Source organism: Rhamphochromis longiceps, linkage group LG6, assembly GCF_057381845.1.
Source record: "Rhamphochromis longiceps isolate RC_006_pf linkage group LG6, R_longiceps_female_GT1.1, whole genome shotgun sequence".
In the NCBI taxonomy this organism is placed as follows: Eukaryota; Metazoa; Chordata; class Actinopteri; order Cichliformes; family Cichlidae; genus Rhamphochromis; species Rhamphochromis longiceps.
In genome coordinates this window covers 8,161,408-8,728,951 of record NC_140562.1, presented here as the reverse complement: position 1 = coordinate 8,728,951, position 567,544 = coordinate 8,161,408, and the positions used below count along the sequence as shown (strand labels likewise).

Below are 567,544 nucleotides of genomic sequence, written 5' to 3'. Positions count from 1 at the left end.
GATATCCTCAGCTCCATGAGTTAACACAAAGTTTCCCAGCTGACTATCTAACTGCCAACTATTCCAGAGACGTGAAAATATACAGCATAAAGAAAAGTGTAAGAGACTCAGCAGCAGATTAGAATAACAGTTATAGATTTAATAAATCACCAAATGAATCCAAGAAACGAGCAAACCTGTTCCGACAATTTGAGTTTGTATTCCCTCAGCTGCAGACTCGCTGCTGTTTAAATGTTTGAAAAGGAAGATTAGATATAAAAAACGTCAAACATAGACTCAGTCTGCCTTCACATTTGATATGAGGCCAGCACGTATAGTGGCCTCAGCAGGCTATTACTGAAATACACGTGCTATATCATAAACTATGATATAAATAGGGAGGTCCTATTAACATGTTTAGTCTTAAAGGACACCTTCCTGCCTTTAGTCTCATTCATGAGCAGTATTAGTTTTCTTCTAACATCCAGAAGTCTGCACGATGTGTTTCATAGTTTGTAACAAGCCTTTGACAGGTAAACATAACATGACCGAAAAAGCAAAAAAAAAAAAAAAAAAAAAAAAAAAAAAAAAAAGAGAGAGAGAGAGAGAGTGTTGAGATAAGAAGAGAAAATGCTCTCAATTATGGAGACAGGCAAATGGTTCATTTATGTTTGATGTGTGTTTATTCCTCCCTAAATATCGTCGGTGAAGTTCGCCATGCACGTCAGATTTTCCTGCGCATTTTTATACGTGTGCCAACAGAGAGAGAAAAAAAATCACATTCTAACAGACAGCTGGTGCTTAGAATACAGTTGAATAACTATTAAAAAACAGATGATATTTAGATGATAGTTCAGTCTAACACATGTGCCAGTGAACCATTAAACGTCTGTGAAACTATGCAGTTATGAAACGTAACTTTAACCTCAGCCAAACCGATTTGCTCAGTTGTAAATAAAACAGCGAAGTAAACGTGACCCGACAGACAGAACCTGAGTGAATGAAGTCCAGCGTTTAACCACTGAGAGCTAAAACTCAGCTGAGGTTTGAAAGCTGTGTGCCGGTGATTGGACATCAGCCGCTGATGAAGCTGTTCACCTATAAAGTGCTCTGTAAGGAAACAAGCTCCAGCAGCTCTGCGCTCGGGGAAAACACTATATTTACTTATCTTGTGCAGAAAAATGCGCTGACATTGCTTTATATCGAGCACCGGCTGCCCAGTTAAACTGTGACTATCACCAGGTAACTAGGCGTGTTTCTTGAATTAGCAGCAGGTGTTAAACAGCTGACAGATGAGGAGGAGGATGCATGCAGGTAAACTGAGGGTCTGTTGAGCTGATCGCTGGTTTCGTGAGAAAAATGTCAGCTCGTTCTTTATGTTACAGAAGCACAGAGACACAAGACCAGGCGGAAAGAGACGATCGTTCGGTGAAAATGAGAATCTGCGAATGCAACATGTGGAACACGGAGAGTGGAATATGTAAACAAACCGGTTAACGTAACCCCCTCGGTGCACTCTGCATGCTAACTGTTAGCAGAGCTAGTGAAATCTCTGAAAACATCTGAGCACTTTTGCAAACATGTTCTATGTTGACAACCTGACCAGACATACGTTGCGACATTCGCGGCTAAAACACTGTTAAAAGTGTAGCTGGTGACAGAAAAACGGGGTATTTTAAAACTACACCACCACCATTGCTGCCTGTGATTTGATCTGCATTCTGGGATACCTGGCTGCCCCAAGTCTACACAAGCAATAGATTATCTAGGATCGACCTGTTTTGACTTACTTTGCACGGCAACCAATCAAATGTTAGAGAAGCTGCATGGGCAGCGTTAACCCCGCCCCCTGAGTTTGATGGGTGAGGCTGACAGATAAAATTATTTCATGATGAGAGCCAGGCGCCAGGACTGCCAAAATGAAATAAATAAATATATCATTAAATAATTAATTAAATGTGTCAATAATTAATTAAAATGTGAAATACATAAATAATTAATTAAATGTGTCAATAATTAATTAATTACATGTGTCATAACTATTTATTTAATTAATTAATTCCAATTTTAATTAATTATTGCCACATTTAAATAATTATTTAATGGTGTATTTAATTAATTCATTATGGCAGTCCTGGCGTTCCATAGATGCATACTCAGTCATCCAGATAAGTAAATCCCAAAAAGTTGATTCAGTTCATCCAGACGTGGTGTTTTCAGTGGGAGAAACATTTCATCACTGAGCCAAGTGACTTCTTCAGTCTCAAAATGCTACGTCCAGATGAACTGAATCAACTTTTGGGGATTCAAAATGTTATGTATTTAAACTGTTATAAGATGTTAATCTAATGTACACAACAAAGGCATACTGAAATGAATCTGAAATCATATTGCCATTTTAAAAAGCTCTATAAAGCATTATTATTAATTTCACCTGTAGACTAATCTATTGGCCTTAAAGATGAAGTCAGAAGTCAAATGTGACATGAAATTTTAAATTTTTATGCAGTAATTTCTTTCTTCTCATTTTAAAGGGGATTTACAGGCCTTTGTCTGTTCATGCACATTAAGCGTGTACAGAGGAAGTCAGGCAGCCAGATGTCTATCTCTCTAAAATTTTCCAACCACAGAAGAAATCATCTTCAGATCACATCTCCATCTCCATCCATTTTTACTTCTGAGAATTGCATTTCCTGCTCTGTCTGTGTGTGAGTGTGAATAACAGCTTATTATTTCTTTCTATTGATCAAGTTGTTCAGAGGCGACTGTTAAAACGGAGTGTACGACTGTTCAAATTCAAATTTTATTTGTCACGTACACAGTCATACACAGTACGATATGTAGTGAAATGCTTGGACAACTGCTCGTGACCTAAAGAAAACAAAAAAGGAAAAGGCTATGAATAAGATAGGAAATAAATATGAAAAATTAAAAAGGGTAAATTTAACTAGGAAGGAATAAAATATAAATTAAGGTTAAAAATGAAATAACTGTACAACACAAATTAGAATGAAGGGTAAATTTAACTGGGAAAGAATAAGATAAAATATATAAATTAAAGTTGAAAATAAAATAACTGTACAACAAAATACACAATATAGAACTATATAAGAATGTATGAAGAAATATAAATAAATATATACACAATAACAGCAGCTGTACAAGTATTAACCGGAAATGAAGAATATAATGTCCAGTGTTGTGCAATCCACATTATGTCTTGTGCAGTGCAAATATGCTTAAAGTGATTTAAGTAATGAAGTGAAACAATGTCCAGAATGTCCAGTGTGTGTGTAAGAACTGTATGTGTGGGTCAGTACTGTGTGGTGGTGTGATTGAGAGACCGTATCGCCTGCGGGAAGAAGCTCCTCCTCAGTCTCTCTGTGTTGGTCTTCAGGGAGCGGAATCGCTTTCCTGACCTCAGCAGAGAGAACAGTCTGTTGTTGGGATGGCTGAGGTCCTTCACGATCTTCCTGGCCTTGGTCCAGCACCGCCTGCTGTAGATTGAGTGCAGGTCAGGGAGCTCGGAGCGGATGGTGCGCTCAGCTGATCGCACAACCCTCTGTAGAGCTCGTCTGTCCTGCATGGTGCTGTTCCCGAACCAGGTTAAGATGTTTCCCGTCAGGATGCTCTCTATGGTGCAGGAGTAAAAGTTCCTGAGCACCTTGGAGGGCAGTTGGAAGTCTCTCAAGCGTCTGAGGTGGTAGAGACGCTGACAGGCCTTTATCACCATGGTGTTGATGTGACAAGACCATGACAGGTCCTGCGTGATGTGAACTCCGAGGTATTTGAAGCTGTCCACTCTCTCCACTGTGTCGCCAGGTTTAATCCCTATGCTTCACATGTTGTCTGGTACAAAAATGGGCGCTAAGTATATAAAGAATGAAATTTTTCACTGTCCAGGGTGATTTATGGAACAGAGTGAATTACAGTAACAGAAGTATCTGTGCATTCATCAGTGTTCATTTCTTGAACTTACAGTGCCCCAAGTGCCCTTTTCTTGAGGCAGATTTTTATTTGTTTTTAAATTTTTATTATAATTCTTTTTAATGTGTGTGTGTGTGTGTGTGTGTGGAGTCCTGTCTGTGCCCCTCAACAATAATATTTAACTATTAATTACATTTTTGCTAAATAAAAGGATCTAGCTTGCATCAGTCACATGACTACCATTAACCAATGATCGCTCTTGATGGCAGAGCGTGCTGGTTACGAGCCGGGAACGAGCTCGCAAAGAGCATGCACGTTTTTTGCCGTCTGAGTGGTGCAGAGCTATAGGAGAAACACAAGTTAATTGAGAGATGCAGACTGATGCAAAAACAGTAAGTAGGTGTACAGCGTACATTGTAGTGTATAGCACACAGCAGTATTAGGTTATTATGTACACATTGGTCAACTGTCTTGTGACAACCAGAGATGGGCAGTAACGCTTTACTTGTAACGCGTTACAATGTTGTAGCCCATCAGGTAAAAACATAGGCTACATTTGCTTTACATTGTCCCCACCTGATGACAGTGGTATAGTATGATATGATTCCATATTAGATTCTTGATGAATGTGTGTTGTTGTTCTTCAGCCTGGTTCTATGTGTCCCTTTTTAACTTTGAGTACCCGCCCCTTTAAAGATCTCTGCACAGCCCTGGAGCAGAATAATATCAGTCCATGAGTCTCAGACTGAGGCAGAGCTGAAGTGTGAAAGCAGCTGCAGTCCAGCTGGTTTTCTTTTGTGTGGTTCAACAAAAAACAAATTTTGTTCCAGTCATGAAAGGTTCCTGTTTCGTCATAAATGTTATAGGATCAACCTTCCAACTGACCAAATTACATTATCTGAGCCAAAAAGTTAGTTAATGCTTTTAAAATTATGACTATCACACCAAATTTGTAACCTAAATTTGGCTAACAGCAAACTTAACTTGATAATTAGAGTGGGTGGGTGTGGTGAATGGGTGGAGAGGTTTTGGAGACAGTGTCGGAGGAGTCGGGCGGCCACAGCTGCCAGTCATCAGCTAATTGTGATTCCTCTATTTTGTCTCAGGCTATGTCCACACGTACCCGGGTATTTTTCTATGCGTTTGTACCTTTCGTCCACACGTAAACTGTGTTTTCGGTCACTGAAAACGGAGATTTTAAAAACTCCGGCCAGGGTGGATATTTTTGAAAACTCAGTTTTTGCATTTACGTGTGGACGAGAAAAACGGAGAAAACGCAGAAAATGCAGCATCAAAGGTGTGCGCCTTTTTTGACGTCACACTGTGCGCCACGTTATTGTTCCGGTGAAATTAATTTCTACAATACTGTTACTGTTAATTCTACTCTCTGCAGTGTTTAAATGCTTACATATACACACACAGTTACTGTCCCTCCACACATACAACTCGGTTCTGCTTCTATGCCCCATCTTTGTTTACTATTTCCCACCGAGGCTTCTAGACTTCTGATTGGCCAACATTTCTACACGGTTAGGAATATATCGCCACCTGTTGCTTTGGCATGTTCCTAGCAGCGTTTTCTTTCATTTCTGCGTTTACGTGTGGACGGGATTATTTTTTAAAACGAAAACGGAAAATCTCCGTTTTCAAAAATACCCGTGTACGTGTGGACGTAGCCTCAGTAGGTCGCTGGGACCAGGGGTGAGTGATGACTGCGGTGTGCAGTGTGTTAAAATTTCTGCAAGAATAAAGTCTGTGTGTTCTATCATCGAGAGACCCAGTGTCTGTATGTTGGGTCCCACAGTAACAATGAGTGATACAATAATTTATTTATTATTTTGTACAAATTAATAAAGAAAACATCAGACATCACAGCGACATGATTGGTCAGTTGCAATGTTAATCCTGGACCAACATTATTATGATGATGCCGATTCAGTCTTTGTTTAGATCACTGTGCAGATCAGCTAATTAAAGACTCCCAAAAGCATCAGGACAGAACTTCACCATCAGACCCAAAAACAGTGGGACTCATTACTGTGAAGCCAAGAACACAAGAGGACGTCAGAACTCCAAAAACATGTAACCAGTGCAAAGAAAACAAAATATTCTTATACTTTGTAATTCCTACACTTTCAGTGCATCATTAAATTGACTTGATACTGATTTCTCTGCTTGTGTTGAATCTGTGGATCAGGTAGTCCAATAAATGAATTCTTTTTAATTAAACAACCAGTTTCTTGTTGTTGGATTAAATCCACAAGGAAAAGACTTGTAGGTTTTTGAAAGTGGACAAATTAATCTATAATATATAATAATAAATATCGTTAAAGTAACAGGTCCTACGGATACAACTTATGCTATAATATGTTCACAATAAATTAGTTTTTAATTCACTAGAAAAGAAAAATAAGCAATCTTAAAACTTAATGTTAAGGAAAAGAGCTTCCAATGACCTTATTTGCATCTCATAGACAGAAAAAGTCATTTAATTTTGAAAACAAATATTTTGGTGTGTAACTCTTCTTAAAGAACTCGACATGTTGTTTTAAACTCAATAGTTTCCACACTGCTTGGTGGTAAAACATGAACATGTGTTGATTCCCGCTTTATCTGCTGTTTAGACAAATGAGCTGTCATGAACAATTCAATGAGGAAACTTAGCATTAAGTGTGAAGAAACCCTGTTAAATATCCTGATCCAAACTGCTGGTGTTTTCTATGTAATGCTTTTTAGCTTTTCTACTATGTGAATCTGTATTAATAGCAATAATATCATCTTCTCTCTTTTTCTGTCTACACCAGAAGTAAAGGAAGAGTAGAGAAATCATCTGCACTGTACTCCACAGTCAACAAAACCTGATTAATATAATAAAACATTCTAAGCTCACATTATTACTTGATCAGCCATATTGTTATACTGTTAAGCTGTGAATGTGGAAAGAGTTAACAGTGTATGCTCGTTTGGATACAAATCAACCAACTCCTCTTGTTTAGGAGGCTAAAGAAACTAGGACCAACACCACTACCTGCAGGTGTGGAGTGAAAACCTCCAGAAAGACTTCTTGTGTTGTTGCAGATAAGACATCACTGCAGTGAGTAGTTAAGCCTGCCCAGTGGATGACTGCTATCACACTCAACCCCATCATGTAGATTTGCAGGAGTAAAACACTCCCTGCTGACCCTGCTGACCTGTCCATTATCTTCTGATTATTTATTTGTATTTGTATTTTTGCATCGACTTGGAGCTGAACTTACTGTTTTGGTAGCATTTTTATAGTCTGTGTGTATTTTTTGTGATAAATAGAAAACAGAAAAGATCAAATACAATACTGTAAAAATAAAGCATGTCAGATACTTTTTAATATTTAATTTTTAGTGATAAAAATGAATACAATGCTATTTTTATTTAACTTTCATGATGGATTGAACAAATATGGCAGGCTTCACCACAAAAACGATCACTAAACTGTCCTATCAAAACAGAAAAAATACTGGAGTGTCCAGGTAGTGCTCTAATTATAGCTCAGAAAATAATTTAGTTAAATGTGTGCCAATTCTTGATTGACCTGGTCACTCGAATCCCAAATCATCAAAATATTAGAATATTTTCTTCCCCGCCATCCCTGATTTCCTTAAAAATATTATGTTTGTAATCTGTAATTTGGGACAGATGTATTAAAACACATCTGTGTATTGGCTAATTAAAAATATAACCAAAATTCAGGCAACCCTTTAAAGTCCTATATTTGAACAAATTAAAAAATCCCAGGACATTGTAAAAACAAAACTAGTGGCAATTTCTGAATAGATACATAGGTGTATTTCACAATAGTAAAGCACATAATATTTTTAACATTAGGAATTAGAAAAAACAACAACAACTGGAATGTCCAGATGACACTCAAATTATCACTAAGAAAATAAGTTTGTTAAATATGTAATTTGTGCATAACTTTTATTTATAAGACTTACACACCATTTTGAGATGGTGTTCCATGTACGCCCTGCCTACTAGCATCTTGCACCCTGCTGTTGGGTTGTCTCAGGGGGATCTTTTCACAACCTGCACCTGGGGTTCTTGCCTGGTGTGGTAGACCCCAGCCTCTATGGATCTTGTGTTTAGTGCCTCTGTGCTATCTTTTAGTCCGGCTTTGTAAAGCCATTGGCAGGATTTTCAATCTGCTGGGTGGTACACAGCAAATTCAAAAGTGTTACATTTTTTGGTGTTAATAGTCTTCTTGCAAAAGTAGAGTTAATTTTACTCTAAGCAGAGTCACATTCTTTTAATGTAACTCTGAGGTGTAAAATGATAGTAGTTAAAATCGAGTGTTAAAAATGAGTGTTTCTCTGTCAAATCTGGAGGTGTTAAAATGGAAACATTAACTCCTGACCTCTTAACTCTGAACTCCTAGAGGGGCTATGACACCAACAGAGTAAATTCACAGACTCCGCCCCCAGCACGGCTCCAATCGAAGCTGAAGTGAAGCCGTTTCAGAACATTTTGCTCTACATATTTGAGTTGTTTGCCATGCTTGGTAAGTCATTTTTTCAAAGATTGTTTCAATTATTATTATGAGCTTTTACTTCTGTGGCTCTTTGGAGTTGAGACAAAGCTGTGTGAAAGGCATTAGCCATGTTGCTCGGTGATAGCATAATATTCTGTTTTAGCTAGCTGAAAGGTATTGTTTGCGGGCAAATACCACAGCCTTGAAAAAAAGCTTGCATGTGAATTTTCAGTCAAACTTTTGGTCAAATACACCTAAAACAATGTCTAGAATGTGAAATGTTGGTATAATGGTGCTACTTGAAGCCTGAAAACGATCGCCCATAAAAAAACAAAAATGAGCAAACAGCAGTAGCTGACGTCCTGACTGGGTTCTACGTTAGCATAGATCCCTCCAGAGTTTTGTGCACACGGTTTAGGTAAAAATTAAAAAGGTTGAGGTTTTACATTTAGTTCAGTATTACCTGTTGCCTGTGTCCTTGTCTTTTGGGAAAATACTTTACACAAGTAATGGCTCAAAGAGGATTCCTTTTTTTTTTTTTTTTTTACTGTGCTGCAATTGTTTACTGGATTATTTGTGCCATTAATTAGTGTCAACTAATTTTTATTCGATCTCCGCACAGGATATGCTTGTGAAGATGGAATATGGGGGAGAGCAGAAGTGCGTTGAAGTTCCACAAAGTGATGAATGAAGGACATGCATATTGTATTGAAGAAATAAGTGATGAGAATGCTGTTATTTGCATTTACCATGTCAGACCTTTTGATAAACAAAATTCTAATGAAAGTGAGAACATGTATACTGTTACATCTTTCAGAAAATGTTTTGAAATTGTGGTGCACAGTTCAGAATAAATGTTTTTCAAAAACCATTGCATCTTTTTAGTAAATGTTTATTTCCAAAATAAATTTCTAGAAGTTCAGAACAGTAAAATTCCCGCTTTTTAGAATGAATTAGAAGATAACTCTTACGTAGTTAAACTAAAATACTCTTTGAGAGTTAATATATAAACTCTTAACACCAAGTGTTAAATTATCAACTCCAGACAGATTTGGTGTTTAACACTAAATCAGAGTTAACGTACCAACTCTCCAAAAAGAGTTAAATTAACACTCTGGTGTGGACCCATATAGACACTTTAATAGTGTTGAAATCAAATCCGACAGTGTTAATTTGGACATGCTGGATTTGCTGTGTACGTGCTGTTCAGGGGCCTGTGCTTCTTTGATGGTTCATCTTCTTGCTCCTCTTCTTTCTCTGGTTTCTGCTGTCTCGGGTATTCACTAAGCATGTGATCAGCTGTTGCCATCTTCCTGATGCACTAAAGGATCTTTGTGTGTAGGTGTTGATTCCCTAGATCTTTTTCTTTTCATTCAACTGGCTCATTTTACTTGGTTTTCTCTCTGCAGGAATTTGGCAGTTGTGGCATTCCTATAGGCCTCTTCATGAGTCCCATTTGCCTGTGGGATTCCAAGATCTTTGCATCTATCTTCCATGTCAACAATGCTGCCTTCTGGTAGTACAATCTCCCCAGTTCTAACGACTTTCTCTACTTTTTTCCCATCCAACTACATTTATCCAGTCCAGATGTTGTTACACTAGATCCTAGCAGTGTGGATCGGTGAACTAATGTCTCTCCTGGCACACAGCTTGATACCATCCATGTTGAGGATATGACTAATGATTTCTTCAGCCAGTCTCATTGATGATTTGACTAAGGGTGTTCAGGCCTTTGTAGAAAGGGAGTGGGGACAGAGTATCTCCTTGGTAAATCCTGCATCCTTGACAGTGACTTGTTGGCCTCTAGTGTTGTTGGCCACATCCCTGTTGAATTCCTAATGAAGGCTCTCTGGTTGATCATCTTCTGTTTCAGGCATTCCAGGATCCATCTGAATCCTGGAATCATCGTCTTTCTTGAAGTCGATCCAGGCGGTGCACAGGTTGGTCATTCTGGTTTTACAGTCTCAAGTGACTGCTCCGTCAACAAGGAGGTGTTTTGCCCCTCTGGTGTCTCTGCCTTTTTCCTTCTATGTGCCTGTTCATTTTCGCCCTATTACAGGACAGGAGCTTCCATGTTTTATTGAGGCAGATTATTGGTTAGTAGTTGGTCCTTTCTGGGGATCCTTGGGGATCAGGACTGTCCAGCTTTGGATTAGCCATTCTGGGTTCGTCTCATCCACTAGAAGCTGGTTAACTTTTGCTAATTAAGAGAGTTATTACTACATGGAAGAGGTCACACTCAAATTTGTATTTAATTACTTAGAATTACTATGCATTATTATGACCATGTGATTAAAATAAATGTAATGCATCCAAATTAAAAAATGGTTTTCCTCAGACTCTAGCGAAACAGAAACAGGGATGACCTGGTGGAAACAGCGAAGAATCCCAAAGTGCAAAATAAAGGGCAGATTTGCAGGGACTAATATTTAAGGTTCTTTTATCTGATAAAAGTGTGGTAATTGCTTGTGGTCCATAAACTTGTGATGATACATAATTACTTGGCTGCCAACTGAGAGTAGAAGAGCAAGTACAAGACCACTCTGCATTCTGGTATTGTGTGCATAGTGGTGGTTTTTGACTCTGTTTTAGAAAACTATCTTCAGTATCAGAAAGACTGTGGTGTGGTGTAATGTGTACTTAAATTTCACGTTTAGGGTTCAAATAGATCACTTCACTTGGAGGAAAAAAATCCTACAGATGTTGGACGTATCTGTATTCTAAATATTAGGTGGTGGCATGTCATCTTTGCCCTCTATGAAATCTACAGCTAATGGTTTCTTATTGTCTTAAAAAATAAATTCCCGAATCACATACAGCGGGGTTCTTAACAAGTATGTGAATCATTCACGCCCCACACAGGATATATTTATTTTGACATCCATGTTAAAATTTTAGTTACATTATAGATACTTATTTTAATGTAACACTGTGGAGATTAGTTTTGAGTTTTATAGATTTATAGAAAAATTGATCATGGTCTTGTGATCATATGATCTCATTAATAAACTGGACCAGAAACGTAAAATTAAAACGTGATTAAAATATGTTGTGTTTGTTTTTAAGAAGTTCATTCTGCGTGCTGCACTGTATAAAAACCATTTCTTCATTTCAGTGTGGGAGTCTGTTTATGCTTACTGAGCGTGTACAGCAGGAAGGAAGACAGTTTAATATGACTTTAATATTTTCCAACCACAGAAGACATCTCATCTCACCTCAGCGTCTCATGAAGACTAACTAGTGAACAGGATTTTTCATGTTGAAGTAATTTAAGGAATGAGAGGAGCAGCTATGAGTTTAAGTGCAGCAGCCAGTGGATTTGTTATCTTCCTTCTCTCTTTATCAGGTATTGGGAACCTCTATATTTGATTTATACCTACGGTTACACTGTCGACACCAGAGCTGTTTCTGGCTGTCACACATTCAGCAACTGCATTACTTTTATGAATTATAACTGTAAACAGAAGAGATTTATTTTTTTGCCTTCTTTTTTTTAGTAAAAAAATACAAATGTTGTGTAATGTGTTGTAAACACTACAGATATTATTTTTTTCCATAAATATACACTGTTAGAAAAAGGCCATTGTATTTGTATTTAACTTTCTAAAATGTTTATTTTGCTATAGTACTTATTTACACAATTTAGATTATTTCTAGTTTATTAAACATTGAATTTATGAGAGAAATCTTCTAAGGATTAATAAACATTCTCACATATACCTCATATGAATACATTTATATTATACCCTGTTATCAAGCACTATACCTGGTCTCAACCAATTAGGTGATTAGAAGAAAATGACTCTAAAACTATTTCATGATTGTTACGGTCAACAACAAAAGAATCAAAACTTCAGTTTTTCTATTGTGATGAAGAGTGCTTGGTCTAAATCCCATCAGAATTTCTCTCTGCATATAGTTTAACTACAAATAAGACTGTTTATGGTTGTTATCATTAATCTAACTGCATTCTGATGTGTTCTGTGTTACAGTGGTACAGAGTCAGAATGATTATGCAGTGACTTACACTTCTACTCAGATCTGTGCTGTAAAAGGATCAACAGTGGTCATAGGCTGCTCCTTCAAACACCCTTCAAGAGTAATTGTGTTAAAAAAAGTTTGGTTCACTAAAGGGAATAATTATAACCCGTATGATCTGAAAACAGACCCAGCATATGCAGGTCGACTTTCATACAGCTCTCATTGGAAGAGCTGCACTCTGACAATCAGAGACCTGAGAGAGAGCGACTCAGCTGTGTACAAGTTCAGGTTTGAAGCAAACCAGAAAAGTTTTACTGGTTTACCTGGAGTCACTCTGACTGTCACAGGTACTGATCTACACACACTGATAAATATTTCATCAACTTAATATGCATGTTCTACTGTGCTTCTAAACTTTTCAATGGTTTAATGTATAGACATTGAGAGAATTATTATTTTGTTACTACCGTAATTCATTTTATTACTTCTGTGAATTTTACTGATGTCTCCTTCAGTGTGAGAGTGACTGACATCTTATTTATTGTTTCTTGTCCACTGGTCAAGATGTTCAGGTCAGTGTGTCGACTGGACGACAGTTGGATTGTGTCACCAGGTGCAATCATTATGTTTCATCTTATGTCTGGTACAAAAATGAACAACAAGTGAATGGAGCCAGCTCTTCTTCTTATGAAGCTCAATATGACACTGAAAACAGCTACTCATGTGCTTTAAAAGGATTTGAGGATTTTCACTCTCCATTAGTTTGTGAGTTCACTTTGAGATTTTACCTGAATGAAAACTTTTAATATGGAGGCTTATTAATGGTGTGTTCTTTCTGTCAATAAGCATGTTTTTTTTTATCTCTTAGGTGCCAAAAAACAGTGGTGCAACAGAGTGAATTACAGTAACAGAAGAATCTGTGCATTCAAAGGCTCATCAGTGGACATTTCTTGTACTTACAACAATTTTGAACGTCAAATCCAATCAACATCCTGGTTCCATTCTGGTCGTGGATCTGAGGACCTCAGAAAAGACTCCCAGTATGCAGGTCGTGTTCAGGTAATTGAAAGAGAGAGAGGACGCTCCACTCTGAGAATCAGAGACCTGACAGAGAGTGATTCAGCCGAGTATCACTTCAAATTCAAAACACAAAGATTTGAATGGAAGAGTAGTTTACCTGGAACAACTCTGACTGTCACAGGTACTGATCAACACACACTGATGGATATTTAATCAGCTCAGTTGCTCTGTTGTGTTAATGGGTGTATTTATTGTTTTGAGTATTTAAGTCTGATGTCTGCTGTGTTGTCATATTCAGCTCTGCAGGTGAAGGTGAGCAGAATAATATCACTCCATGAGTCTCAGACTGAGGCAGAGCTGAAGTGTGAAAGCAGCTGCAGTCCAGCTGGTCGTCTTTCTTTCATCTGGTTCAAAAACAAGCAGCTTATGGTTGAACGAAGTTCTTATCAAGATCTGTTCAATCCTGGAGACATCATCTCCTGTGCTTTCAAAGGACATGAAGATTATCCCTCAGATCCTGTGTGTAAGTTTACTTCACTCTGTTATTGATGATCATGATTTTCAGCTCCTCAGCTTTCTTTGTTCACCAAAATGTTGTTTAAGATATTAAGTAGAATTCACAATACTGTACATACAGTTTAAAGGTGAGTGGAGTCAGGTTCATGAATTAGAGGTAAGCACTCAGTTAAAGTCAGAAAAGAACAGTCATTGTGCTGAAGAGTGGTTTGATCCTGATCAGAGAACATCAAAGTTCTTTTCATTTTGGAAGGTACAAGCACATGTACATTTAATCGTGATTATTTACTTTAGAGGAACTAATTAGCAATGTAATAAGCAGGGATCTTCTGACTGTCTACAAAGGTCTGTCCATGGACTGTCATGTGTACATCCAATTTATGGAACAACTGACAAATCCAGCAAACATGGTCTGTTCATGCAAAGCATGAATCTGCTATATTGAAGATAACTAGGATCTCCATATTTTGATTTTCAAAAAAGAGGACACCTGGCCCAGTCATGAGGAACTTTAATAATACTGTTTGCTTAAAGAAAACATATTTAAACAATGCCTTCTCTGTGCGGTTAATGAATGGTAAAATTAAAAATGTCATATTGGCTTTTACAAGTCAACAAGTGCAAAAAAAGAGGACGGTTGGTCACCCTAAAGATAACAGATGTGACCAATAATTACAGGCTTGTGTTTCCCCATACTGGATGTGACAGACTGAAATGAAAGTGAGGGAAATTTCTTGACCACCACTTTAGATAATAGAGATAATTTGCACACACAATTATAACATAACAATAACGATAAAAGTAAATGTATTTTTTCTGTTCTAGACATTCCAGAGGTTCCCACTGTGTCAGTGAGTCCCTCTGGTGAGATAGTGGAGGGAAGTTCAGTGACTCTGACCTGTAGCAGTGATGCTAACCCAGCAGCTAATTACACCTGGTACAAGGAACAACAACCAATCAGCCAAGAAAAGCAAATCACCTTCAGGTCCACCCGGTCTTCTGACTCTGGAGAGTATTACTGTACTGCTGAGAATGAGGTGGGGCGAAGGTCATCTGAAGTGATCTCTATCAAAGTGAAATGTGAGTCAAGACAGTTTTCTTATAATGCCACACAGAAACAGGGGTTTAAACTCTGAAATCGTCACAGGTGGAGAAAACTGTCAATCAACTGTACAATCTGCGATGTCGGGAATAGATATTTAAACTTAAAGAATAGGATGGTGTACAATTTCTTCACAATTATTATGTTGAACACTAAATTCAAATGTAAATTTGCTGCAATTTTTGTCATAATTATTTCCACATCCCTTCCAGATGCTCCAAAGCTTCCCTCTGTGTCAGTGAGTCCCTCTGCTGAGATAATGGAGGGTAATTCAGTCACTCCGTCTGGTGAGATTGGTGACGACAGTCCAGTGACTCTGACCTGTAGCACAGTCAGTTTTTCTCCTGACATTAGGAACAATCAAGGTAGTGACACAACTGAGTTGTTAAAAAATGCCCTGATTGTAGTTTTAGTATTTTTAGTTTTCAACTGTTGTATGCCGTTAGGCAAGAACTATACTCAAAATGAGTCATTAATTAAGACTTTGGTCTGATATGTTTTATCTTCTATGTCCATTCTTATGGGACCATTAATCTTGTAATCCAGTAACAAGTTTTCAGTTTGGTCACTGTTTCCTAGACTCATGGAAAAAAACAGCTGCAGTTGTATCAATCACTGTTCTATTTCTGGCTGTTATAATCATCTGCGGAATCATATTCATTAGGTGAGCAGTTCAGTTTTATTGTTGTTATTAAAAATTTATTTAGTAATTTCATGTTATGATTAATTAACATGTTCATTTGTTCTTCTGTACAGAAGAAAAGGGTGCTTCAAAACAAATTCATCCAGACAGAGGCCAGACAACAAACCAGAGGTAAGGAAGAAGAGGTCAGGTATCAGGTATACATATATGAACCTGAAAAAGACCATGTTAATGTAAATGAATCTCTTTGTATATGTCGCATACTGCTGTCATACACTGCACAGTGGGAAGTTTAAATTTGGCTGCTATAGTACAGACGTTTGATGACTTTGTATAGTTTACATGCTTCAAACTTCATGTCCCACCCAGGTTTATGAGATCCACACTGCACAGTGTGGATCTAATGATTGATTTCTAATACTGCACAGTGTGTGGGTATCTTAAGTTCTCTCATATATGAAAATGTACATGAACAGTTCATAAAATGTAAAGTCTACTGTTTTTCTTGAGAGTGTGATTAATTGTAATTAACTTTCATGTGTTGAGAAAATGACATCTTTCTGTTTAATAGTGTTGTTGGTGGCATTGCTCTTCCTTTGCTGCATATAGGGCTGCAGTGGGGTGGGGTGGCTGTAGCTCAGGTGGCAGAGCAGGTCAGCCACTAATCAGAAGGTCGGTGGTTCGATCCCAGGCTGCACCCTGGCTGCATGCCAAATATCCTTGGGCAAGATACTAACCCCGTGTTTGCCTACTGGTGGTGGTCAGAGGGCCCGGTGGCGCCTGTGTCCGGCAGCCTCGCCTCTGTCAGTGTGCCCCAGGGCAGCTGTGGCTACAATGTAGCTTGCTATCGCCAGTGTGTGAATGGGTGAATGACTGAATGTAGTGTAAAGCGCTTTGGGGTCCTATGGACTAGAAAAGTGCTATACAAATGCAGACCATTTACCATATAAACCTCTCCAGGAATAAATAGAAATACAAGGTTTGGGAGGCTGTGGCTCAGGAGGAAAGGGGGATGTCCAACCATAACCTTTCACCTTTTATGGTTATTTTTAATTACAGGAAAATGCATATTGTTATTACACACTTAACGCTCCGCAAAGTGGGTGTCCAAAGCGTGACGGCCCTTCAGCTCCAGCACAGAGTAGAGCAGCAGAGGAGCACCAGGATGATCTTTGCTATTCCAGTGTAACTTTCATAAAGAAGCCAGAAGAGCACGACTACTACAACATTCTCCCCATTAAGACCAAAAGAAGAAAAAAACAGGATGAAGAAGTAACAGATGTGGACTACACTGTGGTCAGATTAAACAGCACCCAAAGGTGAGGACACTTAGTTTGTGAAACGCTGGGAAAATATTTCCAGGCTGTTATATTTGTTCATTTTTGGCACTACACAAAGTTTTTTCTTTTCTTAATTAATGTTACTGATATTGTGAGCTTTTAAAAAAAATCATATTATCTTTATATTTCTGAGAGTGTGTTTTTACCTTTACAGGTTAAGAGATCAACAGGCTGCAGAGCATTCATCAGCACTGTACAGCACAGTCAGGAAAAAGTAGAGTATGAACATGAATGTGTGTCCTCAGTGTACATATTTAATGTTTTTAGGAAGATACTGCTGTGTATGGCTGTGTTTGCATTTTGATAAAGAATGATGCAACAGATGAATCAAAATGTGTCCTTGGACAGTGGACTTCCTGTCCCTGTCTACACGTGTATCTAGTTTCTTGAAGACCTGAACAAGAGGAACATTACAGAATTTATTTTTGGCGATCTTGGAAAAGCAAAATGTGTTGCACCACAAATGCACTCTGATCAGAGTTCTGATGGCAACAGCTGCCAGACAGGATTAAATTAAAAAAAAAAAATGAGTCTACCTTTACTGAAATAAAATCTTACTACAGCTAACAAGAAGCCCAAGACCTCTCTAGGCAGTAGGCACTATTGGGGGAATTGTATTGTACTTTGTTTATGTTAATTTTGTTTTCTTTGTTCTTTTTAAGGGTACTTTAAGTTTGTAGTACACTCAAACAAGTGTAAAGGCTTTTATTTGTCCTGCTGAAACCCATTTTAATGTACTTAACATAATTGTGAGTAGAATTATTTTTTATTTGTGTGGATATGGGATATAGGAGTCTTTGCAGAACAGCAGGAGGTAGGTCTGATTAATCTTAAAGTCCTGGTGCTTTGACCGTTTGCTGTTATTTTCAGTGCCCTGCTGAACTGCGCTCATGTGTTTTGTGATTACAGCTGTGTTTAGCAGTTTCTTGTTATCTTTAAACTTATTTCCTTTATAGTGAATCAGAGGGAGCATGATTTTGTCCATCATTCAAGTCGTTCTTGTAATTTGAGTAAAATTAGAAATGTTTCACTGAGATTAAATAAAATAAAACAAAATAATAAAAAAACATTGTTTCTACAAATTCTGGTGTCTTTCTCCACTTCATGTTGCTGCTTTTGAGCAAGCTAGTAACAGTGCTGAGCATTTACATATTTAAATAATTGCAGGTTGCTTTTGTCCCAAACATCTTAAATAGAGGGTTTGAGCTGAGCTGCTTTCTGCTAGCAGAACGGCTAAATTCAGCTGCACTTCACCAACTTCCTGTTATCTACTTCAAGTTGGGTGATATGAGACATTGAGTTTCCCTTTTACTGCAAGTTCACACAATAAACTTAATTTAAAGCTGAAGGTAACCCATATGGAAAAGATATATATAAATCTTATAAAGTTTGTATCTGTCTTGTGTGAAACTTGTATGAAAAGCATATAAGAGTGAAAACAGATATAAGATCCCTTGAAAAATTATATAATGAAACTTGTATGTTTTGGATACTTACTAAAACAATGTATGAAAGTAATGCGAAAGTGGCCACTTTCATGAGTAAATCATGTAAGCCTTATATGATTTACACATGAAAGTGGCCACTTTCATGAGTAATCACATATAAGTTTTTACTATTTCTTTTCCGTATGGGAAAGAAAATAGCTCAGCTATCACAAGGAATGATCTCATTAATAAATTGTTGTGTGTTTTAAAACAACCATTTTAAATGTGTTTTCTTAAAGCTGTCGTCAGTGATCGCACCAGAGGAGATTTAATCTGTTCATGCACATTAGGCGTGTGCGGAGGAAGGAAGACAGCCGGATATCGATCTCGCTTTAATTTTCCAACCACAGAAGAAACCATCTTCAAACATCTTTGATGAAATACACAATTTTTCATATGTGATCGACCTGATGCAGTTTAAGCAAGAAGTGTTTAAAGAAATGAGAGGAGCAGCTATAAATGCAACTGCAGTAACGAGTGAAGTCTTCCTTCTCTCTGTGCTGATATGGTACAAAATATAAATCTCCATTTATGTTTTGTTTTTATACACAAACCACTCACGTGTGTTCACACCTCAAGCATCTGAAGCGCTGCACATCATATGATACTGTAAAGCTGTGTTTGTGTAATGAGCGGGATGAAGAAACGGCTGTTTTGGACTGAAACCAAATTTTAGAAAATATACTTATACTATGTTACTTTAGCATCCACCACTACAAGCATTTTATCTGACAGCTTTGATCAAGGATTCTTGCATGTACATGTGAGGTCACATACAGTGCACTGAAAAAGTATTTACCCCTTCCTGATGTCTTTGCATATGCTTTCTTTCTTTTTGTATATTTGCTACAATATGACAGATATTTTTTATATTATGAGAAATATTACCCCGTTAAATTTTGAAATAACTGGCTTTTTTCTATTTATTGGAAAGCTAGTTAAATTTAGTTTGCTACACGTAGGCCTGATTGCTGCAGGACCCACTGAATGAAGAAATCACTTAAACAGAACTTATCTGATTAAGTGAAGAGCACAAAATGCAACACATCATGCCACAATAAAGACAGAGCTAAAGAAACAAAGTTGTCTATCAGAGTGGAAAGGGTTAAGAGTTATGTGGGAGGCTGTGAATTTAGAAAATTTTAATGAACAGTAAAAGAGGAATAATAAATAATGATTGATTAATCAATAAATAATTCAAATGGTGAAGGGATTAACAAAAATAAAAGGCAAAAAAAAATTCTTACTTAAAAAAATTATATGAGAATTTTTTTCTAAAAATGCAATTTAAAAAAGAGAAATGAGTAAGGGTAACAAGATGTAAGTAAGGGTATATAGAGTGTTTGAGGAGATGGGGAAATGTCAGTCTAAGTGTAGAGTAACTGTGACGGGTGGATGTCTCAGAGCTGAGAGTTCACGGCTGAAACGTGGCTTTCTCTGTTCGCTCAGTCCTCACGCAGAGCTGAGCGCTTTCTGCTCCTCAGTAATAACACAGAGATTTTTATTGAGCAGAACTGAAGCGTGTTTCAGGTTTTTAGTTGCATTTGTGCACGGAGATCGGCACAAACCTCAAGTGTCTCACCAGTGAGCACGCAGAGCGATTTTCATGTCATTTCCTTTTCTTCTTCTTAATTTTTTTTAATAAAACTGTTTTGCTTCATGCCACAGCCTTCAGATATATAATAACGACTCTAATCCGTTCATGCAGCTTCAGTTTCACACAGCCTGCAGCGATATTTACGAACACGGCTCAGTAACGGTCATGTCTGGACTGCGATTTAAAAAACGGCCCGCCGTGATCAGTCCATTTTAATAAATAAACAAAAATTAATAATAAAAATAAAATAAATATAATTCTATACATAGATTTAATTACTGATATTGAGACAGTTTTTTTAAACGAGGTTAATCAAGTTTACTTGATTTTCCTCCTCTATTCTTTCTTTATGTGCCTCCATCGATTTTTGTTATTCGCACGTAAAGTACACTTTTCTCCGTCTCTTGCTCACTCGGTTGGTGGGACTGCTGTTCTTCCTCCAGTGTTTCTCCCCGGTTAGTGTTCACAGCAGTCACCACCCGTGAATCCGAGGCCTTTATATTATTTATTTCTCCTACATTGGGTAGTCTGACACATTTTGTTGCATTTATTTTTTAGTTTATTTTACCTCTTTCAGCTTTCCTTTTTTATTTATCCATCTTTATCAAACACTTCTTCCACACTAAACTGATCTAGACGGCACGTGAGCATACAGGGAAGGTAGGAGAGGGGAGGAGAGTAAAGTGTTTGTTGCTCTTTTACAGATTTCAGGTTTATATGGTGCAACAGTTACCTCCTCTCACTTACCTCAACAGTCACACCGTTCTGAGTGAGAAAGGGGGGAAAGCTGCACTTACAGTCTGTTCACTCGCTCCCTCATCCGATGATTCTGAGCCAGCACTTTGCGCTGATGTTGTTGAAATGAACAGACCGCACCTTTGAAAAAAAAAGAAGAAAAAGTGCAATGTTAGATCAAAGAACTTCCCACTCCCGTGGGCGCATTTCTGCTAATACATCATCAGGCTAACTGGTAAACCCCTACAGTGGCTATTTGAAGGCAAATGTGTCTTCAGACAGTCACTGAATCAGAATCAGAATACACATTTACTCACAGACAATAGGAACAGTAAATGTCTACTTAAAGTACCAATAAAATAATACAATACATTGTATTAATGGTTATTGAGTTTGTTGGTATCTGCCACCCTCAACCTGATGCTGCAGCATGCAACAGCATAGAGGACGGCACTGGCCACAACAGACTCCTACAAAATCCTGAGCGTTGTCCGACAGGTGTTAAAATAGAGCCGACTCTGGCCCTTCCTGTTAGTGATGGGATTTCCGGCTCTTTCGGCTCCCAACCGGCTCTTCAGGTTGTTTTGTTGCTTTGATTAATTTATTATTAACAATAATATAAAATTATGCACAAAAGGAATTACTAATGTAAAAAAAAAGTGGTTTTATTTATATATGTTTATATATAAATATATGTGGTGGCCCCTAGAGACAAAGCACGTACAAACTCCAAAACACATTTCTAGCATGAACTGAACTTCCAAAACAGAGCTACCTAGATCACTTAAATTAGACAATTGAAAGCATATGTGTATTGTTTGTGTATTTATACACAAGCACTCATATATATTCAAATAATTTAAAAAAAAAAGTTCATTTACCTGTTGTTACCACACACCAAATCCGGTCGTTGGTACTTGCTGGCTTGTGTAGCCACTAGGTAACAAAAGCTCAACACTGCACCTAGCATCCTGGAGCACTTCTGTTGTGTTTTCAGAATCAGAATCAGAATCAGAATCAGAATGGGGTTTATTGCCAAATGTTGAGCAGGTTTACAACATTAGGAAATTGCTGCGGTGCTTCAGTGCACGTGTTTTGAGTTTTTACGTGTTTTGGAGTTTGTACATGTTTTGGAGTTTGTACGTGCTTTGTCTCTAGGGGCCACCGTAAATATACTTTTATTTATTCACGCCACATAAAATATAATAAATAAATCATATAGTGTTGCTGATCAGACACAGTGTTGAAGAAACACATATTGTGCACTCAAAAAAATATGTTGTTGGATGAACACAATTTAATCATGGCACCTTTTTCCACGTGATTTAACCAAGTACAGTAACCCATTTTTGACCATGTCAAATCAACACGTTTGGCATTAGAGACAAACAACCATTAAATTACACTAAATTACACTCATGGGTAATTTAGAATCATCAATGAACCTAACTCTAAATACACACTGCAAACCAGCCAGATTGTAGATATGAACGCGGGCCCTTCTTGCTGTGAGGCAACAGCACTAACCATCACACCACCAAGCTGCCAATCCAGGCTTAGCAAAACTAGGAAAGCTATGATTACAAGGCTTGATGCAGAGTTTTCTGTACGTTTTTGTCCCTGACAGGTTAAACCACAATAAATAGCAATAGCATACACATGTGGTGTGGATGTAGTTATCTGCCTCTTAAAACTCCAGCGATTTTCCTGCAGTTTGACATCTAATGTGATCTTGTGAATTTCGTGAGTCCAGGCAACTAACCACTCTTACTAGATTGTATCATGTCATCTCAACAAGAAGAAAATAAGTTGCTGATTTTCATGCTGATGCTACATGATTTACTTATGTTCACCATAGAAACATTAAATTATTTAGTTCAAATTACAAGTTTGACTCTTGTACATGTAACAATCACCCAATTTCATTTTTTTGAGTGTGGCCTTCCCGTCAAATATCTACAATCCAGGACACGAGAGAGACATCCACCTGCATCGCTGTCAGGTTTTCACCCAGGATGGTCGCCCTGATGGCATTGAATGATTGAATACACTGAATCTGGCCCTAAATATCATGCCGACAACTTTTAACCCAATTTTTTGTCAACTTAGCTGCAGGAAATCAATTAAAGTGAAAACTAAATTTCAACCAATTAAGCTAACAGCACAACTTCTCTCTGGCAGATGAGGACACATTGGGCCATTGGTGTTCAGTTGGGAAGCTCATCTTGTAACCGGAAGGTTGCCAGTTCAATCCCCAGCTCTGTCTGTCTTGGCTGTTGTGTCCTTAATTGGGCAAGACACTTCACCCTACACCTAACACCTACTGGTGTTGGCGACAGGGGCCGATGGCGTGATATGGCAGCCTCGCTTCTGTCAGTCTGCCCCAGGGCAGCTGTGGCTACAACTGTGGTTTGCTTGCACCAGTGTGTGAATGTGAGAGTGAATAAATAGTGATCTTTGACAGATGGTGACCTCGCAACACTTTAAGTCAGTTTTGGCAGCAGGGACTCACAAAAGAAAACCAGAGACTTCAACTTCATCCAGGAGAAATCGGCTCAGTGGTGTTTGACTCTGTTGTACAAATAAGCACATAATAGCTTATATAATATGAAGAGGATTGCAGGTTATTGAGGATAGACGTCAAATCACTAAAGACATACTGAATTTGAATATCTGTCATTTGCTTTGTTACACATTAAGCAGACACCAAAGGGACACTGGTACGGGCATTTCTTTTCACCGTCTGCATTTGAATTTAAGTGCATTAGCAAAACTGTCAGTTTCGACCAAAACTGTTTTGGTTGAAACTCCCAAAGATAACCGGGTGATTAACTCTTGTCTGTTTTATTTAGCAGATCACAGCAGTAGGTTTTTATTCAGTTCATTAGTTTCACGCGTAGAGTACCTTTGTCATGCACTGATGAGTGTGATTGACAGGCCAGTACAGTCAATGAGAAAAAAAACAACGAAACATAGTATGACCAAGTTAAAAAAAAAAAAGACTCCAATTTTTTATTTAATGGATTCAAAATGAGTGACTGAGAACATAAACTCTGCAGGGAAGTGTTTACACGTCTAGAAACAGAGCTGCTTTCTCATGTTCTCCAAAAGACTTTCAGGGTTGTTGTTTTTTCATTTTTACGAGCACAGCTATCACCATCTGTTGGCCTTCAGCTAGAATGCACTTTTAAGGCATTTCCACACTGACTTCATTTTTAACTACCTGTCTGTAGTTATAGCCAATCTGCCTCTGAATCAGGAGAAGTCTATAAATTGTAGGTACAATAATAAACTAGGCCAGCCTCTCCACAAACAGTCTCTGCAAGAAACTGAGTAAATCAAGTTCTCAGTCAGTGTCCTGGATCCATATTAAAAAACTGTTACTTGTTTTAGATTTTATTGTCTCTCTTTGCTATGTTGTCTTGATCCATTAAAAATGACACTTCACTGGACGTTGGTCAGAATTCACTGCTGCATTCTGCGTGCACCGTGGGTGGTTTCTGAATATGCTGAACAGGAGTAGAAACCTGATAAATTTGGAGTTAAATGTAAGAGGACAGCTGATGTTGTGATACACAGCTCTATGCATGTTGAATATTTTTGAAACAGTTGTTTTGAACACTGTTAGAGCTTTTGTTTGGTTTTTGTTTGTTCACATTCAAATGGTCAACAATCAGTTAATGCTAGTAGAAGCAACAATTGTTTTTTATTTTTTTCTCAATCTACATTTGGACGTGGACAGCACAGCGTCTGCCACGAGGGGGTGCAGTTTAGTAAGTTTGTAAAAAAGTAGTAGAAGAAAGAAACTCTTGTTCTGTTTTTAGTGCCACCTACACAGGATTACAGTGTCTGTCTGCTCTCTGGTTGCAGCATATAATAAGTGAAACCTGAAGTCAGTACTTGGAATCCATTGCAGTAGTAAAATGCGTAGAGACGGAGCATTTATTAATTAGAAATAATAATAATTGTATGTGCTAATGCATTTATGCAGCAGTGCTGACAGTGCATTGTCACTGTCTGGGACAAATAATTCACATTGTATGACTTTAAAGAATTAATGAAATAACACAAACACATCACACCACTATAGATGTCTCATGTATTATGCACACCACATTAAATTCAAGTCAATGAAGAGTTACATGTCGCAGTATCTCTGAGTCCTGATCTGCTGATCAGGAAACAGAAGAAGCTGTCAAGTGGATAGTGCACTCTATTTTTTTAAAGTTTCATTACTGCAATGATCATCAACCTCAAAGTTGAACTTTCTTTTTTGCTTATGAGAAGTTTTAATTTCATGTTGGGAATGTCCGGATATTCAAATATTACAGGCTGGTAAAGAGGAAGTAAGCTCGGACAGACTTTGACAGCTGTCTTATTAATGTGTTGAAACCACAACGGTCACATGTTTGCTGTCCTATGTCTTATTTTAGATCATTATGTGGATTATATCTCATGTGCAGCTCTGACCATGTGACATTTTCTAACAGTGAGACGAACAGAATGACTATGAGTGTAACAACAGCTGTGAGTGGGATTGTTCTCATCGTTCTGTCCATGTCAGGTACTGAACATCTTTTAAATACACTTCTTACGTCTTTAGTACAGTTATTATAGTTGTTGTAAGTATATTTACTTACTGGACATCATCCTGGAACACTGTATGCTTTAATGTAATTATTTCATTAAATAACCGGAACTTCCTGCAGAGATGGTTAAACTGCTTGCACGTAATAAGAATAGTGATGGTTTCAGGCTAAATATAAAGCAACAAGGAATTATTTCCAGTCTTACATAAACTGAACATGTTCTTTTTATAGAAACCTTTCAATTAAGAAAATGAAATATTTAATGTAAAATGTGGTGAACAGTTTTTACCTGTTCACCACAAACACAAAGTAAATTTGTAAATTTTCTTTAAAACTTTTTTCCATAGTTAAGATTTCCTTTTTGAATTGTGTATTTGTTGTTTCAGTTTGTGCAATGGTATTCTGACTACAATGTGCTATTTCTGCAACATTTAGCAAAATTCATATTATCAAGACATCACAGTCTGATGCTGAAGAGTTTCACATTTCTTCAGCAGCTCCACGCTTCAACGAACATGGGAAACCAACCAAGCAAAGACACGACACGCCCTTCTAACTGTTAGCATTTAGGATTTTCCCATCCATATCACAGGTGGAAATTCTCCAGCAGCCAGGAATGCCCAAAACACAGAGTCAAATTTCCCACATTTGTTTTCTCAGTCATTATTAATATATGGATGGATTACTGAGACATGTGCATTAGGAATATCCAGCTTATCTTTGAGAGACCAAGCCGTATTGTCTCAGTTTGAAGTCTGCATTATGTATTCAAATATTTCTTGTGGAGAAAGTTTTGTGACTTCAGATGAAAACAAAATACAATTTTGACGTTTAAAATTATGCTAATCTTGACTGTGGTTTCTGATGTTTCAGTGGCGCACAGTTGGAGAGAATGGGAAGTGACTTTTACTACTACTGAGATCTGTGCCATTAAAGGATCGACGGTGGTAATGCACTGCACCTACACATACCCACCAAGAATAAACAGCATCAATACCACAGTTCAGAATATCTTCTGGTTCATTTATGTGCCCAATGTTGAACCTGTGGATCTTAGAATAGATTCAAAGTATGCAGGTCGTGTTTGGTATCACTGTGGTACGAACGACTGCACTCTGAGAATCACAGACCTGAGAGAGAGCGACTCAGCTGTGTACAGATTAAAGCTCATAACAAACCAGCCAGGGGGGACCTATACTGGTTCACCTGGAGTCAGTTTATCTGTAACAGGTAAGACTGTTGTCTGTTGGATCAAATTCTTAACATTTATGAAACAGTGCAGCGAATTTCACTGTCTGTTATATTGCATTTTACTAATCCAGGTGTAAAAGTGCAGACGATTCACACATCTCAATGCCTTACTTATTGGTGCAACAAATTAGAGATGCAGTGTCACAGCAGTTGCCTTCCTCATCATTCTTCATACATCTGGTACAAGAATGGACACATGACTTCAACAGAATCACTTTATTCAGGCTACCTTTATTCTGGAGACAGCATTTCTTGTGCTATCAAGCCACATGAGACCTTTCCTTCTCCTTCTGTGTGTGAGTATACGCCACAGTCTTCCACTCATACTCTCCTGAGAACCCAAGCTCTTGTTTGGGATGTGTATTAAATGTTTCCTAGCTGTTTGTGATTAGTTGGATCTGAAAAGTATCAAAACTGAACATCATCTTTAAGCAGAACGTAATAAAAAAAATATGTAAGGGCAGTACAGCATTAATAAAATATTATCTTAACAGAATATAAGAGAAAATGCATTTTCCCCATATTAGTACAAAGCGTCTCAGCAGGATATGATGCTGTTTCACGGCCAGATTTCCTAAATGAGCCAAATGGGAATTGTGAGCAGACAAAAATTAAGCCATGCTTTTATTCTGTGTGTCAGCAGTAAATTGTGTGTAACAAACATTAGTAAATAAGTTTGTGTACCTGATTTGAATATTCTCCCTGTATTTTCCGCCTTGACAAAGACCCCCGTAGAAATGTGTTCCCACCTCATGAATGCTGTCTTTTCTCTGTGCTGTCTTTTTAAATACAGACAGTATTTTTCAAATGCCAGAACCCAGATTGCGCTGATGCAATATTTATTATGTGCATCTGTTCCTTAATGTACTGTAGTAAGATATCTTTAACATGGAGAAGACTGTTCAAAGACAGTAAATGTATGCAAAACTGTATTTTCATGGCGATCGTAAAAATAATTCTGTTTTTCAGGTGGCTATTATCAGTACTGCAACAGAGTGAATTACACTGAAAGAAGAATCTGTGCCTTCAAAGGCTCATCAGTGAACATTTCTTGCACATACTATCACACAGATCCTGTTGTGTCAAAATTCTGGTTCAGACCTGATCGTAGTTATTGGTTGGGAACTCACTTTCTGCTATGGGACCCTAGTAAAGACTCCCAGCATGCAGATCGTTTTCAGCTCCTTGAAAGAGAGAAAGGACGCTCCACTCTGAGAATCAGTGACTTGAGAAAGACTGACTCTGCAGAATACCGCTTCAAATTCACAACGCAATCGTTTCAATGGGGGAACATTTCACCTGGAACAACTCTGACTGTCACAGGTACTGACTGACTAATAAGTATTTATCTGTATTATAACCCTATACTATGTATAGTGCAGTGTTAATTTCAACATGTACATAGTCTATATTGTATGTGAATGACAACCATATATCCTCTTAGTAAACTTACAATCAGTGTTGGGGTCGTTATTACAAAAAAAAAAAAAAAAAAGCAATGTATTACACGTCACTCGTTACTTTTCTTAAAAGTAATGCAGTCCATTAATTTCACGTTACTCTGTAAAATGAACTAAAACACACTGCCACATTATTACCAGTCAACACTTTGAATCTTAGGCTACAGTTTCACATACCAACACAAATCTCTGTCCTTATGAGGACACACATACCGTTTTTTTTAGTGTTTACAAACACTAACCCAACAACAAAACAAAACAACATCAAAATACCCTCAAAACCAAAAAACAAAGATGAAAAACAGCCTAGCAATACTTCAAAGCCATTGCCTCAGTTGTTCTACTGTAGAAACATATGCAAGCAGAAATGAAGGTTAGGCTACAGTGGTGCAAGCCTGACTGCCCATCAGTGCCTTTGTTTCTTGTTACAAGAACAGTTTCCTTCCTCATACTGCTCATAACCGTTACATGCTTACACTGATTTGTATTCTAATATCTTTAGGTAGATAGTGCATATTTTTGGTGTGTGCACTTATATTCATATTTATTATATTAATATTTTATATAGTCTGTATTCTATTTCTGTACCACTTTCTTTCGCATCATGACACCAAGACACATTCTTCATATGTGTAGAAACTTAATTCTGATGCTGATTTACAGGTTCTGGCTGCTGGGTTGAAGTTGTTTCTTTCCTGGAGCAGTTTTCAGTTTACTATTGCACTTTTCTAATATTGTGCATAAAAATAAAAGTAATGCCTATATCTCTGTTCCTGAAAAGTTGAAAAAGTTGAAAAGTTTCAGAACCCCTCTATCATCTTTTTCACTCTTGCTAGGTCTTTCAACGTTAACGCGGCATGATAACGATTAACACGAATAAAATTTTTAATATAATCAACCCATCTGGAGCACAGAATGGAGAAACTTTGAACAAACTGCTCGTAATGCAGTGACAGAGACATTTGAAGGATTTTGAGTCATTCTGCGCTCCAAATGGGTTGATTGAGTTAAAAATTTTAATCGTGTTAATCATGATGCGGCGTTAACGGGCGTTAATGCGGCGCTAACGCATCAAAGTGTCAACGTTGACAGCTCTAGTTCTAGTTCTAGCCCTAGTTCTTGCACATGAACGAAAATCAGCTGATTGTAGTGCAAGCAGAAAGAATACATGAATGTGTTACTGACAAATGTAATGTGATTACAGTAAAGTGTTACTTTGGAACACATTACACCCAACACTGCTTGTAATACTTATACAGAGCAATATTCTACTGCATACTTAAAAGCAACCTGTTAACGGTGGATCTAAGTCAGGTAAATTCTGACATTTTTCTTTGCAGATCCAGATATACAGGTACAGGTGGTTTGGTCCTCCACTGGCCCACAGCTGATCTGTCAGAGCAGCTGTTTTCCTTCTGGTCATTCATCCTTTGTCTGGTATAAGAATGAAGAGGAAATTCTTGGAGAATCTTCTTCCTTATACACAAAATATGCTGATGGTCCCGACAGCTACTCCTGTGCTTACGAGGGTCACCGCTCTAACCCAGTGTGTGAGTTTACTTCACAGTGCCACTTAACAAATGATCATCTTTGATCGTCAGTTGTTATATTACAGACAGAGTAAATTATGTGAATAAAGTACAAGTAGTAAATATGATAAGTATTGTATATGAAACATATTTAAAGAGAAACCAAGAAAAAAACGTCAAATGATTAAAGTGATCGTATCCACCCATCTTATCCAGTGATCTTTGACTAATCCTGAAAATTATCTTTGGCTGTTTGTAATCAAACAGTGAAACAACTTTGTCTTACTGCTCAACTGCTTCTTAGATTTAGTTCACAGATATCAATTACTGCTATTTTAATGTAGAATTTACGAGAATAATCCAAAATTCATTGGTCCACTGATGATGGAGAGTTCATTGGTCCACTGATGATGCAGAGTTATTGAGGCTGAGCAAAAAAAAGGCTCAGCCTATGTGACTATCAGACTGCTTCGCAGAGGACCAGTTTTTGTCCTTGTGCTTTCCTTTCTCCAAACACAGCACTCAGTTTCTATTTTGACGTGATCATTCCAGCAAAATTTGTTCATGCACTCTTGCTGCTCATATTTGTATCTTTAGTAAAGATAAGACTGGCAGCGACTCGACTGTGTTGTGTTTGTTGGTACACTTATGGCACTGGCTTCCTGTAGCAGGTTTATTTTGCCTCTAGGTATGTGTTCACTTTTGTTGAGATCAGAGATGGGCAGTAATCTGATTACATTTTTCAAGTAACGAGTAAAGTAAGGGATTACTATTGCAAAAACGGTAATTAGATTACCGTTACTTTCCCGTAGGAACGCTGCGTTACTGCGTTACTAAAACCGTGATTTTTTGCGAGAATGTCTCACGATAGTGACGTAAGCGAGTGCGCCGTTAGTGACAACAGCTGTGTGCAGATCAACAATGGATCACATATCAATTGTGGAAGAGAGTATGAGCGTGCAGTGTTTAAAGCGTGGAAGTACTGACCTTACTTTGAGTTTGATTCCATAAAAAGTGACAAAAACATTAGCGTCCATCGTGCGTGGGAAGAAAACTAAAACCCTAAACTTCCAAGCAAGCACCGAGTGCGCAATGACGTAATGGGAAACTCACAGAGAAACTCGCGGATTCTTCAACTGACCGCGGCACACCTGCACCAGGGTAACCCTCCGCCTACCGCAGTCCTGCTTTACAGGTGAAAATAGAGCAACAGGACCACTGAGTCTTTGACTTTATTTATTTTCTGCTGTGTTTTACTTGAATCTATTTGAAAGAGTGAGTGTAAACACAAAAAATATTTTATTTTATGTGCTGGAATGTTTAGAAAATAGGTTTAAATGTTAAACTAATTTATTCAAGTCAGAGAATGTTGCATATAATTAAATTTTTGCTTGATGCATAAAGTTAAAAGCTTAAAACTAATAAAACAAGTTTTAAAAAGAGACTTTTCCATTTGATTACATTTTGTATGATGGATTATGCAGAAAAAGTAGAATTGGGCTAAAAGATCTATCGCTTTATCACCTATTCAGGTTGTAAATCGTGTTTTTAAAAAGTAACTAAGTAATTAATTACTTTTGAAAATAAGTAATCTGTAAAGTAACAGGATTACTTTTTGGGGAAGTAATCAGTAATTAGTTACTGATTACTTTTTTCAAGTAACTTGACCAACACTGGTTGAGATTGTGTATTGCTGATGAGTTTATAGTATGAAGTTAGAAAATACTATGTTTCTTTCATTTTTATTTGTTGTTAACCAGGATGAGTGACAACGCCAAAATACTCTGTAGAAGAAATTATAGTATGCATCTTTTCACAGTTATTAAAAACAGGCACAAGCGACAGAATTTCCAGCAGCTGGTGCAGCTCAACCATCATCACTCTGGACAGTGACACACAGTTAAAGGCTAATAACACATTCATGTATGTTTTGTTGTCCAGATGCTCCAAAGGTTCCCTCAGTGATGAGGACGGCTCCTGGTGACATCATTAAGGGCAGTTTAGTGTCTCTGACCTGCAGCAGTGAAGCTAACCCATTACCTAAGTATTCCTGGTACAGGAAGGCTCAAATACTGGTCAGTAAAGAAAAACAGCTGTTCTTCCAGTCCATCCAACCCTCTGATTCTGGAGAATATTACTGTACAGCTGAAAATGTGCTGGGAAGGAGGATATCTGAATATATCTTCATTAATGTAAAATGTGAGTAAAGAATTATTTATGTAAATGCAAAATAAAAAGAAGTCCATATGATGCCCACCTTCTTCATACTTGTCATTATTAACATTGAGTTTCAAGTTTTTTTTGTCATATGAAGGTGGCACATTGCACATTATAATCAGCAAAATAGCAGATAAAGTAATTAAGGCAAAAATAAAAGAAAATGCATATAAATAAAGAAAAAATATAAAAATATAACAACAGCAGAATAAATAAATAGAAATTACTTAAACTACTGTAAAAATACTTTGAGCAGTTCAGTAGCCTGATGGCTTGTGGTTAGAAACTGTCCCTGAATCTGCTGATGTGGGTGTGGATGCTCCTGTACCTCCTGGCAGGAGCATGAACAGTGTGTGGCTGGGATCAGAGTCGACCTGGAGGGCCTTCCTGTCTGTAGAGGTCCTGGATGGCTGGTAGTTCAGTCCTGGTCATGCATTAGGACACACTGAGCAGTAACAGCTCGTGAAGAAGCAGTTAAAAAATAATACAATTTACAATTTTATTTGAATGTTTCAAAGGGGTTTATCACAATACCTTGCCCCACGTCCTGCAACACACAATCTACCTAAAATTTGTGATCTATCTTGCAGATGGTCCAAATACGTCAGTTGTGTTAATGACACCTTCTGGTATGATAGTGGAGGGAGATTCAGTCAATCTGACTTGTAGCAGTGATGCTAACCCAGCAGCTAAACACACCTGGTACAAGGGGAACCAAACCCTGCTTGCAAGTCCAGTAAGCATCTATCATTTCACTGCCATCAGCTCAGAGGACAGCGGGAATTACTCATGCAAGTCTGAGAATCAGTATGGACAGATAACCTCAAATTCTCGATTCATAGATGTTAAGTGTAAGTAAAATTCGATTTTTCACTTCAAGTATCTATGTATCTCTCTCTCTCTCTCTCTCTCTCAAATATATATATATATATTTGTTCTTTCCCAGATGCTCCAAAGTTTCCCTCTGTGTCAGTGAGTCCCTCTGCTGAGATAGTGGAGGGCAGTTCAGTGACTCTGACCTGTAGCAGTGATGCTAACCCAGAAGCTAATTACACCTGGTACAAGGAAGGCGAAGACTCATCAAAAGCATTGGGACAGAACTTCACTATTACTGAATTTAGAACTGAACACAGTGGGAGTTATTACTGTAACGCCCAGAACTCAAGAGGACAACATAGGTCCACCTTACATCTGATTACTGTAGCAAGTGAGTTAGAGGTTTTTGAATGGTTTTAGTATGAGAATGGTCTCTATGCAGGTGAACACCTTTTAAGTGTGTAGTCATGTATAAGAATTTTCTGATGTTCCTGATTTGTTTCTATTATCCTTTATGACTTCTCAGGTACACGGAAAGCAGCAGTTACTGGTACAATCACTGCTGTTTTCCTTGCTATCACACTGGTCATGGTTTTCCTGTGCATTAGGTGAGCAGTTCTGTGATTCTTATGAATCAATTAGTCTGTCATCTCTTTGATACATAAATGTGCTGTTACATTGAATTCTTGTCTCCTATTTAGAAAATGTAAGTGGTTCACACAACAGAGTAAAGATGGAGAGAAACCTTCCAGTGAAGAACAGGTGAGAAAGTATTCCACTGTGAAAGAAAAACACTTTAAAAACACACCTTAAAATAAAGCTGTAACCTTGGAGTGACAGCTTTATCTTAAATAAAGCCAAGTTATTTTGGAGCATTGTAATCTCAGCACAATATGTTTTCCTGCATTTCTACATTCCCTGCTGATCAATATGAGCAACACATATTAGAATGCAGTGCAATGGGATTTCTAATTTGTTTTGCATTGTGGCAATAAATGGAACAGGCCGATGAGGTCAAATTGAATTGAATAATCAAAAAGAACTTAAGAATATTGGATTTCTTTTTTGAAAATACCACTAAACAGATCATCACTTAAATGTAGGTACTAATATTTTAAGTATCTAACCACTCTAATCCTCTAACATGTTAATTCTGACATAGTTTATCACATTGATTATTTTTAAAACCTTGTGTGGTCTAAATATATATTTTTTCAAAAAAGAAGTATTGACCATAATCAATTAAAAAAAACCCCAGAAAGTCTCGATACTTATTGAAGTATTTCTACAGTAAGTATCAAGTTCTGGTTTCATCAGGTGAACATGGATCCAGTGTACGACACCCCGTCAGCTGTAGCAGAAGGAGAACCATCAGGTCACCAGGATAACCTTCACTACAGCACCATCCACTTCTCTCAGAATCAGGGAGACGCTCTGTACTCCAACATCGGCCCAGGTCAGCTATACGGACACAAAGATGAAGAGGCCAGTGAAGCTGAATACACTGCTGTCAAATGTGACAATTCCAGTAGAGCCCAAGGGTGAGAAACAGTTTTCATTGCCGTACAATTAAAGGAAACATCTGATTAGAAACTGATCATGTAAATCCTTTTTTCCCTTCACAGAACAAGATGTCAAGGAAATGGGGACGATACATTTACACTGTACAGTACAGTCAAACGTTCATGAACAACGACTCTGTGGTTTACTCAAAGTGTCTTAAAAAACAAAACAAATAATGACTTCACAACATAACCACAGCCATTCAGGATTTGTACACAAACACATAATAATTACAAAATAAAATATTTTTCGTAACTGATGTAATTTAATTATTGTAATTTAATTAATTAAAGAAAATTCAATTTCCTTTTTAAAAATAAATATATCAGTACTTCCTAGAAGGTCCTTTGGCAGTAGTATTAATAGCTGTATCATTTAATCCTTTTAGGGCTCACCACAGAAGATCATCTACCTCCATCTCATCCTATCCCATGCGTTCCCTTCTGTCACACCAACCCTCTGAATATCTTCCGTCAGTAATCCATGAACCTCCTCTGAGGTCTTCCTCTTTACTCCTGCCGGGCAGCTTCATCTTATTCCTCTTCTGCACATGACTAAACCATCTCAACCTCTCTAACTTTTTCTTGTAACTGCTCAACCTGAGCTGTCCCTCTAATATACTCACTTCTAGAGATGTCCTTCTGCATTTCTCCCCCGTAACAGTATATCAACCCAACACCTTCTCGTCACCTCCTCTCCAATCACCAAACTCTACCCACTGGAGAAAATTCCCACCATTTCATCCAACTTACTCCAGAATATCTCTCGTTCTAACCGGCGTCCAAATGCACTAACAACATACAACATCACTCTTTTAATTTCCAGTTTTGAACTCATTACATTATCTGATCTTTCTTTCCTTTCACCTGGTCCTGTACACAAATGATATGTCTATCATATTTCTTATCATCAAATCAGCAACCTCTCTCCCTTTAACACTCCCTACATAGTCCCAACTATCCTTGAGTGATCTGGTATGAAAATCTTATTCATCATGAGCACCATGTTTCATTTGGTCAAGGTTTTACAAGAGGAATTTATCATCTATTTGTTTTCAGATATATTACAATAAATTATAGTAGCACTTTTGGAAATACCTTGATGGTATGAAAATTTTTCATGTCAGTCAAATTGCTTAACAATTTAATTAACAACTTTTAAATACATTCTTTTTTCATAGTATAATCTTCACGTACTTCATCCGAAGCACACTTTCTGTGTACTCACTACCTAATTTATAGCCAAAGTATTCACTCACTGTCTCTGTACTAGGGCTGGGTATCGTCACTGATTTCTAGAATCGATTCGATTCCGATTCACAAGGTCCCGAATCGATTCGATCCACGATTCAATTCAATTCGAATCGATTTGAATCTGGGAAATTTTGCCTCAGACAGTCAGAAATATTATAATTCAGATCAATACATTTACATATTTTTGTATCAAGGAAGCTGACACTTTCGAGACTTTATCAAAGGTTGTCTGTTCACCCTGCATAATGTTTCTGACACGTAAGACTATCAGCCAATCACATAGCAGCAACTCAGTCATTTAGACATGGGGATACAATAAAGACATCAATGAAGTTCAAACTGAGCATCAGAATGAAGAAGAAAGAAGAAAGATGATTTAAGGGACTTTGAACATGAGGGGGCTGGTCTTGGTGTTTCAGAAACTGCTGATCTGCTGGGATTTTCCCACACATGCATCGCTAGAGTTTACAGAAGATTGTTGCAAAAACAGAAAATATTCAGTGAGCAGCGAGAAAGGGTTTTGTTGAGCTCAGAGGAAAATGTACAACCTGCCTCAAGTTAATAGGATGGCAACAGCGAGTCAAATAACCACTCATTACAACCAAGATCTGCAGAAGAGCATCTCTGAATACTCAGAACACTGAACCTTGAAGCAGACAGACTACAGCAGCAGAAGACCACACCAGGTGCTGCTTCTGTCAGCTAAGAACAGGAAACTGAGACTACATGTCACACAGACTCATTTTAGTTTAGACAACATGAAACTGAAAACGTGTTTTATCAGTGTTTCAGGCCTCTGGTGTTGTATTGGTGTGTTTGATATTTTCTACTTCCTTACTCACACTAGGGCTGGGTATCGTCACTGATTTCTAGAATCAATTCGATTCCGATTCACAAGGTCCCGAATGGATTCAGTCACGATTCGATTCAATTCAATTTGATTTGAATCTGGGAAAATTTGCCTCAGACAGTTAGAAATATTATAATTCAGATCAGTACATTTACATATTTTTGTATCTATAAAAAGGAAGCTGACACTCGCAAGACTTTATCAAAAGATGTGAGCATTACAGCAGATGCCTTTGTGTCAAAGTAGCTGAAGATAAAACACAGAAAAACATGAAACTAATTATCCTGGCCTGGGATTTTATAAAAATATTCTGCAGTACATCAAAAACGAAAGAAAATCATTAATCAACTTATGAACATTACCTCTGAAGTTACAGCGGTTTTATTAGAGACACGGCTAAGCATTTTGCATTTTGCATAATTTTAAAAAGTTTAAATTTGTTCAGTATTGAACGGCAGAAATTAGGTTTTCTTTTCGGAAGTACTGTATGTAAAAAGAAAAAAAAACAGCGGCCTGACAGCGCTGTAAATAACGGTAGTCTTGTGTGTAACAAGCAAGCGAATGATGCAGAAAACAGATTTTTAGATGGGAAGCTGTTCTTGAAGTACACTGAGAAAGAGAGAGAGAGAGAGAGAGAGCTGTGCATGAAGTGTGATTTTATCGTGGTGGAAGCAAAACAGCAAAAGTCAGAGTGAATCCATGACGATGTTTATGTGAAGCATAGTTTGGATCTTCTTTTGCTGCTGGTTCGGTCAATATTGTTTGGAGAGAGATAAAACTAACAACTTTAGAATCAGCGCAAAAAGGATGTAAACACAAAGCGCGGACCCACCGAAACATCAGAATCAGCGAGCTGTCGGGTTTCAGCCCTGACCGTGTCTGTGCCGTCGGGTGAGAAAGGCGACATCTCACTGATTCTGATCCGCGGGTCCGCGCTGTGTGTTTACGTCTTTGTGCAGAAGCCGTGTACCTGCTCTCGTTTACTGTCTTAAATGTTTGGTGGTTGTTGAAATTTTATGACGTTTCACCTGAGATTCTGGCATTTTGGGCAAAATACATTTATATAAGAAAAATCGATTCAGGATTTTAATGAATTGATATCACGTTGTCCAAGCCAGAATCGATTTTAATCCATCCATCCATCCATCCATCCATTCGCTTCCGCTTATCCTTTTCAGGGTCGCGGGGGGCGCTGGAGCCTATCCCAGCTGTCATAGGGCGAGAGGCGGGGTACACCCTGGACAGGTCGCCAGTCTGTCGCAGGGCCAACACACAGGGACAGACAACCATTCGCACTCACATTCACTTGCACATTCACACCTAGTGGCAATTTGGATTAACCAATTAACCTATCCCCACAAGCTGCATGTCTTTGGACGGTGGGAGGAAGCCGGAGTACCCGGAGGGAACCCACGCAAACACGGGGAGAACATGCAAACTCCACACAGAAAGACTCCGGCCTGATGGTGGAATTGAACTCAGGACCTTCTTGCTGTGCGGCAACAGTGCTAACCACCATGCTGCCCGATTTTAATCGATGAATCAATTATTAAAACCCACCCCTACTCTGTACTGTTTCGCTAGCTTAGCTCGTAGTCGACTCGTTAGCACCATGGCTACTTCACCTGTCCCTCCTGCACTTTCTTGCTCATTGTGTCAGATGTTTAGTTACTCCTCTGCCTCCTTTAGCAGTAATATATCTGTAACAAATGTAGCATGTTTGCAGCTCTGGAGGCCAGGATTACTGATTACTGAGACTCGGCTTCGCACCCTTCATTCACCCGTAGCTAGCCAGGCCCCTGTAGCTGGTGCAGCCGAAGATAGCGTAGGCCCCGCTAGCTGTTCCCCGGCAGACCCCAAGCAACTGGGGAAAGAGGGTGGCTGGGTGACAGTGAGGAGGAAGCATAGTCCTAAACAGAAGCCCCAGGTACACCACCAACCCGTTCATGTGTCTAACCGTTTTTCCCCACACAGGGGGTCAAACTCTGGTAATTGGTGATTCTGTTCTCAGACATGTGAAGCTAGACACACCTGCAACCATGGTCAATTGTCTTCCAGGGGCCAGAGCAGGCGAAGTAAATTCAGTAAAATCATAATTCCCGTCGGCAGTAATGACACCCGGTTACGCCACTAAAATCAATATTGAATCACGTGCAACTTTGCCAAAACAATGTCGGACTCTGTAGTTTTCTCTGGTCCCCTCCCCAATCAGACCAGGAGTGACATGTTTAGCCGCATGTTCTCCTTAAATTGCTGGCTGTCTGAGTGGTGTCCCAGAAACGATGTGGGCTTCATAGATAATTGGCAAACCTTCTGGAGGAAACCTGGTCTTGTTAGGAGAGACGGCATCCATCCCACTTTGAATGGGGCAGCTCTCATTTCTAGAAATATGGACAAATTTATTAAACCCCCCAAAATATGACTATCCAGAGTTGGGACCAGGAAGCAGAGTTGCAGTCTTACACGCCTCTCTGCAGCTTCTCTCCTCCTGCTACCCCCCCCCCCCCCCCCCAAAAAAAAAACCCCATATAGACTGTGTCAGCTTCCAAAAAGACAAAAACAAACTAAAAACCAGCAAAAAAAAGACTTAAACATAAACAATTACAAAGAAAGAACAATACAGTATCCACATCTGAACCAAAGAGTAAAACAGTGAAATGTGGATTATTAAATATTAGGTCTCTCTCCTCCAAGTCTCTGTTAGTACATGACTTAATAATTGATCAACAAATCGATTTACTCTGCCTTACAGAAACCTGGTTGCAGCAGGATGATTATGTTAGTTTAAATGAATCAACACCCCCGAGTCATTCTAACTACCAGAAATCTCGAAGCACAGGCCGAGGGGGCGGTGTGGCAGCAATTTTTCACACCAGCCTATTAATTAATGAAAGACCAAGACAGACTTTTCATTCACTTGAAAGCCTGATGCTTAACATTGTCCACCCCAGCTGTAAAACTCAGAAACCAGTCTTACTTGTTATCATCTATCGTCCACCTGGGCCTTACACAGAGTTTCTGTCTCATTTCTCAGACTTTTTATCTGATTTAGTTCTCAGCTCAGATAAAATAATTATTGTGGGTGATTTTAACACCCATGTAGATGCTAAAAATGACAGCCTCAACATGGCATTTAATCTGTTATTAGACTCAATTGGCTTCTTTCAAAATGTAAAAGAACCCACCCACCACTTTAATCACACTTGTTTTAACATATGGCATAGAAACTGAACATTTAACAGTGTTTCCTGAAAACCCTCTCCTGTCTGATCATTTCCTGATAACATTTACATTTACAATAATTGATTACACAGCAGTGGAGAGTAGACTTTATCAAAGTAGATGTCTTTCTGAAAGCGCTGTAACTAAGTTGAAGAATATAATCCACCCACTGTTATCATCTTCAATGCCCTGTACCAACACAGAGCAGAGCAGCTATCTGAACACTACTCCAACAGAGGTCGATTATCTTTGTCATGAATCGCTGTGCGGCAGGCAGGAGAAGGACCCAGGATGCAGACTCACAGACACGGGGATAAACTTAAAGAACACAGCTTTAATGCTGGCACGGCAGAATACAGGAAATACAGAACTAACTGGGAAAAAGTAAACTAACATTCGCAGGAAGGCACAGGAAGATCCACACAACATGAAGGACGACGTCACGCTGAACAGAGGGAGACGCAGACAGAAATACACAGAGGGTTAACGAGGAAAGTGGGAACACACGGGGAACACAGGTGACACTGATAATCATAACGAGACAGGGCGGGGTGAACTGAACATGACATGTACGGGCGTGAGAGTCACAAAGTAAACAGGAAGTGCACAGAGGTTCAGACAGGAGGAGAGAGAGCACGGGGAAAACACAGACATAACGGGCTGGGGAAACATGAAACAACCACAAAGGGAGACGAGGGCTCATAAATACATAGAGGGCACACAGGGGGAAGAGAGAGCACGGGGAGAACTTAGACATAATGGGCAGGGGAAACATGGAATAAAACATAAGGAGAGACGAGGGCTCACAGATACACAGAGGGGCACACAGGGGGTAAAAGCCATGAAGGGAAAACACTTAGGGAACAACACAACAGGGCAACTCAGAAAACATGGCCTAAGCAAGGAACAAAATACAAACATACAAGGAAACTAAGAACACTGGGCCAACATGGCCCAGGACCATGACAATCTTGTTAATAATTTTACCTCCTTACTACCTACGACTCTGGATACTGTAGCTCCTGTGAAAACTAAGGCCTCAAATCAGAAGTACCTGACTCCGTGGTATAATTCTCAAACACGTACCCTAAAGCAGATGACTCGTAAACTGGAGAGGAAATGGCGTGTCACAAATTTAGAGGATCATCATTTAGCTTTGAGAAATAGTTTGCTGCTTTATAAGAAAGCCCTCCGCAAAGCCAGAACATCTTACTATTCATCACTGATTGAAGAAAATAAGAACAACCCCAGGTTTCTCTTCAGCACTGTAGCCAGGCTGACAAAAAGTCAGTTCTTTTGAGCCAACCATCCCTTTAACGTTAACTAGTAATGACTTCATGAACTTCTTCACAAATAAAATTTTTATCATTAGAGAAAAAATTACCAATAATCATCCCACAGATGTAATATTATCTACAGCTACTTTTAGTACCATTGATGTTAAGTTAGACTCTTTTTCTCCAATTGATCTTTCTGAGTTAACTTCAATAATTGCTTCCTCCAAACCATCAACGTGTCTTTTGGACCCCATTCCTACAAAACTGCTCATTAATTAATTCTTCGATCTTAAATATGATCAAACTATCTTTAATAATCGGCTATGTACCACAGGCCTTAGAGGTGGCTGTAGTTAAACCTTTACTCAAAAAGCCATCTCTAGACCCAGCAGTCTTAGCTAATTATAGGCCAATCTCCAACCTTCCTTTCATATCAAAAATCCTTGAAAGAGTAGTTGTCAAACAGCTAACTGATCATCTGCAGAGGAATGGCTTAATAGAAGAGTTTCAGTCAGGTTTCAGAGCTCATCACAGCACAGAAACAGCTTTAGTGAAGGTTACAAATGATCTTCTCATGGCCTCTGACAGTGGACTCATCTCTGTGATTGTCCTGCTAGACCTTAGTGCAGCGTTCGATACTGTTGACCATAATATCCTATTAGAGCGATTAGAACATGCTGTAGGTATTACAGGTACTGCACTGCAGTGGTTTGTATCATATCTATCTAATAGACTCCAATTTGTACATGTAAATGGAGAGTCCCCTTCACACGCTGAGGTTAATTATGGAGTTCCACAGGGTTCAGTGCTAGGACCAATTCTGTTTACACTATACATGCTTCCCCTAGGCAGCATCATTAGAAGACATAGCATAAATTTTCACTGCTATGCAGATGACACCCAGCTCTATCTGTCCATGAAGCCAGATAACACACACCAATTAGTTAAACTGCAGGAATGTCTTAAAAACATAGAGACCTGGATGGCCGCTAACTTTCTGCTTCTTAATTCAGGTCAAACTGAGGTTATTGTACTCGGCCCTGAAAAGCCTAGAAATATGGTATCTAACCAGATTCTTACTCTGGATGGCATTACCTTGGCCTCCAGTAAAACTGTGAGGAACCTTGGAGTCATTTTTGACCAGGATGTGTCCTTCAATGCACATATTAAACAAATATGTAAGACTGCGTTCTTCCATTTGCGCAACATCTCTAAAGTTAGAAATATCCTGTCTCAGAGTGACGCTGAAAAACTAGTTCATGCATTTATTACTTCCAGGCTGGACGACTGCAATTCATTATTATCAGGATGTCGAAAAAACTCACTGAAAAGCCTTCAGCTAATCCAAAATGCTGCAGCAAGTGTCTTGACAGGGACTAGAAAGAGAGAGCATATTTCCCCTGTTTTGGCTTCCCTTCATTGGCTTCCTGTTAAATCCAGATTTGAATTCAAAATCCTGCTCCTCACATACAAGGTCTTAAATAATTAGGCCCCATCTTATCTTAATAACGTTGTAGTGCCATATCACCCTATTAGAGCACTTTGCTCTCACTCTGCAGAACTACTTGTTGTTCCTAGAGTATTTAAAAGTAGAATGGGAGGGAGAGCCTTCAGTTTTCAGGCCCCTCTTCTGTGGAACCAGCTTCCAGTTTGGATTTGGGAGACAGGCACTATCTCTACTTTTAAGATTAGGCTTCAAACTTTCCTTTTTGCCAAAGCATATAGTTAGGGCTGGACCAGGTGACCCTGAATCCTCCCTTAGTTATGCTGCAATAGACGTAGGCTGCCGGGGATTCCCATGATGCATTGAGTTTTTCCTTTCCAGTCACCTTTCTCACTCACTATGTGTTAATAGACCTCTCTGCATTGAATCATATCTGTTATTAACCTGTCTCTCTTCCACAGCATGTCTTTTATCCTGTCTTCCTTCTCTCACCCCAACCGATCGCAGCAGATGGCCCCGCCCCTCCCGGAGCCTGGTTCTGTCAGAGGTTTCTTCCTGTTAAAAGGGAGTTTTTCCTTCCCACTGTCGCCAAAGTGCTCGCTAATAGGGGTCATATGATTGTTGGGTTTTTCTCTGTATCTATGAAGCGCCTTGAGGCAACTTTTGTTGTGATTTGGCGCTATATGAATAAAATTGAATTGAATTAAGTTTTTTGTTATATGCAGATGAAACACTGGTTCATATTTTGAGCTAGAGGACTTTTTTATGCTTGAATGAGTCAAAAGTCAGTGTTAAATGGCACACACACCCACACACACAGACAGGAAAGCCTGGGGAACTACTATTGCTCCAGACCACTTTACAAAATGCCAAGAAAGTCTGGGATGATAGTACTGTTGCATAGTACTGTATACTGTATACCAGCTTCACACACAATATGACATATTTTGACCCAAAAACCCTAGAAAAAACGGAATACTCACATTTTCTATTTTAAATACGTAACGCGAGTACATGTATTCGGTTACTCCCCAACACTGTTTCTCAGCAGGGCTCAAGATTCGGCTCCCACATACAAGGAGACATTAATAATTGAGATATGAAATTACTTTGTGGGCCAGATATAATTGTATAAAACACCCCTGGTTTAGACCCTGTTTCTACCCAATAAGCCATTACACAGACCCACTGTATGCTTCACATATGTCTCAGTTTACCTACAGTGGCTTGCAAAAGTATTCGGCCCCCTTGAACTTTTCATCATTTTGTCACATTACAGCCACAAACATGAATCAATTTTATTGGAATTCCGTGTGAAAACCAACACAAAGTGGTGTACATGTGAGAAGTGGAACGAAAATCATACATGATTCCAAACATTTTTTATTAATAAGTAACTGCAAAGTGGAGTGTGCGTAATTATTCAGCCCCCTGAGTCAATACTTTATAGAACCACCTTTTGCTGCAATTACAGCTGCCAGAGTATGTCTCTACTAGCTTTGCACATCTAGAGAAATTCTTGCCCATTCTTCTTTGCAAAACAGCTCCAGCTCAGTCAGATTAGATGGACATCGTTTGTGAACAGCAGTTTACAAATCAATTACGAAACGGGTGAGACAGCATTTCCTCTTCCTTCAAACTTCTTCCACTGTCTTCATCGCTGCGCTCTGGACACTTGTTGCTCACCCCATCGTGTGATTGTCTCACTTACGTGCTTTTGACTAGAACGCACAGGATTAATAAATTATTCACTGTATAAAAAGTAGAGGGCATAATGCATGTTCTCAAAATCTTTCTGAAGCGCCGCCCTCATTGCTAAAAGCTCTGATTTTCAGGAATGGAGTTGGCAATTAGATTCTGGAGCAGTTCTTGACCAGTGATGCCCAGCTTTCCTCACTGTCTTCCTTCTCTCACCCCAACCGGGTGCAGCAGATGAAACGAGGTGAGTAAAGACAAAATACCATACCAACTTTATTTCTAAAGCACTTTAACATAAAACCAGAGTTTCACAAAGTGCTGTACATGTTAATAGCATACGTAAAGAAAATTAAAATGAGATACGATAAAATAAATAGATACAATAAATTGAAACATGTTAAAACAAATTGAGTCAACCCCTCTAATCAATGCCAAAGGCTTCAGCGAATAAATATGTTTTAAGAAGACTTTTAAATTCGGAGAGAGAAGAGGCCTGCCTAACATGCAAGGGCAGATCATTCCACAACTTTGGAGCAGCTACAGCAAAAGCACGATCACCTTTAAGTTTATACTTAGTTTTCGGTACCTTAAGGAGTTGCTGATTGGCGGACCTAAGGGAACGGGCAGGTGTATATGGTTGTAGTAGCTCCGAGAGGTAGGGGGGGGCCAGGCCATTAAGAGATTTAAAAGCAAATAAGAGAATTTTAAAAACAATCCTAAAATGTACAGGTAGCCAGTGGAGTGAAATTAAAATAGGGGTAATGTGCTCAAACTTTTTTGTTCCAGTTAAAAGACGTGCTGCAGCATTTTGCACAACCTGCAGGCGCCTAATGGACGCATCACTAACCCCAAAATAAAGTGCGTTACAATAATCCAGCCTAGAAGTAACAAAGGCATGGATTACTGTCTGAAAATGCTGTTTCGATAAGATAGGCTTTATTTTGGCTAATTCCCTCAAATGAAAAAAGCTAGATCTTACAACAGCTCTGACCTGGCTTTCAAGTTTAAGATTTGCCTCTATTTTAACTCCCAGATTAGTGATGACTGGTTTAACATACTGTGCCAGTGAACCAAGATCTATAATAGTGGCCTCAGAAGCGCCACCAAAAACCATCACTTCTGTTTTCTGTTCATTAAAATGTAAAAAGTTCAAAGCCATCCAAGTCCTTATTTCATCAAGGCATCTGAGCAGCGGGTCTACTGAGAAGCCATTTATCTTTTTAAGTGGGAAATAAATCTGGGAGTCATCGGCGTAGCAGTGGAAAGAAATCCCATGTTTCCTGAAAATAGACCCAAGGGGTAGGAGATATAGAGAGAAAAGAAGCGGGCCTAAAACTGAACCCTGTGGAACCCCACATTGAAGAGAAGCAGTAGAGGATACAAACTCCCCTAGTTTCACAGAGAAAGTTCGCTCTGCCAAATAGGATCTGAGCCACTGCAGTGCGGTACTCCGCATACCCACCAACTGCTCTAAACGGGAAATTAAAATATTATGATCCACTGTATCAAAAGCAGCAGTTAAATCTAACAGCACAATAATAACACAGTCACCTGAGTCATTTGCCAAAAACACATCATTAAAAACTCTTAAAAGGGCAGATTCAGTACTATGTAAAGCTTTAAAACCAGATTGGAAAACTTCTAAAATACCGTGTTCTTCTAGGAAGGACATTAATTGCTTGTAAACTACCTTTTCAAGAATCTTTGAGATAAAAGGCAGTTTGGAAATAGGTCTGTAATTCGCAATAATATCAGGATCAAGAGCAGGTTTTTTGAGTAGAGGCTGAATCACTGCATGTTTGAGATTGACAGGTACAACACCAGAGGACAGACTACTATTTACAATGGATTGTACAGCTGATGCTATAGTGAGAAAAACCTCTTTGAAAAATCGAGGAGGGAGAGCATCATAAGGGGAACCTGAGGGCTTCATGTGAGCAACCAACTCCTGCAGGCAGAGCATGGAAACTGGCTCGAACCTGTCAAAGACAGCAGAACTAGGGACAGGGGTAGAAGGGTCGGGAACGGACTGGGAAGTCTGTGCTTTGACAGATAGCACTTTATCAATAAAAAAGTGTAGGAAGTTTTCACAAATTTCCTGAGAAGACTCGACAGAAGACTGTGGAGCATGAAGGACCATATCAATAGTCTTAAATAAGACATGAGGCTTACGACAATTTGCCTGAATAATAGTAGCGAAATGTTTCCTCTTAGCATCTTTTACAGTTTTCTGGTAAGAATTCCAGTAATCTTGTAACATTTGGTATGACACCTGAAGTTGATCCTTCTTCCATTTACGTTCAGCTCTCCTGCACTTTCTTCTGGCAGCCCGGGTGTCTTCATTCAGCCAGGGTTCAGATTTGGCTTTAACTTGCTTAAGCTTAAAGGGGGCCACTGAATCTAAAGCAGTTTGGCAGACAGAATAAAACCACGTACTCAGCTCTTCTGTATCATTGCATATGAAATCAGGAAGGCCGCCGTTCTGATTAAAAACAATAGAAAACTGTCCAGCAGAGAAAGGGTTAAAAATACGACAGCTCCTAGCAGCAACAGGAGGAAGATTAACTTTAGTACAAGGAAGGAAAACCTCAAACAGGACAGGCCTATGGTCTGACCATACAACATCACAAACCTCTAAGTTAGAGACAGGTAAATTGTGAGTTAAAACAAGATCCAACGTGTGCCCATATTTTTGTGTAGGCACAGACACAGGTTGCACAAGATCAAAAGAGTCAATAAGATTTAAAAAGTCCTTTGCCATTGGCTTGTCAGGGCAGCACACATGAATATTGAAGTCCCCAATAATAAGAACATGATCATATTTTGGCATAATTTCAGCCAACAGATCAGAAAAGTCATTTAAGAAGTTCTTATTGTATTTTGGGGGTCTGTAAACCACAGCACAGAGCACTGTGTGAGACCGACCTAGCTCAAACATGCTCAGTTCAAAGCTACTAGGTGAGGTTAATAATGGCAGTGGTTTACATTTATACTGCTTCTTAAAAACAACCGCTAGTCCTCCTCCTCTGCCTGATATTCGAGGAGAGTTTAAGAAGCAGCAGTCATCAGGTAAGAGATCTGTAAAAGCGCTGGACTCACCGGCCCTCAACCATGTCTCAGTTATACAGAGGAAATCCAGTCCTTGGGTTGTAAATAAATCCCTTAAAATAAAAGTTTTATTACTCAGCGATCTAGTGTTCACCAATCCAAACCTGGTGGAGGTCAGCGTGTTCGTGGCTGACAGCGAGACCCGACGCAGCGGCCGCAGGTTCTGTAGGTTCGCACCGTGCTGACGAGGATGGGAAATCTTTCGTGGCTGGGACATCTGATCCGAGCCAACAACGGGCACCAGCCAGGCATCGATGGGCTCCAGAGAGCACGGAGAAAAGGCATGACAAGGTACCGATCCACGTTCGTTCCAAAGAGCCGGAGAAGAGCGCACCAAGTACGCCTTAAGTTTCACGAGTAGACCGCTACGTTTGCCCCGGCGTCTGAAACGCTTTCGCCGTGAGGCTGGGGCCGGGGTCCGACAGAGGCTAGCTGGTATCCCAGACAGGAATGGAGGTAACGCCTTATGTCCATTATAAGTTGTATTGGTCTGTGCATCATGGGAAGCCTCCAGCCCTCTTGGACAATTGCAGTGCAACTAAGGGAGGATTCAGGGTCAGCTAATCCAGCCCACACTGTAAAACTAATCTGAAAAACTGGGAGGTGGATCCACTGAAAACACTACACTGAAGTTGGTTTCAGTGGCTCACAGAACATCTGATGTGGTGTGCTCATTTAAACGCAGGATCCAGAGGGTCTTCCAAAGGGTTCATTATGACAATGGTGATTTAGTAGATTTAACAGATGTATGCTGATGGATTAATGGATGCATGTGTGGTGGCACGAAGGAGGATAACCAGTGAAGGTGAATAAGGGATGTTGACAACGCCACCTGGGGGGGGGGGGGGGGGGGAGTTACACCCCAGGAAAGATTTCTATGGCCAATGTGGATTTTACACTAGCTACCAAAGCCCACAGGCTCGTTATTAACAGCAGAGGTGAGGCAGATCAGTTTTACAACTCAAAACTTATTAAGAATACTACTAAAAGCAGAGAACTGTAAAATCAGATAAGTTCTTAAGGTAGCAGGGCTGAGACGGCAAGACAGTTACTCAATAAGAGCTCGATATAATAACTAAACAAAATGGTGGCGCCCGGCCACTTGAGGAGGCAACCCAAGGGTGCCACCTAATTCCACTGCAAACCTCACTGTCACTCACACTGCAATCTACCTATTCCCGGTGTGTACACTCTCATGAATCCGGGGGGGTCGATTCCACCTCACGTGCCTAGTCCCACAACGAGCGGCCGCACCTCCACCAAAGCAACAAAACATATAAAACATGAAACAAATCAGTAAAAGAGATATAAATGTAAAAAATGGTAAATGGCCTGTATTTATATAGCGCTTTACTAGTCCCTAAGGACCCCAAAGCGCTTTACATATTCAGTCATCCACCCATTCACACACTGGTGATGGTAAGCTACATTGTAGCCACAGCCACCCTGGGGCGCACTGACAGAGCCGAGGCTGCCGGACACTGGCGCCACTGGGCCCTCTGACCACCACCAGTAGGCAACGGGTGAAGTGTCTTGCCCAAGGACACAACGACCGAGACTGTCCAAGCCGGGGCTCGAACTGGCAACCTTCCGATTACAAGGTGAACTCCCAACTCTTGAGCCACGATCGCCACAAATACACCCTAAATGTAACAAATACACCCACCCAATTTGGAGTAAAAGACCATAAAACCAGGAGTCAGTCAAGGCCAGTCCATAGACGTTTGTAAAATGACAAGGCTACAACAACACAGCAGCAGTGTTGCACAATCCACTGTCTAAGGGGCAATACTAAAATGAGCGGCTTTTCTGAAGAAATCAAACCACTCTGCGGTGCTTAACCGCCTAACGCTATTGGCCACCTTTGATGGGAAAAGAATGCCAAGTGCCTTCGTGTGGTAGAGAAGCGCTACTGTTTCTGACAAGGCCTCTAATTATCAGCTGGGAAGGTGTGGATGTTAGTGCTGCATTCACGGACATCATGTAAAAGCCTACCAAAATCGACTTCACTACATACGGATGGATAGTAGTGATATAATGGGACTGTTTTCGCCCCCCAATCACCCCCTCAGGCGTGCTCGTACTGTATTTGGCACTTTTGCTAGTTCACGAGAGAGCAGACCGTCACTGATAACCGGTGATTGGGGGGGGGGGGGGGATCAATATCAGCCAGACAGTGGTAGAAAAAAGTAAGGTTCTCTACCTGCTGATTCAAATGTGTGATTTGTGATCAAAACCTTTTTAAAGTTGCGCATCTTGCGTTATATTCACAGGGCTCTGTTGGTGCCTGTCTGATTGCTCGAATAAAATATTTAATCTCATTTTGTTCATTGTTCAATAATCATATTTTTATAGAAAAAAAAATTTGAGCAAAAGACAAACTTTATGTACAGGGAATAAAGTTACATTGAAGCCAAGCACACCATTGTGTTTTTTGTGACATTACCAATAAGTTTGATGTGTCACATGGCCCTCTTCCTATTGAAAAAAACAAAAGTTGTATTCAAGATGGCCGACTTCTAAATGGCCACCATGGTCACCACCCATCTTGAGGAGTTTGCCCCCTCACATATACTAATGTGCCACAAACAGGACTTTAATATCACCAATCATTCCCATTTTATTATGGGGTATCCATATAAATGGCCCACCCTGTAGTTACGTTTTCAAAAAACTATGATATTGTAACTCAGTTATTAACTTAGTTACAATATTATAAAAGTAATTAAATAATAATAATGGATTGCATTTATATAGTGCTTTTCGGGGCCCTCAAAGCGCTGAACAATTCCACTATTCATTCACTCTCATATTCACACACTGGTGGAGGCAAGCTACAGTTGTAGCCACAGCTGCCCTGGGGCAGACTGACAGAAGCGAGGCTGCCATATCGCACCATCAGCCCCTCTGGCCATCACCAGTAGGCGGTAGGTGAAGCGTCTTGCCCAAGGACACAACGACCGAGACTGTCAGAGCCGGGGCTCGAACGGCAACCTTCCGGTTACAAGACGAACTACCAACTCTTTGAGCCACGAGGAAAAGTAACTATTGTGTTACTTTAGGAAAAAAAGTTTAACCATCTGAGGTCCAGGGTTGATTTGACCTCAGCATGTCTAATTGCCTTGTTTGGTATCATTCTTTTCAGCACAACCTCACATCTGAATTTACAGTTATGTTTTCATTAGTACAATTGATTAAAAAAAAAGAAAAAAAAAAAAGAACAACAACATGAAATCAGATATATTTTTTTACTGTAACAACAACAAAAAGCATGTTTCACAAATCATTTTCATAACATGAAATGCAAATAGAAATTGTAAATTTAATAAACCTATACATGAGTTTTGCAAATAAAAAAGGTACATGCAACTATTTACCTAAAAATGCAGGAAAGACTAAACTATTTACAGAACACTCTGATTCTGCATCAAATAAGATGCCACACAAATTATTTGTGCCACTCCAAAAAATTATTTCTCTCCACTGTAAGACAGAGGAGAACATCACAGGCCTGATACCTGCAGGCCTGACAGCCAGTGGTGTATCACTCCTCCTGTTTTCCACCTGGAGACAGCGTTTACACTGTAATCTGCCTTTGGTGGCTTTATGGCAGCAACTGTGACATTCGGCATCATTGTTCTGACACACAAAACAAAACCAACAGCTACACAACACACTAACTACATACTCCATACTAGAGCTGGGCAATAGAACGATAACGATATGTATCGCGATATAACTTTTACTCGATAGAGAAATTAAACTATCGCGATAGACCTCGCCGCTCTTGTCCTCTTAAAAAAAAAAAAAAAAAAAAAAAAGGTCAGCCAATCCAAATTAAGTAGCGCAGAGCCGAACCAATCACAGCCGCAGCGTCACGTCGCGTGACTTGTTACGTACAGCACAAGTGCCAAGCCGCACGTGTGTTTGTTTGGGAAGCAGCCAGCGGGTAATGGAGGAAATGAGTGTGCCAACTAGAAAAATCAACCGAGCGTGACCGAAGAGAAAACAGATAATGGTTCCAATGCCGGAGAGATTGTCGAACGGAAGAGCCATAGAAGTTCCGTAGGGTGAAGGTATTTCGGCTATTTCAAGTCTGACAAAAAACAGAGTAGTGTGCACTGTAAATTGTGCCGAAAGCAAGTCTGGAAAGACAATAAACTGGTGCATGCGTCACACTGTGCGCCACGTTATTGTTTCGGTGAAATGAATTTCTACAATACTGTTAATTCTACTCTCTGCAGTGTTTAAATGCTTACATATACACACAGTTACTGTCCGTCCACACATACGACTCGGTTCTGCTTCTATGCCCCAGCTTTGTTTACTTTTTCCCACCGAGGCTTCTAGACTTCTGATTGGCCAACATTTCTGCACGGTTAGGAATCTAGCGCCACCTGCTGCTTTGGCATGTTCATAGCAGCGTTTTCCTTCATTTCTCCCTTTATGTGTGGACAGGATTATTTTTTAAAACGAAAACGGAAAATCTCCGTTTTCAAAAATACCCGTGTACTTGTGGACGTAGCCTCAGTCTCTGACTGGAAGCACTAATTCGTCATTCGGCTTTTGTCAGACTAAAGTAACTATTAAAACTGTTTGAAAAGCTAAGCTATACAACAAGGAGAGATTGAGAATTTCCTTTTAGTTCTCAGTTTATTTGATATTGACAAAAGTTAGTTTTGTCTGTTCTTCTGTAAAATAAAGTAAGATTTATTTTTAGAATTAATATTTTGTTTCTAAGTGGAATTGACAATTTAGTCTGTTTCGTTTGTTCTATTTTGAAACTTAAACGCTTTAGCGGCTGCCTTTTGTATAGTTTGCAATATTTGCCTTTATTTATCTGAAAAAGTCTCATGTTTCTTTGGTACATCTACCCTGTTGAACTTATTATGGGAAATAAATATTTAAATAAAAACAAGCTGCTGATTATTTCACATTTTACTTGTGAGCAACGGCACATTTAAATCTTGCAAATATAGTTATTTGGCTTATATCGTGATAGATATCGTTATCGCCTGAAATGAAAAAAACATATCGTGATATGAAAAAATCTCATATCGCCCAGCTCTACTCCATACTATAGTGTCACAAATCTCTCACAAATCTCTCACAAATCTCTCACATCTCAAAACTCTCTCTCTCTCACCGCTGTCACTCCTAAAACTTTGGTCGTAAGCAGAGAGTGCTTACTAGCATAATAGAATAGTTTGTCAAAATTTGCCACCTACTTTTAAAATGAAACTAACCATAACCTCCTTCCTACCATGCTGTGTCTACCATTAGTTACCACGCTGACTTGTTCAACTTTGCGCTCTACACAGCTTGCTAAACTGTTAATCTTGTTAAAAGAGTACACCTCTATATGTGTATTTTTATGTGGCGAAACAAATGACTACCACGTCTGAATGCCTTCCCACATGTTTTACAATGATATGGTTTCTCACCTGTATGGATTTTCATGTGCTCTGTTAAATTACTTTTACGGCTGAACGTTTTCCCACATGTTTTACAATGATATGGTTTCTCACCTGTGTGCATTCTCATGTGCTTCTCTAGAGAACGATGTACAAACCTTTTCCCACATATTTTACAATGATATAGTTTCTCTCCTGTGTGGATTCTCATGTGCTTCACTACAGAATTCCTATGTACAAACTTTTTCCCACATGTTTTACAGGAAAACGGCTTCCCCCCTGTATGGATTCTATAATGCATATCCATTTCATAATTATATTTGTAGACTTCTCCACAAACATCACATTTTAAAGACTTTTTAGTTTTGTCAGACTTACACTGACTGTCTGGTGTAGGTTGGTATTCTACATTATTGTGACCTTTCTTCCCTGCTCCCTGATATTCTCTCACAGTTACATCAGAGCTGACACAGTTGAGATGGTCTCTTTTTGGTTCTGGTTCACTGTGGTCTTTTTCCTCAGCAGCAGTCAGCATAAAGGCATGAATCTCCTCCTTCAGTGCCAGCTGCTCTCCCTCCTGACTGCTACAAAGTTGCTCCTGTTCCTCTTTAATCTGTGGAGGTTCTGGTTCCCCCTGGTCCAGATTGGAGCTCATCTCCTGGTTCCACAGCTGCTGGTCAGCGACAACTTCCTCCTCCTTACAGACATGCTGCTGTGGGATGTCTGGAGGGGGAAAAGGAGACAATTAAAAGAAAAGTGAAGTGATAATAGAGAAAAAAAAATCATACTGACCAAATAGACAACACAAAAAAATAATTAAATTATGCTTGATATCTATGGCTGTTGGCTAGCTTAGCGTTAGCATGCTGTCTGCACAGGTGCTTGCACAGAGCCATAGTTGTGTTAGCAGCCGTTTTGTCCTGGATGCAGTTTCTACTTTACCATCATGGTCTCCTCCTTTTGTGCAATGAAAATAAATGTAATGGCATATGGCAAACTAAAATCAGCTGATTGTAGCACATGTGCAAGAGCAGTGGGAACAATAACCAGATAGACTAACAGACAGACTAACTATATGTTTACAGCAATGTCTGTAAACATATATTCAGTCACCCACTGGCGCTGAAAGGCTCTGCTTTCAGAATCAACTTTTCTCTCGACCATTGTGAGCAGCCAGCTTTGCAATAACAGAAGTTTGACTTGATTGACGCGGGAAGGTTCCCAGTTAGCCTAGCATTCAGCAAGGAGGCTGCAGCGCTGCATTATGGGACCTGTAGTTTGTATGTTATTAGCGCCTCATATCGCCGGGCCATGCATAACAATAATAGTATATCTATATAAAATGATCTCGCGGGCCGGATATAAATGTACGCCGGGCCGGATGTGGCCCGCGGGCCTTGACTTTGACACATGTGCTATAGGGGTTCCCACTTTTCTGGATTACTTACAGACACCTCTGTCTGCATAAAAACAGTGCTGGAACACACTGTGGTTACATACCCTCTGGAGCATCAGAGCAACAGTATTTTACTGCAGAAAGTAGTGTGTTGGCAAGAAAAAGGCAATTAACAATGGAAGATAGACAGAACATCATATAACTGAAAAATGTAGGTCTCTCCTACACTGCAAAAAAAGACCAGGTATCAGTGAGTACAGTTTCATTCAACATCAAAAGAAACAAACTCTGACTGCAAGAGGTCTGGCAGGCCCAAAGACACGACTGAATCAGAGGACAAGTTTCTGAGCGTTAACAGCTTGCGTGAATTACGGCTCACAGGGCAACAGATTCAAGCACAGCTTGAGATTTTCTGTTCATCATGCAGGATCTTTGTGGGCCGTTGATGAGAGGAAAGGATGGGTCACAGTGTGTGGCATCAACCCTCAAACATGGAGGAGGAAGTGTGATGGTCTGGGGCTGTTTGCTGGATCCAGGGTCGGTGACTTGTACAGATTGAGAGGCTTCCTGAACTAAAACAGCTACCACAGCATTCTGCAGCACCATGCGGTACCCTCTGGTATGCACCTAGTTGGTCAGCAAGATAATGAGCCAAAACACAAGCCCAGGGTGTGCCAGAACTACCTCAGAAAAAAAGAACAAGACGGTAAGCTTGAAAACACGGAGTGCTCAGCACAGTCGCCAGACTTAAACCCCACCGAGCTGGTTGGGGATGAACTGGACAGAAGAGTGAAAGCAAAGCAACTACAAGGTCCACATTTATGGGAACTTCTGCAACAGATATGGAAGAATATTTGATTTCTATTGGAGAAAGAATGTCACGGCTGTGTTCAGCTGCTATAGCTGCCAAAGGGGGCAACTTTGATGAGTCAAAATTTTAGAATACATTTTGGTCTATTAATTGATTCATGATTTCTTTTTTAACTCCAAGTGCTTATTTGTGCTCTGCTTTCATTTCAGAGTGCATTGAGACATTAAACTATGGATGTGCGATATGACCAAAATCTCATATCCCGATGTAAAACACCTCTTTTTTGCTTCTCATCTATAAACTCTCTCCATACTCTGTCACATGACTCTTGCGTAGGTGGTAGAAGAGGTTTGTCATGTTTGAGTCTGTGGTCTGGACCAGTTTGCACCATAATTTGCATAGTACAGTTTTCAGGTCCATGTCAGACTTTTCATAACTAAACCATGTCCCTGCTACAGAGGCAGCCCCTCATTTAGGAATAAGGTCCTGGATTTGTTTAGACTGATCCTTCTGTTTGAGCTACCATGTGGTGACTGTAAGCACCATTTAAAGTTACCTCAAATAAAAACATGAAGTAATTTGTTTCATGCATATTCTGAATTGTGATGTTTGAAAATAATGTATTTTGTCATAATTTCAGTTTATTTTGAATCTCAACAGGATCTTCACCTTTATTTTGAAAGGTTTATGTCAGGGGTAGGGCTGAACGATTATGGAAAATAATCTAATTGCGATTTTTTGCCCCAATATTGCGATTGCGATGCGATATGCGATTATTTTTTAAGGTCTTTGTCTTCTGTATTATTAAACAAAGACAAGCAATACATCATATAGTATGGCCAATACTATATTACATTAATTTTAAACTGTTCTTTCCTGGAAGACAGACCTCTGTTATGATGACATGAGGTGATGCATGAATTGATGACTGACATTTTTATTTAACTTCTTCAATCACAACAGTATATTTGAACATACACAATAGTTTATTTTTAGCTTACAAACATCTGAGCATAAAGTGCTGACAAGGAACCCTGGTGTAAACATTAAAATGAAAGTCAGTACAATGTGCAGATTGCAGAAATATACATAAAAAAAAATCAGTGGCTTTACCACACTCAGTTTTTCGACATCTGTGAACTACTAGACAGTCATTCAATTAAAAAATAATATTAAATAAATAAAACTAATAAATAAAATATACACACATCTTACTGATCTCTGCAGTCAGTAACATTACACATAAAGTGCAAACATAATAGCAATTGTATAAACACACACACAAACACGCCTTTAAAGTTTAAAGGCGTGAAATTGGACGGTCTAGCCTTCTGATTAGCTAATCAGAAGGCTAGTTCTGATTAGCGTCACCGCTGTCTCGGTGGAGTTTAATAAACTCGGCCGTCTGCTTCTTGCTATCTAAAATATAACCAGACACTGGTGTAAATTCTCGACTGTCTCATACTTCTGTTTAATAAGTTTTCTGTTTGACGTTTAGTCAGCTGTGTGAAAACCAAGGAGGAACCCACCCGGGGGATTAATAAAGTTTTATTTTATCTAATCTAATAACTTTAATCTCAGCCAAACCGATTTACTCACGAACAAACAAAACACTGAAAAAAGCCCAACGATAACATTTTTAGGTTGTCTAAGTGACTTATATATCACGTTTAACCCGAGCAGCGAAACTCCGCGGTGATCTGAAAATGATGTGCCGGGAGTTGTGCCGTTCTCGGCCGCATCAGTAACCCTCGAGCTCCCGGCTAGCTGTCGAGCTGGTGGGTAGCAGACGCCTCTGAAAACGTCGAAGCACTTTTGCAAATATGGGATATCTTGATAAACCGAGCAGATATTTGATGTTTACACAACTACTTTCTCGCCTGAAAATATGTTAAAAGTTTATTTTGTGACCCAGAAAGATTAGTATGAGTAATTTTAAAACTTAGTAGCGGCCGCCATTGCTGGAAACTGGAGTTTGGCTGGGCCGCGCTATGAATTCTGGGATATGGTAGTAATTTGGACAGCCTTATAATCGCAGTATAATCGCAGCCTTTGCGGTTAGAAAATTGCACTTGATCATGTCGCGATATTATCGCAAATGCGATATATCGTTCAGCCCTAGTCAGGGGTGTCCAAACTTCTTTCACTGAGGGCCACAAACATAAAAATATAGGAGGGGCTGGGCCACTTACTAGAAATGAGGTATATAACCTTAACTTTACTGTATTAAAGTTAGAAAAATCACTTAAAAGTGGTCAAATGTGTGTTATATTGTTGAATATAATTAAAGACAAAACTGCCTTCATCACAGCTTTCCATAAATGGATCTTTATTGATTTATTCAGAAAAAGCTTTGGTACCTCATTCTCAGAACAGCAGCCTCAGATTTCTTCTTAGACAGAAGATTTACAGCACAGAGAAAAAACAATAAAGGGGAAAATGGGACGGGCACATTTCAAGTTTATTATTTAAGTTATTAGGCTTAGCAAAACATCTATTAACGTCCGTTTGAAATGATTATCAACATTAACAGACTGAACTGGACTTAATAACAGGAGTCCATATAATTTTAGTAAATTATTCTGGTGAGTATCAGCTGCGCTGGGTATGTAAATCGGGCCATCCTGCTGCTGATTGCCACTCGTGCCATAAATCCAGACAAATGTCACTTGATCAAGGAGCAGATCTGCATCAGATGGTGTGTACACACAGCAGTGTGTACTCTGTGTGTTAACAAGAAAAACGCATATAAGAAAGTGGTGCGCAAAAGCAGGGTAGTGACAGAATTGATGCGCATTATTGATATTTGAAGCATGTGTACCTGCACATTAACACACGGGTACTGTGGAATATATTTTTTACTCACCTAAAGTGCTCGTGCTCTCGTCCACTCCCCGCAAAAAAAATAGCAGCTGTGCGGTGTCTGTGGCATCGGTGCTCTCATCGAATGCGATGGAGTAAAAATCAAAAGCACAGCTTTATCAGACAGTTGCAGTTTAATGTTGGCTGACAAGTCTTCAATGCATCGCATAACTGGATTTCTGGACATGCTGACGTTGTTGAATCCTGCACTTTTTCCGGGCACATTATTTCGGTGACTTTAACAAGGCCGTGTTTTACGAGGTCTCCAACTGAAAAAGGCTTGCCATGTCTTGCGATGAGTTGGGCGACCTCATAGCTGGCTATTGTAGCCTCTTTCTGGACCTTTTGAGCCTGAAAAAATACTGTTGCTGACCCCGTAGGAGAGCTACCTGTAGTGGCGGCACTCCGTCTCTATTTCACTCTTCTGTACCACCTTTAGGAGTCAGTCCAGCAATATGCATTTGAAACGCGAGCAAGTCCAGGTACTTTTCTTGCAAAAAATATGTTTATTGAAACTTTTAATTTACATGGCAAGACTCGGTCAAAAAACTGTGTTGCTTCCAGCTTATCCGACTCCCCAACTACGTAATTACAGTGTGCCGGAAGCCCAAAATACTAAAAAGCGCATTAGAATGTTGCACTTCTATATTCTATACATTTAACAAACAGTATTTTAAAATCAACTAGAATTATATTCTTAACATCAAACATATATATTTCTCCTCTAATCATTTTACCAGTACCAATAAAATTAACCTTTAATTGGCTCTTACACTACCCTTTGCTTTAATTTCTGCTCTCGCTCAGCACCAGTATAGGATGCATAGGCCTGATGTTTGGTTTCATAATGACGTCGTACATTATACTCTTTCATAATTGCCACAGTTTCAGTGCAGATCAAACAAACACACTTCCCCTTGAATTCTTTGAAGAAATATTCACTCTCCCACCGTGTCTGAAATTTTCTGCACTCACTTTCTACCTTTCACTTCTTTGGTACTGCCATGTTTAGTAACTTGGGGTAAATTTCTTCTGTGATTGTCCTTTTTGGTGGAGCAACTGCCTTGATCAACAGCAGCTCCCCCTGGTGTTAAAACTAAGAAGTGCAATACACTCAAGCAAAAGTTGAAGTGCGGGCCATATTCTATTCTATTTATAAAATTACACCACAAAACAAGCACTTGTATCAAGCCAGCCTCCAATTCAAGACTTGCAGAACGATATACGATAGAAACGATATAAATTTGGCCAACGATAGAGATATTGACTAAATTGCTCTACCGCGATAGCGGATGTTGATGATGTCATCAAGCTGCGCCTGTTTTGGTCGAAAGCATCACAGCGGCTACAACCATTATCGTCTGCAAATTATGCCTGGCGACAGTCATAGCAAAGAGATGAAGCACTTTTGAAATATGGGGAAAGCCAAAAGCTGCACTTCCGTAACATTGACTCATTAATGTCGAATTCTCTCGCAGCTGCTCTATTCCCATGTTGTTGCAGTATATTAATACAGTGGTTTTATTTATATATGTTTATATATAAATATACTGTATATGCTGGCCCCTAGAGACTAGGCACGTACAAACTCCAAAACACATTTCTAGCGTTAACTGAACTTCCAAAACAGAGCTACCTAGATCACTTAAATTACACAATTGAAAGCACATGTGTATTGTTTGTGTATTTATACACAAGCACTTATATATATTCAAATAATTAAAAAAAAAAAGTTCATTTGCCTGTTACTACCATAAGATAAGATAAAATAACTCTTTATTGGCATTGCACAGTCATACATTGTACAGTAGTACAATGAAATTGGAAAAACTGTCCTACGTCGGCACTACATATAACACAACACAACACGATATGACACATCACAATGCAACAAACAACACAACACAGTATATTAACTTAGTATAAAAAGAAGAATAAGTGTATGTGTATTGCACACTGTTATTATTGCACATTAATTATTATTGCACCTTGTTATAAATATAAATATTATTGTTATTGTTTCAAACATTGTTACCTCCCCCCTAAAAAAGTCCAGGGAGGTAGCCAGTCAGGTCAGCTATTTACATTGATCAGGGCTAATGCCCTGTTGTAAAAGCTGTCCTTGAGTCTATTTGTTTGAGACCTCAGCAGCCTGAACCTCCTGCCAGACGGCAGCAGCTTAAACACCCGGTGTCCTGGGTGTGTGCAGTCCCATAGGATGCTGCATGCCCTCTTGAGACAGCGAGTGCTGTACAGGTCCTTCAGGGAGGGAAGAGGATGTCCAATGATTTTTTGGGCCATATTGATGACCCTCTGGAGTGCCTTTCTGTGTGCTGTGGTGCAGCTGGAGAACCACACACCGATGCAATATGTCAGCACACTTTCAATGGAGCAGCGGTAGAAGACGGTCAGCAGCTCCTTCTTCAGGTCCATTTTTCTGAGGATTTTCAGAAAGTGGAGACGCTGTTGGGCCTTCTTTAAGACCGCAGAGGTGTTAGAGCTCCATTGGAGGTCTGTGTCTATGTGCACACCCAGAAACTTGAAGCTGGAGACCGTTTCCACGCACTCCCCGTTGATGCTGACAGGCTGCAGCTCGGACTTCCTCCTTCTGAAGTCAACTACCAGTTCTTTTGTTTTGGTGGTATTGAGGTCCAGGTTGTTGACTGCACACCAATCTGACAGCCTCTGAACTTCAGCTCTGTACGCCGTCTCATCTCCCCCTGAGATGAGCCCCACCACGGTGGTATCATCTGCAAATATGATGACTGTGTTGTCTGGGTGGGAACTAACACAGTCATGTGTGTACAGAGTGTACAGTAGGGGACTCAGTACACAGCCTTGTGGAGAGCCAGTGTTGAGGCTGAGGGCTGAGGAAAGATGAGGCCCCACTCTAACTCTCTGTACACGGTCTGAGAGGAAGTCTCTGATCCAGCGGCAGGTGGTGGACGGAAGTCCAATTTCCAGCAGTTTAACTATTAGTCTGTCCGGGAGTATCGTATTGAAAGCAGAGCTAAAGTCAACAAAGAGCAGCCTGGCGTAACGGCCCTGCACTTCCAGGTGAGAGATGGTGGTGTGGAGTGTTGTAGCGATGGCATCTTCAGTTGATCTGTTAGCTCTGTATGCAAACTGGAGCGGGTCGAGTGTGGGTGGCAAGCAGGACATGATGTGACGTCGGACCAGTTTCTCGAAGCACTTCATTATAACAGGTGTTAGAGCAACTGGTCGGTAAACGTTGAGGCTGCTAATGTTAGTATGCTTTGGCAGTGGGACAATTGTGGCTGACTTTAGGCACGGCGGGATGCAGGACTGGGACAGTGAAGTGTTGAAAATCTTAGTGAAGATGAGGAAAGAACAAGAAGGAGAGCTGAAAGACTCTTTTAGGACCTTTGCGGTTACCCCATCTGGTCCGGTGGCCTTCCTGGGGTTCACTGCCCTCAGTGTGCGCCTCACCTCATATTCCTGCACTATGAGGCTTGGGCTGCTGCTGCTGTCCAATGTTTTTGCTGCTGTTGCCTCTTTCCCTTCACCTCAAAGCGTGCAAAGAAGTGGTTCAGCTACCACACACCAAATCGGGTCGTTGGTACTTCTTGGCTTGTGTAGCCACTAGGTAACAAAAGCTCAACACTGCGCCTAGCATCCTGGAGGACTTCTGTTGCATTTTGTATGCGCTTCGGAGCTTGTACGCGTCGTTCACTTCAAAGATCCAGCTCTAAGAGCCGTTTCGTTCGCCACCGACACATCACTAGTGGCACTGGTTGCTTGCTTAACACCTCCATATGGAGATGCTTTGCGGAATACAGATTTGAAGTTGGACTTCAGTGTCTCCGAGTGACTTCTTGCGATCCAAGAATGGGGTGAAGCCGTCCTTCTTCGACATATCTCACCACTAAGTATCTCGCTCGGTGGAGCCTACAGTGCAGTTTTTCTCTGTCGTTCACTGTAGTTCCCAATATAATTTTTTATTTATTTTTATCTGTCAAAAGTGGCATATAAATTAGGGGTGCAACAAACGATTATTTTGATATGGACTACTCACCGACTATTTCTGCGATTAGTCGACTAATCAGATCATGCATCCATTGGCCATACAACGTACAGCTTATTGCACCACCATGCATCTGCTCTTATATAACTATCATTAGCTTACAGCTTTAAATGTTTAAGGTATGTGCTAACTAACAATAAAGACAAGATGATAGTTTATTAAATTTTAATGAAATTTGCAGATTGTTTCGGTGAAGTTTAATAAACTCCTTGCTATCCAAACTATAACAGGATACCGTAGCCTATATTATACAGTATATTCTCGAGCATCTCATACTACTGATAATCAGTTGTCTGCTTGACCTTTATTCAGCTGTGTAAAAACTATAACTTTGATCTCAGCCAAACCGATTTACTCAGGAACAAATAAAATACTGAAAAAAGCCAAACAATAACATTTTGAAGTTATCTAAGTGACTTATAAATCATGTGTAACCTGAGTAGCGAAAGACGGCGGGGGGTTTGAAAACGTGTGAAAAGTGGAATATAAATACATTTTGCTTACTTACGTCTCCAAAAAGCCTTCACAATAATAAATGTCCCGCAGAGCTGTGATTAGGATCCTCCATCAGAGTGACACTCACCTGTCCTGTGCAGCTTTATTTCGGGTTTCCAGGTGATATCCATCAGTCTGCGCTGACGGTCGATCTCTTGCTCGTACCGGACGATCGTTTTTTCAAACTCCAAGAATATTTGCTCAGCAGCAGCAGTTAGTCGCTCGTTGATAAACTCTCTCAGATACTGAACTGAAGGCATTGTTAGTGCGGCAGCTCACACACTCAATACAGCAGTCTCTGTGATCAGACACACACGCGTGGGACGGTGTTGATGCCTTTGTTTGTTTACTTCCGCCTGTGTCACGTGGTGAGGTTCCGGTAGAGCGCGAGTGTTCTTCTTCTTCTGTATAGGGTTTATTGGCGGTTGGCAAAAAGCAAAATGGTGCATTACCGCCACCAACTGGTGTGGAGTGAGGCCCGAAATGACAAAAATAAAATAAAATAAAATAAAATAAAATAAAATAAAATAAAATAAAATAAAATAAAATAAAATAAAATAAAATAAAATAACCCTGATGAAATGGGTCTGCCTTAAAAACCGAAATACAGCCTGATAACTGTCACTTATAAAGCTCACGTGAAATAAATCAATCAAGTCAAACTTCACTTTCATATCGTCCAGCTTTTTGATCAGTTGTCTCCTTTTAATATTATACTTCTGTCAATGCAATAAAACATGTTCTGTTGTTTCCTGTTCCCTACTGCATTCACACTCCCATGTACAGTGTTTACCTATTAAAAATAATGTGCTATGATCCAGGTGATTGATATATGCATTTTTTTTCTCTGCCCGTTCTGTTGGTTTTTGTCTTTTGCCCTTCTCCCCCGTCCCTCTTCTCAGCTGTTTCTCTTTCCCTCTTTCTTTCTCCCCTTCTTTCCCCCAGTCAAGTCTGTCCCGTATTCAGTAAGTGAAAATAAAATAAACAATAAAAGGTGAATCAAATGGACCATTACGGCAAGGCTGGGATGGTCAGTTTGGTAAAGTAAATCCGTTGGGCATCTTTCTTTGCCTTTAGACAACAATTCTGATGGCAAAAGAGCCAAACGGGACAGGCCAAAGAAAAATAAAATAATAATAATAATAATAATAATAATAATGTGCTATTTAAACCAGTGTGTACGAATCTCCGTCGAGATATAATCGTCTCCTCTCTCCTATTTCATCCTGTACTTCTCATTCCCCCCACTTTCCTTTGGATTTTGTACAACCACTGCCCTTTCCTCTCTTCCTCCCATTGCTTTTGCCACCTTTCCTTCATTTTGTATCGTATTCTACTCTTGAGCTCCGTCCTACTCACACTAATAACCATATCTACCATCGGTCTCCTTGTTGCGACTTTTGCTGTCCTATCTGCCATTTCATTTCTTTTAACTCCACGATGCGCTGGTACCCATAAGAATGTGACTACAAGCCCCATCATAATAAGTCTGAATAATGTCAGGTCTGCAGTCTGAGTGACTGTCTTGCAGGCTGGCCAGTGATGAGCTCGAGTCTGAACATATCACAGACCTTAGTGGTTTCGTTTCCTCAATCCACTGGATAGCTAACAATATGGAAACCATTTCACCTGTGTACACTGATAAATCGTCACTGATCCTTTTCCCACCTTGATATTAAATTCAGGAACTATAAATGCTATCCCACTTTGGTTGGCTGTATTCTTTGATGCATCTGTGTAGATTTTGACATAACTATAATACTGATTAAAATATTCTTGTGCTGTATGTGAATTTAAGATAAAACCCTTCTCCTTGTTCTTTTTTTTAACAATGTGAAATCTACCACTGCATCAGGGAGCATCCATGGTGGTATTGTAGGCAGTGGCACTGTTTGACTTGTGTTTATCTTGTCCAGAGTAAGGTCAGCTGCTTTCTGTCCCACTCTCCACCCAAAGCTCTTCAATTCCATTTTCTCTTTTTCCCAGCATGTATGGAAAACAGTTTTTGCCGGATGGTCTTGACCATGTCCTTGTAAACTTGCCCTTCTTATTTGTAATGGCATTTCCCTCATTTCTACCTGTAGTGCTGCTGCAGATGTTGTTTTGAATGCACCTGAGCAAAGTCTTAACGCTTGATATTGGATACTATTTAACTTATGAAGACTTGTTCTGGCAGCAGAATTAAATACTATACACCCATAATCCAATACAGAAAGGGCAATCTGGGGAAAAGGAGGATGGAATTTGTCGGCTGCGGTTGTCGGAGCCTGTCATTAGAATGAAAGTTATTGGCCATGTTTGCATAGCCCTTTTTAAAATGATGCTTTCATGACATTATTGTATGTTGGGTGGTGGTTAGGGCTATCTAGACTGACAAGTAAGACATTGAATGTCACCTCTCCGGTGGGGAGGGGGCCTGAGATTGTCTAAATTGGAATCTGTTCTATACCAAATGCAGAAAAATTGTTTTAAGAAAGCAATTAAGTTCATTTTCCAAAAAATATAATTGTTTGCTTGAAGGACACCAGGAGAGATGAGTCCTCCGTCACAGATGGTGTGGTCAGTGAAGATGGTCGCCTGCAGGTTCAAGCTCATTGCGTCTCCAACCCACATCCACTGCCACTGTACTTAAGGGAAGTTATAGACTTTCTTCTGCACTTAAATTTGGATCACCTCGATCCATGATAGTCATTCAGGCTGTAATGCCTGGACTGGAAACAAGCCATCCTTAAAATATTACAACATTCCAGCTCCTTTGTTGGAATGCAAAACAAATGTGTTGTTTAAATCAGAGACTTCACTTGTGACAGAACAACAAATATTTTATTTTTATTATATAAGTAATGTAAGTATAAAACAAAGTTGTTGAAGGCCTAAACTTTTCAGAATAATTAAATCTGAGACTTTGTTTCATTGTAAGATTATAACAGTGATGGCAAATTGTTTGTTGTTCAGCAGAACAGTGTCCAGTATGTTGGCTGTTGTACTTTGTTGTGTTTGAAAATAAAAGTTGGGCTGATTTTAACATCATTACAAAAAGTGTTGTTAATTATTTTTAATCATATTCAGGTTACCACAAATTGTTTTTTTTTCATTTAGTTGAACTTAAAATGTTTGTAAGTAGGTAAACAATTAGTATTGTACAGTCAGAAATATCAAATTATTCTTAATACTGCAGACTTGCAATGAATAAGTTGTCCTAACAGTCATCTTAAGCAAGCTATACTTAGTGTTTTTGAGGCAACAAGTTTACATAGTTTTGTTGAGTTCTGGGAACTAAAGAGGCTTTACAGTGTACTCAAAATGGGTAAGTTGGCCTAGCTTAATCATCTTAAGTCAAACATTACTCAATCTTTTTGAGGCAACGAGTTTACATAGATTAGTTGAGTTCTGTGAACTAATTAGATTTTACAGTGTGGGGGGAACATTTCACCTGGAACAACTCTGACTGTCACAGGTACTGACTGACCAATAAGTATTTATCTGTATTATATCCCTATACTATGTATAGTGCAGTGTTAATTTCAATACGTTATCGTGGCTCAAGTGTTGGCAGTTCGTTTTGTAATCGGAAGGTTGCCGGTTTGAGCCCTGGCTCCGACAGTCTCTGTTGTTGTGTCCTTGGGCAAGACATTTCACCTGTTGCCTACTGGTCAAAAAACAAAGATGAAAAAGAGCCTAACGATACTTCAAAGCCATTGCCTCAGTTGTTCTACTGTAGAAACATATGCAAGCAGAAATGAAGGTTAGGCTACAGTGGTGCAAGCCTGACTGCTCATCAGTGCCTTTGTTTCTTGTTACAAGAACAGTTTCCTTCCTCATACTGCTCATAACCGTTACATGCTTACACTGATTTGTATTCTAATATCGGCATCACGGGCATCGGTAAAAAAAAAAAAAAAAAATTACTCGTGCTCATGCTGCCCCGACATCATGCCAGCTCATATCGGGAATGGCATAGGCACCGATGGGTTTTCTATCGCCCATTTGCTGGGAGTAAGTACGCCCTTCGTTTGCGAGGTGCGCCTGCTGCTTGCTGCGCAGGGTGGAGAGGGCGGGGTGGCGGGGGATTCTCTGGCTGGCTGGAGCAGCATCTAATAACCAATTCGCAAAATAAAACAAAATTAAAAAAAAAAAAAACACGAAAACACCAGACATCATGATACAGACTTATAATTTGCACCGATGTTTTTTCGCGCTCACTTTTCGTAAACTTTATTGTCATCTCCGCTACATACAGTCCAGTATATAGAGACACGAGACGACGAGGCTACAGTTACAGCAGTGCAAGTAAACAAACCATAAATATAAGAAGAGTAAGAAAATAAATATACACTTTAGGATTCGGGGTAAAGGGATCAATAACAATTTAAAATTAATAATTTACAGTTTGATGATTTAAAGTCTCACACAAAACCCGTCGAAAGGGGAGGGGGGCCTGCTTCTTCCAAATAGAGCACATTTCATTCATAATGTTGTAAATCCAAGCCCATTATCTATTCATGATTTGAACCTGGGTTGTGCGAAATTCCAGAAATAAACCTTAGACAAAGCGAATCTGTGAACTAAGGTGTAGGTCTATTAGGTTATGTTGTCGTAATCCTCGGGTTGGGGGGTGGGTGTTCATACTGGAGTGCAAAATTAAAACCAATGGAAGATGGACAAGAGAAAAAAAGAGGAGGAGAAATGAGCAAAAGATACAGGTAAGCAGATGTGTCATTGGATAATGGCAGGTCATCCTGAAACAATCAGAATCAGAATCAGAATACTTTATTAATCCCTAAGGAAATTATGTGTGTTACAGTTGCTCCAAGAAGAAATGGTAAAAATAGTAACAGTAACAGACTAAACTCCAAACAATACATTATGTTACAGATTTTATACATTCAAGAAATATCACTAATATATACAGATCACTCAATTATAAATATCAAGGATTAACAGAGGTGATTATAAATAAATATCAAGAAAATTGATGAGAATATTCCGGAGTAGAAAAGAGCGTGTGTTAAGCACAATATTAATTAGTCATTGTCATTTCTCTCTTGGTAGTCATTTGCATAGTATGCATAATCTCTTTCTCTTCATGCATGTGTGTGTTTCCTGGTGAAATTCAGTATGGTTCCAACAAGTTTTATGTTGATGCACAATCCATAATATGTTTTATGTGTGTGTGTGTGTGTGTGTGTGTGTGGGGGGGGGGGGGGGGGGGGCAGAGGGAGTGTTCGCCCAGGGCGCCAAACAGGCTAGGACCACCACTGCACTAAAATAAAAGTAATGTCCATATCTCTATCCCTGAAAAGTTCAAAAAATTGAAGTTTCAGAACCCCTCTATCATCTTTTTCGCTCTTGCTAGGGCTTTCAACACTAACACGGCATCATAATGGTTAACATGATTAAACATTTTTTATGTAATCAACCCATCTGGAGCACAGAATGGAGAAACTTTGAACAAACTGTCCGTAATGCAGTGACAGAGACATTTGAAGGATTTTGAGTCATTCTGTGCTCCAAATGGGTTGATTGAGTTAAAAATTTTAATCGTGTTAATCATGATGACAGCGTTTACAGAATTTCCAGCAGCTGGTGCAGCTCAACCATCATCGCTCTGGACAATGACACACAGTTAAAGGCTAATAACACATTCATGTATGTTTTGTTGTCCAGATGCTCCAAAGGTTCCCTCAGTGATGAGGACGGCTCCTGGTGACATCATTAAGGGCAGTTTAGTGTCTCTGACCTGCAGCAGTGAAGCTAACCCATTACCTAAGTATTCCTGGTACAGGAAGGCTCAAATACTGGTCAGTAAAGAAAAACAGCTGTTCTTCCAGTCCATCCAACCCTCTGATTCTGGAGAATATTACTGTACAGCTGAAAATGTGCTGGGAAGGAGGATATCTGAATATATCTTCATTAATGTAAAATGTGAGTAAAGAATTATTTATGTAAATGCAAAATAAAAAGAAGTCCATATGATGCCCACCTTCTTCATACTTGCCATTATTAACATTGAGTTTCAAGTTTTATTTGTCATATGAAGGTGGCACATTGCACATTATAATCGGCAAAATAGCAGATAAAGTAATTAAGGCAAAAATAAAAGAAAATGTATATAAATAAAGAAAAAATATAAAAATATAACAACAGCAGAATAAATAAATAGAAATCACTTAAACTAGTGTAAAAATACTTTGAGCAGTTCAGTAGCCTGATGGCTTGTGGTTAGAAACTGTCCCTGAATCTGCTGATGTGGGTGTGGATGCTCCTGTACCTCCTGGCAGGAGCATGAACAGTGTGTGGCTGGGATCAGAGTCGACCTGGAGGGCCTTCCTGTCTGTAGAGGTCCTGGATGGCTGATAGTTCAGTCCTGGTCATGCATTAGGACACACTGAGCAGTAATAGCTCGTGAAGAAGCAGTTAAAAAATAATACAATTTACAATTTTATTTGAATGTTTTAAAGGGGTTTATCACAATACCTTGCCCCACGTCCTGCAACACACAATCTACCTAAAATTTGTGATGGTCCAAAGACCTCCATTGTGTTAATGACATCTTCTGGTATGATAGTGGAGAGAGATTCAGTCAATCTGACTTGTAGCAGTGATGCTAACCCAGCAGCTAAACACACCTGGTACAAGGAGAACAAAACCCTCATCTATCTATCTATCTATCTATCTATCTATCTATCTATCTATCTATCTATCTATCTATCTAAGACTGGCTACGGTTGTCAGCCACCTCCTGTACATGGATGACATCAAGCTGTATGCCAAGAGTGAACGAGACATCGATTCACTGATCCACACTACCAGGATATAAGGCAACGACATCGGGATGTCATTTGGACTGGAGAAGTGTAGTCGAATAATAACAAAGAGAGGGAAGGTAGTCAGAACTGAGGGGATCGAACTACCAGAAAGCAACATTGCAGACATAGAGGCCAGTTACAAGTACCTGGTGATCCCACAGGCAAATGGGAACCATGAAGAGGCCGCTAGGAAAGCTGCAACCACCAAGTACCTGCAGAGGGCCAGGCAAATCCTGAGGAGTTAGCTGAACGGTAAGAACAAGATTTACTAGTCCCTAAGGACCCCAAAGCGCTTTACACATTCAGTCATCCACCCATTCACACACACATTCACACACTGGTGATGGCAAGCTACATTGTAGCCACAGCCACCCTGGGGTGCGAGCTTGAAGGATAACACCGCCCGCAGGGGCGAGCTGGGTGTTTTTTTTTGTTTTTTTTTTAATATATATAGATACATTTCCCAGATGCTCCAAAGCTTCCCTCTGTGTCAGTGAGTCCCTCTGCTGAGATAGTGGAGGGCAGTTCAGTGACTCTGACCTGTAGCAGTGACGCTAACCCAGCAGCTACATACACCTGGTACAAGAATCAAACACAACTTAGTAAAGAACCACAGCTCTCCTTCAGCACCATCCAGCCCTCTGACTCTGAAGAGTACCACTGTACAACTGAGAACAAGCTGGGAACATCAACACCTGAATACATCTCTCTTGATGTGAAATGTGAGTGTAACTAAATGTATACAGTTTTGTTTTATACCCTTACAAATACATCTATCTTTTGTAATGTTTTCCCCACTTTCCCTCCCTTTAGAGATTTATGTATTACTGTCAAGAATACTACATCAATTATCCCAAAAGTTGGGACATGTTTTTAAAAAGGAGTTTATATTCATATTGTCTGTTGAAACCCTAAGCAAAAATCACTATTATGTTTTTGGACATAACTATTTTAATCCAATATGATAGGAGTAATGTAGTAGTTCTATTGCAGAGAATTAAACTTGCACTGGATTCTGCACAGGTAGATATGCAAAATACAATAAAATAGACACACCACCCTGCACATATAGCAGAAGAATTTACACTAAACGAGTACACGCATCTAAATATAGTAACTTAGCATTCACCTTGACGGTTAGCTCCGTCACACACAGCTTTCATCAGTTGACTTCAAAAATATGTTTTCCAAGAGTTCATCCTTAAAATCACTCCATTACTGGTGTCCTACAAAACAACAAGTATAACATGAGCTTAGAAATGGCAGTGACTGTGTTTACCAATACCAAGGTGATGTTCAAGCTGCTAGCTACACTAACAAGTCATTTACCAGATGCGCTCAGCGTGGTGACATGACAGCCACATGGACACACCAAGCTGCTCTGCTAGCTTAGCTAAATAATGCTACATGTCAAAGTAAACAAAAGAAAATAATGTGATGCTGGTGGACATTACATTACATACTAGCAGAATTTAGTTATTTAGTATTGTTTTAAATCACCTGCTCCACTCACCGTCTTGCTTTTTTTCACCCTCACCTTTGCAGCCATCTGTCATTGTACTTTTCACTCTGCCAATGCTGTAATTTCAAGTTTGTCTATTCCCGAGGGCACTCTACTGTCCTTGGGCCCAAAGCAGTTACCTGTCTTGCCTGGTCGTGAACAGTGCCTCCGCGTGCACTGCTTAGCACTTTTTTCTTACTGCAAGAAGTTCCTGGATCCAAACTAACTGGTGTTGATTTTGAATATTCTCCTGCAGGCAAGACATGTTCACTTGGTTAACTGTGGATTCTAAATTGGCTGAAAATGTGGATTTGAGATAATTGCCTGTCTCGCTATTTGTTATGAGCAGTGTTGGGACTAACGCGTTATTAAATAACGCGTTACAGTAACTACGTTATTATTGTGGTAACGAGGACGGTAACTAGTTATTATGCCAAAATCAGGAACGCGTTAGTCGTTACTGGGATTTAGATAGGGTCGTTACTCGTTACTTCGTGTGGTGGTTGTCGCGGAGCTTCCACAGATTCAGTAACATTAGCAAGTGGTGGAGGCCAGCAGGTGGATGAAGGAAAGGGGACGCAGAAGGAAAAGAGACCCGAGGCGGCCGCAGGTCCAAGTGTGAACTGAACTTCAGGTAAGAAGTTATGACCTGCAGTCTCTCTGGGTCAGATATGAGCCAAGTTTAGGTGGAGTTTATTTTTGTTATTCTGACTTTTTCCGTACTGCGTGCTAGCTAGCATGACGGAGTTTCTATACAGCTGGGTGGTGCTATGATGTTAACGATGTTAAACTTTATTTTGTTCATAAGTTATTAGAGTTGCCAACCGTCCCGTCTGGTATTCAGAGAAAATATTACGCCTTTCTTATTGAGGTGAAAAGGAACAGTTTGTCCCGTAATTCAGCTACAATGAAAAAGGCACAAAGCTGGAGTTATTCTGTGTCTTTGCTGCACAGCTGCCTCTTCTTCTCTCATTCTCCTCCCTCCCTCTCCCGTTTCTACTTCAGTCATGAAAACTGATCAATGATCAGCTGATGGGCTTTTCTCTCTTGTTTGTTTATCGCTCACTTTGCGCAGAAAGAGGAAACCAGCGGATGTCGCGCTAAACAACAGCAGCACGTTTAAGCTTGATCAGCTATTGTTAGAATTTATTTAATATTAATTTCTAGTATCAGCTGATGTTTGCTGGAGCCACAGCTGCAAAAAAGCTGGTGGTCATGATATGGTTTGGTTATCTGGTGAGAGGGAAACATGAAGATGAAACCAGGAGATGTCCTTACTGGATCATCAGAGCTGAACAGGTGATGGAGAAACAGGTTTACCTTTTAGGTGACATGAATGAGTTGAAGGGAAGTTATGAACTGTTTCTGAGAGACAAATAACACCAGGATCCTTTTCTATGTAGCTGACAGCTGGTAACTGTGCAGGGGCGGATCTAGCAAAGTGTGGCCAGGGGGGCATGTAGGGCATTAACAGGGAAAGGGGGGCACAAAGAAATACTTTTCTTTCTTATTCTCATTTAAAATGTCTAGCTTTTAAAAAATAATTATCTGAATCTTACAACAAACGATTGATAGATTGATGCATATATACCATCAAAACAGTGAACATCACTGTCACAACAGTGTTTATTTTCATTCAAAGGCTTTATGATTTTTCCTATAATGGTGGAGTCAAAATGCCCGGGCCAATTTTCTGTCCCAGTCCAGCCCTGTATGCAGCTCATCTGCAGTCTGGTGTTGCCTACATCTTCCTATTCAGAAGGCAGAATTTCCGAGTTCTGAGTACAGTCGAAAGCACCACGACTGCAGTTTTTGTGTTGGATGTAAAAGGCGCACATGACACTGTGACGTAGGCTAGAATCATGGCGGCGGTCAACAACGGTCCAGGCGTGGGATTTCTCTCCTGGAAATATGCACATTATCTTTTCCTTTCTATTGGTAGGTGGCACAGTGCACTGTGGCAAGTAAGCAAGCTAGAAGACTGGCAAAGTTATGGAAGCAACACATTAACAAGAGAATTCTGAGTAAAACCAAAGTTACTTTCCCTAGTAACTAGTTACTTTGAAAGTAACGAGTAACTTGAAGTAACTGAGTTACTTTTGAGAGAAGTAACTAGTAATGTAACTAAGTTACTATTTTAAAGTAACTTACCCAACACTGGTTATGAGACACACTGGCAAACTTTTCATTGTGTATCCTGCCTCTCACTGTGGCTGGGAGAGGCTCTAGTCCCCTTATTTCTTAGTTGGAGAACTGCAATACTAATCAAGTGCAACATTCATTACTGTAGCCATTTTGACAGGAGCCACTGTCCCGTCCACATCTGCCTGTCCACAAAGATCTCGTTTTTCTCTTGAAATCAAGATGAGACTTGACACTACTGTAGATTAACTACCCCACCTTGTGGTACAAATTTGCAATTACATGGAATCACATCTTCATCATGCAAACTCAAAAACCTCAACTGGCTATTTGAATACATGCAATACATTCAGTGAGGGTACACTGTGAATTATTTGTTCATCAACTTGTCTCTAATGCCACCAGCGACACTTGTGTTGAGCTTTGTCCATGTTTTCTAGGTTGCTAACATTCTCCTAGTGGCACCACTATGAAAGTTTTAAAATTCCTTTTTTTCCTTTTCTAAAAGATGAATTGTGATGCCACTGGAACATGAAGTCATAATATGGATGAGGACAGTGACTGCTGTACTAAAATCATTCAAATTCACTGAGCAGCTGCTATGGCATTAAACAAATTAATAACATGCTAATACCTCCTTGTGTTTTCTTTCCCAGATGCTCCAAAGCTTCCCTCTGTGTCAGTGAGTCCCTCTGCTGAGATAGTGGAGGGCAGTTCAGTGACTCTGACCTGTAGCAGTGATGCTAACCCACAGCTAATTACACCTGGTATAAGGAGGATGAAGACTCACCTAAAGCATCCGGACAGAGCTTCACCATCACTGACTTCAGATCTGAGCACAGTGGGAGTTATTTTTGTGAAGTGCAGAACACCAGAGGACGTCACAACTCCACCTTAAAGCTGAAGGCTGTAGCAGGTAAGTTAGACCAGCCATGTTGATTAAGCTCATACCACATCCATCACCTGGTTGTGTTTTTCTAATAATGGCCAGTTCTTGTTAAATTCCTGTGTGGGGTGAGAAGATGTTGATGTTGATTGTCTCAGTGTAATAAAATGCATGTAGCTGTCTCATGAAATGCTCTGTTTATGATTTTAAAATGGGAATTATATCTAAGAGCTTCCACAGCAGTCAATGGTTTATCCTCAGTAATTAAAATTAGCTTAGATTAAGTTCTATGAATAGTGGAATACAGATGCTGTAATGGATTTATCCTGCTGATATTTATATATAACACACTAGTTGGAGATAAATTCTGAATTTCCACGCCCCCAAACACACCACTTCCAGTTCTTATTTATACATATTTGAGCCCCCAGTTCTACAAGCTGTTCATTCTCGTTTTCGTGCCCCACACTCCCTCCCTTTTTTCAATTCTTTTACTTCTTTCACTTTACTTCTCATTAGTACACGTGGATCTGCCAGGCCCAGGAGCCATCGCCAAGGCCCAAACCACAGTTCAATTCATGTTTAAGTTATTCGTCTTTATCTACTAAAAAAACACTGTCAAACCTAAAATGAGGACGTGGGATCAGCTAATGAATGACTTCTAATAGGTTTAATAATTGCATTTGATCACTTTTTTTTAGGAACATGGACAATGGCATCTCTTATGGTTCCTGCTAGTCTCCTCATTATTCTTCTGGCTCTCGTACTCATCTCTCATCCTGTGGTTCATGTGAGTGCATCTTTAGTGTCAATTATTCTGTGGTCTAAAATTTGTTCATCTTAACTTTGAGTTTTGTTCTTTTGTTTGTCTTTTAAAATGGATTTTAATGAATGAACATGACAGAGCCTCCAAGCAGCAGATTCCTGAGCCTGTAGAGACACCAGATAACAGTGAAGAGGTGAGACTCTAAGTAAGAATACATACATATTGTGTGGAAGTGTGGGGAAACACATATAAAAATACAACTAATCCATTAGTCACAGTACAGAAACGAGCACTGCGTATAATTCACAAGGCTGGTTATCTAGATCATACTCACAAATTCTTTCTTCAGGCAAAGTTACTTAAATTCCAGGATCTGGTTAATTACAATACATCCATAATTTTGTATAAAGCTTTTACTAAACTTTTACCGGCAAATTTACAAACTAGATTTGAAATTCGAGAAAAGGTTTATAATGTTAGAGGATTTGGAGAATTCAAATTACCCAGAACTCGAACAACCCGTAAAGGTTTTTGTGTGTCTGTATGTGGTGTGAAAATCTGGAACAGTCTGAGTTTACAACTGAAACAATGCAAAAATATTCATAGATTTAAATTTCTCTACAAACAGTTGGTCTGGTCACAGTATACTCAATGATGGTTTTTTAGTGTGCTCTGTAATGTCTGTTCTCTTACCATTGCTGGTATGGATTCAAAAAAATAAAAAAAAAAGACTGTGCGTATGTATGTACATATATGTACATGTGTGTGTAGATATATATGTATGTATATGTATGTGTGTATGTGTGTGTTTGTTACTTGTAGTTATTACTGCCTGTTACCTGTGGTAATGTAATTTATAATTTATATATTCTGTATTCAGTTATGAAGGCTCTAATTGTTGGTTGCGAGCTGCAGTTTAGATGCTTGTATGCTGTTGATGGGACTGTATGCAATAATGGGCGTAGCTGCGGGAAGTATATTGTTTTGTTTTGTTTTTTTGTTTTTTTGTTGATGAGTGAGTATAGGGGTGGGATTTAATAAGTTTTCTTTGTCCCACTCCTTTTTCAGGCTATTTTTGTTTTTTGTTTTGTGCATTTTATGTTCAATATAGGTATTTGTTGTGCCTGGAAATGAACAAATAAATGAATGAATGAAAAAAAAGAAAACACTTTCAAAGTGACTGCTGCAATCTCTACTTTCCAGCTTGTCTTAAAGTAATAACTGATTGGGCAGTAACTGTTTATTACTTTTCAATCTCACAGCAAACCATGCTCTTCTTTGTGTTTCATTTTAAATGCGTTTTCTCTTACATTTAGTCCAGGATAACCAAACGCACTGGAAAACACATGAACTAAACAGGTAGCCTGGCTAGAGAAACAGAGGGTTTACATACACATGGAATGGTGAGGGGAGGCAAAACATATGGGGAACACAAATTAGACACAAAGAGATGGACAAAGCTAAACTATTCACACTGAACATGGGACGGAAGACTGTCACAATAAAACAGGAAACCATGAGACGTAGACTGACATGAGCCTGACAAAGGAGTGGAGGAAGGGCAGAGGAGAGAGGGAGCGAGGAAACACAAAGGAGAGAGGACGAGATCAAAATATAAACAGGCCCAGTTACTCACTCAGACAACCAAAACCATAAATACTGAATAAGCTCAAGAATATAAGCAAACTAAACTAGCAAATAAAAGATACACAGGACGTAAAACAAGGCTCCAAAACACATAAAAACCAAAACACTGGGTCAACGACCCAGGTACGCTAACATGAACAGGAAATAAACCAACAATAACTGTAATGTGCAATATGTCTCTCTGCTTCAGAAAAATCAAAATAGTAAAATTTCCTTATAAGTTGTACTTACCTTAAGTTCTCTCTGTATATAATCCATGCGTGTAAAATAGTTATGTTTCTAATGTCTGCAGCTATGGCCAACATTACCATTTTTCCATGGTAATGACATTGTCTATGCTAGTGTCCACTTTTCCCAACATCAGGCAGATCATGTTCACACCCAAATTAGACCATCTCTGACCAAAAGTCACAGGAAGGAAAAGGAGGAAGAAGCAGAGATGCTCACATTTAGGAGTGCAGGGTGAGTTCCTTCTCACACAACATCTATCTGACTAAAAGTAGATTTATTTTGTTGTTTTTTTAAATAATGTTTGTCTTTTTTTGATCACTGGTCAACATACATATTACATCAATATCATACCTACAGAAACCAAGAAGCAGCAGCAGATCCAGCTCCTCTGTACGATACAAACCCGACTTGGAAAGCCAAGTCGTAAGCTAATTTTTCCATGGTAATGTTTTAATATCTTTTTAAAAAGAGATAAGTGTGAATATAATGCACGCATGCACAGTGCTTAACACATTTATTAGACCATCTATCATAAAAACAAAAAGAAACAAATCATGCAGAAATCTGCCAAAAACTAACTAAAACATATATTATTATTGATTAGGCAGCTGTGGCGTAAACCTTACATTGGGTAGTGATCTAATAAATGGTTTTTGTATTATATTTTTACTGGTAAGTTTGTCCAGAAATACGCTTACATCATAATTTTAAAGACAATTTTAAAATCTGACTGACACTTTTTTTTTTCTTGTGTCTCTTCTACCCGTCTGCCTGCAGATATCACAACAAATTAATTTGGAGTTGAGCAACATCAATCACCAACTTCCTGGATAATCATACCAATCATTGTTTCTGCTTGAGTAACCAGAACCTTAAAACCCACATCTCTGTGATGTGCTGACCACCCCCTCAATTTCCATACATTATAGATATTTCTGGTATATTGTGCTGCGTTTGTGTTTTGGAGCACACAAAAATGACAATGATAATAATAATATTTTATTTTGCATAGAATCAGAGAACATTGGTGTAGCAGCCAAGGCCACCTCATGGGGTACAAATTGTATTTCTGCAAAACTATCTTTATCTTATCCTGTCAACTCTAAATGCAGAATACTATGATATAACTGTCTGCAGCTTACAGATTGTACACGTTCGTCATTAATCAGTGATGAACATTATATTATCATGAACAATCAATGATTATGTTTCTATATATTTGAGGATCATTTTGTATGTATCGCAAGCCATGTTTACATGGACACAAGTAAATCAATTAAGAATGTGACCGAAATAAAAATGCTTCATGCCAATTGGATGATTCTAACCCAATCAAGCTCGTTCACATCACAATTTCTTTCTGATCAAAACAGGTGGCTTATACTGTTTATTAATGTGATTGGTGTGCATGGAAACACCTTTCCTGATGTTTGGGGTAAAATTATCCTTATTCTGCATGCATGTGTTACCTCCTAAAGGAGAGAGAAGTATGTACTGCTGGGCTTGTAGCTTCATTAAAGACACCAGCATACACACAATTAATATGGGAGAAGAAAAATGATACAAAAGTCCCAAAAGAGAGAGGAGACAAACCAAAATCAGTGGCATGTAGAAAGGTGATGATAAAGGGCGTTTGTTTCCATCGAAAATCACAACTTTTTCTTTTACTATTTCTGGATGAATCTGCCTATGATTTAGTCTGTTCAAATGCTTGATGCATTTAGAAAAGTCCCCTGATTTAAGGTTTAAAGCACAAATTCTTCTGACTGTGAAGCACATCTAAACATGGCTATAGATTTTTCAATTAGTTCTTAGATTAATGTAGATTAATCCAGATCTGTCAGTGAATGCAAGGTTTAGCAGTTTATTGCATGCTTTTTGTCTTCTACTGTTAAAGTTAGATGTGAGGCCAAAGGATGCCATTTTATAGCAACAATGTGCATCTGAAATGTTTGTGCACATAGCATTAGTAGACACAAGCATTTGTGTGCAAGCTAAAAACATATAGTGGCTCTATAAACAGTAGCTAACATGCTTATAAAAGTTTCTACTTGACAAAGAAAAAAGAAAAATAAATGACATATAATCTAAAGAGTTGAGTATTTTTTTGCTAATCAAATAGTAGTTTCCTTTTGCTGCCAGCAGGTGTTTGTAAATAATGAAATAATTTATTCCTACTATACAGTGACCAGGGCTGGACTGGGACCAAAATATGCCCTGGTGGCCCACTATGATTATTTCTACCACATGCAAAAGCACACATGACATACCAGAGGATATATGGACTGTTAATTTCACTAGTGTTATTTCTCTGGTTACCTATCAATGATAGATCCTGCATTTTAGTAAAGCACAGTTTTAAATATGTTTTAAAATATTACATGATAATAACTGTAACGCCTGCAAACTGTAACTTCAAGGCAGGCTAAAATACCTCTAAACTGGACACCAAGTCTACTCGTAGCATTATTTAAAAATGAAGGCTATAAAGACATTTCTCTCTCTCATACACACACAGTTTGTGCACTGACACCTAACTCTATTGATTAATACTATTATGCAGGTTTTAACTCTGACTGAATAAAATGAGTCTTGTAATCATTTCTAACTTTTTTCTTCTTTTTTTTTTACATTTTCTGCTTTAATTACTAATATTATTATTAGTAGTAGTAGAAGTAGTGTACACTGACTGTGTGTAAGCTTACGTGTATGCAAGGCCCCCCAACACCACACACACACACACACACACACACACACACACACACACACACACACACACACACACACACACACACACATGCGGTCTCTCTCTCACACACGTTTTTTTATTTTTTATTTTATTGCTATGTCTGGTCCTTTTGAAGAGGAAAAAAGGAAAATGCAGTTGGCAACACAAGAAGCTGTAAATGTAACGGCTGAAGCTGAAACACTAAGTAAGGAATTACTGCATGTAAAGCAACAACTTGAAGAGGAGAAAAAACGTAAACATGAGGCAGAAAATGAGATTGAAAATTTGAAGAAAGAATTGTTGGAAGCGCAAAAAGTGTTGGAGGAAGAGAAAATTAAAATACAGGAAGCAAAGAAAGAAATGGAAGATACAAAGAGTTACACTCAAAACATGAAGAAGGAACTGATGAAAGTGCAAGAAGAACTTGCAGAAGAGAAAATTGAGGTGAAGGTATTCAAGAAAGAAATGACGGTGACCAAGAAAGACTGCAAAGACGCACTCAAAGAAATACAAAAGCACAAAAAGGAAGCTAAAGAGCTCCTCAAACAGAAAGTGAAACTGGCCAAACAGCAGCTGAAAGAAAAATTTAAAGATGCCGAGGAGCAGCTCAACAAAACCTTAAACGAACTGAAGGCAAAAGAAAAGAAAGCCGAGGACAGGAGGGGATTCTGGAGCAGACTGCTGAGAAAGAACTGACCCAGCAGCATCAAGTTTGAGGACATCAATAGTTTCTTCCTCCTTCCCCCTCTCTCCACCTTTCTTTCACCCCATCCTTCTTCTTGGGACGTTTGTTTGTTTTTTTAAAACTCTAATCTAAATACATGTACTGAAATACACAAATAAAATTGCCATAACTTGACTTCATGTTGCCTGCTTCTTTTCTTGTGTGTCTGTGGATGTAAAACAGTAACACACTTTCTGCTCTGTGTCTTTAATTGTAAATAAATGCAATATGTTTTCATTTTAAAATGCAGTGCAAAAAACTTCTGCTCTAAATCTTTTTTTTTTTTAGCAAAAAGCTTTTTTTTTTTGCCTGTTGTGGAAGTTTTCCATTTAAATAAAGCCTGCAGACCAGCGGTGAGCGGTAGCTAACATTCTTTAACTGGCTGCGTTGCAACATTTAGGTAACACTCCCATGACCGCACTGCCACTTCCACAAGAACTGCTTCTCGATTTCCTTCCTTAACCCTTTCGTTTGGAGCTGATCTGACCCACTCAGATCAATACTTTGATTCCATTCAATCGATAAGCGATAGCTCTCACTCCACCTAGTTTGTATGTTGTTGTACATTTAGGTTTCCCAATATGAATTACCTTAACCTCCTAAGACCCGAATTCTTTCATGGCATGCATTTTTAATTTTTCTTTGCTGGGTTGACTGGGGGTGAATGTAAAAACAAAAGAAATGTAAAAACAAAGAATTAACAGTTTGTTTGTTTTTTTACCTAACTTTTGTTTTTGAGAAAAATGAGATCCACATATGACATTTGTTTCAAATTTTGATAGAACAGTGGCAGTATAATGTCCTTGTAAGTGGATATCAGGCCCTTGTAGAGAAAAATTAAGTATTTTGGTCTAGACGTCCCAAAATGTGATGTCCACATATGTGGACTCCAGGGGTCCGTTCTTCGTACCTCGCTTACTACATCCGAGATCAAAACATCGCGCCAACTTTGAGCTCGCTATTCCGGTTCTCCGAACACACCTGTTGTTGACGATTAGTATAGCTGGATGAAGTAATGTGAGATCACTGGGTGGCTTAACAGGGGCTACGCATCGATAGTAGAAACATTGATCGGCAACCCTTTGATTGGTCGGCGAAAATGTCGAAGGAGCGCGCTCAGTATTTTTCGGCAGCAGAGCAAGAACTCTTGATTGAGGGATTTCAGGAGTTTCAGAGTTTAATTAAAACGCAAGGGAACACTGCAAAGGCTGCAAAAGCAAGGAGAGAGGGCTGGCAGAAAGTTGCTGACAAATTAAACTCGTAAGTAATTTAATAATAATAATAATAATGGATTGGATTTATATAGCGCTTTTCAAGGCACCCAAAGCGCTTTGCAATGCCACTATTCATTCACTCTCACATTCACACACTGGTGCAAGCAGCTACGGTTGTAGCCACAGCTGCCCTGCGGCAGACTGACAGAAGCCAGGCTGCCATATCGCGCCATCGGCCCCTCTGGCCAACACCAGTAGGCGGTAGGGTAAATTTATTATATTACACTATATTATATTATATTACATTATATCCTCTTTCACATTAGAGCCACAACAGGACCCACTAGAACATGGGAACAAGTAAAAGTGGAATATAAGAATATTCTACAGAATGGTAATATTTATCACTTATATTGCTTTTAGTCTCTTGAAAAGAGACCCTGGAATAATCTGTTTGTTTGTTTATAACTGCAACCAAGAAAAGGGCAGAGCAAAAAAAGACAGGTGGTGGTCCTGCACCCCCTCGTCAACAAGTTGGTTAAGTAAATAATACCCTCACGGGAAAATCGATATCTCTCTATGAGCACACTGTCGCGCTGAGCTAAAGGATCCTGTCTATCCCGCAATATACGCTGAATTCTGAAAACTCTCCTTATCAATCTTGCACCTTCCGCAATGGGTTGCTCGCGTAAACGGACAGGACATGGCTGCGACAGACTTCCCAAATCCACCTTCGCTTTTATAGCCGTGGTCTCTCATCTTGATTACACGAAGTAATTTACTATTACAACTCTAAAATATGAATTACATCTGAAATAATCAAATACATGAACTAGAATGATTAATAGTACATTTCCCTTTTTTTAGAAAATGACCTGTATGTATCTGTATGAAATCATTAAAAGAATCAAATACTGCATTGATAATATTTATTTGTGGTAAAACAGTGGTAAAATATCGCTGTTGCTTTCGTATAAATGAAGCGGACATACCTGAGTGGCCGCGATCTAATCTTGTTTACATAAAGTGAACCTGCTCCCGAGCAGGTTTACGCTTACGGCTCTGTTGCTATGGCAGCAAGTCCCGGATGAGCTTCGGGGAACCGAACGATCCAGGATCACGCGAAATCGTCAACAATCAAATCCAGCTAACCTACTTAGCGAGGTACGAAGAACAGGCCCCAGGTCCAAGAAGGTAAAACTGAATTTGTTGAGATCTCGTGTTACATAAATAAAAGTTGTAAAACTAGTTCTTCGTCTCTCTATAAATGTCTTTGGTTGTGTTGAGCTGAGGTTTGGAATTAGAACGCAGTAAAATAGCCCTTTAAGACTTAATAGAAAATATTAAGGGGCTACATGTGCACAGAAACCAGAGCGTCCCGGGTTTACTGGCATCATACTGATTATTAATGGGAAGAGGAAGGAAGTGTGATTAGTTTAACAGCTTGACTTCTGTCTTCTACTTACTGAACTGATCACTGAAAAACATTACCGTTAAAAGACAGCACCTTTCTCTATGGTAAGTCGAGGTTCATGTTTTAATGTAGTTATTTGATCGATTTTTTTACAGTAAAATGCAATAACTCAATTTTTTACTGATGTAATTTTCTTTGAAGTAGCAGAGAAAGATGAGAGGAGCAGCCATGAGTGTAACTGCAGCAGCAGTGAGTGGATTTGTTGGACTGCTTCTCACTGTGTCAGGTACTGAATACCTAAATTTTACAACAAAGGCTAAGCGAGTTACATTTACTTTAAAAGTTTACAAATATGATGTTTAAAATTATTGTGTTCATTAAAGAGGGATATTATTGTGCCAATGAACTGGTCTCCACAGATAAAGATTTTCACATATTCAGCATCTCTCATTAGCTTTATAAATACATAGACATGTAGACATAGGACTGTTTGATATAACTTTCTGTGGGTCTGATAGTAGTTTATCTGAAGGATTCAGTGATGAGTGTCTGTACTAAAAAAGGGAACCAAACCTCATAAATTAATTTTCATAACTTTCCATTCTGTATTTAGCTACTTGTAAATGAGCCGTTAGAGACCTACGAATACAGCAACAGGAGCATGAAGCACTTCTGTTTTATGTAAAACTCATCATCAGACTCATTAGAGAGAAGAGAAGTAAAAGATGAACATCTGGGACTCACAAAAACAGCGTTTAGGTTACAAAGTCCTATTTATCTCCTCCTGCAGGCTTGCAGTCTCTTTGTTCACTATAGCTTAATACATGAAGAAATCCCAACTCATGAACATAAAGTGTGACAGTGTGATGAAAAAGAGAGAGCTCTACTTTCATAGTAACACATCTTTTTTGGTTTCCATGTTTTCTTAGAATAAAGAAACCTTATACAAGTGTTTCCATTATTAATGTCACTGTGATTGTGTCTGTAGTGTCTGATGTGCTCTGTGTTACAGCGGTACTGGGTCAGACTGGTTGGTCAGTGACTTACACTTCCACTCACATCTGCGCATTAAAAGGATCAACAGTGGACATAGGCTGCAGCTACAGTTACCTAAACAATAGGAACCGTGGAATCATGGTTCAGGAAAGATTTTGGTTTATTAGAAATGAGTATTATGGGCCAGTGGATTTGAGAACAGACCCAGACTACACAGGGCGGGTTGAGCACCAGTTTCATGAGAAGGACTGCACTCTGAGGATCACAGACCTGAGAGAGAGTGACTCAGCTGAGTACAAGTTCAGATTCATGACAAACCAGTATGGTGGAAGTTATACTGGCTCACCTGGAGTCACTTTGACTGTCACAGGTAAGATTTTCATTGAAAATAAATATTGTGTTTGTCTTTCAGTCACTTGCTTTTAGCCATGTTGCTTACATTCAACCTGCTCTGAAGGTTTGTTTTTCCGTGTTCATTCACTTTGATGGTTTAGTTAAAATGAAGACGATTTGTTCTTTCCTTCCATATTCAGACCTGCAGGTGAAGAGAAGAAAATCATCAGCCCACACAGAGCTGCAGTGTCACAGCAGCTGTGATGTAATTGATCCTCCATCATATGTTTGGTACAAAAATGGACAGAAAATAGAGGAAGAAACATCTCTGCGAGTCTCTGTTGGAGGTGATGACAGCAGCTATTCCTGTGCTGTTAAAGGACATGAGGGTTATCGCTCTGCTGCAGTGTGTGAGTTTACTCCACAGTGTCACTATGAAATGTCATGTAACATGTGAAATAAAATCTTCAATATTAGGGGAAAAAAAATCACAATTTAAAGATTTTCATCTCCTCCAGATGATCCAAAGCTTCCCTCTGTGTCAGTGAGTCCCTCTGCTGAGATAGTGGAGGGCAGTTCAGTGACTCTGACCTGTAGCAGTGATGCTAACCCAGCAGCTAGTTACACCTGGTACAAGGAGGATGGTCAAACACCTCTGAGTAAGGAGTGGTGGCTCTCCTTCAGCTCCATCCAGCCCTCTGACTCTGGACAGTATTACTGTACTGCTGAGAATGACCTGGGGAAGAGGACATCTGAATCCATCTTTATTGATGTGAAATGTGAGTGAATCTGCTTCAGTAATAGGTTTTCTTAAATGCATTCACTACCTTTCAAATGTCCTTAGTCCTTTTGTTTCTTCTATATTTCTCATTCACTCACACTGTGCCTAATAATCTGGCACTGTTTAATCTGTAGGAGGGATCTTATCAACAAATGTCTGTGTTGTTCTAACTTTTCCTGACAGACAACAAAACATTCACCAAGAACACAAAAAAGAAACCATTATTTCTACTTACTACTTACTACTTGTTTTGAAATCTGTCATCAGTGATCTACACATAACACAGGAACAACAACTATAACTATATCACTGGGTGTGAATAACAGAAAAAATAGAATTTAACTGCAATAGATTCATTCTTTAAAAAAAAAAAAAAAACAAGACTCCATATTCTAAAATGGTGCTGCACTCAGGTATGCACCACAAGTCATAAAAAAAATATATTTTCTTTTATAGAAACGGAAATATAGAGAGAGACTGTTAAAATGATATGGATTTTTGGCTGGAGAGTAGAATTTAAATTTGAAGGAGTCTTCACACAGTACTACATATCCCTACAACTCACATCGGTAAACACACACACACACACACTGATATTTGGTTATCTTGTTAATTTTAATAAATCTTGATATCTCCTCCAGATGCTCCAAAGCCTCCCTCTGTGTCAGTGCGTCCCTCTGGTGAAATCAAGGAGGGCACTTCAGTCACTCTGACCTGTAGCAGTGAAGCTAACCCAGCAGCTACGTATGTCTGGTACAAGATAAATGGAAGAACACCTCTCAGTAAAGAACGGCAGCTCTTCTTCAGCTCCATCCAGCCCTCTGACTCTGGACAGTATTACTGTATAGCTGCTAATACAGTGGGAAGTAGGACATCTGAATATGTTTCTATTAATGTGAAATGTGAGTGGGAATAATTTCATATATTTCACCCATCACACTTCTGTCTTTCATAGTGAGATGTTTTTTTTCTGTCCTTTTAAATATTTTTTAACATGAAGATTAATTTGAGATTGAAATACTAGACTTTCCGATGTTACATTATGTCAATATTTTATCATTTTCCCAAAATACTAAATGATTGTATAAATATATTTTCTTTTCCAGATGCTCCAAAGTTTGTGTCAGTGATGGTGAGCCCTTCTAATGAATTCAGGGAGGGCGGATCATTGACTCTGACCTGTAGCAGTGATGCTAATCCAGCAGCTCAATACTCCTGGTACAAGAAGAATGGACAAAAACCTCTCAGTAATGAACAGCAGCTCTCCTTCAGCTCCATCCAGCCCTCTGACTCTGGAGAGTATTACTGTAGAGCTCAGAACAAAGTGGGGAGGAAGAAATCTGAATATACCTCCATTGATGTCAAATGTAGGTGAACAAGTTTACCGTTTTACTCGATCACTTGCTTGTTTCCGATGCTATCCAATATAGATTTTGGGCCCCATCTCAAGATTTCCAGAATCTTTTGATGATATCATGTACTGCAGATGATCATGTATTGAAAGTCTTCACAATTTTACATTGAGGAACATTTTTCTGAAGTTGTTCCACAATTTACAGATAAGATTTTTTGTACCCAACCAAGCTAATTTTTTTTTTACCATTATTCTTTTCTTAAAATGATACTTTTTCCTCAGACATTTGATCTTTTCTCTATGCTCTATTTTGAAACATAACATAAGATTATGAGATTATCAAATCAGTGTCCCCACTGACACTTTAGGTAATAGGGTTATGTAAATATAGTGTAAACATTAAATCGATTGGCTGATGAAGTCATGATGTGGCTGAGAACACATCTCTGCTAGCACCATCCAGATCTCCTCACTGAGAAGCTCCTGTAGCATTAGATTCATTGAGTTGTTTGATTTGATCAATAATTCAACCTTTGAAGGAACTAATAACATGCTTTTGTCTCCCTGTGTTTCCTGCAGATGCTCCAAAGCCTCCCTCTGTGTCAGTGAGTCCGTCTGGTGAAATCACAGAGGGCACTGCAGTGACTCTGACCTGTAGCAGTGATGCTAACCCAGCAGCTACGTATGTCTGGTACAAGAAGAACAGCCAACCACTCAGCAAAAACCCACAGCTCATCTTCAGCTCCATCCAGTCCTCTGACTCTGGACAGTATTACTGTAGAGCTGTGAACAAGCTGGGGTCAAAACTTAAATCCATCACTATTGATGTGAAATGTGAGTGAAACTATGTATAGGCTATAGTAAGTGAAAATATGTATAATATCATCTTTCTTCTCCTCTGTCTATTTCATGATTACAGTCTGCAGTGACATTTATCACAGGTCAGACAGAGGAGAGCACGGCAGTGATTCTGCTGGTGATTTAATAATAATAACTCTTAAAGGAAATTCAAGGCTGCATGAGGTTTTAAAAACATGCATATTGCTCAACTTCTCTTCATTACTGAGAAAGTTTACATTTTAAACTGATGATACTGTAAGAACGTTTTATGCCAAGCTTGAAAAGTGGTTAAAAATGTATGGATAGATGATCTAGCCCTGCGAGAGGTTTAAAAGCTGTTCAGGGTGTATTGACGAGTGTGAGAAAATAGATGATAGTGACAATGACTTAGATGAGAATAACAACATCCAAGCATTGGCAGAAAAACACAAAGTTCCAGAAAAATTCTCAATGAAATGAACCTTTTGAGACTGGACAGAGTGTCACACCTTCATATTCTGCTGGTGTGAATGTTAATAACAGCAAACATGCTCATTTTACTGAAAGAACAGACAGTTGTGGAGTTAACAATAATAAACTGTCATTTGATCAGCTTATATTGTGTCTGAGGATGTTGAACTCCAGAACTCGACACTTACAGACTTGTTTGATGTGGTCAAAAATTCAAACATTGAGGTTTTTGATTTGGTCAAGTTTTCAGCCGTTGAAGGAAATAATACCATGTATTTATTTCCCTTTGTTTTCTCCTCCAGATGCTCCAAAGCCTCCCTCTGTGTCACTGAGTCCGTCTGGTGAAATCAAGGAGAACATTTCAGTGACTCTGACCTGTAGCAGTGATGCTAACCCAGCAGCTGGTTACACCTGGTACAAGGCAAACAATCGAACACCTCTCAGTACAGATTCACAGCTCTCCTTCAACTCCGTCCAGTCCGCCGACTCTGGAGAGTATTACTGTACAGCTGAGAACAGGCTGGGAGCATCAACACCTAAAAAACTTTCCGTTGATGTGAAATGTGAGTAAAACTGGTTGTTTCTTTAAGCTGATTACTCAGCGTTTGTTAACATTAACAGTCAGCTGCTACAGATCAATGAGCAGCTGCACTGGATGATGTAAAGGATGTATCATTTAGTAGCTCAGACTATGCTGTTAAACTGTGCTATATAAAAGTTCAAATACACAGTTACAAATGTTTTTTCCTCCAGATGCTCCAAAGCTTCCCTCTGTGTCAGTGAGTCCCTCTGCTGATATAGTGGAGGGCAGTTCAGTCACTCTGACCTGTAGCAGTGATGCTAACCCAGCAGCTAATTACACCTGGTACAAGGAGGATGAAGACTCACCAAAAGCATCAGGACAGAACTTCACCATCACTGACATCACACCTGAACACAGTGGGAGTTATTCCTGTGTGGCCCAGAACAACAGAGGACATCATTACTCCACCTTACAGCTGACTGCATCAAGTAAGTGAAACCAGAAATGTTGATTAAACACTGAAAGTTATAACTCACCATCTGGACCTGGTGTGCCTTCCATTCAAAGGGCACTGCTCTTGTTAAATTATTTCTGTTTGGGGGAAACTATACTGTTCTCTGTTTGTGTATGTGAGTCATAAGCGACACATGTAGTTGTCTCATGCAGCTTTCTATTTTTAATCAGACTGGGGATTTTTGGTTTGCTTAAGTTTAAGTAATTAAGTGAGATTAAGTTTTATAAAGCCATTGACTTACAGTGGTGATGTCTAAAATTGGGGTCACACCCTTAACTCTAAATGATTTGACCACTTTTCTTTGTTAGGAGCAAGGAAACCAACAGTTATATCAGGAGTCTCTGCTATTCTCCTGGCTCTCCTACTCGTCTCTGTCATCCTATGGATCATGTGAGCAGATGCTAAGTGTCATTTATTGTGTAGTTGAGTTTGTAATATCAGTGCACTTAGCACTTTGAACTAACCATTAAAAATGAATTATCCTGACCAGAAAAAAGAGATCCCCCAAGCAACAACAGCCTGAGCCTGGAGAGAGACCGGACACTATTGAACAGGTGAGAGGAGAGAGGAGGTGAACTATGTTGGTACAAAAGAAACAAAAACACATTCTAGCATTAAAGTGCAGCACTCTGTAGGTTCCAACAAAAAAAAGACAAAAAAAAAAAAGTTCTCTCTACTCTTCTTTGTAGTCAAAGTTAAAGCACTGATTTTAATCTTTTATGAATTGTACATTTCTTATGTCTACAGCTGCAATCTGCAGATGGCGAAGTCGTCTATACTGCTCTCCGCTTTGTCAAACACAAGGCAAATACGGTCCAAGCCAACATCAGACCAGCCCAGGCCAAAAAACACAAGGAAGAAGACGAGAGGGTCGTCTACTCCGCTGTCACTTTCAGAAGTGCTAGTACTTCCCCTAGGTCAGTGGCTTCTCGTGTGTTTACAGAAATAAAACAACTTAATTCAGTCTGTTTTGAGCTTTTTGTGATATCTGTTCAGCAGAATCCAGACCACAACTCCAGAAGATGCAGAGGATCCAGCTGCTCTGTACAGCACAGTCAACAGACTTCCCAGACATGGAAAACCATCTCTCTAGCAGACTTTTTATCCACGGTAATGTTTTAAAATCTTTATGAAGTCCTAAGTATGCATCCAGCACTCCTGAATACAGTTACATCAAAGACAATTTTAAATTTGACTGACCTTTTTGAGTTCTCTCTCCAACTTCTTCACACAGATGTCATAACTAACCTGTATGAAATTGAGCAGCATTGTGTTTAAGGTCATTTCTATCATTTTATGGGCACTTTTCCATTGTCACAAGAATCGCTACTCTTCCTGAGTTATTGGTCAGATATTAATGAAACATATACATGTTACAGTAACTTATTAATAGTGATGACTCTTGATCCAGATGTGCTAATGACATAATTAATAATATTTTCTTGTTTCTTTTGTTTCCCTGTGCTCTGGATTATTTTGGTTTTTACTGTAATTATTCAACACCAAAAATGATTGTAATTTTTTTTCTTTTACCCGTATGTAAAATACTTTCTGTGATGTATTAATACATCACTAACTTCACAATTATTAGCAATAAGGAGCCACTTAATCAAAAATATACTTATAGGTCCCTCTAAATGTATTTCCTAACATTATTTTTGTTTTGTTTTTGGCAGCAAAGAATAAAGCCTCTGTCCCTGCCTCACCCCTCCTTATTTCATGATTTGGTTTGTAAGATTCTAAGATATATTGCAATTCTCTGTACATGGGCCTCCAATTCTGTCTCCTCCAGCGTTTGCAATTAGTTCAAAAATGCCTCAACACACCTCTTAACTGGCACCAGAAGGCATGATCACATCACCCCAGTTGTAGCCAATCTACACTGGCTCCCTGTTAAATACCGTATCGTTTTTAAAATCTTTCTGTATACTTTTAAATTTTTAAATAACCTGGTGCCCAGTTACCTAACAGACCTTCTTGGCGTGTATAACCCCAAGAGAGCACTCAGATCCTCTAACCAACTGCTCTTAGTGCAACAAAGGCCCTGACGAAAGACCAGAGGGGACCAAGCTTTTGCAATTGCAGCACCCAAACTCTGGAACAATCTTCCTATCGATGTTCGCATGTCAGATTCCATTCAATCGTTTAAATCACACTTAAAAACTCACCTTTTGAAGCAAATTAGACTTCCACCTGGGCCCTATTTCAGGAAGCCGGTTTAGTGCAAACTCTGAGTAAGTATACCCTGAGTTAACGAAAACTCTGGGTTTTCGGTTTCACAAAGCGAGTTTAGATTAATTCTGAGTGAGTTACTGTGACGACACACTCCGTGAAGCTAACCTGCCCCCTAGCAGGTTTACTTCAACTAACCCTGACCTTCTCCGCCTCTTTGTCAGAAACCTGACTGTAGGAAGTGTCAGACATGGCGTGCCCCTTCCTTGAAGAGCCAGTAGATGTTGAAGCCCAAATTCTCTGCAGAGCTCTCCGCCGGGAGAGAGTGATCAGAGCGCGTTTGGACATTTTATCATTTCCTGATGATTTTCTGTGTGAACGTTACCGTTTTTCAGCACAATCTATAATTCATTTGCATAACATCCTCAGGCCTAATATTGCTCATGTGACACATCGCGGACATCCTCTCAGTTCTGTACATATTATTTGTATTGCACTTCGGTTTTTTGCAAACGGGAGCTTTCTGTATAATATTGGTGACGCTGAGCACGTTTCCAAGGCTACCGTCTGTCGGGCAGTCAGGAATGTTACAGTTGCACTGAAACGTCTCCTGTACTCGTTTGTGGTGTTCCCCGGTCATAGACCCACAAGATTTATCAAAGAGGGATTCCAAAAAATTGCAGGTATCAGGATGAACAAAACTTAATTCATGATGTGGTGATACTTGAACTACTACTTAAATTTTACATTTATTCTCACGGTTCCCAGGCGTGATTGGCTGTATAGATGGCACTCACATTCCAATCATTGCTCCTTCAGTAAATGAAGGAGACTATGTGAACAGGAAGTCTTTCCACAGCATTAATGTACAGGTACATAGTTCCCTGTAGCATTTCAAACTAACAAATTATTTCATTATAGTAATGGATGCTAATTTGTGTTCTCTGCACTGTGAAGATCATATGTGATGCTGCCAACATTATCACAAATGTGGAAGCCAACTGCTCAGCCTCTGTGAGTGGTGGTGGTGGAGGACCCCCACCTGTTTTTCGGGCCTCCGCTTTTTTTCTGTTGGCTATAACGGGTCACATTTGAGCATACAGAGTAAGCAAATATGTACTTGTAATGTGCTCAGATAATTTCAATAAGTGCTTACAGAGGGGAAATTAATGTAGCCTCTAACTGCAATTAATTTACATCGGACAAACAGACCAAGCACTATGGCTCGTAATACAATTACACCTTACCTGTTTGGACTATATTTTTATATTTCATTTTTACTTGCTGCCAGGAACGTTTGGGGCCTGTTGGGTTGCACCTGCGCTCACATCACATCACAAAATCAAATGTATAAAATAAAAAATAAAATAAAATAAAATAACGTGTTAAATGGGTGGAAATCCCTAGATCAATGTTTAAATTAACACTCACGCATTGACTCTGTCGGCTATGTTTTGCCATGCATGCTCCCTTTCTTTTGCAGCTGAGGCTGTGTTACTTTTTTTCCACAGAATTTGCATGTTATCGGCATATGCTGCCATCAGAATTTCGGCCTCAAGCGCTGTAAAATGCATTGACCGCGCCTTCTTTCCCTCCGTCTCCATGGTGACTCGCTTAATCTGTGCTCCACTAATCAGGGCTTTATGTATCCTCGTGCGCGCGCTTAATTTGGGGTTAAAGCAACTCCGCGTTGACTGAACTAATTGTTATCAGCCTTTCTGAAACCGAATATTCCGAGTTGGACAGTTTGGGGTTACTCAACCCTGAGTATCGTTTTTCACTCTGAGTTTTCTAAACCGGCTTCCTGAAATAGGGCCCTGGTCTGCAGTTGTGCTATGTAACTGTAACTATAACTGTTTTCAATTGTTTTTAACTGTTTTTGTTGCCTTTGTTGTAATCTGCTTTGCTACCTTGTGTGAAGCACTTTGTCCTTTTTAAATGTGCTATACAAATTAAATATTGATTGACTGATTATTGATTGATGTCTCTGTTAAAGGTGAAATCTGGGTTTAAAAAACTGACAGACAGTTGGAAATTAAACTCTGAAATCCATATAAAAGAAACTTCTTGAGTTTCCCAGTATTAGTTATATTACTTCATTTCAGACTGAAAAATAATGTGTTTGTGTTGCTTTAGCCAACATGCATCAGCTATATCCAAAAGTCTACAGAAAAGCCTGCCTCTCTCCGTTTACCTTTGAGCTGCTGTGCACAGATTTGAGCCTTTGTCAAACACTCTGAGTTTATTAATGAATTCTTAGAAAAACAGAGTCAGGTTAGAATTTAATACTGCTTCACCTCACCTTAAAATGCTTCACTGCAGCAGTTTGATCATGAAGGCAATTTTTGAGCTGTCAAAAGAATATATCTGGCTCTCATGCTGAAACACTAGAGAGCAGCAAAATTCAGTTTCTTGAAGTGGAATGGCAGAAAGGATCATAATTTGTTAGACTCCTCTCAGGAACCATGTTTGAAATCATGCTTCAGATTTTCTTTTTTTTATAAAGCTTACATCAGTATCAGGTGAACAATCCCATCTATGAGTTGAGTGGGGTCTTCGTCAGGTAATGCTGCTTTGTTAGTCGAGTAGTTATTTTCAACTACACCCATTTTCAGGTTTCATCACTCATTTAATTTAGTGGATTTTAATTATGGCTTTCCTGAAACACCCAAGGAATACGTGTGTTCTTCCAGACTAAATAATTATTTACTTATTACCAAATCTCTAAACTACTATGGATCAACTCACTGAAATAAAAAAATATAAAAAACAATTTAAAAAACACCATAAAATCCTCAAAAAGCTCAGTCTGTCATAGAAAATGGAATCTGGCCTGAAAACTTTCACATCTTCTCTTGAAATATAATAATAAGATGTCTATGGCATTTCTGTATTATAAATATGTGAACAGTCTACAGTAGTAGTATAGTATACAGTCCACATTTATACCATTCCCCAACTCCCACAAAGGGAGTGGAGCAGTTGTTTTTTGGGGATCCCTTTAGTATAATGGGTTCTCTGTGGTGGAGCCCATATATGTTGCCCACAGGATTACCTTTTGTGGGCCCATAAAGACAAAATCGGTATGGATCCTACATGGGCCCCACTGTCAGTCTATGCAATATAAAGTACTTTGAAAATGCCTTTCCTTGTGATAAATAAAAGTTGTAAAACTGAGAATTTCTCTTTCTCTCTAAAAGTGGCCTTGGTGAGCTGTGGTTTGGCATTAGAACACCACAAATTATTCCCTCAAGACTTTATAGGAAATATTAAGAGTGCTGTATATGGATTGGAAAACCACAGCAGTCCCAGATGTACTGACTTCATGCCTAATAATAACTCGAAGAGGAAGGAAGTGTGCTTGGCAGAGGCGGAGCCAGACATTTGAAACACCCGGGGCTTAGCCCAAAGAGTAGTATGCATGTGGGATTTTTTTTTTTTTTTTTTTTGGGGGGGGGGGGGTGTAGAAATGACTAAAAGATTAATAGGCTCTGTTCAAAAAAGAATGACTTCATATAGGGAAAAATATATATCACATGTGCAGGACACCTTAAACTAGTTTTTTAATTAAGCAGCAAGGCAGAACAAGGTCAGGGCTGTATCAAGACACAAGGCCTAAACCCCAATTTAACCAGACCCAGAACTGATCCAGAATTAAAACAGGACTACAACAGTTCAAAATCAGGACTACTGAGGACTTAACCAAGACAGAACCAGAATCAGAACTAGATGATAGCACTAAAAATCATCATAGACCTGCACTACACTTATTTTTTAATTCTACCAAAGTACAATATTTAGATTGAGAAAAGTTTATATAATTATTTAGCCTTGTTGTGCAAACAAGCCTGCAGAACGTAATAAATACAGAATTTGAAAAATAACAAACCTAAAAAGAAACACTAGGTACGAGATACATGAGGACCTATGATACGGTGATACTTTTGGTAAACAACCATTTGACTAACATGTCTGTCTCACCTGCTCTTGTTCATCTGTTCTGTCCTCGTTCTCCTCTCTCTCCCTCTTTGTGCTGACAATCATCAAATATACAGTTGAAACCAGATATTTACTCTTCAGATAAAAACACTTTTTTAATTGTAACATCAAATCAGACTAAATGTTTATTTCTTTAGATTGATAAATATAAAAAACATATTTGTTAACTTTAAGAGTAAAGAGAGAAACTATCTGTATTTCTTAATTGCAAATGGCACCAAATTGTATTCAAACTGAGCCACACTTATGGAGCTCCACAGTTCTTTTCCTGGTGTTTTGGTTGACATCTCTTGATTTTCCCATTTCAAAGAAACAGGCTCTGTGTTTTGCCTTATATGCATCCACAGCTGTGCCACCAGTTTACTCACATGGACTCTACTAACCTATCAGAAGCTTCTTCAGCTCAGAATGGAATCGTCTGGAGTTTTCTTATTAATTAACAATAAATTTAGTGTACATGTACTCCTAAATTTGATGAAAGTGATAAAAATAGCTCTGTCTCTCTTTATTCTGAAATTTAACTAATTCAAAATATATTTCAATATTTATCTAAAACAAAAATTTACTCTAAATTGATGTTGTACAGTAAAAATGTTTTATGTTTTCTCCCTAAAGTGTATGTAAATATCTGGTTACAAATGTGAATATCCTGCTGTGTACTGAAATCCCTCTTGTTTTGCATAGAAATATACTGAACAACATACAAAGCATAATATATAAAATAACATTTACCTGAGTTTTTTCTTTGAAAGAAGCCTCTAATGTCCATTCTTATGTTTCAGTACATAACTGAAACCGATTTAGTCGGGGAGGGTAAGAACTGAAAATATGAAATAAACACACGTAAGCTAAGACTCTAAAAAAATAGCATTTGTTCGGCTTTTCATTTTGCCATTTGTTGATTCACTTGAAGAGCAAGTAACGTAATATTGGTCAAGTGATCAGTTTCATATCAATCTTTCGTGATGCACCGTCATATTTACATTATTTGTACGGCACGAATGATTTGCTTTGGTACCTTGTCAAACTTAAGCTCTCCTTAGTATGGCTGGCTCCGTCTCTCCAACAGCGCACTCACGGGCAGCAGCTGCCCCGCCCCCTCGCTCAGTCGCTTAGTGCCTGAGCTTGGATCATACCAATATCAGGGGGGGATTCACGCACAGTCGTAAATTCCCACAGTGTGCACTATGTGCTTCGAATATTGTGTGTACTTTTTGTTTTATACAGTTGTCAGCCAGGCATCTAACTATGAAAAAATTACACTCCAAAATACCCCGGGCTTCTGACAAAACAACCCGGGCTTAAGCCCCGTAAGCCACCCCCACGCTCCGCCCCTGGTGCTTGGTCTAATAGCTACAGTTCTGCCTTCTGCTTACTGAACTGATCATATGAGAACATTGTCATTAGAAGACAACATCTTTCTCTATGGTAAGAAGACTTTGTTTACATTCTTATTTTATTGCACAGTGAAATGCACTAACTCAATTCTTTACTGATGTAATTTTCTTTGAAATCACACAGAGAGATGAGAGGAGCAGCCATGAGTGTAACTGCAGCAGCATTGAGTGGATTTATTGTCCTGCTTCTCACTGTGCCAGGTACTGAATACCTAACCTCTACAATGAAGGTCCTTTTCAGATGAAACTAAAAGAGATATATTTAAAAAATTACAAATGCATCACTTCCCATTACCATGCATTCTTTATTGAGTTATATTATTGTTTTGGTAATAAGATTTGGTAAAAATGTTGACATATTCAGCAACTTTCAGTCTTTTAAGAAGGATAGACATGGATAGGACTGTTTGAAATGTGCAGCACAACATCTGGGTCTGGGTCTAGTTTATCCGAAGGAAACTGACTCTGCACGAGAAAAAGAAAAAAAAAGGAAAAGGAAAAAAAGGAACCAAACCTCATCACTGCATTTTCATAACTTTCTATTCTGTGTTGGTTACTAGCAAATCAGCCCTTAGAGACCAAAAAATACACTATAAAAAGTTTGTAAAAACAACAACAACAAAAAACAACAACCAATAACTGCCACTTGGATACCAAAAATAGTAAAATAAAATAAAGGAAATTTACCATCACATTAAAATCTTTTTCTGCATGAAAATACAGACAATGGTAAATTAAAATGCAGTTGTTTTGCAGGCAACTGCTGTTGAGATTTGGCTTTGCATAAATAAAATTGAAATTAAAATTGAATTCCATTTTAGCTTTGCATTTACATTAAATCTTGCAGATTCTTATAAAAAATTAAATATTAAATTAAAAAACTTGATTTACCTAATAGCATGGTCAAACTGTCTGATAAAATGAATGAGACTTATAATTGCAGAAAAGTACTGTTATTAGTGGGGGTTTTATAATGTAATTTGATGTGAAAAGTCTTTTTTTTTTTATTAATGTAATAAAATAGTGCAATACAATTGGTAATAGAGATTTAGTGACAAAGTGGCATAAAGCCACTGTGGTATAATCCATAAAACCCTGTAACCTGCAGTGGTCTCCCTGTGTAAAGTTAATTTTCATCCTATGTCTCTGCTCATAAAATGAAATACTGTTGAGGTTCGACCTACACCCCTTGTTCAGAACTAAAATACAAAATCTGATTGGTGCTGATTTAACCCTTTCACTTTTTAATATATAAAAAAGTAATTCCAAAAATATTTTGATACTGTTAGTGTTAGACACTTTATTTTAAGTACAAACAATAATTTAAGGAATCTAACATTTACATAACAATCAATAAATATGACGATCTCTTAAGAATAACAAAACAGAATTTACGTTTCTGTTTTTATTACTTTTTATTATTTTTATTATTATTACCAATTTTGGTAATATAAATGCACCACTTGTGAAATGACCATATACCTGTTGACAGTTTAATAAAAGTCGCAGATGTTATGTACTCACTTAAAAAACTGTGCACTCATTTGTAAAAAGTTTCCCCACCATTTTTAAAACTTTAATTACACAACATGTAAAGAAATGAATAAATCCATGTAAACTTACAAAATCTATATTTATTTTACTTTAATTTTTTAGTGTCACTTTAAATCTGTACACCAAATTTTAAATATGGATTTACAGCAGTAAACTGCATTTAGCTGTTTTACGTTTTCAATAAACATGGAACGTATGCAAAGTTGTAAATTTAGTAATAAATAAATAAATACAAATAAAAATCATGTTTAATTGCAGCCACAGGTTTCTGAGTTTATTTACATTAGGCGTGTTAATGTATTTATATTTTTTACATCTGCATTGTTTACAGTGTACAGCAGCAGCCAGGCATGCAGAACTTCTGTTCTGCATTTTTATGAACTGCTCTGTCAGACTCACAGTCTCATTAGAGAGAAAACAGTATCAGATGAAATGTTTTTGACTAACTTAGGTTAAAAAATCCTATTTGTCAATTAACATTACGTTTACTCTTGTAATCCCTTTGTTCACTACAGCTTAACAATTTAATCATAAATAATAATGCTATTTAAAAAAGGAAGGAACGCTCTGCTTTTATAATAACATGCAAAGCTTTTTTATTATTTATGTTGCTTTTCATGTTAAAGAAAATGTAAACAAATGTTTTCATTATTAATGCAACTGTGATTGTGTCTGTAGTGTCTGATGTGCTCTGTGTTACAGCGGTACTGGGTCAGACTGGTTGGTCAGTGACTTACACTTCCACTCACATCTGCGCATTAAAAGGATCAACAGTGGACATAGGCTGCAGCTACAGTTACCCAAACAATAGGAACCGTGGAATTATGTTTCGGGAAAGATTATGGTTTATTAGAAATGAGTATTATGGGCCAGTGGATTTGAGAACAGACCCAGACTACACAGGGCGGGTTGAGCACCAGTTTCATGAGAAGGACTGCACTCTGAGGATCACAGACCTGAGAGAGAGTGACTCAGCTGAGTACAAGTTCAGATTCATGACAAACCAGTATGGTGGAAGTTATACTGGCTCACCTGGAGTCACTTTGACTGTCACAGGTAAGATTTTCATTGAAAATAAATATTGTGTTTGTCTTTCAGTCACTTGCTTTTAGCCATGTTGCTTACATTCAACCTGCTCTGAAGGTTTGTTTTTCCGTGTTCATTCACTTTGATGGTTTAGTTAAAATGAAGACGATTTGTTCTTTCCTTCCATATTCAGACCTGCAGGTGAAGAGAAGAAAATCATCAGCCCACACAGAGCTGCAGTGTCACAGCAGCTGTGATGTAATTGATCCTCCATCATATGTTTGGTACAAAAATGGACAGAAAATAGAGGAAGAAACATCTCTGCGAGTCTCTGTTGGAGGTGATGACAGCAGCTATTCCTGTGCTGTTAAAGGACATGAGGGTTACCGCTCTGCTGCAGTGTGTGAGTTTACTCCACAGTGTCACTATGAAATGTCATGTAACATGTGAAATAAAATCTTCAATATTAGGGGGAAAAAAAATCACAATTTAAAGATTTTCATCTCCTCCAGATGTTCCAAAGCTTCCCTCTGTGTCAGTGAGTCCCTCTGCTGAGATAGTGGAGGGCAGTTCAGTGACTCTGACCTGTAGCAGTGATGCTAACCCAGCAGCTAATTACACCTGGTACAAGGAGGATGGTCAAACACCTCTGAGTAAGGAGTGGTGGCTCTCCTTCAGCTCCATCCAGCCCTCTGACTCTGGACAGTATTATTGTACAGCTGAGAATGACCTGGGGAAGAGGACATCTGAATCTGTTTTAATCAACGTGAAATGTCAGTAAATCAACTTTAATAACATTAATTTCTCTTGAACAGTTTCACTTCCTTCCTTATGTCATTATTTGTTGCATATTTAACATTTCCCTAGTTAAAGTGCAGTGATGTCTAAACTAACTGTAAAATATGTCAATAATTCTTCTGAAGCATTAGGTAACTGTATTTTATGCAAATGTCTATATTGTTTAAACTTTTTTTGACAGCAACAAAAAAGCACCAAGAACACAAAAAACTTTTTACTGTTTATTGACATCACTGTGATGTTCCTGTGTTGTATAATCTGTCATCAGTGATCTACACCTCACATACAGGAATGACGACTACATAACAACATCATTTTACATAATTTTGTAAGGACTCACAATAACCATGATGGGGTCTGCTCATGTATCCCGACAACATACAGACAGCCACAATACTTATATTCAGTGTTCTTATTAACATTAATTGATTTTGATAATATCGCCTGCAGATGCTCCAAAGCCTCCCTCTGTGTCAGTGCGTCCTTCTGGTGAAATCAAAGAGGGCGGATCAGTGACTCTGACCTGTAGCAGTGAAGCTAACCCAGCAGCTACGTTTGTCTGGTACAAGATAAGTGGAAGAACACCTCTTAGTGAAGAACGACAGCTTGTCTTCAGATCCATCCAGCCCTCTGACTCTGGACAGTATTACTGTATAGCTGTTAATAAATTAGGGAGGAGGACATCTGAATATATTTCTATTGATGGGAAATGTGAGTGGAACAATTTTTATACATTTTTCTCAAATCCACCAAAAACTTCTCTCTATGATAGTGAGATTTTTCTCTTCTTTTCAAGATTGTATTTACTTATTATTTTCTCTTTTTAAAAATGTTATTTTTCTTTTTCATGTACTGCATCAGATGTCATAAGTCTTTGAGTGATGACTAGTAAATCTGCAATCTTATACTGTACCTCTGATGTAAAATTTGATAATAAAACACTAGAGTTCCAGTTGTTAAAATCTTTTTAATTCCACATCATTTGCCCAATGGTGGTTTGTCTCGCAGATGCTCCAAAGTTTGTGTCAGTGATGGTGAGCCCTTCTAATGAATTCAGGGAGGGCGGATCAGTGACTCTGACCTGTAGCAGTGATGCTAATCCAGCAGCTCAATACTCCTGGTACAAGAAGAATGGACAAAAGCCTCTCAGTAGTGAACAGCAGCTCTCCTTCAGCTCCATTCAGCCATCTGACTCTGGAGAGTATTACTGTACAGCTCAGAACAAAGTGGGGAGGAAGAAATCTGAATATACCTCCATTGATGTCAAATGTGGGTGAACAAGTTTCCAAAAATGTATTCATGTATTTTGAAAAAATATTTGTCCTCAAACATCTGCTTTGTTCTTCTCTCTCCACTTCATAATTCATTTCAGCTGCTGTCGATCCCTGAACTGCTCCATTTCTTCTATGTTTATATGCAACATCTTTGTGAAATCATTTTATGTCTTAATTTTAAAGGATATATTTGCATATATCCTTTAAAATTAAGACATAAAACGATTTCACATGTCAGCCGATCATGATCATTGACTTCCATTTAGTTGTGAAAATGATAAATACTTTCTGTGTTGTTTGATATGTTTAATAATTCAACCTTTGAAGGAACTAATAAACATGCTGTTGTCTGCCTGTGTTTCCTCCAGATGATCCAAAGCTTCCCTCTGTGTCAGTGAGTCCTTCTGGTGAAATCAAGGAGGGCACTGCAGTGACTCTGACCTGTAGCAGTGATGCTAACCCAGCAGCTCAATACTCCTGGTACAAGAAGAATGGACAAAAACCTCTCAGTAATGAACGGCAGCTCTCCTTCAGCTCCATCCAGTCCTCTGACTCTGGACAGTATTACTGTACAGCTGTGAACAAGCTGGGGTCAAAACTTAAATCCATCGCTATTGATGTGAAATGTAAGTCAAATAATTTTCACAAAAATGTCTGTAAATATTTCTACATGCTTGTCTATAATATCATTTTTCTTCTGGTCTGTCTGCTTCATGTTTACAGTCAGCTGCTGTTACATTTAGCACAGGTCAGATAGAGCAGAGCGCGGCTGTGACTGGTGATTCAACAGCTGCTAAAAATGAAGGGAAAGTCTAGGATCTATCAAGTTTAAAAACATATATGATCATCTGTTCTCCATCTGTAGATGATCTGTACTGAATGCCAGAAAACTGCATCTGTCAAAGATGAAACATGGTGTCCCCTGGCGGCTGGAACAGTTTCATACCACAGTGCTCTCTCTCTGTTTTACTCACAACACATACTTGAAGACCTGAACTTTACTACATAAAACTGATTTCAGTGTTTTTAACTACAGTAGCTGGTCCAGAAGATCTCCAGTATAAAGCAGTCTTTATTTAGTTTGTGTATTTTTGTTCTTCTCATTTGTTGTTTACATAATCAAACCAAACCCTGATGTATGCCTAGAAATGCAAACTAAAAGAGAAATATGTCACAAAGCCACACATGCTGTTAAGCATATTGTTTTTTCCAATTAGAAGTAAAATTATCGAAGCTTCTGTAAAACACATCTGTCTGTGGTTTCTAGACAATCTGCAAATCTTTCCTTTACTGACACAGTGATGGTGGAAAGTTTGAACTGGCCTTCATGTTCCCAGAAATGAACTGTAATTTGATCCACTCATTCAGTCACAGTATGTCTGAGGATGACGACATTCCTGCTAACAACATCCAGAACCCTTCACTCCTGTTATTGTACACTTACACAGTTAGTTGATTTGGTCAGAAATTCAAACTACAGTTATTTTCCTGAGTTTTCTCTTCCAGATGCTCCAAAGCCTCCCTCTGTGTCAGTGAGTCCTTCTGGTGAAATCAAGGAGAACGTTTCAGTGACTCTGACCTGTAGCAGTGATGCTAACCCAGCAGCTGCATATGTCTGGTACAAGATGAACAATCAAACACCTGTCAGTACAGATTCACAGCTCTCCTTCAAGTCCATCCAGCCTGCTGACTCTGGAGAGTATTACTGTACAGCTGAGAACAGGCTGGGAACATCAACACCTACAAACATTTCTGTTGATGTGAAATGTGAGTAAAACAGCTTTTTTAGCCTTGTTTTGTTTAGAACATTTTGCCATTTATTCAGATCATAAAGTTACAATGGGACTGAGAACATCTCTCTGATAACACCATCCAAATCTCATTACTGAGAAGCTCCAGTAGCATCAGGTTCATTGAGTTGTTTGATCTGTTTAATAATTCAACCTTTGAAGGAACTAATAACATGCTTTTGTCTCCCTGTGTTTCCTGCAGACAACCCAAAGTCTCCCTCTGTGTCAGTGAGTCCATCTGGTGAAATCACAGAGGGCACTGCAGTGACTCTGACCTGTAGCAGTGATGCTAACCCAGCTGCTACGTATGTCTGGTACAAGAGGAACAGCCAACCACTCAGCAAAAACCCACAGCTCATCTTCAGCTCCATCCAGTCCTCTGACTCTGAAGAGTATTACTGTAGAGCTGTGAACAAGCTGGGGTCAAAACTTAAATCCATCACTATTGATGTGAAATGTAAGTCACACGATTTTCACAAAGACTTTCAACATTCGTCACAGGTCACTTAGTTCAGAGCCTGACTTTGAGCCAGTGATTCAATAACTGTTGATAAATAAAGGGTAATCTAGGCTCCCTGAAGTTTATAATCATGTATATTTCTTATTGTGTGGGGGAACATTCATTTACAGGCTTGTTACACTTAAACTTCTTATCTTTTAAATTGTTCAGGGACTCTAATTCTGAAAGAATCTTAATATTGAACATTTCAATTGAATACTCATATATAGATATTTGCTTGCAGCAAATAGAGGCTGTGTACACTGTTACGTCACGACTAAGAGGTCTAGGGATGTGAGTGTGGGGATCGGTAACAAGTGGGTCCAGAATGGAATGAAAAGGAAACCAGACAGTCAATATATAATATAGCTTTATTACAAATAATCTTGACCAAAAGAGCCAGCAACACCGTTTTATCAATAATGCAAAGAAACAAAGGAAGCAGTTGCAGCAACAAAGGAAAAAACCACCTAACAAATAAAGGAGACACTTCTGGGGCCCACAAGCCCGTCTACTCACTCAACTTAACTCCTCAACACAGGCATGACAGACACACAAAGGACCCTTTCCAACACCTAGAGAACTGGTGTAGAGCCACAGGGGAAAAACCACCACACATACAGTTCATCTCCAGCTTATATAACCTCAGAGAAGTGATTGCTGACTGAGCCCAGGTGGTAAACGAGGCCAATGAACAAGAGCTGTGTCCTGGGGAGAGAGAAGAGTGAGAGAGAGACAGAGGGGTGGAGCAAGAGAGGAGGAGGCGGAGAGAGAACACCACCACACCCACACAAGGACAGTTTCAGGAGGATGATCTGATATCCTCGTGTTGGTGTTGTTCCCAGACCATCATGAAAATGTTGTTCCAGGTTCAACATTGCAAGTGACCAATCACATTGTTGTGACGTTATTCTTTTGCGCACCAAGCCATTCGTGCATTTATGAAATTCCAATGTTGCAAGGACAATATCAATTCTGCTTACTGTTTATTAAAGGGTTACGGTTAGGGTTAGGTTTAGGGTCAGGGTCCGTTGATCGGCGGACAGAGGCGGTTTCTCGCAGCTTAAGTACAGTTTTTTGTTTTACGCCGGTTTTACCCGAAGTCGCAAAAGTATGACGTCACAACATTCTGATTGGTCACTTGCAATGTTGATCCTGGAACAACATTTAGTATGATGATCTGGGAACAACACCAACACGAGGATATCAGATCAACCGTGTCAGGAGGCCCTGCTAGGGCCATAACATACACCAAGAAAAGCAAGGTAGAAGACAGAAAGTGATACTTGCACTCGATGGTTATTGCTGACTTAAGTTTCTAAACATGAAAGCATTAAATTGCTGGATCCTGGAATATCCAGCAATTAATGCGCAGACAGAAACACTCTGATTGCTCAACAACATCCATGTGCGTGTGTATTCTGGTCTAAAGAAATATGCCAGAAATATGTCTGGCTCTGTTCTAAACACTTTGAGTGATTAACAAGGTCAGTGAAATGCTGCTGTGGGAGAGGGACCCAAAGCACTGGCACTAATAGACTTTAATTTCCACCACGGTTGCAAGGTCATAACACAGCTTGAAAAAAAATTCCCCTTCAGATACTAGGACCAGACTGAAGATGATTAAAAAAAACAACCAATGTCCAAAGAACAACATTGAAACACCTTCATAAAACCTGGAGAGCACTTTAGAAACATGCAGTAGGTGAAAGTCTGTCCTCTCTTATGCAAAATTCAGATAAGTGATGGGCGGCTCAAAACCTTCGGACAAATATCAGAGTTTAAAGAAATATGAAGCATAAATCTAACAGTTGTAGCCTAACAGAAAAATCTAAGACATGTTCATAGTATAAACAAAAGTCTGAACAAGTAACAACCCAGCAAACAAAACTGAAGAATGTTGTTGTAATAGTGGCAGACATAACCTCCACATCTGGTTTTGGATCTTTGAGGAAGACTGAAATTTCTTTAAGTTATTTAATTTAATTTTTAATTTGATCTCTTTATTTGATAAGATTGAAATGCATGAATGAAGAACTATTTGCTGGAAATACTTTTGGTGATTGCAGTCAGTTTGACCATTAAGGCATTTTACACTGCAAAAGTTAAAGACCCTACAAAAGCACTAAGAAAATCACAATAATCCAAGACTATCTTTGAGCAAGCATTTAGGTACTTTTATAGGTGATTATCTAAGTCAAACATTTGTGAAGGAAGTGCCATCTTTCAATGACACTCTGCAATTGAGTGTTCATAGTGGAAAATAGATATGCCCCAAGAGAAGAAGGGGAGAGTCCTAGCAGCTGGCAGCTAGCTGACCTGGCTAAGAGCAGGAAATGCGAAGAGGCTGTATCTGCAGAAGGTTCTGGGTTGAAACTTCCTGGTCAGTCAAAGCCTTTCTGTGAAATCTACATAGATTTGTCAGAGTTCAAAAACCTGCTTGTTAGTTGAACTGTTGATAAAGATGCAGATGTTTGAGTGTAAATTTGTGCTGTGATAGGCTCTGTCTGTATTGCCTGTATCCTGCTTCTTACCCAGTTACATCTGGTCAATAAAACCTCCATTATAAGGCAATCATTATTGTTTTCAGAATTGGATATTTGTTCCAATAGTTTGTTGTTTATCATTAGTAAGGCAAACTCTGATAATATATGTTATGGGAATATCTTCATGTGTTCCTGCTAACACCATCCAGAACTCTTCACTCCTCTCATTGTAAACTTACACAGTTAGTTGATTTGGTCAGAAATTCAAACTGCAGTTACCTCTCTGTGTTTTCTCCTGCAGATGCTCCAAAGCCTCCCTCTGTGTCAGTGAGTCCTTCTGGTGAAATCACAGAGGGCACTTCAGTGACTCTGACCTGTAGCAGTGATGCTAACCCAGCAGCTACGTATGTCTGGTACAAGATGAACAATCAAACACCTGTCAGTACAGATTCACAGCTCTCCTTCAAGTCCATCCAGCCTGCTGACTCTGGAGAGTATTACTGTACAGCTGAGAACAGGCTGGGAACATCAACACCTACAAACATTTCTGTTGATGTGAAATGTGAGTAAAACAGGGCGTCATGGTTGTCAGTGTTTGAGATTTTCAAATCATGATATTCATTTTGATTCACATTGTCTATAGTATTCTATTTAAGATGCTGGGGTAAATAATGTTTGCTAATCAACTAAATGATGTGGCTGAAATTTCATCATTATCTGATCAATAATTCAAACTTTGAAGGAAATTATACGATATTGAATCCCTTTGTTTTCTCCTGCAGATGCTCCAAAGCCTCCCTCTGTGTCAGTGCGTCCCTCTGGTGAAATCAAAGAGGGCACTTCAGTCACTCTGACCTGTAGCAGTGAAGCTAACCCAGCAGCTACGTTTGTCTGGTACAAGACAAATGGAAGGACACCTCTCAGTAAAGAACCACAGCTTGTCTTCAGATCCATCGAGCCCTCTGACTCTGGACAGTATTACTGTATAGCTGCTAATACAGTGGGGACGACATCTGAATATATTTCTATTAATGTGAACTGTGAGTGGAAATAATTTCATATATTTCTCTCAGATCCATCAATAACTTCTCTCTATGACAGTGAGATTTAATCTCCCTTCAGAGGATTAATTTTTTTTTTTAAGTTTTTTATATACTGCATAGGTTGTCATAAAACTTCGGCTCATTTCTGTAGTAATTCTACAACTTTATATCTTTGCTAAGAAGAACATAAATAGATTCAACTACTGCACAAGACTTCGAGCTGTTACAGTGTTTAAATTCCTCATCATTTTAACAAATTACTGATCATTTGCACAACTGTTTTTCACACAGATGCTCCAAAGTTTCTGTCAGTGATGGTGAACCCTTCTAATGAATTCAGGGAGGGCGGATCAGTGACTCTGATCTGTAGCAGTGATGCTAATCCAGCAGCTCAATACTCCTGGTACAAGAAGAATGGTCAAAAACCTCTCAGTAATGAACAGCAGCTCTCCTTCAGCTCCATCCAGCCCTCTGACTCTGGAGAGTATTACTGTACAGCTCAGAACAAAGTGGGGAGGAAGAAATCTGAATATACCTCCATTGATGTCAAATGTGGGTGAACAAGTTTATTTGTTTTAAGAAAAACTTTCTAAAATCCCTTCGTGTATAATTAAAATTGATTAACCTCAAACATTTGCTTTGTTAATCTCTGTCTGTTTCATAATTCATTTCAGCTACTGTCGATCACTGAACTGCTCCATTTATTGCATTTTTATATGCCACATATTCCCTTTGAAATCAATGCACAAAACTATTTCACATATCAGGTAATCATGATCATTGACTTCCATCAAGTAGTGAAATGATAAAAACGTTGTGATTTTTCAAAATGTACCTTTCAGTATATTAACCTTTTACACCTTTTACAGATGTAACTTCTTTAAAAAGGATAAATTCAATTTTCTTCATTAGTTTTTTTCTTGCATGCCAACTTATAAACATTTCAGTGCACATCCACATCTGCTGAATCATGTAAATAGTCCAATTTCATCAAATCTTAAAGTCATAGTGTAGATGGGAACATCTCTCTGATAACACCATCCAAATCTCCTCACTGAGAACTTCTGTAGCATCAGGTTCATTGAGTTGTTTGATCTGTTTAATAATTCAACCTTTGAAGGAACTAATAACATGCTTTTGTCTCCCTGTGTTTCCTCCAGATGATCCAAAGCCTCCCTCTGTGTCAGTGAGTCCGTCTGGTGAAATCACAGAGGGCACTTCAGTGACTCTGACCTGTAGCAGTGATGCTAACCCAGCAGCTACGTATGTCTGGTACAAGAAGAACAGCCAACCACTCGGCAAAAACCCACAGCTCATCTTCAGCTCCATCCAGTCCTCTGACTCTGGAGAGTATTACTGTAGAGCTGTGAACAAGCTGGGGTCAACACTTAAATCCATCACTATTGATGTGAAATGTAGGTCAAACAATTTTCATAACAGCATTTTTTTTGTTCTCATAATTTCTTGTTTACAATTAGTGAAGTAAACTGTGATATAAGTTATGGAAATGCCATAAGTCTGCTGTCAGACTCGACAACAAAGACTTCGCAACTTACCAGTCTGAGGACGTTAACATTCGTGCTAACACCATCCAGAACTCTTCTGTCCTGTCTATGTACACTTACACAGTTAGTTGATTTGATCAGAAATTCAAACTGCAGTTACCTCCCTGTGTTTTCTCCTGCAGATGCTCCAAAGCCTCCCTCTGTGTCAGTGAGTCCTTCTGGTGAAATCAAGGAGGGCACTTCAGTGACTCTGACCTGTAGCAGTGATGCTAACCCAGCAGCTACGTATGTCTGGTACAAGATGAACAATCAAACACCTGTCAATACAGATTCACAGCTCTCCTTCAAGTCCATCCAGCCTGCTGACTCTGGAGAGTATTACTGTACAGCTGAGAACAGGCTGGGAACATCAACACCTACAAACATTTCTGTTGATGTGAAATGTGAGTAAAACAGGGCGTCATGGTTGTCAGTGTTTGAGATGTCAGTGTTTTGATTCACATTGTGTATAGTATCCCATTTCAGATATTGTGGTAAATAATGCCATTTATTCATATCATCAATTCAATGAGTCGGCTTAGATTTTGTCTTTGATCTAATCAATAATTTGAGCTTTGATCAAAACAATACCTTGCTATTATTTCCCTTTTCTTTCTCCTGCAGATGCTCCAAAGCCTCCCTCTGTGTCAGTGCGTCCGTCTGGTGAAATCAAAGAGGGCACTTCAGTCACTCTGACCTGTAGCAGTGATGCTAACCCAGCAGCTACGTTTGTCTGGTACAAGACAAATGGAAGGACACCTCTCAGTAAAGAACCACAGCTTGTCTTCAGATCCATCGAGCCCTCTGACTCTGGACAGTATTACTGTATAGCTGCTAATACAGTGGGGACAACATCTGAATATATTTCTATTAAAGTGAACTGTGAGTGGAAAAAATGTCATATATTTCTTTGAAATCCATCAATAACTTCTCTCTGTGATAGTGAGATTTAATCTCCCTTCAGATATTTTTATTTTATTTTATTTTTTATATACTGCATGAGTTGTCATAAAACTTCATTCCTTTAGCAATTCTACAGCCTTAAACTCCTTCTCTGCAGAAAAAATATGTTTAAATGTTACACTTTTGGCTGTTACATTATGTCAATTTCACAACATTTCAACAATGATGTTTTTTCTCGCAGATGCTCCAAAGTTTGTGTCAGTGATGGTGAGCCCTTCTAATGAATTCAGGGAGGGCGGATCAGTGACTCTGATCTGTAGCAGTGATGCTAATCCAGCAGCTCAATACTCCTGGTACAAGAAGAATGGACAAAAGCCTCTCAGTAGTGAACAGCAGCTCTCCTTCAGCTCCATCCAGCCCTCTGACTCTGGAGAGTATTACTGTACAGTTCAGAACAAAGTGGGGAGGAAGAAATCTGAATATACCTCCATTGATGTCAAATGTGGGTACATTTTTTAAGAAAAATGTTTGAAAATTCCCTTCATGTCTCCTCACTGAGAAGCTCCTGTAGCATTAGATTCGTTGAGTTGTTTGATCTGTTTAATAATTCAACTTTTGAAGGAACTAATAAACATGCTGTTGTCTGCCTGTGTTTCCTCCAGATGATCCAAAGCCTCCCTCTGTGTCAGTGAGTCCGTCTGGTGAAATCACAGAGGGCACTGGAGTGACTCTGACCTGTAGCAGTGATGCTAACCCAGCAGCTACGTTTGTCTGGTACAAGAGGAACAGCCAAGCACTCGGTAAAAACCCACAGCTCATCTTCAACTCCATCCAGTCCTCTGACTCTGGAGAGTATTACTGCAGAGCTGTGAACAAGCTGGGGTCAACATTTAAATCCATCACTATTGTTGTGAAATGTAAGTCAAACAATTTTCACAAAAGCAGGTTTCAACATGTCTGTCAGTATTTCTACATATGTTGGTCTATAATATCATCTTTCTTTGGGTCTGCCTGCTTCATGATTGCAGACAGCTGCTGTCTCTCCCTGAGCAGAGCAAATTAAGATAAAACGTTATTTTTCTTTTTTGTGTTACATTTTTAGCACACAGTGTTACTGTGCTGTTCTGGTCAGTCAATCAGAAATATGAAAGGTACTTTTCATCTTCATCTTGTCTTCTATTTATGGTTATAAACTTATCACAGGTCACTTAGAGGAGAGCCCGACTTTGACTCTGTGCTGGTGATTCAGTGACTATTGATAAGTAAAACCTCATCTTGGCTCCATGACGTTTAAAAACATAATATGACCTATATTATCTTCCTCACTAAGAAAACAAATTGACATTTAGGACTCTGATAGTAAGATTTCCTCTAAGGTACATTTTTCAATCAAAATTTGTAAAATATATTTTTTAACATTTTCATCCTTTGAGGACTGCAGTTTTCCAGAAAGTTTTCTGTGATTCCTCTTTCTCGAGAAGAAATAAATGTCAGTACTTATGGTGGAATCAGGTTGATACAGTGGTCATCATTGTCGACTTATTATAAGAAGGTTCTGGGCTGAAACTTCCTGGTCAGTCAAAGCCTTTCTGTGAAGTCTGTCCAAAAACCTGCTTGTTAGTTTAACTGGTGATTCAGATGTCAATGTTTCAGTCTGTATTTGTGCCGTGATAGACTTTGCCTGTATCCTGCTTGTCACTCAGTTATGTCTGGTCAATAAAAACTCCAGTATAAGGCAATCATTATTATTTTCAGTATCTGTATTTTTGATCTTGTAATTTATTGTTTACCATTAGTATGGAAATATCATAATGAGGATGTTGACGTTCCTGCTAACACCATCCAGAACTCTTTACTTGTGTCATTGTACACTTACACAGTTAGTTGATTTGGTCAGAAATTCAAACTACAGTTACCTCCCTGTGTTTTCTCCTCCAGATGCTCCAAAGCCTCCCTCTGTGTCAGTGAGTCCGTCTGGTGAAATCAAGGAGGGCACTTCAGTGACTCTGACCTGTGTCAGTGAAGCTAACCCAGCAGCTACATATGTCTGGTACAAGATGAACAATCAAACATCTGTGAGTACAGATTCACAGCTCTCCTTCAAGTCCATCCAGCCTGCTGACTCTGGAGAGTATTACTGTACAGCTGAGAACAGGCTGGGAACATCAACACCTACAAACATTTCTGTTGATGTGAAATGTGAGTAAAACAGGGCGTTTAGGAAACCTTCAGCTCATGAGTGTCAGTGTTTGAGATTTGCAAATCATTACATTCATTTTGATTCACATTGTCCATAGACCCTTTTTTAGATATTGTGGTAATTTGTTTCATTTTTTCATCAAATCATAATGTGGCTAAGCTTTTGTCTTTAATCTGATCAATAATTCAACCATCACACCCTCCGGTCCCCTTTCTTGAAGATGGGAACCACCACCCCAGTCTGTCAATCCAACCTCCATGCAACATTGTAGAGACGTGTCAACCTGGACAGCCCTGGACAGCATCCAGAGCCTTTAGGAACTCAGGGAAGACTTCATTTACTGCAGGGGCTCTGCCACCGAGGAGTTGTTTAACTGCCTCAGTTATCTTGCCCATAGAGATTGGCGAGTCATCCCCCTCATTCCCAGACTCTGCTTCCTCAACAAAAGACGTGCCAGTGGGATTAAGGAGGTCCTCGAAGTATTCCTTCCACCACCCAACAATTTTCTCAGTTCAAGTCAGCAGCGCTTCACTCAATGCAAGTAGAGCTCTGTGTGTTGAAGATCTCGTGGACTGGGGCCGATGTCCAGCATTCCCAGTGGATCGGTCTGCCAGGACCTCTGCTCCTGGCTGCTGCTGGCACAAAATGCACCCGACCCCTACGGCGTCTCCTGCAGGTGGTGGGCCTGCAGGAGGATGGGCCCATGTCTCTCTTTTGGGCTGTGCCCGGCTCAGCCCTGTGGACTAAGGCCCGGCCACCATACACTCGCCTTTGGGCAGCTTCCCCAGGCCTGGCTCCAGGACGGGGCCCCGGTAACCCTATACTGGGCAGGGTGAACTTCTAAATCGCTCTTTGTCTAGTCCTTCACCAAGGACCATTTTGCCATGGGAGACCCTACCAGGGGGCAGAAGCCCCTGGACAACATAGCCCCTGGGTTCCCTGGGACACATAAACCCCTCTACCACCATAAGGTAGTGATATGCGGAGGGGATCTTTAAAAAAAAGATACAATGCTGTCATTTTTCTTTGCTTTCTCCTGCAGATGGTCCAAAGCCTCCCTCTGTGTCAGTGCGTCCCTCTGGTGAAATCAAAGAGGGCACTTCAGTCACTCTGACCTGTAGCAGTGATGCTAACCCAGCAGCTACGTTTGTCTGGTACAAGACAAATGGAAGGACACCTCTCAGTAAAGAACCACAGCTTGTCTTCAGATCCATCGAGCCCTCTGACTCTGGACAGTATTACTGTATAGCTGCTAATACAGTGGGGACGACATCTGAATATGTTTCTATTAATGTGAACTGTGAGTGGAAATAATTTCATATATTTCTCTCAGATCCATCAATAACTTCTCTCTATGACAGTGAGATTTAATCTCTCTTCAGAAGATTTATTTTTATTTAATTTTTTATATACTGCATCAACTTTCATAAAACTTTGTCACATTTCTATAGTAATTCTACAGCCTTATACCTTTGTTTAGAAGAAAAAAAATAGGGTCAACTACTGTACAAAACTTCAAGCTGTTACACTTTATAAATTCCTCATCATTTTAACAAATTAGTGATAATTTGCACAATTGTTTTTTCTCACAGATGCTCCAAAGTTTGTGTCAGTGATGGTGAGCCCTTCTAATGAATTCAGGGAGGGCGGATCAGTGACTCTGATCTGTAGCAGTGATGCTAATCCAGCAGCTCAATACTCCTGGTACAAGAAGAATGGTCAAAAACCTCTCAGTAATGAACAGCAGCTCTCCTTCAGCTCCATCCAGTCCTCTGACTCTGGAGAGTATTACTGTAGAGCTCAGAACAAAGTGGGGAGGAAGAAATCTGAATATACCTCCATTGATGTCAAATGTGGGTGAACATGTTAGTTTTTTTAAGAACAACTTTTGAAAATTCCCTTCATGTCTAATCAAAATTAATTAACCTCAAACATCTGCTTTGTTAATCTCTGTCTGCTTCATAATTCATTTCAGCTGCTGTCATTATCTTTATATGCTATGCATTCCATCTAAAATTAAGACATAAAACAGTTTCACATGTCAGCTAATCATGATCATTGACTTCCATTTGGTTGCCATGATAAATGATAAATCTAAACAATAAATGTTTTCTCTCATGACACTATGTAAACATTTCAGTGCACATCCACATTTGCTGTATCATGTTCATGGTTTAGACGATCTGACGTTTTTTCCTGGTGCACCACTACCATGAAGTTCAGCCCCAGATCTAAAAACGCTGGGAGTAAAATGTACATAATAACATAATGCATAATTTGAAAGTCTCACAAAGCCATATTTCATTTACAATAGAACATATAAAGAAATCTAAATCTAACTAAAATGGGAAAAACACTCCCTCATTTTAAATTTGATGGCAGGATGTCTCCAAACCTTGGATCATGGCCCTGATTTTTTTTTGTGTAACGTTTCTTCTTCTTTTAATAATCATAATCATCTGGGAATTGAGGAGACAAGTTGCTGGACTTTTGGAAAGAGACTGTTGTCTCATTCTCTTCTGATGTAGGATTCTAGCTGCTCATTGGTCCTGATGTTATCTTTATTGTATTGCTTTTGTATAATGATGTCTTACAGTTCAATTCAGCACCTGGACTCTTTCACTATCAACTAATAAATTAAGTATGTGGTTTAGCATTACCCTCCAATTGGAACGCCTTTCAACACCCACTGGTAAAAGGCCTTACATCAGTAACTGTGTAGGAGAATGATGTCAAAGCTGTATACACATGTATATACCTGTGTATACCTGTATATGCCTGTATACACCCGTATATACCTGTATATGCCTGTATATACTTGTATACACCCATATATACCTGTATATACCTGTATACACCTGTATATACCTGTATATGCCTGTATACACCCGTATATACCTGTATATACCTGTATACACCCAAATATACCTGTATATGCCTGTATACACCCGTATATACCTGTATATGCCTGTATATACTTGTATACACCCATATATACCTGTATATACCTGTATACACCTGTATATACCTGTATATGCCTGTATACACCTGTATATACCTGTATATGCCTGTATACACCCGTATATACCTGTATATACCTGTATACACCCAAATATACCTGTATACACCCGTATATACCTGTATATACCTGTATATACCTGTATATACTCCCTCGAATCTTTCTGCTACTGAAATCCCCATAACTGACCACTTCCTCCTTTCATTTAATCTCACTCTCTGCTGCTCTTCTACCAAGCCAACCCGTCTCATCTCGTTCCGCAACATCAAGAACATTGATATGGACATTCTCACTACCAGTTTGGACAATGTTCAGATTCCGGACTTCTATTCTAATCCTGATGATTTGTTGTTATATTATAATAATTGTCTATGCACGGTCCTTGATTCTCTGGCTCCTGTAAAAACCCACTCTGTTTCCTTCGCTCGCTCTGCTCCCTGGTTTACCTCTGACCTCCGAGCTCTGAAGGCCAGAGCTCGGCAGCTAGAGCGTAAATATAAGAAATCTGGTTTAACTGTTGATTCAGAAATCTATAAATACCATGTACTTCAGTATAAAGACTCCATCAACAAGGCCAAACAAAGCTTCTACTCTGGTATTATCAGTTCTTATGAGGGTAATGCAAGGACTCTGTTTTCAGTTCTCAACAAACTAATTCAACCCCCCAACGCTTTACCACCGCACTTCTATTCCTCTGAAACCTGCAACTCCTTGATGCTGTTCTGGACTACGAAAATCAATAACATCCACCAGCAACTCAGATCAAATGTTGTGTCTACGCACTCTCCAGAACCTTTTCTCCTTTTTGAGCCGTTTTCCCACTTTTCATCTTCCTGATTTATCTGATATTTCTGAGTTCATATGTAAATCAAAGCCTGCCACATGTCATCTTGACCCCATGCCCACGGGGCTTGTGAAATCCTGCCTCTCTTCTTTACTCCCACTCATTTCTGCTATCATTCACTCTTCTCTCACCACCGGTATCGTTCCCTCCTTATTGAAGACTGCTCTAGTCACTCCTATACTGAAAAAACCTTCCTTAGATCCTAACAACTTTAACAACCTCCGTCCGATTTCCAATCTACTCTTCATTTCTAAGATACTCGAAAAAGTGGTTGCAGCTCAACTTCATTTACACCTGGTTAATAATAACATCTACGAGAGATTTCAATCTGGTTTTCGCTCATGTCACAGTACCGAAACTGCTCTACTTAAAGTCACTAACGATCTCTTAATCGGAGCTGACTCTGGTCTTCTCACCATTCTCGTCCTTTTAGATCTGAGCTCAGCCTTTGACACCATTTCTCACTCTGTCCTTCTAAGCAGACTTTCCTCTCTCGGCATCTCTGACACACCCCTCGCCTGGTTTCAATCATATCTCCTCGACCATTCCCAGTTTATTCAACTAAGATCATTCCGCTCTCGTCTATTCCCCGTCACCTCTGGTGTACCCCAAGGCTCAGTTTTAGGCCCTCTTCTCTTTAGGTACCATCTTCCGCAAATTTGATCTTCAGTTTCACTGTTTTGCTGATGACACCCAGATATATATCTCTTGCAAACCTGATTCCTCCCTCCCACCTTCTTCCCTTACAGAATGTCTATCCAAGTTAAAATCCTGGTTTACCTCTAATTTTCTAAAGCTCAATTAGGATAAAACTAAGATCCTCCTTATTGGCACCAAATCGAACCTTTTGAAGGCAAACCATTTCTCACTCACCATCGATAACTCCACAGTTTTCCCTTCTCCTCAGGTTAAGAGCCTTGGTGTCATCCTAGACAGTTCACTTTCCTATAAATCTCACATCAATAATCTCACCCATTCTGCCTACTTCCATCTACGTAACATTAACAGATTGCTTCCTTCTCTTTCCACCCAGTCTACGTCCATTCTTGTCTTGTTACCTCCCGTACTGACTACTGCAATTCTCTTTTGCATGGTCTCCCCCTGTCAGAGATTTACAGTTAACAAACAGTCAGGTGAATAATCAACACTGAGACACTCGAGATAATTAACGTGCTGCACGGGTGAACTACTCAGAGAGCAATCACACCGAACTGCAGTATTCGTTTATTTTTATAGGTTACATCGTCAATATGCAAATATAATCACATTTCCTGTTACGCAGGTCCTGATGCTGTTTGTGTGTAAGCTGTGTGTGTGTGTGTCACAAAGTATGTGTGTTGCAAGTCAATTTCTAAGAATAATATAATGCAAGTCAACTTCTGCGGATATGTATTTCTGTACTGGTCTCGGTAAATGTCAGTGTCACAGGGTCAGCTTCCTGTTTCTACAGAAAACTGTGTCTGGTGAAATATGTATAACATAACTTTTGAAGCATAAGCAAATAAAACAATAAAAACTCCCTAACACCCCCAAAAATCCCTCCATAAGCTTCAACTAGTTCAGAACTCTGCTGCTCGCATTATCACCAGAACCCCCTCCTACCAGCACATCACCCCTGTTCTTCAGGAACTTCACTGGCTCCCTGTGAAATTCCGGATAATTTTCAAACTTCTTCTGCTCACCTTCAAGGCCATTCATAACCTCGCTCCTTCTTACCTTTCTGACCTGTTAACCACCACTTGTTCTGCCCGTTCACTTCGTTCTTCTTCTTCTATCCAGCTTACTGTACCTTCCTTCCGCCTCACCACCATGGGAAGCAGAGCTTTCAGCTGCTCTGCTCCCAGGCTGTGGAACTCTCTGCCCCCAGAAATAAGAAACATTGGTTCTCTCCCCCAGTTTAAATCCCAACTCAAAACTCATCTGTTCAAATCTGCATATTCACTGTGAATCCACTGTTTGTTAATTTTATCTTGTGCTTTTATTTTATTGTTCTTATTCTGCCATTGTTTTACTAAGTGTTTTATCCTATTGTAAAGTGTCCTTGGGTGACTTGAAAAGCGCTCATAAATAAAATTTATCATTATTATTATTATTATTATTATTATTATTATTATTATTATTATTATTATTATTATTATTATTATTATTATATGCCTGTATACACCTGTATATATATGGCTTCTTCATTACATCATTGAGCTTTAATCTGCACTTGCGAATGGTGCAGTGAACTGTGTTCCTGAGCCCGTGCAGTGATCTAAATGGCAGAATGTTACCTGAATGTCTGGGGGACCAAAGCTCACAGGCATCTAATATGGATTTTTGGCCTCATCCCTTAAGCGGAGGATTTCTCAAAATTCTCAGAATCTTTTGATGATTTGATGTACTGTACACGATGATGTCTTCAAAGTCTTGACAATTTTATATGAAAAAATATTTTTCTGAAATGTTTTCACAGTTTTTAGACACTTTGCAGACATTAGAGGTTAGACGTTTTGCAGATTGGTAAACATCTGGCCAGTTTCTTTTAGGAAATGGGGTTGTTTAAATAGTGTCGTTTGTCTAGATCTGATCATAAAGTGATAATGTGGCTGAGAACATCTCTCTACTAAAGCCATCTACTCACTGAGAAGCCCCTGCATTAGATTCATTGAGGTTTTTGATTTGGTCAATTTTTCAGCCTTTGAAGGAAATAATTCCATGTATTTATTTCCCTTTGTTTCCTCCTCCAGATGCTCCAAAGCCTCCCTCTGTGTCAGTGCGTCCCTCTGGTGAAATCAAGGAGGGCGGATCAGTGACTCTGACCTGCAGCAGTGATGCTAACCCAGCAGCTACGTATGTCTGGTACAAGACAAATGGAAGAACACCTCTCAGTAAAGAACCCGAGCTTGCCTTCAGATCCATTGAGCCCTCTGACTCTGGACAGTATTACTGTATAGCTGGAAATACATTGGGAAGGAAGACATCTGAATATACTTCTATCGATGTGAAATGTGAGTGGAAATAATTTCATTTTTCTCAGATTCAACAATTTTTCTTCTCACTGATCGATTTTATCTCTCTTTAGAGACTTTCATTTGATTGTTGATCATCTGTATCAATTGTCAATAAGGTTTTGCTCACAGTAGTTCAACAAACGTATACCTCTAGTTGATACATTTTGTCAATTCCCCATCATTTGCAAAGACTTCTGACTAATTGTGTTTAAAATGTGAGTCTGCATTTGTCCTGTGAGCGACTAGTGAGGAATTCTTTGGGATTCTGGCATGATCGCGCCACCATGGAGCGATCGTGGCTCAAGAGTTGGCAGTTTGTCTTGTAATCGGAAGATTGGCAGTTTGAGCCCCGGCCCGGACAGTCTCGGTCATTGTGTCCTTGGGCAAGACACTTCACCCACCTAAAAGTGCTATATAAATGCAATCCATTATTGTTATTCTTTGACATGTCATCATAGCTGGGGTAGGCTCAAACCACCCAAAAATGCAGTAAAGCTTACTGTTTTTTCCAATAAGAAATTATTGAACCAACTCTCCAACATATCTGTCCATGGTTTCAAGATGATGTGCAAACTTTTCTTTTACTGCTACAGAAAAGAGGCAAGTAAAGTGGAAAGTTTGAACTGGCATTCATGTTCACTAAGAAACTATAATTTGATCAGACTGGTCAGTCATAATGTCTCTGTGGACATCAGTATTCCTGCTAAATCCTGCTGGAGTGGCTGTAGCTCAGGTTGGTGATTCAATCCCTTGCTGCTCCAGTCTGCATGGCAAATATCCTTGGGCAAGATACCAATGCCAATTTGCTCCCTGATGCATCCATCAGGGTGTGAATATGTGCATAGAAAAAAGTGTTTGTGTGAATGCGTGAAAGAGTCATGCTGTGTAAAGTACTTTGAGTCCTAGAGTAGACTAACAACATCCATCCTGTCATTTACACTTACAAAGATGTTTGATTTTGTTCAAAAACTACAATTACCTTCCTGTTTTTCCCCCCAGATGCTCCAAAGTCTCCCTCAGCGTGAGTAAATCTGTCTGGTAAACCCAGGAGAACATTTCAGTGACTCTGACCTGTGGCAGTGATGCTAACCCGGTCTGCTGATTCTGGAGAGCATGACTGTGTAGCTGAGAACAAATTTGTGCCGTCAACACCTAAACACGTTTCTATTGATGTGAAACATGAGAGAATCAGGTTGAGAGAAAAATGCTTCATGTTTACTTTATTAACACGTGAGGTGTCAAAATATATACAGAAACTTATTACATACACTCGAATCTCACCACATTCTTATTATATATACAATTATCATTGTATCTGTTATTTTTATTTGTGCTAACACATTATCTGAACTGCTTTTCTGCTCAATTGCACATTAAAAATATATTGTTATATATTTCATTCTTATTAGTTCATCTTGTCCATTCGTCTGTCCACAATTGATAAGAATCACTACTTCTCCTGGAATATTGATCAGATATAACCTATTGATTTTTGCTTTTTCATTCCATTTCTCTGGATTATTGCAATTATCTAATAATTGGAAAACAAATTATTGTTTTAGGTGTTTTTGTATTTACATTTCCTTTAACCCATAGGTTGTGTTTAAAGCTCTCTTTGTGCTCTGCAAATACATTACTGACATCATAATTCAAATTAATACAAAGAAACCAATTAATCAAACATAAAACTGAATCGAGTCACCCTTCTTTATGTTTTGTATTCTGAACTGCAGATATTCATATAAGGAAGACCTTTACGGAGTTCCTTCTGTGATTACATTGAAGCAAAATGTTGTTAGTTTAGAATTAGCGAATATCACCTTTTTTTTCTTTGTCATGTAAAACCACAGTAAAGGGATTCATCTGTCATTTTGCTGAACTTTAGTGTAAATGTACATGTAAAACCTAACCAGCTTCCTCTGACTGCCACTGTCATGTTTTACTGTCATTAAAGGAAAACAAATAAACACAAATTTAGAGGACTTATATCCGAGTAATACTTGATTATCCAATCATCTCTGTGTTATCATATTGTCAGTGTGTGACTGTGGGTAAAAGCATATAAGTGAGCAGAATACAGTGACCTCCTCATGTCTTGGATGGGAGGGACAAAAGGACTGAGGTCAAGAAATAAAATGGGAAATATAAACAGATAAACAGAACTGAAATAAATGTTATAAATTACGCATTAAATAATAGCCTTATTCCAGTGAGTTAATGGTAATGTTGTTATGTTATTGAAAATGTTCTCACATGCAGGTCTTCCAAATGCTGTGCAATCCAGCTGAAACACAACAAATATCTCATTCATGTGAGTCATTGTTGGAGTAGTTTGACTATTCAGTGCATGTGCCACTTTCTTGAAAAAATAACTTAATATCAGTGACAAAGTCAATGTTCCACATGTCCCACCACAGCTTGGGAGGATGGAAAGTATTTTAATAATGATCATTTGTGGGTTAGATGAGTCTGCCACGCTGCAGTTCACCAGATGTGCACAGACTTTAAAATACAGTCACTGCAGCTCAAGATTAGTCATGAGTGTGTATACTCAGATTATGTTATGCCCTTTTGCATCAAGTCTGCATCAGCTGTGTTCCCTTTGTTTGGTTATTTGTTGTTCAGTTTTGGTGACCTGTGTGTTTAGTTTTCAGTTTACTCTCCATGTCTGTTTTTATAGTATTAGGTTCAGCTTTGTTCCCCTCATGTTTACTCTTCCTGCATTACATTGTGTATTTATTGATTTTGTTTCCCTTCACCCTCTGTTGAGTTGTCCCACTAGCTCTGCTGTTCCAAATTTTTCCCCTGTGCTTCCTCGTGCCTTATGGATTTCTTGTTGCCTGTTTCTGGACTACCTGTACTTGTTCTTTTCTTGGAATAAACACTGAGGGTTAAAGTATGTTCAACCTTCATCTACCACATCCTGCATTCATTCACCATACCGCACACAGCACCTGATAATCATTTTAAAACACATCCTATTATTTATAATACAGTTGATTTAAAATTATTTCATCTCCATAAAAATACAAGAACAGACACATACAAGTAAAGTATTAATAGATTAACAAAAACAAAATAAAGGATGAGGATTTGATGCTTTGAATTAGAAATATAATAGGAGATGCTTCTTTCCCCTGCACCATACGTTCAGAAGTTCAGAACATCCTGTCTCAGTGACACTATTGAAATCCATGTTAATTTTTGGATAAAATTCTAGGCTTGCTTGTTATCAGCTCTTCTGAAAACATTAAGCTGATCCAAAACATTTCAAACTAGAGTACTACAGTTACTAGACCACCTATATTAGCATCTCATCTTTGGCTTCCTGTACTTCTTTCTTTCTTGGATTCAAAATTGTGATTCTATAAATTCTATATCCTGAATGATCAGACCCCATATCTTTTTAAAAGACCTCATAGCACCACATTATTCCAATATTGTATGTAAACATGGGCTCCTCTAGCAAACCAGTTCAAATTTAATAGTTAAGTCAAGAGAAAGGCTGATAAGTAAGTCATAATTTAGTTATAGTTCATCCTTAATTGTACCAAATGTGACTGGAGGGCCCAGTCAGACCAGCTGATTTTCAAAATAAAGGACCCGGTGCAGATTATACACCTTGACTATGAAACACTTCTGGTCTTCTTTAACTGAAAAAATAGTGCGGGGGTTGCAATATCTCGGACATGAGAATACACCACAGACCTGGTGCATTTCAGGGGTCATGCTGTTGTTGCTCTAATCTGACACAGTGACCATCCCTCATTCATCCTCACTTTCCCTTCTCATGCATTTCTGTGGCTCTTTGCTTGCCTTTGTGTTTACTGTTATTTTGTTGTTTCTCTGTCTTCTTCTTTCCTCTCTTTAGAGTGTTTGCACACCTCTAATAATTGAATAATTTATATCAAAATTTAAAAAAAGTAAAATTTGAACAAATCCTAGGTGACTGCAAACTTTTATTAAAATAATAGCATCAGAAATTTTAAAAAGCCAGGTACCAGCAACTCCATCGATGAACTGCCGCTGTGACCATATTTTTATCTTGCCATTTCCCCCAATTAATAACAAAAACACCTTTGGTTAGTAGTGCCATTGTGGCCCTTTGTTCATCATTTTTATGAGCAGAGTTTACAGGTGTAGAAAGTGGTGGAACCTCAGAATCTCATCTCTGCTTTGTGTAGATATGTGTTACTGCTGGCTTCATCAGGTGGTGGCCTCCGGCTGATAAGCTGGAGGAGGTGTCTGGGGAGAAGGAGGCCTGGGTTTCTCTGCTGAGGCTGCTGACCCCACATGCCGACCTCAGATAACTAGAGGAAAATGGATGGATTTATCAGCTTTAGCACCTACACCTTTAGTGCTCCTCCACAGTTATCTTTCTTCTTCATAAACAGTATGATGCGAATCAAAAAATTAAAAATGGTGCTGACACTGTTGGAAAAAGGTGGGGGAACAGAGGGACCGGAGGCGTGTCTCAATGATTACATTCGACCTATGACACAAGGGGGTGGAGCACATGTGATTAAGCTAGCCATTAGATGCATGAGCACACCCCCATACTTCTTGTGCTACTTTTGGTATTAAAACACCACAAAATTAGTCCCTCAGGCTTTAATATAACACATTTAGAGGGCTGTATGTGGTTTTGAAAACAACAGCATTCAGTCCCAGATGTAATGGCTTCATCCTTATTCATGCTTCATGCTGAAAAAATCACATGAAAAAGAAGGAAGTGTGACAGTTTTACTTTTCGGTCTTGTGCTTCCCAACAGGGACATGATTTTTAAAGACAACATCTTTTTCTATGGTAAGTAGAAGTTACTATTTTATATCTTTATTTTTATTGTGTTTTTGCAGACTGGAAAATACAATATTTAAACTCTTTGCTGATATAATTTTCTGTCACGCAGACAGAAGAGAGGAGCAGCCATGAGTGCAACTGCAGCAGCAAGGATTGAATTTGTATTTGTACTGCTTCTCACTGCATCGGGTACTGAATAACTAACTTTTACAATGAAGGAAGCTAAAAGAGTGACATTTGTTTTAAAGTTATAATATGATATTAAAAGTTATAGTGTGTTTATCATGACATTTCCACAGATTATTAAAATGTTCCCACCATCAGCATCTCAGGATGTTTTTATCTCGACATGTCTCTGTTGTGTATGACTGCATAAAAACTGCATTGCTGTTTGAAATAACTCTAAGTGGGTCTGATAGTAGTATATTTGAAGTATTTAGTTACGGTGTCTCTATACTAAAACAAAACAGGAACCAAACATCTTCACTTCAATTTCTTCAATTTCTATTCTCCTTTTGGTTTCTAGTAAAGCAGCTCTCAGAGATCTGCAAACGCAGCAGCACTTCTGTTCTGCATTTTATAAAGTTTACTATGAAACTTATCATCAGTCTCATTGCACAGTAAACTGTTTGAAACACGAGCATTTTAACACACTAACAATAATTAAGATGCACATTAAATCTGAATTTAGGTTAAAATTACAGATGCCTTTCTTAGTCAACACCTTTTCTTTGTTAGAATAGAACAGAATAAAATAGAATAGTCCTTTATTGTCATGGCAACTGTGCATGAATAAAATATAAATAGTAAGACAGCAGGGAGAAATAACAAACAATTATAAATATATACAAAACTACAGAAAAGCACACAGTTGTGTGTACATCAATATAAAACTTAATTATTAAAGTGTTGAACATAAATAATAACATGGCAGTCAAAGTGCATAATAAAATATTAACTTTCATATAGAGAAAGCTTTGTCTCAATGACTTGCATTTCATTTTAAAGACACTTCGTACAAACGTTTCCATTATTAATGTCACTGTGATTGTGTCTGTAGTGTCTGATGTGCTCTGTGTTACAGCGGTACTGGGTCAGAATGGTTGGTCAGTGACTTACACTTCCACTCACATCTGCGCCTTGAAAAAATCAACAGTGGACATAGGCTGCAGCTACAGTTACCCTTCTACAAGACACAATATGAATACTGCAGTTCAAAAAAGACTTTGGTTTATAAAAAACAAGGATGAACCGTTGGATCTGAAAACATACGCGCCATACTCGCGCCGAGCGGAGTACCGCTTTCATGAGAACGACTGCACTCTGAGGATCACAGACCTGAGAGAGAGAGACTCTGATGAGTACAAGTTCAGATTCGTAACAAATCAGCCTGATGGAAGTTATACTGGTTCACCTGGAGTCACTTTGACTGTCACAGGTAAGATTTTCATTGAAAATTCTACTGTTTTGTTTGGTGGTTTAGTTTAAAATGAGGATTATTTGTTTCTTCCTTACAAATCCAGATTTACAGGTGAAGGTGAGAAGATTGTTAAGCCACACAGAGCTGCAGTGTCACAGCAGCTGTGATGTAATTGATCCTCCATCATATGTTTGGTACAAAAATGGACAGAAAATAGAGGAAGAAACATCTCTGCGAGTCTCTGTTGGAGGTGATGACAGCAGCTATTCCTGTGCTGTTAAAGGACATGAGGGTTATCGCTCTGCTGCAGTGTGTGAGTTTACTCCACAGTGTCACTATAAAAATCCTAAAATCATACAAAACATGTCAAGATTTAAAATAAAAAAAGACCACCTTATGTTTAAAGCCCTCTTTTTAAACTTTCTCCTATCCTCCAGTTTCTCCAAAGCTTTACTATGTGTTAGTGAATCCTTCTGCTGAAGCAGAGGAAGGAACTTCAGTGTCTCTAAACTGTGGCTTTAATGCTAACCCAGCAGCTAATTACAGCTGGTACAAGGGAAACATCCAAACACGTATCAGTGAAGGAACGGTCCTCGACTTTTCGTCTATCCAGCCCTCTGACTCTGGAGAATATTACTGCACAGCTGAGAATGAGCTGGGGAGGAGTGCATCTCAGTCCATCTTTATTAACGTGAAATGTGAGTAAATCAACTTTAATAACAGTTTGCTTGAACCCGTTTACTTTATTCCATCTCTCCTGAGTTGTTTTTCTATCATCAAATATTAAACATTCAATTCATTGAAAGGCGATTGCTGTGTAAACCTACTGTACAACCCATTAATATTTCATCTGAATGATTCAGTTACTGAAGGGTTTCTGGTCAAATGTCTCTATGCTTTATGAAAGCAACAAAACATTTACCATAAGAATTAAAAAAAAAGGAACCAGCTCATTTTGCTTTTTGCTCACATCGGTTTTCTTGTTTCTGTTTCTGGCATGATCTGTCATTAGTGATCTACGCAAAACACATAGAGGCAGCAATGTTTTCACTGCCAAACTGAGCATACACAAAACAAACTACAGAGCTTTTAGTCATAGTTATGCAACATACTGCATTCAATACAACACAAATGTATCTTTGCGTGTTATAAGATTTCCCTTTAATTGCCATCATATTTGAAATCCACAGTGGAATATATCTGCATCACAGAAATCACATTTGTTGACCTGAAAGTTTTTGCATGAGGAACAGATTTAGATTCAAACACCGTGAAGTTGATTCATCCTCATATCTTCTCCTTCAGATGCTCCAAAACCTGTTAATGTGTCAGTGACTCCCTCTGGTGAGATAGTGGAGGGCAATTCAGTAACTCTGACTTGTAGCAGTGATGCTAACCCAGCAGCTAAATACACCTGGTATAAGGGGAATAACAATAAACCTCAAAGTGTAGACACACAGCTTGTCTTCACCTCAATCCAGCGATCAGAGTCTGGACAGTATCGCTGCAGAGCTTACAACAGCGTGGGGGCGACATCTGACACCATCTCTATTCATGTGAAATGTGAGTGAAACTAATTTATACATCAGATGGTCCAGAAATCTCTCTCACTGAGAGCATTACTTCCTCATTATTTCCCTGAAATACTAACAAATTGAATCATTTTCTTTCTCTCAGATCCCCCAAAGTTTGTCTCAGTATCAGTGAGTCCTTCTAATGAAATCAGTGAGGGGAGCTCAGTAACTCTCACTTGTAGCAGTGATGCTAAACCAATAGCTAACCACTTCTGGTACAAGGATGGTGATCAGACACCTCTCATTAATGAACGGCAGCTCTCCATCACCTCCATCCAGTCCTTTGACTCTGGAGAGTATGTCTGTGCAGCTGAGAACCACCTGGGGAGGACGACATCTGAATCCATCTTTATTGTTGTGATATGTAAGTTCTTCACTCACCTTTATGCATAACCATCCAAATCTCCTCACTGAGCAGCTTGTTGAGCAGTCATGGAGTTGATTTAGTGAATAACTCAGTCTTTGCAGGAACTAATACTAACCTCTCTTTTTTTCTCCCTCAGATGCTCCAAAGTCTCTCTCTGTGTTGTTCAGTCCCTCTGGTGAAATCCAGGAGGGCAATTCAGTGAATCTGACCTGTAGCAGTGATGCTAACCCAGCAGCTAACTACACCTGGTACAAGGAGAATAGCCAAACACCTCTCGTTGTAGAACCACAGCTCTCCTTTATCTCCATACAGCCCACTGATTCTGGAGAATATTACTGCCAAGCTGTAAACAAAGTGAATACTTCCACGCCTAAATACATCTCTATCCATGTGGCATGTAAGTCAGACAGTGTTTAAAAGCAACATTCAGCTAGTTATTGTCAATATTTTATCTCATTATGAATTTGCCAATATTATCAGTTTGCAGCTCAAACTGCTTTATAATTACAGTTCAGCAGCTGACCTAAATAAAGTAAATTTATTTTAATATAACATTTTAATAACATTTTAATATCATTATCATCACTGACTTCAATTTATGATCATACATTTGTCTGGGATGATTCTGTGTTGTGGCGAGGTAGCAGTTCAGTGACTAAGATAGTTTATGTTCTGTTCTGTTAGACACTGCAGGGAGGTTCTGGGTTCGCACCTTTGCCCAGCTTGGACCTTCCTGCAGAGTTTACATGTTTTCCCAGAGTACAATGACACACTTGTTGCGTTAACAGGCAATTCTAAATTGAAGGTATGGGTGCATGTGAGGGCTGTACAGCTGTACTCCCTCTCTGATGATGATGTTCTCTTACCCAGTTTGAATTGGGACCATCTCCAGTGGTTAGATAAGCGCTTAAGAATGGCAGATGATAGATGACATTACCCAATCAATGGTTTGCTTGATAGCTGTGTACAAGTCTCATACAGAGATTTGTATTATTGTATTATATCAAGGCAGACCCCATTCATTTTTTTTATAGACACAAGCCACAACCTTAAATATTAAGCAACTTTAAACTAAATTATCATATTAGCTCTCTGTTTACACATAAAACAGCTTGAAAAACACTAGTGTACACTAGTGTAACCATTAGGTTCACAGATTTGTTTGATTTGATCAATAATCAATAATAAACCTTTGCAGAAACTAATAACATGCATATAATCTATGTTCTTTCTCTACCAGATGCTCCAAGGCCTCTCTCTATGTCAGTGAGTCCATCTGGTGAGATACTGGAGGGCAATTCAGTAACTCTGACTTGTAGCAGTGATGCTAACCCAGCAGCTAAATACACCTGGTATAAGACGAACAATCAAACCCCTCTCATTAAAGAACCACAGCTCATCTTCAGCTCCATCCAGTCCTCTGACTCTGGGGAATATTACTGTACAGCTGAGAACAAGCTGGGGGTCTCATCGCCAACATACAACATCTCCATTAATGTGACATGTGAGTGAAACAGGCTTATTTCTGTGAAGGTTCTCAGTCATCCAGGTCATCGTAGTCTAAGGAGCTTGGAAAGAAAAGCATCTGGACTTCTTTAAGTTGCTTGAAGACGTTTCACCCCTCATCCAAGAGGCTTCTTCAGTTCTAAGGTCAAAATGTTGGAGAGTCCCAGATTTAGAAAGCAGGGTAGAAAACTTTCACTTGGTGCTTTAAATTATGTTAACATTTGCTTTACTTGGTCTTCCATCAGCTTTGTTGCTTACTCCACTACATGATCAAAAGGGAGTTTCTGTGTGAGCAACATATCACGGGAGTAAGCAATAAAATGATGTCAAATTACTGAATTCATTTTAAAAGTGATTCTATTTTAATGTAATTTTAGTTATTTTATAATATGAAAAAGTCAGATGGAATTGGTGATTTACATACTGATAAATCAAGACAGGTAGACAAACAGGTAGCAAAATACAGCCTTCCAGGGAAGAAATTCTTAATAAAATAAAGCTTTTGTGACCACTTAGTGCAAAGGACGGAGTGTAACACTTTCTCGTAATTTTAATATTTTAATATTTTAATATTCATATTTTAAAATAATATATTTTAATATATGAGTAAACAGCATAACAGCAGTTACTGAAGCAAGAGGCAACTTTGTACAGCTTACAAAAAAATTTGAAAGACAAAGCGAAACAGAACTAATGACCTGAACAACATCAGCTTTCCTGTTTACTTAACAATCACAATCAGCTCCCAATATTATTGTCATGCATTGTGTGTGGAAAAAGTGGGTTGAAACTGTATTGTTAAAAGTACAGGTCCGCTCTGTGTTCTCCTCCAGATGCTCCAAAGCTTCCCTCTGTGTCAGTGAGTCCCTCTGCTGAGATAGTGGAGGGCAGTTCAGTCACTCTGACCTGTAGCAGTGATGCTAACCCAGCAGCTAATTACACCTGGTACAAGGAGGATGAAGAGTCACCTAAAACTTCTGGACAGAACTTTACCATCACTGACTTCAGACCTGAACACAGCGGGAGTTATTACTGTGTTGCACAGAACACCAGAGGGCATCATTACTCCACCTTACAGCTGACTGTTGTATCAAGTAAGTTAAATCTGATTTGTCTCATATCTGATCCTGTAGTTGTGTATTCTATTCATTTGGTTGAGTTTGGTTATGGTTCATTTTAGTTCAGGCTTAGTTATTAGTATTTAAAAGTGCCACCCTAATTCACTTGATCACTTTTTTAGGAGCATGGAAATTAACAGCTGTCATAGTCCCTGCTATTCTTCTGGGTCTTATACTCTTATACTCGGTCATCCTATGGATCATGTGAGTGGAACTTATGTGCCATTTATTGTATTGTCATTTCGCTAAGTTTGTAATTTCTTTAACACTTAATCATTATCCCAACTAGAAAAAACAGATCCTCAAAGCAGCAGCAGCCTGAGCCTAGAGAGGAACTGGATACCAGTGAACAGGTGACAGGAAATATTACTTGCTTTAAAGTAAATGCTGCTGCTTCACTTTCTGTAAAAAGTTTCCGGAAGCTTTCTGGAAAACCTTGTGTGGAATAGCTTTTAAGTTCTAAGACGTAAAATAGAACTTATGGTAAAATAAGCTTAGATGACATCTGTAAACACATATCTGTCCGCCTCCAGAGTGCTTGGTTGTTAGTTTCCATTTTTCATTCCTTCCACTTTCCCACACTGTCAAGCTCATTGCTGACATCACAGGTCTAGTCAAAGTATCTCTCTGGTTGCTTTCTTCAAGCCAATTACCATCCACTCCACGTTTCTTAAAATCTCACTGCTAATCTGTCATTCTCCCTTGCAGACTCCTTCGTGCAACCCACCTCCGCCCCATCTCTGCCTCTCCCATGTTACTCAGAGCTCCAGTCAAGCCTGCATCTTCATCACCACCACCAGCCTCTAGACTCTGGAGGGTCCTGCCTAATTCCTGTCACCGCTGGGAATCTGTTCAGCCTTGACCGGCCATCAGAGTCCAGTCACCAGATTGCTTGAAGGAATTCAGTTCATGAATAAATAGTGTTCAGTTCATCCTAACCATCTCTCCTCATTGACATTCCATTCCCTTTCTCACATTCCAATATAACTCTACAAAGTGTGTCAGTCTTGCAACTAATAGACCGCAGACAAGAATAAAAAGCCAAACTCAACTGTCCTGCACAGTTGAGAAAAATATATCAGCTTACACACAATATTTTAACACAAATGTGACAATAATTAAACCTCACGGAGAGCACGTCAGGCTCAAACACTAGTGAGCAAATTTAGAATGAAATCATATCAGAGCATATATATATATAGATATATAGATATATAGATATATATTAGGGGTGCAACGATACACAAAATTCACGGTTTGGTTCGATAATTTGGTGTCACGGTTTGGTATTTTTTTGATACAAAAAAATGTTCATGCTCTTTTAATTTGTCATTTATTAAAATTATAAATATATATTTTAACTCAAAAGTACAGTTTTTAAATTTAATGTTGCTGAAACAACAAAGTAATAAAAAAATAAATCTATCTGATCGAGAAATCACTCATCTTTGGAAAAGAGAGTTTATTACAGAGAAATGGCTCTTTCCAAAATAAAAGCTATACTATACGCTTCTTCTGGGCTATATTCTCAGCAGCATATTAAACATATCAGGTCCCCATAAGGAGAATCATGTGCTAATGGCTGTCTAAATGACTCGGGTAAAGTTTGTAGCATGCGTGCTTGTTGTTTTTGTCTGCTTCCACTTGTCTTTGCACTAGGATGATGTCGACGTAAATGTGCAGTCATAGTCGTTGTGTTCCCACTAGTGCTGTCAGCGTTAATCTTGTTAAAATGACGTTAACGCCACAACACGGCAAATCTCCGTTAACGAGCTCCATGCGTGGGGCTGGACGGCCAACACGTTAACGAGCAAACTGTGCTAACGCAGTAGTTCCCATCCATGTAATTGAGCATTGCGTGGCACATCCAACATACTGTTTTTCATTTTGTCCATGACGCGCTTACCTTCAGGGTCATACGTCACATGAAGACCAAAATAGTTTCAAAGGCCAGATCTGAATGAGGGTGGGGGAGGTTCAATTTGCCATGTTGCAACGAGCTTAGCTTCTGTCTTGCTAGTTTGTGCTGCGCTCAGTGGATCTGCGCTCGACAGTGCAGCCTAGGCGGAGCAGTCGAACGCAGATGCACTGAGCTCTCAACACAGACAGCATTGTCAGAAGAAAAGTTGATAAAATAAATTAAAGATTTTGTTTTGTTCAATACATATGCGTACCGAACCAAAAGCACTGTATCGAACGGTTCAATATCGATACGAGTATCGTTGAACCATGAAGAGGCCACTAGGAAAGCTGCAACTACCAAGTATCTACAGATCGTCAGGCAAGTCATGAGGAGTCAGCTGAACGGCAAGAAAATTCTGGGCTGTTAACACCTACACCCTTCCCGTGATCAGGTACCCTGCTGGTATAATAACCTGGCCAAAGGCAGCGATAGAGCAACTGGCATCAAGACTGACATACTTCTCTTGGCTTACGGCAGAGATGGTTGCATTTTCTCCTGTCTCCTCTCCCTCCCTTATCTTCCTGCTTGGCTTGTATTGTCTTTGTCTCGTTTCGTCTAACTGTCATAGACTCTCTTTGCCTTGTTCTTTAAAAATCAAGGAATTATGGATTTGATCAACTGGTCTCTAAACGCTTCTTGACACCTGAGAAATCTGGGTGTGGAGGAGCCTGATCGTCCTGCAGGAACATTGGCTGCCAGATACACGACCATCTTTCGCTGGAACAAGTGGCATCTCACGTGCCTAGTAACGCTCTCAATGGAGGACATTGAAGAAAATTTTTCAGAACCTTGATAACAGCGTTCCTGCTGATTGGAACTGGCACAGCCCTGGCTTATCGACAAAGCGGTTACAGCTGCTCAAAATCCCACAAGGCTGCCCGGCATGATTGACGGTGGGTAGAGCCACGAGCAATCAGACTGTGATTGTTGAATGCAATATGGACTCAATCATGGAGAAGCTCACAGTTCTAGAATTGGGACCAGTGACAGACACTCTCTCTATCGATAAATCAATCAGTCACTATGTTCATTTGGCCTTCCTTCACCAGCCAGAAGCTCGAAGGCTAAAACTGGGACAAATACTCTCCCAGACTACAAGACTGTGTAGACTCTCTGCCCTATATCTTCTACTTCCACAAGGCCACCGGTGTTGGCTTAGGGATTGCTGACTTTTGCTTAACTGGGCAAAAGGAGACTGTCTCACGAGTTGGATACAGGATACACACATATGGACACACATATGCACACACACACCAATATACAGTCATCCCACCCCTCCCCCTTCCAAACACCTCCAACGTGCTTATGTCTTTTTATGTTGTGAAATGTGATAATCATGTGTATGTGATGAGGTGGGTTTTTTTTTTTTTTGTTCTCAAACTGATCTCCCTTTAGGAGCCTGTTATGTTTGTGTAATATATTTGTGGTTGTAATGGTAAGATGGCTCTGGAATGCCAGCAGCCTTAACAGCCTTCGGGATCAAAAGAGTTTTAATGAAATGAAATGAAATGAAAAAAAAAAGGAAGCTCCTAACCTAAGTCCAGCATCCTGAGACTGCATGCTAAGGAGAAGGAAGAATTTTTACTGACACTATTGAGTGTCACTAAAAACAGTCCAGGATGAGGCAATGAACATCCATGAATACATCAGGAAGATGGCCCCAACCAACCACGTGCTCAGTGAATACTTCAGGCAACAGAAACCCAAGGCAGAGGAGGAACCATCATGGAAGGACAGGCCCCTACACGGTATGTACCACTGGCAGATAGTGGAGGTGGCTGACATCCAGATGTCCTACTGGTGGCTGGACAAAGCTGGACTTAAAGACAGCACAGAGGCACTAATCCTGGCAGCACAGGAACAAGCTCTGAGCCCAAGATCTATAGAGGCTGGGGTCTATCACAATACTCAAGACCCCAGGTGCAGACTGTGTAAAGATGCCCCTGAGACAATCCAGCTCCCTGCAGCCCTTCTAGGGTGGTGGAGAATGACTGAACGATCATGTGGGACTTCCAGAGATAAATGGTGGTGGCTAACCAACTGGACACAGTGGTGGTGGTGGTCAAGCAGGAGAAGACGGCCATACTGATAGATGTAGCAATACCAAATGACAGGAACATGAGGAAGAAGGAACATGAGAAGCTGGAGAAATACCAAGAGCTCAGAGAAATATCAAGAAGATGTGGAGGGTGAAGGTAACGGTGGTCCCAGTGATAATCGGAGCACCAGGTGCGGCGACTCCCAAGCTAGGCGAGTGGCTCCAGCAAATCCCAGGAACAACATTGGAGATTTCTGTGCAGAAGAGTGCAGTCCTAGGAACAGCTAAGATAATGCACACGACCCTCAAGCTCCCAGGCCTCTGGCCTTAAAGGGCCTTAAATTGTTTTTATTAAAAAAAATAATAAAAAAAATATGTATTTATTTTTTTTAAATCAATAATTTATTTTGAATTAAAAAAAATTCTCCCATCTAAAACCTTTTATGGTCAATATTAAAAACAAAAAATAAAGACAGAAACAATATCTGCAGTGAATTCTGCAGTGCCACTTAAAGGTTACTGAACCCTGTTTGGGATATGACATTTTAAACGTTTGAGTAAAAGCAAGCCAGTGAATAAAGTTTAACTTAAAAGCTGTTTTTATTTAGAGGTCACAGTCTATTACAACAAGGAATGTGTGGCTGATGAGTTTGTCAGTTAACTCAGACTTGACCACAGTAAGTTTTTGATGTTGTTTCTTTCTTCCTTCTCTTTGTAGCTAACCTTTAAATTTGGAAAAGCAAAAAAGCGCTGCTGCCCTGAATCACACAGCAGACATTCTTGCTTGAAATGCAAAAGAGAGAACTGTGTATCACTATTTTGAAAAGGAAGGACGTTAGGGAAGCTGCTTTTATAAGCTGTTGTACGGTTGTTAAAAAGCAAATTATGCTTTTCATGAGCACAGCAGCCTCTGTTCCTGTTATTATGTGACTGTTTTATTCTCATGCACTTTACTCATCTGCTGGAGTGTTACTGTCATAACAGACAGAGAGGCAAGAGGAGCAGCAATGGCTTCAGCAGCAGCAGTCGCCCATCTTCTTTTTGCCCTTTTTTTCTCTGTTCAAGGTAATGTTTACATATTTATATATATATTAGTTTTATTGTTGTTTCCCATGTCAGACAATTATGTTGAAAGATGGTATATGTGACTCCATCCATATGTTATGATGCTGCTGGGTCATATTAAAATACAGTAACAACAGCTTTAAAACTAGTGACCAGTGGTCTGCTGATGGTACCTTTCAGTTTCCATCTTTCTGTATATATTTTAATGAACAATTGTCATAAAATAGAAACTGCCTATTTACTAGGCTTATTTTTAACACCCAATTTCAAATCCCTGAAAAATACTGAAAGCAAAAATTAGATTTTTCTAATTTAATACTTCTTTTCTGTACAATATACAATTCCGTTTGTAGGTGTTATAATGATAATTTTCTATATACTGGCTTCCCTCTCGCCTATACTTTTTCTTACTCATCATTATATATAAAATTGGGATGTTCTTCCTGAAAAAAAAGAAGAGAGTAGGACTACATGATGCTTTTCATACTCTAAAAATGCTCAAGTATCTCTACTTCTTTGTTTTAGTCCTTACAATATGTGAGGATACACGTTTTATGAACCTGAAAGATCTGGGTTTAGTTATTCTGCTGCATAGAATTGGACCTAATAATTTTTAATTTCATTTGGGCCTCATTGCAAAGCAAATGCTGAAAGTACATTCAGGTTGTCCTTTACCTAATAGGTAAACCGTTACATGACACTTAGCAAACACTATTAGTTTTTTATGGACTTTTGCAGAATGTTATCTGTAGCCTTATGTAAAGTAAAAACAAAGTACACAGAACTGATTATAATAAAAACTGTCTGATAATAAGCTTTTGGCTTTCTGTTATTACTTTGTGGCATGCTTTGTTGATCTTGAACTCTTGAGTTTTTTGTTCACTATTATGTTTTTGTCAAGTGTTGTTATGTTACAGTATATTCAAGTTGTGTTCTTTTTTTGTTTTATATTAATTCTTGGTCTGGTTTATTATTTCCTTTCCAATGGTCTTTTTGTATTTAACATTTTATTTAAAATCCTCCATTTTACATCATCCTTGAGTCGGGTTTCTGAGTTGTTGCTGTTATTGTTACCCCACCGCCATTCAGGTATAATTCAGGTGTAATATGGCATAACACTTATTTTTAATATACTTCTTTTTTTATGCACAAACCCCCCAATTTGTGAATAGAGCCTGCTCTGCTCTGCGTGTGTCTTAGCATGTCAGACATACACAACAGTGTCAGTACAGATTAAAAATACAGTTTTACTTCTGTTCTACTGATGTTGGACCAGATCTGGAAGATGCTGTGAAACTATAAAACTTGCAGTGCCTTTTATGAAAGGAGTCCGATACGAGTCAATGAGTGAGAGAAAATCACTTCTGACTGAACGCAATGCATAAATGGAGTGACTAAAAGTGACTAAACTCTCATACGATGTGACAATGTGATCAAACTGGACAGTGAAACCTAAGATTAGCTGGCATGATGTAAAGTAACTTGCTACCAGCTGTTTTTGTTTTACTCCCTCTTAGGCATTCAAATTGCCCTTCTCAGGCATCCAGAGAAGGGAGGTTTGTATGCTTAAGTAACTGAGACAATATCAACTCTAGGCACCAATTTGAGCACATGAATGTCTACAATGCCCCTTCTCCTCCACCTTTGGCATACAACATGTGTGGCTGTTCTCTAGCCACATATGTAAATCAGCATTAGTCAGAAGGGAAACATTTTTCCTGGCGAGTGTAACCAAATATGGTGGAGGAACACGGCGTGTTTCCACAAACCAAAAAATGCAACTGTTCTAAATTTCTGAGAATCCATCTCAGAACCGTTGGAAAATACCATTACACACACACATTATAGTGCAGGTCTCAAATCCTCCTATTGTTAGATGTGGCTGTGTGCAGACAGGAATAGGACCCAAGGTGCAGACTCCGGAGACAGTCATGAACTCAAAAAGGCTTTAATTTGGTACTCAAAATATAACATAACTGAAAAGACTCAAAACAAACTTAAACTGGAGGAATGACAGAACACACAGCTAGGAAAACGGTAGATCGCAACACGGACACAGAGAAACACAGGGCTTAAATACACAGAGGGAGCAATCAGGGAATGGGTAACAGGAGGGAAACACAGCTGGGGCAAATCAGGCCTAACGAGACAAGGGGAAGCAAAACCAGACACATTAACATCAGACATGGACTTTCAAAGTAAAACAGGAAACACATAACACAGACTGAACAAAGACACAGACTCGCACGCACTGCAACAGAGGGAACAGAGACGTGGGACCAGGGCAGACACAAACACTGACTGGACACGGGGATATAGCCACTAAGGACACACAGAGACGCGAACTAGACAAGGGGATACAGCTGACAGGGGAGACAGAGCAGCTAGAGAAGACAGAGACATAAACCATAAGACAGAACTCAAAGAAACCAAAGACTAGAAAGTATAAATAATATAATAAACTCAAAACCCCTGGGTCAACGACCCAGGCATCCTAACACCTATCTTCCCTTTGTGTCACGTTAATCCTTTTCCCCTGTTCTTTTGTGTCACACTTCCTGTTTTATAATGGTTGTTTTTTTGATTGAGTTTAATGTCATGAGACATGGCCATTTCTCGTTTTGTCTGTTGTCTCCAGCAGACAAAATGTACTATACTGTATGTTATTGTCTCATTTTCCCCTGTCTGATTGTTAAAAGAACACTTGTAGCTGTGTGTCCTCCAAATCTGTATGTGCCTGTTCTGTGTTTCTCTCAGCATTTGAATTTCTCCGGCTCAATCGTCTGTGGTTCAGTTCCCTGGTTGTTCCTGGAATTTTGGATTAATCTACATTAATCCAAAATTCTTAATTTCTTAATTTGCAGTCTACTACAGTGAGAACATAAGTATTTGAACACCCTGTGATTTTGCAAGTTCTCCCACTTAGAAATCATGGAGTGGTCTGAAATTCATATTGTAGGTGCATTCCTACTTTGAGAGACACCTTTTAAAAAACAATTCAGGAAATCACATTGTATGATTTTTACAGCATTTATTTGTATTGCACTTTCTAAGTGGGAGAACTTGCAAAATCACAGAGTGTTCAAATACTTATGTTCCTCACTGTGCATATGTACATATCTCTTTCTTTGGCATTGTTTTTCCGTAAACAGCAATCTGTGTTCATCTGTAAACCTTATTTTATGATAGGTTAACAAAGTCAGAGTTGTTAGATAAGCTGGTTGCTGGAAAAGTGCCCACCAATACAACTCAAATTCAAAGAGTACACTTCATTAATGTTGTTATACAGAATAACAACACATACTGGATTAAAGGTAAATTCATGGCTTGCGTTTCCAGTCCCTCAAACATTACCTGGCAAAATATTAAATCCTGTTCTCTGGTGTTATTTTTCTGATTTGTGTTACAGTGGTGCAGAATAAGGCTAACTGGGGAGTGACATACGCTGCAGATAAGATATGTGCCTCCAATGGATCAACAGTGGAAATGAAATGCACCTACACATATCCTGCAGGGTATACTGTTACAGAAGAATTCTGGTGTTTTCAAAACAACAAGAACCTCAAAGTCAACTCAGATTACAAAGATCGGATTCAGTACAACTGTACTAAGGAGAGATGCACTATGAAAATGGCAGACTTGAAATGGACAGATTCCCGTGAATACAGGTTCCGTTTCATAACAGACAAATCTGATGGAAAATATACTGGTATACCTGGAATCACTTTGTCTGTCACTGGTAAAATTATCTAAAGATCTTTTTTCCCTTTTTCTTTTTCTGCAAAAGGTAGCATATTTATGTTTACAATGTGTAGACCACAAGGACCAGGCACAACCCAGATGTTTAGTTTGACTTATTTTATTTTTAGTTTGCTCGCACATTCCAATGTTGGCTTCTGCCTCTATTGAAGTAGGGAAGGCATGATTAGATGATGCTTACCAGCTGCAATAATCAGCATTCCCTGAAACAATATCCTGAACCCGCTGCTCCACCCCTCCCCTGCAGCAGAGCCACCAACCACATCCACTGCAGTGGAGTGTGAGCCAAACAGAGGGAGCAGCCAAGGAGGTAATAGCGAAGAGAGCTGACCACCCATCAGATGGCTAGGATCTCCTTCTCTATGGTGCTGTACCTGGCCTTCCACTCTCACAGTTTCCTGATTTACACAACTGGGCGGTCCCCCCCCCCCCCCCCCCCCCCCCCTTAACAATTGGGGCAAAACAGCTCCATGTCCAAGTCATCAGTCTGCAGAATAAAAAAACACAGGAACATCTAGGTGTGTGAAGTAGGGGTTCCCCACAGAAAGCCTTGTTAACCTGCGTCCACTGGACCAGATCTGGTACAACCTTCCAGGTGAGGTCAGTCAAGGAGCTGGTAAGCTGTGGCGGGAGTCTCCAGCTTGCCCCAGGAACTGCCTAACCTCCTTTTTGGTCTTGGGGCACGGGCAGGATGCAATTGCTGCAGTTTTGTCCATCTATGGATGCACCTGCCCACCTCCCAAGTGGTATTCCAGATACCATACCTCCCTTCGTACAACCACACACATCTTTGGGAAATTTGTGGGTCCAGGCACTCCAGGATCACAGCAGCTCACTGCACATGCTCCACCCAAGTGTCACTGTGGATAATAACAGTATCCAAATAGGTGACAGCACATGAAGCTTGCAGCCACAGCACCCAGTTTTTGAGGCATCGCAAGGTGGGGGGGCCCCTGACCAAGATGAATTGAAGTGCAACAAATTGGTGCAAACTGTACGGAGTGGAAAAGGCATGGGGTAATCATCAAACCATGACACCTCATTCACTTTGCATTAGTCAACACAGAACCATATATACCAATCTTTCTTTAAAAAAGAACTAAAGGTATAAACCACAAGCTGTGCGACTCTTCTGTTCTGTTTCAGCATTTCAGCCATTTCTTTCTGCTTAGGTAACCTGTAGGGCTGTAAATGCACCATCATGCCAGGCTCGGTTTCAAAATGGCCCTCTTTAAGATTTGTAAAGCTGGCAGGGGGGAGAACACATCTGCCAACAGCTGTTGCAATGCAGCAACATCCTCTCTCTGGCCTGTCTGTGATGGTTATCACAATGCGAGAATGGTGGAATTTGGCACCTACGGCCCCAACTCATCTCTTTCTCATGACAACCTCCCCAACGTGTGCAGCTTTGCTCTTAGGTCCAGAAAATATAGAATCTCATCTTTCGCCAGGCTCAGATGTTCTCTCCAGTTTTCTTTAATCAGGTCCAACACCCCCTACAAAATTCTGCCAAACAGTAGCTCAAGTGGAGAAAATCCAGTGAAGGCTTGGAGCATCTCCCACACAGCAAACAACATAGGGTCTAACCAGCGATGAAACTGCGAATCATGGTGTTATTCAGCTGCTCCACCAGCCCATCAATATGAGGGTGATAGACGCTAGTCCCGAAAGATTTAATGCCAAGTAATTCATACAGTTTGTGTGTTATTATTATAACACCTACAAACTGTGATTGTGCAAGACATGAACGATGCGCCCAGGGATCTGCATTAAAGGTAAAGGGCACAAAGTCGCTTGATGACCTGCTGACAGACAGGGTACCCACCACTGGCACACATCTCCCCTGAATGCCCGGACGATAAATTCGGGACATTATTTGCTCCAGAGTTTTGTCAAAACGCATGTCACCAGCCATTGGGTTATATTGAGCCACCTGGAAAATCATTTCCTGGTGGCTTTTATGCACCAGCAACTGTGTGTGGTTGTCCTGCATGAGAGTGTCGCCACTCTCTCAATACAATCTGCCAATATAATCAATACAAAATACGGGAATGTCAGATTCAGGGTACACCACCTGATCATCAATTTTTATTACTTGATCGAAGGCTGAGTGTAGACTGTCATCCTGAGGCTAACCTAGTAGCCACCTACTCTAGGGCCACCTTGTGTGGACATTCCTAGGTAGTCCTGGATGGGTTACGCCCTTGTCGTAGCCAATGAGTCATTTACAATGAGTGAATCTTTTGTTTTTATTTCTTTATGAACACCAGTGTTATTTTGGGACTTTTTTCACTTGTCCAGCTCTGCAGGTGGAGGTGACCAAAATAAGAGTAAATGAGTCCTGTACCAAGGCGGAGCTGAAGTGTAAGAGCAGCTGCACCGGGGATGTTTCTTATGTCTGGCTCAAGAATGGAGAGAAGGTCACAGAAGAAAATCCTCACATAACCAGCCTTCGGTTTAATGACAGCATCTGCTGTGCTTTGAAAGGACAAGAAGATTACTGCTCGGCTTCACTGTGTAAGTGCAGTGTAACTGACAAACTCTAACACAAAGGGTGGAGTTTTTTAAGAGGAACTTCCCCCAGCTTGATTTTTTTTTCTAATTTTATGTAAGCATTCGGCTTTTTGTGAATATACTTATTTCTATCTATTAAACAAATGATTATTGTTCCTCCAGATGCTCCAAAGCTTCCCTCTGTGACAGTGAGTCCATCTGGTGAGATAGTGGAGAACATTTCAGTGATTCTGATTTGTAGCAGTGATGCTAACCCAGCTGCTAATTACACCTGGTACAAGGAAGGTGGGCAAACACCCCTGTCCACTACAAAACAGCTCAGCCTCCCGTCCATCCGGCCATCTGACTCTGGAGTTTATAACTGCACAGCAGAAAATGAGCTGGGAATCAGGAAATCCAAACATCTTCGTATAAATGTAAAATGTGAGTGAAACTGCTGATATTTGGAGCCTTCTTCTTGTAAGTTACCAAAAAACAGTGCATACTTTACACAAGACTTTACACATGACTCTAACCTAAATAATATTATTGCTCCATAATGAGCAATTCAACTCACTCTGTCAGTGGATTTAAGTTTCAGCCAAATCAAATTGTTGACAATTTGCCAAGAACTCCCCCCTCCCGCTTACATAAGGACAAACCTGCCTGGGAGTAGGTTTATTCAGTGACTAAACTGGTGGAGCCAGTTGTCGTGAATGCCTTGACTCCAACTAAGTAAAAAGAGCATTACAGGTCAGCACGATCATCTAGCATATCCTGTCTCACAATATTTATAGAGGCACTGCTTCATTAAGGACAGCATAATTCACATATGTCACTTTTTAGAACCACAGTTTAGAAGACAGATGTCTATGGACTCTTCTCTGTATGAACACCTCCCCTGAACAATTATGAACTAGACGAATAGATTACACCCTAAAGAATGACTGAATTTGAAATGTTATTATCCTGACCAGCTTCTCTTAATCTTATTCAGATATGATTTTATATTATTCTTCCATTTGCTTTTTTCTAATAGCCTTTGTAAGAAATCTGTTTCCCGATGAATGAAAAAAAAAGATTTCTATGATCATAGTTAACTAACCAACCACAGCCTAACCAGGATCAGCCAATCCTGGCTCACCTAGTTAATTAATGTTATGTGACCCTAACACAGTCCTCTCTTTATAGCTAATTTCTGATGCTCTTCTTGTACAGGAAATAAGCAGAAGTTTAAAGATTGTATATGGTGCTTTACATAGAACAATCAAGTTCTACAACAAGTAGGACCTAATTTACAGTTAACATATGTTAGCATATTTCCTCCAGATGCTCCAAAGCTTCCCTCTGTGTCAGTGAGTCCCTCTGCTGAGATAGTGGAGGGCAGTTCAGTCACTCTGACCTGTAGCAGTGATGCTAACCCAGCAGCTAACTACACCTGGTACAAGGAGGAGCTATTCCTGACTTGGCCACGAGTGGGCGTTCATCATTTCACCTCGATCAGCTCTGAGAACAGAGGAAACTACTCCTGCAAGTCAGAGAATCAGTATGGACAGATCAACTCTTCACGTGTGTTTATAAATGTCCAGTGTAAGTAGAAAAGTGCAATTTAACCCTATGATACCTAAATCATCATTAGTGATAAACTGTGCCCTAGCACTACCTCTAACCCTAGATAATCTGAATATGTAATTACTGAGAGATCATGAAGTGTCTTGAAATGTTATCACTCAGATGCTCCAAAGTTTCTTTTTGTGTTAATTCACTGTAGACACATAGGGAAATTCATGAAATTAGACTATGGTTTTAGTTTAATAATATTCTTAAATCCTCTTTATTGCTTGATCTGCACAAAGGTAGGAAAAAAATGTTACAAAACAACTATTTAACTAACACACCAGGCCCTCATTTTACACAAATCTATGCAGGAATAAATGTAGCAGGAGAGTATTTAGTGTGCTGGAATCAATTTTAAGTAAATACTGTGGAAACAGTAAAGTACAGGATTTCCACAATTTCAATTTACCCTCAAATTAAAGTGGCACACTCAGTCTCAGTTTATTTAGTTATTGGGCAAAACAACATCAGTGGATTTGTAGAAATAATATGTTGTCCTTTATGACAAAGTAATAGAACATTATTCTGTAACATGATTCATGGCTTAAGGGTCATCATTTGCTTTCATGAGTTACACACACTAAGCAAATATTTGCCTTGCTATATTTGTTAGTGTAATAAAAGGCTTTATAAACTGTCCTCCAGATGCTCCAAAGCTTCCCTTTGTGTCAGTGAGTCCCTCTGCTCAGATAGCGGAGGGCAGTTCAGTCACTCTGACCTGTAGCAGTGATGCTAACCCAGCAGCTAATTACACCTGGTACAAGGAGAATAAAGCACTGCCTCTAGGACCAGAGGGCAGTCATCATTTCACCTCCATCAGCTCTGAGGACAGAGGAAACTACTTCTGCAAATCAGAGAATCAGTATGGACAGATCAACTCATCATATGTCTTTATAAATGTTCAGTGTAAGTATTCTTCATTGTCCAAAGGCTTCTCTATACTTTGCATGCTAATATAAATGAATAATCTTTATAATTTCCCAGATGCTCCAAAACTTCCCTCTGTGTCAGTGACTCCGTCTGGAGAGATAGCTGAAGGCAGTTCAGTGACTCTGACATGTAGCAGTGATGCTAACCCAGCAGCTAATTACACCTGGTACAAGGAGAAAGAAGACTCACCAAAGGCACATGGACAAACCTTCACCATTGACAAGTTTAGTCCTGCACACAGTGGGGCTTACCAGTGTAAAGTCCAGAACAACAGAGGACATCATAGCTTGACCTTTCTCTTGGCTGCTGTACGGTTAAGTGGGAATGGCACTGGTACGCCCTTTTACTTACTGAAAATCAAGTTGTTGCCAATCAGATGCTTTACAGATGGTATTGCATGGTGGATCAGAGTACACTTGTCTGCATTCATAATTCCAAATACTGTGACAAAATCCTGAACAACACTGGCTGAAAAGCCACCCCAAACTACCACAGAGCCTCCATCGTATTTTAAAGACAGCTTTAAGGCCCTTTCACATAGGACGCTGCATGCCGATTGCTGCGGTCTGAAACGCTCTTATTTCTATTGCTTGTGCTGTGCAAATTCAGTTTCCCATTATAGCACGGCATTCTTGGAAGTGAGACGTAATTGTGCATACCAGTTGAACTTTCACAGCAGCGTGCTGTGACGTACATTCGTGTGACCATTAGAAATAAATCCTACTGTGCTAGGTTCATGCACACAACCACACAATGAAGGAAAACATTCTGTACATACCAAGTTCAGTGAACTTTTTTGACACAAGTTTCAAAATGAGAATCAGAATACTCTATTGATCCCTAGGGAAAACTATGTGGGTTACAGTGCTCCAGTAAAAACAGTAACAAAAAGGCAATACAAGAAATAAGAAACAGCACAATATATACATATATATCCGACATAGCAAAATTGGTATGGTGCCGATCTGGCCCACACAATGTGCTTACATATGGCCCAGATACCACAAAGAATGACGGCCCTTTGGTGGCCCAGATCTGGTTTGCCAGCGGTGTCCCACTCATGGGCGAGCACAAGGCCAGTTGCAGACACAGTGGTGGTCCTGTGCTGGCCCATGTGTGTGGATTACCTCTGGCAAACCTGATCTGGGCCACCAAAGAGCCGTCATTCTTTGCAGTATGTGAGCTATATCGAGCCAGATGTGGCATGCCATCACACAGACAGTGCCATCTATGCCAGCCCTGGCTCATATCTGGATGACATACATCTTATCATGCCAGAAGTCAGCCAGCAGTGCGAGCTTGATACCAGATCCGGGCCAGACCTGTGGGACACATACACATAAGTCACTTACTAATAAATATCTGAATAAGAAAGAAGAGCATGTGCAAAAAGGGTGTAGCTATTGCAGTGTATACAGTGTGTTAGGTGGAGGAGTTGTACAGGGACATGGCCACAGGCAGGAATGATTTCCTGTGTCATTCAGTGGTGTTTTTTGGTAATCTCAGTCTCTCACTGAACGTGCTCCTGTGGCTAGCCAGCATGTCATGGAGTGAGTGGGAGGAATTATTATTATTATTATTATTACTAACATTGTGTTTATCTTGGAGAACATTCGCCTCTCTGACACCACCTTAAGACAGTCCAGCTCCATCCCCACAACATCCCCACAAGCTCCATCCCCTTGTGGATCCATATATTGAGTCTGTTAGCATCAGCAACTCTCAATCTGCTCCCCCAGCATGCATAGCAGGCATAGAGGATAGCAGTGGCAACAACAGACTAGTAGAACATCCTGAGCATTGTTTGACAGATGTTGAAGGACCTCAGCCGCCTCAAAAAATAGAGACGACCCTGACCGTTCCTGTAAAGTGCAGTAGTGTTTTTAGCCCAGTCCAGTATATTGTCTATGTGTTATTTATGTATAATCCACAATGTCAACATTGAGCCCCTGGATTGAAACAGGGGTCAAGTTTTTTTCTGGCAGGAGACTAGAATAAAACAGGAACACTGAGACTCGGATACGTAGACTTGACACAGGGACCAGTGAATAAAGACAGGAAAGACTGAACTTGTTAAATGGAACACAGGGAGGCATGATAACAGTAACGTACAGACCTAAGACCATAAAATACAAACACTGTGCATAACGGAATGACAATAAAGAACCAAAACCTGGAACATGAACTTAGCCATATAATAATAAAAGCCTGAATGATAATACATATCAAATACAGAACTATAATATAAAGATAAAAAAAAACTGGCTAAACATTCCCAAAACTCAAAACCCTGGGTCACAGACGCAGGACCATGACAGACTTGATCATTGCTGTTGCAGTCTGAATCCAGTTTGAATCCCCACACTGAAGCTGAAAGAGGAGAGGGTTTGGAGAAAAGTAGGTGGGCAAAGGTGTAGGATTTCCAGCTAAGTTCTGAAAATATGTATATGTATTTGATCTATCATTAGGTAGCTACTTTGGAAGGAAACAGTTCTTCCATTGAGTGTTGTAAAAGTACACGTATTCATGAGTTATACAAGGTGAAACTTGGCTTTACACTTAGTCTGAAGGGCAGTAACACTTTGTTATTCTATGGTGCCAGAAGTTGGAAACATAATATATAACAGTGTATGTAACAGAGTTTTCATGTTATCCCCCTTACTCAGAAATGTGGAAAATCATTGCTGGAACAGTGATTGGCATTCTTCTTGTTGTCATACTCATGTGGATTTTATTATCGATATGGTGAGTACCATATCATTTTAATTATTTTACTTAAAGCTTTTCAGTTAGTTTAAGCAATCTAAACCTTTATTTCTTCCTCCAACTAGGAAAAAGCAGATCCCAAGAAAGCTCCCTGAGCCTACAGAGAGCCCAGGCACAAGTGCACAGGTCAGGAAGATCAATACATGTACAAAAGGTGGTTTCACATTTCGCAGACTAAAGCTGAAAGGCTACAGTTACAGAAAACTGACTGATGATTCATGAGAACTGCATCAGGCTTAGGCTCACAGTTGTACTGAGAATCACAAATGTGTCGTGTCTACAGAAGCAACCAGTAGAGCAGAAGTGCAGCCTTCAGTATGCCAGCATTCAGTTTTCTAAGAAGCAGACAGATCCTCTCTATTCCAACATCAACCCAGCTCAGGCCCAGAAGCACAAGAAAGAAGAAGAAGAGGAAAACAAAATCCATTATGCTACTGTCAAGTTTGCCAGTTCCAGTAGAGCACCAAGGTAAGCAACACATAGACATTATCATTGCTGTAGGATAAAGTTTTGTTTTTGAGAGGAACTTGGCAGGACAGTCATGCATCACCACTTCTTCTTTTGTTTTCATAGATTTGAACATTTAATATCACACGATATACACATCAGATTTCCTTGCCCTGTAAAGCATTAACAATGAAAAATTTGCCAGAACATTCAAATTTTTTCTAGAAAACTGGAGCGTTCATTGAATCTTCTGGCAATTAAAAAAGAAATTAAAGGTCATTTTGTAGATGAGTTTTAATTTGTGCAACGTTTTTGTGTAACATATTACTCATAATTTGCTCATCTTGAGCAAAAACATACAAGAGGATCAGGGTTTAAAATTTTGCTGTATGAGGTAGTGTATCATATATCAAATATGATGCGCTCAGTGTTGCAGGGAGAGTATTTCACTTCCACTTCTGCAAACAATCTGTTTGTCTGTGTACTCATCTGTTTTTAGTTTTCATGCTTAATGTAAATCCTGTTCATACAGTCTAAAACATGACTTACTTCACACTGTTGAGTAGATAATGAGTTGGTTGTCAGCCCAGTCATGTTGGGGTTTTTTCCCTCCCTAGTTATTTGCCTATGATTCCACTGAACACATTCAAACCATAAGACTGATTTGCCTGTCTACTTTGCCTTGCATTATTTCCCAGGCAAAATAAATAGTCATGAGACTTAGCCATTGAGGTTGAGTCTGAAAGCCAATTCCATGTTAAAGTATCAAGTTTTAAATCAGAAATAAACATGGCTTTGGGGGTGGGCGGGTTATACAGCGTCCAGAGGATGGTCTGTGTATTCAAACCCACCTCTGGCGCTGGTGCTCTACCCTCAATTTTAAATGCATATAGACACTGAGGGTTTTCGGGATCAGCCGTGCTGCTCTCTGGTAGGAAGCATCATGTTTTAAATGCACTTTAGAACAGCATGCAGCAACACTACATATGAGCGGGCGGAGGGAGGTTTGGGGTCTTCACTCACCTCCATTCTCTGTTGACCGCCGGGGCTGGGAGGTATTGGCCGTCCGATTGGGGTTCAGGATGCGGGGCGTCCCTGCTACTGCAGATATGGGGGCGGTCTGCTTGCGTCCACCCCAGGGAAAAGGGTTACATCTCATGGGTCTAGGTGTGGTTTGCCTCTCTTGGAGAAAGGGTACCTGCACCTGAGGTATAGAGTATGTTTGGGAAGTGTGATTGTATGTACAGTGTCTATTTGTGTCTGTCTCCATGTCGGGTGAGTACTTGTTGAAGAGAAAATCTCCGTCCCGGTTTCCCTCCAAGGCGTGAGCACCGATAAGCAGAGTTTTGTCCTTTCCTTATAAGATTCCTAATTATTCAAAGTAACGCTCAGGTATGCCGTTCAGCGGGTTAGTTACAGCGCCGGGAGTAGCTTGGGAGAACAAGGAAACACAGACTGCTTCAGGTTGCCTTCCCAAACCAACTCAAAGGTTTATTTAGTACAAAACAGCTTATATAGAGGAAAAAAAGGTTCGTGTGTCAGCAGGTTCTCAGTTCAAACCGGTACAGACCAAATAAGGAAACGTCTTCCTGCCTTCTGAGCAAAGAAGTATCCTGTGTGTAGTTTATCAGTTCAGCTACAATTTATGATCATCCCAGCAAAATACACTCCTAGACATAGAATACAGAGTTCTTTCATTAGTGAATTCTGAAACAAACCACCTGGCTTTTAACAAGCTCTTTTATAAAAGATAAGGAAGGGAGGATGGGAGTAAGGAAGTGGTCTCGTCTCTGTGGTATTTTCGACCTTGGGGTACCAGCCTGTGATTCTTACACATCAATTCTTGGGTCACAGAGAAAGAGAAAAACAACTAGTAAATGGGCCTTATTGAGTAACTCTTTTCTGTATAATATCACTACAAAACAATATCCTGTAAATGCTACCATGGTATCAAAATATCACAACAGTTCCCTCCTTTTATCATGAAATGATAACATAGTATAAAGACAGAATGTAATAACATAATATAAAGACAAATCATAAACATAAAACAAATCATAAATGTAACTGATCCTTCGAGCAAGCTTAATATCAAAAATTCCGAGAGCGTATACATGGTATCACACAACAGACAATAATCATCGAAAACATGCTGCAACGGTTACAAAGGCTACAATTAGTTCCCTCCATTTTCCAAACGTGTCCTGTAGCCACTTATGTAGCCACTGACCGTGACCTGTATTGGCAATTAGTTCTATCTGCAATGCTTCAAGTCTATTCATAGCTTGTGTGAATGAACCGTTAGGGGCGGTGTTATTGGGAATGAAAGTACAGCATACATCAACGGTTACTAGACCACAGGTACCGGTCCAATTAACAGGTAAAGCTAATCTAAGGGTATTATTGCACATCCAATAAGCGTTAGGGATTGCTCTAGTTAGGCGCGTGACCATGTGTGATTTAACTAACTCCCCCCAGTCAGTATCATTTAAGACACCCTCTGGGGGAACAATGATCGATTCTCCGCTCGAACTTGAACTGTGTGTGTGTTCCTCCAGATATGATACAACTTTAGCCACAGAGACAGCTAGCCATGTCTCATTACAGCGTGCACCTGGGGAGTCAGAGAAAAATGTATAGTTATCCTTTGTATAATCTATGTGGGTGTCTGGGCCAGTTAACTTTAGTCTGCGCAGACATATCATACTAGTGTTAAAATGGAGAGGGAACTGTCCTAAGGGCAGTGAGGGTTTTAACCTATTCTTAGGGCGTTTCATTGGGGCGCAGGTCCCTGCGGTGTCAGTAGATAACTTCAATAATTCGCCTAATGGAGTCTCAGGGTTAGTTGGTGTGTGTGTGTGTCTAAGTAAGCAGTCGAGAGGGCTCAGAGTCAACTGTAAAGTGTCTTTAAGGAGAGCATTATCTCCGCCGATTTTCTCTAGTCCCTCAGTGAGGGGGAAACCGGATATGGGGTATCCTACTATAACCTGTTCTGGATTACCTTTTGAACAGACATAACAGTTACTGTTTCCTAAGTCACGAGCGGCTGTTCTGGCATTTTCGTACCAGGCGTTAGCTCCTGCTCTAGGGGGTGCATAAAATGGTTTATTAGTGGCGTCTATGTTGTCATTTACTGATTTTAGGGAACGTGAGGAGTGCATTAAGTAGGTGTCTTGCAAAATAGAGCATGAGGTATCGTCAGCAAAATACGACCTGCAGAAATGTGAACATGGTTGCAGTTTACAATACAAAATAGCAAAGAAAAATCCTAAAGTTAATGCGATAGATATGATAAATAACCTAAATATATAAGAAAATATATAAGAAAAACAGTTCTTCAGTCGTCTCCTGGCCTGGTCCCAGGTTCGAGAGACATTGAATAAGCGTCGTATGATGACAATGGGCATTTCATTTTCTCCATTATCAGGATGGAATGAGTCTGGCTCTATCAGATTAGACATCATGTGGTACTCTCGGCTTTCTGTTCCTGCTGGATGTTGAGTACCTTGTTTTTGTTCAGGTGAAGGATCAAAGAGCTCTGAGCCTTGGCTCTTTCAGGTGTTGTGTGTTAATCAGTGATTGCGTGTGTGTAGGTGAATTGGATCCTGGCGCTGGCCCGCCGGAGATGTCGTCTGCTTGATCCAACGCCTGAGATTGGGTCCGATTGGGCTGGTCTTAACCCTGCTGGCATGAATCCACTGAGGTTGTCCGTCTGTGAGGATGCTGGTTCTTCGTCACTGCCAGTACAGCCTGGGGGCTGGAAAACGCGCGGCCTCCCAGAGTGTCCTTGGTTTTAGTGACTTCTCCAACACGCATCTCCTGGTCTCCACTGGTGGAACTGTGGAGGGGAGAGGCTGGGAGAGACAAACTTTCTGATAGTTATTATTCAGTGTTTCTACCAGATTGTAGACATAGTCGGACAATGCAATATCTACATCACCTTCTGACAGCGGTGCCCCCTCTGGAAGCTGACCATGGTGTTGGAAATAATCTTATTTCAAATGGAGATAATTTGGTTACTGCAGATGGAGTCATTCTAATCTCACAGAGGACTTGAGGAAGTAATTTGATCCAGGTCATTAAAGTTTTAGCACACTTTTGAATTACTTCTGATGTGAATGAAGGTCCTCTATCACTGTTAATTTGGTGAGGTATTCCGAATCTGGGTATTATTTCATTGCTCAACTTTTGATAGACTACTTCTGCAGTTTCTTTTGAGGTTGGATAAGCTTCTACTCATTTACTAAATTGATCCTGGTAGTACTTGATGCTTCCTTGTGCTGGCATGTGTGTAAAATCAATTTGTAATGTATGAAATGGAAAATCTGGTTGTGGTAAATGCTGATGTTTTGCTTTTGGTTTTCCTACATTAGTTCGTGCACATGTTAAACAAGTTGCTAATATGCTTTTTACTGCATGCAATGTTTCTTCAATTACAAATCTTGATTTTACAAATAAATCTTGATTTTACAAATCTTGATCTTGATTTTATTGCCCCTATTACCCCTCTTTGTCCGACATGAAAATGTCGGACAAGGACTGGCAGTAGGGAAGATGGGAGGGCAATGAAACCCTCAAGATTTTTATATAGGCCATCCTTGTCATCTAAGGTACAGTCATTATTCTCCCAATAGGTGTAATCACATGCAGAGGCCTGTTCTTGTATGAATTTTAAATCAACATTTGTGTCTAAATAGTCTGGGAGTGTAACAAGTGGCAGCTGTACGGGCACAGATAATACTTCCTGTGGAGGTGCTGCAGCTGTGATGCAGCTGCAGCCTTGGCTGTCACGTCTGCTAGGGCATTACCTGTTGCTTCGTCTGTGTCAGCTGTACTGTGTCCTTTCGTTTTCACAACTGCAACGGCCGATGGTAACTGTATAGCCTGCAAAAGTCTTTGCACAAGATCAGAATTAGCAATCGGTTTTCCATCAGCAGATCTAAATCCTCTTTGTCTCCACAATGTGCCAAAGTCATGCACAACGCCAAACGCATAGCGGCTGTCTGTGTAAATTGTCACACGTCTATCCACATGTAGCTCACAGGCGCGTATTAAAGCCATGAGCTCTGCTTTTTGTGCTGAGTGAAATGGTAATGAGTGAGCCTCTAGTATTATGTCAGGCAATGTGACCACTGAATAGCCACAAAGAAATGAGCTGTCATTCGGCCTTGAACAGGACCCGTCCACATAAACCGTGGCTGAGTCTGGAATAGGTGTTTGCTCTAGATCTGGACGTGGTGCTGTGGATTCCTGTATACGTGTCATGCAGTCATGAACATCAAGCCTGTCTGAGCCATCCTGTCGGTCAGAAGAACACAGCATAGGATCAATAAATGTGCTGGCGAATTGGGTGTGCTGCTCGCTTTTATAGTGAGATTTGCATATGTTGTGTAGTTATGTTTGCTAGAATGGTTGTGACCTGGTGATTGGTGTGTAGAATAGTGTCATGTGAGAGTGTGAGCTTCTCGCAGTCCCTTATCATGATAGAGCAAGCTGCTACTGCCCTCAGGCAGGCCGGCATTCCTGAACAACCACGGACAGCACCTTGAATAGAAGGCTACTGGACGGTAGCCACTGACATGCTCTTGGGCCAGTACACCTGTGCAGGTTCACAACAGTCACGCAGAATGTGGTCATGAAAAGAACAGTCTGGTATCCACTGTCTGCAATAGTTCACCATGCCTAAGAAGGACAGCATTTCCTTCTGTGTAGTGGGCCGAGGGACGGAGGTCACAGCTTTGACCCTGTCTGCAGTCATGGAACGTTTTCCGTGAGACAGTGTGAATCCCAAATATTGAACAGAAGTCTGACAGTACTGCATTTTCTTTGCCGATGCTTTGTGGCCAGTCTGTTGGAGGTGCTGGAGAAGCATGTGTGTAGCAGTTTGACATAGTTCCTCACTCGGAGCACAGAGGAGGAGGTCATCCACATGTGGATCAGGGTGCAGCCCTGGAGGAGTGAAGCTGTCCAGGGTAGCACGGACCACCATTGAGAAAGCAGCAGAGCTGTCTATCATGCCTTGGGGCAAACGGGTCCAAGTGTACTGCTTATTTCTATGTGTAAATGCAAATAACGGCTGTGTGTCTTCATGCACAGGCACTACTCCTGTAGTCAATAAATCTCCTATGATGACATCTAGAGCTGCGGCTTTTTCGGTGGAAATGGGACATTGCTTGACATATACTGGCTTGTTGTTTTTCATGAGCTGTGCGTGATTAGGTATAAAGCCAATATAAGGTATAAGGTAGATCTATGTGTCGACATGGTTTAGTTATCGTAACCTATGTCTGAGTTATGTGACAAAATCACTGTTTGACCTTCACTTGTGTGAGCAGTTATCATGTTGTTGAACAGTGTGAGAGAAACAAAAGTGTGGCTTGTTGTATTTGTACACGGTTTTTTTGGGGGGGTTTTTTGGCACAGTGTGTGACGTGGAATACCAGAAAAAACGATGTTGAGTTCATTCTCTGCTGAGGCGTCCAGCTGACACAGAGTCTGTTCCTTCTCCATCATGTCGATGCAAAGGGCAGAGAAAACATAAGCTGTTATCAGTGTCAGCAAACATTTCACACTTTGTGTTAAATTAAATACACAAATTCATTTTTGCTCCGGGTGTCTGTAGCTGCTGGAAAACTGAGCTTGCCAGTTACCTTGACTGGAAGAGCTCCGCTGACGCCTAGTGGCCGGAACTTGTACTGCGTTCTGTGGTCGAGGCGCGCGTGCTTTGCCGGAGACTGCAAATCGATACTCACGAAACCAGTGTCCTATTTTTCCACAATAAAAACACACATCTCTACTCTTATCTTTCCTTCTGAAATCTCCCTGCTGCGCTGGAGCAGGTGATCCTGCATACATCATTTTTTTTCACTTTCCTCTGAGCCTTCAACATCAAAATTCAACATTATCTTAACACTTTTAGCTTTCGTGGTAGTATCTGCACTGGCCTTCGGTTTTACTGACCTGTTTTCTGGCGATAATCGTTCGGGATAGGGCTCCGGAAATAAATTAGAATGCATTGAACTTACAGTTTTTAAGTTGTAAACAAAGTCAGTCACGTAAGTACTTCCGCATGTTCTGGTTACGTAATCATGGAAGTCTTCACCGATTCGCGGACACGTCACCGGAAGTGGGAGGCGTCCTGAGCCGTTATTTGAAACTTTATTTTTTTTTTGGTTTTACAGTTAATTTCGATTTTTTCTCGGACCTGTCTGTGGTCTTTGAATTATTCTGACCCATGTTCAGTGATTTCCAGAGGGGTTTACACGCTTTGAAGGATTTATGTTAGTATTTTTGCTGTGGCACAGCTGAGGTTACTTTAAATTTATTGCTAGCAATTTTTGTTTGGGTGAGCAACTTCTCACTTAACGAGCAGCTTCTCGCAATACAACAGGCAACTTCCTGTGTCAATACACATCAGATTTCCTCACCCTGTAAAGCATTAACAATGAAAAATTTGCCAGAACATTCAAATTTTTTCTAGAAAACTGGAGCGTTCATTGAATCTTCTGGCAATTAAAAAAGAAATTAAAGGTCATTTTGCAGATGAGTTTTAATTTGTGCAACGTTTTTGTGTAACATATTACTCATAATTTGCTCATCTTAAGCAAAAACATACAAGAGGATCAGGGTTTAAAATTTTGCTGTATGAGGTAGTGTATCATATATCAAATATGATGCGCTCAGTGTTGCAGGGAGAGTATTTCACTTCCACTTCTGCAAACAATCTGTTTGTCTGTGTACTCATCTGTTTTTAGTTTTCATGCTTAATGTAAATCCTGTTCATACAGTCTAAAACATGACTTACTTCACACTGTTGAGTAGATAATGAGTTGGTTGTCAGCCCAGTCATGTTGGGGTTTTTTCCCTCCCTAGTTATTTGCCTATGATTCCACTGAACACATTCAAACCATAAGACTGATTTGCCTGTCTACTTTGCCTTGCATTATTTCCCAGGCAAAATAAATAGTCATGAGACTTAGCCATTGAGGTTGAGTCTGAAAGCCAATTCCATGTTAAAGTATCAAGTTTTAAATCAGAAATAAACATGGCTTTGGGGGTGGGCGGGTTATACAGCGTCCAGAGGATGGTCTGTGTATTCAAACCCACCTCTGGCGCTGGTGCTCTACCCTCAATTTTAAATGCATATAGACACTGAGGGTTTTCGGGCTCAGCCGTGCTGCTCTCTGGTAGGAAGCATCATGTTTTAAATGCACTTTAGAACAGCATGCAGCAACACTACATATGAGCGGGCGGAGGGAGGTTTGGGGTCTTCACTCACCTCCATTCTCTGTTGACCGCCGGGGCTGGGAGGTATTGGCCGTCCGATTGGGGTTCAGGATGCGGGGCGTCCCTGCTACTGCAGATATGGGGGCGGTCTGCTTGCGTCCACCCCAGGGAAAAGGGTTACATCTCATGGGTCTAGGTGTGGTTTGCCTCTCTTGGAGAAAGGGTACCTGCACCTGAGGTATAGAGTATGTTTGGGAAGTGTGATTGTATGTACAGTGTCTATTTGTGTCTGTCTCCATGTCGGGTGAGTACTTGTTGAAGAGAAAATCTCCGTCCCGGTTTCCCTCCAAGGCGTGAGCACCGATAAGCAGAGTTTTGTCCTTTCCTTATAAGATTCCTAATTATTCAAAGTAACGCTCAGGTATGCCGTTCAGCGGGTTAGTTACAGCGCCGGGAGTAGCTTGGGAGAACAAGGAAACACAGACTGCTTCAGGTTGCCTTCCCAAACCAACTCAAAGGTTTATTTAGTACAAAACAGCTTATATAGAGGAAAAAAAGGTTCGTGTGTCAGCAGGTTCTCAGTTCAAACCGGTACAGACCAAATAAGGAAACGTCTTCCTGCCTTCTGAGCAAAGAAGTATCCTGTGTGTAGTTTATCAGTTCAGCTACAATTTATGATCATCCCAGCAAAATACACTCCTAGACATAGAATACAGAGTTCTTTCATTAGTGAATTCTGAAACAAACCACCTGGCTTTTAACAAGCTCTTTTATAAAAGATAAGGAAGGGAGGATGGGAGTAAGGAAGTGGTCTCGTCTCTGTGGTATTTTCGACCTTGGGGTACCAGCCTGTGATTCTTACACATCAATTCTTGGGTCACAGAGAAAGAGAAAAACAACTAGTAAATGGGCCTTATTGAGTAACTCTTTTCTGTATAATATCACTACAAAACAATATCCTGTAAATGCTACCATGGTATCAAAATATCACAACACTTGTTTATGTGCATATGAGGGAATGCACATTTGTGTCTGTGTGCGCCTGTTCGTCGGTGTCTATACTGTATGTCAGGTCAGGTATCAGACGCCACCTCTCTGGGAACATCTCAGGTCCTCCAAGGTATGGAGGCCTATCTCCCCTACCTGCCGGTTGCTGATGCCGTCAGACATGCGTTGGTGGTTCTTGGCATCTGGGGCTGGGGCTGGGCGCTCATGTATGTACCACCTCACTCCTGGTGGCCGCTTGGCGGGGCCTGACAACTGTGGCCCAGTTGGGCCCCTTCGGGGATTAGGGGGCCCTCAGGCCTCTGTCCTCTGGGCCTGGGGCTCGGTCCTCTCTGGTACTGCTGGCTGCCAGCAATGCCCGCGAACACATCACTGCAGCCCCGTCTGGCTGCTGGGTGACCCTGCGTCTGAGGCTCTCCTCAGCTCTTCCCAGGCAGGTGGCACTGTTGCCCCTCTGATGGTCGTCCTTGGGTTCTCGTACTTTGGGGCCTCAATCTCCCCCATACCTGCTTCATGCCCTGAGGGACGGGGCTATGGCTCCCCACACGCCCTAGCAGATCATTACATGGAGAAACCTTTTGAATACAAGCGTGTTGATCCACACAGGCGTGCACACGGGTGTTCACTGTTCATAGACACAAACTACACCTTTCTTGCCTGCTACTTCAAAGCACATTGTGTGCTGCACAATAACATTTAATATTTAGTATCTACTGTTATTTACTGTTAGCTAGTTTATTGTGATGGTGTTGTGTTTATAATGTTGCTCTCTTGTTTGTTTTTTCTTCTCTCGACAGGTGATCCAGATGATCTTTTTATTCAACCCCTTTCTCACAATCTCTTCTCCCCTCGGTTTTTCTTTCTCTCATTCTTTCTTTCTCCCTGTCCTATCCCCAAGTCATGCCTGTCCCATCTGTAACAACTGAAAATAAAATAAATACATAACAATAATAATAATAATAAAGGTCAATCAAATGGACCAATATGTCAAGACCATAATGAGCCACTTGGTACAGTAAACCCGCTAGACATCTTTCTTGGCCTTTACACAATAATTCTGATGAAGAAAGAAAGAAAGAAAGAAAGAAAGAAAGAAAGAAAGAAAGAAAGAAAGAAAGAAAGAAAGAAAGAAAGAAAGAAAGAAAGAAAGAAAGAAAGAAAGAAAGAAATCGACAGCCTGATAAAAACCTATTTTGGTTTCTACAAATCATGACTGGGCGGTGATAGAGGTGAATGGATCTAGAGTTATGAACCCTTAGAATGACAGGTGGGTGCATTTTTGTCACTGTAAACTATTTAACATTCCAATAATAAACAAGGAAACTTGGTAACTAGTTACCAAGTTTAGCATGAATGTACAATCAGAATAACTGGCCAGCCGATGTTATAAACAAACAAACAAATACATGCATACATACACACAAAAAGACTAACAGTGTGAATGCATAACTTAAACAGTTATTGACACTATTTTAAACATTTGATTTATTTTAATTTATATATCCTTTCCTTTCAGTAACAAAAACCAAAAAACTGAGGAGGATCCAGCTACCCTGTACAGCGGCGTCAACAAAGCACTCCAAAAATATATGAACCAGAATTAGAAACTGCAATGCAGAAACCAACCCACTCTGTTTTTGTTATGATACATGGTACAAGGCAGTGCATTGAGGATGCCAAACTTTGCTTCACTTATTTGGAAGCGAAGAAAAATTCTGCAGATACACTGTATCGCCATGAGTATTCACTCACCCATCCAAATCAGGTCCTGCCTCCATGCACTTATGCAATTAACCGCTAGACGGGCATATTTATAAATAATATTATATTAGGGAAATTTTCCAAGACATATTTCTGACCTGGGGGTAGAACTGATTGTGAACTGGAAAGGGAAAATGCTTATGAACTTGCAAATTAAAAACATGATGCATTTAAAGTAGCCCTTTTTCATTTTTATTTAAGAAGAGAATTTGTTCTAGTGTGCGATGGCCAAACCTGTTCCTTTTCGTGGAGATAATTTCTCCTGCCTTATCGAAAATCCCTTCACATGGAAAAGAGGAGGCTGGAGTGCAGAGAAACTGGTAGAGATGCAGTTATACAGTCTACCTGGGTCTACCAAACCATCAGATAAAGAGAATAAATAAATTCAATTGCTGCACATTTGGCAGACTAGCAGTTTAAGATTAATTAAACAATAAAATATATATTTTTACAACATTACATGTAAAGAGTCAAGTGGAAGTTTTTCTAAAGTTATTTAATGATATTTATATTATGGAAGCAGATTTTTGACATTTTACCTTTTTCCCGTTTTCAGATAAAATAAACACGCACAAAACAAAAGCAAACAGCCAGAACAAAAAGCTGGAAAACCCACCAGATTCACCAAAATCAACTCAAAATTCTCCCACACAACAGAACCTCCTATTCCTCGCTGACTCCAAATCTCTCAGTGAAATGATCAGTGGTTCGCTATCTGTCACCATCAAAACACTCCACAAATCCCGCAAATGATTCATTTCCTTATAAACCATTGAATCAGACACCGAAGCAGTTAGGTTCTAAGTGAAGCTTCGGACGTCACTGATCACGTGGCTCTGGCCAAACGAATCAAGCTTCGACACAGTGCTTCTGAAGCAGTGTGTTGATTTTTTTTAACACACACACCGGAGCTTCAGCTTCAAGCGGGCCATCACTACTGTAAATAGTTTTGTCAAGTAGCAATCGTGTATTTTGTTCACCTTGTATATATTCTTTACTGCAGCAGCCTAGTAGGCGTGAGAAGCCATTTTTGTTGATTGAGTTTTCTCGTTTTTCATTTAGAAAGTTAGGTAAGTGAATTGTCTTTTGTTTGGTTTTCATTTGTATAGGAAAGCATAGGGACCATTAGGGAGTTTTGTTTGTTATTTTTGGCACTGCTCACTGCTGAAGAAAATAAATGGCTGCTTAGCACTTTAAAAAGATATTGTTGTTTGTGTTCTTGCTTTGGTGGAGCGGGAGTGGGCCAGTGGGTTCAATACTCGCCTAGACTAAGAACGTAACATAAATTGGGGGCTTGTCCATTCTTTTCCTTTTTTCTTGTTGGGTCTTTTGGTGAGTGGGCTCTTTCGTTCTTTGTTCATTGCCGTTGTTGCAGGTGGGTTACCTGTGTTCTGGGTTAGCTCTGCTTTTTCTGGTTGGCAGTTTTTTCTTGTGTGGGAGTATGGAATTTAAATTGGAGGATTTCACTTTAGGCCCAACTGAAGAAAAGTTGGACAGATGTAAAAAGGATGACCTCATTCTTATTGCCAATTTCTTAGATGTGACTGTGCCATTGAATGCAAAGAAAAAAGAGCTTAAAGAGCTCCTGTGTATTAACCTCTGGGTGGTCTTGGGTCGATTTGTGCCATTTTTCATTGTTCATTTACACGCCATTTGCACTGTGTTGAATGGAATATAGCGAAAGTCTGCAAAAAAAAGTTCGGTCACATTTACTGTTAAAATTTCAGTATGACTTCCGGAAATTAGCTTCAGTGGCTAAGCTACAGACAAACTTACACTATCGGTCCTAGTGGTCGATTTGTGCCCCATTGAAACCCATTATAAACGCTATTTTTCACGGCAAAAAAATTACGGTCAAATCGATCGTGATCGGTTATGTTTCCGTTTCCGTTTGCAGTACTGGCCTTAGAGTTGTAATTTTTTTATTTGTCCACCGGGTGGCGGCCTTGCTCCACATTTGGAGCAAGGGCGCTGGAAAACAGCGGGCTGCTTAAACAGACCTGCGGGAAACGAAGCCTCATTTCCGGCGTGCAGCAGCGGCTTCGCCCGCTGATCGGGCGGGACCATTTTCGGCCCCTAGGACCGTTTGAGGGTGCTTTTTTTTTTTTAATCAACAGGAAATGACGTATTTGTTGTGACGTGGTACCGGACGTGTGTGTTGGAAAAAGGGGTCCGACGCAACATGCCCCGGTCATCGTCGGGAGTTAACCCGGGAGGATGCACTGATTTCGGCCTAGAGGAGGAGCATTTGCCGCCTGGAGACCATTTTCTGGTCCTGAAAAAAAAAATAAAAGGCGATCGAAATGAAGGTTGGTGCCAATCTTTAGTCCATCTAAAGGCCTAATTATAATAACAATCAAATATTACTTCAAATGTTTTTTTTTTAAAATATTTCGTTTTGTTTTGGGGGGCTAAAAAAAACGGTGCGCTCATGTAATTAAACTGCGATTAAAAGGGTTAAAATCCGCGAAATGTAATTAAAACTTGACATGAATATTTCAAGGAGAAGTAGGTCTAAAAGATTGGCTAATTTAAAGTGGAAAAAAATATTAATATATACATTTTTTACAGCGCTTTTTAGGGCGTGGTCGATTTGTGGCTCTAAGCCCGATAGTGTATGCATTTTTCTAGGACCCCCCAGAGGTTAAACTGCATGAAAGGGGATTGTTTGGTGAGCCAGGTCCTGCAGAGGGCGTCAAGCTGGGAGCTGTTGCTGGTATTCCTGCCCCACTGAAAAATCTCCCTTCTCAACCTGGCCCTTCTGCGGAAGAGCTGCAGTTAAAGCTGCGCATAAAGGAAGTGGAGTTAAAAAAGCAGCAGTTGAAGGTGGAAGCTATGCTCCGCCTTCTGGATAGGGCTCTGGAGATAGAGAGGGAAGCCTCTGTATCTGCCAGTCCTCCTACACCTCGGTCAGCTCCGCAGTCACCATCCCCGCAGTCACCATCCCCTAAGCCAGAAGACAGCTTTGATGTAAGTAGGCACATCAAATTAGTCCCGGCATTTAGAGAAACTGAGGTAGACTCTTATTTCACAGTGTTTGAGCGCATTGCAGGTGCACTACACTGGCCAAAGAATGTATGGTCACTTTTACGTCAATGCAAATTGGTGGGGAAAGCTCAAGAGGTATGCACAGCTCTTTCACTTGAGGACAGTTTGGACTATGACATTTTGAAAGCTGCTGTCCTGCGTGCATACGAGCTTGTGCCAGAGGCTTATAGGCAAAGATTTAGGAATGTGAAAAAATCTGCCACCCAGACTTATGTGGAGTTTGCCAGAGAAAAGAAAACTCTGTTTGATAAATGGTGTCACGCTACAAAAGTAAAAACCTTAGATGACTTGCGTGAGTTGGTGTTGTTAGAAGAGTTCAAAAGTCAACTCCCAGAAAAAGTGGTAACCTACTTAAACGAACAGAAAGTTACAACTCTTGCCATTGCTGCTGTACAGGCTGATGAGTTTGTGTTGACACACAAAGGGGTGTTTTCATCTCCTGTTCACAGCCCACCGACCTCTGTTAGCCCTAAAATCTGGTCTCCAAAGAACACCCGTCGTACCACCACCTCATCCATTGAAAATAGAGAGTGTTATTATTGCCATGAGCAGGGACCCCTCATTGCTGTTTGTCCCATTCTCAAAAGAAAGGAACAGACCAGGAAGGGTAAATCTCCCTCCCCAATAAACCTTCTACAGACTAAACCTCATGCCTTAGAAGATGTGACTGTAATTCAAAGTGATAAAGTAGATGAAGAGTTCAAGCCCTTTTTGTCAAAAGGTTTTGTTTCATTGATGGGAGAAGAAAAGAGGGTTCCTGTTAGTATTTCGCGGGACACTGGTGCAAAGCAGTCACTCATTCGTGAGGGTGTCTTACCGTTCTCAGCTCAATCCTATTGTGGTGCCGATGTGTTAGCGTGGGGAGTTAGAATGTGTGTAATGCGTGTGCCTTTGCACTTTGTGCAGCTCTCGTCTCAGTTTGTGTCGGGTGAGGTTAAACTTGGTGTGTGACCCCAGTTACCGGTTGCAGGCATTGACATCATCCTTGGAAACAATCTAGCTGGCTGCAAAGTTTTTCCGTTGCCTGAGGTAGTCAAAACACCCATTGCAGACACTAGTGGTTTTGATCTTGCTGCACCGAACTCTGTTCCTTTATTTCCTGTGTGTGCTGTGACCCGTGCGCAGGCACGCAAACATGGAGACTTGATGGATCTTAGCGACTCTTTCCTAAGTGATTCAGATCCAACAAGCGCGCAACCCGAATGTGAAAGTACCCCTGTTTCAGTAGAGCTTCAGCCTGATGAGGAAGCTATGACACTCTCAGTAGATAAAGACAAGCTTATAGAAGCCCAGAAAAATGATAAAAGCTTGTCATCCTGTTGGGCTTATGTGAAGAAACCTAAGTGTAGGAAATCTGAGTCTTACCTCATTGAGGATGGGGTGCTGATGCGCTACTGGACTCCCAGTTCTGGCTGCACACATGAGGGAGTGCAGCAAATTGTTGTTCTGCAGTCATTTCGTTCCCAGGTCCTAAGCTTAGCACATGACCATATCATGTCCGGTCACTTGGGAATCACAAAAACATACAACAGTGTCCTCCGTTACTACTTCTGGCCTGGTCTCAAATCTGATGTAGTAACATTCTGCCGCTCGTGCCATACATGTCAGCTTGGTGGTAAACCAAATCAGGTAATTCCGGTAGCTCCATTAAAACCCATCCCAGTTGTTGGGGAACCATTTGAGCATGTCATTGTTGATTGTGTTGCTCCTTTTCCAAAAACAAAGTCCGGGAACCAATACCTCCTCACCATGATGTGTACTGCCACCCGTTATCCTGAGGCCATTCCGTTGCGCTCATTAAAAACCCGTGGGATTGTGAAAGCACTTGTTAAGTTCTTTTCTACCTTTGGACTACCTAAACACATCCAAACAGATCAGGGCACAAATTTTATGTCTAAAGTTTTTGCCCAGGTCATGACAAAGCTCGGTGTTAACCATCACACTTCCAGCGCGTATCACCCAGAGAGTCAGGGTGCCTTAGAAAGGTTCCACCAAACTCTGAAAGACATGCTTCGCAAATTTTACACTGAGTCAAGCCGTGAGTGGGATGAGGGGTTGCCACTACTGTTGTTCGCCGTCAGGGAGACATGCCAGGAGTCTTTGGGGTTCAGTCCAGCTGATTTAGTTTTTGGCCACACTGTGCGTGGTCCGCTACGTCTTTTGAAAGTGAAATTTCTCTCAGATAGGCATCGTCCCAGAGAAAACATTCTGGACTATGTTAGTTCGTTTAGAGAGAGGCTGGATAATGCCTGCAATTTTGCTCGTGATGCGCTAGCAAAGGCTCAGGTCAGAATGAAAACCCATTTTGATAAAAAGTCAGTAGCATGGATGTTCCAGTCAGGTGATCGTGTGTTGGTTTTCTTGCCTGTCGTTGGTTCTCCCCTGCAGGAAAAGTTTTCCGGTCCGTATGTCATTGAGCGTAAACTGAGTGAAACCGATTACGTCGTGTTAACCCCTGACCGTAAGAAGAAAAGTCGCGTCTGTCACATCAACATGCTGAAGGAGTATGTTGGTCGTGAACGCTCTGGTCCGTTGCCTGCTGTGTCACCTATTGTGTCAGTGTCTGTCTCTCGACCCTTATATAGTCCCTGGGATGATGGGTTGGATGACAGGCACAGCTCTGTTTCCGGTGCACGTCTGAGGAACTCTGAAATTTTGGCTGACTTAGATGTCTATTTAGCACATCTGTCTGATCCTGCCAAATCTGATGTCCGAGAGCTCATTAACAATTACCCAACTCTTTTTGGTGATATCCCCACTCAAACACACGTGCTAAGTCATGATATCGACATGGGTGATCACAAACCAATAAAGCAACATGCCTACAGAGTAAATCCCACTAAGCGTGCCGTAATGCAGCAAGAAGTCCAGTATCTTCTTGACCATGGTTTTGCCCTTCCCAGTAATAGTTCTTGGAGCTCACCATCATTACTCGTTCCAAAACCCGATCAAACCTCCCGTTTCTGTAACGATTACCGAAAGGTAAATGCTGCTACAAAACCACTCTTTTCCACTCCCACGCATGGATGACCTGATCCATCGTGTGGGCTTGGCAAACTTTGTGACCAAACTTGACCTCCTAAAAGGATACTGGCAAGTCCCATTAACCAAACGCGCATCAGAAATCAGTGCCTTTGTTACACCCGATCATTTTTTGCAATACACCGTCATGCTGTTCGGGTTAAGAAATGCTCCCGTCACATTCCAACGACTGATGAACACTGAGTTACATGGTGTCATAAACGGCAAAGTGTATCTGGATGATATAGTGGCCTATTCATCTACCTGGACTGAACACCTCAAAACTCTCAGTGAAATATTTGACCGTTTGCGTGATGCCTCTCTGACACTAAACTTGGCTAAGTGTGATTTTGGAAAGGCTGTTGTAACCTACCTAGTGAAACAAGTAGGACAGGGTCAAGTCCTCCCTGTTGCTGTGAAAGTGCAGGCAATATTAAACTTCCCAGCTCCGCAGATGCGTTGGGAGCTGCGGCGTTTTCTAGGCATTGCAGGTTATGGGGGCTGGTGCAGTGCTTTTGCAGGAGGATGAAAAGGGCATTAAACATCCGGTCTGTTTCTTTTCCAAAAAATTCCTAAAACACCAATTGCATTACAGCACGATTGAAAATGAAGCCTTAGCCTTATTGCGAGCCTGCAGCACTTTGAAGTGTACCTTGGGTCCAGTCCCATTCCAACCGTCGTGTTCTCTGACCACAAGCCTCTCCAGTTCCTAACTCGAATGCAGAACAACAACCAGCGCCTTATGCGCTGGTCCTTACTCCTCAGGACTTCAACATTGAAATCCGGTACAAAAAGGGCTTAGAGAACGTCATGGCTGATACCCTCTCTAGGTCATGAATCAAACATTTCATTTGGGGTTAAATGTTTGATTTTTGGGTGGGGGGAAATGTTATGATCTAATGTTGGCAGTGTTTGTTTTATGTGTGACTCCTCCCACCAGAGGATGGCTGTGGGTTTTTTCCCCACTCTCTTAGGAGGTGGATACCTGGGCGTGCCTGCTGAGTAGTTGGGTGGAGTTTCTTCCTGTCCTTGGATTGGATAATTGGCTAATCACCTCCAGTACTTAACTACCAGATGACAGCCACCTGGCCCCCTCTCTCATAACCTCCACCATCCAACAAAGAACCTGTGTTTGTGATTCGTTGCTGTGTAGAGTGTCTTTGCCAAATTAATTTGCAAGTATAACCTTGTGTGTGTGTGGCGTTAGTACCTCCATTTTGTAAATAGCTGTAAATAGTTTTGTCAAGTAGCAATCGTGTATTTTGTTCACCTTGTATATATTCTTTACTGCAGCAGCCTAGTAGGCGTGAGAAGCCATTTTTGTTTGAGTTTTCTCGTTTTTCATTTAGAAAGTTAGGTAAGTGAATTGTCTTTTGCTTGGTTTTCATTTGTATAGGAAAGCATAGGGACCATTAGGGAGTTTTGTTTGTTATTTTTGGCACTGCTCACTGCTGAAGAAAATAAATGGCTGCTTAGCACTTTAAAAAGACATTGTTGTTTGTGTTCTTGCTTTGGTGGAGTGGGAGTGGGCCAACTTCTTGTTGCATTCAATACTTGCCTAGACTAAGAACGCAACAACTGTTTATAAGATTTGGGGAAACCTGCAGTCAGCTGAGACTGAAGAAGTCACTCGGATGAGTGACGAAACGTTTCTCCCACAAAACGCTACGTTCAGATGAACAGAATCAACTTTTGGAGATTTGAATTATACTCAAATATTATGCTGACTGTCATTTGCATCAAATATTTAGGGAAATCAGAGAAAAATATCATCTGCATAATAATTTGGAACGCGGTGTAAAAACAGAAATCAGAAAAATGAGTTTGTGGGACCATTAACAGCCTTTGCCTAGAAGATCTCAGACTGCGAGAAGAGGTGTAGGGTTCTAGAAGAATCAGCTTCAGGACCACCAGAGTCAGTCTGATGATATTGATCATTAGTACAGGTTTCCATACAGGAAACAAACAGGAGATACGTCCAAGCAGAAAGATTAGGTTAAGAGATTAATTTATAGAGTGATCATTTATGTGTTTGGTGCCATCAACTGCACTACTGTAAATGCTGTATCAACAATCATTCTGTACAATACGATAATTATACTTCTACAACTTTTTAGAACAGTTTATGACTTGCATAGTTCATATTTCTGTATAGTTTTCATATTTATATGCTGTTCATAGCCTGTATATAGCTTGAACACTCACTACAGCCTGTACATACTTATAGTCATAGCATATTCATAACATACTTCATACCGTGTACATTGTAACATACCCATAATAGACCCATATTTTGTACCTTCATACCTATAATTTCTGTAATATATCTATATCATGGCTAAAGCACCTTCTGGCTGGATGCAAACTGCAATTCTTTGCCTTGTACTTGTACGTGACATTCTATTTCTATTCTATTCTATTCTATCAACATACGATATAATGGAGTTTCTTTTCTTAACACAGTTACAAAAAGTGTGTGAATATTTATAATGATTTGATCAGATCCTGAGAGTTTATGGCTCACCTGCTAAAGCAAACAGATGTAGGGTGCAGTAATGACATCTTCTGCTGTTCTTGGCTTCACAATAATAACTCTCACTGTACTGATGTGTTTGGTAAGTCTGAGTTATCGGTGTGTGCTATCAAACAGAAATATGTCCATACGGAACCTGGTGCTTGTAGATAACAATAATTATCCTGTGATGCAGTTTAATAAGTAGAACAGGAACAGACTGTTAATGCATTTGTTAGTTTCCACTCTGATCACACTGCAGTCAGGTTCATGTTGAGTTTCTGTCAGTGTGAAAACCACAGGAAACCAATAATAGACTTAAGGCGTGACAAACTATTTACAGCAACGGAATAGGTAACAAAAATGTCACCTCTGGTGCATGTTCATAAAATTAATTAAACTGTCCACATTTCCTTCATTTCTGAAGCTAAATGCAGACATACTGCACTCGATACAGAGAGAAGGACCAAAACAAATCCTCCCACTGCACTCGGTTAAACTCATAATGCTCCGGTCATCTGTCTATGTGACTTCAGAAGCAGTAAAACATGGCAGCAAGTAAATAATGTGACCACATGTACACACTAATAAACAATTCTACTTTGGGCGATCGTGGCTCAAGATTTTTGGGAGTTCGTATTGTAATCGGAAAGTTGTCAGTTCGAGCCCCGTTCGATACAACGACCGTCTCGGTCGTTGTATCCTTGGGCAAGACACTTCACCCGTTGCCTACTGGTGGTGGTCGTGGCGCCAGTGTCCTGCAGCCTCACCTATGTCAGTGCGCCCCAGGGTGGCTCCAATGTAGCTTGCCATCACCTGTGTGTGAATAGGTTGATTACTGAATGTGTAAAGTGCTTTGGGGTCCTTAGGGTCTAAGTAAAGCGCTATACAAATACAGGCCATTTACCATTTCAAAGGTGAAGGGAAGATCATCATCTCTAAAGAGTCGTTTACGCTCTGGTGTGCAGGCAAAAGACAGAAATCACACTTCTGAAATATGTCAGCTTACTTCCTCTTCACAGCTTTCATGCGCACAACGAGCCAATACAAGAAAAAATGAACTTCCTGATTTAATCTGTACTGTTGAGTTGGTGATAAATATCTGATGTTTATCACCAACACAACAGTTTCAGCCTCTTTTAAGCTCCCTTGTTGATGCAGCTCTTTGCTCTTTGATCCACATTTGAAAACCACGCGCACAGTTTATAGTACCATTATCATACTAGTGATCTGTTGCATTGTGAACTGAAGCGCCTGCTGCTACAGGTGATCATCATACAATAAAAATAATAAAGTTATTGTGGTGAGTAAACAGATATCTCAATCTTTATTTGCAGTCCTGCTGTTTCATTAACTGCTCAACTACAGGAATGCAGCTCTATTAGCATAACACCCCCAATCAGCAACAGTGACCACAGATCATTAAATGGCACAGCAGTCTCAGTCATGATGGCCATTACTCAGTACTAAACAAATAGCTGCAATTCACATGACAAATTAACAATAGCAATGATAAATGCACACAGGATAACTGAAATAGCTCTTATTAACACTGTGACTCTACTCATGAATGTCTGCATGAACGTCCCATGAGACTTTGGGTTAGTGGCCCCCCTCCCTAAGGCACTACAATGTTCTATAAAGAAAACTAAATAATAATAAAAACACAAGACATGCAGCTTGTGGGGATAGGTTAATTGGATAATCCAAATTGCCACTAGGTGTGAATGTGTGAATGAATGTGAGTGCGAATGGTTGTCTGTCCCTGTGTGTTGGCCCTGCGACAGACTGGCGACCTGTCCAGGGTGTACCCTGCCTCTCGCCCTATGACAGCTGGGATAGGCTCCAGCGCCCCCCGCGACCCTGAAAAGGATAAGCGGAAGTGAATGGATGGATGGATGGACATAAAAAATAAGAAAAACAAGTTTTCTATCAAACAATCACATTCATGCTCTGATAAATGGCCTGCATTTGTATAGCGCTTTTCTAGTCCCTAAGGACCCCAAAGCGCTTCACACTACATTCAGTCATTCACCCATTCACACACACATTCACGATGGCAAGCTACATTGTAGCCACAGCCACCCTGGGGTGCACTGACAGAGGCGAGGCTGCCGGACACTGGCGCCACCGGGCCCTCTGACCACCACCAGTAGGCAAACACAGAGTTAGTATCTTGCCCAAGGATATTTGGCATGCCGCCAGGAGGCAGCCTGGGATCGAACCACCGACCATTCTGATTAGTGGCTGACCTGCTCTGCCACCTGAGCTACAGCCATCCCGCTGTAAAGACATCAGGGAGTAACCTGACGTTCAGTATCATGCCCAAGGATACTTTGGCATGCAGACTGGAGAAGCCAGTCAATCAAAAACAACCTTCTCATTGTCAAATGACCTGCTCTACCTAAGAGGCTTGCCTGGGATAACACATTGGACTACTGAAGACTGGAAGAAGGTATTATGGACTAATAAATGAAAATTCAAAATCTTTGGTTCATCACGCAGGATCTTGGTACGCTGCTGAGTAGAAGAAAGGATGGTTCCACAGTGGCTGTGTCCAAATTCAGAGGCATCCTTCAGAAACTGCATTTGTAGGCTGATTAAATCACAGTCAGGTGATGAAGGCTGCCCAAATTCGAAGGCTGATCCAAATGCGGCCCACAAATGCATCCACCATTTCCCTGGATTTGAAGGATGGTTTGGGTGTATCCTTTATGGCCCACCCTATCCCAGGATTCATTGCGATCCATACTGGAGAATTTTGTTCTTGTAACAATGGCGGTCGAAGTGAGAGATAAAGTGAGAGAGGAGTACAATTTTAACTGTAAGTATTAAAATCTGGTGGGATAAAAGTTTAATTCTTAAAGCAGTTGTGTTGTTAGGGTTTGGGAGTTTGCATAGACATGTTTTTTTGTAAGAATCACCTCTAAACCAGCTTGTATGATGGGTCCTGTGGTTTTTCATGACACTCTCAGTAGATAAAGACAAGCTTATAGAAGCCCAGAAAAATGATAAAAGCTTGTCATCCTGTTGGGCTTATGTGAAGAAACCTAAGTGTAGGAAATCTGAGTCTTACCTCATTGAGGATGGGGTGCTGATGCGCTACTGGACTCCCAGTTCTGGCTGCACACATGAGGGAGTGCAGCAAATTGTTGTTCTGCAGTCATTTCGTTCCCAGGTCCTAAGCTTAGCACATGACCATATCATGTCCGGTCACTTGGGAATCACAAAAACATACAACAGTGTCCTCCGTTACTACTTCTGGCCTGGTCTCAAATCTGATGTAGTAACATTCTGCCGCTCGTGCCATACATGTCAGCTTGGTGGTAAACCAAATCAGGTAATTCCGGTAGCTCCATTAAAACCCATCCCAGTTGTTGGGGAACCATTTGAGCATGTCATTGTTGATTGTGTTGCTCCTTTTCCAAAAACAAAGTCCGGGAACCAATACCTCCTCACCATGATGTGTACTGCCACCCGTTATCCTGAGGCCATTCCGTTGCGCTCATTAAAAACCCGTGGGATTGTGAAAGCACTTGTTAAGTTCTTTTCTACCTTTGGACTACCTAAACACATCCAAACAGATCAGGGCACAAATTTTATGTCTAAAGTTTTTGCCCAGGTCATGACAAAGCTCGGTGTTAACCATCACACTTCCAGCGCGTATCACCCAGAGAGTCAGGGTGCCTTAGAAAGGTTCCACCAAACTCTGAAAGACGTGCTTCGCAAATTTTGCACTGAGTCAAGCCGTGAGTGGGATGAGGGGTTGCCACTACTGTTGTTCGCCGTCAGGGAGACATGCCAGGAGTCTTTGGGGTTCAGTCCAGCTGATTTAGTTTTTGGCCACACTGTGCGTGGTCCGCTACGTCTTTTGAAAGTGAAATTTCTCTCAGATAGGCATCGTCCCAGAGAAAACATTCTGGACTATGTTAGTTCGTTTAGAGAGAGGCTGGATAATGCCTGCAATTTTGCTCGTGATGCGCTAGCAAAGGCTCAGGTCAGAATGAAAACCCATTTTGATAAAAAGTCAGTAGCATGGATGTTCCAGTCAGGTGATCGTGTGTTGGTTTTCTTGCCTGTCGTTGGTTCTCCCCTGCAGGAAAAGTTTTCCGGTCCGTATGTCATTGAGCGTAAACTGAGTGAAACCGATTACGTCGTGTTAACCCCTGACCGTAAGAAGAAAAGTCGCGTCTGTCACATCAACATGCTGAAGGAGTATGTTGGTCGTGAACGCTCTGGTCCGTTGCCTGCTGTGTCACCTATTGTGTCAGTGTCTGTCTCTCGACCCTTATATAGTCCCTGGGATGATGGGTTGGATGACAGGCACAGCTCTGTTTCCGGTGCACGTCTGAGGAACTCTGAAATTTTGGCTGACTTAGATGTCTATTTAGCACATCTGTCTGATCCTGCCAAATCTGATGTCCGAGAGCTCATTAACAATTACCCAACTCTTTTTGGTGATATCCCCACTCAAACACACGTGCTAAGTCATGATATCTGAAGGAAATTGCCGTCCCGGGTTTCCTCCGTGGCGTGAGCGATAAGCAGAGTTTTGTCCTTTCCTTCTAAGATTCCTAATTATTTAAAGTAACACTCAGGTATGCCATTCAGCGTGTTAGTACGAGCTCGGGAGCAGCTTGGGAGAACAAGAAAACAGAGACTGCTTTAGGTTGCCTTCCCAATCGACTCAAAGGTTTATTTAGTACATAACAGCTTATATAGAGAAAAAAAGGTTCGTGTGTCAGCAAGTTCTCAGTTCAAACCAGTACAGACCAAATAAGGAAACGTCTTCCTGCCTTGTGAGCAAAGAAGTATCCTGTGTGTAGTTTATCAGTTCAGCTATAATTTATGATCATCCCAGCAAAATACACTCCTAGACATAAAATACAGAGTTCTTTCATTAGTGAATTCTGAAACAAACCACCTGGCCTTTAACGAGCCTTTTTCTAAGAGATAAGGAAGGGAGGATGGGAGTAAGGAAGTGGTCTCATCTCTGTGGTGTTTTCGACCTTGGGGTACCAGCCTGTGAGTCTTACACATCAATTCTTGGGTCAGAGAGAAAAATAACTAAAACAAAGGGGCCTTATTGAATGACAGAGTTTTCCTGCATAATGTCACTATAAAACAATATCCAGTAAATGCTACCATGGTACTAAAATACCTAACAGTTCCCCTCTTTTATTATTTTTTAAAAATAATAACTCAAATAGAAAGGAAAAATCACAAATGTAATAACATAATATAAAAAGCAAATCATAAAATGTAATAGTTCACAACCTAATGTTCAATATACACATCAGGAACATCATTGGTAACATCTGGCACATCCTCAGGATCAATTTGTGCTAATTGCAAATACATTGAAGTGGCTGTACTGGTAGCTATATGGGTTATCATTGAAAATGTGGCTTGCAGAAATGTGAACAGGGTTGCACTTTACAATATGAAATAGTAAATAAAAATCCTAAGGTTAATGCAGTAGATATGATTAATAACCTAAATATATAAAAAAGACAGTTCTTCAGTCGTCTTCTGGCCTGGTCCCAGGTTCGAGAGACACAGAATAAGCGTCGTATGATGACAATGGGCATTTCATTTTCTCCATTATCAGGATGAAATGAGTCTGGCTTTATCAGGTTAGACATCATGTGGTACTTTTGGCTTTCTGTTCCTGCTGGATGTTTGAGTACCTTGTTGTTGTTCTTTCAGGCGTTGTGTGTTAAGCAGTGATTGTGTGTGTGTACATTGGATCCGGGCGCTGGCTCGCCGGAGATGTCATCTACCCGTGTGTGTTTATCTGCTCTAGTTCCGGGCGCTGGCTCGCCGGAGATGTCGTCTGCTTGATCCGACGCCTGAGATGGTCCGATTGGGCTGGTCTTAACCCTGCTGGCATGAATCCACTGAGGTTGTCCGTCTGTGAGGATGCTGGTTCTTCGTCACTGCCAGTACAGTCTGGGGCTGGAACACGCGCGGCCTCCCAGAGAGTCCTTGGTTTTAGTGGCTTCTCCAACATGCATCTCCTTGTCTCCACTGGTGGAACTGTGGAGGGGAAAGGCTGAGAGAGACAAACTTTCTGATAGTTATTATTCAGTGTTTCTACCAGGTTGTGAACATCAGTGGACAATGCAATATACATCACCTTCTACTAGCGGTGCCCCTCTGGAAGCTGACCATGGTGTTGGAAATAGTCTTATTTCAAATGGAAATAATTTGGTTACTGTAGATTGAGTCATTCTAATCTCACACAGGACTTGAGGAAGTAATTTGACCCAGGTCATTAAAGTTTTAGCACACTTTTGAATTACTTCTAATGTGAATGAAGATCCTCTATCACTGTTAATCTGGTGAGGTATTCCGAATCTGGGTATTATTTCATTGCTCAACTTTTGACAGACTACTTCTGCAGTTTCTTTTGAGGTTGGATAAGCTTCTACTCATTTACTAAATTGATCCACTATTACCAGTAAGTACTTGATGCTTCCTTGCGCTGGCATATGTGTAAAATCAATTTGTAATGTATGAAATGGAAAATCTGGTTGTGGTAAATGCTGATGTTTCGCTTTTGAGCTACCTACATTAGTTCGTGCACATGTTAGACAGGTTGCTAATATGCTTTTTACTGCATGCAATGTTTTCTCAATTACAAATCTTAATTTTATTGCCCCTATTACCCCTCTTTGTCCGACATAACTCACACAGTGAAAATGTCGGGCAAGGACTGGCACCAGGGAATATGGGAGGGCAATCAAACCCTTAAGATTTTGTATAAGCCATCTCTGTCTTCTAAGGTACAGTCATTATTCTCCCAATACGTGTAATCACATGCACAGGCTTGCTCTTTTATGAATTTTAAATCAACATTTTTGTCTAAATAGTCTGGGAGTGTAACAAGTGGCAGCTGTAGGGGCACAGATAATACTTCCTGCGGAGGTGGGAGCTGTGATGCAGCTGCAGCCTTGGCTGTCACGTCTGCTAAGGCATTACCTGTTGCTTCGTCTGTGTCAGCTGTACTGTGTCCTTTCGTTTTTACAACTGCAACGGCCGATGGTAGCTGTATAGCCTGAAAAAGTCTTTGAACAAAATCAGAATTTAGCAATTTATTTTCCATCAGCAGATCTAAATCCTCTCTGTCTCCACAATGTGCCAAAGTCATGCACAACGCCAAATGCATAGCGGCTGTCTGTGTAAATCGTCACATGCTTATCCAAATGTAGCTCACAGGCGCGTATTAAAGCCATGAGCTCTGCTTTTTGTGCTGAGTGAAATGGTAATGAGTGAGCCTCTAGTATGATGTCAGGCACTGTCACCACTGAATAGCCACAAAGAAATGAGTTGTCATTCGGCCTTGAACAGGACCCGTCCACATAAACCGTGGCTGAGTCTGGGATAGGTGTTTGCTCTAAATCTGGACGTGGTGCTGTGGATTCCTGTATACGTGTCATGCAGTCATGATCGTCAAGCCTGTCTGAGCCATCCTGTCGGTCAGAAGAACACAGCATAGGATCAATAAATGTGCTGGCGAATTGGGTGTGCTGCTCGCTTTTATAGTGAGATTTGCATATGTTGTTTAGTTATGTTTGCTACAATGGTCGTGACCTGGTGATTGGTGTGTAGAATAGTGTCATGTGAGAGTGTGAGCTTCTCGCAGTCCCTTATCATGATAGAGCAAGCTGCTACTGCCCTCAGGCAGGCCGGCATTCCTGAACAATTCAGGCAGCACCTTTGAGTGGCGGAGGTCAGCACTCCCTGTAATGCATTGAAAGAGGCAGTCATTTCTGTGGACCACAGTATTCGAGGAGGCTTGTCTTTTTTTTACAACAGTCACGCAGAATGTGGTCATGAAAAGAACAGTCTGGTATCCACTGTCTGCAATAGTTCACCATGCCCAGGAAGGACAACATTTCCTTCTGTGTAGTGGGCCGAGGGACAGAGGTCACAGCTTTGACCCTGTCTGCAGTCATGGAACGTTTTCCGTGAGACAGTGTGAATCCCAAATATTGAACAGAAGTCTGACAGTACTGCATTTTCTTTGCTGATGCTTTGTGGCCAGTCTTTTGGAGGTGCTGGAGAAGCATGTGTGTAGCAGTTTGACATAGTTTTTCACTTTCAGCACAGAGGAGGAGGTCATCCACATGTGGATCAGGGTGCAGCCCTGGAGGAGTGAAGCACCATTGAGAAAGCAGCAGAGCTGTCTATCATGCCTTGGGGCAAACGAGTCCAAGTGTACTGCTTATTTCTATGTGTGAATGCAAATAACGGCTGTGTGTCACAGGTACTGAGAAAAAGGAGCGGAGCATAAATCCACCACGGTGAAATGTGTATGCAATGCATGTCAATATGCTGTGAACATCTGAAACGAGAGGTGGCAGAGGAATGTTGACTGCATTAATTTGCCTTAAGTCTTGTATGAAACGCCATACGCCAGGTTTGTTAGGCTTTGGCACAGGATTGACAGGAGTAATATATCGAGATACTGTAGGCTTTATTACTCCTGTAGTCTCTAAATCTCCTATCATGACATCTAGGGCTGCGGCTTTTTCGGCAGAAATGGGATGTTGCTTGACATATACTGGCTTGTTGTGTTTTAATAGGTGTACGTGATAAAGTGTACAGTCAATAAATCCTATATCATTCTCACTTTTAGACCACAATGTCATATTCTGGTATTCAGCTGGCAATGTAACTGCAGAAATAGTACAGTGGATAGGTTAGGTTACATCTATGTGACGACATGGTGTAGTTATGTCATAACCTATGTCTGAGTTATGTGACAAAATCACTGTTTGACCTTCACTTGTGTGAGCAGTTATCATGTTGTTGAAAAGTGTGAGAGAAACAAAAGTGTGGCTCCCAGTCATGGGATTACCTGTTAGTGGCGTCTGTACACGTTTTTTTGGCACAGTGTGTGACATAGAGTACCGGACAAAAAGGATGTTGAGTTCATTCTCTGCTGAGGGTCCAGCTGACACAGAGGATGTTCCTTCTCCATCATCTCGGTACATAGGGCAGAGAAAACATAAGCTGTTATCAGTGTCAGCAAACATTTCACACTTTGTGTTAAATTAAATACACAAATTCATTTTTGCTCTGGGTGTCTGCGGCTGCTGGAAAACTGAGCTAAATTTGCACCTCTAGCTTGTCCAACAGTGCATAAAGCGTTTTATGAATACTAGGATAGATTCATCAGGCTTCTGTTTACACATAGTTACTGCATTTAAGTCAATTTTGTCTCTGGACATTGTTAGCAGGAATTTCTTTAGATTCTTAAAGAAATTGGTGATTTTGTCATTATTTACCCACAAAAACTCTGCAGTTGTGGATGCTTTATCATGCTTTGGGTCTAATTCACCTATCTCTCTTATGAGTTGTGACTCGGTTACTCCAGGAATGCATTGCATGCAAGACTAGCTTTTCCCGCAGTAGATTTATTTTCTTTGCTAGAGCCTGCACTAGTTTTATTTGATGTTAAAGTATCTACGCCTGGTTCCGGTCCTTTTGTCCATAGCGGTAACATTTGATGCATCACGTCGCGGCATTCTATGATATTTTCTACAGGACTTTTTAAGCAGACTACTTTTCTTATCACAAATGATATTCAACATTTCTACTGACCTGGTTTCTGGCGATAATCGTTCGGGATAAGGCTCCGAAAAGAGATTAGAATGCATTGTACTCACAGTCCGTAAGTTGTAAACAAAGTCAGTCACATAAGCACTTCCGCATGTTCTGGATACGTGATCATGGACGTCTTCACCGATTCGCGGACGTAGGTTACACGTAACTGGAAATGGGAGTCGTACTGAGCTGTTATTTGAGACTTTATTTTGTATTTTATTAATTTTTTGGTTTTACAGGTACTTTAGATTTTTTATCGGACCTGTCTGTGGTCTTTGAATAATTCTGACTCATGTTCAGTGATTTCCAGAGGGGTTTACACGCTAGGAGGATTTAGGTTAGTATTTTCGCTGCGGCACAGCTGAGGTTACTTTAAATTTATTGCTAGCAATTTTTTGTTTGTGTGAGCAACTCTCACTTAGCGAGCAACTTCTCGCTTAACGAGCAACTTCTCGTAAAACAACAGGCAACTTCCTGTGTCTTTCTGCTTTTAATTTACTGCTTTTAACCCTTGTATGGTAATCGGGTCTGTGAGACCCGTTCAACTTCTCCCTGTGTCACTCTTTGGTGAGCAACTTCTCACTTAACGAGAAGTATTTAAGACAACAGGCAACTTCCTGTGTCACTCTTTGGTGAGCAACTTCTCACTTAACGAGAAGTATTTAAGACAACAGGCAACTTCCTGTGTCACTCTTTCTGAGTGAGCAACTTAAACAAAATTAAAATATTCAAGACAACAGGCAACTTCCTGTGTCCACCAACACCACACAAGGGTTAATTTACTTTATTCGGGGACTGAGGAAGTCAGTCAGTGTATCTCTCTGGATCACTAAGTGAAACTTCGTCAGCATATCCCGTTTTTTTATGGATCGATCACTGAGAGAGGTATAATAGGTCTTTATATAAATATGAAAGACGCATATTTACCTTCTGTCAGTATCCCACTTCTGACACCAAAATTGAAGGAAATTGCCGTCCCGGGTTTCCTCCGTGGCGTGAGCGATAAGCAGAGTTTTGTCCTTTCCTTCTAAGATTCCTAATTATTTAAAGTAACACTCAGGTATGCCATTCAGCGTGTTAGTACGAGCTCGGGAGCAGCTTGGGAGAACAAGAAAACAGAGACTGCTTTAGGTTGCCTTCCCAATCGACTCAAAGGTTTATTTAGTACATAACAGCTTATATAGAGAAAAAAAGGTTCGTGTGTCAGCAAGTTCTCAGTTCAAACCAGTACAGACCAAATAAGGAAACGTCTTCCTGCCTTGTGAGCAAAGAAGTATCCTGTGTGTAGTTTATCAGTTCAGCTATAATTTATGATCATCCCAGCAAAATACACTCCTAGACATAAAATACAGAGTTCTTTCATTAGTGAATTCTGAAACAAACCACCTGGCCTTTAACGAGCCTTTTTCTAAGAGATAAGGAAGGGAGGATGGGAGTAAGGAAGTGGTCTCATCTCTGTGGTGTTTTCGACCTTGGGGTACCAGCCTGTGAGTCTTACACATCAATTCTTGGGTCAGAGAGAAAAATAACTAAAACAAAGGGGCCTTATTGAATGACAGAGTTTTCCTGCATAATGTCACTATAAAACAATATCCAGTAAATGCTACCATGGTACTAAAATACCTAACAATATCGACATGGGTGATCACAAACCAATAAAGCAACATGCCTACAGAGTAAATCCCACTAAGCGTGCCGTAATGCAGCAAGAAGTCCAGTATCTTCTTGACCATGGTTTTGCCCTTCCCAGTAATAGTTCTTGGAGCTCACCATCATTACTCGTTCCAAAACCCGATCAAACCTCCCGTTTCTGTAACGATTACCGAAAGGTAAATGCTGCTACAAAACCACTCTTTTCCACTCCCACGCATGGATGACCTGATCCATCGTGTGGGCTTGGCAAACTTTGTGACCAAACTTGACCTCCTAAAAGGATACTGGCAAGTCCCATTAACCAAACGCGCATCAGAAATCAGTGCCTTTGTTACACCCGATCATTTTTTGCAATACACCGTCATGCTGTTCGGGTTAAGAAATGCTCCCGTCACATTCCAACGACTGATGAACACTGAGTTACATGGTGTCATAAACGGCAAAGTGTATCTGGATGATATAGTGGCCTATTCATCTACCTGGACTGAACACCTCAAAACTCTCAGTGAAATATTTGACCGTTTGCGTGATGCCTCTCTGACACTAAACTTGGCTAAGTGTGATTTTGGAAAGGCTGTTGTAACCTACCTAGTGAAACAAGTAGGACAGGGTCAAGTCCTCCCTGTTGCTGTGAAAGTGCAGGCAATATTAAACTTCCCAGCTCCGCAGATGCGTTGGGAGCTGCGGCGTTTTCTAGGCATTGCAGGTTATGGGGGCTGGTGCAGTGCTTTTGCAGGAGGATGAAAATGGCATTAAACATCCGGTCTGTTTCTTTTCCAAAAAATTCCTAAAACACCAATTGCATTACAGCACGATTGAAAATGAAGCCTTAGCCTTATTGCGAGCCTGCAGCACTTTGAAGTGTACCTTGGGTCCAGTCCCGTTCCAACCGTCGTGTTCTCTGACCACAAGCCTCTCCAGTTCCTAACTCGAATGCAGAACAACAACCAGCGCCTTATGCGCTGGTCCTTACTCCTCAGGACTTCAACATTGAAATCCGGTACAAAAAGGGCTTAGAGAACGTCATGGCTGATACCCTCTCTAGGTCATGAATCAAACATTTCATTTGGGGTTAAATGTTTGATTTTTGGGTGGGGGGAAATGTTATGATCTAATGTTGGCAGTGTTTGTTTTATGTGTGACTCCTCCCACCAGAGGATGGCTGTGGGTTTTTTCCCCACTCTCTTAGGAGGTGGATACCTGGGCGTGCCTGCTGAGTAGTTGGGTGGAGTTTCTTCCTGTCCTTGGATTGGATAATTGGCTAATCACCTCCAGTACTTAACTACCAGATGACAGCCACCTGGCCCCCTCTCTCATAACCTCCACCATCCAACAAAGAACCTGTGTTTGTGATTCGTTGCTGTGTAGAGTGTCTTTGCCAAATTAATTTGCAAGTATAACCTTGTGTGTGTGTGGCGTTAGTACCTCCATTTTGTAAATAGCTGTAAATAGTTTTGTCAAGTAGCAATCGTGTATTTTGTTCACCTTGTATATATTCTTTACTGCAACAGCCTAGTAGGCGTGAGAAGCCATTTTTGTTTGAGTTTTCTCGTTTTTCATTTAGAAAGTTAGGTAAGTGAATTGTCTTTTGCTTGGTTTTCATTTGTATAGGAAAGCATAGGGACCATTAGGGAGTTTTGTTTGTTATTTTTGGCACTGCTCACTGCTGAAGAAAATAAATGGCTGCTTAGCACTTTAAAAAGACATTGTTGTTTGTGTTCTTGCTTTGGTGGAGTGGGAGTGGGCCAACTTCTTGTTGCATTCAATACTCGCCTAGACTAAGAACGCAACAACTGTTTATAAGATTTGGGGAAACCTGCAGTCAGCTGAGACTGAAGAAGTCACTCGGATGAGTGACGAAACGTTTCTCCCACAAAACGCTACGTTCAGATGAACAGAATCAACTTTTGGAGATTTGAATTATACTCAAATATTATGCTGACTGTCATTTGCATCAAATATTTAGGGAAATCAGAGAAAAATATCATCTGCATAATAATTTGGAACGCGGTGTAAAAACAGAAATCAGAAAAATGAGTTTGTGGGACCATTAACAGCCTTTGCCTAGAAGATCTCAGACTGCGAGAAGAGGTGTAGGGTTCTAGAAGAATCAGCTTCAGGACCACCAGAGTCAGTCTGATGATATTGATCATTAGTACAGGTTTCCATACAGGAAACAAACAGGAGATACGTCCAAGCAGAAAGATTAGGTTAAGAGATTAATTTATAGAGTGATCATTTATGTGTTTGGTGCCATCAACTGCACTACTGTAAATGCTGTATCAACAATCATTCTGTACAATACGATAATTATACTTCTACAACTTTTTAGAACAGTTTATGACTTGCATAGTTCATATTTCTGTATAGTTTTCATATTTATATGCTGTTCATAGCCTGTATATAGCTTGAACACTCACTACAGCCTGTACATACTTATAGTCATAGCATATTCATAACATACTTCATACCGTGTACATTGTAACATACCCATAATAGACCCATATTTTGTACCTTCATACCTATAATTTCTGTAATATATCTATATCATGGCTAAAGCACCTTCTGGCTGGATGCAAACTGCAATTCTTTGCCTTGTACTTGTACGTGACATTCTATTTCTATTCTATTCTATTCTATCAACATACGATATAATGGAGTTTCTTTTCTTAACACAGTTACAAAAAGTGTGTGAATATTTATAATGATTTGATCAGATCCTGAGAGTTTATGGCTCACCTGCTAAAGCAAACAGATGTAGGGTGCAGTAATGACATCTTCTGCTGTTCTTGGCTTCACAATAATAACTCTCACTGTACTGATGTGTTTGGTAAGTCTGAGTTATCGGTGTGTGCTATCAAACAGAAATATGTCCATACGGAACCTGGTGCTTGTAGATAACAATAATTATCCTGTGATGCAGTTTAATAAGTAGAACAGGAACAGACTGTTAATGCATTTGTTAGTTTCCACTCTGATCACACTGCAGTCAGGTTCATGTTGAGTTTCTGTCAGTGTGAAAACCACAGGAAACCAATAATAGACTTAAGGCGTGACAAACTATTTACAGCAACGGAATAGGTAACAAAAATGTCACCTCTGGTGCATGTTCATAAAATTAATTAAACTGTCCACATTTCCTTCATTTCTGAAGCTAAATGCAGACATACTGCACTCGATACAGAGAGAAGGACCAAAACAAATCCTCCCACTGCACTCGGTTAAACTCATAATGCTCCGGTCATCTGTCTATGTGACTTCAGAAGCAGTAAAACATGGCAGCAAGTAAATAATGTGACCACATGTACACACTAATAAACAATTCTACTTTGGGCGATCGTGGCTCAAGATTTTTGGGAGTTCGTATTGTAATCGGAAAGTTGTCAGTTCAAGCCCCGTTCGATACAACGACCGTCTCGGTCGTTGTATCCTTGGGCAAGACACTTCACCCGTTGCCTACTGGTGGTGGTCGTGGCGCCAGTGTCCTGCAGCCTCACCTATGTCAGTGCGCCCCAGGGTGGCTCCAATGTAGCTTGCCATCACCTGTGTGTGAATAGGTTGATTACTGAATGTGTAAAGTGCTTTGGGGTCCTTAGGGTCTAAGTAAAGCGCTATACAAATACAGGCCATTTACCATTTCAAAGGTGAAGGGAAGATCATCATCTCTAAAGAGTCGTTTACGCTCTGGTGTGCAGGCAAAAGACAGAAATCACACTTCTGAAATATGTCAGCTTACTTCCTCTTCACAGCTTTCATGCGCACAACGAGCCAATACAAGAAAAAATGAACTTCCTGATTTAATCTGTACTGTTGAGTTGGTGATAAATATCTGATGTTTATCACCAACACAACAGTTTCAGCCTCTTTTAAGCTCCCTTGTTGATGCAGCTCTTTGCTCTTTGATCCACATTTGAAAACCACGCGCACAGTTTATAGTACCATTATCATACTAGTGATCTGTTGCATTGTGAACTGAAGCGCCTGCTGCTACAGGTGATCATCATACAATAAAAATAATAAAGTTATTGTGGTGAGTAAACAGATATCTCAATCTTTATTTGCAGTCCTGCTGTTTCATTAACTGCTCAACTACAGGAATGCAGCTCTATTAGCATAACACCCCCAATCAGCAACAGTGACCACAGATCATTAAATGGCACAGCAGTCTCAGTCATGATGGCCATTACTCAGTACTAAACAAATAGCTGCAATTCACATGACAAATTAACAATAGCAATGATAAATGCACACAGGATAACTGAAATAGCTCTTATTAACACTGTGACTCTACTCATGAATGTCTGCATGAACGTCCCATGAGACTTTGGGTTAGTGGCCCCCCTCCCTAAGGCACTACAATGTTCTATAAAGAAAACTAAATAATAATAAAAACACAAGACATGCAGCTTGTGGGGATAGGTTAATTGGATAATCCAAATTGCCACTAGGTGTGAATGTGTGAATGAATGTGAGTGCGAATGGTTGTCTGTCCCTGTGTGTTGGCCCTGCGACAGACTGGCGACCTGTCCAGGGTGTACCCTGCCTCTCGCCCTATGACAGCTGGGATAGGCTCCAGCGCCCCCCGCGACCCTGAAAAGGATAAGCGGAAGTGAATGGATGGATGGATGGACATAAAAAATAAGAAAAACAAGTTTTCTATCAAACAATCACATTCATGCTCTGATAAATGGCCTGCATTTGTATAGCGCTTTTCTAGTCCCTAAGGACCCCAAAGCGCTTCACACTACATTCAGTCATTCACCCATTCACACACACATTCACGATGGCAAGCTACATTGTAGCCACAGCCACCCTGGGGTGCACTGACAGAGGCGAGGCTGCCGGACACTGGCGCCACCGGGCCCTCTGACCACCACCAGTAGGCAAACACAGAGTTAGTATCTTGCCCAAGGATATTTGGCATGCCGCCAGGAGGCAGCCTGGGATCGAACCACCGACCATTCTGATTAGTGGCTGACCTGCTCTGCCACCTGAGCTACAGCCATCCCGCTGTAAAGACATCAGGGAGTAACCTGACGTTCAGTATCATGCCCAAGGATACTTTGGCATGCAGACTGGAGAAGCCAGTCAATCAAAAACAACCTTCTCATTGTCAAATGACCTGCTCTACCTAAGAGGCTTGCCTGGGATAACACATTGGACTACTGAAGACTGGAAGAAGGTATTATGGACTAATAAATGAAAATTCAAAATCTTTGGTTCATCACGCAGGATCTTGGTACGCTGCTGAGTAGAAGAAAGGATGGTTCCACAGTGGCTGTGTCCAAATTCAGAGGCATCCTTCAGAAACTGCATTTGTAGGCTGATTAAATCACAGTCAGGTGATGAAGGCTGCCCAAATTCGAAGGCTGATCCAAATGCGGCCCACAAATGCATCCACCATTTCCCTGGATTTGAAGGATGGTTTGGGTGTATCCTTTATGGCCCACCCTATCCCAGGATTCATTGCGATCCATACTGGAGAATTTTGTTCTTGTAACAATGGCGGTCGAAGTGAGAGATAAAGTGAGAGAGGAGTACAATTTTAACTGTAAGTATTAAAATCTGGTGGGATAAAAGTTTAATTCTTAAAGCAGTTGTGTTGTTAGGGTTTGGGAGTTTGCATAGACATGTTTTTTTGTAAGAATCACCTCTAAACCAGCTTGTATGATGGGTCCTGTGGTTTTTCATGTATTGCCGCTTACATACAGCTAATTTAGATTTTCTCAAATTAACCTTTTTGTGATATGTTGATCACAATGATCACCTCTTCATCAGCCACTGTGGCATATAGCTACAAGATCCATTTATACATCTTATGCTTATGAGTAGTTTTAACCCTCATGCATTACAGAACAGCATGACCCTCTCAGACCTCTCAGTGAAGCCTTCTAAAGAGAGCTACTGTAAAAAGTCTTTTAAAGACATAAATTGTCTTAAAATAAAGACAGAAGAGGAAGCCCACACACAGGCTGTATGGTTTTACTGAATTGTTTTGGTCACATGCATTTCTGCAGTGTTGGTTGTTCAAAGTAAAAAAATAACTCAACTAAACCGGATGTGATGGTGGGTGCCAGTCGCTGCGTGTTGTGGCTTTTATTAGTGACTTAGAGAGCAGAAACCCACAAAGGTATCTGAGTGCAAAAAACAGAAAACACAAAATAAATAATAATTTTTAAAAAGCTGTTTTATTATTAGTTTACTCCTAACAAACCAGACACATGAACTTTTATTATGTTCTCACACATATTATAAATTAGGATTGAATTGTGACAATGAAAAACTGACACATTTGCATCACTGCGTGTATTAGAGGTGTGAAAAGGAAGGAAGGGCGCTTTTACTAACCTGAACTCAGTTTTCTGCCTGCAGACCACATCAGAAAGGCATCTTAAGAGACAGAGTGAGAATTGTTTTTTGATGTGTCTAATTCCTGGATACATTATTTACCTGCTAACATTTCTTTTCTTCTCTGAAGTCACACAGACAGATGACAGGAGCGGCTATGAGTTTAACTGCAGCACTCAGAGGAGTTTTTATCGTGCTGCTTTCTGTGTCAGGTACTGTATGTCTACAGATAAGACCATTTGATCTTTTTGCTCTGAAAACAAACAGGTGGTTGAAATGACAAGTGAGTCAGTGATATAATAACACAAAATGTTGATCAACCGATGCAAAACCATTTTGGAATTCTGCTGTCATTGCACTAAAACAAATTCATTTACTCCAGATACAATAGCACATGTGTTATTGTGTTTTCTGATGTGCTCTGTGTTACAGTGGTACAGAGTCAGAATGGCTGGGGAGTGACTTACACTTCTACTCAGATCTGTGCTGTAAAAGGATCATCGGTGGAGATACGCTGCACCTACACATACCCACCCAGAATAAATAATGAAACTATTGAAGTTCAGAAAAGATTATGGTTTACTAAATTGCAACAAGATGTACCTGTGGATCTAAAAACTGATCCAAACTATGACGCTCGAGTGGAGTATTATTTTTTTCGGAACAACAGCACTCTGAGAATCACAGACCTGAGAGAGAGCGACTCAGCTCAATACAAGTTCAGGTTTGAGACAAACTATCGTAGTGGACGTTATACTGGCTCTCCTGGAGTCACTTTGCTTGTTACAGGTAAAAAAAAAATTAACATTGATATTTCTATGTATCTGTAACTGTTGCATTACACATGTTTATGGGTTTTTTCTTCCTCCAGATGCTCCAATACGCCACTCTGTGTCAGTGACTCTCTCGGGTGAGATAGTGGAGGGCAGCTCTGTGACTCTGACCTGTAGCAGTGATGCTAAGCCAGCAGCTAATTACACCTGGTACAAGGAGGATGATCAGAAACCTCTCAGTAAAGACTCCCAGCTCATCTTCAGCTCCATTCAGTCTTCTGATGCTGGAGAGTATTACTGCACAGCTGTAAACGACCTGGGGACAAAAAGGACTGGACACAACATCATCATTGTGAATTGTGTGTAAAAGACCATTAATATTTTAAAAAATACATTTCTTCATATATTGATATTCTGGTACTGTAGTTCATTCAGTAGCTTCAGTAGATTATTATTTTATTCACTTTATTCTATTGGCTTAAAGACATGTACTGCTCAATTAACCCAAAGTCAAACTGCAGGGACTTTGGTACATTTAGGAAAAAGCAACCTCTGTGAATCCTTCATGTTAGTGTTCTCGTATCTGATGGATGCATGAGATGAAGGTGATAAAAGAGCATCAAAGAGTGTCTGGAGGAAGAGGAGCAACATTGCCAGAGAGCTATAAAATGAACCTGAGTGAAATACTCACGTGCATGTTTATGTTAACGGACAAACTGTCAGGAACAGACTGCATCAGGGTGGAGTAGGAAATCCTTTAGTCAGACTTGTAATCACAGCCTAGCACTGTGCAGATGCACTGGCTTTAATAAGATAACACCAGAACTGGCAGGTCCACCACTGGTGATGAGACCTGACGAGAATTCACACTGAGCACATGTGACAGAGTTTGGATTTGCTGCTTGTAATATTTATGTAAAATATCTGCCTCCTTGATTTCTTATTTTGCATTTTTGCCACTTGTTTGTTTGTGGTCATCAAACACATTTTACCATTAGACGAATGCAAAATGCAGCTTTTAAATAGTGTTTTAATTGATTTCATTTCATTTAACCCTTTAACCATCTGAATCAGCTGTGTTAGATCAAGACTACAATTAAAACATGCAGGACACTGGTCCTCGAGGCCTGGAGTTGCCCACCCCTGGTTTAGGTTAGGGTTTAAAAGCTATCCAGCTATCGATTCAAGTGATATCTTTATTCAAAAGTTCTAGAGGTGTGATAAATTAGTAACATTTTTAAAAAGAAATCTGTAAGGGGGCAAATACTTTTTCATAGTAATGTGCCTGATCTCCACGTGTTAGCGAATGATATATTCACTGCTGGATAAAATCGTCAGACCCATTTTCAAACCTAACTCTGGGGCTCATAAATCAGGAGATTCAGACCATCTTTGGTCTAAAGAAAGCATTAAAGAATGACCCATGAGTGTTTGTTTAATGTGAGCTGTAGTGTTATTGGGCGGGGCATGTAGTTTTATCTTCTACTATGAAAACTCAATCATAATGTGTAATTAAACATTAAATATGTTCATGTTTCCTCCTCCAGATGCTCCAAAGCTTCCCTCTGTGTCAGTGAGTCCCTTTGCTGAGATAGTGGAGGGCAGTTCAGTGACTCTGACCTGTAGCAGTGATGCTAACCCAGCAGCTAACTACACCTGGTACAAGAACAATGATCGCAAACCTCTCAGTGAGAGCTTCCAGCTTGGGTTCAGCTCCATTCAGTCCTCTGACTCTGGAGTGTATTACTGTAAAGCCAGAAACAAGCTGGGGATGAAGACGTCTAGGAACAAACTTCTTGATGTAAAATGTAAGTAAAAACATGGCTAGTTGTTCACTGTGCAGCTTCAGTAAAGCACTCTGGATTCCAAATGGCTTCTGGATATACATCCCTGAGATGTAAACCATCAGTAAGACATGCAGTTAGTGGGGTTGGGTCTGGTCATTCTAAATTGTCCATAGGTGTGATTGTGAGTGTGAATGGCTATCTGTCTGTCCCTGCAACACCTGCCTCCTGCCCTATGGCAGCTGGCATAGGCTCCAGCCCCTCCGTGACCCTTACAAAGATAAGAGGATGGATGGATGGATGGATGGATGGATGGATGGATGGATGGGTGGTACTGTAATTGTCTGAATGCCACAAAACCCTCCACAACAGCACAGATTTGTTTCTGCTTTGAACATATTTTTTGTGATTCTGGTTGAATCTGTAGGTTTCTTTTGGTTGGGTTTGGTTTCATTTGACTTTCAGAATGATAAGTAGAAGACTTTCCTATATTTACATCCTTTGTATTGATTTGAGTGGTTGAAGGACAGAAATTAGACTCTTACATGTCACGAGAGAGACCTGATTGGCAACCAAAGGATTATGTAAATCCAATTACCTAATCCAACGATCACACTACATGAACATGCTTAAGTCATCAATGGACAGGCAAACTCTCTGTGTCTTTACCTTCTCTTTCAGATGCCCCAAAGTTTCTGTCTCTATCAGTGAGTCCCTCTGATGAGATAGTGGAAGGCAGCCCTGTAAATCTGATCTGCAGCAGTGATGCTAACCCAGCAGCTAATTACACCTGGTACAAAGACAACAAAGTACTGTCAGTAGGACAACAGGGTGTTTATCACTTTATCTCCATCAGATTGGAGGACAGTGGGGATTATTCCTGCAAGTCTGAGAATGTGCATGGAGAGGCCAACTCTACCTCTCTATCAGTGGATGTACAATGTGAGTGTTTTTTGTCAGTCTAAACGTTCAAAATACTTTTTAAGAATCTTAACAGAATTTGAATATAAATTTACATAGTGTTTAATTTACTGTTTACTAGATCCTCCGAGACTTCCCTCTGTGTCAGTGAGCCCCTCTGCTGAGATAGTGGAGGGCAGTTCAGTCACTCTGACCTGTAGCAGTGATGCTAACCCAGCAGCTAATTACACCTGGTACAAGGAGGATGATGAGTCACCAAAGGCATCAGGACAGAACTTCACCATCACTGACATCCAACCTGAACACAGTGGGAGTTATTACTGTGTTGCCCAGAACTCAAGAGGACATCAGAACTCCATCTTACAGCTGGATGTTGTGGCAGGTCAGTTTGATGCTCCTCACAGTTGAATGATCTGTGAAACTAGATGTGCAACTCAGACTTGCATCCTGTTTGTTTGTCTTCTTTTTAGTGAAATCAGTAATAATCGCGAATATCATCAGGTTGAGTCTGGTGGTTCTGATGCTGATTCCTTTGTTTTTGTTGAGTATACAGATAAGGTAATATATATGTATATATAAAATCATCAGTTCCATTACTTTTCTTTTCCCCCCAACTTTATCTTTAAAGCTGCTGATTCAGTTTCAATAAAAATTGATTTGTTATTGGAATTTATCCAGGAAGAAGAAACAGGCAAACTTACATACTGGAGCAGGTGGACCTGCTGATATGATCCAGGTAAGAAGTGCTACACAACAGACAGTTTTTGCAATATGAATTAGAGCCAGTAATAATTTTACCACAATGCAATATATGTTTAAAGAAGCTCTTTTAGTCTTATCATTATTTTAATGTCTCTCCATCAGTTAGATTCTCATTCTGTTTATGAGAACCTTTCAGCCTTAAAGGCCTTCGCAGCAAGCACAGACAGACAAGAAGGTGCAGGAAGATCTGGAGTGAAGTCCAACTAGCTGAGAGTCCTGCATGGAAGAAACATAATGAACTGAAATCCATGTACCTCGTAAATATTATTTACTTGTTGAACCAGATTAAAAATGATTTAAAGAGAGAATTGTCATCCCTAAAGTAGTACAGGAGACTGAGGTGAGGCGGGAATGAAGTGGACACATTAAACTTAAGCTTTTTTCTTTTTCTTAAATTTAGCAACACATTTCAAAACAAATTTTGTATTAATTTTATTGCTACCGCATGATGATGTGATGCTTCACAGAGCTAATGAGATATTTGTAAGACGTTTTGCTTTCTACTTTATTTGCCCTTTAGATCAGTGAGCTTTTGTTTGCTGTTAAACTGTGAGATAAACTGTGGGAAACAGTTTCAGCCTTCTGTTGTATACTTCTGATGTTTTTGTAAATACAAAATGTAAAGTCTTTTTTACATCAAACTCACACCATGTATCTCCCCTCCTTGTAAACAACAGCAACTTCTTCAACTGAAGTTGTAGCATCATTTCGGTTTTCTCTAAATGCAGGGTGAAGGTTTGTAGAAAGTTTTCTTTTTTTCAATTTAGCTTTAGATTGTTCTAACGTTTATTTTCAGATTGCATTCTCCTATATTAAAGACAAATACAGTTTACATGTATTTTTTTCTTCTGAATCCTTCTGTTTTGTCAACAGAAAGATTAATTTATCCAGAGACACTGTGTGCTATGTACATTTTTGAAACCAGCGAGGCTTTGTGCAGATGTAAATTATAAATTCATATACATTTGTTGCATAAAATAGTTGATGTCAATCAGAAGAGAGGTGATAACCTAATGCTGTAGCAGGTATAGTCATCCAGCTCTGATGTTTATCTGATCATTCTATTTGCATTAAATCACATATATTTGTATATTTCCTCCATAAGCACTTCTTGAATAAAATCTCTGATATATCTTTGATATATTAAACAGGGCTAAACATGTAAAATAAAAATGGTTCCAAAGAAATAATATTAAGATGAAGCTCCTGTCTCCTCACATCTCAACACTGTCACCAGTGCTGTTTTTTTTTTCAGTTCTCAGCTATTTTTGTCATGGTCCTGAGTCTGACGACTTAGTGTTTTGTGTTTCTTTATATTTCTTGTTCTTGTTTATTCTGTCTTTTGTTTAGGTTTGCTATGTGTTAGGGTTTTGTTTCATGCCTGCCTGTGTCCCCTCTGTCTGTCCATGGTGTCACTGTGTCTGCTCGTGAATCTGTCTAAGTTCAGTGTCTTGTCTGGTTCTCTGTGCCTGCTAGTTTCCTGTTTTATTCTGAAGGTCTCTATCTCATGTGAGTGTGTTCAGTTTACGTTTCCTCTGTCTCGTCAGCTGTGATTTCTCCCAGGCGTGTCTCCCATCCCTTGATTACTGCTGTGTGTTCTTCTGCATGTTGCCGGTTCGTCTGCGTTAATCTCCCTGTTGGTGTCATTTTGCCACTTTGAAAATAAACATTCACTCATATCAGCTGTTCTTTGCCTGCGTTTTGGGTCCTTTAATAAGTCCACATGGCTCATTAGTGTTAATTCCTCCCTGAGGGTGTCCTTTCCTCTTCATTCATGTTTCATTTAGTTATGTAACTCCCTGTTTTGCTTTGAGAGTCGTTGTCCTTGTGCTTTGCTTTGTTTGTCTCATCTCTTGTGATTTAGTCCACCTGTGTCTTGTTCTCTCCAGCTCGTTTCACTTCCCCTAATTAGCCGTCTGTGTATACATTTTCACTGTCCCCCATATCTTATGTCAGAATGCCTGCGTATCTTCTCCAGGGCACCTTATGCTGAATGTGGGTTCAAGTTTTGGTTTTAGTAGTTAATAGTTTTCATTTTTTTCATGTATATATTTGTGCAATCAGCCAAATAAATGACTTGCTTTTAGTTCATTCCAGTCAGCCTTTGTGTATCTGCCTTTAGATCATCATACTTATCGGACTCAACCCATGACAGGATGAAATCATTAGATCTATTTTCATAGCATTGTCCATTTTAGAACTTTTAAAGGGCTTAAATCCCATGTACACTCTACCTAGTAGAAAAACACCGTCCCTAACAATAATCCCAAAACTATATGACACAGAACGTGCATTATAGCAAGACAGGGTGAAAAAACTTCCATCAGTTTGCCTGACAACTGACTGCTGGACCTCTAGAACCACCTGCTCTTTCATGCCTGTCACTTGCCACTTTATTGAAATTTACAAGATGACATCTTTCCAGCTGGACTGCTTTGACTTCACTGACAGAAACACTGCAGAAAACCTGGTACAGGAGCTATTAAGAGTGGCAAATGAGTGGCAAGACAGGACAAAGTGGTGTACTGTGTGAGTGATAATGCTGCAAACATCACCAAAGCCATAAAAAATTCTGAAGCGGACTCACCATCCATGTCTGGCACATACATTAAACCTGATGATTTAAAGATTCCCTGAAGGTAGGGAAAACAACCGTGGACAAGGTAAAGGCTATTGTGGAGTTTTTCCACAGAAGAACAGTAGCGATGCCTATGAGACTGTCCTGAGGTTTCCAGTTGTGTATAAAAGCTGCCACCTCTCTAAGCTCTGTTTTGTTCTTTGTGTGCCAAAGTCTGTTGTTATGTAAAATCCTTTCGAGAGTGCAGAATTATTAGGCAAATGAGTATTTTGTCCACATCATCCTCTTCATGCATGTTGTCTTACTCCAAGCTGTATAGGCTCGAAAGCCTACTACCAATTAAGCATATTAGGTGATGTGCATCTCTGTAATGAGAAGGGGTGTGGTCTAATGACATCAACACCCTATATCAGGTGTGCATAATTATTAGGCAACGTCCTTTCCTTTGGCAAAATGGGTCAAAAGAAGGACTTGACAGGCTCAGAAAAGTCAAAAATAGTGAGATATCTTGCAGAGGGATGCAGCAGTCTCAAAATTGCAAAGTTTCTGAAGCGTGATCATCGAACAATCAAGCGTTTCATTCAAAATAGTCAACAGGGTCGCAAGAAGCGTGTGGAAAAACCAAGGCGCAAAATAACTGCCCGTGAACTGAGAAAAGTCAAGCGTGCAGCTGCCAAGATGCCACTTGCCACCAGTTTGGCCATATTTCAGAGCTACAACATCACTGGAGTGCCCAAAAGCACAAGGTGTGCAATACTCAGAGACATGGCCAAGGTAAGAAAGGCTGAAAGACGACCACCACTGAACAAGACACACAAGCTGAAACGTCAAGACTGGGCCAAGAAATATCTCAAGACTGGTTTTTCTAAGGTTTTATGGACTGATGAAATGAGAGTGAGTCTTGATGGGCCAGATGGATGGGCCCGTGGCTGGATTGGTAAAGGGCAGAGAGCTCCAGTCCGACTCAGACGCCAGCAAGGTGGAGGTGGAGTACTGGTTTGGGCTGGTATCATCAAAGATGAGCTTGTGGGGCCTTTTCGGGTTGAGGATGGAGTCAAGCTCAACTCCCAGTCCTACTGCCAGTTTCTGGAAGACACCTTCTTCAAGCAGTGGTACAGGAAGAAGTCTGCATCCTTCAAGAAAAACATGATTTTCATGCAGGACAATGCTCCATCACACGCGTCCAAGTACTCCACAGCGTGGCTGGCAAGAAAGGGTATAAAAGAAGAAAAACTAATGACATGGCCTCCTTGTTCACCTGATCTGAACCCCATTGAGAACCTGTGGTCCATCATCAAATGTTAGATTTACAAGGAGGGAAAACAGTACACCTCTCTGAACAGTGTCTGGGAGGCTGTGGTTGCTGCTGCACGCAATGTTGATGGTGAACAGATCAAAACACTGACAGAATCCATGGATGGCAGGCTTTTGAGTGTCCTTGCAAAGAAAGGTGGCTATATTGGTCGCTGATTTGTTTTTGTTTTGTTTTTGAATGTCAGAAATGTCTATTTGTGAATGTGGAGATGTTATATTGGTTTCACTGGTAAAAATAAATAATTGAAATGGGTATATATTTGTTTTTTGTTAAGTTGCCTAATAATTATGCACAGTAATAGTCACCTGCACACACAGATATCCCCCTAAAATAGCTAAAACTAAAAACTACTTCCAAAAACATTCAGCTTTGATATTAATGAGTTTTTTGGGTTCATTGAGAACATGGTTGTTGTTCAATAATAAAATTATTCCTCAAAAATACAACTTGCCTAATAATTCTGCACTCCATGTAGTTTCACCTTCTTCTAATTCAGGAGAATAATGCAAACTAAAACTACATAATAGCTTCACAATCATTAATCAGGGGCATAACGTGGCATAAGATAATATAATAATATCACAGTCCCCCTTTGATCTCTTTTAAAAGTGATCACTTACACCCTAGAATCCAGGTTTGCGAGGTCCATTTCTTCTTCTTAGTCCTGAGGCCCTGTGTCCCCGTTTAACGAGTGGACCATATTGGACGACCTCTGTGATTGTGCAGTTCAGATGCAAGAAAAACTATAATTACAACAACAATAGTAGTTACAGATGACACTCCCATCGCTCTCCAGTTCTCCCACAGCTTTATCTTGGTGCTCCAGTTTCCCCAACCTCATTTTGGTGCCACCTTGTACCTTTCAAACGTACTCAGACTAGAACCTCTGTCCAAGGAGCTTTTAACCTTTACTTTATTGCTGCAGCTATCAGTGTCTTCCAGTCGAGTGATTCTCTGCTCTTCTTTCTTCGACCTCAGGGGTTAGACCACCCTTCAGTCGTTGCACAGATCAGGGGATTATTCTGCCCCGATTTTCAAACAACGATCTGTGTATTCTGGGGTCACAGCCGTGTCCCCCTTTTTATCAAGAGCCTCTCGAACCTCGTTGGTCTGGTGTTCCTGGTTTTTTGCCAACCCCTTTATGGTTATTGCTGTGTTTATGGGATCCATCCTTTTGAGGTGACTAACTAGAGCCCAAACTGCATGACCCTTGGCCCCAGTTGCTGTCTCGGCAGTCTCCACGTCTATCTCTGCTGCGAAGGATCCTCATATCTCCGTGACCTCGTCTGGTGTCAGTTCCTTTCTCTGTAAGGCAGAAAACCAAAACACCTCTCTGCCTAGCCTTAATAATCTAATGTTGTTATTCATTGTTCCTCGAGTGATTCAAAATTGGTTTAGAATATTCAGAATGTTCAGGACTCTCTGGCCCAGGGACTTATTCTAATCATAATCTATGTGTGTGTAAGCGTGTTTGCATTTAGCCCTCTGCACTCAAAGTCAATACCTGCAATATATCAGTCCGGACCATCACACCGAACGAAGCTTATGACCTTCTAAAGACTGAGTGCCAACTCATTATGAGCACATTTTCAATGCGTATATGAAAATAAAAATAACCACTTATTTTAGTAAAAGAAATCAAAAACAAATTAACCATTTTTACTTCTAACCTTTGCCACCTTTTTACAAAAATCATGTGTTTCTTTCAGCCTTCCGTCCTACGATTTCCTCTCTAGTGCGATACTCAGCTTCTCATGAACACAGGCATTTTATCCTCTAAACGCTATTCAGTTTATTTCAATATATATTTAAGATATTATATATATATATATATAATAGATATTTAAGGTAGACACACGTAATTAGCGGCAGCTGTGTTGTTGATCGGGAGGAAGCAAACAGTTTGTGACCGCTGCGATCCTGGAAATAAAGAATCTGAAGGACAAGATGAGTAAGGCTGGAGTTATTGGACTGTATCAAGTTTAATAACTTCATGCATACCAGGCACATCGCGTCACCCCGCCAACGAACACCCCAGTGGCTTCAAGCCTAGGCTTAGCCTCTACAGGAGAGGTTTCAGCCATGAAAAGTGTGTCCATCACAAGCCCACCACCATGATCTCAGGTCTTGAGGCAACAATCATGAAAACTAATCTTAACTGAGAGTGTTGGATGTCCTCATTGTTGCAGAGCACATGGACAGCATACTCACCTGGTTCTGTGGGCCAGCAGCACATGTCACACCATCCATTACCCTTGTCATCACATTCAATCTTGATCTGAGAGAAACCTGAAGACAGAAACGTTCAATGATAAAAACACACAGTAGAATAAAATTGTAAGAAGTCATCAGTTGATGCAGTTTAAGGACACTTGTTCTTCTGTGCAGTCTCACCTGGAGCGCACGTTTCTAGTTCATGCCATCATGACCAAAGATTCTTCAATTAATAGTTTAAAGATGTCCGTGAATGCACTGCTAACTGCTCTTCACCCTTATAAAAATCAACATGCATTTAGAATAAGAAACACTTTTACAAAACCAAAAGCTTCACTGTACTTAGTGATTTATGTCTAAAAAACAGGTTCAGTTTGTAACTGAGAGAGCGGCTCAGTGGTGCTGAATTATATTTCCAATAGAAACACAATTTCATATGTTGTAGTAACAACACACTGCCACAAGATGGCAGCCTAGGCCTACGTTACCATGCTGTTCAAGTAAAAAAGAAAAAGTGACAGAGCCTTGAAAGAGTGACAGAGACACGTTTTATGAACTCATCTGTAATGTGTCACCTTTTCTGTAGAATGAAGAAGTGCTTCCCTTCTTTTAAAGTAAATACAGGCTTACAAAGATCTTCTAAACATGTTTCTGAAATAATCCTAAACACAATCATTAAATCAAAAATGCAAGAAACTATTTATTTAATCACTCTTCTTAACTTAATTCCTTAACTTATTACAAAAATAAACAAAGACTTTTCTGCTGTCTCACCTCTGTCAGTTTTCATGCTTTTGCAAGAACAGGTGGAGGTGCAGGTGGAACTTTGACTTCACTGTGGTTTGTATGTGCAGGCAGGAGTGTGACATCTCAGAACAGCAGAGGATTGTCGAGCACGGTGACTCCTGCTGCGACGCCCCCATCTGACTGTCCTGAGCTCTTGGTCCTCAGCAGACGGCCCACACACTCATTCATCACCATGTCTTTACCCTGCCTGTAAGAAAACCAAGAAAAGGCTAACATTAGAAACAGCCACCAACCAATCCCTTTTACTCCACCACCCAAAAACCAGTGAGAAACACTAGCTAGTATTAACTTGGAATCAAAGTCCACTAATCCCCAGGCTCCCAGCATAACATACAGTCCAACACAAACTCCACAAACTGTCTTGCTTCAACTGACTTTCCTTCACCTTCTCTCCAGACAATCTGTTGTGCTCTTTTCAGCACAAAGCCACATTCCTGCTCACTGATCCTCACCTCTTTTTAACCTAGTCTCAGCAACTTTGTCCCATAGCTCGCATATCCTTTCCACCTCCATCTTTCTTCCCAGCCAACTGATACATACCTTTTTCCTTCCTTAAAAGCCAGCCTAAGAACTACGATTTTATATACGCCCCATAAATGAAACTGCCATTTTCAAAAATCGTATCATCCAAATTCATGCAGCGTGGCTAAATTAAGAATGAATTGCAAACCCGAGCTTCCTTGCTAACATGATTAACAGCTAAATACTATCATAGTGGAGGTGTGAAATTACTGCTAAAATAGCTCATATGAACCCTGATACTGGACTATGTATTTATCAAAACAAATGATCTGATATTACAAAGAAAACTAATGATTGCTTTTTACAGTATTAGCCCAGAGTGATGTAAGGCAGGGTGGTTAGTCAGCCATAACCTGCTGACAACTTGTATCTGGTAGCTTTTTCACATCCTGATCAATGTTGTTGTCAAGTGTGTCTCATATACACTATTATCTCAGTCACAGTACAGCATGCATGAATCACAGTAGATACAAAGTAACGCAAAACAGCAGGCAGTCATGTATGTGTCGTCACTGTTTTGACTGGCTCATACATGGAATGCAAGCAAATGCTGCATGTGTGTGCAGATCCACACATGCACTGCTTAAACTTCCCTAGTTTAATAAATGGTGAGCAATAAACAGAAGTTTTCAACATTTTTAAAGATGCTTCTATCCCCCCGCTGTACCTCCTCCTTCTCGCTGAGACTTCAAGACAAACCGTTCTGCTGCTGACAAGGCCACTGATACTGTTTTGTCCCTCTCTGGACCCTGTAGACGCGCGCAACCACAGAGAAATAAATCAGAGGAATAAAATGCAAATTATATTGCTTACACTGAACAGCAACACCCAGGTGAGGATTATCTAATGGCAAATTTTCCAAACAATGAAAAAAACGTGCCCTTTTTCTCACCGTGTCTAGAGTGTTAAGGTCAGCCAATGTCGCTCGGATCTGCTGCACAGCTTGAGGCTGGTCTGGGAAGAATCTGTCCAGGACTCCAGGTCTGGGGAGCACTTGCTGAACCTTCTTGGTACCAGCCAGGTGAGCGCTGATATCTGGACACTTCACAGCTCGAGAGCGCTCCATGAGGAGACGAGCATCCCAGCTCTGCAATTGAAAACGGACAATGAATTCTCTGCTTGTCTTTTTATCATTAGATGTATTTCTGTATTAAAAAATTCCGTTTATTGGGCCACTTTGTGCTAGAACAATTTTTCCAGCATAAAAGAGCCTCTATCATTTCACTAACTTTTGGAATCTTATTTCACTGCTGCTAATGACGTTTCACAAACTGTCACAGGTTTTTTAGCTTCGTTCGTATAAACTTTCTCGTGGTTGAGATTCCTGAGAAAACAGCCAGCACACTGAGCAGCAGAGGGTGACAACAGTTGGTTTATAATACGCTGAGATTTGACAGACAGAGACAGAAGAATGAAGGAGAACAACACAGAGTCACGCTATCAAGGAGAACCTGGACGGTAGATTCAGCAATTTGGCTTGAAACTTGCAAACTGTTTTAACTTGTTATGTCCGATTAAGTTTTCCTTCCAGGATGCTCGCCAGTTTTCTTTCGCTTGTTTCCTGTTCCTGCCAGCAGAATGCACACACAGCTGCAGTAACTACACACAATGTTGCAGAAAACATGGAGCAGCAACAAACATGTGCTGGTCTCTAATCACCCATTCAAACTGACACAGCGACAGGTCTGTGGTCACTTATATCAGCCAATCAGGGCTAGACTTGGTGTTGCTTAGCAGGGAAAGAAATAAACTCAATGATAATGACGCTCCAGTTTCTCATGAATACGAATCACTTTAAGCAAGTCTGCAGGTTTCATTTTAGTGTTTTTAACTAAACTCTTTGATGTAGTCATTCTGAGTGCAAATCAAAAGTTGGACCTGTTCAGAAGTGTAGTTGTCAGGCATGTAACCGTTCCTGAAATACACCACAGTTTGCCGTCCCTGAAGTGAAAGTGACACAAAAGACACATTAATCCATGTCGACACACAGCGACCTCCATCTCCTCTTCATCCAGTTTGGAGGCCTTCCTTGAAGTCTCTCGTGCTGCTGTCCACTGGGAATCCCCACATGTGCCTTTTCCCCATGTCTATGACATGTAACAAATATAAAAAAATAGCAAGAATTATAAAGTAAATGACAAGATTTTCCATTTACTCTAATTTAACAGTAGTCATCTTGCAGAAGACAGTCGTTTGGTTACTATAGTAAAAACTATTATGTCAAATTAACCAAAATGAAAAACAAAATCACCTAAACTTGCATTTTTCACTGCCTTCTGTAAAGTGTCAACAAATGCAGACATTTTGCTGTCTTCAGCAACAAAAACGCCATCATTTTTCCTTCTATTAGTCCCACATATGATCGTTGTAAACTTGGAGAAGCCTCTCTCACTCATTTATTTTGGACTTGCCCCAAATTGCATAACTATTGGTTCAGGAGACACTGTTTAATGTTTAGTGTTAACTTAAATCACTCATCATTTACAGTATTACAGAGTTCGGGGTTATGGGTTAGCACTGTCATGTTACCCGTAACTGTATTAACTATGGTAGTAACTTAACTAGCAGTATTGGTCAAATTACTTGAAAAAAGTAAACCAGTAACTATTACTGATTACTTCCCCCAAAAAGTAATCCCGTTTTGTTACTGATTACTTATTTTCAAAAGTAATTAATTACTTAGTTACTTTTTAAAAACATGATTTACAACCTGAATAGGTGATAAAACGATAGATCTTTCAGCCCAATTCTACTTTTTCTGCATAATCCATCATACAAAATGTAATCAAATGGAAAAGTCTGTTTTTAAAACTTGTTTTATTAGTTTTAATCTTTTAACTTTATGCATCAAGCAAAAATTTAATTATATGCAACATTCTGACTAGAAGAAATTTGTTTAACATTTAAACCTATTTTCTGCACATTCCAGCACATAAAATATTTTTTTGTGTTTGTGTTTACACTCAGTCTTTCAAATAAATGCAAGTGAAACACAGCAGAAAATAAATAAAATGAAAGACTCAGCGGTCCTGTTGCTCTATTTTCACCTGTGTAGCAGGCAGATGTTTGCTGGATTTCTTACCTGTAAACAGTGGGTCGTGTGTGATAAAAGCTTGTGCAGGAAGTAGCAGGTGTAGACTGGCCCACTGTATGAAGTGATAAGATGTGAAAGGACATATATAGGGTACCTTAAAAGTGTTTCCCTGAGCTTTTACTTGTGGCTTGAAATCTAAATAAATCGAAATAAATGTGAATTTAAAAAAGCGAAAAAAAGGAGGAGCCCGGAGCTTCGTCTTTCGCTCGGCCTACCCTGCAGTAGCAGACGAACCGTCAGAGACTCGAACTTGGTCGTTAAACTCTGGGGTCTGAATGCTGGCCTCTTAACGCTGCGCACCACACAGCCGGCCAGTTAATGCTATAAAAAAAAGGACATTTATCTTTTGTTCTTCAACAATTTTTTTTTCGTTTTTCTAAATCTATTTAGCTTCTTGTGCAGTATTGTTCCACACAAATGACACAAGGAAACCTAGCTATTTTTTATTGGCTTTCACAAAATGGGACTGCCAATGTTGTAGGTGTTACTGCCAAAGTCTTGTTGTGCCAAAAAGTGATTGTCTGCCAAAAACTGATTTCCGGTATTTGCCAAAAACTGATTGCTCGTATTTAAACTGCTATAAGTAACTTGTTGGCCTATAATATGTGAAACATATGTCAAATGCATCCCTCATGGATGACACAAAGTCATATTGAGCCACAAACAACATTCGTGTAACAAGGTAGAAGCCGCAATCAGTTTTTGGCAGCGACTTTTATAGAACCTTTATTTATGCAGTTAAAAAAAATCTCATTAACATTAAAAATGTCTTTTGTAAGAGTAAGACAGCAGAAATGGCAGCAAATATTACAATAGTTCTGTAAAAATATTGTAAATGGGGGAAAAGGACCGGATTGGTTATAATGTGAGTACAATAACACAGAGTTATAAAGATACTTGAAAAAACAGATAATCTTTTAATTCTATATATAACCCCTTTGTAAACGCTGTTCACCGAAGTCTATTTACCAACATACGTAAAGATATTACACATAAAAAATACACGGAAACATTGGAAATCACTTTTTGGCAGGCAATCACTTTTTGGCACAACACCGGAAACCTGCTGGCGGCGCCACTATGTTCTCAGCACACTCTTCAGCTTCAGCTTTGTTGCCTCTTTTCGGCACACCTACCTAGTCCCACTCATCCACTTTATCTGCTCATGGCAGATTTCCCCACACTGACCACTCCTTGGATTAAGGTAAATTCAAGCAGGTCATTACAAAAAAGACACACAGCTTATCATCGTATCCTTGTGCAACACCTAAAAGCACTCTGTTCATTTGTTTGCTAGATTAGCCGCTAGCATACACACACTGTGTTAGCGGCTTGTTGCTACACACCTGTTACTGTGTATTTTTCAATGGTTATGCACTCCTTGGATTTTTAGACAGTAATGAGATCATGTGCACACTCCACAGAGGTCCAGAGTCCAAATGTGACCTCTAGCACCAAACGCTTGCTGCAGTTGTTGGTGTCAGAGGTGACACACAAGGTATCGGTTTTCATTGAGATTACTTTTTCATATAGGACCGTGTATGTTTGGATAGCTTTTTGCCCTTGAAAACTGCCGTTTAATATTAGACATTGTTGTCTAATGTTATAAATGGATTGATCTGAAACGTGTAAGTGTGACAAATATGGAATAAGATACGAAATCAGAAAGGAGGCAAATACTTTTTCACAGCGCTATAGTCTGTAAATGGCCTTCTTTTGGCTATAGTAGATCTTTTACTTGTTCTTTTTTTAATTGTTTGTTAAAATTGTTTTTTCGATCATATTGAGTATAGACGAATGCAACTCTGAGCTTTAGCGATTAGCCCGTTTCAACAGGACCATGATCCTGATGTGTGAGACAGCAGGGTGCTGCCATTGGTGTTGTAATGTGTGATTTAGTTCCTCCTAACATTTCAGTTTGCTTCCAGTATCTATCCTCTGTGATTACTGGCTCTACAGACAGATTTAATAGAAGTGTGTGAGCTATTGGCTCAGTATAAAGGGTCAGTAGTGTTTTCATGTCACCTATCCATCCTCCATTTAGTCACCCAAAGCATGAAGTAAATACTCCTCACTTTTATTCATCTTCTCTTAAATTCAGACAAATTCCCAGTTGTTAACGTTGAGCTGTGTGTGTGTGTCAGTTGCAGCCACCAAGTTGAACACCAACACCAAATCCAACCTGGGTCAGTGTGTGTCAGCAAGTACGACCTGCTGGTCTGGTTTGAGATCAGCGAGCTGGAGCCCACTGGAGAGTGACTATCCACCTGGAGTGTTATATTCACGCACAAGCTTTAAAGGAACCATAAAAATTATCTCCAGGAAGAACATTATAAGTTGGGATGTTGTGTCACCTCCTCCCTCCATGCACAGGTACATCCCAGCCATCGTGGATCACAGTGGAGGCCTGCCCTGTCATGGTACCTACCTGCTGCACCAGGTACAGGATTGGTGCACATGTTGTTTCCTTATTACTCACACAGTGGTAACTGCTTCCTTTGTACACAGTTGAATATCTTATTTTAAAGCGTAATGTTTCTCTAGCTGTGCTCACTGTGATCCTGAGCTCCTGTTATGTTTGCTGCAGGGGATCCAGCGGAGGATGACAGTGACCCTCATCCACGAGAAGGGCAGCGAGCTCCATTGGAAAGATGTTCATGAGCTCGTTGTAGGTGAGCAGCCTGCCTTTAGGGTCTAGTCGTACTATACCTCTGTGTAGAAAACAAAAACCCAAAGCACAGAAACAATGTTTTATAGTGTTTGTGTGCTTTTGATAGAGGAAGACAGGACAGAACATCATTAAAGCGACTTGACTTTGTGAGATCACACTGAAAACGCAACACTCGGTTCACTCTGAGATTTTTTCAGTCTGGAAAGATGAATCTGTCGGGCTTTAGGCTGCTTCTCACTTTAAGCAGTTCATGCTGTAGCTGATGGACCAAAAATGACATTTGATATTTTAGACATTCAGCTGCTGACTCTGAAGCCAACAGGCTCTTGAGTGTGGATGATTGTGTTGGTACTGGATGCTGTGATCAAACAGCTGTTCTGATCTGTCTTCATTCATGCCTGTTGTTATTAAGCCTCCTAAGCTCCAAACCAGTAAAAGCAATCTTTGGAGGCAGCACCCTTTTTAGTACTTTGCTGTATTTGTTTGTGATTGTGTGACACTGAACCACAGTGCTATGTATATCCTCTGTAACACTCAGACGTCTCCAGATCAGCATTTTCCCCCTAAGCTGTTTCTCACTATAGAGTCTTTCCTCTGTAGAAATGAGGCCAATGAGGCACCAGCAGAGCGTGTCTGGCTCTCAGTCTGTGGTTGATAGTGCCCCCTGCTGTTAATAACAGGAACAGTGTAACTAGGGCTGGGTATCGTCACTGATTTCTAGAATCGATTCAGATTCACAAGGTCCCGAATCAATTCGATCCACGTTTTGATTCAATTAGATTCGATTTAAATCGGGGAAATTTTGCCTCAGACAGTCAGAAATATTATAATTCAGATCAGTACATTTACATATTTTTTGTATCTATAAAAAGGAAGCTGACACTCGCAAGACTTTGTCAAAGGTGTGAGCATCACAGCAGATGCCTTTGTGTCGAAGTAGCTGAAGATAAAACACAGAAGGTGATTTTCCTGGCCTGGGATTTTATAAAAATATTCTGCAGTACATCAAAAACGAAAGAAAACCATTAATCAACACATGAACATTACCTCTGAAGTTACAACGGTTTTATTACAGACACAGCATTTTGCATAATTTTAAAAAGTTTACATTTGTTCAGAAGCCTATTGAACAGCAGAAATTAGGTTTTCTTTTCGGAAGTAAGTAAAAGGAAAAAAAACATCAGCCGACAGCCTGTAAACAACGGTAGACTTGTGCGTAACAAGCAAGCGAATAATGTAGAAAACAGATTTTTGGACTGGAAACTGTTCTTGAAGTGTACTGTGTGTGTGTGAGAGAGAGAGAGAGAGAGAGAGAGAGAGCTGTGCATGAAGTGTGGTGGAAGCAAAACAGCAAAAGTCAGAGTGAATTCATGACGATGTTTTTGTGAAGCTTAGTTTGGATCTTCTTTTGCTGCTGGTTCAAGGTTCAAGGTTCTTTATTTGTCACATGCATAGTTATACAAGTATAACACACAGTGAAATGTAGCCTGACACGCTCCTCGACATGTGCAAAAATTGGGGGGTGTAGAGGAAGAACATTATATATATATATACATATATATATATACACATATAGTATATACACTGGGTGAATGTGCAGTAGTAGCAGCAAGCAGGTGAATTCTGTACATTAATATGAATAGACATCTGACTATTTTACAGGATAGACAATATAAACATATTTAAAATTAAAGGAATTTGAAATGTACATTGTGCCTTGGTTTAGTGTCTGGAAGAGTCCTGTCTCAGTCAATTATAGATGATGTGAGAGGGCGGGTGTGTGTGTTTAGGGCACGGATGGCTTGGGGATAGAAGCTCCTCTTGAGTCTCTCTGTCCTTGCCCGGAAGATGCGGAACCTTCTACCAGATTGCAGAAGTTGGAACAGTTTGTTGCCAGGATGGGATGGGTCCTTCAGTATCTGCGCTGCTCTAGTCCGGCATCTCCTGGTGTAGGTGTCCTGAAGCGGGGGGAGAGCAATCCTGCAGCAGCGTTCTGCTGTACGGATCACTCTCTGGAGAGCTTTTTGGTCCTTCACACAGCTGTTCCCAAACCACGATGTCATGTTCTGTGTGAGGATGCTCTCCACAGCGCCTGTATAGAAAATCCTGAGGATCTTTGGAGAGACCCTGAACTTCCTCAGTTGTCGTAGGTGATACAGACGCTGCCTAGCCTTTTTGGTCTGGACCTGAATGTGGGCAGCCCATGTCAGGTCTGAGGAGATGTGGACACCAAGATACTTGAAGGACTGCACCCTCTCCACTGGAGCTCCATTGATGATGATGGGCTTGTAGTCTCTGTGCTGACCCCTTCTGAAGTCCACCACCAGCTCCTTGGTCTTGCTGACGTTCAGCTGGAGGTGGTTCGGTCAATATTGTTTGGAGAGAGATCAAACTAACAGCTTTAGAATCAGCGCAAAAAGGGTGTAAACACAAAGCGCGGAGCCGCCGAAACATCGGAATCAGGAGCTGTCGCCTTTCAGCCCCGACCATGTCCGTGCCGTCAGGTGAGAAAGGCGACATCTCACTGATTCTGATCCGCGGGTCCGCGCTGTGTGTTTACGTCTTTGTGTAGAATCCGTGTACCTGCTCTCATTTACTGTTTTAGCTGTTTGGTGGTTCTTGAAATTTTGTGAGGTTTAACCTGAGATTCTGGCGTTTTGGGCAAAATAAATTAATATTAAAAAATCAATTCAGGATTTTAATGAATCGATATCACGTTATCCAAGCCAGAATCAATTTTTATCGATAAATCGACAAATCGTGAGCTCAGACCATTTTATTTCTTTCTGCATAAAATACAAATCTGCATCATTTTTTAAAAAAGTGCTTTAAGCTGAACTAATTGTCCCTTTTTTCTAGAACCTGGTGAATCACCCTCTCTTCACTGTGCAGAGACTGAGGTTGTCAGCTGTACAGAGCTCAATGATATTTTACAGAAAAAAATCCCCCGAGGTCCACCGAGTCAAGAGCTATCAACACTGGTTCTGTGGACAAAGTCCTGGGAAAGATATACAGTAAATCCCAAAACACGCTGTGCCAAAAAGAATTGGTCCACCCCAAGGATCGGGTCCCCCGACACAAACAGATTAACATAGTGTACGCTGTTAAGTGCCAGGAGGATTGCAAGGATTTATACATCGGGGAAACCAAACAACCTCTGGCGAACACGGAAGAGCTACCTCGTCAGGCCAGGACTCTGCAGTCTATTTACACCTACAGGCCAGTGGACACTCTTTCAATGATGAGGATGTAACATCCTGGACAGGGAGGAACACTGGTTTGAGCGCGGAGTCAAGGAGGACATTTACATGAAAAGGAAAAGACCATCTCTGAATCGAGGAGGGGGCCTAAGGGTTCATCTGTCAGCATCTTACAATGCTGTGATTGCAGCCATTCCCCAAATCTCTGTGAATGGTATTCATGGCCATTGATCAGTGGGTTTTGGTCAGTGGTTGTTGATGAATGGTCATGAGAGTTTGCATAATTAAGATTAAAGAACTGACCTCCCAGCCCATTGTTCCTTGAGTGGGCTGGTTTCAGTCATTATGCAAATGTACTGTTTATAAGGTTGGGGAAACCTGCAGTCAGCTGAGACTGAAGAAGTCACTTGGATGAGTGACGAAACATTTCTCCCACAAAACGCTACGTCCAGATGAACAGAATCAACTTTTAGAGGTCTCATTTCAGTTGTCTCAATGCACTTTATACTGTAAATTAAAAAGCCTACAATAAACATTCATCCTTTACAGTGGCAGCAGTGGGCTATTGTCTCTGAAAACAGGGTTAACTGGGCGCGCCCCTTATTCCACTAAAAACTGTAGCACATCTTAATTTCATAGCCTCGTCTGCATTCGATTAAAAATCACTTCAAGCTGAGTGGCCTGCAGCTTTATCTGGCTGGGTGCACATGGGCATTATGGATAAATCCCTGGTTTTTAACAGGAGGTTAAAATGTCACTGGCTCTGCTTTCAGTATTCTGAGATCAGTTACAATCTGCTTTTTGCATGGAAACAGGACTAGCATTAGCAATAAACATGGTTCTTGTCATCGTGATAGATAAGTTACAATGTTGATTCTTAGGACTCTTTAGCACATGAATAAGGAAAGCCTTGACAGCAGACAGTGGGACTCCTGCCATATTCTGTTTAACCACACAGGCAAGTTGAACAGTTACAGGTGCAGCCAGTATTTTATTTTTAATATATTTAAATTATCTTTGTAAATCAAGTTGCAGGCCTGGTTTTCTGAACTCATTAATGATTATTTTGAGATATTTGGCCCTCACAGGACAGACACCATACAAACATATGCTTTTAAAGATGATGATGGATTAGTGTAGATTCAAAAGAGCAACGTATTTAAAATCAGCTCTGGTTTAATTATCTGTAGCAACACTATGAGTCCATACAACACTGAAGGGGAAACGTTTTGGCAAAATAAATACTTGTACATGTGTACATTTAGGTAGTAATACAGTTCTATCTGTGCTGAGGTATTTTGAAGGTGATCTGTTATTATAAATTCTAGTGCCATCCAATAATTAGCCATAGTGCATGAATGTAGATTGTGCCTGACTTTTTAACTGCACTCCTTTCTGAGTGTATCCAGTATGTAAATATAAATGATTACCTGGCACAATGGTCTGCTGTAAGGTGGAGTTATGACGTCCCAGCTTGTTCTGGGCTTCACAGTAATAATGCCCACTGTGTTCAGGTCTGAACTTGGTGACGGTGAAGTTCTGTCCAAATGCTTTCGGTAAATTTCCATCCTCCTTGTACAAGGTGTAGTTAGCTGCTGGGTTAGCATCACTGCTACAGGTCAGAGTGACTGAACTGCCCTCCACTATCTCAGCAGAGGGGCTCACTGACACAGTGGGAAGCCTTGGACCATCTAGGAAACATGTAAAAAAGTCAAATCAAAATCACTCCTATAACCCTAAAAAGTATTACTTTGAAAGTTTTGGACAAAAAACTTTTGTATCGATGGATAGATACTGTTAACTCTCATAGATACTCTTAACTCATTACTCTTAAAGAACTTCATTTGTGTTCTTTATATTAAGATGCCTCACTCACATTTCGCATCTCTCCAGCTGACACTGGAGACTGAGCTGAGTGCGTTTGGTTTCAGATTAGTTCTTTAGTTTCCCTCAGTTTAGGTTTGTTTGCTCCCTGCTCTGCTCTTCCTGTGTTTTTGCCTCTTTATCACTTGTTTGTTTCTTTGTTTCACTCGCACCCCAGCCAGTACCTGCATTTTGGATCCTTTTCTCGATACACAACACGACTGCTGCCCCAGCCATGACACTTTTTGGGATTTCCTTACCTGGATGATTGAGAAGTCTGATCAATACGTCAACAGAGAAATGAAGTCTAAATAGTGAATATGTCTGTTGTAATGTCAAGATTTTTTTTTGTATGTAGACATGATGGAACATGTCTGCACACACAAAAAACTGTGTCACCAATCTATTATCATCTTGACATGATTGTGAATGAGAAGAATCGTGTGTAATGGCTAAACCCAGAATTATGATTTATATGTGATTTTACCTTTAGTTAATTATGCTCAATACTGATCAGAAAAATAAGCAGTTACATATGGGTAGTCAGAGAGGATAACTCAGGGCTAAGTGAAAGCCCGTGTAGAAATATGAATCTGTGTGTGTGTGTGTGTGTGTGTGTGTGTGTGTGTGTGTGTGTGTGTGTGTGTGTGTGTGTGTGTGTGTGTGTGTGTGTAAGAAAAGGAATGAGAGCAGACACAGGGTACTTTGATCTCTGAACGTCTGACTTTAAAACTATATCCATCCATTCTCTTCCAACATATCCCTTTTGTCATAGGATGAGAGGCGGGGTTTGACACTATATGATTTAGCAAAAAGCAAAAAGAAAGTACTGAGTAAACTGTGATTGAGAAACACAGAACTTTAATAGGAAAGTGTATTTGGATTAAAAGGGATTATGCTAAAGTGAGTGTGCTAATGAATCTGAATTTAATGAAATGTGAAGTGAAACCCTTTCATATGTGACTGAATGTTAAAATGTAATGGAATTATTAGTGTTAAAAGAAATAGAGAGATGGTGATATAGTGGTTAGACTGGTTTTAACATGGAACACTGAGATAAAACACAGGCTCATCTCCAACCTCAAGCTAATCGTTATTATTATTGTTGTTGTTGTTGATTCTGCTTTTGCTTTTCTCCTCCAAAACTGCTTTAAAATAATCTCCTGCAATTAAAGTCGAAATTGTGGACATTCACTTTTTTAACCCACTGTTAAACAGTAAAAGGATAACTTAACTCTGAGTATTCAGTTAGTTTAGTGCAAATAGCACCTACAGGTTACTCCCGTCTTTTAAATTAACAGTCCCTTGGGGTTAACTGTCCAGACCTCTAAAAACTAGCCCTGATTAAAAAGCATGACATAGAGGGGAGCTGCCACGACAGGTGAATATCGAATTAACAGAGATATGAGTGGTTAAACATATGCACAGGACATGACAGAGCCTCACAAGGTGAGACAGGCAAGAAATCATGAACCAGAAATATAAATAAACTCAGAGTCAGAAAAGGAACTAAACTCAAAGACCCATAAACGCTGTAACCAGAAGTGACACCTAGAAGGATGGCTTTCTAAGAAGAGGCGATGTTGCAAGAGATTCTGATTACTCTCAAGCAAGCAGTGCCATTGATGTTCAAATAATTTGATTATTAAAAATTATCAATACAAATTAATTGCTTCAATGCTTATCTGTAATCTTCTTAATGTGTTAAAAGAAGTCAACGCGAGACCGGAAATGTAGGCTTCAGGATCATATATTAAAGCTGATGGAACAATAACATTGTTGGAAAACCATGCCATGGTCCCTGGGCTTTGAGAGGATTAATTTCTAGTTCTCTATTTGTCATTGTCCGTATGTCCTCGCCGATCCGACCTGCTATTTCTACCAGTCAACACCGGATTGTTGTATGACAAACACTGGTGAAACCCTGTTTCACAAGTTAAAGACCGTTTTGTTCTTTGGAAGATGTTCTCCTTTCTGTCCAGGAAACCTGTGAAGCAGTTTTGAAGACAGCACAGACACCTCTTTGTAAATATTTGGGGGTAAAGTTGCAGAGAGAGTTTAATAATAATGATAATGGATTGCATTTATATAGTGCTTTTTGGAGACCCTCAAAGCACTTTACAATTCCACTATTCATTCACTCTCACATTCACACACTGGTGGAGGCAGCTACAGTTGTAGCCACAGCTGCCCTTTGGCAGACTGACAGAAGCCAGGCTGCCATATCGCGCCATCGGCCCCTCTGGCCATCACCAGTAGGCGGTAGGTGAAGTGTCTTGTCCAAGGACACAACGACCGAGACTGTCCGAGCCGGTGTGGGCGTTAGAGTGGGATTAACACAAATGTGGATGTCACATTATGAAACTGTTTTTATTGCACCTTGTAAATAATCTCACTGTCTTTGATTTGATTAAGAAGTCCTGCAGTTGAGTCCTGCTTTTCCTGACAGCATTTATGGACTTTTGTTTATCAGTGTCTTTTCTTTAGTCTCTCTTATTTTAAATGCTAGTTATTTGCTTAGTCATTAGGTTTGTGTTTGTGTCTCTGTGTTTGTCATTTCCTGTTTTATTTCAATGGTCTCTTGTCTCTGTTGCTTTGTATTTTGTGCCACTTCCTTCCCTCATTACCAGGTGTTTGTTTATTATCCGAGTCGCTGCTTGACATTTGTCACATCCACTCTCAATGCTGTGTGCTCCTTTGTTCTGTTTCCCTAGATTGCTAGCCTTCCTGTCATGTTTGGGTCAAATCTGAATGATTTACAACTTAAAACACTCATAAATATTGTGTTTTACATGTGATTGCCTCAAGGTATTATGATATCCTGGGCTCCGATGCTTTGGAACAACCTTCCTCTTCATATTAGACCAGCGTCTTCAGTGCAGGTCTTTAAGTCCAGATTGGCTTTTACCTCGGCGGGAAACTGACATCCTTCCTTATTATTTTATACTCTGTTTTGCTTTTCTTTGTTTCTGTATTGTTCAGCACTTTGGTCTGCCTGGCGCATTTTTTAAAGTGCTATATCAATAAACGATGATGATGATGATGATGATGATGATGATATCCTGGACACTATGCACTTGAACATATAAACGTGATGATCACCGCTTTCATTGAATTTTGTATGTTTTAATCAACCTTGTTACATCTGTGGTGTTCCCGGTCAAAAGGACCACCATAGAAAATGAATGGGAATCCACTGATGAATGGATAATAAAGTGAGCACTGGGAATGAAAACACCAGAGGCCACAAGAGCACACTCAAACCTCATGATACTGACTCAAGACCACAAAGAAAATTCAATTTGTTTTATCTATTAAATCCATTACTTTTATCTTAAAATTCACTTTCACTTAAAGTAGTCATACAGATGGCAGTAGTGGTTTTCGGTACATTTTCAATCAAAATTTAAATTACAAGTTAATAATAATAATAAGAATTTTCCAAGACCTACGACCTAAAATTTGGAAGTGAACTCTTTTAGCCAGTTATTGGAGATTATGTATCGGAATTTCAGGAGCAGGACCACGCCTCCAACAGTGACTCCCACCTGTTCCTAAAGTTGAAAGAATATTTGTCCAGAAGGTGATTGTGTGGCGCCAGCAAGCGGGTACGACATGGGCATTGTAAAACTGCCACAGCATCTGCAAAAATGCAGCGAGTGAAATGGTGATTATGTAGAAAAATAAATAATTCTTCAACCTTTAAAATGATGTAAATATTTCTAAAACGATAGGTGACCTTACTTTTGAGATTGCCCTCGTAGGAAAAAACCCCAAACCTTAAATACCCTGAATTTGTTTAGTTACTTAAAGTAGTCCTGAGTTTCTCTTTGGAGAGAAAAAAAAAGCTGTGTCCATGTTCTTCCAGTGTTCTTTGTTTCTTGCACATGTTGCTCCTTCTATCATCTCCACTTATTTATTTTTTTATTCTCTTTTCTCTGGTTTCCTGTTAATCTTTCTCCTCATTTGTTCTCTCCTTCAGTGGTGGAATCTCTGCTGACCTGCAAGACAAGAGGAAAAAGTTCCAGAACAAGAGAAAGAACCAGATCACAGACTCTTCTCAGCTCAAGACCTTCCCCTGCAAGAAGTTCAAACAGGTCAGATTTACTAAACACAACCTAAATACACCATTTTTTTTTTACATTAAAAACTCTTAAATAGTGCTTTTACCTGCATCCCACTCAACTGAAGGTGAAGATGGTGACTAGCTGGTGAACATAGCATAACATTTTGGTAATGACTTGGTGGAGACCAAAATGATGCTGTTCTTGTGGCTGCTGGGCATTTAAAGCTAAGAGGCCATCTGTGCAAAAGGCTGCCCACCCCAGGCATGGTTCTGCTCAGAGGGGTTTTCTCTGTATTGCTGTAGGATCTTTACCTTGCCATGTAAAACGTCATGAGGTGACTGTTGTTTAAAAGAAACAAAAAACATAAATAAATTATTTTCTCACAAACTAGGAGTACGTGAAAAGGGTTTCTGCCTGCTTAACATTTAGAACTATGTTTGTGCACAGCACAGTAAAGTGAGAGGAAGAGCAGAAAGCATCGTTACTGTTGCAGCAGCTGACGGAGTTGCTGCAGGTGAGGATCGCTTCAGCACGTCGGGTTCTTTATCATACTGTTGGCACACACAAGTCCCTCTGAATTAAAGGCAGGCAATTACCTAAATACTAATTAGTCCCGTAAAGTCTCGATGTCCTGGGCGGAAAATGAAACGGCAGACTCGTGCTGACGAATTAGTCTTCTCCATAGGTTGCTTTGGCAGGTCGCCACACACTGCTGGTTTCCTGCCAGAGAGAAGCTGAGCGCTGCCTCGGCAGCCACAGCCAAAACATACTGCTGGCTGTTCAGACGTTACTACATCAGAATCAAACAGCTTTCATGAGTATTTCTTTATTTTTGTCTTTCAGGGAAAAAACCGTTTTTGATCATCCGAGGCTTCACATCGCTGCGTGGTTGAAGACACGCTGGAGACAGCAGGCACAGATAACTGTCACTGGAAAAGGTCTGCAGCAGCAACAGCACAACATCTGTTCTAATGTCAGATTATCAGAAGTTAAATGCTGCTTCACTGATTATACACAAGATTTGTGGCACAAACACGAGGGCAGGACAGTAAGGAGGATTGATTTTTATTATTAGCTGCTTCTTGGTAAGTAGAAAAATCTAAGTATACACAACATGGCAGAAATGCAAAGATTATACTTTATTGCACATATCACTTTGTGGGAGACGATATTCTGTTACTGCAACAGCACAAAAAAAACCCACAAATATAAATGTTCTCAAAAATGTTAAAGGCAGCTTTAACAAATTCAATCTTATTCAGACATTCTGTATCAAAGACTGAAGGCATCCTGAAATGACTTTTGCCCAGGTCAGTCCGGGCTACAGCTGTGATCCGATTTTAAGTCGTAGGCAGCGTGAATACAACTTCTCATTCATCTTTTTTCCCCCTAAAAATCCTCACTTTATTAAACCAGCAACGTAAACAAGCCACAGGAATGTCAATATACGATAATTCATCCTATAAAATCTCATGTGTGATTGGCTATCTAAGGTTGACTTTGAGAAGGAACGTTCGGATCTCCATTGGCCTTAAGGTCACTCCCACGTGGACGGGTCTTGAAATGTCTTCAGCAGCGGCTTTTCTCCTGGAAAACAGACACATTATGTGAGCACAATCACAAACGACACAAAGTGTTTTTGGTTGGTTAATCTTTAAACACACCAGCAGTGACACGGGTCAGTGACCAGCAACCAAGTCTCCTCACAAGGAACAAAATAACATGTTGAGCTCCAGAAACACCTTGTAGTATACATTACATTATGAAGCATATCAATCTGTTTATGACTCTTTATGGCTCCCTGCTGGCTTAATTAGCACCTGCAGGGAAACTGTTAAGTCGATGACTACAATCAGAGATTTAAAAGGCATCAGCAGATTTCTATCAGCCCAGCGCTCCTTCAGTGCATGGTCACCTGCCAGATGTTGAAAAATCCAGATGTTGCCAGTCTTTATATTACTATATAAAATATTATAAATAATGTAATGAAATTGTGACAACAGTAAACGAAGGCCAAAATCTGCAAATATCAGGGAATCCTCACTATGGAAGTGTGATTGAAGAGCAGTGTACTACAAAGCCAGAATAACGGATTACTGAATTATGTTAAGTGCAGTATATGTTTGCAAATAAGTTTCGTATTGAAGCCATACATTAAAAAAAAAAAAAAAGAACACTGACTGAAGCGCAGACTGTGCACTTCATTGTCACTGGATTATAAATGTATTCAGTTGGTGATGCAGAAAATGTGTAAATGTTTATATACTTTATTTTGCTGCTGCTACATTTCTTTCACACAGCTGGAACTGCAGCTACGAGCGCACAGAACACGCATCATTTAATCTATTAAATTATTTTCACTTTGATCTGACAACGAACCAAAGTGATTTCCACAGAAGTTCATACCTGGTCTCTGAGATTTTACCACCGACCTCCAAAATGCACAAAGCTCAAATATGGAATCCATATTAAAAAACACCCGAGGAGACGACATTCATTGAAATTTAGCCAAGTTTAAATCGAGTCAGACTGGAGAACACATCCAGCTTTGAATCTAGGGTGACGTTCAAAACTGCAGTGGTGAACTAACTGACACAACACTGGTGTCCTGTACCTTTCTCAGGAGTCCAGTCAAAACGTTTCATTTCATCTTTCCACTGATTGGCCGACAGGTTCAACTCAGCCACACCCAGAACCTCCAGAGTTGAAAACAGCTTCTGCACAGACAGGAAAGACGATGGGATTAGTTACAGCAAAACGACATTCCACTGCATTGCAAACGAGAAACGACTGAATGACAGATGACTGTACGGTCGCTTTGAGTGTAACAAGGTTTAAATTGTTTCTGAATGTCTGACCTGCAGGTTGACTGTGACTGCCTGAGAGCTCACTTTGCTCTCTGAGCTCTGGTACTGATGCTCCAGTCTCAGCAGCACTGAGTCTTCATCCCACTGACTGAGTGTCAGCAGGTGGACAGCAGGGGGCAGTGCAGCCAGGAGCCCTGAGAACTAAAAGACAAAGACCCCTCACTCACAGAAACCATGCCTTTAAAAAAAAAAAAAAAAAAAAAAGATTATTTAATGTATTCCAACCACATTTTCTATAAAATTACTACATAAAGTTGATATGAATTTCGACCAATCGCTGGCTCTGAAAACATGTCAGCAGCAGTTGCCACTAAAGGCAACACAGCTTAGCTCAGTTCCCCTGAGAGCGAGTGAAACCATGTCTAAAAAATGCAAATATGTACACAGCAGGACAGAAATGGGTTATAACCAGCAGCATAGACAGTTGGAGACAATGACTCAAAACAAGCAGCAGACTCTCACAGGAACAGCCTGCAGTTTGTACAGTGCAGGTCACAGCACTGTACAAAGCTTTTCTTAAGCTTACATACAGGAGTTTAAGGTGTTTGAACAGGAACCTGCAAGATGGAGGCCAGCTAGTTCTTGCACTGCTAATATTTCAAACACAGATCACATCACCGTGACTTCTGAAACCCGATTAGTGAAGTGTGTTAATAACATGTCTTTAAAATACATGCAGTATTTGTACAAGTACTGTACGAATGTGCATGTGATTGGGTGAATGAGTAGAAAGGCACTATACAAGTACCAGTCCGTTTATCATTTACATACCTCCAGCTGAGTGTTTGGCTTCAGATCTCCATCAGTAAACGTAAGCAGCGGCTGCAACACCATCCCCTCTGCGAGGGGGCGGTGCATGTCGGCAGCAGTCGGCAGGGGATCGAGGGTGAGCAGGAGGCGGCCGCGGACCACCAGCCCGTCTGGGAAGATGCCAGAGATCTCGTTGACAGGTTCACCAACACCGCGGAAATCATAGTGGAGCAGCCGGTGGTGGAGCTGAGGGTGAGGAGGTTGGATAGAGAGACTTTAATAAGAACTCCTTGTGTGCGCTTAGATGGGGTCAACATGCTAATGGTGATGAGCTACGACTTTTTGCCTCACCATGATCTCCAGTGAACCATTCTGGATGCTGCCTCCACCCTGAGAGCGATCCGTTACCACAGTGAGTTGGTCCACATCATCCTGAAGACACACAAGTGAAAGGAAAACATCACTTGTGATAATTCAATGAACTGACAGTGAATGCTCTTTGTTGCTTGTCTCTCCAAATGGAAGCTAACAAACACACAAACCTTGATATAAGCACGAGAGTTGATTGGGTAGTAGTTTCCAGCAATGGGCTCTGACTGTTTCAGGTTCCAGGTGGGCCAGAAGTCTTTCCTGTTTGGGGGGGACGGGACACACACACACTAAGTGTACAGAATTGGATTCTTTTAATGTAAAACTATCACATAACTGTACAGCTGTCTTACTTTGTATATAATCTGTAAAATACCATCCAAAACAACTGCAACAACTTTAAAAGGTTAAAATGCATTTTCCATCATCAAAAAACAAAAAGCAAACTCTTACTTCCTCTGCAGAACTTCTCTGCCGTTGGAATCAGTGTAGAAATATTCAGAGGTTTTGATGCTGGTGTCCAGACGAGTGATCACCTCCTTCCCCAGGCTGTCACTGAAAGGTCAAGACAGCAAGTGTGACGTGGGTTAAAGGTGGGTGGTGTGGGGAGCATTTTGGCAAAGATTCCTCACTTTTCCTTGAATTTATTTCTCTCGCTCACAAATAAAAAAATAAATAAATGGCTAAAATAGACCTGAAATTATGAGCTAAATCTATTCCCCAGTGGGTGTGCATGGAATCTTATGGTCTAAAATTCCCTCTTTCCATGAATTTATAATCTGACATGGGGAAAAAGATAACGGCGATCTAAGCCAATCACTTGCTATGATATGAGGAAATATTTAGAAGGGCAAAGCTCTGCTACAATATTGCCCCATATGAGGTTTTTCTCCCCTGAAAGATCAGTTGACATTAAGGCACTGAGCTTTTAGAAAGGTTGAAGAGAACAGAAATTTCAACAACCACTTATCTCTAAAAACATCTCCATTACATATGTAGTGTGCACGTGTTAAACTCACTCTATCGGCACAGGTCCCACAGTCCACTCGAGCTCCAGAGCTCTGCTGTCAGCATAGAGACGAACCACCTGAGACACCCAGGGAGCAAACCACTGCCTCACCTCCTGCACCACTGACGTCTGAGGATGAGAGCATTGCAGTACAAAATTAGACGCTGCATATTAGCCTCTAAACAGGGAGGTAAAACATGTTGGCATGTTCATTCTGACACCCACACATATAAAATGACAGCAGCCTATAATTTAGAAGTAAACTGAATAACAGTGTAAAAACAAAGCTTTGCTATGAGGAATCTACGTCTGGATACGAGCAAACATCTCTACCTTAATGATCTCCGTCTTGGCCGTCCGGCTGATGACGAAAGGTGTGGAAGAGTTGGGTCTGAAGATGTAGGCTCCAGAAGGCTGCCTGCTCTCTCATACTTGCTGCTGGCACACATACTGACCTGGCAGTCCACCGCTTTGCCACTAGCATCTGACACGCTGTACGCTGTTCCATTGACCGGCAGCCTGACGGGCCAAGTGACGGGCCGAGCGAGAGGGTTGTACACATTGAGAACTGAATGACAGACAAAAAGACAAGCGAGAGAAAGGCAGCGTGAGCATTCAGTCTTATCTGTAATTACACAGAATGTATTTACAATAACTGTAGCCCAGGTTTTTTAGGCTGTACACCTTGAATACACTGTTTGTTCCGAGGATAAATCTCAGAGGGTCAGAGTGTTCAGAATTACATTTAAGATGACATATTGTGGGGTTTTTTATTATGTTACCGGTGGATGGTTGTTAAACATGGTTTAAATGACAGGATCAGTACATGTACAAGTAAGACTTATGAGCCAAACCTTCAGATTTTAAATGCTCACTTTCAGACAGGATAGTGACTCGGGCATGCAGCTGTGACTCTACCCACTTGCTGTTCAAATGTCTTGATGCATCCTCAGTCATCCAGGTAAGGAACTTTTAAAAATTAATTCTGTTCATCTGGACGTAGAGTTTTCAGTGGGAGAAACATTTCGTCACTCATCCAAGTGACTTCTTCCGTTTCAGCTGACCGCAGGTTTCACTGATCACATTAACTGGGTGGACCATCACATTAGGTTCACCTGGGAGGTTATGGCAGGTTAGCCTTCTTAGACTGTGAGATTTACACCAGTAAAGGGGGACATTGTAAACAAATGCTCACGGGTGAGTATGTAAGGTTTGACTCTCATCATCCACTGGAGCACAAACTGAGTGTCATCAGGACGCTACAACAGACACAGCGGCCAGGGAAGTAGAAGAACATCACATCATGAAGGCCGTTGAGGTTATCACAGTAGATTCGCTCAGCAGACAAGCCGTTGAGAGCAGCCAGACTGTTACTGACTAAAACCTGAAAGAGAGACAACAGTTAGACAAGAAACCTGTGCAAGAAAGTTTGGACTGAAGAACACTTTCTGCTAAAGACATGATAATATATTTTCCTGTACAGAAAATGACAAATTTAGCACAAGTAACTTCTGTTGGGTAAGATAATGTACTGTGAAGCCTGGAGTACCCGACAGTGTTGCCAGCCGTTAGCAAGCTTCCTGGCGTAGTCATTTGCTACGTGTTGCTTTTCTGTGCCCGACACAGCGTCATGGTGCTGAGCCACAGCCATGGCTTTCTCTACCAATGAAAGCAGCCGTCACTCAATCTCTTGTCTGACATCCAATTGGTCTTAGTAACACAAATACAACTTTTAAAGGGTATCCATATTCTCTACCGGTTCACCAATTCACTGTTGTGGGGAGGCTGGAGCCCATCCCAGCTCTCCTACATCCTGGACAGGTCCATCACAGGAGTAGCACTTGAAGACAGTCAACCATTTATGGTCATGCTATTACATGTTAACCTAATACGTAAATCTTTAGACTGTGGCAGGAAGCCAGAGTACCTACAGTATGCCTATGCAGAACCCACTAAGGAGACACAAAAAAGATTCAATCAAATCTTACTCATGGTCTGGCTTTCACCTTCCCCAAAGGGTCCTTTCCTGGAAGCTGGACCACCAAATACCTCCAGCTGGTTACAAGTCTATTAAGAGGGAAAAAAATGTAAACACAATTTAAAAAGTCACACAGGTATAAATTTTCCACCATTAAACCTATATTTCCACATCTTAAGGTAGTTCTATAGACGCAGGATACCAGTGATAGCTTTATTAAGTGCCAGCTAACAGTGTGCTTCATGCTATATATTAGCATTTATTTGCTTACAGTTCATGTTAAGAGTTAGATAAACTTTGTTTTCACAGAACAAAATTTAAAGCTTGTTAGTGTAATGTGACAATGTTATACTTATCTAGCATATGTCATGCTAACATTCTTAAAGTTTGAATGTTAGCATGCTAACTACCATCTACACTAAAACAATTAAATTTTTCTGAAAGCTCTAAAGTAGTGGGACAGGACTTACAGTTACAGAGGTAATTCTAGAAAAGCAGAAGTTTGAATGTTGTGATGTCGTCGACACAAAGTGTAATGCCGAGCACACTGTAAAATCGCCCCGCACAAAGTAAATCTCAGAGTACCTGCAGGTTGCTGTTGCTGATCCTCTCATATCGCTTCAGCGCTGGTCTGCTTGTAAAGTAGCCGTCCAGAAATCATGAGCGTCGTCTGCATAGGGGAAGAAATCATCTGTCTTCAATGGCCTGGATAGAAAACCAATGGATTTAGCTGACATTAAAATGCAAAAGACGACACTTTTTACAATAGAGTTTAACACCAACAGTGCTGCTAGAACAAGAAAACATTATCCTGCCCCTTTAAAGTTCACAGTACCAGGTGAGGTTTGCTCGGTGCAGCTCCTGCAGGTAACAGGACGGTGTAGAGTAGAGCACGTTGACTTTGCTGCCATTTGCCTGCCGGGCATTTACATAGTGGATCAGCTTGTCCAGGTTCTTGTACCACAGGTTGGCATTCTCATATTGAAAGTCTGAGCCCATGGTCATGATGATGTGGTTGGTCTTATAGACCGTAGACTAAAAAAGGAAGAGGAAATAATGCTTAACAGATTAAACTAAACAAAAAGGAAGAAAAGGGAAGAGTGAAATTAAACAATTCACACATCTCTTCAATCACACACACCTCACACTATTCAAAGCACATTTATATGATGGCTAAAGTGGTGAATGTGGATTATTAAAGGAGGACATTGCATTACACTATCTGTAGATGTCTTTATTATTATGATCATGACAGGTTCATAAAATAAAACCAGACAGGTTGAGAAAAGATTTATGGGGACCTGCATGAAGATATGCTGACATTACTTGAAACAAGAGGTTCCTACTGAAATTTTACATGTCATGTTAGCTAGTCACAGCTGTATATGGGCTGGGATACACAGCATCCCTTCTGCTTCCTCTTTTTCTAAATCAGAAAGCGTTGTTTGATGTCTTTTGATTTAACATGAGCATTTTTTTTCATAGTGTTAGTTAAACATGCGGTGTTAAGAACACCACGTGACTGATAAATCAGTGTCTCTGTGCGCCAGTGTGGAGTTGTGTCCAACCTGACTGTTGGCGATGACGAGGAAGCGTCCCACCACATCATCAACATTATAGTCTTCAAGATCAGGATCGTCTCTGATAGGCGGGTCACTGCAGAGCTGGTCCCAACAGAAGCCCTCAGGAGGGTTGTAGCCATTAGGAAGGATCCCTGTTGGTTAACGGGGGCAAACGGTTAAAAAATAATGTGACACCGTCCTGTTGCTGAGTCCAGAAGTCATTAACATAAAGGGATGAAGAAAGAAACTTTGCATACCAGTAAAGAGGTCAGCCATTGGAGGAGTGAGGCTGTCGGAGGCTCTCCATAGAAGCTCCTGCTCCTTATTCCTCATCCTGCGAGCCCGGTCTTGATAGTCTAGACGACCAAAGAAGAAGCCATCGAATCCCATCTGCAGCAAAAGACAGAAAGTTAATGGTTAAAGGAAATTCAAATGGAAAGCCAGTGAACTAAATTGTGCCTTCATGTAATAATGCAGCATTCTGGAAATAAGCCCATTTGATTCATTGCAGAGCAGCAAATCTGATAATGACGATACAGCCAAAAATTTGTAATGACAAAACGGAGAGTCTTTCTCGACGTGAGTGCAACCTTCTAACTCTAATTAGCCTCAACTCTCTTCTTTAACTGATAAATTCTCCCATTTTAAGTCTCACTAGAAATCAGGCCTTCCTTAAGGTGACCAATTATGCTCATCCTTCTATTCTGCCCTATACTGCTGATATTAAACATGGCCAACGTTTGAAAGTGTGACAGTGAATGAGCTGAGCAATTCTGAAGTGTGACTCGTGCAAAACTCGAAGAATAAACATAAAGAGCTATGCTACCTGTGCAAACATGGAGGCGTGTTCCCAGGCGTGGCCAAAGGGGTCGATGTGCCAGGTGACGCGGGGACGGCCAAAGGCTCCAAAAGTCTCATTAAGGAACCTCAGACCAATGGTCATCTGGTCAATGACGGCGCTGTAGTGTATGGCAGCCTCGTCGCTCATACACCAACCACCATTCACAAATTCCAGACGGCCTGCGGGAGGAGCAGCTTTTGGTAAGGATGCACTGAAACACTTAACGCAGCTGTATAGTACTGAATGGGTATTTACCTTCATTAACCAGCTGTTTGACTGTCTGCTGCACGCTGGAGCTCTGACTCTTCCACCAGCGGTAGAAAAAGGCCGTCTCCACATAGATGAACCTCCTGTCTTGATTCTTCAACAACTGATCCACAACTGAGTCCAGGATGTACTGACCAGCATGCTGGATGTCATTACGATCTACGCACACAAATGTGCACAGATTTAGGACAAAAGAGACATTATTTTGTAACACAGAAGTCAATGCTTCAAGAAGTGGTCAGAATTTAGTTGCTGTGTGTCACAGTTTGAAAAATATTTATTTGCACTAACGTATCTTAACAGCAAGAAAGTATATGTGCTCATCTGCATTCATGCATATGCCCAAACAAACCACCCTCAGTGCAGATGAGTTCTGCTTACATATTAACCCAGACTGGAAATCAATATCAGATGGTAAATAATGGTAAATGGCCTGCATTTGTATAGCGCTTTTCTAGTCCCTAAGGACCCCAAAGCGCTTCACACTACATTCAGTCATTCACCCATTCACACACACATTCACACACTGGCGATGGCAAGCTACATTGTAGCCACAGCTGCCCTGGGGCACACTGACAGAGGCGAGGCTGCCGGACACTGGCGCCACCGGGCCCTCTGACCACCACCAGATGATGGTCACCTGCACAACACCTGGCCTTACAACTTACTATAAACAACATGTGACATTAAAATAAGCAAGCTCGACAATCAATTGCACTAAAAGCATAAAACTCTAAAGCAATGAAGAAGTAAACTGTTGCAGTAAACAGTACATTATGAGGCAGCGTGAAATACACGACAGAGTATAAAATGAAACAAAGGTGTTTTAATATCGTCTTCTGATACATTTCAACAGTAGCTCGGGCCACTTCGGGGGTGGGGTGCCCTCGGCCTCTCGGCCTGGGGCTCGGTCACTCTGGCGCAGCTGGCTGCCGGCGGAGCTCCCGGGCGCGTCACTGCAACTCCCCCTGGCTTCTGCTCCGCAGCTGCTGAGTGAGCCCTCATCTGGGACTCTCCTCAGCTCTTTCTGGGACAGTGGCACAGCTGCCCCTCTGTTGTCTTCCTTGGTCTCTTGTGCGAGTGTGAGAGTAAACACAGAGCAGGAGGTTGGCTAATAGCTTCACAGTGTTTTTTCTGTATGTGTCACACTGACCTCCATAGTAGTACTGGTCCACAGTCTTGAGCCAGCCAACGTCATCATGTGTGTGCGGGATCAGGTGGACATTCAACATGCCCGGCTTGGTGGCATGACATGACTGCACACAGACACACACTCTATGAATACAGCTGTACTGCTCTGTCAGAAGAGTCATAATGTCGACAAATATTCACTCCAAAAAGTGATCGTCTGCCAAAAACTGATTTCTGGTATTTACCAAAAAAGGATTGCTCGCATTTAAACTTCTATACATAACTTGTTAGTCTATAATATGTGAAACCTATATCAAATGTATCCCTCATGAATGATACAAGTCATCTTGAGCCACAAACAACATTCCTGTAACAAAGTAGAAGCTGCAATCAGTTTTTGGCAGTGACTTTTATATATCCTTTATTTATGCAGTTAAAAGAAGCTTGTTGACATTAAAAACGTGTTTTAAAGAAGAATCTGGCCAAGAGGACAGCAGATATTGAAAGACATCTAACAATAGTTCTGTAAACATATTTTAAGTGGAAAAAAATGATGGAATTGGTTGTAATGTAAGTGCAATAAGACAGAGTTGAAAAAGATGTAACTTTAAAATGTTATATCTAGCCCCTTTGTAAAGCCTGTTGACCGAAGTCTATTTGCCAACATAGGTAAAGATATTACACATAAAAACACAGGTAGACATTGGAAATCAGTTTTTGGCAGGCGGGCACTTTTTTGGCACAACACCAGCACTTCAATGTATGTGAGCACAGTCATGTGAGTGAAACAGAAAGTAGCGCTAACAGCTCCACTGAGCTTTTTGACATGTACCTTAACCCTAACACATGTAAATAAAATACAAAAGCGCGACATAAAGTAGCTAACCTCGTATCCGCAGGTTGGAACGTCTGTTTTCTTCTCGCCGAGAGGAAAACTTAAAACCACGCTGAGGATAAACAGGAGAGCTGCCCGCCATGTTGGAAAACAACCCGAAAATCATGTGACATCTGTTTATGTTGAGGTGGGTCACGTGACCGTCACCCTGTCTACCGCATCTGACTTGAAGGCACTGGGGAAAAGTAAGCGACAAACCGCGGAATGCGCTCTTCTGGACACACACACACACACACACACACACATATATATATATATATATATATAGATATGTATTTTTTTTATATATATATATCACTGTATATAATGTATGTAATCACTGTACTGTTTATATGATAATAAACAGAACAGTGATAATAAACAAAGAAAGGTAAAAAATTAAGTTAGTTAAATATATATCAATTAATTTGCAGACATGACCTTTTTGTACCCTTCCTGACACTAAGCAAGAGTTCTAGCATTTGCAGCCCAATAATAAAACTAAAAACATGGCAGACCAAATCCACCCTCAAGTTTAGACTTAGATAGATGAACTTTTGATATCCTATGATTTTTATAGCCCCAAACAAATGGTAATACTACTGACTCGATCATTTGAAAAATTGCTTATTCAAAAAGATAGGTACGTTTAAAAACAGACATAAGAATTTAGGGAGAGAAACCATTTTGATTGCATTTATGCGACTCATCATGCAAACAGGGAGAGCCCTCCATTTCTCAATGTCCTTTTACAGTTTTTTCAACTTGTTCAAGATAATTCAACTTAAAGATCAATTTAGGATCATTGGGCAAAAGAACACCAAGGTATTTAAGTCTGTCTGTAATTTTCTTTCTTTCTTTCTTTTTAAATTATAAATATGTATTTATTTGATTTGATTTCCGGTTGTAACAGACAGGACAGACATGACTGGGTGATAAGACAGGGAGAAAGAATGAAAGAAAGAGAGGGGGAGAAAGAAAAATAGAGGGGAGAAGAAAGGTACGCAAGATCGACAGCGCACAATGTGCTTTGAGGTAGCAGCCAAGAAAGGTTTGTGTCTGTGAAAACCCGTGTGTCCGCCTGTGTGCACACCTGTGTGGATCAGCATGCTTGTATTCAAAAGGTTTCTCCATGTAACGATCTGCTAGGGAGTGTGGGGAGCCATAGCCCCGTCCCCCAGGGCATGAAGCATGTATGGAGGAGATCCAGGCCCCAGACATCCAGAGGCCCCAGAATACGAGGACCCAAGGAGGACCACCAGGGGGGCAACCGTGCCACCCTCCTGGGAAGAGCTGAGGAGAGCCCTAAATGAGAGATCACCCAGCAGCCACAGAGCAGAGGCCAGAGGGAGTTGCAGTGGCGTGCCTGCGGGATCTGCCCAATTGCCAGAGAGAATTGGGCCTCAGGCCCAGAGGCTAGAGGCCTGAGTGCACCCCACCTCCTGGAAGGGGCCCAGCCGGGCCACGGGCGCCAGGCCCTGCCAATCGGCCACCAGGAGTGAGTCGGCACATACATGGGCGCTCAGCACCAGACACCAAGAACCACCAACACACCAATGTCTGAGGGCATCAGCCACTGGCAGGGAGTGCAGTAAGGGAAGATAGGCCTCCAAACCTCAGAGAGCCTGAGATGTTCCCAGAGAGGTGGAGTCTAAGACCCAAGCTGACATATAGACACAGACGGTGCATTCCCACCCCCATATACACAAACTCACCCGACGTGGAGACAGACACAAAGAGTCTAACTCTATATCTCAGGTCCAGGTACCTCCGCCCTCAGAGGGGCAAACCGGACCCAGGAGATGTAACCCTTCTCTCTGGGATGGAGGAAAGCAAACCGCAAAAAGCAGGGAGGCCCCGCATCTCAGACCCCAATCTGACGGCCAGCACCTCCTCCCAGTCCCCCTGCCCAGACGGTTAACAGAATGGGGGTGAGTGAAGACCCCAAACCTCCCTCCACCCGCTCATATGTAGTGTTGCTGCGTCCTGTTCTTAAGTGCATTTAATTATTATTGTCTGTAATTTTAAAAAGCAAAGTTTTCAAGAAATCAACATCCAGGTTTGCAGTTAAAGCCACAAACTCACTCTTCTACCAGTTAATTGTATAACAAACAACCTCACCAGATCTAATAGTACAGGAACAGATCGCTCAGGATTTGACAGGACCAAAACAACATCATCTGCATATATATTCCACAATCACATAGGGATGGGGGTGGGGGGTGGGGTGGGGCTCGTGTTTAGAATTAGAATTAGAATTCAACTTTATTGTCATTGCACATGCACAGGGCAACGAAATGCAGTTTGCATCCATCCAGAAGTGCTTTAGTGATATAGATATATTACAATATATAATAGCAATAATATAGATATGTAAGTATATTACAGAAATTGGTCTATTATGGTATGTTATAATGTACACGGTATGAAGTATGTTGTGAATATTCTATAACTATAAGTATGTACAGGCTGTAGTGAGTACAAGCTATGTACAGGCTATGAACAGGATATAAATATGAAAAACTATACAGAATATGAAATAATGATACTGATGTTTGTTGCATTTGAAATTATCTGACAGTTAAAATGTTTTATTATTTGTACTGCTCAAAATGACACTGTGTAATCTGTTACCAGATTCAACTGGCTTCTCTCAAAAAGTAAAATAACCCCCCCACCACTTTAATCACACTCTAGATCTTGTTTTAACATACGACATAGAAACTGAACATTTAACAGATAACTCGTAAACTGGAGATGAAATGGTGTGCAAAAATGTAGTAGATCATCATTTAGCCTGCTTTATTAAAAAAGCCCTCCATAAAGCTAGAACATCTTACTATTCATTACTGATTGAAGAAAATAAAAACAGCTTCTTCCCATGGGCTGTCAGAACTCTTAATGCAAACTAAAAGTATGAACTGACTTCCCCAGTTCATCCACTCTGATGCTGCTATTGATTAGCTATGTGCAATATCTCAGTCTTTCCATGTTTTGTGCAATATTTTTGGCTCATGTGCCATATCTTTAGTGTGTGCAATATTTATGGTCCTGTGCAATATTTTGGTCTCAGTGGTATCTCAGTGGCATTACCACCCTAAACGACCATAGCCACTCCATCCAGCCAACGATCGTGGCTCAAGAGTTGGGAGGTCGCCTTGTAATCGGAAGGTTGCTGGTTCGAGCCCTGGCTTGGACAGGCGCGGTCGTTGTGTCCTTGGGCGAGACACTTCATCTGTTACCTACTGGTGGTGGTCAGAAGGCCCGGTGGCGCCAGTGTCCGGCAGCCTCGCCTCTGTCAGTGCGCCCCAGGGTGGCTGTGGCTACAATGTAGCTTGCCATCACCAGTGTGTGAATGGGTGGATGACTGGATGTGTAAAGCGCTTTGGAGTCCTTAGGGACTAGAAAAGCGCTATACAAATACAGGCCATTTACCATTTCACCCCTATTTATTTTATTATATAACTGTCCTTGTATACACCCACAATGTTTCTGTTTCAATGTTTCTTACGCATACACCATGTATATAGTTGGTTATTTTTTTCCCTCGTTGTACATTGTTTTCTCTTCTTTACTTTCATTGCATCTCCAGCCCACATCTCCAGCCACTGTACTTAAGGGAAGTTGGGACAATGTAAAAGACTTTCTTTAGGCAATTGCATTTGAATTACCTAAATTCATGACAGGCATTCAAGCAGTAATGCCTGGACTGAGAAACAAACACACCAAGCTTCTGTGTTGTTTGAGCCAGAGACTGGACTTGTGGATGAACAATACAAACATTTTATGTTTATTATGTCAGTAATGTAACTTGCAATAAAAAGTTATGGGAAGCTTAGACTTAGTTTCAGAATAATTACATCTGATACTTTGTTTTATTGAAAAGGTTATTAATGTTTTAAATTGTATGAGAAATAAAATAATAAATTACTAAAAAACACCAGCTACAATAATGGTAATATGTGTGTTGTTCAGCAGAACAGTGTCCAGTATGTTAGTTGATATACTTTATTTACATTTGAAAACAAAAGTTGGCATTACAAGGAGTGTTTTTAATTCTTAATTTTCAAATAAACATACAGTGTTTATATTAAGTGTTGAATTAGAAAAAGATTCAAGGATATTATGTCAGACAATGGCAGTAAGAAACATAGTGTTAAAATAGCTGTATATAGCATTATCTCTTTGACCTGAAGATTAATCTTGAGAAGAGGTCAAAGGTCAGTTATCGTTATGGGGTCTTGCTATATGCTATGACACAAACATAGCACAGTTGTAAGTATCATAGTTTCTAGGCTCTAAGGCTTTTTGTCAGTTTAATAGTGAGCTTTACAAGATTGATGTCCGTGCTCAAGGTTGGCACAGGCCTAAGTTCGCTTATGACCACTAGAGCTGGAAACAAGACCTCAAGCAATCCTAAGGCTAATTAGCGCGGCTAGCATTTTAATATCTGTTAAATGGTGTCATTGCTAACATATACCTGTTTTACAGCATGGTGAGTAGCGAGAACGCTAAGTTATTGTTAGCTTCGATAAGAAAAATGTGAAGATGTAATATTACCATGAGCTATATGCTAATGTTATTCACTCAAGCAAACATCTGTTACTGATTTGCTGCTTTCTAATATCTATGTTTATTTCTGGATATACCTATACCTACGTGCTTATATTACATCCCATATAAAGGGTGACAACGGCAGTAACTATAAATGACCATAAATTAACTGTAAATTACATTGCAGTGAGCTCCATTCTTATAGTTTTATTACGTGCACACGCAGTTGGCAACCGTAACCAAGGCGAGTGTTTAAATGCACTTCCACAACGTTCCATTCGTTCTTTTGTGCTCGCTCGTGAACTTGTCTTGACCTGCTCCAAACTCAGCTTGTGGAAAGATAACTTTTGGAGAATATTTCTACAGAAAGCGGAATTTACTAGAAAGCGACAGTACAAACGACTCGAAGAAGTCGTTTGTACTGTCGCTTTATGACGTGTTTCGTCATAACAGCAAAGCTGGCTCGCTCGTCGTGGATCCGGACTCATTGAAAGTCACCTGGCTGGTACGTTTCAAAGATTCTTCAATTATTTTAAGAGTCACTAGACAACTATAATAATTTAACAAGTTCCAGTGTGAATATCAAATTTTAATGTGATCAAAATATGTGTATTCCAAGATTTTTCCCGGTAAATTGCTTGTATGCTTTAAATTTTGCGGGACAGCTGTAGAATTTATTAACGAGTGGCGTATGAATGTGAAAAAAGATGTTACTTTGATTGAAGGCTTCAAATTTGACACTGCCCCCCAATAAAATGGTTAAACTAGCTTAACGGACAAAGATTAGTAAAATACTCCCCAAAAAAAGAATAAAAATAAAATCAGTTTCTATGGTAACAGCATTTCGTCACAATGATAGAACATAAAGGTGAACACACCAGATCCCCTGTAGCTCCTAACATCATTTTCTTCTCTGGATCAAAAGCTTCATTAGGTAAACTATAACGTTTTTTCCCAGCTACATAACGCAGTGATAAAAAAAAAAATCAAAATAAAATAATATAAAAATAATATTGAAAACATTAAGCATAGTCAAAATAATCATGAAGTCAAACCTTTATGTGTGTGTTTTATTTTGTGTTTTATTTTAAAAATATGTGCTTGGAGTTCCACTGCCTTTGTTTGTATTGGGAACATTTAGGACATGAAATTGGTACATTAAACCTCTGATGCTGTTTCAAAATGTGTTACATTGTTAATGAAAGAATTGTAATAAATAAATAAGAGAATGAGCTGCCTAGTTAGTTATACATTTCCTGTAGTATATTTATGTAACAAGCTATTTATGTCCAGTTATTTAAAAATGAGTACCTATTATCCATTACCTACTCCAACGTAGTGTTTGCATAAAGGTTTAAAAAGGACAAATAAAACAAAATGAATGTATACAAAATAAAATAGTGTTACCATAAAAGTGTAGTGTGCACAGAGTGAGCTGCCTTGGTGGAGGTTTGGTGCTCTTCTATTAAAAATGGATGCTTCACTTAATGATGTGAACTTAGTTGACATCTTTTGATCTCACATGAAAAAGTCGAAGTGTCACTCAGTCTGACATAAATGTAGCCAAAAATGCTCTTCTGTCATCATCTGCTCAAACTAACAGATGTAGGTCTGTTGCTTTAGCACTGGCTGTTTATTACATTCCTAATGTTATTTTAAACTTGTTTCCTTACAGACTGTCTTGACTATGTGGTTGAGCGTCCTGCGGAAGAAGGCCTTCCTCAAGTCATCAGGATCCTGGATGATAGTCTCCTGAACGCCATCTCTTCTGATGAAACACAGGACACTGATGCCCAGCGTGTCGGTGACGGTGAGTATATCCCTCCCTCAGTCTTCCCCTTTTCTCATAAAGAACTGGATGCTGATGCGTGTCAGCGAAGTGCAAGATGAAAAAACCCTCCCTGAAAATGAGGAATCAATGCTGGAAAGTCATTTTATTACACTGAGGTCTGTTTGTTGCAAATATCTTTCACTTGTCTTTATGTCTTGTAATATTTAAGTGTGTATTTATGTCTTCTAGTGCTGGTAAGTAACTTTCTTGCACTGAGGTCTGTTTATTGCAAATATCTTTGACTTGTTTTTATGTCTTATAATGTTTATGTGTGTATGTATGTCCTGTAATGTTTATGTGTGTATGTATGTCTTGTATTGCTGGTAAGTAACTGTCATGCACCGAGGTCTGTTTGTTTCAAATATCTTTGACTTGTTTTTAAGTCTTGTAATGTTTATGTGTGTATGTATGTCTTGTAATGTTTATGTCTGTATGTATGTCTTGTATTGCTGTTAAATGTGTATGTATGTCTTGTATTGCTGGTAAGTAACTTTCTTGCACTGAGGTCTGTTTGTTTCAAATATCTTTGACTTGTTTTTATGTCTTGTAATGTTTATATTTGTATTTATGTCTTATATCCCTGGTAAGTAACTTTCTTGCACTGAGGTCTGTTTGTTGCAAGTATTTTTCACATGTTTTTTTGTCCTGTAATGTTTATATGTGTATTTATGTCTTGTATTGCTGGTAAGGAACTTTCTTGCACTGAGGTCTGTTTGTCGCAAATATCTTTGACTTGTTTTTATGTTTTATAATGTTTATATTTGTATTCATGTCTTGTATTGCTGGTAAGTAACTGTCATGCACCGAGGTCTGTTTGTTGCAAATATCTTTGACTTGTTTTTATGTCTTGTAATGTTTATGTGTGTATTTATGTCTTGTATTGCTGGTAAGTAACTGTCATGCACTGAGGTCTGTTTGTTGCAAATTTCTTTGACTTGTTTTTATGTCTTGTAATGTTTATATTTGTATTTATGTCTTGTATTGCTGGTAAGTAACTTTCTTGCACTGAGGTCTGTTTGTTTCAAATATCTTTGACTTGTTTTTATGTCTTGTAATGTTTATATTTGTATTTATGTCTTATATCCCTGGTAAGTAACTTTCTTGCACTGAGGTCTGTTTGTTGCAAGTATTTTTCACATGTTTTTTTGTCCTGTAATGTTTATATGTGTATTTATGTCTTGTATTGCTGGTAAGGAACTTTCTTGCACTGAGGTCTGTTTGTCGCAAATATCTTTGACTTGTTTTTATGTTTTATAATGTTTATATTTGTATTCATGTCTTGTATTGCTGGTAAGTAACTGTCTTGCACTGAGGTCTGTTTATTGCACATATCTTTCACTTGTTTTTATGTCCTGTAATGTTTATGTGTGTATGTATGTCTTGGATTGCTGGTAAGTAACTTTCTTGCACTGAGGTCTGTTTGTTGCAAATATCTTTGACTTGTTTTTATGTCTTGTAATGTTTATATGTGTATGTATGTCTTGTATTGCTGGTAAGTAACTGTCATGCACTGAGGTCTGTTTATTGCAAGTATTTTTCACATGTTTTTTTGTCCTGTAATGTTTATATGTGTATTTATGTCTTGTATTGCTGGTAAGTAACTTTCTTGCACTGAGGTCTGTTTGTCGGAAATATCTTTGACTTGTTTTTATGTTTTATAATGTTTATGTGTGTATTTATGTCTTGTAATGTTTATATGTGTATGTATGTCTTGTAATGTTTATGTGTGTATGTATGTCTTGTATTGCTGGTAAGTAACTGTCATGCACCGAGGTCTGTTTGTTGCAAATATCTTTGACTTTTTTTTATGTCTTGTAATGTTTATGTGTGTATTTATGTCTTATATTGCTGGTAAGTAACTTTCTTGCACTGAGGTCTGTTTGTTGCAAATATCTTTCACTTGTTTTTATGTATTATAATGTTTATGTGTGTATGTATGTCTTGTAATGTTTATGTGTGTATGTATGTCTTGTATTGCTGGTAAGTAACTGTCATGCACCGAGGTCTGTTTGTTGCAAATATCTTTGACTTTTTTTTATGTCTTGTAATGTTTATGTGTGTATTTATGTCTTATATTGCTGGTAAGTAACTTTCTTGCACTGAGGTCTGTTTGTTGCAAGTATCTTTGACTTGTTTTTATGTTTTATAATGTTTATGTGTGTATGTATGTCTTGTATTGCTGGTAAGTAACTGTCATGCACCGAGGTCTGTTTGTTGCAAATATCTTTGACTTTTTTTTATGTCTTGTAATGTTTATGTGTGTATTTATGTCTTGTATTGCTGGTAAGTAACGTTCTTGCACTGAGGTCTGTTTATTGCAAATATCTTTGACTTGTTTTTATGTTTTATAATGTTTATGTGTGTATGTATGTCTTGTAATGTTTATGTCTGTATGTATGTCTTGTATTGCTGTTAAATGTGTATGTATGTCTTGTATTGCTGGTAAGTAACTTTCTTACACTGAGGTCTGTTTGTTTCAAATATCTTTGACTTGTTTTTATGTCTTGTAATGTTTATGTGTGTATGTATGTCTTGTAATGTTTATGTCTGTATGTATGTCTTGTATTGCTGTTAAATGTGTATGTATGTCTTGTATTGCTGGTAAGTAACTTTCTTGCACAGAGGTCTGTTTGTTTCAAATATCTTTGACTTGTTTTTATGTCTTGTAATGTTTATATTTGTATTTATGTCTTATATCCCTGGTAAGTAACTTTCTTGCACTGAGGTCTGTTTGTTGCAAGTATTTTTCACATGTTTTTTTGTCCTGTAATGTTTATATGTGTATTTATGTCTTGTATTGCTGGTAAGGAACTTTCTTGCACTGAGGTCTGTTTGTCGCAAATATCTTTGACTTGTTTTTATGTTTTATAATGTTTATGTGTGTATTTATGTCTTGTATTGCTGGTAAGGAACTTTCTTGCACTGAGGTCTGTTTGTTGCAAATATCTTTCACTTGTTTTTATGTCTTGTAATGTTTATGTGTGTATGTATGTCTTGTATTGCTGGTAAGTAACGTTCTTGCACTGAGGTCTGTTTATTGCAAATATCTTTGACTTTTTTTTATGTCTTGTAATGTTTATGTGTGTATTTATGTCTTGTATTGCTGGTAAGTAACTGTCATGCACCGAGGTCTGTTTGTTGCAAATATCTTTGACTTTTTTTTATGTCTTGTAATGTTTATGTGTGTATTTATGTCTTGTATTGCTGGTAAGTAACGTTCTTGCACTGAGGTCTGTTTATTGCAAATATCTTTGACTTGTTTTTATGTTTTATAATGTTTATGTGTGTATGTATGTCTTGTAATGTTTATGTGTGTATGTATGTCTTGTATTGCTGGTAAGTAACTGTCATGCACCGAGGTCTGTTTGTTGCAAATATCTTTGACTTTTTTTTATGTCTTGTAATGTTTATGTGTGTATTTATGTCTTGTATTGCTGGTAAGTAACGTTCTTGCACTGAGGTCTGTTTGTTGCAAATATCTTTCACTTGTTTTTATGTCTTGTAATGTTTATGTTTGTATTTATGTCTTGTATTGCTGGTAAGTAACTGTCATGCACCGAGGTCTGTTTGTTGCAAATATCTTTGACTTTTTTTTATGTCTTGTAATGTTTATGTGTGTATTTATGTCTTGTATTGCTGGTAAGTAACTTTCTTGCACTGAGGTCTGTTTGTTGCAAGTATCTTTGACTTGTTTTTATGTTTTATAATGTTTATGTGTGTATGTATGTCTTGTATTGCTGGTAAGTAACTGTCATGCACCGAGGTCTGTTTGTTGCAAATATCTTTGACTTTTTTTTATGTCTTGTAATGTTTATGTGTGTATTTATGTCTTGTATTGCTGGTAAGTAACGTTCTTGCACTGAGGTCTGTTTATTGCAAATATCTTTGACTTGTTTTTATGTTTTATAATGTTTATGTGTGTATGTATGTCTTGTAATGTTTATGTCTGTATGTATGTTTTGTATTGCTGTTAAATGTGTATGTATGTCTTGTATTGCTGGTAAGTAACTTTCTTGCACTGAGGTCTGTTTGTTTCAAATATCTTTGACTTGTTTTTATGTCTTGTAATGTTTATGTGTGTATGTATGTCTTGTAATGTTTATGTCTGTATGTATGTCTTGTATTGCTGTTAAATGTGTATGTATGTCTTGTATTGCTGGTAAGTAACTTTCTTGCACTGAGGTCTGTTTGTTTCAAATATCTTTGACTTGTTTTTATGTCTTGTAATGTTTATATTTGTATTTATGTCTTATATCCCTGGTAAGTAACTTTCTTGCACTGAGGTCTGTTTGTTGCAAGTATTTTTCACATGTTTTTTTGTCCTGTAATGTTTATATGTGTATTTATGTCTTGTATTGCTGGTAAGTAACGTTCTTGCACTGAGGCCTGTTTGTCGCAAATATCTTTGACTTGTTTTTATGTTTTATAATGTTTATGTGTGTATTTATGTCTTGTAATGTTTATGTGTGTATTTATGTCTTGTATTGCTGGTAAGGAACTTTCTTGCACTGAGGTCTGTTTGTCGCAAATATCTTTGACTTGTTTTTATGTTTTATAATGTTTATATTTGTATTCATGTCTTGTATTGCTGGTAAGTAACTGTCTTGCACTGAGGTCTGTTTGTTCCAAATATCTTTCACTTGTTTTTATGTCTTGTAATGTTTATGTGTGTATTTATGTCTTGTAATGTTTATGTGTGTATTTATGTCTTGTATTGCTGGTAAGGAACTTTCTTGCACTGAGGTCTGTTTGTCGCAAATATCTTTGACTTGTTTTTATGTTTTATAATGTTTATATTTGTATTCATGTCCTGTATTGCTGGTAAGTAACTGTCTTGCACTGAGGTCTGTTTATTGCAAATATCTTTCACTTGTTTTTATGTCCTGTAATGTTTATGTGTGTATGTATGTCTTGTAATGTTTATATGTGTATGTATGTCTTGGATTGCTGGTAAGTAACTTTCTTGCACTGAGGTCTGTTTGTTGCAAATATCTTTCACTTGTTTTTATGTCCTGTAATGTTTATGTGTGTATGTATGTCTTGTAATGTTTATATGTGTATGTATGTCTTGTATTGCTGGTAAGTAACTGTCATGCACTGAGGTCTGTTTATTGCAAGTATTTTTCACATGTTTTTTTGTCCTGTAATGTTTATATGTGTATTTATGTCTTGTATTGCTGGTAAGTAACTTTCTTGCACTGAGGTCTGTTTGTCGGAAATATCTTTGACTTGTTTTTATGTCTTGTAATGTTTATGTGTGTATGTATGTCTTGTATTGCTGGTAAGTAACTGTCATGCACCGAGGTCTGTTTGTTGCAAGTATCTTTGACTTGTTTTTATGTTTTATAATGTTTATGTGTGTATGTATGTCTTGTATTGCTGGTAAGTAACTGTCATGCACCGAGGTCTGTTTGTTGCAAGTATCTTTCACTTGTTTTTATGTCTTGTAATGTTTATGTTTGTATTTATGTCTTATATTGCTGGTAAGTAACTTTCTTGCACTGAGGTCTGTTTGTTGCAAGTATCTTTGACTTGTTTTTATGTTTTATAATGTTTATGTGTGTATGTATGTCTTGTATTGCTGGTAAGTAACTGTCATGCACCGAGGTCTGTTTGTTGCAAATATCTTTGACTTTTTTTTATGTCTTGTAATGTTTATGTGTGTATTTATGTCTTGTATTGCTGGTAAGTAACGTTCTTGCACTGAGGTCTGTTTGTTGCAAATATCTTTGACTTTTTTTTATGTCTTGTAATGTTTATGTGTGTATTTATGTCTTGTATTGCTGGTAAGTAACGTTCTTGCACTAAGGTCTGTTTATTGCAAATATCTTTGACTTGTTTTTATGTCTTATAATGTTTATGTGTGTATTTATGTCTTGTATTGCTGGTAAGTAACGTTCTTGCACTGAGGTCTGTTTATTGCAAATATCTTTGACTTGTTTTTATGTCTTATAATGTTTATATTTGTATTTATGTCTTATAATGTTTATTTGTGTATTTATGTCTTATAATTTTTATATGTGTATTTATGTCTTATAATGTTTATATTTGTATTTATGTCTTATAATGTTTATTTGTGTATTTATGTCTTATAATGTTTATGTGTGTATGTATGTCTTGTATTGCTGGTAAGTAACTTTCTTGCACTGAGGTCTGTTTGTTGCAAATATTTTTAACTTGTTTTTATGTCTTGTAATGTTTATATGTGTATGTATGTCTTGTATTGCTGTTAAATGTGTATGTATGTCTTGTATTGCTAGTAAGTAACTTTCTTGCACTGAGGTCTGTTTATTGCAAATATCTTTGACTTGTTTTTATGTCTTATAATGTTTATATTTGTATTTATGTCTTGTATTGCTGGTAAGTAATTTTCTTGCACTGAGGTCTGTTTATTACAAATTTCTTTGACTTGTTTTTATGTCTTACAATGTTTATATGTGTATGTATGTCTTGTATTGCTGTTAAATGTGTATGTATGTCTTGTATTGCTGGTAAGTAACTGTCTTGCACTGAGGTCTGTTTATTGCAAATATCTTTCACTTGTTTTTATGTCATGTAATGTTTATGTGTGTATGTATGTCTTGTATTGCTGTTAAATGTGTATGTATGTCTTGTATTGCTGGTAAGTAACTGTCTTGCACTGAGGTCTGTTTATTGCAAATATCTTTGACTTGTTTTTACGTCTTACAATGTTTGTGTGTGTATGTATGTCTTGTATTGCTGGTAAGTAACTGTCTTGCACTGAGGTCTGTTTATTGCAAATATCTTTCACTTGTTTTTATGTCATGTAATGTTTATGTGTGTATGTATGTCTTGTATTGCTGTTAAATGTGTATGTATGTCTTGTATTGCTGGTAAGTAACTGTCTTGCACTGAGGTCTGTTTATTGCAAATATCTTTGACTTGTTTTTATGTCTTACAATGTTTATGTGTGTATGTATGTCTTGTATTGCTGTTAAATGTGTATGTATGTCTTGTATTGCTGGTAAGTAACTGTCTTGCACTGAGGTCTGTTTATTGCAAATATCTTTCACTTGTTTTTATGTCTTACAATGTTTATGTGTGTATGTATGTCTTGTATTGCTGTTAAATGTGTATGTATGTCTTGTATTGCTGGTAAGTAACTGTCTTGCACTGAGGTCTGTTTATTGCAAATATCTTTGACTTGTTTTTATGTCTTACAATGTTTATGTGTGTATGTATGTCTTGTATTGCTGTTAAATGTGTATGTATGTCTTGTATTGCTGGTAAGTAACTGTCTTGCACTGAGGTCTGTTTATTGCAAATATCTTTGACTTGTTTTTATGTCTTATAATGTTTATATTTGTATTTATGTCTTGTATTGCTGGTAAGTAACTTTCTTGCACTGAGGTCTGTTTGCTGCAAATATCTTTGACTTGTTTTTATGTCTTATAATGTTTATATTTGTATTTATGTCTTGTATTGCTGGTAAGTAACGTTCTTGCACTGAGGTCTGTTTGTTGCAAATATCTTTGACTTGTTTTTATGTCTTGCAATGTTTATGGGTGTGTATATGTTTTGTATTGCTGGTAAGTAACTTTCTTGCAATGAGGTCTGTTTATTGCAAATATCTTTGACCTGTTTTTATGTCTTATAATGCTTATATTTGTATTTATGTCTTATAATGTTTATGTGTGTATGTATGTCTTATAATGTATATGTGTGTATTTATGTCTTATAATGTTTATGTGTGTATTTATGTCTTATATTGCTTGTAAGTAACATTCTTGCACTGAGGTCTGTTTGTTGCAAATATCTTTCACTTGTTTTTATGTCTTGTAATGTTTATGTGTGTATTTATGTCTTATAATGTTTATGTGTGTATTTATGTCTTATAATGTTTATGTGTGTATTTATGTCTTATAATGTTTATTTGTGTATTTATGTCTTGTATTGCTGGTAAGTAACTTTCTTGCACTGAGGTCTGTTTATTGCAAATATCTGTGACTTGTTTTTATGTCTTATAATGTTTATATTTGTATTTATGACTTATAATGTTTATGTGTGTATTTATGTCTTGTATTGCTGGTAAGTAACGTTCTTGCACTGAGGTCTGTTTGTTGCAAGTATTTTTCACATGTTTTTATGTCTTGTAATGTTTGTGGGTGTATATATGTTTTGTATTGCTGGTAAGTAACGTTCTTGCACTGAGGTCTGTTTATTGCAAATATCTTTGACTTGTTTTTATGTCTTATAATGTTTATATTTGTATTTATGTCTTATATTGCTGTTAAGCAACTTTCTTGCACTGAGGTCTGTTCATTCCAAATATCTTTGACCTGTTTTTATGTCTTGTAATGTTTATATGTGTATTTATGTCTTGTATTGCTGTTAAGTAACGTTCTTGCACTGAGGTCTGTTTGTTGCAAGTATTTTTCACATGTTTTTATGTCTTGTAATGTTTATGTGTGTATTTATGTCTTGTATATCTGGTAAGTAACGTTCTTGCACTGAGGTCTGTTTGTTGCAAACATCTTTGACGTGTTTTTATGTCTTATAATGTTTATATTTGTATTTATGTCTTATAATGTTTATTTGTGTATTTATGTCTTATAATGTTTATATTTGTATTTATGTCTTATAATGTTTATGTGTGTATTTATGTCTTATATTGCTGGTAAGTAACGTTCTTGCACTGAGGTCTGTTTGTTGCAAATATCTTTGACTTGTTTTTATGCCTTATAATGTTTATGTGTGTATTTATGCCTTATAATGTTTATGTGTGTATTTATGTCTTATATTGCTGGTAAGTAAATTTCTTGCACTGAGGTCTGTTTATTGCAAATATCTTTGACTTGTTTTTTTGCCTTATAATGTTTATGTGTGTATTTATGCCTTATAATGTTTATATGTGTATTTATGTCTTGTATTGCTGGTAAGTAACGTTCTTGCACTGAGGTCTGTTTATTGCAAATATCTTTGACTTGTTTTTATGTCTTGCAGTGTTTATGTGTGTATTTATGTTTTGTATTGCTGGTAAGTAACTTTCTTGCACTGAGGTCTGTTTATTGCAAATATCTTTGACCTGTTTTTATGTCTTATAATGCTTATATTTGTATTTATGTCTTATAATGTTTATGTGTGTATTTATGTCTTATAATGTTTATGTGTGTATTTATGTCTTGTATTGCTTATAAGTAACGTTCTTGCACTGAGGTCTGTTTATTGCAAATATCTTTGACCTGTTTTTATGTCTTATAATGCTTATATTTGTATTTATGTCTTATAATGTTTATGTGTGTATTTATGTCTTATAATGTTTATGTGTGTATTTATGTCTTATAATGTTTATATGTGTATTTATGTCTTGTATTGCTTATAAGTAACGTTCTTGCACTGAGGTCTGTTTATTGCAAATATCTTTGACCTGTTTTTATGTCTTATAATGCTTATATTTGTATTTATGTCTTATAATGTTCATGTGTGTATTTATGTCTTATAATGTTTATGTGTGTATTTATGTCTTATAATGTTTTTGTGTGTATTTATGTCTTGTATTGCTTGTAAGTAACGTTCTTGCACTGAGGTCTGTTTGTTGCAAATATCTTTGACTTGTTTTTATGTCTTGTAATGTTTATGTGTGTATTTATGTCTTGTATTGCTGGTAAGTAACTTTCTTGCACTGAGGTCTGTTTATTGCAAATATCTTTGACTTGTTTTTATGTCTTATAATGTTTATGTGTGTATTTATGTCTTGTAATGTTTATGGGTGTGTATATGTCTTGTATTGCTGGTAAGTAACTTTCTTGCACTGAGGTCTGTTTGTTGCAAGTATTTTTCACATGTTTTTATGTCTTGTAATGTTTATATTTGTATTTATGTCTTGTATTGCTGGTAAGAAACTTTCTTGCATTGAGGTCTGTTTGTTGCAAATATCTTTGACTTGTTTTTATGTCTTATAATGTTTATGTGTGTATTTATGTCTTGTAGTGTTTATATTTGTATTTATGTCTTGTATTGCTTGTAAGTAACGTTCTTGCACTGAGGTCTGTTTGTTGCAAATATCTTTGACCTGTTTTTATGTCTTATAATGTTTATATTTGTATTTATGTATTGTATTGCTGGTAAGTAACGTTCTTGCACTGAGGTCTGTTTATTGCCAATATCTTTGACGTGTTTTTATGTCTTATAATGTTTATATTTGTATTTATGTCTTGTATTGCTGGTAAGTAACGTTCTTGCACTGAGGTCTGTTTATTGCAAATATCTTTGACCTGTTTTTATGTCTTATAATGTTTATATTTGTATTTATGTCTTGTATTGCTGGTAAGTAACTTTCTTGCACTTAGGTCTGTTTATTGCAAATATCTTTGACCTGTTTTTATGTCTTATAATGTTTATATTTGTATTTATGTCTTGTATTGCTGGTAAGTAACTTTCTTGCACTGAGGTCTGTTTATTGCAAATATCTTTGACCTGTTTTTATGTCTTATAATGTTTATATGTGTATTTATGTATTGTATTGCTGGTAAGTAACGTTCTTGCACTGAGGTCTGTTTGTTGCAAGTATTTTTCACATGTTTTTATGTCTTGTAATGTTTATATTTGTATTTATGTATTGTATTGCTGGTAAGTAACGTTCTTGCACTGAGGTCTGTTTGTTGCAAGTATTTTTCACATGTTTTTATGTCTTATAATGTTTATATTTGTATTTATGTCTTGTATTGCTGGTAAGTAACTTTCTTGCACTGAGGTCTGTTCATTGCAAATTTCTTTGACCTGTTTTTATGTCTTATAATGTTTATATTTGTTTTTATGTCTTATAATGTTTATATTTGTATTTATGTCTTAAAATTTTTATGTGTGTATTTATGTCTTGTATTGCTGGTAAGTAACTTTCTTGCACTGAGGTCTGTTTATTGCAAATATCTTTGACCTGTTTTTATGTCTTATAATGTTTATATGTGTATTTATGTCTTATATTGCTGGTAAGTAACTTTCTTGCACTGAGGTCTGTTTATTGCAAATATCTTTGACTTGTTTTTATGTCCTGTATTGCTGGTAAGTAACGTTCTTGCACTGAGGTCTGTTCATTGCAAATATCTTTGACTTGTTTTTATGTCTTGTATTGCTGGTAAGTAACTTTCTTGAACTGAGGTCTGTTCATTGCAAATATCTTTGACTTGTTTTTATGTCTTGTAATGTTTATGTGTGTATGTATGTCTTGTATTGCTGGTAAGTAACTTTCTTGCACTGAGGTCTGTTTGTTGCAAAATTCTTTGACTTGTTTTTATGTCTTGTAATGTTTATATTTGTATTTATGTCTTGTAATGTTTATGTGTGTATTTATGTCTTGTATTGCTGGTAAGTAAGTTTCTTGCACTGAGGTCTGTTCATTGCAAATATCTTTGACGTGTTTTTATGTCTTGTAATGTTTATGTGTGTATTTATGTCTTGTATTGCTGGTAAGTAACTTTCTTGCACTGAGGTCTGTTTGTTGCAAAATTCTTTGACTTGTTTTTATGTCTTGTAATGTTTATATTTGTATTTATGTCTTGTAATGTTTATGTGTGTATTTATGTCTTGTATTGCTGGTAAGTAAGTTTCTTGCACTGAGGTCTGTTCATTGCAAATATCTTTGACGTGTTTTTATGTCTTATAATGTTTATATGTGTATTTATGTCTTATATTGCTGGTAAGTAACGTTCTTGCACTGAGGTCTGTTTGTCTCAAATATCTTTAACTTTTTTTTATGCCTTATAATGTTTATGTGTGTATTTATGTCTTATAATGTTTATGTGTGTATTTATGTCTTGTAATGTTTATTTGTGTATTTATGTCTTGTAATGTTTATTTGTGTATTTATGTCTTGTATTGCTTGTAAGTAACTTTCTTGCACTGAGGTCTGTTTGTTGCAAATATCTTTGACCTGTTTTTATGTCTTATAATGTTTATATGTGTATTTATGTCTTATATTGCTGGTAAGTAACTTTCTTGCACTGAGGTCTGTTTATTGCAAATATCTTTGACCTGTTTTTATGTCTTATAATGTTTATATGTGTATGTATGTCTTATATTGCTTGTAAGTAACGTTCTTGCACTGAGGTCTGTTTGTTGCAAATATCTTTGACCTGTTTTTATGTCTTATAATGTTTATATGTGTATTTATGTCTTATATTGCTGGTAAGTAACTTTCTTGCACTGAGGTCTGTTTATTGCAAATATCTTTGACTTGTTTTTATGTCCTGTATTGCTGGTAAGTAACGTTCTTGCACTGAGGTCTGTTTATTGCAAATATCTTTGACGTGTTTTTATGTCTTGTAATGTTTATATGTGTATTTATGTCTTATATTGCTGGTAAGTAACGTTCTTGCACTGAGGTCTGTTTATTGCAAATATCTTTGACTTGTTTTTATGTCTTGTAATGTTTATGTGTGTATTTATGTCTTGTATTGCTGGTAAGTAACTGTCATGCACTGAGGTCTGTTTGTTGCAAATTTCTTTGACTTGTTTTTATGTCTTGTAATGTTTATATTTGTATTTATGTCTTGTATTGCTGGTAAGTAACTTTCTTGCACTGAGGTCTGTTCATTCCAAATATCTTTGACCTGTTTTTATGTCTTATAATGTTTATATGTGTATTTATGTCTTATATTGCTGGTAAGTAACGTTCTTGCACTGAGGTCTGTTTATTGCAAATATCTTTGACTTGTTTTTATGTCTTGTAATGTTTATGTGTGTATTTATGTCTTGTATTGCTGGTAAGTAACTGTCATGCACTGAGGTCTGTTTGTTGCAAATTTCTTTGACTTGTTTTTATGTCTTGTAATGTTTATATTTGTATTTATGTCTTGTATTGCTGGTAAGTAAGTTTCTTGCACTGAGGTCTGTTCATTCCAAATATCTTTGACCTGTTTTTATGTCTTATAATGTTTATATGTGTATTTATGTCTTATATTGCTGGTAAGTAACGTTCTTGCACTGAGGTCTGTTTATTGCAAATATCTTTGACTTGTTTTTATGTCTTGTAATGTTTATGTGTGTATTTATGTCTTGTATTGCTGGTAAGTAACTGTCATGCACTGAGGTCTGTTTGTTGCAAATTTCTTTGACTTGTTTTTATGTCTTGTAATGTTTATATTTGTATTTATGTCTTGTATTGCTGGTAAGTAAGTTTCTTGCACTGAGGTCTGTTTGTTGCAAATATCTTTGACTTGTTTTTATGTCTTATAATGTTTATATGTGTATGTATATCTTGTATTGCTGGTAAGTAACTTTCTTGCACTGAGGTCTGTTTATTGCAAATATCTTTGACCTGTTTTCATGTCTTATAATGTTTATATTTGTATTTATGTCTTATATTGCTTGTAAGTAACGTTCTTGCACTGAGGTCTGTTCATTGCAAATATCTTTGACCTGTTTTTATGTCTTATAATGTTTATATTTGTATTTATGTCTTATATTGCTGGTATGTAACGTTCTTGAACTGAGGTCTGTTCATTGCAAATATCTTTGACCTGTTTTTATGTCTTATAATATTTATATTTGTATTTATGTCTTATATTGCTGGTAAGTAACTTTCTTGCACTGAGGTCTGTTTATTGCAAATATCTTTGACCTGTTTTCATGTCTTATAATGTTTATATTTGTATTTATGTCTTATATTGCTTGTAAGTAACGTTCTTGCACTGAGGTCTGTTTATTGCAAATATCTTTGACTTGTTTTTATGTCCTGTATTGCTGGTAAGTAACGTTCTTGCACTGAGGTCTGTTTATTGCAAATATCTTTGACGTGTTTTTATGTCTTGTAATGTTTATATGTGTATTTATGTCTTATATTGCTGGTAAGTAACGTTCTTGCACTGAGGTCTGTTTATTGCAAATATCTTTGACTTGTTTTTATGTCTTGTAATGTTTATGTGTGTATTTATGTCTTGTATTGCTGGTAAGTAACTGTCATGCACTGAGGTCTGTTTGTTGCAAATTTCTTTGACTTGTTTTTATGTCTTGTAATGTTTATATTTGTATTTATGTCTTGTATTGCTGGTAAGTAACTTTCTTGCACTGAGGTCTGTTCATTCCAAATATCTTTGACCTGTTTTTATGTCTTATAATGTTTATATGTGTATTTATGTCTTATATTGCTGGTAAGTAACGTTCTTGCACTGAGGTCTGTTTATTGCAAATATCTTTGACTTGTTTTTATGTCTTGTAATGTTTATGTGTGTATTTATGTCTTGTATTGCTGGTAAGTAACTGTCATGCACTGAGGTCTGTTTGTTGCAAATTTCTTTGACTTGTTTTTATGTCTTGTAATGTTTATATTTGTATTTATGTCTTGTATTGCTGGTAAGTAAGTTTCTTGCACTGAGGTCTGTTTGTTGCAAATATCTTTGACTTGTTTTTATGTCTTATAATGTTTATATGTGTATGTATATCTTGTATTGCTGGTAAGTAACTTTCTTGCACTGAGGTCTGTTTATTGCAAATATCTTTGACCTGTTTTCATGTCTTATAATGTTTATATTTGTATTTATGTCTTATATTGCTTGTAAGTAACGTTCTTGCACTGAGGTCTGTTCATTGCAAATATCTTTGACCTGTTTTTATGTCTTATAATGTTTATATTTGTATTTATGTCTTATATTGCTGGTATGTAACGTTCTTGAACTGAGGTCTGTTCATTGCAAATATCTTTGACCTGTTTTTATGTCTTATAATATTTATATTTGTATTTATGTCTTATATTGCTGGTAAGTAACTTTCTTGCACTGAGGTCTGTTTATTGCAAATATCTTTGACCTGTTTTCATGTCTTATAATGTTTATATTTGTATTTATGTCTTATATTGCTTGTAAGTAACGTTCTTGCACTGAGGTCTGTTTATTGCAAATATCTTTGACTTGTTTTTATGTCTTGTAATGTTTATGTGTGTATTTATGTCTTGTATTGCTTGTAAGTAACGTTCTTTTACTGAGGTCTGTTTGTTGCAAATATCTTTGACTTGTTTTTATGTCTTGTAATGTTTATATTTGTATTTATGTCTTGTAATGTTTATGTGTGTATTTATGTCTTGTATTGCTGGTAAGTAACGTTCTTGCACTGAGGTCTGTTTATTGCAAATATCTTTGACTTGTTTTTATGTCTTGTAATGTTTATATTTGTATTTATGTCTTGTAATGTTTATGTGTGTATTTATGTCTTGTATTGCTGGTAAGTAAGTTTCTTGCACTGAGGTCTGTTCATTGCAAATATCTTTGACGTGTTTTTATGTCTTATAATGTTTATATGTGTATTTATGTCTTATATTGCTGGTAAGTAACGTTCTTGCACTGAGGTCTGTTTGTCTCAAATATCTTTAACTTTTTTTTATGCCTTATAATGTTTATGTGTGTATTTATGTCTTATAATGTTTATGTGTGTATTTATGTCTTATAATCTTTATATTTGTATTTATGTCTTGTAATGTTTATGTGTCTATTTATGTCTTGTATTGCTGGTAAGTAACTTTCTTGCACTGAGGTCTGTTTATTGGAAATATCTTTGACTTGTTTTTATGTCTTATAATGTTTATGTGTGTATTTATGTCTTATAATGTTTATGTGTGTATTTATGTCTTATAATCTTTATATTTGTATTTATGTCTTATAATGTTTATTTGTGTATTTATGTCTTGTATTGCTTGTAAGTAACGTTCTTGCACTGAGGTCTGTTTGTCTCAAATATATTTGACTTGTTTTTATGTCTTATAATGTTTATATTTGTATTTATGTCTTGTAATGTTTATGTGTGTATTTATGTCTTGTATTGCTGGTAAGTAACTTTCTTGCACTGAGGTCTGTTTATTGCAAATATCTTTGACTTGTTTTTATGTCTTATAATGTTTATGTGTGTATTTATGTCTTGTATTGCTGGTAAGTAAGTTTCTTGCACTGAGGTCTGTTCATTGCAAATATCTTTGACGTGTTTTTATGTCTTATAATGTTTATATGTGTATTTATGTCTTATAATGTTTATTTGTGTATTTATGTCTTATATTGCTGGTAAGTAACTTTCTTGCACTGAGGTCTGTTTATTGCAAATATCTTTGACCTGTTTTCATGTCTTATAATGTTTATATTTGTATTTATGTCTTATATTGCTTGTAAGTAACGTTCTTGCACTGAGGTCTGTTCATTGCAAATATCTTTGACCTGTTTTTATGTCTTATAATGTTTATATTTGTATTTATGTCTTATATTGCTGGTATGTAACGTTCTTGAACTGAGGTCTGTTCATTGCAAATTTCTTTGACCTGTTTTTATGTCTTATAATATTTATATTTGTATTCATGTCTTATATTGCTGGTAAGTAACTTTCTTGCACTGAGGTCTGTTTGTTGCAAATATCTTTGACCTGTTTTTATGTCTTATAATATTTATATTTGTATTCATGTCTTATATTGCTGGTAAGTAACTTTCTTGCACTGAGGTCTGTTTGTTGCAAATATCTTTGACCTGTTTTCATGTCTTATAATGTTTATATTTGTATTTATGTCTTATATTGCTTGTAAGTAACGTTCTTGCACTGAGGTCTGTTCATTGCAAATATCTTTGACTTGTTTTTATGTCTTATAATGTTTATATGTGTATGTATATCTTGTATTGCTGGTAAGTAACTTTCTTGCACTGAGGTCTGTTCATTGCAAATATCTTTGACCTGTTTTTATGTCTTATAATGTTTATATTTGTATTTATGTCTTATATTGCTGGTATGTAACGTTCTTGAACTGAGGTCTGTTTATTGCAAATATCTTTGACCTGTTTTTATGTCTTATAATGTTTATATTTGTATTTATGTCTTATATTGCTTGTAAGTAACGTTCTTGCACTGAGGTCTGTTTGTTGCAAATAACTTTGACCTGTTTTTATGTCTTATAATGTTTATATGTGTATTTATGTCTTATATTGCTGGTAAGTAACTTTCTTGCACTGAGGTCTGTTTGTTGCAAATATCTTTGACTTGTTTTTATGTCTTGTAATGTTTATGTGTGTATTTATGTCTTGTATTGCTTGTAAGTAACGTTCTTGCACTGAGGTCTGTTTGTTGCAAATTTCTTTGACTTGTTTTTATGTCTTGTAATGTTTATGTGTGTATTTATGTCTTGTATTGCTTGTAAGTAACGTTCTTTTACTGAGGTCTGTTTGTTGCAAATATCTTTGACTTGTTTTTATGTCTTGTAATGTTTATATTTGTATTCATGTCTTATATTGCTGGTATGTAACGTTCTTGAACTGAGGTCTGTTCATTGCAAATATCTTTGACCTGTTTTCATGTCTTATAATGTTTATATTTGTATTTATGTCTTGTAATGTTTATGTGTGTATTTATGTCTTATATTGCTGGTAAGTAACTTTCTTGCACTGAGGTCTGTTCATTGCAAATATCTTTGACCTGTTTTTATGTCTTATAATATTTATATTTGTATTTATGTCTTATATTGCTGGTAAGTAACTTTCTTGCACTGAGGTCTGTTTATTGCAAATATCTTTGACCTGTTTTCATGTCTTATAATGTTTATATTTGTATTTATGTCTTATATTGCTTGTAAGTAACGTTCTTGCACTGAGGTCTGTTTGTTGCAAATATCTTTGACCTGTTTTTATGTCTTATAATGTTTATATGTGTATTTATGTCTTATATTGCTGGTAAGTAACGTTCTTGCACTGAGGTCTGTTTATTGCAAATATCTTTGACCTGTTTTTATGTCTTATAATGTTTATATTTGTATTTATGTCTTATATTGCTTGTAAGTAACGTTCTTGCACTGAGGTCTGTTTATTGCAAATATCTTTGACCTGTTTTTATGTCTTATAATGTTTATATTTGTATTTATGTCTTATATTGCTTGTAAGTAACGTTCTTGCACTGAGGTCTGTTTGTTGCAAATATCTTTGACCTGTTTTTATGTCTTATAATGTTTATGCGTGTATTTATGTCTTGTATTGCTGGTAAGTAACTTTCTTGCACTGAGGTCTGTTTGTCTCAAATATATTTGACTTGTTTTTATGTCTTATAATATTTATATTTGTATTTATGTCTTATATTGCTGGTAAGTAACTTTCTTGCACTGAGGTCTGTTTATTGCAAATATCTTTGACCTGTTTTCATGTCTTATAATGTTTATATTTGTATTTATGTCTTATATTGCTTGTAAGTAACGTTCTTGCACTGAGGTCTGTTTGTTGCAAATATCTTTGACCTGTTTTTATGTCTTATAATGTTTATATGTGTATTTATGTCTTATATTGCTGGTAAGTAACTTTCTTGCACTGAGGTCTGTTTATTGCAAATATCTTTGACCTGTTTTTATGTCTTATAATGTTTATATGTGTATTTATGACTTATATTGCTGGTAAGTAACGTTCTTGCACTGAGGTCTGTTTGTTGCAAATTTCTTTGACTTGTTTTTATGTCTTGTAATGTTTATGTGTGTATTTATGTCTTGTATTGCTTGTAAGTAACGTTCTTTTACTGAGGTCTGTTTGTTGCAAATATCTTTGACTTGTTTTTATGTCTTGTAATGTTTATATTTGTATTTATGTCTTGTAATGTTTATGTGTGTATTTATGTCTTGTATTGCTGGTAAGTAACGTTCTTGCACTGAGGTCTGTTTATTGCAAATATCTTTGACTTGTTTTTATGTCTTGTAATGTTTATATTTGTATTTATGTCTTGTAATGTTTATGTGTGTATTTATGTCTTGTATTGCTGGTAAGTAACGTTCTTGCACTGAGGTCTGTTTATTGCAAATATCTTTGACTTGTTTTTATGTCTTGTAATGTTTATGTGTGTATTTATGTCTTGTATTGCTGGTAAGTAACTTTCTTGCACTGAGGTCTGTTTATTGCAAATATCTTTGACTTGTTTTTATGTCTTATAATGTTTATGTGTGTATTTATGTCTTGTATTGCTGGTAAGTAAGTTTCTTGCACTGAGGTCTGTTCATTGCAAATATCTTTGACGTGTTTTTATGTCTTATAATGTTTATATGTGTATTTATGTCTTATATTGCTGGTAAGTAACGTTCTTGCACTGAGGTCTGTTTGTTGCAAATATCTTTGACTTGTTTTTATGTCTTGTAATGTTTATGTGTGTATTTATGTCTTGTATTGCTGGTAAGTAACTGTCATGCACTGAGGTCTGTTTGTTGCAAATTTCTTTGACTTGTTTTTATGTCTTATAATGTTTATGTGTGTATTTATGTCTTATATTGCTGGTAAGTAACGTTCTTGCACTGAGGTCTGTTTATTGCAAATATCTTTGACTTGTTTTTATGTCTTGTAATGTTTATGTGTGTATTTATGTCTTGTATTGCTGGTAAGTAACTTTCTTGCACTGAGGTCTGTTTGTTGCAAAATTCTTTGACTTGTTTTTATGTCTTGTAATGTTTATGTGTGTATTTATGTCTTGTATTGCTGGTAAGTAACTTTCTTGCACTGAGGTCTGTTTGTTGCAAAATTCTTTGACTTGTTTTTATGTCTTGTAATGTTTATGTGTGTATTTATGTCTTGTATTGCTGGTAAGTAACTTTCTTGCACTGAGGTCTGTTTGTTGCAAATATCTTTGACTTGTTTTTATGTCTTGTAATGTTTATGTGTGTATTTATGTCTTGTAATGTTTATGTGTGTATTTATGTCTTGTATTGCTGGTAAGTAACGTTCTTGCACTGAGGTCTGTTTATTGCAAATATCTTAGACTTGTTTTTATGTCTTGTAATGTTTATATTTGTATTTATGTCTTGTAATGTTTATGTGTGTATTTATGTCTTGTATTGCTGGTAAGTAAGTTTCTTGCACTGAGGTCTGTTTATTGCAAATATCTTTGACTTGTTTTTATGTCTTATAATGTTTATGTGTGTATTTATGTCTTGTATTACTGGTAAGTAAGTTTCTTGCACTGAGGTCTGTTCATTGCAAATATCTTTGACGTGTTTTTATGTCTTATAATGTTTATATGTGTATTTATGTCTTATATTGCTGGTAAGTAACGTTCTTGCACTGAGGTCTGTTTGTCTCAAATATCTTTAACTTTTTTTTATGCCTTATAATGTTTATGTGTGTATTTATGTCTTATAATGTTTATGTGTGTATTTATGTCTTATAATCTTTATATTTGTATTTATGTCTTATAATGTTTATTTGTGTATTTATGTCTTGTATTGCTTGTAAGTAACGTTCTTGCACTGAGGTCTGTTTGTCTCAAATATATTTGACTTGTTTTTATGTCTTATAATGTTTATATTTGTATTTATGTGTTATATTGCTGGTAAGTAACTTTCTTGCACTGAGGTCTGTTTATTGCAAATATCTTTGACCTGTTTTCATGTCTTATAATGTTTATATTTGTATTTATGTCTTATATTGCTTGTAAGTAACGTTCTTGCACTGAGGTCTGTTTGTTGCAAATATCTTTGACTTGTTTTTATGTCTTATAATGTTTATATGTGTATGTATATCTTGTATTGCTGGTAAGTAACTTTCTTGCACTGAGGTCTGTTTTTTGCAAATATCTTTGACCTGTTTTCATGTCTTATAATGTTTATATTTGTATTTATGTCTTATATTGCTTGTAAGTAACGTTCTTGCACTGAGGTCTGTTTGTTGCAAATATCTTTAACTTTTTTTTATGCCTTATAATGTTTATGTGTGTATTTATGTCTTATATTGCTGGTAAGTAACTTTCTTGCACTGAGGTCTGTTCATTGCAAATATCTTTGACCTGTTTTTATGTCTTATAATGTTTATATTTGTATTTATGTCTTATTTTGCTTGTAAGTAACGTTCTTGCACTGAGGTCTGTTTGTTGCAAATATCTTTGACCTGTTTTTATGTCTTATAATGTTTATGTGTGTATTTATGTCTTATATTGCTGGTAAGTAACTTTCTTGAACTGAGGTCTGTTCATTCCAAATATCTTTGACCTGTTTTTATGTCTTATAATGTTTATATGTGTATTTATGTCTTATATTGCTGGTAAGTAACTTTCTTGCACTGAGGTCTGTTTATTGCAAATATCTTTGACTTGTTTTTATGTCCTGTATTGCTGGTAAGTAACGTTCTTGCACTGAGGTCTGTTCATTGCAAATATCTTTGACGTGTTTTTATGTCTTGTAATGTTTATATGTGTATGTATGTCTTGTATTGCTGGTAAGTAACTTTCTTGAACTGAGGTCTGTTCATTGCAAATATCTTTGACTTGTTTTTATGTCTTGTAATGTTTATGTGTGTATTTATGTCTTGTATTGCTTGTAAGTAACGTTCTTGCACTGAGGTCTGTTTATTGCAAATATCTTTGACTTGTTTTTATGTCTTGTAATGTTTATGTGTGTATTTATGTCTTGTATTGCTGGTAAGTAACTTTCTTGCACTGAGGTCTGTTTGTTGCAAAATTCTTTGACTTGTTTTTATGTCTTGTAATGTTTATATTTGTATTTATGTCTTGTAATGTTTATGTGTGTATTTATGTCTTGTATTGCTGGTAAGTAACGTTCTTGCACTGAGGTCTGTTTATTGCAAATATCTTTGACTTGTTTTTATATCTTGTAATGTTTATATTTGTATTTATGTCTTGTAATGTTTATGTGTGTATTTATGTCTTGTATTGCTGGTAAGTAAGTTTCTTGCACTGAGGTCTGTTTGTCTCAAATATCTTTAACTTGTTTTTATGTCTTGTAATGTTTATATTTGTATTTATGTCTTGTAATGTTTATGTGTGTATTTATGTCTTATATTGCTGGTAAGTAACTTTCTTGCACTGAGGTCTGTTTATTGCAAATATCTTTGACCTGTTTTCATGTCTTATAATGTTTATATTTGTATTTATGTCTTATATTGCTGGTAAGTAACTTTCTTGCACTGAGGTCTGTTTATTGCAAATATCTTTGACCTGTTTTTATGTCTTATAATGTTTATATTTGTATTTATGTCTTATATTGCTGGTAAGTAACTTTCTTGCACTGAGGTCTGTTTATTGCAAATATCTTTGACCTGTTTTTATGTCTTATAATGTTTATATTTGTATTTATGTCTTATATTGCTGGTAAGTAACTTTCTTGCACTGAGGTCTGTTTATTGCAAATATCTTTGACTTGTTTTTATGTCTTATAATGTTTATATGTGTATTTATGTCTTGTATTGCTGGTACGTAACTTTCTTGCACTGAGGTCTGTTTATTGCAAATATCTTTGACTTGTTTTTATGTCTTATAATGTTTATGTGTGTATTTATGTCTTGTATTGCTGGTAACTGTCATGCACTGAGGTCTGTTTGTTGCAAATTTCTTTGACTTGTGTTTATGTCTTGTAATGTTTATGTGTGTATTTATGTCTTGTATTGCTTGTAAGTAACGTTCTTGCACTGAGGTCTGTTTGTTGCAAATATCTTTGACTTGTTCTTATGTCTTGTAATGTTTATATTTGTATTTATGTCTTGTAATGTTTATGTGTGTATTTATGTCTTGTATTGCTGGTAAGTAACGTTCTTGCACTGAGGTCTGTTTATTGCAAATATCTTTGACTTGTTTTTATGTCTTGTAATGTTTATATTTGTATTTATGTCTTGTATTGCTGGTAAGTAACTTTCTTGCACTGAGGTCTGTTTGTCTCAAATATCTTTAACTTGTTTTTATGTCTTGTAATGTTTATGTGTGTATTTATGTCTTGTATTGCTTGTAAGTAACGTTCTTGCACTGAGGTCTGTTTATTGCAAATATCTTTGACTTGTTTTTATGTCTTGTAATGTTTATATTTGTATTTATGTCTTGTAATGTTTATGTGTGTATTTATGTCTTATATTGCTGGTAAGTAACTTTCTTGCACTGAGGTCTGTTTATTGCAAATATCTTTGACCTGTTTTCATGTCTTATAATGTTTATATTTGTATTTATGTCTTATATTTCTGGTAAGTAACTTTCTTGCACTGAGGTCTGTTTATTGCAAATATCTTTGACCTGTTTTTATGTCTTATAATGTTTATATTTGTATTTATGTCTTATATTGCTGGTAAGTAACTTTCTTGCACTGAGGTCTGTTTATTGCAAATATCTTTGACGTGTTTTTATGTCTTATAATGTTTATGTGTGTATTTATGTCTTGTATTGCTGGTAAGTAACGTTCTTGCACTGAGGTCTGTTCATTGCAAATATCTTTGACGTGTTTTTATGTCTTATAATGTTTATATGTGTATTTATGTCTTGTATTGCTGGTAAGTAACTTTCTTGCACTGAGGTCTGTTTATTGCAAATATCTTTGACCTGTTTTTATGTCTTATAATGTTTATATTTGTATTTATGTCTTATATTGCTGGTAAGTAACTTTCTTGCACTGAGGTCTGTTTATTGCAAATATCTTTGACCTGTTTTTATGTCTTATAATGTTTATGCGTGTATTTATGTCTTGTATTGCTGGTAAGTAACTTTCTTGCACTGAGGTCTGTTTGTTGCAAATATCTTTGACCTGTTTTTATGTCTTATAATGTTTATATTTGTATTTATGTCTTATATTGCTGGTATGTAACGTTCTTGAACTGAGGTCTGTTCATTGCAAATATCTTTGACCTGTTTTTATGTCTTATAATGTTTATATTTGTATTTATGTCTTATATTGCTTGTAAGTAACGTTCTTGCACTGAGGTCTGTTTGTTGCAAATATCTTTGACCTGTTTTTATGTCTTATAATGTTTATATTTGTATTTATGTCTTATATTGCTGGTAAGTAACTTTCTTGCACTGAGGTCTGTTTATTGCAAATATCTTTGACTTGTTTTTATGTCCTGTATTGCTGGTAAGTAACGTTCTTGCACTGAGGTCTGTTCATTGCAAATATCTTTGACGTGTTTTCATGTCTTGTAATGTTTATATGTGTATGTATGTCTTGTGTTGCTGGTAAGTAACTTTCTTGCACTGAGGTCTGTTCATTGCAAATATCTTTGACTTGTTTTTATGTCTTGTAATGTTTATGGGTGTGTATATGTCTTGTATTGCTGGTAAGTAACTTTCTTGCACTGAGGTCTGTTTATTGCAAATATCTTTGACTTGTTTTTATGTCTTGTAATGTTTATGGGTGTGTATATGTCTTGTATTGCTGGTAAGTAAGTTTCTTGCACTGAGGTCTGTTCATTGCAAATTTCTTTGACCTGTTTTTATGTCTTATAATGTTTATATTTGTATTTATGTCTTATATTGCTGGTAAGTAACGTTCTTGCACTGAGGTCTGTTTGTGTCAAATATCTTTGACTTGTTTTTATGTCTTGTAATGTTTATGGGTGTGTATATGTCTTGTATTGCTGGTAAGTAACTTTCTTGCACTGAGGTCTGTTCATTGCAAATTTCTTTGACCTGTATTTATGTCTTATATTGCTGGTAAGTAACTTTCTTGCACTGAGGTCTGTTCATTGCAAATTTCTTTGACCTGTTTTTATGTCTTATAATGTTTATATTTGTATTTATGTCTTATATTGCTTGTAAGTAACGTTCTTGCACTGAGGTCTGTTTGTTGCAAATATCTTTGACCTGTTTTTATGTCTTATAATGTTTATATGTGTATTTATGTCTTATATTGCTGGTAAGTAACTTTCTTGCACTGAGGTCTGTTTGTTGCAAATATCTTTGACTTGTTTTTATGTCTTGTAATGTTTATGTGTGTATTTATGTCTTGTATTGCTTGTAAGTAACGTTCTTGCACTGAGGTCTGTTTGTTGCAAATTTCTTTGACTTGTTTTTATGTCTTGTAATGTTTATATTTGTATTCATGTCTTATATTGCTGGTATGTAACGTTCTTGAACTGAGGTCTGTTCATTGCAAATATCTTTGACCTGTTTTTATGTCTTATAATATTTATATTTGTATTTATGTCTTATATTGCTGGTAAGTAACTTTCTTGCACTGAGGTCTGTTTATTGCAAATATCTTTGACCTGTTTTCATGTCTTATAATGTTTATATTTGTATTTATGTCTTATATTGCTTGTAAGTAACGTTCTTGCACTGAGGTCTGTTTGTTGCAAATATCTTTGACCTGTTTTTATGTCTTATAATGTTTATATGTGTATTTATGTCTTATATTGCTGGTAAGTAACTTTCTTGCACTGAGGTCTGTTTATTGCAAATATCTTTGACCTGTTTTTATGTCTTATAATGTTTATATTTGTATTTATGTCTTATATTGCTGGTAAGTAACTTTCTTACACTGAGGTCTGTTTATTGCAAATATCTTTGACCTGTTTTCATGTCTTATAATGTTTATATTTGTATTTATGTCTTATATTGCTGGTAAGTAACGTTCTTGCACTGAGGTCTGTTTATTGCAAATATCTTTGACTTGTTTTTATGTCTTGTAATGTTTATGTGTGTATTTATGTCTTGTATTGCTGGTAAGTAACTGTCATGCACTGAGGTCTGTTTGTTGCAAATTTCTTTGACTTGTTTTTATGTCTTGTAATGTTTATGTGTGTATTTATGTCTTGTATTGCTGGTAAGTAACGTTCTTGCACTGAGGTCTGTTTGTTGCAAATATCTTTGACTTGTTTTTATGTCTTGTAATGTTTATGTGTGTATTTATGTCTTGTATTGCTTGTAAGTAATGTTCTTTTACTGAGGTCTGTTTGTTGCAAAATTCTTTGACTTGTTTTTATGTCTTGTAATGTTTATGTGTGTATTTATGTCTTGTATTGCTGGTAAGTAACGTTCTTGCACTGAGGTCTGTTTGTTGCAAATATCTTTGACTTGTTTTTATGTCTTGTAATGTTTATGTGTGTATTTATGTCTTGTATTGCTTGTAAGTAACGTTCTTTTACTGAGGTCTGTTTGTTGCAAATATCTTTGACTTGTTTTTATGTCTTGTAATGTTTATATTTGTATTTATGTCTTGTAATGTTTATGTGTGTATTTATGTCTTGTATTGCTGGTAAGTAAGTTTCTTGCACTGAGGTCTGTTCATTGCAAATATCTTTGACGTGTTTTTATGTCTTATAATGTTTATATGTGTATTTATGTCTTATATTGCTGGTAAGTAACGTTCTTGCACTGAGGTCTGTTTGTCTCAAATATCTTTAACTTTTTTTTATGCCTTATAATGTTTATGTGTGTATTTATGTCTTATAATGTTTATGTGTGTATTTATGTCTTATAATCTTTATATTTGTATTTATGTCTTGTAATGTTTATGTGTCTATTTATGTCTTGTATTGCTGGTAAGTAACGTTCTTGCACTGAGGTCTGTTTATTGCAAATATCTGACTTGTTTTTATGTCTTGTAATGTTTATATTTGTATTTATGTCTTGTAATGTTTATGTGTGTATTTATGTCTTGTATTGCTGGTAAGTAACTTTCTTGCACTGAGGTCTGTTTATTGCAAATATCTTTGACTTGTTTTTATGTCTTATAATGTTTATGTGTGTATTTATGTCTTATATTGCTGGTAAGTAACGTTCTTGCACTGAGGTCTGTTTGTCTCAAATATCTTTAACTTTTTTTTATGCCTTATAATGTTTATGTGTGTATTTATGTCTTATAATGTTTATATTTGTATTTATGTCTTATAATGTTTATTTGTGTATTTATGTCTTGTATTGCTGGTAAGTAACTTTCTTGCACTGAGGTCTGTTTATTGCAAATATCTTTGACCTGTTTTCATGTCTTATAATGTTTATATTTGTATTTATGTCTTATATTGCTTGTAAGTAACGTTCTTGCACTGAGGTCTGTTCATTGCAAATATCTTTGACTTGTTTTTATGTCTTATAATGTTTATATGTGTATGTATATCTTGTATTGCTGGTAAGTAACTTTCTTGCACTGAGGTCTGTTCATTGCAAATATCTTTGACCTGTTTTTATGTCTTATAATGTTTATATTTGTATTTATGTCTTATATTGCTGGTAAGTAACTTTCTTGCACTGAGGTCTGTTTATTGCAAATATCTTTGACCTGTTTTTATGTCTTATAATGTTTATATTTGTATTTATGTCTTATATTGCTTGTAAGTAACGTTCTTGCACTGAGGTCTGTTTATTGCAAATATCTTTGACCTGTTTTTATGTCTTATAATGTTTATATGTGTATTTATGTCTTATATTGCTGGTAAGTAACTTTCTTGCACTGAGGTCTGTTTATTGCAAATATCTTTGACCTGTTTTTATGTCTTATAATGTTTATATTTGTATTTATGTCTTATATTGCTTGTAAGTAACGTTCTTGCACTGAGGTCTGTTTGTTGCAAATATCTTTGACCTGTTTTTATGTCTTATAATGTTTATGCGTGTATTTATGTCTTGTATTGCTGGTAAGTAACTTTCTTGCACTGAGGTCTGTTTGTCTCAAATATATTTGACTTGTTTTTATGTCTTATAATGTTTATATTTGTATTTATGTCTTATATTGCTGGTAAGTAACTTTCTTGCACTGAGGTCTGTTTATTGCAAATATCTTTGACCTGTTTTCATGTCTTATAATGTTTATATTTGTATTTATGTCTTATATTGCTTGTAAGTAACGTTCTTGCACTGAGGTCTGTTTGTTGCAAATATCTTTGACCTGTTTTTATGTCTTATAATGTTTATATGTGTATTTATGACTTATATTGCTGGTAAGTAACTTTCTTGCACTGAGGTCTGTTTATTGCAAATATCTTTGACCTGTTTTTATGTCTTATAATGTTTATATGTGTATTTATGTCTTATATTGCTGGTAAGTAACTTTCTTGCACTGAGGTCTGTTTATTGCAAATATCTTTGACCTGTTTTTATGTCTTATAATGTTTATATGTGTATTTATGACTTATATTGCTGGTAAGTAACGTTCTTGCACTGAGGTCTGTTTGTTGCAAATTTCTTTGACTTGTTTTTATGTCTTGTAATGTTTATGTGTGTATTTATGTCTTGTATTGCTTGTAAGTAACGTTCTTTTACTGAGGTCTGTTTGTTGCAAATATCTTTGACTTGTTTTTATGTCTTGTAATGTTTATATTTGTATTTATGTCTTGTATTGCTGGTAAGTAACTTTCTTGCACTGAGGTCTGTTTGTTGCAAAATTCTTTGACTTGTTTTTATGTCTTGTAATGTTTATGTGTGTATTTATGTCTTGTATTGCTTGTAAGTAACGTTCTTTTACTGAGGTCTGTTTGTTGCAAATATCTTTGACTTGTTTTTATGTCTTGTAATGTTTATATTTGTATTTATGTCTTGTAATGTTTATGTGTGTATTTATGTCTTGTATTGCTGGTAAGTAACGTTCTTGCACTGAGGTCTGTTTATTGCAAATATCTTTGACTTGTTTTTATGTCTTGTAATGTTTATATTTGTATTTATGTCTTGTAATGTTTATGTGTGTATTTATGTCTTGTATTGCTGGTAAGTAAGTTTCTTGCACTGAGGTCTGTTTGTCTCAAATATCTTTAACTTGTTTTTATGTCTTGTAATGTTTATATTTGTATTTATGTCTTGTAATGTTTATGTGTGTATTTATGTCTTGTATTGCTGGTAAGTAACGTTCTTGCACTGAGGTCTGTTTATTGCAAATATCTTTGACTTGTTTTTATGTCTTGTAATGTTTATATTTGTATTTATGTCTTGTAATGTTTATGTGTGTATTTATGTCTTATATTGCTGGTAAGTAACTTTCTTGCACTGAGGTCTGTTTATTGCAAATATCTTTGACCTGTTTTTATGTCTTATAATGTTTATATTTGTATTTATGTCTTATATTGCTGGTAAGTAACTTTCTTGCACTGAGGTCTGTTTATTGCAAATATCTTTGACCTGTTTTTATGTCTTATAATGTTTATATTTGTATTTATGTCTTATATTGCTGGTAAGTAACTTTCTTGCACTGAGGTCTGTTTATTGCAAATATCTTTGACCTGTTTTTATGTCTTATAATGTTTATATTTGTATTTATGTCTTATATTGCTGGTAAGTAACTTTCTTGCACTGAGGTCTGTTTATTGCAAATATCTTTGACCTGTTTTTATGTCTTATAATGTTTATATTTGTATTTATGTCTTATATTGCTGGTAAGTAACTTTCTTTCACTGAGGTCTGTTTATTGCAAATATCTTTGACCTGTTTTCATGTCTTATAATGTTTATATTTGTATTTATGTCTTATATTGCTGGTAAGTAACGTTCTTGCACTGAGGTCTGTTCATTGCAAATATCTTTGACGTGTTTTTATGTCTTATAATGTTTATATGTGTATTTATGTCTTGTATTGCTGGTACGTAACGTTCTTGCACTGAGGTCTGTTTGTTGCAAATATCTTTGACTTGTTTTTATGTCTTATAATGTTTATGTGTGTATTTATGTCTTGTATTGCTGGTAACTGTCATGCACTGAGGTCTGTTTGTTGCAAATTTCTTTGACTTGTGTTTATGTCTTATAATGTTTATGGTTGTGTATATGTCTTGTATTGCTGGTAAGTAACTTTCTTGCACTGAGGTCTGTTTATTGCAAATATCTTTGACTTGTTTTTATGTCTTATAATGTTTATGTGTGTATTTATGTCTTGTATTGCTGGTAACTGTCATGCACTGAGGTCTGTTTGTTGCAAATTTCTTTGACTTGTGTTTATGTCTTGTAATGTTTATGTGTGTATTTATGTCTTGTATTGCTTGTAAGTAACGTTCTTGCACTGAGGTCTGTTTGTTGCAAATATCTTTGACTTGTTTTTATGTCTTGTAATGTTTATATTTGTATTTATGTCTTGTAATGTTTATGTGTGTATTTATGTCTTGTATTGCTGGTAAGTAACGTTCTTGCACTGAGGTCTGTTTATTGCAAATATCTTTGACTTGTTTTTATGTCTTGTAATGTTTATATTTGTATTTATGTCTTGTAATGTTTATGTGTGTATTTATGTCTTATATTGCTGGTAAGTAACTTTCTTGCACTGAGGTCTGTTTATTGCAAATATCTTTGACCTGTTTTCATGTCTTATAATGTTTATATTTGTATTTATGTCTTATATTGCTGGTAAGTAACGTTCTTGCACTGAGGTCTGTTTATTGCAAATATCTTTGACCTGTTTTTATGTCTTATAATGTTTATATTTGTATTTATGTCTTATATTGCTGGTAAGTAACGTTCTTGCACTGAGGTCTGTTCATTGCAAATATCTTTGACGTGTTTTTATGTCTTATAATGTTTATATTTGTATTTATGTCTTATATTTCTGGTAAGTAACTTTCTTGCACTGAGGTCTGTTTATTGCAAATATCTTTGACCTGTTTTTATGTCTTATAATGTTTATATTTGTATTTATGTCTTATATTTCTGGTAAGTAACTTTCTTGCACTGAGGTCTGTTTATTGCAAATATCTTTGACCTGTTTTTATGTCTTATAATGTTTATATTTGTATTTATGTCTTATATTGCTGGTAAGTAACGTTCTTGCACTGAGGTCTGTTCATTGCAAATATCTTTGACGTGTTTTTATGTCTTATAATGTTTATATGTGTATTTATGTCTTGTATTGCTGGTAAGTAACTTTCTTGCACTGAGGTCTGTTTATTGCAAATATCTTTGACCTGTTTTTATGTCTTATAATGTTTATATTTGTATTTATGTCTTATATTGCTGGTAAGTAACTTTCTTGCACTGAGGTCTGTTTATTGCAAATATCTTTGACCTGTTTTTATGTCTTATAATGTTTATGCGTGTATTTATGTCTTGTATTGCTGGTAAGTAACTTTCTTGCACTGAGGTCTGTTTGTTGCAAATATCTTTGACCTGTTTTTATGTCTTATAATGTTTATATTTGTATTTATGTCTTATATTGCTGGTATGTAACGTTCTTGAACTGAGGTCTGTTCATTGCAAATATCTTTGACTTGTTTTTATGTCTTATAATGTTTATATTTGTATTTATGTCTTATATTGCTGGTATGTAACGTTCTTGAACTGAGGTCTGTTCATTGCAAATATCTTTGACCTGTTTTTATGTCTTATAATGTTTATATTTGTATTTATGTCTTATATTGCTGGTAAGTAACTTTCTTGCACTGAGGTCTGTTTATTGCAAATATCTTTGACTTGTTTTTATGTCTTGTAATGTTTATGGGTGTGTATATGTCTTGTATTGCTGGTAAGTAACTTTCTTGCACTGAGGTCTGTTTATTGCAAATATCTTTGACTTGTTTTTATGTCCTGTATTGCTGGTAAGTAACGTTCTTGCACTGAGGTCTGTTCATTGCAAATATCTTTGACTTGTTTTTATGTCTTGTAATGTTTATGGGTGTGTATATGTCTTGTATTGCTGGTAAGTAACTTTCTTGCACTGAGGTCTGTTTATTGCAAATATCTTTGACTTGTTTTTATGTCCTGTATTGCTGGTAAGTAACGTTCTTGCACTGAGGTCTGTTCATTGCAAATATCTTTGACTTGTTTTTATGTCTTGTAATGTTTATGGGTGTGTATATGTCTTGTATTGCTGGTAAGTAAGTTTCTTGCACTGAGGTCTGTTCATTGCAAATTTCTTTGACCTGTTTTTATGTCTTATAATGTTTATATTTGTATTTATGTCTTATAATGTTTATGTGTGTATTTATGTCTTATATTGCTGGTAAGTAACGTTCTTGCACTGAGGTCTGTTTGTGTCAAATATCTTTGACTTGTTTTTATGTCTTGTAATGTTTATGGGTGTGTATATGTCTTGTATTGCTGGTAAGTAACTTTCTTGCACTGAGGTCTGTTCATTGCAAATTTCTTTGACCTGTATTTATGTCTTATATTGCTGGTAAGTAACTTTCTTGCACTGAGGTCTGTTTATTGCAAATATCTTTGACTTGTTTTTATGTCTTGTAATGTTTATGGGTGTGTATATGTCTTGTATTGCTGGTAAGTAACTTTCTTGCACTGAGGTCTGTTCATTGCAAATTTCTTTGACCTGTTTTTATGTCTTATAATGTTTATATTTGTATTTATGTCTTATAATGTTTATGTGTGTATTTATGTCTTATATTGCTGGTAAGTAACTTTCTTGCACTGAGGTCTGTTCATTGCAAATATCTTTGACTTGTTTTTATGTCTTGTAATGTTTATGGGTGTGTATATGTTATGTATTGCTGGTAAGTAACTTTCTTGCACTGAGGTCTGTTTATTGCAAATATCTTTGACCTGTTTTTATGTCTTATAATGTTTATATTTGTATTTATGTCTTATAATGTTTATGTGTGTATTTATGTCTTATATTGCTGGTAAATAACGTTCTTGCACTGAGGTCTGTTTGTTGCAAATATCTTTGACTTGTTTTTATGTCTTGTAATGTTTATGTGTGTTTTTATGTCTTGTAATGTTTATGTGTGTATTTATGTCTTGTAATGTTTATGTGTGTATTTATGTCTTGTATTGCTTGTAAGTAACGTTCTTGCACTGAGGTCTGTTTGTTGCAAATATCTTTGACTTGTTTTTATGTCTTGTATTGTTTATGTGTGTTTTTATGTCTTGTAATGTTTATGTGTGTTTTTATGTCTTGTAATGTTTATGTGTGTATTTATGTCTTATAATGTTTATGTGTCTTGTATGTCTTGTAATGCTTGTAAGGCTACGATCACACTGCAGGCGAAAGTGCATCAAATCCGAATTTTTTGACCCTATGCGACCCATATCCGATCATGGTGTGACAGTGTGAACGGCACAAATCCAATATTTTCAAATCCGATCTGGGTCACTTTCGTATGTGGTACTGAATCCGATACATATCCGATGTCTCAGAAAGCGACTGCTGTGTGATCGGTCAAGTCGCATTAAATCCGTCTTTTACGTCACTGACACAAGACAGACGCCAATTATCAGCACCAGAGAAGACATCGCGAACGCTTCCTGGCCATCCGGTGAAACTGCTGGGAAGACAACGTTGGAGAAATGTGAACATTTTATTTGTACTGCATAACCTGCAGGTTCTGACAGAAATCTGCAACTATCCTTTGAAGCACCGCTCCTCTAAAACAGCAATAAGGATAATTATTAGGTTATTTACATTATTATGTAAATAACAAAATAACTTAAAGCAAAAATCAGGAAACATGAAGTCCGAAGTCTTTATATTAAGGCCATCAGTCAAACATTGTTTGTTCTGGGTCTAAACAGAGAGCGTTGTGTGTGACATCTTCTTTTGCGCATGCGGGCTGCTTTGAGCGTTCACACTAGAGCGCGTTTGCTGTCGCATTTTATTTGTAGTGTGAACGATCAGACAAAAAAATCGGATTTGATCAAAAAATCGGAATTGAGCATCAAGACCTGCAGTTTGAACGTAGCCTAAGTAACGTTCTTCCACCGAGGTCTGTTTGTTGCAAATATCTTTGACTTGTTTTTATGTCTTGTAATGTTTATATTTGTATTTATGTCTTGTATTGCTGTTAAGTAACTTTCTTGCACTGAGGTCTGTTTATTGCAAATATCTTTCACTTGTTTTTATGTCTTATAATGTTTATATGTGTATAGTAATGTTTATGTGTGTATATATGTCTTGTATTGCTGGTAAGTAACTTTCTTGCACTTTATTTTGCTGTGGAAAATTTAACAATAACCTGCAACACAACCAGTGAGCTTGATTTGAATTGAGTTTAATAAACACATTCCAATGTTGAGAGAGCATCCCAGTGAAACACCAGGACCGTCTCTGAATTGTGGCCACCGCTCTTACATCTTATATACAGACACACAGACAAAGAACCTTCCACAAACTCACATGTTGGCCTCTCTCACAGGGGGGCTATACCTTCTCCCTCACAGAGAGAATTATGACCTTGTTTTCTGCTTGGCCGTCACGTAAGGATTTACATCCCTGATAAGCAGAAGGAGTCCCACTATCTGTTTAACATCTCCCATTACAATGGCCTCACTGTGTTAACATTCCACATGCATGTAAACTAGTGACAGGAGTGCTCTTACTATAGTAAAGTGAGATAGTGATATTACTATAACTAATGTGATATGATTCAATATGTGATTAATACATGAGAAAAGAAATCTGCCACCACAATTTCAAATATTTGTTCAATCTGTAAAGGTGGTCTCTTGTTTTTACATAAGGTATAGCCTGTGGCTAAGGGATCAGAGGTAAGGTAAAAACACATAACAGATGAAAAGTAAATTGAACAACTCTGTGATCTGTGAATTCATGCTTTTCTCTTTGTCTTTTTGTCTTCGGGTGCTTTACACTTGTCCTCTCCCAGCATTCAGCACTTCAGACACTCAACGTCCAAGACTGAGCTAACACAGAGAGATACTCCACCCAGAAGACAGCCTTACCCCAACCCGATGAGAAGGATGGATGACCAAATGACAAACTGGAGAGTGGTGCTGTGTTCCAGCTATGTAAGTTATCCCCTCACATTGGCTACAAACTGTCTTGAAGACTAAATCCTTCCAATAGCTGGTGTAAATCATCGTCCTACAGTACTGTAGGTTTAAGTTTATTTATAGTTATTGTGTGTATATGTTGGGTTTAAAATTGCATTTTAACAACATGCTGCAGCTGCCAACAATGAAAATGCTGTATTGTGTTAAAATGACGTCTTTCTCGTGTTATTGCTTTGCAGAGCAGCTGAGAGTGGACAGAGCTGCACAGAGGACCAAAGATCCACTCTCAGCACTTCATACCTGACTGGCCACAGCACCACCCCTCCTCACCCTGGGTGAGGAGGGTCCTGACCCCGCCTGCATAGAGGGAGTTGTGAACATGCACTTCTGTGTCGGTGGGTTTAGGATCCTCCTCACACTCACACTGATGAAGACTGTCACTGGAAGATGTCTCCATTGCATCAGCAGGACGTAAGCATTTGTAAAATATTACAGTTTGTGATGTTTTATACATATTTTTATTGCTTCACTTCAAAGTAGGAGATATAAAATAAACCCGTTTTCATAACATTTTCTGTGTATTTAGTTGTTTTCTTAATAAGTTATTTGGAACATCATTGCAACCTGTCAGCTTTTTATTGAGGATTTAGAAAGTTGCTGGTGGCCCGAGTGTGTAGAGTGGGGTGTGGTTTTTGTCACATGGTGAAAGTGACCTCATGGGGAGCAAAGAGAACAACTGAACAATTTGGGGATTCATAGACTTTGGTAATCGCTAAAAGATGAAGAAAAATAGTTTTGTGTGATCAGTTTTAAGTACTGTAGAAAGTGAGCAGCAATTTAATCAAATCCTGGGATGAAATGGGTGTTAGGATGCCTGGGTCGTTGACCCAGGGTATTTGAGTTTATTATATTATTTATACTTTTTAGTCTTTGGTTTCTTTGAGTTCTGTCTTTTGGTTTATGTCTCTGTCTTCTCTAGCTGCTCTGTCTCCCCTGTCACCTGTATCCCCTTGTCTAGTTTGCGTCTCTGTGTATCCTTAGTTCCTATATCCCCGTGTTCAGTCAGTGTTTGTGTCTGCCCTGGTCCCACGTCTCTGTTCCCTCTGTAGTGCCTGCATGTGAGTCTGTGTTATGTGTTTCCTGTTTTACTTTGAAGGTCTCTGTCTTTTCTCAGTGTGTTCAGTTTACGCTTCCTTTTGTCTCGTCAGTTCTGATTTGCCCCAGCTGTGTTTCCCTCCTGTTATTCATTCCCTGATTGCTCCTTCTGTGTATTTAAGCCCTGTGTTTCTCTGTGTCCGTGTCGCGATCTACCGTTTATTTTGCTGTGTGTTTTGTCAATCTGCTGGTGTAAGTTTATTTTTTGACCTTTTTTCCCAGTTACGTTATGTTTGAGTTCAGCATTAAAGCTGTTTTGGTTTAAGTTCTGTCTCCGGAGTCTGCACCTTGGGTCCTATTCCTGTCTGCACACAGCCACACCTAACAATGGGACAAAAGGGTAATGTGACAGCCACATTAGTTCCCTTCCCTTGTTTAACAATGTGTAAGCAGACTGCTTTAACCTGCAATTTACTGCATGTTGTTAGGCTGCATGGTACAACCACAGTCTGTGGTGGTCTGTAAGTGAATAAAATACTGAAAAAAACATCTAGACACTAAATACAGTCACTGTCCACTTCATTAGTTACACCTGCCAGTACTGTTTCACCTTCAGAACCGCCTTAATTCTTTGTGGCACAGATTCAACAAAGACCTGGAAACATTCCTCACAGATTTAGTTTCATATTGACATGATAGCATAATCTGCTGGACTGACATCCATTATAAGATGAGTATACTGTGGTCATAAAACGATGGACATGGGTCATTGTCACGACCGCGCTGGCAGACGTGTGGAATTGGAGAAAGGACCCAAAATGCGGCAGCTCTGGTGCAGATGAGTATTTATTTAACAAAAGAAAATACAAACAGCAAAGGTGTGGGTGAAGGTGAAACAGGAAAACCTAAACTGGGTAAAACTAACAAAACAAACCAGAAACGAGGATGCAGGGAGGTCCGGAGAAATACATGCAGGGAGGTCCGGAGAAATACATACGGGGAGACCAAGGGGAAACAACACAGACGAACCAGCAATTACTAAGACAGAAAATACAACTTAAATACACTCAGAGAACACAGGGAGATTACACACAGGTGGGAAACACAGCTGGGAGTGATTAACATGACGAGACTAGGGAGGCAACTGAAAACACTCACATAAGACGCAGACCTTCACAATAAAACAGGAACTTACACATGAAAGGACACAAACTAAGAAACGCGGACTAGATACAGGAACACACGGGGGGAACAGGGTAAACACTAATCAGAGGAAGAGCAGAACCAAAATCGTGAAGAGAAAAACACAAAACGCTGGGTCAAAAGGACCCAGGATCATGACAGTCATGGGCCTTTGAAATCATCAACTTGCCTCAAAGCAGAGGCTATAAGGGCTGCGCTTTGTACAATGGCGGCTGCTCTTAAGGCTCAGGAGGAGCAAATTAGGCAAAAAAGGAAACTGAATCAAATTGCTGCCCAAACTGCAAGAGTGACTGTGCTCCATTACAAGCATTTATGTACAGAGTTTATGAATTCATTCATCACGAAATGCAAAATACAAACCTCTTCCTAGCTTCAATACCACTGAGTTTGTTCCATAAAGCTCAAGGCAACAGTTTAATTGTCCACCTATAAGAGGAAACAACGCTGCTGTTCCAGGGGAAAAACATCACAAAGAAATTGGCGTAAAAGAAGTTGGACCAAAAACTCATGATCATTAAGTATTCTTCTGTCACGGCTGCCGAAGCGAGCCATGTGGTGTTGGAGGGAGGTAGGACCCAGAATACAAGCAGTGGATGAGAATACTAGTGAAGCTTATTTACAAAGAGGGGTGGTGGCAAAACAGGCAAAGAGGGAGGACAATAAACTAAAGAAACCTAAACTGGGAAAACTAAATGACAAATCTGGGATGATACCAAAAGAGATGAGCGGCAGAGAGCCGCAGACGAGTTACGCTTAAGCTGCAAAGGCTAACCTTTTGGACGGACAGTACAACTGGATATCCAACACACACACACACACACACACACACATATATATATATATATATATATATATATATATATATATAAAAACACCCAGCACGCCCCTGCGGGCGGTTTATCCTTCAAGCTCGGGTCCTCTACCAGAGGCCTGGGAGCTTGAGGGTCCTGCGCAGTATCTTAGCTGTTCCCAGGACTGCGCTCTTCTGGACAGAGATCTCCGATGTTATTCCCGGGATCTGCTGGAGCCACTCGCCTAGCTTGGGAGTCACCGCACCTAGTGCTCCGATTACCACGGGGACCACCGTTACCTTCACCCTCCACATCTTCTCGAGCTCTTCTCTGAGCCCTTGGTATTTCTCCAGCTTCTCATGTTCCTTCTTCCTGATATTGCTGTCATTCGGAACCGCTACATCGATCACTATGGCCGTCTTCTTCTGTTTGTCTACCACCACTATGTCCGGTTGGTTAGCCACCACCATTTTGTCCGTCTGTATCTGGAAGTCCCACAGGATCTTAGCTCGGTCATTCTCCACCACCCTTGGGGGCATCTCCCATTTTGACCTCGGAACTTCCAGACAGATGTTCCTGTACACTATGCCGGCCACTTGGTTATGGCGTTCCATGTATGCCCTGCCTGCCAGCATCTTGCACCCTGCTGTTATGTGCTGGATTGTCTCTGGGGCATCTTTACACAGCCTGCACCTGGGGTCTTGCCTGGTGTGATAGACCCCAGCCTCTATGGATCTTGTACTCAGAGCTTGTTCTTGTGCTGCCATGATTAGTGCCTCTGTGCTGTCTTTCAGTCCAGCTTTGTCCAGCCACTGGTAGGATTTCTGGATATCAGCCACCTCCTCTATCTGCCGGTGGTACATACCGTGCAGGGGCCTGTCCTTCCATGATGGTTCCTTGTCTCCCTCCTCTTTCTTGGGTTTCTGCTGCCTGAGGTATTCACTGAGCACTCGGTCAGTTGGGGCCATCTTCCCAATGTGTTCTTGGATGTTCGTTGTCTCATCCTGGACTGTGGTGCTGACACTCACCAGTCCCCGGCCCCCTTCCTTCCGCTTAGCTTGGGGTGGACTTGGGGTGAAACCCTCCATGCATGGTAAGGAGCTTTCTTGTCTTTATGTCAGTGGCTTCTATCTCCTCCTTTGGCCAACTTATTATACCATCTGGATACCTGATCACGGTCAGGGCGTAGGTGTTGATAGCCTGGATCTTGTTCTTACCGTTCAGCTGACTCCTCAGGACTTGCCTGACCCTCTGCAGGTATTTGGTGGTTGCAGCTTTCCTAGCGGCCTCTTCATGGTTCCCATTCGCCTGCGGGATCTCCAGGTACTTGTAACTGTCCTCTACGTCTGCAATGTTGCCTTCTGGTAGTTTGATCCCCTCCGTTCTGACTACCTTCCCTCTCTTTGTTACCATCCGACTACACTTCTGAAGCCCGAACGACATTCCAATGTCATTGCTGTATAGCCTGGTGGTGTGGATCAGTGAATCGATGTCTCGTTCACTCTTGGCATACAGCTTGATGTCATCCATGTACAGGAGGTGGCTGACAACTGCTCCATTCCGTAGTCGGTATCCGTAGCCAGTCTTGTTAATGATCTCACTGAGGGGGTTCAGGCCTATGCAGAACAGCAGTGGGGACAGAGCATCTCCTTGGTAGATCCCGCACTTGATGGTGACTTGTGCTATGGGCTTGGAGTTGGTCTCTAGTGTTGTACGCCACATCCCCATTGAGTTCCTGATGAAGGCTCTCAGGGTCCTGTTGATCTTATATAGTTCTAGGCATTCCAGTATCCAGCTGTGGGGCATTGCGTCATTGGCCTTCTTGTAATCAATCCAGGTAGTGCACAGGTTGGTCAGCCTGGTCTTGCAGTCTCGGCTGACTGTTCTGTCTACCAGTAGCTGGTGTTTGGAGGTATATTGATATAAGGCCCTGCTGATGAGGCATCACCTGGTGTGGATGTTGAACATCTTTTCTCGTGTAGCAAAAGGATTCATGGGCCAGACTTTCCCTTTTGTGTAAACCAGGAGGAACCCAAGCCTGATTTTCGGCTAAGCAAGGAGTCTCTGGCAGTGTTGCTAAATCTCCTGAACCAGGATCAGCGGCATGGTTGGGGTGCCACAATTGAGACCCTGGTGTGTGGTTTGGTAAGTGGAGCATCCTACAGGGTGGTCTCAGGAGTGTTTGGGAAGCCTTGTTCTACAGCCCACTGTACAGACACTCAGTCTACCCTCCTCCAGGGCATTTGATTCTCGCAGATGGATGGTACCCATGCCTCCAACGTCCACTCCCCAGGGCTTTAACAGCCATCATTCTAGAGCACGCTCCATTATAGAGCGTGCCCTAGAATGTGTCCGATTCCAGCGTCTCATTCCAAAAGAGCCTGATGATGTTGAAGGGCCACAGAACATGTCTGTGACCATGCTGGAGATCAGCACTGGGGTCGAGGCTGAGGAAGTCAATTGAACTGAATTCCGCGGGGCATGTTTCTCCACAGAATCTCTCTTCCAAAATACTGACCGGCTCACTAATTTTCACAGAAATATGCACTGGTGAAGACAAAGGTAAGTTTTCTCAAAGGAGCAGGCAGAGCAATCACACGAGTGAAGGAGCTGGGGCTTCACTAACTGTCAGTTGTTCAACACTCCAGCAAAGACTGAAGATTACTGACAACTGCTCGTAGACCAAGGGCAGGAATCTGGCATGAGTCCTGGCCATGCGCTAAAAAACAAAACAAAAACCCCACACACAAACACACAGAGTAAAGATAGAGTGCTTAAGGAAGAGAGAGAAAGAGAAAAAGTGGTAAGCCATCCCAGAGAGGACTCATGGACCATGGCCCTAGCCCTCCCTTAATAAGTGTTTCCTACGACCCACTAACCCATAGGTGTCAAACTCTGGCCCGCGGGCCCAATTTGGCCCGCAGCCTAATTACATTTGGCCCGCGAAGCCATACCAAATTCCTATTAGAGCTGGACGACTGGTATTATACAGCTAATATATATATTGTTTAGTATTAAGCTTTGCTTGTTCCATATTCAGTTTTCCAGCAAAACTTATTTGAGTCCATAAGAAAAGATTCATTCTTATATCTGGAGGAAGATTTTTTTTTCAATAAATATTAATGTTAGTGTTAGATTTGTATTGTTGATTGTCATTTATGCTTAGAAATATTTACTCACATATGCTTAGAGGTGTATAATCATTTGTAGATTGAAAGAATGTCTCATCCTAGGAGGTCTGTAACGGCTCTGAGTAGCATGAAGGGGGAGTGCATTCACTCCCTCTACAGAGTGTTCTGGCATAGATCACACACCTCCTAGGAGAGGTCGTATCTTCTCTTGCTGATATATGGTATAGCAAACACACGTATATCTGTTTAAGTATAAGAGCCTTTTGTTCAGATGGACCCGCTCCTGGCACCAGCGTTTGGGGAGTCTCCACAGGGTCACACCTTGACCCCCCACACACACACACACACACACACACACACACACACACACACACACACACGACGTCTACACACACACACACACACATACACCCACATACACAGGCAAGGTACTCTTTGTGTGTATGTAGACGTCATGTGTTAATGAACCGATGCATATTCATGTAACCTCAATAAAAGAACAGTGGTACGGGAGAACGGACGAGAGCGACTGGGGTCAAGCGAAGGAACGGCGCTTTGTCTGGTCATTTCTCCCGTGCACGAGAAACATGAAGTCTTTGCCTACTTGTGTCTTGCTTTGCAGTATAATTATATTGTCTTCAACGTTCCAGCGGATGGGTTCAAGCTACAAACCTATCAGTTAGCCCGCGACTTTGTTCCAGTTTTGAATTTTGGCCCACTGCGTATTTGAGTTTGACACCCCTGCACTAACCTTTTTAGGATTCCTCCAGTGGAATTCTGTGATCATTACCTTGTCCACAATGTTGAACCGGAGCAGGAGCATTCATCCAGGCCATAACCTTCTCAGTCTACTAATACTGGAAGATCGTCCCGCAATAGCTGGCATGCATAATTCGTATTATGGAGTAGGCCGGCTGGTAGTCAGTGACATGGGCAGGTGGAAGTAGCCTAGAAGATGGGACTTGATGGATTAAACTGGATCGGTTTCAACTGGGAGGCATGGGAAACATTATCAATCCTCATAATTCAACGTTTCACATTTCAAGGCAATTTAGGTGAGCAGAGTTGATTGTGGATTTAATTCGAAACGCACTAATGTAGTTGAAAGAAAGTTTCTTTGTCTCAGAATTTAATGGGACATTTTTAGCTAATAACCAGACCTTCTGATACGGATGATATGCGAGTGCTGAAATCTGATAGTGTTTGTAATGTTCCTTTGTTCTCAGGAACGTGGCTTGGGTGGACTTGCATACACACTGAAAATGGTTTCAAGTTTTATTGTCATGTACAGATAAACAGTGTAGCCCATAATGAAATTCTTTGGCTTGTGCTCCTCTGCTTTACATGAGCATATAGAAAGTGTTAAATTAAGACATTTTAAATGTGTGTTTCCTTGCAGCCATTGTGGCATTATGCTGGTGCGGACAGCCCGGCTGTTCCCCTTCATCATCTCCCATCACCTGCATCCCTCTCGCACACATTCAGCCGGACAGGGATTTCGGTGGAGTGCAGCTGCTGCTAGCAGGGGAGTGAGAGTCATGGAAACTGAAGTTCCTACCTCTAACCCTCCAGCTGCATCTGCTGAATCTTCAGCAGATGGCTCTGTACCCACTCCTGTAACCTGTGCGGTAGCGTGTGTGGTGTAAATAGAGCGTTTTGCTTAGCACAAGGATATTACTTCTGTAAAACAAATTACAGCAGGTGGTAATTGTGTCTAGCATGCCCATTATACTAATAAAATAGTATGTATTCCCCAAACATATGCACTGTGAACATATGCAGTTTCTTTATTTTCATGGCTCAGATGATCCATGCATTGACTGTCCTGAAGTCTCACTTCTTCCTGTGTTTCTGTTATAGTAACTCGTGTTTAATTAATTATCCAGAGCAACACAAACACAAACCAGTATGCAATCTCAAGTGCAAAAAGTTGGGACCCTGTGTAAAATGTAAATAAAAACACATTGTAGTGCATAAACTGAGACATTTTATTAAATTATTTGCTCATTTTGAATTTAATGGCAATTGCACGTCTTAAATGTTGGGCTGTGGGGAATAAAAGGCTGAAAAAGTAAGTGATACTATAAAGGGTCACTGGGACAAAAATTTTTCAACTAATTAGGTTATTTGGCAACAGGTCAGTAACATGAAGGAGAATCAAAAAAGTATCTTAGAGAGACAGTTTGTCAGAAATAAAGTTGGCCACAGGTTCACCAATCTGAGAAAAATCAAAATCCAAAAAATCTGTAAAATTACAGAAATCTCTGTGCGGACTGGACAAGGCCATAAATCATTACTGGATGCCCTCAGGCAGCACTGCATTAGAAACAGGCATGTTTCTTTTATGGAAACCATTGCGTGGGGTCAGGAAGACTTCCAGAAATCAGTGTCAGTGGGCTAGCTGCTGGCGGTTAAATCATGGGATGAACATGCTCCAGAAACACTGTCGTTTTAGGGGCAAAAGCCCATTTAAAATGGGCTGAGCCAAAGTGGAAAACTGTTCATAATATGCAATTCTGTTTGGGAAAACGTGAACACTGACTGCATCATTTAACATGGTAGTAGAAGAGTCCCGGTGCTGAAGTGGCCTGCCTCGGGGCAGGATTTCACTTTCATCAGACGGTGACGTCCCTGTGGCTTCATCCATCCTTTATGTACAGTAATAATCTGCTTTTCCTGTCATTTCATTAACAAAAGTGTGTTAATTAATAGAAAAAAGTCACAAAGTCACTGCTCATTCCCTGGAGGACGGGGCTGTGGCCCCCCCACACCCTCTAGCAGATCATTACATGAAGGAACCTTTTAAAAAAACAAGCGCGTCCATGCTCACAGGTGTACACACGGGTGATCACACCCACAAACTACACCCTTTTTGGCTCCTACCTCAAAGCACACTGTGTTCTGTTGATCTTATGTGCTGCACAATAATGTTTAACATTTAGTATTTACTGTCATATTCCCATATATCATTGTGATGTTGTTTATTCTATTACTCTTGTTCTCTTCTGCTTGCTTTCTTTTTTCTTTCTCAACAGGTGATCCAGGTGGTCGATATATGAATTTTTTTTTTCTTCTCTGCTTATTCTGTTGGTTTTTGTTTTTTGCCCTTCTCCCCCGTCCCTCTTCTCAGCTGTTTTCTCTTTCCCTCTTTCTTTCTCCCCCTCTTTCCCCCAGTCAAGTCTGTCCCGTATTCAGCAAGTGAAAATAAAATAAAGAATAAAAGGTGAATCAAATGGACCATTACGGCAAGGCTGGGATGGTCAGTTTGGTAAAGTAAATCCGTTGGGCATCTTTCTTTGCCTTTAGACAATAATTCTGATGGCAAAAGAGCCAAACGGGACAGGCAAAAAAAAAGTCACAAAAACCCCTGAAATGCTGGTGACTTTCCCTGGTCAGGGAGAAGATTGTTAAAAATCGCTTCTACAGTGGCCTCAAAAGTATTTGCATTGTTAAACAATCAGCAAACTTCCTGAGCTTTGTTGACCTTTCTTTTTTACAGGATGAATTTTTAAGAACTTGCCATTAAAACAAAAAACAAAACAAAAAAACGTACCATAACGTATATTTTTTACTACTGGCCACAAAGTGGCACAATCGAGACCTGCTCTTTGTTCTCAAGAAACCATCTAGATTCATTAAATTTGTCTTTTTGCAAGGTAGTTTTGAGAGACGAACACTTCAGAGCAACACTCAAGACCGAAAACCTAAAACCTTCAGCAGGACATGGCTGCTCTCTTTACATAGAAAACTCATCACTCAGTTGCTGTTTGACAACCTTGTTTGAGCATCTTTGGAAAGATCGAGCCACAACTACAAGAAACTTCACTGATGAACAGTTTAAGCACACCATCAACACGGAAAATAAATTATCAATAATCCATTTTAACAGCAGAAGTCTGTATGCCAACTTCAACAATATAAAGGAATATCTAAATGAGTTGACAAATCCATTTGGAATTATTGCCATTTCTGAAACATGGATCAATGCGGAGAAAGGAATCGACTTTGGACTGGAGGGATATGAAGTGAATTTTGTAAATAGAAGGAACAAGAGTGGAGGGGGAGTAGCTGTGTATGTGGATAAAAACCTAAACTACAAGGTGGTAGAAAGTATGACAACTGTAATTGATAATTTACTAGAATGTATAACAATTGAAATTTATAAGGAAAAAGAAAAAAATGTAATAATTAGCTGTATATATAGAACACCTGGCTCTAGTATTCAAGTATTTAATGACTTCATAGAGGAAATATTCTCTAAAACAAATCAAAAAGTTATGTTTATCTGTGGTGATTTTAATATTGACCTGTTGAATCCAAAAAAGCATAAAATGACCGACGAATTCCTAAACACTATGTACAGTTTGAGTTTACATCCTAAAATAACCAGGCCTAGCAGAATTACACCACATTGTGCCACCTTACTTGACAATATTTTCACTAACAATATGGAAAACAACATTGTGAGCGGATTATTAATTAATGACATCAGTGATCACCTACCAGTTTTTGCAGTTTATGACACTAATTATAAGAAAAATCAGCATGAAGAACAACTGAGATACAGACGTGTAAGGACGGAAGAAACGATGACTGCATTTAAGAACGATCTATTAAATCAGGACTGGGACAATGTGTACAAAGAAGCTGATATTGATATTGCATATGGCATATTTTTAAGAATATTCATGGAGTTGTACGATAAAAACTGTCCAACAATAAAATACAACAGAAAGCACAAATATTCAGATAGACCATGGCTCACTAAGGGTTTACAAAATGCATGTAAAAAGAAAAATACACTCTATAGGGAATACCTAAAACAAAGAACAAAAGATGCTGAAAATAAATATAAAAAATACAAAAATAAATTGACCAATATTATACGTGTATGTAGAAAGGAGTATTATAGTAAAATATTGAACAACAATAAACATAATATGAAAGGAATATGGGATGTTTTAAACGGTATCATTAAAAATAATTCTGGACAACAAAGTTATCCACAATACTTTATCGATAATGGCAATATTATGGAAAACACTGCTGATAAGGTCAACAGCTTTAATCATTATTTTGTAAATATTGGACCAAAACTGGCAGAACAAATTCCTGAGTCACTGCCATCAGTAGAATGTAGTGAAAACCTGATTGATAGGAACCCTAACTCAATGTTCCTCACATCAGTGGAGGAAAAAGAAATAATTGACATTGTACACATGTGTAAATATAAAACATCTACTGATTGTAATGATATTGACATGAAAATCGTCAAGAAGGTCATTGAAGGAATTGTAGGACCTCTAACATATATTTGCAACTTATCATTTCAGACGGGAAAAGTGCCAAACAAAATGAAAATAGCTAAAGTTGTGCCGCTGTATAAAACCGGGGATAGACGCCACTTCACAAATTACAGGCCTGTTTCTTTACTACCACAATTCTCCAAAATCCTAGAAAACCTGTTTAATAAACGATTAGACAAATTCTTAGATAAATATAAATTACTCTCTGACAGTCAATATGGATTCAGATCAAAAAGATCAACATCTCTGGCATTAATCGAATCAATTGAGGAGATTACGAATGCTATAGATCAGAAACAGTATGCAGCTGGAGTATTTCTGGATCTCAAGAAAGCATTCGACACAATCAATCATCACATATTAATTAATAAACTGGAACGGTATGGGATTAGGGGGGTTGTACTGCAATGGGTGAAAAATTATTTAAGTGACCGGAAACAATTTGTGAAGCTGGATGTCCATTCCTCATCATGCTTGGACATTGCTTGTGGTGTTCCACAAGGCTCTGTACTGGGTCCAAAATGATTTATTATTTATATAAATGATATTTGTAAGGCATCTGATATATTAAAATTAGTATTATTTGCAGATGACACAAATATTTTTTGTTCTGGGGGGAATCTAAAGGAGCTGCTGGATACAATTACTTCAGAAATGTGCAAAATTAAAAAATGGTTTAACAGGAACAAACTATCGCTAAATCTAAGTAAAACTAAAATTATCTTATTTGGGAATTCCCTTAGAAATGCACAAGTGCAGATTCATGTAGATGGTGTGGAAATTGAAAGAGTACTTGAACATAAGTTTCTTGGTGTGATTATAGATGATAAATTAAACTGGAAGTCTCATATAAATCATATACATAACAAAATTTCAAGAAGTGTCTCAATCTTGAGTAAAGTAAAACACATTCTGGACCACAAATCACTCCACATTCTCTATTGTTCCCTGATTGGACCGTATTTGAATTACTGTGCAGAGGTTTGGGGCAATACTTACAAATGTTCGCTATCATCAGTCTTTATATTACAAAAAAGGGCCATAAGGATAATCCATAAAACTGGTTACAGAGATCATACAAATCCACTATTCTTAAAATCAAAAATTCTAAAATTCACAGATCTGGTTCATTTTCTCACAGCACAAATTATATATAAAGCAATAAATAACCTGCTTCCTGACAATATTCTAAAAATGTTTTCTAAAAGGGAACGGGGATACAATTTGAGGGGGGAATTAAATTTAAAACATCCTCGTATCCGTACAACATTAAAAAGTTTTTGCATCTCTGTGTGTGGAGTGAAGCTGTGGAACAGACTAAGTAAAGATATGAAGCAATGTCCAAGCATGGCGCAGTTTAAAAAGCGGTTTAAGGATATGGTTTTTACAGGGTACAGGGAAAAGGTAGAGATTTGATAGGGTGTTCTTGTCTAATATTTTCATGTGTGTGTGCATGCACGGGTTTGTTGGTATGGATATATATATATAATTGTAGGCTGTGTATCCTTGAGGTGTTAATGGGGTTATTGAAAATGTGTATATGTGCGTATGTGTGTATATACGTATGTATGGATAGATAGAAACATATATGTGTATATATTTAAAAAAAAAAAAAAAAAAAAAATTACACATTTCATTTCATTTCATTTCATTTTTATTTATTTCACACTTGGTACTACAAATCAAACAAAACAACCACATCTTCTATCAACAAAACACAACAACCATGTGTGAAAAGGAGCAGGAAGAAGAAAATATTCTTATTAAACCCTGCCCCCTATCTACCATCAAACATAACATATAATGTAATTGCAAGGAGGTATTTCTGTAGTCTATTGATACTAGATAGTGGAAAAGGGGTGGGATTAAATAAGCTTATGCTTCTTCCTGCTCCTTTTTGAACATGGACGTTATTTGGAGTTGTGGTTGCTCGTTTTCCTTTTGTTTGCTTTGTTCATTTGTCTCTTTTAATTCTATTTTTTTTTTTATACTTTTTCAACATGTTCAAAATAAAGATTCAATCAATCAATCAAAAACTACAGAGCAGGATTTGTGATTTTTTTTCTCTCTCTAATTTTCTTATTGGTCTTTCATCTGTGTGGACACATCTCCCGTGTCACAGGAGATGTGTCTGAAGGAGAGAGAAAGTCCTGAGAGTTACTGCTCTGCCTGGACCCCGTTCTCATTTTTCTCTCACGTGTGCGTTTATAAGTAAACATTCCCTTTCTTCTTTCCAGATGTGCTGTGATCACAGAGTTTGCGAGAGAGCTGCTGGCTCAGCGAGGGGTGAAGGTGGTGTTGCCAGGCGAACAGGAGAGGGTGGTGGTCTCTCTGTCAGAGGAGACAAACGAGGCCGAGGCACAGACGGAGGAGAAAAACGGATCAGAGGAGCCAGCTGTAACGGCAGCTGCGGGGGAGAGATGTGAGGTATGTAAGAGTGATTTATTTATGTATTTTTTAGTGCAGTGGCACACCAACAGGCTTTTATTGCTATGTATGAATACAAATGCAGGATTTTAATGGTACATGTATCCAGCTTCTAGTTTAGAAGGTTTTGTTCATGCGTACGATCCAGAGCCTGATTTATTCACGTGTGGAAGTTAAATTAAATACCATCTGAAGACTTTAGGATGATAATGAACATGAACAAGGCAGAACAAGTGGTGTACTTGTATTTCTATGTGAATGGTTCTGTATCTAAAAGCCAGGTATTATTACTGCCCAGAGGGAGCTCCCATGCTAAAATCATATGCACTGGTTCCAGTGGAAAATCCTTCGATAGAGGCCAATTTCACACTTTGGGGGCCACAAGTAGTCGAGAGGCAATTGGATCATTTTCAAGAAACTTCAAAACATGTCATGAAGTTGATATAATCTCATTAGTGTCATTAGACTGAAGGTTTTTGTCTTTGTTTTGTTAATTAGAACAGTTGCTGGTGATCCCAGCTTTCCCTGAATACAGCTCTCACATTTTTTAATTAGTTTCAGTTTCACTTTGAGTTGATTAATTCTCAATAAGGAAGGAAAAACATGAGAGCAGCGACCAGCTTCAAAATGAAAATGTTTTTTTGAGGGAATATGTACACAGAGGGAGCAACGTTTTCACATTTTCTGTTCCAGCAGTTGTGAATTGACCTGAGAAAAATAAAGAGTTGTTCCACACAAGTAAACATAAAATCCTCCTCAGCACTGTTTCTGTGTCTTCCAGTCAGTCTTTGCATTCTTTTGCAGAGTCGATGATCAATCATGAGCTCAGTGAAGAATGTTGTTGTTAAAGAGTTGGATTCTTTTTTTTATTGTTATTATCGAGTTATTGGAGACCAAAATGAAGCGAAATGAGAGTAAATGTAGTTGTAACTGTAAACTTGCTCTCTTGTGGGAAAATCTTACTCAAGGTTTAGGAGTGTTTATGGGAATTTTTGAGCATTCTTGTAGAAGTGTATTGTGAGGTGAGACACAGATATTGGATGAGAAGCCCTGGCTAACAGTCTCCACTCTAATTCATCCCGAAGGTGTTCTGTCGAGTTGAGGTCAGGGTTCTGTGAAAGCCAGTCAAGTTATTCCAAACCAAACTCGCTCATCCGTGTCTTTATGGACTTTGCTTTGTGCACTGATGTGCAGTCATGCTGGAACAGGAAGGGGCCATCCCCAAACTGTTCCCACAAATTTGCTTGTTTTTATACACCTGTGGCCATGGAAGTGATAGGAACACCTGAATTATATCAGAGACTACTACACCATATATCTGGAAGATGTGGTGTATATTCAAAAACGTAAAGCAACTCTTTGATTAAAGAGCTCGTAATTTTTGGCCAGCAATGTGTAATTTTCGTTTTCAGGGCTTGTTTCTGTTGCTGCCAAGAGGCCAAAGAGTGCATGTGTGTGTCTTTGTGGAACGTTAAGTGTGTTTCCCCAAACCTTTTGTGTCAGCGTGGTCTGCGTGTCCTGGAGGGCCTAGCAGCATCTGGTTTGCGCTCGGTGCGTTTTGCTCTGGAGGTCCCAGGCCTGCAGAGCGTCACTGCCAACGACTTCCCTGCATGTGAGTGAAGTTGGCCCCCCCACCTTCTTCAAATCCAACAAAAGTGGTATCAAACGTTTGTGCTACGTTTGTGCTACTATCATTTTAAAGATATTAATAAAAATTTCTAGAGGTCATCAGAGGTCAACCAGCCCCCCCACATTAATTAAATCAAACAAAATGGGTGTCAATCAACTGTGCTACGTTTGTGCTGGTTTGTGCTGCAAAAATTTTCATTTGTGCTGCTTCTGTTTTAAAGATATTAATGAAAATGTAAAGGTCAAAAGGTCAACCAGCCCCCCCACATTACCCAAATCAAACAAAATTGATGTCAAACGTTTGTGCTACGTTTGTGCTGCAAAAACTTTCGTTTGTGCTGCTATCATTTTAAAGATATTAATAAAAATTTCTAGAGGTCATCAAAGGTCAACCAGCCCCCCCATATAAATGGAATCAAACAAAATTGGTGTCAATCAGTTGTGCTACGTTTGTGCTGGTTTGTGCTGCACAAATGTTTGTTTGTGCCGCTATTATTTTAAAGATATTAACAAAAATTTCTAGAGGTCAACCAGCCCCCCCATATTAATGGAATCAAACAAAATTGATGTCAAATGTTTGTGCTGGTTTGTGCTGCAAAAATGTTTGTTTGTGCTGCTAACATTTTAAATTTTTAATAAAATAACGTCTTGATGCGTGCTTAATCATCCAGGTAAGTCAATCCCAAAAGGTTGATTCTGTTCATCTGGACATTTTCAGTTGGAGAAATGTTTCGTCACTCATCCAAGTGACTTCTTCAGTCTCAGCTGACTGCAGGTTTCCCCAACCTTATAAACACACGTGAGTGAAGTTGGCCCCCCTACCTTCTTCAAATCGAACAAAATTGATGTCAACCATTTGTCCTGCAAATTATTTTGTTTGTGCAGGTTATGTTTCCCTAATTTTATAAACAGTACATGTACAGTGAGAGAGAGAGATGTTACATCTGTCTTCACTTGCATCCCAGTCATAGAGGCGTTGGAGGTCGTTCATAAGAGATTACAGGATCATCCCAACCTCAGCAACAGGACCACTCTCAGCACTGATCAGTTGTGTTTGCTTTTGGAACTGTGTCTTAATTCCACCTATTTTGCATAAGGGTCAGTACAGGCAGAAATCTAGGTGTGCCATGGGTTCCCACAGGCCCCTGGTCAAAGTCACCAAACCAGTTCGTAAGCAGGTACAGGTGTGGCCAGAAGGGTCCTCAGAGGCACTGCTTTTCCACCACAGGCTGCCACACACGACAACACCACAGACTTTCAGGAATATACAGAAACTGTCACTGCCTACATCCCAAAATGCATCGATGATGTCACAGAGACCAGGACTATCACTGTCCGGGCCAATCAGAAATGCAAGCCTTCAGAGCCAGGAATTAGGAGAGTCTAAGAACAGCAAGGGCAAACCTGTCACGTGGCATCAGCTACAGCAAAGCTTCAGCGACAGCAGAGATACTTGGAGGCACCCATATGGAAAAGATATATATAAATCTTATAACGTTTTTATCTGTCTTGTATGAAACTTGTATGAAAAGAATACAAGAGTGAAAACATATATAAGATCCCTTGAAAAATTATACAATGAAACTTGTATGTTTTGTATACTTACTAAAAAAAAATATGAAAGTAATGAGAAAGTGGCCACTTTCATGAGTAAATCATGTAAGCCTTATATGATTTATATATGATTTACTCATGAAAGTGGCCACTTTCATGAGTAAATCATATATGTTTTTACTATTTCTTTTCCATATGGGCAGTGGCAAGGAATACAAACCATTACAGACTACAAGCCCACTCTACAGACCGTGGTGACACAATCCCCAGACAGTGTGTGGAGATCCCTTGCCAAAATCAGTACACGCAAAGCTCCAGGTGCTGATAACATCCTTGGACGAGCACTGACGGACTATGCTGTGGAACTCACAAATGTCTTCACAGACATCTTTAACACATCACTAGGGTCAGGCCGTCGTTCCCACATGCCTCAAAGCCTCAACCATCATTAGTGTACCCAAGAAGTCATCTATCTCCTGCTTTAAGGACTATCGTCCTGTCAAACTCACCTCCATCATTATTAAGTTAAGTGCTTTGAACGGTTAGTCATGCATCAAATCAAATTATCGCTTTCCCCCAACCTGGATCCATTTCAGTTCGCATACCGGTCAAAACGCTCAACCGATGATGGAATTTCAACTGCCCCTCACTCAGCCCTCACACATCTGAACACTAGAGACTCATATGTCAGAGTGCTGTTCATAGACTTCAGTTCAGCATTCAACACCATCATTCCCCAGCAACTCATTCACAAACTGGATCTGCTGGGGATCAGCACCTTGCTGTATAACGGGCTGCTAGATTTCTTGACAGGAAGACAGCAGACAGTACGGGTCGACAGCAACACCTCCAGCCCAAGAACACTGAATACGAGGGCTCCCCAAGGATGTGTGTTGAGCCCCCTTCTCTTCACTCTGCTGACCCACGATGAGATCTACTACAGGGGTGAAGTTAACCATCTGGTAGAGTGGTACAGCAACAACAGCCTGTCCCTGAATGTGGAGAAGACCAACAGCGACTCTACTTCCTCTGCAAACTGAGAAGCACAAGAGATTCAACCCCCATTATGAGCACCTTTTACAGAGGCACAGTTAAGAGTATCCTCACCAGCTGCATCACTGTATGGTATGACTCCTGCACTGGGTTCTGCAGGAAAAAATGACAATCAGTAGATCTCCCCAGTAGATCTCCCCAGGAGATCTACTGCACCTGCCTCATCTGGAAGGTCCTCTCCATTACAGGTGACTCCACTCATCTCTTCAACAGCGTCTTCAGTTTGCTGCCATCAGGAAGGATACTGAAGAGCCTCCGGGCCAGAACCAGCAGACTGAGAGACAGCTTCGTCCATTGGGCCGTCAGGATGCTGACCATCTCTGAATCGAGAAGGGGGGCCCAAGGGTACATCTTTCGCCATCCTAAAATGCTGTGATTGTAGCCATTCCCCACTTTCTGTGAATGGTACTCATGGCCATTGATCAGTAGGCTTTGATTAGTTGTCATTGATCAATGGTCATAAGAATTTGCATACTAACAATCATGGAACTAACCCCCCAGCACATTGTTCATTCAGTGGCGCTAGTTTCCTTCACTATGCAAATGTACTGTTTATAAGGTTGGGGAAACCTGCAGTCAGCTGAGACTGAAGAAGTCACTTGGATGAGTGACGAAACGTTTCTCCAACTGAAAATGTCCAGATGAACAGAATCAACCTTTTGGGATTGACTTACCTGGATGATTAAGCACGCATCAAGACGTTATTTTATTAAAAATTTAAAATGTTAGCAGCACAAACAAACATTTTTGCAGCACAAACCAGCACAAACGTTTGACATCAATTTTGTTTGATTCCATTAATATGGGGGGGCTGGTTGACCTCTAGAAATTTTTGTTAATATCTTTAAAATAATAGCGGCACAAACAAAAATTTGTGCAGCACAAACCAGCACAAACGTAGCACAAACGTTTAACATCAATTTTGTTTGATTTGGGTAATGTGGGGGGGCTGGTTGACCTTTTGACCTTTACATTTTCATTAATATCTTTAAAACAGAGGCAGCACAAACGAAAATTTTTGCAGCACAAACCAGCACAAACGTTTGATACCACTTTTGTTGGATTTGAAGAAGGTGGGGGGGCCAACTTCACTCACATCTTCCCTGCTAAGGCGGCGGCTCTGATCGCCAGGAATGCCCAGTACAACGGAGTGAGCCACCTGCTCCACGCCAGCTGCAGAGATGCCAGGTATGACTAGTCAGCATGTTTCCTCTGCTTTACTTCCCACTTTTATCAGCTCCACTGTTCAGTACCATCTTCTTTCCCCCCATACTTCTTGTTTCATTGTTCTTCACTTTTGACCTTTGACCATTTAAAATAAATAAATAAAAATTTCTCTCCCGGGTTTTAAACACAGCATGCTGATGTATGGTAAATGGCCTGCATTTGTATAGCGCTTTTCTAGTCCATAGGACCCCAAAGCGCTTTACACTACATTCAGTCATTCACCCATTCACACACACACATTCACACACTGGCGATAGCAAGCTACATTGTAGCCACAGCTGCCCTGGGGCGCACTGACAGAGGCGAGGCTGCCGGACACAGGCGCCACCGGGCCCTCTGACCACCACCAGTAGGCAAACATGGGGTTAGTATCTTGCCCAAGGATATTTGGCATGCAGCCAGGATGCAGCCTGGGATCGAACCACCGACCTTCTGATTAGTGGCTGACCTGCTCTGCCACCTGAGCTACAGCCACCCCTGTGTATGACATGCGAGCGAAGAAGGATCGCTATGACGTCATTGATCTGGATCCCTACGGTAGCCCGGCCTCTTTCCTGGATGCTGCCGTTCAGTCTGTCAGTGAAGGAGGTGGGTAGTTCACCGTAGCAGCTCCTCTAGGTTTCATCACTGTCAGGGATGTGGAAAGTTTCAGATCACTGTTGTAACTGCAAGTATTCAACTAGTGCAGAGGCTGCTGACACATGCATGTATGCAGTCTTTTAAAAAGCCAACAGCATGGTGCATGTGTGTGATAGACTAAATGTTAACTGGCTGAAAGTTTCAATTAAATGTGATTTTTATAGCAACAAATCACAACAACAGCCACCTCTAGGTGCTTCATATTCTAAAGTAAAGATCGTACACTAAGGAGCTCGGTCAAGTGCTCCTTGCCAGCTTAATGGCCTGTTGTATGTAGCCCAATAATGGAGGTAGAAGCTGACACCACACGGAGCTGTTTTCAACACTGCGTTTCATCTGAAGTGAATTCAGATTACTTTTCAAAATTCACCATAAAATCAGTTTGGCAGCTGATCAGAAGTGGGCGAGAGATTGTTAGTGAAATAATTCTTGTTTGGTTTGATCCACTTTAAGTGTCAAAATCACTTTGTTTGTCACAAAGCAGAGAATAGTGTGTGTGTGTGTGTGTGTGTGTGTGTGTGTGTGTGTGTGTGTGTGTGTGTCTCTTTTTGTGTATATGTATGATGTCTAATCTACACGGTTAAGCCGCCACTGCAGGTTTATAAATTTCAGTCTTTTAGATTTCTCGTCTTCTCTCCCCCCCCTCTCAGGTCTTTTATGTATAACCTGTACAGACATGGCGGTGATGGCAGGAAACAGTGGAGAAACTTGCTACAGCAAATACGGTTCAGTCTCCATCAAAGCCAAATATTGTCATGAAATGGTGAGTATACAGAGTATACACACAAACAAACACACTCTCCACACTCTGGCTCACTCTCAGAAATGTGAAAATGACACATTCCAGTACATGCACAGTCATGTTTGCATTAGTGTGTAAGCATGCAGAATGTATCTGAGTGAGACGGTGACGCTGTAAGTAATCGTACGTTCAATTTAGCCAAGTGAGTTTTCGTGACGTCAAAAACAAATGATATTTTATTCTTGTTGCGATTGTCTGAGGTTATAATCCTTCAGTGTGCACACTTTGGGAAAAGAAATAGCAGAGCAATGATTGGCTACCTCTCCAGAAGTTCCTCTTCTTGTGGATCATCTCCAGCTCCTCCATTTTGGACCGCAGATGGTGACTCTACTTTCTGTTCAACCTGAAGGCATCAAGCCTGCACTTGCTTCAGGTACAGTATAAGTTGGACCTCCGGCTAGTAACGGATCACCGGGACAGCCGTCACCAGCTGCAGTCCAAGATGTTGGAGTCAGTTTCGGGATGAGAGACTCAGAATTGACTGTTTTATTACATGTAATTAGAAAACTCCCTGAAAAGCCTTCAGTTGATCCAAAATGATGCAGCGAGAGTACTGACAGGGACTAGAAAGGAAGAACATATTTCTCCTATTTTGGCTTCTCTTCACTGGCTCCCTGTTAAATCCAGGACATAAAAGATCTTTAATAATCATCCCCCATCTTATCTTAAAAACCTCAGAGTACTGTATCACCCCAGTAGATAACTTCACTCTCAGACTGCAGGCTTACTTGTGGCTCCCTTTCCTGTTGAGATTTGGGAGACAAACACTCTCTACCTTTAAGATTAGGCTTAAAACTTTCCTTTTTGATAAGGGATAAAGTTAGGGTTGGATCAGGTGACCCCGAATCCTCCCTTATATATGCAGCAATAGGCCTTGGCTGCTCGGTGCTTCCCCTGATCCACTGGGTGTTTCTTCTAAACTCATTATGTGTTTAATTATTAGTAATTGATTAATCTTTGGATCACGTTCACAGTATGCCTTTGTCTCGTCTCCCTCCCCTCATCCCAACGGGTCACAGCAGATGGCCCCGCCCCTCCCTGAGCCTGGTTCTGCTGGAGGTTTCTTCCTGTTAAAAGGGAGTTTTTCTTTCCCACCATCACTAAGTGCTTTCTCATGTTTTGTCAGATTTGTGAGTTTTCTCTGTATTATTGCAGGGTCTTTACCTTTATAATATAAGGACACTGTTGTTGTGATTTGGCACTATATAAATAAAAATGAATTGGATTGAAATTAAATATTAGTAAAATAACAAAATATATGCAAAAAATACAGAAAAAAGTAAAAGACATAAAATATCTCTATATACCACACAATTCTACATGTTTGAAAAGCAGAAGGATAAATTTTACACTTATTTGATGAGTGAAAGTCACGACTGTTACCTGCCTGTAGGGAAACATGAGACAGGAAGACTGTAGGTGGCTTTTTAAAATAAGGGTGAAGGGCTTATCGAGTCATCTAAGTCAAACATGCAGCTGTCTCAGTGGGATCCAGATGGATAACAATAAATTACACAGTATACTTGGGCAACCATCCAAAGAGTCATCGTGTAGACAACGCCGTTCGTGTTGAATATTTTCTTTGGCAGAAATACAAGAAAAGAGCAACTGGTGAATATGTTTGCACCACAGCCAGAACATGTGTGGTGTTCTCATAAAGGTCTTTTCTTCTTTTTCCCACCTTCTCATGTGCTATCATGATCTGATTTCATGCTGCATATAGCACAAGTAGTTTTCCACACAGTAGTGGAATTCACACCTTCTCTAGCTGTGAGTGGCAGTAATGGAACATAAATGCAAGGATCATTAAAAAAACCTCATAAATTCTATTTGATTTGATGAAAAAGAAACCCCTCTGCAGCCGAATAAAACTTCTTATCCAACATAATTTCCTCACATCCCTGTAAACAGATCCGAGATGTTTTCCAGATTTTCACAGCAAGAGAAAAAAAGTGCTGAATACGTGCCTCTCTCCATCTTTGAACTCCAGGCTCTGCGTATCATCCTGCACAGTTTGGACCAGAGGGCAGGAGTGTACCAGCGATACATCCAGCCCCTGCTGTCCGTCAGCGTCGACTTTTACATTCGAGTCTTCATCCGCGTCTTCACAGGACAGGCTACAGTCAAAAACTCAGCCAGGTGCTCGCTCACACACATGCACGCACTGTCTGCTAACAAAGGCTGATCTATCCTGTGTGATGAAAGATGAATGATCCTGAAACTGGGTCATTGCAGGAACAAATGCACAAAGTAACAGCAGCAGGGGGATTTGTGAGGGTAAAAGTAAAGTGCTAATAGAATAATAGAAATCTGGGTACGTGACACTAAAAGATGATATTATGACTGATGTGCTCAGTATTGAAACACAATATGACACTGCAGTTGAGTCCCGTCTCTCTTTGTTGCAGTAAGCAGGCGCTGGTGTACAACTGTGTCGGCTGCGGGGCTTTCCACTTGCAGAGAATGGGCAGGAGAACAAGCAACGGAAAACAGTGAACACTAAACACTCTGCTGCTTCTTCTAATGAGGTTCTGTGTGTGATGGTTCAGTCGAGGTGTGCTCATCAGCGAACTGGCGGCTTGAAATAAAGTCCTCAGTTTATGGTGTTTCTGTAAAATAACATTCTTTTTGGATGTAAAAATCTTAGGTTGAACTCAATCAAAAGGTTGAGTTCAAGGAGCCATGGATGGATACGTTAGGCTAAATGCTTTACTATTAAATGTGAGGTTTGCTGTTCAGAGTATGGAACGCCAGGACTGCCATAATGAATTAATTAAATACACCATTAAATAATTAATTAAATGTGGCAATAATTAATTAAAATTGGAATTAATTAATTAAATAAATAGTACTGACCTTACTTTAAGTTTGATTCCATAAAAAGTGACAAAAACATTAGCGTCCATTAGCATTGTGCGTGGGAAGAAAACATCTTTTTACAGCGAAAAAACCCCCTAAACTTCCAAGCAAGCTCCGAGTGCGCTACCACGTAATGGGAAATTCACAGAGAAACTGCCGTATCCTTCCACTGACCGCTGCGGCACACCTGCACCAAGGTAAACCTCCGCCTACCCAACTCCTGCTTTACAGGTGAAAATAGAGCAAAAGGATATATGGAACGCCAGGACTGCCATAACGAATTAATTAAATACACCATTAAATAATTAATTAAATGTGGCAACAATTAATTAAAATGTGAAATACATAAATAATTAATAAAATGTGTCAATAATTAATTACATGTGTCATACCTATTTATTTAATTAATTAATTCCAATTGTAATTAATTATTGACACATTTAATTAATTATTTAATGGTGTATTTAATTAATTCATTATGGCAGTCCTGGCGTTCCATAAAAGGACCGCTAGTCTTTGACTTTATTTATTTTCTGCTGTGCTTTACTTGCATCTATTTGAAAGACTGAGTGTAAACACAAAAAAATATATATTTTATGTGCTGGAATGTGCAGAAAATAGGTTTAAATATTAAACAAATTTCTTCCAGTCAGAGAATGTTGCATATAATTACATTTTTGCTTGATGCATAAAGTTAAAAGATTAAAATTAATAAAACTATAAAAGTTTTAAAAAGAGACTTTTCCATTTGATTACATTTTGTATGATGGATTATGCAGAAAAAGTAGAATTGGGCTGAAAGATCTATCGCTTTATCACCTATTCAGGTTGTAAATCGTGTTTTTAAAAAGTAACTAAGTAACTAAGTAATTAATTACTTTTGAAAATAAGTAATCAGTAAAGTAACGGGATTACTTTTGGGGGGAAGTAATAAGTAATTAGTTACTGATTACTTTTTTCAAGTAACTTGACCAACACTGGACATGACATTAAAATGTTAGCTTTAGATTTCCAAATTGCCTTAGTGGATTAACCACCACTAGAGGGAGACAGAAGACTGCATTTCATTTAGTAGTCTTTGAAATTTTCTCAAAATTTCACTGAATTATTTTCATGTAATTTTTTTCACATAGCAATTAACAAATGAAATGAAATATTTAAGTCAATGATCCATGACACTGTGTCCATGATGATGTGTTAATTGGTTTTTCCAGTACATATACTCCTGTAACATGTTGAAAAACTTGATCTTGATGAGATGGCACATTTTAAGCCTGAATTATTTTTCTTTTTCTTTTGTAAAGAACCACATATAACACAAGGTTCATTCAAAGCTCATCTGAATGTTGGTGTTTGTATACAGTGGGGCAAAAAAGTATTTAGTCAGCCACCGATTGTGCAAGTTCCTCCACTTAAAATGATGACAGAGGTCAGTAATTTGCACCAGAGGTACACTTCAACTGTGAGAGACAGAATGTGAAAAAAAAAAATCCATGAATTCACATGGTAGGATTTGTAAAGAATTTATACGTAAATCAGGGTGGAAAATAAGTATTTGGTCACCTCAAACAAGGAAGATCTCTGGCTCTCACAGACCTGTAACGTCTTCTGTAAGAAGCTTTTCTGTCCCCCACTCGTTACCTGTATGAATGGCACCTGTTTGAACTCATCATCTGTATAAAAGACACCTGTCCACAGCCTCAAACAGTCAGACTCCAAACGCCGCCATGGTCAAGACCAAAGAGCTTTCGAAGGACACCAGGAAAAGTATTGTAGACCTGCACCTAGTGATGGCCAAATGAAGCTTTCCGAAGCACTGAAGCTTGTATTGAAAAACGGTTCATTACTCGAAGCTTTTCAACACAGTCCTCTCCGGTGACATCTGGTGGTGAAAATTTTGAAGAGCAGCTTGAATCTGCAAAATAAAACGGACTGCTCAATCATCGCTGCTCACTCAAGAGTGGAGTTCTCTCTGATATTGGGCCACCGTTCCGTTGCTTTGAACATGTAATTGGTTTTGTTTTCTCGATTGGGGGGCTGAAAAAAATGTAATGCGTATTTGCGTAATACATTTTGATCAATAAACTTTCCCTATTTAAACATGCACTATGGTGGCCTTTCTTTGCTCATAACTCCTTGATGTTGGTAAATACAATAAGTGAGCAATATATATAATATACATATGAGAATGCACAGCACATTATGGAGTATGCCCCTGCTGTGAAGTCCTGCCTCCATCTACTTGTCGTTTAATCACTGGACAGCTGGACAGGTTCATACAAAATATTAGATGAGGCCAATTGTCCTATACATATTTTTGACCTAGGGGTGGGATTGATTGTGAACTGGAAAGGGAAAATGCTTAGGGAGCTGAGTACGGCTGCATCGTCACTGATTTGTAGAATCATTTTTGATTCGATACAGGATCCGATTCAATTTGATTGGAATCTGGAAAGTTTTGCCTCAGTCAGAAATATTACAATTCTGATCATTTAACAGTATATATCCATAATTTCGTATCTATTAAAAGAAAGCTGACACATGTGAGACTTAATTAGAGATGTAAACAGAGAGTTATGAAACCTGCAGCTGCAGAAGCCAGCGGGAAAAAAAAGAGGCAAACACAGCGCGGACCCGACGACGCACCAAAATCTGACTCTGACGCGTCGGGTCCGCGCTCTGTGTTCACGTTTGTATGCAGAATCCGTAAACCTGCTCCCAGTTACTGTTTTAGCTGTATGGTGTTTGACGACATGTTGTGAGGTTTAACCTGAGATGCTGGCGTTTCAGGCATAATAACGTTAATTTACAAATCGACACGGGATTTTAATGAATCAATATCACTTTATTCAATTTAGCATGGATTGTAATCAGAAAAGCGATAATCAAAACCCATCCCTAATCAAGAACTTGCAAAGTAAAAACATGACCAATGTAAGGTAGCCCTTTTGTTATTTACATTTAAAAAGAGGATTAGTGTTACTGTGCGCTGGCTGAGTCTGTTTCTTTTCTTAGAAATAGTTTCTCCTGCCCTGGAGAAAATCCACTTGCATGGAACAGAAGAGGCTGTGGAGTGCAGGAACTACACTGCAAGCTGGTAGATATGCAGGTATTCCTGGGTCCTGCAGACTATCACCTAAAAACAATAAACAAAATGATTTTCTAAACTGTGTAGCAATGTAATGTACGTATAGTGTCAAATACATTGTTGTAGTCTTCATTAGCTTTAATTCACATGGAAGTGTTCCTAAAGTCATATGCTGTAATGATATTTACATTATGAAAACATGATTTTGGACATTTCAAGTTTTTCACTTCGGCAGATAAAATGAATTGAGCAAAATCAACTCAAAATATTCCCACACGCCAGAACGTCCTCTCTTCCTCGCTGGCTCCATATCTGTCAGTGGAATGATCACCTCTTCGCTCTCTGTCACCATCAACACACTCCACGAATCCCGTGGATGATTCACTTCCTTATATCCGTTTGAATCAGGTACCGAAGCAGTTACGTGCGTAATGAAGCTTCGGACGTCACTGGTCACGTGACTTTTGCCAAACGAAGCAAGCCTCGACACAGTGCTTCTGAACCAGTGTGTTGTTTTTTTCGACACACGCTCCGGAGCGTCAGCTTCAAGCGGGCCATCACTACCTGCACCAGACTGGGAAGAGTGAATCTACAATGGGCAAGCAGCTTGGTGTGAAAAAATCAACTGTGGGAGCAATCATCAGAAAATGGAAGACATACAAGACCACTGATAATCTCCCTCGATCTGGGGCTCCACGCAAGATCTCATCCCGTGGGGTCAAAATGATCATGAGAACGGTGAGCAAAGATCCCAGAACCACACGGGGGGACCTGGTGAATGACCTGCAGAGAGCTGGGACCAAAGTAACAAAGGTCACCATCAGTAACACACTACAACGGCAGGGAATCAAATCCCGCAGTGCCAGACGTGTTCCGCTGCTGAAGCCAGTGCATGTCCAGGCCCGTCTGAAGTTTGCCAGAGAGCACATGGATGATACAGCAGAGGATTGGGAGAATGTCATGTGGTCAGATGAAACCAAAGTAGAACTTTTTGGTATAAACTCAACTCGTCGTGTTTGGAGGAAGAAGAATACTGAGTTGCATCCCAAGAACACCATACCTACTGTGAAGCGTGGGGGTGGAAACATCATGCTATGGGGCTGTTTTTCTGCCAAGGGGACAGGACGACTGATCTGTGTTAAGGACAGAATGAATGGGGCCATGTATCGTGAGATTTTGAGCCAAAACCTCCTTCCATCAGTGAGAACTTTGAAGATGAAACGAGGCTGGGTCTTCCAACATGACAATGATCCAAAACACACCGCCCGGGCAACAAAGGAGTGGCTCCGTAAGAAGCATTTGAAAGTCCTGGAGTGGCCTAGCCAGTCTCCAGACCTCAACCCCATAGAAAATCTGTGGCGGGAGTTGAAAGTCCGTGTTGCTCGGTGACAGCCCCAAAACATCACTGCTCTCGAGAAGATCTGCATGGAGGAATGGGCCAAAATACCAGCTACTGTGTGTGCAAACCTGGTAAAGACCTATAGTAAACGTTTGACCTCTGTTATTGCCAACAAAGGTTATGTTACAAAGTATTGAGTTGTATTTTTGTTATTGACCAAATACTTATTTTCCACCCTGATTTACGAATAAATTCTTTACAAATCCTACCATGTGGATTCATGGATTTTTTTTTTATTTTTTATTTTTTCACATTCTGTCTCTCACAGTTGAAGTGTACCTCTGGTGCAAATTACTGACCTCTGTCATCATTTTAGGTGGGGGAACTTGCACAATCGGTGGCTGACTAAATACTTTTTTGCCCCACTGTACATCTCAACAGATGAGCTGTTACTTAGAGAGTTCAGGGTCTTATGGTGGAAAAGTTTGTAATTATGCGAGCTGCTCTGGATAAATCCTCTGCTCCATCTGAGTCTCAGTCCACAGAACCTCACAGTATTCCCAGCAAACAGATGACTTCACCTTATAGAAACCTTTTAGAACTATTAATTTATCTTAACTGTTTTTTTTTTTCAGTAGGTAAGTTTCTACCACAAACTTTGTCTTTATTAGCTTTATGACGTAGTCCCAAGGGAACAACAGAATTTCAACCACTTAAGCTGTAAATAATTTATTTCCTCTAAATAAATAAAATAAAGTAATGATAATAACGCTAATAACAGCAGCCATGTGTAGTCCTCTGGAACACAACTCTGTTTGCATTATTACAGGGGTGGTTGTAGCTTAGGTGGTAGAGCAAGAGCAGGTCATCTAACCGGAACGTTAGTGTTTTGATCCCAGTCTGCATGCCAAATATTCCTGGCCAAGATACTAACCCCATGTTGCTCGTATGCTTTAGACAAAAGGCGCATAGAAACAGCATATAAAAAAGTGCTTGGGTGAATGAGGTTGTGTAGTGCTCAGACTAGAAAAACGTCTGACGAACCTAATTTCTTTTTGCCAGTAAGAACTGAAGCGCTAATGTCAGGTGCACCTACACTCTAGCGCCTCATGAGGGCAGCATTTCGTCTTTGCGAACGTATTCGTGACGTCATCCCGTGTAACTTCCTGTAATCTCGGGTCCGTTCCTCAAATCGTCCGCTGTTGTGGTTCAGAAGGCCAAGTACCGACGTGTCGGTCATTTCAAAAACCTTAAAGGTAGAGAAACAATTTCCAAGTTGTTTTATGACAGTGAATTGTTGACTTGGCGTCATGCTCGGTTAATATAAGATGGGATATAGATACAGCAATTTAGCTAAAAGGAAATGTGCAAAAGTCCTTGACAATGTGCGCTACAAATCGGCTGCTATTCAGTGCTAGCTTAGTTTAAGAAACAGGTGAGCTTAGCAAGAATCGCTTACGTTCCGTTTGGAAGGCAAACCTAAACTCTGCTAGTATTTATTGTGTATTAAATGATGGGAAGTTGGTTGTCAATTTGTCATGACGTGTGTGTTTTAGTAGTCACTGTCACTATCGCGTTCTGCCGAAGTACTTTTATTTCCAAATGTTGGTATTGTTATGTAATCTAGAAAGGATATGTTGCATTGTACATTACATCTAATATTAGAAAGTAACAATACAGGATTAATAAACGTTTGCATGCATATTGTTTCATATGGCATAACTTACCTGTGCCCCCCCCCCCCCCCCATAAAAAAAATAAAAATGAACTTTAATCTGTTAATGTTATCCACGTTGTGTTCTCTTTCAACTATTACACCTTAATGCATAAACTTTGATGTCTGGTTTCAGATTTAGGACGTGATGGCTGCAACACTGCGTGTACTTTACTCTGCATCAAGGCCAGGTATGACGGCCTTACATTCTTATTCACTCAACAGTTCAGAGAGCCTTGTTGCCACATATCCTTTCTTACTTCTCACCCCTGTCATGCATTTATGTATACCAGGGGTCCCCAACTCCAGGCCTCGAGGGCCGGTGTCCGCGATCCAACACAGCTGATTCAAATGGCTAAATTACCTCCTCAACATGTCTTGCCGTTCTCCAGAGGCCTGATAATGAACTAATCATTTGATTCAGGTGTGTAGACCCAGAGTGAAATCTAAAACCTGCAGGACACCGGCCCTCGAGGCCTGGAGTTGGGGACCCCTGATGTATACAGATGTCGGTAAAGTTGCAGCCTAGCCCTAGCACAGAATGAGAGTGAGCATTATCACGTTAAATGCTTTTTTAAGCTTTAGAAGTAGCAGGTAATGTCAAACACCTCAATAAGGAAACTGTAGTTTTGAAGTTTAACTCTAACACAATATTTCTGCTACCTAAAGGTAACGTTTCTGTTTTTACAAGGAAGTTATTGTGTGATAAAATCATTCTTACAAGTAGAGAGAGCCGTTGCCGCACAGCAAGAAGGTCCTGAGTTCAATTCCAACATCAGGCCGGGGTCTTTCTGTGTGGAGTTTGCATGTTCTCCCCGTGTTTGCGTGGGTTCCCTCCGGGTACTCCGGCTTCCTCCCACCGTCCAAAGACATGCAGCTTGTGGGGATAGGTTAATGGGATAATCCAAATTGTCACTAGGTGTGAATGTGTGAATGAATGTGAGTGCGAATGTCTCTGTGTGTTGGCCCTGTGACAGACTGGCGACCTGTCCAGGGTGTACCCCGTCTCTCGCCCTATGACAGCTGGGATAGGCTCCAGCGCCCCCCGCGACCCTGAAAAGGATAAGCGGAAGTGAATGGATGGATGGATGGATGGATGGAAGTAGAGAGAGATGTAAGAAAGAGGTGACAGGAGAGGAAACATTATTCTGTTGCTGATGTCATCTGGGTATTTACCATAAAGAGATGTCTTGAAAAGCAAAGTGATTTATAAACATTTCATTATTCAAAATCAGTGTTGTATGACAACAATAGGCTGTTCACTTTATTGGAATGTAGACTAAGTTGGTTTGTTTGTAGTCTTGTTGTATTATTTAATGTAAGGGATTATATTTGACTGGTGCAGATTAGGCTGTGATATCCATAACTATTGCTAGGTTCAGTGAAGAGACAATAAAAGCTAGTTAGTTGTTGTTTAATGCTGATAATTAAAGCAAACAGTACAAGCTTAAAGTGCTTTTAGTGCTCAGTAGTAAGGCAAGAATAGAAAACGGCAATATAATTAGCAATTCATTTACCATCACAAGAGTTTTAAATTTTTCTGGACAGAAGCTAAAAGTGAGAAAGATTTATACTCTGTGTTGATGGAAAATTCTATTGTATTACTCCACTCTAGACTGCTTCCTGTAGTGTCAAGTTGACTGCATTGTAGTAGGTTTACTGTTTATCTTTTCTGAAATGTTTTTACCTTCAGGTTTTTTTGTGGCCAGCCAGAATCTAGCAAGGTCCTTCAGTGTGTCGGCACAAAGGGACGGATTCAGTAAGTCCTGCTACAACACAACTCAATTCAAGGGCTTTCAGAGGCTGTACCACGATATTTTCATTCACACATGGACTTCAGACAGTTTTAGAATTTAGTTCAGGATGTTTTCCTTAGTTGGGCTTTCCTCACATTCTTACATCCTGAAGAAGGATGTACTCAGCTTCACTTGATGAAAAAACAAAAAAGATTTATGAATTACACTGATATTTTACAGTTTACACTCATGTAAATTGGGCGTATTACCATTATTTTGTTTTGGCTGTGTGTGTGTGTGTGTTCCTTTCTTTGTCTACATAAGAGTATGTGAATGCTCAGGAGATCCCTGTCGACATGAAGTCCATCACAGACAGAGCAGCACAAACACTGCTATGGACAGAGCTCTTCAGAGGTCAGTTGAATGTTTCTCTGTCCTGTACGAATAATTGGATCTTTGTGTTTTCCTTTACCAGTGGAAGTAGTTGGGGTACTGTCACTTCATGGAAAATGTTCTTTGTATTTGTTATCTTACAGATGAGGGTAACATTAGTCCCCCCATGATATTTTAACGTTTTTGTCCCAGTAGGTTGATTCTGTGCATCTGGATGTTACATTTCAATGGTAAATGGTTTGAAATAAAACCTCAAGCAGTTAGCAGCAAAACTGGGTCTGGAACGTCAATTTATCTTCCAACACGTCACCGACCACCAACACCTAATCCCTGCCCATGATCAGGTACCCTGCTGGGATAATAAGCTAGCCAAAGGAGGAGATGCAAACTGGACCGAAAGACAGCACAGTGTAAAGATGCCCCTGAGACAATCCAGCACATAAGTAGGGTGCAAGATGCTGGCAGGCAGGGCACACTTTGAACGCCATAACCAAGTGGCCGGCATAGTATACTGTGCCAAGTATGACCTGGAAGTCCCGAGGTCAAAATGGTGGTCCTGTAGGACTGCCAGATACAAACGGATAAACTGGTGATAGCTAACCAACCGGACGTAGTAGTGGTAGGGAAGCAGAGGAAGACAGCTGTACTGATAGATGTAGTGATACTAAATGACAGCAAATCAGAAGCTGGACAAATACCAAGGGCTCAGAAAAGAGCTCGAGAAGATGTGGAGGGTGAAGGTAACAGTGGTCCCAGTGGTAACTGGAGCACTCGGTGCAATGACCCCCAAACTAGGCGAGTTTCTCCAGCAGATCCCTGGAACAACATCTGAAATCTCTGTCCAGAAGAGCGCCGTCCTAGGAACAGCAAGGGTGCATGACCTTCAAGTTCCAAGGCCTCTGTCAGGGGACCTGAGCTTGAGAGATAAAAGATGGGGAATTTTTTTTTTGATAGATGGGGAATTTTTTTTGATACAGATGCATAAAATTTTCATGGAGGTGTTAATAATTGTAAGCGTTCTCATTTGAAAATGTGGTTTTATTGTAATGCCAGGTCTAGGCATGACAATGAGCTACCTGTTCAGAGAGCCTGCCACCATTAACTACCCGTTTGAAAAAGGACCACTGTCGCCACGCTTCAGAGGAGAACATGCGTTGCGCAGGTGAGGATGATTATTTGACAAACACCAGTCAGTGTAATATGATTGGTAGCAATGATAAGATGTCAGAATAATAAATTTGATAGTCATTGATTGGTGCTTTGATATATATATATATATATATATATATACACACACACAATACAGTGTGTTTGTGTCTGTTTAACAAATCGACCAGTAACTTCTTGTATAAGGAGGATCATATGCAATGCAAGAAAAACATTGTAACTTTTTAGATTTAACTTTTTTTCTAAACTATTAGCATCTTTGAATAGTATCTGAAAACACCTCCATACATCTGAGATTTTATAGAAGGCTCTGAGATGACACTGTATTAGTAATCAAACCTCACCAAGTTTTTGGAATGTGTCAAAACAGGTATCCCTCAGGAGAAGAGCGTTGCATTGCTTGCAAGCTGTGTGAAGCAATCTGTCCTGCCCAGGTATAAACAAATAGTCATACCTATGTGAACAAATATGAATGAGGTAAAAACAACTTTGGCTATAGATTAGGGCTGCCACGATTAGTCGACTAGTCACGATTACGTCGACTATCAAAAGCTGATTATCAGAACTGTGAGATGCTCGAGAATTTACTAAGATAAGATAAGATAACCTTTATTAGTCCCACACGTGGGAAATTTGTTTTGTCACAGCAGGAAGTGGACAGTGCAAAAGTTATGAGGCAAAAATTAGAATACAATAAGAATAAATACAGTACACAACTGTACAGAATAGAATAAAATAAAATACTATATACAGTAGAATAAAATAAAATAAATATACAATAAGATAAGAATAGAATACAAATACTATATACAACTGAGTAAAAATACAACAATGACAGATAGGATTATTGCACTTAGTATTATTGCACATGTGTGGATGTGTGTGCTTGATCAGTTAGTCTTTATTATGGAGTCTGACAGCAGTGGGGAGGAAAGACCTGCGAAATCTCTCCGTCCCACACCGTGGGTGCCGCAGTCTCCCACTGAAGGAGCTGCTCAGTGCTGTCACAGTCTGCTGCATGGGGTGGGAGATGTTGTCCATCAGGGATGACAGCTTAGCCGCCGTTCTCCTGTCACTCACCACCTCCACTGGGTCCAGAGGGCATCCTAGAACAGAGCTGGCCCTTCGGATCACCCTGTTCAGTCTCTTCCTGTCCCCAGCAGAGATGCTGCCGCCCCAGCAGACCACGCCATAAAAGATAGCAGAAGCCACAACAGAGTCATAGAAGGTCTTCAGGAGTGGGCCCTCCACTCCAAACGACCTGAGTCTCCGCAGCAGGTACAGCCTGCTCTGCCCTTTCCTGTAGAGGGCAGGGCGTCTGAGTTATGAGTCCAGTCCAGTCTGTTGTTCAGATGAACACCAAGGTACCTGTAGCTGTCCACAGCCTCAATGTCCATACCTTGGATGTTCAGTGGTTGCAGTGGAGAATGCTTGTGCCTGCGGAAGTCTACCACCAGTTCCTTGGTTTTACTGGCGTTGATCTGGAGGTAGTTCAGCTGGCACCAGTCCACAAAGTCTTGGGTCAGACCTCTGTACTCCTTGTCGTCCCCATCAGTGATGAGGCTGACTATTGCAGAGTCATCAGAGAACTTCTGCAGGAAGCACTGGGTGGAATTGTGGGAGAAGTCTGCAGTGTAGATGGTGAAGAGGAACGGAGCCAGAACCGTTCCCTGTGGGGCCCCCGTACTGCAGACGACCCTGTCCGACACACAGCCCTGAGTCCTCACATACTGTGGTCGGTCGGTGAGGTAGTCCAGGATCCAGGTAGTGAGGTGATGGTCCACTCCAGAGTTCACCAGCTTGTCCTTTAGAACCGAGGGAAGAATGGTGTTGAAGGCACTGGAGAAATCAAAGAACATGATTCTCACAGTGCTTCCAGCGGTCTCCAGGTGAGCGAGGGAACGATGTAGGAGGTGAATGACGGCATCATCCGCTCCAATGCCAGGCTGGTAGGCAAACTGAAGTGGGTCCAGTGATGAGCTTATTAGGTGCCGAAGCTGAGCCAGGACCAACCGCTCCAGGGTCTTCATCAGGTGGGATGTCAGAGCCACCGGCCTGTAGCTGTTGAGGTCCTTGGGGCGTGAAGTCTTTGGCACTGGTACAACACAGGAGGTTTTCCAGAGCTGTGGGACTCTTCCCAACCTCAGGCTCAGGTTGAAGAGGTGCTCCATCACCCCACACAGTTGGTCCGCGCAGGACCTGACGACCCTCGAGCTGATGCCATCTGGACCCGCTGCCTTCTTGCCATTAAGTACTCTGGTGTCCTGTTATATCTTAGATAGCAAGGAGTTTATTAAACTTCACCGAAACAATCTGCAAATTTCATTAAAATTTAATAAACTATCATCTTGTCTTTATTTTTAGTTAGCTTAAACACTTAAAGCTGTAAGCTAATGATAGTTATATAAGAGCAGATGCTGCTGGTGCAATAAGCTGAACGTTTTACGTCCAATGGACGATGATCTGATTAGTCGACTAATCGCAAAAATAATCGGTGACTAGTCGACTATCAGAATAATCGTTTGTGGCAGCCCTACTATAGATACGTTTGCAGCACAACTGTCCTCACAGGACCTCAACTGTACAACTGAACATGTATATGATACAGTGCAAAAGTCTTGAGCCACCTATCATTTCTTTGTATTTTGCTGGGAAATTTGGAAATATGTGCAGAGATTTATTCAAACATGTTCGAGCATAAATGGAAATACAATAGATAAGTCAAAAACATAATTTGTACAATTCTAATGAGCTTGAAAATCAATATTTGGTAGGAGCAGCTTTGAATTCTCTTTGTGTAATTTCTTTAAGCAGTCTTCAGGAATGGTTCACCAGGCTTCTTGAAGGGCATTTAAAGCTCTTCTTTGGATGCCACCCTCCACTGCGAGCAATTCTGAGGCTTTGGCAAACAGTAGATGGTGAACCATGGGAGTCAGATGCATCTATCAGGTCATGTGTCAGGTCTATGCTGGATTTTTTTATGACTTTCAGATACCTGCCACTTTTTTTTTTTTTTGTCCCCTAATTGTCCAATTTCCTCAAAGCTTAGCCCACTTAGCTGAGATATGCCAGGTTCTTGGTTAGCAGTTCTTAGAACTAATCTTGTTGCTGTAAAAATCGTATTTCATGCTTCTCAAACTGTTGTCTTTGAAATATAGGACTAAATAATGGATTTATGTGACAGGCTGAAAGGATGCAATCTAAAATTGTTTTGTTGCTAAGTTGTCTGTTGTGTGTAGACACAACACTGGTTCCCAGGAGTTAGGTGCCTTTTTATTGCTTGAATGATTCAAAAGTCAGTGTTAAAAGTGTCTTAAAAAACTTTTGTCCTCTGAAAGTCATTTTCAGTCAAGGACTGGACTGAAAAAGCGCACCTGAATATTAGCCGCACAAGCTAAAATTAGGGGAAAATCCTGTTTTGTACATACATTAGCCGCACCTGACTAAAAGCCGCAGGTGTTTTAATGTTTACTTACCATATGTACGAGAATGCGCACAAAGGGAATTGTCAGGAAAGAGATGGCTGTTTGGGACCACATCCCTTTTATTAATATTTTGAAAAACAAGTTACCGGTACATATTTGCATAACTTTTTACGTATATGCACAAGTACCGGTAATTACAAGTACGAAACATGTGCTGTGCTTTATAAACGAGTAACAAATGTAGTACATAACAATAACCTACAGCACACCAGAAAAAGAGATTTGGCCTACCTTTTAGGCTCAGGTGCAGTAACACGGCTTTAACAAGAAGAAAAGTCAGTCATTCACCACCATCTTTCTCTTCTTCCTGCGCACTAAAACCCATAAAGTCCTCAGGCTCAGGATGGCTTCGTCATCCACTCTCCGCTACTCCCCTTCGTTGTCACTTTCAAAACCAAAGAAATCCTCGTCAGTGTCGGAGTCGAAAACCCTCTGAAGGGCAGTGGTGGTGTCCCCCTCTCCATCATGCAGCAGTCCAGCCCTTCGAAATCCTTTGGTGATCGTGGATGCTTTTACACTTCTCCACGCTGTCAGAATCCACTGGCAGACTTGGGCAAAACTTGCTCTTCGCATGCGACCAGTTTTGGTGAATGATTTATTACCGCTCGTCATCCATGCCTCCCACTGAACGCGTAGTGCTACTTTGAACGCACGATTCACACTGATGTCGAGTGGCTGCAGGTGCTTCGTTGTGCCTCCAGGAATCAAAGCTGGAATCGAGTTTGTGCTCTTAATGGCTGCTTTCACAGAATCTGTGATATGGGCCCTCATGCTGTCCAAAAAAAGCAACGCTTTTTTTTTTTTTTTTGGCGAAAGAATCCTCCAGGCTGCTTCCCATAGCACTCTTGCAGCCATTCCTTCATTACGCTTTCCACCATCCACCCATTCTTGTTGACCTTAACAGAGATGCCGCTCGGGATCTCTTCTCTTGGCATAGTCATCCGCTTAAAGATCACCATTGGCGGAAGTTGAAACCCTGATGCTGTGCAGCCCAGCGCACAAGTGAAATTCGTTCTCTCATGGCCAGTGGTTCTCACCGTGGTGGTTGATTCGCCTTGCTTGTTAACAGTCCTAGTGAGGGGGCAGGTCAAACGTCAATAGCACTTCATCCATGTTTATGATCTCGTCCGGTCCGATGGAATATTCGTTTATCTTTCTTAGTGTGAATTAGCGGAAGTTTGTTATTTTCCTCTGCGTAGTCGGGAGGGAGTTGCTGACACACAGTCGTCCGTGCCCTCATGGACAGTCCTTTTCATTTCATAAATCTGTGACACCAGGATGGCCCACCTCTGAAATTTTCTATCTTCATTTCGTTGGCGACTGTTTTGGCTTTTAGTTGGATCTGCACAGTTTAAACACCTCGCCCGTTTGCTCTCTGCGTGTTCACCCAGTCTTCAATACAGTCTTCAAGTTTGGGCCATCTGCTCTTATTTCCTCTGAAAGCTTTTTTCGTCTTTTTGCACAGAGCCAGTTCGTCTCCAACGTCTCACCATTGATTCGTTTATACCAAGGGTACGTGCAGCAGCTCTATTTCCCTTGCTGAGTGCCAAATAGACTGCCTTTAATTTGAAAGCTGCATCATATGCATTTCTTTTGTTTGCCATACTGAGGGTTTTTGAATGATCACATGCCCTTCCACCAGGCAACGTAGTGCCGTACAACAGCGGAGCAACCAAAACAAATCCTCTTACGATATCACAAAAATCATGGACGATCCATAGAAAAGCCGCGGGGTTCAAAGCTTGTGCAAAAAGTAGTGGCTTATAGCCTGAAACTAACGGTAATGTCCAAAGAAACCCTGGAGAACTATTACTCAAGACCACTCATTAAGGATGCGATCAGAGTAGAGCTTTGATTTGAATGTATCGCTCCATGGAAGCAAAAAACACAAACAAAAGAAAAGATAGGAGGGTCAAGACGTTTGTACAGTACTGTATACTGGGGAATGAATGTTTGTATTCATTATTAGTACAAATACCAGATAGCGCTGTTGATATCATCACTAACAATTTTCCTTTCCAGGCCATCACCATAGAGGCAGAGACGCGTGCTGATGGCAGCAGGAGGACAACTCGCTACGACATTGACATGACCAAATGTATCTACTGCGGTTTCTGTCAGGAGGCATGTCCTGTGGATGCCATTGTAGAGGTGTGTCTTTTTCCACAACATAGACAGTCTTGGATAGTGTGGGTAGCCCCACTGCATGTTTGATTGATTGACTGATTGATTAATTGAATGATTGATTTATTTTGAACATGTTGAAAAAGTACAACAACATAGAATTAAAAAGAGATAAATAAACAAAGCAAAACAAAAGGAAAACGAGCAACCACAACTACAAATAACTTTGATGTTCAAAAAGGAGCAGGAAGAAGCATAAGCTTATTTAATCCCACCCCTTTTCCACTATCTAGTAATCAATAGACTACAGAAGTACCTCCTTGCAATTAGTCAAAGGTGCTTGCAAAGAAAAGCGTCTGGACTTCTTTAAGTTGCTTGAAGACGTTTCACCTCTCATCCGAGAAGCTTCTTCTGTTCTAAGGTCAATTACATTATATGTTACATGTATTTTTTTAAATATATATAAACCACCCAGCTCACCCCTGCGGGCAGTTTATCCTTCAAGCTCGGGTCCTCTACCAGAGGCCTGGGAGCTTGAGGGTCCTGCGCAGTATCTTAGCTGTTCCCAGGACTGCGCTCTTCTGGACAGAGATCTCCGATGTTGTTCCCGGCATCTGCTGGAGCCACTCGCCTAGCTTGGGAGTCACCGCACCTAGTGCTCCGATTACCACGGGGACCACCATTACCTTCACCCTCCACATCCTCTCGAGCTCTTCAGGATCAGAATACTTTATTAATCCCGAAGGAAATTAGGGTTACAGCAGGCAGCACGCTAATGGCGCATGCGCACTTACAAAGGAACCTTCTGACCAACTTTACACAAACATCATGTCACAGACATGTCAGAAAGGTAGGCTGATAGGAAAAAAACAACGAAAATGAATAACATGAGGTAAGAGGAGGAGAAAAAAAACTCCACTCAGACTGAGCTCCTAGTGGGAGAACAGTTTGATAACAGAAAAAACATCTCAGCACAAAAAGCACATGACTATCAATACACCATAGAAACACAAGACAAGCAACAGGGGTGGGTAAAGGGTAAGAGAGAGCCGGTGTAGACAGGGCATCCGCTCCTGCAGCATGTCTGCGCTGGTCCAGTCGACTGCCATCTTCCCCAGTAGGGCACAAGCATCGAAGGTGTTTGGAAAGGGAGGGGTGATCTGTGTGTGTGTGTGTGTGTGTGTGTGTGTGTGTGTGTGTGTGTGTGTGTGTGTGTGTGTGTGTGTGTGTGTGTGTGTGTGTGTGTGTGTGTGTGTGTGTGTCCAGAGTTCAGCTGAGACAGTGTCCTTCGCCCCGCCAGGCTAGGTAAACAGTCTTCCAGCCAACCCAGGTGGCCTTGCATGGAATGGGGGGAACAGTCTAAACACAGTTGTTGTCAGGGTGTTTTGTTCAGCTCCAGCCTTGAGGCCGCAGCTGGCGCCGAAGGGGTCTCCGCATGAAGTGATGATGGTTTTTCCTTTAGTGCAAACAACTCATATGAATTTCAAAGCTGTTCTAACAGTCCAACACTGGTCTCTTAATCTCCCGTTGGAGAGCCGTGAGCTTTCTATGATGTTATCCAAACTTACGTTCCGTGATGTTGTCATTCTTTTTGCTCAAAGAGCAGGTTCTGAGAACTCACGACCGCAGTGCACTTCCCCAAGATGTGATCGAATTTGCGCTCAAAGGTGTTATTCGAGCTAGCCCCTCCAGATGTAATCGAGTTTTTCACTCAGAGGTCTTGTTCTGAGTATTCGCGGCAGCCGTGCGTTCTCCAAGATCTTCTCCGTGCTGCACTCAATGAGCCCATGGTATTTCTCCAGCTTCTCGTGTTCCTTCTTTCTGATGTTGCTGTCATTCGTAACCGCTACATCGATCACTACGGCCGTCTTCTCATGTTTGTCTACCACCACTATGTCCGGTTGGTTAGCCACCACCATTTTATCCGTCTGTATCTGGAAGTCCCACAGGATCTTAGCTCGGTCATTCTCCACCACCCTTGGGGGCATCTCCCATTTTGACCTCGGGACTTCCAGATTATACTCGGCACAGATGTTCCTGTACACTATGCCGGCCACTTGGTTATGGCGTTCCATGTATGCCTTGCCTGCTAGCATCTTGCACCCTGCTGTTATGTGCTGGATTGTCTCTGGGGCATCTTTACACAGCCTGCACCTGGGGTCTTGCCTGGTGTGATAGACCCCAGCCTCTATGGATCTTGTGCTCAGAGCTTGTTCTTGTGCTGCCATGATTAGTGCCTCTGTGCTGTCTTTCAGTCCAGCTTTGTCCAGCCACTGGTAGGATTAGATGTTCTTGTACACTATGCCGGCCACTTGGTTATGGTGTTCCACGTATGCCTTGCCTACTAGCATCTTGCACCCTGCTGTTATGTGCTGGTAGGATATATATATATATATATATATATATATATATATATATATATATGCATGCAACCCATAACGGCAATGCTCAGTGGCTAGAGGATCTGAGGGCAGACCACAGCGACCTCCCTGAACAGGGTCCAGTAACCATCACAGTGGCAGATATCCAGGAAAGGGTCTCCAGTATGAAGAGTTGGACAGCACCAGGGCCCGACATGGTTCACGCCTACTGGCTGAAGAAGCTGACTGCACTCCACGAGCGTCTGGCAGCACAAATGAACCAGCTGCTAGTTAACGAGAGACACCCGGAATGGCTAACTGAAGGCCGGACAGTCCTGATCCCCAAGGACCCCAAGAAGGGACTGGTCCCCTCCAACTACCGACCAATAACCTGCCTCAGTACTACATGGAAGCTCCTGTCAGGCATCATATCGGCTAAGATGAACAGGCACATGGGTCAATACATGAGCGGGACACAGAAAGGAATTGGCAAGAATACCAGAGGCGCAAAACACCAGCTACTGGTAGACAGAACAATCAGCCGAGACTGCAAGACCAGACTGACCAACCTGTGCACTGCCTGGATTGATTACAAGAAGGCCTATGACTCAATGCCCCACAGCTGGATACTGGAATGCCTAGAATTGTACAAGATCAATGGGACCCTAAGAGCCTTCATCAGGAACTCAATGGGGATGTGGCGTACAACACTAGAGGCCAACTCCAAGCCCATAGCACAAGTCACCATCAAGTGCGGGATCTACCAAGGAGATGCTCTGTCCCCACTGCTGTTCTGCATAGGCCTGAACCCCCTCAGTGAGATCATTAACAAGACTGGCTACGGATACCGACTACGGAACGGAGCAGTTGTCAGCCACCTCCTGTACATGGATGACATCAAGCTGTATGCCAAGAGTGAACGAGACATCGATTCACTGATCCACACTACCAGGCTATACAGCAATGACATTGGAATGTCGTTCGGACTGGAGAAGTGTAGTCGGATGGTATCAAAGAGAGGGAAGGTAGTCAGAACTGAGGGGATTGAACTACCAGAAGGCAACATTGCAGACATAGAGGACAGTTACAAGTACCTGGGGATCCCGCAGGCAAATGGGAACCATGAAGAGGCCGCTAGAAAGGCTGCAACCACCAAGTACCTGCAGAGGGTCAGGCAAGTCCTGAGGAGTCAGCTGAATGGTAAGAACAAGATCCGGGCCATCAACACGTGATCAGGTACCCTGCTGGGGTAATAGGCTGGCCAAAGGAGGAGATAGAAGCCACTGACATAAAGACAAGAAAGCTCCTTACCATGCATGGAGGGTTTCACCCCAAGTCCAGCACCCTGAGGCTGTACGCTAAGCGGAAGGAAGGGGGCCGGGGACTGGTGAGTGTCAGCACCACAGTCCAGGATGAGACAAGGAACATCCAAGAATACATTGGGAAGATGGCCCCAACTGACCGAGTGCTCAGTGAATACCTCAGGCAGCAGAAACCCAAGAAAGAGGAGGGAGACGAGGAACCATCATGGAAGGACAGGCCCCTGCACGGTATGTACCACCGGCAGATAGAGGAGGTGGCTGATATCCAGAAATCCTACCAGTGGCTGGACAAAGCTGGACTGAAAGACAGCACAGAGGCACTAATCATGGCGGCACAAGAACAAGCTCTGAGTACAAGATCCATAGAGGCTGGGGTCTATCACACCAGGCAAGACCCCAGGTGCAGGCTGTGTAAAGATGCCCCAGAGACAATCCAGCACATAACAGCAGGGTGCAAGATGCTAGCAGGCAAGGCATACATGGAACGCCATAACCAAGTGGCCGGCATAGTGTACAGGAACATCTGTGCCGAGTATTACCTGGAAGTCCCGAGGTCAAAATGGGAGATGCCCCCAAGGGTGGTGGAGAATGACCGAGCTAAGATCCTGTGGGACTTCCAGATACAGACGGACAAAATGGTGGTGGCTAACCAACCGGACATAGTGGTGGTAGACAAACAGAAGAAGACGGCCGTAGTGATCGATGTAGCGGTTCCGAATGACAGCAATATCAGGAAGAAGGAACACGAGAAGCTGGAGAAATACCAAGGGCTCAGAGAAGAGCTCGAGAGGATGTGGAGGGTGAAGGTAATGGTGGTCCCCGTGGTAATCGGAGCACTAGGTGCGGTGACTCCCAAGCTAGGCGAGTGGCTCCAGCAGATCCCGGGAATAACATCGGAGATCTCTGTCCAGAAGAGCGCAGTCCTGGGAACAGCTAAGATACTGCGCAGGACCCTCAAGCTCCCAGGCCTCTGGTAGAGGACCCGAGCTTGAAGGATAAACCGCCCGCAGGGGCGTGCTGGGTGTTTTTTTTTTTTTTATGTATGTATGTATGTATGTGTATGTATATATGTGTGTGTGTGTATGTATGTATGTATGTATGTATGTATGTATGTATATATATATATATATATATATATATATATATATATATATATATATATATATATATATATATATATATATATATATATATATATATATATACATACATACATACATACATACATACATATATGTATGCTGCACTGTCGAGCGCAGATCCACTGAGCGCTCCACACAGACAGCATCGTCAGAAGGAAAGTTGATAAAATGAATTAAAAATTTTGTATTGTTCGATACATATGCGTACCAAACCGAAAGCACTGTATCGAACGGTTCAATATCGATACGAGTATCGTTGCACCCCTAATATATATATATAAAATGTACAAATATACAAGCCGGTTTCTTTAAAAAAAAAAGTAATATGTAATAAATAGTGTTGTGTATATACAGTTGAGTTATTGCACATAGAATTGGTATTGCACAGTGGTGGTCCATAGAGGAAGTGGGAAGAAAAAAAAATTGGGGGGTGGGCTGTGTTATCGGTGCATGTGTGAGTTCAGGGTGGTTATGGCTTTGGGGAAGAAACTTTTTGAGTCTGTGGGTTTTTGTGCTGATGCACCTGTAGCGCTTCCCTGGGGGAAGCAGGCTGAACATGTTGAAACCAGGGTGGGAGCTGTCCTTGATAATGTTTGCTGCTCTGCTGAGGCAGCGGGAGGAATAAATGTCCATCAGGGAGGGGAGAGGGCAGCCGATGATCTTTTGTGCTGTCTTGACCACACTCTGAAGCCTCACTCTTTCCGCCTTGGTGCAGCTGCCGTACCATACTGTGATGCAGTAGGTTAGCGGGCTCTCAATGGACGAGCGGTAGAAGGTCAGCAGCAGTTAAGCAGTTTTAATTGGCATGCAGTAGCTCTAATACTGTGCTGTCTGTAATGGGACAGCAAACATACTGTTATATAAACCAGGCACAAAAAATGAGGAAATTTGGTTGATTATTTCTGGGATTTAAAAATGTTTTTTGGGAATACATCATGTCTGGTTGGAAAGCCTGTTTATTTCCTCTTAAATTTGTCACATTTGTAAACAATTGCATTTGTGGGTTCAGCTGCAGAGTTGAGTATATGGGTTGTACCCATGAAAAACCAACTCGTAAGCATAGACCCTGCACATTAGTCAATTGTGTCTGCAGTATTTAAAGTGAAAAACAGGTTGTCCAATGGTATGCAAGTTATTGCTGAAAAACATTGTTACAACTAAGAACTATTCAAACAGAAATATTAGCTGTATATCTATATCTACCCATCTCTATCTATATATCTGTCTCTCTCTATCATTCATGTATAAGTAAAACGAGTGTTGAACATGTCACATGTACTTCTAAAGGTACTATTGACATGAAATTCTCATCAGATGTCAATAACGATCCATCCAATCCACATATACTAAGAAACCTTAGTTGTCCATAAATTATGTGTAATAATGAGAAATGTCACAGGGAAAAATACTGAACACAAGAAGAAAGACAATGGGGCCAAATAATGTCAGCTGGTTCAGTCCCAACTGATGGCCTAAAAAACTGTCTCATTACCAGTGATTTACACAAGAAATAGCTCATGATAGATCAAACCAATGAGCTTTCTCAAGACCTTTACAAGATTATTGTTGCCAAATATACTGATGTCATGTTACAGAAGAATTTCTAAAGTCCTGAAGGTTCCAGTGACCACTGGCCCATAATCCAGAAGTGGAGACAACATAATTTCGCTGTAAAGCAACCACAACCAGGTGCTCACTGCAAGACTTCAGACAGAGAAGTGAAAAGAATTATCAGTAAGGGTTGTTCAAGAGCCAAGGACCACTTGTGAAGAGCTACAATAAGACCTGGCATCAGCAGGTACACTTGTTTCAAAGAAAACAATAAGCAATGCACTTAACTGCCATGGCCTGTATGAATACTCACCATGCAAGTATCTATTGCTTAAGAAAATGCATGTTGGAGAGTACTTAAAGTTTGCTGAACAACATTCAGACAAGCTTGTGAAATACTGGGGGAAAACAGTCCAAAACTGAACTCTTTGGATGCCATAATACAGACCCTGTTTGGAAGTTAAAAGGTACTGGATATCACCCCAAAAACAACGTACCCACAGTGACGTTTAGAGATGGGAACGTCATGATGTGGGCCTGTGTTCAGCATACAGTACTGAATGAATGCAATTAATGGAAAAATGTACAGAGGCATTCTTGATAAAGATCTGCTGCTATTTACCAGAATGATGAAGATGAACGTAGGGTGGAAGCTATAGCAGGACAATGATCCCAAACACACAGCCGAGCCAGTTGCACAGGAAGAAAATAAAGCTGCTAGAAAGAGAGCATGTTTCTCCTGTTTTGGCTTCCCTTCATTGGCTTCCTGTTAAATCCAGAATTGAATTCAAAATCCTGCTCCTCACATACAAGGTCTTAAATAATCAGGCCCCATCTTATCTTAATGACCTTGTAGTACCATATCACCCTATTAGAGCACTTCGCTCTCGCTCTGCAGGCCTACTTGTTGTTCCTAGAGTATTTAAAAGTAGAATGGGAGGCAGAGCCTTCAGTTTTCAGGCCCCTCTTCTGTGGAACCAGCTTCCAGTTTGGATTCAGGAGACAGACACTATCTCTACTTTCAAGATTAGGCTTAAAACTTTCCTTTTTGCTAAAGCATATAGTTAGGGCTGGACCAGGTGACCCTGAATCCTCCCTTAGTTATGCTGCAATAGACGTAGGCTGCTGGGGATTCCCATGATGCATTGAGTTTTTCATTTCCAGTCACCTTTCTCACTCACTATGTGTTAACAGACCTCTCTGCACTCAATCACACTTGTTATTAATCTCTGTCTCTTTTCCACAGCATGTATTTATCCTGTTTTCCTTCTCTCACCCCAACCGGTCGCAGCAGATGGCCCCGCCCCTCCCTGAGCCTGGTTCTGGACGTTTCTTCCTGTTAAAAGGGAGTTTTTCCTTCTCACTGTCGCCAAAGTACTTGCTAATAGGGGGTTATATGATTGTTGGGTTTTTCTCTGTATCTATTATTGTACGATCTACTGTGCAATATAAAGCGCCTTGAGGCGACTGTTGTTGTGATTTGGCACTATATAAATAAAATTGAATTGAATCGAATGGCCCAGCCAATCACATGACCTAAATCAAACTGAAAGTCTATGGAAAGAAGAGTTCATAGAATGGGCCCACAGAACCGTCAGGATATAAAAAAAAATGGGCCAAAATCACCTTTGCAATGCCTGCGACTAGTTTCTCCATACAGAAGGAGCCTTGAAGCTGTTTTACCAACAAAGGCTTTTGCACAAAGTGTTAAAACAAATTTCAGTAAAGCATGTTTAATACTTTTTTCATTATTACACGTAATATATGAACATCTGTGGTTTGAGTTTTTTGCGTTTGTAGATTGGATGGGTTGTTACTGATTTCTAATGAGTATTTCATGTCAGTATCACCTTTAGAAATATATTCTGGGAGCGGCCGGCCCAGGTCTTCCCTTCTCTCTACCCCTGCTTTCCTGTCCTCTCATCACTGTCTATCGACTAAAGTCCCCCCCAAAAAAGAATATTTAATTAGTTACACTTTGTGAAAAGGGCTGAAATACGGGCAGAGTCATAATAAAAGTTGGCAGTAATTTTTATTGCAAAGATCTTTATCTTTTTGTTTGTGCTTTCATTATTCTTATTCTTTGCGGTCTCTTTTCTCCACGTTTTGTTTCTGTTATTTTCTTCGGTTCCTCTCCTCGTGTTTGCAGACCTGTTGTAATCCATTTTTCCTTTTTTTTCAGGGTCCTAACTTTGAATTTTCTACTGAAACTCATGAAGAACTGCTCTACAATAAGGAAAAGCTCCTCAACAATGGAGACAAGTGGGAAGCAGAGATTGCTGCCAACATACAAGCTGATTACCTATATCGATAGACATCACACACAGACATGCAGGTGTACAAATGTACAGTATACACAAACCATCTTTTGCACCCCACACACATTTTGACTCAAACCCAGAGGAAATGGATGGTCAGTTTAGATTTAGTTTTGTTGTCCATTCTTATTTTAAACATAACATAAATATCCTCAGTATCATATTATTCGATATTTATTGTAGAACAATCAATACCCCACTGGCTATTTGTGTAAGGAGTCTAAAGCTGTCACAGCCTGGTCTAGTATATTATCATTCAATGAAGACTATACTTTGTGTGGAAATTGAATTTAATAACATGTAGACTGAGTCAAGCTATGTCAGTCTGAGCATGTACCCCGAGGGTAGACTGCAATCTGGATTTCATCTTCACTGTCAGTGTAAGGGTGCATGGATTATCATCTAGTGAGTTGTATGTTCGTCATGCTGCTTCCACTTTCAAGCAAATAAAGAACCATCTGGGAGAAATTTGTTTCAAGTGTTGAAAAACGATGTACAGAAAATGTTTCAATGCAATTTTTATTTATATAATGCCAAATACAACAACAGCTGCCTCAAGGTGCTTTATATTGTAAGGTAAAGACCCTACAATATTGCAGAGAAAACCCCAGCAATCAGACGACCTCCTATGAGCAAGCACTTGGTGACAAGCTTTATGTTAAAAGCTTCCTTTTAGGCTACGTTCACACTGCAGGCGAAAGCGCATCAAATCCTATTTGCGACCCATATCCGATCATGGTATGACAGTGTGAATGGCACAAATCCGATATTTTCAAATCCGATCTGGGTCACTTTCGTATGTGGTACTGAATCCGATACATATCCGATGTTTTAGAAAGAGACTGCTGTTTGAACGGTCAGGTCGCATTAAATCCGTCTTTTACGTCACTGACACAAGACAGACGCCAATTATCAGCTCCGGAGAAGACATCGTGAACGCTTCCTGGCCATCCAGTGTAGATGTCAGTGAAACTGTTGGGAAGACAACGTGAACATTTTATTTGTACTGTATAATCTGCAGATTCTGACAGAAATCTGCAGCTATCCTTTGAAGCACCGCTTCTCTAAAACAGCAATAAGGATAATTATTAGGTTATCTACATTATTATGTAAATAACAAAATAACTTAAAGCAAAAATTGGGAAACGTAAAGTCCGAAGTCTTTATATTAAGGGCCATCAGTCAAACAATACTGTTTGGTCTGGGTCTAAACAGAGCGCGTTGTGTGTGACGTCTTCTTTTGCGCATGCGGGCTGCTTTGAGCGTTCACACTAGAGCGCGTTTGCTGTCGCATTTTATTTGTAGTGTGAACGAGGAGACAAAAAAATCGGATTTGATCAAAAAATCGGAATTGAGCATTAAGACCTGCAGTGTGAACGTAGCCTTAGAAGGAAAACTGGCAAAACCAGGCTCAGTGGAGGCCAGTCATCTGCTGCGATCAGCTAGGAATGAGGGCAGGGGAGATGGGACAAAAAACCACTGTGGAAAACAGCCAGAGATTAAAAATAACTGATTAAATGAACAGTAGTGTATACACACAGTGTGAAAAAAAAAAAAAAAAGGTGAGTGAAGAAGAAGTAGTCCATTCCCTGGGAATCCCCCAGCAGCCTTGATCTACTGCAGCATAAATAATCACCTGATTGAGCCCAGATTAGAAGCATTAACAAAACTGGCTGTGGTTACCAACTGCAGAACGGATGACATCAAGCATTATGCCACGAGTGAATGAGATATATATTGACTGACACGACTAGGATCTACAACAATGACACTGGAATGTCATTCAGATTGGAGAAGTGTATTTGGATGGTAACAAAGAGAGGAAAGGTAGTCACAACTGAGGGGACTGCACTAGCAGAAGGCAACATTGCAAACATTGAGGATAGTCCTAAACAGTCAGGTAAATCTGAAGAACAAGATCTGGGAAATGAACACTGTCTTGGAATTTCCTGTTAGTAAAGTCTGCAACGCGGTCAGCTGTGGCCAAAGCTTTTTAATTACAGGATGCAAGAGAGAAAACAGACTGCAAACATCACAGTTATGCAGTCAGGATAGCTCTGCCCTTGAGACGTCGCGCCGCCTCTTTTATACCTTCACACACAACTCCTGGTGCATCACTACAGTTACAACAGCTTCTTGTCTCAACCCTCGCTGGGCAGGGAGCAACTCCTGCTATCCATATTCCAGGAAGCACCTGGAATATGGTTTCCCTGGGAATTTCATCCTTCTATGCCCTAACAGTAAGCAGATAACATAGTGAAACGTAGTTAAGCATAGTTACACCAGGTCATATTGACACACAGACTCACCTAAGAAATACAAAAAGTTCCAAGCACCTACTAATACATATAAGAATGAACTAGAAACTTTCCATCACAACACCTACCCTCTGATGGCTGTTGGATGCCCTGCTGGGAGAATAAGGGACAACTGAATCTTTCTAATTATGTGCAGTACTACTTTAATTAACCCTTGTGTTCGTTTTATGTTAAACTATTTTGTGTTCACAGTTAAAAAATGACTGTTTCATTACGACTCATCATAAAAGCTATAATAATAGATATATTTCCTTTCTTGTCATGTTAGATTGTTTTATCAACTAAAGTTTTTGAACTTCTGTTATTTATGATGTATGTATGTCTCATTAATATGACTTTATATGCCTTATATTTGAGTCAAAACACATCATTTCTATTTTGACTATAATAACCAGATCAAACATAGTATACTGTTTATCACAGCTGTCAAAGTGACCAGGAATATTTTAGCTGTGTATGGACCAAATGATTCCAACATTATACTAAAATGACCTCTTTTCAGGAACACCATCTATGGGTGCCTGAAAGATGGGATATAGATGAGTGGCTGGCGCTCCACAAACCTGTCAACATGTAAAATTTATAGAGTAACATGGTGGCCCAAAAAATTGTCCGACTGAACTCTACATCCATAAACTGTTGGTAGATTCATTCTCGGATCTCCACTGAAAATAAAAAAAACCCCTCATGTATGCTTTGATGTCTTTCTGTCTTACCTCCATGTTTACCACTATAGTTTACCATTATTTTCAAATTAGGGTTTCAGCTGAAAGCCCAAGTTGATTCTCAGGTGGGGATAAGTTCCCATTCTTTGACTGTTGACATGACAACAGATGACAACAGTCGTCATGGCGATCCTCTTCCTCACTGAATTTGTCCTCATCAGTTTTTTCTTGGTCTCGGTTGCATGGATTATATTCCATGCCATCTTCAGCTTCTGACACTTCCTCTCTAATCCATGCTCACCGTGAGTTTCCTGGTCTCTCTCTAGTCATGGGGCAGGCTGTGTGGTGGGCAGTGTAGGACCAAAATACAATACTTGGCACACAGACATTAGACTCAAAATGCAGCTGTATTGCTGGAAAAAACGAAATAACTAAAGATATCAGGAAAAGACTCACTGGCAAAGGAGCATGGATATGGATAACGTAATCGGACAACATGACAAAGAATGAAGGAAAACTGAGGGCTTAAATACACATGGAGTAGCCTTTCCCTGGTGACAGTACTGGGTGTTAAAACTCAAGCAGCTTGACAACATAAGAACAGTGTTGGTCAAGTTACTTGAAAAAAGTAATCAGTAACTAATTACTGATTACTTCCCCCAAAAAGTAATCCCGTTACTTTACTGATTACTTATTTTCAAAAGTAATTAATTACTTAGTTACTTAGTTACTTTTAAAAAACACGATTTACAACCTGAATAGGTGATAAAGCGATAGATCTTTCAGCCCAATTCTACTTTTTCTACATAATCCATCATACAAAATGTAATCAGATGGAAAAGTCTGTTTTTAAAACTTGTTTTATTAGTTTTAATCTTTTAACTTTATGCATCAAGCAAAAATTTAATTATATGCAACATTCTCTGAGTGGAAGAAATTTGTTTAATATTTAAACCTATTTTCTGCACATTCCAGCGCATAAAATATATATTTTTTTGTGTTTACACTCACTCTTTCAAATAGATGCAAGTAAAACACAGCAGAAAATAAATAAAGTCAAAGACTAGCGGTCCTTTTGCTCTATTTTCACCTGTAAAGCAGGAGTGGGGTAGGCGGAGGTTTTCCCTGGTGCACAGTAGCGTTTTTTGATACGGGCGACACGGGCGGTTGCCCGGGGCGGCATCGTGGTGGGGGGCGGCATCACGGGCATGGGCAAAAAAAATTTGCTCATACTCATGCTGCCCGACATCAGCCGGCGCATATCGGGAATGGCATAGGCACCGATCGGTTTTCTATCGCCCATTTGCTGGGAGTAAGGGCGCCCTCCGTTTGCCAGGTGCGCCTGCTGCTTGCGGCACAGGGAGGAGAGGGCGGGGCAGCATCTAATAACCAACTTGCAAAATAAAACAAAATAAAAACAAAACAACAAACACGAAAACACCAGACATCATGATACAGACTTATAATGTGCACTGATGTTTTTTGGAAACGTCAAAAGTGAGCGCGAGAGCCCTCGGTGCGCCTGCTCGCTGCTGAAGTCAAAGTAAACTTTGTCATCTCCGCTACAGTCCAGTACATAGAGAAGAGACGAGACGAGGTTCCAGTTACAGCAGTGCAAGTAAACAAACAATATATATAAGAAGAGTAAGAAAATAAATATAAACTTTAGGACTCGGGCTAAAGGGATCAATAACAATTTAAAATGTATATTTTACAGTTTGATGATTTAAAGTCTCACACACAACCCGTCGAAAGGGGAGGGGGGGCGGCTGCTTCCAAATAGAACACATTTCATTCATAATATTGTAAATCCAATTCCATTATGTATTCATGATCTGAATCCTGGGTTGTGTGAAATCCCAGAAATACACCTTAGACAAAGTGAATCTGTGAACTAAGGTGTAGGTCTATTAGGTTATGTTTTGGCGATCCTCGAGTTTGTGGATTTGTGTTCATACTGGAGTGCAAAATTAAAACCAATGTAAGATGGACAAGAAAAGTTCAAAGCCATTAGGTGCTCAATTTAGAAAAAAGAGAAAAGAAGAGGAGGAGAAACGAGCAAAAGATGCAGGTAAGCAGATGTGTCATTGGATAATGGCAGGTCATCCTGAAACAATCAGAATCAGAATACTTTATTACTCCCTAAGGAAGTTATGTGGGTTACAGTTGCTCCAAAAAAAAGGGTAAAAATAGTAACAGACTAAACTCCAAAAAATACATTGGGTTACAGATTTTAATATTAGTTAGTCATTGTCAATTGTTGATTTGTCCTGTTCTCATTGTATGACGAATTATGATGGCTGTTTGGTAGCCGTTTGCATACTATGCATACTCTCTCTCTCACTTATGCGTGTGTGTTTCTCTGGTGAAATTCAGTATGGTTCCGACAACAGTTTTATGTTCATGTACAATCCTTAATATGTTTTATGTATGTGTGTGTGTGTGTGGGAGGGGCGGCACCAGAGGGAGTGTTCGCCCGGGGCGCCAAACAGGCTAGGACCGCCACTGCTGGTGCAGGTGTGCTGCAGCGGTCAGTGGAAGGATCCGCGAGTTTCTCTGAATTTCCCATTACGTCGTAGCGCACTTGGTGCTTGCTTGGAAGTTTAGGGTTTTTTTTTTTCGCTGTAAAAAGAAGTTTTCTTCCCACGCACAACGGACGCTAATGTTTTTGTCATTTTTTATGGAATCAACAAGTAAGGTCAGTACTTCCACGCTTTAAACGCTGCACGTTCACACTCTCTCCCGCACTCCATATATGAGCCATTGTTGATCTGCATACAGCTGTTGTCACGAACGTCGCACTCGCTTACGTCACTGTCATGAGACATTTTCGCAAAAAAAATCACGGTTTTAGTAACGCAGTAATGCAGTGTTCCTACGGCAATGTAACAGTAATCTAATTACCGTTTTTGCAATAGTAATCCCTTACTTTACTCGTTACTTGAAAAAAGTAATCGGCTTACGCGTTACTGCCCATCTCTGCATAAGAAGTGCAAGCGGTGTGTTTGTGGTCAGATATGTGGGCGGGGTTTGTTGCAGCAACTCCACCCCAAATCACTACTACACATACTGTGGCAGTAAAAATGCAAGATGGCAGTTTTCTTCACATTAGTACAGAGGGAGGAAGTGGAGCCAGGCCATCCCTCTTTTATATAAGCATAGGCAGAAATGCAGGACCCAAACCAAGCATCCAAAACGTTTTGGCTGTAGACAGTGACTGTTGTTCCTTGCTGACAACCTCCTCCATTCATAATCCATATATATTGCCAACAATCTGAACCAAAATTTTCACATTTGGATTCATCACGGCATCAAACATTTTGATAAAGTTTTTTGTTGTTGTTGTGTTTACCTTAACCTTTTCACCCTATGTCTTTCCTTAAAAATAATTTCTTGACAACCACGCTCCCATCTGACTGTCCAGATGCATCTCTCAGGTGCTGTGTCAGGTCTTTGCTGGGTTTTCTTTCTGTTTTTAGGGATATAACTTTCAAATACTGTTAATCTGTTGTAGATAGATTTTAGACTTCTTGCTTCCTCTTTTCTTCTCCATTTGTTAAATATGTTTTAAAAAAGGGAATAAATAAATAAGCAATTAGCACACAAGTAATGTAATATGTATAAAATTCCCTACTCATGAGCTGTTAATCAGTGACATTACTGTGCTACTTCCTCTAGCCAGACAGACAGGAACTTGGAATAGACGACAAGAGCAGTGCAGATAAAGGAACATGCACCAGAGAGTGCAGCAGAGAAGGAGAGGGAGAGAGGATGTAGCCTAGCTCTAGCCAGAGCAGCATCACCCTGACTAACCGCTGAATCTCAGTAATGCAGCAGAATCAATGGCCCAACTAAAGAAAGGTAAGAATCAAAGGAATGCTGAATATCTCTGACTGTTTTCTGTGGCTGCAGTTGTAGGGCAGATTGCATACGCATAGTCGAGACAGAAAAAGAGAAGAGAGAACATAACAGATAGTTGTAAATCATATTATACCAAAAGGCTTTAGTATTGTCCTGTCCTTGTGACGCTGTACATTTTGTACCTGTGATGTATGAGTTTTTGCTACACTTGCAGTTTTCTTGCACCAGAGAGCAATTCCTATGTAAAACTACAGCAGCATCAGTGAGCTGTGTCATTGCATCTCGACAGTGTGATCTAACGCCGCAGTACCCACCCCCCACCTCCCCTACATGCTATGCTTCTCTCTGTCACTTCCCCTTTCTCTGTTCCACTAGTTTCTCTGAATGATTATTCTTCTAACTTAATCTTCTCAAGGTAAAACTTGTCAGATGCAGAGGGCTGGGTCACCAATAGATATAGTTCTGCTGTAAATAAATAATATATTACTTTGCTATGTATAGATGGAAAGGGCATCTATTCAATCTAGATGGGCAAACAGATGACAAAAGGGGAGGGGGTGATATATTTTACCATGAACCTATTTACTGTTTTTGCTATATTTGCTGATGAACAAGGTGTTTGTCACCTTCAGTGTCAGTCTTGCAATATAACCAGAAAAATCTCTTTCCAAAAGTTCTTGAAGAAAATAACTTTTCTTAAAACAATAAAAGAATAGGAGTCACATTGCTAAATAAAAATGATCCAACCAAGCCCTGAAAAATTTGAGACAAAGTCTGATATCACCACCGGGGGTGGGAGTTGTCACCATAGTAACAGTGGATGAAAAAGCTTTTTGCAGATTGAATGGCAAGGCAAGGCAAGGCAAGTTTATTTGTATAGCACAATTCAACAACAAGGTGATTCAAAGTGCTTTACAGAGACATTAGAAACAAAAGCAAATAAAAAGCATGATTTAAAATTGATTAAAACAAGCAAACAAACAAACTAATTAACAAACAAACAAAACAGTATATAAAATCAAAACAGATAAAATCAGAACAGTAGATAAAATCAGTGGGTAAATGTAAGTTTTGAAATTTAAGCTTAAAAGTGTGGATTTGTTGCTTTATTCAAATGCAGCTGAGAACAGGTGAGTCTTCAACCTGGATTTGAATAAACTGAGTGTTTCAGCTGATCTGAGGCTTTCCGGGAGTTTGTTCCAGGTATAAGGAGCATAAAAGCTGAATGCAGCTTCTCCGTGTCTGGTTCTGACTCTGGGAACTGATAAAAGACCGGATCCAGATGACCTGAGGGATCTGGAAGGTTCATACTGTGTCAGGAGGTCACTGATGTATTTTGGTCCTAAACCATTCAGAGCTTTATAGACCAGCATCAGAACTTTAAAGTCTATCCTCTGACGGACAGGCAGCCAGTGTAAAGACCTCAGAGCTGGACTGATGTGGTCCACTTTTTTGGTCTTAGTGAGGACTCGAGCAGCAGAGTTCTGAATGAGCTGTAGTTGTCTGACTGATTTTTTTTTTTTTAGGTAGACCTGTAAAGATGCTGTTACAGTAATCAAGCCTACTAAAGATGAATGCATGGACTAGTTTTTCCAGGTCCTGTTGAGACATCAGATCTTTTATCCTTGAAATATTCTTGAGGTGATAGTAAGCTGACTTTGTAATTGTCTTAATGTGTTTTTCTAAGTTTAGGTCTGCATCCATCACTACACCCAAATTTCTCTGTTAAACAGAAGGGGTCCCAAGATGGAACCTTGGGGAACTCCACATGTGATACTTGTCTGCTCAGATGTGAAGTTACCTATTGATACAAAGTATTTCCTGTTTTCTAAGTATGTTTTGAACCAGTTTAGTACAGTTCCTGAAAGACTTGTCCAGTTCTCCAGTCGTTTGAGTAATATGTTGTGGTCAACTGTATCAAATGCTGCACTGAGATCCAGTAAAACTAAATGGAAGTAACATTTTAACTAACCAGCTCTAACTTTTAATACAAATCTATTGCTGTTTTGCTTTTATTCTGTACATGTACATTTGAAACATTTTACAATTCCATGAGCAATTTAGAATCACCGGTCATCTAACATGCATGTCTATGGACTGTGGGAGGAAACTAGGATGGCTAAAGGAAACCTATTACGTACAACCTCCACACAGAGGCCATGTGTGGTCTGAACAAGAAACCAACTTGCAGTAATTTTACCAATGTTAACTGCAGTTCCACTGTGCAGCCATTGTGTACTTTAGGTGCCAAATAGTTGTGTTGTTCAAACCTAATCAAACCATGAAAATTAAAGTCAGAATTTCTTGCCTAAACCTTATAAAACAGCTACAGAGAATAAAAGTCTTGTAGTTATAAAATAGGTCTAAAAGATCTGAAAAGATGTGACAGTTCAGATCCTGAGACTGACACAAAGTCAGAGCTCTATTACAGGGAGTGCAGAATTATTAGGCAAGTTGTATTTTTGAGGAATAATTTTATTATTGAACAACAACCATGTTCTCAATGAACCCAAACAACTCATTAATATCAAAGCTGAATGTTTTTGGAAGTAGTTTGTTTTTAGTTTTAGCCATTTTAGGGGGATATCTGTGTGTGCAGGTGACTATTACTGTGCATAATTATTAGGCAACTTAACAAAAAACAAATATATACCCATTTCAATTATTTATTTTTACCAGTGAAACCAATATAACATCTCCACATTCACAAATATACATTTCTGACATTCAAAAACAAAACAAAAACAAATCAGCGACCAATATAGCCACCTTTCTTTGCAAGGACACTCAAAAGCCTGCCATCCATGGATTCTGTCAGTGTTTTGATCTGTTCACCATCAACATTGCGTGCAGCAGCAACCACAGCCTCCCAGACACTGTTCAGAGAGGTGTACTGTTTTCCCTCCTTGTAAATCTCACATTTGATGATGGACCACAGGTTCTCAATGGGGTTCAGATCAGGTGAACAAGGAGGCCATGTCATTAGTTTCTCTTCTTTTATACCCTTTCTTGCCAGCCACGCTGTGGAGTACTTGGACGCGTGTGATGGAGCATTGTCCTGCATGAAAATCATGTTTTTCTTGAAGGGTGCAGACTTCTTCCTGTACCACTGCTTGAAGAAGGTGTCTTCCAGAAACTGGCAGTAGGACTGGGAGTTGAGCTTGACTCCATCCTCAACCCGAAAAGGCCCCACAAGCTCATCTTTGATGATACCAGCCCAAACCAGTACTCCACCTCCACCTTGCTGGCGTCTGAGTCGGACTGGAGCTCTCTGCCCTTTACCAATCCAGCCACGGGCCCATCCATCTGGCCCATCAAGACTCACTCTCATTTCATCAGTCCATAAAACCTTAGAAAAACCAGTCTTGAGATATTTCTTGGCCCAGTCTTGACGTTTCAGCTTGTGTGTCTTGTTCAGTGGTGGTCGTCTTTCAGCCTTTCTTACCTTGGCCATGTCTCTGAGTATTGCACACCTTGTGATTTTGGGCACTCCAGTGATGTTGCAGCTCTGAAATATGGCCAAACTGGTGGCAAGTGGCATCTTGGCAGCTGCACGCTTGACTTTTCTCAGTTCATGGGCAGTTATTTTGCGCCTTGGTTTTTCCACACGCTTCTTGCGACCCTGTTGACTATTTTGAATGAAACGCTTGATTGTTCGATGATCACGCTTCAGAAGCTTTTCAATTTTGAGACTGCTGCATCCCTCTGCAAGATATCTCACTATTTTTGACTTTTCTGAGCCTGTCAAGTCCTTCTTTTGACCCATTTTGCCAAAGGAAAGGACATTGCCTAATAATTATGCACACCTGATATAGGGTGTTGATGTCATTAGACCACACCCCTTCTCATTACAGAGATGCACATCACCTAATATGCTTAATTGGTAGTAGGCTTTCGAGCCTATACAGCTTGGAGTAAGACAACATGCATGAAGAGGATGATGTGGACAAAATACTCATTTGCCTAATAATTCTGCACTCCCTGTAAGATAAGCATTTGTTTAACCTTAACTAATATTTACTTCATGAATTTCTTCACAAATAAAATTTTAACCATTGAAGAGGAAATAAAATACTCAGTTCAATTCAATTTTATTTATACTCACCATATCACAACAACAGTCGCCTCAAGGTGTTTTATACAGTATTTTAAGTTAAGTTTGGGAACCACTGCCTTAGGCAGTATCATAAGGGATAGAACGCATTGTCACTGCTATGCAGACGACAACTTTATCTATTCATGAAGCCAGATAAAACACACCAATTAGTTAAACTGCAGGAATGTCTTAAAGACATAAAGACCTGGATGGCCTCTAACTTTCTGCTTCTTAATTCAGATAAAACTGAAGTTTTTGTACTCAGCCCAGAAAATCTTAGAAATATGGTATCTAACCAGATGCTTACTCTGAATGGCATTACCTTGGTCTCCAGTAACACTGTGGAGTCATTTTTGACTAGGATAAGTCCTTCAATGCACATATTAAACAAATATGTAGAACTGCTTTCTTCCATTTTGCATATTATCTCTAAAATTATGTCTTGATGCATGCTCAATCATCCAGGTAAGGAAATCCCCAAAATTGATTCTGTTCACCATGGACGTAGTGTTCAGTGAGAGAAACTGTCATGTCTGTGTGTAGGCAGGCAGGAAGAGAGGACCCAAAATGCAGGACTCACTGAGGCAGAAGTAACTCAAAACACACAGCTTTATTGCTGGTAAGAAGCAGAACAGAAAAACACTAAGTAAACTGGAAGAACAGAATAACTAGGCAGGAAGGCTGGCTGGCAAACGGAACACACAGAGGAAGCGAGGGTGAACAGACGTTAACGACGCGACACCGAGTAGGGGAAGACACAGACACTAAATACAAGAGGTGAACGGAGCGAAGAGGAAACAGCTGGGAGACACGGCTGACGCTGATTACACTGACGAGACAGGGAGAGCACAAAGCTGAACGCACTGACATAGGACACAGACCTACAAAATAAAACAGGAAGCACACGACAGACAGAGACACAGACTCGTAAACAGGCATAATGACGTCATGGGCAAACAGCGGGACATACGGGCAGAAAAACCCAGATGGTCAAGTTCAGGGGGCCGACCCGGAGGCCGACAGCGCAGGAGGCCAAAACAGTTCAGTTCTGGGGGCCGACCGTGTGGACGGCAACGGCGGAGACGGGCAAACAGTTCTGGGGGCCGGCCACGCGGAAGGCAGTGGCGGCGACAGAGCAGATCCGGGGACCGGCCATGTGGAAGGCAGCGGCGGCGTTCAGGAGGTCATCACCGACGGCAATGACACCCAGCCGGTGGCCTGGAAAGTGGCCGGTGATGTTGAGGAGGCAGTTTGGGACCTGAAGACTGCTTGGCCCCCGCAGCACCAGGCGAGGCAGAGGCTGCAGGCGGCGTGGATGAAGACTCAGAGGCTGCAGGTGGCGTGGATGACAGAAACGTTTCGTCATTCATCCAAGTGACTTCTTCAGTGTCTGTTCACTGCAGGTTTCCCCAACCCTATAAACGGTACTGTTTATAGTCAAAGGAGCTTGCAAAGAACAGCGTCTGGACTTCTTTAAGTTGCTTGAAGACGTTTCACCTCTCATCCGAGAAGCTTCTTCAGTTCTAAGGTCAACTGGTGGGGAGTCCCAGATTTAAACCTAGTGGGAGTATTCCCCCCCCCCCCCCTTGTGAGGGGATACTCCCACTAGGTTTAAATCCCCCCCCCCCCCTTGGGGGGATACTCCCACTAGGTTTAAATCTGGGACTCCCCACCATTTGACCTTAGAACTGAAGAAGCTTCTCGGATGAGAGGTGAAACATCTTCAAGCAACTTAAAGAAGTCCAGACGCTTTTCTTTGCAAGCTCCTTTGACTACAATGACCTGGATGACTGAGAACCTTCACAGACGGTACAGTTTATAAGGTCATTCAGCTCCTCAGGTAGGGAACCAGTCATCTCCACTGTGCTGTAGCTCTTCCCCTTGAAATGTGTTATGGTTTTTAGCCCACTCCACATGCGCCTGATGTTTGAGACAACGTCAACCACACTGATTCATTTGTGGATGTATCCAGTAAGCAGTTTGTGTGGTCATTTACGTTATTGTTGGCAGCAGTTTGAAAAACCTCCCAGTACATAGTGTGGAAGGAGTGATGCAGGACCATGTGTGATTAGTTGGTTCAGCATTGAACCCAATCATTTCATTGTCGCTGGTTGCTCGTGCTTCAGCCTCTGCCTATTGGCTGGTAGCAGCAGGACTGAGGAGTAATCTGATTTGCTGAAAGGTGGGCTTTATAGGCACATGTGAAAGGGGTCTAAAGGTGATCCAGGATGTTATAGCCACTGTAGAACCACTGTTGAAATCAGCCACATATCTCACTGATCTAAACTGCACTACTGTAAATGCTTTATAGGCAATCATTCTGTACAATACAATAATTATAGTTCTTCAACTGTTTATAACATATTTCATATTTCTGTATAGTTTCATATTTCATATCTCTGTATAGTTTTCATATTTATATCCTGTTCATAGCCTGTACATACCTTGTACACTCAGTACAGTATAGCATATTCATAACATACCTTCATACCATGTACATTGTAACATACCCATAATAGACCCATTTTTGTAGTATACCTATATATCAATTTTATTGCTAATATATATTTTGTAATATATCTATTGCTAAAGCACTTTCTGGATGGATGCAAACTGCATATCGTTGCCTTGTACTTGTGACATGTGCAATGACAATAAAGTTGAATTCTATTCTAATTCATGTTGGAAAGCTTACATGGCAGAACTTTCTTCAGGCTGGCTTTGTCGCTTTGGGGTGTAGTACTTCTTGCCAGTGGTTGACATCATATAGCTTGGGCAGCACCCACACAGTGTCAGCGTAGGGGGAAAAAATATAAACAGCGGTACAGAACACATTTGATCATGAGGTGTTCAACATCAGGGGAGCACCTTGATGAAACACGCCATTGCTTGTTAGTCATTATAGACACGCCACCTCTCCTCCACTTACCGGACTCCTTTGTCCAGTCCTGACGATGAATGGAGAAGGAAGAATAGCCGATTCAGGGATTGAGGCATCCAACCAAATAAAGACATTGCAGTCCATAATATGCTGTGGAAAGCAGTTCATCCATTTTTTTCCCCAAAATTTGGATGTTAGCTAGAAGAATCTTGGAAAAAGGGGAAACGTGTTGTCTGTTTCTCAGCCTGACCAGAACTCTGGCTCTTTTCTCCCTTTTCCTCCAGCGTTGTTTCTGCTCAGGTATCCAAGTTAAGCCACCAGTGTGGTCCCAGATTATGAATGTTGTAGGATGTCTAAAAGAGTCTGTCTGTCATAGGTGGTTAGTTGTTGCCAAAAAAACTAGAAAATAGCACTTACAACACAAGAAGAATGCAAAATTGAGGAGGACGCTGAGTGGTAGTAGTCATCCTCACTGGCATAATCTTAGTGAGGGTGAAGTCTTCTGACATGGCCCACCAGGAGGAAGCCGACCCAGGAGGTTAATTCTCTCGCTTGATCTGGGAATGCCTTGGTGTTCTCCCCGGATAAGCTATAGGAGGTGGCTGGGGAGAGGGAGGTCTAGGCTTCTATATTTAGGCTACCGCCCCGCGACCAGGCCCTGGAAGAAAATGGAGCACCTCTTCAACCTGAGCCTGAGGTTGGGAAGAGTCCCACAGCTCTGGAAAACCTCCTGTGTTGTACCAGTGCCAAAGACTTCACGCCCCAAGGACCTCAACAGCTACAGGCCGGTGGCTCTGACATCCCACCTGATGAAGACCCTGGAGCGGTTGGTCCTGGCTCAGCTTCGGCGCCTAATAAGCTCATCACTGGACCCACTTCAGTTTGCCTACCAGCCTGGCATTGGAGCGGATGATGCCGTCATTCACCTCCTACATCGTTCCCTCGCTCACCTGGAGACCGCTGGAAGCACTGTGAGAATCATGTTCTTTGATTTCTCCAGTGCCTTCAACACCATTCTTCCCTCGGTTCTAAAGGACAAGCTGGTGAACTCTGGAGTGGACCATCACCTCACTACCTGGATCCTGGACTACCTCACCGACCGACCACAGTATGTGAGGACTCAGGGCTGTGTGTCGGACAGGGTCGTCTGCAGTACGGGGGCCCCACAGGGAACGGTTCTGGCTCCGTTCCTCTTCACCATCTACACTGCAGACTTCTCCCACAATTCCACCCAGTGCTTCCTGCAGAAGTTCTCTGATGACTCTGCAATAGTCGGCCTCATCACTGATGGGGACGACAAGGAGTACAGAGGTCTGACCCAAGACTTTGTGGACTGGTGCCAGCTGAACTACCTCCAGATCAACGCCAGTAAAACCAAGGAACTGGTGGTAGACTTCCGCAGGCACAAGCATTCTCCACTGCAACCACTGAACATCCAAGGTATGGACATTGAGGCTGTGGACAGCTACAGGTACCTTGGTGTTCATCTGAACAATAGACTGGACTGGACTCATAACTCAGACGCCCTCTACAGGAAAGGGCAGAGCAGGCTGTACCTGCTGCGGAGACTCAGGTCGTTTGGAGTGGAGGGCCCACTCCTGAAGAAATTCTATGACTCTGTGGTGGCTTCTGCTATCTTTTATGGCGTGGTCTGCTGGGGCGGCAGCATCTCTGCTGGGGACAGGAAGAGACTGAACAGGGTGATCCGAAGGGCCAGCTCTGTTCTAGGATGCCCTCTGGACCCAGTGGAGGTGGTGAGTGACAGGAGAACGGCGGCTAAGCTGTCATCCCTGATGGACAACATCTCCCACCCCATGCAGCAGACTGTGACAGCACTGAGCAGCTCCTTCAGTGGGAGACTGCGGCACCCACGGTGTGGGACGGAGAGATTTCGCAGGTCTTTCCTCCCCACTGCTGTCAGACTCCATAATAAAGACTTTAACTGATCAAGCACACACATCCATACATATGCAATAATACTAAGTGCAATAATCCTTTCTGTCATCGTTGTATTTTTACTCAGTTGTATATAGTATTTGTATTTGTATTCTATTCTTATCTTATTGTATATTTATTTTATTTTATTCTACTGTATATAGTATTTTATTTTATTCTATTCTGTACAGTTGTGTACTGTATTTATTCTTATTGTATTCTAATTTTTGCCTCATAACTTTTGCACTGTCCACTTCCTGCTGCGACAAAACACATTTCCCACGTGTGGGACTAATAAAGGTTATCTTATCTTATCTTATCTTAAAAATGGATGAATGAATGAATGGATGGATGGATGGATGGATGGATGGATGGATGCATGTTTAAAAAAATATGACACACAAACACACACGCTCCTATAAGCCACTATGACTACGTAAATTAAGCCAGCATCCAGTTACTTAGCTTGTTATTGGCAGTGATAAGATTGGTGTAATAAAACAGTTATATAAGCCATCCGGTGATATTAAAATCACTCCACTGATAATAAATGCCAATGGTGAAACAAGCTTGGGTCTGCATGTTCGATGTATCAGAGGAGTTTGGAGAAATTTAAAATATTTCCTCAATTATCTGTCAGTCTATCATTATAAAAAAGAGGAGAATTTTGATGTACAGCATTAATGCTTTTGAATAGAAGAACCTTTCCTTTTGATTTGTGATTATTTATATATTTATTGTATTCATGTTTTTTATTAAAGACAAACATTCGAATTGCTGGTAGAAAGGGCAAGAGAATCTTCGATCCCAGTAACTGGTCAAAAGTAAACAACAACAACAGAGTGTTTAATTTGGGAATTTTGCTTGTGCTTGGATAGCTCTTTTAAAATGATGGGCAAGGAGTACAGAAATCTTGTTCATTTTATTGACTCATCATCTTCTGAATCTTAATAAGGCCAAAGACAAAGAAATGGTGATCAACTTCAGATGGAATGAGGAGGATGTATAAAGGCTATTATTAATTAAACAATTTTCCAAAAAGTTGCAAAATATTTTCCAAAAACCTTTGAATGAAAGTTGAACTTTAACCAAATATTAATTGTTTATATAGCAATAGCAAAAACATTCATAAACTTGAAATGTTGGAATTAGCATTACTATCCCAGAAAAAAACATTCTATGGACAGGCTCTATTTTCCGAGGAAGCTGAGGTCTTTCAACATGTGCCACAAAATTCTTCAGTTTATAGTGAAGAGGATGTTGTATTTTGATGTGGTCAGCTCGGGGAGCATCAGAGCCAGTGACACCTACAGATCAGGAAGGGCAATCACACTGAACTTTTTTGATTGGCTGCAAACTGTGCACCATTAAAACTGTGTCAGAAAGGTCACTGAACATGTCATTATTATTGTTACTCATAGACAATCAAGGCCATCCTACCAATATGTACCAATGCTGCATTACTGAGTATACAGACTTTTAGTACATATACTGTAAGCTACATGTATAAAACCAAAGAATGTAAAAAGTGATTTCTGTAGCTATGAATTTATTTCTTCTTAACATGATTTTTTGTCACATTAAATATCTTGATAAAATATAATGGTAAAATACTTCAAGTGAGGCATCTCAAAAACCTACATATACCATTTTCATGTAGAAAGTGGCATCCTGCTTTTAAAAAATGTCCTTGACCGTAGATATATGGATTAACACTTAATGAATTGAATAACTATATCCAATTAAGATGAGGCGAGTATAAATGGTGCTGCCACTCCTAGGTTTATAAGGGACACAGCAATAATAGATCATTATTATTATTTATTTTCATTATTATTTCTGTCTGGCTAGTTTGTCAGCTAAATACCTTTCTGTTTTATACTCCGTGAACATTTCTAGGACAAATTTCAGTGAAGTATTTTTCAAGCTTTAAGCTGAATGTGATAGCATAGACACAGATAAATACTGTAAAGAGTCTCAAACAAAGTGATGTATTTCCAAAACGTAATCACATCTATAATGATATGCATAAAAAAATAAATTCTAGTGGATTCCTACATGTGGTGAAATCTTGTGCTAAGTTTGCAACAATATTGTTCTTTTTTTAAGCTATATGTTGTATGTACTGAGGCCAGTATTAAACTCTGTTTCAGGCACCATGGCTGTTGGATTGAGGCCAGTGATTTTGCTGCTTTTGCTGCTCTGCTGTTGGCAACTTGCCTCAAGTAAAGAAGGAAAATCCACAAAGAAAGGAAAAAAAGGAAAGCAAGTTGTCTGTCCATCGTGAGTAACATACAGTTGTCATATATATATATATATATTTGGTGTCACGGTTCGATATTTTTTCGATACAAAAAAATGTTCATGCCTTTTTAATTTGTCATTTATTAAAATTATAAATATATATTTTAACTCAAAAGTACAGTTTTTAAATTTAATGTTGCTGAAACAACAAAGTAATAAAAAAAATAAATCTATCTGATCGAGAAATCACTGATCTTTGGAAAAGAGAGTTTATTACAGAGAAATGGCTCTTTCCAAAATAAAAGCTATACTATACGCTTCTTCAGGGCTATATTCTCAGCAGCATATTAAACATATCAGGTCCCCATAAGGAGAATCATGTGCTAACGGCTGTCTAAATTACTCTGTAAAGTTTGTAGCATGCATGCTTGTTGTTTTTGTCTGCTTCCACTTGTCTTTGCACTAGGATGATGTCAGAGTAAATGTGCAGTCATATTCGTTGTGTTCCCACTAGTGCTGTCAGCGTTAATCTGAAATGACGTTAACACCACAACTAGGGTTGCCAACCGTCCCTTAAAAAACCGAATCGTCCCGTATTTAGAAACAAAAGTACACGTCCCGTATTGAGCTAATAAGGGACGCACTTTGTCCCGTAATACAGTGAGAATCAAAAGTAGTCTATAAATGTTTATGGAATTAACGCTTTGTTTGAAATCATAATTCCCAGCCCCTCTCCTGCTTTGTGACCAATGAGCTGACACCACACTTATGACAATTTGAGTATGACAATTCAGATTACCGCTCATCTCATTGGTCGAGGAAAGGTCGCTTACGGAGAAAATACCGGAAGACAACAGATGACCACAACAAGAAGCATGGCCAACAGGGAAACAAACGCCGACACTGCGGTGCAAGTCTCGGACGACAGTACACCTAAAGCTGAGCAGACACTGTGCGATTTTTTCAGTCACGTTATTCAGCTCCTGCTCAAACTGCACGATTGACTCGCAGGGGTTAGAAGTTGGTCGGTCACGATGCAGGTCTCACACTATACCGCCTGATGCTCTGATGCGACCTGAGTGCTCACACTGTGCCTCCATAAAATGAAGGTTATAACAGAAATTATGTCGCTCGCTCGCGCTCTCTCTCTGTCTTTCACAGACACGCACACCACCACCATCAACTTTGCTAAATTGCTAATGAAAAACATTGATCAGGCAGCTGTGATTAAGCAGCAATGTAAATCCAACTATTTTCACGGTTGTTGTGGTCGTGATAATTTTGTGATGCCACATCGAAAAGGCTCGGATGAGCTTTCCAAAGTTCTACAAGTTGTGCCTCCATCGCTTGTGTCCAGATCACAGGCCGCACAGCCGTGCTGCTTCGTCTTTTTCACCGACGTTTACGTGTTTGCCCGTGAGCAGTGTGAGCGGCTGTGGTGACACCCTCACGAGCGATTGATGATCGGGAGCTGGTCGTGAGGTGTTAATCGCTTCTCGTTACCCCATGTATACTACAAGATGCACGATCAGTGGCATGTCTAGAAAATTTTTGTTGGGGGGGCCAGGTAGGGGCACAGATTTGGAGAAGGGTGGCAGATGTAATTGGCAGATAATGTTAAAAACAATTCTACCAACCGTTAACCATAATTCAATAACCCTGTAAACCTAATAACCGAATGCGCTTTTAACTCTTATTAGAATGAGATTTTAACCACTACGGTGCAAAGTTTTTAGATACTGCGTTGATAAAGTACAAGAGATACAATCAGTCAGTGTTTACTCAGCATTCAAGGACATCAATATTTGCATAGTATTTTTACTGACATGTAGTGCACATATGTTTTGGGCAAAAACATTTTTGAATATTAAAATATGAACATTTTTGACATACAATTGGCAAATTAGCCAATGCCTGTTAAAAAAAAAAGAAGATAATCTTCTCACAAACTGGTGTTTGATTTTGAAACAGGAAAAAAGTGGGGAAACAAATGAAAAGACTAACATTTGAATAAAACCTGAAAGCAAGTAAATACTTTCTATGCTGCGTTATGGTAAACTTTGGTAATATTGATAAAGAACAACACTGGCTGATGATGAAATCCAGTCAGCTGGCATGGTGACACTGCCAGTATTAACCTGCAGGGCTGGACTGGGACAGAAAATTGGGCATTTTGACTACAGACCGGCCCACCAGGTATTAAAGCCATAAAGCCTTTGAATGAAAACAAACACTGTTGTGACAGTGATGTACACTGTCTTTTTGGTATATGTATGATTTCTATACATTTTATGTCAGATAAAAACTTTGGTTGTACGATTTAGATAATTATTTAATAAAAGCGAGATATTTTAAATGAGAATAAAAAAGAAAAGTATTTCTTTGTGCCCCCCTCTCCCTGTTAATGCCCTACCTGCCCCCCTGGCAACACTTTGCTAGACCCGCCCCTGCACAGTTACCAGCTGTCAGCTACTTAGAAAAGGATCCTGGTGTTATTTGTCTCTCAGAAACAGTTCATAACTTCCCTTCAACTCATTCATGTCACCTAAAAGGTAAACCTGTTTCTCCATCACCTGTTCAGCTCTGATGATTCAGTAAGGACATCGCCTGGTTTCATCTTCATGTTTCCCTCTCACCACATATCCAAACCGACATCATGACCAGCAGCTTTACAGCTGTGGCTCCAGCAAACATCAGCTGATACTAGAAAGTAATATTAAATAAATTCTAACAACAGCTGATCAAGCTTAAACGTGCTGCTGTTGTTTAGCGCGACATCCGCTGGTTTCCTCTTTCATGGCGCAAAGTGGGCGATAAACAAACAAGAGAGACGATCAGCTGATCATTGATCAGTTTCATGATTGAAGTAGCAATAGAAGAGGCAGCTGTAAAGACAGAATAACTCCAGCTTTGTGTCTTTTTCCATCCTAGCTGAAGTACGGGACAAACTGCGTCTCTTCTCAGCTCAATACGAAACGCGTAATATTTTCTCTGAATGAGGGACCATTCCATTTTTTAAGGAGCTGTTGGCAACTCTACTAACTAACCTTATGAATAAAATAAAGTTCACTATCAGTAACATCATAGCAACTGAACAGCTGCTCTTTACACTCACACACTCTTTACACTCCTGCCATCTGGAAAAAGGTACCGAAGCATTCGGGCACGCACATCCAGACTGTGCAACAGCTTTTTTCCACAAGCCATCCGTCTCCTCAGCAAAAAGGGACTGACTGATAAACACGCACACACACACATACACTAACATTATCACTCAGCTTAACTCAAATACCTCAAAACATTGAGACTGGACTGACTAACCAACACAAGCGCAAACACACTGACCTACACCACCAAACCATCGCACACACCAACCTGTAAATGCTCTTTTGCACAATATTATTACTAGATATATTATATATTATTATTTTTTTTGCACTAACTTGTCTTGTAGCACCTTGGTTCCTGGAGGAACGTTGTTTCGCCTCACTGTGTATTTTTAAACTGTATATGGTTGAAGTGACAATAAAGTTGAACTTGAACTTGAACTTGAACTGTATAGAAACTCCTCATGCTAGCTCACGCAGTATGAGGTATTGTAACTGACTGTAAAAAGTCAGCACAATGAAAATAAACTGCACCTAAACTTGGTTTATATCTGACCCAGATAGACTGCAGGTCATAACTTCTTACCTGAAGTTCAGTTCACCTGACACTTGGACCGGCGGCTGCCTCGGGTCTCTCCTCCTGCCTCACCTTCCCTCATCCACCTGTTGCCTCTGTGGAAGCTCCGCCATAGCCACCACCAAACAACTGAGTTATTTTTACACATCGGCCAGCATGTGGCCAATCCACCACTTCTCATTGTTCATGCCGTTACAAAAAAAATAAATAAATGGTAAATGGCCTGTACTTGTATAGCGCTTTTCTAGTCCCTAAGGACCCCAAAGCGCTTTACACATCCAGTCATCCACCCATTCACACACTGGTGACGGCAAGCTACATCGTAGCCACAGCCACCCTGGGGCGCACTGACAGAGGCGAGGCTGCCGGACACTGGTGCCACCGGGCCCTCTGACCACCACCAGTAGGCAACGGGTGAAGTGTCTTGCCCAAGGACACAACGACCGAGACTGTCCGAGCCGGGGCTCGAACCGGCAACCTTCCGATTACAAGGCGAACTCCCAACTCTTGAGCCACGATCGCCCCTAATAAGTCATCAGCCCACCATGCAAACGTCCGATGGCTAGTCCAGCTATGTTAACTTGTTAATCTTTCGCCGAAAAAATGTTTTCTGCGGTGCCGTCTTTCGTGCTTGGCTCTCCTACCTTTGCTAACATGATGCGCATATTGCAGAAGCCGGTGCTGCATTCAGTTACCCTCGGATATCTGAGCTTCACTGTGAAACCATAATCGTACATTTGATAATTCATTAAATTTTATTGTTTTAGCTTCGGGGTGGCACCTGGGGTGGCCAGTCTGGTTGGGGGGGTGGCCTGTGCCCCCCCAGGCCACCCCGCTGGACACGCCACTGTGCACGATGAAGGCCAAAATTGGGCCAATCACCAAATCGGTCGCACGACTCAAAAATCATCTCAAAATGGGCCAGAATTAAGCCCAGTAAGCCCAGCATTAGAGCAGCAATGTTTGTTCCCCTCAGAGAAAAAAAAATAGGCTGCAAAAGTACAGGGAGGAATGGGAAAAGGAAAACACCTGGCTGGGAAAGTGCACGATAACACCTATAAAGCGCACTGCACTGTGTGCCGGCGCACTTTTTCCATAGGCATGCTTCTAGTGGTGGGCACATGAAGAACATGAGGGGCGTGAAAGCTCGGGGAACCCTTAACCAATTTTTTGTCCACCAGGCACAAACTCCGAAGCACATACAAACTCCAAAACACGTAAAAACTCAGAAGCACATAAAAACTCAAAACAGTACAATGACAACAGAAGTGCTCCAGGATGCTAGGGGCAGTGTTGAGCTTTTGTTACCTAGTGGCTACACAAGCCAGCAAGTACCAACGACCGGATCTGGTAATAACAGGTAAATAAACTTTTTTGTTTTTTATTATTTGACTATATGTGAATGCTTGTGTATAAATACACAAACAATACACATATGCTTTCATGCTTTCAATTGTGTAATTTAAGTCATCTAGGTAGCTCTGCTTTGGAAGTTTGGAAGTTCAGTTCATGCTAGAAATGTGTTTTGGAGTTTGTACGTGTTTTGTCTCTAGGGGCCACCGCATATATTTATATATAAACATATATAAATATAGCTGGATAAACCCCCATAATACAAAGTAACACAGTACGACATGAAAAACAGTACAACGTAATGGAACACAGGCAAACTAAGGTAATGAGTGAAGTGGAAACAAACAAAAAAAAAACCCCAGAAATTAAAAGTCCAAAAACACAAACACAGGGTCATAGGACGTGACAAGTCTACGTGTACAGTAACTTGTTTATCATAAACACCATATGGGGCAGGGATAGCTCAGTAGGTAAAGTGGTCGCCCCATGATCGGAAGGTCGGCGGTTCGAATCCACTTAACGGCTACCCTGAGGTACCCCTGAGCAAGGTACCGTCCCTACACACTGCTCCCCGGGCGCCTGCTTAGTGGGCTGCCCACTGCTTCACAGAGTGAATGGGTCAAATGCAGAGAAAAACAAGTAATTTCCCCATGGGGATCAATAAAGTATCCATTATTATTACTGATTAACGTAAATATTTTTTTAAGATTTCTAAAATCCTATGTTTGTTATGTGATCTAAAATCTTACTTATAGCCACTTATAGCAACTAATAATATAATCACTTATTGGTCAGTATTGCCATTCATATATTTTAAGTTTGATGCTTTGTATATACCAGTGTCCTACATTTTGTTTCTGAACAGAGCCCATCAGTGACTTAACATTGCTAATCTGTAACAGTGAAAAAATGAAAGAAAATCTGTATGCCCATGCTAGGAGCAGAGAAAATGCAATTCAATACGGCAAGTAATTCAGTATTTAGCTCAAATCAAGACTTTTTCATAAGAGAAACTGTAGAAATGAAATGTGTGTCTCTGGTTCTACCATGATGTATACAGTGACAACAGAAATCCAATAAAGCTGTAAAGCTCCATTAAGCAAAGTTTAGCATTCATTTAAAAAAATGAAATGTACGGATCCTAACACTCAACACTGAACTCAAAACCTTATAAAGATCTCTAAATTCATTGTTCTGACTTATAAGTCCAGCGTGTTAAATCCTAGTCCTTAGCAACTAGCAACTGTTGGCTAATACTCAAGTCCTGTTCCTTACATATAGTTTAAAACATTTTCAAGGCCCATATCCTCATTGGGATTTCTTTGTTCCAATTAGCCACAATCTAAACAAACAATAGGAGTGAAATTTTCCTTCAGTCTTCTATAACTAGATAGCAGAGGTGGTAAACGTACAGAAACGTAGTAGAAGTATGGATATACGAGTGTTAAAAATTACTACAGTAAACGTTGAAATACTCAGTTCAATTCAATTATATTTATACAGTGCTAAATCACAACAACAGTCACCTCAAAGCGCTTTATATTGTAAGGTAGACCCAACAATAATATATACCAGGGGTCAGCAACCTTTAACACTGAAAGAGCCATTTGGACCTGGTTTCCACGCAAAAGAAAACACTGGGAGCCGCAAATACTTTTTGACATCTAAAATGAAGATAACACTGTATATATTGTTTTTTACCTTTATGCTTTGTTTGAACAACTAACGTGTGTTGCTTATGAAATCCATGAAGTGCTACAGAGAAAATTACATTTTATTTATGTAATTAACACATTTTGAACTCTTTAAGAAATATAACGAAAGGAAAGACACCAACATGAATTAAAATGATCCATGTAGCAAACAAAAACTGTATATGTATATATATATATACATATATATATACATATACACACACACGTGTATATGTATATATATATATATATTTTTTTTTTTTTACACATATACATACATGCATATATATATATATATATATATATATATATATATATATATATATATATATATATATATATATAATACACACAAGCCTAAGCAGATGTTCATTGGAGGTCTTATGATTATTGGGTTTTTCTCTGTATGTATTATTGTAGCATCTACCTTACTATATAAGGCACCTCGAGCTGACTGTTGTTGTGATTTCATGCTCTATGAATAAAATTGAATTGAATTGAGGTGAATTGAACTGAGTGAGTAGATCTGAGCAGATTTACAACATTAGGAAATTGCTGCGGTACTTTGTGCGAGACATATGATAAGAGAAACATTTAAATAAAAATAAAAAGTGCTAAGCAGGTTGATATATACATGAATGCAGGTGATGATCAGTGCAAAAATGGAACAGGTACAGAGAACACAATACAGGGTCATGTGTTTGAGCAAGTGGTGGGAACAGTCTTATGGTTATTGTTCATGAGTCCAACAGCAGAGGGGAAGAGACTGTTCGTATGGCAGGCAGGAGTTGGACCCAAAATGCAGGCACTCAGGCACGAGGTTTAAACACAAAGAACTCAGGGTACACAGGGTTTAAATACACTGGGAAGTAACGAGGGGAATGAGACACAGAAGGAGGGCACAGCTGGGAGAAATCAGGACTGACGAGACAAGCAAAGCAGGACGCATTCACATAAGACACGGACCTACAAAGTAAAACGGAAGTATCAAACACAGACGCGAACTTGACACGGTGGAGACAGCAACTAAAAAACACAGAGACATAAACCATAAGGCAGAGGACTCTAAGAACCGAAAGACACAGAGGGAAACTCAAACATGCAGACACAGACTTACACAGAACAGAGGGGACACAGAGAAACATGAAGGGCAAGGGATCGAAACTAGAAACCATAGAATAACTCACACAAGTACAATAATACAAAAATCACAAAGAACTAAACATGCTGGGTCAGGATACCCAGGACCCTGACAGCCTCAGGACATACATCCTCTGCTGGGCCTTCTTTATGACGGAGGGAATGGTGGGCTCCCACTTGAGGTCCTGGGTGATGATGGTACCCACAAAGCAGAATGTGTCCATAGTGGTGATGAGGGTGTCAGTCAGGATGATGGGGAGGAGTCGGGATGTTTGCTTCCTGAAGTCCACAATAATCTCCACTGTCTTCTCGGCATTCAGCACCAGGTTGTTGCGGCCTCACCAGGACACCCGAGTTCAGCCTCCATCCTGTAGGCAGACTCATCCCCGTCCGAGATGAGTCTGATAACTGTGGTGTCATCTGCAAACTTAATTATCTTGACAGGCTGGTGGTTGGAGGTGCACTAGTTGGTCTACAGGGAGAAAAGCAGAGGAGAAAGAACACAGCTCTGAGGGGAGCCGGTGCTGATTGTCTGGGAATCCGGGACATTCTTCCCCAGCCTCACATGTTGCTTCCTGTCTGTCAGGAAGTCAGTGATCCACCGGCAGATGGGATCAGGCATATTCCCTCGGAGAAGGTCTGGAATGATGGTGTTGAAGGCAGAAGCATCATCTGCAGACCTGTTTGCTCTGTATGCAAACTGCAGAGGGTCCAGGAGGGGGGCCTTGAGTGTCTTGAGATAGGAGAGAACCAGGCGCTCAAAAGACTTTATGACCAGAGCCACAGGTCTGTAGTCATTTAGACCAGTGATCCTTGGCTTCTTGGGGACAGGGACTATGGTGGAGGACTTGAAGCAGGCAGGCACATGACATGTCTGCAGTGAGGATTTGAAAATGCCAGAAAACACTGGGGGCAGCTCGTTTGCACAGTGTCTGAGAGTGGCAGGAGACACACCATCTGGGCTGGGAGCTTTACGAGCATTCAGGCTCTTAAACTGTTTCCTCACAGATACAGACAGACAACCTGTTGATGGCTAACCAACCGGACATAGTAGTGGTGGACAAGCAGAGGAAGACAGCCATAGTGCTAGATGAACCACATCCAAGATCTCTTTCCAGAACAGCGCAGTCCTAGGAACAGCAGCAATACTGCGTAGGACTCTCAAGCTCCCAAGCCTCTGATATATATGTGTGAGTGTGTGAACAAACAACATGCTTTGGTTAGCATCATGGATGTTATTTCAGTACAGATATTATGTGAGTATGGCCAGTAGAAAGAACAGAACAGATATCTGCTTGTCTGTCTGTATTGGCATACAGTGCTTCAACAGCACCTAGCATAGGAGAAAAATTGGAACAGTCTGTGACCAGGGTGTGATGGGTCTGCACTGTTGTCTTGTCGTTTCCTGACTTCAGATTTCTACAAATCCTGAATCGAGAGCAAGTACTAATGATGTTTTTTCTGCAAACCTATCTGGGCTTTTGAGAGTATTCAGGTCCATGTTGTTTTGACTGCATCACAGGACCAGTGCTTCAACTCCACATCTGTATTTAGATTCATCACAATACTTAATGAATCTGCATCCAGGATTACTATTTCATTTTGTTTTCTGTTCTGATTCTGGTTGTGATCCCTAGCCAGTGCATTGCTTGCAGATATATTTATATGCTCACACGCTCACCTCGCAGTTGTCTCTGAGGTTAATGGTAGGGCAACCAGGGCCCTGGATTTTAACCTGAGAACCCTGTGGCATTCACATCTGAGTTTGAGGAACCCACACAGTGTCGACCCTTGCAGATGGAGTTGCAGCCTCTGCCTGACTTAAAATACCTGGTGTGAAGACAATATGAATCACCCACTGTTTTGCACAGATGGTCCTCTCTATGTAGGAGAGGTTTGCTAACATGCACGACCAAGAACATTTCTCAGCCTGTCTCAGCAAAGCCACCTGCGGCAGCAGGAACTGCAAGGTTATAGATGGCTTTCTAACTAATGCTGAACTGCCAGTTAACCCTTCAGATATGTTGGCCCAGTAGGAGGCCAACTATTGCAGCAGACTTGGAAGACTTGACAGAGGAGATGCAAAGTAGCCTGTCCAGATGCACTAGGGGCTCAAGAAGGGTCAGGTCCAGGGGGGCCTAGGATCTCCCTTCTTCTGCAAGGTATCAACTGGGTTGTGGCAGTTGACTCACCCCCTCTTCCACTCACTCAGAGCAGTTCATGTGCCAGGGCCCTTGCATGTGGTGGCAGACATGTTGAGAGGGGGCCTGAGTCCTCGAGAGTGGAGACTCTGTCCTCAGGTAGTCACTTTGGAAGGGCAGAGGTCAGCCTTTTTTCATCCAGGGAGTTGACACACTGCCATCTATTCTTCTCCCTGCAGAAAAACAATGTTCCACTCAGGTGGGACAGAGTTCTCAGTTCCAAAGAGCCCCTTCAAGAGCAGAGGGACCCCCATTCTAACCCTGCATTCTGTCAAAGACTCTATCTGACTTCAACTTATCTCAGTTTATGGAGCTACAGTCACTTCCCACTGGTGGACCAGGAGGTAGCTCACTGCCAGGATGCAGTATGCTCTGTCTGGGTTTTCACAGTGTATATCACATGCACTCAGACCATTAGGACAGGGGTGGCTGTAGCTCAGATGGCAGAGCAGGTCATCCACTAATTGGAATGTTGGTGGTTTAACCCCTGACTGTTTTTTTGTCTGGTAAATACTAACCCCAAGTTGCGTCACAATGCATTAATCAGAGTATGAATGTTAGCTAGAAAGCACTTAACCCTTTAGAGCCGGTCGGAGCGGGCATGCTCTGTTTTGCGTAACTATTTTTAAATCCCGGTAGCTCTGCAGCCACGTAAGCTAGCGCAATAATTTTTTTTGCATATGAAACCGGAGGAGTTGTACTTACATCTTATGCCATCAGCTTGTCCTAGGTCACAGTTTCCTTCCACATATAGCTTTGCAAAAACAGCATAAAAAGCACTTGCAGCAACAAAAACATAATATTCCAGAAACACGCTTTGCCGATCCGATCAGCTGTTCATAACACTTCCTACGTTGGAATAGACGTCAGCGCGAACTTTTGCATGTCCGCCATTACCTGCCCATAACGGGAGGTGATGTAATTTTCGCGGAAATGTAGTTTTTTTTTACCATCAGGGCCTCAGGGCCTATACTGGTGTTTTTAAAAGTTATCTTTGACTTTATGACTTTCTGTGTCTTTTCTGGGAAGCTTAGGACTCATATTGCACTGCTGGAAATAGTTTATTTTGATGCATATGCTGCTTTTTTGCAAATTTGCAGTATAATATTTATTTTCGTTTTTCCTGCAGTATATAAAAATTGGTGTATTTCAAAAATAAAACTATGAAGACACTCAAAATAAATTTCCTGTGGTAGGAAACTATTTTGTGCAACTTTTTTGTATTTACAGTTTTGAGGGATAAGCCTCTCAAATTTCTCTAACTAGAAATATATGTTAAAAAAGCAAAAATGATTTTAAATTTTTTTGTAGTTTATTGCACTTTTTTGCAATTTATGTAATTACTATGCACTTAATGAATACATATTATTAAAATCTGGGCTATAATTGTTGTATTGATGTATAGCAACTTGAAATGCTCCCAAAAATGGCACCACACCATGTAAAAATATAATATAAGCTCTGGCGGACTTGGTTCTGTGGTAGGTCTTAAAGGGTTAAGCACAGAAAAAGTACTTGTCTGAATCGATGAGTGAACGTGTTATATGTAACTTTAAAATACTGAACCGGGTGGTCCTCAGCTTACAGATTACAAGGACACTGAATTAGCCGGAGCACTATCAGCCGCTGCCTGCTTGTGGCACCCCCAGAAGTATGAAGTCATATGTATCCATCAAGAAACCATCATTTCTAACACTTTTAGTATTTTAGATTTAAATTATTTTATTTACATTACTTTTATCTGTCATCTGCTCAAATCATATTAATTATTGTCCAATATCATCCTCTTTAACAGGCAGTTGTCTCCAGAAGATTTGGCACAGGTTCCAGCTAACTCTACCTCCAACATTTTGAATCGTCTGATGGTCAGTTATGACCCAAGAATAAGACCTAACTTTCAAGGTAAAGTTCCAGTGTATACAACCACCATGCAGAATTACATTTGTCTTTTCATCAAGTCAAAACACATTTCCCAAAATACATGCAAAGTCTGCACTCATGACTTTTGTTTAAAGACAGACTTTGGTTTAATATGTTGAACACTGACATTCCTGACATAAAACACATGCATAATACATACCATAAATCTTTTCAACATTCTATTGCAGATGTGCATGGTGACATTGGTCAAATCCTATCAATCCCACCTGTTAATGATAGCTCCTCTATTGATTGTGGCACGATTGTATAAGCCTCTATTATAGTAAATTTGAATCATGCTTTTCCTTCCATATATGAAAAGTGTAGGGATTTCAAACAGTTTGTCAGTACAGACAGTGTCCCATTGTTTAATACCATATATTGATTATAAAATGATTATTAAATGGGATACCTTTAGCTAAAGGACCCCATTTTTCAAACAGGTATCATGAAAAGAAAGCTGAATGCAGACTGGACAGAATCTGGAAAGTATGTTAAATATATGATAAGTAACACATACAAATCTATCGTTATAAATCTCTTTATGAAAGTTCAGGTAAATACTTTACATTTTTTGACTCTCTTATGTCTGATAACTACCATTAGTGTGATTTATGTCTTATGATATGCCATAAAATAATCATGAATTTGAGTGAATTTTGTTTGTATATATTCTTCATTTATTTATTCACTGATATGACACATTGAGATTTAAAACTATTTTTTGAAGAGAAACGTGAGCAAGAGGGCAGCAGAGGTTACAACAGATTATAGCACCTAACAACATAACAAGTAAAAAACACAAATCCTAGCTTTCAAAATACAGGGTGGGCCATTTATATGGATACACGGTAATAACATGGGAATGGTTGGTGATATTAAAGTCCTGTTTGTGGCACATTAGTATATGTGAGGGGGCAAACTCCTCAAGATGGATGGTGACCATGGTGGCCATTTAGAAGTCGGCCATCTTGGATACAACTTTTGTTTTCTCAATAGGAACAGGGCCATGTGACACATCATAGTTATTGGTAATGTCACAAGAAAAACAATGGTGTGCTTGTTTTCAACGTAACTTTATTCTTTCATGAGTTATTTACAAGTTTCTGACCACTTATAAAATGTGTTCAATGTGCTGCCCATTGTGTTGGATTGTCAATGCAACCCTCTTCTCCCACTCTTCAAACACTGATAGCAACACCGCAGGAGAAATGCCAGCACAGCCATCCAGTATCCGTAGTTTCAGGTGCTGCACATCTCGTATCTTCACACCATAGACAATTGCCTTCAGATGACCCCAAAGATAAAAGTCTAAGGGAGTCAGATCGGGAGACCTTGGGGGCTTTTCAACTGGCCCACGACGACCAATCCACTTTCCAGGAAACTGTTCATCTAGGAATGCTCGGACCTGGCACCCATAATGTGGTGGTGCACCATCTTGCTGGAAAAACTCAGGGAACGTGCCAGCTTCAGTGCATAAAGAGGGAAACACATCATCATGTAGCAATTTCAAATATCCAGTGGCCTTGAGGTTTCCATTGATGAAGAATGGACCCACTATCGTTGTACCCCATATACCACACCAAACCATCACTTTTGTTGTTCCAACAGTCTTGGAGGATCCATCCAATGTGGGTTAGTATCAGACCAATAGCGGTGGTTTTGTTTGTTAACTTCACCATTTACATAAAAGTTTGTCTCATCACTGAACAAAATCTTCTGCGTGATCTGAGGGTCCTGTTCCAATTTTTGATTTACCCATTCTGCAGATTCTGTGCGCCGATCTGGTTTGTAAGGGTGCCATTTGTGAGTAGCCAATATCCGCCGAAACGATGTTTGACTAATGCCACTCTCCAGTGACGTGCGGCGAGTGCTACGCTGTGGGCTCTTGCTGAATGAAGCTAGGACAGCCACTGATGTTTCTTCATTAGTGACATTTTTCTTGCGTCCACATTTTGGCAAATCCAACACTGAACCAGTTTCACGAAACTTAGCAAGCAGTTTGCTAACTGTAGCATGGGAGATGGGTGGTCTCGTAGGGTGTCTTGCATTGAAATCTGCTGCAATGACCCGGTTACTGCGTTCACCAGATATCAACACAATTTAGATTCGCTCCTCATGTGTTAACCTCTTCAACATGTCAATGGCTGTGAACAAAGAGAAACTTGTAAATAACTCATGAAAGAATAAAGTTAAGTTGAAACCAAGCACACCATTGTTTTTCTTGTGCCATTACCAATAAGTTTGATGTGTCACATGGCCCTCTTCCTATTGAAAAAACAAAAGTTGTATCGAAGATGGCCGACTTCTAAATGGCCACCATGGTCACCACCAGAGATGGGCAGTAACGCGTTACTTGTAACGCGTTACTGTAATCTGATTACTTTTTTCAAGTAACGAGTAAAGTAAGGGATTACTATTGCAAAAACGGTAATTAGATTACCGTTACTTTCCCGTAGGAACGCTGCGTTACTGCGTTACTAAAACCGTGATTCTTTGCGAGAATGTCTCACAACAGTGATGTAAGCGAGTGCGCCGTTAGTGACAACAGCTGTGTGCAGATCAACAATGGATCACATATCGATTGTGGGAGAGAGTATGAGCATGCAGCGTTTAAAGCGTGGAAGTACTGACCTTACTTTGAGTTTGATTCCATAAAAAGTGACAAAAACATTAGCGTCCATCGTGCGTGGGATGAAAACTTCTTTTTACAGCGAAAAAAAACCCCCTAAACTTCCAAGCAAGCACCGAGTGCGCAACGACGTAATGGGAAATTCACAGAGAAACTCGCGGATTCTTCAACTGACCGCGGCACACCTGCACCAGGGTAAACCTCCGCCTACCGCAGTCCTGCTTTACAGGTGAAAATAGAGCAACAGGACCACTGAGTCTTTGACTTTATTTATTTTCTGCTGTGTTTTACTTGCATCTATTTGAAAGAGTGAGTGTAAACACAAAAAATATTTTATTTTATGTGCTGGAATGTGTAGAAAATAGGTTTAAATGTTAAACTAATTTATTCAAGTCAGAGAATGTTGCATATAATTAAATTTTTGCTTGATGCATAAAGTTAAAAGATTAAAACTGATAAAACAAGTTTTAAAAAGAGACTTTTCCATTTGATTACATTTTGTATGATGGATTATGTAGAAAAAGTAGAATTGGGCTGAAAGATCTATCGCTTTATCACCTCTTCAGGTTGTAAATCGTGTTTTTAAAAAGTAACTAAGTAACTAAGTAATTAATTACTTTTGAAAATAAGTAATCAGTAAAGTAACGGGATTACTTTTTGGGGGAAGTAATAAGTAATTAGTTACTGATTACTTTTTTCAAGTAACTTGACCAACACTGGTCACCACCCATCTTGAGGAGTTTGCCCCCTCACATATACTAATGTGCCACAAACAGGACTTTAATATCACCAACCATTCCCATGTTATTACCGTGTATCCATATAAATGGCCCACCCTGTATATTAAAAAACAAAGCAGAAAAAAAGTTGGATATGAAATTTACCATTGAACTTAAATTGTTATGATGTCCAACAGTTCTGTGAAAAAAAGTTTTACTTTAATTTATAGGAAAAAGTCAATTTTTTTCCAGTCCATTTTTTTTAAATTATTATTTTATTTTATTCATTTTTTTCTTTATCTTTTTATGTTCTGTTTTGTTGATACTTTCTATCTCCCCTGTATAATGTTTAAAAAAACCATAAAAATAAAGTATCAAAAAAAGAAAAAAGTTCAACACTTTCAACTATTCATAGTGCAAACATCTTTCAGCTTTTTCCTATAGGGGTCACCACTGCAGATCATCTTGCATTTTATCCTATCTCTGCATCTTCCTCTGTCACATCAGCCCTCTGTATGTATCCATGAGCCTCCTCTGAGGTCTCTTTCTTTTGTTCCTTCCTTCCATCCACTATCTCTTCTCTGTACATGCCCAAACCATGTCAGCCTTGTCTTGATGCATGCTCAATCAGGCAAGTAAATCCCAAAAAGTTGATTCTGTTCACATGGGCATGGATTTTTCAGTGGGAGAAACATTTCATCATTCATCCAACTGACTTCTTCAATCTCAGCTGACTGCAGGTTTCCAACCTTATAAACAGTACATTTGCACAATGACTGAAACTACCACCACTGGCAAACAATGGGCTTTGAGGTCAGTTTCTTCATTAATATGGAAATTGTCATGACCATTGATCAAAGACCACTGATCAATGGCCATGAGTACCATTCACAGAGAGTTGGGGAATGGCTGCAATCACAGCATTGTGAGATGGTGACAGATGTACCCTTTGACCCCCTCCTCGATTCAGAGATGGTGTAGCCACATTGCCACAGGTGTATAAAATCAACCACCAAACACCATTACTAGCAATAAGGAATGCATTTTCAGAGTGGGAGAAAATGAAATAGTGGCTAAAAAGAAAATCCTTGCTCGAGTGACAGCTTTCCTATCAGGCACTGTAATTCAAGCACTCACTGAAAAGGGGTGGGGGTAGGGAGAGCGAATGTCCTGTCACTGCTATGAGTAAGTCTACCCTTTGAAAGCCACTACTGATAAAGACACGAGCCAGTGAAGAATGCAGGATATGACTTTAACATTAGCAGCTCTGTTCGTGCAAGCAAATCATTAAATAGGGCCAGAAAAGGAGGGAGGCTAAAGACAAGCTTTGAAAGATGGATACAGAAAAGAAGAGATGCTATCAAACTACTTATACTTAAAGTACTCTAGAATATGTGTATGCATTGCTAGCTGTTCAACAGTATTTACAGCCTGGCAATTTCTGCTCTAGTTATCTAGATATGACATTGCTCACGAGATTGTTTTACTGTTTTTTTGGCAGTAAAATATTATACTGATAATGGATAGAGTTGGGCAGGTCAGTGGGAGGAATATACATGTTTCTTGCTGAGTTGTGTCTTTTGGTAGACAGCATGTAGAAAATGTTTTTTGTGATCTGGGTGGGGTGGGCAAGACAGTGAAACATAAGCAAAGAGAAGGAAGGCTTTAGCTGTTTTATAACTAGTTTCATAACTTCCTTGATCTTCTGTTGAATAAAGTCATATGTCAATATGGCACCGTCAGTGGAGGAAGAAAAGGTTATCGTCTTTCAGTCCAATCAGCATTCTCTACACACCAACAACATCTTGACAAGTATCATCTTATGCAAATTTTATATAGATTTTTCAATCTAAATTTCATTAAATGTAAAGAAAGACTTTTGCCATGAAGATGAATTTCAAAGTCTTCAAAAGAAAAATCCCAAAACACAGCTTGCTCTGTCATTTTGATGTCGCCTGTCATCATTTACACAACACTAATACAATGATTAAGGCCAACTGAACAATCACAATTCTTCTATTGATATGCATCAAAACATCCCACCTTAAAAGTTGCTTCTGAGTGAATGCATACTTACTGAAATGTAAATTTTCTGCGGAGGAGTTCACATGGTCACAAAAAACAGGCAGTTGTGTTTGCATGGATCCTCATACTAATCGTCTTATGATGATAATTTACGTCACTGGAACTCAAGCGGACCTTAGTGGAGACAGAAAGTATAATCCCTAATTTAGTCTGACAGCAGGATGATATATTGAGATGATATAATACTATAAGACTTTTGAGTCCTCATTAATACAAGCGCTATATAGTAAGGAATCACAATAATTCAGTAAGAAACAAATGCATGAACTAATTTGTCAGCATCACGGAGTCAGGATATTTCTAAATTTAGTGATGATTAAGTGAAAGAAGGCAGTCAGGGCCATTTGTTTAACATGGTCCCATCAATGTTTCTTATGGCAGTCAAAGTCTATAGAGTGATTTCTAAATAATAACATAAAACACCACAGAATTCTTGCTTCTGATGGAAAGATCAGTAGGATTATTTTTGTTGTGTTGTTTCTTCCATTAAATTTTACTTGGTTTTTTGATATTTTAGATTGAACAGTATGAGTCAAATCAAGTAAAATAGTGTGGGTTTTTTTTTTAATTAATTTATTTATTTATCTATCAATGGGACAGTGGTGACCAGAGATGGGTAATCCGATTACTTTTTTCAAGTAAGGGATTATCATTGCAAAAAAGGTAATTAGATTACTGTTACTTTCCCGTAAGCACGCTGCGTTACTGCGTTACTAAAACCGTGATTTTTTTGCGAGAGTGTCTCATGTCAATGAGGTAAGCGAGTGCAACGTTCGTGGCAACAGCTGTGTGCAGATCAAAAATGGATAATATAACAAGAGCGGGAGAGAGTATGAGTGTGCAACATTTAAAGTGTGGAAGTACTGACCTTACTTTGAGTTTGATTCCGTAAAAAGTGACAAAAACATTAGCGTCCGCTGCTCACTGCGTGGGAAGAAAACTTCTTTTTACAGCGAAAAAAACCCCTAAACTTCCAAGCAAGCACCAAATACGCTGCCACTGGAATGTGAAATTCACAGAGAAACTGCCGTATCATTCCACTGACCGCTGCGGCCTCCGCCTGCCCCACTCCTGCTATACAGGTGAAAATAGAGCAACAGGACCGCTCAGTCTTTGATTTTATTTATTTTACATGCATCTATTTGAAAGAGTGAGGGTAAACACAAAAAATGATTTTATTTTATATGCTGGAATATGCAGAAAATAGGTTTAAATGTTAAACAAATTTCTTCCAGTCAGAGAATGTTGCTTATAATGTTTGCTTGATGCATAAAGTTAAAAGATTAAAACTAATAAAACAATTTTTAAAATGAGATATTTTTATTTGATTACATTTTATATGAAGGATTATGCAGAAAAAGTAGAATTGGGCTGAAAGATCTATTGCTTTATCACCTATTTAGGGTGTCAATCATGTTTTTAAAAGTAACTAATTACTTTTGAAAATAAGTAATCAGTAAAGTAATGGGATTATTTTTGGGGGGAGGTAATCAGTAATTAGTTACTGATTACTCTTTTCAAGTAACTTGACCAACACTGGTGGTGACAGAGTTAATGGGAGGGAGCCTTGTTCAACATACACTTAAAAACCAGCCACAGGTTGCTCTGGAATGTTTTGCTCTGTTTCTTTAGTGGAAATGGTTAATCAGAATAACAGTGAGTTACTAAAGATTTGCAGATTAGGTTTTTGCAGGGATATTATTTGTGGTCTAATAACTGATGGGCTGACATATGCCAACTAATGCAATAATACTAAAAGTGATCATTATAACACTATAGTACTAAGTACTACATATACCTCTCACGTATTACTTACTGCACAGGGAGATGGGTGTTTTCAAACACAATTTTTAGTGAAAAAGTTTATTGGTTTATAATACAAATAGTTTCATATGAGTACATTAGTATGCACAAGTGTACATGTCCATCATAATTGCTATTGTTAAGTCTGCCAATTTCATTAAATACATGTGGGTTGTGTTTTGTTTGCTTCTCCCCCTGAGAATGATAACCTAATTTTTATCTTTTAAGTTAAAGAGGTAAAAGTGTGACTGAGATTGTGCAAGAGATTAGTACAAATTGCATGAACAAATAATACACACACACACACACACACACACACACACACACACACACACACACACATATATATATATATATATATATATACATACATACATACATGCATACATACTAGGGCTGCACGATTAATCGTTAGAAAATCGCGATCTCGATTCATACTTATGTGCGATCTCATTTCCAAATGACAACGATTAAAAAATAAAAAAAAAAAGACGACGACGACGATTGTACCGCATTTTGATCCGGGACGTACTCTGCATGAAAACAAGCGCTCACTCTTCCTGCTCAACAAATGACAAGGACGGAGCCTTATACCACGTGACACAGAAGCTGTGCCGTGTGATGCTAAAATTAGCAGGAAAAAACAACGGAGAGCACGTCAGGGATGACGAGAAAGTGACAGGAGAAAATCCGTCCCGGTCAACCACCCAAACATCAATAACGGGAACCTTATACAGCGCTTCCCTATACCCGTCGAACTCCCGCAGGCACAAAGAAATTACGGAGGCTATCACTTATCACCTGACCAACGATATGGCTCCCATCAACACTGTGCAAAACGAGGGATTTAGGAAAATGATCAACACCCTAGACAACACCTCAGAGTCCTCTTCTTCTTGAGGACTCTGAGGAAGAACCACCTGTCCTCAGACATCCTGGTGAACTTCTATCGCTGCACCATCGAGAGCATCCTGACCAACTGTATAACAGTCTGGTACGGGAACTGCTCTGCCTCGGACCGGAAGGCGTTGCAGAGGGTCGTGAAAACTGCCCAGCGCATCGCCGGAGCACCACTTCATGCCATAAAAGACATCTACAGGAAGCGGTGTCTGAAAAGGGCTGGGAAAATCATCAAAGACACCAGTCACCCATCACATGGACTCTTCACCCTCCTGCCCTCTGGGAGGCGCTACAGGAGCCTCCGGACTAAGACCACCAGGTACCGGAACAGCTTCTTCCCCACAGCTGTCAGACTCCTGAACTCTGCCTCCTGACATCTGACCCACGTTAACACATGGACTGGACATACACACACCCACAATGGACAACTGTACCCTCAAACACACAATAATAATATGGACTGAACCACCACTCACAACCACTAGCACTTTATATAGCCTCTGTAGGAATTATATCTCACTTATCTTAACTGCACTACTGTATAGCTCTGTGTAAATAATCATTCTGTACATTCGATAATTTTTAACCCTACAACTGTTTACAACTTGCATAGTTCCCATTTCTGTATAGCTGTATATCCCAAATTCTGTAAAGTTATTTATTTCATATTCTGTATAGTTTTTCATATTTATATCCTGTTCATAGCCTGTACATAGCTTGTACTCACTACAGCCTGTACATACTTATAGTTATAAAATATTCACAACATACTTCATACCGTGTACATTATAACATACCATAATAGACCCATTTCTGTAATATATTTACATATCTATATTATTGCTAATATATATTGTAATATATCTATATCACTAAAGCACTTCTGGATGGATGCAAACTGCATTTCGTTGCCCTGTACCTGCAATGACAATAAAGATGAATTCTATTCTATTCTATTCTAAACGCTACACAGTGCCGTCCCGCAACTATTTTTCTATTGTTGCACTACCTGCTCTATACACGCAGTGTCGAGCAACGGTGGAGACGGAATTTCAAGCAGTACAACATTTTGCGGCAACAACAAAATGTGAGACATTTGTTGTTTTTATGTTTATTTGTTGTTTTTATGTTCAGTCTCAACTGTTACGAAGTTGATGTGCAGTTAATAAGTGCAATAAATATTTATACTGGAAAAGAAAATCGTGATCTCAATTCTAAGCCAAAAAATCGTGATTCTCATTTTATGCAAAATCGTGCAGCCCTAATACATACATATATATACACAGACACTCATGCAGTGCAGAGAAATATTATAGAGAAATTATAGGTCACTTAAGACTTTATACACAATATAACAGTTTAAATAAATCTAGAGAATTAGTGAAAATATTAAGCTGCAACCTAACAGAAAAAATGAAGGACATGCTCATAAGTCTCATAATGCTAAATGAAAAAATTTGTTCTACCACTCTCAGAAACCAGATCCCAAACAACATCTGTTTGAGATACATGTGAAAGCTTGTGTACAAGAATATTATTTTTCTATGAATTGTATGCATTTATTGGATTGGATTGAAATGGCTACATGAAGAACTGTTTACTGGAAATAGTTTTGGTGTAGTTTAGCAGTATAAAATGTCTGAATTGTCAAACTGACTTCATTTATTTTTAAATTTTCATTTTTTAATGGGTGAAGAGGTTTACAATGAAAGCTTTCATATCAATGTGAAATTCAGTTCAGTTTTATTTATTTAGCACCAAATCAAAACAGTGGCCTCAATGGGCTTTATATTATAAGGCAAAGACTTCACAATAATACTGAGGCTTTTTTTTTTTTTTTTTTTAAAGTGTCACCACAATTGAGTGAAAGGGGTGTGCTTGTAGTAGAAAATAGATAAGCCCAAAGGGAAGGAGGAGGGACTGTTAGCTGACAGCTGGCTGGGTATTTATTGCTGTGCTGTGTCTTCTTATTTCAAAAAAGGCTGAATCTTATGTAAAATTCCAGTGTAGGTGTACTGTTTGGTACCAATGCAAAAGACAAAAAAATCATTTTTTAAAGTTATAAAAATGCACAGTTTTTTTGTTTTGTTTTGTGTTTACCTGTGTTTGCATGATCACATGGGGTAACTTGCTGACCAGTAAAAGCATGTTTACTAATTTATTCAGTATGCACTCCCTTCTTTTAGAATCATCTTACTTTATATTGCTTTGTGTCCTTGTGTCTATATCTCAGGTATCCCAGTTGAGTCCAGAGTGAACATCTTCATTAACAGCTTTGGGTCTATCCAGGAGACGACTATGGTAATACAGCTACAAACAATGCATATTAGATTAATGGAATTTGGCTCAAACTACTAAATGTTGGAGAGATGCAGATAAGATAAAGATGCAGATTGTATATTTTTACAAATACGCATTGCATTAATGATAGTCATTCACTGTATTCTGTTAAATGAATGAATCACCATAACTACATTAGTATTATTAATACTGAAGAATTGAGCAGACACTTGCTACATGTTACTGTTTTAGCCTGACTCAGGATACAGCTGTTTATTGGCAACATATGGAAAAAAATAGGATTGCACAAGTATGACCAGACTTAAGAAAAATAGCAGAATAAAAAAAAGAAAAGTTTCACAATATGTTTCATTTTAAATATTAGCCCTAACAAGTAGGAGTTGATGTAGTGCAAATTATTAATACAATATTTGTCTTTGCAGGACTACAGAGTAAATATATTTCTTCGACAAAGATGGAATGACCCTCGTCTACAGCTTCCTACAGATTATAAGAGTGAAGCACTAACTGTTGATCCCAAAATGTTCCAGTGTTTATGGAAACCAGATCTTTTCTTTGCAAATGAAAAAAATGCAAACTTTCATGATGTCACACAAGACAATATACTGCTCTTCATCTTCAGGAATGGAGACGTCCTGATCAGCATGAGGTGTGCTTTTAAATCTGTTTTAATCAATCTATGGGACCCATAATCCATTTTTTGCCTCATTCTTTTTAAACAATGAATACCTTTTAATATTCTGAAGAAAATAACTTCTGAATGGATTGCCATGAATTGGACAATCACTGTGATTATCCTGTCATGACTTATGTTTAAGAAATCACATTTTGGTCTCTTAAAAAAAGTGAGTGATTCTCATGAGCCTCAGCCATACATATTTAGCCCTACAAAAAGTTAACATGTTAGTATGGTGCATGAAAAGGTGGCTTGTAGTGTGTAAATCAAGAGGGTGCAAACACTTAAGGGGAGCAAGAAAGCTTTGTTTCTCTTGAAAGCTCTCATGAGTACCCGTTCGTTGTACACCCAAAGTGACCTGGAACAGTGTCATAGAAGTCATTAATACATGCAGAACTAATCAGTTGTCTGGAAAATAAAGTTATAATTTTCAGAAAAGCCCACTGACCTCAGTTTGTAGCAGAGTCTGCAGACTTTAGAGACAGTTTAAAGTTTTTGTCTTTCTCTGAGGGTCATGGAGAAATTATTGATTCATAGAAGTGACTTTAATCTTGTCTTTTTTTCAGTGACTCTAAGCTGTTTTTAGAAAAAATTGGTTAACTTTTAGGTATTATATGGTGATATATCAACAAAGAAAAGGCCTATGTGCTCAGGGAGCACATAAGCCTTTTCTTTGTTGAGCTTATATGAAATGTTAGGCAGACCTAGTTTTGAATTCTGTTTTTACATTGGTTCTTAACTTGCTCTTGCTTTCATAAAGAATAAGATGTAAAAAAAATTTATGTAAAAAATCAGAACCATTTCTATTTTGAGGGATTAGAACAGTAACAGTGGCACTGTTGTAGCATTAAATAATTCACATGCATCACTATTAAGAACAGTGGTGGCAATATATGGTCTGGCATAGCCTATAAAATTGTCAAATGGTAGGTGACAAGTATTAGTAACTGACAGCTAGAGGCTTAAAATCAGAGGCATCTATCAATGTGACAGGTTTTTTGAATTTAAATTAGATCATGCAAAATATGAATATTTTATTTTTCTCACATTTGGGAAAAAGAGTGATTAGGCTTCATTGAATAGTATAGCACTACACACATGTTGTCAGTGTGCTGACAACATGTGTGTAACTGCAGGGTTATAGTATGTTTCTAATATAGGAGCACATGCTGTGGAGTATTGTCTCTGTAAATATAAATCACAGATGACAGGTCAGGGGGGAGATATCTTCACCCCCACCCGGGATTGAGTACAAAGCCCCAAGTGTGATGGAAGAAGGATCGTTGAGTGCGAGAGGAGCTCGCTACTGTAGCCGGTTACCAAGATTATGTGAGGTGCCCTCTGAAGGTCTACTAGATGATGTAAATGCAGCACTACTGACTATACCTACCGCCGCCATTACAGAGACTAACAAGTTGATCTACACTACGGCAGCAGTAATCAGTGAGATGCTTGGCTACAAGTTGAGCAGCCACAAGGAGCAGTACCCTCCATGGAGAAGATGACTAGAGGCTAAGATCAAGGTAGCATGGAGGGAAGTAAGCCAACTATCGGAGCTGCACAAATGGGCAGTGAAGAAGGTGCTTAAGAAGTACAGCAAGCTGTCCATATCTGAGGCCTTGGAAACTGTCAAGCAAAGACTCACAGCCTTGGTCAGCTGCTTGAAGAGGTACACTAGAGAGATAAGAGTTGGTCAGCAATAGGTCCTGACATGGTTCATGCCTACTGACTGAAGAAGCTGACTGCACTGCATGCGTGTCTTGCAGCATAAATGAACCAGCTGCTAGTAAATGAGAGACACCCAGAATGGCTAACTTAAGGCCAGACAGTTCTGATCCCCAGGGACCCCCAGGTCCCCTCCAGCTACGGACCAATAACCTGCCTCAGCACCATGTGGGGCCAGTCCCATCCACCCAGAACCCACAGAGGGTCAGGCACCAGGGACTGGTGAGTGTCAGTACCACGGTCCAGGATGAGACAATGCACATCCATGAGTACATCAGGAAGATGGCCCCAACCGACCGTGTGCTCAGTGAATACCTCAGGCAGCAGAAACCCGAGGAAGAGGAGGAACCATCATAAAAGAACAAGCCCCTGCACGGTATGTACCACCGGCAGATAGAGGAAGCGGCTGACATCCAGAAGTCCTACCGGTGACTGGATAAAGCTGGACTGAAAGACAGCATAGAGGCACTAATCATGGCAGCACAAAAACAAGCTCTGACCACAAGACCCATCTACCACACCAGGCAAGACCCCAAGTGCAAACTGTGTAAAGATGCCCCTGAGACAATCCAGCACATATGGTGCAAGATGCTGGCAGGCAGGGCATACATGGAACACCACAACCAAGTGGCCGGCATAGTATACAGAAACATCTGTGTGGACTATGACCTGGAAGTCCCGGGGTCAAAATGGGAGAGGTCAAGGGTGGTAGAGAATGACTGTGCTAAGATCCTGTGGGACTTCCAGATACAGACGGACAAAATGGGATGGCTATCCAACTAGTTATAGTAGTGGTGGACAAGCAGAGGAAGACGGCTGTAGTGATAGATGAAGTGATACCAAATGACAGCAACATCAGGAAGAAGAAACACGAGAAGCTGGAGAAATACCAAGGGCTCAGAGAAGAGCTCAACAAGATGTGGAGGATGAAGGTAACAGTAGTCCCAGTGGTAATTGCAGCACTCAATGACCCCCAAGCTAGGCGACTGGCTCCAGCAGATCCCAGGAATAAAATCTGAGATCTCTGTCCAGAAGAGTGGAGTCCGAGGAACAGCTAAGATACTGAGCAGGACCCTCAAGCTCCCAGGCATCTGGTAGAGGACCCGAGTTTGAAGGATGAATACTGTGAGAGAGGGGAATTTTTTACAAGCCACAAAATGTTTTAGCACTGATAAAAATCACAATGTAATTTCCTTTACAAAACGAATCTCTCCATAGAACATTTTTGTTCAAAAGTCAATTTTTGTATGTGTTTATTGATATTAATAGTTATTAATAAGCTATTAAGCTTTAATTTAATTTTAAGTTTTAAGTTTTAATTAAAACTCTAAGAACCTTTGTTTTTTTGTGAAATTTGTTTAGGCAGTATGGATGTTCGAACACGAAGTGGAGGGGAAAGAGGGGCAGAGCAACACATGAGGACATTTTTCTTCATACTTGAGAAAATTTCCACCTAACAACTTGTGTAAAATGTTATGTTTTATTTGTGTTATTATTAGATAACATATTAAATATTATTTTTCATAGAATTGTAATTTTGCTATCTCGCTCTACATATCTCTGGAATAAGTAAGAAAGAGTTTAGGATGTGTTGTTAACATAAAAAGCTGGTAAATTAACTTGTTTTTAAAAAAGGATTATACAGTAATAGGGCATTTTTTTCTTTGTCCTGTTGAGCCTGTTGTGTGTTTTCCGTTTACACATGCAGGCTGTCGGTGACACTGTCTTGTCCCTTGGATCTTACGCTTTTCCCAATGGACACACAGCTATGCAAGATGCAGCTGGAGAGTTGTGAGTATATTCCTGATCTAGCTGCTCTCTCCGCCCTTGTTATTTCTTGAGCTTCTCGCCTTCCTTCCAGCTGATGTTGCTGACACTTGTTATAGCTACATCTATGGCTGTCTTCCTCTGCTTGTCCACCATTACTCCTCGAGTTCATTAACCATCTGAAGTTTGTCTGTCTGAATACAAAAAACTAAATATACTATAAGAGGAACTACACTGTAAAAACTGTGACAAGAGGTTACTTAAAAAACCTATGGCAACAAAGTGACACTTAATTTACTTAAGTAGATTTTAATTTCAAGTGATTTATGTAAAATTTAGATAAAATGTTAATTAAATTTCAACAAAAAACAATAATAGATATTATTGACATTGTCTTTTAAATATGTGTTGAATTTAGGGACAAAATCTCAAATTGAAGGTTAAAATTGCCTAATTGTAACAAAAAATTAGTTCATTTGAAATGAATCTCTGAGAAAAATTACTTTGAATTTACTAACGATCTGGCAAAGGTTTAGTAAAAATGACTAAAATATCCATTACAAAAAAATTAAAACTTTTTGTTTTTAATTAAAACTCTAATTGGATTCACTAATTTTCCAATTAAACATTATAATTAATGACTGAATAGTAAGAGAAAATCAAATTAATTTAACTTCTTTTCTGAGTAAAATGAATCAATTTCGCAAAGACAACATTCAAACAGTAATTGTTTTTATTGTGGAATTTAAAACATATACAAAATTTATAATATAATATTTTTCTGATTAATTTAGATTGTATGCACTGAAATTCTTCACTAGTGCTTGCCCCAAAATAATAGGAAGAATAGGCCATAATTGAAAATACAGTTTCAGCCAACTTCTCGAGAATGTCAGTCTTTACTTTGGAGGTGGGCAGAAGATTTCCATTCTTTTTATACTCCTCGGTGGCTCTTTCCAGTTACATTTCAGTTTCATGTGCAGACTGTGGAATGGGGAACAGCTTTGGCCAGGGCTCACAACGTTCTGTGAACTTCTGCCTTTTGAGAATAATGGTGTCCTGAGAAGATGTGGTTGCAGCAGAGTCTGCATTGGATACAACTGGATTGGATGATGAGTCATAGTCAGTTGATCAGAGGGGCTGCCGAAAACTGGCAGGATGACCAGGGTGATGCCAACAACCTTCACAGTGTCTTTGTCTTTTATCTGGTCACTTCTGCGAATAGTGAAGTAGTCCTGAAATTTTGGTTTAAAATACTGAAGACTTAAGTTGTTTGAAATCCCAAAGGTATCCTTCACAACACCTTGCAGCTCCTCTACTGTTGGTGGGATCCCTGATGGAAGAACCAACTTCTCCGTTTGGTCATCAGTGATTACATGGAGCTTTATCTCGTTCAACCTAGAATAAAATGTAAATGGACAGAGTTAAGTTAGATTAAGTAGGGTCAACTTTGTCATTTTCTGCTGCTTCAATTTCAAAACTGGTAGTTTAATTCAATACAATCATCCATCAAAACCTATTCAAAATGCATAGTCTACATACTGATCAGCTGAATTTAAGTTGAGGGATCTTCCAACAACTGAAAAGAACACAACATTAATAACAATCGCACTCTCCAAAGTAAAAATTTTACACACACAAATTGTTAAAGACAAATTTGAATTAATACTAAAATTTTTAAAGGTGAGATTCACATATAAAACAATGAAACTCTTTATTAGATTAAAAAGGGAATAGACTCTATTTTCTGTACCGATTTGGTGACAGATCATGACATGAAATAACACTATTTGTGTATTTATATACGTATATATCTTCCCATATTTGAAAAGATGTCCTTTTAATCTACACAAGGTCATCTCTGTATCCAAACACCATTGGGTGTTAAACATAGAAATTATGAAAGACTTATGTCAGATTAAACACGTATTACTATATTATTTCCTGAATGTACCTTTGTCTTGAAGATCGTTACATTGTGACTGAGCATGGGTCTCACTGATACACCGACCAAGTTTAACTGGAAACTTGCATTATCCCTCTATGTGAGCTGTGCCTGCACTAAATTCACAGGGCTCCGACAGCATGAAAATGAAAACCAGTTATTTTGCTGGACTGAGCCACTTTAGCTTAATTACCACAACTGAAAAACACTGCGTGGAGACAAAAGCTTTGAAAAACCGTGACTGGCAAAATCCCGCACAAATGATTTTAATTACATCACTCACTGCTGAGTGCAAAACTTTTTCATAAAATTTTAAAAGTAAATGAGGGAGGTTACAGCTAGGGTTGCCAACTCCCTGAAAAATAAATAAGGGACACCTCGTGGCCAGGGCCGGGCGGCCCAGTTGTCTTCACCCTTCCCAGTGTGGTGAATTTTCTAGCTCTTTTTTTGTGTGTGAAATTATTTTTTTAACCATTTGACTTGAATTTGATTTAAGTAGATGTGTATTCTTTGTGATATGAACACATGTGAAACAAATGATCATTTAGCCATTTATTTTTTTAGCTCAAAATGACAACATTAACACAATAAAACAGGTCTCCTTCTTAAACAGAAGCCTGTCATGCTTAACTTTTGAGAATATAAGTAAATCTTTCTTTAAAAGAACTCTGTCCTGCTTAACTTAAAATAATAGAAAACAATAGAAAGAAAAACATTCTTGTAACAGTGCACATTTAGTGCATTTAGTACAATTGGCTTAATGCTAATCAGCTGCTCCTGTTTGTAAACCCGCTTGTTCCCATGATTACGCATCTTAACTCATCATCATTATTCATCTATGTATTACTTTTATGTATTAGTCATCAATTTGTTGTAATCATCTATCCTTACAGTTGTTTATTACACAAAATAAGTTATATTATCACACTTCTGGCCACATAGCGCTGATATTCACTGCACATGCCCATATTAACTTTTTCCAGCCAGGTGTTTTCCTTTTCCCATTTTTCCCTTTCTCTGAACAAACATTGCTGCTCTAATGCTGGGCTCACACTGTGCGGTTTTAGGCCCATTTTGAGCCGATTTTTGAGTGATCGGACCGATTTTGGCCTTCATCGTGCGTCGTGTAGTATACGTGGGGTAACGAGAAGTGATTAACACCTCACGACCAGCTCCCGATCATCAATCGCTCGTGAGGGTCTCACCACAGCCGCTCACACTGCTCGCGCGCAAACACGTAAACGTTGGTGTAAAAGATGGAGCAGCACGGCTGTGCAGCGTGTGATCTGGACACAAGCAATGGAGGCACACAACCGTGAAAATAGTTGGATTTACATTGCTGCTCAATCACAGCTGCCCGATCAATGTTTTTCATTAGCAATTTAGCAAAGTTGATGGTGGTGGTGTGTCTGTGTGAGTGAAAGACGGAGAGAGAGAGCGCGACAGATTTTCTGTTATAACCTTCATTTTATGGAGGCACAGTGTGAGCACTCAGGTCGCATCAGAGCATCGGGCGGTATAGTGTGAGACCTGCATCGTGACCTACCAACTTCTAACCCCTGCGAGTCAATCGTGCAGTTTGAGCAGGAGCTGAATAACGTGACTGAAAAAATCGCACAGTGTCTGCCCAGCTTTAGGTGTACTGTCGTCCGAGACTTGCACCGCAGTGTCGGCGTTTGTTTCCCTGTTGGCCATGCTTCTTGTTGTGGTCATCTGTTGTCTTCCGGTATTTTCTCCGTAAGCGACCTTTCCTTGACCAATGAGATGAGCGGTAATCTGAATTGTCATACTCGTAAGTGTGCTGTCAGCTCATTGGTCACAAAGCAGGAGAGGGGCTGGGAATTATGTTTTCAAACAAAGCGTTAATTCCATTAAAAGTTATAGACTACTTTTGATTCTCACTGTATTACGGGACAAAGTGCGTCCCTTATTAGCTCAATACGGGACGTGTACTTTTGTTTCTAAATATGGGACGATTCCGTATTTTAAGGGACGGTTGGCAACCCTAGTTACAGCCCATCGAAATACATAATTGATATATTTTTTTAATATGGTAAAACGTGGTTAGTCAAAGCTCTTAAGTAACACAGCTGCGAAAGCTTGGAAAGTGACCTTATGCTAGCAGTCCACTTCGTGCCATTTTGTGTAAAAATACAATACTGTCATTACAGTGGTCATTATTAATCTAATTTTGACGTATCATACTGTTTAGAACTTTTACTCAAAACTGCTATACGTTATTGTTTAAAACGTGTCGTATATTCGTACAAATTCAGATAATCTTACCTCGGACAAAATGGAGATCATCCACTGCTGAAGCGTGTGTGTGTTGCATGTGGCACAACAGACTACAGGCAGAAGTGTAGAATGATTGAAATGAAAATGCTTTCATTAGTTAAATCTATTAGATTTCTTCATTTTTCACGGTACTCATACATTTTTGTTAAATCTGCTCAACAAACTATTGCTTAATTTACCCCAAACAAAATTGTGTAAATTTAAATAACTGAACATCTCAAAAATGTTTAATTTTTCTTAGATTTAATTAAAACAACACATACATGTTTTTACTGATTAATAGTTACTATTACTTTCCTATTAGATACTAATTAACCCAAATCACAGTTTTTACAGTGTAGAGCTCCGATGCAGCCATAGGTATAGCTGCTTCTGACGGACTTGGTCAGCTTTGTTCACTTATTGGGGTGAGGAGTGGAAGGTAAGTGAGTAGAGCTATGCTGTAGAGATGAGACGAAAAATATATCAGCAGCGTTGAACACAGCGTGCTACTAAATTGCATTTTAATTACTAACTCTCTGCCAATTTACTCTTTGACAACTTAAAAGGTATTAAAAATAAGAATTAATGATACATTTCAAAACTTCAGCACTCCGTAGGAATGTGAAGAAGACCTGGAAAGTTTGCAATATTTTAAAATTAAAACTACAATTAAATGAAATAATTAATGAGAGAACAAAATTTCTGATGCAAAGGCTGTGATTGGGGAACTTTGAACATGGTTATAAATCTGGAACATTCCTTGTTAACCAGCTAACGCTAAATAGTAGGGGTGCAACGATAATCGTATCGATATTGAACCGTTCGATACAGTGCTTTCGGTTCGGTACGCATATGTATCGAACATTACAAATTTTTTTATTTATTTTATCAACTTTCCTTCTGATGATGCTGTCTGTGTTGAGCGCTCAGTGGATCTGCGCTCGACAGTGCAGCCTAGGCAGAGTAGTCGAACGCAGATTCACTGAGCGCAGGGCAAGCTAGCGAGACAGAAGTTAAGCTCTCCTTGCAACATGGCAAATTGAACCTCCCCCACCCTCATTCAGATCTGGCATTTGGAACTATTTTGGTTTTCATGTGACGTATGACCCTGAAGGTAAGCGTGTCATGGACTAAAGTAAAACAGTATGTTGGATGTGCCACGCAATGCTCAATTACATGGGTGGGAACTAGTGCGTTAGTGCAGTTAGCTCATTAACGTGTTGGCCGTCCAGCCCCATGCACGGGCGATCCGCGGTAGCTCGTTAATGGAGATTTGCCGTGTTGTGGCGTTAACGTCATTTCAACAAGATTTACGCTGACAGCACTAGTGGGAACACAACGAATATGACTGCACATTTACGCCGACATCATCCTAGTGCAAAGACAAGTGGAAGCAGACAAAAACAACAAGCACGCATGCTACAAACTTGAGTCATTTAGACAGCCGTTAGCACATGATTCTCCTTATGGGGACCTGATATGTTTAATATGCTGCTGAGAATATAGCCCAGAAGAAGCGTATAGTATAGCTTTTATTTTGGAAAGAGCCATTTCTCTGTAATAAACTCTCTTTTCCAAAGATCAGTGATTCCTCAATCAGATACAGGGCTTGCAAAATTGCCTGCCCGACGTCCCGGGGCTAGCGATTTTTCCAGTCGGGCTACCAAAATCTATCTCTGCCCTGCCCGTCGGCCTATCGTAGGAAGGAAAAATATATGTCAATGCTTTTGCATTCTTTTGGAAATGTAGCTGGGTAATTATGTCATTGGCATCTGTGAGCCACTGTCAATATGTGACATATTGAAATCGCGTTTGAATTTGCACTTGTTTTTTGCTTTCACTTTGCAATCGCACGAACTGTGTATAGAGAGCGACAGCACTGATTGGTGAGTGACGATAATTTGCTCACCAATTCCTCTGACATCGTCTCATCAATCATTAGCTTACTATGCAAACATGACAAGTGAAATCTCCCGCAGCAAGCTTAAACATGTGAGAGGTTGATCGCGCAGAGAATCGCTGAGCTTATGTGAGTGCATCTGTAAAAGCAGCAGGATATATATTTTAGTTCTGCTGAGCCAAATAAGACAGGTCAGGGTGAAGAAGTGACAGCCAAAGAAAAGCTTACCACAAAACGGAAAAGTTATGACAAATCAGACTATAAGGCAAAAAGAAAGTGCAGCTTTATGGTTTCATGGACAACAGAATTTCTGTGGCTGCAATATGACGAGCTAAATAACAAGGGCTGCAATTAAGTGGTCCGCAGGTGCGCATTCGCTGTCAAAATAAAAAACACGCACTAGATAAGAAGTTGCAACGCGTGTTTGCGTACATAAGATTTTCAGGAGGAGGACAGACATTTGTTTAGAACTCTTAAAGATGTCGAAGAAGCAAGCTCCTTTAAGCAATTACTGTGATGTTCCTCCACCTCCAAAGAAATGTCAGGAGTCCGAACCACAAAAGAAGCACGTATTCTCAGAAAAGTAGTTGCAGGAGGTGAGCTGGCTTCAAACAAATGATGAACGCACAGAGATGTGGTGCGGAATGTGCCGTGAAAATTTAATAAATGACAAATTAAAAAGGCATGAACATTTTTTTTTGTATCAAAAAAATATCAAACCGTGACACCAAAGTATCGAACCGAACCGAACCGTGAATTTTGTGTATCGTTGCACCCCTACTAAATAGCTAAAGCACTGTCAAACATATGCATATGGCGTTGTACTATATCATTATATTAATCCCTTTACTATAGTATTCTTTTGTTTTTATGTTTTAGTTTCACTCTGATTTAATGGTATGTGGCGGTGCAATGTAAAATAAAGCATCGGGAGCTGGGATGCTACATCCTGACTCCTGTATTCTTTGGCTTGCTACTGAATTGTGGACCTACGCACACATGCAGACACAAGGAGAGCAGTACAGTGAAAAGATGGATATGGAGCTGAATAAACTACAGGGTGGGCCATTTATATGGATACACCGTAATAACATGGGAATGGTTGGTGATATTAAAGTCCTGTTTGTGGCACATTAGTATATGTGAGGGGGCAAACTCCTCAAGATGGGTGGTGACCATGGTGGCCATTTAGAAGTCGGCCATCTTGGATACAACTTTTGTTTTTTCAATAGGAACAGGGCCATGTGACACATCAAACTTATTGGTAATGTCACAAGAAAACCAATGGTGTGCTTGTTTTCAACGTAACTTTATTCTTTCATGAGTTATTTACAAGTTTCTGACCACTTATAAAATGTGTTCAATGTGCTGCCCATTGTGTTGGATTGTCAATGCAACCCTCTTCTCCCACTCTTCACACACTGATAGCAACACCGCAGGAGAAATGCCAGCACAGGCACCCAATATCCGTAGTTTCAGGTGCTGCACATCTCGTATCTTCACACCATAGACAATTGCCTTCAGATGACCCCAAAGATAAAAGTCTAAGGGGGTCAGATCGGGAGGCCTTGGAGGCTTTTCAACTGGCCCACGACGACCAATCCACTTTCCAGGAAACCGTTCATTTAGGACTGCTCGGACCTTGCACCCATAATGTGGTGGTGCACCATCTTGCTGGAAGAACTCAGGGAACGTGCCAGCTTCAGTGCACAAAGAGGGAAACACATCATCATGTAGCAATTTCAAATATCCAGTGGCCTTGAGGTTTCCATTGATGAAGAATGGACCCACTATCGTTGTACCCCATATACCACACCAAACCATCACTTTTGTTGTTCCAACAGTCTTGGAGGATCCATCCAATGTGGGTTAGTATCAGACCAATAGCGGTGGTTTTGTTTGTTAACTTCACCATTTACATAAAAGTTTGTCTCATCACTGAACAAAATCTTCTGCGTGATCTGAGGGTCCTGTTCCAATTTTTGTTTTGCCCATTCTGCAAATTCTGTGTGCCGATCTGGGTCATCCTCGTTGAGATGCTGCAGTAGCTGGAGTTTGTAAGGGTGCCATTTGTGAGTAGCCAATATCCGCCGAAGGGATGTTCGACTAATGCCACTCTCCAGTGACATGCGGCGAGTGCTACGCTGTGGGCTCTTGCTGAATGAAGCTAAGACAGCCACTGATGTTTCTTCATTAGTGATATTTTTCTTGCGTCCACATTTTGGCAAATCCAACACTGAACCAGTTTCACGAAACTTAGCAAGCAGTTTGCTAACTGTAGCATGGGAGATGGGTGGTCTCGTAGGGTGTCTTGCATTGAAATCTGCTGCAATGACCCGGTTACTGCGTTCACCAGATATCAACACAATTTAGATCCGCTCCTCACGTGTTAACCTCTTCGACATGTAAATGGCTGTGAACAAAGAGAAACTTGTAAATAACTCATGAAAGAATAAAGTTACGTTGAAAACAAGCACACCATTGTTTTTCTTGTGACATTACCAATAAGTTTGATGTGTCACATGGCCCTGTTCCTATTGAAAAAACAAAAGTTGTATCCAAGATGGCCGACTTCTAAATGGCCACCATGGTCACCACCCATCTTGAGGAGTTTGCCCCCTCACATATACTAATGTGCCACAAACAGGACTTTAATATCACCAACCATTCCCATGTTATTACGGTGTATCCATATAAATGGCCCACCCTGTACATCGCAGTTTTTTGACGTGAACAGTAAACATGGACAAGACATGCTGGAGAAGCCCTTCACTGAAGAAATCACTGAGCATTAAAGATAAGGCATCAGCTCTAAACATTCTGGTTCTAAATGCTCATCAAAATCATCTGGGGGTATTGAAGCGGCATGAGCAAGAGCATTGGCAGAAGCTGCAAGAGCTTGTGAAACATTTGTAGAAAGGGAAAATGCCATCAAGGTTTCCAAAGCAAGATTGGAGGCTAATTTAGATGCCCTGCATTTTGAAAAGTAGGCAGCAGCTGCATTGCCCAGGTAGACACATTAAAGGCCGCAGGCTGCTGTGGCTCAGGAGGCAGAGCAGGTCATCTACTGGAAGGTTTGGAATCAAATGTTTGGTGGATCGATCCCTGGCTCCCCCAAGTCTGCATGCCAAATATTGCAAGATATTAACCAAAGCTGCTCTCTGATGCATCCATCAGAGTATGAATATGCGTAAGCACTTTAATCATAGAAGAAGATCAGTGAGGAAGAAAGTGCTCTTGTGAATGTTAAGTGCTTTGACTGCACCATGAACAAATGAAAACCAATATGCAGCTAGTCCCCTGATGAAGAGTATGCATCCAGTGCAGGTGTGATGGACATGGCAAAAACTTTGGCACATATAGAACTGGTCGGTCACAATTATCACAATTTGATGACTGTCCAGAAACCTACAGATCATGAACGTCATCTTTCCTTACCACAATAAAGGATTTAAACCTTACCACCAGTTAAGAGTTGGACTTGCTTGCAGCATTAGCCCCATTGTGCAGAAGCCGCCATGCAACTTGCAGGACAAATGGATTTCTCAAGGATCAAAGTATAAGGAAGAGTATCATATATCTTATCATCCCGTCTCTTTCCTTACTCAGTTTATCTGCCTGGTGGCAGATAAACTGCCTGGTGGCAGTTGGGATCATTCCTTGTCTTGACAAGGAATGATCCCAGCTTTGTACATCAAAGCAACTATTTTCCCAAGCTAGAGAGGCTTTTCTTAAAGCCTGTAAAATTCAGGAAACCAGTGTCGATGCAAAAGACTAATGTCTAGTCGGATGCAGATCAGAAGGTAACAGCTAACGATGAACCAGATAAATATTGTCCCATCCACTACAAGCCTCACCCACTGAGGAAATGCTGTGGCTTTAGATTGGAAACAACTGAAGATTAGAAGGCCTGCTTAAAAGAGCAACAAAATTGTTTCAGATGCTGCTCATCATCTGGACATCTTGCCCGCACCTGCAAAGCTGCATTAAAATGTGATGAGTCCAGCTATAGATGGAACATAACCCTGACAGACCCAGCAATGTTTGCATGCTTTTCAGCATTTACTTTTTTATTATTTCACAGTTGCTGTTACAACACTTCTCGGCTGCAGTGTCCCGGCTGCCAGCCACACATACACAACAACAACAATGCAACAGGGGCCAGACTCCAAACACTTTGGAGAATGTGAGAATGTGGATGAGGGTCTGGTTTCCAAATGAACCAACTAAAGAGGAAGCCATTTGCCTGATTAAGGGAACACAAACCTCTCTTGCAGAGTCTTATTTAAGCCTTAAAAATATCGTATCAAACAGCATGAATATTCTAAGAGCATTTCCAGCAGAAGACCACATGCAGGACATCAAGTGTCCAAGCCTCTCAGTTCACTAATACCACTTGGCTGACTGGACCAGCATTCTTAAATCAACCACACAAGAGCTCTGTTGAGCAGCAAAACATCTTCAGTCTTGTTGACCCAGAATCAGATAAAAAAGGTTCAGTCACAAGTCACAGCTGTGCAGCTAGGGCTACGTTCACACTCCAGGTCTTAATGCTCAATTCTGATTTTTTTGATCAAATCCAATTTTTTTTGTCTGCTTGTTCACACTACAAATAAAATGTGACAGCAAACACACTAGTGTGAACCCTCAAAGCGGCCCGCATGCGCAAAAGAAGACATCACACACAACGCGCTCTGTTTAGACCCAGACCAAACAGTATTGTTTGACTGTTTCGGATTTTATGTTTTCCAATTTTGCTTTAAGTTATAAAGTTATTTTGTTATTTACATATGGCCTAATAATGATCCTTGTTGCTGTTTAAGAGAGGAGCGGTGCTTCAAAGGATAGTTGCAGATTTCTGTCAGAATCTGCAGATTATACAGTACAAATAAAATGTTCACATATCTCCAACATTGTCTTCCCAACAGTTTCACAGACATCTACACTGGATGGCCAGGAAGCGTTCACGATGTCTTATTGGGCGCTTCTCCGGCACTGGTAATTGGTGTCTGTCTCGTGTCAGTGATGTAAAAGACGGATTTAAAGGCGACATGAAACTGCCATGGTGCTGGGTCGTTGACCCAGCGTTTTGGGTTTTATATGATTATTTTCCTCTCTTCTAGTTATTCCGATTTTGGTATTCTGTGTCCTCCCCTTGTGCCCTGTTTGTGTTCTGGATTTCCTGTTTTATTTTGAAGGTCTGTGTGTGTTGTCATTGTGTTCAGCTTGTATCCTCCAGTCGTCTTTGTGTATTAGGATCAGCTGTTCTTTCCTCCTGTGCGTGATTACCTGATTACCTTGTGTGTGTGCATAGATAGTGGGTGTCGGTCTGTGCTCGTTGTCAGCTCGTCTGTGTTTCATGGTGTTCTGTTCCTTGTTTGCGTCTCTCTGCCCCTCACCCCGTTTTGTATGATCTCTGGTTTGTTATTTAGTTTTTCCAGTCTAGGTTTCTTCAGTTAATTGTCATGCCTCACTGCCTGTTCTGTCACTCCGTCACTTGGAAATAAACGTCACTAGCATCATCAATCTACTGCCTGCATTTTGGGTCCTCTTTCCCTCCAACACCACATGGCTCGCCTCGGCAACTGTGACACAAACAGCAGTCGCTTTCTAAAACATCAGATTTGTATCGGATTCAGTACCACATACGAAAGTGACCCAGGTCGGATTTAAAAATATCGGATTTGTGCTGTTCAAACTGTCATACCATGATCGGATATGGGTCGCATGCGGTCAAAAAAGTCGTGTTCGATGTGCTTTTGCCTGCAGTGTGAACGTAGCCTAAGAATGAGGAAAAGACAACAAGAAAATAAACACGCAAACAAGAAACACATTTTTTTTCCCATTCAGGGCAACTGTGTTGGTTCTTGGTATTAGTGCAGTTTGAAACATTTTTGATGCATTTTTCAAAAGTATATAATAACAACTGATAGTCGTTTTGCTAAATTTTCCATGTTTTTATTTACCTGACCAAGTATTGGAAATACTCAGCGAAATACTTAGGTCATATCTTTTTCAATTCAATTCAATTTTATTTATATAGCGCCAAATCACAGCAACAGTCGCCTCAAGGCGCTTTATATTGTAAGGTAGACCCTACAATAATACATACAGAGGAAAACCCAACAATCATATGACCCCCTATGAGCAAACACTTTGGGAAGGAAAAACTCCCTTTTAACAGGAAGAAACCTCCAGCAGAACCAGGCTCAGGGAGGGGCGGGGCCATCTGCTGCAACCGGTTGGGGTGAGAGAAGGAAAACAGGATAAATACATGCTGTGGAAGAGAGACAGAGATTAATAACAAGTGTGATTGAGTGCAGAGAGGTCTGTTAACACATAGTGAGTGAGAAAGGTGACTGGAAATGAAAAACTCAATGCATCATGGGAATCCCCGGCAGCCTAAGTCTATTGCAGCATAACTAAGGGAGGATTCAGGGTCACCTGGTCCAGCCCTAACTATATGCTTTAGCAAAAAGGAAAGTTTTAAGCCTAATCTTGAAAGTAGAGATAGTGTCTGTCTCCTGAATCCAAACTAGAAGCTGGTTCCACAGAAGAGGGGCCTGAAAACTGAAGGCTCTCCCTCCCATTCTACTTTTAAATACTCTAGGAACAACAAGTAGGCCTGCAGAGCGAGAGCGAAGTGCTCTAATAGGGTGATATGGTACTACAAGGTCATTAAGATAAGATGTGGCCTGATTATTTAAGACCTTGTGTGTGAGGAGCAGGATTTGGAATTAACTTCTGGATTAAACAGGAAGCCAATGAAGGCAAGCCAATACTGGAGAAATCTGCTCTCTCTTTCTAGTCCCTGTATCATGGATGGATAAAGCTGTGTGTTATCTGCATAGCAGTGAAAACCTATGAAGTCTATTAGATAGATATGACACAAACCACTGCAGTGTGGTACCTGTAATGCCGACAGCGTACTCTAATCGCTCTAATAGGATATTTTGGTCGACAGCATCGAACGCTGCACTGAGGTCTCACAGGACAAGCACAGAGATGAGTCCACTGTCAGAGGCCATAAGAAGATCATTTGTAACCTTCACTAAAGCTGTTTCTGTGCTGTGATGAGCTCTGAAACCTGACTGAAGCCATTCCTTCAAATAAGCCATTCCTCTGCAGATGATCTGTTAGCTGTTTGACAACTACTCTTTCAAGGATGTTTGATATGAAAGGAAGGTTAGAGATTGGCCTACAATTAGCTAACACTGCTGGCTCTAGAGATGGCTTTTTAAGTTTAATTACTGCCAGCTTGAAAGCCTGTAGTACATAGCCGAATATTAGAGATAGATTGATTATATTTAAGATCGAAGCTTAAATTCATGGCAGGAGTTCTCTGAGCAGTCTTATAGGAATGGGGTCTAAAAGACATTAGATGGATTGGAGAAATGAATTACTGAAGTTAACCCAGAAAGATCAATCAGAGAAAAAGAATCTAAATGAATATCAATGGTGCTGTAGATAATGTTACATCTGTGAGATGATTATAAGTCTTTTTTTTTCTCTAATGGTTAAAATTTTATTTGTGAAGAAGTTCATGAAGTCATTACTAGCTGTTAAAGGGATGGTTGGCTCAACAGTGCTCTGATTTTTTGTCAGCCTGGCTACAGTGCTGAAGAGAAACCAAAGCCCAATCAAGATGGTTTAGGAGCATAGAGTGAAGTCAAAGGGGCCAACAAGTGCTCAGTACTTTGTATGTTATATTTCATGAAAACTACCACATGTGCTGTAATATAAAGAGCTCTGTTCTTCTTCCAGTAGCTTCTGGAATCTTGATTTTAAATTACTTCCAGCAGATTTTGGGGCTGCTATCCCCATTTTAACATACTCATCTAATGGTATACTGCAGTGGGAGAAGGCAAAATTAGTTGAAACAAAGAAATTAAAAAATTAATTGAAGTCAAAATGTAAACTATTCATATTATGTATTATATTGTGTACTTTTTATGTCTATTATGCTGATGCTGTAAAATTTATGATTCTAATTTTTATGTTTTAGTTGGCTACACCACCAGTGATCTTGTGTTCATGTGGCAGTCTGACCCAGTTCAAATGGATGAGATTGCTCTCCCACAGTTTGACATCAAGCAAGAGGATATAAAATATGGAAACTGCACAAAGTACTACCAAGGAACAGGTTAGTAATCTGTAATTGAATTAAAAGACTATGTCCAATTTCTGTAAATTGAAATTTTATTATACTATGCAGGCAAAAACTAGTCTGTGCATGTATTACTTCTAGGCTAGGCTATAGTAACCCGTTATTATCAGGTCACTCTAAGAGCTTCTTGTAAAGCCTTCAGTTTGTTTAGAATGCTGCAGCAAGAGTACTGACAGGGACTAGAAAGAGAGATGATATTTTCTCCTAATTCCATCGCTTACTCTCAGGCTACCTGTTAAATATAGAATTTAAAATCCTTCTTAAATAAGGTCTTAAATAATCAAGTCCAATCTTATCTTAAATAAATAATAGTAGTATATTGTCACAGTAGGCCACTTCTCTCAGACTGCAGAATTACCCGAGTTTCTCAAAGCAGAATGGGAGGAAGAGCCTTCAGTTATCAGGCCCCTCTTCTGCAGAACCAGCTTCCCTCTCTACTTTCAACATTAGGCTTAAAATTTTCCTTTTTGACAACTCTGGATCAGGTGAGCCTGAATCCTCCCATAGTTACGCAGCAATAGGCTTAGGCTGCTTGGGGCTTCCCATGATTCATTGATTGTTTCTTCTTCGCTCACCTCATTTTCGTGTTCTGTGCATTTATCGACCATTATTATTTTTATTCATTAGCAGTGATTAAACTCTATCGCTCTCTTCTAGTGTGTCTTTTGTCACTTCTACTCTCCCCTCCCCTAAATAGTTTCTTCCTGTTAAAGGCGAGTTTTTTTGTTCGCGTTGTCACCAAGTGATTGCTCATAGGAGTTGTCTGATTGTCGGGATTGTCTAAAAAGATAATTTGCCATTATTAACTACAATGAAAATAAGATAGTTTGTCTCAAAGTAATGCAGAAAATATTGAATATGAACAGCTTATCTTATCTATTTAAGATCTGTGTGTTTGAGTATTTAATCATTCTCTGTTTCCAGGATACTACACCTGTGTCGAGGTTATATTTACGTTGCGACGGCAGGTCGGTTTTTACTTGATGGGAGTTTACGCTCCAACACTGTTGATTGTTGTTTTGTCCTGGTTGTCATTCTGGATCAACCCTGATGCCTCAGCTGCAAGGGTGCCACTAGGTGAGTACCACAAAAACACATTTTGCATTCTTTGTTTGAATCACTTTACATTTAAGTAAACTGTAACCAAATGTTTGCATTTCAGTGCTGGGTACCCTATACAGAGAAGTGTTTGGCCTAAGACTCCTCATGCTTAAATTTCAATACAGGCATTGATTATTTGTGTTTGCAGGTAACACAGCTGCTTCTTTATTCAAGACAGTTGGACACCTCAAAGGAAAAAAAACATACAAATCACTTAATAATTGTTAATTTCCACTTAGGTCTTGCATTGACCATGCTGGTTCATTGTCAATACATACTGGTGCAATTAATGGGACAATGAATTACGTTCTATTACTGTGCTTCCCTTTAAAATCTCAGCTTTGAAATAGGTTTCTTGAAAACAGCAGCTGAATTCATGAAAACACTAAGTTTATGAAAAGCATTTGTCAAGAGTTTGTTAATTTTGACAGATGATTTTCGTTTAATATTGTCACCTAAATTCTTTTACTTTTAGTATAGTTTTAGTTAACCAAAAGTCATAAGATTATTGTTGATTAAATCTAAAGTTGATTCAGTTGACTAAAATATAAAGTGTAGAGGTCTCATGTCTTTCCAGTGAGAGTAGCTCCAAGGGTCAACCTTTTGCTGTGTTTTCATGAGAAACAAGGAGCATGGGAGAAAGCTGTACCATGTACTGAAAAGAAAGAAAAGCAGATGTAGATTAAATGTCTATGTCTAACCTTAATGCACAAGGATCATTTCTAAACTTGTCTCACCTGTCTCCCCAGCTTTATCGGTTCTGATTGAATCCAGTCTCCCCAGCAATGCCTGATCTCATGTTACTTTATATAAAATGGACCCCATTAAGTTCCATAAAGCTTGCCATCCAGATTTTAGAATAGAGAAATGGTATGGCATCTTTGTGTGTACATGAGCATATTCTTATTTGTTGTGGCTACGACTGTTACTGGAAGACAAACTGATAAATTTGTCATTTATCTGTGTAGAGCCATATATTTTGTTTCTTACATTTCACCTTCACAAAGCTACTGTAAAGCAATACTTATCAAACCTAGTTCAGTAATCAATTGCTATGAACATGTGGTTATTTCAGCATATATAGCATGTAATTCGGGCAAATATAAAGCAAATCTGACTATGCTGGCCTTTACAGAATTGTAATTGGATTAATAAGACATGACATCAACAAATTTAATAACAAGATGCATGTCTCAGAGGGGCTTTAACCAGGCCATTTTCTGAGAAACATCCTCTTCCTGATGTTAAATTTGTTTTCAAGTCCTATTGAGAGCATTATTATATGCATGCATGAGATTTTCATTATGAATCAGTACCTAATTTCAGTCAAGATTCCTCGTTGCTCTGTTCCCACAAAGACAGATTGAATATTGAATGATGAGAAAAAAAAGTGCTAGCTGTAACTGTAGACTGATCATTCACTTCTTAAAACTTTACCTCACTAAAACATATTTTAATACTACTGTTTCCCTCTGCTCAGATTGACATAATGATGCAGCCATACATTTAATACTGTGCTTGATAAAGGATCATAATGTTCAATTTACAGAACTCTTAAAGAAGGCATTCAGATGTAACTGAGTTGTAGCAAATGCGATGTTATATGTATATTCAATATGGTGTATTATAATGATCACTACTTTTAAAATTGAATCTCCTCTTTTTGATGTATCCAAGCAGAATTAAATGATCAGAAATCTCAATTACCTGGAAATGATTATTATAAAATGGTAAAATTAACATGTTAACGTCTGTGCTTTTCTAGGTATTTTGTCAGTGCTTTCGCTATCCAGTGAGAGCATGTCCTTGGCTTCAGAGCTACCAAAGGTTTCCTATGTAAAGGCTATTGATATTTGGCTCATTGCCTGTCTGCTCTTTGGTTTTTCATCCCTGGTGGAATATGCTGTAGTCCAGGTCAGTTCTTGCAAACAACCACTCACACTGTACTGTAAAATACATCTTGCTATATATAAAATATCTGTGTACACATAGCTTAGTTGGAAAACCTACTTGGGGAACAAGCCTTGGGACAAGATAACAATAACTGCATCAGCAATTCAACAAAATATTTGCATACTATTTTGCAGTGTAGAGGTTTCTGTCAGAGTTTAGGGTCCAGATGCAGATGTGCAGAGATGGAATTCTAAACAAAAAGCAAGCGTTTATTTTGGCTGCCGTTTGCTGTTTTTGCATATTTCTCCATCTCTGAGTGAAGTCCCCTCACAGTCTTTTGAGATGCAGCACCAGGCTTATAGCCTGGTTTATAGCTTGGTGCTGCAGCACACACACTGTCTATTAAACCGACCAGAATCTGTTTGTGCGTTTGCAGTTGGAGACTATCCCAGTTGCCATTGGTGAAGAGACAGGGTATACCTGGACAGATCACCAGTCTCTAGGCTATAATAAAAATGAAATGTTTATTACTTAAATTCAAAAATAGTACCTAGAACTTTTCATTCATGTTTCCCATGGAAATAAGTTGACAGAACTTAAAAGGAATCCTAGTAATGGTCAACAGTGGCTAACACAGAGCACTGCAGTCAAGCGAGCCGACATCAATTTTCTTACACTGACTGCACTAAGCTTTACAGTAGCGCTTCTTCTTTGTTGCTGATTGAAAACACAGGCGCAAGCACACACACACACACACACACACACACACACACACACATACAAATGAACACATTCACTTTTTTTCTCTTCAGGAAATTAAGAGAAATTAAGCTCCTGCACCATTGTTTTCCTGATTGGGTGTTCATTTATTCTTCTTTTCAGTTTGGGTGGCAATGTTATTCTTCCTTCAGCTACTCTACATCTCTGTCAAGGTTGATTTCTATCGGCAGCAATATCCCACAGAAAATAAAGGACAATTATGCTCGACTTCAAATTCTCATCAGATTCCTCTTCTTGGACATCTCATCGCAATCCACTGCACAAACATAAGGACATTTCTGTTCAAATTCAATATAATATTACATAAAAATTTATCTGTGATTGTGGACATGAAATTGCCAGTTGACTCTTCCTCTGGGTTACCTTCTCTACATGTCTGCCAACAGGCTTATTTTAATAAATAAAAATGTACATAAACAATCATCTTCAATAGTTGACATGAAATTCAGTGGAAGAATGCTTGTAAATCCCTCCCTCTTTGGGATTTGCTGACCATAACCCATCTATTAGACTGTCTTTTAATCAATTTTAACTTTGGTTTTATCGTTCTTCTATTGAGTCTGTTTTATCTCTTTGTTTGGTGGCATGGTTTGGTCAGACCTCTGTCACAGAGAAAAACTCACTAAATCAGATTTTGCCTCTCTGTACTCTAAACAGGTACAGAGGGTGGCTTTATCAGTTCTTTATAATGGTTCCCATTCTCTACGGGGTGAATATCAGTGTCTTCCCTCTGGACGGAGGTTTCTAGTTACAAGATGCAGGACAAAGCATTATAAAAACAGCTTTGTCCCTGCTGCTCTCACTAAACCTAATAAGAACTGTTTTTGGTTTGAGTCATCTTGTCTATTTACCAAATATGTGTCTGTCAGGATTAAATACGTGTGTGTGTTTTGTGAAGGGATGCCATATGCTATCTTTTTTTCTGTAAAACAAATTTACCTAAAGGTATAAATACAGTAACCTTGAACCTTGGAGGGGCTGAACTGCTGATCTTTAATAATAATATGATTAATAATAATAATAATAATACATTTTATTTGAATGTGCCTTTCAGAACATTACATACATTTTTAACACAATGTTATCACATTCCTTTGATGTGATGTGATCATATTGCGTTGACTGTATTGAGCAAAATTGTCCTTTAATTTTTGTGGAATATTGCAGCCAATAGAGATTAAACTTGGCACAGATTTACAGCAGTTGGATGACAGTAAGAATGTGTTGAAAGTTTCAGGTCAACTTTCAAGGATAATTTTTAATTTATTTTCGAATGTGCCTATGTGCTGTGTCTCAGTCCAGCTCTGTCCAGCGATTGATAGGATTTCAGCCACTTCTATCTGCCAGTGGTACATGCAGGGCCCGATCCTTCCATCATAATTCTTCTCCCTGCCTCCTCTTCTTTCTCAGGTTTCTGATGCCTGAGGTATTCACTAAGTACATGATCAGTTGTGGCTGTCTTTCTGATGTATTCATGGTTCTTTATTGTTTTTTCCTGAATTTTTTTTTTGCTTTTATTTTTTGTGGCACTCGGGCCTCTACAGCCGAAGGTTTTGTTGTCTTGATGTCAGTGGCGTCACCTCCTTTGGCCAGCTGATTATACCAACCGGCAGGGTGTAGGCGGTGATTACCTGGATCTTTTTCTCCCCATTCAGCTGACTCCTCAGCACCTACCTTCTCTCTGCAGGTATTTGCTGGTTGCGGTTTTCCTAGTGGCTTCTTCATGGTTTCCATTTGCCTGTGGGATTCCAAAGTACTTGTAGCCGTCCTCAATGTCTGCCTTCTGCTAGTGCAATCCCCACAGTTCTGACTACCTTCCCTCTCTGCTTCTCCGAATGACATTTAGCTGTTGTTGCTTTATATCCTCGTGGTGTGGATGAGTGAATCGATGTCTCGTTCACCCCTGGCATACAACTTGATGTCATCCATTTAGAGGAATTGGCTAACAGTTGCTCCATTCCACTGTCAGTATCCATATTCAATCTTGTTAAAGGTATGGGTGATGGGTTTCATGCCTATGAAGAACAGCAGTTGGGACAGAGCATCTCCTTGGTACTTGATGGTGACTTGTTCAGTTGTCTTGAATTTGGCCTATAGGTTATAGCATTGTTGTTCAAATTACAAGGACATGGATGTGAACAGCTGTCTCCCTCAGGATAACCCTGGTTTGGGCCGTACAGTTTTATACTACAACAATAACAAGTACTATTATGGGTATCTTCTTCCGGAAGCAACGTGGCAGTCCTGTTGTCTCCTTATGAGTCTTCACTCTGTCCCCACCTCCTATCTGCTCCTTTTTCCTGGAATCACAAAGACAGACACAAAAACACCTCCCTGCCTAGCGCTGATCATTTTAATATTACTAATTCTACATGTCTAGTTCAGGACATTCTGTTCAGACTCCCTTCGGTCCAGAGAATATCCTTCTAACATTATCAAGTGTGATGTGTAAGCATGTTGCAAAACCCTCTGCGCTAAGTCAACTCTTCAATATTTCAGTCCAGACATGCCGCTGGATGAAGCTTTTGACCTTCAAACATGGAGCGCTAACTTGTTTATGAGCACACTGCATTGTGTATATAAAAACAATAAAACCAGCTTTGTTTAATCATTTTAAACCCTAACACTCTTTCTTTTTTACCAATTCCTTATGTGCCTGATCCTCTTAGCTGCTATGCGGCCTGACAGGAGCTTCCGTGTTGTGCTTTGGCAGGTTATCATTCCCTTCTGGGGATCCTTGGGGATCAGGACTGTCTGGCCTTCTGTCCTATTCTGGGTGTTTCTTATCTATTAGCAGCTAGTTCATTTGTACTGGAAGCTGCTTATGGAGTGCAGTTAGCTTCTTTAGCCAATAGGTGTGAATATATGACACGTGAAGGTCTGCCACTGTGACGGTTACTGGATCCTGTTCAAGGTGGTGCTGTGGTCCTAGCTTCCCTATCTACTGAGCATTGTTGTTATGAGCCCCATCCTTGATAATACTAATATTAATAATAATTAATAATAATCATTATTAATAAATTGATTTGTATAGCACTTTTTAAAAGATAGGCTTGCAAAGTGCTTCACATTTTGAATAAAAGTCACACACTGCAGATAAGTATGCATGTTAAAACATACTGTCACACCTTCATTTCAGCCTACAGGCAATTATGGTCTATCCTTCAAACTCCACCATTAACCACCGTTACCTTCACCCTCCACATCTTGTCGAGCTCTTCTCTGAGCCCTTGGTATTCCTCAAGCTTCTCGTGTTCCCTCTTTCTGATGTTGCTGTCATTGATACCGCTACATCTATCACTACAGCCGTCTTCTTCTGTTTGTCTACCACCACTGTGTCTGGTTGGTTAGCCACCATCATTTTGTCCGTCTGTATCTGGAAGTCCCACAGGATCTTAGCTCGGTCATTCTCCACCACCCAGTCTCCCAGTTTGACCTTGGGACTTCCAGGCCATATTCGGCACAGATGTTTCTGTACACTATGCCGGCCACTTGGTTATGGCATTCCATGTATGCCCTGCCTGCTAGCATCTTGCACCCTGCTGTTATGTGCTGGATTGTCTCAGGGGCATCTTTACACAGCCTGCACCTGGGGTCTTGCCTGGTGTGATAGACCCCAGCCTCTATGGATCTTGTGCTCAAAGCTTGTTCCTGTGCTGCCATGATCAGTGCCTCTGTGCTGTCTTTCAGTCCAGCTTTGTCCAGCCTCTGATAGGATTTCTGGATATCAGCCACCTCTGCTATCTGCCAGTGGTACATACCGTGCAGGGGCCTGTCCTTCCATGATGGTGCCTCCTCTTCCTCCTCATTCTTGGGTTTCTGCAGCCTGAGGTATTCACTGAGCACACGGTCGGTTGGGGCCATCTTCCGGATGTATTCGTGGATGTTTGTTGTCTCATCCTGGACCATGGTGCTGACACTCACCAGTCCCTGGCCTCCTTCCTTAAACTTAGCGTACAGCCTCAGGGTGCTGGACTTGGGGTGAAACCCTCCATGCATGGTCAGGAGCTTTCTTGTCTTGATGTCAGTGGCTTCTATCTCCTCCTTTGGCCAGCTCATTATCCCAGCAGTGGAGCAGTGTGATATGACCAAAAATATTTATCACGAAATACATTTGAAAATTTGCGATAACGATATAACTGATGATATAATTGGCACTAGACAAAACACTTTACATCTCCACAACTTTATTAGTGCAAAAAAAAAAAATCAATGTATTTTCACTTAAACAAGCAGCTGTTTTTTATGTGCATTAAAGTTATATAAAAATTTAACAGTGCAAATGCAAATTCCTTACTGACAGTTTAACCAAAAGGCATTTCCAGTGGAAATTGGCCGACATATCCTCAGCATAACCATTTATAATATCTACAAAACTTAAAAAGAGGTTATACACACACAATACGGTAATATTATGTTGAAGCACAGTACGCATCACTCCGCGAGGCTCCTGCCTATGATAGCTGTAATGCTCCGACAATCCATCAAGCGGTGTGGATTCATAGCTTAGCAAAGTTGCACTACAACATTTGACAGATTTTCGAGCGCCGTGTACCATATAAAATTGTCATGATCCTGGGTCCTTTTGACCCAGCGTTTTGTGTTTTCTCTTCGCGATTTTGGTTCTGTTCTCTAATTGGTGTTTACCCTGTTCCCCCCGTGTGTTCCTGTTTTATTGTGAAGGTCTGCGTCTTATGTGAGTGTTTTCAGTTTGCCTCCCTGGTCTCGTCATGTTAATCACTCCCAGCTGTGTCTCCCACCTGTGTGTAATCTCCCTGTGTTCTGAGTGTATTTAAGTTGTATTTTCTGTCTTAGTAATCGCTGGTTCGTCTGTGTTGTTTCCCCTTGGTCTCCCCGTATGTATTTCTCCGGACCTCCCTGCATCCTCATTCTGGTTTGTCTTATTAGTTTACCCAGTTTAGGTTTCCGGTTTCATGTTTTGTCGCCACCGCTGTTTGTACTTACACCCCTGTAAATAAACACTCACCTGCACCAGAGCTGCCGCCTTTTGGGTCCTTACTACAAATCCACACGGCTTGCCCCGCAAACCGTGACAGAACGAACCAGCCACCATGGACCCAGCGGCAGTCAATCCGTCCGAGGAGCTCCAGGATGACATCGGCTACAATGTGGAGATCCTCCTCGGGCTGTGGCTGGAGAATCCTCCGTACGAGCTTCGCCGCGCCGTGGAAGGTCGGCTACAATGTCTCTTTTCCGGCCTGCCATGGCTACTGAATTCACTTCCTCCGACCATACAGGCTTTTCTCCGGCACACACCTCACCTTCTCTCAGCCACTCCTGCCTCGCTGCCCGACTCGCCGGATGTGATCTTGCCCGGCCCGTCGGAGCCGTCTGCGGGGAGGAAACGCCGATCGCGCCGCAAGCGCGCCACCCCACAGCCGGACGTTCGGGCTTCTAAATCGCCGGCTGTGGTGAGTGAGGACTCTTTTTCATTTTCAGACTGCATAACTGTTCATTCAGGGGCTGCGTTTTGTGTGGCGGATGTCAACGCGAGCTGCTTATCGCCTGTGCAGCTACCGGCAGCTCGGTTAGCTCCCCCGCAGCCACTCTCAGCTCGGTTAGCTCCCCCGCAGCCACTCTCAGCTCGGTTAGCTCCCCCGCAGCCACTCTCAGCTCGGTTAGCTCCCCCGCAGCCATTCTCAGCTCAGTTAGCTCCCCCGCAGCCAGTGCTACTCTCAGCTCAGTCTCCTGTGCCTCCTTCAGCTCAGTCTCCTGTGTCCCCTTCAGCTCAGTCTCCAGTGTCCCCTTCAGTTCAGTCTCCAGTGTCCCCTTCAGTTCAGTCTCCAGTGTCCCCCTCAGTTCAGTCTCCAGTGCCACCCTCAGTTCAGTCTCCAGTGCCACCCTCAGTTCAGTCTCCAGTGCCGCCTGTAGCGCAGGCCCCAGTAGCTCCAGTGCCGCCTGTAGCGCAGGCCCCAGTAGCTCCAGTGCCCCCGCTACCCGTAGCTCTGGCTCCAGCAGTACCGGTTCCACTCATTCACTCCATGCAGGGAGAAAATTTAAGGTCCAGTCAGGGAGTTTCTCGCGCTTTAGCTGCTTCAGGCACCGTTCTGCACTCCAGGGCTTCCCCAGAGGCTAGGTCTCAGTCCCCAGCTGATTCTGGACCCCTGAAGATTAAGCAGCCCTCAGAGAACAACTCCGTGTCAGTGCTGTCTGAGCAGGGCCAGTGCTCAGCACAGCACCCATTGCCTTCATGTCTGCCAGAGGACTCCATGCCTGCTGGCTTTGTGATGGCTTCTACTGGAGGGTCCAAGGGGCCCGTCCAGCCTTCATCTCGTGTCTCCGCTGGAGGGTCCGAGGGACCGCTCCGGCCTTTGTTTCCTGTTTCCGCTGGAGGGTCCGAGGGACCGCTCCGGCCGTTGTCTCCAGTCTCCGCTGGGGGGCCCGAGGAGCCCGTTCAGCCACCTGTCTCAGCTGGAGGGCCCGAGGAGCCCGTCCAGCCACCTGCTGCAGCTTCATCATCATCCTCGCCGGCTGCAGCATCATCATCATCCTCGCCGGCTGCAGCATCATCATCATCCTCGCCGGCTGCAGCATCATCATCAGCCTCGTCTGGTCCAGCCTCATCATCAGCCTCGTCTGGTCCAGCCTCAGAGCCTTCAGCCTCGTCTGGTCCAGCCTCAGAGCCTTCAGCCTCGTCTGGTCCCCCCGAACTGTTTGGACTCCTGTGCTGTCGGCCCCCTGGCCGGCCCCCTGAACTGTTTTGGACTCCTGTGCTGTCGGCCCCCTGGACTCTTCTGTTTTGGGCTCTGTTTTTTCCTGTGTTCTGGTGTGCTTCGTTTCTTTTGGTTTTGGGCTCGTTTTTTGTTTTAGTCTTTTGGCCTTCTGGTGCTCCGGTTTTGTTTTGCTTCGAGCCCTCCTTCCTGGGCCCCCGCCGCCCGCCCTGGTCGGGTTGTTTTCTGTTTTTTCTGGCTGTTTTGTTTCTTGTTCGGCTGTCTGGAGCCAGCCTTTGAGGGGGGGTACTGTCATGATCCTGGGTCCTTTTGACCCAGCGTTTTGTGTTTTCTCTTCGCGATTTTGGTTCTGTTCTCTAATTGGTGTTTACCCTGTTCCCCCCGTGTGTTCCTGTTTTATTGTGAAGGTCTGCGTCTTATGTGAGTGTTTTCAGTTTGCCTCCCTGGTCTCGTCATGTTAATCACTCCCAGCTGTGTCTCCCACCTGTGTGTAATCTCCCTGTGTTCTGAGTGTATTTAAGTTGTATTTTCTGTCTTAGTAATCGCTGGTTCGTCTGTGTTGTTTCCCCTCGGTCTCCCCGTATGTATTTCTCCGGACCTCCCTGCATCCTCATTCTGGTTTGTCTTATTAGTTTACCCAGTTTAGGTTTCCGGTTTCATGTTTTGTTGCCACCGCTGTTTGTACTTACACCCCTGTAAATAAACACTCACCTGCACCAGAGCTGCCGCCTTTTGGGTCCTTACTACAAATCCACACGGCTTGCCCCGCAAACCGGTCCAGCCTCATCATCAGCAAATGCACGTTTTACCCATATTCTATCGCGATATTTCATTTTCTTATCGTTGCCCAACATTATAAGGGTATTACCGTGAACGGTATGATATGGCCCAGCCCTACCTAGCAGGGTACCTGATCACGGGCAGGGCGTAGGTGTTGATAGCCCGGATCTTGTTCTTACCATTCAGCTGACTTCTCAGGACTTGCCTGACCCTCTGCAGGTATTTGGTGGTTGCAGCTTTTCTAGCGACCTCTTCATGGTTCCCATTTACCTGTGGGATCCCCAGGTACTTGTAGCTGTCCTCTATGTCTGCAATGTTGCATTCTGGTAGTTTGATCCCCTCAGTTCTGACTACCTTCTCTCTCTTTGTTATCATCCAACTGTATTTCTCCAGTCTAGTCTTGCAGTCTCGGCTGACTACTTGGTCTACCAGTATCTGGTGTTTTGCACCTCTGGTATTCTTGCCAATCCCTTTCTGTGCCCCACTCATTGGGCTATTCATCTTAGCCGCTATGATGCCTGACAGGAGCTTCCACATGGTGCTGAGGCAGGTTATTGGTCCGTAGTTGGAGGGGACCTGGGGGTCCTTGAGGATCAGGACTGTCCGGCCTTTGGTTAGCCATTCTGGGTGTCTCTCGTCAACTAGTAGCTGGTTCATTTGTGCTGCCAGCCACTCGTGGACTGCAGTCAGCTTCTTTAGCCAGTAGGCGTGAACCATGTCAGTTCCTGGTGCTGTCCAGCTCTTCACACTGGAGACCCTTTCTTGGATGCCTGCCACGGTGATGATTATGGACCCTGTTGAGGGAGTTTACTGTGGTCTGCCCTCAGATCCACTTGCCACTGAGCATTACCGTTATGGGTTGCGTCCTTCTTCCATATCGTTAGCTTCATAGCATAAGTGCCTAAGTCATTGACTTAGTCAAATGACTTAGGCACTTATGCTATGAAGCTAACGATATGCTCTTCCAGTATTGTTCCCTCTCCAGCCTTGGTAGTGCTGTTCTCATAGGCTACGTTCACACTGCAGGTCTTAATGCTCAATTCAGATTTTTTGATCAAATCCAATTTTTTTGTCTGCTTGTTCACACTACAAATAAAATGTGACAGCAAACGCACTCTAGTGTGAACGCTCAAAGTGGCCCGCATGCGCAAAAGAAGATGTCACACACAACGCGCTCTGTTTAGACCCAGAGCAAACAGTATTGTTTGACTGATGGCCCTTAATATAAAGACTTCGGACTTTACGTTTCCCAATTTTTGCTTTAAGTTTTTTTCTTATTTACATAATAATGTAGATAACTTAATAATGATCCTTATTGCTGTTTTAGAGAGGAGCGGTGCTTCAAAGGATAGTTGCAGATTTCTGTCAGAATCTGCAGATTATACAGTACAAATAAAATGTTCACGTTTTCTTCCCAACAGTTTCACTAACATCTACACGGGATGGCCAGGAAGCGTTCACGATGTCTTCTCCGGCGCTTCTCCGGCGCTGATAATTGGCGTCTGTCTTGTGTCAGTGACGTAAAAGACAGATTCAATGCGACATGACCGTTCAAACAGCAGTCGCTTTCTAAAACATCGGATATGTATCGGATTCAGTACCACATACGAAAGTGACCCAGATCGGATTTGAAAATATCGGATTTGTGCTGTTCACACTGTCATACCATGATCAGATATGGGTCACATAGGGTCAAAAAAATTGGATTTGATGCGCTTTCGCCTGCAGTGTGAACGTAGCTATATTGTTCCCCTGCCACTGAGAGTACACCTTAGCTGGTTCTGTGGAGAACAGCTGGTTTATTCTCCTACCTTCGATCTCTCTAGTGTACCTCTTCAAGCGGCTGGCCAAGGCTGTGAGTTGTTTCCAAGGCCTCAGGTATGGACAGCTTGCTGTACTTCTTAGGCACCTTCTTTGTCTCACCTTTCTGCAGCTCTGATAGTTGGCTAACCTTCCGCCGTACATATATATATATATATATATATATATATATATATATATATATATATATATATATATATATATATATATATATATTAGGGGTGCAACGATATTCGTATCGATATTGAACCGTTCGATACAGTGCTTTCGGTTCGGTACGCATATGTATCGAACAATACAACATTTGTAATTTATTTTATCAATTTTCCTTCTGACGATGCTGTCTGTGTTGAGCGCTCAGTGAATCTGCGTTCGACTACTCCGCCTAGGCTGCACTGTCGAGCGCAGATCCACTGAGCGCTCAACACAGACAGCATAGTCAGAAGGAAGAGCGCAGGGCAAGCTAGCGAGACAGAAGTTAAGCTCTCCTTGCAACAGGCATTGAACCTCATTCAGATCTGGCGTTTGGAATTATTTTGGTTTTCATGTGACGTATGACCCTGAAGGTAAGCGAGTCATGGACTAAAGTAAAACAGTATGTTGGATGTGCCATGCAATGCTCAATTACATTGGTGTGAACTAGTGTGTTAGAGCAGTTAGCTCGTTAACGTGTTGGCTGTCTAGCCCCATGCACGGAGCGATCGGCGGTAGCTCGTTAACGGAGATTTGCCGTGTTGTGGCGTTAAGGTCATTTCAACGAGATTAACCTGAAAGCACTAGTGGGAACACAACGAATATGACTGCACATTTACGCCGACATCATCCTAGTGCAAAGACAAAAACAACAAGCATGCTACTAACTTTAGCCGAGTCATTTAGACAGCTGTTAGCACATGATTTTGCATTCTTTCAGAAATGTAGCTGGGTAATTATGTCATTGGCATCGGTGAGCCACTGTCAATATGTGACATATTGAAGTCGCGTTTGAATTTGCGCTTGTTTTTTTGCTTTCACTTTGCAATCGTGCGAACTGTGTATAGAGAGCGACAGCACTGATCTGTGAGTGATGATAATTTGTGCACCAATTCCTCTGACATCGTCTTATTAATCGTTAGCTTACTATGCAAACATGACAAGTGAAATCTCCCGCAGCAAGCTTAAACATGTGAGAGGTTGATCGCGCAGAGAATCGCTGAGCTTATGTGAGTGCGTGTGTAAAAGCATTTCAGTTCTGCTGAGCCAAATAAGACAGGTCGGGGTGAAGAAGTGACAGCCAAAGAAAAGCTTACCACAAAACGGAGAAGTTATGACAAATCAGACTATAAGGCAAAAAGAAAGTGCAGCTTTATGGTTTCATGGACAAAAGAATTTCTGTGGCTGCAATATGATGAGCTAAATAACCAGGGCTGCACATAAGTGGTCCGCAGGTGCGCATTCGCTGTCAAAATAAAAAACACGCACAAGGGTTAGGGTTAAATTTAAAAACTGTACTTTTGAGTTAAAATATATATTTATAATTTTAATAAATGACAAATTAAAAATGCATGAACATTTTTTTGTATCGAAAAAATATCGAACCGTGACACCAAAGTATCGAACCGAACCGAACCGTGAATTTTGTGTATCGTTGCACCCCTAATATATATATATAAACACCCAGCACGCCCCTGCGGGCGGTTTATCCTTCAAGCTCGGGTCCTCTACCAGAGGCCTGGGAGCTTGAGGGTCCTGCGCAGTATCTTAGCTGTTCCCAGGACTGCGCTCTTCTGGACAGAGATCTCCGATGTTATTCCCGGGATCTGCTGGAGCCACTCGCCTAGCTTGGGAGTCACCGCACCTAGTGCTCCGATTACCACGGGGACCACCGTTACCTTCACCCTCCACATCCTCTCGAGCTCTTCTCTGAGCCCTTGGTATTTCTCCAGCTTCTCGTGTTCCTTCTTCCTGATATTGCTGTCATTCGGAACCGCTACATCGATCACTACGGCCGTCTTCTTCTGTTTGTCTACCACCACTATGTCCGGTTGGTTAGCCACCACCATTTTGTCCGTCTGTATCTGGAAGTCCCACAGGATCTTAGCTCGGTCATTCTCCACCACCCTTGGGGGCATCTCCCATTTTGACCTCGGGACTTCCAGGTTATACTCGGCACAGATGTTCCTGTACACTATGCCGGCCACTTGGTTATGGCGTTCCATGTATGCCTTGCCTGCTAGCATCTTGCACCCTGCTGTTATGTGCTGGATTGTCTCTGGGGCATCTTTACACAGCCTGCACCTGGGGTCTTGCCTGGTGTGATAGACCCCAGCCTCTATGGATCTTGTACTCAGAGCTTGTTCTTGTGCTGCCATGATTAGTGCCTCTGTGCTGTCTTTCAGTCCAGCTTTGTCCAGCCACTGGTAGGATTTCTGGATATCAGCCACCTCCTCTATCTGCCGGTGGTACATACCGTGCAGGGGCCTGTCCTTCCATGATGGTTCCTCGTCTCCCTCCTCTTTCTTGGGTTTCTGCTGCCTGAGGTATTCACTGAGCACTCGGTCAGTTGGGGCCATCTTCCCAATGTATTCTTGGATGTTCCTTGTCTCATCCTGGACTGTGGTGCTGACACTCACCAGTCCCCGGCCCCCTTCCTTCCGCTTAGCGTACAGCCTCAGGGTGCTGGACTTGGGGTGAAACCCTCCATGCATGGTCAGGAGCTTTCTTGTCTTTATGTCAGTGGCTTCTATCTCCTCCTTTGGCCAGCCTATTACCCCAGCAGGGTACCTGATCACGGGCAGGGCGTACGTGTTGATGGCCCGGATCTTGTTCTTACCATTCAGCTGACTCCTCAGGACTTGCCTGACCCTCTGCAGGTACTTGGTGGTTGCAGCCTTTCTAGCGGCCTCTTCATGGTTCCCATTTGCCTGCGGGATCCCCAGGTACTTGTAACTGTCCTCTATGTCTGCAATGTTGCCTTCTGGTAGTTCAATCCCCTCAGTTCTGACTACCTTCCCTCTCTTTGTTACCATCCGACTACACTTCTCCAGTCCGAACGACATTCCAATGTCATTGCTGTATAGCCTGGTAGTGTGGATCAGTGAATCGATGTCTCGTTCACTCTTGGCATACAGCTTGATGTCATCCATGTACAGGAGGTGGCTGACAACTGCTCCGTTCCATAGTCGGTATCCGTAGCCAGTCTTGTTAATGATCTCACTGAGGGGGTTCAGGCCTATGCAGAACAGCAGTGGGGACAGAGCATCTCCTTGGTAGATCCCGCACTTGATGGTAACTTGTGCTATGGGCTTGGAGTTGGCCTCTAGTGTTGTACGCCACATCCCCATTGAGTTCCTGATGAAGGCTCTTAGGGTCCCATTGATCTTGTACAATTCTAGGCATTCCAGTATCCAGCTGTGGGGCATTGAGTCATAGGCCTTCTTGTAATCAATCCAGGCAGTGCACAGGTTGGTCAGTCTGGTCTTGCAGTCTTGGCTGATTGTTCTGTCTACCAGTAGCTGGTGTTTTGCACCTCTGGTATTCTTGCCAATTCCTTTCTGTGTCCCGCTCATGTATTGACCCATGTGCCTGTTCATCTTAGCCGATATGATGCCTGACAGGAGCTTCCATGTAGTACTGAGGCAGGTTATTGGTCGGTAGTTGGAGGGGACCGGTCCCTTCTTGGGGTCCTTGGGGATCAGGACCGTCCGGCCTTCAGTTAGCCATTCCGGGTGTCTCTCGTTAACTAGCAGCTGGTTCATTTGTGCTGCCAGACGCTCGTGGAGTGCAGTCAGCTTCTTCAGCCAGTAGGTGTGAACCATGTCGGGCCCTGGTGCTGTCCAACTCTTCATACTGGAGACCCTTTCTTGGATATCTGCCACTGTGATGGTTACTGGACCCTGTTCAGGGAGGTCGCTGTGGTCTGCCCTCAGATCCACTAGCCACTGAGCATTGCCGTTATGGGTTGCATCCTTCTCCCATATGCTCTTCCAGTATTGCTCCGTCTCCAGCCTTGGTGGTGCTGTTCTCTTATATATATATATATATATATATATATATATATGTATATGTGTGTGTGTGTGTGTATGTATATATGCACATTCAATTCAATTTTGTTATCTACAAATTTGTAGATATGATTTTCTCAAGTCAGACATTTGAGTTTGATTAGTTGGCATGATTTATATGTCAAGCGTTGAAATAAAAAGATTCCTTAATATATAGAGAACCCTAAAAACCTTTCAATTTTCTCTCCTTTCTTGTCTCTATTTCTCTTTTCTGTGCCTCACTCCTTTTTACTTTTGTTATAAAGGTGATGCTGAACAGTCCTAAACGGATCGAAGAGGAGAAAGCCAAAATGGCCACAAAAGAAAAAGCTTTGAAGGAGAAAGAAGGAAAGAAGCCTTTAACTAAACCTAACAACACCATCAATGGCACTGGTGGAACACCAATGCACGTCAACACTCTGCAGGTGATCACAACTTGGGTAACTGACTTCTAAAATCTGTAACTATAGTGTATTTTACATTGTTTGTCATAAGTGCACATCTATCCTTAAAAATCAATACAAGAAAAAAAGAAAATTTTTGAGTCTAATAAAGAAAAATATGTCCAGGTCAATACTTAAATTGTCTAATGCATATAAAGGAAATGGCAGGTCAAGATCACCTCAGGCTTCATGCATGCAGCAGTGAGTGAAAAGAATACTAAAAGTATGGATGTGCACAAAAAGCAAAAAATGATCCAGGAATTTTTTTGATTTATAAAGCAATACATGAGCATATATATATATATATATATATATATATATATATATATATATATATATATATATATATATATAGCGATTAGACATCATAGGATAACTGGATATACCACACTAATGAGAATGCATGGTTACTTTGTAACCCTGGGATTCAGAGTAAAAGACTACAGTGGCTTGCAAAAGTATTCGGCCCCCTTGAACTTCTCCACATTTTGTCACATTACAGCCACAAATATGAATCAATTTTACTGGAATTCCACATGAAAGACCAACACAAAGTGGTGCACACGTGAGAAGTGGAAGATTTTTTACAAATAAATAACTGAAAAGTGGGGTGTGCGTAATTATTCAGCCCCCTTTGGTCTGAGTGCAGACAGTTGCCCATAGACATTGCCTGATGAGTGCTAATGACTAAATAGAGTGCACCTCTGTGTAATCTACTGTCAGTACAAATACAGCTGCTCTGTGACAGCCTCAGAGGTTGTCTAAGAAAATACTGGGAGCAACAACACTATGAAGTCCAAAGAACACACCAGACGGGTCAGGGATAAAGTTATTGAGAAATTTAAAGCAGGCTTAGGCTACAAAAAGATTTCCGAAGACTTGAACATCCCACGGAGCACTGTTCAAGCGATCATTCAGAAATGGAAGGAGTATGGCACAACTGTAAACCTACCAAGACAAGGCCATCCACCTAAACTCACAGGCCGAACAAGGAGAGGGCTGATCAGAAATGCAGCCAAGAGGCCCATGGTGACTCTAGACGAGCTGCAGAGATCTACAGCTCAGGTGGGGGAATCTGTCCATAGGACAACTATTAGTCGTGCACTGCACAAAGTTGGCCTTTATGGAAGACTGGCAAGAACAAAGCCATTGTTAACAGAAAACCATAAGAAGTCCCATTTGCAGTTTGCCACAAGTCATGTGGAGGACACAGCAAACATGTGGAAGAAGGTGCTCTGGTCAGATGAGACCAAAATGGAACTTTTTGGCTAAAATGCAAAACGCTATGTGTGGCGGAAAACTAACACTGCACATCACTCTGAACGCATCATCCCCAGAGCACACCCTTGGCTAGGCAAGGGTCTGCCCAAGACCCCACGTTAAGCAAACAAGAGCTTTTCCATCTTCCTAATTGTCTGAATGCACCTGCTATACACTGTGAAGACCCAGGGAGCAGCCTAGCATAGAGCTACGTTATGGTCCGACCCAAGAGGGAAGTAACCACAGCCCGAGCTAAATGGGAATACGCTAAAGCCCACCAAGAACCAGGTTCCATGGGGGAACTGGGCATCCAGGTCTACAAGTTGAAAGTCACTGGGAACCGCTAAGAAACGTCAAGATTAGGATGGAGTCAGTCCCATAAGTGCTGGGGGACCAATACGAACTGCCTTGATTGCTGCCACCACACCTCCCATTGTAACTGTAACTGCAGACTTGCCCACATCCAGCTGGGATTGCAGGAACCGCAGAGTGGTGTAAAATATGGCCTCGTGGGGGTCCAACTGGTGGACTGCACACCAGGAGGCAACAGTCTTCAGTAGTAGGAGTAGGCAGCTCTAGTGGATGGTGCACAAAACTCCTGCAGAGTTTGCACCACTGGCTCAGGCAGCCCTAGGGCACAGAGCCTCTCTCTCTAAAGGGTCGGGCCATCTGCCTGAGCCCTGCAGGGAAGAGATGGATGGTCCTGCTCTTATGAGACTGGAGGTCCTTTTGGACAGGAAGCACCCATGCGGTCCAGTTCAGGAGCGGTGGGATTGCTGAAAACCATGGCATGTGAGGCCAAGAGGAGCCACCAGGATCCACTTCCTCTCTTCGTTCTGGACCTTTTTTCTGATATTTTTCTGAGTACATAAACCACTGACCGCAGACAATACCCCAGTAAGGTCCCCAATGCCACAGCAAGGTTTCACTGAGCGTGTCATGACCCCTTGACCAATGTGCCAATAAGCCTGGATGCCCTCCCAATATTGTGGCCCAACTCTGTTCTCTGGGAACTAGCTACTGGCTAAATACAAGACAAGTTGTATTTATCAGGGGAGAAGCACAGTCTCCAGTCAACGGCTCCCCTGGAGCTAGGGCTAGAGAGGAGCTGCTAAGAGGCTAATCTGAAATAAGCCACAATCAGGGGGAGGTAGAGACACCTACCTAGGCCCTGCTCCCCCCTCACACGTGAGGCAGCCACTTTCCCAACTGCCCTAGGCATATCAGAAAGTGGAGGGCCAGTGCACTTTTCCCCAAAAAACAAGAATGGGTCTCTCCAGTTTATGCAGGCAAGACAGAACAGTCTATGAATGACTGAGGACTTTCTCTGGCCAGCATAGCATGCTTGCTTATCGCTTAAAGGCAGCACATAATAGCAGAAATAGCACTTAATGTCTAACTTCACGGCACCATGAGGAATACACTGAGCTCTCTCTGCAGCCTGGAGACAAAACTCTCACTTGCTGGTCTGACAGTTTCAGACCTGAACCCGTGAGACCACAGGAAATACGCCAGAAGGATTACAGCAGGACACAGCGACACTGAGTGGGCAACTCATTAGACTGCGATAAATAGACTAGAGATAACTTCAGTCCAGCACTTGACCAGTATGCATTGCCAATTTCCATTTTGAAAATGTTCCTTTTGATGGATCAGATTTTCTGTAGTAGTGCACAAATTCTCCTCTTAAGTTTGTTGTAATAAATCCCAACTTACTTGGGAAGTGGTATATGCCTCTTCAGGTCTGGTTTTCTATGTCTATGTTTATTCATGAGACCCCTGGTCTTATTTCTCGAACGCTGTTTTTGAAAACTGTTTTCACACATGAATTATGGACACCTGGAGGAGAATCTGGACATGAACATTGTCTTAAGCCAAGTTTTGTCACTTGCTGCATATGCGTAACAGAGCATTCTATGCATTTAATGCATTCTCACTACTGCAAACGTTCTATTTGGTTTTAATAAAAGGTGGTGATTGCTCTATTTTCGCATTAGCTCATTCAGATATTATATGGACTCTATATATGGGAATTGATTAATTGTTGTCTAAGCCAACCAATTTGATTCTCATTCAAATGTTTAGAAAAGTTAAAGACTGTGCTACATGTGTGAAAATAGCTGAAAGGCTCCATGTAACACCCTAGAGGGAAATTTCATTTCAAATCATCAAATTTTTAGAACATTTTAATTCATTAATTCAAACAATGCCAGAGATTTCAGTGTGCAACAAAATGGCCTGAAACTGGCCATTTTTCAAAGAAAAAAAATATCTTGATAAGTATTTTGAAATATAAAGATAAAACCCCACCGCACTCATTATATATGTTATGTATGTGTCATAAATTTTTTATGCAAATGAGAGACTATTTAGCAAAAGGCCTGTCTCTGTTTGAGATGGAATGACTTAATAGCAATATCTGTTTTATAAGAGCAAAAAGAAATCTATTAATGTTGTTCAGTCAGCATGTGTCTTTTACCAGGTCGTTGAAACCCGCTGTAAGAAAGTTTGCACTTCGAAGTCTGACCTTCGCTCCAGTGACTTCAGCATCGTGGGATCTTTACCTCGAGACTTTGAACTTTCTAACTTTGACTGTTATGGTAAACCAGTTGAAGTTACAGGGGCCCTCAAATCCCAAAACAAAGCCAACAAGAAACCACCACCACCTAAACCTGTCATACCGGCAGCTGCTAAGCGCATTGATCTTTATGCAAGAGCCCTTTTTCCCTTCTCTTTCCTCTTCTTCAATGTTGTCTACTGGTCAATCTATCTGTAAGAGGAAGAAGAAGAAAGTGATTTGTATCTTGGGTACAGAGCGGACAGTGCTGACATTAAAAGTACACTTTTCTTTGATAAATCATATAGTAAATTTATATATAGGTCATTCCATTAAAAAAAAATCTGTTTAATCAGATAAAAGTTCCCACCTTACTCTGTCAGAAACAGCTTTCATGTACAATATTTTTAGTATTTTCAAGGAAGCAATGAATAATATTACCTTCATCCTGTCAATATTTTCCAAGGTACATGGATGCTTGAAATTTCATTTGTAAGTGTCAACTCAACCTATGGGTTAGATATCGGGTTAAAGCAAGTTATATCATGGAAGGTCTCCTTTTTACCTACATTTTCAACCTGTTCACATCTGCTATACAGGTATACAACACAAAAACTGGTGGGTTGTTTGTTTGTTTGGTTTTTTTAACAATGGATATGTGCCATAAAACAAGCTATTGCAGAAATCCACCATATGTGATGAAATTAGAAATGCCTGCAACTAGAACATGTTTCCAACAAACTAACAGTAATCTCTGAGCAGTCTTACTCGTTCAGCAGTGTTGATGCTCCAAGGAAACCATGCCTATCACAGCTTTATTCCAGTCGATCAAAACAGACTGGAAACTGTCAGTTTGTCTGGTGTCAAAAATACAACCATTATGAAGGCTGGATTTATTATTGCCAGAAGTTCCTACACAAGATTGCACGTTGTTGCTAACTAACAACTCTTTTTTTCTGTTTAGAGCCATGTTTGCAAAGCTGCAAAAACCAGTGTGGTTCCCGGGTATAACTGCAAATTTTCACAAATATAAAACTTAGCGTCCTATTGCTTGAGTTCCCTTAAAGCCTGTATATTAAGTAGGCACTGCATGTTTGTCTTTGTGTAATACAGGACATTGTGCTAGTTATAACCTAAATTATGCAGTTTAAAATATAACTGTATCCTGTGCATTAGAAATAAATGCTTTTTATTGAGGGTAACATTACTGGTCACACTTCATGCTAAAGGTATAGTATTCTAGAGTGGCCAATGTGGATGAGAATCGAGAAAAAGAAGGTTCTCTACAAGAACCGGTTCCTAGTAGTCCAATTCCTTGGAATTGTTAGTCTGCCTGCCTGTCAATCCCGCTTATCAGTTCTGGCATGTATTCTACAATTAGCTGATTTCAGTTATGGAGGAGCAAATTGTAGGGCAGTTTCCAGCGTGGATACGAACATAATTTTTATTTTTATTGCAAAAAAAGGAAGTGCAAACTGCATCCAGGACAGAACAGGTTGTTGCTAATATAACAGCATGCAAATGCTAAGCTATCCAAGATCCCAGAGCGATGCTAAGCTGAGTGAATGCTGATCCCAGCCCATGGCTGAGCCATCACTTGTGAGCTGCCGTGAAGCCAGCTGCCACTGAACTTCATCCAGTAACAAACAGATGAGCAGTTAGGCTGCAGGCTTCGTTTCTACCTGTTTTTATTTATATATTTATATTTATTTATATATTTATATAGCCCAAAATCACAACAATCTGTTCATGTTTCTGAAGTAGAATCAACATGGAGATCACTTAAAAGTCTCTTTGTGCTTGTTTTCAATTTTTTTGTGCTGTAGGCTTTGTGTTCATACCTAAATACTAAGAGAAATATTATATGTGTCCTCATTAGGGCAGGGATTTGTGTTGATGTGTGGGACTGTAAATTCAGGTTTATATTGGCAAATGGTAATTATGAGACAATATGTTTTCGTTCATTTGACCGAGAAATGCAGTTATAATGTAACAAATAGTGTAACAAAGTACTTCCTCCTCCTTTTGAGTAATGACCCCTGATCGTAACAAAGAGTGGAAATACCTCCAACATCCACAAATATTTGACCCACCGGATGTAATTAATTTGCATGAAAGTAATGTCTTTGACATGGTGCTTAGAGATGTTGGTGACTCTGAAAATGAGAATGGATACGGGAATCGAATCGATAAGTGAAATCAATCATGAAATCCCATCCCTAGTGGCGAATAATAAATAAAATAAATTCCATGATGAAAATATAATCCAAAGGGAATAAAAAATGTAAAAATATTCTTCTGCAATTTCCCTGTTGTTTCAAGTTTGACAGTAGAAGCATGATTAAATTTATTTATATTATAACAGTCTTAATTTAGACATTTTATTGGCACCATATTGAAAAAAAAGAAACATTTTAATGTTTTTAATTAGATGCCGTGTTTTCATATTAAGGTAAAAAAAATCCAAGTCATATTAGATTCACGGCCTTTTTTTCATCACTGCGTCAGCGCAACAGAGCCAGACTGGAAGGCTGACACTTGTTACTAAGACTAATCTTTTTAGTGGTTGTGATTGTGGAAGTCCTGTGATCCTTGTGCTTTTAGATCTTACTGCAGCGTTTGATACTCTTGACCACAATATTCTTACCTCTCGTTTGGAACACCTGGTTGGCACCAAAGGTGCAGCACTGGATTGGCTTCGTTCATATTTGAGTGGCAGAACGTTTAGTGTTAAAGTTGAAAATTTGGAGTCCACCTCAGCCCCCCTTCCTTGTAGGGTGCCTCAGGGCTCAATCCTTGGCCCTCTTCTTTTTTCATTATACCTGGTCCCTTTGGGGTCTATTTTTAGAAAACACAAAATATCCTTTCACTGCTAGGCAGGCAACAGCCAAATTTATTTGCCTTTAGCACCAAATGGCCCAGGCTCCATCCAAATCCTTTTGAACGGCCTTGAAGATGTCAAAGCTTGGATGGCTCTGAACTTTTTGAATTGCAATGAGAGTAAAACGGAGGTGATTGTATTTAGACCTAATAATATTTCATGCAACCCGCTTAGAAATTGTGGTTGGCTAGGGTTTTATATCAAACAGCATGTGACAAATTTGGGAGTCATTATGGACTCAGATTTTAAATTGAACAAACATATTAGTTCTGTGTTGCAACAAAGCTTTTTCCAGTTGAGGCAAATAGCAAAGCTGAAGCCAGTTTTGTCAAAATGTGACATGGAGAAGGTAATACATGCCTTTATTTCAACATGGCTTGACTACTGTAATGCACTTTATGTTGGAGTCAGCCAAGGGTCTCTTGCACGTCTTCAGCTCATTCAAAATGCTGCTGCCCGCCTCTTGACTGGTACCCACAGGCATGAACATGTAATACCTATCCTGTCCTCTCTTCATTGACTTCCTGTTCATGACAGATTACTTTCAAAGTCCTAACGCTGGTTTATAAATGCCTTAATGGTCTTGCTCCCCCATACCTTTCCAAGTTGCTTCAGCCTTATATTCCTTCGCAGACCCTTAGATCAGCTGACCAGCTGCTGTTGGTTGTCCCAAAATCTAGGCTAAAACATAGAGGAAAACGAGCCTTTTCAATTATGGTCCCCAAGCTTTGGAATACGCTCCCTTTAAATATTAGACAGGCATCTTCGTTTCCTGTTTTTAAGTTGCTTTTGAAAACACACCTTTTTTCGATATTATGTGTATTATTATGTTTTTATGTGAGTGTCAGTGGTTTTATCTTGTGTTTTACCCTTTTGTTTCTGTTCAGCACTTTGGGCAAACCTTTCGTTTTTAAATGTGCTATATAAACAAATTGGATTTGGATTAAAATACACTGCTCAAAAGAACACGTTTTAATCAGAGTATAGCATCAAGTCACTTAAACTTCTGGGAAATGGATCTGGTCATTTAAATAGCAGCAAGGGTTTTTAATCACTATCATCTGCTTTGGTATTTATGAAAGTGAACCTGTTACCTAAAATTCCATTACCTTACATAAAATTTAACTTGGTACTGGGTACAGGGGGTAATCTACTAGTCGGACGATTGGTGTTTCGATTCCTGGCTGCACCATGTGTATGCCAAAGTGAGGAAGAAGAAACACTTCTATCATGGGAAGCTCCCAGCAGCCCAGGGCTATTGCAGTAAAACTAAGTGAGGATCAGAGTCACCTGATTCAGCCTTAACTATATGCTATATGGTAGAGAGGGTGTCTTTCTCCCAAATCCGAACTGGAAGCTGGTTCCACAGAAAAGGGGCCTGGAAAGTGAAAGGCACTGTCTCCCATTTTACTACCCTAGTAGTCAAAGGTAAACTAGCAGTCTGAAAACAAATGCTCTATTGTGGAGTCTGGGTCCTCAAGACCTTGTATGTGAGGAGCAGGATTTTGAATTCAATTTGGGATTTAACAGGGAGCCAATGAAGAGAAGCCAATGTAGTCCCTGTCAGGACTCTTGCTGCAGCACTTTGGATTAACTGAAGGCTTTTCAGGGAGTTTTCAGGACATCCTGATAGTAATGAATTACAGTAGTCCAGCCTAGAAGTAATAAATGCATGAGCTAGCTTTTGAGCGTGACTCTAAGACAGAATCTTTCTAATTTCAGAGAGATTGCCCAATTCGAAGAAAGCAGTCCTACAAATGTTTTTAATATGTGCATTGAAGGACATATCCTGGTCAAAAACGACTCCAGTATTCCTCACAGTGTTAATGGTAGGTCCACTACTAGTGCCCTGTAATTTAATGCCATCCATAGCAAGAATCTGGTTAGATACCATATTTCTAACAGTCTTTTAGGCCACAGTAGAGTAAAAGAAAATTAGAGGTCATCCAGGTCTTTACTTTTATAAGAAATTCCTGCAATCTAATTGGTGTGTGCTATCTAACTTACTACTACGGATAATGCCAAAGGCAAGCATGGATAATGTAAACAGAATTGGTGTTAGTACACAAAGTGTGGCATCCATAACTAACGACTCTCCATTTACATAAACAAATTGGAGTCTGTTAGATAGATATGATCCAAATCCCTGCAGTACAGAACTTTTAATATCTTTAGCATGCTCTAATTGCTGTAATAAAATATTATGGTGAACAGTATCAAACACTGCACTGAGGTCTAGCAGGACAAGCACTGAGATGAGTCCACTGTCAGAGGCCATGAGAAGATCATTTGTAACCTTCACTAAAGCTGTTTCTGTGCTGTGATGAGCTCTGAAACCTGACTGAAACTCTTCAAATAAACCATTCCTCTGCAGATGATCTTGTTAAATGTTTTACAACTACTCTTTGAAGAATCTCATTAGGAACTGTCAGGAATGACAAGCGTGTGGGGCTTATATTGACTACTGAGTACCATGTTGAGTGGAAGGAACTAAATTCTGTCAAAATCAACTAGCCAGCACCATAATTTTTTTACTTCGATTTTCAGGGTGCGTTTGAATCCATATTTAGATCTGATGCATTTTCAAAGTGGTCCTTTAATTTTTTGCGCAGTGTAACTATTAACTATTTGTTCTAGTGTGATCTTTTTGATACCTACATCTCACTAGAGACTTGACATTTAGGCTTATTGTCCCGTGTGCAATCCTATTACAAAACAAGGAACAATTGCTGCTGCTGAATATTTCTCTGTTATTTTTAATACACACATACATATATTGTGTTCTTTTTTTTCTTAATTTGAAAAACCGTATGCAAAATGCAAGGAGTTAATGTTACATAGCATAACATTACAGAAAAACTACTCCAAAGTTTAATTTAACAATTATTAGTTCTTATGACACCTTGCTTTTTATGAATAACTTCATGCTATCTGTACTTTGTAACATAAAGTGTAATCAGCTCAGTCAGTAACATTCCAGTATGTAAAGATATAATCATACAAAGGGAAGAAACTCTTCACTTAAAATGCCAAATAGAAAACTGTGGAGATGTGATTTAAATGAATGGGCAAGAACAGGAAACGAATCAGAAATATTTCCATGTGGCTCTGACTCTGAATCAAATACATATATAGTAGACTGATGGCATTATGCAATATGTCAAATTTCACTAAAGATCGATGATATATCTTTTTGCTGGAGTGTTCTAACTAACTGCTAGAGTACTTTGACGTTAGATTGCACAGTTTTAAGTACCAGCTAAGCTTGACTGCCAGTTGCTAAATTGTTTGCTATGCCCTTTCTTAAAATATATATTGCCATGATATATATTTCAGAAGTACTGTCTTCCCAGCACTGCAAAGAACTTGAATCATTTTTGTGGAAGTGAATAAAATTTTCTTTTCCCCAAGAAGAGATGTGCTGTATTTGTTTTTTGCTTGTTTTTTGTTTGTTTGTTTTATTTATTTTTAAACACAAACAAAATAAACACAACGTGAAGCAGTTCACATTCTCAAAGAAAATGTACCCATGGTAACAATGGCAATAAATTCAAGAAGACAGCAAAACCATTTAGGTCCCCTAAGCCTTTTCAGCATCTTTTGTTTGTCCTTCAGTATTTTTAGTATAAGATCTGAAATTGAGCTCTCTTTACCTTATTTCTCTTTAATCTGTAGCATTTGGACTTTAGAGTGTTTTTGGCATTAGAAAACTGAGGTTAAGTAATATTTTTATTGTTAAAACAAAGCCAAATCCAAGACACTTCAGGCAGTGTGTAAAATGTAAACTACAGAATACAGTTTAAACTGAGGAACTGGTCCATTTTAAGAAAAAACAGAGCTGCTAATCAGTCCTGGGTCTTCTTTGTCATGTTTTTTGGCTCATGATGGGCCAGATGTTTTCAGCTGCCAACAGGTCTGGAAGTAGGCAAACCAGTCCAACAACTTTTCTAATATGAAACCTTAGTGTTTTAGTGGATGCAGTATAGCGTTTAGCATTATCTTGCTGAATATCATGTATATGAATTATACATCTGAAAAAGGTGTAATCTGGATGGGCGCATATGTTATTCTAAAACTGTATATGGATTTTAGGATTGGTGGAGCCACCTACTCCCTTCTCTCAAAATAGATTACAATGTCATCTGCAAACACTATAATCCTATATTATATCCTATATTCCTGCCCAACCACATCTGTCAGGCTTTCCATCAGCAGTGCAAACATAAAGGAGCTCAGAGCAGATCACTGATGTTGTCCCACCCCCACATTGAACCCATCTGTAATTTCTCCCTCACACCTAAACACTGACTTTTTCTTTTCTTGGTACCCTAATATGTGCTTTCTCTAGACCCACAAAAATACAATGAAGCTCCTTCTGACCTTCTCTATACTTCTGCATCAACACTTTGACAGCAAACATTGCATCTGATCAGTGAGGAGCAATATAATGCCTACTGCAGCTCACTGATCATAACCTTTCTTCTTAACCCAGCTTTAACAGCTAGGTTTAAAAGTATGCTTCTTCTCCATTCTACATCCCAAATGTGTTCTGTTGGTCTGAGGTCAGGACTTCGTGCCAGTCAAATTCATTCACACCAAATCTGCTCATCCATGTCTTTATGGACCTTGCAGGTCCATGTTTGAACAGGAAGGGGCTATCTTCAAACATTTTCTGCAAAGTTGGGAGAATGAAGTTGTCCAAAATGTCTTGGTTAGAGATACTGGCCTAAATTACTGGATTGGATATCGGAGAGAAATAAAAAATGTAATCTGATCCATTAAATGTCACGAAAGCACCTCACAAAACTTGTGACATGGCGTAACTCGGCTCATAACCTTAGCACGTCGGAGCAGTATGGATCACGTGATAGAGCGGCTGTGGCGTGTGAGACCTGTCAGCGGTCTGGTTGAGCATTTGGAGCCTCGCTACCAACCCGGCATTTCATCTCCGACAAAGTTATCCCCGAGAGAAGTAAAGCAAGTATGTAAGTTCATCTCTGAATGTTTGTAAAGTATTCCCACGTCAAGCTTAACAACCGATATATGGAGCGACTGCTTCTTCTCTCTCCCTCCCTCTCCTGCTGCTACTTCAATCATGAAACTGCTTAATGATCAGCTGATCTGCTTTTCTGTCGCGACTCCGTCTCTCTTGTTTGTTTATCGCCCACTTTGCACCAGAAAGAGGAAACCAGCGGATAAACAACAGCAGCATCTTTAACCTTGATAAGCTGTTGTTAGAATTTATTTAATATTACTTTCTACAGGGAGTGCAGAATTATTTGGCAAATGAGTATTTTGTCCACATCAACCTCTTCATGCATGTTGTCTTACTCCAAGCTGTATAGGCTCGAAAGCCTACTACCAATTAAGCATATTAGGTGATGTGCATCTCTGTAATGAGAAGGGGTGTGGTCTAATGACATCAACACCCTATATCAGGTGTGCATAATTATTAGGCAACGTCCTTTCCTTTGGCAAAATGGGTCAAAAGAAGGACTTGACAGGCTCAGAAAAGTCAAAAATAGTGAGATATCTTGCAGAGGGATGCAGCAGTCTCAAAATTGCAAAGCTTCTGAAGCGTGATCATCGAACAATCAAGCGTTTCATTCTAAATAGTCAACAGGGTCGCGAGAAGCGTGTGGAAAAACCAAGGCGCAAAATAACTGCCCATGAACTGAGAAAAGTCAAGCGTGCAGCTGCCAAGATGCCACTTGCCACCAGTTTGGCCATATTTCAAAGCTGCAACATCACTGGAGTGCCCAAAAGCACAAGGTGTGCAATACTCAGAGACATGGCCAAGGTAAGAAAGGCTGAAAGACGACCACCACTGAACAAGACACACAAGCTGAAACGTCAAGACTGGGCCAAGAAATATCTCAAGACTGGTTTTTCTAAGGTTTTATGGACTGATGAAATGAGAGTGAGTCTTGATGGGCCAGATGGATGGGCCCGTGGATTGGTAAAGGGCAGAGAGCTCCAGTCCGACTCAGACGCCAGCAAGGTGGAGGTGGAGTACTGGTTTGGGCTGGTATCATCAAAGATGAGCTTGTGGGGCCTTTTCGGGTTGAGGATGGAGTCAAGCTCAACTCCCAGTCCTACTGCCAGTTTCTGGAAGACACCTTCTTCAAGCAGTGGTACAGGAAGAAGTCTGCATCCTTCAAGAAAAACATGATTTTCATGCAGGACAATGCTCCATCACACGCGTCCAAGTACTCCACAGCGTGGCTGCAAGAAAGGGTATAAAAGAAGAAAAACTAATGACATGGCCTCCTTGTTCACCTGATCTGAACCCCATTGAGAACCTGTGGTCCATCATCAAATGTGAGATTTACAAGGAGGGAAAACAGTACACCTCTCTGAACAGTGTCTGGGAGGCTGTGGTTGCTGCTGCACGCAATGTTGATGGTGAACAGATCAAAACACTGACAGAATCCATGGATGGCAGGCTTTTGAGTGTCCTTGCAAAGAAAGGTGGCTATATTGGTCGCTGATTTGTTTTTGTTTTGTTTTTGAATGTCAGAAATGTATATTTGTGAATGTGGAGATGTTATATTGGTTTCACTGGTAAAAATAAATAATTGTAATGGGTATATATTTGTTTTTTGTTAAGTTGCCTAATAATTCTGCACAGTAATAGTCACCTGCACACACAGATATCCCCCTAAAATAGCTAAAACTAAAAACAAACTAAAAACTACTTCCAAAAACATTCAGCTTTGATATTAATGAGTTTTTTGGGTTCATTGAGAACATGGTTATTGTTCAATAATAAAAATTATTCCTCCACCCTAGAGCTCCTCACTCAGCCCTTGTTATTTCACAAGCATCTCGTGTTCCTTTTCCTCATGTTGCCATCACTACATGTTGCTACACTATAGCCTTCTTCCTCTGGTCATCCACCATCACCATTTGTCCATTTGTAAAAGTCCCACAGGATGTTAGCTCGATCATTCTCAACTGCCCTAGGGAACGGGACTTCCGGGCCATGTTCTGTACAGATAATCCTGTGCCGAATGTGTTTCACTAAAGGATAATAAGTGAATGTCCACAATTTAAACTTTAATTGCAGGGGATTATACTAAAGCAATTTAGCAAATAGTAATAATGACAAAACAATAACCAAATCACTTAATCTATACTTATATAACTTACCTACTCTGAGCTAATGCTGATTTTGTTCTTATCTTTGGTGAAGAGAGGTTGGAGAGAGAATGAGCACAACCAGACCTAAAGTTGCACTTATCCCTTTGTTTCCAAGTAGATGATCATCTCCAAACAGCTGGCCATCCAGTGGAAGTATAATGTAAACCAAAATCCTTGTGAATTAACCACATAACATGGAAAAAATGAGATGCGATGGAAAGACAAAAATTACAAGATCAATTCACAGGTTCACAGATTGTGCTGCTGTTTTCACACTCGCATCCCTGCTGGAATTTTAACTTGAACCTCTTAGATCTAATCTTCTGAACTGCTCATCTTACAGAAGACAAAAAGGAAAGAACCCAAATCTCTATTACAGCCCACTTTTCTCCCCCCTCTCATGCTAGCCATCACATCTTCATATTTTGGTCATTCAGTCAAGCTGTTTACGTCTAATCATCCAGTGTCCACCCACACCCTATCTATCAGTCTCTGTTTATCCAGCTTTAACACAAAGTTTAACCTTTAAAACCACTTTATTACATATTCTTTGTTATTTCTAGTATAGAGAGTTCACATCACATTTAAATATTCAGTCACACATGGATATAATTTATTCTGTTTCATTCAGTTTATGTAATTCAGATTTGTTTTTAGCACATTTTCACATGAACATTTATTGTAACATAATTCCTTTATAATTCAAATACAGAAGATAACACTTTCTTTTCATAATGTTTGTCAATCAACGTTTATTTATTTTTAAAATTTATTTTAGTCAACTTCTTTTATAAAATCATACATTTTGTGAGCCAGACATTCACTGAAATTAGTGGCTCCAGTGTGTCATGTTGACCCATCCTGCACCAAACACACACACACACACACACACACACACACACACACACACACACACACACACACACACACACACACACACACACACACACACACACACACACACCAAGGTCAGACTCTGTACAGGCTCTCAGTGAGGCCAGTTATTAGAATCACATTTATTGATTTATTATACTAGTTAACTTAAACATTTTTATTTTTATTTATTTTATTTCGATTCAACATGCCAGTATTGACCAATTGAACATATTTACATTTGCTGTGTTACAGTTTGATCAGTTTTAAGCGATTGCAGTAGTAAAACCTCATATAAATCCTGGTTCTGTGTTTAACAATTATTGTTCTGATTCAGGATTTTGTGTGACAACACAGTTATTGTCTTCCTGCATTCCTGGCTCATGTGCACACACGCACAATCACAGACACAATACTGAGCCATTAGAACATTTTCACTACTCAAACAACATTTCACATTTATATATAGATCTAACTAATTTTGATTTATCTTTGAGTAAGAATCCAAATGCCTTATTATTAGGACATACAGAAAAGCTCTGTTTTTGCACTTGGATCATTTTCAGTCACATAAGGCTGGATTTTAAGATCTATATCACAGCTAACGGAGGGTACTCCGTTAGCTGTGATATAGAGGTAGCCGGGCGTTGGGTGGGGATGGCTTCAGTCTCTTTTTGCCCTACGTAACACGGCAATATACAGTGGGGCAAAAAAGTATTTAGTCAGCCACCGATTGTGCAAGTTCCCCCACCTAAAATGATGACAGAGGTCAGTAATTTGCACCAGAGGTACACTTCAACTGTGAGAGACAGAATGTGAAAAAAAAATCCATGAATCCACATGGTAGGATTTGTAAAGAATTTATTGGTAAATCAGGGTGGAAAATAAGTATTTGGTCAATAACAAAAATACAACTCAATACTTTGTAACATAACCTTTGTTGGCAATAACAGAGGTCAAACGTTTACTATAGGTCTTTACCAGGTTTGCACACACAGTAGCTGGTATTTTGGCCCATTCCTCCATGCAGATCTTCTCGAGAGCAGTGATGTTTTGGGGCTGTCGCCGAGCAACACGGACTTTCAACTCCCGCCACAGATTTTCTATGGGGTTGAGGTCTGGAGACTGGCTAGGCCACTCCAGGACTTTCAAATGCTTCTTACGGAGCCACTCCTTTGTTGCCCGGGCGGTGTGTTTTGGATCATTGTCATGTTGGAAGACCCAGCCTCGTTTCATCTTCAAAGTTCTCACTGATGGAAGGAGGTTTTGGCTCAAAATCTCACGATACATGGCCCCATTCATTCTGTCCTTAACACGGATCAGTCGTCCTGTCCCCTTGGCAGAAAAACAGCCCCGTAGCATGATGTTTCCACCCCCATGCTTCACAGTAGGTATGGTGTTCTTGGGATGCAACTCAGTATTCTTCTTCCTCCAAACACGACGAGTTGAGTTTATACCAAAAAGTTCTACTTTGGTTTCATCTGACCACATGACATTCTCCCAATCCTCTGCTGTATCATCCATGTGCTCTCTGGCAAACTTCAGACGGGCCTGGACATGCACTGGCTTCAGCAGCGGAACACGTCTGGCACTGCGGGATTTGATTCCCTGCCGTTGTAGTGTGTTACTGATGGTGACCTTTGTTACTTTGGTCCCAGCTCTCTGCAGGTCATTCACCAGGTCCCCCCGTGTGGTTCTGGGATCTTTGCTCACCGTTCTCATGATCATTTTGACCCCACGGGATGAGATCTTGCGTGGAGCCCCAGATCGAGGGAGATTATCAGTGGTCTTGTATGTCTTCCATTTTCTGATGATTGCTCCCACAGTTGATTTTTTCACACCAAGCTGCTTGCCTATTGTAGATTCACTCTTCCCAGTCTGGTGCAGGTCTACAATACTTTTCCTGGTGTCCTTCGAAAGCTCTTTGGTCTTGGCCATGGCGGAGTTTGGAGTCTGACTGTTTGAGGCTGTGGACAGGTGTCTTTTATACAGATGATGAGTTCAAACAGGTGCCATTCATACAGGTAACGAGTGGGGGACAGAAAAGCTTCTTACAGAAGACGTTACAGGTCTGTGAGAGCCAGAGATTTTCCTTGTTTGAGGTGACCAAATACTTATTTTCCACCCTAATTTACGAATAAATTCTTTACAAATCCTACCATGTGAATTCATGGATTTTCTTTTCACATTCTGTCTCTCACAGTTGAAGTGTACCTCTGGTGCAAATTACTGACCTCTGTCATCATTTTAAGTGGGGGAACTTGCACAATCGGTGGCTGACTAAATACTTTTTTGCCCCACTGTATATAGACACAGCTGCTATACAGCAATGTGAAAATACATAGTAACATATTTAAAGGCGCATGTAATGATTACGATAATAAAAAAAAGACAGAAGGAAATCATAATTATAATGTATATAATATAATTATTATAATAGTGTTTAGGCACTGCTTAATGCAATTAGAAATTAGTTATTGTAAAAATTCCCAGTGTGCATCTGTTATGTTAGAATTTGTGTCAGCCTCCTCGAGCGGAGGTTTATAATAACCTCATGTGCAGCAGTCGGCTGCTCTCGGTTCTCTCTCGTGCTTCATCGGCATTCCTGGGCAATTCAGTGCGCGCGCCCTCAAGTCCAGCTTCAGCAGCAGCACGCGCACCTCAGGCGACAGGATCGCGCATCTGCAGAGCCCGACACGTTTCTAAATAACACCGGAATAACGCCATGAGATTACATCGTCTTTGATGGAGGTGATGTTTTGGTAGGAACCTCTATCGTAAGATGCTGTGGTGTTGTGCGAGGATCCTGAACACCACAATGAAGCTGCTATTTTTGGTGGCACTCTTATGGCGCGGGGCATTGTGCGGATCTCCGAGCGTCCAGATTGGTAGGATTTTTATATCTGTCGTCGCCCGATCGTTGTCATCCTCACCTTTCCTGTTCCAGCGTGTATTAAAGCTCGTCTTTTACCCGTTCAAACCTATCCTTTTCATTGTCTTTTCGTGTCTTCTTTATTGGCCCGTGGGCCTCTCTCATCTCCATCCTCTTTATACTGCTGTCAGTAACGCCAGGCCTCGTGATTGCACGGCTGCTGCTGCTGCAGTGTTCTAATTGAGTTAATACGTTCATCATTTAAATAGTAAACTAAATAGATCAAAAAATAAAAGGAATTATATGCGTCCCAAACGTCTTGCTAACAATGCAGCATTCCGTCAATCTGCAATTGCTCCTGTGTGCACAGAAGTCTTAATGGTGCTGTCATAGGGACAAGTGAAGATCTAAGCTCACTGAAACGCAGCACATGAGACTTATTTCCTGAACTGCATTTCTTGTTGGACCTATATCCATCAAGCCCTTAGTGGAAGTGGGTGATTTTCAGCATTTCATTAAAATGTTAGAATAAGCTATAATGAACATTACTGGTTGTTTGTGTAAAGTTTTCCATTATTACACTTAGTTAGCTTTCAAATCTACAGTATTTTATGCTATTCAGAGTTTTTCCTCCTCAGTCACATTACACTGCTTTTACATTTGAACTATAAATCTCATACTTTACACTTTACATACTTTACATTTACTTTACATACATGATGCAGTGCTGGAAAATCTTTTTAAAAAAATGTTTTTTAAATATCACAGCAGCCCTTTCTCTGTGGAGTAGGTATGTTTTTCCATCTGAACTTAAAATTTTGGTTCAGCTGGATTGTTTGGCTCGTATTTAGTAAGACAAGGTTGGAGTAGACTAAAACATACATTTATATTTTGAACAAATTTTAAATTATATTTGAAACTTTTATAAGACATTGTTGTACCAATTCTGTCTTCTGAGGACTGCATAAGTCTAAAAATGTAGCTTTTCACAAAAAGCTACTTCCACACCTTGGTTAAGGTTTATTAAAATTTATTAATGTAACGTTGCAAACAATAATTTCACTATGAGAGTATTGAAAATGTTATTGAAAATGTTACTTAAATATTTCTGGAAAATATGCAAACATTAGAAAAATATCTCTTTTAAATTTCTGGCATTTTACAATATTATTTTTGCAAACATGAGCCTTTGGGTTAAAGGCTCATTCTTGTATCACTCTCTTCCACCCTAAAGAGGACTATGGATCACTAAGCATCACTCCAGTTCTTTTTGCCCTCAGCCCATGTAGTATGCTTCTGATGATGTCTGATTTAGGAGTGACATGGCATTAATAATGTGATAGCTATAGCAGGAGCGTGTCTAAAGAGGGGTGTTGGGTGGCAAAGGTTTTGCCAAATAACTGATTTTGTGAGACACACTACTTAAAAAATGGTAAAACACTTAGGATCTATCAATATGTTAAACGTGTTAGCTCACCATTTCCGTTACTGGTAGTCCAGAAGTCCAGCTCCCAAAGACAACAACTAACTGTGGCCATCAAGAGGGCAGTAAATTATAGGATTAAGACTGGCACTTAATGACACTTAAAGACTATATGGAGGCAATGAAAGGTATTTTCCCCAAAGTTTTTCCATTTTACTATATGACGAATTAGTCCAGCATTTCAAAGTATAAATGCTTGCAAAGATATGAACTCAAACACTGCTGATTTTGTAGTCTGGCCATTTGACAATATTTACTCTAAACCTGCAAGGGGCTCTTAAATAGAAAAAAAATCAATTGTGAAATAAGACAAAATTATACATTTCTTAAGCAGAGGGTTTGCTGACCTATCTATAATGGGCAGCTTATCTGCCACATCAAGACAGTTCCACAAAGTCTCCAGATGCTACTGCTGATATGGGTCTGTGAATGCAATCAGGCAGAAGAGAAGTATCTTTGGGCTGATTAAGGAATGGGAGCTTTAGAAAAATGATTATATATTCTAACCTAACGGAGACAGAGAAGCAGACATTATATATGTATACTTCAAAGGATTTATATTTCATGTGCTATGATGAAAACACATGAAATATCAATAGTAATTTAAAAAAAATTATTAATTTAAAGGGGAAGGAAGAAGAAGAAGAAGAAGTAAAAAATACTTAAAAATCTACCAAACTGTGCTGGTGCTTCCCATAGACTAAATTGTGTTTATTCATAGGCATGAAGTCCATTTCCTTATTTAACATCAAGCAAGTAATTTATATACTTAGCAATGAATAACATGGCCCCTAGAATAATAATGTAGTCTTGCAAGACCCAGCTGCTGTGTCCACATGACAGAATTGGTAGTCTGATGCTAATAAGACACAAACCCTAAATACCTCAGCTTAACACCTAACCCCTTAACCCAACTCTAACCACAATGCCACGGCTGCCAGAGGTAAGGCGAGATCAGAGAAAGGGTATGATAACCGTCTGAATAAATGCTGAGCATAAAAGTTGAATGAAAATATAATTTTCTTAATTTTCATGTTTAAGAATTTCAGGTTATTACCTTATTACCTTCCCTGGATTTTTAAAATATTTTAACTAGTGAAATCTCAGATATTGTAATGTATTTCTTTCAAATTATAGATCTAAATTAAGAAAGGGAAATATAAATGTCATACTTTTATCTTTAATTGTTTTTAAGGTATATTCAAGAATGGCCTCAGATTCCAATGTGCCAAAATGGCCTGAAAACTATGATATATGAAGGTAAAAGCACATATGTTCAAACTTTGAACCAAAAGATTAACATTTTTAAGCAAATCACAGATAGTGAATCAGAAAATGTTCTAAAAATGTATATATTTGAAACATTAAAACAACACAGCTTTATACCAACTTTGAACCAACTTCCACAGGTTGGATATTACAACCTCAAAAGCAGTCTCTTTATTTTCTGTAATGTGACCAGAGGCACCACCTGCAAACTGAACCCCAAGATGCTCTCTGATGCTTTCATGAGAGTGGGAATGTGTTTGAATACTACATAGAAAGAACTTAGGCACAGGAAAAAGTGACTGCATGAATGTGTGAATGCACCATGTTGTATAAAGCTTGTTGAGTACTCAAGTACAGTAGAAAAGCACTATACAAGAACAGTGCATTTACCAATCCTACTTTATGACTAGCCTATGTAAAGACGTCACACATTACCTTATAGAGGACTCCGTGCAAATCCTTGAAGCAGCATTCTGGACAGTAATTGAGGTATGACAGCATGTATGAACATTTCCATTTCACCTGAAGTTCTGGAATGCATGACTTGATGCCAGAGACAATCGTTCTAGTAGACAAACTACACAAAGTGTAGTGGAAATATTTGTATAAAGCTACTTAAAGACGCGCCCTTATTCCCACATGATCACCACTGCAGGAACCTCTGCATGTTTGATTTGGCACATTTTTATGCCAGATGCCTGTGTTGATGCAACCCGAGGGATTTGTCACCTCCCGGGATATAACAGGGGATTGTTCACTTTGTAGGCAAATGTTTAAACAATTACACTGTGGAGCCATAATTTAAAACATAATATTTCAGAAATATAGTATATTCTATACAATTTGTAGATTATAGTGTAGAATATCAGGTATGTGTACACATACAAGTAATTTAGCTTGTGTCCTTAACAGAGTAGACAAACAGACAATAGCAACATGACACAGAAAATAAAGCATATTTATATTTATATGTGCAGAGTGCAGATTCATCCATTCATTCTCTTCTGCTTATCCTTATGAGGGCCAAAGCCTATCCCAGCAACCATTGGACGAGAGGCGGGGTACCACTCTGGACAGGTTGCCAGTCTGTTGCAGACCTAAGACATAGATACAGACAAAAATTCACACTGTCATTCACACCTATGTGCAATTTAGAATCACCAGTTTACCTAATACCTCTAACTGCATGCAGCATACCCGGACAGAACCCACACAAACACGGGTAAAACATGAAAACTCCACATAGAAAGGCCCCGGCCACATAGTGGAGATGAAATCCAAGCCTTCTTGCTGTAAAGCAACAGTGCTAATCACTGTGCCACAGGTATATAATGAAATAAAATCATGAAATAAATGAGGTATGGATAACTGTCAATTATGTATACAGTATGTATTTCCAGATTTGTGAATATCCAGCCCTACATTTACTGTCACATTTGCACATATTGCCAATTTACAATCACCTGTTAAAATAATCCTGCTAAGTGGGGACTGTGGCACAACAGCTGAGTAACCACAGAGAACACGCACAGACATCCAAACTCCATACAGACAGCTAGATGGGCATGAGCTAATCACCACCAACACTAACATATCCTCCTTTCTTGTGTCCAGTAGGCTAGTTTATGTGTGTTTATTCTTAGATGGAGTCAGTTATGTCTTAAGTTTAAAAAAAATTTCTAGCCTTTGCTGTCTGGCAGCTTTTGCAATCAGAATTATGATCTGAATGCAGCGTGGTAACAAACACATTTTCTTTTCCAAGATGAGCTCTATAAATTCTCTCTTGGCTACTCTTGTTCATGTGCTTCTTTTACATGTTAAGTTGTTAATTTCTATGAACATTATTTCTGTTATTACAGTACATGTGTAACATAACAGTGTCAAAGCTGAAAAGTAGGAGAGAGAGAAAAAAAGGGCAGAAAATATATAAAAAGATAAAGAGAACAGAGAAGCAATAAATCGCCAAAAGCTGCAAGTTTAAGAAAAAAAAAACATACAAGAAAACAATCACAAACAGCACCCGGAAGAGAAAAACAAATCAACCGTCTTGTGTTGTGTGTGTGTGTGTGTGTGTGTGTGTGTGTGTGTGTGTGTGTGTGTGTGTGTGTGTGTGTATGTTTATGTGTATGCATAAGGTTCCTGGCTCCAGAATTGTCTGTGCAGCGGGTGCATATGTTTGAGTGTATAATGCCCACTTGGAACATGTATAGTGTGTTCTATGGAGAGGTTTGTGTAAGTTGTAAGTTGGGACTTGCAACATTTTGATCGTATTTAAGCATATGTGTGTCCAGGTAACCTTAATGGAGAGATCTCGCTCCCATTTGTCAGCTGGGCCCTATTTCAGGAAGCCGGTTTAGAAAACTCAGAGTGAAAAACGATACTCAGGGTTGAGTAACCCCGAACTGTCCAACTCGGAATATTCGGTTTCAGAAAGGCTGATAACAATTAGTTCAATCAACGCGGAGTTGCTTTAACCCCAAGTTAAGCGCGCGCACGAGGATACATAAAGCCCTGATTAGTGGAGCACAGATTAAGCGAGTCACCATGGAGACGGAGGGAAAGAAGGCGCGGTCAATGTATTTTACAGGCCGAAATTCTGATGGCAGCATATGCCGATAACATGCAAATTTTGCGGGAAAAAAGTAACGCAGCCTCAGCTGCAAAAGAAAGAGAGCATGCATGGCAAAACAAAGCCGACAGAGTCAATGCGTGAGTGTTAATTTAAACATTGATCTAGGGATTTCCACCCATTTAACACGTTATTTTATTTTATTTTATTTTATTTTTTATTTCATACATTTTATTTTGTGATGTGATGTGAGCGCAGGTGCAACCCAACAGGCCCCAAACGTTCCTGGCAGCAAGTAAAAATGAAATATAAAAATATAGTCCAAACAGGTAAGGTGTAATTGTATTATGAGCCATAGTGCTTGGTCTGTTTGTCCGATGTAAATCAATTGCAGTTAGACATTAATTTTCTTTCTGTAAGCACTTATTGAAATTATCTGAGCACATTACAAGTACATATTTGCTTACTCTGTATGCTCAAATGTGACCCGTTATAGCCAACAGAAAAAAAGCGGAGGCCTGAAAAACAGGTGGGGGTCCTCCTCCACCACCACTCACAGAGGCTGAGCAGTTGGCTTCCACATTTGTGATAATGTTGGTAGCATCACATATGATCTTCACAGTGCAGAGAACACAAATTAGCATCCATTACTATAATGAAATAATTTGTTAGTTTGAAATGCTACAGGGAACTATGTACCTGTACATTAATGCTGTGGAAAGACGTCCTGTTCACATAGTCTCCTTCATTTACTGAAGGAGCAATGATTGGAATGTGAGTGCCATCTACAGTGGGGCAAAAAAGTATTTAGTCAGCCACCGATTGTGCAAGTTCCCCCACCTAAAATGATGACAGAGGTCAGTAATTTGCACCAGAGGTACACTTCAACTGTGAGAGACAGAATGTGAAAAAAAAATCCATGAATCCACATGGTAGGATTTGTAAAGAATTTATTCGTAAATCAGGGTGGAAAATAAGTATTTGGTCAATAACAAAAATACAACTCAATACTTTGTAACATAACCGTTGTTGGCAATAACAGAGGTCAAACGTTTACTATAGGTCTTTACCAGGTTTGCACACACAGTAGCTGGTATTTTGGCCCATTCCTCCATGCAGATCTTCTCGAGAGCAGTGATGTTTTGGGGCTGTCGCCGAGCAACACGGACTTTCAACTCCCGCCACAGATTTTCTATGGGGTTGAGGTCTGGAGACTGGCTAGGCCACTCCAGGACTTTCAAATGCTTCTTACGGAGCCACTCCTTTGTTGCCCGGGCGGTGTGTTTTGGATCATTGTCATGTTGGAAGACCCAGCCTCGTTTCATCTTCAAAGTTCTCACTGATGGAAGGAGGTTTTGGCTCAAAATCTCACGATACATGGCCCCATTCATTCTGTCCTTAACACAGATCAGTCGTCCTGTCCCCTTGGCAGAAAAACAGCCCCATAGCATGATGTTTCCACCCCCATGCTTCACAGTAGGTATGGTGTTCTTGGGATGCAACTCAGTATTCTTCTTCCTCCAAACACGACGAGTTGAGTTTATACCAAAAAGTTCTACTTTGGTTTCATCTGACCACATGACATTCTCCCAATCCTCTGCTGTATCATCCATGTGCTCTCTGGCAAACTTCAGACGGGCCTGGACATGCACTGGCTTCAGCAGCGGAACACGTCTGGCACTGCGGGATTTGATTCCCTGCCGTTGTAGTGTGTTACTGATGGTGACCTTTGTTACTTTGGTCCCAGCTCTCTGCAGGTCATTCACCAGGTCCCCCCGTGTGGTTCTGGGATCTTTGCTCACCGTTCTCATGATCATTTTGACCCCACGGGATGAGATCTTGCGTGGAGCCCCACATCGAGGGAGATTATCAGTGGTCTTGTATGTCTTCCATTTTCTGATGATTGCTCCCACAGTTGATTTTTTCACACCAAGCTGCTTGCCTATTGTAGATTCACTCTTCCCAGTCTGGTGCAGGTCTACAATACTTTTCCTGGTGTCCTTCGAAAGCTCTTTGGTCTTGGCCATGGCGGAGTTTGGAGTCTGACTGTTTGAGGCTGTGGACAGGTGTCTTTTATACAGATGATGAGTTCAAACAGGTGCCATTCATACAGGTAACGAGTGGGGGACAGAAAAGCTTCTTACAGAAGACGTTACAGGTCTGTGAGAGCCAGAGATTTTCCTTGTTTGAGGTGACCAAATACTTATTTTCCACCCTAATTTACGAATAAATTCTTTACAAATCCTACCATGTGAATTCATGGATTTTTTTTCACATTCTGTCTCTCACAGTTGAAGTGTACCTCTGGTGCAAATTACTGACCTCTGTCATCATTTTAAGTGGGGGAACTTGCACAATCGGTGGCTGACTAAATACTTTTTTGCCCCACTGTATACAGCCAATCACGCCTGGGAACCGTGAGAATAAATGTAAAATTTAAGTAGTAGTTCAAATATCACCACATCATGAATTAAGTTTCGTTCATCCTGATACCTGCAATTTTGTGGCATCCCTCTTTGATAAATCTTGTGGGTCTATGACCGGGGAACACCACAAACGAGTACAGGAGACGTTTCAGTGCAACTGTAACATTCCTGACTGCCCGACAGACGGTAGCCTTGGAAACGTGCTCAGCGTCACCAATATTATACAGAAAGCTCCCGTTTGCAAAAAACCGAAGTGCAATACAAATAATATGTACAGAACTGAGAGGATGTCGGCGATGTGTCACATGAGCAATATTAGGCCTGAGGATGTTATGCAAATGAATTATAGATTGTGCTGAAAAACGGTAACGTTCACACAGAAAATCATCAGGAAATGATAAAATGTCCGAACGCGCTCTAATCACTCTCTCCCGGCGGAGAGCTCTGCGGAGAATTTGGGCTTCAACATCTACTGGCTCTTCAAGGAAGGAGCACGCCATGTCTGACACTTCCTACAGTCAGGTTTCCGACAAAGAGGCGGAGAAAGTCAGGGTTAGTTGAAGTAAACCTGCTAGGGGGCAGGTTAGCTTCACGGAGTGTGTCGTCATAGTAACTCACTCAGAATTAATCTAAACTCGCTTTGTGAAACCGAAAACCCAGAGTTTTCATTAACTCAGGGTATACTTACTCAGAGTTTGCACTAAACCGGCTTCCTGAAATAGGGCCCTGGAAGTAAAATTGAGTCATCGATTTTTAACAATAACATTTTTTGATAACAATTTAGGGATACAAAGATTTAAAAATGCTCTTGCCCATGTATGCATTTCTAAGTTCAGCTGACGGCTGTTTTCTGTACGATGGACTTGCTGATATTCAAGAAATTTACTGTTGCTGATTCCATAATTTGATAAAAGTTCTTTGAATGAAAATAAGTTTTCTCTTGAATAACATGTTCTGGACACACATTTGGATTGTTTCAAATGGTTGTCAGTTTGATGAGGTAAAGGAAGACTTTGTTTTTTTTAGAAATTCCCAGCAGGATGTCCAACTCGAAGTGTTTCTGCAAAGACTTTTAAGGCAGTTATGATTCTTAACTCTAGAGCTAATAAAAGGCAAATCAGAGATTTTTAATTTTCTACAGAATGCTTGTCCTAGGTCCAACCATGGGTTGTCTACTGAGCTTGATTTGATCCAATTTGAAGAACAGCAATCTACTGGCTAAGAAGTAGTGATAAAAGTTCCTCATCCAAGCTGTATATGATATCTTACCGAGTCCTTATACCGCTGCTTGCACCATGACCAGCTGCTGATGGTAGCTGGTGAAAGCATCTCCTCGGTGATAACAGCAAATAAGCAACAACCTAACGCTCACAATCCAGCACACATTGCAGAAACATCTTTGTGCCCAGATATTGTGATAATGTCAGAGGCCTCAAGACAGATAGCTCTGATAGAATTGATGGTTCCTTGGAGACCACATAGAGGGCATTTGGAAGGTAGCTGGCCAAATGCCAGGGTGTTCTGGAAGAGTGTTGGAGGGTTAGCAAGCATGCCCTGTGGAAGTAGGCTGCAGAGGCGTCACCGGCCAGTCTCAAGGGCATGATCAACCTCGGCTGGGTCACCTGGGCGAGGGTGTAAGATGTTGTAAGATCCTAACACCTAATGAACCCAGGATACATCACTAATGATCAGTGTTGGGACTAACGCGTTATTAAGTAACACGTTACAGTAACTACGTTATTATCCGGTTGTTCAGTCTGACGTCACTAGCCGTGTCTGGGTCTAAACTCCGCTGCAGGTCCATATATCAAACGATCACTATGGCATTACTGAGAGTTGAAAAACTGTCTAAATTCTTTCATCTTTAATAAAAATGATCAGCGTTCTGCTCTACCAGGTGTAACAATTGAGTTTAACATCCAGGCATCCATGAAAACGGAATTTATGACATTTAACGGAGTTAGAAGTTAGCAGGAAGTTAGCTCGCTAGCTTCTATCTAAATACAATATAGCATGTCCTGACTGCGGGGTTTTGGAAACAAATTAAAACGTACAGCTCTGTTATCACTTCCAGCATAAATGAAGACAGAAAACTAAACAGCAGTGAGGTTTGTAGGGTTACTGAAGTTGGGCTAGCTGGTATATAATGATGTGCTACGTGACCGCTGGCGACACAGCTATGTTAGCATAATATAAACAAGCTAACTTTTTTTCCACTTGATAAAAGTTACCGTGAGTGTTCTCGGTGGTCAGGAACAAATGTAATCGCATGGCAGGATGCTGTAAACGGACCAAACTTCAGCCAGGAGAACAACTGAGATAATCCATCCACAATACGAGGTTAGTCATTCATATACTGCTGCATGGGCTGGGCTGTAGTTACATCCTAAGGTTTTAAAAACTGAGCTTAAATAAATGATTAGCGGTAATAAAAGCCGAGGGAGGTCAACAGTGATCGCTGACTGTTTTAGGAGCTTTTTGAGATCAAATAGAAGAAAATACATAACATTAAACATGTTAACAACACAAATGCCATATTAAACGCAGACTACTTTAGGCCCGGAAGTAGGATTCGTCGCGTCATCACTGAACAACCGGATTCTGGTAACGAGCACGGTAACTAGTTATTATGCCAAAACCGGGAACGCGTTACTCGTTACTGGGATTTAGATGGGCTCGTTATTCGTTACTTCGTGTGGTGGCTATCGTGGAGCTTCCACAGATTCAATAACATTAGCAAGTGGTGGAGGCCAGCAGGTGGATGAGGGAAAGGGAGGCAAGAGGACAGACCCGAAGCGGCCGCTGGTCCGAGAGTGTCAGGTGAACTGAACTTCAGGTAAGAAGTTATAACCTGCAGTCCATCTGGGTCAGATGTAAACCAAGTTTAGTTGGAGTTTATTTTCGTTATGCTGACTTTTTCATACTGCGTGCTAGCTAGCATGAGGGAGTTTCTATACAGCTGGGTGGTGCTATGTTACTGATGTTGAACTTTGTTTTGTTCATAAGGTTAATTATTAGAGTTGCCAGACGTCCGGTAAAAAACGGAATCGTCTCGTATTCAGAGAAAATATCATGCGTTTCGTATTGAGGTGAAAAGGAACAGTTTGTCCCGGACTTCAGCTACAATGAAAAAGACACAAAGCTGGAGTTACTCTGCGTCTTTACGCTGCACAGCTGCCTCTTCTTCTCTCATCCTCTCACCCTCCCTCTCCTGTTGCTACTTTAATCATGAAACTGATCAATGATCAGCTGATCGGCTTTTCTCTCTTGTTTATTTATCGCCCACTTTGCGCCATGAAAGAGGAAACCAGCGGATGTCGCGGTAAACAACAGCAGCACGTTTAAGCTTGATCAGCTGTTGTTAGAATTTATTTAATATTAATTTCTAGTATCAGCTGATGTTTGCTGGAGCCACAGCTGTAAAGCTGCTGGTCATGATGTCGGTTTGGTTATGTGGTGAGAGGGAAACATGAAGATGAAACCAGGAGATGTCCTTACTGAATCATCAGAGCTGTGATGGAGAAACAGGTTTACCTTTTAGTTAACATGAATGAGTTGAAGGGAAGTTATGAACTGTTTCTGAGAGACAAATAACACCAGGATCCTTTTCTAAGTAGCTGACAGCTGGTAACTGTGCAGGGGCGGATCTAGCAAAGTGTTGCCAGGGGTCCATGTAGGGCATTAAAAGGGAAAGGGGGGCACAAGGAAATACTTTCTTATTCTCATTTAAAATGTCTCACTTTAAAAAAAATAATTATCTGAGTCTTGCAACAAACAATTGATAGATTGATACATATAAACCATCAGAACAGTGTACATCACTGTCACAACAGCGTTTGTTTTCATTCAAAGGCTTTATGATATTTGCTATAATGGTGGGCCGGTCTCTAGTCAAAATGCCCGGGACGATTTTTTTGTCCCAGTCCAGCTCTGTATGCAGCTCATCTGCAGTCTGGTGTTACCTACATCTTCCTATTCAGAAGGCAGAATTTCCGAGTTCTGAGTACAATCGAAAGCACCGCGACTGCAGTTTTTGTGTTGGATGTAAAAAGCAGGCTAGGATAGAATCAGGTGGAAATGTGCACATTATTTTTTCCTTTCTATTGGTAGGTGGCACAGTGCACTTGTGGCAAGTAAGCAAGCTAGAAGACTGGCAATCTTGCTGGGTATCCAGTTACGGAAGCAACAGATTAGCAAGAGAATTTTGAGTAAAACCAAAGTTACTTTCCCTAGTAACTAGTTACTCTGAAAGTAACGAGTAACTTGAAGTAACTCAGTTACTTTTGATAGAAGTAACTAGTAATGTAACTAAGTTACTCATTTAAAGTAACTTACCCAACACTGCTAATGATGCATCCCAGCACATCCATTGGATGTGCATACATTTCTGAAATTTCTGATTTATACTTGCATTTCAAATTATAAAAATGATTCATTAGAGACATCATAGTAAACAAAATCACATTTTACCCACTCCGATGTTATGTTCTTTGTGTGCTTTTAGACCAGTTGTGGTAATACAGTATGTGGAAATGAAAAAAATAACTTCAGACATGTGAGGTTGTGTTGAAAGGAATGTTAAATGGCCTGTATTTATATAGCCCTTTACTAGTCCCTAAGGACCCCAAAGCGCTTTACATATCCAGTCATCCACCCATTCACACACACATTCACACACTGGTGATGGCAAGCTACAATGTAGCCACAGCCACCCTGGGGCGCACTGACAGAGGCGAAAGAAGGCAAGGTAAACCATTGTTAAAGGTGAAATACCGCAGAGAGCTATGTGTTATAAATCTACCTTCCACTTCTGCTACAGTCTTACTAATGGTAATGTTTATGTTTCTTTTAATTAACATCACTCTGCCTTTTTGTTTTGAGTTGTAACAGGACAAACGTGAGTGAACTGTGGAGTGGTGAATGTATGTACCGATTTTTTGGACATATGTCCTTTAGAGAGACAATGTCTGCCTGAGATAGATATCTCTGTCTCAGGCAGACTCTAGCTCAGAATTACTGATTAGTATTTCTATTGCTGTTCCTAAACCCAGACAACCGGGGAGTTCTGGGTCAGGAAGGGTTCCCAATGTAAAATATTTACCAAATCAAACATGCTGATAAATAATAAGATTTCCATATGGGATTGGCCAGCGCTTGGCTTAATGCATAGGTTGTCAGACAAGAGAGAGAGAGAGAGAAGGATTCTGAAGTAAGCTAGCTGAAGTGGTAGAAAGTTTCCCCATGTGGAAAAGACTGGTGATTGGAGCAGACTTCAGTGGACATGTAGGTAAATGGAAGAAAGGTGATGAGGAGGTGTCAGGTAGGTATGAAGTTTATGAGAGAAATGCAGAACATTTGAACTAATATAGAACAAACAAACAAAAAAGTAAATAACTCAATAAATATGAAAAAGGAGAGCCTAAACTGCTGAGATTCCATATCACATTATAAAAACATTTTGACGAATATAAAATTTAGCAATTGTTAATGAAGGATTGCAATTTCTTTGTTGTTGTTTTTTAAGACATAAAGTGGTAAAAATGTCCCTATCTCAACATGTTTGTAGCTAGAAAACCTGTTTCTCCACTTAGTTTTGTTTTTCTTTATGATCACGACCTTTTCTGTCTCTGTTTTTCTCAGGTGGTTTATTTCCCAGAGGCGCAGATCAGGAGTACAGTGCATTCCGAGTTGGCATGGTTCAGTTTGGGATGGCAGATTTCAGGCTAACTCCACACATAGATAACCTGGAGGTGGCCAACAGCTTTGCTGTTACTAACTGCTGTAAGTATTGATCTCTTCATTTTTAAACAAAAAAAAAGAAAAAGAATTATTTTTATTGGGTCATTATTTAAAAGTCTAGAATAATACTTGAAATTTAAAAAAATACAAACATGGCAATATGTAGCAATAGTTGTGCAGTGTGCTGTGGCTGTTCATCCTAACCCTAAACCCTTCAATTCAGTTTTATTTATATAGCACTAAATCACAACAGGGAAACAATACAGAGAAAACAGAGAAAACCCCAACAATCAGATGACTGACAATGAACAAGAGCTATGGTGATACTGGGAAGCAAAAAACCCTTGTTAACAGGAAGAAATCTCCTGGAAGCTGAAGGCTCTGCCTCTCATTCTACTTTTAAATATCCTAGGAACCACAGTATGCCCACAGTCTGAGAGCAAAGTGCTCTATTTGAGTGATACGGTACAGTAAGGTCTTTAAGACAGGATAGGGCCTGATTATTCAAGGCCTTCCATGTGAGAGGAATGATTTTACATTTGATTCTGGATTTAACAGGGAGACACTGAAGTGAAGCCAGTATTGGGAAAATATGCTCTGTCTTTCTAGTCCCTTTCAGTACAGTATGCAGCAGCATTTTGGATTAACTGAAGGCTTTTCAGGGAGTTTGTAGGACGTCCTGATAATAATGACTTACAGTAGTCCAACCTAGGATTAATAAATGCATGAACTGGTTTTTCAGCACTCTTACAGGATGTTTTGAATTTTAGAGATATTGTGCAAATGGGACAAAGCAGTGCTACATATTTGTTAATATGGACATTGAAGGACATGTCCATGATTCTGTAGTTTAACTTATTGGTGTGTGTTATCTGGTTTCATGGATAGAAAAAAATTGTGTCCTCTGCAAGGCAGTGGGAAATGTTTTCTATTCCTTCTAATGATTCTGCCTAATGCAAACATATTATGAAATACAATTGGTCCTAGCATGGAACCCTGTGGAACTCCATAATTAACTCTTCATTTACATAAAAATTGAAGTGTATTAGATAGATGCCATTTAAACCATTGCAGTGCAGTACCTCTAATACCTACAACATTCTCTAATGATAAAATATAAGAAGGAATATAAGAAGATTATTTGTATTCTTCACTAAAGCTGTTTCAGTACTGTGACATGCTCTGAAACCTCAAAGCTGATACACAGGAATTTGAAACTGCAATTCTCCCACGGCCCTCAGTGTACACTAAAACAATATAAACATAAAAATAAAATGCAAGTCTTATGTACAACACAATGCAATTTTACATAAACAACAGTGTCCAACACAATCAGAGTGCTTTTTGGCAAGAGTTTGTGTGCAAGTGGGGGTGGGGCAGTCAGTGAAAAGGCGTCGGTAGAAGTCTGGGGGGGTTCAGAGGGAAGAGGTGAATGCAGGTCTGGAGTTCGTGTGTGTGAGAGTTGCGAGGGACAGAGCAGGGAGTGAATTCAGCATCCTAACAGCCTGATGAACGAAGCTGTCTCTCAGTCTGCTGGTTCTGGCTCAGAAGCTCTTCAGTCTCTTTTACGATGGCAGCAAACTGAAGAAGCTGTTGGATGAATAAGTGGAGTCACCTGTAATGCAGAGGGCTTTCAGGTGAAGCGGGTGAAGTAGATGTCCTGGAGGGAGGGAAGAGAAGTGCCCACAATCCTCTCCGCTGCTCTCACTACTCGTTACTTTGCAGTGCAGGAGCCATACCACACAGTGATGCTGCTCTCAGTGGTGCCTCTGAAGAAGGTGCTCGCAATGGGAATGAGGCTCTTGCTCTCCAGTTTGCGGAGGAAGTAGAGTTGCTGTTGGACTTTACTGACAAGTGATGCTGTGTTTTTTGAACAAGAGAAATCTTCTGAGATGTGCACACCCAGGAACTTGGTGCTGCTTACCCTCTCCACAGCAGCACCATTGATGGTTAGTGGGGTGTGCAGGGTGTGATGATCTCCTTAGTCTTCTCCACATTCAGGGCATATTGTTGTCACTGCACCACTCAGCCAGATGGTTAACTTCACTCGTGTAGTAGGGCTCATCATTGTTGCTGATGTGACCTACCACAGTTGTGTCATCTGCAAATTTGATGAAGATGTTGGAGCTGTGTGATGGCGTGCTGTCGTGGGTCAGCAGACTGAAGAGAAGGGGATTCAGCACATATCCTTGGGGAGCCCCCGTATTCAGTGTTCTTGTGTTGGAAGTGTTGCAGCCGACATGTACTGTCTGCGGTCTTCCTGTCAGGAAATCCAGCAGCCAGTTACAAAGCGAGTTCCTGATCCCCAGCAGATCCAGTTTGTGAATGAGTTGCTGGGGAATGATCGTGTTGAATGCTGAACTGAAGTCTATGAACAGCATTCTGATGCATGAGTCTCTAGTGTCCAGATGTGTGAGGGCTGAGTGAAGGGCATTTGAGAATGCATCATCCGTCAAGTGGTTTGACCGGTATATGAACTGAAATGGATCCAGTTTGGGGGCAAGAGATGTTTTAAATGGATGCATGACTAACTGTTCAAAGCACTTGAGGGTGAGTGTGATCCGATGGTAGTTCTTAAAGCAGGAGGGAGGAGACTTCCTTGGTGAAGGAATGATGGTGGAGGCTTTGAGGCATGTGGGAACGACAGCCTGGCTCAGTGATGTATTAAAGATGTCTGTGAAGACATCTGTGAGTTCTGCAGCACAGTCCCTCTGTGCTCGTCCAGCTTTGCGAAATCCTCCTGGAGTATTGCCTTTTCACTTCTCTGATGCAGGTTTGCCCTTGCCGTTCTTAGGCTCACCTAATCCCCAGCTTTGAAGACTGCATTTCTCTCCCTCAAAAGCCTGTAGACCTCACCTGTGAGCCATGGTTTCTGATTGGCCTGGATAGTGATAGTCCTGGTCTCTGGGAAATCATCGATGCACTCTGAGATATAGGAAATGACAGTTTCTGATTATTCCTGCAGGTCTGTGGTGTTGTCACGTGTGGCGGCCTGTTTAAAGACTTCCCAGTCTGTGGTGGAAAAACAGTCTTCCATTGTCTCTGAGACCACATATGTACCTGCTTACAAACTGGTTTGGTGACTTTGACCAGGGGCTTGTATGCTGGAATTAGCATAACAGTTATGCCAATTCCAGGTAGGCAATTCAATTCAGTTCAGTTTTATATATATATAGCACCAAATTGAGGCGACTGTGGTTCAGGGGGTTGGGAAGCTCATCTGTAACTGGAAGGTTGCCAGTTCGATCCCCCAGCTCTTGCTGTCCTGGTCATTGTGTTGTTGGGCAAGACACTTTACCCTACCACCTACTGGTGTTGGCCAGAGGGGCCAATGGCACGCTTCTGTCAGTCTGCCCCAGTTGTACAGCGAGTGTGTGAATGTGAGAGTGAATGAATAGTGGAATTGTAAAGCACTTTGGGTGCCCGGAACCGTGCTGTATAAATGCAATCCATTATCATTATTAAATCACAACAACAGTCGCCTCAAGGCGCTTTATATTGTAAGGTAGACCCTATAATAATGCATACAGAGAAAAACCCAATCATACGAACCCCCCCCCACCCCCATGAGCAAGCACTTTGGTGACAGTGGGAAGGAAAAATTCCTCTTAACAGGAAGAAACCTCCAGCAGAAGCAGGCTCAGGGAGGGGCGGGGCCATCTGCTGTGACCAGTTGGGGTGAGAGAAGGAAGTCAGAATAGAAGACAGGCACCAAGGTGGTGGAGGGGGAGGGCTTTGTAATCTCCTCTCTGAGTGGTGAAAACATTGTCCAAAATGGGGTTTTTTCTTGTAGAAACGGGATCTAAAAGACACATTAATGATTTGGTGGAAATAAATAATGAAGTTAATTCAAGATGGAGACCATGTGTATATTGGGTCCCTCAGTCCATGACCAATTCTAGATATCTATATGACTTCCAAACAAGTTTCACAATTTGGACACCTAAACATGACCCAACTTGGATGATAATATGTTGATCAACATTTGAACTTTGGATTGGGTAATATTTTTGGACATCATGTTGACGTCTATGACAATTGCAGGAAATTTGCATGATTAATAAATGTAATTTTTTAAATTTACAAATATTAACATTGATTTTGTCAACATGATACAAATGAATATGGATTATGTATAAACAAATATAATTTATTATGTGTTAGCCTATTGATTTCTTCACTACGCGTGGGTAATTCTTTTTGTTATTTTGCATTTTTCTGTTTTTCTTTAACTGGTTTATTTATTTTAGTATATCAACTTATTTGTTTGTAACAAGGTTAAAAATGTCATTTATTAAAATCTGTTGATATATTAAAAATGATGAAATCCATTTTAAAATGTAAAATAATAATGCTTAAGTATTTTTGAAATTGAAATTCCCTTTGCTCGTTTAAATTTGTGAAGCAATGTGTCAAAGTGCATTTGCATTATATATAGTTAATTTTTAAGGTTGAGAGAAGGTGGGAGAAGTTGTGATGGAAAGTAAGAGAGGTTTGTGGTTTTTCTGCTGGTTCTGCTGGTTTATAAAAATTATCTCTAAAGTGAGTCAAAGTTTGACTTTGAAAAGACATCCACAACAACCATATTTGGACTATAAATAGCCCGTACACCGTGGCCGTACCGCTGACAACAACATACTTTCAGCAGAGTTTGGAAAAAAAAGATGTTGCCTGGTGTTATAAAACAACCCCTTCAGTGGATCAAATTTGGAAAATGATTTATGAAAGACGTCACGCCGACGTCACTTTCCACAGTGGGATACTTAATACCAATTCTCTCATTCAGAATAATTCACCTTCCTGCAGCCACACAGCTGGATCATGTATGCTGACACAAAATACATACATTTTTTCTCAACAGATGATTGGAACTGGCATTTTAATTTTCTTCTCTTAAGTGTAACTGGTTATAGCTTATTACACCTGGCCTCTTATACTGTTTTATGCAGCTTATAGAAACTTAGCACTGTCTATATCAGATATAAAGCCCTCTAGCTTTTAATTGGACAGAAGCACTTCTTTTTTTAAATTTTTTGTGTTGCTTTGTTTTAGAAATATTTTATTTTACTTGTTATTGTGAACCACAGAATTCCCACTCCTATTGTAACTACTGTGCTTATTAATGTACCCCAATTTAAAAAACTGTTCTTCAATGTGATTAAATATAAGTGTGCGTTTAGTGTTTATTTGGGATAAAGGCACTGGGACACTTAATGAGTGCAAATATTCTTCCCAGGTCCTTTGAACTCACTGTTTAATTTGTACAATCTTTCTCTTCTTCTCTCTTTCCTAGTTTGTTCCCAGTTCTCTCGGGGTGTCTATGCCATTTTTGGCTTCTATGACAAGAAATCGGTCAACACCATCACATCCTTTTGTGAGACACTTCATGTCTCCTTCATTACACCTTCTTTCCCAGCAGAAGGAATGAATCAGTTTGTTCTCCAAATGAGGCCGGACATCAAGGGGCCACTAGTTTCATTAGTGGAATACTACAAATGGGAAAAGTTTGCCTATCTGTATGACAGTGATCGAGGTAAGGAAATTCTCATCATTTATCGCATAAATATTGCTAGTGCTTAATTTTGAAGATAAGATACTGAAATAATTGTAAATACAGAAAATGTTAAGCAAATGCAGAAACTTGCTACAGTTATAGAAAGCACAGCAAGGCAGAGAAATATGCTTCATATAAATAGAAAAGAATGAGATAGAGATATGTTCTACAAATGTATAAGTTAATGAATTATTAATTATTAATAATGAGACTCTGTGTGTGTAGGTCTTTCGACTCTTCAGGTAATACTGGACACTGCAGCAGAGAAAAAATGGGTCGTCACTGCAATAAATGTAGGAAACCTGAAAGATGAGAGAAAGGATGAAGCCTACCGGTCCCTGTTTCAGGTACTGGTATTCTGCTCTTATATTGGAATGCAAGAGAGAGGCGGAGAAAATCAAATTTTAGACACAAATTTAAAGTTTTGGTCATAACAGCTTTTTCATCAGTTTAGGCTGCTAACCAGCATTTTCAACAGTGTCTTCTGTTATGTTATTTATTCTTTGGCAAGTACATGCACTGCAGTTGGCCTGATGTGAAAATCCTGACTATGCCATAGTAATTTAGCAAATGACACAGTCCGAAATATTTAAGTTATTTTGGCTAGATTATAACAAACAAGCTTCTCTTTCCTTTTTTTTCTCTCTTCAAATGAGTTGGAGAATTGTTCCAAGAATTCAGTCTTTTTATTTTTTGTTCACAGTTCAGTGGATAAATGTTGAAATAACTCCATATGGTTTTTTCAGTTATTTTATTTAAACCATGTTCACAATTCTCAAAAAAGTGTTTTTACAAAACAAGTCTTTTTTTCACCAGCACTCAGTCCAACTATTTGACATGAAAATAAAATAGTCACATTAATCCAGCTATATGAAAACATTTTATCAATATCTAAAAAGCAAAATGTCCTCATATAGTGCTGAGCATCTGAGCATTTTATTTCCTAACTACTAACATTCACACTCCAGTGAATGCATCAGAAAGCAACTGGTAGTTAGTATGTCACCCAAGGATATTTGGCACGCAGACTGGAGTAGCCAGGGATCAGAACACCAACCTTCTTATTAGTTGATGGCCTGGGCATCCTTCTGAGCTACAGCCACCTCTTCCCCTTGGTGAAGGACCCTCCATTCATCATATACAACCCTCTTCTGGAATGATGATTTTTCCAGAAAAAAAAAATCTTTATTATGTACAATAAATAGTAGCGGAAGCAGTCCAAAAGGAATTCCATGAAGGAAAGGTAACAGAGTCTAGGAGTCCAGGGAACACATGAAAGTAGGTTAACAGAAGGTAACAGAATTTAAAATGGACTAAACACTCAGAGAAGCCAAACAGCACTGTTGCCTCACAGCAAGAAGCTCCTGAGTTCAATTCCACCATTAGGCTGGGGTTTTTCTGTGTGGAGTTTGAATGTTCTCCCCGTGTCTGCGTAGGTTCTCTCCGGGTATTCCGGCTTCCTCCCACAGTCCAGATACATGCAGTTAGTGAGGATAGGTTGATTGGAAACTCTAAATTGCCCAAAGGGGAGTTAATGTGAGTGTGAATGGTTGTCTGTCTCTGTGTGTTAGCCCTGCGACAGACTGGTGACCTGTCCAGGGTGTACCCTGCCTCTCACCCTAAGACAGCTGTGATGGGCTCCAGCCCCCACCCACGACCTGAAAAAAGCGGAAGCAGATGGATGGATGTTTTTTTGTCCTGCATCATGCCCTGGGGGGCAGAGCTATGGCTTCCAATACCCACTATTAGATGCTTACATGGAGAAATCCTATGAACATAAGCGCGCTCACACACACAGGTGTGCACACAGGTGTACAAACAGGTACTCACAGACACACACTATTTTGGTTGGCTGATGCCTCTAAACATTTCATGCATTATTAGTACTGTATGCTGCTCAGTAACATTCAATATTTATTATTTACCTGTGGTTTCCCTACTGTGTTATCTTCTTTTTGGTTGTCTTTTTTTTCTCTCAGCAGGTGATCAAGCAGATTTTCAGTGTCTTTTCTCTCACTATCCCTCTTTTCCTCTATTTTTCTTCCCCTCTCCTTCATTTAACTCTCTTCCCAACCTCTCTTTCTTTCTCTTTCCTGTCCCCGGTCCTGTCCATTCTGATTGTAATAACTCAAAATGAAAATTAAATAAAAACGTATAATAATAATAATGATAATAATAATAATAATAATAATAATAATAATAATAATAATAATAATAATAATAATAATAATAATAATAATAATAATAAAAACAAATATGACAATTAAGTGGACCGTATAGCAATAGCTGTAATGGTCTACTTGGGAAAACAAATCTGTTGGGCACTTTTCTTGGTGTTTAGACAATAATTCTGATCGCTGATTGAAAGGACATAAAAAAAACCTCAAAAAATAAAAACATACTTTTATGCACTTATTCTAAAGTTAGCTCAGCACATTCCCACTCCCACCACATACTGACACAGTAGCTAGTGCCTTACAATTTGAAGCCTATGGGTCCTGACCAAAACTTGGTCTGTGATGTCTTGGGAAAAGGGCTTTGTCAGCTGTACAGTGTAGCAGCTGTACAGCATTGTAGAGTATACTTTGCTTTGATGTTATCTATTGTTTTTACATATGCTTGTTTTAAATACTAAAATAAGCTTAAGCTTTTAGTTTGTCTTTTCCAGAAAGCTTTTCAGGGTTTTGTAGCTAGTTATAATAAATATCTTTGTCTAACCTATGGTGTCAAGCAGTATGTGGCAGCACTGCACCTCAGGAAGATGTAATTTGATCTTGTACTGTGAGCACACAAATCTTTAAAGACTGTGTAATAATGTTGGATGCTTGTTGTCTTATTTTTTTTAGGACCTGGAGATCCGTAAGGAACGACGCATCATACTGGACTGCGAACAAGATAAAGTGAAAGACATCATGGAGCAGGTTGATTTTTATCTTGTTACTGCTGCTACCAGTATGAGCAATATTTTCTCTCCATCAAAAATGAAGCTGATTCTATAGATCCATTCTTTACTGGGCATTCCTTAAAAAACAGTGAATGTCTCTCATCCAACCAACTCAGAGTCAACTGATAATATTTCTATATGTGTGTGTCTGTGTAAAAGAAGTAATGAAACTATGCAAAACATACTATTGGAGACTTTTGTTCAGTGAAACCAACAGTATTGTGGTTATCCTGGATGTTTTTTAGGTGTAATACCAGACCAGACATGAACTAGTCATGATGGTGTCTGTGTCATTTAAATTTTCTTAAATAACAATTAAATGAAACTACTATACGTGTTTTGAAATCTTTCAAATTCTATTCTGGCAGAGTTAATTTCCTCTTCGGTAAGTACTGTTGGCCTGTTTCCATCATCAGATGGCAAACAATGGAAATGATGTGTGCTTAGTATCCAGTATTTGTCTTTTCTACATGGTTAGCAAAATGATATCGCGTAGAACTTTCACTGTTCACATGCAGATGGCTGCTACATAATTATTAGTGTTAACTTACACTGTAATGATGATAATCTAGAAAACAGTTGGATTTTCTTTTTCAGCTTGGTTTGATTGGCTGGATCAAAACTGTGATCAAAACTAAAATTAGACCCCTATCTGCTAACTGCTTTACGGTACCAGCTCATGATAATCATTTGGAAAACCCTATTTTGATAATGTCACAATTATCAGAACTGGGCATGTTGCTCATGACATCTGCAAATGCTGCAAGTTAAATCTGCAAAGCACAAGCTGTTAAACATTTTGAAAATATGACAAATGCATAAAAAACAGTCAGTTAATTCTGGGGGAGGGGACTTGTTTTGACTGATTTTAAATATTTGTATGAACCCTATATGTTGCATCTCTGTCACAGAAGACAAAAAAAAATTACAAAGAAAAGTAGCTAAATAGAAGCTGCTATACGGATAGCATGGTGGTACAGTTGTTAGCACTGTTACTCTGTGGAGTAGGGTTACAATAGAAATCAATACTCTGATATGAATCAAAATAGCTATTGGATACACTTTAGCAGTAGTATTGATACCAGACGTGCTATCTGAGTCTGAAAACTTTTTACAAACCAGAAAAGTTTATTAGGGTCATGAAGACTTTTGAAAGGTCACTAAAGCTTGTGTTTCTAAAAAAAAATGTATTAAACAGTTATCATAAACATTAACTTGGCTACTGCACACAACTGTTAAACTTGTAGCAGTTATTCAAGAGCCACATTACCCGTCTGTTAAGTTAGCATTAAAGTAGCGGCTATTTCCAATAATAAAATAATAATCTTAATGTGGGAGCTAGGCAGCAAGTATTATTAGTTCTGCAAAGTGTTGTAATCTGTAATGTTAATAGACAGTGATCATTCAACAATATAACACAACTATTTTTGCAACATGTTCCTCTTACAGTCCCAGATAGGTGGAGAGAAAAGTCTACTATCAACTAGACAGAAACAGTGGTGGTATATCTTACCAACTCTATTTGATCAGTGATGAAAAATTATGTGTCGAATCACCAGAAGCAAAGTGAGACTTCAGATAAATGTTTTTTGTTTATTCCAAAAGTTGATTCTGTTCATCTGGACGTAGCGTTTTGTGGGAGAAATGTTTCGTCACTCATCCAAGTGACTTCTTCAGTCTCAGCTGACTGCAGGTTTCCCCAATCTTATAAACAGTACATTTGCATAATGACTGAAACCAGCCCACTGAAGGAACAATGGGCTGGGAGGTCAGTTCCTTAATCATAATTATGCAAATTCTCATGACCATTGATCAACAACCACTGACCAAAACCCACTGATCAAAGCCCACTGATCAATGGCCATGAGTACCATTCACAGAGAGTTGGGGAATGGCTGCAATCACAGCATTGTAAGATGGCGAAAGATGTACCCTTAGGTCCCCTCCTCGATTCAGAGATGGTCTTTCCCTTTTCATGTAAATGTCCTCCTTGACTCCGCGCTCAAACCAGCATTCCTCCCTGTTCAGGATGTTACATCCTCATCATTGAAAGAGTGTCCACTGGCCTGTAGGTGTAAATAGACTGCAGAGTCCTGGCCTGACGAGGTAGCTCTTCTGTGTTGTGCCATCCGCTTCGCCAGAGGTTGTTTGGTTTCCCCGATGTATAAATCCTGGCAATCCTCCTGGCACTTAACAGCGTACACTATGTTACTCTGTTTGTGTCGGGGGACCTGATCCTTGGGGTGGACCAATTTTTGGCGCAGCATTTTTTGAGGTGTTTGAAACCCACAGAGACACGGTGTTTAGAAAAAATGCGTCTCAACTGTTCCGATACTCCTGACACATATGGGATCACTACAGGTTTTCGCTTGGGCAGCGGTTGTCCTTCTCTCCTGGATTGGCGGAGCTTTCTTTAGGTGCCTTCCCAGCTTTGACAAAAGTCCAGCTGGGATAACCACATTTACTCAGGGCCTTCTTGATGTGATGTTCTTCTGCCTCCCTGGCCGCTGTGTCAGTGGAGATGGTGTTTGCTCTGTGTTGTAGTGTCCTGATGACACCCAGTTTGTGCTCCAGTGGATGATGAGAGTCAAACCTTAGATACTGATCCGTATGTGTAGGTTTACGGTACATGTCAGCTTTTAGATGTCCCCCATTACTGATGGAAATCTCACAGTCTAATAAGGCTAACCTGCCACTTTTCATATCCTCCCTGGTGAATTTGATGTGTCGGTCCACCGAGTTAATGTGATCCGTGAAAAGTAGTACGTCCTGAGATTTGATCTTCACCCAGGTGTCATCCACATATCTGAACCAATGGCTTGGTGGTGTTCCAGGGTAGGATAGCAAAGCCCTCTTTTCCACTTCTTCCATGTACAAATTGGCCACGATGGGTGAAACTGGGGGACCCATGGCACACACATGTTTCTGCCTGTAGTACTGACCCTTGTATGTGAAGTAGGTGGAATGAAGACACGGTTGCAAAAGCAAACACACTTGGTCGATGCTGAGAGTGGTCCTGTTGCTGAGGTTGGTGTCATCCTGTAATCTCTTACGGACTATCTCCAACGCTTCCGTGACTGGGATGCAAGTGAAGAGAGATGTAACGTTGTACAAGACCATGGTTTCATCTGCCTCCATAATTACATCTCTCACCTTCTCAACAAAATCCAGGGTGCTCTGGATGTGGAGTTCAGAGCTGCCCACCAGTGGGTTGAGGATCGAAGCCAGAAACTTAAAGATGTTATAGGTGACAGAGTTGATCATGCAGACAGTCGGTCTTAAAGGTGCACCCTGTTTATGTATTTTCGGTAAACCATACAGACTTGGTGTAGTCGATAGCCTTGTCTTGTTCTAACTGCTTCAGACAGTCTATTACCCTATTCCTGCAGCCACTCCCTGGATCTTGTTTCAGGGGCTCATAAGTATTTTCATCACTGAGTAGTGACAAGATCTTCTCATAATAGTCTTTCTGGTTTAGCAATACTCTGCACCTACCCTTGTCTGCCGGAAGGATGATAATGTTGTTGTCATCACTAAGTGATGTGAGTGCCTTCCTCTCTTTTTAAAATTTTTTTTTTTTTAAATCTGCTGAACCATCTCCAATTTTAAATCTGCAGCAATGCTTGAACATGAAATGTAATTTGGCAGCTACACTAAAGACAGTTTAAGCATTGGGTAATTAAAATATTTAAAAAATTAAGTATTCCTTTAAAATCCATTATTTGAACACACATGAATTTAAAAAAAAAACTTCTCATTGCAAAATGCAACTTGTGGCAATTTCTGAATTGTTGATAGTTATATCTCACAATAATACAAAATAAAACATGGAGATTACGAAAATTATGAAAATTCTATTTTCATTCAACTTTGTACCAGAAAAATAAAATTATCAGCAGTTTAATCTGAAAAGAAACAAATTTTGGAGTATCCACATTTACTTGCATAATAACTGAGAAAAAAATTGTTAAATATGAGCATTTGTTTCATCTTCAATACCTTCCCGACCTACTGCCCCAGAGCTGTCTTATAATTCAGGTTAGGTTTAAAACACATACATGTTTGTGGCTAAGAATTTCATGTTAAAAATATTTTCTTTTTGCATTTTGGGGAAATATTCACCTGGTAAAATGTAATGTAAAATGTAATGAAGACAAAACCAATTTTTTAAATAGATATATTTCTAAACGTGCTATTGACATGACATGACATGACCAGATGTCTGTAACACTCTAATCCACACATGCAAAGAAATCAGATCATATATGTCCATAAATTATGTGTAATAATAAGAAATGACACAGATAGAAAGTCGTGACACCGGCTGAAATCACCAGCTAATGGCATTGGTTGCAGAAAAATTTCTAAACAACTTAAGGTCCCAGTGAGCACTTTTGGAGAGTTGTCTAAGAGGCAGGACCAGTTGAAGAGAGCTATAGAAAGACTTGAAATCAGCAGGTACTATTTAAAAGAAAACAATAAGTAGTGCACTCAACCAACATGGCCAGTATGCACGCTCACCATTCAAGTATTCATTGCTGAAGAAAAAACATGTTGAAGCATGCTTAAAGGTTCTGAACAACATTTAGGCAAGCCTGTGAAATTCTGAGAGTACAGTCTGGTCAGAAAGAGACCAAAATTAAACTCTTTGGATTGTAAGGTAGATCCTACAATAATACATACAGAGAAGAACCCAATCATATGACCCTCTACAAGTAAGCACTTTGGCAACAGTGGGAAAGAAAAACTCCTTTTTAACAGGAAGAAACCTCCAGCAGAAGCAGACTCAGGGAGGGGTGGACATCTGTCCTGACCGATTAGGTGAGAGAAGGAAGACAGGACAAAAGACATGCTGTGGAAGAGAGCCAGAGATTAATAACAAGTATGATTCCATGCAGAGAGGTCTATTGACATATAGTAAGGGAGAAAGGTGACAATACAATAAAGTGCTCCTTGAAAGCACAGGTTCAGAGGAAGGTCGCGCGCTGGACGGATCAATCGGTGGCCGCGTTACAGGACGCACTCGATGACGCAGACTGGGGCATGTTCAGAAACAGCTCCGACGATGACGTCAACGTGTTTACGGAAGCGGTTGTGGGATTCATCGGGAAACTAGCGGATGATACCGTGGAGACAAAGACTATCACAACGTTTCCCAACCAGAAGCCGTGGGTGGATAAAACCATCCGCGACGCTCTGAGATCCCGCACCGCTGCCTACAACACGGGACTCATGACGGGGGACATGGACCCGCACAAAGCCGCGTCATATAACGTGCGGAGGGCGGTGAAAGAGGCGAAGCAGCGCTACGGGAGGAAACTAGAGTCACAACTCCAACAGAGTGACTCTAGGAGCCTGTGGCGGGGACTAAGGATAATAACGGACTATAAAGCACCAACAACCGGTATGACGAACGCGGCCGTGACTCTGGCAGACGAGCTGAACACTTTCTATGCTCGCTTCGAGGCTGCAGCTAAGGTCTCCAACAATGCCAGTGTTAGCGGCGCTAACGGCTGCAGACAGGAAGATACTGCCAGCACCGGAAACGTGCTCGTCATCTCCGAGCATGAAGTAAGGAGAGCCTTCAAGAGAGTGAACACCAGGAAAGCAGCAGGACCAGACGGCATCCCAGGTCGTATCCTAAGAGACTGCGCATACCAGCTAGCTCCTGTGTTCACTGAGATATTCAACATCTCTTTATCTCAGTCGGTGATCCCCACATGCTTCAAAGAGTCCATCATTGTTCCTGTCCCGAAGAAACCCCACCCTGCTTCTCTCAATGACTATCGCCCTGTAGCCCTCACCTCAGTAGTGATGAAGTGCTTTGAACGCCTGGTCAGAGACTTCATCATTTCTTCACTACCAGACACACTGGACCCACTACAGTTCGCTTACCGTCCAAATCGTTCCACAGACAATGCCATCTCTCATCTCCTCCACACATCACTCACTCACTTGGACACTAGAAGGGGGAATTATGTTAAAATGCTCTTCATAGACTACAGCTCTGCATTTAATACCATAATTCCCTCCACACTCACCACCAAGCTGGAGCATCTGGGACTCAGCTCATCTATGTGTCAGTGGATCTCCAACTTCCTAACTGGCAGACCACAGGCAGTAAGGATGGGCGGACATGTCTCAGCCTCCACCACTCTCAGCACTGGAGCCCCCCAGGGGTGTGTTCTGAGCCCCCTGCTGTACTCTTTGTACACATATGACTGTGTGGCCACTACCAGCTCCACCACCATCATCAAGTTTGCTGACGACACCGTCGTGGTGGGCCTGATCTCTGATAACAACGAGACGGCCTACCTGAAGGAGATTAGGAATCTGGAGAACTGGTGCCAGAGGAACAACCTCCTTCTAAACGTCAGTAAGACAAAGGAGCTGATAGTGGACTTCAGCACTAAGCAGGAGAGGAACTACCAGACCCCCGTCATCAACGAGTGCCCAGTGGAGAGAGTGGACAGCTTCAAATACCTCGGAGTTCACATCACGCAGGACCTGTCATGGTCCTGTCACATCAACACCGTGGTGAAAAAGGCCCGACAGCGTCTCTACCACCTCAGACGCTTGAGAGACTTCCAACTGCCCTCCAAGGTGCTCAGGAACTTTTACTCGTGCACCATAGAGAGCATCCTGGCGGGAAACATCTTAACCTGGTTCGGGAACAGCACCATGCAGGACAGACGAGCTCTACAGAGGGTTGTGCGGTCAGCTGAGCGCACCATCCGCTCCGAGCTGCCTGACCTGCACTCAATCTACAGCAGGCGGTGCTGGACCAAGGCCAGGAAGATCGTGAAGGACCTCAGCCATCCCAACAACAGACTGTTCTCTCTGTTGAGGTCAGGAAAGCGATTCCGCTCCCTGAAGACCAACACAGAGAGACTGAGGAGGAGCTTCTTCCCGCAGGCGATACGGTCTCTCAATCACACCACCACACAGTACTGACCCACACATATGGTTCTTACATACACACTGGACTTTCTGGACTTTGTTTTTGCACAACACTGGTCACTATATTCTTCATTTCCAGTTAATACTTGTACAGCTGCTGTTATTGTGTATATATTTATTTATATTTAGATTTCTTCATACATTCTTATATAGTTCTATATTGTGTATTGTGTATTTTGTTGTACAGTTATTTTATTTTCAACTTTAATTTATATATTTTATCTTATTCTTCCCAGTTAAATTTACCCTTCATTCTAATTTGTGTTGTACAGTTATTTCATTTTTAACCTTAATTTATATTTTATTCCTTCCTAGTTAAATTTACCCTTTTTAATTTTTCATATTTATTTCCTTTCTTATTCATAGCCTTTCCTTTTTTGTTTTCTTTAGGTCACGAGCAGTTGTCCAAGCATTTCACTACATATCGTACTGTGTATGACTGTGTACGTGACAAATAAAATTTGAATTTGAATTTGAATTTGAATTTGAAAATGTGATGTTCTATGACTGGTTAGTAAGAGTAGAAAAGTGTTATATAAATAAAATTACATACCATGTATCTCCAAAAATTATGATTTTTTTTTCCAGTGAATTGAAGCATCTAGTGTTTCTTTCTGGGTTAGGATAATTAACCTGTTAACCATTTAAAATTGTTGTTTATTGCTGACATAACCTCTTCCTCTTATTCACCAGGTGATCACTATAGGCAGGCACGTGAAAGGATATCACTATATCATCGCAAACTTGGTGAGCCATTTTCCAGTCTTTAAATGAGGCTGACCAAGTATATTTATGTATGTACTGCAGGCCATTTATGTATGACTGTTTAACAATAACGACGGTTTACATAACTCAGTTTAGATTAGGATCTAATAACAGGTTTACACTTAGAAACTGGGATCCTAAAGCAGGCAGTCACATTTAGACATGCTGTGAGAAGACTACCTTTTGCTTGCACTACTGCAATTTATATAATAGAGCAGTAGTTGCTGAGTATACTAGTCATAACTCATTCCATATCTCGTTTCTCTATTGGCATGCGGACTAGATTGCTTTTGTGACTATTCTCAGTGTCATTCAACAGTATTTTTAGATGTTGCTGATTCTGGCCTTATGTTTAACACCTTTGCTCTAAGTAAATCTCTGAAAAATAGCTGGAGGCACATCATTTGCTCTGCATGAGATCTTAGCAGAGAAGAAAATAGTGTTTGCATATTAGTATTAAATAAACTTTTTGTAAATTTCAGTAATTGTATATTTTGTTGATCTTGTTCCAGGGTTTTGTGGATGGTGACCTCTCTAAAATCCAGTATGGAGGTGCAAATGTGTCTGGCTTTCAGATTGTAGATTTTGATGATCCTGTGGTGGCAAAGTTTGATCAGCGATGGGAGGCTTTGGAAGAAAAGGAGTATCCTGGAGCTGATATAAGGATTAGAGTAAGATTTGGACATCCAACAATCTTTTTTTTTGTTTAATTTAGTGGAGTTTTAGTTATTTCAGCAAAAGTTATATGCTATAAGAAATGGATTAAGATTGCCGGGAGATGGTCTAAGAATCAGGCCAGCAAAAATGTATTCTAATATCAAGTAATCTTTAGTATAATACATAAACAAGTATAATACATACAGCTTGAGTTAATCAAAGTGAGTTGTACATGACTTAGGTGTGCATTAAAATTAAAAGTCACACCTGTAGCACTTCTAGGGAATTCTAGAAGATTTCAGGCTAGACTGAGGCATATATGAAAATGATCAATGGGTTTGAGAGCTTCTTTGCCTTCTTTTTAGCTGGCAAATAAAATACTGCACCACATTCAACATAAAAAATGTCAGCTTGGAGGCTCGTTAGTTCATGCCATATGTAGTCTGTACTATGACAAGGGATGAAACCTTGTCATAGTTTCATCCCTTGAATTCTAACCTATGTTAGAAAGATCTGGCTGATGCTTGATGAGTGGTCCCTTGCTATATCGTGGTTCACCATTTGCAGTCTCGCTGTTTCGCATATTTATTTTTTTTTGTGTTTGCAATTTTGCATGCTTTTTTTTAATATCAGTCAATCTTGCGCCGTGTCTCCTGACAGTACAGAATGCGTTCAGCTTGTCAAATTTCCATAAATCTTCAATCGCTGTCAGTGTGACTCTGAAGTGCTGTACTGTATGTTTCTAAGTTTTCTCCCCAACAAACACAACAATGTCGACGATACGTCGTCACCTGCAGGTGCCTTTTGCCTTTCAAACTGATCCAATCACCTGAAATTTCGTGTTAATTCTATGAGATTCACAGTCAACATCAGACATTTTGACATAGGTTAGAATTCCTTAAGAGACAGCTCCCTGGTTGGACACCTGGCCAGTTGGTCCCTTGCAGCATTGCCTTTATTGCAACTGTTAAATGAAGTAAAATGTCCCCAAACTATATTTTTTGCCATTATTTTTGTCCTTCAGTATACTTCAGCCCTCACCTATGATGCAGTCCATGTGATGACTGAGGCATTCCGATTCCTGCACAAGCAAAGAATAGATATAAGTCGTCGTGGCAACAGTGGGGACTGTCTAGCTAATCCAGCAGTGCCCTGGGCGCAAGGGGTGGAAATTGAGCGTGCCCTCAAACAGGTAAAAAGGATTTGAATGTCTTTAGTTTGAATGCACAAAGAAGAAATCATAAAAGCTAGGTGTAAGAGTTTAGAACAGAGATGTTGTTGAAAAATCTTGCTGTCTTTTATTTGGTTACTTGTCAAAAGCTATTAAAATTTAATGTTTGAAAATATAATTGAAAATATAATCATTTGAAAATTGTTCTAGCAACACAATCAGTCATTTGTTTGAGTGGAAGTAGTGTGTGGTGAAGGTACCAGTGGAGATGACCAAAAGTAGGGTTTCCCTTTGTTAACTTATCCTACTATAGCCACCAGGTGTGCATGAGGTGTGGGTGTGCATGAGATCCAGAAAGTGCCTATTTTCATTTTAATTTTTGTAATTTAATTGACTGAATTTCATTCTTAAGCTGTGCCATTAATAATTCAAATAATGTGTATGCAGGTGCATGTAGATGGTTTAACAGGGAATATACAGTTTGACCAGTACGGGAAAAGGATCAACTATTCGGTGACAATCATGGAGCTTAGGAACAATGGACCTGTTAAGGTAACTAAAACATCAGGTTGCCATAATATGTATCATTAGAACACATTTTCTAGCTTGTATGTGCAAGATATTTGCATAACCTTACTTGTGTCTGTTCACAGATTGGGTATTGGAATGAGGTGGATAAGATGGTTCTGACAAAGTCAGACCTTTACCCAAATGACACAATGGGAATGGAAAATAAGACTGTCATCGTTACAACGATACTGGTAACCCATGAATAGAGTTACAATTGACCATGTCAGTCAATGTCAAACGTTTTCTGTCTTCTATTCTCTAATAGTGCAGTAGTAAAGATGATCCAAAATGTGAAAAAATAGCATGAAATTTTGAAGAGGCTGTCTGTCTCCTGATTCCAAACTGGGATCTTGTTCCACAGAAGAGGGGCATGAACGCTGTAGGCTCTGCCTTGCATTCTACTTTTAAATACGCTAGGAACCACAAGTACATCAGCAGTCTGAGAGTGAAGTGCTGTATTGGAATAGTATGGTACTATGAGGTCTTTAAGATAAAATGGGACCAGATTATTCAAGCCTTGTATGATACAGACATTACAGATGTACACATGGAAATCTGCCGAAAGCATTCAGCAGTGTTGGGACTAACGCGTTATTAAGTAACGCGTTTGTTACGAACTTGCATGTCCATATGTTTGTTTGTGCAGGTGTTGCGTCTTACAGTAACTACGTTATTATTGTGGTAACGAGCTCGGTAACTAGTTATTATGCCAAAACCGGGAACGCGTTACTCGTTACTGGAATTTAGATAGGCTCGTTATTCGTTACTTTGTGTGGTGGCTATCGCGGAGCTTCCACAGATTCAATAACATTAGCAAGTGGTGGAAGCCAGCAGGTGGATGAAGGAAAAGGGAGGCAAGAGGAGAGACCCAAAGCGGCCGCTGGTCCGAGAGTGTCAGGTGAACTGAACTTCAGGTAAGAAGTTATAAATAAAATAAGATAAAACAAGTTCAACATCATTAACATCATAGCACCCGCCCAGCTGTATAGAAATTCCGTCATGCTAGCTAGTACGCAGTACGAGTTATTGTAACCGACTGTAAAAAGTCAGCATAATGAAAATAAACTCCACCTAAACTTGGTTTATATCTGACCCAGATAGACTGCAGCTCATAACTTCTTACCTGAAGTTCAATTCACCGCCTCGGGTCTCTGCTCCTCCTGCCTTTCCGTCATCCACCTGCCAGCGTGTTGCATCTGCTGGCCTCCACCACTTGCTAATGTTACTGAATCTGTGGAAGCTCCGCAATAAGCACCACCAAACAACTGAGTTATTTTTACACATCTCCCAGCATCTGGCCAATCCACCACCTTTCAGTGTTTATACCGTTACGGGAAAAAAACGAAAAAAAACAAAACAAAAACCATCGGCCCATAAAAACGAAAAATCACCATCAGCCCACCAGAAATGCCCGGTATGCCCGATGGCCAGTCCAGCTATGGCTACACCCGCAGAAACACACATATACACACACACCCTGCCTACACATACAACATGTGGAACATAGACATGACAGCATCGTGCAGAAGACACACACATCAAATAATAGAAATAATAGTCCACACTGCTCACGGACCCTGAGTCCCCGGAGCCGGGTCCGTGACAGATCTTTTAATTTTTAAAGGGAGAATATTCTATAACAACCTCACAAAAGAGGGAGGTTCTCCCTCTTCTCTTTCTCCCCTCCCCTCCCCTCATTCTCTATAGCAAAAGTTATTTTATTACAATTGTCATGTTTATTCAACACTATACTTCAGTTTGCATAATACCAACATGATTTCTTATCATGTTAAAAAGAAATATGTGGTTTCCCTCTATCATTCTATGTATTTTTCATTTCTGATTACTTCTTTTTGTCCAAAAATCTGTTTTCTTGTCTTCTCTTTTTAACACCTGTTAAGATCTGCAGTCACATTACATTTAAAACGACTTTTTCTGGTTGTTCATGATTAAAAAATACAAAAACCTTTCTATTTCTCTGTCTTTCTGCCTACTCTACTCACACCCAGACAATTGTTTAGTCTAACTCCTTACACACACACACACACAGAGCTCAAGGTCACATCTGCACAGAAAACAAATTCTTAACATTAGAATTATTTCATTGTAATGATTATGTTCTTATTCACCTTAAATTAAATTATTCAGCTTGTTAATTCTTGATTATGTTTTGATCAGGTTTCTGATTTGATTGCAGCAGGAATAACTGCCCATTGAAAGTGCATACATAAAACTCTGTCGCTCTGTGTTACATTATAACACCCACAAAGGCTGGAGTTACTAAATTAATTTACTTAATTTCTGGTTGGAGCTGAGCTGAGGGATCTCAGTCTTCTTGATACAGTCGAATGAAATGTTGTATCTCTGTATATTGTGACCAAATGGTACCATAAATAATCGAAAAAAGGATAGGTCCCCTGGGGGACTCCACAGTTCAGTCCAGACTACACAGACCTGCGGTCACCAATGGAAACAAAAAACTTACAGTTTGTCTAAACCACCACAGAGATGTCCCAGACACCGTCCCAGTGCTGCAGCCAGAATTTGATGTCCTGTTGTATGAAATGCTGAACTTATGTGAGGTAGTGCAAGACTAGAACATTCACCATACAAGCAGTTTTTAAGATGTAATTTGTAACCTAATACACAGTCATAGTATTGTGATGCTGACTGAATTTCTTTCAAGGATGTTGTTTTTAAGAAGCTGAAGACAATCTTCTCTAAGAGTTTTGCTGTAAAATGTTACTTTGAGATTGGTCTGTACATTTTTTACACAGCATCAAGATTTTGCATGATCTCACAACAACAAAGTGAGATCTAATTTAAGAGATGGTCCACTGTGTTACAAACAGTGCCATGGGTTTAGATCCAGGGTTTTGAGTTTTGGAGATGTTTAGGGGATTCTAGTTAGCATTTTTAATAATCTTGCATTTTATTTCAGTATTCTGTATTATTTAGTGTTCTTTTCATCTACTAATTGCAAGACTGTTGGTTGATTCCTGGCTGCTGCATGCCAAACATCCTTGGGCAAGATACTACTCTGAGCACTCATTCACTCATTTACACAAGCACCTATTTTATGCCTTTAAGTGCTTTCTATCTATACTCACACACATTCATACTCCAGTCTACTGTATTGTTAACATTTCAATGTGTTTGTGTATATAGGAAGCACCGTATGTGATGCTAAAGAAGAATGCTGAATTGTTTCAAGACAATGACCGTTATGAAGGTACGTTACATCAGGTACTATATGTCTATATGATACTCATAAAAAATGTTTGAAAAGTTATTTACAGCACAGTAAAACGTTTTATTTGTTATTTAAACCAAAAAATCTAGACCAAAATTGTCATATCAGTATTCTGTATTGAGACTGACTGAAACTGGACGTTCAGTACAGAATCCCAAAAGGTTGATTCTGTCCATGTGGACGTAGTGTTTTCAGTGGGAGAAAGTGTCACTTGGATGAGTGATGAAGCATTTATCTAAATGACAACACTACGTCCACATGGACAGAATCAACCTTTGGGATTTCCTTGCCTGGATGATGGCGCATGCATTAAGACGTAAAGTAAAGTAGAGCCAAGTCCTACATCCAAGATGGCGCCGGAGTGCATGGCTCGCCGTCCATGGCTGTCGGATCCACTTTTGCTCTGCGTGTTTATATTGTTTTTGTCACTTTTATTGAACAACGCTGACTCTCTACTGATCTACAATCGTGAAACTCTCTTAAATATTCGACTTGCCACAGAGAAACTGGTAAGGACTAGCGCTGATGGACAGGACTTTTTCCCACCTCCGCTACTCTCTGGAGTACCGGCTCACCTAGGCTACACCCCTACCCCATCTCATAAGAAGCGCTTTAAACGTCGGAGAAAACGCAGCGGGCTGTTAGTGAAATTGAAATCATATTTAGGTTTTTCATCTGGCAGAGACAGAACAGTTTCCCAATGCACTCTGGCGGAAATCCGACCTTTGCACTGGCGTTTCATCCCCCGTTGCTTCCTGGAACCTATTGCCACCTAGCTGGTACCTGTTGTCGGCTCGGCTGAGGAGATCCTGCGTCCCCGCCTTCTCTTACCTCGTCTTCGCTGCGGTGGAGTAAATCCGCAGAATCCAGTGAAACAGGTTTCTTGGATGGCTGTCACCGCAATGATGGACCCTACCCGGATTGCTCTGGGTAACGCTAAGTTGTTAGCAAATAAAACGTTCATATTGAAGGATTTCTTCACTTCTCATAATCTGGATTTCCTCTGTGTGACAGAAACCTGGCTAAGTGACGGTGAGTTAAGCGCTTTCTCGGAACTATTACCGCCAGACTGTTCCTATTTTAACTCACTGAGGACTACGGCCGAGGTTGAGGAGTGGCAACAGTTTACAAAAACATTTTGATTTCTCACCTAGAACATCATGTTGGAATTAGAGGCACTGCCTTGGAGTGGTTCAAGTCATACCTGTCTGACAGAAGTTTCTCTGTCTCACTTGGTAAATTTTATTCATCTTCCGCCCCCCTCCCATGTGGTGTACCCCAAGGATCCATCCTTGGGCCCCTTCTTTTTAGCATGTATTTACTTCCCCTTGGCCATATTATTAAAAAACATAAAATTCCATATCATTTTTATGCAGACGACTGTCAAATTTATTTACCCCTGAAACACAATGACCCTAACCCCCTCAGGCCTATTTTAGAATGTCTTAAAGATATCAGAGCATGGCTGGCTCTGAATTTTTTTAATTTTAATGAAAAGAAGACAGAGGTCATTATATTTGGGCCGAGTGGCCCTGGTGTGCCTCCATCTGACTTGGGTCCTCTCACTTCCTGTGTGAAACCAATTGTTTCCAACCTTGGAGTAACAATTGACACAGCTCTTAAAATGGACAAACAAATAAATACAGTGGTGAGAAATAGCTTTTTTCAGTTGAGGCACCTTTCTAAAGTCAAACCTTTTATTTCTTTTTATGACTTCGAGAGAGTTTTACACGCATTTGTGCCCACTCGCCTTGATTATTGTAATGCGCTTTATATTGGTATTGATCAGGCTTCACAATCACGCTTGCAAATGGTCCAGAATACTGCTGCTCACCTGCTGACAAGGACACGCAAACGTGAGCACATTACCCCAAGCTGATCTACAATACGGCAGCAGTGATCAGTGAGATGCTTGGCTACAAGTTGAACAGCCACAAGGGGCAGTACCCTCCATGGAGAAGGAGGCTAGAGGGCAAGATCAAAGTAGCACGGAGGGAGGTTAGCCAACTAACGGAGTTGCAGAAAGGTGCGACAAAGAAGGTGCATAAGAAATACAGCAAGCTGTCCATACCTGAGGCCTTGGAAACTGCCAAGCAAAGACTCACAGCCTTGGCCAGCCGCTTGAGGAGGTACACCAGAGAGACAAAAAGCAGGAGAATAAACCAGCTGTTCTCCACAGAACCAGCAAAGGTGTACTCTCAGTGGCAAGGGAACAATAATAAGAGAACAGCACCACCAAGGCTGGAGATGGAGCAATACTGGAAGAGCATATGGGAGAAGGATGCAACCCATAACGGCAATGCTCAGTGGCTAGTGGATCTGAGGGCAGACCACAGCGACCTCCCTGAACAGGGTCCAGTAACCATCACAGTGGCAGATATCCAAGAAAGGGTCTCCAGTATGAAGAGTTGGACAGCACCAGGGCCCGACATGGTTCACGCCTACTGGCTAAAGAAGCTGACTGCACTCCACGAGCGTCTGGCAGCACAAAAGAACCAGCTGCTAGTTAACGAGAGACACCCGGAATGGCTAACCGAAGGTCGGACGGTCCTGATCCCCAAGGACCCCAAGAAGGGACCGGTCCCCTCCAACTACCGACCAATAACCTGCCTCAGTACTACATGGAAGCTCCTGTCAGGCATCATATCGGCTAAGATGAACAGGCACATGGGTCAATACATGAGTGGGACACAGAAAGGAATTGGCAAGAATACCAGAGGCGCAAAACACCAGCTACTGGTAGACAGAACAGTCAGCCGAGACTGCAAGACCAGACTGACCAACCTGTGCACTGCCTGGATTGATTACAAGAAGGCCTATGACTCAATGCCCCACAGCTGGATACTGGATGCCTAGAATTGTACAAGATCAATGGGACCCTAAGAGCCTTCATCAGGAACTCAATGGGGATGTGGCGTACAACACTAGAGGCCAACTCCAAGCCCATAGCACAAGTCACCATCAAGTGCGGGATCTACCAAGGAGATGCTCTGTCCCCACTGCTGTTCTGCATAGGCCTGAACCCCCTCAGTGAGATCATTAACAAGACTGGCTACGGATACCGACTACGGAACGGAGCAGTTGTCAGCCACCTCCTGTACATGGATGACATCAAGCTGTATGCCAAGAGTGAACGAGACATCGATTCACTGATCCACACTACCAGGCTATACAGCAATGACATTGGAATGTCGTTCGGACTGGAGAAGTGTAGTCGGATGGTAACAAAGAGAGGGAAGGTAGTCAGAACTGAGGGGATTGAACTACCAGAAGGCAACATTGCAGACATAGAGGACAGTTACAAGTACCTGGGGATCCCGCAGGCAAATGGGAACCATGAAGAGGCCGCTAGAAAGGCTGCAACCACCAAGTACCTGCAGAGGGTCAGGCAAGTCCTGAGGAGTCAGCTGAATGGTAAGAACAAGATCCGGGCCATCAACACGTACGCCCTGCCCGTGATCAGGTACCCTGCTGGGGTAATAGGCTGGCCAAAGGAGGAGATAGAAGCCACTGACATAAAGACAAGAAAGCTCCTTACCATGCATGGAGGGTTTCACCCCAAGTCCAGCACCCTGAGGCTGTATGCTAAGCGGAAGGAAGGGGGCCGGGGACTGGTGAGTGTCAGCACCACAGTCCAGGATGAGACAAGGAACATCCAAGAATACATTGGGAAGATGGCCCCAACTGACCGAGTGCTCAGTGAATACCTCAGGCAGCAGAAACCCAAGAAAGAGGAGGGAGACGAGGAACCATCATGGAAGGACAGGCCCCTGCACGGTATGTACCACCGGCAGATAGAGGAGGTGGCTGATATCCAGAAATCCTACCAGTGGCTGGACAAAGCTGGACTGAAAGACAGCACAGAGGCACTAATCATGGCAGCACAAGAACAAGCTCTGAGTACAAGATCCATAGAGGCTGGGGTCTATCACACCAGGCAAGACCCCAGGTGCAGGCTGTGTAAAGATGCCCCAGAGACAATCCAGCACATAACAGCAGGGTGCAAGATGCTAGCAGGCAAGGCATACATGGAACGCCATAACCAAGTGGCTGGCATAGTGTACAGGAACATCTGTGCCGAGTATAACCTGGAAGTCCCGAGGTCAAAATGGGAGATGCCCCCAAGGGTGGTGGAGAATGACCGAGCTAAGATCCTGTGGGACTTCCAGATACAGACGGACAAAATGGTGGTGGCTAACCAACCGGACATAGTGGTGGTAGACAAACAGAAGAAGACGGTCGTAGTGATCGATGTAGCGGTTCCGAATGACAGCAATGTCAGGAAGAAGGAACACGAGAAGCTGGAGAAATACCAAGGGCTCAGAGAAGAGCTCGAGAGGATGTGGAGGGTGAAGGTAACGGTGGTCCCCGTGGTAATCGGAGCACTAGGTGCGGTGACTCCCAAGCTAGGCGAGTGGCTCCAGCAGATCCCGGGAACAACATCGGAGATCTCTGTCCAGAAGAGCGCAGTCCTGGGAACAGCTAAGATACTGCGCAGGACCCTCAAGCTCCCAGGCCTCTGGTAGAGGACCCGAGCTTGAAGGATAAACCGCCCGCAGGGGCGTGCTGGGTGTTGTTGTTTTTTTGTTTATATATATTAAAATGCTATATAAATAAAGTTGGATTGGATTTATAGATTACATACAAATGCTACTGCCACCATTTAAAGTAGCACCATGTGAGTGGCAACCAGTGTGTATAGCATTCTGCATATAAAACCTTTCATTATTCATTCCTCTACTTGAAGTATTAATGAAAATAATTTGTTGTTTGAAGTATGTGCCATGAAGATAGCTCAATGATACCACAATAGCATATGTTTTTCCTTACTTTTAAAACTTTTTCAAGACACATAAGGTGCCGTTAATTTAGAGTAAATTTGATATTAAGATATGTGATATTCAATTACACACTACTCTTGTATCTCATATAAGCGACTTTGTTGTTTGGCTGTTTGTACTGATGCAAGGTTACTGTGTCGACCTGGCTGCGGAGATTGCAAAGCACTGTGGGATACGCTACCAGCTGAGGATTGTGGGAGATGGCAAATATGGAGCAAGAGATGCTGAAACCAAAATCTGGAATGGTATGGTTGGAGAGCTGGTATATGGGGTAAGACTTTACACAGGCACAATAAACAGCAGAATGTTTTATTTAACTTGAGCATGAGACAAATTAAATATTGGTGGTAGTGCAAAACAAAAATGGTGTGTGAAAACCATGTTCAAAGCAAAGTTTATAAATATTACTTAAGACATGGAATAGAAATTGTTAAGTACTAGATTTTATCTCTGCTGAGCCTCTCTCTTAGAATTGCATGAGCACATTTAACCAAATGCCTGGAAATTTGTGGACATCAACCAACTGCAGCTGCATTTTTCTTTATGGTGGTTTTACCTGCACGTCCTGCAGTGTGAATGACACTTTAAACTTGAAATTTTCTTTACTTTTAATTAGATTAAATTGGTATTAATAGTAATTAATAACATTCATTAAAGATCTGAGTAACTGACCAAACACTCCGATCATTTAAGTTAGAGGAGGCAGTCTGAAAAATCTGGAAAATTAAGCTTTATGTAGCACCAGTTCAGAAAATTCCCTCATATAAGATTAGCTGATTGTTGGGGTTTCATCTCTAACACTGTGTAATAACTTTAGTAATTTAGTGAGTTACAACGTATTTTTCAACAAATTCATTACATGAGATTCTTGGATGAGACTCAAATAACCATTTAATACCATCCAATCCCCCATTTTATAGATAAAATGGAGAGGATGGGGTGGATTCCAGCTTCATCGCCCAGATTTATTGTTTTGTTCCTGTTCACACTATATTCTTATCTTTTGTAACAAGAACCCAGACCAACAGACAGTTCCCTACTCTCCCCTCCATTCAAAATAGGCTATTGGGTCATGAAGTTGTCCCGAATTCTTTGATGTTGGGTTGAGAACAAACAACCAATACTCAGAGCAGGTCTAGTCAATCCACAATTATTTATTTAGCTTGCATGCAAGGGAGATGTACACAATACCACCTTCCGTGTAGTTCTCAAAGAGGAAGCACTTTGATACACAGTTTTATATGTCAGGGTTCACGCCCCTTCGTGCATAAGCAGATAACATAACATGCATCAGTTACAGTTAGTGACAGCTAGACACGATTCCTTTTTTGGTGATCTTCTACAATTACTCAGAAATCTATCTTAACTGCCTTTCACCCCCACCTGTTTCCTGTTGTTCTCGTTATGAGTCTTATAATAGTAAATGACACATCCTGAGTCCATCCTGTTCTGACTGTCGCTGTGCAAGCACGTATGCAATTACAATCAAAGCACTTCTGGTAATACCCTATGATCTAGCACATTTTATTAGCGGCTGGGTTAATATGGCCTTTGCTGAAATACTGCTTCATGATATATTTTCAACAATTCCCCCTTTTGACCTTCGAAAGAAGGTCACCATACTTCTGATGCTGCTACTCCCCTAGGCACCCCTATTGCATCCATATATGTTAAAAACCCCACAAATAAGTCAAACAAGTAAGTGTACGTCCAGAACAGCACCTTGCATCTACACTGGGCTGTGAGCTGCCTTGCCCTGTTTCCTGAGACCCTTACCCCCTTTTTACCCAGCATAATAGTACAAACCCGCTCTTGCCCACGGGCCAATTTATGTCATGTTTACCCCTGGAGGCATTCCCTTGGGCTGGATACACCACCGTACACCAGTCCGCTGGGATCTCTCCTACGTCATACTTCTGACTTCCCTTGCTGCTCACTGTAAAATCAAAACAGGTATAGTTAGCGTTTCTTCGGGTAAAAGGTCCCGGAGTAGTTTTATTATCAATTGGTGGAATTGCACTTCTGGTTATTATAAGCACACAACCAAATCCCCGCGTGTCATTTGAATAGACAGGGCCAGGTTCGGTGAACAGGTGTGGGCGGGTGGCTACGCACGCCACACAGTCTGACACCTTTTGTTCCTTTATATTTTGAATTAGCCAATCTAACCCCAGGTTGATATTTCTATACCCAGTATCTGTCAGTTCTCTTAGTTGTCGCGCTTTCCCTCTCTGGACAGTCTGTCCCCCTTTAACGGCTGGACCAAATGTGGGATGACCACTGTGTTCGGGCAATTAACATAACATAAAAATCACACAAACTATTAGTAAAGCTAATACTCTCAGACCTCCCATTACTTTTCAGCTTCCACCTTTGTGCTCAAACTAGAAACTCTGTCTAAAGGGCTTTTGACCTTCTTTACATTTAAACAACTAATCTTCTGGGACGGGCAATTCTCTGTGCTCTTCTCCTCTTCTTACTTTAACCTCATGGGTGGAGCACCATGAGGTCTTTTTCCACAGACCGGGGGATTATTCTGCCCCCTTTTTGAGGTCTGGGTGTTTCTCTGACTCAGCCAAGTCAGGGCTTCTGGCCTTCTTAGTCTGGTCCTTCTGGATTTCCGCCAACCCCTTCGTGGTTATTGCTGTGGTTCTGGAATCCTCTCGAGGTGACCAGTAGGAGCCCAAACGGCATGACCCTTGACCTCAATCACTGACTGGGCCATCTGCTATGCCTGGAATGATGTGTGCTTCTCGCTGGTTCTCTAGGAAAAAATCTGGAGCTCTAGGAACTTATGGTCCATTATAATCTTAAATTTTACCTGTACTTGAATTGTTAATCACACAAATCACCATAAAGTCATAGGAAAAAAAATCATAGAAACTATTGTTTCAGGCATGTGGCCCCTGGTGCATGCCTCTAAAGTCTTCTTTGTGCATGTTCCAGTATTCTACAGGTACTTTCTCCTTCAGTCCAGAGATATGGATGTAAAGTTAGGTGAACGTCCTTACAGTGTGTAGAATTAAACACTATATGATTGTATAGTTAAATGTGGCTTGTAGGCTAGAATCACTTATGTGATCACAACGACTGCCAAAGCGCTGTAGTAGCAGCAGCTCTTCCAAGTCCATGAAGCAATCACATTGTCCCTGTCACTGTGTCTCTACTTTCCAACAGAAAGCAGATATAGCTATTGCTCCCCTGACAATCACTCTTGTCCGTGAAGAGGTGATAGATTTCTCCAAACCCTTCATGTCTTTGGGAATCTCCATCATGATTAAAAAGCCGCAAAAATCCAAACCAGGTGTTTTCTCCTTTCTGGACCCACTGGCCTATGAAATCTGGATGTGCATTGTCTTTGCCTACATAGGAGTTAGTGTTGTTCTCTTTCTGGTAAGTAAGCCTGCTATTATGAATTTGCATGCTTTGTTGAAATCCTCTTTTAGGTGCTATCCTGTTTTCATAAGTATCAGTGCCTAATATGGTTATGTTAAAAGAAGGCATAAATACTATGTTTGAAATAAGTGACATAATACCTACTGACACTTATTGAGACTAATGTATTATGTCTCAAAAAGTGTAGTTCAAGTTTGAAGCCCAACCTTCCTTGCCTCAACTTTAGGGTTAATTTAATAGAAAACTAGAAACTTGCTTCGATTCAGAAAGATTTTATATTTATGATCAATTGATTACATGTAATCTGATTTAACAACGAGGAGGTACACTACAGAGGAGCAGTTTAGTTAAAAATGTGTCATTTCTTAAAGAGCAATTGTGTCTTTTTATGGCAGTATAGTTAGACAGAAGCTCCTCTTCACAGCCTAGGCACCTACTTTGTGGCTGGGCTCTTTGAAACAGTGGAAAAAATGAAATGCCTTGTTTTTTGCAAACTTTTAGAAAACCCTGTTATAACAATCTATGTCATTTGTGTATTTCTGTTGACATTCTAATGCTTTGCTGCTGTAGGTATCCAGGTTCAGCCCTTATGAATGGACGCTTGAGGAGCCAGAAGATGGAGCCTTGCCATTAACCACTGAATCCACCAATGAGTTTGGGATCTTTAATTCTCTTTGGTTTTCTTTGGGTGCTTTCATGCGGCAGGGTTGTGACATCTCACCAAGGTTGGTATGCCCTTGACATTTCATAGTCATATACGGTATTAGCTCCCGATGTTGTAATCAGTATATTATATTAATATACATTCACTGCCTCGTTAATCAGGAACTGAATATTAATACTAATTAAGGGCTGTAAAACAGGCACAGTTCTTATCATAGACTGAATGAGATAAAAGTGCATTAGAAACTCTGTTCATGCTACAATTGTTCTGTTCTACTTCAACCCTAATATTTTTACACTGACTTGGTATAGCATCATGTTTGTAATGTTAACTATGGCCATGAAGAGATGTATGTGGTCATTGTTAAACTGTCCAGTTTGGGTGAGGCTGTTGCCACTATGGCATTGCTGCTGTAGCTAGCTGTGTTGGGCAAGTCACTGTAGTCTGTCAGCTGAAAATATTTTCTTTATCCACAATGACCAGTCAAAAGTTTGGACACACCTTCTCATTTAATGTTGTTTCTCTGCTCCATATATTTTGCTCCATCAAATATATGGAGCAAAATATATGGAATTATGTAGCAGTATTTTGGATTCCTGAAAGTAGCCACACTTTGCTTTGTTCACAGTGCTGAAAACTTTTGGCCTTTTCTCAATGAGCTTCATGATGTAGCCACCTGAAATGGTTTCACCTCACAGGTGTGCCTGTCAGGGTTCAGTGGTGGAATTCCTTGCCTTCTTAATGGAGTTGGGACCATCAGTTGTGTTGAGCAGATGTCAGGTTGGTACACAGCTGACAGCTCTATTTGACAGCTATTCAAATTCATATTATGGCAAGAACCAATCAGCTAAGTAGAAATGACAGCTAAGAGAATTATCAGTCCATCATTACTTTTAGAACTTTTAGAACCAAGAAGGAGACCTAAAACCCAAAGGAGATGGTTTCGGATGGAATGGACCGCCGAGTAAAGGTAAACAGGCCAACAAGTGCTCAGCATCTCTGGAAACTCCTTCAAGATGCTTGGAAAACCATTTCAAGTGACGACCTCATGAAACTCATCAAGAGAATGCCAACAGTGTGTAAAGCAGTAATCAAAGCAAAGGCTGTTACGAAGAATCTTAAATATGAAACATGGTTTGAGTTATTTCACACTTTTTATTACACAATTCCATGTGTGTTCATTTACAGTTTTGATGCCTTCAGTAAGAATCTACAATGTGTCAAATCATAACAACAAGTGCCTCAAGATGTAATTGAATGAATTTGCCATGAGTCCTAGAACAGTTTAATTTGATTCATGTGTTTATGTGGGCAGGTCTCTTTCAGGACGTATAGTTGGTGGGGTGTGGTGGTTTTTCACTCTGATCATTATCTCATCATACACTGCTAACCTGGCTGCCTTCCTCACGGTGGAGAGGATGGTGTCTCCCATTGAGAGTGCTGAAGATTTGGCTAAGCAGACGGAGATAGCATATGGAACACTGGACTCTGGATCCACCAAGGAGTTTTTCAGGGTAAGGACTTTTAGTATCAGCTGGACAATAGGAAGAGCCTGCTTCAGCACTTCCACGCACCTAGAGTGTTTATGAAATTTATTGTTTCAAATGGGAATCCTTAGATGACAAAATATGATGATTGTAGTCTCGCAACTTAATCCAAAATTTCCGATAGATCTTTCCTTGGAGTTCAACTGAATCATGTCCTGAAACCTGTCCTCTTTATAAGCTGAAAGATATATTTGTCCCCAAAACAAAATTTTGTCATTTAAAAGAAAACTTGAATTCAAGTCAGCATGGTTTCAGGCCCTTTGTATGTTAATTTTTTGTATGTCACATTCATTTAACTTAGTTTCACATAGTGGTTCAACGGCACACAACTGAGCTAGATGTGGGATGAAGTGAGCAGCTTTAGAGAATCTATCAACGACGGTGAGAATGACACTCTTTCCAGAGGAGCTGGGGAGACCAGTAACAAAATCAAGGGAGATGTGAGACCAAGGCCGGTGAGGTGTTGTGAGCGAGTGGAGCTGACCTAGGGGGTGCTTAGTGGATGGCTTGTTGTGAGCGCAAACGGCACAGGCTGACACATATTCCTTTACGTCCTTTATTAGAAATTTCCATCAGAAATGTCGTCTAAGGAGTTGTATTGTTCTACTCACGCCAGGGTGGCACGAAAATCGTGCAGTGTGAATCCAATGAATGACCGCCCCATGGGCGGTAGCGGGGACGAAGCGCCGCCCAGGTGGCCCGGTACCTGGGTTGGGGTCCCCTGCGAGGGCCTGGCAGATAGTCTCCTCAATGTCCCAGATGAGAGCGCCTAAAACGCAGGCAGGGGGCAGGACAGTGGCGGGAGAGGATGCTTCAGTGTCCAAGGAACACTGACAGAAGAGCGCGTCAGGCTTGACATTCTGTGACCCTGGGCGATAGGAGAGAGTGAAGTCAAAGTGAGTGAAGAATGGAGACCAGTGGGCTTGCCATGAGTTTAATCTTTTGGCCGTTCTGAGGTAAGTTAAATTTTTATGGTCTGTCCATATGAGGAAAGGCTGTTCCGCCCCCTCCAGCCAGTGGCGCCATTCTTCTAAGGCAAGTTTTATAGCCAGGAGCTCCCTGTCGCCAATGTCATAGTTTCTCTCCGTGGGGGTGAGTCGGCATGAGGAGTAGGCGCATGGCTGGAGCTTACCTTGTGGCCCGGACCGCTGGGAGAGAACTGCCCCAACTTCGGTGTCGGACGCATCAACATCCACGATAAACTGCTTTTTTTTTTTTGTGTGTGTGTGTCCTGTCTGGCACTGTAGCAATCAGAATTATTGTCTGAAGGCCAAGAAAAATGCCCAACAGATTTACTTTCCCAAGTGGGCCTTTTGCTATACTGGTCATCTTGATTGTCATAGTTTATTTGATCTTTATTAGTTATTTTTATATTTTTATTAGTTATTGTAATCAGGCCAGACTGGACCCGATGACGGGAAAGAAAAACAAGAAGAACAGTTGAGAAGAAAGTTAACAGAAGGAGAGGGAAAGAAAAAGGAGAAAAGAGATAGTGAGAAAAGACTGCTTCATCACCTTTGTCTTTTTTTTTCTCTTTTTCTTTTCCTGGATCACCTGTTGAGAAAGAAAAAAGAAAACAAGCAGAAGGAAACTAGAGCAATAGAATAAACAACATCATGATGATCTATGGCAATATAACAGTAAATACTAAATGTTAAACATTATTGTGTAAGATCGACAGCGCACAGTGCGCTTTAAGGTCGTAGCCAATAAGGGTATAGTTTTTTGTGTATGAGCACCCGTCTGTACACCTGTGAGCATGAATGCGCTTGTTTTTAAAAGGTTCCTACATGTTCCTACATATCTGTTAGAGGGTGTGGGGAGCCACAGCCCCGTCCACCAGGGCATGAAGCAGGTATAGAGGAGATCAAAACTCCAGACATCCGGAGGCTCTCAGAACACAAGAGACCAAGGAAGACCAAGAGAGGGGCAGCCGCGCCACTATCCCAGAAAGAGCTGAGGAGAGTCCCAGATGAGGGGTCACTCAGCAGCCGCGGAGCATAAGCAGTGACGTGCCCAGGGAGCGCCGGCAGCCAGCTGCGCCAGAGTGACCGAGGCCGAGGGCACCCCACCCCCGAAGTGGCCCGAGCGAGCCCCAGGCTCCAGGCCCCGATAAGCAGCCACCAAGGAGTGAGCCGGTGTGACGCCCATCCCCGGACACAAAGACCCACCAACGCACCGATGTCTGTGGGCGTATGCCACTGGCAGGGGAAGTGGTGGTGGGAGATAGGCCTCCATACCTTGGAGGGCCTGAGATGTCCCTAGAGAGGTGGCGTCTGATACCCGACCTGACATATGGACACAGACATACAGGCACATATGTCAGGCACTCACCCAACGTGGAGACAGACATAAAGAGACACTGTACACACAATCACACTCCCCAAGCGTACTCTAAGCCCCAGGTCTAGGTACCCTTGCCGCTGGAGGGGGAAACTGCACCCAGACCCAGGTGGTGTTACCCTTTTCCCTGGGGTGGAGAGATGCAGACCGCCCCGACTCCGCAGCAGCAGGGAGGCCCCACATTCCAGACGCCAGTCGAACGGCCAAATCCTCCTCCTAGCACCCCCGCTCCATCAGGCCGCAGAGAACGGGGGTGTGAGAAGATTCCAGACCTCCGTCTGCCCGCTCATATGTATTGTTGATGCATGTGTGTTCTAAGGTGCATTTAAAACCCAGGAGGACATGGAGCGGCACCCTGCGCCAGGGCTGGGCCCCCATACACCCACCCGCCCACAACCCCGGCAACACACCAACCAGGGCCCCAGCCCGGAGACGGAGTACCCCCACAACCCCACGCCCGTCCCGGACCCACCCCGGGGCAGCCAGGCTACCAGGTCAGTAACCCACGTCCGTCAGCACAGACCCTCCCCTAGCCCCACTGCACGCAGCCACGAGGAAACCGTCACCTAAGAGCCAACAGAGCCCTTAATAGGCCATGACCGCTACCCCAGGTTGAGCCCTCCAAGGTAGATGCTCCTGGGGAACCCCCCGACGCCCTAAGCCTGTCCCTACCCCCACACCAATCACAACAGCGAAGGTGGGACCAAACTATGACCCCCCATCCCCGCTAGGTGATGGAGCTGATCAAAGGAGCCCAGAGCAATTGATCTGATGTGGTGGCAGAGGCTGTATCAAGACTAATGTAATCTAATAGATAATTTCTATATTGGTTAGAATTAAGATTATTTTTATTTTTCCAGTTCATGAGGACAGTTTTCTTGGCTATGCATAGGGCAGTGAAAACCATATGGGCTATATTCTTATCTGTAGTGACATTATCTAAGCTGCCCAACAAACACACTAAAGGGGAAGTTGGAATGTTACATTTCAGACACTTTGATAAGTCTTTACATATCTCGCGCCAAAACCTCTGAACTGGTGGACAGAACCAAAGAGCGTGTATATAATTGTCCGTTGAATTGGTTTGGCAGTGTGAGCAGTTGTTGGTAGACGTAAAGCCCATCTTGAACATCCGATGACCTGTATAGTGCACTCTATGTAATATTTTGTATTGAATTAATTGAAGACTGGGATTTCTAATTAGATGAAAGGTTTTTAAGCAAATCTGAGACCAGAAGTTTAGGTCTAAGTTAACTGATAAATCCGCTTCCCATTTTGCAATAGGAAGTGATATTGATTCATCTGTTTTAGAAAGCATTCTGTATATTTTGGATAGTAATTTGGGGGTTTTAAGAGTAAGAAATTGAACCACACTTGGTGGTGTTTGTAGTTCAACTTGACCCGGTTTAAATTTCTTTTTTACTATGGATTTAATTTGTTGATATTCTAAAAATCTTTTCTTGTTGATCCCATATTGTGTAACCAGTCTGTCAAATGGAATAAATTCTGTTCCTTCTAGTATATGTTCTAAGTATTTGATTCCTTTACCACTCCAATCTGAAAGGTTTATCATATTATTGTTTTATAATATGTCAGGGTTGTTCCAGATAGATGTACGTTTGCATGGGATTAAAAAGACTCCGTCAATTTTAGAAATTCCCACCATGCTGTCAGAGAAGAGCTGATGTTGACGCTTTTGAAGCATTCATGTCGTTGGATGTTTGAGCTGATAAGCTCTAGATTATTGCAAAGTGCTTGTTCTACATCTAGCCAAGGTTCATCTAAGAGGGTATGTTTTAGCCATCCTGAGATAAACCTTAGCCTGTTGACTGTTAGGTAGTTCTAATCCTCCTTTATCCTTGGTCTTTTGTAGTGTTTTTAAGCTTATACGGGGAGGTTTATTTTTCCAAAGGAATTTGGACATACATGAATCTAGAGATCTGAACCAATCTTGTGGCGGTTTAGTTGGGATCATTGAGAATAAATAATTTATTTTTGGTAAGACCATCATTTTTATAGCGGCAACCCTTCCCATGAGTGATATGGGTAAACATTTCCACCTAGCCAGATCACCTTCTACTGTCTTTAAAAGTGGGATATGGTTTAATTTAATTAGATCTGCAAGCTTGGGAGAAACATTAATACCTAAATATTTTATATTTCCCGATTGCAGTGGTGTAGAAAAGGAGTTATGGAAGGAGCAATTAATCAGAAGGACTGTAGATTTTGACCAGTTAATTGAGTAATCTGATATTCTTGCAAAAGAGTTTATCAATTCAATCACCCCAGAGATATTGGTTTGTGAGTTTTGGAGAAAAAGTAACACATCATCCGCATAAAGGCTGATTTTATGTTCCACGTTCTTGCATTTTATGCCCTTAATTACTGAATTCTGTCTAATTGCTGCTGCTAGTGGTTCAATAAAAATTGCAAACAGTGAAGGGGAGAGTGGGCATCCCTGCCTGGTGCCCCTCAGGAGACAGAAGCTGGAGGATGTCTGGTCATTTGTTCTAACACAAGCTGTTGGGGAATTATATAATATTTTTAACCAGTTTATGAAAGAGGATCCAAAACCAAATTTGTGTAAAGTTGCGAATAGAAATTTCCAGTTAACTCTGTCAAATGCTTTTTCTGCGTCTAAAGAGAATATTGTAGTTTCTAGGTTTTTACTGTATGAGTAGTCTATCAAATTAAGTAATCTACGTGTATTTGTTGATGAGTGCCTACCTTTTATGAAACCAGTTTGGTCAGGATGAATTAAGAGGGGGGTTATTTTCTCCAGTCTCTTTGAGAGAGCTTTGCAGATTATTTTAAGGTCTACATTTATAAGGGATATTGGACGATAGCTTGAGGGATATACAGGGTCTTTGCCTGGTTTTAGCAGGAGATTAATGTTTGCAGAATTCATATTTGATGGAAGTCTGCCCTTTTCTTTAATTTCCAACAACGTTCTGTAGAAAACTGGTGCTAGAAAATGTCCAGAATTCTTTGTAGAATTCTGCAGGAAAGCCGTCTGGACCTGGAGCCTTATTATTGGGCATACTTATCAGGGCTTCCTGGAGTTCACCTGATGTCAGTGGTGAATCCAGTGCCATTGCTTGAGTGTCTAATAATTTTGGAAGAGTTATGTTGTCCAAAAACTGATCAATTTCCTTTTTAGATGGGTTTATTTGTGGTGAATACAATCTTTTATAGAAATCCCTGAAAATGTTGTTTATTTGTATCGGTTCATATATTGTGTTCCCAGATGAATCTTGAACAGCACATATAGTTGTTTTTTCTTTCTTTATTTTTAGCTGGTTTGCTAGAAATTGACCGGATTTATTACCATGTTCATAATTTTGTAGGCGTAGTCTTTGTACTAAGAATTTTGTTTTTTTTTTATCAATTATCTCGTTCCAGGATCTCTTTGGTCGTTCACGCTGAAGTCCGTTCCTTTTAATTCCCTGCCGCGGCTTTTCACCTGTTCCTTTTGTTTGAAGTGGCCGAATTTGGCCACAATAGGACGTGTCTCAATTTTGGCCGGGGAAGATGCACTCTGAGCCTTCTTCATGACTAAATCTTGGAAACAGCGGTCGATGTAATCTTGGAGAGCGTCTAAATTCTCCCCGTTGTCCTCCAGGGTGTTAGGGTTAGGACAGATGTTGTTAGTTATATGACAATTTATTAGTATATTTGGTAATACTGAAGCTTAAAGAAACTTTGTTCAATTCTAAACTACCATTCGCTTTAATTTTCCGCCAAAATCTTCTGGGTCTGACGTCAGTTACAGCATGAGTCGCTTACCTTGTACGTCACTTCTGTCAATTACCTCCTCAGTCCGTCACTCCCCACGATAAACTGCTTAGAAGTATCAGGATGGATTAGAATGGGTGCGGATGTAAAAATGTGCTTCAACTTAGCGAAAGCTGAGTGGGCTTCTGGGGGCCAGGTGAAAGGTACCGTAGATGAGGTGAAACAGGTGAGAGGCGCAGCCACTTGGCTGTAGTTCCGAATGAAGTGGCGGTAAAAAGTCCGCGTCCCCAAGGAAGCTTTGAAGCTTTTTCCGTGACTCTGGGACCGGCCATTCCAGCACCGCCTTGACCTTCACTAGGTCGCTCTTCACCTGTCCTCCTGCCAAAATGTAGCCCAAAAAGGAAATAGATGAGGTGTGGAACTCAAAACTGTGGCTTCCTGGAGAGACTCGAAAACAGAGTTGATTAGTGGGAGAGGGTATTTATTTTTTACAGTAACATCGTTCAAACCTCGATAATCGATACACGGCCACAGCGACCCATCCTTCTTTCATACAAAGAAGAAGCCCGCAGCAACTGGGGAGAAAGAAGGTCGAATTATTCCTGCTGCCAGCGAGTTCTGGATGTAGTTCTCCATATATTCTCTCTCAGGACGGGACAGGTTATACAGTCTACTAGAGGGCAACGGGGCTTCCGGAAGTAAGTCAATAGTGCAATCGTATGGTCGGTGAGGCGGTAGAGAGCGAGCCTTGTCTTTATTGAACACTTCCTGTAAATCATGATACTCTGGAGGGAAGGTCTGGTGTTTGTGACAGGGGTGGAGCTCGATCTGCTGTTGCAGTGGGAATGGCTGACCTCAAACAGTTCGCCAAGCAAAACAGGCTCCAGCTGGTGATTTTTTTTACCTGGTCCAATCAATGTGAGCATTATGTCTCTGCAACCAGGGGGTGAGTAAAAATTTTTTTAGTACATCATGGACGAGGGCTTGGAATACTACCAGGGAAGTCGAGAGTTGGATCATGCCAGCCACTAGTGATTCCTGAATGTATTCCTCCATTGCCTCCCTCTCTGGCCTAGGAAGATTGTATAGTGGACTGGAGGGGAGAGCAGCACCAGAGAGGAGGTTAATAGCACAATCATAGGGATGATGTGGTGGCAGAGAAAGAGCCTTTTCCTTACTGAAGACCATTCTGAGGTCATGGTACTCCTCGAGGACCAGAAATAGATCTAAGATGGTTGTGTACAGCACCAGGAGCTGGAAACTGAGAGTAGAGCTGATTGCAAACAGAGAGAGTGACACGTTAAAATCCAGTTAAGTATTTGCTAGCAGTCCAGTCCAGGTGGGAGTTCTGATTTTTCAACCAGGGAAAACCAAAGATAAGGGATGGAAACATGAAGAGAGTTATTGTTTCCCAATGGTTGGCTGATGTGATTAGCTGCACGGGCTTGGTTTTATGAGTGATATAGGCAAAACCTTGAGTGGAGGCCGGAATGGGAGGCTTGAGAGGCACCAAGGGAAACCTTGCTGTCGGGCTAGATCCATGTCTATTAAATTTTTCTCACAACCGGACTCCACGAATGCTTGGAGAGAATGAGAGGTCTGATGGTATTTGAGCTTCACAGGGAGGGAGATGGAGTTTAGCTGCACCTGAAACGCCCACCAGTACCCCCAAATTTCAGGTGCCAATGAAATGCCCTGGCCGATCACAGTACAAACTCCCATGCAGGAAAACGCCTCTCTCTCTCCTACGGAGTGAGCCTGGATTGCCCGATTTGCATGGGCTCAGCAGGCTCCTTTGGTAACGGGAACAGGGTACTGGAGGGCGGACACACAACTCAAAGTACTTTGATGTGATGGTGAATTTATTTACAGGTGCACAGCGGGAGAATATGTGAGGTTTCAACTTATTTGCAAATGTGCGGAGAAAGTCTATGGGAGGTTTCCCACGGGGCAGCAAGTCTGAAATGAGGAAGAGGCAGAGAGAAGAACATGCGAGATGCGCTGCCCAGAGTGGGATGTGACAGTAGAGTCACATCCCACTGTCACATCCCAATGACCCTTTGTTGTCATTGTACATGCAATGAAATTATGGAGGCTCCACAGCATCAGTGCAGGACTAAAATATAAATAGTAAGACAGCAGGCATAAATAACAAATAGGAGAATAATAATAATGGATTGGATTTATATAGTGCTTTTCAAGGCACCCAAAGCGCTTTACAATGCCACTATTCATTCACTCTCACATTCACACACTGGTGGAAGCAGCTACAGTTGTAGCCACAGCTGCCCTGGGGCAGACTGACAGAAGCGAGGCTGCCATATCGCGCCATCGGCCCCTCTGGCCATCACCAGTAGGCGGTTAGGGTAAAGTGTCTTGCCCAAGGACACAACGACCAGGACAGAGAGCCCGGGGATCGAACCGGCGACCTTCCGGTTACAGATACGCTTCCCAACCCCCTGAGCCACGGTCACCCCAATAAATGTATACAAAGCAAGAGAAAAGCACATATTGGAGAACAAAGTGCTTGGAAGAGGTGCAAAGCACTTGCTCTGAGTTTAGAGTCCACATGTGAGTGTTCTGAGTGATCAGGGTACTCAGATTAGTGAGGTGAGTGGGCAGGGGTGGGTTGGGGGGGGAGTGTTTCTTAAAAGTCCGAATGGCCCAGGGGAATAAACTTTTAGTCTGTCTGTAGGTGTGGGACCCGACTGACCTGAGGTGCTGACCAAACGGGAGCGGGTCAGACAGGTGGTGGGCGGGGTGCAAGGGGTCACCTGTGATGACCTTGTTTTTCTTGAGACAGGAGGAGCTGGCAAAGGCCTCTAAGGGTGGCTGATGTCAGCCAACTTGACCAGTATTAATTACCCTCTGTGTTGCCTTCCTGTTGTCAGTAGTGGCCCCTGTGTACTAAAGACCCAGCCAGTAGAAGCGCATGCTCTCCACTGAGGAGTGGTAGAAGTCCAGCAGGAGCTTCTGGCCCAGGTTATTCTTCCTCAGGACATGAAGGGCCCCCATCAGGGCCTTGCGAGCCTGTACTGGTGTTTTTAAAAGTTATGTTTGACTTTATGACTTTCTGTGTCGTTTCTGGGATGCTTAGGACTCATATTGCACTGCTGGAAATAGTTTATTTTGATGCATATGCTGTTTTTTTGCAAATTTGCATTATAATATTTATTTTCGTTTTTCCTGCAGTATATAAAAATTGGTGTATTTCAAAAATAAAAGTATGAAGACACTTAAAATAAATTTCCTGTGGTGGGAAACTATTTTGTGCAACTTTTTTGTATTTACAGTTTTGAGGGATAAGCCTCTTAAATTTCTCTAACTAGAAATATATGTTAAAAAAACAAAAAACGATTTTCAATTTTTTTGTAGTTTATTGCACTTTTTTTAAATTTATGTAATTACTATGCACGTAATGCATACATATTATTAAAATTTGGGCTATAATAGTTGTATTGATGTATATTGTTAAGGGTTCAAATATTGAGGAGGGATACAGGAGGAAATCCAAATAACAACACTGATCCGGCCGGGTGGAGTCAAACGATGATTTTAATGAACACACGTGTATGCAATTCTTCCATAGCTCTAGGCCACTTTGCTCAATAGATCGCGCCGGACAAAGCTTCTGACCATCAATTAACTGACCGAGCTTCAACTCTTTAATAAGCACCAAAATGCAATGTGTATAAAATGATTACAGTTGCTCCTGCAATGAAAGAATATTCCATGATTATGATACCACCTGTAATACAGACTTTAATGTAATGTTAACAGCTTCAATAAATGCTTTAATGCAATGCTGATTAATGCAATGATAAAGATGATGGTTATGAACAGTAGCAGTAAAATAATTTCCCTGATCCCCACAGAACCTACAGTATTACTAGGTTTTAACAGTTTTACAATTTAGGCTTAACAACATTGCCCAGTGGAGCATTATGGAGCTAGTTTTAGAATATTGTCTTGTGGGATGATGCATCAACTCATTCAGGCTACAGTCATACTCTCTTTACCTTCAAAAGTGCTTTAGGTAAACGCCTTCTTTACATACATTACAGGTTATCTAAAGGTAAGTTATAAAAATTAAGTTATCGCATACTATCTGTGTCTGTTTCTCTTTTTTAGCGTTCTAAAATCGCCTTGTTTGACAAGATGTGGCAGTACATGAAAAACGCAGAACCTTCAGTTTTTGTCAAGAAAACATCAGAGGGTGTCCAGCGTGTCAGGAAATCCAAGGGAAAGTACGCTTACCTGCTGGAGTCCACCATGAATGAGTACATCGAGCAGAGGAAACCCTGTGACACAATGAAAGTTGGAGGAAACCTGGACTCAAAAGGCTATGGCATCGCCACACCAAAAGGATCCCCATTAAGGTGGGTGGATCAGTATAACAATGCTGGCCAACCTGCACTGCCATGTACCATTCACACTACTAACCTGCTGCCTAGCATACCATCCCTCTCCTAATTCCTACAGTTCTTCTCTCTGTATATGTAGATGAAAGAGAAAATCATGCTAAACTACTTTGAGCTTTAAAGAGATCCAGATTTTTCCTAAACTCAGTAACTTGAAGTCACAGTAATAACCCTGGCTGACAAACTGCTTGTTATCAGGTGGTAATTAGCCAGTGTTCAAGCTGTCCCTGTGCCTATACACATAACTCACTATGGAGAGCAGATAGATTCATCCCAAGGCTTACTGCCAGCTGGGTGTCGCAGTATGCGAGTGTGATGAATGGGACACGGCGGTTAACTCGTTGTTATAATAATCCACCTACCCTGATGACACCATCTCAGTGGTTTGTATTTATTACCATGGTTACCACCTCTGACCAATGGCTAGCGGTGGTTTCCATGACAAATGGGGGATAGGGTGTTTGATTTGCTTCCAGGTCTTAAAGAACCCCTTCAGATAGGCTCCTTTTATCTTGAAAATAAATGTGATGACATTTATAGTGTAAAACATTCTAAACAAACCTGTGAATGTCAAATTAAAGTGTCTTCATATTCTGTTTGATTTTTTTTTTTTTAAGTGTTAGTTATTATTTTTGGCTGCAGGCTTTTCTCCATTGATAACTTGGCTCTTTAAGACCTGGATCAAGGGATTTTTGCAAAGTTTATGACCTAATGCTGCATTCCATTTGAAGTTGGAATTTGCAATTTGCATGTGTGTGTTTGCGTCTGTCTGAGTGTGTACACATGTGTGTGTGTGTGTGTGTGTGTGTGTGTGTGTGTGTGTGTGTGTGTGTGTGTGTGTGTGTGTGTGTGTGTGTGTGTGTGTGTGTGTGTCTGTTGGGAGGAGGGAGGGCACTATATGTCACCATAAAATGTTTAAATTACATACGGACAGTTATACATAAATTACCTTCCCCCTACATTCCCTCAGAGCTGTCTCTTATTTTTTTAATATGTGAAAGTAGTAGTAGTTTTATATTTTTCTTTTATCTCATGCAATTGCGCAAGAATTTACATACATGTTTACACATGCAGATTAATAGCCTTTTTTTTTTTTTTAAATTGCTACAGAAAATACAACAAATTTACATTCATAAATAAACAACATTTAGCACTTTATATAGACCTATCTAAAGTGGCCCTTAAGAAATAGCTTAAATAAGAAGAATGGTATATAGCTCAACAATATTTGTGTCATATATATGAGAAAAAATATGTACACTTCAGAATCAACAAAGCAAAATCAGAACGGAACACTTTAATAAATGTAGCAAAAAAAAATCAGATGGTATTAAGTGGATTAGCAACAGTGTTGGGGAGTAACGGAATACATGTACCGCCGTTACGTATTTAAAATACAAAATATGAGTAACTGTATTGCGTTACAGTTACCGTTTTAAAAGGTGGTATTCAGAATACAGTTACTTTGTTGAAATGAATGGATTACATGGCTGTATTTTCCTGTTTCATTAGGCTATGAACTCTATATTTTTGGTGTCCACGCCGGTGGAAACCCAAACAAAACACGCATTAAGAGGCTCTCATGTCTGTGTCTCAATCTCACGGCCGATGTCACCTCTACTTGTAGCCCACATAATGACGTGAAGAAATATTTTAAAAAATTATTCACAAAAATGATTTAATATGAAGGCAATAGGCAGAGTGTTACAGGCATAGCCCTAAAGAATCTAGCCTCATGGGCAGTGTAGTCCGTGCTGCAGGGAGAATGGACTGCCATACCCGTTATGTGTCTGTGAACGAGGAAGGGAGAAAAAGAGTTGAAAAGTAAGAGATGTCACGGACCAAAAACGGGAGATGGAAGCATGTAAATATTTTTATATATATATGTAAGATGTATTATATTTTATAGGCAATAATTCACCCTGTTTGTTTACTAAACATGGTTTAGTTTAACTTACTGACAATGAAACTCTTACAAACACATATGCGGTAAGGCCAGCCATAAAAATACACCTGTCCACAACTGTCAAATTATTGTGATATCACAATTGCAGGGTGATCTACTAACAATGCACTGTATTGTACAGGGTGGGCCATTTATATGGATACACCGTAATAACATGGGAGTGGTTGGTGATGTTAAAGTCCTGTTTGTGGCACATTAGTATATGTGAGGGGGCAAACTCCTCAAGATGGGTGGTGACCATGGTGGCCATTTAGAAGTCGGCCATCTTGGATACAACTTTTGTTTTTTCAATAGGAACAGGGCCATGTGACACATCAAACTTATTGGTAATGTCACAAGAAAAACAATGGTGTGCGTGGTTTCAACGTAACTTTATTCTTTCATGAGTTATTTACAAGTTTCTGACCACTTATAAAATGTGTTCAATGTGCTGCCCATTGTGTTGGATTGTCAATGCAACCCTCTTCTCCCACTCTTCACACACTGATAGCAACACCGCAGGAGAAATGCCAGCACAGGCACCCAATATCCGTAGTTTCAGGTGCTGCACATCTCGTATCTTCACACCATAGACAATTGCCTTCAGATGACCCCAAAGCTAAAAGTCTAAGGGGGTCAGATCGGGAGACCTTGGAGGCTTTTCAACTGGCCCATGACGACCAATCCACTTTCCAGGAAACTGTTCATCTAGGAATGCTTGGACCTGGCACCCATAATGTGTTGGTGCACCATCTTGCTGGAAAAACTCAGGGAACGTGCCAGCTTCAGTGCATAAAGAGGGAAGCACATCATCATGTAGCAATTTCAAATATCCAGTGGCCTTGAGGTTTCCATTGATGAAGAATGGACCCACTATCGTTGTACCCCATATACCACACCAAACCATCACTTTTGTTGTTCCAACAGTCTTGGAGGATCCATCCAATGTGGGTTAGTGTCAGACCAATAGCGGTGGTTTTGTTTGTTAACTTCACCATTCACATAAAAGTTTGCCTCATCACTGAACAAAATCTTCTGCGTGATCTGAGGGTCCTGTTCCAATTTTTGTTTTGCCCATTCTGCAAATTCTGTGCGCCGATCTGGGTCATCCTCGCTGAGATGCTGCAGTAGCTGGAGTTTGTAAGGGTGCCATTTGTGAGTAGCCAATATCCGCCGAAGGGATGTTCGACTAATGCCACTCTCCAGTGACATGCGGCGAGTGCTACGCTGTGGGCTCTTGCTGAATGAAGCTGGGACAGCCACTGATGTTTCTTCATTAGTGACAGTTTTCTTGCGTCCACATTTTGGCAAATCCAACACTGAACCAGTTTCACGAAACTTAGCAAGCAGTTTGCTAACTGTAGCATGGGAGATGGGTGGTCTCGTAGGGTGTCTTGCATTGAAATCTGCTGCAATGACTGCGTTCACCAGATATCAACACAATTTCGATCCGCTCCTCACGTGTTAACCTCTTCGACATGTCAATGGCTGTGAACAAAGAGAAACTTGTAAATAACTCATGAAAGAATAAAGTTACGTTGAAACCAAGCACACAATTGTTTTTCTTGTGGCATTACCAATAAGTGAACTGAAACAAACATTTATTTTTAGGTCCATTCTGCTGCTGATACATACTTTAGGTTTCTGAATATTAAACTTGTTTCTGCCTTTCATAGTGTGTAACCTGAAGGCCCTGAGTACTTTCTCCCACACTGAAAACACTGGAATGATAAAATGATTTAAACATTACCTAATAAGACTGATTCAGGACAGACAATTCGTTATTTTAAACTTTTCTAGCAGTCCTTCACAAACAGGGAGCAGTCTGTCTATTCTCTCCATCTGTCAGCTGCTGCTGGCTCTTCCTCCTCCTCTTCCTCACACACTGCTGAGTTTGTCCTGGTGGATCATCAGGGGTGCAAAGCCTCACAGATGATGTGCAGCAGTGGGTCCTTCAGTCTGTCCTCACTCCGGACACTTGCAGTTGTCACACATGGAAATCAAATGTGTGATAAGCTGCAGGATTCAAACACAAGTGTGACTTATAAATGAATGTTCATACTTTTATTACACAATCAGAGAGAAAGAAAAAGAGAGAGTGCAGGACAGACAGACAGGTGACAGTCTCAGGTGTATACACTGCTACAAAACAGCACAAGAGAAGGAGGATTTAGTGTTTGTGTCATTACGAGTGCTCAACAAGAAGAGTTCCCAGATGGTACAGTGATGGTCCTGTGATTAAAGCATCTTTCTTTCAGCTTAACGAGTGAACCGTCAGCTCGTTCAAAAACACGTTAAAGTCCGTTTGGCTCGACACCACCGAACAGAGGCAGCAATATAACATAGCTAACATTAACAGTGCAGTGAATCCTGCTTGTGCCGTGATGTTCAGGACTGCAAACCGAGCAGCATTCATTGACTTTCATCTTGTTGTATTTGTGGATATATGACTGACTTTAATTATCCATAAAATCATCACATTCTCTGTAAGATTAAGGTCAGCTATAGTACTAACATTGCTAATGTTTGCAACTTTGCCGACATGTGGCTAACAGTAATGTTTTAATGTTCTTCATTATTAAACATTTGCACATAAATAAGTGACATAATATTCAGTACTTACTTTTGAAAGTTTACTTTTTCGGCCGCTCTGCTTAACCCATCTGCCGCTTTTTTCGGCAAAATTATCCACACCCACCGCCGCACTATGAATTCTGCGATATATGGGACCACAAAGTCCACAGCGGACCAAACTTCATATTTGGGGAAAACGACGGCGTATTTGGAGACCGCATTTGGAGTACACTTCGGATTGGGACAGCCATGGTCACGTCGCTGTGACATAATAGGTCTCAAAATGCGTACTCCGAAGCGTACTGTAGTCAGCAAGTTTAGAAAATCCTCTTAAAATGTGAGATTCAGAGATTCAGTATAAAACTACTGTAATTCTTAAACTGTTCATGCAGTATTTTTGTTAACCTCCTTAAATCTTGTTTCATTTAAAAATCTGGTGGTGTATAGGGGCAAAATTGCAAACATTGGGTCCTTATCAAAATTATCTTTCCGGTTTCTAGGCTGTTACACCATTGTTGGCCTCGTATTCATATGACACCCAATGGCATTTTAATCCATAGCCTCATTTCCACAAAGAAAAAAGTTAACTATGTGAAATGTAAGTAAAAGCAATGCAGGGAGTAGTGATGGTAAATTTGATTGTTTTTACTGAATCGAGTTTGAATGAGTCACTCACAAAAATGAATCGGATTTTTTGAGTCATTTGAGTCACTGAGTCAGTTGCCCAGAGAGTGCAAAAAGATTACATTTTCACTCAAACTTAATGTGTTTCTCTTTTCATGTATATCCTACTGCTAAGATGATTGAAAAAGAATAACAACTATTTTTATAGAGCAAAAAAGAGCAAAAAAAATTACGATTTCTAAAGGGAAAATTTATTTTATTTATTTTTATTGTATTTTATTAGTTTTTTCCTCAAATGTCAAATATATATTTTCTCATCTAAATGTCCACTGAGCTGTGAGCCAGGGGGCGGTAATGTGCCTTAACAGTGGTTGCCAACCAAAAAGTAGAAGAAGAAGCTGTGAGCCAGGAAGGTTGGGGGGTTGGGTGGGGGTGAGTGAGTAGTCGTGTCCAAATTCATGGGCTGCATCCTCCTGAGGACCCGGCCTTCACGGTCTACGTGGGCCAGGTCCTCAGAAGGTCAGGTAGGCCGGAAGTAAACGGCTGTGAAATTGGACGGTCTAGGCTGTCTCGGTGGAGTTTAATAAACTCGGCCGTCTGCTCCTTGCTATCGAAAATATAACAGGACACTGGCGTAAATTCTCGACCATCTCAAACTTCTGTTTGATCAGTTTTCTGTTTGACGTTTATTGAGCTTTATTAATCCCCCCGGGTGGGTTCCTCCTTGGTTTTCACAACCAAGGAGGAACCCACCCGGGGGATTAATAAAGTTTTATTTTATCTAATCTAATCTAATAACTTTAATCTCAGCCAAACTGATTTACTCACGAACAAATAAAACACTGAAAAAAGCCAAACAATAACATTTTTAGGTTGTCTAAGTGACTTATATATTATGTTTAACCTGAGTAGTGAAAGTCTGCGGTGATCTGAAATGATGTGCCGGGAGTTGTGCCGTTCTCAGTGGCTCTAGTGACCCTCGAGCTCTCGGCCAGCTATCGAGCTGGTGGGTAACAGACGTCTCCGAAAACATCAAAGCACTTTTGCAAATATGCGATATCTTGATAAATGCGTCCTCAGGAGGATGCAGACCATGAATTTGGACACGACCAGTGATTCATTGATGCTACAATTCAGCACAGGAAGGGAGGAGGTGAATGAGTGATTCGTTCATGCTACGATTCAGCACAGGAAGGGAGGGGGTGAGTAACTCAAATGTGCTGTTAGCAGAGCGATGCTACTGTGAACTGAGGAGCTATTTTGATGTGAGCTTTCTACTCAGGGTGTTTTCTTCCAGTTCAGAGCAGAAATGTTTCTGTTAAGAAACTGGCTGTTGTTTTTTTTCCCCCACAATTTTAATTATAAGCGAAATATATTTCTACTATTGAAATTAGTTTGCTAACAGCAACAGGGATGAGTCAGTGAAGGAGTCAGTTGGGCTTGTGAATCATGATTCACAAGTCAGTAAAGTGATTCTCGAGTATTTTATATCAACTGAAGCCCATGTCCAAAAGATTGTGACAGGGCGCACAGGTAGTAAGAGGTTTTACAGACCTGAGGAAATCACATGATAGGGTGGGGCTAGGTTTCACAATGAGCTCACCCGAAACCTTGGCTGATTGTGACCTACACCTGTTTTCACGCCTTGGCTCATGTGATTAGGTATAGGATCATCAGGGGGTCCTTTTGTCCCTCTTTGGGGGGATACTCCAACAGGGTTTAAATCTGGGACTCTCCACCATTTGACCCTAGAACTGAAGAAGCCTCAGTTGAGAGGTGAAACGTCTTCAAGCAACTTATAGAAGTCCAGACGCTTTTCTTTCCAAGCTCCTTAGACTTTATCCACATTACTGTAGAAGCTGCACCAAGCGGACCACAAATAGTTTTTTTAAACTATCTTTGTGACTTCAACTCTCCTTCAGTACAAAAGGTTTGTTGGTGAGGTCACAGAGATCCTCAGCATATTCAACCTAACTAGGTTCTCGGTTCAGATCAGTTTCAAGTTTTATTGTCATGTACAGATAAACAGTGTAGCCACATTTACCCATAATGAAATTCTTTGGCTTGTGCTCCTCAGCTTTACATGAGCATATAAAAGTGTGCAGTTAAATGAAGAAGAAAATAACAGAAATAACAGTAATAATAATGATAAAGAGAAAAAAGTATTAAATATTTAGAGAATTTGAGACTAGTTTTGGTATTTACAGTTTGTGCAAAACTTGTGCAATGAGCATTTAAGTGGGATTAGTTGAAGTGACAGTGTGTAGAGTCCTGTAATTGTAGTGAGTGTGTAATGGTGTGTATAGAATGTCAGCAGTTCAGAAAAGCCTAATGGCTTGTGGGTAAAAACCGTCTCTGTGTCCGGCAGGCGGGTCTGGATGCTCCTGAACCGCCTGCCGGACAGCAGGAGTGTGAAAAATCTGTGGCTGGGATCAGAGAGGATCCGCTGCATCTTCCTCATCCTGCGTGACTGGCAGTTCAGTCCTGGTGATGCGCTGTGCTGATCTCACCACCCTCTGCAGATCAGCAGAACTTTATCACCAGATACCAGCTAATTTAACATCAGAAACAACAGTCACATCAAGGCGCTTTATATTTTAAGGTAGACCCTACAATAATACAACATGCTTCAGCTTCAGCTACTCCAAGAGCTGGGCTCTGCTTAGTACCTTTCTCCAGCATCCGACAAGCTAGCCAAGGTCAGCAGACTCCTTCAGCGTGTTGGCTCCCTTTTGGCTCCCTGGTGGCTACAGCCCCATACTTTCCTCAGCAATAGAGATGCACAACATGGTCCATTCAGACTCAGTTTCTCCAGAAATTAAAAGTCTCCTGCACTGGGGAGATCAGAATGAGGTTCCCAGCACACCCTCACTTTATATGTGGATACACCAGTCCTGTCTGGCATCCTCCCCTCCCACCTGATCTGTTCACCACCAGGTGAATGGATCTTTTCACCCAAATGTGCAAGATATGACAGCAGGTCTAATGATACAATTGCAAAATCAATCATCAACCTGCGACTGATGGCATCCTGGTTCCAACTCTTATCACAAACATGGTTTTACTTGATCATAATGTTCATCATGGACAATCTGTGAACCTAGAAGTTTTGTGAGAGAACACCACTCAGGTTCAGATCAATGTGTTGGCTTGGCTGTTCCTCCCAGTCACGCCATGACAGTTTATATGTCACTTTCCTGCCAGGACACTTGTCCGTTTTAGCCACATGCTCTACAAACGCACTCTTTCATAATCAATCGTCTACCAATTGAAAGGTTGGTGGCTCCTCCAGCCTGCATGTTAAAGTATCCTTGTCCAACATTCTGAACCACTGTGAGTTGCCTACAATGTATCTATCGGAATATAAGTGCATAAATGTTAGGTTCAAAAAGTACTTGTATTACTGTGTTTGTGAATAGGTGAATGAAGCTTGGAGTTAGAAAGCGCTTTGAGTGCTCAAATTATGTAGGAAAAGACTATATAACGTAGGTAGGAAGTAATGAAGTACAAATACTTTGTTACTGTACATACGTAGAATTTTTAATTATCTGCACTTTACATTATACCGCTTACATTTTCAAAGCGGGCTCATTACTTTTGATTAAACACATTTAATGGAAATTATTATTTCACGTCATTGTAGGCTATCAAACATCAAACCGATTTGAGTCTAAATAGCAAATACATGCAACACAATACTGTTCATGTATTAATCACCAGGGGATATCACATAAAAAGAGATGAAAGAGATAAAACCTTGTGCCATATTCAAGTGTTAATATGGGCTGGCGGCTTTTTGTTTGTTTGTTTTTTTTGTCTATAAATTGCGCTTGTGGTACTTCAGCATCTAGCTACCAGTACAGAAAAGGAGTAAGCATAAAGGATGTAAATGATTACTTTTTTTAAAGTAATCCATGTGATTTCAAATGCTACATTTCTATCAGCTTAACAGACATCAGGAAACACACAAACTGCTGCTATGAGTGCAGTTTGCAGCACAGTGCAAACTGCACCTGGACACTACTCCAACAGAGGTCGATCATCTTGTTAATAATTTTACCTCACTACATATGACTCTGGATACTATAGCTCCTGTGAAAAATAGAGCCTCAAATCAGAAATATTTGACTCTGTGGTATAATTTCCAAACACGTAGCTTAACCTCCTAGGACCTGGCGTCCACATATGTGGACATCACATTTTGGGTTATTTAGACCAAAATACTCAATTTTGCTCTACAAGGGCCTAATATCCACTTACAAGGACATTATACTGCTACTGTTCTATGCTACCTTATTTTTCTTAAAAACAAAAATAAGATTTAAAAAAAATCTGGCAATTCTTTGTTTTTACATTCACTGGGGCCCAATATGCCCAAATATCAAAGAGAAATTAAAAATGCATGCCGTGGAAGAGTTCGGGTCTTAGGAGGTTAAAGCAGATAACTCGTAAGCCGGAGAGGAAATGGCATGTCACAAATGTAGAAGATCATCATTTAGCCTGAAGAAATAGTTTAGTGCTTTATAAGAACATCTTATTATTCATCACTGATTGAGTAAATAAGAACAACCCTAGGTGTCTCATTAGTTACAGAATTGAATTCAAACTCCTGCTCCTCACATACAAGGTCTGTAATAATCAGGCCCCATCTTATCTTAATGACGTTATAGTACCATATCACCCCATTAGAGCACTTTACTCTCACCCTGCAGGCCTACTTGTTGTTCCCAGAGTATTTAAAAGTAGAATAGGAGGCAGAGCCTTCAGCTTTCAGGCCCCTCTCTTCTGTGGAACCAGCTTCCAGTTTGGATTTGGGAGACAGACACTAGCTCTACTTTTAAGATTAGACTTAAAACTTTCCTTTTTGCTTAAGAATATAGATGTTATGCTGCAATAGTTGTAGGCTGCTGGGGGATTCCCATGATGTACTGAGTTTCCTTTCTCACTCACTATGTGTTAATACACCACTCTGCATTGAATCATACTTGTTATTAATCTCTGTCTCTCTTCCACAGCATGTCCTTATCCTGTCTTCCTTCTCTCACTCCAACCAGTCGCAGCAGATGGCCCCGCCCCTCCCTGAGCTTGGTTCTGTCGGAGGTTTCTTCCTGTTAAAAGGGAGTTTTTCCTTCCCACTGTTGCCAAAGTGCTTGCTCATAGGGGGTCATATGATTGTTGGGTTTTTCCTCTGTATATATCAGGGGTCGGCAACCTGCGGCTCTTTAGTCCTTATAGTGCAGCTCCGCGTGGTTTGGGAAAATAAATTAGAAGTATTTAGCTGAAGTGTATTTTACTTATGTTAGTTCTTTTTTACCTTGTAGTTCTAAATTGGAAGATTATTGTGATATTGAAATATAAAAATAAAATTATATTCTTTTATTTTTTCATCGCTCAAAATAAGCTTCACACTCGCAGAAGCCGGTATGCCTGCCGAAACGCCGTGCATTTATCGAGACTTTCAACCCCAGGTAGGCCAATTATGGATCCACATTATGTCAGCAGCTATTCTCCACCATGAACTATGTTAAAAACAAACACAGCTTACGCCTCACAGAGGACAGCTTACAGTCCTGCGTAAAGATGAAAGTCACTTCGTACAGCCCCGATTTGCAGACGCTGTGCGCAGAGGTTCAGGAGCAGAAGTCCCATTGTAAACATATCACGGCAGACACGACGATGTTTGCATGAACATGCTTTTCAGCATCTCTTTAACGACCACTTTTCACACACGGTTGTTGACGCATACAGCCGGCTGTAGCTTTTCAGCTCACAGCCCGACACTAGTGATGGGATTTTCGGCTCTTTTTAGAGAACCGGCTCTTTTGTTTCGGCTCACTAAAAAGATCCGGATCTTTCGGCTCCGAACCGGCTCTTCAGGTTGTTTTGTTGCTTTAATTAATTTATTATTAACAACAATATAAAATTATGCACAAAAGGAATTACTAATGGTTCAAGGTTCAAGGTTCTTTATTTGTCACATGCATAGTTATACAAGTATAACACACAGTGAAATGTAGCCTGACACGCTCCTCGACATGTGCAAAAATTGGGGGGGGTGTAGAGGAAGAACATTATATATATATATGTACATACATATAGTATATACACTGGGTGAATGTGCAGTAGTAGCAGCAAGCAGGTGAATTCTGTACATTAATATGAATAGACATCTGACTATTTTACAGGATAGACAATATAAACATATTTAAAATTAAAGGAATTGAAATGTACATTGTGCCTTGGTTTAGTGTCTGGAAGAGTCCTGTCTCAGTCAATTATAGATGATGTGAGAGGGCGGGTGTGTGTGTTTAGGGCACGGATGGCTTGGGGATAGAAGCTCCTCTTGAGTCTCTCTGTCCTTGCCCGGAAGATGCGGAACCTTCTACCAGATTGCAGAAGTTGGAACAGTTTGTTGCCAGGATGGGATGGGTCCTTCAGTATCTGCGCTGCTCTAGTCCGGCATCTCCTGGTGTAGGTGTCCTGAAGCGGGGGGAGAGCAATCCTGCAGCAGTGTTCTGCTGTACGGATCACTCTCTGGAGAGCTTTTTGGTCCTTCACACAGCTGTTCCCGAACCACGATGTCATGTTCTGTGTGAGGATGCTCTCCACAGCGCCTGTATAGAAAATCCTGAGGATCTTTGGAGAGACCCTGAACTTCCTCAGTTGTCGTAGGTGATACAGGCGCTGCCTAGCCTTTTTGGTCTGGACCTGAATGTGGGCAGCCCATGTCAGGTCTGAGGAGATGTGGACACCAAGATACTTGAAGGACTGCACCCTCTCCACTGGAGCTCCATTGATGATAATGGGCTTGTAGTCTCTGTGCTGACCCCTTCTGAAGTCCACCACCAGCTCCTTGGTCTTGCTGACGTTCAGCTGGAGGTGGTTGTCCTGGCACCACGATGCCAGATTCTTCACTTCATCCATGTAGGCCGCCTCATTGTTGTTGGAGATGGCACCCAACACCACTGTGTCGTCAGCAAACTTCACAATGGTGTTGGAGCCATGGGTGGCCACACAGTCTGAAGTGTAGAGGGAGTAGAGCAGTGGCGAGAGGACACATCCCTGAGGTGCTCCTGTGTTGATGGTGATGCTGTTGGAGAAGCACCTGCCCACCCTCACCACCTGAGTTCTGCCAGTGAGGAAGTCCAACACCCATGCACACAGACGGCTGTTAAGTCCCAGATCCCTCAGCTTTGTGAACAGTCTGCAGGGCACTATTGTGTTAAACGCTGAACTGTAATCAACAAACAGCATTCGCACATAGTTACCCTGTTTCTTGTCCACGTGGCTGAGAGTGGTGTGTAGGACGTGGGCGATGGCATCCTCTGTGGATCTGTAGGCAAACTGCAGCGGATCTGTGGTGTCTGGGATGGAGGAGGAGATGATGTTCTTCAGCAGCCTCTCAAACACCTTCATTACTACCGAGGTCAGTGCAACTGGCCGGTAATCGTTCAGGGATGAGGGTTTGCTGTTCTTGGGCACAGGGATGATGGTGGATCTTTTGAAGCATGTGGGGACCACAGACTTCGCCAGGGACTCGTTGAAGATGTAAGTGAACACACCTGCTAGCTGGTCAGCACAGCAGCGCAGCAGACGGCCGGTGATGCCGTCTGGCCCTGCCGCTTTCCTTGTGTTCACTCTCCTCAGTGCCGCTCGGACGTCATGCTCCGCGATGCTGGTCACCGGTCTCTCGCTGATGACGTCACTGTCCTCGGTAGTCAGGCGGTAGATAGCATTAGCCGCCTGGCTAACCTCGAAACGGGCGTAGAACCGATTCAGCTCGTTGGTGAATGCAGAGTCGGCGTTGATCGGCGCAGTGTCCCTGGCTTTGTAGTCCGTAATGGTGCGTAGTCCGTGCCACATACTCCGTGTGTCGCCCTGGTGGAAGCGGGACTCCACACGTTCCCGGTACCTGCGTTTGGCATCTCTCACCGCGCGCCGCACGCCGTATGAGGCCGCTTTGTAGGCGCTCATATCGCCAGTGGCGAGACCCGCGTTGTAGGAGGTGGTCCTGGCGTTTACTGCATGTAAATGTAAAAAAAAGGTGGTTTTATTTATATATGTTTATATATAAATATATGATGATGATGATGATTTTATTAAGCGCTTTTCGCAGACAGGCAATCACAAAGCACTGTACACAAATATTAAAATATTAAAATAAACAATAAAATCAATAGACATTATATACAATGTAAAAGATCAAATGTAAATAATGTAAAAAAAATAAAATAAAATATGTAGATCAACAAAAGGCTTGTTTGAACAGAAGAGTTTTTAACTGTTTTTTAAAAGAATCCACAGAGTCAAGCAAACGTAATTGTAGTGGTAAACTGTTCCACAGCCTTGGTGCAACAGACTGAAAGGCTCTGTCCCCTTTTGTCTTCAATCGTGTACGGGGAACAACTAAGAGACTCTGAGTCTGTGAGCGGAGATGACGAGCAGTAGTGTATTTTAAAAGAAGCTTGGATAAGTAATCTGGAGCCTGGCCATTTAGTGCTCTGTATGTTAAAACAAGAATTTTAAAGCGAATTCTAAACTCTATTGGGAGCCAATGTAAAGAATATAAGATGGGAGTGATGTGAACACGCTTGGTAGAGCGAGTTAGTAATCTGGCTGCTGCGTTTTGTATTGTCTGGAGGCGAGAGAGAGATGATTTATCCAAGCTAGTAAACAGGGAATTACAGTAATCTAAGCGTGATGACACAAATGCATGAATGAGTTTTTCCAGTTCAGCTGAGGAAACCATATGTCGCAGTTTAGATATGTTTCTTAAATGATAGAAACAGGAACGAGACAAAGATTTTACATGAGAGTCAAGGCCCAGAGAAGAGTCAAATATTACTCCAAGATTTCGAATATTTGACTTGACAGATGGACAGAAAGAGGCAAGAACCTGACTGATTTTAGAATGTAGCTCAGGAGGAGCTATGATCATGGTCTCGGTCTTGTTAGTATTTAGAACAAGGTAGTTGCTTGAAAGCCAATCAGAAACCTGGGTTAAGCACTGGACTAGGGTGGACAGCCTATCCAGCTGATGAGGCTTAAAGGACATATGGAGCTGAATGTCATCAGCATAAAAATGATAAGACAGGTTGCTAAAAGATTGAATGATACTAGCTAAAGGAAGCATATAAAAAGAAAATAGTAATGGACCTAAAACTGAGCCCTGTGGGACACCACAGGTCAGGGCAGCAGTGTTAGAGGAGAACCTATCAGTCCTAACAGAGAAGGTCCTGTCTGATAAGTAGGAAGAAAACCAGTCTAGGGCAGAGCCAGATACACCAGCCAAAACCGCATAAACCCCTGGTATATGCGGTGGCCCCTAGAGACAAAGCACATACAAACTCCAAAACACATTTCTAGCATGAACTGAACTTCCAAAACAGAGCTACCTAGATCACTTAAATTACACAATTGAAAGCATGAAAGCATATGTGTATTGTTTGTGTATTTATACACAAGCATTCATATATAGTCAAATAATAATAAAAAAAAGTTCATTTACCTGTTATTACCACACACCAAATCCGGTCGTTGGTACTTGCTGGCTTGTGTAGCCACTAGGTAACAAAAGCTCAACACTGCCCCTAGCATCGTGGAGCACTTCTGTTGTGTTTTGTACGTGTTTTGAGTTTTTATGTGCTTCGGAGTTTGTACGTGTTTTGGAGTTTTTACGTGTTTTTACATGTTTTGGAGTTTGTATGTGCTTCAGGGTTTGTACGTGCTTCAGAGTTCGTACGTGATATGAAGTTTGTACGTGCTTTGTCTGTAGGGGCCACCGTAAACATACTTTTATTTATTCACTCCACATAAAATGTGATAAATAAATCATATAATACAAAAATCAATTATTCACATTTCAACTTTTAACTATTTAAATTTTCAGCTTTTTCCTTTTACAAATTTAAAGTGAAACAACACAAAACACTGCAAACCACAACACAATTAAATATAAATTATAATATGAAAACAAAAAGAACATGGACCTGCATGAATAAACTTTCTGAATCCTTTATCATCTGCAACTGAAAATAGCTGTGGATGATTACTATACCTTTCTAATGTGAGGTTGTTGTCCCTGGCTCTCTTTCTCTCTCTCTCCCTCCCGCTCTGTTCCTGTGCTACTCAGTGTAACTACCGCCCCTCCCCCCTCTTCCCAGCGTAAAGCACAAGGCTGGCATGCTGAGTGAAGTGAAAAAAAGTGCGAGAGAGAGAGGGTGAGAGAAAGAAAAAAAAAAAACCCACGGCTTGCGATAAGGAGCCGGCTCGCATCGTTCACGTCAAAGAGCCGGCTCTAAGAGCCATTTTGTTCGCGACCGACCCATCACTACCCGACACACACCAACCCAACAGCATAGATAGCACAGACATAAATGCGTGATCGGATTGCAGGTGCCGCTCAAGTGAGTCCGCCTCCCCTGCAGCGGCGCTGCAGACCACCCCCGCCACACACATTAACCAGGTAAAATACATATTTAGACAGAATTTTGCAAATGTCTATTTTTCATTTTTTAGTGAAGTTTAGTTTTTTAGTGCTTTTTTTCCCAATTATTTTTTAAAAGTCAGGTCAAGGCTCCAAAAGCCCGAAGGCGATATAACAGTTTTTGTTTGCTACATGGATCATTTTAATTCATGTTGGTGTCTTTCCTTTCGTTATATTTCTTAAAGAGTTCAAAATGTGTTAATTACATAAATAAAATGTAATTTTCTCTGTAGCACTTCATGGATTTCATAAGCAACACACGTTAGTTGTTCAAACAAAGCATAAAGGTAAAAAACAATATATACAGTGTTATCTTCATTTTAGATGTCAAAAAGTATTTGCGGCTCCCAGTGTTTTCTTTTGCGTGGAAACCAGGTCCAAATGGCTCTTTCAGTGTTAAAGGTTGCTGACCCCTGGTATATATTATTGTTGGGTCTACCTTACAATATAAAGCGCTTTGAGGTGACTGTTGTTGTGATTTAGCACTGTATAAATATAATTGAATTGAACTGAGTATTTCAACGTTTACTGTAGTAATTTTTAACACTCGTATATCCATACTTCTACTACGTTTCTGTACGTTTACCACCTCTGCTATCTAGTTATAGAAGACTGAAGGAAAATTTCACTCCTATTGTTTGTTTAGATTGTGGCTAATTGGAACAAAGAAATCCCAATGAGGATATGGGCCTTGAAAATGTTTTAAACAATATGTAAGGAACAGGACTTGAGTATTAGCCAACAGTTGCTAGTTGCTAAGGACTAGGATTTAACACGCTGGACTTATAAGTCAGAACAATGAATTTAGAGATCTTTATAAGGTTTTGAGTTCAGTGTTGAGTGTTAGGATCCGTACATTTCATTTTTTTAAATGAATGCTAAACTTTGCTTAATGGAGCTTTACAGCTTTATTGGATTTCTGTTGTCACTGTATACATCATGGTAGAACCAGAGACACACATTTCATTTCTACAGTTTCTCTTATGAAAAAGTCTTGATTTGAGCTAAATACTGAATTACTTGCCGTATTGAATTGCATGGTCTCTGCTCCTAGCATGGGCATACAGATTTTCTTTCATTTTTTCACTGTTACAGATTAGCAGTGTTAAGTCACTGATGGGCTCTGTTCAGAAACAAAATGTAGGACACTGGTATATACAAAGCATCAAACTTAAAATATATGAATGGCAATACTGACCAATAAGTGATTATATTATTAGTTGCTATAAGTGGTTATAAGTAAGATTTTAGATCACATAACAAACATAGGATTTTAGAAATCTTAAAAAAATATTTACGTTAATCAGTATATGGTGTTTATGATAAACAAGTTACTGTACACGTAGACTTGTCACGTCCTATGACCCTGTGTTTGTGTTTTTGGACTTTTAATTTCTGTTTTGTTTTTTGTTTTTTTTTGTTTCCACTTCACTCATTACCTTAGTTTGCCTGTGTTCCATTATGTTGTACTGTTTTTCATGTCGTACTGTGTTACTTTGTATTATGGGGGTTTATCCAGCTATATTCAAATGGATTGCTTTGTTTTAAAACTCTGTCTTTGCATCCTGCATTTGAAGTCCTCATTCCTCACTATCACACTCCACATCATGACAGAAGGGGACTACAAGAAAAAAAGTCCAAAATACAACATAATATATACCTTGCAATACAGAATAGCACATGGGAAAACAGGCAGGCCGGGAAACTGTGGCTCAGGAGGTAGAGCCGGTCATCTACTAGTTGCATGCTTTGTGGTTCAATCTCTGGCTGCTTCAGTCTGCATGCCAAATGTCCTTTGGCAAGACTATGCATAGATGCAGAGGTGAAAATCTAAACAATGCAAAAACTAAGAAATAAACAGAACTTGAAAGTCCAAGAGTCAGACTCAGCCAGCTGGAGGTTTCTTCCTGTTAAAAGAAAGTTTGTCGCTCTTTGGCGACAGTTGGAGGATAAAGTCTGATGGATCTTATGTCTTGCTTCAAGTTTCAAGCATGACTGTTAGTGTAGGTAGGGTTAGGAAAACAAATTATATTTACATTATATTTATATTGTAAAGTAATGTCTACTTTACAATATAAAGCACCTTGAGGTGACTGTTGTTGTTATTTGGCCCTGTATAAATAAAACTGAATTGTATAAATTGAAAACACAAACACTGGTCATAGGTCATTCCCATATTCTGCTTCCACGATGGAAGTTATATGTCAGTGGGATTTAGGAGATCCTCAAAGTATTACTTTCAGCACCAAACCATATCATCAGTGAAGTCAGCAGTGCTCCAGCTGCACTGTACACTATGTAAATATGTGTAGAGTGTGGCTTTCTCCTCCTAAGTTGCCTGACGTAACCAGAATCACTTCAAGGCTGACAGTCTCATTCTATGGCCTCAATGAATTCTTCCCACACCCAAGATTTTGTTTGAGCCCAAGTGCATTTTGGCTGCTGATACTTGTCAGCTGTTTTCAGTCACACAAACTAACCAAGCCCAATAACACTGCTTTTCAGGTAGATTGCTCCCTTCACAACCGCTTTCCACCATCTAGTTTGGGGATTGCCACTATGACAAGGTCAAGGTCAAGTTTTTTTTTTATATAGGCACGAACCACATTGCAGCTACAGCTCTGCACAACAGTGGAAGTGCAGAACATAGTGTCCCCAGCCTTCATTGGAATGCTGTCAAAGCTCTGGGGGTTAAAGATCTCACAGGCCAGGGCTTCTGCCAGAAGCTCCCAGTCCACGCTCACTATACGTTTGGTCATGCCAGGCATGTCTACCATCCTCCCCTGCCACCTAATCCAACCTACCACTAGGTGGCAATTGATTGACAGTTCAGTTCCCCACTGCACCCACGTGTCCAGAGCCCATTGTTGCAGATATGATGATACAATTACAAAATCAATCATTGAGCGATCTAGGATGTACCCAAGTACCCAACCAGGTGGGGTACTGGCAGCTGCCCCACCTGGTTGGATGACTCCAAGACTTCTTTGCACTTTGAATATCATTCAGCACAGCTCAGATGAGACCTCCCTGTTGCCTCAGTCCCTGACTACCGCCTGACACCAGCTGCACCAAACCCCTATTATGCCTCGTGCAGATAGCGAGCACACAAGAGAACAGGCCAACGTTCCCACATAGCAAAATTGGTATGGCCCGGATCTGGCCCACACAATGTGCTTACACATGGCCCACATACTGCAAAGAATGATGGCCCTTTGGTGGCCCAGATCAGGTTTGCCAGAGGTGGCCCACACATGGGCCTGCACAAGGCCAGTTGCAGACACACACACCCCAGATGTCAGCCTGATGTGTACCTTAATCAAGCCATGTAATAACAACGTGTGCCGGAACATAATAGTGCAAAAGTAACATGACAAAACTCAGACAGTGAATGGACTGATTCTTATATAGCACTTTTCTACTCTCATGGATTACTCAAAGTGCTCTATACAACATGCCACATTCACCCAATCACACACTTTCTTTAAACGGAGTGATTCCTAACTACATTTATACTCCTGACATGCAGGCTGGAGAAGCCAGGGATTCAACCAATAACCCTTTGATTAGTAGGTGATCTGCTCTACCTCCTGAGCTACAACCACCCAGTAATAAGCATGAGTAAACCTCACTAGGTTTTGGCTAAAGTGTACACTCACAAACCTGTCAAACCTGCATTTGAAACATTGGCTACCATAGCAGTATAGTATTGTAACATGTCATTTGGGTCTTCTAACTAAAACAGGAAAATAGGAACATAAATAGTGCCATCATTGCCAGACCTTGCCCACATCTGGTTGACAGACACCCTGCCATGACACTAGTCAGTCAGAAGTGCCAGATCCGGGCCGGACCTGTTTTCTATGAGCCTGGGCCACATAAACCAAACCACAATTGGGACAGATGTGGCATGCCATCACATAAACAGTGCCATCTACGCCGGGCCTGGCCCATATCTGGATGACATACCACTTACCATGCCAGAAGTCAGCCAGCAGTGCTGGCTTGATACCAGATCCAGGCCAAACCTGTCTGCTATGTGGGTTATCTCTTTGGGTTGCCACGGCCACCAGGCATTCTCCTTTAAGTTCCCTCCCCAGGTCTACTGGCTTCTGTGAGACTGTGCGAAATAGCTTGGTTTTCCCTTAAAAATAATTCTAGGTTCCCTTAAGGTGGTTTTTCTGTAACATGCAATAGGATTGTAGCTCAAGCCCTAAATCATTAACACCTTGTCCAATGACGCTGTCACTTCCATTAGTACAAAAGATAAATTACAGATCAGGGAATGTTCTTTATAATAGACCTGGCAGGTTCATTGATTATTTGAGATATATTTTAATTAGTGTTTACTGGTTCAGTATCTTGCCAAAGGACATTTTGATATGCTGACTGGAAATGCCAGGGTGCAAACAACCTACCTCGGAATTACCAGATGACCTTTTCTTCCTGTTAGCCATAGCTGCTTATGCTATTGACTTTAATCCTCTTCTGCCTCATCACTTGCACAAATGTATATATTAATAATTCCTTCTCTGTATCCTTTCAGACTCATTCCTCCCTTCACCGCAATAGTCACAGTTTAGATTCTCAACTTCATACTCCTACTTTATCAGCTGTCTTCAGACATTCTTTCCTCCTCTCCTTGACTGTTGCTTCATAGTTTCTACCAGTACCCTCTTTATTAACGGTGCTGCTGGTGGCAACCAGTGCCTTGAATGATCTGGTAATCTAATCCAAGATCTATATATTTTTTTTTAAATGGGACTGTTTTTGTATCAGGATGGAAATATAGCATACATACAGGCTTAGAACCACCAAAACTGAACAAGCCTGTACAATTCCAGTTGGTAGAAAATATTTTAAAATGGCACTACCATTAAATGCAAATATGATTAAAAGGGACTCAAGACCAAGCATCAGTATGAGATGACACTGACAATGTGTGTGCAATCAGCTCCTAGTCTGGTTATGTGGAACATTATTATAGAGTAGGTACTAGTTTATTATAATAAAGGTATGCTGGTTTATAATGTATATTTATAATTGGAATTTGAGCAACTCACCATTCTAAATATATTTCATATCATTCTAAGGTATGCCATAATCAGTGTTGGGGAGTAACGGAATACATGTACCGCCGTTACGTATTTAGAATACAAAATATGAGTAACTGTATTCCGTTACAGTTACCATTTAAAAAGGTGGTATTCAGAATACAGTTACTTTGTTGAAATAAATGGAATACACTGGGGTACTTTCCTGTTTCATTTTGTCGCGGGTCAGGACTGTTTGGGTTTTGTTTGACAGCTACGTTCTTTTGTTCCAGGCGGCAGCGTTACGGTTGCCATGGTTACAGGGCGACGCTCTCTCTCTCTCTGCGACTGTGTGTTTCCTGGGTGAGAGAGCGCCTTTTCGTTGTTGTTGTTGTTGTGCTAAGCTAACAGGCAGAATGCTACAAGCATAGCTCTAAAGAATGTAGCATCATGTTCAGTGTAGTCCGTGCTGCAGGGAGAATGGACTGCCATACACGTTATGTGTCTGTGAGCGCTAGGAGGGAGAAAAAGGGGAGTGGAAAGGTACGAGCAGTCATCGAGCAAAAACGGGAGCTGGAAGCATGTAAATATAATAATAACCACTGCAGCCAAGAAGAGTGCCTGACGAGCCCAGTTGTAAGTAAGCTATTAAGACTCGACTGTACACTGTGTTCGTGTTTTCCTCCGAAAACAACAAGTTCCGTTGGAGCAGCCTTTCAACGCCTCTCTCTGTCTGTCGCAAGAAAAGTTGACCCACACAACAAAGTAGAGCTATTTTTTGGCTACCAGCCGACAGGGACCCCGCCGTATTATGCTGGGCTTACACTGTGCGATTTTTTCAGTCGCGCGATTGAGCTCCTGCTCAAACTGTACGATTGACTCGCAGGGGTTAGAAGTTCATAGGTCACGATGCAGGGTCTCACACTATACGGCCCGATGCTCTGATGCGACCTGAGTGCTCACACTGTGCGTCCATAAAAATGAAGGTTATAACAGAAATTCTGTCGCTCGCTCTCCCTCTCCGTCTTTCACTCACACAGACACACCACCACCATCAACTTTGCTAAATTGCTAATGAAAAACATTGGTCAGGCAGCTGTGATTGAGCAGCAGTGTCGATCCAAATATTTTCAAGGTTGTTGTGGTCGTGATAATTTTGTGAGGCCACATCGAAAGGGCTCGGATGGTTCTACAGGTTGTGCCTCCATCGCTTGTGTCCAGATCACACGCTGCACTGCCGTGCTACGCCGTCTTTTTCGCTGACATTTGTGTTTGCGCGTGCGCAGTGTGGCAAACTGCGGTGACACCCTCACGACCAAGCGATTGATGATCGGGAGCTGGTCGTGAGGTGTCAATCGCTTCTCGTTACCCCACGTATACTACACGATGCACGACGCACGATGAAGGCCAAAATCGGGCCGATCGCCAAAACGATCGCACGACTCAAAAATCGGCTCAAAATGGGCCAAAAATCGCACAGTGTGAGCCCAGCATTAGTCAGAGGTCCCTTTACTACAGTTCGGAGTCGCGGACCTTCAGTAATAGTAATAAATCACACAGCAATAGTACATTCACGTTGTTGTAAAAAGCATGATAATATTGTAGCGGGTCAGGGCTGTTCGGGGTTCTGCTTGTACAGTTATGTTTTGTGTATGTTGCCATGGTGACGGGTGACGCCCTCTCGCTGCGACGGTGTGTCCTTCCGGGGTCAGAGGGCGCCCTATGTGTGTTGTGGTTGCCGCGCTGAGCAGTTAGCTAGTGGCAGTGTGTTCTTCTGCAAATGTAATAAACAGCTGTGCTCCCTGGCTAGCTCACGGGAAGCAAGACCAAACGATACCTCCGTCTCCTCCTTGTCTGAACTCGCCACAATATATTAAGTAATCCAAAGTATTCAGAATACGTTACTGTCATTGAGTAACGTAACGGAATACGTTACAGAATACATTTTGGGGCATGTATTCTGTATTCTGTAATGGAATACATTTTAAAAGTAACCTTCCCAACACTGGCCATAATACCCATAAAGTATTACTGGTAATCTGCAAAGGCATTAACCTAGCCCTTGACATATGTCTTACCAAATTACAAAACCTCTCACTTTCACTTTTCCAGCTACTCCGAGTTTAATTATGCAATCATTTTTCATTGCTGTAACTTTTACAAAAAATCTAAAAAATGACCTAATCATTGCCATTTACTAGAATCACCCTGAAAGCTATCTCAAGTGTGAATGTTATGTTCAGATTCACACTTTTTACATAGGTGTAGATAGAGAAATCGAAAAAATTTGATGAATGATTGCAGTTGTATAAATGGGCAGGATTTGGCAGCAGTTTATTAAAAATAAAAGCTATTTAAAAAGTGCTAAATTCTACACTGGAGGTTTGAGTGACAGTCTATTTCATCCTCCGTAACACACTGCTAACACCTAATATACTGAGATATCAGGGGCACTCTACTTACTTTAATTACAGAGCAAGAACAACTGGGGTTTTTTTTTAGGGTGGAATAATTGTACGGCATATATCTTCAATTACTTAAAAAAACAAGAATTGGATGCACAAGTAAAAAAATTAATTTTTTATAATCCACATGGTCAAAGGTTTACATGCGGACTCAAAACTATACAAACACTATCTTAACCCTCTGAAGTCAATAGATGTGATTTAAGAGGACCTGGCAGGAAGACAAAGCACTGCTCACTCAACTTGTATCAAAAGTGGGGCTCAAGAGACTGGTACTTTTAAATCCTAACAGTGCAGTGATGTAGATTTTAAGCCCCACACTACAAAAACATATTGAAGCCAACAAATAACCTTGCACACATTCAGTGTTATCTTTTCAAGTAATCTTTATAGATATTTGAGATTCAGGTACTGTATCTAAAACTGTTTTAGTTTGATATATACATATATAAAAGTCCCAAATTACTATGGCATTCATCTCAGTGATGAATGTAAACTTTTGACAACTGTATGAGAACCAAAAATCCATCTCTGTGTATCTCTGTTTTATAACGACAAATATAAATTTGACATACCACACAACATTCTGATTTCCATGAGTGTAGCCACCAAAACACCATATTATATAAATATTACTTCAAGATAACTGTTATGAGAAAATCGATTTCCTTTTATCTCTATTGTGTTTACAGTAATTATTATTATTTACATCCTATTAACATGCATATCAGCAGGAGGACAGACACTGGCAAGAGTTGAACTGCTAACAGCCACTGTGTTCATGTAGAAATGCGGTGAACCTGGCGGTGTTAAAGTTGAACGAGCAGGGGCTGCTGGACAAACTGAAAAACAAGTGGTGGTATGACAAGGGAGAATGCGGCAGCGGAGGAGGGGAGAGCAAGGTTAATACACACACACACACACATACACTACAGCACACAACACACAGGTGACACTGGGTTATTAAATGTAAAAAGTGTAAAGAAGAAACAGAGTTACAATGCCACATGTGACATCAAACACTAGTAGCTAGCTGTAACCCCCTACAGAAATTGAAGAACAAAGAAAAACAAATACGCTAGAACTACTAGATTTAGCAGATGCAATAAGGAACCAGAACATGTAGCATTGTAGTCTGTAATGCTTCTTTTGCTGATATGTTGCCCCTGTTTGGTTGAGGTCAGGTTCAGAGCACACTTGCAGGCAGATGAGGACTTACAGATCAGGGTCAGGTGACCTCACACCAGATGGTAGCAACAGTGCAGGAGAAGAGCTGTCGATAAAGAGTTTGTGCAACTGCCCAAACTCTATTTATCAATGGCTCTGCCCTGGAGGAGTACTGCTACTGAAAAAGCAGAAAGCCTTTTCGCTGAGCACATCTCATTCTCTGTCTCCAGGGCCAAGCAGAGAGGCCCTGACAACACAAGATTTTCTTTAAGCAGCTTTGCCAAATTAAACAAGATTATTCCACAGAGTCTTTACAGACTTCCTGTTCATGGTCATGTCTAAATACTTTTAGTATTTAATATTTGACAATCAACAGACAGTGAACTTGCTAAAAGGTGTCTCATACAAAATAAAGAAAGCCATTAGACGATCTTTACATTGAAAGTAATCTTTTCAAATACTGCAATGAAAGTTTTAATGATGAATAATTAGTAGCACATGAGGGACCTGTCTTGGTGGCTAGACCAGAGTTTGAGAACCGCTGCCTCATTAATAACATAAGATAACATTGATAATGATGTTATTTATGTTATTCCCATTGAAGAGTGCCAGTAAACCTTGCCGTATTGAAACTGAATGAGCAAGGGACCCTAGACAAGATGAAAAACAAGTGGTGGTACGATAAAGGAGAATGTGGCTTCAAGGACTCCACAAATAAGGTTAGTTTTATGTCTGTGGGTCAGTCAAACACACTGTCTGTTCACACATTCAATATACACGGTAAGACTCCACAGTAGTTAGTATGGATTACTTGCAGCTTTAGGTAATGTCAAGAACAGAGACAGTTCAACAATATTCACATGTATAATGCTAACCAAAAAGTGTATTAACAGACCTTTTCTGCCCATTGAGGAAGGAACTATCTTTGAAACAAAATTTATAGGTATCAAGGAAAAGATCTGTCACTGAGGTGCTACCAGTTTGTTGTTAATCTCCTACTCCACCCTTCCCTCACTTGCAAGACATCAAAATACTCCTCCACGCAGCAACTCATTCCTAACCCATAGTGGGCAGTCCATCTATTTCCAGATGAAAATCATGACATCAGACTTGGAGGTACATCCCGATGGACACTGTCAAATGCCTTTTCAAGTCCACAAAACACATTGTTGTGTCCTTGGGCAAGACACTTCACCCGTTGCCTACTGGTGGTGGTCAGAGGGCCCGGTGGCAGCCTCGCCTCTGTCAGTGCACCCCAGGGTTGCTGTGGCTACAATGTAGCTTGCCATCACCAGTGTGTGAATGTGTGTGTGAATGGGTGGATGACTGAATGTGTGAAGCGCTTTGGGGTCCTTAGGGACTAGTAAAGCGCTATACAAATACAGGCCATTTTATTTTCCCTTTTTATTGCCGTGACACACACAGTTTCTTTGTCGTTTTTCCCGGCTCAGCACCTATGCGTGCAGCTTTCCAGCTGGAAAAGAGAGCTCATTGACTAAAACACCACACACCTGTGCCACCCCTCTCCTGCAGCTGAGCCATGGACCACACCTCCGCCACACACCACCACCGCCCAACTGAGGCTGGGGAGCCATCCGGCTGAACCATCAGGCACTCCTTTTCCTTCCAGCTGATGTAGGGTACGGGCCGGTCGACCCTCCTTGCCTGCTGGGACAAAACGGCCCCCAGCGCTCTGTTTGAGGCATCAGTCTGCAGAAGAAAAGGGATAGAAAAGTTTGGAGTGTGGAGCAGTGGCTCCCCACAGAGATATTTTTTCACCTGCACAAACGCCTAGCACAGCCGTGTCCACTGGACCAGATCTTGAGCACCCTTTCGGGTGAGATTAGTCAAGAGGCTGGTCAGGTCAAAAAACCCGGGCACAAACCAGTGATAGTAACCTGTCAGCCCCAGGAACCGTCTCACTTCTTTTTTTGTCTTGGGGCGCAGGCAGGGTGCAGTAGCTGCTGTCTTTTCCGCCTGTGGACGCACCTGCCTGGCTCCCATGTGGTACCCCAGATACTGTACCTCCCTCTGTCCAACTGCACACTTCTTCGGGTTGGCTGTCAGTCCCACCTGCCTCAGGGACTCCAGGACCACTGCCACCCACTGCACATGCTCTGCCCAGGTGTCACTGTAGATGATAACATCATCCAGGTAGGCGGCAGCATTGCAGCGTGCAGCCACAGCACCCAGTCCATGAGGTGCTGATATGTGGCCGGGGCCCAAACAAGCCAAAAAGAAGTGTACCGAACTGGCAAAAACCAGTTTGCCTCTTATCTGCAGATAAGAGAAACTGTGAGTAGCTCTTGGTTAAATTCAGTGTCATGAAAAAACGGGCCGTGCCCAACTGGTCCAGGGGCTCGTCAACCCAGGGGATGGGTTAAGGATCAAAGCATGACACTTTATTCATCTTTTGATAGTCAACACAGAACCATATAGACCCATCTTTCTTCACTACAAGAACTATGAGGCTACACCAGGTGCTGTTTGGCTTTTCTATTACTCCCATTTTTAGCATTTCAGCCAATTCCATCTGAACAATTTGTCTTTTATGTTCAGGAAGCCTGTAGGGTCATGAATGCACTGTCACGCCAGGTTGTGTTTCAAAATGATGCTTGATGAGAGACGTACAGCTGGTCAGGGGGGAGAACATGTCTGCAAAGCACTGGTGCAATGTGGCAACATCAGCTCTCTGGGCCTGTATGAGATGGTCGTTGCAATGGAGGGAGGTGGGAATGGTGCAATTTGGTACTTCCTGCCCCAACTTATCTCTCTCCTTGACCCGGCTCACCAGAGACGCAGTTTCAGTCTCTCTCCATGCTTTAAGGAGGTTGAGATGACAAATCTGTGTGGCCCCCTCTCTGTCCAACCGCGAGACCTCATAGTCAACGTTCCCCATTCGCTGTGTGACCACAAAGGGCCCTTACCACTTGGTGAGTAGTTTAGAGCTAGAAGAAGGTAGTAATACAAGCACTTTGTCTCCCTGGTGAAAATTGCCTGGCCACTCTGTTATACAGATGCTGCTGACGTTGCTGGACCTTCCTCCCAGCTTTCATTAATTAGGTTGAGCACCCCACACGGCTTCCTGGCAAACAGTAGTTCAAAGGGAGAAAATCCCATGGTGGCCTGGGGCACCTCCCGCACTGCAAATAGCAGAGGGTCTAACCAGTGATCCCAATTGTGTTCATCCTCATGTATGAACTTCAGAATCATGGACTTTAAAGTCTTATTCAGCCACTCCACCAGCCCATCAGTCTGAGGGTGGTAGACGCTTTTCTGAATAGATTTAATGCCCCATGATTTGTACAGTTTCTTCAGTGTGCAAGACATGAACCACATGCCTTGGTCAGTCAGTATTTCTTTCGGAATACGGACTCGGGAGATGACCTGAAACAGTGCCTGCACCACACTCTTTGCAGTGATGGTTTGCAACGACACTGTTTCTGGGTGTTTCTGGCATTGCATAATCAACTAGAACCAATACAAAGTGATAGCCACTTGCACTCCGGTGAAATGGCCCGATGAGGTCCACGCCAATACTTTCAAATGGGACCTCCAACAATGGTAGGGGTTCGCAAAGTCACTTTTGGTATGGCTGGCTGGTTAATGAGTTGGTATTCCGGACAAGATGCGCACCAGCGGTGCACATCCTCTCGGATACCTGGCCCATAAAATTGGGTCATAATTTGCTCCAGAGTCTTGTCAAATCCCATATGCCCTGTCTTAGGGTTATAGTGAGCTGCCTGGAAAATCATTTCTCGGCGGCTTTGTGGTACCAACAACTGGGTGTGTGTCTCCTCCGTGCGAGTGTCACGACTCACTCGATATAGCCTGTCTTCTAACAATAAACAATGTCCCGCCCTCCATGGCTAGGGTGCAGCGCCAGCCCCTTCCGGGCCCTGGGAAGGCAGAATGGAGAGAAAGAGGTTACTGGGGTGCAGTGTAGGGGGCCCTCCACTGGAGCAGTTGCTGGAACCCATCGCCTCAGCACTGTCACAGGGGCCTGTGTCCCTGTTGGCTGTCTGGCCCCTCCGCTCTGGCTGCCAGCAAAATGGACAGCCACCCCCACACTCGCGGACTGGTGGCAATGCACCCACCGCTATGTGTCTGCAGACAGCCCTTTTCCATGGACTGCTCCTGCACAACTTTCCCTAGCATGTGGGCCTCCCCTTCTGGACTTCCCGGGCTGTAGCCACCTCGCCGACGCATCATGCAGGTTCCAGGCCCAGGCAAACGGTTGCTCCTCCTCCGTCATCCGGCAGGCCTGGAATCTGCAGTGGCTGCATAGGTGGCATGGCTTGCGGGTCCGACATGGCAACAGGGTTTTTGGCACCAGTGTGAAAATGGACCAAAAGTGGACACACTGTTTATTATTTTTATTTTCCCTTTTTATTGCTGTGACACACACTGCTGACAATTTCTTTGTTGTTATTCTGGCTCGGCACCCATGGGTGCAGCTTTACAGCTGCACTCTGACACACCTCTCCACTCTCTGCTCCGGCTTCACTAAATCACACAGGAAGAGAGAAAGAGCTCAATAACTAAAATAAAACACACCTGTGCCACCAACCTCCCTGTCACTGCCCCTTGAGCTCACTGCTCCACCCCTCCCCTGCAGCTGAGCCATGGACCACACTTCTGCATGTATTCTGTTTAATTGGGCAAATTCCCATGTCTGCTGCAATTTCCACAAGAGGAGAACTGCTCTGATGTTCCACAACCAGAAAGCTGAGAAGTTGATACCCCTTGAAGTTTTACCACAACAACCAGTCCCTTTTCTTAAAAAGAGGAACCATCACTCTAGTTTGCCAATCCAGAGGTACCACCCCAGACCTTCACAGTGTTAAAGAGGCATATCAACCAACTCTGGGCCAAAATGGCAAGAGCCTTGAGGAACACAGAGTGAACAGATTGGTTGTGGTCTCTCTGGGTGCAGGGCCCAAGTGATGTGCAAGTTGTTCCCCTCATCCACCAATTACCTTATGACAATAGTTCCCGACAGCTGCTTTAGCCTTAGATGAATAATACTGTCCATTCAAACACTGTACCCAGCCTGCCTTGGAATGCTGCTGTGGGAGTTGAAGATCTCACAGATCTGGGTTGTAGCCAGCTCACTCAGTGTATTTTATTGTGCAGCTGATGTGTCTGGCTTCTTCCCCCGCTACGTGATCCAACTGACTACCAGATACTAAACAGTTACAGGTTCAGCTCCTCTCTTCATCCAAGTGTTCAATACATATAGCTGATGTACAAGTTACGTGATTAGGTGAGTCCAACTCAACCTCATGTCTCTCTCAACTTCATGGACAAGCTCAAGGTCCTTCCCCTTTAAAGAGGTCAGATTCCATGTCCCTGTAGCCAAATTTGAAAGCTAAATTTCAGAAAATCAGGGCCTCTACTTTCCCAACACCCCAGCCATTACCATACATACCATACATTGCAGGCTCTTTGTTCTCAGGCTCTTGCCCTCGCTCCACTGTGGAGCTCAAGAAAGGTAACTTGGGCCCTTGGTTTTTCAATCATCATAAGACTGTTCTGAATTGCTCTTAGTCTAGCCTCTCACCCAGGATCCTACGAGGTGCCATCGGCCCTAGAAACATAGCTTCCAGGATCACTAGGGCATACAAACCTCTCCAACATGGTAACGTAAAAAAATCAAAGGAGGGGGTGACAGATAAAATTTATTTCTGTTATCATTATTTAGTATTGTGAAGCTTGTCCCAGTTCCTGACCTTTTTGACACCAAGGTTGCAATAATCACTTTGAAATATTCTAATAATCTGAGATCCTGACTTTTTGATTTTCATTAACTTGAGGCCATAATCATTGAAAATAAAACAAAAAAGGCTTGAAATGTTTCTTATATGCAGAGATACAGAATGATTAAGGTTGAAGACAGTGTTCTACATGTAAAGTTTTAATCTAGGTCATTTATAATATATTTAGCTTGACTGATTTAGGTTCAGTTTGAGTCTACTTTTGAGTAGACCTTCCCAGTAAATAAAGTTAGCTATTAATATAAGAGCATGCCGCTAGAACTTTCTCTGGGGTTTCTGATGATTTTTCTTCCTTGTGTGTGTGTGTGTGTGTGTGTGTGTGTGTGTGTGTGTGTGTGTGTGTGTGTGTGTGTGTGTGTGTGTGTGTGTGTGTGTGTGCATACTAGGAGAAGACCAGCGCACTCTCTCTTAGTAATGTAGCAGGAGTCTTCTACATCCTGGTTGGAGGTCTGGGATTAGCCATGATGGTGGCACTGGTCGAGTTTTGCTACAAGAGTCGTGCAGAAGCCAAAAAAATGAAGGTATATGATCTTTAGAAGTACAAGCTGAATTTGAATTTCAATCTTAAACAATAATATAAGATTATATATTAACAATGTTGAAATAAAGTTTATTGAGGATTCTCACTAAAAACATGATGTGAAACATGATGGAATTAATCCTCCACAAACAGAAAGGTCTTACGGTTAATGAATCGTGAAAGTGATAACAGTATACCAGTGGATTCCACTATCTGATACTAATTAGTACTAAAAATTAATGAATTTTAAATTAATAGTAAGAAAGGCTTCCCAGTGTTTTAAGTGTTCAAATTTCAAATCTTTTTATTTGTTTTAAAGATTGAAAAATAGCATGACTCACAGAACAATACAATCACAATAACAGGTGCTAAGAGCTATCAGGTTAAAGAAAAATTGGTGGAGAGTCCCTATGAGAGTGTCCCCAAAAGGGTCATGGACCCCCTATTGATCCTCTACTGAGTCACAGGAGCCAAGGTGTGAAACCTAGCCCAGTCCTATCATGGCCAGCCTGGGCCATTTGAGGTCAAATGGCCCAGGCTCTTAAAACATGTGGTAATCCCAATTGGTCTTTCATCAAGTCAGCAAAGATGCACAAAAAGAAGACCAGACTCCAACTAGGGACGACCAGAAATGGGACTCTCTAACAATTGTGCTTAGAACTGAAGAAGCTTCTCAGATCAGAGGTGAAACGTTTTCAAGGAAACTTTAAAAAGTCCAGACGTTTTTTTTCCAAGCTCCGTAGACTACGATGACCTGGATGTCTGAGAACCTTCACAGACACATTATGCACTGTCACTTCTACTACTACTGATATCCATTTAGATTCTTTTCTCTAACTTAAGTACTTCATACAAACCTGTGTCTATTAGACCCCATTTCTATAAGACAGCTCTAAGAATGGAATGGAAGTAATTAATGCTTCAGTCTTATTACAATCTTTCTGACTCTATTAATGGGCTACATACCACAGGCTTTTAAGGGGGGGCAGTAGTTAAACTGTTACTTGAAAAACCATCACTTAACCAAACTGTCTTAGCTATAACAATACACCAAATTTCTTTTTATCTCTAAATTTCTTGAAGGAGTAGTTGTAAAACAGCTTACTGATTTGCAGAGCAGTGGTTTAAAGAGTTTCAGTCAGGTTTCAGAGCTTATCACAGCAAAGCAAAGCATTAATGAAATGATCTTGTGGGCTCTGACTGTTGACTCATCTCAGTCAGTGCGATGTTTGATCCTGTTAACCATATTTTATTACAGATTACAGCATGCTGTAGGTATTAAGCGTATGAGGTGGCTTCCATCTTATCTATCTAATAGACTTTATTCCTGGCCTGGCCCCAACCGATCACGGCAAATGGCTCCCCCTCCCCGAGCCTGGTTCTGCAGGTTTCTGGAAGTTTCTTCCTGTTAAAAGGGAGTTATTCTTTCCCACTGTCCCCAAAGTGTTTGCCCGTAGGGGGACACATAATTGTAGGGATTTTCTCTGTTTTCCTTGCATTAATTTTTTTATATTAGAAGACAAAGTACCTTGCGGCAACTGTTGTTGTGATTTGGCTCTATATAAATAAAATTGTATTGACTTGAAATGAAACTTGTTGAGAATAAGGGGAGGGAGACAGGGCAAAAAAACACAATGTGACTCTTGAACTTGGGCTTTAGACTTGAATAGGGAAAATTTCAACTGCTGTGCACATTTCAGCAGAGGTGACTTTTTACCAGGTCTACTGAATGGACGCAGCTACGGTGTAAATATTTAAAATCAACAAACCCACCCACCCCACTGATATTGCCGTGAAAATACTCAAAGCCTGACAAAGCAGACATCGGCATTACAAGAGAGCTTGCCAAACTTGGTGAGTCAACTCCAGCTCATATCAGGAAGTGTATAGGACGTAAGGAAATGCAAAAGCATTGTGACCCAGACATAAGAGCATGACTGCAGCAGTATCTGGTTTAGCAAAAATACTTGGCGTACTTGGAAATATAACTGGAACACTGAGTTTAAGCTTCACTCATCATGGATGACAAGGATTGGATGGACTGATAAGGAAGTGTCCTGGAGACCAGAGAGAAACCAGACATATAGGTCATGTATACCATACACTTTACATGATGCAAATGTAAGCATATTATACCTACATTTGTACATAATCACAGTTCTACAAGTAAAGTCAAGTTTGTCAGGATGTCATTTGGATGTTAGTTTATTTTAATGAATTGATTTCGGAATATGGCATTGGGAACACTTTTGAGTGTCAAATGGTAAAACAGCCAGCACAATGACCCTTTAAACAATTGCCACACATGTGTACGTTAAATGTAGGCCTACGGTGTTAGTCTGACAAACAGAGTCATTATAATGGAAACAGGCTTCGGTAACTGACGTGCTTCGGGTACAGATGTGGCCATGGTTGTAGCGCTGCTCTGGTGATGTGGTCAGGCTTTGAACCTGTGTCATAATCCATGAGTGTAAGGGGTAATTTCCATGAACACCTTGAACTAAGATGATCATCATAATGAAATCCTGATCATTGGAAAATAAAAAAGATACTCCTAAAAGCCAATCTTCTCTATACTCTCCGTCCTACAGTTTTTGAAAAAGTCTGCTCCCCTGGAAATCAGAGGCATCATAAACAGACCCTGGATACACCCCTGGATATCACACTTATTATAATGTTTATAGATTAGCAAAATACTTGCACAATAATTGAGAATGTGTACTTCCTATTATGGAACACATGGTCAGTTTCAGGGATTAACAATACATGTATTTGGTTAGTTTGAAACTCCTGTTTTACTTGCTGAAGGGCATCCTCGCTAGTTGGGAATGCGCTGGACCTCTACACTCTTTTCATTAGTAACGTCACCACCTGGAACAAAGCTAATAAAATCCCTGCCACAGAAGCTATAGTACATTGAAATGAACTCAACGCCAAAAGCTGAAGAGCTGAAAGAAGATTGGTTCCTGTGCTTGGTAATCTATATGTTTTAATCACATTTTTGTCTGACATTCCTAATAAACTGACACAATCAGAATCAGAATCAGAATCGTGTTTATTGGCCAAGTATATGTGCAGACACATACAGGGAATTTGGTTCCGGTAGATGGTGGCTCTCAAGCACAGCAATGTAAATCTCACACACACACACACACACACACACACACACACACACACACACACACACACACACACACACACACACACACACGTGTCTATATATACACATTACACATACATACACAAAGCTGTGTAAACCAACTATAAATAACGAATCTAAACTTATATACATAAAATACAGAAATGAATGAGGTGGAATGAATACTACAAAATGTACATAAGGTGCAGCTGCAGTCTGGCAGTGGGAGCAGTGTGACAGGTCAACTGTTAAGAAGGGAGATGGCGAGGGGAAAGAAACTGTTCCTGTGTCGGGTGGTCCTGGTCTGCAGGCTTCTGTACCGTCTGCCAGAGGGCAGCAGATCAAAAAGTCTGTGTCCAGGGTGTGAGGGGTCTGTGATGATTTTCCCTGCCCGTTTCCTGGTTCTTGAGAGGTACAGATCCTGGATGGAGGGCAGGGGGGTGCCGATGATCCTTTCTGCTGCCCGTACAGTCTGCTGCAGTCTGCTCCTGTCCTGTTTAGTGGCTGCTCCATACCAGACTGTGATGGAGGAGCACAGGACAGACTCAATGACCGCAGTGTAGAACTGGATCAGCAGCTCCTGTGGAAGACTGTACTTCCCCAGTTGTCTCAGGAAGTACATCCTCTGCTGGGTCTTTTTGAGGATGGAGTTGATGTTGGTCTCCCACTTCAGGTCCTGGGAGATGGTTGTACCCAGGAACTTGAAGGTCTTCACAGTTGACACAGGGCTGCCTGATATGGTGAGGGGGAGCAGAGTTGAGGGATGTCTCCTGAAGTCCACTGTCATCTCTACAGTTTTAAGAGTGTTCAGCTCCAGATTGTGCTGACTACACCAGTGTACCAGCCGCTCAACTTCCTGCCGGTATGCAGACTCATCACCATCTTGAATGAGGCCAATGACAGTGGTGTCATCTGCAAACTTTAGGAGTTTGACAGCCGAGTTCTTGGAAGTGCAGTCGTTAGTGTAGAGGGAGAACAGTAGTGGTGAGAGGACACATCCTTGAGGGGCACCAATACTGAGGGACCGGGTTTCAGAGGTGATCTCCCCCAGCCTCACTTGTTGCTTTCTGTCTGTCAGGAAGCTGGTGATCCACTGACAGGTAGCTGGTGACACGCTGAGCTGGGAGAGTTTGGAGGAAAGAAGTTCAGGCACAATGGTGTTAAAAGCCGAACTAAAGTCCACAAATAGGACCCTGGCATAAGTTCCCGGGCGGTCAAGGTGTTGCAGGATGTAATGCAGCCCCGTGTTCACTGCATCATCCACCGACCTGTTTGCCCGGTAGGCAAACTGCAGAGGGTCCAGCTGGTGGCCTGTAATGTCTTTCAGATGGGCTAACACCAGTCGTTCGAAGGATTTCATGACCACAGACGTCAAGGCGACAGGTCTGTAGTCATTCAGTCCTGTGATGGTGGGTTTCTTGGGAACAGGGATGATGGTGGAGCGTTTGAAACAGGAGGGAACTTCACACAGCTCCAGGGATCTGTTGAAGATGCGAGTAAAGATGGGAGCCAGCTGTTCAGCACAGGTTTTGAGGCAGGAGGGTGAGACGCCGTCTGGTCCGGGGGCTTTCCTGGGCTTCTGTTTCTGGAATAGTCGGCTCACATCCTCAGTGTGTATTCTGAGTTTCAGGGAGGAGGAAAGGGGGGTGAGAGGTGTGGTGGAGGTCGTTGAGTCTGGATTGGAGAGGGTGGTGGTGGTCGTTGAGTCTGGATTGGGGAGGATGGGGGTGGTCGTTGAGTCTTGATTGGGGAGGGTGGTGGTGTTCGTTAGGTCTGGATTGGGGAGGGTGGGGGTGGTCGTTGAGACTGGATTGGGGAGGGGGAGGGTGAAGGGCGGAGAGGTGGAAGGTGTGTTGGGGGTCAATGTCTGAAGCAATGTCCCTGGTGAGGGGAGGGTGGGGCGTGGGAGTCTGTCCGTCTCAAACCTGCAATAGAAAGTGTTTAACTCGTTGGTCAGGTCTTTGTTTGCTTCAATAGTGGGTGGGGGGCGTCTGTAGCTGGTGATTTCCTGCAGGCCCCTCCACACTGATGCAGGGTCGTTGGCTGAGAGCCGTTAAAGTGGAGTATTAGAGACCAAGCAGTCAAGAACATACAGGAACAGGTGTATTCTTCAAAATATGAGTTTTATTATAGCCCCATTTCAAAAATATACAGTCACAGAATAAGCTATTTTAAGAACTAATTGAGCCTATAAGAGAGGTCAACTAAACAGAATTCTGCTCAAAAAAATAATACTTAACTAAATATCATAACTCAACAAACTGACCTGCCCAAATGAGAGACAGCAGAGGGGACAATAACTAAACATAATACAGAAAAACTAACAGCAGCCAGGTAACTCAAAAAGAACAGAAAATTAATTATTAACCACTCAGCAATAATTGCTGCAATAGCAAAAGACAAATATTATAAGCAATAATAATAAGTTTCCCATAAGTCCCATAAGATAATACAATAACATGCTTTTTTTCAGTGTTAAATATTGCCGCAATTAGCAGTACTTTGCATGTTGCAAACATTAGTTAGTAGTTGGCACCATGTTTCACACCGCGAGAAAGGAACTCACAGAAATGCATATGCAAGAGGGTGAGTCACAAAAATATCAGGTCCCACTTCTTACACAAAATTTTGTCTTAGTAAATACTTTTTTTTTTTAAAACTTTAAATACTTACTTTTAATTTTTACACCAAAACACACTTTGCACTGGTGCAAAGGTTAGTAACTCTGGCCCTTGGGCTGTGGACAGGGCTGGACTGGGACAAAAATTTGGCCCTGGCAGGAAGCCCACCATGATCACTCAAAAATAAATTAAATAAATATGTCATGTATACACATATTATGTTGATTATAGATATTAATTGTTATTGGTACAGTTGTACTTTTGTTAGGACATCTTAGTTGCACTGCAGTGCAACATGTTACAATTAAAAGCCACACTTTAGCTATTAGGAGTGGTTTATGGTCAAAGTAGCCATTCATTTTACCTATATCCTTGAATCTTTCCTTTCCTAATTATGTTAATTTCACCTTACTCCATCTCTTCCTCACTTAGTTGTTGAGACTGCTGTCCCACCTCCTACTCTTCTCCACAGCTGGTGCTACCAACAGCAGCCTCCTGTGAACCAGGGCTTGTTACTAGTTGTTGCTGGTACTGCTGTTGACGGTGCAGCAGCAGGCCCGACAGCTAACGTGTTGGTTAACTGGACATATTTTACTGCATCTACTTTTAGTTTCTTTTTCTATTTAGCTTTACAGCTCCACCTTTTCACTACTTTTTCCACACTAAACTCTTCTTCAAGGTGCACATCGAAGGTATGATGAAGTGTAAGTAATGAAAGTTGTATGAATGTATGAGCTGTTGTACAGCTAGTGTGCAGCAGCCCTTCAATTGACCCACCGGCCCAAAAGTGCATTGGCCACCAGGAACATACCCAGTAGACCAGTCCAGAGAGAGAGAGAGAGAGAGAGAGAGAGAGAGAGAGAGAGAGAGAGAGAGAGAGAGAGAGATAGATAGATAGATAGATAGATAGATAGATAGATAGATAGAGTTCTAAATGGCTGTCATGTTTTTTTTTTATTATTTTACCACATTCTTTGCATGGATGGACACGGAGACTATTTTCTTTCTTTTGACTTCTGCCATATTTTGCTTTTTCAATTATTATTGGTCTTATAGCTCAAACTACTATTGTCACTTTGTAACTTAAAGTAACAATAATAACAGTTATACTAATTTTTCTTAGAAAAATCACTGCAGCAATAACCATGACTTTATTTTTGTTATGAAGGTGGCAGCCAACACCTTGTCATCACCCCAGCACACAGGAAACTACACACACACTCTGCCTTCTCCTCAACATCCCCCCAACTACAACCTGCTGTCCCCCAGCCACCAGCCAAACTACGCCACCTATAAAGAAGGCTACAACGTTTACGGCATTGAGAGCGTCAAGATCTAACACGGGTAGGAGAGTGATGATTGATGGCTAAAAGTGTCCTTACCTTACAGCCATAGACAATGTTTGTGTCATAGACATTCAACTAATTGGTGTTAAATCATCTTTTCAAACATCCATTTAAATTCAATTTACAGCTGTATTCATATCAAACTGGTGCAAAGCAACCTCAGCGGCAAAAATAACGTAGAGTTGGAGTTAAACTTGTGCAGTCATTTTGTCTGTATTTACCAATGTAAAGAAAAACTTGTGAAGGGAAATAAGTAGTAAGTATATTAAATAGTTAATGCACAACTACTTGCATTTGTACTTTTCTGCACCCAGATCTAGTCATCTGCAAATCATTGTACAACTGAATTTGTGCCTTGTGTCATACTGTAGATGTTACCTAACATAGAGAATATGCAGGCAAATTTTCCAGATGCATAGTGTTTTGTTTCACAAACACTTGTGCAGATCTTGGGTTGTCCATATAATTTTTTTTTACCATTTCAGATATAAGTATACATTTCTACTTTTAATATAGTTGCAGTGTTGTCATTCGTTAGGCTAACTGATCACTCTAGTGGTGGTAAATTGGCAGATACACATGGTAAATTAAAAGAGGTGGTAGTTACTGAATGAATTAATACATTAAAAATAAAAAAAATATCATTATTATTATAGTAGTTATTTTTCTACAAAACATAATATATCTATATTATGATAACACTATAGTGTAGCAATTTATCTTTATGTACAGAAAGTTTACGACACCAGTGACCAGCAAACATTTTGTTTATAAACGAGCAAACTTTTTGTTTAAAATTTAAAAAGATGCTTGTTCTGAAATGAAAAACTAAAAATTAAGTGACATTTACTTTATAATTAATAAAGCATTGTTTAGTCATTGTTCACATACATGAACTGTTTTGACTGTGAACAACATAAATACAAAAGTTGCCATTGAGTCTCGCATTGCATTGTGATATGAGCCAGTGTGTGTTCAGAGTATGATGTGAATGCAGCAATTTTTCCTAACAAACAATACTAACACTGAGACAATAATAAAGTCTTTTTTTAAAACTTCAAAGTAAAAGATCAAAACTATGTATGGCTGTGGTACTCTTTTCCTTCGTTTACTTATTTCTCAACAGCTCGTTTGCCTCCTTCATCCCCCTTCCTTCTCTCTTCATTTTCTTTGGCTCCCATTTTTTCTCCACTCCTCTTCCAAACTTTCCTTTCTGTCCTTGCCCTCTCCTTTTCCTTCTCTCTGACTTCGTTGTTTGCCCTTTTACTTTTTGTTATGTTTGTCTGTACGTTATCCTTTTCTCCTACTCTTGTCTTAATAGCCAATCATCCTCTTTACTGAGTACTCCTATGTGACTTAATGTCAGTTTTTATTCGGTGGCCCTAATAATTTAGACTGGTAATAACACAAAATATGAGTTATTCTGTTAATTACCTAATTGGAAACAGCCCTATAATTGATTTAATGATAGATAACCTGTGATTATCCGAGTTCACAAGCCCTTAGAATATAAGAGAGAAAATTCCAATAATTCTCTTTTGAGCAAGCCCTTGGTAACAGAGGAGAATTAAAACCCCCTTTTAACAAAGAACTCTGACAGAATCAGCATTAGAGTGGCCATGGGAATTGGTTGGCAATTGAATTTAAGAGCAAATCCAAGATGGATAAAAAAAAAAACAGTCGCATCTATCTCAGTTTCTTCCTTCGTTTTGCCCCAGATTTTAGATTCAGGCTTGTGTGTGTTAAAAACTTTACCATTTAGCCTGTCGTATCAGTTCAAGACAACATTTTGCCCCAGAGTCTGTTTACCATAAAAATTTACATCCCTAATGTTAACACAATTGCTCATGGATTTCACGGTTTGGGAGAGAGACTTTGTTAGATAACAGTTGTTTTTTGGTTGCTGCTGTTTTGGTTGTTGTTTTTTGGCTTTAGAACAAAAAACAAAATTAAGCAAAGAAAGTTAGCAAGCTATGCTGTGCTTTAAGTCAGAATTTTCAGTGTCATGGTAACTTTTGTTGTGTACAAAGCCTGGTTCAGAGCAGGTCATGCTCACAGTTTTGGTTTAAAATCAACTGGAAGTGCCACTTTTCATCTATTAACCTACCTACCTGAACATATATGAAAACGTAATGCAAACATCATTGCACAATATAAGAAAACAATTTACCTTCTCCACTGATGGCACCTTGCAGCTTCCTATGTCTTTAAGATCCCACCATCTGTGTAAGGTGAAGTCCACTTGTGCACACTTACCTACACTCTTATATGCCACTCTATGATCCTCCCTCTTCTTAAATAATAATAATAATAATAATAATAATACATTTTATTTATAGGGGCCTTTAAAGATCCTCAAGGTCACCTTACATTAGTACAACAAAATAAAAACATACAGTAAACACAAAAATTAAAAAAAAATAATGTAAGTAAGTATAAATGCTAAACAAGGAAAAATAGACTAAAAGTGATGAGTATGCAATTCTGAACAGATGGGTTTTAGACACGATTTAAAAGTAGAGAGAGTTTGTAGTCGATCATGTTCACAGTACATATTCACCACAGCTATTTCCATCTTTTTCACAAAATCCATCACCATGTGTTGTTCTGCATTTCTTTTCTTAACACCATACCTAGCCAATACGTTTATTTTTGGCAAATAGTAAAACAGTTTCCACAAGCACTTCATCAGCGTCCCCTTCTCCTATAGCCGTGAGGGTGAAACCTTTAGAGATAAAAGCAAAATCCTCCAAACCCACATAAAGGCTGACGCCAGCTAAGAAATGGGGTTTATTCCCACAAGAGTTTATCGGATGCTGAGTCCAGAGCAATAGCGAGCCATTAGGGAGGCCTGTGAGTCTAAGAAATAACAACTACAGAGCGTGAGTTTCCCTGAAATGCCTGCAGACATGATAGGTTATCTACAGATCAACGGGTGGAAATTCCTTATGGGACAAGATTGATGACCCACACGAGCCTCAAAAATGTGGGAGATGATTGTGTGTTTGGAAAAGAAAAAACAGAGAAAAGAATTGAGGCAGGTCAGCATAAGACTGGGCCATATTGAGGTCATTATATCTGCATGGAGAGGGAGGTCGGCATGACCTGAAAGGTCAGAAAGTGACTCCCAGTAAATTAAAAAATAAAATGAAAAACCAGAAGCTGCTTAGCTGTAGACAACCCCAGGCTAGAGAGAACCAGGAGCTCATGAAGAATACCAGAGCTACGGGGATGGGGGGAGTGTTTTTAACCCAATTCAGTTTATTATCATTGTGTACTCCGAGGTATTTATAGTCCTCCCCAATGTCTACATGGACCTCCTGGATCGAAACAGGGGTAACACATTTCCTGGTCCTCCTAAAGTCCACAATCAGTTCTTTGGTCTTTGCCACGTTGAGCTGCAGATGATTCTGCTCGCACTGCGTGACAAATGAGTCAACAACAGCCTGGTACTCTGTTTCATCACCGTCACTCATAAGATAAAAGAGATAAAATAAGATAAACCTTTATTAGTCGCACACATGGGACCCATGGGTCTCTGTGCAGTGGCTGAAGTGCGTGGTGTAGAGGGTGAACAGGAAAGAGGCTTGTCCCTTGTGGTGCCCCTGTTTTGCTGATCCCCTTGTCAGACACACAATGTTGAAGACCCACATATTGTGATCTTCCCGTCAGGTAATCAACAATCCATGACACAATCCGGTCTTTAAGTCTGACATCATTAGCCGTGTCTGGGCCCTAACTCCGTTGCATATCTATAAGTCAAACGAACACTGCGGCATCACTGAAAGTTGAAAAACTGTCTAAATTCTTTCATCTGTAATAGAATGATCAGTGTGCTCTACCTGCTCTACCAGGTGTAACAATTAAGTTTAACATCCAGGCATCCATGAAAACAGATTTTATGACATTTAACTGAGTTAGAAGTTAGCAGGGAGTTAGCTCGCTAGCTTCCATCTAAATACATATAGCATGTGCTGACTGAGGGATTTTGGAAACAAATGAAGGCGTACAGCTCTGCTATCACTTCCAACATAAATGAAGACAGAAACTAAACAGCAGTGATGTTTGTAGAGTTATTGAAGTTGGGCTAGCTGGTATATAATGATATGCTACGTGATCGCTAGCGACACAGCTATGTTAGCATACTAAACACAGTGAAGCTGGAGGATGAACACTTTTTTCCCCTCGATAAAAGTTAACGTGAGGATTCTCGGTGGTCAGGGACAAATGGAATCGCATGGCACGCTGCTGTAAACGGACCAAACTTCAGTCAGAACAACTGAGATAATCGATTCACAATACGAGGTTAGTCATTCAAATACTGATGAAAAACTAAAAATTAAGTGAGCTGGGCTGTAGTTACATGGTAAGGTTTTAAAAACTGAGCTTTAAAATGAATAGCGGTAAGAAAATCCGAGAGAGGCCGACAGTGATCACTGACTGTTTTAGGGGCTTTTTGAGATTAAATAGAACAAGATACAAAGCATTAAAACATGTTAAAAACACGAAAGCCTTAATAAACGCAGGGTAGTTTGGGCCCGGAAGCAGGATTCGTCACGTCATCACTTAACGACCGGATAGAACAGGAGTCGGCAATCTGCGGCTCTTTAGTCCTTATAGTGCAGCTCCGCGTGGTTTGGGAAAATAAATTAGAAGTATTTAGCTGAAGTGTATTTTATTTATGTTAGTTCTTTTTTACCTTGTAGTTCTAAATTGGAAGATTATTGTGATATTGAAATATAAAAATAAAATTATATTCTTTTATTTTTTCATCGCTCAAAATAAGCGTCACACTCGCGAAAGCCGGTATGCCTGCCGAAACGCCGCGCATTTATCGAGACTTTCAACCCCAGGTAGGCCAATTATAGATCCACATTATGTCAGCAGCTATTCTCCACCGTGAACTATGTTAAAGACAAACACCGCTCACGCCTCACAGATGGCAGCTTACAGTCCTGCGTAAAGATGAAAGTCACTTCGTACAGCCCCGATTTGCAGACGCTGTGCGCAGAGGTTCAGGAGCAGAAGTCCCATTGTAAACATATCACGGCAGACACGACGATGTTTGCATGAACATGCTTTTCAGCATCTCTTTAACGACCACTTTTCACACACGGTTGTTGACGCATACAGCCGGCTGTAGCTTTTCAGCTCACAGCCCGACACTAGTGATGGGATTTTCGGCTCTTTTTAGAGAACCGGCTCTTTCGTTTCGGCTCACTAAAAAGATCCAGATCTTTCGGCTCCGAACCGGCTCTTCAGGTTGTTTTGTTGCTTTAATTAATTTATTATTAACAACAATATAAAATTATGCACAAAAGGAATTACTAATGGTTCAAGGTTCAAGGTTCTTTATTATTCGTCACATGCATAGTTATACAAGTATAACACACAGTGAAATGTAGCCTGACACGCTCCTCGACATGTGCAAAAATTGGGGGTGTAGAGGAAGAACATTATATATATATACATATATATATATACACATATAGTATATACACTGGGTGAATGTGCAGTAGTAGCAGCAAGCAGGTGAATTCTGTACATTAATATGAATAGACATCTGACTATTTTACAGGATAGACAATATAAACATATTTAAAATTAAAGGAATTGAAATGTACATTGTGCCTTGGTTTAGTGTCTGGAAGAGTCCTGTCTCAGTCAATTATAGATGATGTGAGAGGGCGGGTGTGTGTGTTTAGGGCACGGATGGCTTGGGGATAGAAGCTCCTCTTGAGTCTCTCTGTCCTTGCCCGGAAGATGCGGAACCTTCTACCAGATTGCAGAAGTTGGAACAGTTTGTTGCCAGGATGGGATGGGTCCTTCAGTATCTGCGCTGCTCTAGTCCGGCATCTCCTGGTGTAGGTGTCCTGAAGCGGGGGGAGAGCAATCCTGCAGCAGTGTTCTGCTGTACGGATCACTCTCTGGAGAGCTTTTTGGTCCTTCACACAGCTGTTCCCGAACCACGATGTCATGTTCTGTGTGAGGATGCTCTCCACAGCGCCTGTATAGAAAATCCTGAGGATCTTTGGAGAGACCCTGAACTTCCTCAGTTGTCGTAGGTGATACAGGCGCTGCCTAGCCTTTTTGGTCTGGACCTGAATGTGGGCAGCCCATGTCAGGTCTGAGGAGATGTGGACACCAAGATACTTGAAGGACTGCACCCTCTCCACTGGAGCTCCATTGATGATAATGGGCTTGTAGTCTCTGTGCTGACCCCTTCTGAAGTCCACCACCAGCTCCTTGGTCTTGCTGACGTTCAGCTGGAGGTGATTGTCCTGGCACCACGATGCCAGATTCTTCACTTCATCCATGTAGGCCGCCTCATTGTTGTTGGAGATGGCACCCAACACCACTGTGTCGTCAGCAAACTTCACAATGGTGTTGGAGCCATGGGTGGCCACACAGTCTGAAGTGTAGAGGGAGTAGAGCAGTGGCGAGAGGACACATCCCTGAGGTGCTCCTGTGTTGATGGTGATGCTGTTGGAGAAGCACCTGCCCACCCTCACCACCTGAGTTCTGCCAGTGAGGAAGTCCAACACCCATGCACACAGACGGCTGTTAAGTCCCAGATCCCTCAGCTTTGTGAACAGTCTGCAGGGCACTATTGTGTCGATGTTTGCATGAACATGCTTTTCAGCATCTCTTTATTGACAACTTTTCCCACACGGTTGCTGACGCATACAGCGGGCTGTAGCTTTTCAGCTCACAGCCCGACACATACCAACACAACAGCATAGATAGCGCAGACATAAAGTGTTTTCTTTTGCGTGAAAACCAGGTCCAAATGGCTCTTTGGGTGTTAAAGGTTGCTGACCCCTGGGATAGAAGCATCCACCTCCATCTTTGTCAGCTTATCACCTGTGAGGCTTGGCCTGATGGTGTTGAATGCACTGGAAAAGTCGAAAAATATGACCCTCACAGTGCCCTCTGGTTGGTCCAGATAGGTGTAGACACAATTGAGCAGGTAGATCACGGCATCCTCAGCTCCAAGGTGGGGCTGGTGAGTGAACTGAAGGGGATCCCGATGTGGTCTGACATTTCAAACAGTTGTGAGATTCAGTCTTCTGAACTGCTCATCTCACAGGTTGCAGGGACTCCTCTAGGCACTCCAATTTATGCTTTGTCAAGTCCCGTTCTCTCCACCTCTCTCTCTGGTATCTAATCAACCAATCAGGTGTGTTTGCATGAGATCCACCGATCTTCAGTCAGATATTATCATTCTCATTCTCTCTCTATCTCTCTAACATGGAAAATTGCGTTAATTTATTCAGTCCAATATGAATAAGCTTCATTTCATGTTTCATTCAGTTTAGGTTTCATTTGCACATTCAATTTAGCACAATCCCTCTTAATCCAAATACTTTTTCTCTTTAAAACTCTCTCAATCACTGTCAAAGGAGCTTGCAAAAAAAGCATCTGGACTTCTTTAAGTTGCTTGAAAATGTTTCACCTCTCATCCGAGAAGCTTCTTCAGTTCTAAGTAGAGATGGCACGATACCACTTTTTTATGTCCGATACCGATATCATAAATTTGGATATCTGCCGATACCGATATGAATCCGATACAGTGTTTTTTAATCAACAAAACTGTTTTTTTAAATATCTTGCTGCATTTTGTATAAGTTCATACTCAAGTTTAAAACAACAACTACACTAAAGCTATTCTGCTATACCTGTATGCAAAAAAATTTTTTTTCATAGTTCAGCAATACTGATCAATCTAATAAACTTAAACCTACACCATCCTCCCTATTCTGGTATTTTAAAGAGTACTTAGCATAAATATTAAGCAACCTAACTAATAGGGTTCCAACAACAAAAATAAATAAATAAAAAATAGGGAACCACCCCTCACGCGCCACCTCATGATGCTTAATCGACGTAATCAACCTTAATTTGATGCAGTGTGAAAAAAAATGCACAGAAATCAATTATTTTTCAAGAAATATTAAATAGATTCAACATCTTTGTCACGGATTGCCAGGGCAAGCCGTGTGGAATGTAGGAAGGACCCAAAAGGCAGCAGCTCTGGTGCAGGTGAGTGTTTATTAACAGGGGTGGGTAAGTACAAACAGCGGTGGCGACAAAACATGAAACTGGAAACCTAAACTGGGTAAACTAATAAGACAAACCAGAACGAGGATGCAGGGAGGTCCGGAGAAATACATATGGGAAGACGCAGGGAGACCAAGGGGAAACAACACAGACGAACCAGCAATTACTAAGACAGAAAATACAACTTAAATACACTCAGAGAACACAGGGAGATTACACACAGGTGGGAAACACAGCTGGAGTGATTAACATAACGAGACTAGGGAGGCAAACTGAAAACACTCATATAAGACGCAGACCTTCACAATAAAACAGGAACACACGGGCAGAACAGAGTAAACACTGAACAAAGGAAGAACAGAACCAAAATCGAAGAGAAAACACAAAATGCTGGGTCAAAAGGACCCAGGATCATGACAGAACCCCCCCCCTCAAGGGCTGGCTCCCGACAGCCCAAAAACAAAACAAAAAAAACAGAAAACAACCCGACCAGGGCGGGCGGAGGGGGTCCAGGACGGAGGGCTCGAGGCAAAATAAAACAGGAGCACCAGAAGGCCAGAAGACAAAAAGAAAAACAAAACACAAGTCCAAAACCAAAAGAAAAGCACACCAAAGCACAGGAAAACCGAGTCCAAAACAGAAAAGACCAGGGGGCCGGCCAGGGGGCCGACAGCACAGGAGTCCAAAACAGAAGAGTTCAGGGGGCCGGCCGTGCGGAAGGCAACGGCGGCCACTCAGGCGATGGCGGTCCGGGGGCCGGCCGTGCGGAAGGCAACGGCGGCCACTCAGGCGATGGCGGTCCGGGGGCCGGCCGCGCGGAAGGCAACGGCGGCCACTCAGGCGATGGCGGTCCGGGGGCCGGCCGCGCGGAAGGCAACGGCGGCCACTCAGGCGATGGTGGCCGGCCAGTAGCCCAGCCAGTGGTCTAGAAAACGGCCGCTTAGCTCCAGACCCAAACGAGGCTGAGGCCACAGCAGGCGGAGATGATGAAGCCGGGCCAGGCGGAGATGATGAAGCCGGGCCAGGCGAGGACGATGATGAAGCCGGGCCAGGCGGAGATGATGAAGCCGGGCCAGGCGAGGACGATGATGAAGCCGGGCCAGGCGAGGACGAAGCTGAAGCCGGGCCAGGCGAGGACGAAACTGGACCAGGCCAAGGTGAAGCTGGACCAGGCGAAGCACAGGCAGAAGCTGGGCCAGGCGAAGCACAGGCAGAAGCTGGACCCGGCGAGGATGACGAAGCTGGACCAGACGAGGATGACGAAGCTGGACCAGACGAGGATGATGAAGCTGCAGCAGGGGGCTGGACGGGCTCCTCGGACCCTCCAGCGGAGACAGGAGGCTGAACGGGCCCCTCGGACCCTCCAGCCGACGAGGCATGAGGCTGGCGTGGTTCTCCGGAACCACCAGCTGACGAGGAAGGCTGCTGGACGGGCTCCTCGGGCCCCCCAGCTGATGAGGTAGGAAGCTGGACGGGCTCCTCGGGCCCTCCAGCGGAGACAGGAGACGAAGGCCGGAGCGGTCCCTCGGACCCTCCAGCGGAGACTAGAGACAAAGGCCGGAGCGGTCCCTCGGACCCTCCAGCAGAAGTCAACACTAAGCCAGCAGTCATGGAGTCTTCTGGCAAACACGAAGGCAACTGGCAATGCACTGAGCACTGGCTCTGCCCAGGCAACGCAGACATGGTGCAGTTCTCAGGTGGCTGCATAGACTTCAGGGGTCCAGAATCAGCTGGGGACTGAGACCTAGCCTCTGGGGAAGCCCTGGAGCGGCAAACTGTGCCAATGGCGGCTGAACCGCGAAAAGCCCCTTGAGGTGATATTAGACTTTCTCCCTGCATGGAGTGAATGAGTGAAACCGGGGATACTGGAGCCGGACCTACTGGGACCTGCGCTACAGGCGGCACTGGAGCTACTGGGGCCTGCGCTACAGGCGGCACTGGAGCTACTGGGGCCTGCGCTACAGGCGGCACTGGAAGGGACACGGGTGGCTCTGGGGCCTGAACTGAAAGGGACACGGGAGACTGAACTGAAAGGGACACGGGAGACCGAGCTGAGGGGGACACTGGAAACCGAGCTGAGGGGGACACTGGAAACTGAGCTGAGGGTGGCTGCGAGGGAGCTAACTGAGCTGAGGGTGGCTGCGAGGGAGCTAACTGAGCTGAGGGTGGCTGCGAGGGAGCTAACTGAGCTGAGGGTGGCTGCGAGGGAGCTAACTGAGCTGAGGGTGGCTGCGAGGGAGCTAACTGAACTGAGGGTGGCTGCGAGGGAGCTAACTGAACTGAGGGTGGCTGCGAAGGAGCTAACTGAGCTGGGAGTAGCTGCACAGGCGATACGCAGCTCGCGTTGACATCCGCCACACAAAACACAGCCCCTGAATGAACAGTCACGTTGTCTGGAAAAGACACAGAGTCCTCACTCACCACAGCCGGTAAATTAGAAGTCCGAACGTCCGGCTGTGGGGTGGCGCGTCGGCGGCGCGATCGGCGTTTCCTCCCCGCAGACGGCTCCGACGGGCCGGGCAAGATCACATCCGGCGAGTCGGGCAGCGAGGCAGGAGTGGCTGAGAGAAGGTGAGGTGTGTGCTGGAGAAAAGCCTGCATGGTCGGAGGAAGCGATTTTAGAAGCCATGGCAGGCCGGAAAAGAGCCGTTGTAGCCGGCTTTCGACGGTGCGGCGAAGCTCCTCTGGAGGGTTTTCAAGCCACAGCCCGAGGAGAATCTCCACGTTATATGTAACGTCGTCCTGGAGCTCCTCGGACGGATTTACTGCTGCTGGGTCCATGGTGGCTGGTTCGTACTGTCACGGATTGCTGGGGCAAGCCGTGTGGAATGTAGGAAGGACCCAAAAGGCAGCAGCTCTGGTGCAGGTGAGTGTTTATTAACAGGGGTGGGTAAGTACAAACAGCGGTGGCAACAAAACATGAAACTGGAAACCTAAACTGGGTAAACTAATAAGACAAACCAGAACGAGGATGCAGGGAGGTCCGGAGAAATACATATGGGAAGACGCAGGGAGACCAAGGGGAAACAACACAGACGAACCAGCAATTACTAAGACAGAAAATACAACTTAAATACACTCAGAGAACACAGGGAGATTACACACAGGTGGGAAACACAGCTGGGAGTGATTAACATAATGAGACTAGGGAGGCAAACTGAAAACACTCACATAAGACGCAGACCTTCACAATAAAACAGGAACACACGGGCAGAACAGAGTAAACACTGAACAAAGGAAGAACAGAACCAAAATCGAAGAGAAAACACAAAATGCTGGGTCAAAAGGACCCAGGATCATGACAATCTTTCTTCAACAAAATTGCAGACTGCACAGATGGTACCTTCCCAAAGGAAAAAGTACTATAGCTTACTAGGGTATATATATTAGACTTAATAGTTACTATATACAGTAATTGACTTCTATTCATTTTACATCAAATTAAAACTTTGGGTGTCAGATAATTATTTATTAAAAGCTAGACATTTTAAATGAGAATAAGAAAGAAAGGTATGTCTTTGTGCCCCCTTTTCCCTGTTAATGCCCTATCGGCCCCCCTGACTAAACTTTGCTAGATCCGCCCCTGCACAGTTACCAGCCGTCAGCTATGTAGAAAAAGATCCTCGAGTAGAAAGTAATATTAAATCAATTCTAACAACAGCTTATCAAGCTTAAATGTGCTGCTGTTGTTCAGCCGCTGGTTTCCTCTTTCTGGTGCAAAGTGGGCCAAAAACAAACCAGAGAGATGGACTCGCGACAGAAAAGCCGATTATCTGATCATTAAGCAGTTTCATGATTGAAGTAGCAGCAAGAAGAGGCAGTCGCTTGTTAAGCTTAACGCAGGAATGCTTTACAAACATTCAGAGATGGACTTACACACTTGCCTTACTTCTCTCGGGATAACTTTGTCGGAGATGAAATGCCGGGTTGCTAGCGAAGCTCCACATGCTATCCAGACCACCGACAGGTCCCGCATGCCACAGCCGCTCTATCACGTGACCACACTGCTCCGACGTGCTAACGTTCTGAGGAGAGTTACGGCGTGTTGCAAGTTTTGTGAGGTGCTTTCGTGATATTTAATGGATCGGATTACATTTTTTATTTTTCTCCGATATCCGATCCAGTAATTTAGGTCAGTATCGGACCGATGCCGATACGTAATCTCGGATCGGTCCATCTCTAGTTCTAAGGTCAAATGGTTGAGAGTCCCAGATTTAAACCCAGTGGGAGTACACCCCCAAAGAGGGACAAAAGGACCCCCTGATGATCCTCTAATCACATGAGCCAAGGTGTGAAAACGGGTGTGGGTCCCAATCAGCCAGGGCTTCGGGTGAGCTCATTGTGAAACCTTGTCCCACTTTATCATGCGATTTCCTGAGGTCAGATGGCCCAGGAAATGGGCCTTTTGTCCCTCTTTGGGGGGGATACTCCCACTGGGTTTAAATCTGGGACACTTTTCTTTGCAAGCTCCTTTGACTATGATGACCTGGATGACTGAGAACCTTCACAGACATCTCTCAATCACTATTTATTCAAGACTTTTTTTTCCCCAAATTGAATATATTTTATAGATTCTTTTGGGTGGGGGGCTTTTAGCCTTTATTTGATAGAGACATTGTAGACAGACAGGAAAGTAGGGAGAGAGGAAAGGGAAGACATGCAGCAAAGGGCTGCAGGTCAGACTAAAACCCAGGCCTACTGCTTTCTAGCCATATGGTGTATAGTGCCCTGCTCACCCACTGATCTACGCCATCACCCTTCAGTTGTGTATTTTTAAAGTCAGAAATTCAACGATCAGAGTGGCTCTTGCTTCATTCCCTCACACACACACCCTCATGTTTCTCAAGGCCTTACCTACCCAGCCTCTCAGTTCGACCTGAATTAGGCCTGTCTTTAGAATCATTATTATATTGCCTTACTCTCATCCTTTTGGCTAAACGTAAACAATATATATTTAACTGATTATATTCTGATCAGTAGTGAGCATAATTAATTACAACATTTAACATTATTTTTCTTGTTAAAAATTATAGTGGATCATGTCTACACACACAAAATGTGTAGATGTTAGAACAGACATCCTCAGACTACATTTCTCTGTTAACATACTGTTCAAACTCATATTTTAATTTATTTTTTTGATTAAGAATAAAGAAAAAGGATATTATTGGCAAAAAACACAAATAACAGAGTGCTTAAATCACATATAAGACCGGATGTTGAGCCTCTCAGTTAACTTCTGGCTGAAGTGGAGTCGTGAAATTTCAGCCTGCATGATACACCCTGTTGGCCAGTCTGGTCTTTAAGTGATCACGTATGAACCCTGCTTCCAGGTCCAAACCTCTCTGCATTTATTAAGGCTATTGTGTTTTTAACATGTTTTAATGCTTTGTATCGGTTCTATTTAATCTGAACAAGCCCCTATAAAAGTCAGTGATCACTGTCGGCCTCTCTCAGTTTTTATTACTACTGTTACCATCATTTTAAAGCTCAGTTTTTAAACCCTTACGATGCAACTACAGCCCAGCCCATGCAGCAGTATATGGATTATCTCAGTTGTTCTGACTGAAGTTTGGTCTGTTTACAGCATCCTGCCATGGGATTGCATTTGTCCCTAACCATCAGGAACTCTCACGTTAACTTTTATCGAGGGGGAAAAAGTTAGCGTTCATCCTCCAGCTTCACAGCGTTTATGTTAAGCTAACACAGCTGTGTCACTAGCGATCAGGTAGCACATCATTATATACCAACTAGCCCAACTTCAGTAACCCTACAAACGTCACTGCTGTTTAGTTTTCTGTCTTCATTTATGTTGGAAGTGATAGCAGAGCTGTACGTTTTAATTTTTTCCAAAATCCCTCAGTCAGAACATGCTATATCATGTTTAGGTGGAAGCTAGCGAGCTAACTTCCTGCTAACTTCTAACTCGATTAAATTTCATAAATTCTGTTTTCCTGGATGTTAAACTTAATTGTTACACCTGGTACAACTGATCACTGATTAAAGATGAAAGAATTTAGACAGTTTGTAACTTTAAGTGATGCCGCAGTGTTAGTTTGACTTTGGGACCTGAAGTGGAGTTTGGACCCGGAAACGGCTATGTCAGACTTAAAGACCGGATAGCACAGAAGGGAGTCGCTGTTAAGCCAGGCTCTGACTGTTCCTGTATGGAAATCTCATTCTTGATGATCCATATGTTTGATTTAGCAAAGATTTTACATTGCAGACCCTTCCTGCTGCAACCCTCCTCATTTATCTGGGTTTGGGACCAACACTAGGAGGACACTGGTTTGGCCTCACCTCGTCACATACACGTGCCCTGGTGGCTGGGTTAGTTGCTGCCACTAATTATTTTCTTTATAGTATACTTAAAGTTTGACATAGCTTCTTTCCTAATGGTAAGTGGACTTGTTCTTATATAGTGATTTTCTACTCTGCTTGAGCAATCAAAGTGCTTTATACAACATGCCTCATTTAGCCATTCATATATTCATTGGAGAGCAACTTAAGGTTTAGTGTCTTGTGCAAGAAGACTTAAGAGCAGCCAGGGATCAAACCACCAACCATAGAAGATAATTAGTAGTTGACTTACTGGCCTACAGCCACTATCCATTAATACAATGTATCAATGGAATTATATACAGTATATACAATATATAATATTAAGAAAAGCAAAACATTTCATATCATTTCATGCAGTCTTTTGAAAATCTTATATCAAGTGCTGTATTGAGTGTTATACAGCACTTATCAACCCCAGTGTCAAAGAAAAGCTGGAACACTATATGAAATATAAATAAAAACAGAATGCAGTTATTATTAAACCTCAACTTTATTCAATCACTCACTGAAAACACATCAAGTATTTAAAGTAGGAGGAACATTTTGCAGCTAATGTACGTTAATGAACAGGTCACATGATTGTGTATAAATAGTATCTTAGAGAGGCAGAGTTTCTCAGAAAGAAAGATATCAGAGGTTTGCAAAAATACAAATCAAAAACAAAAACTTGTAAAATTGTATGACAATTTTAGAATAATGTTCTTCAGTGTAAAATTGCAAAGAGCTTAAATATCTCATTATTTACAGTAAATTTAGTTAAAAGTTTCAAAAAAATATTGAGAAGCCTCTGTGCACAAGAACCTGAAATCAATATTGGATGATCATCATCCTCAGACTGACAGACATTTACAGAAATCACTATTAGTGAATACAGTTCACAGTACATTGCAAAAATGCAGGTTAAACCTCTATCATGAAGAAAAGAGACCACATGTGAATGTAAAAACAAAAAATCAGCCCACTGGGTGGCCAGTCCAGCTGTGCATCAGGCTAAGTTAGACTCATATTAGCAGTCAGTGGGCTGCATGCAGCACACCCCTATTTTGCTACACAAGGAAATAAGGTTACCTGGAGGTGAAGTGGAGAGAGTGGTAAATATGTAAGAAAGAAGCTGTTTAAAGCAAAAACGAAGTGAAAGAAACTTAAAATAGTGTCCGAGGTCCAAGGAGCAAGCCAGAAAAAAACGGCTGCTTTTCAGAATGTGTCCACAGGAGTAATGACCACTTAAAAATAAATAAATAAACCAAAAAGTGAGGCTCCAGCTCAAACAACAGGTTGCTGAATATTGTTTCCCCTGAGACACTCTGCCTCAAGTAAATGGACTGGTTCTCGTGTAATGCTTTTCTGCTGTATCTATATAAGCGCTCAAAGTGCTTATTAAAATGTTGATGCCGTAATAATTGTTATTGTAATTCTGAGGGTTTTGTGGCATACAATGTTTTGGGAAATCAATAATAACAATTAGCAGTTGTAGCAGAAGCACTCATTTCAGCCTTGTGATTAAATTCTAAAAGACAACCAGGTTATCATTTGTTCACATACATGGTCTGAAGGACTTCTGTACTTGTGTAAAAAACATTCAGACACACGAGTTACACACAGATTTGTTCATATGTGTACCAGCCAAGCGGGCAAATGGTAAAGGTAAGGTCAAGCTAAGTAGCAGATTATGCTGAAAAACAATGCCTCCTAGGTTTGAAAGAGCCTATAGGAGCCCAAAGACAGACATTGGGGCAAAGAAATTTTTCCCCACAAATAAAAACACAAGTATAAATTGGAAGTACCTCTGTACCTGAAATAGTAATAGGAACAAGAGTGATAACAATTGTTAAATATTACCATAAAAAAGACAAAAAAAGCAGATGAGGGGATATTCTAAAATCTCAATAAAACAGTCAAAAAGCAAGGCATTACCACACAATCTATGCTCTGTCCACGTCTAGTCCAGCAGCTGTTTCAAAGCCCAGCTCCTTCTTGTTTCGCAACAGCTGAATGCACAGCTGTCCAACAGTCTTTCCTTAACTTCAGCAGCTCCCTCCTAATGCTACATCCAGGTCTGGACCCCCTGGGGGGCTCTAGGACAAAGTCACTGGTTCAGTGACAGTCCGGCTGCCACAACTCTAAAGCCAATACAGCCAATAGCACACCCTGGTACCCCAACAATAGTTGTTATATAAGAAAGTGTAATAGGCTGTTCACAAGGTTGTTGTAATCAGTCATATCAGCCATATCAGCTAGTATTGGACCCTTGATCAACAATGTCCAGCAGGTAGTACCAGCGATAGCACAATTCTACATTCCTCAGTTAGTATGTTAAATATTAAAGTTTAAAGAAATAGGAGGCTTAAAAGGGTTTCCAGGAGAAAGCACGTTCTCTTAAAAAAGGCTATGTTAGCAGCTGTACAGTATTACCTGTGAATAAAGGATTGAAAAATGAAATTAGGTATATAAGTGGGGAACTTAAAGGGTTTGGTGAGTGCAACAAAAAAAAGATTCAAGTAGTCCAGTGCCTATGAAGTACAGTGGCAGATTCCTCTCAGTACTCTGGTTAACTGGTGATTCTAACCCTGTCTATGCAGCTTTAAGTTACGTGTCATTGATGAAAATGTGGTTAATGTGTTTTTGTCCTTATACAGATGAAATTCACGGATGCAATGCGCTCCAAAGCCCGTCTGTCTATCACAGGATCGACCAGCGAGAATGGTCGTGTTCCAGTGGCTTACCTCCGTCCTGGATTACCCATGAGTCTCAGCATGACTGATCTCTCCTGACTACATCCAAGCCAGTGCCTTACAGCTAGAAAGACTGGACAGATGTCTACCCACCACTTGGCTGTCAGGCTTCAGCAATGACCTGCCCATCAATGAAGAGAGTCACTTGACCATCAGTGAGAAGAATGGCTGTTCATATACAAATTCATGAAAAGCAATCAAGCACAGTGGACAGTTTTCTAATCAAACACACATCATTATTTAATGGATTTCCCCCCCTCTTGTACAGACAACAAGAAACAATGATGCTAACGCAATAACAATATTAATCAGGAATGTGATCAGGAGTTATAAAAGCAGACTGATGAAATGAAATATCACATCCATAAAATATTAGTAATTGTGGTAGCAGATAATGATATTGCTATTGTTCCTATTTTTTCTCCTTATTTTTCCCTGAAAATCCCTAATGAGTGGAAACTTTTACCAGATTAAGGGATGCATGGACTGGCAACCACGGGTACACAGTATAAACACTTCTACAACACAACACTACAAAAACATACAAATTTTATGCAGGAATGGGCTGAAATGGGTTAAAAAGTACCTGAGCAAGGTGTGATACCGAAAGCATCAACAAATGCAATCTGAGAAAGTGAATATCCCTGGCTCAAACTGACCACTCATCAGTATTACGATTAAAATGAAGCAATTACTAATGTTTATAATGCATTTCATGAAATGTTGTCCACTCCAAGATATGTTAAATAATTAAACAAAATTCCCCAAATATTTAGTGTTTAATCCAATTAAAATTTTTAATTGGATTCTTGGTAACATGAATATTTTATAGTCTTTGCAGAATTACTGTAAATATGTTTACACTTTCCTCTTGTTCATTGGGCAATAGCTTAACAGTGATTTATGTTTGACTGTGTGACACACAGCTCTAAACGTTTAATGATCAGCATATGAAATTATAAAATAGACATAATAAATCATGTTGAATCCGTTAAATATATTTTAACACCTTGTGTAAACAGCACATTGGCAGTTTTTACATTCCTTGTTTTTCATGCTGGACTGTTAACTACAGGATCATAGATTTAACCATTATTATATACACAAAATAGAGTTAGGAAAACTAGATGGAGATTCAACCCTGGTTATGGAAAAATCACACGGTGTGGTTAGTAAGGGAAGTTTTACTCGTTGGTGATAAGAAAGAAAAATGTATGTTAGCAGAAGCAAACTGCAATGCAAGGTGTCCCAGCCAGTTAAAGACTGAGATAGGTGGTATACACTCGGAGCTGGGTCAAATAAAGGGAAAACACACACAAACATAGGCTTGAATTAAAATCAGCTAAGTGAAGGTGAATTAAAACGATCAAAAACTGCAGGTCAGATTGAGTTTTAGAGCAAAGTTCTGTGAAGCATCAGCCCCAGGTTAGTTTTAGTGCTTATCTAAATATTATTGGTTTTATCTATAAATAAATACACAGAAAATAGCAACTTTAAGTTTGTGCAGTTATTTAATGTACTGGTATCCTTACTGAATATGGACACTAACAGGGACTAAAAAATACACAGACAAGTCGCATAAATTGTGTAGCTGTTTGGCAGCTATTGGCAGTCATTTGTCATGAAGACACTGAAGGGGTACTTTAATCATTTTTTGTTGCACTTCCACAAAGTGAAGATATTTACAATTCCTTAATAAGCTCTAAAAACAGAAACACACATTCATAAGGCATTCAACAGGGCTATTTCATGAATCCCAATTAATTGGTAACACCCTACACATGTCAGTATGCTTTGTTTGTAATATAATAATTTTTTTAAAACTGATCTGAAACCAGTTAAAAACCAGTTTTTATTCTTCTATTCTTGTAGAAACCACTCTTTATTTTCATAGATCTTCCTTGGTAATTGGGTTTTGCATGGCATCTATGACTGTATATTCACAATTTGAACTTGCTGATACATAAAAATTGAAAGGCACAATAAAGTGCAACCCACTGGCAGCAAAATAGGCTAATGTTACTCATATCAGTGCCATATTATAAACAATCACTTTCTGTTGGCTGCTGTAGTGTAGTAAACGGTCTATTATCTAGATCTAGAATTTAAAAATTGCATTTAATTTTAAAGACACGCTCTATTTTCTTTCAAAAAAAAAAAAGACTATCAGACAAAAAAATAATTTATTCAAAAGAGAATAAGAACGTTTGCATTCAAAGATCTAAACAAAAAGTGTGTGTGTAAATTACATCTTGCTCTCACCCTATGGCAGTTGGGATAGGCTCCCCCCCGAACTGGAAAAGCGGAAGAAAACGGACGAGTGGATGAAAGCTTTTATTTAGAGCCCCAGATACTGTTTTCACAAACTGAGGTGGACTAAATTTGCTCCCTTTAATTATATGGTTCTGTAAATATTTAGAATATATGAGAAGTATATGTTCCCATCCCTCTTTCTAGGTCAGCACATCACAACTGCAGCATAAACACAAACACGCCTTGCTTATACATTGACATATATTTTCACATTTGCATGTGCACCTGCATAGTATTCTCATAAGAGTTCTGAAGTCAATTGGATGATGTGCCAAACAGACTGAGACCCAATCAGAGTTCTTTATGCTCAGTCAATGGCAGCTGCTGATACTGAAACCTGAGCCAGTAGGAGTTCTCACTGCTGTGAACTGGACAAAAAAAAGAAACTGTGAAGAAAAACTTTTTGTTTTAATAAATATACTGCACTAAAGGATGGCAACAAAGACGATGGAAGAGGATGGAGTGAAGAAAGTTTGCATGTCACTTTAAGTTTTTCCTTTGATGAAATTTTCAGTCTGAAGCTTTGTGACTGCTGCATTTAGTGTTTAATAATAATACTAATAAGAATACTATTAGCGATATTAATTGCAGTATTATTGTGATTCTTGTTATGTATAGTGTATGCTTTTAAGAACTCTGGTATGCTATTTTTTTCACAAGAGAGCTGATGTTTGTGCTGCTGGTTAGAAGCTAGCTGGTTAGCTTAAAATCTTCTTATACGATATGAAAAATGCCCAAACTGTGATAAACACAGGGTTGTTGAAGATATAAAGGCATCTGCTTCCATTTCTTCTTATGAACTCGTATCATTTTCACCTTAAGCACATGTTAATTTTCATTATATTCTCATGGTGTTACAGTCAAATGAACGAGTAACAGCAAAATAAAACGCATCCTTCACTGATGGAAATGTGAAAATGATCACTCTTAACGTTACCTCTGGTATAACTTCATTTTCTATTAAATGTAAGTAAGTTGCTTTTTAACAGAACAGATTATTGCCTGGGCTAATTTCATTCGAGGTGTAAATTATGTCCAACATAGTCCCTTCCGTTTTGTATACTGCTTATATTTCATATAAACATGTATTGAGTTCTTGAGGTCTTCATTATCTGACTATTTTCGATATATATTAAACATGCTTGCCCTTGAAATGTCATAATAAAAACAGACAAAGACATTAAGGACACACTTAACATAGCAGTTTCTTGAAGAAGTTTTGTCTCTGTTTTCATGATATTGACCTTTTGTGGCCATATAAATTATGACTTGACTTTGAAAATTAAATTAAAATGCTGTCTAAGGTGAGATAAACTGATGGGTGAGGAAAGGCTATAACTAAACCTAGACTTGAAGTAATGCTATTTAAGAAGTAATGCTATTATCCCAATGGTTGGTTACCATAATCATATCTATGTTTATGCCTAGCATTAAACAGACCTTACATAATTTTCACACAACCTTAATTATTGATGATTATTATAAAGAACTGCTCATAATGTTGGCAAAAGGCAATGCAGACAACTGCAGCACCTAACTACACCCAGCAACTGAATGCAAAAGTTAAAATATACTTTTCTAACTACACTAGACGTGATATTTTGTGACATTCTTTAGATTTTATTTTTTTTTGAAAAACCTGGTAAAACAGAGATTAAAGTTACAGAGTTGTGATAAACGATATTCATAAAACTATTCTTCCATCTTTCTCTACTGTCAAATGGTGGGCGACCGTGGCTCAGGGGGTTGGGAATCGCATCTGTAACCGGAAGGTCGCCGGTTTGATCCCTGGGCTCTCTGTCCTGGTCGTTGTGTCCCTGGGCAAGACACTTTACCCTACTTGCCTACTGGTGTTGGCCAGAGGGGCCGATGGCGCGATATGGCAGCCTCGCTTCTGTCAGTCTGCCCCAGGGCAGCTGTGGCTACAACCGTAGCTTGCCTCCACCAGTGTGTGAATGTGAGAGTGAATGAATAGTGGTATTGTAAAGCGCTTTGGGTGCCTTGAAAAGCGCTATATAAATCCAATCCATTATTATTATTAAATCATTGCTGCCATAAATAGTGTTCCCCAAAAACCCTTATTTATGTGATCATTTCTTAATAACATTTAACTTTACAGTAATGGATTACACAGCAGTGGGGAACACATTTCATTATAAGAAATGTCTTTCAGAAAGTGTTGTAACTAAATTTAAGGATATAATTCTTCTACTTCTACTTGCTTCAATACTATGTGCCAAAACAGTATAGAGCAGCTACCTAAACTCTACTCCCAGAGAAGTAGATTATTCTTTTAATATTCTTTTATATCCTCATGCGTGTGGATTCTGTATCACTTTAACCATAACTAGTAATGATGTCATGAATTTCTCCACAAATAAAAATTTAACAGTTAGAGAAAAATATTCATAATCATCTCACAGATATATAATTATGTACAGCAGTTTCTTATGTTATCTACTTCCAGCATACTGCAGTCAGGATTGTGGAGGACTGCATGTCTCATGTGGGTGAAAACCCCTCACCCCCTCTCTTTCTGACGTGTACCCAGATGGACACATTTGCAGGACTATAAATCCCGCTGAGCAATTCTCCATATGAGACACATAGATGTCGTTGAACTCAAGCCCTGGGAGAAACATCGCCACTTTCAGGGATTTATTTTAATTAATTAATTTAATGGGGTGGCTGTAACTCAGAAGATAAAGCAAGTCATCTGCCACTTGGAGGGAGATGACTTGCTGGAGCAGAAAATAGTTCATCTTAATGTGTTTGTTTTTTTATCTGTGGATAGATAATCCAAGTAGTCTGGGCTTGAAAAAAGGTGGAAACCCCCCCAAAACCAGATACTAAATTTTTCATTCTCTCAGACTGAAACTTCTAACATCAACAATCACTTCCTCCAAACGATCAACGTGTCTAATAGATCCCATTCATTCAAGACTGCTCAAAGAAGTCCTAGTGTTCATGTTTTGATGTTAAACATGATTATTTCTATTAATGGGCTTAAGTATTACAGTTGGCAATAATTAAACCATTAATTAAAAAGTCAATACTTGACCCAGCTGTCTTTGTTGTCTTTGCTGTCTCTGACAGTGGACTCATCTCTGTGCTTGTGCTGCCAGACCTCAGTGCAGTGTTTGACACTGCCGACCATAATATTTCACTAAAGAGATTATGCATGGCATAGTAATTAAAGCTACTGTCTAATGTAACCCAGTATGTTCATATAAATGGGGAGTCTTCCTCACACATTGGAATGGAGAGGATTAAAAATGAGTACATCAGAGAAAGCTCAAAGTCTGACAGGCGAGGTTGTGACAGTTTGGACATGTGCAGAGGAGTGAAAGTGGGGATAACGAAGATAGTGCTGCCAGGCAGGAGGTAAAGACGTAGTGAAAGAGGAGATGCAGAGGGTTGGTGTCACAGAGGAGGATGCTGAGAGAGGGTGAGATGGAGGCAGATACCACAGGCCTGCAAAAAAAAAAATTTCAGCTGCATGGGATATTTGCATACATTTTTTTTCTTTTTTTGCAAAACTTGAAGAGTTTTCATTTAAAAAGCACAGCAGCAATGAAAAAAAAATCAATACTATATTACAATTTTTGGTTGCAGACCTGTGTAATGTGCTGTGGCAACCCCTGAAGGGAGCTGCAAAAAGATGATGAAGAATCCATCCATCCAAATCAGGGTCAGTTATTTGAAGTGCTAGCTAGCATTAGAAGGGGCAATGCACAAAGTCCAAAAAAACAAAAACAAAACAAAACTCAGATGTAGGGATTGTAGAAGTGATGTAGAAGAGGTAAAGAGAGTTTCTCAGTCAGAGAAGCTGAAACAGAAAGCAACCTCTTGTGAAGGACCTACCAAAATAAAGAAAGATGCTTTGGTTATGAGCAAGAAGGATTTTGTGTTAGTTGTGGTGGATGTAATAAACTGCACAACTCAAACTGAACAAATCCTAAATTGTGAAGGCTGCAGACAAATACCTGGGAATCATGAGTCCAGAATGGGAGAGAGTTGAGGAAATGATAAGTGGTACGAATCCTAGCTCAAACTCGTGGGGTAGTTCATTATAGTCATTTTATTTCTCAATTACAAAAAAATGACATGCAATATGTATCCAGGAAACATGGTTAAAACAGTGGAAAAGTGGAACTTACACATGGATATACGGTTATTAGGAATGGTAGTAAGGATGGTAAAGGGGAAGGAGTGGTCACTGTGTTGTCTTCGTATAGCTTTGAATAATTACACAGTATCCACTTGTGTTTTGCGAGCGTCTGCTCCAAACATTTTATTCTTTCATTCACAAGTCAGTCTTCTTTTATAGAGGCATTCATGAGCCCTCTCAAATACAGCGCCCCCTACTGGCAAAACCCCATTGGCACATGAACACCCACACATCACCACATCCCCTTTTCTCTGACAACATAGGTCCCACGAATCAACATATACACATATTTGTATTACAACAATATTTTTTTTTTCTCTCAACACCATCAGAATATAAGATAAAAACAAATCCAGTCATAGCTTTACAGATTAAGCCTAACTGGTCTCTTGACCTTACGCTCTGACCTCCTCAATACAGGTTCTGAAACAACTGCACTTTTCTCCACATGCTCATGTCCATCCAGTGGTTTTAAACCAGACACTGTCTCTGCATGTGACACATCAACATTTTCATCTTCCTCACCATATTGTTCCTCCTGAAATGTCTCTTTAGTCTTCAGCAAGTTACGACGGTTCCTTCTGAACACATGACCTTCTTCAGTTCTTACGTTATATGATCTCGGACCTGCTTCCTGAAGAACAATGGCTTTCCTGCTCCATGCATTCTGATCTTGGATTCTCACTACATCATCCTTTGCAAGCAATCCAAGTGCTCTTGTTCCCTTGTCGTATTGCAGTTTTTGCTTCCATTTCAGATGCTCTTGCTTTTTTATAATTTCTTCACTCTGCTTGCTTTCTGCATAGCAGGGCAAAGTTGTGTGTAGCTTACGATTCATCAGCAATTCTGCAGGGGATAAACCACAGTCAAGAGGAGCAGTCCTGTAGCTCAGCATAGCTAAATAAGGATCTGATCGACTGTCTGTAGCCTTCTTCAGAAGCTGCTTGATGATATGCACTCCTTTTTCAGCCTTGCCATTTGCCTGTGGATGTTGAGGACTTGATGTGACATGTTTAAAGCCGTATTCTCTTGCGAAATTCTGCCATTCTTTGCAATTATAGCAAGGACCATTGTCACTAATGACAGTTTCAGGTATTCCATGCCTGGAAAAGATAGACTTCACATGTGTGATCACATTATTAGCAGTTGTACTTGTAAGCAGAGCAATCTCAGGAAAGTTAGAGTAATAATCTATCACCAACAGATAGTCTTTCCCATTAAAATGAAATAAATCTGTTCCGACTTTCCTCCAAGGCGCTGTAGGAAGTTCAGGAATCATCATGGGTTCTCTTGCCTGTCTGCTCTGAAACTTGTTACATGTTTCACACTTTCCGACCATGGTCTCAATGTCTTTATTAATGCCAGGCCAGTACACAGTGTCTCTAGCTCTCCTTTTACACTTTTCTATTCCCAGATGTCCCTCATGTATTCTTTGAAGTATCAGCTGTCTCAGACTATGTGGTATCACAATCCTATTGCCTCTCAACAGCAGTCCATTTACCACATTGAGCTCCGATCTAACATGATAATACTTTGAACAAGACCCTTTGGGCCAGTCCCCTTGGATATTTTCCATCACCGTTTGCAGCTCCCTGTCTGCAGCTGTCTCCTCGCATATTTGTTTTATCTTTGCGTCAGACACTGGCAGAGACTCCACTATCATATTAACATGATCGTCTACTTCTTTCTCAGTGGAGCTTGCGTGACACACCTCTGATGCTCGCGACAGTGCATCCGCTAAAGCTAAATGCTTTCCTGGTGTGTATATCAAGTCAAAGCTGTACCTTTGCAGTTTCATCATGAGACGTTGAATCCTCGGTGACATCTCGTTCAGATGTTTCTTAATGATTGACACCAAAGGACGATGATCTGTCTCAACTGTAAAGGTAGGAAGACCATAAACATAACAGTGAAAAATATCAATTTTTAAATCATTCCATTCTTGTTCATGCCTCGCTGACCATTTAAATTCTATGGAATCACGAAGTAACTCCCTTAGTGCTGATGTTCGCACTGACAAGTTAGGTATGAATTTTCTTACAAAGTTTATCATTCCCATCACTCTGAGCACACCTCTCTTATCTGTCGGGCGTGGCATTGTTGCGATGGCTTTTACTTTTCTTTCATCTGGCTCAATACCTCCAGCAGAGAATTTGTCTCCCAGAAATGTTATTTCCTTCACACCAAAATGACACTTGTCACGATTTAACTTTAATCCATTCTCCCTCATCTGCTGCAGCACCTTCACCAGTCTTTCATTATGTTCTTGTAGGGTGGAGCCCCATATAACCACATCATCAACATAACAGCGAACACCTTGTAAACCCTCTAACATGTTGTCCATGGCACGATGAAAAATCTCAGATGCTGAGATTATGCCAAATGGCATTCTGAGGAATCTATACCTGCCAAAAGGTGTATTGAAAGTACAGTATTTTGAACTTTTCTCATCCAGCTTTATTTGCCAAAAACCCTGTGCTGCATCTAGCTTTGAAAAGTATTTGGCGCCTGCCATTTCACTTGCAACCTCTTCACGCTTTGGTATCTGGTAGTGCTCACGTTTTATGGCTTGATTTAAATCGCCAGGGTCCATGCATATTCTCAAATCATTGTTTTTATTCCTTTTATCCACACACACCATTGAGTTTACCCACGCAGTCGGTTCTTCCACTTTTGTAATGACCTGCAACTGTAACATCCTGTTAAGTTCTTTCTTTAAACGGTCCTTCAGTGGAGCGGGGACTCTACGTGGTGCATGGATCACTGGCTTTGCATCCTCTTTCAGCTGGATACTGTAATTGCATGGTAGACATCCCAAACCTTTGAAGATATCCTCATAATGCTGTACAATGGAGTCAACTGCTCCTCGCTGTCCACTTTCTGTTTCTGGACAGCTGATGTGATACACTCTTTCTACTAGGTTCAATCTTTTGGATGTCACGCCACCCAGCAGTGATTCACGACCTTCTGGAACAACATTAAACAATACATCATAATCTTTATGTTTTATTGTCACTTTAAGCCTGCATTGACCACTGCTCTCAATATACTTTCCATTGTAGTCTTTTAGAGGTACTCTTTTCTTTATTATTTTGGGCTTTGGTTTCATGGCATGGATCTCTGTCATGCTGATTAGGTTCGCCTGCGCACCTGTATCAATCCTTAGTGCCACCAAAGCTCCTTGTATTGGGAGTGAAACAATCCACGTGTCTTCATAATCTGAGCATCGCTCACTGTCCTCTGCTTCGTTATGCTCACTTTTTACATCCTCAAGTGACACTATGCCCACAAAGAAAGTCTCGCTTAAGTCAGTCTCTTCAACTACATGCACTGATTTGGGTTTGGCTTTCGACAGACATTGTTTGGCAAAATGATTTTTTCCATCGCATTTCAAACATCTTTTGCCATAAGCTGGACACTGTCTAGGTTCATGTCTGCTACCACATCGCTTACAGGAGTACACTGTATCCTCTTTGCTGGGCTTCTGCGACATATTCTTCCTCATTTTCTTTTTAACCACAGCTATTCTTGCACTATTGTGGAGACTGGAATAAATGGTAAATGGTAAATGGCCTGCATTTGTATAGTGCTTTTCTAGTCCATAGGACCCCAAAGCGCTTTACACTACATTCAGTCATTCACCCATTCACACACACATTCACACACTGGCGATAGCAAGCTACATTGTAGCCACAGCTGCCCTGGGGCGCACTGATAGAGGCGAGGCTGCCGGACACAGGCGCCACCGGGCCCTCTGACCACCACCAGTAGGCAAACATGGGGTTAGTATCTTGCCCAAGGATATTTGACATGCAGCCCGGAGGCAGCCTGGGATCGAACCACCGACCTTCTGATTAGTGGCTGACCTGCTCTGCCACCTGAGCTACAGCCAGGTACAGATTAGTCAGTCCAGTGCTAGTAGTCCAGTGCTAGTAGGATTTTATGGATAGGGTGGGGCTAGTGTGTATTAATAATGGTAAAGGAACTTGATATAATAATCTGTATGTACCTTGGTGGCATGAGGAGTGTAAGTAAAGCGGTAAAGAACAGAAAAAGAGCATTTAGACAGCTGAAAAATTACCACTCAATAAAAGCATTGATTCACTACAAGAGCACAAGCGAAGAATTAAAAGGTCTACAAAGCATACATATTGGAGGCAATGTAATAGTACTGTAATAGTATAGGCAGAGAGACATGGTTAGTGGACATTTGGGGTGTGGTGAGGAGGACAAACAAGCTTCCAAACAGTAGGGACAGAGAACAGAATAGCGATTAATAATATAGACAAGGCAGAGCTCAATGTTCAAATGTTTGTAAAGATTCATAGTTCTGGTAATTTATCAGATATTCCTAAACAGTGCAGGAATGAGACACTGGCAAAGAACCTTAGATGCAGGGTAAATGTAAAAAGAAATGAATTCAGAGGCAGTTTGGACTTACTGCTCAGTATGAATTAAGAAAGCATTAACAAATGTTCGTCACACCTCTCCAGGTAAAGACAGTAAATGTTATACTGTGTTGGAGTACATGGATAATGACTGAGTTGTTGCTGTTTTGTGATTATTTATGCAGCTTGGGAAACGGGTATAATTTCATCTACATGGAAACAGCCTGCAATTGTTCCGATTTTAAAACCCAGAAAAGATCTATCAGATCCATCAAATTACAGACCAATTAACGTCTCAGTTAGGTAAAACTATAGAAAAGATGGTCACTGAAAGACTCACTTATTTTTTAGAAAGCAAGTGCCTGTTTTCATCATACCAAAATGGATTCAGTAGAGGTAAAAATGCAATGGATGCTCTGCTATGCCTACAGTCAGAGATCAGGAAGGCTCAGACTAACATGTTTAACAGGTTGGACTTGAGGGGGGGGGGAATTTCTGGATGCAGAATAAGCCAAGCCCTCAGAATTTGCAGTGGTGCATTTAAATCTCCAGTAACAGCCATGCAGGTGGAAATGGGAGAAATGTCCTTCCAAAGTAGAAGAGATAAGCTCACGCAAGAGTGCTATGAGCACAGTAAAAGCAACTTATATAGCGACTTATACATTCAAAAGGCAATAACGGAAAGTCCAGTCATACACTTGTTCAGTATATAGCACAGATTTACTTGGAGAAACAATATACACATGAAGTCCTAATATTTACAGATGGATCAAAAGACCGGTGCTGCGGTCTTCATTCCTCAACTTAGAGTAATTATTAAAAAGAGACATTTAATCAATCTTAACACAGTAGCGCTGGAAGCCATAATGCTAGGTTTGCAGTGGGCATAAATATTCAGAAAGCTATAGTTATTGCATCTGACAGTTTATCAGCGCTAATGAAACTTGCAGACTGCAATAAGGACAGGTGAACAATGGTCAAGATTGTGCAATGGTGGCATAAATGTTGGATTTCTTTGGGTTCAAGCAGATGCTGGTCTGGAAAAATGAGGTAGATGTATTGGCTAAAAAGTCATTGAAATCTCTTGATTACAAATCCAAAGTTAAAAGTATTATAAACAGCTGAATCCTAAGAATATGACAGGTATGTAGGACTACAAGAGCCACACGGTTTGGAATAATCAATTCTGTGCTTAAATAATGAATGAATCAATCAATCAAATATGCATTAGTAAATTGCATTTTTATTATTTCATTTGTTCAAACATTACTAAAGTAATTTATTGTTTAATAATTAAATTTAAAATAAAAACACTATTTTTAAATCAATATTTTAAAAATGAATTGTCATTCCATTAATAAATACTTAAAGAAAAGAGTTTCACAAAAAAGAAATCCTTATTTGAAAAACCATTTTCGAATTCAAAATTGAAAAAAAAAAAAAGGTTTTCAACTTTAAAAAAAAAAAATAGATTTTGAAAAGATTTTGAAAACCAGGGGCCCGCACAAGGGGGCAGTAGCGCTGCTCTAATACGTCACAGCTCCCACAAACGGAGAGATGAAGAAGCTGACGTCACTGTTAAAGATGGTGGCAATTGCGTTTCGACGTTAGCAGACAGATGAGGGCCTGAAAGGATCTGCGTTATACCGAATGAACGGTGTGCTAGGCTAAATCTGGGCGATTACTGACTCCTAGTAGGGAGGGGATCTGCACAGTGATCTTCTGCGCGGAGCTCCGAGCGCTCTGAGCTCAGGTTGTCTCTGCAGGCCTCGGACTGCACCGGCAAGGAAAAATAGAGGTATGTGCAAAATTTGTTTTATTGGGTATTTATTTATCATCACCATATAGCATTACTGGAACACACCATGTCTGATTGGGTGACTGATCGTTCTTGTATTTCCCAGTGGAGAAGTTTTTCACTTGAATCGGGTCCTAATTTGTATGATTTTTTTAAGTCTCATTCCCACCAATCAGTAGTATTAGTTTATTCAAATAAAATGATTCATGGCTGTTTATATGTTTATGTTTATATTTTTTGAAAATATGTCTTCATTCAAACTTTTTTATGATGGATGACATAGTTCAAACCTGATGTGTTAAATGGTTTTAATCACTTAGGGTAGGGTATCCTTAGTGGTCATCTAGACATATACACAAATTTGTATATATTTTGTAAAAAAACAAACCAAAAAACAAATGCAAGTTTTGAAGTTTACATTTTGAACGTATTAAAGGTGTACAGTTATTGTAGTGGAGGTGGTGGAGAGTTATTCAGCTCCTTCCCTACAGCATAACCAGCCTTGTGGATGAGTTTGAGTCTGTTTATACCCGTGACCCCAGGGTCAGATTGTATGCATCCATAGCATTAGCATACTGTAGGTCAAAGTCAAATTTATGTCAAAGAATCAACTGACATAAAAACACAGGAAAAGATGACAGAATTTAAGAAAGGGCACATAAAATGAGAGAACCTGAGTAACAACACAAATAAGACTAAATTATATCGTGTATATTTGTGTTATAATAAAATAACACAAATAAAATCAGAATGAGTTCTGACCACTCATTCTGGTTTAAAGCCAGGTTCTGAAAATGTTTTGGGGAAGTCCAAGATAGATAAAATGATCTCCTGGATCAGACCATAAACTGTAAAGGTTGCAGTGTAGCGTCCAAGTTGAGACAGTTGAAATCAAAGCAATGAAGGCACTTAGGTGCTGAGTCCATAACCGGGCTGTGGCAAAGTGAATAATGTCACATGCGGCTGTGGGTGGCGCAGTGATTAGCACTGTTGATTCTATCAACCAGCTGGGTCCTTTCTGTTTGCATGTTCTCCCTGTGTTTGTGTGGGTTCTTTCTGGGCACTCTCCGGTTGTCTGTCTCTATGTGTTGGTCCTATGACAGACTGACAACCTGTCCAGCCCCTACCCCCACTGTTGGGTAAATTCCAGCAGTGCACAGTTCAGTGTTAAAAAGAATAGCAAGCCCCCCTCCCTTCTGCCCACCACTCACAGAAAGCTGTCCCTGTTGGCCCAAACAACAGGGTGGAAGAGACGTATGCGTATGCGTTGTCATCCATCTGCCTGTGGTTCAGGCATTGCTCTCATTGATCATACCTGCATCTGATGAACACCAATTCAATTTCAAGCGTGTCCTCAGCAAATTTGAATCAAAATTTACAAAAATTTGAGTATTTTTGAAATGACAAAAAGGCTTTGATGAAATAGTGTCTCATCTCCACTAATAAAAGAATTGTTGAAAATAAGTAGCATGTGGAATGTGGCTAATTGCTTTAGAGCAATTTCAAGTTCAGCATAGTGGAATTAAATGTCTATTTTAATGTTATGTCATATGCCTGTGTTTGAGTGATAAATAATCTTCTTTTTGTGATTTTTAGATGCAGCACAGCTGAGAAGAAGCAGGAAAAGTTCGTAATCTTTTACCAGTGAGCAGGGAAAATGAGTTGTTCAGAAGAGGTGAGCTCAAAAAGAAACCAACATGTTTCAGGATACATGGGCAACAAAAATAAGAATGAGCATCACATAGTGCAGATTCGTGTGTATGGCTCATCATATCTGATGATTGTCTAACCCTGCTGTAGAGTTTTTCTTGGCATTGTACAATGTAATTAGTGTTTGCAATGTCTGTAGAACCATTCTGATGATGTTTTACTGCAATGATCAATTTTTAATGTTGACACGTCACATAGTGGATGTTTCAAAGAGACTTTCAATAGTGTGGGAGCATTTCACAAAAAACAAAGTTGAATGCAAACTGTGCAAAGCAGAGCGTTCCTTGCATGGTAGCGCGACTGCAGTGCATGAGCATTAAGCAACTCTGGAGCCGTCATGTCAACGCTAGAGTTTTAGAGAATTAAGTTTGTTTCAATTTAGCGTCAGTTTGACACCTTGTTAATTAGGGATGGGTATCGAAAACCGGTTCTTGTTGAGAGCCGGTTCCCACTGTTTCAATTCCTTGGAATTGTTTGCCATTTTTGCAAATGATTCCCTTATCGATTCCAGTTGCCCCGCATGACGTCACCACATTGCGGAGCGTCATTTACCTGGCAACGAACACGGCGCCTAAGCGGCTCAAACGCTCAAAAGTTTGGTCATACTTCACGAGAACGGATGACAACAGGTCAACTTGCAAAGTAGATATTTCATTTAAGGGAGGAAACACTACGAATATGCAAAAGCATTTGTTCACAAAACACGCGATGACCTTAAATGAATGTCGTGTTTTTAAATCCGCTCCGGACTCGTGAATCTCAACCCAGCAGCGGCGGTAACGTTTGCACGTCCTCTCCCGTTAATGCGGCAGGTAAATAATCAACTAACAATGCATATTATGTTAGCTGCCTTATTACAAAACCTGCCATTACTGTGCGCTGCATTTAGGTGACCATGATGAGAGAGACAGACAGAGTCTGGCTGGCGCTCGCTGGCAGTTCTCGCTGCAGTCTACAGGTAGCGTCTCCTTTCAGGCCAGGATAGACGAATGTCACCGAGCAGTGACTAAGTTTGGGGTAAAAGGCTTGCATCCATTTGCCACAGCAGATGATTTTCGGTAAGTGAATGTGTTTAATTGTAGGCAGGGACATTACTGGATATTCTTGTGTAATTGCTACAGAATAATTTATGTTATACTTTGTTATTGCTCCAGAAGAATATTTATTTTTTTAATAGTTTACATTTACAGTTTTGTTTTTTGTTTTTTTCCCCTGGGGACCCTGTGACACCCATTGAAGAGCCATAGGCTGGATCTCTTAAGATCTCACTGTTGGGTTTGTAAGGCCGTGTTACTCCTAAATTTCTATCTTGTTCAAAGAGAAGATATAAAACAAAGTTCTAAGCTAATCGACCTTAGTGTTCTCCTTTTTTAAAAAGAATCGATAACGGAATCGATAAAGAATCGAATCATTTAACAGAATTGAAAATGGAATCGGAATCGTGAAAATCTTATCAATACCCATCCCTACTGTTAATGTATCTTCGTTTACCTGTTGGAAACAAGCTAATTGCTTGCCAAGTGAACACCAGTTCAGTTATGTTAACTAACAGGTGAACTGCGATAGTAAACCAGTGACCTGGAGTTGCTGTTTCCTTGATGTGGTTGTTGTTCTTGTTTTGGGGTTGTTTTTTTTGTGTGTGTGTGTGTGGTTTGGCTTTTTTGGTTTGTTTTTTTGCATTAACTTTAACATTATTTGACATCAGTTTTTGATAACTAATTCAATTCCATTTTATTTAGATGGCACCATATCCCAACAACAGTTGCCTCAAGGCACTTAATTTAGTGCCTTACTAGATTAGTAACAGCTTTGTTGGTTTTTGTTTGTTTGTTTTCTGTTTTGATAGTAATAAGCGAAGGGTGTCTAGATGATTTTTGCGCTGAAGGACAGGCTCACGCAACCAGCAAATGGTTGACATCTTAACAGAGAGGATTCTCTGTCATGGCAACAACATGAGACCAATATCCATAGTTAAGAAATGATAATCGGCACATATCATTCAGGTTACAGCTTACACAGCTTTCCAGAATTTATTTTACAAGGCTAATGGAGGGGAAGTATGAAACTGCTCTTTGTAAGCTTAAAGGTGCTCTTGAATCAAACACTCTTAAATCAGTCACTAAGTGATAACATTAGCTTCTGCCTCATAAACATGCAACTTGATGAATTGCACACTGGGCCAAACATTGTTCCTTGGATTGAGCATACTGTAGACAAGTTTGAGATTCCACCAAGCAAAGTTGCGTCTGTGACAATGGCTCCAATGTAGTGCTGGCTGCAAACATCCTGCAGGACAAATATGGGTGGGTGTTTATCTGCTGTGCAGGGTACTCTTTACAGTAGGTGTTCAATAATGCACTGAAACGCCTTTTGATCAGTGATAATAATAGTAATAATACATTTTATTTAAAAGTGCCTTTGAAGACACCCAAGAATGCCTAGCAATAGAATAAAACGCATATTAAAAAATGACAAAACAAAGACCAATAAAAAAAGGAAGGAGGAGCAGGTTATGAAGGGCCCTGAAGATGAGCAGAAGAAGCTTGTACACTATTTGGAATTTCACATGTAGGCTGTGAAGTTCCTGAAGGATAGGGGTGATGTGCTGGTATGAGGGGATTCTGGTAATAATGTGGGCAGTGGAGTTTTGAACCAGTTGAAGCTTATGGAGGGATTTTTGGGGGGAGACCATGCAAGAGAGAATTACAATAGTCAATGTGGGAGGTAACATGACTATGAACAAGAATGGACGCAGACTAGGTGGAAAGAGATGGACGTAATCGGTAGGGATGGGTATCGTTTAGGTTTTATCCGATACCAGTACCAAACCGGTACTTTTGAAACGGTGCCGGTGCTTAAATGGTGCTCGAACCGGTGCTTAAAGAATGGAGAACACACACTTTGTCCAAAAACCTCTCATGTTTAGCTGGGGGTTTTTTTTGGTTTTTTTTTTTTTTTGTAAAAATATAACAATGTGTGCCTTTTCTGCAGCTATAGGGGATTTATGGTATCACTGTTGGCTGGAAGCAGTGCTTAAACAATGGAAAAAAAAACAGAAACTTTGTCCAAAAACCTCTCATGTTTAGCTGTTTTCCACTTTTTCTTTGGTCATTTTAGCCTTTTTGGCCAGGGTGAAAGGAGCGTCTTCCATCAAACAAGAGGACAGCCGCATGTAGCTATGATGATGTTTGCTAGTTCACCTTACATGCATTAATGTAATAACGTGGTTAGCCTACTCAACGTAAATTACACACGGACAACATTAAGCTACTCACGCAGAAAAGAACGGCTGCTGCTGCATCATCATCCGTCATCATTTCTGCTACACTGGCAGGGCTAGGGGCCAGGACTCTCCTCTTTGGGTTTTTGGGGGATGTTGCTAACTCCGGGCCCGATAACAGACAACCCACCTGCAGTAGATGTGCTCGGTGTGAGGTCTCGCAGCAAGCTATGAAATACGGCGCATTTCTCGGCTTTTAACAAAATGCTATACGTCGCCAGGTGTTTCATCAGATTCGAGGAGTTACCTCCTTTGCACAGTATCACCTTAAAGCACTTGTTGCAGGCTGCTGAGTTTGCATCTTTTGCTGTGAAGTACAGCCAGAATTTGACCGCTTCGCCTTGGGCATTTTTAATCTGTAGCTCTGCTCTAAATGAACGTACGTAACTGGGCCCGCCTACTATCCTCGAAAAGGTAAAATGATTGGCTAGAATCCAAAGTGTGTGACATCTCAGGGAAAAGCACCGAAATGTGCGCTGCTTTTCGGTCTGGTTACTACCGTTTATGTCAGAACCGATACCGGTACCCATCCCTAGTAATCGGTTAACGTTCCGTAGATTGATATGAGATTTGTAGGATAGTGAGCTGTCTAGAATGACACCAAGGCTCTAATGGGAGAACTATGGAGTTATCAGTAGTGAGGGTGAAATGATTTGCCTTGAGTAGGTTGGATTTATTGCCTATAAGAAGGATTTCAGTTTTATCCTCATTGAGCTTAAGAAAATCAAAGCTGAACCAGGGTTCAGCTAGAAGGACTGAGTGAGAGATGGCGTTGAAGGTTGAACTCGGATCCAAAAGGATGAGAATGTTCAGAAGACCAGAGTCAGCTCTGAGTAAAATATTATCAGTAACTTTAAATAAAGCAGTTTGTGACATGAGCGAAAGCCAAATTGAATTCTGTCGTAGATGTTATTATTAACCAAGTGTGAATGAAGCTGAGCTATGACTATTTTTTTTTCCCAAGTATTTTAGAAATGTATGGAACGCCAGGACTGCCATAATGAATTAATTAAATACACCATTAAATAATTAATTAAATGTGGCAATAATTAATTAAAATTGGAATTAATTAATTAAATAAATAGTTATGACACATGTAATTAATTAATTATTGACACATTTAATTAATTATTTATGTATTTCACATTTTAATTAATTATTGACACATGTAATTAATTAATTATTGACACATTTAATTAATTATTTATGTATTTCACATTTTAATTAATTATTGACACATGTAATTAATTAATTATTGACACATTTAATTAATTATTGACACATTTAATTAATTATTTAATGATATATTTATTTATTTCATTTTGGCAGTCCTGGCGCCTGGCTCTCATCATGAAATAATTTTATCTGTCAGCCTCACCCATCAAACTCAGGGGGCGGGGTTAACGCTGCCCATGCAGCTTCTCTAACATTTGATTGGTTGCCGTGCAAAGTAAGTCAAAACAGGTCGATCCTAGATAATCGATTGCTTGTGTAGACTTGGGGCAGCCAGGTATCCCAGAATGCAGATCAAATCACAGGCAGCAATGGTGGTGGTGTAGTTTTAAAATACCCCGTTTTTCTGTCACCAGCTACACTTTTAACAGTGTTTTAGCCGCGAATGTCGCGCCGTATGTCTGGTCAGGTTGTCAACATAGAACATGTTTGCAAAAGTGCTCAGATGTTTTCAGAGATTTCACTAGCTCTGCTAACAGTTAGCATGCAGAGTGCACCGAGGGGGTTACGTTAACCGGTTTGTTTACATATTCCACTCTCCTTGTTCCACATGTTGCATTCGCAGATTCTCATTTTCACCGAACGATCGTCTCTTTCCGCCTGGTCTTGTGTCTCTGTGCTTCTGTAACATAAAGAACGAGCTGACATTTTTCTCACGAAACCAGCGATCAGCTCAACAGACCCTCAGTTTACCTGCATGCATCCTCCTCCTCATCTGTCAGCTGTTTAACACCTGCTGCTAATTCAAGAAACACGCCTAGTTACCTGGTGATAGTCACAGTTTAACTGGGCAGCCGGTGCTCGATATAACGCAATGTCAGCGCATTTTTCTGCACAAGATAAGTAAATATAGTGTTTTCCCCGAGCGCAGAGCTGCTGGAGCTCGTTTCCTTACAGAGCACTTTATAGGCGAACAGCTTTATCAGCGGCTGATGTCCAATCACCGGCACACAGCTTTGAAACCTCAGCTGAGTTTTAGCTCTCAGTGGTTAAACGCTGGACTTCATTCACGCAGGTTCTGTCTGTCGGGTCACGTTTACTTCGCTGTTTTATTTACAACTGAGCAAATCGGTTTGGCTGAGGTTAAAGTTACGTTTCATAACTGCATAGTTTCACAGACGTTTAATGGTTCACTGGCACATGTGTTAGACTGAACTATCATCTAAATATCATCTGTTTTTTAATAGTTATTCAACTGTATTCTAAGCACCAGCTGTCTGTTAGAATGTGATTTTTTTTCTCTCTCTGTTGGCAGAGGTATAAAAATGCGCAGGAAAATCTGACGTGCATGGCGAACTTCACCGACGATATTTAGGGAGGAATAAACACACATCAAACATAAATGAACCATTTGTCTGTCTCCATAATTGAGAGAATTTTCTCTTCTTATGTCAACACTCTCTCTCTTTTTTTTTTTTGCTTTTTTTTTGCTTTTTCGGTCATGTTATGTTTACCTGTCAAAGGCTTGTTACAAACTATGAAACACATCGTGCAGACTTCTGGATGTTAGAAGAAAACTAATACTGCTCATGAATGAGACTAAAGGCAGGAAGGTGTCCTTTAAAACTAAACATGTTAATAGGACCTCCCTGTTTATATCATAGTTTATGATATAGCACGTGTATTTCAGTAATAGCCTGCTGAGGCCACTATACGTGCTGGCCTCATATCAAATGTGAAGGCAGACTGAGTCTATGTTTGACGTTTTTTATATCTAATCTTCCTTTTCAAACATTTAAACAGTCTGCAGCTGAGGGAATACAAATTCAAATTGTCGGAACAGGTTTGCTCGTTTCTTGGATTCATTTGGTGATTTATTAAATGTATAACTGTTATTCTAATCTGCTGCTGAGTCTCTTACACTTTTCTTTATGCTGTATATTTTCACGTCTCTGGAATAGTTGGCAGTTAGATAGTCAGCTGGGAAACTTTGTGTTAACTCATGGAGCTGAGGATATCGTGGATATGCTGACCTCGCTGCGTGGTGTACAGAGCGAGGTCAGCATGATTAATATTCACAATAAAAATATTAGCCGAACATCATGAAGTCTGTATGTGTTTCATAGTGTCGAACAACCTTTGTACAGTTAAAGCCAGCAGTTACTACATGACAGAAACACCAACGTTATCTCTTTTATGTGTTTATACACAGGTCACGCTGATTACTGAACAAAAACCCAAAGATCAGATGTTAAACGGATTTATTTGCTCTCTCTCCTCCTTAAACATGTTTTTAATGTTAGTTATAATTCAGAATTGGCGACTGAAACACGTAGGACACATAAGAACATCAGGAAATAAAACATCGATAAATATAACCTCAGTAAAAGAAGTCAGCGGGGGTTACTACAGCTGTGTACCGGGGCCTGCGCTTTGTCGGTGGGATTGCTTGCGAGGCGAGCGGGTCTATCCCACGCTTTGCCGTGAGACTGGGCAGACATCTCCGAAATCATCGAAACACTTTTGCAAAGAGGCTGTATCTTGACAAACCGACCAGACACATGAAGATTAAACCACTACATTCTCGGCTAAAAAAATATTAAAACGGTATTTGGTAACACACAAACAGGGTTTTTCAAAGCTCAGTTCTGTTAGCTTCCACATGCCGGTTGTTGTGTGCTAGAAACAATGGCCACCAGGCCAAAGCAATGGTTTTGACTCGATCAGCGTTAACCCCGCCCCCTGAGTTTGATGGGTGAGGCTGACAGATAAAATTATTTCATGATGAGAGCCAGGCGTCAGGACTGCCAAAATGAAATAAATAAATATATCATTAAATAATTAATTAAATGTGTCAATAATTAATTAAAATGTGAAATACATAAATAATTAATTAAATGTGTCAATTAATTAATTAAATGTGTCAATAATTAATTAAAATGTGAAATACATAAATAATTAATTAAATGTGTCAATAATTAATTAATTACATGTGTCATAACTATTTATTTAATTAATTAATTCCAATTTTAATTAATTATTGCCACATTTAATTAATTATTTAATGGTGTATTTAATTAATTCATTATGGCAGTCCTGGCGTTCCATAGAAATGATGGGTAGATTAGAAATTGGTCAGAGGATGTTAAAGTTGTCAGGCTCCAAAGAAGGTTTTTTTTCAGTATATGAGTGACTGAAGCAATCTTGAATAAGGAGGGAACGATACCGGTGGTGAGTGAATGATAGCAGAGATGAGTGGGAGTAAGGAAGAGAGGCAGGATTTCATAAGTCCTGTAGGCATAGGATTAAGATGATATGTAGCCCGCTTTGATTTACATATAAACTCAGAAATATCACATATATCAGGAACATGAAAGGTGGAAAAAGGCTCAAAATGGAGAAAACCTTCTGAAGTGGGGGTAGACACAACATTTGAACTGAGTTGGTGGTGAATGTTGTTAATTTTCGTAGTGAAGAACAGCATCAAGGACTTACAGGTTTCAGATGAATAAAAGTGTGGTGGTAAAGCGTCAGAGGGGTTGAAGAAGTTTGTAGAAAAGCAAAAACAGGATCCTGGTGTTACCCTCATAAGAACTGCCTTATCCTCATGCCTTATCCTGTCTTCCTTCTGTCACCCCAGCAGATGGCCCCGCCCCTCCCTGAGCCTGGTTCTGCTGGAGGTTTCTTCCTGTTAAAAGGGAGTTTTTCCTTCCCACTATCGCCAAAGTGCTTGCTCATAGGGGGTCATATGATTGTTGGGTTTTTCTCTGTATTTATTATTGTAGAATCTACTGTACAATATAAAGCACCTTGAGGCGACTGTTGTTGTGATTTGGTGCTATATAAATAAAATTGAATTGAATTGAACTGATAATACAATAAAAGGTTTGTTTGGCCTGGTTAATGGAATCTTTATACTGGAGTTCACAGATTTCTGCATTATGCTCTAGTTCCCGAGTTTTGGCCTTCAATGCTCAGAGGTAAATCATGGAGCAGAGCGAAGGAAACAGAGTGGGATTTTACAGAGCCATAGAATCAAGGACCTTTTGGAGTGAGTGGGAAAGCAGATTAAAAACCCTCACGAGAGGGTTGACAAATCAGCTAATTATTTTTCTGATTGGTCCATTAGTCAGCATTATTTCAATCACTCCTATCTCCACTTCCTACGAGCACAGGTCCTGTTGCAGGCTCCAGTACATGCTTTACCTTATCTGCTCAAGTCTGCCCACCTGTGAATATCAACCTCATGATTCCAGGCCAAGCTTGTAGTTAATGATGAAATATAAATTACTTAAAGTTCTATATTGTTTTATAAATTATTAAGTGCTGTTAACAATTCTCAAATATGTTTTTAAGTTATTTATTAACTCTTAATAATTGCTATGGGCTCCTCAATGTAGGTTCTCTCTGGGTACTTCAGGTTCTTCTCACATTCATGTATGTTGTTAGGTTAACTAGTGAGTCTAAACTGGCCAGAGGTGTGGCTAATTTCTCTCTGAGTGGATGGATGTATGGATTGATTGATTGTGTCCTGGCTCTTTGCTCTCCCCTCTTACCCCTCACCCCCATCTGGTCTGTTCTACCTGACTTTGGGTTAGAGGTGGCATACACAATGGACAGGACAGAGGTTTTGTGTTTCCTCCATTTTAATAATTGTTTAAGCACTGCAATAGCAAATCTCATACTGTATCTCAGAATAAGCAGTAGCGTATTTAAGCACAAAAACCTATGTAACTTTCCCTAAAATTACAATCTGAGCTGTATCTAACAAACCTCAAAAAACTGCATCTTTTATATGTTAACACTCCATGATATACAGGGACTATTTGAGCAAGTTCTCAGCTGACCTTAATTTGTCTTTTTTCCCCACTTAGCTGAAACCGTCAGATCCAGACAGAAGCAGACCTCACCAGTGTCTGACCTGTGGGAAATGTTTCACTCGGATCTGTAGTCTAAGAAGACACGAACTGAGTCACACATCAGAGGAACTATACCACTGTGAACAGTGTGGCAGCAGTTTCAGCCAGTTAAATGCTTACAAGATACACCTGTATACTCACCCTGAAGACACCTCATACTGCTGCAACAAGTGTGGGAGAGATTTCAGTGACCAGAGTTCCTACAGAAAACACCTTCGCGATCACACTGGACCGTATCAGTGTGAGCAGTGTGAAAAGAGTTTCAGTTACTTAAGTATTTACAAAATACACATGCGTGTCCATACTAAAGAAAAGCCATACTGCTGTGACAAGTGTCCCAAGAGTTTTAGCTTTTTAAGCTCATACAAGCGGCACCAGCTGAGCCACAGTGGAGAGAAACCTTACCAGTGTGATTTTTGTGGAAAAAGTTTCACTCAGTCAGGCCATTTCAGTCTTCATCTGCGGAACCATACCGGAGAGAAACCATATGAGTGTGGCCAATGTGAAAAGAGCTTCAGTGACTTAAGTAGTTACAAGATACACCAGCGTGTCCACACAGGTGAGAAGCCATACTGCTGTGACCAGTGTGGCAGGAGTTTTTCTCAGCTGGGTAATTATAAATCACATTTACGCATACACACGGGAGAGAAACCATTCCAGTGTGAATTATGCAAGAAAAGCTTCTCTATTTCAAAAACATACAAGCAACATATTCACACTCATACGGGAGAGAAACCCTATAATTGTAAAGAATGCGGAAAGAGTTTTGGTCGTCTAAGCAATTATATTCGCCACCTCCGCATCCACACTGGAGAGCAGCCATTCAGCTGTGACCAGTGTGGGAAATGTTTCAATAGCTCATACAGTTACAACCGCCACTTACGTGTTCACACTGGAGAGAAACCATATTGGTGTTCACATTGCAAGAGACTGTTCACTCGGTCACAGTCCTTAAAGACTCATCGCTGCACTGTAATACATGACGATGACGAGAGAGAGAGTGAGGTGAGCTGCTCCTCGACCAATTCCAACCTACAGAAAGAGGTGACAAACTAATGTACGTGTCAAATGAACATGTCTGACATGATGAAAATACCTAGACAAAGCTGATAACTTGCAAGAACTTTTTTGATAAAGAGGATGTTTAAAGGGACAAGTGGATTGGGGGAAAAAAAATGTCCCCCACACTATAAGAGCTCTGGACACCTTGTTATTGGAGCTATCTTTGGGACTCTTTTGGGAATCTCGTGTGATACCTTTGTTCTTTTGTAGGTGATGACAGGGCCAATACTGGTTTATACTAGAATCTGATAATGGCCAGACTAATGGCCACATTTAAAGATTAATGCGAACAGCCAAAAAAATCTGATCTGACCACTAGGCCTGTTGGGTCCAATCAAGGGCCTGACCGTCTCTGCCTGAGGAGAGCTCTGTTGTCAGATGGAGGCAGTATATAAAGTATGTGTTGTTGGTTTGTGACTCACAACATAGAAAGAGCTGATGAGTGTTTAAAAACCATGGAAAACGGCCACTGTCTGTGCTTTTCATGTTTAGTTAGATTTTTTTTTTTCTTTTTTAAAATTCTATGAAGTTTTTTGTTTGTTTGTTTTTCATGGTTCTCTTATTATCGGTTAAACCCACTATCCCTGCTCTATACCTGCCCACTTGTCAACCAAATAAGTTTTGGGAGTTGCTTACATCATCTGCTTCCAGCTGTGCACAGCCAGGATCTTGGAGACTGCCCAGGAGCTTCTAAAAACCCCTCTTCCTGCTCTGTCCAACTGAAAAATGTATGCAGTCGGACACATTTGCAGGACCATAAAACCAGCTTTTTATTTTGAATAAAAAAGAAGTGAAAAGATTCACTTCTTTGAATTTAGCAGACTTTTGATGTCACCTGCTTAATTGAATTGAATTGAATAGCCCTTTATTGGCATTGTATGAAATTGGGTGCTCCACAGTAACTTTGCCAGGATAAAACATAAATAGTAGACAGTAGGAATAAGCAGCAACCAGGGGCCCGTTCTGGATTTGATTGTTGACGATTTCGCCTGATCTTGGATCGTTCGGTTCCCCGAAGCTCATCCGGGACTTGCTGTCATAGCAACAGAGCCGTAAGCGTAAACCTGCTCGGGAGCAGGTTTACTTTATGTAAACAGGATTAGATCGCGGCCACGCAGGTATGTCCGCTTCATTTATACGAAAGCAACAGCGATATTCCACCACTGTTTCACCATAAATAAATAACATCAATGTAACTAAAGATAATGCAGCACCTGATCCATTTATTGATGTCACACAGATACATACAGGTCATTTCCTAAAAAAGGGAAATGTACTATTAACACTCTATTACATGTATGTGATTATTACAGATGTAATTCATATTTCAGAGTAGCAATTGCAAATTACTTTGTGTAATCAAGATGAGAGACCACGGCTATAAAAGCGAAGGTGGATTTGGGAAGCCTGTCGCAGCCATGTCCTGTCCGTATACGCGAGCCACCCATTGCGGAAGGTGCAAGATTGATAAGGAGAGTTTTCAGAATCCAGCGTATATTGCGGGACAGACAGGATCCTTTAGCTCAGCGTGCTCATAGAGAGATATCGATTTCCCCGTGAGGGTATTATTTACTTAACCAACTTGTTGACGAGGGGGTGCAGGACCACCACCTGTCTTTTTTTTTGCTCTGCCCTTTTCTTGGTTGCTGTTATAAACAAACAAACAGATTATTTCAGGCTCTCTTTCCAAGAGACGAAAAGCAATATAAGTGATAAATATTACCATTCTGTAGAATATTCTTATATTTCACTTTTACTTGTTCCCATGTTCTAGTGGGTCCTGTTGTGGCTCTAATGTGAAAGGGGATATAATATAACATATTATAATATAATGTAATATAATATTGGATAATATAGTGTAATATAATAAATCTACCCTACCGCCTACTGGTGTTGGCCAGAGGGGCCGATGGCGCGATATGGCAGCCTGGCTTCTGTCAGTCTGCCCCAGGGCAGCTGTGGCGACAACTGTAGCTGCCTCCACCAGTGTGTGAATGTGAGAGTGACTGAATAGTGGTATTGTAAAGCGCTTTGGGTGCCTTGAAAAGCGCTATATCAATCCACTCCATTATTATTGTTATTATTAAATTATTTACAAGTTTAATTTGTCAGCAACTTTCTGCCAGCCCTCTCTCCTTGCTTTTGCAGCCTTTGCAGTGTTCCCTTGCGTTCTGATTAAACTCTGAAACTCCTGAAATCCCTCACTCAAGAGTTCTTGCTCTGCTGCCGAAAAATACCGAGCCGAGCGCACTCCGTCGACATTTTCGCCGACCAATCAGAGGGTTGCCGATCAATGTTTCTACTATCGATGCGTAGCCCCTTTTACAACACCCAGTGATGTCACATTACTGCGTCCAGCTGTACTAATCGTCAACAGCAGGTGTGTTCGGGGAACCGGATTAGCGAGCTCATGGTTAGGGCGATGGTTTGGTCTTGGATGTGTCATTTGATCTTGGATGTAGTGAGCGACGTACGAAGAACGGACCCCTGGAGAAATGTATGCAAAACAAGAGAAAAGCACACATTAAAGAACAAAAAGGACAAGGTCCCACCGAGATTTGTACCCTAATAGACTGGAATTGATAGAGCACTTATATACTTGCTCAAGCTGCATCAGCCCAACCACACACATTCATAAAGTGCTGTATCCTGTGCACTTCAAACACATCACTACAGCACAGCATCAGGGCTAACATGGGGTGCAGTTAGTTGACTGGAGGTGGCCTGCTGGTTACATGATAAGGGTAGTGAAATATCAGTACTTTAGCCCTGATAGTAGTAATATATAGTTAATCAGTATACTGTGATTACTTTTATAGAAATGTGATGGTGATCATGGGACGACTTGAGTGGCCCACATGGGTCTCATCAATCATAAAATATCTAACAGAAATAACTATTGAACATGCTCACCCTTTTTAAATTTCCTAAAATGCAGAAATTCTCCAGATTAACCCGTGTATGGTCTTCATTTTTGGGACCTTCTGGTATTCTTCTGAACATATTTGGGGTTTTAGTAACAAGTCTGAAATAAAATTTCCCTTCATAAACCATTAACATATTATGTCTGTATCTCATTTTTAAACAGAAAAAAGCATGTTTAATGATTGCAATCAGTCTTTACTGGAACACAATTAGCAACAGATGTATGGTTCGTGATTTGTCATAAGGTTATATTTTATTTTAAGCTTTCAGTATAGTGGATTTTTATCTTGGAGAAAAGGAATTGAGACAATGTCCTCATTAGCATTAATATGCGTTCCAACCATTGTCAGCTTTGTTTTGAGAAGCTACTATCCGAGGTTGTATGATGTGAAAAACTGTCCCCCTAGTTTCTTTCAGCAGCTCCTCCATCTGGCTTATGTGTATAAATGTTCTGTTCCATACATTAAAATACAGTAAGATCACATGCAGCCATATACTGCCTTGAAGGGTCAGGGGCGGAAAACTCGACTCCAGGTTCACTGCGAGATATATAAAGAGAGGCTGAATAAGTATCAACTAGCCCTGAAGGATGCAAGGGAGTAATTTTTCTCTGAGAGTATTCATAGAAACAACAATAATGCTAGGACATTATTTGCTACAGTGGAAAGATTAACTACTCCTCCAGTGGCAAAAGCCCCTGAGCTAAGCTCCACCAGGGCCTGCAATGAATTTGCCAGCTTCTTTATTGAAAAGATCTTGAAAATCAGAAGATCAGTTGGAACATTAGTTTCAACCCCAATACCGACGTTAAGCCCAATTAGCACTTATGCAGAGAAAATGACTCCCTTTCAAACAATAAATCAATCAAGCCTCGATAAAATTATTGAGAATCTAAGCTCTGCCACCTGCTGCTTGGATATATTACTGACAGGTTTTCTTAAAAAGGTCCTCCCAGCCATCAGGGAGGATCTGATCCAAATAGTTAACGCATCCCTCCTATCAGGTGTCTTTCCCAAAGCCTTAAAATCAGCAGTTATCAAACCAATATTAAAGAAAAAGAACCTAGACAGCACATTAATGCAAAACTACAGACCAATCTCAATTAATCGGTGAAATTCCATTTATCGGTAAAATTATTGAAAAAGCTGTTTTCCAGCAGTTAAACAGCTTTCTCGCAATGAACAACCGCTTTGATATTTATCAGTCTGGTTTTCATAGGCACCACAGCACCGAGACAGCCTCAAAGTGTTTAATGACATCCGTATAAATAATGACCGTGGGAAATCCACAGTATTGGTACTACTGGACCTTAGTGCGGCGTTTGACACCGTTGATCATGATATATTACTGGAACATCTAGAGAGCTGGGCCGGACTCTCTGGTACAGTACTCGACTGGTTCAAGTCCTACCTTAAGAACAGGAACTTCTATGTGTCAATTAGCCAATTTTCATCACAAAATATAGAAATCACATGCGGGGTCCCCCAGGGTTCCATCCTAGGGCCCCTCTTATTTAGCATTTACATACTCCCATTAAGCCAGATTATAACCACCAATAATATTAACTACCACAATTATGCAGACGATACTCAACTTTATATCTCAATGTCACCAGGTGATGTTGAACCTATCCAAACTCTTAATAAATGCATTGAGCAAATTAATAACTGGATGTCTCATAATTTCCTTCAACTGAACAATAACAAAACTGAAGTACTTATCTTTGGACCCAAAAAAGATCGATTAAATATCAGTAATCAGCTCAAACTGGTCCAACTAGAAACTACCGACCAGGCCAGAAATTTCGGTGTAATAATGGACTCAGACCTGAACCTCCATGGCCACATAAAAGTTATAACAAAGTCAGCCTTCTATCACCTGAGGAACATTTCTAGGATTAAAGGACTGATGACACAAGGAGACCTAGAAAAACTCATCCATGCATTTATCTCTAGCCACCTTGATTACTGTAACAGTATCTTCACAGGTTTACCCAAAAAATCAATTAGACAACTGCAGCTGATTCAGAACGCTGCTGCTCGTGTTCTCACTAGAACCAAGAAAATAGAGCACATTACTCCAGTTCTAAAGTCATTACACTGGCTCCCTGTAGCTCAGAGAATAGACTTTAAAGTGCTTTTATTAGTTTATAAATCCTTGAACGGGTTGTACATTAGGGATCTGCTATCATGGTACAAACCATCCAGATCAGTTAGGTCCTCCAGCTCTCGTTTATTGACCGTCCCTAGAACCAGAACTAAACATGGAGAAGCAGCTTTTGGTTTCTATGCTCATCACATCTGGAACACATTATCGGGAGAATGCAAAGCTGCAGAGACACTGAACTCTTTTAAGTCTAAAATTAAAACTTACTTATTTAGACTTGCTTATGAGTAACTGATCATATTATGGCTCTCTACTTGTTTGTTTTAATTTTTCATATAAATTATTGTCTTGATTATTGTTTTATTGTAAATGCTTTCTTGTATTTTACTTTTATAGTGTTTTATTTTTAATCATGTAAAGCAGCGGTCCCCAACCTTTTTTGCGCCACGGACCGGTTTATGCCCGACATTATTTTCAGGAAAACCGAGTTAACGATAAAAACGATAACAAAATAACGCTGAAAACCGATAAAAACCCTGAAAACCATACATTTCACATCTGAGCCTCAACTCTCGCGGGCCGGTACCAAACGTCCGAGGCCCGGGGGTTGGGGACCGCTGATGTAAAGCACCTTGAATTGCCTTGTGCTGAAAGTGTGCTATACAAATAAAATTGCCTTGCCTTGCCTTTAAACCATTCGTGGGCCTAGTGTCATGAAGTTGTCCCACAGTGCAGATTATCCCTGCCTTATAACCGATCTTGATTCCCAGTCATCAAATCTAATGATCCTTGAGAATAAATAAAATCTCTTTAGAGACATTGCAGCTCTAAAAATTTCTCTCCCTGTCACATACAGTCAACTCCTCTCTTGACCTGTACATAAGGATGAGGATCCCCAAAGCAACCGTTCAGATGCATTACATCCACATCTTTCTATTAATCTCTAAAAATAAATCTTCCCGCAAGATCCAGTGTAATTTTCTTATTTGATTTAGGAATCAGCAGCAAAAAGGATGATTTGATATCTTGAACATGATTTGCAAATTGTGTGGGCTCTCGTGCGATCCATATTATGTTAGCAGTTGTGCAGAATCTCTGCACAGCTGCTAACATAAGCCCTCTGACACTTTAATCTTTTGGACATAGTGAGGGCAAAAGACTGCTGTGATGTAGAAGTATTTCTCTGTCTTGTTCTACTATTCAGTTGTATTTATATAGCCCTAAATCACAAAATAAAAAAAGGCACTTAGTCAGCAAAACCCCATCAGTCATATGATCTCTTAAACAGCAAGTGTCATTGTTTGACTAGCTGCACCCGTAGATGTAATGTTATGTATTTAATGTAATGTAATGAACCACCAACTGCCAAAGAGACAGACAGTGAAAGTAAACAGTATATCCTTAGTTTCTTAACATAAAACTCATTGTTGCAGTGAGGGGCAGTACGAAAGTGACTAATTTTTAGTTTTAGTCCCGTCAGTAGCTAGCTAATATAAACAAATGTAAGTCTATTAAATGCAACCAACTTTGCTTTCTTACAAATTTCACAAGTTGCAAGAAAGCAGATCAGCCTGAGAACATATGTGAGAGGCTGACACAATTGTAAAAGACTTTGTGTCTGATGCTTTTCATCTAACATTTGTTGTGTCAGATCATCAGTGTAACATTAAATGTTGGAGCTCGTTTGCATCATTGTGACCAGTGCTGTCATATTAATATGACCGTATTGTGTCATATGAAACATTAAAGTACATTAGCCAATCAGCATTTATCATTGAATAATTAATATATCGTGAAAAGGAACATAATGTTAAAGAATGTTTTACTTTACTTGCTATTTTGAATATATTTTCATATGAAATTAATGTAAGACTGTTTTGTAGGATTATAATTTATGTAAAGAGTCTAAATACTTATTCACTACTCTGAATAAAAGTGATCCATTACTAGTCAATGTTAACCTTTTTTCACATAATACAGGCACCAGGGCGCACACCAGTGCCCTGCACTGTATTTATTTGTATTTAGTGTGGGCCCATCTGTGCCTGTACGTCTCATACGTTCTGGAAAGCAGGAAGTGTGCACACTTTGTTTTGATATTTTAAATATGCAATTAAAATGAGGATTGTAGAAATCAGTTTTCTACCTTGATGTGTTGTTGAGTGTGATCAGAAACATTTCTTAAATATCGACAGCTTTTCCTGTGAAGCTTTATAAAGGCACAACCAGGGCCTCACAAACAGCGGCTGGGGGGATGACAAGGGATTCCTTATCAAGTGACTAAGGCTGTTTGATATGACGATATGTATCAAAATAAGTATATCGATATGAAAACATTGATCATTTCATATTATATGTTAAGTTCTCTTTCTCTTATATTTAAAATAACCACACTACAGACGGACAATCAACTTCTTAGCCGTTGGTTCGTTAGCAACAGCGACGGTAAAACCATTGTGTGGCTCCGCCGTCCGCTCGTTTATTTTCCACATAAACCTTTCACAATAAAGCTCAAGATCCTGATGAGTTTTCAAAATAAACTGAAATGATATACATTATCCTCAAACATCAAATTTCAGAATGTGCATCAAACAAATTACCTCAAATAAAAACATGAAGTAACTATAAATGGCGCTTACACTCACAGAGAATACCAGCATGGCCAGTGAAGATGAGGCAGAACCAGGCAGCTCCAAACCGAAGGACCAGTCAAAACCGATCGAGGACCTTATTCCTACAAGGGGACATGGTTTGGTTATGCAAAAGTCTGACACAGTCTGACCAGAAAACTGTACTGTGCAAATTATGCCGCAAACCAGTCCCCACCACAGACTCAAACACAACAAACCTCTTCTACCACCTATGCAAGAATCACGTGAAAGAGTATGGAGAGAGTTTATGGATGAGAAGCAAAAAAGAGCCGCCAGGTTTTCCCCCGCAACACACTATGTAATAAATACAAAGAAAATGATGGCCGTTACAACGTATATCTAAAAATATATAGTTTCATGCATCTGTCAAAACACTCGATGCCAGGTACACGACGCCTAGCTAAAAACAAGTCGAGTTGCCTGAGATTCACAGAATTTACGCAAAAACCACTATTTTGTGATATATATCTTTATCAGGATGAGAAATGTTTTATATCGGGATATGAGATTTTGGTCATATCGCACAGCCCTAGTGCAAACTCATCCAGTGATGAGTTTGCACAGATGATTGAAAGGTGGATTTTCTCCATGAGTCTAAAGACTAAGGTTTTTTTCTTAGCTGATGCACAAAGCCAGAGAGCAGCAGTACACACCATTTTATTAACCATTTTGTCAATTCTAATATTTCATTTACTGGAAGGGAAAAGGTGCATCAGCAGAGGAACACCGTAACAGATACAAACATTTGAGCAGAAGGTTGCAGTTAAAGAGTTCAAATATTTAACTTGCCTACAAAAAAACCCCAAATCTAGTAATTATCAATGAAACATTATTATTGTTTTAATAAAGCCCTACAAGCTTCTTATGCTGGACGTTAAAACTTTTAGGCTAAAATCCAAACCACACGCTGACAGAAACTACTGAACCACAGCAAGCTCTCCAAGAAACACACAACCGAGCAGTAACGTTTGGACGTCTCTGCTTGAAGAAATGATTACAGCCTGCAAGCAGCAAACAGATCAATGCACTTAGTCATATTCTGTCCACTGCAGAAAGTGTGGGGGGGGGGGTGTGTGTGTGTGTGTGGGGTGTGTGTGTGTGTGTGTGGGGGGGGGGGGCTTCTATCTTCTTTTGGTTCCTCCAAAACCTAAAGAACAAAAAACAAACAGGAGTCAGTCAGTTGTAGCCATTTGCACTGAACACTTACTGGCATGCTCATTGAAAAAAGGGAGGAATTGTTCTTTTATTGTGGGTGCTTCTGTGCTTGGAGATATTAATGCTTATATCATTATAACATGTAATATAAAGTTTGGGATTGTTTGTATGGATGTAACTGATGTGTTTTTCATTCACTTAAGAGCAGCTAAACCAGCAGCTTAATGGCTCAGACACACAGCCATGCAGCAAAATGTATCAACTGGTCTAACATCATTTATCAAACTAGCTAGCATCAGCTGTGGTACGCAGCTTGACATGAGCATGACATTAATTGCACTAATGGTTCTCTCAGTTAGTTTTTAAACCAAGAAAAAAAAAAATGTAATTCACGTAACTAAGCAGGTGAATCAGCAGATCAATGTGACCGTGTGCATGGAGGCACAGCTTTAAAAACCATTTAATATCCTGCTCTGATCAGCTAAGACTGGTATTCACACTCAGACGCTTTATTAGGTTCACATTAGGGCTGCTCGATTATGGCAAAAATGATAATCACGATTATTTTCACTGAAATTGAGATCTCGATTATTTGACGATATTTATTTAACCCTTTAAGACCTACTATAGAACCAAGTCCGCCAGAGCTTATATATATTATTTTTTTACATGTTGTAGTGCCATTTGTGGGAGCATTTCAAGTTGCTATACAACTGTTATAGCCCATATTTTAATAATATCTATGTATCAAGTCCACAGTAACTACATTAATTGCAAAAAAGTGCAATAAACTACAAAAAAAATGGAAAATCGTTTTTGTTTTTTTTACATATATTTCTACTTGGAGAAATTTAAGAGGTTTATCCCTCAAAACGTTAAATACAAAAAAGTTGCAAATAATAGTTTACAACAACAAGAAATTTATTTTGAGTGTCTTCATAGTGTTATTTTGGAGATACAGCAGGAAAAACGAAAAAACAATCCTATGATGCAAATTTGCAAAGAAAACAGCAGGTGCATCAAAATAAACTATTTCCAGCAGTGCAATTCGAGTTCTAAGCATCCCAGAAACTATTCAGAAAAGTCAAACATGACCAGTATAGGCTTTTAAGGCCTACAAGTAAAAAAAAAACTACATTTCCGCGAAAATGACGTCACTTCCGGTTTCGGCCAGGAAATGGCGGACATGTGATCGCGCTGACGTCTGTTACACTGTGGGAAGTGTTACGAACAGCTGATCGGATCGGCAAAGCGTGTTTCTGGAATATTATGTTTTTGTTCCTGCAAGCGCTTTTTATGCAGTTTTTGCAAAGCTTTATGTGGAAGGAAACCATGACCGAGGACAAGCTGATGGCATCAGATGTAAGTACAACTCCTCCGGTTTCATATGCAAAACAAATTATTGCGCTAGCTTACACGGTTCAGGTTCTACAGGGATTTAAAAATAGTTACACAAAACGGAGTGTGCTGCTCTGACCGGATTTAAAGGGTTAACAATGACTTTAAAAAATAATATAAAATAGTGTGCAACACCACTGAAGTTTTTTTTACCTCTCTTTTCAACCAACAGCAGTCACTCTCCTCTCCAAATAACTTCTGCTTAGCTTTCCGAGCTTCCCTCGGGTCCTCTTAATCAGCGGTCTCCAACCTTTTTTGCGCCACGGACCGGTTTATGCCCGACAATATTTTCACGGACCGGCCTTTAAGGTGTCGCGGATAAATGAGGGAGGGGCTAATAATCGGCTCAGTCATTTTTAATGATCGTTGAAAGCCCAGATCGTAATCGTGATTAAAATTCGATTAATTGAGCAGCCCTAGTTCACATGTTCAAACTGCTCGTTAAACCAGGTATCTAATCAGACAGTTACAGGCTGAAGTTCAAACCAGCAGAAGACCACTCCAAGTTTTACACTACAGCTCACGTGAAGACTGGAAAAACCTGCGTCTTGATTTCTGCTGAAACGTTCAGAAGGTAGAGTCAGAATTTGGCATGAAAGCATAAATCCACCCTTGCTTGCATTGAGGCTTCTGGCAGTGGCGGTATAATGGCGGGGGGTATTTTCTTGGCACACTTTGGGCTCCTTACTACCAACTATCAATATTTTTACGCCACATCTTACCCAAGTTTCTCTGTGGGTCTCATATTTCAAATGCATTAAAATTACATGAGCAGTAATTTTAAAGATAGAAATTCAACGCTCTAAATCAACGTCAGAATGGTCATGTCTGCTTCATTTGTCATGAAATAAGAAGGGACCAGGTCTCACCTGGCCCTGAAAGTACTCATCAATTCTTCCATTAATTTGGACTGTCTATAAAACTGTCTCTAATGCAAATCTTGGGAAAACCCTTGCAATTAAAGCTGAAAGTCTGCATTTCAATCATGAATTGATTTTTTTTTTTTTAATTTACAATCCACTGTGGTGGTGTACAGAGACCAAAAAAAGTGTCTTTCTCCAAAACATTATGGCGTATGACCACAGAAAAGTTCTGATGGATAGGATTAACACACTATATCGGAAAGATAGGACAAATTGATTTCTTGGACAAACCGTGTCGAGCTGACCCGGATAGGTACTAATGGAAAAGGGCTATAAGAATCACAAAGGTAGGTAGGTAACATGTGCAAACTGTTTCTGTGTCCCTTCTAATAACATACAGTCTTGGTACCTGAAGTAATGCGTGTCCCGGAAGAGGGAGGTTCTCTGGCAGGTCTGTTAGTGTGAGTGGAGTAGTTAGAATTGTAGGGCTGGCTCCTGCAGAATATATGAGATGGAACACAGCATGAATATCCTGAAGACAGGAAGGTGAAACATAAGTCCATAGTCTCCGTTTTCCATTATTCTCTCTCCTTCCACCCCTTTACTAACCTCCGACCACCAAAAAGATATCCAAGCAACCCGCCTGTTCCCATTCCAGTCCAGAAACCACCTCCTGTGCCGGGAGCTGCCTGGCCTCCTGGGTACTGGTGTCTGTGAGTGTAATCACTGTGGAAACCATAACTGGGGTTGGCTCCAGGGTAGTCTGAGCAGAAAACAAGAACTGATCAAAACTTTTTTTTCATGCAATGCAGCCTAAATTACATAAAATAAGACTCGTCTCATTTCTTCAGCACCAAATCGCAACAGCAGTCACCTCAAGGTGCTTTATGTTGTTCAGTAAAGACCCTAAAATAATACAGAATACAAGGTCCGCTCTACCAAAAGGATGTGCTGCTTTGACAAATGTGCAGACCACACCGTCTACATCTCCGCACGTCGTCATTTTGCATCAACTACCTGTGTAGTCTGGTTTGAATCCTGGTGGGGGTGGTCCACCCATGGAGCCATGGTAATTGTGTCCAGAATGTGTAGCTGGTCCACCATCTTGCCCCCCAGTGGTGTTCCCACTTAGGAACAGTTTATGGATGCCATAGGCTAAGAGCAGAAGCACAGCAACAACCAGCAGTCCTCCTGAGTCCTGAGTGCCTGCAGTGTAAGAGCTCTGACGGTCATGCTGCTGCCCATATTCTGATGAACCAGTAAAGAAACTGGAGGCAAATCCCCAGAGATCTGACAGACAAAACAACAAAGAACATTCTTAAACAACTAATCCTTGTGTAAAAATGAAAACCTGCATCACTAATCCTCCTACCTTTAAACCCATCACGGGAACCCCTACTACTGTGAGACCTCCTCTGGCCCTCTTCAGTCAGTTCCAGTGTGTACTCCAGCCCACAAGACCCTTTCAGTATGTAGGCATCAGCAGGGTGACTGTAGCCCTCACAGCTCACCTCAATGTGACCAAATCGATGTGTGTTGTCCATGTCAGTCCTACACTCCCACTGTGACACACAGCAGAACAAGAGACACCCCATCAGTCTAAAATGTATTTAAGCATAACAAGTTTGAGGGTTACTCATACACACGGTACAATACCTCATTTAAACTTCACTCTCACCACTTAGACATTCTTGCATTTGAACTTAGTTTAAAGAGACAAAATAAAAGGAAAATGTGAGGTCTTCTATTTTGCAGGTGTCCCATATCTGTCAAGGATGAGATTCCCCACACAAGTTTCTCAAATCTTGCTCAAGTTTTGAAGTGCAAAATTTCAGATTAGAAAAAGTCCCAATTTAATTTGTCAGATTTTGTTTTTTTCATGAGCAGTTGTGCTGACAAGATTAAACTGCCTGAATGTGACAGAATGTGCCCGTCAACACATACATATTACTGAAATTGAACATGCAGACCATCCTACAGCCAGTGGTGCCAAAAAAACATGGAAACAACAATAAAGATTAAGGCTCAAACCACCTCTCCTCGTTGTCGCCTGTAGAAATAATGTCCTTGTAGTTTGGGTTGGCCTACCACTGTCTGAGATGAACATTTTAATATGCACAGCACACACAGGAGTCATTTCTTCAAAAATTGAAATAAAGCAGCTGAATCAGTCCTACTGAGCTCATTTCACACAGTACAGCACCAGTAGGTCCCTCACCTGCACATCGACTCCATTCCAGCCTTTATTCACACACTGGACCACCTCTGGGACGAAGGCGTGGCAGCCCGCTGACCCTCCAACACACTTGAGCTGAGGGATCGGGCTAGAGCGCCTGGCTGTGGTGTACCGGTTCCTGTACAGAGTCAGTGCCTGGATGTCCCGCAGCAGTACACTGCCTGCAGGTGACAAAAGGCAAGGGCTGATTTCCACACTAGGATTACACAAATCGCAGTCATGTCGCTTTAGACACACTAAAGCTCTTCTTCGGGAACAAACTTTGACTCGTTAGTCCTGAATCAACCAGCATTTTCTGTACGCTGTTCTTTATGACATCATGTAGTGCCATACTCATCATATAACCTACCATTGCTGACAAACATGCATGCACAGCGTGTTTGTCACTAGTTTGTGGTGTATTTCCTAAACAGGGGAGCATCTCGGTAACCAGTGTTGTGCCAAAAAGTGATTGTCTGCCAAAAATTGATTTCCAGTGTTTCCCTCTGTTTTTACGTGTAATATCTTTACATATGTTGGTAAATAGACTTTGGTGAACAGAGTTTACGAAGGGGTTATATATAATATCTAAAAATTACCTGTTTTTCAAGTATCTTTATAACGTCCTAGTATTGTACCTACATTATAACCAATCTGGTCCTTTTTGTCCACTTAAAATATGTTTATATTAGGGGTTTTTTTGTTATATTTATTGCAATTTCTGCTGTCCTCTTTGTCAGATTACTCTTTAAAAAAGACATTTTTAACCCTTGGATAGCCGTCAAAATTTACACCCTTTTATGGTCGTCGGGACCCAAAATGGTCCCCATCCAAAAGGTGATATAGCAATGGATTTTATGAATTTTTTTTTCTTTTTTTTTCACATCAGATCTTTTAAACAACTTCAGACCTATCCACTGATATAAAGTTTTTCATAATTTTTTTCATATTTTTTAGGTTTTTATGGCTTTATTGTCATAAAAACCCCTGTTTTTTGGGGGGTAAAAAATCATAATATGCAATATTTTTAAAAAATGAGTTGCAAATGGAACTACTTGGCATGAGGTTATTAGAGCCTTGGATAGGTAAAAAATTCATAACAGAATTGATTTGGATACTTTATTATTTTTGGAGCAATAAGAGTTTTTCAAATTTACACCCTTTTATGGTCCTCGGGACCCAAAATGGTCCCCATCCAAAAGGTGATATAGCAATGGATTTTATGAATTTTTTTTTCATTTTTTTTCACATTAGATCTTTTAAACAACTTCAGACCTATCCACTGATATAAAGTTTTTCATAATTTTTTTCATATTTTTTAGGTTTTTATGGCTTTATTGTCATAAAAACCCCTGTTTTTTGGGGGGTAAAAAATCATAATATGCAATATTTTTAAAAAATGAGTTGCAAATGGAACTACTTGGCATGAGGTTATTAGAGCCTTGGATAGGTAAAAAATTCATAACAGAATTGATTTGGATACTTTATTATTTTTGGAGCAATAAGAGTTTTTCAAATTTACACCCTTTTATGGTCCTCGGGACCCAAAATGGTCCCCATCCAAAAGGTGATATAGCAATGGATTTTATGAATTTTTTTTTCATTTTTTTTCACATCAGATCTTTTAAACAACTTCAGACCTATCCACTGATATAAAGTTTTTCATAATTTTTTTCATATTTTTTAGGTTTTTATGGCTTTATTGTCATAAAAACCCCTGTTTTTTGGGGGGTAAAAAATCATAATATGCAATATTTTTAAAAAATGAGTTGCAAATGGAACTACTTGGCATGAGGTTATTAGAGCCTTGGATAGGTAAAAAATTCATAACAGAATTGATTTGGATACTTTATTATTTTTGGAGCAATAAGAGTTTTTCAAATTTTCACCCTTTTACGGTCCTCGGGACCCAAAATGGTCCCCATCCAAAAGGTGATATAGCAATGGATTTTATGAATTTTTTTTTCAGTTTTTTTCACATCAGATCTTTTAAACAACTTCAGACCTATCCACTGATATAAAGTTTTTCATAATTTTTTTAATATTTTTTAGGTTTTTATGGCTTTATTGTCATAAAAACCCCTGTTTTTTGGGGGGTAAAAAACCATAATATGCAATATTTTTAAAAAATGAGTTGCAAATGGAACTACTTGGCATGAGGTTATTAGAGCCTTGGATAGGTAAAGAATTCATAACAGAATTGATTTGGATACTTTATTATTTTTGGAGCAATAAGAGTTTTTCAAATTTTCACCCTTTTACGGTCCTCGGGACCCAAAATGGTCCCCATCCAAAAGGTGATATAGCAATGGATTTTATGAATTTTTTTTTCAGTTTTTTTCACATCAGATCTTTTAAACAACTTCAGACCTATCCACTGATATAAAGTTTTTCATAATTTTTTTCATATTTTTTAGGTTTTTATGGCTTTATTGTCATAAAAACCCCTGTTTTTTGGGGGGTAAAAAACCATAATATGCAATATTTTTAAAAAATGAGTTGCAAATGGAACTACTTGGCATGAGGTTATTAGAGCCTTGGATAGGTAAAGAATTCATAACAGAATTGATTTGGATGCATTATTATTTTTGGAGCAATAAGAGTTTTTGCATTATACATCCATTGGTATCCCTCGGGACCCAAAGGGGTCCCCATCCAAAAGGTGATATAGCAATATCATATATGAATTTTTTTTTCATTTTTTTTCACATCAGATCTTTTAAACAACTTCAGACCTATCCACTGATATAAAGTTTTTCTTAATTTCTTTTAAATTTTTTTAGGTTTTTATGGCTTTATTGTCATAAAGACCCATGTTTATATTTTGGGGGTAAAAAACCATAATATGCAATATTTTCAAAAAATGAGTTGCAAATGGAACTACTTGGCATGAGGTTATTAGAGCCTTGGATAGGTAAAGAATTCAGAATAGAATTGATTTGGATGCATTATTATTTTTGGAGCAATAAGAGTTTTTACATTATACATCCATTGGTATCCCTCGGGACCCAAAATGGTCCCCATCCAAAAGGTGATATAGCAATGAATTTTATGAATTTTTTTTCAGTTTTTTTCACATCAGATCTTTTAAACAACTTCAGACCTATCCACTGATATAAAGTTTTTCATAATTTTCTTAATATTTTTTATGTTTTTATGGCTTTATTGTCATAAAGACCTCTGTTTATTTTCTTTGGGGGGTAAAAAACCATAATATGCAATATTTTCAAAAAATGAGTTGCAAATGGAACTACTTGGCATGAGGTTATTAGAGCCTTGGATAGGTAAAGAATTCAGAATAGAATTGATTTGGATGCATTATTATTTTTGGAGCAATAAGAGTTTTTGCATTATACATCCATTGGTATCCCTCGGGACCCAAAATGGTCCCCATCCAAAAGGTGATATAGCAATGAATTTTATGAATTTTTTTTTCAGTTTTTTTCACACCAGATCTTTTAAACAACTTCAGACCTATCCACTGATATAAAGTTTTTCATAATTTTCTCAATATTTTTTATGTTTTTATGGCTTTATTGTCATAAAGACCTCTGTTTATTTTCTTTGGGGGGTAAAAAACCATAATATGCAATATTTTCAAAAAATGAGTTGCAAATGGAACTACTTGGCATGAGGTTATTAGAGCCTTGGATGGGTAAAGAATTCATAACAGAATTGATTTGGCTGCATTATTATTTTTGGAGCAATAAGAGTTTTTGCATTATACATCCATTGGTATCCCTCGGGACCCAAAATGGTCCCCATCCAAAAGGTGATATAGCAATATCATATATGAATTAATTTTTCATTTTTTTTTCCACATCAGATCTTTTAAACAACTTCAGACCTAACCACAGATATAAAGTTTTTCATAATTTTGTAAATATTTTTTATGTTTTTATAGCTTTATTGTCATAAAGGCCCCTGTTTATTTTTTATTGTTTTTGTGGGGGGGGGAACCCATAATATATATTATAAATATATATATAAAATATAAATATATTCTCAATCACATTCACACCACTCTCTTATATCAGTTCCACTACATCGAGACTATTTTATGGTGGTCAGCTGTTTTATTGTCATGTATTTTGCATAATAAGATAACCATGTCCTGCATTCAAAACCACTGAAAATGTCTATGGTGGTGCTGTACCTAATATTGTGCTCATTGGATCCAAAACATATTTTTCCTTTATTTTGAAGGCTCAGGCTTAGATCCATTAGGTATTCACGAGAAAAAAATTATCACATGTCAGGATTACAGTATATCGAAAATATGTGATTATAAAGGGAGTCAATGGGACCCAAAATGGTACGACGACCACAGATGGTAACACTTATGTGAATCTCCTTTACTATACACAACACCATATGTAACAGAGTCATAAATAACATTGTTATAATTACACAAAATGTGTTCTAAACCCCCAAACTTCTCCTTTTATAGCTGACTTTTAGGACCTCCAAGCCTGTAGTTGTGTTCATTATCAGTTAGAGCCCCTCCTCATTCTTTTCTTCTTCTTTGGTGCAATACTATAAATACAGTGTACCCCTTTTGCCTCTGCCCTTTTTCTACAATTCCCCTGTGGGAGAGGTGGGTGTCATTTCTTTCCAGCACCTTAAAGCACACATAATTCATATTTAACCACCCTGATGTTTATGATTGCGATTTTAATTCAGTTATTGTCATTATTGAGCCTGTTTTTGTAAGATGTTATAAGTGTGTAGTATGTGTGTGTCATAAATGTGTTTTAGGCGCCATAAATGATAGCATGAATATGTATTCCTTGCTAGCTTGGGAGCTGTGGTGGGTTGAGCTAATCCTCTTCCCCTGTGGGAGAGGTGGGTGTCATTTCTTTCCAGCACCTTAAAGCACACATAATTCATATTTAACCACCCTGATGTTTATGATTGCGATTTTAATTCAGTTATTGTCATTATTGAGCCTGTTTTTGTAAGATGTTATAAGTGTGTAGTATCAGGTATGTCAGATTTCATGTTGTTTTTGTTTTATCTTATGTCAAATATGTTACGTGTAAATGCATATTTTATGTTTAATGTAAAAATAAATGCGCCCTTTTTCTACAATTCCCCTGTGGGAGAGGAGCTGGAGTGGGCAAATTATTTACTTGGAGGTCTTTCTTTCTTTTACCTTTTTTATCAGACACAACGCAGAATCACACCGGTTACACATAGAGGGGATCAATGAATTTTAAAAATAATGCTAAAATGCAACTCCTGGCCAAGTTTCATGCAACTAGTCTTTAAAATGACTGATATATTGAGAATCAAAAATCCAAGGGGACCCAAAAGGGTCCCTTTTTTGACTATGACCATCTAAGGGTTAATGTCAACGAGATTTTTTTTTTAACTGGATAAATAAAAATAAATAAATAAAAGTCACGGCCAAAGACTGATTGCGGCTTCTAACTTGTGACAGGAGCGTTGTTTGTGACTTGATATCATTTATGGGGGATACATTTGACATGTTACAGATCAACAAGTTATTTATATCAGTTGAAATAGGAACAATCCGTTTTTGGCAAATACCGGAAATCTGTTTTGGCAGGCGATCGCTCAGTTCACCGGAACTGAAGAGCAGCGTAAAAGAAGTGGACACTAAACGCCAACCCACCGTCATCCCAGCTGTCGGTGTGCCGCGCACACAGGAGCAGCAGTACACCGGAAAAAAACACCTTCATGTCGCGTCGTTGTTTCTCCAAGAGCCTTCACACACACAGCCTCGATAAACACACCACAACCCGAAGACTCTGCTGCCGATACTTCCGTGTTGCGTCACCTGTTTTTCGCTTCCTGGGACCAATGAGGAACGTGCACGGCTGGACTGTGGCACGTCCGTGTGTTTGTGAGTGAGAAAGAGAGAAAAGGGCAGGGGCAGTTTGCTCGGGATAATGACGGCAAAGCTCCGGCACATGTGTCAAAACAATCAACACTGCTTCAGAAACTGTCGAGATTCAGGTCTTCTCAACAGAGTCACGTGATCAATGCCGTCCATCGTAATCAGAGACATGGAGCCAGACAAAAAGAGGATGCTCTGCCTATTCCTAAATAAAAAACAGTTCATAAGCATTTCTGCTCCCAGGTCTAAAGTCTAGATAAGAAATAATCATAGTTATAGAAGGTATAGTATATTTCAAGGGCGTAGATTTGGCATGGACGGAAGGGACGTGTCCCCACCAATATCCAGCGATTATTGAATTGTCCCCACCAATAATTTGATCTCTTCGAGTAAAGAAAAACAAACCCGATAGAAAGAAAAAAAACATCTGTCGACGTCTCATTCACCCAGCGGTGCAGAAAGAGTTAAATTACGTTCTCTACTGGAGTCCTACGTCATGTGACAAATATGGCCAGTGTGATTGGCTGTGCCTTTCAGGCAGCTCTGTTTAGTTTTAGCAGCGGCAAGCCTGCGCTGCGGGGAGGACGGCAGCAAAAAGGAAGAACCTGGATATAAGAAAGTATTTTTCAAAGAAACCTGTAAGTAGTGATGGGCAGATGAAGCTTCATGAAGCACTGAAGCTTTTCATCCTATCCGGTTGTTCAGTCTGACGTCACTAGCCGTGTCTGGGTCTAAACTCCGCTGCAGGTCCATATATCAAACGATCACTGTGGCATTACTGAGAGTTGAAAAACTGTCTAAAGTCTTTCATCTTTAATAAAATGATCAGCGTTCTGCTCTACCAGGTGTAACAATTGAGTTTAACATCCAGGCATCCATGAAAACGGAATTTATGACATTTAACGGAGTTAGAAGTTAGCAGGGAGTTAGCTCGCTAGCTTCTATCTAAATACAATATAGCATGTCCTGACTGCGGGGTTTTGGAAACAAATTAAAACGTACAGCTCTGTTATCACTTCCAGCATAAATGAAGACAGAAAACTAAACAGCAGTAACGTTTGTAGGGTTACTGAAGTTGGGCTAGCTGGTATATAATGATGTGCTGCGTGACCGCTAGCGACACAGCTACGTTAGCATAATATAAACAAGCTAACTTTTTTTTCCACTCGATAAAAGTTACCGTGAGTGTTCTCGGTGGTCAGGAACAAATGTAATCGCATGGCAGGATGCTGTAAAAGGACCAAACTTCAGCCAGGAGAACAACTGAGATAATCCATCCACAATACGAGGTTAGTCATTCATATACTGCTGCATGGGCTGGGCTGTAGTTACATCCTAAGGTTTTAAAAACTGAGCTTAAATAAATGATTAGCGGTAATAAAAGCCGAGGGAGGTCAACAGTGATCACTGACTGTTTTAGGAGCTTTTTGAGATCAAATAGAAGAAAATACATAACATTAAACATGTTAACAACACAAAAGCCATATTAAACGCAGACTACTTTAGACCCGGAAGTAGGATTCGTCGCGTCATCACTGAACAACCGGATTGGTTCACCCCAGCGCAAAGCGTCTTGAAGCTTCATTTGCTCTAGTAGGACACCTACTGGACGTAAAAATATTAGTTGGCATGAATTTGAAGAGTGTGGCCTTTTGCACACAGCCTGTAAATGTCAACAACAAAAGGAGTGTGGAAAGCATCTATATTGTAGTGATGCAGTATACTGTGTATATTTATACTGGCAGTATGGAAAATGATCATTTGGAAATGCTTAAAATGGAAATGATCATTTACTGTGAGGTGAGGTGTGGTTGGGGTGTGGACAGTGGTGGTGCTTTTGTAACGTTGAGGTATGGACAGCTACACACTGAGGCCTCAGTCCTGCCCACATTTTATTCTGTAAAAACTAAATTTTCACTGCTTCTATAACCTTTAGTGGGGAGAACATAGCTAGGATTTAATGATTTAACAAATCTTTTAAATCCTTTGTCCTCCACAATGCTAAATGGCTGGGAGTCCTCAATCACCATGCTAACCAGGTCTTCATCTATTTGAGATTGTCTTTATTGTCTTTCCTCAGCAGAACAAAGCACAAATATAAATATCACACACGTAACTTATTGCATTGTATAATATCGTTATCTCATTTAGTAACATTACTGCATGCTGTATTATCATGGCATTTGATGCTCACCTGGTCTTGCTCCACAATCAGTGTTCCCCCTATTCTCATGCAAAGCTCTGTAGTGCCTAAGCATGGATGAGGTGTTGTTGTTATATCCCAGCTCCCTGGCACATAGCAAACACTCCACCTTGTACAAAAGTAAAGCCGCTTAACATAAATTGTATTGCACCATCAGTATTATGAAAATACATCTTCTGTAGAAATTTACATACCTTGTTGGGAGATATAAGATCAAAATGTTCCCACACAGGGGAGGACATCCTCCTCTTCTTAGCTGGCTCCATTCTCTCCTGACTTTCTCTCCTCACTCTCATAAACCTCCAAACTGTCTCCAAACTCTCACTAACCGCAACTCTCCATCAAACACCCACATTTAGAATGAAGTCTGAGGGGTTTGTATCGCTGTCATAGCTCGCGGCAAATTCGAACCACTTCATGAACCAGTCACGTGGTACAGCCGGGCAGCGAGGCTTCGGACGTCATCATTTTCAGCTCCTCCCATAAATGAAGCAAGCCTTCCGCGCATCGCGGAAACGCCCCCTCCATTACTCGACACACGCTCCGAAGCCTCGATACAGAACGTCACATCACTACCTGTAAGTCACTTAAAGCAAAGTTCACTCATAAAATGTGTCCGTCACAATAACGTTACAGGCTATGCAGGCGGCACTATTAGTTACCTCAGTCTCCCACAGTAGCATTTCTAATTTTGATTGAAACTGTCAGAGAAAACGGCAGCCTCGAGCAGCCAGGATATTAGTTTACAGAGGCTGTTAAAATTATATATCTAACGTTAAATGTTGGTGACACAATAATTTCATCCTAATGGTGCTGACATATTCATAGGGTTAATTTTTGAGACAAAATATCATGGTAGTCATGATTTTGCAAATATTCCAACCAACAATGGTGACACAAGATCACAGGTGAAATTGGGGGATGACTTGATGGTTCAATTACTGTATTTGAAGCACATGTGTGACTGCATGTATGTGGAATGTCTCACTGTTATTCATCAGGTGACAGGCAGCTCTGCCATGTTGTAGCTCAGACAGAGGTGAAGAGGCGAGCTCACAGGTGACTGACTGATGATTTGGTGCTGTAGATTAACTAGTATTTATTATCATGACAATTGTCAGCTGCTGATGTAAATTGATTCATTAGTGTTTATTTGACAAAGAATCTGAATTGACACGTCTCACTTTTTATATGGCATGAATCAATGTGTTATTTTATCAGGTGGCAATATGTCCTAGTGCAGTCAGAGGGGAAGAGCCAGGGCCAAAGCTGAGGCACATCAAGCACATAATAATAATAATAATAATAATAATAATAATAATAATTTTAATCTGAGGATAAAATGCATGTACTGAGGCTAAAAGAAGCTTCAGTGTTCTCAGAAGACTAAAAAGATGGGTAAGGTTAACTGTGAGGAGAAATTGTAGAAGGCAAAGGAACTCAGACTCAAGATATCTTTTACATGTGCACACATGGACGATAATCACAAAATTAAAAAATCTTTCATCATTAACAGTGACTCGAATGAGATTAAACAATGCTGCTGTATGCCATGTCCACCAGGAGAGACTGGACAGTATAGATGTAAAACAAATATGCCAGCAGTTTACCTCAGTTAACGAGAGGAGAAGGCATGTGTGTGGCCCCTTCACATAGTGGACATTGAGTTGTTGTGTGGGACACTAGTAGTCCATGTCTGTTGCTGTAACAGTAGTTCATGTTTGGAATAAAAAATCCCAGCTCACTGATTTGATCGGAGCAACAGTGCCTAAAATGTTGCATAATTTTGCTGAGAGATCTTTTACTTTGTGGTAATCTTAGATGAGTAGCTTTATGGACAAAAACCAGCAGGTCATTCAGTGTTCCCTTAGTGCTAATGTATAAGAGATGTTGGTGTACTATAACTGAAGTAATGTTGTTAATTCCTTAAAGTCATATTCTTTTATTGTCATGACTGTATTTGAAGCTATTTTTATGTTTGTATGATGCCTGATTTATATGAAATATGGCTGAAGTAAACTAAAGCCTAAAATACTTAGTCAGTCATTTGTTTAATAGTAATTTAACATTATATAATTTCAAATGTAAAACTATGAATTGTAATTTTAAATGGTTTAAAAGCATGTAGAATAGCATATGTAGGCAAGTATATTTCTCCTTTTTATCAAGAAGCAAAGACAAAAAGGGGAAAAAAAGAAACAGGGCAGGGTTCGGTGGTTGAATCATCCGTCCCCACCAATGCCAAAACCAAATCTACGCCCTTGGTATATTTTATATAAACGAATCTGTCTGCTGGTAATTGCATAATCACGTGGCCTCACAGTACAAGCATACTCCCAAGCTATTATAATGGTTTGTACATTGTTATTTATTGTGTGGGTTTTTTTTTTTTAATTAGTAAAAAACCATCAAGAAGTCACAAGCAAAAGGAGAACACACCATGGCACATGTTTAAACAAGGAAAATGTATTCATCAATATTATTAAAATGGGTATAACATCATTTTTTCAACAAAAAATACACCTTCAAAACACCATATCAGCCCGATATCAGACAGAACTGTCACATGATATCAAACAGAGGCTGTCAATTCAGCTCTGTTAACTGGGCATAATGAAGCAGTTCATTACAAGTTGTAGGTTCAAGCTGCTCTTCATATTTTTGGCCACCAGATGTCACCAAGGGGAACTGTGTTGAAATAGTTTTTCAATACAAGCTTCAGTGCTTCAGAAAGCTTCATTTGCTCATCACTAGCTCAGGACCTGCAGTTCACAGACTGGAAACACATTGAAAAATAGTGGTGTGTGGATTGATACTGAAATTTTGATTCTTCCAATACCAGATATTTACGTTCTAGAATCGATTCAGTAGGCAACGGGTGAAGTGTCTTGCCCAAGGACACAACGACCGAGACTGTCCGAGCCGGGGCTCGAACCGGCAACCTTCCGATTACAAGACGAACTGCAAACTCTTGTGATGGTGATGAAAATTGAGCACCTCAGTTATGCGAAGAACAGTCAACTTATCTTGGAGAAATTGCCTCTGACATAGAAGTTACATAATTTATGTGAAGTTGTACCAAATGAAAAATTGATTAAAAAATTGGCTTGTCCAATTTCTCAAAAGTTACTTGAAGGTTTCATTTTTGCCTCTGCTACAGCACTGATATCACATAATACAACGGTTGAGATTTTTTTAAGTATAATCTTCAGGTTATAATTAAGGAACTCAGCCTTGCCATTTCTAGCAACAGTCCTTTGGTCCAAGCTAAATCTAAGGGACGTCCACTAGCATCAGATTTCAAACTTAAGCAATTCTGTGAGGAAAAGTTTAATGTTGTGGAACCTGTTGAGTATGTTCTAGAGGCAAGGTTCAACAAAACATTTCAATATGTTCCCATACTTAAGTCTCTTCAGCTACTTGGGCATAATGGTAAAAAAAAAAAAAAAAAAGGTAAATGGCCTGTATTTGTATAGTGCTTTTCTAGTCCCTAAGGACCCTAAAGCGCTTTACACAACCTGTCATCCACCCATTCGCACACACATTCACACACTGGTGATGGCAAGCTACATTGTAGCCACAGCCACCCTGGGGCGCACTGACAGACAGACTACAATGATATAGTGGACAAGCTTGCTAGTAGTCATATAGCCTGTTCTGCAAATTTACACCAAATACAAGTTTTGATGGTCAAACAATCCTTTTTTTCATTTGAGGATTTAAAGATTTCATTGTGTTTGCATATTAATGACTTCCAGGTTTGCAATCTATTGTTTCATGCAAGAAACATAAATATTGTCTGATTTATTGGATTTTAGGTAACTTGCCTAAAGCAACATAGAATATTGCAATTGATTTGAAATTGAAAGGTTTATCTACTAGGAGGTGGAGAGGTACCACTGGCCAATGCCAATATTTTTGTCATTATTATGATATTGTTATTATTGGCTGTCATACAAACCTGTTTTTAAAGCAGAGGGGGAAATGCCAGAAATGAAAGTGAAGGGGGAAAAAAGAGGGAAGAGAGGAAAGATACAAGAAATAAAACAAATTTAGATCATATAGAAATGCAATGGTTTTCTCATTTCAAATTTAAACTCAATACAAAACTGGTGAAAATTAAAACAGTTTCCTTAAGAAATGTGTCCTTTTTTATCAGAGTGAACACAAGATGGCTGCAGTCCTGAGAGTTGTCCTTGGAGTTGACAATGCATCAAAGTTAATTCTGCCCACTGGAATACCTGATTCAGCTGAAGTCCTTAACAAAGAGATTAGAAGGAACTTTGCATTGTCTGGCAATTTCAGACTGAAGGATAGAGACAGTGAGTTTGACAATGAGTTTGTGAACTTGTCAGCAACTTCAGAGATCAAAGACAAGAGCACGGTTAAAGTTATTTACCTTCAGAATGAGTCAGACACACTGAAATAAAGGCCATGTTGGATTTACTTAATTCAGTAGTGGACATTGGTTGCACACAAATGTTTTGCTTTGGCAGAAATGTAAACAACTTAGTTAAATCAACACAATTTTTTCATATTCAATAAACCTGTGCATTTTGTGTTCAAAAACGCAATTGAAACATGTTTAGATGAAGTAAGTTGAGCTCTTGGAATATTTTAATCCTTCACAATTTTGTCATTTTATTTCACCACTATTCAATAACTTTTACTGCAGTACTACTTGGTCACCTAAATACTACATAATGTTCAACAAAGTCTAGAGTCTGGTTACCATGAAAGTTGAATGGATCTACAACAACTACCATCCTCCTATCTTTATCCTGGCTGGGAAATAACCCTGAAGTGATAGGTTATGAGGCAGGGTACACCCTGGACAGCTCACCAGTCTATCACATGACAAACAACCATTTGCATTTACAGGTAATTTAGAATCACCAATTAACTTAACTATAATAACTGCATGACTTTTAACTGTGGGAGGAAACCAGTAGACCCAGAGAGAAACCACTACAAACTAGCCATATTGCGGATTTGAATCCAGGACCTTCATACTGTGAAGCAACAGCATTAACCACGATGCCACCAATCCAGGCTTAACAAAAGTAGGAAAGCTATGATTTCGAGGCTTGATGCAGAATTTTTTTGTTTTGTGTGTGTATGGTTGTCTGCCTCTAACTCCAGTGATTTTCCTGTAGTTTGACATCGCATGCAATCTTATGAATTTCATGAGTTCAGCAACTAACCACTCTTACTAGATTGTATCATGTCATCGCAACAAGAACAAATTAAGTTGTTGAATTTCGTACAGATCCTTCATGATTTAATTACGTTCATAGAAACATGAAATTATTGTGTTCAAATTACAAGTTAGACTTTTTTAATGTAACAACCAGCCAATTTACTTTTTTCGGTATACCAAAAAAAGTAGAGGTGGCTGCTCGACTTGACTGAGACCACGATCCAAAGCGCGCAAGACTGAAATACCGTGCAGTGTCGCCGGATTTAACATTGCTATATTATTGACTTACTTCACTCGAACATGATATGAACAATTTAATCTAGCCTCTCTGCATATCATGTAGTTTCTACGCTATACAGTTACACTTAACTTTAAAGCATGAGGCACTTGTGTTAAATACATGATGCTCACGTAAATCCTAGAGCTGGCCAATCCCTTTTTTTCAGTGCAAGAGGAGGAGTTGGAGGAGACACAGCTCTACCCTTAGATCCCATCCATGGCCATCAAACTTCAAAATATCTCAGTTCAGTTATGAGATACAGATTTAGTTTAGAGAGAGCGAATCGAGCGTTCTACAGCACACTTCTAAGTCCAAGCTCCAAGCTTAAGAGAGACATACTACATGGGCTGGCATCAGAAATTGATTGTAGCTGTAATTCTTGTGAATACGATAAAAAGAGTGGGCATTATACGCTTGTTCTGCTTATATTACAATACTCATTCTGTATAACATACAACATACTAGTCAGTGACTCTGCACCTGAAAACTTCCAACCAAAACCAGATGTTCTTACCTAGAATATGTTATAGCTGATCAACATCAGTTTTAGCTTGCTCTGAGATACACTTGGCTAATATGTGTTTTCAGGTTAATGCAGAGTTCACCCGCATCACCACAGTCCTCTAGTCTAAATCTTTTTGGTCCAACTGGAGCATTACTCCAGCAAACTACTATGGGTGTTTAGAAAGAAGGGGGGACAGCAGGACACAATATCAGACAGATCATGGCAACCATGCACAAGGTGTGCATGTTGAATGAGTTTGTGATTGTTTAAGCTCTTGACACTGAGGTGTAAACCTCAGGAAGCAAGTTTGACATAACCAGGCTTTATATCTTTTAGTCTGCTTGATGAAATGTAAAATCCCAGAGGTAGCAGCTATCATGTCTGTGATTCTAAACTTTCTTATTCCAGGGTTTCTGCTTAAGGATCTGTGGACTTAAAAAGGAGCGTTTGATGCTTCATTTTTCTTCTGCACAGAATGTTGATTAAAAAAATAATAATAATGCAACAATGATCCTGGAAATAGGACAAGAGCTATACAGGTTGCATATATAAAATGTGTCTTGTGCAGAGAATTTATGTACATTTACAGGATAGTGTAAATAAAATAATTAGTTTAAAAACCGTCTTTCACACAATTGAAGTAAGGTGGGGCAACATACTGAAAGCATTGCGGCTCTAATTAAATGAAGATCCTGACAGCCGTATTACAGAGTTCTTGTAAGTTGCAACACCGTTGGAGCCCAACTGACAAAGAAAATCTGTAAAAAAAAAATTTACACAGCATTTTTTGATTTTAAAAACCTGTCCACATTGTTTATACAGAAAATGGGACTTTTGAGTTATGGTTGAGGTGGAACTATTATCAGTGTGCTATTAATACTGCCATTTTTCTCCACTAGTAAACCATGGAATTTTTTCTCCATGAACCACAATAAGACGAGATCTGTGGTGCAAACAAGTTATGAGTGTTAATATACACTAAATCTTACTTACTGTTTATTCATTGATGGTTCTGATCTTCTCTTAGGATTTACTGAAAATGGAAAATATAGATAATTACCAACCTTATATCATTTGTAAATTGTTTCATTAATACTGCCAATTTATATTATAGGTATAAGTGTTAATGTGTGTGCACTTTCTGCCATGCAGTACTGATTCTGGCGCTGTGAGACAAATTAAGAAAATAGTGTTGGGCACCTACATTGTGAGGCATGAGGCAGCAGATGAGATGGATCTCCCTGAAAATGCTGGTATCATCACTTGGCTTTGATTCATA

At 40.2% G+C, this 567,544-nt stretch overlaps 14 protein-coding genes, 3 long non-coding RNA genes and 2 pseudogenes across 22 annotated transcripts in view; 14 read left to right on the top strand and 5 right to left on the bottom strand.

Annotated features, from left to right (window-relative positions):
• The first annotated feature begins 8,236 nt into the window (after positions 1-8,236).
• On the top strand, positions 8,237-9,282 carry LOC146667464 (uncharacterized). Its single transcript, XR_014912063.1, has 2 exons — positions 8,237-8,443; positions 9,036-9,282. It is a non-coding gene; the product is annotated as an uncharacterized LOC146667464 (long non-coding RNA).
• Positions 9,283-11,689: 2,407 nt separating this feature from the next.
• On the top strand, positions 11,690-17,233 carry LOC146667463 (sialoadhesin-like). Its single transcript, XM_085408333.1, has 11 exons — positions 11,690-11,759; positions 12,406-12,741; positions 12,959-13,159; positions 13,263-13,595; positions 13,713-13,937; positions 14,756-15,010; positions 15,245-15,397; positions 15,612-15,696; positions 15,789-15,846; positions 16,735-16,994; positions 17,170-17,233. Exons 1-11 carry the CDS (start codon positions 11,690-11,692, stop codon positions 17,231-17,233), a joined length of 2,040 nt encoding a protein of 679 aa, XP_085264459.1.
• An 8,014-nt stretch (positions 17,234-25,247) lies between these two features.
• Positions 25,248-35,063, top strand: LOC146667462 (uncharacterized). Its single transcript, XM_085409155.1, has 12 exons — positions 25,248-25,398; positions 26,297-26,653; positions 26,746-26,970; positions 27,644-27,997; positions 29,475-29,684; positions 31,605-31,862; positions 32,471-32,731; positions 32,827-33,087; positions 33,223-33,304; positions 33,398-33,458; positions 34,014-34,237; positions 34,322-35,063. The coding sequence occupies exons 1-12, from the start codon at positions 25,254-25,256 to the stop codon at positions 34,383-34,385; spliced, it is 2,502 nt and encodes an 833-aa protein (XP_085265281.1). The 5' UTR covers positions 25,248-25,253; the 3' UTR covers positions 34,386-35,063.
• A 15,781-nt stretch (positions 35,064-50,844) lies between these two features.
• LOC146667461 (uncharacterized) lies at positions 50,845-62,484 on the bottom strand. The gene is made up of 2 exons (XM_085409147.1): positions 62,223-62,484; positions 50,845-53,248 (listed from the first exon to the last, which is right to left on the bottom strand). The coding sequence occupies exons 1-2, from the start codon at positions 62,392-62,394 to the stop codon at positions 52,470-52,472; spliced, it is 951 nt and encodes a 316-aa protein (XP_085265273.1). The 5' UTR covers positions 62,395-62,484; the 3' UTR covers positions 50,845-52,469.
• A 19,925-nt stretch (positions 62,485-82,409) lies between these two features.
• On the top strand, positions 82,410-118,887 carry LOC146667460 (basement membrane-specific heparan sulfate proteoglycan core protein-like). Its single transcript, XM_085408332.1, has 26 exons — positions 82,410-82,482; positions 83,209-83,562; positions 83,726-83,935; positions 84,044-84,304; positions 84,948-85,208; positions 85,413-85,673; positions 86,240-86,494; positions 87,253-87,513; positions 87,704-87,961; positions 88,296-88,377; positions 88,478-88,541; positions 88,735-88,891; positions 88,984-89,097; positions 97,812-98,165; positions 98,329-98,538; positions 98,648-98,908; positions 105,284-105,544; positions 107,713-107,973; positions 108,194-108,451; positions 108,714-108,974; positions 109,135-109,389; positions 110,411-110,671; positions 111,715-111,972; positions 112,265-112,525; positions 117,268-117,528; positions 118,531-118,887. Exons 1-26 carry the CDS (start codon positions 82,410-82,412, stop codon positions 118,554-118,556), a joined length of 5,799 nt encoding a protein of 1,932 aa, XP_085264458.1. The 3' UTR covers positions 118,557-118,887.
• Positions 118,888-122,138: 3,251 nt separating this feature from the next.
• Positions 122,139-145,420, top strand: LOC146667459 (hemicentin-1-like). Its single transcript, XM_085408330.1, has 20 exons — positions 122,139-122,338; positions 122,442-122,521; positions 123,417-123,770; positions 123,856-124,065; positions 124,190-124,450; positions 125,058-125,315; positions 125,430-125,690; positions 125,830-126,090; positions 126,934-127,197; positions 128,033-128,293; positions 128,440-128,521; positions 128,607-128,670; positions 129,026-129,122; positions 139,444-139,659; positions 139,819-140,079; positions 140,965-141,225; positions 142,237-142,515; positions 144,849-144,927; positions 145,014-145,074; positions 145,232-145,420. Exons 2-20 carry the CDS (start codon positions 122,461-122,463, stop codon positions 145,418-145,420), a joined length of 3,780 nt encoding a protein of 1,259 aa, XP_085264456.1. The 5' UTR covers positions 122,139-122,338; positions 122,442-122,460.
• A 25,748-nt stretch (positions 145,421-171,168) lies between these two features.
• On the bottom strand, positions 171,169-176,165 carry LOC146667458 (uncharacterized). Its single transcript, XR_014912062.1, has 2 exons — positions 174,581-176,165; positions 171,169-173,948 (listed from the first exon to the last, which is right to left on the bottom strand). It is a non-coding gene; the product is annotated as an uncharacterized LOC146667458 (long non-coding RNA).
• A 6,695-nt stretch (positions 176,166-182,860) lies between these two features.
• Positions 182,861-187,031, top strand: LOC146667457 (B-cell receptor CD22-like). The gene is made up of 9 exons (XM_085408329.1): positions 182,861-182,867; positions 183,017-183,373; positions 183,456-183,716; positions 184,905-185,165; positions 185,823-186,083; positions 186,184-186,444; positions 186,533-186,620; positions 186,741-186,798; positions 186,927-187,031. The coding sequence occupies exons 1-9, from the start codon at positions 182,861-182,863 to the stop codon at positions 187,029-187,031; spliced, it is 1,659 nt and encodes a 552-aa protein (XP_085264455.1).
• Positions 187,032-193,905: 6,874 nt separating this feature from the next.
• Positions 193,906-196,784, bottom strand: LOC146667456 (glutathione synthetase-like). The gene is made up of 6 exons (XM_085408328.1): positions 196,746-196,784; positions 196,255-196,347; positions 196,139-196,201; positions 195,153-195,383; positions 194,928-195,009; positions 193,906-193,925 (listed from the first exon to the last, which is right to left on the bottom strand). The coding sequence occupies exons 1-6, from the start codon at positions 196,782-196,784 to the stop codon at positions 193,906-193,908; spliced, it is 528 nt and encodes a 175-aa protein (XP_085264454.1).
• A 1,666-nt stretch (positions 196,785-198,450) lies between these two features.
• Positions 198,451-204,563, top strand: LOC146667455 (uncharacterized). 2 transcript variants are annotated; one of them, XM_085408462.1, is made up of 4 exons: positions 198,451-198,558; positions 199,499-199,794; positions 199,942-200,026; positions 202,885-204,563. In XM_085408462.1, exons 2-4 carry the CDS (start codon positions 199,720-199,722, stop codon positions 203,118-203,120), a joined length of 396 nt encoding a protein of 131 aa, XP_085264588.1. In that variant the 5' UTR covers positions 198,451-198,558; positions 199,499-199,719; the 3' UTR covers positions 203,121-204,563. The 2 variants fall into 2 exon arrangements, with proteins under 2 accessions (XP_085264588.1, XP_085264589.1); XM_085408463.1 differs by lacking the exon at positions 198,451-198,558 and adding an exon at positions 198,587-198,852.
• A 5,428-nt stretch (positions 204,564-209,991) lies between these two features.
• Positions 209,992-220,924, bottom strand: LOC146667454 (lysosomal alpha-mannosidase-like; annotated as a pseudogene). Its single transcript, XR_014911931.1, has 20 exons — positions 220,816-220,924; positions 219,952-220,054; positions 218,787-218,957; positions 218,517-218,710; positions 217,948-218,080; positions 217,697-217,842; positions 216,964-217,163; positions 216,714-216,833; positions 216,139-216,217; positions 215,700-215,809; positions 215,376-215,534; positions 214,484-214,815; positions 214,161-214,279; positions 213,595-213,696; positions 213,315-213,402; positions 213,124-213,204; positions 212,794-213,018; positions 212,014-212,163; positions 211,770-211,872; positions 209,992-210,742 (listed from the first exon to the last, which is right to left on the bottom strand). The product of XR_014911931.1 is annotated as a lysosomal alpha-mannosidase-like (transcript).
• A 1,701-nt stretch (positions 220,925-222,625) lies between these two features.
• Positions 222,626-284,836, top strand: LOC146667453 (tRNA (guanine(26)-N(2))-dimethyltransferase-like; annotated as a pseudogene). Its single transcript, XR_014911930.1, has 10 exons — positions 222,626-222,719; positions 227,033-227,167; positions 269,103-269,232; positions 275,247-275,436; positions 276,940-277,037; positions 280,771-280,877; positions 281,371-281,487; positions 282,189-282,301; positions 284,331-284,479; positions 284,749-284,836. The product of XR_014911930.1 is annotated as a tRNA (guanine(26)-N(2))-dimethyltransferase-like (transcript).
• Positions 284,837-290,770: 5,934 nt separating this feature from the next.
• Positions 290,771-309,406, top strand: LOC146667452 (NADH dehydrogenase [ubiquinone] iron-sulfur protein 8, mitochondrial-like). Its single transcript, XM_085409112.1, has 8 exons — positions 290,771-290,882; positions 291,477-291,531; positions 293,034-293,099; positions 293,401-293,490; positions 294,523-294,631; positions 295,007-295,070; positions 300,144-300,272; positions 308,803-309,406. Exons 2-8 carry the CDS (start codon positions 291,489-291,491, stop codon positions 308,932-308,934), a joined length of 633 nt encoding a protein of 210 aa, XP_085265238.1. The 5' UTR covers positions 290,771-290,882; positions 291,477-291,488; the 3' UTR covers positions 308,935-309,406.
• A 6,263-nt stretch (positions 309,407-315,669) lies between these two features.
• On the top strand, positions 315,670-392,364 carry LOC146667451 (glycine receptor subunit beta-like). Its single transcript, XM_085409156.1, has 11 exons — positions 315,670-315,782; positions 326,848-326,977; positions 338,806-338,912; positions 349,303-349,370; positions 349,793-350,019; positions 353,480-353,562; positions 367,669-367,806; positions 368,755-368,907; positions 370,697-370,845; positions 385,186-385,344; positions 389,105-392,364. The coding sequence occupies exons 1-11, from the start codon at positions 315,764-315,766 to the stop codon at positions 389,396-389,398; spliced, it is 1,527 nt and encodes a 508-aa protein (XP_085265282.1). The 5' UTR covers positions 315,670-315,763; the 3' UTR covers positions 389,399-392,364.
• Positions 392,365-402,757: 10,393 nt separating this feature from the next.
• Positions 402,758-517,580, top strand: LOC146667450 (glutamate receptor 2-like). Of its 2 annotated transcripts, XM_085409121.1 has the most exons (20): positions 402,758-402,964; positions 416,336-416,476; positions 421,728-421,967; positions 422,214-422,335; positions 424,835-424,909; positions 432,586-432,639; positions 433,170-433,328; positions 434,339-434,506; positions 434,933-435,037; positions 435,139-435,246; positions 438,224-438,287; positions 443,278-443,420; positions 446,327-446,542; positions 447,116-447,270; positions 448,525-448,723; positions 458,966-459,213; positions 483,170-483,284; positions 489,713-489,847; positions 496,775-496,950; positions 513,992-514,125. In XM_085409121.1, exons 1-19 carry the CDS (start codon positions 402,859-402,861, stop codon positions 496,943-496,945), a joined length of 2,724 nt encoding a protein of 907 aa, XP_085265247.1. In that variant the 5' UTR covers positions 402,758-402,858; the 3' UTR covers positions 496,946-496,950; positions 513,992-514,125. The 2 variants fall into 2 exon arrangements, with proteins under 2 accessions (XP_085265247.1, XP_085265248.1); XM_085409122.1 differs by lacking the exon at positions 496,775-496,950 and having other exon boundaries at positions 513,992-517,580.
• Positions 517,581-526,535: 8,955 nt separating this feature from the next.
• Positions 526,536-540,370, top strand: LOC146667449 (uncharacterized). The gene is made up of 3 exons (XM_085409111.1): positions 526,536-526,757; positions 528,354-528,432; positions 537,795-540,370. The coding sequence occupies exons 2-3, from the start codon at positions 528,415-528,417 to the stop codon at positions 538,893-538,895; spliced, it is 1,119 nt and encodes a 372-aa protein (XP_085265237.1). The 5' UTR covers positions 526,536-526,757; positions 528,354-528,414; the 3' UTR covers positions 538,896-540,370.
• Positions 540,371-547,224: 6,854 nt separating this feature from the next.
• On the bottom strand, positions 547,225-560,704 carry saraf (store-operated calcium entry-associated regulatory factor). Of its 2 annotated transcripts, XM_085409109.1 has the most exons (8): positions 560,475-560,704; positions 560,272-560,389; positions 552,218-552,396; positions 551,372-551,561; positions 551,017-551,289; positions 550,609-550,762; positions 550,409-550,494; positions 547,225-547,730 (listed from the first exon to the last, which is right to left on the bottom strand). In XM_085409109.1, the coding sequence occupies exons 1-8, from the start codon at positions 560,574-560,576 to the stop codon at positions 547,705-547,707; spliced, it is 1,128 nt and encodes a 375-aa protein (XP_085265235.1). In that variant the 5' UTR covers positions 560,577-560,704; the 3' UTR covers positions 547,225-547,704. The 2 variants fall into 2 exon arrangements, with proteins under 2 accessions (XP_085265235.1, XP_085265236.1); XM_085409110.1 differs by lacking the exons at positions 560,272-560,389; positions 560,475-560,704 and adding an exon at positions 557,853-558,160.
• Positions 553,656-557,535, top strand: LOC146667448 (uncharacterized). Its single transcript, XR_014912051.1, has 2 exons — positions 553,656-556,590; positions 557,414-557,535. It is a non-coding gene; the product is annotated as an uncharacterized LOC146667448 (long non-coding RNA).
• A 45-nt stretch (positions 560,705-560,749) lies between the features above and the next one.
• The window catches only part of LOC146667446 (uncharacterized), a 9,496-nt gene continuing 2,701 nt past the window's right edge, over positions 560,750-567,544 (top strand). Inside the window, exons 1-2 of the mRNA XM_085409107.1 lie at positions 560,750-560,858; positions 561,282-567,544. The exon at positions 561,282-567,544 is cut by the window's right edge and continues 2,701 nt beyond it. The gene's annotated coding sequence lies outside the window, so the exon portion shown is untranslated. The remainder of the gene's footprint in view (positions 560,859-561,281) is intronic.

What these genes read in the sequence shown, in the direction of transcription:
- LOC146667455 (XM_085408462.1), top strand. Translation starts at nt 199,720, where the DNA reads ATGCACAGGTACATCCCAGCCATCGTGGATCACAGTGGAGGCCTGCCC. An exon ending in GTACCTACCTGCTGCACCAG is followed by an intron (nt 199,795 to 199,941) that starts GTACAGGATTGG and finishes TGTTTGCTGCAG; the next exon opens with GGGATCCAGCGGAGGATGAC. An exon ending in TGTTCATGAGCTCGTTGTAG is followed by an intron (nt 200,027 to 202,884) that starts GTGAGCAGCCTG and finishes CCTTTTTTCTAG; the next exon opens with AACCTGGTGAATCACCCTCT.
- LOC146667462 (XM_085409155.1), top strand. Translation starts at nt 25,254, where the DNA reads ATGTCTTATTTTAGATCATTATGTGGATTATATCTCATGTGCAGCTCT. An exon ending in TCACCGCTCTAACCCAGTGT is followed by an intron (nt 29,685 to 31,604) that starts GTGAGTTTACTT and finishes TTTGTTGTCCAG; the next exon opens with ATGCTCCAAAGGTTCCCTCA. An exon ending in AATTCCAGTAGAGCCCAAGG is followed by an intron (nt 34,238 to 34,321) that starts GTGAGAAACAGT and finishes TTCCCTTCACAG; the next exon opens with AACAAGATGTCAAGGAAATG.
- LOC146667463 (XM_085408333.1), top strand. Translation starts at nt 11,690, where the DNA reads ATGAGAGGAGCAGCTATGAGTTTAAGTGCAGCAGCCAGTGGATTTGTT. An exon ending in AGTCACTCTGACTGTCACAG is followed by an intron (nt 12,742 to 12,958) that starts GTACTGATCTAC and finishes CCACTGGTCAAG; the next exon opens with ATGTTCAGGTCAGTGTGTCG. An exon ending in TTATCCCTCAGATCCTGTGT is followed by an intron (nt 13,938 to 14,755) that starts GTAAGTTTACTT and finishes TTTCTGTTCTAG; the next exon opens with ACATTCCAGAGGTTCCCACT.
- LOC146667461 (XM_085409147.1), bottom strand. Translation starts at nt 62,394, where the DNA reads ATGCCTTCAGTTCAGTATCTGAGAGAGTTTATCAACGAGCGACTAACT. An exon ending in AATAAAGCTGCACAGGACAG is followed by an intron (nt 53,249 to 62,222) that starts GTGAGTGTCACT and finishes TTCCCCCTCCAG; the next exon opens with ACATCCCACAGCAGCATGTC.
- LOC146667450 (XM_085409121.1), top strand. Translation starts at nt 402,859, where the DNA reads ATGCTGTGGTGTTGTGCGAGGATCCTGAACACCACAATGAAGCTGCTA. An exon ending in TCTGTATGACAGTGATCGAG is followed by an intron (nt 421,968 to 422,213) that starts GTAAGGAAATTC and finishes CTGTGTGTGTAG; the next exon opens with GTCTTTCGACTCTTCAGGTA. An exon ending in TCATCGTTACAACGATACTG is followed by an intron (nt 435,247 to 438,223) that starts GTAACCCATGAA and finishes TTGTGTATATAG; the next exon opens with GAAGCACCGTATGTGATGCT.
- saraf (XM_085409109.1), bottom strand. Translation starts at nt 560,576, where the DNA reads ATGAGAGTGAGGAGAGAAAGTCAGGAGAGAATGGAGCCAGCTAAGAAG. An exon ending in TGATTGTGGAGCAAGACCAG is followed by an intron (nt 552,397 to 560,271) that starts GTGAGCATCAAA and finishes TGTCACCTGCAG; the next exon opens with GCAGTGTACTGCTGCGGGAC. An exon ending in ATTCAAACCAGACTACACAG is followed by an intron (nt 550,763 to 551,016) that starts GTAGTTGATGCA and finishes TTTTCTGCTCAG; the next exon opens with ACTACCCTGGAGCCAACCCC.
- LOC146667451 (XM_085409156.1), top strand. An exon ending in CAAGATGCAGCTGGAGAGTT is followed by an intron (nt 353,563 to 367,668) that starts GTGAGTATATTC and finishes TTTATGTTTTAG; the next exon opens with TTGGCTACACCACCAGTGAT. An exon ending in AAAGTACTACCAAGGAACAG is followed by an intron (nt 367,807 to 368,754) that starts GTTAGTAATCTG and finishes CTCTGTTTCCAG; the next exon opens with GATACTACACCTGTGTCGAG.
- LOC146667457 (XM_085408329.1), top strand. An exon ending in CAAACTTCTTGATGTAAAAT is followed by an intron (nt 185,166 to 185,822) that starts GTAAGTAAAAAC and finishes CTTCTCTTTCAG; the next exon opens with ATGCCCCAAAGTTTCTGTCT. An exon ending in TCTATCAGTGGATGTACAAT is followed by an intron (nt 186,084 to 186,183) that starts GTGAGTGTTTTT and finishes ACTGTTTACTAG; the next exon opens with ATCCTCCGAGACTTCCCTCT.
- LOC146667460 (XM_085408332.1), top strand. Translation starts at nt 82,410, where the DNA reads ATGAGAGGAGCAGCCATGAGTGTAACTGCAGCAGCAGTGAGTGGATTT. An exon ending in TTATCGCTCTGCTGCAGTGT is followed by an intron (nt 83,936 to 84,043) that starts GTGAGTTTACTC and finishes CATCTCCTCCAG; the next exon opens with ATGATCCAAAGCTTCCCTCT. An exon ending in TAGCAGACTTTTTATCCACG is followed by an intron (nt 89,098 to 97,811) that starts GTAATGTTTTAA and finishes TCTGTGTTACAG; the next exon opens with CGGTACTGGGTCAGACTGGT.
- LOC146667459 (XM_085408330.1), top strand. Translation starts at nt 122,461, where the DNA reads ATGAGTGCAACTGCAGCAGCAAGGATTGAATTTGTATTTGTACTGCTT. An exon ending in CATCACCACCACCAGCCTCT is followed by an intron (nt 129,123 to 139,443) that starts AGACTCTGGAGG and finishes TCACTTGTCCAG; the next exon opens with CTCTGCAGGTGGAGGTGACC. An exon ending in TGGATTTTATTATCGATATG is followed by an intron (nt 144,928 to 145,013) that starts GTGAGTACCATA and finishes TCCTCCAACTAG; the next exon opens with GAAAAAGCAGATCCCAAGAA.
- LOC146667456 (XM_085408328.1), bottom strand. Translation starts at nt 196,784, where the DNA reads ATGACAGTGCTAACCCATAACCCCGAACTCTGTAATACT. An exon ending in ACCCCGAACTCTGTAATACT is followed by an intron (nt 196,348 to 196,745) that starts GTAAATGATGAG and finishes TACATGTCATAG; the next exon opens with ACATGGGGAAAAGGCACATG. An exon ending in ACAACTACACTTCTGAACAG is followed by an intron (nt 195,384 to 196,138) that starts GTCCAACTTTTG and finishes AATGATAAAAAG; the next exon opens with ACAAGCAGAGAATTCATTGT.
- LOC146667452 (XM_085409112.1), top strand. Translation starts at nt 291,489, where the DNA reads ATGGCTGCAACACTGCGTGTACTTTACTCTGCATCAAGGCCAG. An exon ending in GGAGAACATGCGTTGCGCAG is followed by an intron (nt 294,632 to 295,006) that starts GTGAGGATGATT and finishes GTGTCAAAACAG; the next exon opens with GTATCCCTCAGGAGAAGAGC. An exon ending in AAGCAATCTGTCCTGCCCAG is followed by an intron (nt 295,071 to 300,143) that starts GTATAAACAAAT and finishes TTTCCTTTCCAG; the next exon opens with GCCATCACCATAGAGGCAGA.